Genomic DNA, 576,716 nt, shown 5'->3' on the forward strand with positions numbered 1-576,716 from the left:
ACTGACACCCGTGAGCGGGGCAAAGCCAGTGTGGCTGGTGAGTGCTAGCCACACAGAGCGGTATCTGTCTGCAGCGCCCCGCCCTCCCCGTAGCAGGACTGAACTGAACTAGCGAACCTAAATAAGAGATCACCTCCGCCCGCCTGTGTCAGGGCGGAAATTAGACATGAAGAGAAGCCAAAATAAACAAAGGGAACCGCTTCAGAAAGGACCGGTGCAACAGATTAAAATCCCTGAAGGTAACACCGACCACACCGGAAGGGGCCTATAGATATCTAGAAGTGTAAGCTGGAAAGAGGAGCTATCTGAAATTGAACTGAACGACCGCAACAACTCCAGAGAAATTCCTAGATCTATATGTATTTTTTTTTTAATTAAAAAAAAAATTTTTTTTTCCTTTTTTTAAAATTTTTTATTTTTTCTCTTTTATTTTCTTTTAAAATTCCCTATTACTCCCCCATTACTCCTCAACTTTCATTTTCATATATTTTTACGATTTTTTTAATTAGGAAAAAAATTTTTTTTTCTTTTTCTTCTTTTTCTTGTTTTTCTCTTCTATTTCCTTTTAAAGTCCTCTAATACTCCTCTATTATTCCTTAATTTTCATTTTCATTTCACTATAACCTTGCCAAAAAAAAAGAGAGAGAGAGAAACCCTATTTTTAAACCAAACTTCATATACATTTCTAAATTTTTTGTGTGTTTTTGTTTTTAAATATTGTATTTCAAAGAGTCTAACCTCTACACTAGATTTTTAATCTTTGTTTTTCAGTATGTGATATAAATTTTGGACATTTAAGAATCCAATATTCAGTTCCCATTTCTATTCAGGAGTGTGGTGATTACTCTCCCACTTTTGACTCTCTGTTTTCTACCGCAGAACACCTCTATTTCCTCCTTTCCCCTTCTCTTCCCAGTCCAATTCTGTGAATCTTTGTGGGTGTCTGGGCTACAGAGAACACTTTGGGAACAGATAACTGCGTAGATCTGTCTCTCTCCTCTTGAGTCCCCTTTTTCTCCTCCTGCTCACCTCTATCTCCTTCCTCCCTCTCCTATTCTTCATGTAACTCTGTGAATCTCTCTGGTTGTCTCTCACAGTGGAGAATCTTTTCACCATTAACCTAGAAGTTTTATTATCAGTGCTGTATAGTTGGAGAAGTCTTGAGACTATTGGAAGAATAAAACTGAAATCCAGAGGCAGGAGACTTAAGCCCAAAACCTGAGAAAACCAGAAAACTCCTGACTACACAGAACATTAAGGAATAAGAGACCATCCAAAAGCCTCCATACCTACACTAAAACCAACCACCACCCAAGAGCCAATAAGCTCTAGTACAAGACATACCACGCAAATTCTTTAGCAACGCAGGAACATAGACCTGAGTGTCAACATACAGGCTGTCCAAAGTCACACCTAACACAAAGACCCATCGCAAAACTCATTACTGGACACTCCATTGCACTCCAGAGAGAAGAAATCCAATTCCACGCACCAGAACGCTGACACAAGCTTCCCTAACCAGGAAACCTTGACAAACCAATCATCCAACCCCACCCACTGGGTGAAACCTCCACAATAAAAAGGAACCACAGACCACAAGAATACAGAAAGCCCACTCCAGACACAGAAATCTAAACAAGATGAAAAGGCAGAGAAATACCCAACAGCTAAAGGAACATGAAAAAAGCCCACCAAGTCAAACAAAAGAGGAGGAAATAGGGAATCTTCCTGAAAAAGAATTTAGAATAATGATAATAAAAATGATCCAAAATCTTGAAAACAAAATAGAGTTACAAATAAATAGCCTGGAGACAAAGATTGAGAAGATGCAAGAAAGGTTTAACAAGGACCTAGAAGAAATAAAAAAAAGTCAATTAAAAATTAATAATGAAATAAATGAGGTCAAAAACACTCTGGAGGGAACCATGAGTAGAATAACAGAGACAGAAGATAGGATAAGTGAGTTAGAAGATAAAATGGTGGAAATGAATGAAGCAGAGAGGAAAAAAGAATCAAATGAGGACAACCTCAGGGACCTCTGGGACAATGTGAAACGCCCCAACATTCGAATCATAGGAGTCCCAGAAGAAGAAGACAAAAAGAAAGGCCATGAGAAGATACTCGAGGAGATAATAGCTGAAAACTTCCCTAAAATGGGGAAGGAAATAGCCACCCAAGTCCAAGAAACCCAGAGAGTCCCAAACAGGATAAACCCAAGGCGAAACACCCCAAGACACATATTAATCAAATTAACAAAGATCAAACACAAAGAACAAATATTAAAAGCAGCAAGGGAGAAACAACAAATAACACACAAAGGGATTCCCATAAGGATAACAGCTGATCTATCAATAGAAACCCTTCAGGCCAGAAGGGAATGGCAGGACATACTTAAAGTAATGAAAGAGAATAACCTACAACCTAGATTACTCTACCCAGCAAGGATCTCATTCAGATATGAAGGAGAACTCAAAAGCTTTACAGACAAGCAAAAGCTGAGAGAATTCAGCACCACCAAACCAGCTCTTCAACAAATACTAAAGGATCTTCTCTAGACAGGAAACACAGAAAGGTGGTATAAACGTGAACCCCAAACAACAAAATAAATGGCAACAGGACCATACCTATCAATAATTACCTTAAATGTAAATGGGTTGAATGCCCCAACCAAAAGACAAAGGCTGGCTGAATGGATACAAAAGCAAGACCCCTATATATGCTGTCTACAAGAGACCCACCTCAAAACAAGGGACACATACAGACTAAAAGTGAAGGGCTGGAAAAAAATATTCCACGCAAATGGAGACCAAAAGAAAGCAGGAGTCGCAATACTCATATCAGATAAAACAGACTTTCAAATAAAGGCTGTGAAAAGAGACAAAGTTGGACACTACATAATGGTCAAAGGATCAATCCAAGAAGAAGATATAACAATTATGAATATATATGCACCCAACATAGGAGCACCGCAATATGTAAGGCAAACACTAACGAGTATGAAAGAGGAAATTAATAGTAACACAATAATAGTAGGAGACTTTAATGCCCCACTCACAACTATGGATAGATCAACTAAACAGAAAATGAACAAGGAAACACAAACTTTAACGGACACAATGGACCAGCTAGACCTAATTGACATCTATAGGACGTTTCACCCCAAAACAATCAACTTCACCTTTTTCTCAAGTGCACACGGAACCTTCTCCAGAATAGATCACATCCTGGGCCATAAATCTAGTCTTGGTAAATTCAAAAAAATTGAAATCATTCCAGTCACCTTTTCTGACCACAGTGCAGTAAGATTAGATCTCAATTTCAGAAAAAAAAATATTAAAAATTCAAACATATGGAGGCTAAACAACACGCTTCTGAATAACCAACAAATCACAGAAGAAATCAAAAAAGAAATCAAAATATGCATAGAAATGAATGAAAATGAAAACACAACAACCCAAAACCTATGGGACACTGTAAAAGCAGTGCTAAGGGGAAGACTCATAGCATTACAGGCCTACCTCAAGAAACAAGAAAAAAGTCAAATAAATAACCTAACTCTACACCTAAAGCAACTAGAGAAGGAAGAAATGAAGAACCTCAGGGTTGGTAGAAGGAAAGAAATCTTAAAAATTAGGGCAGAAATAAATGCAAAAGAAACTAAAGAGACCATAGCAAAAATCAACAAAGCTAAAAGCTGGTTTTTTGAAAAAAAAAAAAAAAAAAAACAAAATTGACAAACCATTAGCAAGACTCATTAAGAAACAAAGGGAGAAGAACCAAATTAGCAAAATTAGAAATGAAAATGGAGAGATCACAACAGACAACACTGAAATACAAAGGATCATAAGAGACTACTACCAGCAGCTCTATGCCAATAAAATGGACAACTTGGAAGAAATGGACAAGTTCTTAGAGAAGTATAACTTTCCAAAACTGAATCAGGAAGAAATATAAGATCTTAACAAACCCATCACAAGCAAGGAAATTGAAACTGTAATCAGAAATCTTCCAGCAAACAAAAGCCCAGGACCAGATGGCTTCACAGCTGAATTCTACCAAAAATTTAGAGAAGAGCTAACACCTATCTTACTCAAACTCTCCCAGAAAATTACAGAAGAAGGTAAACTTCCAAACTCATTCTATGAGGCCACCATCACCCTAATTCCAAAACCAGACAAAGATGCCACAAAAGAGAACTACAGGCCAATATCACTGATGAACATAGATGCAAAAATCCTTAACAAAATTCTAGCAAACAGAATCCAACAACATATTAAAAAAATCATACACCATGACTAAGTGGTCTTTATCCCAGGAATGCAAGGATTCTTTAATATCCACAAATCAATCAATGTAATACACCACATTAACAAATTGAAAGATAAAAACCATATGATTATCTCAATAGATGCAGAAAAAGCCTTTGACAAAATTCAACATCCATTTATGATTAAAACTCTCCAGAAAGCAGGAATAGAAGGAACATACCTCAACATAATAAAAGCTATATATGACAAACCCACAGCAAGCATCACCTTCAATGGTGAAAAATTGAAAGCATTTCCCCTGAAATCAGGAACAAGACAAGGGTGCCCACTCTCACCACTACTATTCAACATAGTTTTGGAAGTGTTGGCCACAGCAATCAGGGCAGAAAAAGAAGTAAAAGGAATCCAGATTGGAAAAGAAGAAGTGAAACTCTCTCTGTTTGCAGATGACATGATCCTCTACATAGAAAACCCTAAAGACTCTACCAGAAAATTACTAGAGCTAATCAACGAATACAGTAAAGTTGCAGGATATAAAATTAACACACAGAAATCTCTTTCATTCCTATATACTAACAATGAGAAAACAGAGAAATTAAGGAAACGATACCATTCACCATTGCAACAAAAAGAATACTTAGGAGTATATCTACCTAAAGAAACAAAAGACCTATACATAGAAAACTATAAAACACTGATGAAAGAAATCAAAGAGGACACAAACAGATGGAGAAATATACCGTGTTCATGGATTGGAAGAATCAATATTGTCAAAATGGCTATACTACCCAAAGCAATCTATGGATTCAATGCAATCCCTATCAAGCTACCAATGGTATTTTTCACAGAACTAGAACAAATAATTTCACAATTTGTATGGAAATACGAAAAACCTCGAATAGCCAAAGTAACCTTGAGAAAGAAGAATGGAACTGGAGGAATCAACCTGCCTGACTTCAGGCTATACTACAAAGCCACAGTCATCAAGACAGTATGGTACTGGCACAAAGACAGAAATATAGATCAGTGGAACAGAATAGAAAGCCCAGAGATAAATCCACGAACCTATGGTCACCTTATCTTCGACAAAGGAGGCAAGGATATACAATGGAAAAAAGACAACCTCTTTAACAAGTGGTGCTGGGAAAACTGGTCAACCACCTGTAAAAGAATGAAACTAGAACACTTTCTAACACCATACACAAAAATAAACTCAAAATGGATTAAAGATCTAAATGTAAGACCAGAAACTATCAAACTCCTAGAGGAGAACATAGGCAAAACTCTCCGACATAAATCACAGCAGGATCCTCTATGACCCACATCCCAGAATTTTAGAAACGAAAGCAAAAATAAACAAATGGGACCTAATGAAACTTAAAAGCTTTTGCACAACAAAGGAAACTATAATCAAGGTGAAAAGACAGCCCTCAGATTGGGAGAAAATAATAGCAAATGAAGCAACAGACAAAGGATTAATCTCAAAAATATACAAGCAACTCCTGCAGCTCAATTCCAGAAAAATAAATGACCCAATCAAAAAATGGGCCAAAGATCTAAACAGACATTTCTCCAAGGAAGACATACAGATGGAAAAAAAACACATGAAAAGATGCTCAACATCACTCATTATCAGAGAAATGCAAATCAAAACCACAATGAGGTACCATTATACGCCAGTCAGGATGGCTGCTATCCAAAAGTCTACAAGCAATAAATGCTGGAGAGGGTGTGGAGAAAAGGGAACCCTCTTACACTGTTGGTGGGAATGCAAACTAGTACAGCCGCTATGGAAAACAGTGTGGAGATTTCTTAAAAAACTGGAAATAGAACTGCCATATGACCCAGCAATACCACTTCTAGGCATACACACTGAGGAAACCAGATCCGAAAGAGACATGTGCACCCCAATGTTCATCACAGCACTGTTTATAATTGCCAGGACATGGAAGCAACCTAGATGCCCATCAGCAGACGAATGGATGAGGAAGCTGTGGTACATATACACCATGGAATATTACTCAGCCATTAAAAAGAATTCATTTGAATCAGTTCTAATGAGATGGGTGAAACTGGAGCCCATTATACAGAGCGAAGTAAGCCAGAAAGATAAAGACCATTACAGTATACTAACACATATATATGGAATTTAGAAAGATGGTAACGATAACCCTATATGCAAAAAAAGAAAAAGAGACTCAGATGTATAGAACAGACTTGTGGACTCTGTGGGAGAAGGCGAGGGTGGGATGTTTCAAGAGAACAGCATCGAAACATGTATATCTAGGGTGAAACAGATCACCAGCCTAGGTTGGATGCATGAGACAAGTGCTCGGGCCTGGTGCACTGGGAAGACCCAGAGGGATGGGGTGTAGAGGGAGGTGGGAGGGGGGACTGGGATGGGGAATACATGTAAATCCATGGCTAATTCATTTCAATGTATGACAAAAACCACTGCAATGTTGTAAAGTAATTAGCCTCCAACTAATAAAAATAAATGGAAAAAAAAAAAGAAACCCAAAATCTCCCAGATGGTTTACAGCAGAGCTAAGATTAGAAGTCAGCATCCACACTTCTGGCTGTTCCATGAAGTAAACAATGAGTAAAGTTATCTTAGGAAAAGCTCCTTAAATGAGTCCCAGCATTCAAGGAACACACACTCAGAGGGAAATGTATGAATGATGCTCCTACCAGATGTGGAAGCAACAGCAGATTCAGTTCTTTTTTAGACTATGTATGTCGAGACATAAAGAATTACAGTCCTTCACATGATTGTCTAAAACTGCTAGTTTACTCTCTTCTAACTCATCTTCATGGTTTTCCAAGAAGCAGATCCTGAGACAAAGAATTGTATGCAAGTTTATTTGAGAAAGTGTGGGGAACACTCATAGGGAAGCAGAGAAGTAATACAGAGATGGGAAGGTGGTGGGCATTAAAGGTTCCATTGTTAAGCCTTCTGCCATAGTGGGAACTGGAGCCTAATCTTACAGAAAATGGTACAAAACTCACACAGAATTATTGCTACCCAAGGGGCAAGCAAACCAGGGCATTAACAGCAGTTATCCAAGCATCACTGGTTGAGGAGTTCCCTGGTGCCCTGGCTGGCCATGGCAGCGGGCAGAGTGTCTTCTGCAGTTCTGGAAAAGTAATCCTCAGACACAGAGAGGCAGATAGATATCAGCAACTGGAAGTGAGCCAGGGCACACTGCAAGGTCGGAGGGCTGCAGGCAAGGCTCCAACAGCATCTGCCAGAGACTTCTGCCCAGGCCAGGAGTGAGAAAACATGACTATTGCACTATTCAGTATGGCTTGGGTAATCATCCAAATAGTGAGATTAGAGAAAATATTTTTCATTTTTAGATTCATTAAATCCCATGGAAAGCTGTGTCTTGACTTGTAAATTTCTTTAAGATACCTTTAATCCTGGATCAGATCTTAGAAAATGTGAGCCAGTGAGAAATAGAGCTGAAATGGTGACATTCAGGGAGAAAATCTCTACTTCTCTGCTTCCCTATGAGTGCTCCCCATACTTTCTCAAATATAAGTTCTTCTGGGGAAAAAAATTATTTTGTAGGTGAAATGGATGTATTGCCATTTAAAATTTTCAAACAGCAAACAATGGAAAGAGAAAAGGCTTTCAAAATAGACTCTCTAGTATAACTAGAAAGAATGTGATCAAATAAAAGGAGAACCCCTGGAAATATTGTTTCTGTGAAGTCCGCCATCTAGAGAAAGGTCAAGGTTGTAAGGTCAAAAAAAGTGTCCTTAATTTGTTTTTCACTGTTTTTCCTACAGCCAGCCTTTTGTTATGCTAAAGAAAACCATTAGATTTTGCAAGCCTGGTTGTTGAGCATTGGTCGATCAACTCAGAGACACACAGAAACCAAATGACCCCTGGTTCAGGGACTAGAATCTATAGTCGCACATGAGAAAACAGGACCCCAAAATAAAAACAATTGTTACCAATTTCAGAAAAAAACTGGCAATTTGCTGATGTAGAAATACTTCTGAGGCTGTAGTGAAATTCCTCCTTCATTTTATGAACTTACTTCACCACAAATAAGAAATATTTGTGGCCACCAGGTGCACGAGCTGTCAAAACTGAAGTATATGGCATTTAGAAGAGATTTGGAAAGTGACAGGAAAATTCACTGTCTGGTAGCAAGAGAGAAAAGGGCAGAGCTCACTGCTTTAGTACTTAACTGGCTATGACCTTGTCCATTGGTGCCGAAAATGACAACACAAATTGGGCTTTGGGAGGAAGCAGGATGTGTTGGGGAAAGCACTAGAATAGAAATAAGGAGAATGTGTTCCCAGTCCTGGGACTGCGGGACAAGTCAGTTCTCTCACTTTCCTTATCTCTAAGTTGATCAAATAAAAGGAGAACCCCTGGAAATATTGTTTCTGTGAAGTTTGTTTCAAAGATGTCTTTTCCAGGTGAAGCTATGTGATTCTCAGTTGGTCCTGAAAACTAGGACGAGCTGCTCCTGAAAAAGAGTGAAAGATTTGGTTGATGAGTTTATTAATGCATTCAAGCCATCAGTTACTGGAGGAAGGGTGTTTAAAGAGGCAGCATTAATACAGATATTTAAAGATGCAGCCAGACAACCTAGCTTTAGATCCTGGCTGACACGTAATTATGGTATAATTCTGGGCAAATTGCTCAAGTGTTCTGTGCTCAGCTTACCTGTCTATAAAACAGGATTAATAATCATGCCTACTCTAAAAGTTGTTGTGATGAATAAGTGAATTAATATATTGTGGCAGAAAATAATGAATACATTATGTGCTCACCAGAATGGATTTGCTCCTTTTGCTGGGAACCAAAGCTAGACTACATTTCCCAGTATCCTTTGCAGCATTTTAAGACTATGTTAATAGGTGTTCTGGTCCATAGTGTACAGAGAAAAAGGAATGTGTGCTGACCCTGGTTCATAAAGACCTCCCATATGATTCTCAAAAGAACTGGGAGTTGATGGGCCCACAAGATATTAACAGAAGAAACCTTTTCAAACATTCATCAAACTTCTTAGGAGAAATAAACTTCTATTGTGGTAAGCCACTGAGACTTAGGGTTTCCCGGTTACAGCAGCTAGTGAGTGTAACTCACTAATAAAACGTGTCAGACAGTTAGCAGCTTCTCAGAGTAGAGGCATGAATGTCCAGCAGTATTTAGATCTCCAGAGAAGGGAACTGCTGGGGGATAGAGCCAAACTTGGGGCCGCTCGCTCGTGCACAGAAAAGCCAATCTACCGCTACCAGGTTGTGGTGAAGGAAAGTGCAATGTTGATCACAGGGCACCAAGCAAGGAGTCTAAGCAGTTAGTGTTTAGAAGACCCAAACTCGCTGCAAGCTTTCAGGGAAAGGTTTTTAAAGACAGGGCGAGGGAGAGGGACTTGTGGGATGTGTGGTCAGCCTTTGGACATTCTTCTGATTGGTTGGGGGTGAGGTAATGATGAGTCAGCATCATCAACCTTCTGGTTCCGACCACTCTGAGGTCTACGTGCTTGTGGGCACATGTAGTTAACTTCTTCCATCTGGTAGGGATTTCAGTATCATTATACTGGAGTGGTTAGCCTTTCCCTTCTCCAGAGGATCTTCCCAACCCAGGGATCGAACCCAGGCCTCCCACATTGCACGCGTATTCTTTACCGACTGAGCCACAAGGAAAGCCCAAGAATACTGGAGTGGGCAGCCTGTCCCTTCTCCAGCGGATCTTCCTGACCCAGGAATCTAACCAGAGTCTCCTGCATTGAAGGCGGATTCTTTACCAACTGAGCTATCAGGGAAGCCACTTCAGTATCTGCAAAACAGCTCAAAGGGTATGGCTCAGAATACTGTAGCCGCTGAGGAGGAACTAAAGGTCCTTGATTTTGTTTAATGGCTAAACTGTTGTTATTTTGTTTTTCTTGAATGGTTCTTTTTCTTTCTGCATTCATCTGATTAAATGTATTCTTTGGCACCCAGGGAAGGCCTAGGAGGCTAAAGTTTTTCTCCAGTGAGAGGCAGGCAGAGGACATGGCTGGGGCTGGAGGCATGTCTGTTCTAGAAAGGCCCCACTGGGTCCTACTTGGTGGTGGTGGCCGCTTCAGTCGTGTCTGCCTCTGACCCATGGACTGTAGCCCACCAGGCCCCTGTGTCCATGGAACTCTCCAAGTACGAATACTGGAGTGGGCTGTTGTTTCCTCCTCTAGGGGATCTTACCGACCTGGGGATTGAACCCGGGTCTTCTGCATGGCAGGCAGGTGATTTACCACTGAGCCACCTGGGAAGCTCCCTACTTGGTTACGGAGCCACGTGAGCAAATGAATGGCCATGTTATGTTTGAAAATAGAGTAACCTGCCGTAGCCGGAGGGCAGGTTCCCTGGAGGATTCTGGACTGAAGTGTGGCGAGAAGAGGGGTTGTGGTTACATTAGCCCGAGTATCAGGCAAAGTAACCTGGAGGGTACCCAGTAAGCCGGGGTGAGCCACCAAAGAATGGGCGCTGTGCTAATGTTGCCACAAAAAAGACACTCAGAGCTGTAATCTGGATTGTTTTTGTTTGGATTCCCTTCCAGGTAGGCTCTGAGGGAGGACTTAAATGCAACTGGTTTATTTGGGAGGTGGTCCCAGGAAGCACTGAGGGAGTGGGAAGTGATAGCAGAAGGGAGGAAGGCCACTGAAGGGTGTGCAGTGAGTGGGTTACTGCTGTGGGTACCTGGGACTCAGTCCTCTGGGCACTTGGGAGATCCACGTGGACCATGACTCAAGATTGTCCAGCTTGAAGAGACAGGGAGGGAGGTGTGTATTTAGCAAAAAAAAAAAAAAGAAGAAATCTGTTCCCAGGATCTGAACTGCCCAGCAGTTCAGCCCTCCCACATGTTAGCCAAGCTGTCTCCCAGAGCCTGAGCATGCCCCTGGCTGAGAGAGACAAGATGCTGCCGGCTCACAGGGAAACTGCTAATGAGCTTGGGGTGGAACAGAAAGGATCCCGGGTGAGCACTGACATCTGACATAGCTCTCCACACCCTCTTCTTCACCCCTCTATTTCTAGGTACCTCTTTCCCATCATCTGTCAAATTTGATGCTGAAAGGAATGTGGTGATAGAGTGCAAAGAATAAAGGCTTTGAGATGCAGTAAACCTGGGTTCTAATCATGCTCCTACCTCTTATTAGTTGTGTGATCTTGGGCAAGTTGCTTCCCTTTCTAAACCCCCATTTCCTCTTCTGTTAAATGGAGTTTAAAGTATCTAATAATCAAAACTCACTAGTGTATAAATGAGGCATCTAGCAATACTAGCGGAGAAGGCAATGGCACCCCACTCCAGTACTCTTGCCTGGAGAATCCCAGGGACGGAGGAGCCTGGTAGGCTGCAGTCCATGGGGTTGCTGAGAGTCAGACAGGACTGAGCGACTTCACTTTCACTTTTCCTTTCATGCATTGGAGAGGAAATGGCAACCCACTCCAGTGTTCTTGCCTGGAGAATCCCAGGGATGGGGGAGCCTGGTGGGCTGCCGTCTATGGGGTCGCACAGAGTCGGACACGACTGAAGTGACTTAGCAGCAGCAGCAGCAGCAATACTAGCTCACTTCTCTGAGTTCTGACAGATACCATCAGTGACATGATGCCTCGATGTAGAGGAGATGGGATGGAGAGGTGGGGGACTGACAGAGTTGTGTTTGCCATGGTAACCAGGCATCCTATTATTCCTACGATATTCTGGCATTCCTTTTTCTAGACAGGCTGCTCCTGTACAACCCTGACTTATCTATTCATTCATGTGGTTGGTTTTGGCATTTTTTAGGGAAGGCCATCAGGCTGGGAGAGGATGAGGATGAAAGGATAGGAATAGGCTAGACTTTCTAAGAGTCTGTGTGTGGAGGTCACCTGCCAAGAGCTAAGGAGACCAATGCAGGGAAAGAGGCCATGGACTTGAAACCATTGAAATGGCTGAGACAGCCACCCTGTGATCTGACTTCATGCCCTATGACCCACGAGTATTCAGAAAGATCCCCAAACTCATGCTGTTTGTAGTGTAGTTGAGTTTCCTACAGGATCTGGCAGTGGGGCATGCCTGTCAGCTTAAGGTTGAACTAAGATGGCCCATAAGGGCTTAATTTATGAGACAGAGGAGATTAGGGAGAAATAAGGTCTGAGTTTACAAAAATTCTGAGGAGGATGGAAAAAGGACCATCTGTTCTCTTGTAGGGAGTGACTGCAGTTTTGGATTTGTTCATAAATGGTAGAGAAGTAGGAGACTAAACTGCCAAGATGTGTATGTTAGTAGTAATGCCCTGAGGAGAGGCCAAGACAGGATGGTACATGCAAGAAATTGATTAGGAAGAACTTCTGTGGGAAGAAATGGGGAGGGAGCAGGGAGAGGCTGGGAGAATCATCAGACCCTGATGCAGGGTGAACCCCAAGTGCAGGAGAGAAGGGTGGATGTGTGGATGGGAGTGTCTTAGACCACAATGCAGTTCCTAGGACGCTTTGGTGATGACACCAGGGAGCCCTCCAGCCAGTGTCACCTGCGGGTGGATTCCCATGTCTCCTAGAAATAAGCGTGCTTTGTAGTGTCTGCCTCAAAAAAGAAGCGATAAGAAAATGACTGTGCTTCTTGCTATCGTCACCAGATGGCATGAAAAACACCATCTAACTGAGAATAGTGACTTGAGGACTATACAGCATGCATAAGCACAAACAGACACACCCCCTCATCTTTCTCATACCCTTACACCTTCTCTGTGGTTATATCAAACTGTGGTCCTAAGTTTGAGTAATTTTCTTGATGAAAATGTTTAATGAATGGTCCAGTATCAATCTTCTGCTTTTGGTAATGTACTATAGTTGAGTGAGATGTTATCATGGGGCGAAGCTAAATGAAGATACGTCTACTATTTTTGCAGTGTCTTGTTAGTCTAATTACTTTGAAATTAAGAGTTAAAAAGTGTTTAATAAAGAATCCCAAACATGAATAAACCTACTGGTTTTAAGAATCCATGTGATAAAAAAGAAAGTCTGAATTATACAGGAGGGTCTTGAAATAATAGTGTTTGAAAGAAATGATGAAAAATGAATGTGATATAACAAGAGCAGCAGGCCTAGAGGAACATGCATTTTACCTTCAGAGACAAGACTGCACACCTAGCAAAAGAAGTAGCTTGACATACCATGGTTTTCACCTGCTTCAAGTGGGGTTGAAAACACTTTTCAGTGGATTAAAAATAAGGACTACTAATACCAAGTGCGGCAGGCCAGGAGTTCCTGAAATCTGGTCCTATTTGGAGCCAGAGAAGCTGCTGCTTTATGAAAAAAGGAAATTGAAAACAGCAACAAATGCAGATTTCTCTTTTAATCCAGACTTTGGAAGAAAGAAAATCAGGAGGACAATGAGCTGTCTACTTCTGGTGTCACAACGTTTGTCTTCAAACATCTTTTCTCCATTGTTTGTATTAGAAGATACATCCTACCATATCCACTTTGACGAAGCCAACTTCACTTCTCTTACCCAGGCAAAGGCGTAAGTTTCTGCTTGCATATTAGGAATTTAAGATATTTAAGACTGTGATACCGTTTTTACTGGGTCAGTTTGTTTTATTTTAGTTACATTTTTAAAAGCATGTTACTCTTGAGACTTAATTTTTAATGTTTTGCTTTTGCCATCTTAGGCCTATTGTTGATATTGTAGAAGATCCCATGATGTGTACACCTACTAGACTATTGTTTCGTGTGAATTAGCATTTCCCTGGTTACTAAAACCATTCTTTTCTTTTGTTTTCTAGCCATTTGTGTATCTTTTCTTACATCCTTTTTGTTGTGACACATACGTTGTAGCTTCTACCATTTTTCTGTTGGCTTCTCTGTCTTTTTCTAATGGCCAAGAACTTTTAAAAATATATTCTGGATAGTAATCTTTTAGTTGTTTTATATGATCCAAATATTCTGTTATGTAACATGGCATTTTTCCCCCCCCCCCCCCACTCTGTGTTTTTAATCAAGATGATATTGCAAAGAGTTAAAAAATAATAAATTGATATCCAAAAGCAGATTTCTCTTGAAACTAGAGAAGTGTTAAGTTCAGGGCCTTCACTTGCATGGTTCTACAGTCCTGGGAGAGGTGCTAGCAGAGTCCTCACACAATCACATATTTTCATAAAATTTACCAAAGCTGTAGTTAATGACAATCTGTTGAGACCACTACATCTTCTATTTTCATTCATGTTGGGGGATGCTGGAATTATCAGCAATTTACTAAGTGGACATTTTTATTTAGTGGGATATATTTACGTGATTTGCAGTCACTTTCACACACAGTGAAGTTATTGTTGGTTGTCAAGGTGTGGGAGTTGCTTTTAGGAATATCTTTGTTGGCCAACTCACTGAGTATCATGACATGAAGATGGGGGCTAGAGGTCGTACTGTAATATTGTTATCCAGTCACTCAGTCATGTCCAACTCTTTGCAACCCCTGTGGGCTGCAGCATGCCAGGCTTCCCTGTCCTTTACCATCTCCCAGAGTTTGCTCAAACTCATGTCCATTGAGTTGGTGATGCCATCCAACCATCTCGTCCTGTCACCCCCTTCTCCTCCTACCTTCAGTCTTCCCCAGCATCAGTCTTTTCCAATGTTGTTATGTATGATCCAAATATTCTCTGTTATGTAGCATGTTTCATGATGCTCTTCACATCAGGTGGCCACAGTATTGGAGCTTCAGCATCAGTCCTTCCAATGAATATTCAGGGTTGATTTCCTTTAGGATTGACTGGTATGATCTTCTTGCTGTCCAAGGGACTCTCAAGAGTCTTTTCCAGCACCACAGTTTGAAGACATCAATTCTTTGGTGCGCAGCCTTTTTTATTGTCCAACTCTCACATCCATACATGACTACTGGAAAAACCACAGCTTTGACTACACAGACTTTGTAGGCAAAGTAATGTCTCTGCTTTTCAATATTCTGTCTAGGTGTGTCATTGGTTTTCTGCCAAGGAGCAAGGATCTTTTAATTTCATGGCTACAATTACCATCCACAGTGATTTTGAAGCCCAATAAAATAAAGTCTGTCACTGTTTCCATTGTTTCCCCATCTATTTGCCATGAAGTTATGAGACTGGATATCATGATGTTAGTTTTTTGAATGCTGAGTTTTAAGCCAGCTTTTTTATTCTCCTCTTTTACCTTCATCAAGAGGCTCTTTAATTCCTCTTCGCTTTCTGCCATAAGGGTGGTGTCATCTGCTTATCTGAGGTTATTGATATTTCTCCCCACAATCTTGATTCCAGCTTGTGCTTCATCCAGCATTTTGCATGCTACACTCTGCATATAAGTTAAATAAGCAGGGTGACAATAGTCCTTGTCATACTGCTTTCCCAATTTTGAACCAGTTCATTATTCCATGTCCAGTTCTAACTGTTGCTTCTTGACCTGCATACAGGTTTCTCAGGAGGCAGGTAAGGTGGTCTGGTATTCCTATCTCCTTAAGAATTTTCCACAGTTTGTTGTGATCTACACTGTCAAAGGCTTTAGCATAGTCAATGAAGCAGAAATAGATGTTTCTCTGGAATGTTATAGCTTTTTCTATGATCCAACAGATGTTGGCAATTTGGTCTCTGGTTCCTCTGCCTTTTCTAAATCCAGGTTTTGCATCTGGAAATTCTCAGTTCACATGCTGTTGAAGATTTTCCCAGTAATGGAAACATGTAAGAGCGGAGAAACAAGGTTTGAAGTTTACAGAGTTAGAAACTAGTCTGTGGGAAATCCTTCTGGTGATCAGATCTATAAATTATAAACAGAGGGTCAGATTCTCAGTCATGCCTGGAGGTTCTTATTTACCATAATAAACCACTACATCAGTATATAACATACCACTATAAGAACTGTAGTAACAATTGAATTGATGTGATCAAAAGAATTGATGACAAATTGCTTTATGACTATCTTTGACTTTTTCAAGTATTTAAGATTAGTTACTGCACAAAAAAATTTTAAATGCCTTGGCACTTTACTGCTCATGTATGAAAAAAAGTGAATAGAGTTTTTCCCAAACTTACCAGAAGTTCTAGTAATTTAAATGACATTATTAATATCAAGTCATGAAGCTTAAATAAATTTTTCTAAACTGTCAATAATAAAGAGCAATTTCAATCACCAGTGCTGAAGAAAGACTATCTTTTGCTCCCTCTACAGGAAGTGTCATTATGTTAGTTTCATATTCAAATGAAGAAGTACCCCAAAATATCAGGAAGTTTATTAAAGAGCTATATCCAGCAATGTTTAATGAAAATATGATTTTTCTTTGTATATTTTATGATGTCTTCAGTATTTTCATTTTTTCTTAATTTTGTGATTTTTGTGTTTTTTGAAATTTTAAGCATGTATTCACTTTTGTAACTAATTTTTATTTGTAAATTTTACTTTTTTGTTTTAAGGGGATACTCCCACCATATTATATGAACTTCAAGTGCCACACAACTTAGATCTGCCCTGGCAATATTTTTAAAAACTTGTGCTAACAATAAGAAGTTCCTTTTGCTTTCTTCCCGATCCTCAGAGTCATTATACTTTGCTTTTTTTTCCAACTGTGATTCTGTTAGGAATTTTCATATTTCTAAATAATATACTTAAAGTACTTCTTCTTGCTTTATTCAATTTTATATATTTTCTTATGGTTTCTACCTTGACAAATAAAAATGTACTCCGCTTTAGGTTTACTATTTTTCTTTTACCTTATCAATGTACTTTATCACTATTTTTAGACAAATAGCCAGTATGTATGTCATAATTCCACAAAATATATTGCAGGGCCAAGACATGTACTGTAATTATAATTTCTTTACAGGACAGCTTTGTTTCTTGTTGAAATTCAAATTGCCTCTTCTCTGTATGATGTGTATTCTCTATTTTCCCCAAATGCTCTGTCTGATCATTTTTTTCCAATATCCTCTTTATCCTGGTGCCGTTTTCCTTTAGCTTTCTCTGCTCTGGCCCAATCTCTCCCTTTCCCTCTGTCTCATTAATATTTTATGCTGTGTTTTCCCTGTCCTTTCATTCTGTAGCTCACCTTCACCAAATGTTAGAACTCTTGCATTAATTCTGTGTGTCTCTTAGCTTCTTTCTGATACTTTCTTTTTTTCTTTTTTCTTTACTCTCTGGGAAATTTCCTGGATCTTACCTTCAAAGCCTTTCATTCAATGTTTTACTGTGATGATCGTATTTTTAATTTCTTAGCCTGCTGTACCGTTATTGATCGGCACTTCCCTTTCCTTCTTGGATCTATTACCCTCCATCCCTCTCTAATTTTTCTCTCTGGTTTCAGAGTTCATCCTCTAGTACCTGAGAAGTGTGCTTTGCTTGTATGATAATGTATGCTAATAATAAAATAATGGTGTTATTTTATGCTTGCACAGATTTGCTACTTTTGCTGGGTGTTTAACTGTAGCTTAAAACCATGTTCTCTCTGTGTTTTGGAAATGTTTCTCCATTTTCTTCTAGACTCAGGATACCAGAGAAGTTTGATGTTGTTCTGTTCTTTCTATAAACTTTGAGGATCTTTTTATACCTGGTGTTCTGAAATTTCATGATGGTTTGGAATTTCGTGAAGACGAGGCTATCTCAGCACTTCTTATGTTGGCTACTCAATGAATTCTTTCAGTCTTGATATACACTACATTTCTTGATCTCTCTCTCTTGGCATCCTGTTCTTGTATATCAAGTATAATATCTTCTAGTATCTCTTTGAGGATACAAAAAAAGATTTAAAAATAATTTCTCTAGAATATGATTTATCTTTTTTTTTTGACAGGTTGATTTTCCCTGTTGGCTTATTTAAATTTCTTTTATGTTGATGCATTTCCTGAAATGCCTGGCATTGTTTTATGGTTTACATCCAAGAGGAGCTCAAACAATGCTGACTGGAAGCTCTGGTAGCAGGGACCTGACTTATCAGCGAGTGGGCTTCACTTTAGGACAATAAAGCAGAGCGGAGAATGGTCACTTGGGGACCCTAAGGTGTTGGTATGTGGCGTTTTTCTTGGGGTTCTCAGTCTCTCTGAAGAAACTGCTAATCTTTTACCTGCAGGTTGGATTGCAGGTTGTGCTAGGAGAAAGGGAAGAAGTGGGGGTCCACCCAACCACACTGCATGCATTCTCTGAACCAGTCTCCATGTTTTCAGAGTCACACTCCACCTTGCCCTCGGCCACACTAGCCCCTCCGAATTATAAACCTCCCCAGTTTGTTGAGGCAAGTTGGATCCCTTTTCTTCCCTGGTCTCCTATGGATCTTGGATCCTCTGCTTCTCTAAAATCAGTTACCCGTCCTCCATTTGCTGTGCATCTTCCCCAAGTGGATAGAAATCTTTCATCCATTGATCTCCTGTTCTAGTCTCTGTGTCCATGTGAGTTTGTGAGATTTGACTGTGCTCCTCACATATTTTACTGGAACCTTGAGGAGGAGAGATTAAAAAAAGATTTTAAAAGATCAAAATGTTGCATCTTTAACTGAAAGGTTGCTGGTCTTCTAAATTTCTATGATGATTACCTAGCTTTAAAAACTTTTGATGCAGTTAAACTTATCAGTTTAATATAAATAAAAAAATTTTCTTCTAAAGACTCACCAATTATTCCAATAATGTTTACAGATAGTCTTTCCTTTCCACATTATTTTTAAGTATTGATTTTGTCATACACTGAAGTCTTAAAAGTACATGGATCTCCTCTTCAATTTTATTTTTCTGTACTAATACCACAGTAATTATTGTAACTTAACAATATGTTTTGATATTTGGTAAAGCATGTCTCCTACTTTCATCTTTTACAAAATTATCTTTACTATTTTTTTTTTAAAGTGAGGTATCGATTTACAGTATTGTGTTAGTTTTAGGTGTATAGCAAAGTGATTCAGTGATATATATTTTTTTTAGATTATCTCCATTATAGGTTATTGCAAAATATTAAATATCGTTCCCTATGTTATATAGTAAATCTGTATTATTTCTCTATTTTGTGTATAGTAATTTATAGTTATTAATCCCAAACCCCTAATTTATTGCTCCCCCATTCCCTTTCACATTTGGAGACCATAAATTTGTTTTCCATATCTGTGAGTCAGTTTCTGTTTTGTATATAGACTGATTTGTATTATTTTTTTAGATCCCACATATTTGTGATATCATATGATATTTGTCTTTCTCTGTCTGACTTACCTCACTTAGCATGATAATCTCTAGGACCACCTATGTTGCTATAAATGGCATTATTTCATTCTTAATGAAAGTGAAAGAGGAGAGTGAAAAAGTTGGCTTAAAGCACAACATTCAGAAAACTAAGATCATGGCATCCCAGTCCCATCACTTCATGGGAAATAGATGGGAAAACAGTGTCAGACTTTATTTTTTTGGGCTCCAAAATCACAGCAGATGGTGATTACAGCCATGAAATTAAAAGATGCTTACCCCTTGGAAGGAAAGTTATGACCAACCTAGACAGCATATTAAAAAGTAGAGACACAATAGCCAGGACATGGAAGCAACCTAGATACCCATCAGCAGATGAATGGATGAGGAAGCTGTGGTACATATACACCATGGAATATTACTCAGCCTTTAAAAAGAATTCATTTGAATCAGTTCTAATGAGATGGATGAAACTGGAGCCCATTATACAGAGCGAAGTAAGCCAGAAAGATAAAGACCATTACAGTATACTAACACATATATATGGAATTTAGAAAGATGGTAACGATAACCCTATATGCAAAACAGAAAAAGAGACTCAGATGTATAGAACAGACTTGTGGACTCTGGGAGAAGGTGAGGGTGGGATGTTTCAAGAGAACAGCATCGAAACATGTATATCTAGGGTGAAACAGATCACCAGCCCAGGTTGGATGCATGAGACAAGTGCTTGGGCCAGACAGTGCACTGGGAAGACCCAGAGGGATGGGGTGGAGAGGGAGGTGGGAGGGGGGACCAGGATGGGGAATACATGTAAATCCTTGGCTAATTCATTTCAAGGTATGACAAAAACCACTGCAATGTTGTAAAGTAATTAGCCTCCAACTAATAAAAATAAATGGAAAAAAAAGTAGAGACATTACTTTGCCAACAAAGGTCCGTCTGGTCAAGGCTATGGTTTTTCCTGTGGTCATGTATGGATGTGAGAGTTGGATGGTGAAGAAAGCTGAGCACCGTAAAATTGATGCTTTTGAACTGTGGTGTTGGAGACGACTTGAGAGTCCCTTAGACTGCAAGGAGATCCAACCAGTCCATCCTAAAGGAGATCAGTCCTGGGTGTTCATTGGAAGGACTGATGCTGAAGCTGAAACTCCAATACTTTGACCACCTCATGTGAAGAGCTGACTCATTGGAAAAGACCCTGATTCTGTGAGGGATTGGGGGCAGGAGGAGAAGGGGACGACAGAGGATGAGATGGCTAGATGGCATTGCCGACTCGGGCATGAGTTTGAGTAAACTCCGGGAGTTGGTGATGGACAGGGAGGCCTGGCGTGCTGCGATTTGTGCAAAGGCGTCTAAGTTTAGTTAGGTTCCATTTGTATATTTTTGTTTTGATTTTCATTACTCTAGGAGGTGGGTCAGAAAGGGTCTTTCTGTTATTTATGTCCAAGAGTATTCTGCCTGTGTTTTCCTCTAAGAGCTTTACTGTGTCAGTTATGTTTTGCTGCGTAATAAATTACTCCTACTTTTGTGTCTTTATTTATTTATTTATTTTTTTACTTTTGTGTCTTTAAATAGCAGACATTTATTCCCTCATGCCCTTTCTGAGGGTCAGGGAGCTGGGAGTGGCTCAGCTGGGAGGTTGCTGTGGCCCTAGCTCTCCCCTAAGGCTGCTGTGACCTGGAGGCTTAGCTCCAGGAAGACCTGCTCCTGGCTCACTGTTGTGGCTGCTGGCGGGTCTCTGTCCCACGCAGGCTGTTGGCCACATACTTCAGTTCTTCACCACGGTGCCTCTTCATAAGCTGCCTGAGCATCCTCACAAAGTGAGGAAGCTTCCCTCAGAGTAAGTGATCCGAGAGAGAGAGACCATGATGGAAGCCACGGTCTCTTTTTGGTTTGTTTGTTGTTCCTTTTGTTGTGTTTTGCTTACCCCAGCGAGTCATATTTTTCACATGTGCTACAGGTCTCTTGTGGATGGGCATAGAGTTCTGCTCATCACAGTTACCAAGGCTGATGGAAATGCCATCTTCTCATGCACTGCCATGATTGCAGAGCCAGGGGGAAGGAAATATGTTGAGCCACATGCTGGCTTTAAAAAGTAGTAATATTTTTCATGATTTGAAGTAATTAAAGACTCACAGGAAGTTGCCAAAATAGTACTGAATTTTTAATCTTCTGCTGAGAAAGCAGGCACCTCTTCCAAATAGAGAAGTGCTTCTGAGACTCTGTCCCCTGACCTCTATTTATAAGCCTCAATCAGCTTCACCATCATGGCACCCAGCCCCATCTCTTCATGGCATATAGATGGGAAAAAAGTGGAAACAGTGACAGATTTTCTTTTCTTGGGATCCAAAATCACTGTAGCCATGAAATTAAAAGACGCTTGCACCTTGGAAGAAAAGCTATGACAAACCTGGACAACATATTAAAAAGCAGAGATGTTACTTTGCCAACAAAGGTCTGTAGAGTCAAAGCTATGGTTTTTCAAGTAGTCACGTACAGATGTGAGAGTTGGACCATAAAAAAGGCTGAAAGAACTGATACTTTCAAAGAACTGATACTTTCAAAGATACTTCAAAGAACTGAAGAACTGATACTTTCAAACTGTGGTGCTGGAGAAGACTCTAGAGAGTCCCTTGGACTGCAAGCAGATCAAACCAGTCAATCCTAAAGGAAGAGCAGACTCATTGGAAAAAAACCCTGATGCAGGGGAAAATTGAGGGCAGGAGGAGAAGGAGGCAACAAAGGATGAGATGGTTGAATGGCATCACTGACTCAGTAGACCTGAGTTTGAGCAAACTCCGGGAGATAGTGAAGGAGATGCAAGCCTGGCCTGCTGCAGTTCATGGGGTAGCAAAGAGGCAGACATGACTTAGCAACTGAACAACAACAGCAGCTTCACGAAGTCATATAGTTCCAAGGGTTCTACCTTTTTTTTTGAAGCTAGAGGCTCTAATCTGAAAAGGACAGGTGGCTAGGGTCTTCTCTGGTGGCTCAGGCGGTAAAGAATCTGTCTGCAGGGCTAAAGATCTCCTGGAGAAGGGAATGCCAAACCACTCTAGTATTCTTCCCTGAAGAATCCCATGGACAGAGGAGCCAGGTCAGCCACAGTCCATGGGGCGGCAAAGAGTTGGACATGACTGAGCAACTAACACAGATGCACAGAGGTTCTAATCGGAAAAGGACAGGAGGTTGACTCACAAACATTAAAACAGGAACTCTACTTAAAAGTAATCATGTACCACATATGTAAATGCACTAAAAAGAACGAGGCAGACACACACCACTGGCTCAAGATCCCCTTTGAGAGTTGATATGTGTTGGGGTGACAGGACTGAAGAGGAACAGTAAGGTTTTACTCTCTTTATGTCTTTATATTTTGAGTATTTCAGGAGACTGTATTTGTGTATTATATATGTGATTAATTTTTTAAGGAAAAATACAGTAGTCAAAAAATTTTATTCTTCCTTTGTAATCTACCCCTGTTTTTTAAAATTGGTTATGCAGGTAGAGTCACATCCATTAAAACATCTCTCAGATCTATTTGCACCCCCTACCATGTAAAAACCTATCAGGCATGATCCAACTTCTGCCTGGCCGTCTCCAAACAGAAGTCCTGTGGGCTTGAGGAGCCCTTGGTCCCTCAGTTTTTCTTTCTGTTTTGGCTTCTGGTGTCAGACACTTGTCAAGACCACTGGTCCATGGCCCAAACTTTATGCCTTCACCGACTTCAGAGATCCTTGGTTACCCAGACCTCCTCAGCTGTGTGTTTCTGAGAAACCAGGGAACCATGTCTGGGGTCACCTTGCCCTCAGCTCAGATCTCTTTAATCACTGGGCAGAGGCAGTTGGGAGTTGGGGAAAACGCTAACACAGCACTCCTTGTGGGCACCACGGCTGTTCTGTCTCTCCCCAGGAGTCTTCAGCATTCTCTGCTTTGGTTCTAAATATAACCAAGGAGAAATGAGGGATGGGAGTGAGACCAATCCCAGGTATGATACCAGATTTCCTGAACTGCAGACTAAGGGGAAACATACACCCAAAACACATAGACACACACCCTTCACGCAGACACACACTGCACACACACTCACCACATACACAGAGACACATCACACACACAGACACACACACCACACACACAGACTCACACACGCAGTACACGCAGACACACACCACACACACAGACATATACAGACACACACACCATAAACACAGACACACACAGAGAGTAAATTATCAATTTGTTTTCCAAAATCCTAGCCAAAAGAAAGTGATCAGATAGGACAAGAGCAGATACAGTCAATCTTAGAGCAGCTTCCCCTAATCCTGGAACTCCTGGAAGAATTTTTGTAGGATCAGAAACATTGATGCCAGTCCAGGGCAACTGCGAAGTCTAGTTTCATGCTTCTCTGCTGACCTTTCCACAGTACTCTTCAGGAAAAACTTGCTCAAGTTCACTGTTTGCTGCTTCTATTTAAGGAAATGCTTTAAAATGTCGGGCTCAGGAAAATCCATTTGTTTTCTGTATGCAGTATTTATTAGTGCCTTTTCTCTCTTGTTGGCATCAGTCTTGTGGAGGTTGTATAAGATATGTATCTTTTCCAGGAATCAGCTTGATGTTTCTATATTGCCTTTGTTGTTCACTTTATCAGTTATTTTATTATTTCCTTCCTTCTACTTGACTTCTTGAATTCACTCTCTTCGCTTTCTTTTTTTGAAACTTGAATTCTTAGCTCATCTGTGTTCAATATGTCTTGAATTCTAATGCATTTTTAGGCTGTACATATTCACCAAATTTGTCTGTAGTTGCATCCCCTAAGTTGTGATTGACAGTGCTCTGGATATTTTTATTGGTATTTCATATTTTATATTCTCTTTTGTTTGAACTCATAAGTTCAAAATAAATTTTTTCTTTCTATTTTTGGTTTCTTTATCTTTCTATTGTTGATTTCTAATTTGTTTTTGCATTGAGATTAGAGAACATGATAGATGTGATTTTGACCCTGCAAATACCTCATTTAATTATTGCCTATTAGTATCAGTAAGGATTTCTTAACTTATCTTTGTAATTCTTAACATTTTTATATATATTTAAGATTATTTTGACAGATACACAAAAGCACATAATTATTATAAATTCTTGAGGGACTATTCTGTTTATTATACAGTCTCTCTTAATCCCTGCAGTACTTGGTATGCACTGAATTGTGCCCATCTATTGAAATCCTAACCCACAGTACCTAAAAATATAACCTTCTGGAGGTAGGGCCTTTAAAAAGTTAATTGAGGTAAAATGAGGTTATATGGGAGGGTCCTAATCTAACAGGACTGGTACCCTTATAAGACGAGGAGTTTGGGAGGCAGACATGTCCATGCACAGAGGAAGACCATGTGGAAACGCAGTGAGAAGGCGGTCATCTGCAAATCTAAGAGAGTGGTCTTAGGAGAACCCAAGCCTGTTGACAGCTTAATCATGGACTTTTAGTCTCCAGAACTGTGAGAAAATGACTTTCTGCTGTTTGTTAGCCAGTCTGTGGTATTTTGTTATGGAAGCCCTGGCAAATTAATACAGTGCTTTTTATCCTTTATTAATAATGCTATATTTGCTCCCATTGGAGAAGGAAATGGCAACCCGCTCCAGTATTCTTGCCTGGAGAATCCTGTGGACACAGGAGCCTGGTGGGCTGCTGTCCATGGGGTCGTACAGAGTCAGACACGACTGAAACGACTTAGCAGCAGCAGCTTCCATTTGGTTATTATTTATCAGGTATATCATAAAGATTAGTAAGAAAGAACAAATGTGTGGTTATCTATAGATGCCATGATTGTATAGATAGAACAGCTAACAACATTTTACAAAAATTCCTACAACTAGTGAGTTTAACAAGATTTCATGATAGAGTCAATATACAAAAATCATTTGCACTTCTATATACTAGCAAGAGACAATTGGGAAATGAAATTTGAAAAAAAAAAAAAATCCAAGGGGAGATGAAAAACCAGATGATTAAATATATAAATTGGGAGCCAGTGGATGAGGTTGATTAGAGAAAGAAATTAAATCAGTCAGGAAAGTGGTCCCAGGATTCAACTGTGGGCATTCCAGTGTTCAGAGGTCAAACTGGAGAAGCAGAGACAGCAAAGGAGACTGAGCAGGAGTTGCCAAGTAGACAGAAGAACCAGAGAAGATGGTATTTCAGAAAAGAGAGAGGAAATGTGGCCAGTTGAGCCCATTGCTGTTGAGAGGCTGTGAATGATAAAGACAAGAAATGACTGTCTTATCGACAACATGGATAACCTTGTTAATGTTGACTGAAGCCCAATTAATTTGGGTTCCTGAATGAGTGGGACTAGGACTAGCTACTACAGGCCACCCTGACTGAATGTTTTGTTGTCAAGGACAAACAGGGTCTGGAAGGGGGACTGTGGGCTCACGGAAGGTTTTCCTTCCTTCCTTCCTTCCATCCTTTCTCCCTTTTTCTCTCCCTCCCTCCCCGTAGCCATCCTTCCTCCCTCTCTGTTTTCCCCTCCTTACCTTCCTTCTTTCCCTCCCTCCCCTCTTCTTTCTTGCAGTTCTGTGGCTGTTTCAGTCTACTTAGATTCTAGAGAGGAACTGATTATTGGAGGTGAGGGGAGAATTATAGAAATGGAGTTTTGGGGGAGAAGAGAAGATGAACACCAGGACCCAAGCAGAGGGGCCGATCTTTGATAGAATCGGGGTCATGTCTCACACTTTAGGCTCAGATACACTAGGTTGGTCTATCTTGTGGGAGCGGTCATATGATTGTTTATATACTCGTCATTTAATGTGAGAAAAGGTCGTTAGCTGACAGTGATGGGGCATAGCATGAATGAGATTGCAGGAGAAAGAGAAGTTCTAAGTGTGAACTAGTATTTGGGAAGGGAGGGAAGTAAACATACCAGGAAGATATGATCAGATGGTTGAGAAATATTGAGAAGCTGTTTGAAATTTATCGTTGTGGAATTAAAGTGAAACTAGATAATATTCAGCTACTTTCATGCAGGCATGAAGTAGCAGAATGTTTGCACTTTTTTAGGGATAACATTTCAATGGGCAAGTAGGACACAGGAGAGAAAATCCAGGAAGTCAAAGGTAAGGAGGTGACTAAAATGTCATGGAATGCAGGCTGTATAAGGAGGAAGGTGAGCCCATAGGAAGATGGATGGTGACAGCCCTATCAGGGCCAATAGATTGAAGGTTTCAAGAGGTCAAAGTGATGCTGAGAAAGGAGTATTAGAGCTGGTGAGCTCTAGGTGTTGGAGGTAATTGTCAGAGGGTGAGATGCTTGGAATTATTATTTCAGACGTGATGCTGGTATTTGTGATGACAAGCTCAAGTGTATGATTGTGGGAAAGAGTGACCAAGGTGAGGTGAAAGGAAGTGTCATGGAGATGCACAGTTATTAAGCCACTGCCTTTTAGCTCCAGACTCACCTTATGTACTTTCCCTAGGGTGCTAGGGCTGGGACTTTACAAATCATTTTTGCTCTGCCAAATAGCTCCCTGTTACACTTTGCCAACAGTTAGAACTGGACATGGAACAACAGACTGGTTCCAAATAGGGAAAGCAGTACGTCAAGGCTGTATATTGTCACCCTGCTTACTTAACTTACATGCGAGTACATCATGAGAAATGCTGGGCTGGATGAAGCATAAGCTGTAATCAAGATTTCCGGGACAAATATCAATAACCTCAGATATGCAGATGACACCACCCTTAAGGCAGAAATTGAAGAAGAACTAAAGAGGCTCTTGATGAAAGTGAAAGAGGAGAGTGAAAAAGTTGGCTTACAGCTCAACATTCAGAAAACTAAAATCATGGCATCTGGTCCCATCACTTCATGGCAAATAGATGGAGAAACAGTGGAAACAGTGACAGACTTTATTTTTGGGGGCTCCAAAATCACTGCAGATGGTCACTGCAGTTATGAAATTAAATGACATTTACTCCATGGAAGAAAAGTTATGACTGACATAGACAGCTTATTAAAAATCAGAAATATTACTTTGCCAACAAAGGTCTTTCTAGTCGAGGCTATGGTTTTTGCAGTAGTCATGTATGCATGTGAGAGTTGGACTATAAAGAAAGCTGAGCGCAGAAGAATTAATGCCTTTGAAATGTGGTGTTGGAGAAGACTCTTGAGAGTCCCTTGGACTGCAAGGAGAGCCAACCAGTCCATCCTAAAATAAATCAGTCCTGACTGTTCATTGGAAGGACTGATGTTGAAGCTGAAACTCCAATACTTTGGCCACCTGATGCAAAGAGCTGACTCATTGGAAAAGACCCTGATACTGGGAAAGATTGAGGGCAGGAGGAGAAGGGGACGACAGAGGATGAGATGGTTGGATGGTATCACTGACTCAATGGACATGAGTTTGGGTAAACTCTGGCAGTTGGTGATGGACAGGGAGGCCTGGTGTGCTGCAGTTCATGGGGTGCAGAGTCAGACACAACTGAACTGAACTGAACGCTCTGCCAAGAGAGGAGTCTAGAGAGAGAGAGAGTAAGACTGGGCGGGGGTGGGGGTGGGGGAGTGGATAAGGGGCTTGCTTCTTCCTGTTTCCATCACTATTATGGCAACAGTGTTTCTTCACCCAGGCAGCAGTTCCTTCCCATAGTAGTAGCGGAGTTCAGTTTGACTGTTTCCTGCACTTGCGGAACCAGCTTTATTGAGCGCAGCTCCGAGACACCAGCCTCAGCCAAGCAACACTGCTCTTCAGAGGTGTGGCTTCAACTCTTGAGGCCTTCCTCTTTGGGCCTAATCTCTTAAAATCCTAGCTGATCCCTTGTCTCCATTCTGCCCTAGGGATGGTAGCTGCCTCTTGCAGTTGAGGTCTCTGTGATACCTTAGTATTCTCTTGTCTCCTTTCCAGTTTCCTTGTTAAAAATTCTACACTTAGCTAACAACTCTTCATATTGAATTCTCTCCGTCAAATAACTGGCATGGTTCCCATTTCCTGACCAGACTCTGACAGACACAGGATGTGAGGATGTGAAGGAGCAAAATACTTGGATGTTGATGTCAGCAAGAATGGTGGTAGGAATAAGGGTAGAGACCAATGCAGTGGTTCAGAAGTGAAATTAACCAGTGAACATGAGGGATAGAACACGGCAGGACGAGGGGAATCGGGTACTAAAGTCAGCTAGAATTTTTATACTTAAATGTTTAACTTGAGATCTTACTCTCCACGATTTAAGCTCAAAAGTGTATTTAAAATCCAGCAAATTCTTTTCACAGGTCACTTTATTTTTTAAAATTTAAAAAAGAATTATTGAAATATAGTTGATTTACAGTGTTGTGTTGATTTCAGGTGTTGTGTAAACAAGGTAATTCAATTATATATATTTATATACATGCACATATACAATATATATTCTTTTAAAGATTCTTTTCCATTATGGATACTACTAGATATTGAGTATAGTTTCCTGTCCTATATAGTAGGTCCTTGTTGTTTGTTTTACATATAATGGTATGTATATATGTCGATCCCAAACTCCTAATTTATTTCTCCCACCCTTCTCCCCTTTGGCAATCATACGTTTCTTTTCTGTGTTCATAAGTCTTAATTCTGTTTTGTAGGTAGGTTCATTTGTAACATTTTTTAGATTCCACATGTAAGTGATACGATATTTCTCTTTCTGACAGACTTCACTTAATGTGATAATCTCTACAGATGACATTATTTCAATCATTTTATGACCATAGGTGCACTTTAATGACATCTTCTCCTACCTGGTAAAAATTAGGTCAGCATTTCTCAAAGTATAGTCTGTGGGTTTTATGTACCAAAACTACTAGAATTCTGTTAAATATGCAGATTCCTGGTCTACACAAGTAGGGAGACCCAAAACTGAGAGGTGTCCCAAATAGTATGATTTTAATGTTAAAACCAGGATAATCCTGGGGAAATCAGGGGTGGTTGGTTAGCCTAATGACAGATCTACTGAATCTAAATCTTAAAGGGTCGGGCTGACGTCTGCCTTTTGAATAAGTGTCCCAGGTGGTTCTTAGGCACACTACCATGAAAACTACCACCCCAGAGGTCTGCGGACTTGACCCCCTAGGTAAACCTCTTACCTTCCGGGCTCCACACTGCCCCCTATTGGTGGCATTCTCTGATCAAGGAAGAGTGTCTCACTTTCTTGTCATGGCATGTTATGGAAATGCTGGCAATCACTCCGACTGCTGATAGTACGATTGAGCATATAGAAAGTGAATCACACTTCTCTTGATTTCATTTTTTGGTCCTTATAACAAGATATACCACCACTGATTTTTCATGGTAGTGTGGGCTGGCCACGTGCAGTAGAAGCCTGTCCCTCCTAGAGTGTCCCTGGGATATATCCAGTGTTAGCTCAGGCTGCCATTGTGAAATACTATAGCCTGGGTAGTTTTAAACAACAGAAATAACAGAGCAACATACAAAAATCAATTGCATTTCTATTGGTAGCAGTGAACATATGGAAGCTGAAATTAAAAACCACTTGTAAATACTATTTACAGTTGCTACAAGGAAAATAGGTACACACTTAAAAATATGTACAGGATCTGTATGCTGAAAATTACAAAATGCTGATGGAAGAAATCAAAAGAAGACAAGTAAATGGAGAGATGAAACTTGATCATGGACAGGAAGAGCCAACATATTGAAGATCCTGTAACTGAATGAGGCTGGTACTAAAGCCAAGCTCAGCTGCTCACTGCTCAAGGCCAATACTCAAGAGACAAATGTTGGTAGAAAAGGAAAAGTTACTGTATTCAGGAGGCCAGCAACCTGGGGAGATGGTGGACTAATGTCCCAAGACCATCTCCAAGTTGCCCATTGGGAGACAGATTTTAAAGGCAGTGTAAAGGAGGGGGCTGCAGGGTACATGGTCACCTCGTGCATAATTCTAGGTTGGCTGGCATCAAGGTGAGGTCCCAAGCATCACCAGTCTTCTGTTTTCAGCCAGTCTAGTGTCTCCGTGCATGTGGTCAGCAGTTTTCACTTGTGGAGGTCTGCTTCCTGATTCCTGTAAAACAGCTTAGGAATGTGTATCTGATCTTTATCCATTATCATTCAAGGACCTGGGAGTTTGGTGACTCTGCTGTGTGACTGGTTTACAGTCTAAATTGTTGCCATTTCCCCTGCTCAACAGTTAGTCTTCGTTTCTACTTCTTCTCATTTCCTAATCCTTAACTCTTAAACCAGCCTGCTTGATTACCATATCAGTTCTCCCCTAATGAATCTATAGGTTTAGTGCATTTCCTATCAAAATTCTAGCAACATTTTATGTTGATGTAGGTAAGCTTATTTTAAAATTTATATGGAAAGGCACAGACCTTAGATTAGTTAAAACAATCTTGACAAAGATAAATACAATGGGAGGAATCACTCTTGATACTAAGGCCTTTACTATATGCTTGAATATATAGTGTGACATTGGTAGAGAGATCTCAATGGAACAGAATAAAGAACCAGAAATAGACTGACACATGCATGCTCAACTGACTTGACAAAGATGCAAAAGCTATTCAATGGAAGAGAGATATCCTTTTCATCAAATTGTGCTTAAGCTAATGAGTAGTATGCTGCTGCTGCTGCTAAGTTGCTTCAGTCGTGTCCGACTCTGTGTCCGTCCCCACAGACGACAGTCCACCAGGCTACCCCATCCCTGGGATTCTAGGAGGATAAAGATGAGCCTTGAGCTAAATCCCACACCTTATACAAAAATGAATGCAAAATGGATTTGCAGACTGACATGTAAAATGTAGAATTATGAATGTTTTAGGAAAAAAGTGATAAATCTCATCAAAACAAATTTTTGCTCTGTGAAATCATATGTGAAGAGAATGGAAAGATAGAGACTGGCAGAAAATATTTGCAAACCACATATCTGATAAAAGACTAGTATCTAAAACATAAAATGAATCTCATAACTCAACAGTAAAAAAAAAAAGTCTAAAGAATGGGCAAAAGACACAAACTGACACTTTATCAAAGAGGATATAAAGATGACAAGTACATAAAACATGTTCAATATCATTAGCCGTCAGGGAAGTGCAAATTAAAACCACAGCAAGACATCACTATATACCTCTCAGAATGGCTAAAATAAAAAAAATAAAAGTGACAACACCAAATGCAGAAGATGCATTTGGAACAGGGTATTAGATCCTGGAGAGGAAATTGGATCGTTCACCCAGTGCTGGCAGGAAAGTGAAGTGGTATAGCTGGTCTGGAAAAGTCTGTCAGTTTCATACGAAACTAAACTTGTAAGTACCAACAAGACCCAGTGAGAGTACTCTTGGGCATTTATTCCAGAGAGATGAAAACTGCATTCACATAAATGTTCATAGCAGCCTTATCTGTAATACCTGCAAACTAAAATCAGCCCAGATGTCTTTCCACAGGTGAATGGTTAGAACCCATGGTATGTATATACCATAGGCTACTACTCAGAAATAAAAAGGAGCAGACTATTTCATAGCTACCACTGCTTGGATGAATCCCCAGAGAATTGTGCTGAATTTGAAAAGCTAATTGCAAAAGCTGACATACTGTTCTCCAAAAGGTTATGTAACATTTTTGAAATTATAAAATTTTAGAAATGGAGAATAGATTAGTGGCTATCAGGGAAAGGAAGTCAGGGTATGGGTTGGGGATAGATGGGCATGAGGAGAACCTGGTTATAAAAGGATCCTTGTGGTGTTAGAAGTGTTCAGTATTTTAACTGTGGTGGTGGTGGATGCACAAATCTGTACATGCGGTAAAACTGTATAGGTCTAAACACACACACACACACACACACACACACGTGCAGGTCAAGCTGGGGAAATCTGAATTGGATTGGTGAACTATATCGATGTCTGTATCTGGGATGGGACAGTGTACTATAGTTTCTCAAAATGTTACTGTTCGGAGAATCTGGGCAAAAGGTACATAGAATCTCTCTAAATTATTTCTTACAACTGCATGTTGTAGGGAGGGGAAATTTCCCTTCTGTTGGTTTTGGTTCTTTTGGCTGGTATAAAAATTAAATTGACAGAAGACAGACTAACAGGAGAACAAAAACCCAAATTTAATTTTTTATGTACATAGGTCTTATGGGTATGGCACATCAGAAGTGACTGAAGCAGGCCATTATATACCTTTTTAGATGAAGAATCCAGTTATGAAGATTTGACAAAAGGGTTTGGGCTTATAGTAGCAGATTAATGAAGAAGTAACAAGAGTTTGTTTACACAGCTTGCTCTGCCCTTTCCCTATCTCTGTGTAAGATGCCTTCCCTCCTTTGAGTGGGGAGGACTCCTTCCCGTGGGAGTTTTGTTTTCTGCTCTCAGGGGAACAAATGAGGGTCAGCGTGTTCTTGGACCGGCTCTTTCTCAAATAACTTTAATTCAAAATAATCGATATGCCTCAGTGACATATTTGGGATAGTCTGTTGTGAACCCCATCAGTGTGAACCTATAATCAGCTCAGTGTTTGTTTGAAGCTTTAAGTGGGAGAGGGAGAGGTTGTTAGAGATCTCCAGTGACCGGATGCCTGCTGAGATCTAGAATGCTCAGCAGCCATGTTGGGCAGCCGAGATGCTGGAGCAGGGGCTATTAGCACAAAGGACTTGGCTCAATTCCAGGGTTTTAGTTAAAAGATCTGATGAGGGTTAAAGACATTTAAACACTTTGAAGCACTTACAGTTTTACCCAGAAGTTGATAAACTTCAAAACTGCTGATTTTAGCCTGTGACTTTTGCCTAATGTATTTCAGTAGTTTAGTATGCCCCCCTTTTTTCTTTTTAATTAATTTTTTAAGTGAAGGATAATTGCTTTACAGTACTGCATTGGTTTCTAAGCCATAAGTTTACCCATGTTCCCTCCCACTTGAACATCCCCCCTACCTCCCTCACTATTCCACCCCTCTAGGTTGTTATCGACCCCGGTTTGAGCCCTGGGTCATATAGCAGATGCCTTTTCCCCCCTTTAATGGGAGTAGTAGAAAGCAAAAGACAAATTTATGATGCCAGGTAAATGGTCTGCTTGGATTGCCTTCCTCTTCAGTTTCTACCTTGTGGCTAAATTCCCTTTTTGGCTGTAATATAGACACTTTTTTTTTTACCTTTTCTTAGAACATGGTTTTTAGGCCCTGAGTACATTCCAGCCATTAATAGTCTATAGAACATGAGCAGTTTCTGAAAAACTAGATCTCCACAGCTTATTATTGTTGTTGTCTTGGTTTCTGTTTGTTTGATTGCTTTGCTTTTCTTCTACCAATGGGGTAAGTGTATTTTGAGAATCAAGTATAATAGCTTCTGGCCATCACATCTCTGAACTTTGCTAAGGAATTGCAAAAAATGATTTCTCTTTACATAAGAAATCCTCTCAGCCTTTCTTGAGCCCTATGGAGGACTGTAAACTCTGGCAGATAAAGTGCCTGACAATTTGGAGAGTTTACGAAGAAAGTGGAGAGGAGAGATGGAGAGGGGACAATTGTAGAAAAGAGACAAGGGGGCTGGTATGTTGCTTTTCTTTAAAAACAAACAAACAAAAAACTTCCCTCAAAATATAACATTTCAGCTTCTTTGGTCAGAGTCTGACTGAAACAGTGCATATTCTGTTCACTAGTGGAGTGTGGTAAGGCTATGCTTGCAAAATGACATTCTGTAACAGGCCATATTCAAAGTGTTTTCAGAGTAGGTGGCCTCTTGTCCATTTCATGGACAGTTGCGATTTACTTTGGAAATAACCGTCAGAAAGGTCCCCTTGCATTCTGTCTCCTGAACCCACCTGGGGATTTGTGGTTATTGTTTTCATTATTTAAGTCTTAAAATGAGACCTTGAATTTTATGCTGTCAGAGATTTTCCAGGGCTGGGCTCCAGTTAGCAAGGTCAGGAACTCATTTGGACTCAACAGTTGTAGAAGAATCCAGATGTGATAAGTAGGTCACTGCCAAAAGCCATGAAAGACACGGTAATCAGATTATCAGCTGAGAGTAACCACATGGGACAATTTAGCCACACTAAAGTCCTGACCACGTGTGGACTTTGGAAAAGAGAGACAAGGTGGGTGGGGTGGGGTGAGGGGAAGAAGACTCTTGAAAAGAGTGCAGGAATATTTGTGATGAAAGAAATTTTCACATATTGAGGTATGGGGAAGTCATTCTGGCTTATTAATGAGTTAACTTGAATTTTATGCTAATTAAAATAGCCTGTTTGTGGCCTATCAAACAGAGATTGTAACTGTTTAAATGATCAAAGAAAAGGACAACTTGACCTGAAGTAAAGAATGCCCATGTTAAAAATAAGGATTAAACGCCCTTCATCCTGGAATGCCAACGCTAGTACTCACTTGATAAAAACTTCCTTCTTAGGCGCCAAGACCATCCCATGCGTGCTGTATATGTGTACATGCTGGTCTGCTTTATTTGGAACCTTGAAGAGATGTGTTCCTGACTCACTTCAGGTTTGTTCATTGTTCTGACAAGATTTAAAATGGACTAAAAAATCCCTTAGAAAGCATCACTAAGAACAAAGCTAGTGGAGGTGATGGAATTCCAGTTGAGCTATTTCAAATAAAGGATGATGCTGTGAAAGTGCTGCACGCAATATGCCAGCAAATTTGGAAAACTCAGCAGTGGCCACAGGACTGGAAAAGGTCAGTTTTCATTTCCGGTCCCAAAGAAAGGCAATCCTGAAGAATGCTCAAATTACCACACAATTGCACTCATCTCACGTGCTGGTAAAGTAATGCTCAAAATTCTCCAAGCCAGGCTTCAGCAATACGTGAACCGTGAACTTCCAGATGTTCAAGCTGGTTTTAGAAAAGGCGGAGGAACCAGAGATCAAATTGCCAACATTCACTGGATCATCAAAAAAGCAAGAGAGTTCCAGAAAAATGTCTATTTCTGCTTTATTGACTATGCCAAAGCCTTTGACTGTGTGGATCACAATAAACTGTGGAAAATTCTGAAAGAGATGGGCATACCAGACCCCCTGACCTGCCTCTTGAGAAACCTGTATGCAGGTCAGGGAGCAACAGTTAGAAATGGACATGGAACAACAGACTGGTTCCAAACAGGAAAAGGAGTACATCAAGGCTGTGTATTGTCACCCTGCTTATTTAACTTATATGCAGAGTACATCATGAGAAACGCTGGGCTAGATGAAGCAGAAGCTGGAATCAAGATTGCCGGGAGAAATATCAATAATCTCAGATATGCAGATGACACCACCCTATGGCAGAAAGTGAAGAGGAACTAAAAAGCCTCTTGATGCAAGTGAAAGAGGAGAGTGAAAAAATTGGCTTAAAGCTCAACATTCAGAAAACTAAGATCATGGCATCTGGTCCCATCACTTCATGGCAGATAGATGGGGAAACAGTGGAAACAGTGTCAGACTTTAGTTTTTGGGACTCCAAAGTCACTGCAGATGGTGATTGCAGCCATGAAATTAAAAGACGCTTACTCCTTGGAAGGAAAGTTATGACCAACCTAGACAGCATATTAAAAAGCAGAGGCATTACTTTGCCAACAAAGGTCTGTCTGGTCAAGGCTATGGTTTTTCCAGTGGTCATGTATGGATGTGAGAGTTGGACTGTGAAGAAAGCTGAGCACCGAAGAATTGATGCTTTTGAACTGTGGTGTTGGAGAAGACTCTTGAGAGTCCCTTGGACTGCAAGGAGATCCAACCAGTCCATCCTAAAGGAGATCAGTCCTGGGTATTCATTGGAGGGACTGATGCTGAAGCTGAAACTCCAATACTTTGGCTACCTGATGTGAAGAGCTGACACATTGGAAAAGACCCTGATGCTGGGAGCGATTGGGGGCAGGAGGAGAAGGGGACAACAGAGGATGAGATGGCTGGATGGCATCACTGACTTGATGGACATGTGTTTGAGTAAACTCCGGGAGTTTGTGATGGACAGGGAGGCCTGGCGTGCTGTGATTCATGGGGTTGCAAAGTCAGACACGACTGAGAGACCGAACTGACTGACTGAAAAAAATCCCTGCTTCTCCAGAGCAATTTCTCAGAGTGATCTGGAAAGTGAGCTTCCAGGCTGTAGTGTTCAGTTTGACTCAAATAAAACTCCAATTCTCATTACCGATTGCTCATTGATTATTTTTGCTAAAACTTGCTAAAAGTGACCTTTCAATGAAAAAATAGTTTCAGAAACAAATGGGGAGAATAAACCAGAGTCACAGGCACAGTAAATCAGTAGATTGGGATGATAGTACATAAGGAACCTCATTCCTATTTTCTTAATTAAAATGTAAATTAATTTTATTGCCATTACTCACCCTCTCCAGAGCACCAGGCTACCAGAATAAAGGCAAAGAGAGGCATATAAAGCTCAGCAGTTCGAGACATCTGAGTTCTAGCTTGGCTCTGCTAGGTCACCTTGAGCAAGTTTTTTTCAGCCCTCAAAGCCTCAGTTTTCTCATTTGAAAACTGAGGATAGGATTATGTACATCAGATGTTTGTAGTGATGACTGAGTGAAATATTGCATAAATAGTTCCTAGAACATGGTATTCAATAAATAGCAGGATTATCACTGTCCACCACCCTAGCCTTTTCAAAATACAATCACATCTGATACTACATGTGTTCATTTTTGTAGAAATACTGTTGCATGGATTGGGCAGATATGCAGTATCCCCATTTTACAGATTAAAAAAAAAAGGAAGCTCAATGATTAGTTCTAAGGTCACCCAGCAGTTGACTTGGATTATAACCGTTGTGGTTCTTTAAGTAAGGATCAGAATCACCTGGATGGTGAGCATAACTCAGATTGCTGGGCCCCACCCCCAGAGTTTGCAATACAGTAGGTCTGAGGTGAGGCCCACTAATTTGGATTTCTTTGCCAGAGCTCAGGTGATGCTGACACTGTTGATTTTTTTTTTTTTTTACAAGTTTATTCAATTATAAAATAAACACCTATTATAGCAAACTTGGAGAATAAACAAAGATAGAAGAAAGGAAAAGCACGCCAAATCTTAGTTTTGTCATTATTGTTCAGTTGCTCAGTCATGTCTGATTCTTTGCGACCCCATGAACTGCAGCATGCCAGGCTTCTCTGTCCTTCACCATCTCCTGGAGCTTGCTCAAACTCATGTCCATTGAGTTGGTGATGCCATCCAACCATCTCATCCTCTGTCTTCCCTTCCCAGCATCAGGGTCTTTTCCAAAGAGTTAGTTCTTCACATCAGGTGGGGCATAGTGATGGAGCTTCAGATTCAGCATTAGTCCTTCCAGTGAATATTCAGGGTTGATTTCCTTTAGCATTGACTGGTTTGCTCTCCTTGCAGTCCAAATGTAGGTCACATAGCACCAAATGATAACTGTAACTAAAAGCCTTTTAATGTTTAAAGAGCTCAAATTCAGTTATCCAGAAAAATTTGGTCAACTGGAACTCATTATAGTTCTAGGACATAGAGAGCTTAGGTTTTATTGAATCACTACATAGTTATTCATCCAGTGCTTTTGTTTTAATGCATAACTGAAGAATAATGGGATGGGGAAGGGATGAGGAAATGGAGAACAACAACATTAAAAAAGGGGGATAAAATGGAGGATGAAGAGAGAGAGAGAAAGGGAACCTAAAATAAAGAAGAGGTGGGAGGGGGCTTCCTGGTGGCTCAGTGGTAAAGAATCCGCCTATGAATGCAGGAGACACGGTTTCCATCTCTCATCTGGGAAGGTCTCACATGCCGCGGAGCAACTAAGCCCATGTGCCACAACTATTCAGCCTATGCTCTAGAGCCTGGGAGCCACAAGTACTGACTAAGCCAATGTGCCACAACTACGAAGCCCACACTTGAGAGCCTGTGCTTCATACCAAGAGAAGCCACCACAGTGAGAAGCCTGCACACTACAACTAGGGAGTGGCTCTGGCTCTCAGCAACTAGAGAAAAGCCTGTGCAGCAATGAGGACCCAAGGGCAGCCAAAAATAAACAAAAAATGAAAGGTGGGAGGACAATCAAGAAAACTGCATGCCTGGAAGACCAAAAAACAGAGAAAGCAATAAATGAGCAGACACATTCAGAAAAAGAACAGATAGCTCTTCTTGAATTTCCCCTCTCTTGACTTCCTTTCTTCTAATTGACTTCAGGCTGATGTGTGTACCCTTAGAAGCATGCTGAATTCCAATGAAGTCTTCCTACACATATACTTTATACTAACACAATCCAGTTAAAAGGATTTTAATTGGTGTGACACTGTTGATCTTAAGACCTCACTTTGCAAAGGCCAAGCTAGACTAGAGCAATGGTTCTCAAATATACCTGTTCATTAGAATCACCTGGAAACTTAATGGACTCAACAGACCTGTAGCTGCCTCAAGTCCATAGATTTTCTATCACAAATGTGATTCAGTCTTAGCACTAGCATTTAAAAACGTGATTATTCCAAGTAAAGAAGGATAAATCACAAAGTAACAACTTGGGGATTTCTACAGTCTGGGAAGTTGTGGATTTCCCCCCCCCCCCCCAATATAGTATTTTTTCCTTCCTTACTAAAAATTGAAGTATAGCTGATTTATGATGTGTTAGTTTCAGGTACAGCAAAGTGATTCGGGTATATCTGTATCTAAATCTGTCTGCATATCTTTTCAGATTCTTTTCCATTATAGGGTGTTACAAGATACTGGATACAGTTCCCGGTGCTTTACAGTAGGTCCTTGTTTTTTATCTATTTTATATGTAGTAGTGTGTATCTGTTAAACTCCTTCTAATTTATCCCCCCCTTCCCCCCTTGGTAACTGTAAGTTTTTGTGTTTGTGAATCTGTTTGTCTTGTACATAAGTTCATTTGTATCATTTTTAAAATTCCACATATAAATGATAACATGATGTTTGTCTTTGTCTGACTTCACTTAGTATGATAATCTCTAGGTCCATCCATATTGCTGCAAATGGCATTATTTTGTTCTTTTTATGGCTGAGTACTGTTCCATTGTATATAAATACCACATTATCCATTCATCTGTCAAGGGACATTTAGGTTACTTAAATGTCTTGAGTATTGTAAATACTGCTTCAGTGAACACTGGGGTGCATGTATCTTTTTGAATTAGAATTTTCTCCAGATATATGTCCAGGAATGGGACTGCTGGATCATACAGTTATTCTATTTTTAGTTTTCAAAGGAAACTTCATACCACTGTTTGTAGTGGCTGCACCAATTTACATTCCCACCAACATTATAGGAAGGTCAAAAAATATAGCATTAAAACAAAACATCTGTAGAGCCAACTATTTAGAGAAGCTTGTAGCAAAACCTGCTATGACTTCTGGACAATTTATCTACCACCTTCCCTCATACCTATTTCAAGGCTTCCAAAACATCTACCAGTTTAATTTTCACTCTTCATACTTCAACTCTAGTCTTCTCTGACCTTAACCAAATTAAGTCTCCCTATTTTACACCACCATAGAACCACTTACCTTTCCCTTCTGGCAACTATTGTAACTCCACATTTACATTTATTTGCATCACTATTACTGAAATTATCACCATTATTATTAAGTAAAGGTTAATAATAACTAAAGTGAATTCATTATTATTAATCAAATTATAATTACATCATTACTACATTTATATCACGTCCGTGGCTGGCTCCCTGCCTGTAAACTCCAACAGAGCAGGGGCCTGTTTTTTGTCCCAGCTTGTGAACACAGCGCCTGACACACAGTAGTAATTGCTCACCAATATCTGTCAGTCTTCCTGACCTGTAAAACTGTCTAGTGGGGCTGCAAGGCCTACATGTACAATGGTATAGAACAGGCCGTCTGAAGTTCCACGGGAGGTTTGCAGTTCCCGACCCTCGGGGGCCTGGGTTACCAGTTTTGCACAGAGAGCCCTGAAGCAATGTTTTGAGAGGCGTCGGAACCCCGCCCATTTACAACTACGAAACAAAACAAGTTCTGGGGCAGCCCTAAAATGCGTTCCCTGCTCTGAGACTCTCGTTGCTTCAGAGGCTCTGCGCTCCGGGGCACTACCTGGAATAAACCTTGCAAGGATCTGGCGGGCGCCGCAGTCGGGCGTGCCAGCTGGAGGCTGCGCCGGGACTGCCCCCTCTCATTTCTCCCGCGCGAAACCCAGCCGGACCGCTCCACTCCCTCCCTCCGCTGCAGGGGGGAGCCCGGCACCCCCAGATTGGCAGCCACCTCGGGCGGTGCCCGGCTTCTGCCCTTCTTGTGCCGCCTGAGAAGCGAAATCCATCGGTCGCGAAGTTTGGGTTGTGTAAGCGGAAGCTCGCGGGCGGGCGCGGCAGGGCGAGTGAGCGGCGCGGGGCGCTCCCCCTGTCCCGGGCGCCGAGTGCGCCCCTCCCCCGGCCCGCCGGAGCTCCGGGCGGGGCGAGCGTGCAGCGCGGACGCGGGCGTTCTCCGTGCGCCGGGCCCCTGGAGAGCCAGGCTCCCGTGGCCGCGTGCTGGGAGGAGGCCGGAGTCCCGTGGGGAAGGATGGCGTTGGCGACTCGCTCGCAGGTGAGGGTCTGGCCGCCCGCTGCAGCCCGGACGCGCCCACGTCTGCCTTCTCTTTGCGCCTGGCTCTGCGCCCCGCCTTGGGCTGGAAACGTGGCCCTCCGCTGCCTGGTTGCGGAGCGGGCGTGCCCCGCAGGTGTGTGCGGTGGGTGACGGCTGTTCTCCGGCGCGGAGGGGCCGGGTGCGCCCCACGCGGGCGCTCACCGCCATCTCGGGTGGGACCTCCGGGCTCGCAGGCCGTGCTGCTGCGGCCAGGAGCCCCCGGAGTGGACGCACTGGAGGGCAGTGCCGGCGGCGAGGCCGCAGGGACTCAGCGACTGCCTTTGCAGTGCTCATGGGGCTGGGAGGGGGAAGCTTTTTCGGTGCGCGCACCCCACTCTCTGGGATTGGTACGGAGTTGAGTAAGTTTTAAGTGTAATTTTCTAAAACAAAACAAAAAAGTCGTTGAGGGTTAGGCAGATCAACTTGGATAGTTTGTAACTATCCAACAACTTGGATAGTTTGTAACTATCCAAGTTATAAGTTGGAGTTTATAAGGAATGGCTTTTGTATTTGTTCTAGAACTTTTGTAATTGTTTTCAAGGAACTTGTAACTGTTTGGGGGAACTGGCATCGTCATTAGTCCAGGTTCAAAAACAAAAAGCCCCAGGATCCAAATCATGTATACAACATCACCCTAGTTACCCGTTGTCGTTTTAACTAGGTCTTTCTTAAAATTTTCATTATCAAGGTCCCAAGTGTTACAGTGGGTGGTGGGAAAGTAGCCTTCGCTTCAGTTTTCTTTTTAACTTTGTAAAAAGCGCTTCTCTCTACCTCCTAGTAACGAATACACGGATTTTATTCAGAGGTAAGCAGCAAAAACTTTTTCAAATGTACAAAAAATAAACGTTTTAGAAAGGGAAGGAAGCAGCTCCTGAGATCCCGAAAGGTGCTTTGTGTGAGGCTTGGGGTTTTTCTTGCGTTAGTGAACACGTCTCTCGTTGCTTTCTCCTTACCTTTGGCTGGCGTTCACCTCCTTTCTCCACCTGGGGACTGGGCCTCCCCAGGAATTGGCAGACCTGAAGTGGAAGGTGGTACCTGAGCCCCAGACAACTGCCACCTGTCTGGGTCTGGCCGCACAATCGCGCCACCGATGGTCACTTTGGTCATTTGATGATTTCTGAAAGGCTTCCTGAAAGTGGACACTTCAGAAAAATCTACTGTTGTGAATGTTTTTGAGAAGTATTTTTAAACTTCTCCAATGAAGGGAGGTATTAAAAACAAGGAAAACTAAAGAAGAGGTGGGACAGGCTTCGTTACTGTTTTTCTGTTTACCACTGGCTCTCACCATACAATTAGTATCGTAGGCTTTTAGGAGGTTTGGGTCTCTCCAGGATTCCCTTCTGGAAGGAGCTTCCAGCCCCTTGTGAATTTCATCAGAAAATGTATCTTGATGGTGTATCCTTCCTGAGACCTGTTGTTCTGGTGGTACAACATAACAATTCCTGCTTAGGAAATTTTAAATGTCCCAGGATGTGTACTTGGAAATGAACACTTTATTGTCAAATAATGAGGCTAATTTTCCGTAGTGTTAATACTATTTAACCACGTGTACAGGTGGAGGTAAGCCACCAATTGTATCAGAGCTGTTATGCACCTATTAGGGCAAGTTACTTTTTGTAAGATGATCAGGTGTTGTTTTTTTTTTTTTCCCCTCCATCCCAGAAGTCCTCCTAATTGGCAGTGGAAACTAAGATGTGTTAGGATATTTTTTGGTGGAAACGTTCATCATAGTTTAAGGGTGAGCATATTATAGTGTCTTTAAATGAGTGGAGAATGATTCTACCAGGTGGCACGGTGACTGTGAATAAAAGCGCTTAGTGGACATTTCAGGCGCAGCAAGGTGTTAATTCATGTGGCTCTTCCCTGTACCCCCACCTCGTGCACAGAGGAGCAAGGTGAGCACCCCAACACACCCTGAAGGGAGGCTCATCCCAGTGTGCAGTGGGTTTTAATCCCACGCATGCAGCAGATAGTTTCCCTCCCTTGCAAGGTGCAGAGCTCAAGGGGCTTGAGTAAAGCAGCTTAGGCCCGGCGTTCTGAGTTGAAGGGAGGCAGGCAGGGCGGAGACGAGACATGTTTTTGAGCTCTGTGGACTCCTTCCTAGCCTCTACCTTTCTGCAGCTTCACCCGCGTGCCAGATTTGATGTCCTGTGACAGTGGGCACGCCTCCCATGGGCTCTAGTGCTTGTTGGGCTGACCGCTGTGCCTTTGTGCTTTTGTGGTGAGTGACAGGAATGATGCCCAATAAAGACTAGGGAATCATTACTGAGCGCTCAGCAGAGAAGCTGGCAGGAGCTGGAGGACGGGCTGGCCTCGGCTTTCTTGCAGAGAGCCTGGGAGTCGAAGAACTGACTCATTGGGAAAGATCCTGATGCTGGGAAAGATTGAAGGCAGGAGGAGAAGGGGACGACAGAGGAGGAGATGGTTGGACGGCATCACCGACGCGATGGACATGAGTTTGAGAAGGCTGTGGGAGTTGGTGATGGACAGGGAAGCCTGGCATGCTGCCATCCATGGGGTCGAAAAGAGTCGGACGTGACTGAGTGACTGAACTGACTGACCGGGAGGTCCTGAATGTCGGTGTGATCTTTTTACTCTCTTCTAGCACTGGGGTGCCTGTGGGATCCTTAGAGAAGGAAATAATTCTAAATGTTCTCATGTATTGCATGAGCATGCTGTCTGGATGAGGAAAGGAATTTATCTTTTTTAAGAAATTTATGGATTCATTTTAAGGAAGATAATTACAAAATCATAATGGTTTTTGCCATACATCAGTATGAATCGGCCATAGACATATGTGTCCCCTCCCACCTCCCTCCCCACAGGAATTTTTCTGATGGTGATCTCACAGCCACAAAGTGTACTCATCTGATCCTCTGACTTAAAACATGTGCCCAGAGTCCCAGAAGCTGGTCACAGAGAGCAGTCATTTATGATATCTTAGAAGGCCTGCACAATGATTTGTCATTTTAATAATCCTGTGTTTAAAAGGCTACTTGTTTAAAAAAAAAAAAAAAAGCCACTTGTTCTTCCTTTTGATGTACTGCTGACCTCCCCCCCATAAAAGAGCTGAATTCTCATTGGTCAGGGGAAACCTCAGCACAGCATTTTCTATCTGATCAGGTATAAGGGGACAGAGAATCATAAGATACTTACGTGATTTAAAACAGTTTAGGAACAGTGCAGTAATGTAAAGCCATTCAGATGGAGTAGTGTAGGCATGCTAATTTTAAATTGCCCTTAAGCGTTCTCTTATTACTCTTTGAACCACAGTACAGAATTTTTACCTCCAAGATAGAGTTTTGATTTGTAAAAGACAGCTTTATGCATCAAAAAGGAATCGATACAGGCTGCCTGGGGAAGAATGTGCTGTGCTTAGTCATTCAGTTGTGTCCGACTCTTTGCAACCCCATGGACTGTAGCCTGCCAGGCACCTCTGTCCATGGGGATTCTCCAGGCAGGAATGCTGGAGTGGGTTACTATGCCCTCCTCCAGGGCATCTTCGCTGCCCAGGGATTGAACCCAGGTCTCCCATGTTGCAGGCGGATTCTTTACCATCTGAGCCACCAGGGAAGCCCTGGGGAGGAATAGAGATAAAATATTTGTGGGATCATTATTTTTCTTTTTGAAAAGCAGTGGTCTGTAGGAGTTTTTAAATAGGACCATTCAGAGGCATAGTTGGCATATAGCTGAAGTTAACATGCCAGGATAATTTTCTTCTGTCATGGTAAATGCCCTGGGTATAGTGCAAAAAAGTAGATTGTGAAGTCCCACAGTGAAAGAGGCCAGGATTTTGGTTCAAGTAGGTGGTGGTTTCCTGCCATCATAATCATCAGCTGATGAGAGAAGCCCCCCTGACTGGCTTAGTTCTTTCAGTGGCTACTGGGTGCTAAGCATTGTGTCAGTTATTGTGGAAGAAACAAGGGACTCCTGAAACACTGCTCTTTCCCCAAGACCAGTCAGCGATCACTCTGGAGCTCCTTGGCCCTTCTGCCTTTGACAGAGTTCAGCTGGCTGTTACTCTGAGCTGGGGGATGGACCTAGGCGGCCTTCGGTTTTGGGGGTAGAAGGCCTTAAGAGTCATCTTTCTCCCCGCCCTCCAAGGAAAGCCCTGCTGTGCTAGGTAGAGGTAGTTAGCATTAACAGATTTCCTCCTTGCTGTGGTGATGTGAAGTAGGTTGCCTTATCTGCACTTTGAAGATAAGGCTGATAGACTGATTTGCTTGGAGTAGCCTAGTGTGAAAGGAGCTGAATCAGAACTCTGTCTGCAGAGCCGGGGCCTAACTCTTGCTGCTAGACATGATCAAGAACACACCAGGTTTAAACTGTGTAAATAGGAGGAGGTGTCAGTGGTCTGCAACTTTCTTATACCTTTGTCCCTCCCTTTAAAGAGAAGAGCTGGGGTGTTAACAGCAGCTCATCTAGTTCTTTTTAAGGAACTGGACAAGTTACGCTTCGAGCAGGATTTCTTGGGTGCTGGCTGTAAAAGTTAGTTTGGGAATGTGAAGAAGATCCACAAAGTTTTTACGTATTGACTTTTAGATGAATTTTGTGTTGTACAAATAACACCCTGTTCACAGAAGCTGAAAAGGAGACAAACTGAACTATTGCTTTACCTCGCTGCTCTCCGGGTATCATTTTCTAGTTATTTTTCATTCCCTGTTTGCCTGTGTCCAGTCACCATTTTTGCTTAACTTCCACAGTATGCTGTTGAATTTTATAGTATGATTGCTGTTTGAATTCTGCTTTCTTTGGCACTGTCCATACTATTTTTTGGAGTAGCTTGGAGGTCTTTACAGTTTTCATTTTCATTCAGATGAGTGTTTAATGTATTTTCTGTTGAAAAATTTTTATTTATTAACAAATACATTTAAGAAACTTTGCAATGACCATCTTGGAGTGGTGCATACTGTATGCCCTGTGTTGAAGACAACGTTGTTCTTAATTGCTGTTTCCTTATCATGTACTTACTATTTGATGGAACATGCCTGATTGTCAGTAGATGAGCACCTCTCACATACTGTCTTCCTAAGGCATTTCTCCTTTCGTTGTGTTAGCTGACAGAAGGCACTTTGTGCTCAAGTTAGAATCAGGGCTCATGATAACTGGCCTGGAATAATGACTATTTTCATCCTGAACCTAGAGCCCCCAAGCTAAGCCTTCTTTGTTCTTGCTTTATTTTGGCTGTAAATTGTCTTCTAGGTGGCATTCCTGAAAATGTGTTTTCCTTGATGTTGTGGATGTCTAGAGATCAAACAGTAGGTTCACTCATTATAAAGCTCCTTCTGAGAGTTCAGAAAACAAAGGTATTTCTTGATGTGCTGGTTATAATAGATGGGTGCAGTTTGTAAAATGTCACCATGCTATATGCTTAAGATCTAGACATTTTCTGGTTGCGTGTTGCTCATAAAGCAGCATAACATGGGCTGCCAGGTGTGTAGTGACAGCTTTCCCAGGTTGTCCTGCCAGTTGAACTGGTATCCTGAGGGCTGGGCATAGTCCATGGGACCCCCTCTCCTGTTCCCCCAAACCCTGCACAGCAACAGCACTGCTTGTGGGCTGCTGCTGCTAAGTCACTTCAGTCATGTCTGACTCCTTGTGACCCCACAGACGTCAGCCCACCAGGCTTCCCCGTCCCTGGGATTCTCCAGGCAAGAACACTGGAGTGGGTTGCCATTTCCTTCTCCAATGCATGAAAGTGAAAAGTGAAAGTGAAGTTGCTCAGTCGTGTCTGACTCCTAGCGACCCCACGGACCGCAGCCTACCAGGCTCCTCCGTCCATGGGATTTTCCAGGCAAGAGTACTGGAGTGGGGTGCCATTCCCTTCTGCTTGTGGGCAGCCCCCCCGTATTTAAAGCTCTGCTTCTGAGGACCCTGTGTACTTGGCAAATGCCTTTGAGTCTTTTTGGTACAAGACCTGGCCCTCCCTCGGCTGCCTGCTGGTAGACACCCCCTTTGCTTGGAGAGCCCAGAATTTACCCCAGGGTGATGGCTGATCACCCCAAATCAGGTGGCAAGCCAAAATGATAATTATGCCAGTGAGTGAAGGGCCTGGCATATCATGCATGCTCAGTCACGTCTGACTCTTTAGGGCCCCATGGACTGCAGCCTGCTAGCCTCTTCTGTCCATGGAATTTTCCAGGCAAGAATATTGTAGCAGGTTGCCATTTCCCACTCCAGAGGATCTTCCTGACCTAGGGATCAAACCTGTGTCTCCTTCATTGGCAGATGGATTCTTTAACACTGGTGCCTCCTAGGAAGCCCCTGTCATATCACAGCTGTTAAATATTTGTTGAGTTTTTAAAGAAAGATGGTTTAGGATTGTCATTGTATAGTGAGTGCAGGCATGAGTTATGACAGGCTGGAGCAGAGCTTCTGGAAATTTTTGTTGGACTAATTCATGGAAGAGGCCAGTTTGCGCCTGCCACAGCGGCCTGGAGGTGTGCGGTCTCATTCTGCCTGTGCAGGAGATGTTCCCATTAATCTTGTTTCGTCTTTAAAAGTCATGCCTATTCCATGATACATTTTTATTTGTTTGTATCAAGAATGCTACAAGTGCTCGGGCCTGGTGCACTGGGAAGACCCAGAGGGATCGGGTGGAGAGGGAGGTGGGAGGGGGGACTGGGATGGGGAATACATGTAAATCCATGGCTAATTCATTTCAATGTATAACAAAAACTACTGTAATGATGTAAAGTAATTAGCCTCCAACTAATAAAAAAATACATATATATATATATATAAAAATAAAATAAAATAATTTAGGCAAAAAAAAAAAAAAAGAATGTTATTTTAAATTACTCTTCTGAAAAAAAACTTCCTCTTCCCTTTCCCTCCTGTGGTCCTGAAAGCCCTCTGGCTGTCACTGAGCTCCCCAGCTTAAGCAGCACAAAACTGCCAAGTATAAAATTTAGAACTTGTACATTTAATAAGCCCTGAAATGTATATCTACCTGCCCACTCCCCCAACCTGCTCCATCCTTTTACTTAAAACTCCATGACTCTGAAGGCGGTTGGGCAGGGGTGTGTGGTTATCATTGATACTGAATTCTCGCAGAATATTTTTTTAATGCAAAATGCCTAGTGCCCTTTATTTTGTTCTCCAGTAACATTGGTTTAGAAAGTTAAAAATAAAAGTGCATTGAAAAATCATTTATTTTTTAATTTTTATTTTTTATTGAAGTATAGTTGATTTACAGTGTTGTGTTGGTTCTTCTTTGCTGTGGTGGTGGTGGTTTAGTCGCCTAGTCGTGTCCGACTCTTTGCGACCCCGTGGACTGTAGCCTCCCAGGCTCCTCTGTCCATGGGATTCTCCAGGCAGGAATACTGGAGTGGGTTGCCATTTCCTTCTCCAGGGGATCTTCCCAACCCAGGAATCGAACCCGGGTCTCCTCCTTGCAGGCAGATTCTTTGCCAACTGAGCTATGTGGGAAGCCCTTCTTTGCTGTAGCAAAGTGATTTAGTTATACATATGTATGTTCTTTTTCATATCCTTTTCCATTATGGTTTATTATAGGATGTTAAATGTAGTCCCCTGTGTTGTACAGTAGGACCTTGTTTATTTTATATAAATTCTATTATATATATATATATATACATATATATATATATGTAAATGCAATATTTGCAAATCCCAAACTCTTGATTTATCCTTCCCCCACCTCCTTTCCCCTTTGGTAACTATAAGTTTGTTGTCTATGTCTGTGAGTCTCTTTCTGTTTTGTAAATAAGTTTTTATATCATATTTTAGATTTCACATATAAATGATATCATATGGTATTTGTCTTTATTTTTCTAACTTACTTCACTTAACATGATAATCTCAAGGTCTATCCATGTTGCTGCAAATGGCATTGTTTTGTTATTACTCATGGCTAATCTCTGTGTGTGTGTGTATACACACAGCGCATCTTCTTTAAGCACTCATGCGTCAGTGGACATTTAGGTTGCTTCCGTGTCTTGGCTGTTGTAAACATTGTCTGTGAACATTGGGGTTCTATGTTCTGTGTTTTGGTTTTTTTTTTTAATTAGAATTTTCATCTTTTCCTGATACATGGCCAGGAGTGGGATTGCTGGATCATATGGCAACTCTTATTTTTAGTTTTTTGAGGAACTTCCATACTGTTTTCTAAATGTCTGTACCAATTTGCATTCCTACGCACAGTGTATGGGGGATTCCTTATTCTCTACACTTTCCAGCATTCATTATTTGTAGACTTTTAAAGGTGTCTATTCTAACTAGTGTGGGGTGACAGCCTTGTTGTATAGTTTTGATTTGCATTTCTCTAATAATTTGCCATGTTGAGCATGTTTTCATGTGCCTGTTGGCCATCTGTATGCCCTTCTTTGGAGAAATGTCTACTTAGGTCTGCTGGCCATTTTTTGATTTTTTTTTTTTTTAATTGAGCAATGTGGGTTGGTTGTATATTTTGGGAAGTAAACATTTGATGCTAACATCGTTTGCAAATATTTTCTCCCATTTTGTAAGTTGTCTTTTCATTTTGTTTATGGCTTATATGCTGCACAAAAGCTTTTAAGTTTGATTAGGTCCCGTTTGTTTATTTTTACTTTTATTTCTATTGTTTGGGAAACTGACCTGAGAAAGCATCGCTGTGATTTATGTCAGAGAATGTTTTGCCTGTTTTCTCTTCTGGGAGTTGTATGGTCCTACGCTTTATATTTAAGTCTGTAAGTTGAGTTATGTTGAGTTATGGTATGATGGTGTGTTCTAATTTCACTAGTTTACATGTGGCTGTCCAGCTTTCCCAATACCACTTGCTGAAGAGACTCTTTCCTCCATTGTATATTCTTGGTTTCTTTGCTGAAGATTAATTGGCCATAGATGTGTGGATTTATTTCTGGGCTCTCTGTTCTCTTCCATTGATCCATATTTCTGTTTTTGTGCCAATACTAAACTGTGAAAAATCATGTTTGTTCTTAATTCTTTGTTGTTTTTTTTTTCTACTAACAGTTGGTCCCAGTTGGGGGAGGGAGGGGCTTCCCATGTGGGACAGTGGTGAAGAATCCACCTGACAATGCAGGGGTTCATTCCTTGGGTTGGGAAGATCCCCTGGAGGAAGGCATGGCAACCCATTCCAGTATTCTTGCCTGGAGAATCCCATGGACAGAGGAACCTAACAGGCTACAGTTCATGGGGTCGCAAAGAGTCATACTGAGCATGCACACACACTGATTTATTTGGGGAGTTTTTTTATTAAAATAGTTGAAGCTAGTGGGGCCTCATCCAGCCTTTCTCGTACATGCACATGACCTCTTGCAGAAGGTTTTCCTTACCTGACTTAAAAAAAAAAAAAAAACTGCCTTGTTCTCTTTTCCCACACTGATAGCTTCAAAAATTCACTGAAAAGAGCATCTAGTTGTCCTTGTGATCTTTGTTGTACTAAGTGATCCTCTTCCCCAGCTGTAATTGGGAGCTGAGAAAGGACACACTCTTAGGGAGTGTGTACATTCACCGTGGCACAAAGCCAGGAGCCAAGTGGTGTCAGTGGCCTGCACGGGCCGGCATCCCAGGGATTGTTCAGCGTGTTTTCCCCTAGCAGGGCAGAAGTGTGTCAAGAGGATCCCTCTATAAAGGTTTCCAGGGCTGGGCTGTGGGGTGAAGAGCCCCCCAGGAGTGTGCACATCTGCTCAGTGCTTGTCTGCGCTGAGCACAAGGACAGGGGCTTACCAAAGGATGGTGGGCCCCTGCCCCATGTTCTCCAGACCCCCGCGTCCACCTGTGAATTTCCTGCACGTCCTCTGGGCTGACTTCATCCCAGATGAAGTGTGGACGTGGCTGACCTCGTGGCCCCTAGAATTCTTCGGTTCATCACGTCGTGACTGGGTCAGGTGCCCTCCTGGGCTGACCTCCCCTGTTTGCATTTACTGCCCACACTGACACTGACTCTGGACTGTCCACGTCACCCTCCCCCTGTGACTCGGTGCTCATGGGGTCCTCGAGCACACGTTCGTACAGTCACACTCTGTGATCACTTTTAATAGCGAACACTGACACAGCGTCTTCTACTTCACGGAATGCTTTCCGGCCATAGTTTGGTAGCCATCAGAGCTCTATACAAATATTCTTGTGCTTTTGGTAGACGGGAGGAATGCATTTTCCTGGCCCCTGAAAGAGGCAAGACTTAGATGTGCTCTGGCTAATGAAGTGTGAGCAGAAGTCGGGTGACATCCTCTAAAGCCAGCGCATCGTCTACCTTGTCATGCTGCCTCTGCCCGTGTTCCTGACGGTGGAAACTGTCAGCCTGGGTCCTGTGTGAGACGGTGTGCAGCTGGCCCACCTGGCCAGCCCAGGACCAGCTTGTTCTGTGCATAGGAAAGAAGGCTTTCTTGCTTTAGATCGTTCAGACGTGGAGTCGTCTGCTGCTGCTCTGTAATCTGTCCTGTGACAGACATGCAAAGGCATGTGTGTTTCAGTTCGGATTCTGTGGCTCTCATCTGAGTGAACTGGTGTCACGGTGGTGCTAGAAGTCACAAGGAGGGGAATGCGCCTGTTGTCAGGGCTTCGGGGATGTTAGTGCCCTGTGTCAGGCAGGGCAGAAGTGTCCCGTAGGGAGAAGCCACCAAAATGTCAATAGCAGCTTGTTGAAAACCACTGAGAGCAGACTAGTTTGACAATCAGTCTTTTAGAGTGCAGAGAAATCAACACTGGCTTCACATTTCCTGTCTGCTGACCCTTTGGAAAAGGAAATTACCCAGAACTTCCCAAGTGATTTGGCTCGCTTCCCTCCCAGGACATCTGCCAAAGCTTTGTTTGGTTCATAGGCTACTCTTCTGAACAGCTATTCTAAACCCTGGATACAGACACGTCTGTTAATTTCCTCCCACTTAGATTTTCTCTTTAAAAATAGCATTGATTTTTTTTTCTTCTGCCTTTTTATGATGGCAGAATATACATAACATAAATGTTACCATGTTAGCCATTTTCAAATGTGTAACTCAGTGGCATCTGGTTCAGTCACATTGTCGTGTGACAATTACCCAGATCCTCTTCATCACCGTGAACCGAAGCTGTGTCCTTTAAACAGTTCTCTCCGTTCCTCTCCTTCCCCCCAGTCCATAGGAATCACCCAGAAACGCTTTCTGTTTCTGTGAATTTCACTGGAAGCATACACGTATTTGTCCTGTCATGTCTGATGGATTTCATTTAGTGTATTTTCAAGATTCAAAGATCTACCTTCTTACAGTCTGAATAATAACCCATTGTATGCATATGCATACATTTTATATATTATCCATTCATTCGTGTATGAACATTTGGGCTGTTCCTACCTTTTGGCCATCTTTAATAATACTGCTATAAACATTGGTGTAAAATATCAGTTTGAATCCCTGCTTTTAATACTTATGAACATATACCTAAAGTGGAATTACTGGATTGTATGGTAATTATGTGTTTATTTTTTGGGTAACTATCATCTTGTTTTCCACAGTGGCTGCACACTTCTTCATAACCACTAACAGTACTCAGATGTTCCAATTTCTCCGCTTACTCAGAAACACTTATTTTCTATTTTTTTGATAATAGCCATCCTAATGGGTGTGACTTTTAATGTCTCACTGTGGTCTTGATTTGCATTTCCCTAATAATTCATGATGTTGAGCATCTTTTCAGTTGCTTATTGGCCATCTGCATATATTTGGAGAAATATCTGTTTAAGCCTTTTGCTAATACTTAAATTGGCGTTTGGTTGCACTGTAAGAGTTCTTTGTATTTTCTGGATATTAACCCTGTATCAGATACATGGTTTGCAAATATTTTCTCCCATTCTCTAATCGTATTTTTCATTCTCTTGGTAGTATCCTTTAGTGCAGAAAATTTTTTAAATTTTGATGAAGTCCAATGTATCTATATTCTTTTCCTATTATTGTCTGTGCATTTGGTGTCATATCCAAGTCATAAATTTTTCCATCTATGTTTTCTTCCAAAAAGGAAAGAATTTTTGTAGTTTTAGCTCTAACATTTAGATTCTTTGCATTTCTAGTTTTTTGTAGATCATGTAAGATAAGGATTCAGCTTCATTCTTTGCATGTGGAAATCCAGTTTTTCCAGCATCATTGGTCGACCACTATCCTTTCCCCACTGAACAGTCTTAGGATCCCTGTCAAAAGTCATTTGACTGTCTAGTCAAGAGTTTATTTTGGGGTGCTGTGTTCTATTGCGCTGATCTAAAAATCCATCTTTGTGCTAAGACTATACTGTTTGGATTAGTGTAGTTTTGTAGTAAGTATTGAAATCAGTTAAGTGTGAATACTCCAGTGAGGTTCTTCATTTTCAAGATTGTTTTGATTTTTCAGGGCCTCTTGAGATGCCACATGAATTTTAAGAAGGGCTTTTTTGTTTTTGAAAAAAGGGTTACCGTGATTCTGATGAAAATTCATTGGGTATACTGATAGCTTTGGGTAGTGTTGTCATCTCAACAACATTGAGTCTTCCAATCTATGAGCATGTGATGTCTTTCCATTTATTTACATCTTCATTAATTTCACCCAGTGGTCTTTTGTAGTTTTCAGTGTGTTAAGTCTTAGCCTCATGGCCCAAGTTAATTCTTAAGGGTTGGTTTTTTTCTTCTGATGCTCTGATAAATGGAATTTTTCCAGATTGTTCCTTGTTAGTGTATAGCAACGCTACTGATTTGATTTGAATTTGTTAAATAGTACTGACAGTTTCTATGGGATCTTTAGATGTTCTACATAGTTACATCACCTGCAAACAGTTTTAATGCTTTCTTTCCAATTTGGATGCCTTTTACCTATTTTCATTGGATAATTGCTCAAATACTATGTTGAATAGAAGTGGTGAAGGTAGGTGTTCTTGTTTTGTTCCTGATCATAGGAGAAAGTGTTAAGTCTTTTCAGTATGATATTAGCTGTGGGGTTTTCATAAGTGGCCTTTATTAGGTTGGTAATGATTCCTTCCATTCTTTGTGGAACTTTATAAAACCATGAAAAGATACTGAATTTTGTCAAATGCTTTTTCTGCATCAGTTGAGATGATTATGTGTTTGCATTACATTGATTGATTTTCATATGTTGAACATGTAGTATTCTAGAATATATCCCACTAGGTCATCTTGTATAATCTGAGCTGCTGAATTCGGTTTGCTAGTCTTTTTTTCGAGGAATTTTGCACCATAAGGGCTATTGCTTTGTACATTTCTTGTAGGTTCTTTGTCTGGCTTTGCTGTCAGAATAATAACAAGCCTCATAGAGTGAGGTAAGAAGTGTTCTCTCCTCTTCACTTTTTTTTTTCTTTTAGAATTTCAGAAGGATTAGTGTTAATTTTTCTTTAAATGTTAAGCAGGACTCTGGTCCTGGGATTTACTTTGTTGGGAGGTTTTTCATTACTGATTCAAATTCTTATAGTTAGAAATCTTATTAGGCTTTTTGTTTTTGAGGAATCAGTCTTGTAAGGTTGTGTGTTTTACGCATTTCATCTAGCTAATTTTTTTGACATATAATCATAATACTCTTTTTAAAAAAAAATATTTTCTTTTTTTTTTTTTAAGTGAAGTAGAAAAGAATAGCTTTATTGCTTTGCCAGGCAAAAGGGGTCACAGCAGGCTAATGCCCTGAAAATTGTATGTCCCAACCTGGAGGGAGTAATAAGAAGTCTTACATTAATGGTTCAAAGAAGGCATGATCAACTCATGGACATTCTTTTTTCTTTTTTCTTCATTTATTTTTATTAGTTGGAGGCTAATTACTTTACAATATTGTAGTGGTTTTTGTCATACATTGACATGAATCAGCCATGGATTTACATGTATTCCCCATCCCGATCCCCCCTCCCGCCTCCCTCTCCATCCCATCCCTCTGGGTCTTCCAGTGCACCAGGCCCGAGCACTTGTCTCATGCATCCAACCTGGGCTGGTGATCTGTTTCACCCTTGATAGTATACTTGTTTCAATGCTGTTTTCTCTGAACATCCCACCCTCGCCTTCTCCCACAGAGTCTTTTAAAAGTCTGTTCTGTACATCTGTGTCTCTTTTTCTGTTTTGCATATAGCAGACCAGAAAGAAAAATATTATTTATTTTCTTTTTGCTTGGCTGGGTCTTAGTAGCTGCATGGGCTTTTATCTAGTGTCGGTGAGCAGGGCCTGCTCTCTAGTCGCAGTGCACGGGCTTCCCATTGCAGTGGCTTCTCTTGCGGCGCTCGAGCTCTAGGGAGCATGGGCTTAGTATTTGCAGCACACACGCTCAATAGCCGTGGTGCCCGGGCCTGGGAGCACAGGCTCAGTAGCCGTGGTGCATGGGCATAGTTGCTCCACAGCATGTGGGACCTCTCTGGATCAAGGATTGGACCCGTGTCTCCTACACTGGCAGGTGGATTCTTCACCACTGAGCCACCAGAGAAGCCCTAATTATGTGTATAGTATTGTTTTTGTTACCTTTGTTACTTACGCAAAACTGGTAGTAATGTCTCTGCTTTATTTCAGCAATGTGGATTTTCTGTCTTTTTCCCTTAATCTGCCTAAAAGTTTGTCAGTTCTGTTATTGTCATAAACCAGTTTTTGGTTTTACTGCTTTTTCTCTGTTGGTTTTCTGTTCTTTATCTCTGCTGTAATTTTTATTTCCTTCCTTCTGCAACCTTTGGGTTTAGTTACCATACTTCTTCTAGTCCCTAATAATATAAAATTAGTTTGTTGGTTTGAGATCATTTTTAATATAAATGTTTACAGCTATATATTTTTTTCTTAGTATTGCTTTCTCTGCATCACACAGGTTTTGGTATATTTTGCTTTCACTTCTTTGAAAATATTTTCTAATTTCCCTTGTGTTTTCTTCCTTGACCACTGGTTGTTTTAAGAGTGTTGTTTAATTTCTACTTATTTGTGAATTTTCCAGTTTTTCTTCTGTTACTGATTCCTAGTTTTCTTTTATCATTATTACAAAGATAGTTTATGTGATTTTAATCTTTTAAATTTATACTCACTTGTTTTGTAGTGTCACATACAGTCTGTCTTGGGGCGTTTTCCATTTGCTCTTGAGGAAAATGCATATTTTGCTGTTATTGGGTGTTGTGTTGGGAGGAAAATGTATATTCTGCTATTGTTCTATATATGTCTGTTAGTTCTAGTTGGTTTATAATGTTCATTTCCTGTTTTTCCTTACGGATCTTCTCTCTGGTGTTTCGATCCATTATTGAAAGTAAGGTACTGAGGTCTCCAACTATTATTGTAGAACAACTTTTTTTTCAATTCTGTCAGTGTTTTCGTTGTAGGTATTGAAGCTCTGATGTTTCATACATATTTATAATTATTGTATCTTCTTGATGAGTTGATCCTTTATCAGTGGGTTATGTCTCTTATAATTAATATCTACTTTATCTGATATTAGTATCAGTCTCATTTTGGGTTATTGCTTCTGTTGAAGATCTTCTTCTGTTCTTTCACTTTCAACCCGTTTGTGTTTTTAGATCTGAAATAAGTCTCTTGTAGACTGCATATGGTTGGATCCTATCATTTAATTCACTCTGTTAATCTGTTTCTTGATTGTAAAGTTTAATCATTTGTATTTAAAGTGATTACTGGTGGGGAAGGACTTTAACATTTTGTTTTTGTTTTCTTTTGTCTTCTAGCTTTTTTGACCCTCATTTCTTGGAATTACTGCCTGTGTTTGTGTTTTGTTGATTTCATTGTAGTGGCATGTTTTGATTACTTCTCATTTCCTCTTGTGTGTATTCTATAGATATTTTCTCTGTGGTTACCATGGGGATTACATATAATACTCTAAAATTAAGACAGTCTAATTTGACTGATATCAGTTTAACATCAGTGGCATACAGAAGCTCTGTTCCTATATAGTTCTGTCCCCTCTCCTTGTTGATGTCACAAATGACATCTTCATGGATTGTGTACCCACAAACAAAGATTTGGTTTTTTAGTCCTATTGAAAATAAAAAGTTTCAAAACCAAATTTACAAAATACTGAGTTTTATATTTGTGTATTTACCTTTAACTGAAGACTTTATAATATTTTGTATGGCTTTAAGTTACTGTGTCCTTTCATTTCAGCTTGAAGGACTCTTTAGGATTTCTTATGGGCAGGTCTAGTAGTAATGAACTCCCTCAGCTTTTGTTTATTTGGTAATGTCTTAATTTCTCCCACATTTTTGAAGGACAGTTTTTCCAGATACAGAATTCTTGGTTGACAGTTTTTTTACTTTCAGCACAAATGTATTAATCTATTGCCTTCTGCCCTCCAAAACTTTTGAAGCAAAATCAGCTAGTAGTGTACAGAGGGTCCCTTGTTGTTATGAGTTACTTTTCTCTTGCTACTTTCAACATTCTCTTTTATCATTCCACAGTTTAATTAAAGTGTGCCTCAGTGTGGACCTCTTGGGTTTATCCTACTTGGGATTTCTATAATTCATGCGTTTCATTAAATTTGGGAATTTTTTGGCCATTATTTTGTCAAGTCTCTTGATTCTTTTGCCTTCTCAATCTGAATTTGAATTTCTCTAGGGAAATGTTCAATTTAGTTATTGTATTTTCTCCAGAATTTGTTTCTTTTCCTTTTTATAATTTCTCTTTACTGATGTTATCCTGTTGCTTATATATCATTTTCTAGTTCTTTTTCTACCCTAGGTCTGTTTTTCTTTTGCTCTTTGAGCATATTTAAGACAGTTATCTTTGTCTAGTGAGTTCCAGTCTGCTTCGTCAGGGATATCCATTTTTACCTATTATTTTGTTCCTTTGAATTTTGTTTCTTAGTATGTGTTTCTTCTTTGCCAAAAGTTGGGTGTTTGAGAAACTGGCACCTTTTTTCAGTTTTTGAAGACTGGTTTCCCAGGCATTACAGCCATTCACTGGTTGGCTGGGTATGCTCTGAGCTTGAAAACTTAGTTCAGCTTTTCTCACATCTTTTTTGAGAATGTGTCTTTTGGACCTGTGTGTGACTTTGTCAATTCTTCCATATACACAACTTCTTTTGACTATCTTAAATTCCCTAGAAGTTTTACCCAAGCTTCTCCTTGGGGCTTTACATGGTCTGTTGTATTTCTCTATGCATAAACTCTCATTCCCAGGCATCTGCAGGTCTGTAGGCCCCTACAGCTTCCATGAGCAATGGCTGGAGCTTTTCCTCACCCAGGAGTGAATTAGGTGAGACAGGGACCCTCAGGCAGCCCCCCTGACTGATCAGAAAGTTGCAGTCAGTGTCTGCTTTATTGGTTTAAGGGAATTGGAAACTAGTTTGAAGCATCGTCTGGACCAAAAATTGCCTTGTGAACAGAATGGAGCAAGGGTTAATAAAGTGCCACCTAAGTTTCTGCCATTCGGAAAGTGAATGTTTCTTTTTCCTTTTCTCTTTCCCTTAAGTTTTTATTTTATATTGGACTATAGTTGATTCACAATGTTGTGTTAGTTTAAGGTGTACATCAAAATGATTCAATTATACATAGACATGTGTCTGTTTTTCAAGTTCTTTTCCCATTTAGGTTATTCTACAATACTGAGTAGAGTGCCTTGTGCTATATAGTAGGTCTGTGTTGTCACTTTTAAATATAGTAGTGTGTATATCTCAGTCCCAATGCCCAGTCTATCCCCTCCCCCACCCTTGCCCCCTGATAACTATTAAGTTCATTCTCTAAGTCTGTTTCTGTTCTGTAAATAAGTTCATTTGTATCATATCTTTTTAGTTTCTACATATAAATGGTATATATGATTATTTGTCTTTGTCTGACTTAACTTCATTTACTATGATAATTTCTAGGTCCATTCATGTTGCTGCAGATGGCCTCACTTCATTTTTTATGGCTCAGTAATATTCCATTGTATATATGTACCATGTTTTCTTTATCCATTTATCTTTCAGTGGAAATTTCCGTTGTTTCCATGTTTTGCCTATTGTGAGTAGTGCTGCCGTGGACATAGGGATAGGGGTACATGTATCTTTTTGAATTACAGTTTTGTCTGGGTGTATGCCCAGGAGTGGGATTGCTAGGTCATATGGTAATTCTATTTTTAGTTTTTCTGAGGAATCTCTATACTGTTTTCCATTGTGACTGCATCAGCTTACATTCCCACCAACAGTGTAGGAGGTTTTCCTTTTCTACACACCCTCTCCAGCTTTTGTTATTTGTAGGCTTTTTAATGATGGCTGTTGTGACAGGTCTGAGATGATGTCTCATTGTAGTTTTGATTTACATTTCCCTAATAATTAGTCATGAACATCTTTTCATGTGCCTACTGACCGTCTGTATGTCTTCTTTGAGGAAATGTATATAAAGATCTTCTGCCCATTTTCATTTGGGTTGTTTGTTTTTTTGTTGAGTTCTAAGAGTTGTTTGTATATTTTGTTTAAGCCTTTGTCGGTTGCATCGTTTGCAAATACTTTTCCCATTCCATAGGTTGTCTTTTCCTTTTCTTTTTTTTATCATTTGCTTTGCTGGGCAAAAGCTTATAGGTTTGATTAGACCCCATTTATTTCTGTTTTTATTTCCATTATTCTAATGGATCCAAAAGAGACTGCTGCAATTTATGTCAAAGAATATTCTATGTTTTCCTCTAAGATATTTTTAATATCCAGTCTTACATTTAGGTCTTTAATCCATTTTGAGTTTATTTTTGTGTATGACGTTGAAGAATATTCTGGTTTTTTTTTTACATGTAGCTGTACAGATTTTCCAGCATCACTTATTGGAGAGACTATCTTTTCTCCATTGTATATTCTTGCCTACTCTGTTGAAGATTCGTTGACCATTGGTGTATGGTTTTTTTCTGGATTTTCTATCCTGTTATATTTTGTATTTATTTATATGTTTGTTTATATATTTATTTATATGTTTGTATTTCCTTTTCTGTACCAGCATCATATTGTTTTGATTACTGTAGCTTTGTAGTATAGCCTGAAGTCAGGGACCCTGATTGCCTTAGTTCTGTTTTTCTTAAGATTGTTTTGGCTATTTGGTGTCTTTTGTGTCTCCATAGAGATTTAATTTCTTTTTTTTTTGTTCTGGTTCTGTGAAAAATGCCATTGGTAAGTTGCTAGGTATTGCATTGAGTCTGTAGATTGCCTTGGGTTGTATAGTCATTTGGACAATGTTGATTTTTCCAATCCAAGGACATGGTATATCTTTCTATCTGTGTTATTTTCCATTTCTTTCATCAGCATCTTATAGCTTTCAAGGTATAGGTTTTTTGTTTCCTTAAGTAAGTTTATTCCTAGGTATTTTATTCTTTTTATGTGATGGTACATGGGGTTGTTTATTCAATTTCTCTTTCTGATCTTTTGTTGTTATTATATAGAAATGTAATAGATTCTATGTATTGATTTTGTATCCTGCAGTTTTACCTAATTCATTGTTGACCTCTAGTTTTTTCTGTAGCATTATTAGGATTTTCTTTGTGTAATATCATATCATCTGGAAACAGTGACAGTTTTACTTCTTCATTTATAATTTGGATTTCTTTTATTTCTTCTCTGATTGCCAAGCCTAGGACTTCCAAAACTATGTTGAATAAAAGTGGTGAGAGTGGACAGTCTTGTTTTGTTTCTGATCTTAGAGGAAATGCTTTCAGCTTTTCAACATTGAAAATGATGTTAGTTGTAGGTTTCTTATATATGGCCTTTACTATGTTGAGGTAGGTTCTTTCTGTGCCCCCTTTCTGGAAAGTTCTTATAAATGGGTGTTGTATTTTGTCAAAAGCTTGTTCTCCACCTGTTGAGATGATCATATGATTTTTATTCAGCCATTTGTTAATGCAGTATATTGCACTGATTGATTTGTGGACATTGAAAAACCCTTGCATTCCTGGGGTAAGCTCCACTTGCTCAGATGTGCAGATGACACCACCCTTATGGCAGAAAGTGAAGAACTAAAGAGCCTCTTGATGAAAGTGAAAGAGGAGAGTGAAAAAGTTGGCTTAAAGCTTAACATTCAGAAAACTAAGATCATGGCATCTGGTCCTGTCACTTCATGGCAGATAGATGGGGAAACAGTGGCTGATTTTATTTTTCGGGGCTCCAAAATCACTGCAGATGGTGACTGCAGCCATGAAATTAAAAGACGCTTACTCCTTGGAAGAAAAGTTATAACCAACCTAGACAGCATATTAAAAATCTGAGACATTACTTTGCCAACAAAGGTCTGTCTAGTCAAGGCTATGGTTTTTCCAGTAGTCATGTATGGATGTGAGAGTTGGATTATAGAGAAAGCTGAGCACCAAAGAATTGATGCTTTTGAACTGTGGTGTTGGAGAAGACTCTTGAGAGTCCCTTGGACTGCAAGGAGATCCAGCCAGTCCATCCTAAAGGAGATCAGTCCTGGGTGTTCATTGGAAGGACTGATGCTGAAACTGAAACTCCAATACTTTGGCCACCTGATGCAAAGAGCTGACTCATTTGAAAAGATCCTGATGCTGGGAAAGATTGAGGGCAGGAGGAGAAGGGGACGACAGAGGATGAGATGGTTGGATGGCATCACCGACACGATGGACATGGGTTTGGGTGGGCTCTGGGAGTTGGTGATGGACAGGGAGGCCTGGCGTGCTGCAGTTCATGGGGTTGCAAAGAGTTGGACAGGACTGAGCAACTGAACTGAACTGATCATGGTGCTTGATCCTTTTAATGTGTTGTTGAATTCAATTTGCTAGTAATTTGCTGAGGATATTTACATTTGTGATCATCAGTGATATTGGTGTAATTTACTCTTTTTGTGGTATCTTTGGTTTTGGTATCAGGGTGATAGAATGAGTTTGGGAGTGTTCCTTCCTCTTCAGTTTTTTGGAATAGTTTTAGAAGGATAGGTGTCAACTCTTACCTAAATGAGTGTGTGATAGAATTTGCCTGTGAAACCATCAGGTTCTACATTTGTTTTGTTGAGTTTTTTTAATCACAGTTTCAATGTCAGTACTTGTGATAGGTCTGTTCATATTTGCTATTTCTTCCTGGTTCAGTTTGGAGAGATGGAACCTTTCTAAGAATTTGTCCATTTCTTTTAGGTTGTACATTTCATTGGCATATAGTTGCTTGTGTTAGTTTCTTATGAATCTTTATATTTTTGTGGTGTCAGTTGTAACATCTCTTTTTTCATTCTAATTTTATTGATTTTAGCCCTCTCCCTTTTTTCTTGATGAGTCTGCTAAAGGTTTCTTGATACTATGTTTTCAGAGAACCAACTGAGTTTCATTGGTCTTTTCTATTGTTTTCTTCATCTCTATTTCACTTATTTCTGCTCTGATCTTTAAGACTTCTTTCTTTCTACTGACTTGGGACTTTGTTAGTTCTTTTTTCTCTGGTTGCTGTAGGGTGTAAGGTTATGTTGTTTATTTGAGATTTTTCTTGTTTCCTGAGGTAAGATTGCATTGCTATAAACTTCCTTCTTAGAACTGCTTTTGTTGCATCCATAGGGTTTGGATTATGTTTCTGTTGTCATTTGTCTCTAGGTGTTTTTTAAAAATTTCCTCTTTGGTTTCTTCAGTGATCCATTGATTCTTCTGCCTCCATGAATGTTTGTGCTTTTGGTTTTTTCTTCTCTTAATTTCTAATCTTGTAGCATTGTGGTTGGAAAAGATGCTTGATGTGATTTAAATTTTCTCAAGTTTGGCACGACTTGCTTTACGCCCCACCATGTGATCAGTCCTGGAGAATGTTCCAGGTACACTTGAAAACAATGTGTATTGTGCTGTTTGGGGATGGAATGCTCTATAAATATCAGTGAAGTCCATCTGGTCTTTTGTGTCATTTAAGGCCTGTGTTTCCTTATTTGCTTTTCTATATAGATGATCAGTACATTGATGAAAGTGAGGTGTTAAAATTTCGTGAGGTGTTAAAAATCCCTCACTATTGTTGTGTTACTGTTGAATTCTCCTTTTATGGCTGTTAGTGTTTGTTTTGTATATTGAAGTGCTCTTATCTTGGGTGCATGTATAAGTGTTATGTCTTCTTGGATTGATCCCTTTATCATATGTGATGTCCTTCCTTGTGTCTTGTAACAGTCTATATTTTAAAGTCTGTGTTGTCTGATAAGAGTATTGCTACTCCAGCTTTATTTTGATTTCCATATGCATGGAATATCTGTTTCCATCCCCTTTAAGTATGTATGTGTCTCTAGGTCTGAAGTGAGTCTTGTAGACAGTGAATGTACAGTTTTATGTGTTTGTACCCATTCAGCCAGTCTGTGTCTTTTGGTTGGAGCATTTAACCCATTTCATTGAAGGTAAATATCAATATGTGTGTTCCTGTTGCCCTTTTCCTAGTTTTGGTTTGTGTGTGAGCTATTATCCCCTTGGTAGGAGGTGTGACCAGTGTTGTGGTGACCAGGCCTGAACTGGCCTCCCCTTTGCTGTGGTTTCACTGCCCTGTCAGAGGTGAGTCTGCCCCCTAGAAGTTGGAGTGGCAATCCCCAGATCTGTTTCTTGTCTGTGTTTCTGATCCACAGCGTGAGGTAGGCAAGATTGGAGCACGCCCACTGGAAGGGAAGCTACTGAGTGTTCCTCCTCTGGAACCGTTTACCTGTTGTATGAGCTTTCGATTACACTGTTGTTGGCACTGCTTTCAGCCCCACCTTAACTATGGGTATGCTTGTAATTGGCCCTGGTGTCTTTCAGATGTTGTTTTCACTGGGCCACCAGCACAGATCCACTGAAGTCAAGTTCCTGGATTTGGAACAGTGATCATAGATCTGGACCCACTGTGGGCTCTGTGAGAGCAGCTCAGACTCTGGTCTGGCTCAACCCCCATGAGTACATGCCTGCAAAGTCTACAGCTGCTAAAGCTAGACCCATCTTGGCTATGGGAGCATTTATTGTTCTTCTAGATGTTCTGTAGGCACTGAGTTGATGAAGCCAGTTGCAGGTCACCCAGTTGTGGGATTATCAATTTGTGATTTGCATAGCTAGTTACATGAGGATTTTTTTTTTGTCATTTTAGATGTCTGAGGTTCTCTGCTAGTGTTCAGCCGGTGTTCTGTGAGAATTGTCCCATTTATAGATGTGTGCTGGGTGCCTTGTGTGGAGAGATGACTCCACTTCCTCCTACTCCCCTACCATCTTGACTCCTGATATATTTTTTTCCTCTGTATTTTTGCCTTTTCCAAAATGTTACTTAAGTGTATTCAGACAATTTACAGTCTTTTTCACTTGGCATAGTAATGAGATTTATTCATGATGTTGTTGTGTTTGTCACTAATTTATTTACTTTTTATTGCTGAGTTAAATCCTGTGGTGTGGTTGTTCCACAGTTTGTTTATCCATTCTCTAGTTGACTTGGATTGTTTGTTGGTTTGAAAATAAAACTGCTAACTGCAAGTTTTGTGTGAATATAACTTTCATTTTACTTGGAGCAGGGTTGCTGGATCATGTGCTGAGTGTATATTTAACTTTATAAGAAATTTCCAAATTGTTTTCCAGAGTGGCCATATGATTTTGCTTTTCCACCAACAGTTTATGAAAGTGCCAGTTGCTCCACATCCTTGTCAGCCCTTGGTATTGTCAGGTTTTCAAAGCTATGGTTTTTCCAGTGGTCATGTATGGATGTGAGAGTTGGACCATAAAGAAAGCTGAGTGCCCAAGAATTGATGCTTTTGAACTGTGGTATTGGAGAAGACTCTTGAGAGTCCCTTGGACTGCAAGGAGATCCAACCAATCCATCCTAAAGGAAATCAGTCCTGAATATTCATTGGAAGGACTGATGGTGAAGCTGAAGCTCCAATACTTTGGCCAGCTGGTGCAGAGATCTAACTCATTGGAAAAGACCCTGATGGTGGGAAGGATTGAAGGCAGGAGGAGAAGGGAACAACAGGTTGAGATGGTTGGGATGGCATCACTGACTGGATGGACTTGAGTTTGAGCAAGCTCCAGGAGTTGATGATGGAGAGGGAAGCCTGGCATGTTGCAGTCCGTGGGGTTGCAAACAGTCAGACATGACTGACTGAACTGAGTTTCTGATAGGTAAATAGTTATATCTCACTGTAGTTTTAATTTGCATTTTTGTAATGATTGTGGATGTCCAACTGTGGATGTCTTTTCTTGTGCTTATCTGCCATCCATTTTTATCTTTGGTGTAATGTCTGCTCACCTCTTGTGTGTGTTTTTAAATTGGGTTATTTGTTTATATTGTTAAGTTCTTGAGAGTTCTGTATATATTCTGAGTATAGGTCCTTTATCAGATGAATGATTTGCAGGTATTTTCTCCTGTTGGCTTTTCATTCCCTTAAGAGTGTTTTTTGAAGAGTAGACGTTCTTAATTTTAATTGTCTAGTTTATACATTTAGAAAATCTATGTTGTGCTCGATGCGTTATCTAAGAACCCAAGGTCTCAAAGGTTTTCTCCTTTGTGAAGCAATAGAAGTATTACTGTTTTAGATGTTATATTTAGGTCTGATCCACTTTGAGTCGTGTTAATAGTGCACGGCATGTACATTTCTTATGAACAAGCTGATTTAATCATAAGAGATTTAAGGAAATGGCATTGTTTATGGAGAAAATGATATGAAACAGCACCCTTTGTGGAGTGTTGAAGGGATGCTTTCCTCTGTGTAAAGGATCTCCTTACACAGATGCAAGATAGTAGACCCTGCAAATTCTGCTGTCCTTGCTATCAAAATTGCTTTCGTAACAGTTTTTCAGAACAAGGAGACTGTAGTAGCGCACACAGATTTCTTGTGTACTGCTCCTTAGGGCTTAAAGTGAATCTTGTTTCCAGGTGAAATACACACTGGTGTTCCTAGAAAAAGAGACAGTTCCTGAAGCTTCATAAAAATCAGCTCGCCAGTAAATTGGCTTTAAAGAGAATCTCAGTTTCTTTTCCTTCAAAAACTAATAGATGATAAATATGTTCCTACTGACTGGGTGGTGGTGTTTTGTTTTGTTTTTTTATCCAGAAGGAATAAATTTAAATATCCTTGAGATACAGAGAAGTCTTGATTTAGAAAATTTTACCTGATTTTAAGATTTCTTTAATTCTATGAATTTGTTGATGCTGCTTATCAGTTACTCATATTTATTAAGGACCTCGGAGTATGCACAGCTCTATTCTTGCTGCTGGAGTGGGGCAGGGTGAGAAAGACAGCTGCCAGCGAGATCCAGAGTGTGCCATGAGAACTACCATGAGAGTCACATGAGAATTAAGAAGGAGGTTAAGATTCATACAAGAGTAACTATTGTGAAATAGGAAAAGTCACATCCCTTAAGACAGGAACAGAAAATGAACTGGACCTTTTATACTCAAAACAGTTTTGCAGACCAGAGCATGGGAGCTTGTTGGAAATGCAGAACACCAGGCCTCTGGTTTGCTTTTTGTTGTGTGTGTGCGCGTGTTTTTATTTTACTGAGGTTTAATTGACCTATAACAGTGTTACTTTCAAGGGGTACAGTGCAATGATGCAGTATTTATAAGAGTTTATAATATTCCTCTGTGTGTGTTTATGACATCTTGTTTATCCATTCATCTGCTGATGGACACTTGGATTGTCTCTGCTTTGTAGCTTTTGGGAATATTACTACTATGAACAAGGAAAGGGTCATTTTTCTCCACAATATTTTTACACTAATTTTTGGCTGCACTGGGTCTTCGCTGTTGCACACAGGCTTTCTCCAGCTGTGATGAGCAGAGACTGCTCTCTAGTTGTGGTGCATGGGCTTCTCATTGCAGCGGCGTCTCTCGTTGGGGAGCATTGACTCTAGGGTGTACAGGCTTAGTTGCTCCTCGACATGTGGGATCTTCCCGGACCAGAGATGTAACCTGTGTTTCCTGCATTGGTAGGTGGACTCTTAACCCCTGGACCACCAAGGAAGTCCCAGGAAGGGCTATTTGTAATTTAAAGTTTTTCTTTTAATATTCTTAACACTTTGGCGTCCAGTACTTCCACTACTGGGCACTAGAGATGTTGTCAGTGACATTTGAAATTTTGACTTTTAAAATGTCCTTGGTGCTCCACAAAGCACCATGAGTTCTGCCATGTGCCTTCCCCGAATGAGTTTAGACCCAGCCTGTAAATCTTTGGTTCTTAGCATTAGAAGCTGACATTTTATAACTGAGAGATTTCTCACCAAGACTAAAGACTCCTCAGTTCTCTGGGGAGGTTGAAGGTTGAGCATACTGGAGCCCCCCGGCTTGGTGGCTTTGCTCTGCTGCGGTGAGTGGCCGTCCTTCCTGGACTTGAGTCAGCACCGTACCACGCAGCCTCTCCCTGAGCTGCTGCCGTCATTCCCGCCTGCGTGGTTCCAGAGCCTGTTCAGTTTGAGTTCTTCGTTCCCAGAGATGAGCCCCAAGGTAGTTTGCAGGGCAGGTAAGTGAAATCTGCAGTCATTTCTGAAGAGGTGCAGTGAATGTGACTGCTTTGTATGTAGGTGCTCAGAAATTCTGAGAGAAAGTCTTTAATTCCTCTTGGATAGAAAGGTGACAGCTTGCAAATTTGACCCCATGCACCTTTCCTAGGAAACACACATTCCCTGGGGAAATGCCTACAAGATCAGAGGCTTAACAAGGATTTATTGATAATCTGCTTTAGGCCAAGCCCGTGTCAGTCAGAGAACTCCAGTCAGAGAACTCCATCCTAGTGTCTTTGTTCCAGTCACAGAATTGAATCTAGGGGCCCCCAATTGACCTTTGATGATACATTGTTATCCCAACAAAGACAGAGTGAACATTTATATATACATTGTATATGAAATAAAGGAAAAAATGGGTGTTTTTAAAAATTTTGTTGCTTAATCACTCCGTCCTGTCTGACTCTCTGCCACCCCATGAACTGTAGCCTGCTAGGCTCCTCTGTCCATGGGATTTCCCAGGCAAGAGTACTGGCGTGGGTTGCCATGCCCTCCTCCAGGGGATCTTTCCAACCCAGGGATCAAACCCAGGTCTCCTGCATTGGCAGATGGATTCTCTATCATCTGAACTGTAAATACGCAGTAAACAGCACCTTTTGTTATTCTTTACAGTTGAGACTTCTGAGGCTCAGAAAAGTTACACAACCTCTTCTAGGTCACATAACTATGAATGTAAGTCTTTTTTTACTTTCAAAGAGAATTTTGATTCCTGTCTGATTAGCATTTATCCTAATACTATGCAAGGTCAACTACTGTAAGTATAATGCACTAGTTGGGAATATTTAATGTTTTAAGTTTTTGCTTTTATATCTTTGGTTTGTTTTGATGTGTCTTTTGATTGGCATTGTAATCAGGTGGAACATAAGCTTTGGGGAAAGGTCTGTGTACTCTGTCCAGGCTACATAATAGCTGTTGAATGGATCACTGCTGATGGAACGGGGAAGTGACAAATCCTGGGGCCTACAGTGTTGACCTGTGTAGCTGGTCTCACATTAGAAGCATGTCCCTGAGAATCCTCCTTCATCAGCTCCTTTGGGTCCCTCTCATGTGATCCTTGCCGCCTTGGTTGCATCTGTTAGTTATTGCACTGAAGACACTTGGATATTTTACAGACTTTTGTTAAATCCCGGGGCTTATGACTGACTGAAGTGCTTCTCTTAATGCCTTTTGAAGTTGGGCAGCAAGAAACAAAGAGCCCTGCACGCCCCAAGAGTGTGTAGTGCTCTTTACTTTTTAGAAAGTGCGTTCTTTGCTTCTGTCCCTGATGGGTAATCACAGCCTTGCTCTGGGCACCTCTGGAGCAGATGCAGGAGGAGGAGCAGGGCAGACACAGCTCACCGCAGTGGTGGCCGTGACGGGGCCCCAGGGCTAATGCAATTGACCATGGATGCACTTTGTTTATATCAGTAGCATCTCCACTCCTTACACGTGCCTCCAGTAAACCATTCCATTGGGTGCTCCTTCTTTGAATCTTCATGTCAAAGCAGGCTTCTGGGCCAGCAGGGTTTTTTGATTCATGGAGTAATGGTAAGTCAAAAAGTGCCACTTAAGGGACTAAACTCGATGACTGTTATGTAAAGTCTAACATACTTCCATAAGTATCATCTGTGTTTCTCTGGTAAAAGTATTTTCTTGGTTGTACTGGTTCTGATGACTAAACAACAATAAAAATGTCTTGGAAAAGACAAAGGAGCCAAACACTGTTAAATTCACCTTCTTAAATGAGGAAGAGTTTTAATTTTTCTCCCAAGAACCATCTCAGATTTAGGCTCTTTTTTTAGGAGCATCTCAGCATAAATGTTAACAGTATTTTTCCTATTCAGTTCAGCTCAGTCGCTCAGTTTTGTCCGACTCTTGGCAATCCCATGAACCACAGCACGCCAGGCCTCCCTGTCCATCACCAACTCCCAGAGTCCCAAACCCATGTCCATCAAGTTGATGATGCCGTCCAACCATCTCATCCTCTCTCGTCCCCTTCTCTTCCTGCCCTCAGTCTTTCCCAGCATCAGGGTCTTTTCCAATGAGTCAGCTCTTTGCATCAGGTGGCCAGAGTGTTGGAGTTTCAGCTTCAACATCAGTCCTTCCAATGAACACCCAGGACTGATCTCCTTTAGGATGGACTTGTTGGATCTCCTTGAAGTCCAAGGGTCTCTCAAGAGTCTTCTCCAACACCACAGTTTAAAAGCATCAGTTCTTCGGCACTCATTCTTCTGTCCCTGATGGGCACAGCTTTCTTCATAGTCCAATTCTCACATCCATACATGGCCAGTGGAAATACCATAGCTTTGATTAGACGGACCTTTGTTGGCAAAGTAATATCTCTGCTTTTTAATATGCTGTCTAGGTTGGTCATAACTTTCCTTCCAAGGAGTAAGTGTCTTTTAATTTCATGGCTGCAATCACCATCTGCAGTGATTTTGGAGCCCAGAATAATAAAGTCAGCCACTGTTTCCACTGTTTCCCCATCTATCTGCCATGAAGTGATAGGACCAGATGCCATGATCTTAGTTTTCTGAATGTTGAGCTTTAAACCAATGTTTTCACTCTCCTCTTTCACTTTCATCAAGAGGGTCTTTAGTTCTTTTTCACTTTTCCTATTATTAGTGGAACTCTAATTCTGTAAGTGTCTGCCTGTTTGTCTCTTGAAGTGATTTCATTAGATGGTTTGTAATTAATTGTCTGACATCATTAATCTTATATTCAGAGTCTGGATTTGTGTTCTCTGGAAGCCAAGTGTTAAAATTCCTTTGGTTGAACCGTTGACCATCTAATCATTGTTAACACAGGAAGCATTAAAATCATGATAAAAATGAGCAGTTAGGGACTGGTGATCTCTCAAATGAACCTGCCTGTTAACATTGATTCAATGTACAGGAAAAAAGGATCCAAAGGATTCAGGAAACTTTGGAATACACAGCTCTGTGTATGCTAGTGCAGCTGTTATTGACAGGGAGGTGTGGGAAAACCCTGAAACCCTTTCAGGCTTCCATGAGGACAAAGTTATTGTCATCATAATATTAAGACACTTCTTGCCTTTTTTTGCTGTGTCAATATTAGCATTGATGGTGCAAAAGCAAAGGCAGGGAAAACTGCTTGTCCTCGCATGGATGAAGGCGGTGACTTCCAACTCTACTAGTAAATGGCTATCTCTTTCTTCATCTCCATGCCACTAGTGTTCAAAGAAACTGTGTTTCACGTAAGCATGTCTTCCTGTAGCAGTAAAAGTTATTTTATTAAAACCTTGACCCCGAGGGCATCTCTCTTAGGTAATGCATAATGACATGTGAGGTACACATCAAGTATCTTTCATGCCCGAGTACATCCATGGTCTGGTTATCTCAGGGAAGAGATGTGGGACCTAGCAGGACTGCCCTGAGGATAGCAAGAGTTCCAAAGAAGTCTTGAGCTTGAATGATTGTTGTCAGTGGTGTTGGTAGCTGTGTTGGTGGGATGTCTGAAACTGTTTTGTGTGGTATGTGGATAGAGCAAGTGGGTAGGTCTATGAGAAGTACCGGGAATTGGGGTTTTCATTGTGGGGAGGGAGATACTACTGGGCTGAGGAAAATGAGCAAGAATCCTGTCATGCTGGGTATGAATTCAAGCTGTCACATTAAACTTAGAGGGAAGGTATTTGTGACACCTCTGCTCTGTCCTGCCTTCCCTGATGGCTCAGTTGGTAAATAATCTGCCTACAGCGCAGGAGACCCGGCTTCGATCTCTGGGTGGGGAAGATTCCCCTGGAGAAGGAAATGGCAGTCCACGCCGGTATGCCTGGGAAGTCCCATGGATAGAGGAGCCTGGTGGGCTTAGAGCCTATGGAGTCAAAAAGAGTCAGACACCACTAAGTGACTCCACCACCACCTTGGTCTGTCCAGTCAAAGCAAAGACACTCTGCTGGCAAAGAGGACACCTAGGTCTCAGAGCTCGATTTCTAAATGCCCGGGCGCCTTGGAGAAATGACTGATTTAAGGTCTGAGGCAAGTACAAGGCTAGCTTGGCATGCTTTTTGTGTCAGAAAGCAAGGAGGTGCTCAGAGACTATTAGGATTGTGTCAAAGTGACACAGAGTTTGACTTGAAGGAGCTTCTGATGGCTGAATTTGGGACAGTTTGGGCATGAGAAAGAATGATGAAACAGTACTGAGTAATAATAACACACTGACTTTAGAAAAGTCCACGAAACTTCCTGGGAGGGAGGGAGAGAGGGACAGACTGGAAGAGAGAGAATAATACATTGCAGGAGAATGCCACCTAATATATGAAAGGGGAATGGTATTAATATTTGAAAATCATTTTGTAACCCCTGAAGTGGGTAATTGATTCAGGTGAAAGTTAACTGATACTGAAACTGCTCTCAGGGAGAATGGATAGTCACAGAATGTCAAATGTCACCCTAGTTATTACTTATTAAGTACCAAGGGCTATAAAGACACTTTTGCTAAGAAGAAATCTGGCAGACCCCACTTTAACTTGATGCTCAAACAGCATCAGCACTAAAGACAGAACCAGGTGTCATGGGCTACCTGCAGAACACAGCTCTGCCCGCGGGGTAGTCTGGCCTGGAAGAAGCAGTCTTGAGTCTGACTGAGCCTCTGTATCCAACCACCAAATTGCAGGGAATCCAAAGGGACCAGAGTCTGTTAAATACCATCCTGGGGCTGCAAAAACCAGAAAACCAAACACCTCTAGACTCAGGCAAACTCTATAGTCAGATGAACCAGTTTCTTGAAAGATCAGTTGTGAGAAAAAAACACGAAGGAGACACGAGGAAGGACTTGAGCCGTATTGACCAGTGTATGGACAGACCCTATTTGGATCCTGATACAAATACATTTGGGAGTCGAAAAAAAATGAGTTAATAATGATTCTGAACACAGACTGTATATTTGCTGGTAACACAGGGTGAAATTACAGTATATTTACAGTTTTAAAATAATTTGGAAGGAGGGCAGTTGGGTCTGGATACAGATGGAACAAGACTAGCTGTAGATCAGTCATTGCTAGGGTGTTCACATGTGTGTTCATGACACTATTCAGTATACTTAGGAATATATTTGACATAATTAAAGATACTGCTAATTAATAGGGAATAGCTTGACGTTTTGCATCTCTTAATACAAGGCATTGAGAAACATATGTCCTCTGTATAGAATTGGTGCCAGTAATATTTAACTTGAATCTATCAGAAAACAATCAGATAAGCTCAGAATGTGTGATATTCTACAAGGAAATTTTCTTGGGTTGTCTAAAAAACGTCAGTGTTACGAAAAACAGCAAAAAATAGTGTCATAAGAGTACCATCAAATGCAGTGAGTGATCCTTGCTTGAGTGGATCCCTTTTGCCCTTAAAAAGTTATGAAAGACATAACTGAAAATAAGAAAAGGTATTATTGAATAAGTATTATTTTGGGTATGATTATGTTCATGTGATTCTATAAGAGAATGTCCTTATTCTTGGGAGATGTGTACTGAAATATTCTAGGGTGAATTGTATGGTGTCTGCAAATTACTTGAAACATATGTGGGTTAGGTTGCCTCATATTAAATCACTGTTTTCCTAGGTTGGAAACATTAAAATATCAGCAGATGCTTAAGGTTCAAGCTAATGTTTGTTGAGAGAGAGAGAAAAAAAAAGCAAGTGGGGGTTGCAGGTGAAGCATATACAAAAGTATATACAAAAGCATATACTATTCTTTGACCTTTCTGTGGGTTTGAACTTTTTCAACATAGTTGGGAACAAACAAGTAGTCAACATATAAAAAAGAACCCTCAGCAAATACATGTTTGTTAGATTAAGTGTGCTGGCAACATTCTCTCTGGGAATAATTGCCTGTAATAGTGTTTAATATAACTAGTTCTAAACTACTTAAATTGATTCAGGATGTAGAAAAATCTTTATTTCATTGTATGAACTTTCATATGACAAAGAAAAGAAAAAATAAAGAACTGTAGGTGGAAACTAAGAAGAGAGGAGCTTAGTGATAAGGAATATTACTTTTTTACAAAGATGACATTTAAAGACAGATCCACTGTAGGGGAGAATGTTCTTATTTTTTGTCTAGAGATCAGAAATGTCTTTTATCTGAATACATATGGCCTTGACATCGCTTGTAAGATAGGATATATCTCCAGAATTTGAAAGAGAACTCTTCTACCCCTTCCCTGGTGGCCATGAGGGATCAGTTGAGGCACATTTTGCTCAGTTATTGGGGTCTTAGGAGTAGCTGTGGCAGATTGACTTCATCCCATGATGAAGTCATGGGATGGTGATTCCTGCTCCTGTAGAAAATTTCCCTAAGTGATTATAACAGTCCCTGATTTTGTTCTCCTTTTTTCCAATTCAAAACAGATCCCTAAGGAAGTGGCTGATATCTTTAACGCCCCCAGTGATGATGAAGAGTTCGTTGGTTTCCGAGATGATGTTCCCATGGAAACCCTCTCATCCGAGGAGAGCTGTGATAGTTTTGACTCACTGGAGTCGGGGAAGCAGGTATGGGTGCCTCCTTCCAAGGCATGTATTTGTCTGGAAGCCTGGATCTTGGTTTGGATATTTTTTTTATATGAACATGGTCTGAAATTGGTGGTATCAGTTAATTGTTGAGCATCTTATTTTATCATTAGTGCCTTCATGTTTCAAGAATCTGGTGAGGGTACCTTGCTCAGTTTTGCTGTTTCAGTCCTTACTGTGTACAAGATTTTTTTTCCCCAGTGAACAGGACCTCACACGATCAGATCTGCTTTCTTTGCCCCCTTGGGGCTGCCGCCTGTGGTGAGACTGTATTGGGAGTGCTCCCACCCAGCTGGAGGGGGCAGGTGGGTCCCATAGGAGTGTGTGGTGACCGTCCGCCTCTGTGCCCCTGCGATGTGGCTCCATCTGCACCTCACTCACGGAATTGCTGGCAAAAGCGTGATTCTTCCCTTAATTCCTTTGATCTGTGGTTGACATAGGTTACAGTTCTCAGAGAGGTAGATTCCTTAAGGTTTATGTTGTGATTTAGTAAGAGTGTGGCCGGAGTATGCAGCCTTCTGCGGCATTGTCTTCTGAGTTCATAACGGCACTCAGAATTCCTCATTCTGCCTCGACCATGGCCTCTCCTCCTAGGCAGTGAGTTAAATCCACCCAGCTTCTACTGGGCAGTGGTGGAGGGAGGCAGTTAATTACGTAAGTGAAGCGCCTGTGTCCTGACAGTTTGTGGGGTCCTCACCTTACTCGATGCCCTGCAGCATGTGACGCCCCTCAGCCGCCTGCTTCCACTGCCCTTGGGCTGGCTCTCTTTCCTCCACGCTCCACGGTTTCGTCTTCAGACCTTCCACTTTGGCCTGGTCTCAGCCGTTGCCTCCCGTTGTTCATGGTGTCGCTTTTCTCTCCAGCACCAGGTGTACTTCTGATAGTGCTTGGATCCATCTTCATTGTCTAAGGGAAATAGGAAACTTACCGTTTCCCCCAGCCCTGGTTGTCTGTCTTTGGCGCTTTTTTTTATCTTTTATCTCTGTCTTCGGAGCTCCTGACCCCTCCCACTGCTCGCCCATCTCCTCGACTCCCTCGCAGGAGTTGAATCTTCTTCCGCGTCCCTCACCTCCATCCCTTCCCTCCTCTCCTCTCTTCAGCCATCGTGGTCCTCACAGCCCTTTAGCTGAGCTCCGGTCACCACCAGTCTCACAGGTGATGAAGCGGAAGCGTGGGGAGGTGAGCGATGGACAAGGCCCCACATCTGGGAAGTGACTGGGCCGGGATGTCTGCTGTCTCAGAGCCCCACTTCTCAGCCCCGAGGCCTCCCCGTCTCTCACCCGCAGGCTCAGCCGCAGTAGGCGCCCCTCCGCGCGCACCGTCCTACCCCCTGACTCCCCAGGCTCCTCATCCTGCCTCTGCGCTCGCAGTGCTTTTCTGGCCTCGACCCCAGTTCAGATCCAGGTCAGACGCGTCTCAGGGGATTTTCCTACTTTCTCTGCACCATGGTGCTGTGTCTCCCTTACAATGCTGATCCTCGCCATGGGGACCTGGGGACTTGTCCACCTCCCTTACCAAGTGGTAAGCTCCGTGATGGAAGAGGCTCACACTTGAACCGACTTTCCAGCTTCCCTAGATCAGATCCTTTTCCTCTGGTTTCCTGCATGCAGCACCCACGGGTGAAGGATCCTGGTCTCCATGCTCCATGTCTGACCGGCTCAGCTGCCATCACTTTCCAGTCTGTTTCTTCATGTTCCGTGAGCTTCAGGAGAGGAAAACATCACCATTCTGTTAGCTCCTCTTCTGATCTGTCATTTGCTTACATTCTGATCATGATACATATAGGTCACCCAGGCCCATAACATACTGCCTGGTACTGATTTTTAAAGATAACAGCCAGTTTTCGGAGAGCAGAGAGCTGTGTCAAGGTTGTAGCCAGCAACGCAGGAGGCTGTGAGGAGTAGATGTTTGCTTCGTACAGACCCTTGCTGAAGAAAGGTTTCACACCCTGTGAAAGCAGGAGCCTTGGTTTAGGGCTGCGGCCGAGCTGGTTTTCTCCATCAGAACTGGCCACCAAAGTCCTGACCTCGCCCTGGCTGACGGCCGCCTGTGAGACTAGCTCCAGCACAGAAGGAGCCAGAGGGCTGTGGGCGGGAGCTGCTGTCCCCAGGCGTGACCCGCTTGGGCCCGGCGGGGACGTGGGTAGGCGGTGAGTGTGCACAGGCCCCCGCAGCCCACAGGACTGCGCAGCAGCCCGGGGCTCCTGGGCCAGGTGTTTCCTGCCCTCGGGGGTGGTGGGTTTCCTTGGGAGCCCACCACAAGCACCGTCCTTCCTTCATGATAAGCCCGGGCCTGTGCAGCCCTGCCCCCACCGCACGGGCTCCCGGTCCCATCCGTTCTAACCCCCGAGAGAAGCCCCGTGAGCTTGCGCACAGTCCGTGCAGCGAGTCCCGACGCTGCTCTCCCGAAACACAATTTGAATTTCACTTTAAAGAAACTTCTCTTTTGTGGTGATTTTTTTTTTTTTTAAGCAGCTGCACCACAGCTATCAACAAAGGAACAAAATAGCTCAGCGCACTCACTCCAATTACCCATAATAATTCATAGGAGACATTTTTAAGCTTAAAAAAAAAATGCTGGATATAGGCATTTCTTTCTGTGTCCTCCTGGAAGTTTTTTCCCCTCATCTATTATATCTATTTTTCTCCAGAGATTATCTGAGCTCGAATAAGTATGTAATTAAAGTCAGGGAGAAGGCGGGGGGAGAGAGGCTCTCCCGCCGGGAGTGGTGTGATGAGGGGTCACTGCTATATTGGGTGTGGGAGGGAGCGACGCTAGTGGCAGCTGGGGACACAGGCTCCAGGCTTGGCTGCCAGCTTGGAGGAGGCTGGTGTATGGGTCCCCGTTCTGTCCCGAAATTCATTCTTTTCCCCTCCTTTCTTTCAAGTTTGCCACTTATTTCTGTGAGTTCAAAAGATAGAAAAAGTTCAGTGTCCTCTCTCAGCCAGCCGTGTGCCATCTTTCTTGGGGCTGACTTGCTGCCTGTGGGTGGTGGCGTCTCAGCTCCCACGAGAGACGGGGCTTTCCGGGGGTGGGAGGGTTGGGGCTCTTCTGTCGGTCCCCTGTGGTAGAGGGTAATGGAGCCACTCTGCCCCCTCAGCGGTGGGCGGGGAGGGGTGTGGAGGCCCGTCCCTGCAGGGAAGCCTGCTCTGGGGGAAGGGGCGTCTCCCCTGGGAGGGGCCCGAAGGGTGCTGTTAGACAGGAAAGCCAGCGTGTGGGGAAGCTAGGTTTTCTCCTGTCATCTTCTCTAGCATTTTTCCCCTTCTCTGTCAAAGTGGACGTTTCTGATGGCCTGTGCTGGAGGGAGAAACTGAATTCCATCCACCCTTACTGGTCAGCCAGCTGACAGAGGCTGTGGCCATTCTGATTTTCGGAAATTGTCCAATTTGTAGGTCTAAATTTCTGCAAATTCTAGAAAATACGTATATATGTGTGTGTGTGTCTGTGTGTTTATTGTGTTAAAAATATGTGTAAGATTTACCATTTAACCATTTTTAAGTGCAGGTGAGTCTCCAGTGTCCTGCCTGCAAGACACTTGAGCAGCACTGAGTACCTTCACAGGGTCTCGCGGCTTCCCCCATGATCTGTTTCCAGAATGTTTTCATCACCTCATCATCTCAGACAGAAACTCTGTACCCATGAATCGTTCACTCGCACTGCCCCTGGCCTCTGTTTTTCCTTTTTTCCATGACACGTATGTGTGTTTTTAATTTAGCAGGATGTGCTTTTCCATTCCAAATACTTCACAGAAGAGCTCAGAAGAATTTTTATAGAGGACACTGACTCAGAGATGGAAGATTTTGAAGGATTTACGCAGACTGATCTCAATGTTAATAGTAACCCAGAGGTAATGGGAATAATTACCCACGTGAGGGAGTGTGGGTTGTAGTATTTTTAGTCCTGTTTCTGAATTGTACTTCTACTTGTAAGAAGTCTCTTCACACATGAAAAGGTTTTACTTTTTCTTACATGTTCATCTTCTAAGCCAGTTAGCGAAATGTAAAAACTGGCTATTCCAGGGTGAATTCCTGGTCCAGTGATCCATTATGCTCTTAGGGAAAATCTAGTTCTCTTTCCGAGGTACTTTTGGAGTTTGGGGGTGCATGTCCCAGGCGTCCCTTATTGTCCTTATCGGAGAATTTAGTTCAGATGTTTTGCACCTCTTCTCTCTGAAAAGAGGAGGGTCTGTCTGAGTATAACAAGTTCCTGAAAGTCATTTCTTGTCGTGCGGTAAGCAATGTTCTTGGGTTTGGAGTTACTTTGGCAGAAATTTAGCTGTGGTACAAACATGAGTGTTCTCTCTGTGCATTCTTGATTTGGATCACTGTGGTTTTTACTGATACAGATGCCCTGGGCCTGCCTGATTCTGAAGGGAACCCCTCAGCACATTGCCATCAAGAGACTTGTTGACTGATCTCTTCCTCTTATTCCCTATATTCAGGCCAGTTTGTTGCCAACCAGATTTGAATGTCAGGGTAATTTTGAAGAACGGCCTTTGGATTTTAAGGCATAAGAGTGCTTTCTCCTACCTGAAAAGTAGCACACATTTAGCTCAGAAAGTCAACACACCACTTCCTTCGGTGGTATCAAGGTCAAGGATAGCGAGGTTAAGGCTTGTCATGTTAAGGAGTTCCCAGGGAACCACTCCCGCGTGGAACCTGTGCAGATGGTCAGATACGCTGTACTCAGTAGGTTGGTTTTGTCCTTCATCTTGGCCCGGGGGCCTTTACGGCCTGAAAGCCCTAATGGTAGGCTGCCTTGCTTGATGATGGTTTTTTCCCGTGAATAGCAGCACGGAGTGTGCCCGCCTGTAGGCCCCAGCCCCTGCCCGTGCTTTCTTTACAGAAGTTACGTGTGTTCTGGCCAGCAAGTCTGCAGTTCCTTGCCAGCAAGACACTGAGGTCCTTCCAGATCTTAATCATCTACTCTTAGTGACGTGTTTATCTTCTGGTCTTTAGCGAAGTAATGTCAGGGTGTTCAAAGAAGTTGTTTCCAGCATGGGAAAGCAAAAGTCAATTTTTTTCTCTCTCCCCTCTCCAGAACCTATACATTTAGGGGATGAATTGTGAGAGTTTGTGTTGACTCTGATATAACTCATAGCTCAGGGCAGGTCCACCTGCCTATTTTAAAATTCAGTGAGAAAACGGGCATTGTTGCCTCCCTGCCCAGCCTCCTTCCCACCCTGGCGTGGAGTGGTGAGACCACCTTTTTGATGACAGGGTATGACTCTGCGTTGGTGTCTGGGGGCCCGCTGGCCACATGCGACCCCTCCACAGCTGTGGCGTCGGCCCTCAGGCCTGAGTCTCAGCTGGTGTGCACTGTGCTCTTTCCCCGCCTCGGTTCTTTGTAGTAACGGGCTCCACGTCCTTGGCAGAGAGGTGGAGGTGGGTTAGGTGACGATTACGATAAATGGATAAAGCCAGTTGGGGAGACACTTCTCTGAAGTTGTCTAACAGTGTCTTCACCCAGCTCACCATTCTCAATTCCATAGCTGCTAAGTGGAAACTGCAGGATATGAAACAGATCGTAATCTTACGTCTGCTTGGTGTGTTGTGCATTGATACACACACCAAGGTTTGGATGTCATCTTTTTTTTCCCCTCCTGTGACCTTGTATTTTAACTTGAGTCCAGCTGGAATGTGGAGTGGGGTTGGGCACTGAGGAGGAAGCAAGTCATGAACTGAATCCCGGGCCTCCTCCTGGTGGTGTTCTCAAGTTCTCTTCACAACAGGAACCCCTGACAGGGCTTCCCCAAGCTACAGTGTCCAGCCTGTGGTCAAGGAAAGATGCTCAGGCCATGACCTGGGTCTTAATATCAAAACCCATCTCTGCAGTTGTTGAGTCTTTTGCGTCTGAGATGTCACCTTGCCTTCCATTCTTACTGTGTTTTCCCGAGTAAAACCAAGTTATGTTTTAATACGGGAGAGCTGCACCGAGCGGAGATGAAATTGGGACTGCAGATTCCTGAAGCTGACTGGGCAGATGCCTGCAGCTGCCTGCCCTGCAGGGCGGTCTGTCCGATTGCACCCCTTGGCTCTGTGGGTTACAGAAAGGGGGAGGGGCTGCCCTAGAAAGAGGACCCAGCGTGTCCTGGGGACGCGGTTCCCCCGCTGCCCCCGATGGTGGATTATCTGCCTGCTCCTTGGTCACTTCACGAAAATGAAGTCAGCTCTCCTCTGTTTCTTTTTTTCGTGAATCTTCTTGCAGCTACTTAGGGCAGAATGATATTTTGTTTTTCACTTAGCACTCTTACTCTGTCTGAACACACCGCTTCGGTCATGCACACCCTGTTCTTTGACTGTTCCCACATTGCTGGGCTCCCAGATTGCCCACTCAGCGGGTCAGCACTTTGCTTCCAGCCTGATGCTCTGAATGGCACACAGCCAGCGTGCGTGTCTGGGCCACAGTGTGAAGTAGCCTGCTATTTGATTTTGTCCATCAACAAACTACTTGCGCATTTAACTGAAGAGTTCAGAGGGAATGACCAATAGGAAGGGGAAGCACTCAAGTGTCCAGTGTTTTCCTAAAATAGAGTGGTTTTAAGTGTGTGTCTTTGTGAAGACTTGTCATAGACACTTTGTTCTTTCTCATTTTCATTAGCTTGTGGAGTCAGATTTGAGTGATGACAGTAAAGCATCTTTCGTGAGTGGGGAAGATGATGATGATGAAGAAAAGGCGACACCTCGAAGAAGCAGGCCTAGAAGAAGCAGTATTGGTCTTCGAGTAGCCTTTCAGTTCCCCACCAAGAAACTGGCAAAAAAAGCTGATAAGAACGGTTCTTCAGAGCCCCTGTTTTCTGGGTCACGTTTACAGGACAATAAAAAAGCGATTCTTGGAAGGAAGACCAGCTGCCGGCAGGAGAAGGAAAGGGAAGACTCTGCCTCTGAGTCTGAGGACGACTCCCGGGATGAGGGCCAGGAGAGCTCGGATGCTCTGCTGAAGAGGACCATGAACATCAAGGAGAACAAAGCCATGGTGAGTCTGCGTCCTGGCTGCCGCTGCCGGGCTCCCGGGGCATCACCCCCCACAGCTGCCACCGCTTCTGGGTTTTGTGGGTTCTCCCTCTTTTCCTGGACTTGCAGCAGTTTGCCTGATTAGCTCTGGTTTGGGAAGAGACTCCTAGGACCTTAGAGGGTGCCCTGGTCTCACACCAGTTACTGTTGATCAAATTATGTTGCAAATGTGCAGTGGTTTAGAGACAAAAAAGGCCTGTTCCCAGCAAAAGGTAGCAACATGTAAATAGGGGTGTCCTGAAGCCCACAGAACAGTTACTTGTGCAGGTCAGGCAGGCAGCTTTCAGCCTAGCTGTTGCACTTTGGAGATATCAGGGGAGAAATGAAAGGGGTCTAGGTATTAAAACACCCGAGGAGTTCTGAATCACTTTGTAAATTCACGGAACAAAGTGAAATCTTCATATGGTCAGTAACTAGTTTGCTTCATAACTTTATATATACAGAATTTTAAAAATAATTCTACAAAACACTTTTAGTATTTTGGTATACTTATTATTTTCTTTTAAAAAAGCATAATGATGCTGTATAAGCAGTTTTAGAATATGTCTAATAAGTTACTTAAAGAAATACAAAGTTTAATATAAATTTTACTTTTGGGTAAAGTTTATGTAGAGACATAGTAGTGTTTAGCTAAGGAAAAGTTTTAGGATTGTATCTCTGCATCTTTAAAGTGAGAGCTATGTTCTTCACGATTTTGTTAGTGACACCCATACATCTGTTTGATTGGCATTTAATGCCTGTTGTTTTGGTATTTTTAGGAGTATTTTTATAAATTACTTACATTGATGAGAAATTAACCAGCTTGAAGAATCAGTGTTTTAGAGGTCTCAGTAACTGTCAGAATGGTCTAGTTGGGCATTTTCTGTTTTGAACATGATGAAACTTCTTGGGTGGGCAAAGTGGTAGCTTCCAGGGTCACACTGGGAATTAGTGGCTCAGTCCTGATTCTAACCTAACGCTCCAGGCCTTGATCCTTCCAGGATAGTTTTCATCATGTCTGGTCCTTATATATAAGGAACAGACATAGATTTTATTCCTCTGATAATTTCAGCATCTCACCCTGGAGATAAAAATCTTTACACAAGGTTAAAAATATAACAACTCTTCAGATCTTATGTAAACTACTCCGGTTTTTTATGGCTACAAACTCCAAGACTTGTGATAACCTGTTAGATGAAGTAGACTTAGTAATATTTATGCAAGACTCTTTTATTTTTTCTGAATTTAGCTTGCTCAGTTATTGGCGGAATTGAACTCGATGCCTGATTTCTTCCCAGTCCGAACCCCAAACTCAGCTTCTGTAAGTGGCTCTCGATCTCCTTGTATGTACTGTCTCCAGCATTCACACACACACACACACACACTCCATGGCCAGATGGCCTTCATTCTGGAAAGCAGCCACTTGCATGCTTGTGTCTGTGCTCTCCTTGCAGAAGAAGAAGACCGCGAGGCGGGCCTTCTCAGAGGGACAGGTCACGCGGCGGACCAACCCGGCCCGGAGTGCGCGGCCCCCCGAGAAGTTCGCCCTGGAAAACTTCACCGTGTCAGCTGCCAAGTTCGCAGAAGAGTTTTACGGTTTCAGAAGAAGGAAGACCGTGAGTGGGGTATGTTACGACTATAATGAACCAATGCTTCTTTGTCTAAGCCAGTGGTCCTCATGCAGGAGTGTTCATCACGGTCTTCTGGGGCTTGGTGAGGGCGCCGAGGGGCTGACTCGGTAGGTCTGTGGGAGCTGAGACGGCCGAGCTCCCAGCTGCCCCGGGTGCTCCTGTGAGCACACTTGGGTAAGGACCCCGGGTTTGAGCTTGCACTTGCTCTGAGCTTTAAGCCATTTAGGCTGTCCTGTGCCTAAACTGACCAGCTCAGTGTTTAGGACCCCAGGTTCACCTCCAGTGGAGGTGATAACGGCTCCGGGTGGCTTCAAGGTTTTGCTTTTGGGAATGTACAGGATGACTCCCAGTTTTTCTGTTAGGAATGGGGAATTTTGAGAGCTTTCTGTCTGGAACAAGAAACTCTGGACCCTGTTTGTGGCTGTTCAGTGTGGGTCAGTCCTCAGATTTTATAGCTGCTGGCCATCCATTGGGCAGGGACCCTGAGTTTCTGATTGGTCATCCTGTGTCACCTTGCCATCCAGGAAGCTTGGCACTAAGGATAGGAGCTCAGCAAATGACTTAAATGCATGAATGATTTCAGGGAGGTAAAAGAGGGACCGAGTTACTGTCGCTGGTCCTAGAGCTCTGAGGAGTTTAAAGCTTATTGGTTTTTTTTTTAACCACTGAAAGCATCTAATGTCCAGTTCTGCTTTGGCTCTTTTTGCAGGGGAAATGCCAGGGGCACCGCCGACGCCGCCGTGTGTCTTCGTTTCGGCCAGTGGAGGACATCACTGAAGAGGACTTGGAGAACGTGGCCATCACTGTGCGGGATAAGATCTATGATAAAGTTCTGGTAAAGTAATCTAACAGCTGGTTCACATCACTGTGGCTCTTACGGGGGCTCCCAGACACTGGTATCTGAACTGCCTGCTTGGAAACTGTCTGGGCTTAGGCCTTTGTGCCATCTGTCTCCCCAGGGCTCGGAGGTGGGCTCTGAACTGGAGCAGCTTTATCTGGGCAAGCAGAGATGGCTTAGTGCAGTAATTCTCGTCAGGAGAGAGGTCTCTGGGGGGGGGGGGGTAGCAAGCAGGGGTATAATCTGGAAAATCACATTTGTAATTGTTATATTTTAAGTAGATAGTTTTTATGTTTTAAACATTGAAAAAATAATGCTTTTATAACCAATAGAAATATATTTACACTGAATTAATATATTTACCATATATTAATATAGTGAAATATATGTATAACATATTTATGTAACCAACAGAAACTAAAGTTTGACAGAATATCTTCTGTAGGTAGGAAATGTTTTAAATGTTTGTTAAATGGTAATGTAGAGAATGGCTTGTGGTATTTTGCATCATTTTTAGATAATGGGACAGTGTCTTAAACAGCATTAAAAGGTTTTCAATGTAATTGCCAACATTTTAAAACCAGGAGGTCTTACCCTGAATGGAACCAGATTGCTGGGAGCTGGGCTGGAGCTGTGTGATGCTCCGGGGGTCTGCCATCATCACCCAGTCACCCCCATCACTTCTGCCCACCTGATCATTTCGTTTCTCCCAGGCTCCCTACTCGGGCTGTCTTCCGGATTCTCTGGCCCCAGGGCTGAGTGCTCACAGCCTACCGGAGGGCGCCAGGGTTTGGACCAGAGACACAGCCACGCTCGATTCTGGAGGAGAGGCCGGGCACGCCCCTCTGCACCCCGTGCTCACCACTCGCTGCCTTCGCCCGCAGGGTAACACTTGCCATCAGTGTCGGCAGAAGACCATCGACACCAAGACGGTGTGTCGGAACCAGAGCTGCGGGGGCGTGCGGGGGCAGTTCTGCGGGCCGTGCCTGCGGAATCGCTACGGGGAGGATGTGAGGTCGGCGCTGCTGGACCCGGTAGGGACTGTGTGCGCCTTCGTCCTGAGTCACGGCGTGAAGGGAACGAGCTGACGCCGGGGCTCTGGGGCCCTTTGTCAGGGACGTGTAGCCCCCTTGCCACTCTCTTCTCCTCCTGCCTCTTGAGACTGGCAGAAATGCAAAAGAGACTTTCCTTCTAGAAAGAACAGGCTGACCAACATACAGGACAGTAAAGAGAGTTTCATCTTCCAGGTTCAGAGCCCAGCTTTCTTAGAGTCATGGTTTGTACAGGTGAACCTGTGCCCTTTGTCGGGCACTGTCACCTTGGATTTACCCAGGGCCAGGCCGGGGGCAGGTGTATTGCCCTGTAGGGTGCAGTGTGCCCTTGACTCTGGGCATCTGGCTGCAGGGTCTGTGCTCATAAGCACTGCACTGCTGGACCGGGGCAAGTAGACTGTCCCCAGTTTGCAGCTGAATGTGAACTGCTGCTCCGAATAGGTGAGCTGAGAAAGCCTGTACTCTGAAAAGCAGGGCTGACTTCCCAGGCATGTGATCGGAGTGGTCCACCTTTCTGCGCCTTTTTGAAACAGGCAAAAGGAAGGAGACAGTAGTGCATGTCACAGGGTGAAGGATTAGCTGACTGATCTCATGTGACTAAGGACTGGGGATGAGGCCGAGCGAGCCGGGCTTGATCAGGGCGTCGTCTTGTCCTGTCACTAACGGGGCATCGCGGCCGCTCTGCTCCCCCAGGACTGGATGTGCCCTCCCTGCCGGGGCATTTGCAACTGCAGTTACTGCCGGAAACGCGATGGCCGCTGTGCCACAGGCATCCTCATTCACCTGGCCAAGTTCTACGGTTACAACAACGTGAAGGAGTACCTGGAGAGGTAAGCCTCACAAATCAGAACGGAGGGTGTGATTCCTGGGAGCGGGAGAGGGGAAGACTGTCTAGGTGGGCCCTGGGATGCCTCATCTCAGCCTGACTCTTAGAAGCCACCTCGCTTGTCAGCTGTGCTGGGTCTGTGTGTGTCAGGAATAACAATGGAGTCTACAAGGCGGGGAGGGAAAACCGTGAAGGCCAAAGAGCTCTTCTAACCCTCTGGGACAGAGGAGAGGCTTGGGTGCTGTGTGCTGGGGCGAGGTGAGCCTCCCTGCAGTGACCGGAGTGAAGACTGACCTTGTGTCGGGAGAGCAGTTTGAGTGTGGTGCCCTGGGGGATGCTGCTGTCTCTCTGCCTCTGTGCCCCTAATGCTTCCTGTTTCTTCTCAGCTTACAAAAGCAGCTGGTGGAAGACAATTAGGAGACGAACCAGCCCGCTCACCATGGAGCACTCGAACAAGACATGCCATTTGTGCCTAAGATTTCTTATGGTTGTGTGTTTTTTTATACAGAAATTCTTTGTAGAGCTAAATGCTATATATTTTTTTTTTTAAAGATTGTTTTTATACGCTTCAAAAGATTTCTCAGGAAGATAGGAGAGGAATCTGTATATACACAGGCCTGTTTGTATGTTGAGTTATTAAAAGCATCTGCAGATGATTAAAAACCAGAGTTTAAAGGAGTGAAGTTCCAGGTAAGTCCTGGAGGAAACATAGCATCGCAGCTCTTTATTTCCCAGACAGTAAGTGGAGGCCAGGTCGTTACAGGGGTTCCACCCCCTTTAGTTTATCATGAGTGACCATAGTTCAAACCCCATAGCCTAAGCTGCTCTGGGTTGTTGGGACATTTATATTGAAGAATGCTCCTCTAAATTACAAAGTGCAATTAACCATGGACCTAGAATTTTATTTTTGTTAAAACTTGAACCAAGAGTAGACTGTCACATTATCGACACTGGAGGCCTTAGAGGGCGGCTGCCTGGGGCCCGTGGCTTCTATATTTTAAAAGAATATATAAAGGCAAATTTAATTTAGAGATTTTGTTTAATATCTATAGAAACTACACTCCCATGTAGGGACCAGGAGACTTCCAGCCATATTGCTTTTTGAGTTACAGCGGAATTTTGATGAAAACGTGAGCTGCACTGATTTTGTGTTGCAGGATGGGGGAGTTGAGGGGTACTGGGGAAATGGACACATTTTCAATAGGTTTCCCGTATTTTTCTACATTTGCTTCTTTTTGTCCCCCCTTCTCTACAAGGATGGTGTTTTAAAAAATTAATGCACATTTAATCTTCTTAAAAGTTACATAAGCCAGAATATGTTATGCCGCCCGGGGGAACAGGGCAAGGGCTGCCTTACGCCTCCAGCAGCAGAGCCACGCCTGCCAGGACCCACTTGGCCGTCTTGTCGTTGCTCTTTAGCCTGAAGGTCCAGACGTAGTGGGGGCCTCGCCTTCTGGTTTTGTACACGGGGCACTCGTAGGTGTGTCGGGTTTCCTGTCTGTCCACTGGTATGGCTTTTGCAAAGATGACTGGCATTGCGAACCTTAACTCCTTGAGGCGGGCATCCACAATGGTTCCTGACTGGCTGTCCCATCTGGCTCCTGCAGGAGAGACATGGGTTACAACCATGTTCCTGTTGGTACCGCTTCTCTACCTGTTGTAGGCAATAAATATTCTGGTTTTGTCACTTCGCTGCGTGTCAGTGGCTTCCTTGCCAAGATGGGAGGGAGGTTCATTACTTGCTGACTGGGAGCCACACAGACACTGTAAGCATAGACTCATGTTCCCGTGCTAACCCCTGAACTTTGCTGTGAACAAAAAACTAAATCATTTGAATTCAAAAGGTTTGTAAAACTTACATGAAAACAGGTTCTGTGAGACTCCAGACCCAATAAAGCAAGTTAGTTAGTCCTTTCTTTTAAAAAAAATGGTGAATCTGCATGCTCGTGGACAGTGTAAGAAATGTGCAGTTCACCACGTTCCCTTCCCACTGCACCTTCTCTTAGTTCAAGTTCAGGTCACCGGTTTAAATGTCTGTAAAGTGACAAGGAGCATCTTGGCAGAGACTTGGAAATACTTTCTCCAAGAGCCTTCCAGGAGAAGAGGAAACGTTTTATAAGATGAATGCATGGGTGAGTGGAAAATGTTCCATCTTTACCTTCAGATTTGGCTCCCACTGGACATACATCTTACCATTTTAATTATCTGAAAGCCAGAAGTGAGGTAAATAGGCATTAGTGTGAGTGAGAAATGGAGTAGGGTGGTGTGTTAGTTGCTCAGTTGTGTCCGACTGTGACCCCCTGGGCTGTAGCCCGCCAGGCTTAATAAGCAAAGGACAAATACCAACTTGAACCCAAGTGCGAAAGGTTCTAAGTGTGATAACCCTGCATGTGCTCCTAGCGGCATCTTACCTTCCATGAGGAGCCCGTGGAGGTAAGCGCCTTCCCTGGGGGGATGCCCGTAGTCCTCCTTTGTTTTTTTGGTAATGTCAACAGTCAGGCACATTTTGTCCAGTGGCCACTCATTCTTTCGAGCCGTGGCCTGCATGATCGCTTTTGGAGGAGGAGGGACAGGTGTGAGCAGGAGGAAGCCACATACCTAAGATTCTCTGGAGCCACCAGTGAGCCGAGCATCCACCCAAAGCGAGCTCTGGTCCCATGGGGTGTTCGGGACATTACCTGCCTGGCTGCACTAAGAGCAGGGGTGGGAACGAAGGCCAGACCATCTCCCTGGTCTTGGGGATGGTGCTTTAGCAGAACAGCCATGCCTGAGTGCCGCTGGCTGGTTGCTTTGGCTTTTGCGCCAACTCCCGTGGCCAAGCACAGCTGCGTGAGACTGTGGGCCCTGATGGAGGACGGGTACTGCGTGACCCACATCCACCTGCCTGGCTGCTCCTGTCCTGCCTGGGCAGTGGTCACCAGAGCAGGGAAACAGCTCCAGGGACACGAGGCTGGGGTTCCGCTCGGGGCACGGCTACGTCAGCATCGGGGGCTGCCCCACATACCAGCTCTTACCCGTTAAGAAGGACTGAGGGTTGAAGAAGCCAGAAAGCCACACCACAGCCGGAAGGGCGAGATCTTGTGTCCAGGAGTCCAGTTCCCGGCATCGCAGGAGGAGGTCGTTAAACCTGGGGAGTAGAAGGTAGGAAGAAACAAACGTGCTTTCAGTACTAAAGCTTTCCAGTAAGATTAGATTCTGGGGATGAGGGGGTGCTAAAGGGGTGGTAGAGAGGTCCAGAATCTGGTAACCTGTGAAACTGTTACCTGATGACCAGGTAACAGAATCGTCTGTCCCCTTAAAGTGTTAGAAACACTGGCAAGTGTTTCTAACTCTATTTACTCAACCACTGTTTCACTTAGATCCTCCAGGTGACCCCCCCCCAGTGACATGTGGTGACGCTCCATGGTAGCCGTATATGATCTGGGCTGGCGGGGTGCACAGGGCAGCATCCCTGTGTGTCTGAGGATGGGCAGGGGAAGGCTCTGCTGACAGTTGCACAACCAGAGTTCCCAGGAACGGCAGGGGCAGTAGAACATGTGATAGTGGCCTCCACACAAGCAGTAATTACCTGAAAGTAGGGAAGGAACAGTTATCAAGGGGACCAGCCACCTTCCATCCATCGTGAGCCTGTAGTTTGAGAAACTGCTGTTTACACAACATGGCCTCTCATTCCATCAGCACAACAATTACCCTAGGGAGGGAGCATCTAAAACCTCCCTGTGAGGAAACCAGCTCAGAGGCTAAGGAAAAGTGAGCCTCCATAAAATCAGGAGAAGCCTTGATAGGTAGGTTTTAAAGGGCTGCTGAAAACGGGGGAGATGGAGCACAGAGCAGAAAGCCCAGCCTAAATGCCTGCGGGACAGTTCTCCAGGGTGAGGTCTCTCCCAGCCAGCATGGCCATGTCCTGGGCCCTACGGCAGCAGGCTGAATGAGGACCTAATGCCCAATGAGGACCTCATGCCCACAGACCACCACCTGGAAGAAAGGGTAAATGCTCACACTTGAACTTGGCTCACAAAGACAATTCCTACCAGCTTGGCTCTGGGCTCTGCCCCATATTAAATTTTTCCAAATAGCTGGTTTAGGGAAAACATACTTGTAGATAGATGCCACAAAGAAGAAAGGCAAGGAACAGGAAAATCAAAGATAAAGAAAAAAAAAAAAGCTTGAGATGTGAAAGAGGATAAACACTGCAGCAACCAGTTTTTCTAATGAAGTGCATATGTAACAAGAATATGAGTTAAAACTGGTAAGGTAAGAAAAAGTGAGGCAATTAAGGTGGAAAAAAATCTCAAAAAGACATAGAAATGAAAGCAAAAAGTTAAACAGCATAAGGCAGAATAATAAGGAAAGCAAAATGAAATATAAATGAGTTAGAGAATCCCCTGGAAAGCCAGGAAAAAACATGAAGTCTTTTTACAAAGGGAAAAAAATTTATGTTAGCTTCAGGCAGCATTTGATCATAGAATAACGCCTATGAAGTCCTCTGACAACGAATGGGTTAAATTACTTTTATAATCAACCAAACTGTAACTTGAGTCTAAAGACAACTGATTATATGGCATGAAAAACCACCCACAAATCCAATCAACCAGAAGGAAGGGAACCCAAAAATCAGGAAGAAGAGGAATGTTAAAAATCAAGACTTTTAATATGTATGTTTAAACTTTAGAAAACTAGGTCAAGTGTTTTTCCCTCCCTTCAAAATATGCAACGTGAAACCAAAAATTGATTTTGGAGAGTGATTTTTTTTTAAATATTTTTTTAATACAGGGGAGAAACAGTAGACAAGAGAATAGGAGACAAAGATACAATGACGATTAGCCAGAAATGACAGCTGACCAGAACACAGACACACACAGACTGACAGAGGGCAGTCCAGGCAGGCGAAGATAAGGCACTATTTGAGGAAAGAAGGGCTAAGAAACAGAGACACATGACGTAGAGAAGAAACGTGGACGCCAAGGAGGGTGTGTGTGACGTGTACACTACTCTGTATGAGGTAGACGGCTGGTGAGAGCCTACTGTATGGCATGGAGGCAGATGCAATCTGTGGGACATGCATTAACCTTAAAAACGCATTCCAATACGTATCTGGTGCAGACAAGTACTGTTTGATTCTGCATATTACCAGGTACCTAGTAACAGTCAAATCCACAGAGTCAGAAAGTACACTGGTAGACGGCGGGGTGGGGATGGGGACATAGAGATTCAGTTTAGGAAGGCGATGAGTGATGGTGAGAGATGCACAGCAATGTGTATGTACTGTCACTGAAATGTACAGTTAAATATGGTTAATATAGTCTGTTTTGTATTACATGACTTGCCACAATAATTTCTTTTTTCAAAAAAGCAGGGCTAAGAATTTTAAAGGGTGGAAAGAATTGTGGACTCAGATTTATAACATCACACGGTATCAAGTAGGATGCCTTTTTAAGAGACCACACCTAAACACATCGGTAAAAATGACAGAACATTAATACATTAAAAGTTAAGAAAAAAAAACCTTAAAAAACTTCCCAAAGAGAGTAACTTAGATGTAGAGGAATGACAAGTATTTATGCACAGACTCACCAGCCATAGTCAGTGCCAGAAGACAACACAGTTACAGAACACTGACATTTGGAGGGAGAATCATCGTTATCTAGAATTCTGCTTGCAGGTAAACTGTTCATCAAGAGTGAGGGTGGCAGAGAGAACTCAGACGCGTACCCTCTCCTCCCCGCCACACACCCCTGAAGGCCTGCTGTGTGCCTCGTCCTTTGGCACACTGAAGAGGGGACCCCTACCGCTGCTCTGCCGTGGTTTCAGTGATGAGTGGCATCTCTGCCGTCTGCAGCTGAAGGTTCCAGAGACAGTCTGACTGAAGTCAAGCTTATTCAGCAGCTCAGAGGACCTCAGCCCCGTTTCCCCTTCCCGCCTCCTGCAGTGCTGACCGCATGGCCCCAGTGTGGCCACTGCGTCCTGAGCTTACGCCAACTGGAAAGGGGCTCACTTTTACTTTAGGATCAAAAATAAATGGGACCCCATGCGAAAGATGTAAAAGGTGAGGAAGGAAAACAAGCAGAACTACCTAAAGTTTTGCAAACACGATCTCTCAGGAATACCTCTTTGGGGACGAGAGTCCAGCAGGGCAGTTCTTACTGTGTCTGTAGTGACGGCAGGGTCTCCGGATATGCCCTTTGTGGGGATGGGAACAGATAGGTGGCTGGGCTTTCCAGTTAGTCATCTGACATTATTTTCGAATGTGTGTAGTAGCTGAATTATGACAACTCTTTACCGGTGATGTGGGTAAGATACAATGTTACAAACTTCTAACATTTTTCTGAATGGTCTATATTCCATACCACTGCAGTTTTACAACCGCATTTTCTCAAACATATGTCAAACTTAGCCACAGGCCATTTTTTGCAGATGACTTTACTCTGTCAAAGTATCCTAAACAGATCCCCAAGGGACAGTCTGTCAGTAGCAAAAGTAAGTCTTGAAAGGTATTTTTGCCTTAAAATTATAGAATCTCATGACACAAGCTTGAATGGTTTTTCCTGTATTTATCATGTTTACAAATTACCTATAAACCACTTCTATCAAAGAATTAAAACTTGGATTGTCTTGGGATAAACATGTCAGTTGTCTATAGAGATGTTAGTAGTAGCTCTTCCTAAGTCATAAGGATTAGGAGTGTTTATTTGAAAATTAAAGCACTGGAAAAAAGCAGCAAAGAAATCGACGCATGCTATTAAGTGGAAATAATCCCTGACCATAAACAAAAATAAAATTATGGTGGTTTAAAATAAAGTTTAACTATAATTCCAGACTGGAAGGAGGGTAAAATGGCGGAAGAAAAAAGTATTGGTGTTACAGTGCATTAGAAAAATCCAGTGTGTATGTTACAGTGTCAAGTCTTCCTGAAATAATAGAAATGGTACAGGGATACACATATGATAAACTCACAGAAGCTAGAAGGGTTTGGAAAAAAGAGGCTAAGAAAAATTCATAGAAATTAGGAACCAAAAGATAAGATTGGTGGAAATAAATCTAAAGTTATCACTGTCATGGAATTTAAGTGCAAAGGTAAATTCTTTTTGACTGGAAGCATAAAGTCTGCCTTTAGATATTCAAAGCATTAACAGAAACCCATGACTCTGCCGCAATGCTTTCCTGTCATTCGGCAGGTCCACGGGGCACCTTGCGCTGTGTTCCAATGGGCAGCCACTGGGAGTTCTAACAGGGCATTCTAATTCAAGGATTGGAGTAGCATTCTGGTTAATGCAAGAAAAACTCAGGAACGTGAGGACAACAAATGTCCACGTGAAAAAAGCCAGGCATAGAGACAGCCTCGTGAAACTTGGTGTGCTGACTCGCAAGGCCCCGCTGTGCTTGGCACCAGCCCTCAGGGAGCTGACTCGGCGGCATGTCTACCCACAGCGAAGGCAGTGTTATCTGCTGCTTACTGGGGTAGAAGTTCACTGTGAAATGCCATTAGTTACCACTGGCTTCAAAAATAAGGGTATAAGATGTGGTGAGGGTAAGCTTAAGGGTGCCTCCCCCAGCCATTTGAGGAAATTTTTGATCACTTTTCAGATGATAAACTGAAACAGAGAGGTCAGGTATTTTGTCCAAGATCAGACAGCCACTCAATGAGAAGCAGTATTCGATTCCTGCTAAGACCCTAACTTGATTTTTGCCTTTGAAGCAACTTACCGAGGAAACTCAAATGAAACTGGTGGTGGTGTGCAGTTACGGCTGAATGTACTCAGCAGAGCACAATCTTTAGGGTTCCTATGAGGCATAATTCAGAAAACCAAACCAGCGCCGAGCTAGGGTGTGGGTGCTTACCACTGGGCCAGGCCGTACGTGGATGGATAAGCCAGCTTGCTCCAGGTTTCTGGTACCACATCGTAACTCAGTGCGGACTGCTGGGCTTCCATGTCAGGAGATAGTGTCAGCTCCCCCTGGCAGGGAAGAAGAAGACTGCAGAGTAAAGATGTTTTCATGTGGAGAAGCCTGCTCTAGTCCCGCTTTTAAACTTACCTTCAATCCAAGCTCTAACTGTTGGAGTGACACACGGATTTCCCGAAGGAGAGTGTTCATCCGCTCACATTCTTGTAGGCAAACAAGGGCATAGGGGCTTCTGTTTGGGTGTTTTTGCATTATCTCTGTCATGTTGAACTCTTCTGGAAGTTTGTCCAAAATGTCATCCAAGACATTCTTAACCTTAAATTGTGAACAAACACAAAGATTTAGCTCCTTTTCTGTTTCATTTTCGATCATGGTGACAGTATATCCACTTATTTTTTTACGTCTAAGAATATATACTACAGCTCCCAAAGATGCTTGCTAATGAGTTTAAAAGAAGACTACCAACTCCCAGGAGCTGGGCAGAATGGCACAGCCAATGAAACCACATACAGGCCCCTGTGTCCTTGTCTTCTGAAGTAAAATACTGACTCAAGAGCTGATGGTTGGGAAACGTGAACAAATAATAGCTGTTGGACTGGGAAACTGCTAACAGTTTAGACTATAAATCCGCCACATGGCAGAATCACTGAATTCACAGCTCCCTGAAAGTTATGGATAAAGGCCTGACATATATTCCTAAGTTGTTTTTCTAGGAAGCAGACGCCCCCTGCCCCAGAAGACAAGTACTGACCACAGAAACACAGACCCCGGGCTGGTTGAAACCAGAAGGTTGATGATGCTTGAAACTCCACCTGACGCCAACCGATCAGAACTGTCCACAAGCTGCTTGTGCCCTGCTCTGTGAAACTGCAGGACTCCTCTCCCATCCAGGAGGGACACACAGACTTGAGGGCATCACCCTGCTGTGGCCCCCTTTGCCTGGCAAAGCAGTAAAAGCTGCTCTTTTCTACATCACCCAAACCTCTGTCTCTGCATTTCCATTCAGCACCACCACCAACCCGCTCAGCTCACTCTCAAACAATGCAGCCCCCTCCCCTCTTGAACTCCCACAGTATAGTCAGGGAGGTGTTACTATTTACAATTTACTTACTGTTAGCATTTAGGGAGCAAAAGAAGTCTCATAACTACATTTCGTTTGTTTATAAAGACATGATCAGAACATGGAGAACCTCAATATTTGGGTAGTCCGTTTTTGCAATCCACTAATTAAAACAAATTATTTGAAAAGTCAAACGAACCAAAGAGGCCACTTAAACTTGAGCTAATTCTGGTGACTCTGCTATGCTGCCCTTGCAGCTGACACATCTAAAAATTTGGGAGGCAGTTTGGATCGGTATTTTCAACAAGAAGGAAGCCCCTATCTTGTAGAGCTGTTGCCCTAAAGAAATGAAGGATTTATTCACTTGAGGACGAGCATATGTACATAGTACTCTGATGTGGATAATTATTCTAACAATGCAGTTTTGCAGAACTGCAAAACCAACGAACACCTGAAGATGACAAAAGACTGGAAGATACTCCCTGTCCTCAAGGCTCAGGCAGCTTTTCCCTCTCCTTGATTTCTTGGATTATGGCCTGGGGCTCTGACGAGATGCTTGCAAACTGCCTTAGTGCCCTGGCAGATAATTTATCAGATCCTGAAATCTTGAGCTCATTTACAGCAGCAGTAGAGAGTATGAAACAGTACAATTGAGAAGTTAGGTGAAAGAATAATGGCTTTGGGACTCGGCTAGAATCTGGTTTCCTTCAGTGGCTCTTTCAAGCTGTGTGACCACGGCGAGTCACCTAAGTTTCTCTCCGAAATAGAGATCCTGGTATCAGTACTGATGCTCAGTGCTTCCCAGGTGGCTCAGTGGTAAAGAATCCACCAGCCAATGTAGGAGACACAGGTTTGATCCCTCGGTCAAGAAGATCCCCTGGAGAAGGAAATGGCAACCTCTCCAGTATTCTTACCTGGGAAATCCCATGGACAGAGGGGCCTGGTGGGCTACAGTCCACGGGGTTGCAGAGAGTTGGACACGGCAGTAGATGATCAAATGGCATATCTGTAAAGCACTTTCCATAGCACCTATCAGATAAACAAAAACTGTACCTGGGAGAGGGCTGCTGGTTTGCTGGTAGGAAATGCTGAGGTAGCTTTACCTTATTTGTTCTGCATTTTTAAAAAAATTTAATGACCAGCTTCCTTATTGGAAAGATTGAAGCCCTCTCAGAACTAAATGATGACCTCACATGCTTTCTGCTATTAACGCTGTGTGTGCATGCTAAGTCACGAAAGTCGTGTCCAACTCTTTGTGACCCAATGGACTGTAGCCCGCCAGGCTCCTCTGATGATGGGAATTCTCCAGGCAAGAATACTGGAGTGGGTTGCCATGCTCTCCCCCAAAGGATCTCCCCAATCCAGGGATCAAACCGTATCTCTAACGTCTCTTGCATTGGTGGGCGGATTCTTAACCACTGAGCCACCTGGGAAGTCCCTGTTAACACTGTAGATCGTCCCAAATAGATGAATTTTTCCCATGCATCTCTTTTCAAAATATCTAAATTATAAAATGTCTCAATGAATGGGCTTATTTCAAGAAATAGCTGAAAAATTTCAAGAAATAATATGGCAAGTTCCTGGGACCTCTCTATAATTAGATCTGATGTTTACTGTGTTCCCACAAACTGAATCCTTAATTGGTAATTTTTGAAAGAAAAAAGGTTAATTTACTGGGGAAAAATTTTAAAAATTCAGGTTTTTAATTAATGAGAAACAAGATTTTAAAGGTAAAAAAGTTATTTGATGTCCATTTCTCATCCCCATCATTCTACAGCAATAAATTCCTTCAAAAGAATAATGCTAGCCTCCCAAGAAAAGGTGAAAAAAGACACTCATAAAATGACAGAGCCAAAATCATACTGTATGAAAGACAAGCCACACACATGGAGAAGAAATTTGCAATACATATTCTTAATGACACATATCTAGAATAGAGTTCATACGAATCAATAAGATAAACATTGACAACCAAATTAGAATTTGACAAGCAAATGGAACAAGTACTTCACACGAAGGTATATCCAAATGGCCATAAGCATATAGGAAAAATGCTCAATATTATTCCTTAACTGAGGGAGTGCAAAGTTAAAACCACAATGAAATATTATTCTTTAGAAGACCCCAAGGAGCAGGAACAACTGGAACTTATCATCCACACTGCTGGGGGGAAGTACAACTACTTTGGAAAAAGGTTTGGGCGTGTCCACCAAAGCTGAACATTACTCCCTTGAGCCAACAGTTCTACCTCTGGGTATAAAGGAATGAGTATTATGAGAAGATACCTTTGGGAGTTACCTTTGTCTCCTGACAAAAGATTGTTATATAGGAGTGTTCATGGCTGTGATAGTCATAATAGCAAAAAGATAGGAAAAAGCCCAACACCCATTTGCCATGGAAGGAATAAATAAAACATTATATATTTACATAGTAGAATACTGGGCTTCTTGTTGGCTCAGATGGTAAAGAATTCACCTGCAATGCAGGAGATGTGCATTTGATCCCTGGGTTGGGAAGATCTGGAGAAGGAAATGGAAACCCACTGCAGTATTCTTACTTGGGAAATCCCGTGCACAGAGGAGCCTGGTGGGCTACGGTCCATGGGATCGCAAAGAGTAAGACATGACTTAGTGAGTAAACCATCAGCACCACCATAGTAGAATACTAAACAAAAAGTAACCATCAGTCCATGTGATAATGTGGATGAATCTCACAAATGTAATGTGTAGTGAAAGGAGTGGACATTAGTCAACTAGTACATCCTGTCTGAGCACGTGTATTTGAAGTTAAAATGCTGGGAAAGCTAATCTGTGGTGACAGAGGTAAGGAGAGAGGGTAGCTTTGGCCTGCTCCAGGGGATCTTCCCAACTCAGGGATTGAACCCAGGTGGATTCTTTACTGTCTGAGCTACCAGGAAAGAACAAGAATACTGGAGTGGGTCGCCTATTCCTTCTCTAGGGTATCTTCCCAACCCAGGAATCAAAACAGGGTCTCCTGTACTGCAGGTGGATTCTTTACCAGCTGAGCTACCAGGGAAGCATCCTGGAGTGCTGGAGGTAGTGGTTATGTGTGTACACAAAGGTGAAATCACAGCTGTGCACATAGGATTAGTGAGCATCAGTGTACATATGACACACCTCAACAGAAAAGACAAAGCGGCCCTCTACCTTGTCTTCTGTGCACTGTCCCAGCTCCTCGCTGCTCACTGCATCCCTGGGCTGCATCTCCAGCAAGGTTCTGAACAGCATGTTGGATGTGACCGTCAGAAATTCAATTTCAGCGTTCGGGTGGAGGCCATACAGCACTGGGCTCTCTGGAGGAAGCATCTCTTCTATGTACTGGTGGTAGCCTGAGTAATCCAGGCTGGGTGGAGCTGCAAATCCTGGTGCCAGCATCAGCTCGTCATCAATCTTCAAGCCCAAAGGAAAAGCCAGTTATTCCAAATTGAAGTGGACATCAGTCTTCCCTTCCTAAACACCTAGGGAACAGCACAGTGCTAGCTAGAGGGCACACTCTCCACAGCATCTCATGACCCTCTTGTAATCAGTCACTTTGCTCCATGTATGGTACCCGGCTGACCTCTGGAGGAGTCCAAGGAACACACTGAACCTACCCCTTAGAAGGGGTAACGAGATACATGCGCACAAAGGGAACGGACTGCTGCTGAGTCTCTACTGAGTTCCGGCCACCCTGTTACATGTCTGCAGTCACTAATTCTCCCTATATATCCCCATTTTGCAGAGAGAAAACTGAGATTCAGAGTAACTTGCCCAGGCACATGTTTGATGTTAATCTTAATTCTGAACTCATTTTAGTATGACTTCATAGTACTTTCCACAATACTACTTCAAATTATTTTATATATTATACACATGGATTTTGTAAGCATGCATGATTATGTGTGCATATCTTAAAAAAGGTGTATGAGTGTGTGTAATGAACATGTTATAGTATGCACTATGATTCAAATGAATGTGACTTCCCCATGACTCTGCGCTTCTCAAGGCAGTCTGTGTAGCTCATCTCAGGATTTGTAGACCTGAGGCACATACTGGTACCCCCTCTATAGTTGCCTAATAAGAGGCTGGAGTCATCAGGCATTAATCACGCTCACCCCTTCATTCAGGCTGGGACAAGGGTATATGTTCTACCTGGAAGAATGTTCTGTGTTCTCAACCAAGGCGAGGTGAACAGCAATACCAGAACGTCTAATGTTAGAATGCAGTGCTTCAACATGTAAGCACAGCTGTGATGACCTAGATGGGGGTGGGGGGGGGATGGCAGGGAGGTCCAAGAGGGAGGGAGCATATGTGTACACACCGCTGCTTCACTTCCTTGTAGAGCAAAAGCCAGTGCAACATTGTAAAGCAGCTACACCCCGGTTTAAAAAAATTAAAAAAGGATTTATGGGTTTCGTCTCTAACCAGCTATAAATAGTGTCAATCAAGCACTTACACTTTTCTCGTTAACTCACTATATGCTCTGATACTTTCCCTGATTTGTTCTTAGTTCCCAGGGGACCATTATACTTTGGTTTTAATTTTCCCAACCTCTCTTGCTGTAAATTCTGTCTAGATGCACTTAATGCACAGGGGATACTAGCTTTTAAAGACTGTCACCTAATGTAGTTATTTTATGCCTAGATTTTTAAAAATTTTATTATTATTTTATTATTTTGTTTTCTGAAAATGGGGTTTATCTCTGCAATTGTGTATTTTTATGTTTTCTGGTCTCGCTATCGCCTGGAGACAAAGTGACTATTCATTAATTCATTCCATCATTTGAACAGATTACCTAGTGTACCCCAATAAGCTGTGGAGGCACAAGAGAGTCATACAATGCAGTTCTTAAGGAACTCACAGTCTAATGGAGACAAAACGTGTGATTTTCTACGCAGTCATGTCGTCAGTGAGTGTCAGCATTTCGTCCCTGCCTTCTCAAGCCTGCAGCCCCACAATGCCTAGGAGCCCACATCCTTAGGGATGGTGGTGCACAACTGCTTTCCTGAATTCCAAAAGCCTTTTTTAAATATTAAAGTCAGCATTTTTGTTTTTATTTTGTACCAAGAGAATTTTGAAATTATCCAGTATTTCATTTTGCCAGAAACAGACCTTGACCCAATAAATAGAAAAGGAGCATCGTGGACTATCTTCATTAACTATATCCATTCATTTGGTTTGTTTTATTCAGGTATTCAGATTTTCTACCATGTCATATTTATATATATCAAAATAATCAACATTTAAATTTCACTCAATTCACCATGACCAAAACAAAACCGTGAAGCAGATTTAAACTCACCATTACTTGATAGATATGTTAGCTAAAATAAAAACATGGGCACAAAATATGAATACGAAAACCAAATGTTAGACTAAATATATCCAAGCCAGAATTTATCCCTACAAACAAGGACTTGGTTTTCCCTATTAGTGTTCACTAGTTACAAGAAATTTTAAGAGCAACAGCTAAATTATCTTTCAGTACAGCCAAGAGTTAAACAGAGTTTCAAGGAGAGAAAGTAACCAAACCATGGAATCATTTGGAACTTTCAAAATGCCGGGGGTCTGGACATGTGTGTGACTGCATATTCATATAATGTGGGTAGGAATGCAGATGATCTGTGCTTTTGGGAAAGACTTGGGCAGTCTGTGTAATAGTGTGTGAAGAGGGCCTTCTGAATACCGGACAAGAAGCGAAGCCGAGGAGGACAGCAGAATCAGAGGGAAGGGTTAAGTTTACAGCCAGACAGATCTGGTTCAGTTCCCATCTCTGAGTGGTTAGGTGGCCTTAAAAAAATGACTGTTTATCTGAGTTTCAATCTTATCAGTAAGGTGGGGTTCACAACAGCAACCTAATGATCGTGGCTATGAGAATTCAATGACAAGTATACAAATAGCTGGGCTTCTCAGGTGGCGCTAATGGTAAAGAACCTGCCTGCCTGTGCAGGAGACAAAAGAGAGAAGCAGGCTCCATCCCTGGGTCAGGAAGATCCCCTGGAGGAGGGCATGGCAACCCACTCCAGTATTCTTGCCTGGAGAATCCCATGGACAGAGGAGCCTGGCGGGCTACAGTCCATGGTGTCACACAGAGATAAACATGACTGAAGCAACTTTGCACATATGCACACAAATAGCTAGGCACATAGCAGCCTTTTGCAAACGTTAGTTTTGTTTTTTCCTGCGCCCTAGAAAGAGACGAGTATCTCAAGTACACATTAATTTTCTAGAAGGAAAAACAAAACTTGAGAATGTCCTACTGTAGGTCCCTACTGTGATGTGAAACAAGTACAACATGATAAGCGAGGCTTAGTTCACACAGGGACTTAAGTTCTCCGTCAATAAAACTGTGAAGATGTGACCATACTCAATGAGCGCTAGGAATCCTGATTGTGCATCTAAGCCTTCTCCCATCCCATGTAAGGGCTTTTATGAAAAGCTGTTTCTCCCTGATGGGACTCTAACTCTCTCTGCACAATGGCCAAAGCTTATTGTTACACCTCAAAGAATCAGTTGTTCTAAATTAACATGTCTCCAAAGAAGACTCACAAATGGCCAATAAGCACAGGAAAAGATGCTCAACATCATTAGTCTTCAGGGAAATGCAAAACACAATCACAGTGTTATAAAACTGCTTCACACCCACAGTAAGGATGTGGAGAGAATGGAACTCTCATATATTGCCAGTGGGACTAAAAAATGATGCAGCCACTTTGGGAAACAGTTTGTTGGTTCCTCAAAATATTAAACATAAAGTTACCATATTATCCAATAATTTCATTTCTATGTATATACCCAAAAGAAGTAGAAATGTATGTCCATGAAAACACTTACACATGAATATTTATTCTACCATTATTCATGATAGCCCAAGGCCAAAACAACACAAATATTCATCAACTGATGAACAGATACATAAAATAGAGTGTGCTGATACACTGGAATATTATTTGGCCCCTAAAAGGAATAAAGTAGTGATACATGCTATAACACGGATGAACCTTGAAAACATTATGCTAAGTGAAATAAGTCAGACACAAAAGACCAGTATTGTCTGATTCCACTTACGTGAAATGTCCAGAATAGGCAAATCTCGAGACATAAAGATTGGTGATCAGCTGGGGCTGGGGAGTGGGGGATGTTGAGGACAGGATGGTGACTGACTACTAATGAGTCCAGAGTATCTTCTGGGGGTGACAAAGATGTTCTAAAATAGATTGCGGCAATGGCTGCATAACTGAACACACGAAAAACCTTTGGATTGTCAACTGAAACTGGTAAATTTCATGGGACGTGAATTATATCTCAACAAAGTATTTGAAGAGAAAGAATCAGTGGAGCTGTGCTCAGGGAGAATGAGCCTCCGCATTATGAAAAAATCATCAAGAATCCCAGTCGTCTCTGCAGAAATCAGCACAGGGCATGCTTGGGTAGAATCGTTAGGGACTGAGGAAGCCAGGATCCTGCCGTTCTGTTGAGTCTGTTTGATTGTCACTCTTTCACCTTCTCCTTCCTGGTAATTAATGAAAGGCTCACCTCCTCCACTGCCTCTCCGAGGAGCCCTGTTTACGCATAGAAGCTCCCAATTCACCATGAGTCTAAACGAGTGTATATGCTTGTGGACTTTTGAGTTTAAAAAGAATAACAACAAAATGCCCTGGCACCAAAGTCTGGGAGGCAAATTTCTGAAGGCTGAATCATGTTTTCTACCTTGAGGGTACATTAGTGATTTTCTAGACGATACTCTTATTTCACAAATGAATATACTGAGGCACAGGATGGGCTGGCACAAAGCTGGACAGTAAGTTAGCGGCAGAACCAGAACCAGGCTTCGGGTCTCCAGGACCGTCCAAGGTTATTCTCCCAGTAGCCACCCTGTGCGTGCATCCCCCGTGCACAGGGCAGATGGAGGTCCGTCTGTGACACGTGCCCCAGGACTGCTGACAGTCAGCACTCCAGCCAGGGGCTGCAGAGAATCCGGAGCCTGACTGCGAATTCAAGTCCTGATTTGGCTGCTTGTGCAACTGGTGGACCTCGCTGAGTCTGGGTTTCCTCTGTGATGACTGGGATAACAATATCTCTTTGCAGGACTGCAGTGAGGACAGAGAGTACACATGAACTGTGTGATACAGACCCTTTGGCACAGAGCAGGGGTTGATAAAATTTAACAAATGGCTTCCATTGTTATAGCTGCTGATTATATAAAGTATAGTCAAGTACAAAATATACATTATGAAAATGTATACTCTGTAATAGTAAAAATGTTTCCTATTTATTAGGCATTTTGTTCTAGCAGTCTTGAAGCCTGACAGTGAACCCATGAGTTGGGCCATTCTTGCTCCACAGATGATGAAACAGAGGCTCAGGTTCAGTGATGTAGCCACAACTGCACAGCAGACACAAAAGAACTGAATCTGAACCCGAGTTTTGTTTTTACTTCAAAGTCCAACTTCATGATTGTTAAAATCTGACAACTTTCAGATGACCTAATACCTTATTTTCCAAAAGTAATTTACTGTACTACTTGTTTAGCCTTGCCAAGTATGCACCTCACATAAGAGAATCGTATTAATTCTAATTCCCTAACTTTGGCCAGGAACCTTCTTTTTTTTTTCTAAGCCAGGAACCTTCTGAAGCACATGCCATCAGCCCTCTCTAAATGCCACCTCATTTACCCAACAAGAAACTCATCCATCTTCCCTAACAGGACAAAGTCAATGAAAACATCCTGAGCAGTGGAACCTGAAACCTCAGACCACCCATGGGTAACTTTTCGATCAGGTGTCCGTGCAACCAAAGGTACTAATCGACAAGTAAGTTAACCAACGTGAGAAGTGGCAAAAAGACATCCTGCGGATGATGCAGTGTCAACTTCAGTCTCTCATGACGTAAACAGCATGAGCGGGAAACATCTGCACGAGAACAGAATAAGTGGGATTTCACAGCTTCTGCCACCAAACCAGGCAGAGCTTCCCCTTCCTCTGGTGAGTAGAAGGGGCAGTGCCGTCTGGTGAGCAGGGAGGATGGCAAACAAGCATCTCGATCCTGAAAGCCTCACCAGATTGGCCGGGAAGGGCGCTACCTGCATTTCTAAAGGGCTAACACCCACCCCAGTGATGCCCCTCGGCTTGCACCCTCGACCTTTCTTTTCCGGTTACGTGAATGGGCGTCCAGCCGTGTGCAGGTTCACGGACCATCTCAGCTGGCAACAAGGAACTCATCCTCAGGCCAGGACCACAGAGCTCCTCGCTCTGCCCCTTGACCTCCGCTGTCATTCGGAGGTGGCAGGTAAAGGTGGCAGGCCCGGCCCTCTTTAGCTTTCCTATCTCCATGGTAACCTGCTCCCAGAGCACCTCTGAGGAACGACTTCCAGTTGTGCTGAATTGAAAGTGTCTTTCTGACCTGTGAAACCCAGTTCATCAGAACTAAGGAAAGACCAGGAGACTCACAATCAAAAGAAACAAGTCATGGTTACATGGCAGGGAAGTATATTTTTCCCTGCCCCATCCCCAAATCGTTCCACATTATTAAAAGCAGAAAAAAAAAAACCTGTCCTCAGTTTCCTAGATGAGACTACAATATACCATGTTTTCTAACACATGATCATATTTCTTCTTAGAATGGACTTTTGAGGAAGGTGTCATGCTTTTATGAGATGAAGTTCTCAAGAAATTATAAATAGTCTGCTCAAACTATCTTAAAAAATACATGGCACTGCTTTAAACCCAGCTGGTGTCTTGCCCAAGTGGGAGTAGAAACTGCATGGTGGAGGGTGTCTCAGCGTTTCTAAGAAATAATCAGGAAATGGCCATGAACCTGCTCCACTTTCACCTACTTCATTATGGAACACAAGAACTCAGTACTTTTTCCAGACAACCCAGCCCTAGGCACACACCATGTAGGTATCTGGTCTATACAGACAAAGGGCTGGTAAGATAAGAAATGGGAAAAAAGGGCGCCTGGTTTCTTTATATTGCAGAACCGGGGGCTCTGCCCCTTCCTCACAGAAGGAAGAACGGTCTTTTTAAATCACTGCAGTTTTATTGAGCACATATTTAGTTAGGACGCAGTGATCAAAATTTAGAATACTCCATGGCTTCTGCGACAGAGAATAAACTATAGATTTCAATCATATCAGAGCCCCTGAACTGAAATCAATACATCTGCCTAGAAATAGATACATACGGCTGGGGCCCTGCCAGTGATAGCTGAGTGGCCGGGGACAAATCACCATGCCCCTGCCGCCATCTCTGAAATGGGGTGACAATTTCAGCTCTGCATAACTTACAGGGTTATTTCAGAAATACAGTGAGGCTGTGCGTGTGACCATACTTCCTATGGGCAGAGAAACCACCTGTGTGTGTGAGTGTGTGTACGTGTATGTGTGAGTGTGTGTATGTGTGTGTGTGTGGGGGGGTTATGTTAAAACAGATTCTCATCTTATGGGTCTGAGATGTGGCCCAAGATCCTGCATTTCTAGCAAATTTCCAGACTCCCAGGAAGGTGGGCCAGAGTATATTCACAAAAGGCCAAGAATCTTCAGTAACATTCAAGGACTATTAACATAGTGACATCAGTTTTAAAAATTCTTAGAGGAAGAGAAATATCATATGATGTCCCTTATACGTGGAATCTAAAAAGACATGGTACAAATGAACTTATTGACAGGAGACTCACAGACCTAGAAAACGAACTTATGGTTGCCAGAGGGAAGGATGGGGAGAAGGGATAGTTAGGGACTTTGAGATGGACAGTACACACTGCTACATTTAAAATGGATAACCAACAAAGACCTACTGTATAGCACAGGGAACTCTGCCCATTGTTATGGAACAACCTGAATGGGAAAAAGAATTTGCAAAATAGATACTCGTACATGTATAACTGAATTACTTGGCTGTATACCTGAAATTAACACAGCATTGTTATCCAACTATTATCCACTATGAAATAAAAAGGCAAAAAAAAATTCTTACTAGAATTTTTTTCTCTAAGAAATGATTTTTTAAAAAATGTCTTACCAGAGAGGGATTGATGAATTCTTCTAAATACACACAGCACAGTTTGCGGTCCCAGTCATCTGTGATGTGGCCTCCATACATGATCTCACCAAAGAGGTAGCGCAGGTCTTCCCACGGGACCTGGGGGTGGGGGGTCAGGCAAATGTTCACTCCCGGGGCCAGGGCAAAGGCCTCAGTCAGCTGACAGCAAATCCTCCAGCTCCCACCAACAGAAGCATTTAAAAGAGGTCCGACAATTAGAATTGAACTGGTTGAGAATTATTTTCCGTGTGTGTTAATACATTCAGTAAAAATTCACCAACACCGAGCTTTTTTCTTAATTTTTTTTGTGTGGCCACACTGCGTGGCATGTGGGATCTTTGTTCCCCAACCAGGGATTGAACCTGCGCCCCTTGCAGTGGAAGTGCAAATTTTAACTACTGCTAGGGAAGTCCCAACACAGCTTTTAATGAAGACTTTAAAGCAAATTTGAGTTATTCCCAGGACATGTTTATACATTCAAAACCTCATCTACAAACCAAGAGAAGCCCATGTTGGTTGATACAGCTTTTGAGGGATGACCTCCTTTTACAATCTGATCTGTATCAGGTTTTTATGATCTGATTCAGGAAAAGAAAGAAAAACTCTTTTGAATTTGGGGTATAGTGAGAATTCCATCACCTTCCAGAAATCCAGGCAAACCAATTGAATTTGTCACAGACTGATCTGAGGGCTCGGTTTACGGCATGGCTGGCTCCAGGACCATCCTAGGGGCTACAGCTACTGACTGTACTATGCTATAGTGCAGAAACCACGGCATCTCCGCTTCACTGGGCTTCACAGGGTTTGAAGCCCCTTCTTTGCTACCCTTTAGCTTCCTCTGGGTTTGCAAAACATGCCAGCTTGTGATGAAGCCTTTCTAGACAGAAACCTTTATATCCTCGGGGGCAGTATATTGCTTCCCAGCAGTTCAAGTAAAAACTTAATTATAGCCTTCGAATTGTTGCATGATGTGACAGAACAAGTAAAATTGCCTCAACTATTCCAATGCACTTGCTACAGGTTTATTAGAATTTGAATAAATGAACCTCAAATATGTCTTTCTTTTAAGGCACCACAATGTGAATGAAAAAGAAAAGTGGCTACAAGGCACCATGCTGCCTCCACCACGCCATGGACTACTTCCAGAGAGCAGAAAGGGATGGGAAATAAGATTTCTTAACTTGATTTCTGTGATCACATTTAATTAATGCCTTCTATATATTATGATTTGATACATGGCCCCCTCAGGATTTTAAGCAGCTACAGATCTATTCTTCTTAATCACTGATTTTCTTCCCCCAAATCTTGATTTTGTTTTCTGCATATACATTTTTCTGGCATCCTTCCCTTGGCATGGTGACACACCCCGAAAAGAAACAAGGGAACTTCTTGTCACTCAATGGAGGTCTTCTTGAGCAGGTTGGAATGGGAGGAAGGTACTGCTACAGAGTAACAATTTTCCTTCCTGCTTCCCTGAGGCTTCTTAAAACCAAAGTCAGAAGTTACATAGCTCTGATCCCCAACCTTAAATGCAATCAAGTGATATTTTCAATTAAAGTCTTCCAACCTTGACATTCAAGATTTTCTCTATGGTGAGACTTATAAAATTTACATGGAATAACATCAAAGTTCTTATAAGAGTTAAACCATGGGGGGGCTTCCCTGGAGGCCCAGTGGTAAGGAATCTGCTGCCAATGCAGGAGACGCAGGTTCGATCCCTGATTCAAGAAGATCCCGTGCGTCGCAGAGCAACTAAGCCCGCGCACCACCACTGCTGAGCCTGTGCTCCAGGGCCTGGGAGCTGCGGCTGCTGAGCGTCCTTGAGCTTGTGCCCCGCGACGAGAGAAGCCACTGCAATGAGAAGCCTGCACTCGGCAACTGAAGCAAACCTCGCACAGCAACAAAGACCCAGAACTACCAAAAATACATTAATAGTTTAAAAAATGTAAATGTTGGCATTCCCTAAGACTTCATCTTTAAATCTCTCCATCACACTTGAGATCACTGTTGGTGATCTCATCTAACCACATAACTTGAAAGATCACCTATCAAATGCCTACTTCCAAGTTTATACGTACACCTTCTTGAAAAGGGCATCATGTACAAACAAACTATGTGAGCAAGTCAACTTAATTCCCAAACCCAAGTAACTTGCTTCATGATATGTGGTGAATGACTTGGGTCAAGACATCTGAGAGACAAGACAGAGTGTTTAAGACCTGAAGCTGTGTTGATCCTGGGACCCCCGCGGGAGAAGCAGCAGGACACAGCATGAGTCAACTGCTCAAATGGTGCTGCCAAGCCTCAGGGCGTGAGAGCAGAGAGAAACGTGGGTCGGCTCCTCTCCTACCCCACTTCACTCCTACCTCCACTGTGGACAGGATGTGGCTGAAATAGGGTAATATGCCTGGTCTTGGCCTCCTGGGACAGGAATGAAGGACTTAAATAAAAGTATTAAGTGGTCTATTTAATTTTCCACCCAAAACTATGACAATAATCATTTTTACCTGCAACATTTTAAACAAAATGTGCTAAGATCAACACAAAATGCTGTTTATTAAACTGGTCAAAATATGCTCAAAGTGAACTTCAAAAACTTTAAATATGATAGCAACTATCACATACCATACAGAAGCAATTTATTTTTTAATACAACAAGTGTTATTCAACATGTGTTCCATGACAGAACACACCCATGTTACATACAAAATGTACATATTTTCTGACAGTGGTCAAACCATCTTGAAAGATTAAGAAAATTTTGACAACAAAAATTATAATAGTTACCAAAAGAACAGCAACAACAAAATATTTATACACAGAAACATTGGTTGAATGGTTTTAAAGGCCTTTTATAGCAAGTATAACCTAAAGCCTAATGCCTGGTTGGTTCGGACAAACACACCTCACTTTTAACAGATTGAAACTTAATGGAAAAAGTTCCCCTTATGAGGACTAAGTCAGAAAATCCTTACAAATGGTTCATCCTTTTTGGAATCCAATCACTGAGTTTGTAAGAGTTTACACAAATGTTCTTGATGAAGCGTTCCCATCCCCATCTGTAGAACACATTTTAGCTACGAAATAAAATCATTCATCTACCTTTAACTTCAAATCAAGGGGAACATTACTGAGAAAGTCACAACAAGGTGGCATCCTTAATACATAATAATGACATATGCAGGAAATGCACCATTATTTATACATGTGACGTGCTGTAAATTGCTTCCATCATCAGAACTAATTGTGGTGATTATTAATGCAGTGTTATGGACTGTCAGAATTGCTGTACGTAATTACATTTGTGCAAATGCTTCATTACCTGCCTAATGAATCTGGCATATATGCACATGTAAACCACTGTTTTTGTTAACATAATGAAGGACAATTTTTTTTTTTTTGGGTACTAAGCTGCTGATGTAGAACTGGTTTGACCTATCTTCTAAAGTTCGAGCATCCATCGTTGTAAAACCTTTGATCTGGTTTATTTTCACACTGGGCAGAAGATGCATATATAGTGTCAGCTATTTCAATAACAGCTTCAAAAGAGAAATTATGGTCCATTTTGATAGTGCCCAAAGACTGACAGCTTCAGCACGCTCCCCAGAAAGGTTATCCGACCACAGACACTTACGTTAGGGTTTGCCTCTAAGTAGTTGTAGAGGACGTTGGCACAGATGGTGAGGTCCCCGGGACTGAATGGGTAGCGGCGGCTCCAGCCCTGGGGGCCAAACCTGAGCCTCCCGGCAACACAGGCATGGAAGTAGCACAGAGAGAAGAGGATGCTTTTAAACTCCTGCTCCTTGGAGCACACTTCGAGTGTATCCTGGGAGAAAAGAAAAAAGGAGTGATCATTTACCTGTATGGTTTCCAAGGGCAAGGGTCTGAGTTTTCAATTACCTTGTAGAGGACTCTGAGAGAGACCTAGGACAGAGGTGACACACAGCCTTAAGCTGGGAGAGCATAAGAGGAAACTATTTGGCACTTGCTAGTCTTTGATTTAAGAGGAAAGGTTTTCTTTTGCTTCAGTTATACCTCTGTTCCTCTAGAGAATGAGACCATTCATTCTGACCAGTGGTAATACTGTGTGACGTCATTTTCCCCTGCAAAAATTTCCTTGTACAATCTGGATGACAAAAGGCCATCATCTTAATTTCATCAGTGTAGCAGAATTTAAGGGAATGCCAGCTCTCCATTCCTCCCAGTTCCGTGGTGATACAGATGATCTGAGCACACGGACACTCATCACAAGGTAATGTGCCAGCCTCTCCTGAAGCTGGATGTGTCACGTGACAAGGCCTTTTCCAACAGAATTTGAGTGGAAGTGATGTGTGCGACTTTCATATCACTTCCTAAAAGGAAATTGCTTGCTCTGCTTGTCATTCTACCCCTTCCTGTGAGCTAGAAAAGACACTGATTGGGTGACTTGGAAGCCATGAGTTAGGTATATGGCAGAGGCACCAACCAGCTTGGGTGTGTAGTTGATTAAAAAGACCAGAGCTGCCAGTTATGTGTGACAGAAATTAAGTTGGACCATAAAGAAGGCTGTGCACCAAAAAATTGATGCTTTTGAACTGTGGTGTTGGAGAAGACTCTTGAGAGTCCCTTGGACTGCAAGGAGATCCAACCAGTCCATCCTGAAGGAGATCAGTCCTGAATATTCATTGGAAGGACTGATGCTGAAGCTCCAATACTTTAGCCACCTGATGCAGAGAGTCTACTCATCGGAAAAGACCCTGATACTGGGAAAGATTGAAGGCAGGAGGAGAAGGGGATGACAGAGGATGAGATGGTTGGATGGCATCACTGACTCAATAGACATGAGATTGAACAAACTGTGGGAGATGGTGAAGGACAGGGAAGCCTGGCACATTACAGTCCATGGGGTCGCAAAGAGTCAGACATGACTGAGCAACTGAACGACAACAAGAAATTATCTTCTTTGAATCACTGTAATTCTGTACTGCCCCTTGACTAATACAAATACAACTAATACAACCACCACCATGACAATTGGTTTTCTTCCAATGAACTGGAAATAAAATTCACTGTTGGAATGATAGAGTGGCATACAGAAGAGTATAAAACATACGCCCTCTATAGTAGATATGTAAGATGTTTTTTGAAAATGCAGAGGGAAACCTGGCATGTTACACTGATACGATTATGGCCCCCAAAGCCATACAATTAAAAGGTGAAAAATAGCTGTCTGTGGCTTAAAGGCAGTACTGAGCCATTCTCAGTTCTGTGAGGCAAATGAAGAAAAGTTGAGGACTATCCCTTCAGCTCGTGCTGGGCAGCAGAGGATGAGGAGGCCATTTCAGCACCTTCTATCCTTTAAAATGGTCAGGTTACACACAGTCTAGACATTTAAATGGATCAGACAATGTGGGCATTTGCAAAATCTATTTAGCCTGTTCTGGCTGGGAGCTCAGATCTGGCCTCCCAGGGCCTTTCAGTAGAAGTCTACACCCAGCCTAAATTTGTTCTCTTGGTCCAGGACTAGAAGAGTTTTTTAGTTCCTTTCTGTATTGCTTTCATCAGAATCCAGGGTTACCACCAAATACAGTTCCAGAATTGGCCAGGCCACAGACAGTACAGGCCCAACTAAATCACTAGGTCATTCTCAATCACTAGGTCATTTCTAGGAAATTTGTGGGACTTGAAAGTGTATGACCACTACAAATAATTTTTCCATTGTACATCAAGTAAAAGGCAAGCTTGTGAAAGAAGAGAAATCATATAATTGGAATTAATGTTGACAGTAAAGAATTTGCCTGACAGTGAAGAAGACATAGGAAACGTGGGTTTGATCCCTGAGTTGGGAAGATCCCCTGGAGAGAGAAATGGCAACTCACTCCAATATTCTTGTCTGGGAAATCCCATGGACAGAGCACCCTGGCAGGCTACAGTCCTTGGGGTTGCAAAGAGCTGGATATGACTGAGCAACTAACATATTCAGTGTTGAAGGATATAAAAATTCATTGCTTTTAAAAGTAAGAAATTTCTTGGAGATTAACTAGAAGTGACAAAATTTTACTTAAGGAATATCTAACTACTCACTTAACTCCTCCATGAATTACGTATAGTCCCCAGAAAACCCAAAGTACTACAATCAGTACATTATTTCTATCTATACTGCATATAACCTAGTTTTAGCCTCAAATGCTAAAGAAAATCACAAGTCAATGCCCATTTCACTATGCTCTGATAACATAAATGATGTTAGGAGAAAATATGAATTGGGTTTTTCAAGAAAAATGTATAAGTCTACCTAACATTCCACATTCCAGGACAAGTGATCAAGTGTTCATATCAGGAAATATACAAATGACATTGTAAAGAGAGAACAGGCACTCACACACAACTATGTGGCATGCACACAGACACCAATTTAATATGCACAATTATCGATTATTTGTTTCTACTGCAAATCTCACAGAAAAATAAATTTACATTTTTACTTCAAAAATCTGGTTATCTGGGGATGAAAGGAGCTCAAGCATTTATGACATCTTCTCCAAGAGGCAGGGCCATTGAGCTGGAAGAGGGGGAGGTAGGCGGCATCCTAAAGATACGGTTCTTTACATATATACATGTAAATACTCATCACTTAGTGATTATATTTACATATTCTAGAATGTTCAAGGTAGTAAAGGACCAATACTAAATGAACTTTGTTCACTATGGGTACCCATGTCAAGATTTGAGGATACATTCTGATTTGGGGAGAAGATTAAGAATACAGATTATATTTGATTTGAAAATCAAAGCATGTTAAACAAAACTACCCAAACAGAACAGTTAATGTGTCTGGATTCATTGGGTGCTTTTCTCATCTAAGGACACCCAGGCAACAGGAGCCACTAGGACTCATTCAGCTCACCCAAAGAGGAACCAAGGTAGACGGCGGTTAGCATCCTTTGTCACAAGCTTTAGCAGATGGGATAACAGCTGCAACACACGACATCCAGGATGGTACGCTTGGGAGAGGAGGTGTCCATGATGGACACTGCTAACTGCCAGCCCTAAAGTGCCTTCATGCTGACTTTCAGCTGTCCAAGCTAGATTTACTTTTCCAGCCTCTCTTGCAGCTAGGTAATGCAGTGTGAATAAGTTTGACCAATGAGTTGAAAGAAGTAGTGTGTACTAACTTGAAGAATACAGCTTTACAAGGAAACAAACATGCTCCCTTCATCATCTTCTCTGTTCCTTCCGTCATCCTACTTTCTGGAACACAGATACGGGAGCTGCTGCTCTCACTGCCACCTGGGACCAAGGCAAGCCTATCCTAGAAACATGGTAAGCACACTGGGCTGATGACAGCTCTGTGGCGACACAGAGGAGCTCTGAATGACCTGGCTCCCGAACTCTCACGTGATAGAAGTACCTTTTATAACCTTGTTTAGGCCACTGTTGCTTTGTACTTCCTTCATAAATAGCCAGCCATAATTCTAACTGATAAACAATGCCAGGAATCTATACACAGATAGCCAGGGAGCACAGACTACTACCCTTTAAATATATAATCTGAATAATAACTACATTTTTTTTCTAACATAATGACAATTCAGCATTTCATGAAAACCTCTTTTAAAATTTTTAGATTTTCTTTAGAATATTGATTTGGGTGGTTTTGGCTAGATTTGATGCAAAGTTTACTTAGTGAATCACATTGATTATCTTTGCTTTCACCACTTATGACTATATTTAGTCTTAATATTTCAGAGGAGCCCTTCCAGTAGATAAGAAATATTGTCCCTTAAAGTTCTTAAGAGTCTCTCCAATAAATGCAATCTTCAGTTAATATAAGTGGTTCTTCAAGGAGCAGTCAAAAGAACTGATACTTTCATAAGCTAGAACATGCTGTTCTCACTGGGGAAGGAATTCGGGCACAGGCTCTGGGGATCTGTGACTGTATGCAACAATGTACATTTCCCTGGGGAGAGTGTCTGTAGTTTTACCTGATTATCAGAGTGGTGCTTACCAAAAAAAAAAAAAAAAAGCTGAAGGACAACTGGGCTGCAGCCTATATGTTCATGAACTGCTTACTTTTACAAACAAAGACAGCTGTTCTGGGGAGTTGGATAAATCCTATTTGAATATGTCAAACTACTCATTTGTCTCTTTGGGAAAAAGCTCAGGAATGTCATAAATGGCAGGAATTGTGACAAGTCAAGGGATAATAAGACACAGGCCTGCCTTAGTTCACACAAAAGGATAATTCAAATATGTAACAGATTCAACAAAAATTTCTGAGTGCCTTTTGTTTATACAGCCCATCATGTAAATAGGCTACAAACTACTCAATTATTGAATTAGGCAATTAACTGTATTCTTCAAAACTATTTTCTTAGGTAGCCAATTATTTTAATGCCTTTATAATGTTCAGTTGGGTATTGGTCCAGAGGGTACTAGATAAAAAGTTAATGTAATAATGTTTCTAACAGGAGGCTGAATATGTATCACCAAATTATATGTGTTTTCTCTTCAGGGCTTATTCTACTTCTCCTAATAAGAATGTTTTTTACTGAGGATTTCCAAGAAATTAGAGGAAGGAATGGGAGCTCACAGAAATAGCAACAAGGAAACTGACAGACTTGATTATAGCAGAGACAGATGTGGTCATCTGAACAAAGAGACTAATGGTAATAGAACTATCATTAATTTATAAAGGTATGAATTTTATTTTAAAAGGAGCTGAAAATGTCAATCTGAAGGTAGTATGGATATAATCTAAAAAGAAGGGCTTTAAATTTACTGATATAAAAATCATACCTAAAAATATTAAGCAGTATACCAAAACTCTCGCCATGTCATCACCGTCATCATCCTTCTCAATAACATCAATAAGAGCGACGGCTTTTCCTCACGAAGCTGTGGTTAGAAATACTAGCCTGCCATGCTTGTCTTCAATAAGCAAGTTTCTCAAAAAGGCACATGATTGCTCATTCTCTTTATGTATAAGGCTGTGGTTTTAGGTCTCACAGTCTTGTGAGAAGACCCTGGCTTTGGGCTTCTGCTTTTTTTACCTGATCAAAGTTGCAGAGAGCAGCATGCAGATTGGCCAGCATCCCCGTGGGGGGCTCGGTGGTGGTCTTGAAGGAATCTTCCAGGAGTCCCTGAGGGAAGACGTGCTCGCTGGGTGTAGGTGCCGCCTCGGCGCTCATGAAAGCCCTGTAATCTTGGTGGCTTCCCTGGCTGAATCTCTCAAGCAGCTTCTCCAAGGTTCTCAGCCACTTGGGTACCAAATGGACATTCTGAAAAAGAGCATGGTTTATGATTGCTGTGGAATACTGAAGTATGTTACTTAAATTACAAGATTACAACATTTTCCTTTACGGAAATGTCTTGAAAACACAGAGAACCATGATTTAAAGTTTCCTTCATTATCACGTTAGGGGGAAGAAAAGACCACGACAGAATTGAGCCCTGAACACATTAAGTGCTCCAAATCACTACAGGTTGTCTTTGTAAATCAAAATCTCCTTCCAACACACACAGCTACTTCCAACACCCACCAATCACTTCTGAGATGGAGGTCTTGATACTTTTCTTTGTTACAGTTCAAACTCAATAACTGAGACTAATCTGGGTTAGTTTGATCAAGTATAAGAACTAAGGGCCAGAAATGCACCTGATCAGCTACTTCATTGTTACTGATGGAAATCTCCTCTACTCCAACTCCTCCTCATTGGTGCATGAACTCTAACACGGATATTCGACATGAAAGACCGGCTGATAAAGCAAGCAATCACTCTTTGTTAAGATGCGTTATGTACTCCTAACATTATTTAATTTAAACCCCAGGGCTGTCAGAAATCGGGTAGGAAACAAATGTCACCACCATCACTCTTTGATTTTTAGTTTTACAATTTACAAATAGGCTCCTCCCATTCTAAACACCCACCATTTGGGCTTGGTAGTTGGTGCTATGAGAGATGTATAAAGATACCTCACATGATCTCTGGCTTTGGAGAAGTCCTTGCTATAGTGACTGAAAACATCATCCCCAGGAATACATCATTATTTCCAACAAAGAAACACATTTAAGATTATAATGGCTAAAGAAATAGAATGAAGGCAAACAGGGAAGGGAATGTAGGCAGCTGTTTTGCAGGCAGCTCTGTTGCAGGAAGCGGCTCTCTGCAGGATACCCTCCTGTCTCATCAATTAGCAAAGCTATATCGTAGCTAACCTTGACCTGGGTGCCCCCATGTTCTCCTCATCTCTGGTCCTAGCGCACCTCTCAAATCTTTTGATCACACAATGCCTTACCTAACCTGTTGAGTCTTCCCTTAGATCAAAGGAGCAGAAATGGAGAGTAAGTACTTAACAGATGACTAGATCTTTTTCCCATCCTCCCCTTTAGTAATCAGGTGAGCAGACTGTGTGAACAACAGCATCTGAAGAACGACCACAAGGTGCTCACAAGCCTGCATGCCGTGGTGGTGCTTCAGTAGCTAAGTGGTGTCCAACTCTTGCTACCCCACGGACCGTAGCCTGTCAGGCTCCTCTGTCCACGGGATTCTTCAGGCAAGAATACTGGAGTGGGTTGCCATTTCCTTCTCCAGGGGATCTTCCTGACCCAGAAATTGAACCTGGGTCTCCTGCATTGCAGGCAGATTCTTTACCAACTGAGCTATGAGGGAAGCTTGCAAAGGGGGGATGGCAATAGTTCTGACCCTCCTACCTCAATGATGAACTGAGATTACTTTTTACCTTTTCCTTTAAAACCTTTCATCGCTGAGCAGAACCTTTGGTTCTGGGAGCTGAGTCTTGCCTTCTCCCCAGAAGGTTAAGGAACAGCACTTGCCTCTCTGGTATTGGCTTTTGGAGCAGCAAGTGGCCAAATCTGAATTTGGTAACAGGAACAGTAATGTAGATATCTTTCTTCAAAACAGTTTTGCTGTAAAAAGACCTACGCCAATCCAGTGGCTGACATTATTAGGCTTTTCTCCCTTGGGAGAATACTGAACATTGGAAGGTGTCAAGGCCTCAATTATGTCCCTCCAAGTCCATATGTTGAGTCCTAACCCTCAGCAAAAAAGCAAGAGTTCCAGAAAAACATCTATTTCTGCTTTATTGACTATTGTGTGGATCATAATAAACTGTGGAAAATTCTGAAAGAGATGGGAATACCAGACCACCTGACCTGACTGTTGAGAAACCTGTATGCAGGTCAGGAAGCAACAGTTAGAACTGGACATGGAACAACAGACTGGTTCCAAATAGGAAAAGGAGTACATCAAGGCTGTGTATTGTCACCCTGCTTATTTAACTTATATGCAGAGTACATCATGAGAAACGCTGGGCTGGATGAAGCACAAGCTAGAATCAAGATTGCCCGGAGAAATAACCTCAGATATGCAGACGACACCACCCTTATGGCAGAAAGTGAAGAACTAAAGAGTCTCTTGATGAAAGTGAAAGAGGAGAATGAAAAAGTTGGCTTAAAGCTCAACATTCAGAAAACAAAGATCATAGCATCCGGTCCCATCACTTCATGGGAAATAGATGGAGAAACAGTGGAAACAGTAGCAGACTTCATTTTCTGGGGCTCCAAAATCACTGCAGATGGTAACTGCAGCCATGAAATTGAAAGACGCTTACTCCTTGGAAGGAAAGTTATGACCAACCTAGATAGCATATTAAAAAGCAGAGATATTATTTTGCCAACAAAGGTCCGTCTGGTCAAGGCTATGGTTTTTCCAGTGGTCATGTATGTATGTGAGAGTTGGATGGTGAAGAAAGCTGAGCACAGAAGAATTGATACTTTTGAACTGTGGTGTTGGAGAAGACTCTTGAGAGTCCCTTGGACTGCAAGGAGATTCAACCAGTCCATCCTAAAGGAGATCAGTCCTGGGTGTTCATTGGAAGGACTGATGTTGAAGCTGAAACTCCAATACTTTGGCCACCTGACATGAAGAGTTGACTCGTTTGAAAAGACCCTGATTCTGGGAGGGACTGAGGGCAGGAGGAGAAGGGGACGACAGAGGATGGGATGGCTGGATGGCGTCACCGACTCGATGGACATGAATTTGGGTGGGCTCTGGGAGCTGGTGATGGACAGGGAGGCCTGGAGTGCTGCGGTTCATGGGGTCGCAAAGGGTCGGACACGACTGAGCGACTGAACTGAACTGAACTGAGCCCTCAGCTCCTCAAAATGCAGCTATATTTGGAACAGGTTCTTAAAAGAGGTAATTAAGGCTAAATGCAGTCATTAAAGAGGAGGGCATGGCAACCCACTGCAGTATTCTTGCCTGGGGAATCCCCACGGACAGAGGAGCCTGGCGGGCTACAGTCCATGGGTTTGCAAGCAGACAGACACAACTGAGCAACTAAGCGCAGCAAGCAGAGCAGACTGAAGTGGACCTTCGTCCAGTGTGACCGGTGTCCTTGTAAGAGGAAGAGATTAGGAGACAGACAGACAGACACACATAGAAGGAAGACCACGTCAAGAAACAGGGAGAATATAACCATCTATAAGCCAAGGGGAAAGACTTCAGATAAAACCAAATCTGCTGATGCCTTCATCTCAGACTTCTAGCCCCCAGAACAATAAGGAATTATACTTCTGTTGCTTAAATGATCCAATCCGTGATACTCTGGTATGGCAACTCGAGAAAACTTCTACAGTAGGTAAGGGCTCTCTAAGTTTCCTCCCTTACTTCCTACTAGATGGTAAGGAGAGTGTTTCTCACATCTACCCGTGCACTCATACAAGTAAGCAGGAGCAAAATCTGTAACAAAATCTGTTTTGCATGCTCAAATGTATTCTGATTCTCTACCTCAAGGACTATGACAATGCCTTGCTTGCAAAGTTTATGTGAAACAAATGTAAAAATATCCCTAGGTGGTGACTTTGGAGTCAGGGAACAGAAAAATCTCCAAGTGCACCATCGCTGTATACAGTCACACTCTGGAATCCAGCCTGGGAACCATTCTTGAGGATACCAGCTTTGAGACTGGCTAGATATCTGTGGCCATTTGTCCAAGAGCAGCAGTGTTTGTGTGACATTTTTAGTCAATACACATATCTTGAAAACGACCCACTTTGCCTATGAAAAGTGTTTTTTAATTCCATTATTTTAATTCACAAATCATCTGGTGTGCATGAGATAAAGACAGCGCCAGCCTGCTACCTTAGTTACAGTTTTCTGTGGAGTGTGGGTTTTCCGACAAAACCCTAGCTAGCTAAATATCCTGAGGGGCGCTATTTCTGGTCATAGTAATTGGCTACGGTGGAGTCTGGATAAGAACTGATTAACATGTGCATACATATCCTTTGCCCACGCCAACAAAATTGAATGTAAAATACAAATAATATAACAAGTTCTGAGTATGCTGGTCTTGTCATGCTGCAACGTCCTGCTCTTCTAACTGCCAATCAAAGGGGTACTACAAATCTTTGGAAACTGCCAGAGTGTGGCAAAAAAAAATAGCAAAAAGTTACATTCTAAGTTTCTGGCTTATCACGAAGAACAAAAGCCTAGAATAGATATCCAGAAGGAGACCCTTCACAAAGTAAGGTCTTTCAAGGCTTTTTTTTTTTTTAAATGGGAAAACTTACTACTTGCACTTTTTTGGGGGGAAGGGGACAACTGGTAGCTCAGCACAGACATAAAACTGACAGAAACATTTTACTCTGAGTACTGTCTTCTCTCAGGAGGCAGCTGCATCCCTCCCAGCTTCATGCCAGTCTGAGCCTCTGAATGTGAGAATCTGCAAAGAACTCTTTCTCCTGTGGGAAGATCCCAGGGTCCACACAACTGTCCAAGCAACAACTGCTAGTTTTAGAAAGATGAACCCGCCACTGTCAGACGTTTGACTCTGTGAGGCTCAGAAGGGGACACGTCATCCTAAGTTCCCACACTGAAGGCTCATGGTTTAAGCAGTAGGTTTTGCTCTCCCAAAAAGTGATATTCTGTTTGGATAATGGGCAGCGTCTTTGTGAATCCAATTTTATTTTAAGCGTAAATGCAAACTTCATCAGCTCTGGACACTGGAGACATTAGGGAAGGCCAGTGTCCTGACTGCATGAGGTGGCAGTGTGGGCGAGCTGAAAACTCGTCTGCTGCCAGACCCTGTCCTTTTCCCACTGGGTGGCCCTGAGGCTCTCCAGACTACTCGGAGGCTCAATTTTCTTATCTTTACAATGGGATGGGCATACCTACCCTTGCAGCTTTGCTGTGATGATTAGAGATACTGTATCCCAGGAATGAATTGCCTAGTACAATGTCTGGCATATAAAAGAGAAGCTTTGTGCTCCAAATCAAAAGGCTATTTCCAGACCTCCCAAGACAGCTGGCGTGCCCTGCTGTATAAGGAGTCTGCTTGGCCCCTAGGTGCTGCCTGAAGCTGGCCTGGCCTCCATGGGTTCCTAGGTTCTTGCTGGTGCAAACTAAAAAATGCTGCTTGCCATCTCTTTCTATAAGGATGACATCATCAGCCACAGCAATTGCTGGCATTCAACATACCCTGAGAGGTGTTCAGGGTGGAGGTCAGGAATAAGGCACTCTATACTCTGGGAAAATCTGGTAGAACAGACCTTCATAGTTAGATATTTTCAGGAGAAAATCTTTTGAATCTATTTCTTGTATCCTTTTATACCGAGAAAATCACTAAAATCATTAGCAGAGATATCTGCTCCTTGTGACTAGCAGCAACCTTCTACTGAGACATGGGCTTGGTTGCCAAGATCACATACACACTGGCCTCTCCCCAATACCTGTCTGGTGAAGTTCCTCAGAGCTGAGAGTCTGTCTCCCGGGCTATAGTCCTCAGTGAGGTCCGCAAATAAAACAACTCAGACCTCCTTTGTGTGTGTTTTTTTTTCAGTTCACACCAGAATCCTGAGTCATGGAAACCACTCCAGAGGACACTGAGTGACAGACTCACAGACCCATGTATAGAAGCCCTGGAAAGGATAAAGGGACTAATCCTCACTCTTTAATTTACAAACATAATGCTACACAATAAGCTAGGGGCAGAGTCAGAGTCATGGGAGATAATGAGATATGCAAGAGTGCTCTGCCAACTTTAAAGCCATATGCAAATGACAGATGTCATGACAACACTGTTGGCACTCTGTCTGTCTGTCTGTCTGTCCTCAAGCCCTACGGGGTGTTTCAGATATATGTACATAAAGAGAATAATGGGCTCCCTCTAGTATTTTAAATTTTAGGACTTCCCTGGTGGTCTAGTGTATAAGAATCTGCCTGCTGATGTAGGGGACATGGATTTGATTCCTGGTTCGGGAGGACTTCATATGCTGCGGGGCAACTAAGCCCGTGCACCTAGAGCCCATTCTCCGTAACCAGAGAAGCCACCGCAACTAGAGGGCAGGCCCCGCTCACCACAATCAGAGAAAGCCCCATGCAGCAGCGAAGACCCACTGCAGTCATGAATAAATAACTAAAAAAGAAAAATTTAAACCACAATGGCTGGGAAATCCCTCAAAAGATGGTATCTCTTCTTTTCGGCTGAGCGCCTTGTCATCTTGGAGGTGTCTCTGCTGCTGAGAGCGCCCCCAGGACTCTGCAGATCACAACGTGTTTGTGAAAGGCTCCTCCCCACGGGGCAGGGGGCTCTGCACCGCCCATCCGTGCTCAGTCCCCGCGTTAGCCCCGAAACGTGATACTCACTTGGAGAATGACCCAGTGTCCTTCTCTGGAAGCCTTCTCCAGGGCCATTTCTGCCACTGTCTCCTGCCCTTGTCCTAAGGACACGTTGTGGAATTTTCCCGAGTCGATTGTAAACCCCAGTCTCTTGCCTGCGGGAGGGCAGGACACAGCAAGAGCAAGAGTGAAGCGGGGAGAGGTGAGGAAGGTCTGGAGTTCTGTTATCTGACGTCCATCTGGTGACCGCTGTTACCTCCTGGGTCACTTTCCTAAAGAATCCAAACTAAACCTGTTGTTTCAACAAGCATCATTTTAAGCTTTCAGTGTCAATGGCAGCCTCCTTGCAAGCATTAGCAAAGCCTGTGGAAATTAGTTCTTCTGGTTTTATCATAATAAAGCTTTTGACATTTTGATAGGTGGCAAGCATTGTTATTAAGCTTTATAAACTCTTGCAGGAGTAGCAAAACATTGCCCTCATAAAAAGGAGCAACATGTGGTAGGGATCACATCATTTTTTTGACCGGATCAGCTTGTTCGGTAAAACGCAGGAGCCTCTCACCTTGCGAGGCCGTGCTGGAATCCGGCAGAGTCAGGTCACAGCTCTATTAACCCGGAGCTCTCCGAGCAGGCCGTGGGGAATAGTCATCGACAGCACAAAGCGGCTGTGCCTAGCACAATCGAATAGACTCGCTCTAATGACCATTATTTAGTCACAGGGGGCACAAGATTACAAGAGCATGGAGAAAATTGCCCTCTGGCTCTCATCTAGTCAAAAGGTAGAAAATTGTACAAAAGAAACTTGCATTATGCCAACCAGAGGAATGCTCCATTTAAACATTTCTTCTGACTACAGTGTTATTAACCTTACATTTTCCATAGATTCAATCTCCAACAGATGAGAAAGGGGAAAAAAAAAAAAAACTAAGATAACTGTGAGCTGAAAAGGAAGGCTGGGTTGGCGCTGGGTGAGAGGGCTGGATGGCCACCTCCTGGCCACTCACCCAGTATCTCCAGGTCTTTGAGGGCATCTACTCCTGGAGAGAGGATGAAGAATATGGGGGTGGCGGGGCTGCTCTCCTCAAATGCTTTAACCAAGTCCAATCTGGTCCTCTCTACATACTTGGCACCCAGTTTTTCCTCCACGAAATTCCTGTAAAAAAAATAATGCCAAAGACAGGATCGGTGTTTTTGACCTTGAAAAAGTGCCACAACTTGAATCAGCTTAAACTGCAGACACAGGAAGGAAGCTAACCTTGTTTAGAACATACGATGTCTTGTAATAACGGCAGTATGAATCTGACTAGATCTATGCAGTTGATTCGGTGAAATCTCTCACTGCTTTAGAACAGATGAAAATCAGAAGCCTACATTCTTTTTGGGAGGCTACAGAGACCCTCCTGAGTATCATCAGCTGCCTGCATGTGGCTTTGTGTCCCCCCAAACCCCCTGCCAGACTCCCCATTACTTATGAACAGTTCATTAGATTTGCCGCCATGCAATTTTCCAGCCTGTTGGGCTTCTCATGAATATACAAATGCTTTTTGGGGTGTTTCTAACACAGGGAAGCTCAATTAAGCAGGGATTATTTGCCAGCAGCATCAGATTTAGCAGAAAGTAAGTACTACTAAGCAGAATTAACTTGTAAAGTAGGGTACGACAGAGGCTTCTGCAAAGGGAAAATTGGCTGAAAAGACAAAGCAAAGGAAAAAACCTGCGGCAAGTGAATACGACCGAAGAAAAAGCAGCTCCATAGGGAAGGAACTTGAGAACTCTCTGGCTGGCGAATTCAAATTAGAACTAAGCAGCATATTACCACTGAGAAGCCAAAAGGGCAAAGAAAAAGGACACTTAAACCAAGATTCAGACAAGGTTCTGCTTTTAAATTGCTCTAGCTGCAGAGTTATAGAACTGTAAGTGAATCCGTGAAAGGAATTCATTTTTTGTTTGATGTGCAAAATCTTCAGAGCCAAAGTGCCACCACTAAGTGAAAGACAATGAGAATCACACTAGGATAATGCAAGTTCCTGGCCTCTGAACTCTGCCAGCGCTCTTCCTAGACTATTTCCATCAGTTTCCTGTTTCCCCTACTGATTTCAGAATTAAGGTTTTCAGGAAGAATACGCTCAGACCGCTGACAGACTAGCATGCTGTTCAGTGTTTAGCAAATCTTAGCAACAGTAGTGATTATAATATAAAAATGTTGGCAGAACCACTTTTCATTAACATGAACCATAATGTCTCCACCACTGAGTCTCCACCAGATACTTCTAGTCTTTAAGACAAAATTTCCTCTAGGTTAATTTCTGTAAGAGCTAACTGCCCCCACCTGAGAGCATATGTCATTCTGTCAGGGCGCACTGCTCTCAAAATAATCAGCTTCTGTATTAAACTTCTCTTCTTCCATTCTTGCGGTAACCTTTCCTTTTCTGGACACTCAGATTCTACCCACTTCCTCCACTGCTTCGCAGATCCTTCCACATCTCGGTCGAGGCCTCGAAACTCTTCCATGAGGGCGACTGCCTGTGACAAAACAGGAGCAGAGGTGACTAATACAGCAGCTGGTGTATAACAGCCTAGACTTTGAGACAAAGACCTGTGGATGTTGAGGTGAGTTCCCTGAGCTAGACAGCAGGTCCTTGTTGATTATCTGCTTCATACCTAAAAAAACCACAACACTGTTACTCATCTATAAAATAAACTAAAAATTAAAGAATAAGAAAGAAAGAAGGGCCTGAAACAAAACAAAAAAAGCAAGACGTGTGACTATGTTGGATCCTGTGCAGGTAAGTGGTGCTGGACAGTCTTCATTGCCTCTTCATTTATTCAGGACCCTTCCTGCCCTCCAAAGAGGGTGATCACGAAGGATGACTTGAACAAAGCTTCCGGTTTTCTGCCTGGTTGGGTCTGATCAACAGGAAGCACTGGCAAGAGCCTGGAGGGTTAGTGAAAGGAGGCGAAGGTACCTCTTCCCCAGCGCTTTCCCGGGAGGTTGTTTAGTGGTGGCTCCATTTCTTTGTGGAATGCCAGAGTTCCCATAGCTTGGCTCTCTCCCATAACTTCTTTCTCAGTAGTTTCACTAACCTTTTCCCTCCCCATCCCTGGCTGATCCCCTCATTTGTCCTCTCATACTATGAAAATATACTCTCTATTAAACTTTTTAAAAATCATACTTTGAATTTGCCATATGTTTTCTGCTGAGACCCTGAAACACAATTGAACTTGAACTTATAATTCTAGAGCAATAATCTAATTAAAAATTCTATTTAAAAAATAAAACCTAAACATACTAAAAAACTAAGGAAAAACATAGTTGTTTTCAATACAGAGAAATGTTCCTGTCTTAGGGGAAAAAAAAGAGTATGGTGAGGCTTAGCATGTGATGAGCATCTCTGAGGAATTCCAGAGTCAGAGAACAAACTTTTAATAATAGGATCTTCTGACAGAAACATGGAATAAGGATTTACAACTAGGGTTGTGCTGCTTAAACATTTTACAATGATAATACATGACTATACTGTATAAATTAACAAAACTATTTTGAAAAAGTACAGAAATACTATAAAAAAGAAAAATCAAATGAAGAAACTAGATTCAGGTCAACTGAAAAAAAGATCACTTATACTCCTCAACTTTAACCAAAGGTCCTGTACGTTGTAAAATTTATTAACAACTTTCCCATCCATAAATAGATCAAAAGTTCCTTTACTTCCAAATATAAAAGGGAAATCAGAATATAGTTGGTGTATGTGTAAATTGGTGTAGCCACTATGGAAAAGAGTGTGGGAAGTTCTTCAAAAAATTAAAACAGCATGTATCTACAATGAAAATGGTGTATATCACCTTTATTTTTAAAAACTACATTTTAGAGAACTGAGATTTGAAGTAAGATTTAGAAATTTTTTGAAAAATCAATATTCCCAACATACCTTAATAGCACTCCATGACTGATGAGTGAGGAAATCAACAGGACTCTGGTAAGTGTGTTCAACTGTGAACCGAAGCAGGAAATCCAATTCAAGATGATCTATCTCTTTCTTTCTCAGCAAAATCTTGAGAGGACACAAACAGGAAAGGGTCATTCGGTTCTCATAGAAAGCAAGGATGCAGTCACGACTTAATAGACATGGTTGACAAGGCAGAACTAAGACTTCTGAGAATTCCTATAGATACATGTCAGTTTCTGCTTCAAATAAGGGATCTTAGATTATGCTCATGAACTCAAAATCTTGATTGAAAATCTAATAGCAAATAATTACCAAACCTGGTTCATTTCAATTTTAACACCTGTGCCTACTAGCAGCATATTAAAATATGCTTTCATATTTAGCCTTCTGCTGTTAGATCAAACTTGTCTTGAAACTTTTTATACAAATTGAGAAAGCCTCAGATGAAAAAGGACCAAATCACCAAACAAAAGGTAAAACTAGTACAGTAAGTTAGTCCTGATATAGAAATTACATTCAATAAACTATGAGATACATAAGACTTTTCTTAGATGTGAGATTATATTGAGAAAAAACTGGAAATTGTTTTACAGACACAACTGAACAAACATATCATGAACTGAACTTTAGACATGTTGGTTACAGAACTGATAAAAAGTCCATAGACTATTTAGGAGGGACCCAAATAAAATATTCCTAATTTCCACATAAAAACTGTAACACCTTATAAAGTTAAACAGGTAAAATGTTTGAGACTTGTGCTGTTTAAAAGTTCTAGATATTTTCAAAATGCATTACAGGTGGTAACATGTATCAGAATATTATTTTATTGGATAATTTTTCTTAATCCAATTTTTAAATTTTTTTAATTTTTTTCTTATTTTTTCTTAATCCAATTTGATTTATTTCATCAACCAAAAAATTTTCCTCATACATATATAAAGCTTGCATTTATGTAAATAGTATTTCAGATAGATAATTCACCTACATATTCTAAAAAGTTTTAAATAGCTGCACACACATGTGTGTATGCATACGGTACCATCCCTGGTTCATTACTGTTCATGAACAATCCATGTAAGCATACAAGTGTCAGCAAAACCTACAGACAATATGATTAAAATACGGTCAGAGGAACCGAATAGTCACTGTACCAAAGAAGGCATACAAAAGGCTGACAGACACATGAAAAAGTGCTCAACATCACTCATCACTAATCATCAGGAAAATTCAAATCAAAACCACATGAGATGTCACCTCACACCTGTTAGGATGGCTATTAGCAAACAGACAAGAGATGACACATGCTGGTGAGCATATGAGACAGGAACCCTTAACACTGTTGGTGGGAACGTAAATTGGTAAAACTACATGGAAAAGAATATGGAGGTTCCCCAAAAAATTAAAACTAGAACTATCACAGAATCCAGCAATTTCACTTCTGGGTATACATCCAAAAGAAGTGAAATCACTATCTCAAAAAGATATCTGTACTCCTATGTTCATTACAGCAGTTTTTTTTACAATAGCCAACATACAGAAACAACTTAAGCATCCACCTATGGATCAATGGGTAAAGAAAACATGGTGTGTGTGTGTATGTATGTATGTATGATTTTTATATATGCACATACATATATACAATGGAATATTACACAGTCATAAAAAGAAGGAAATCCTGTCATTTGTGACAAGATAGATGAATCTTGAGGGCATTATGCTAAGGAAAAGAGTCACACAGAGTAAGAGAAACATTGTATAATCTCACTTTCATGTGGAATCCAAAAAAACAGAGAACAATTTGGTTGTTGTCAGAGGTAGGTGGTGGTGGGTGGAAAAATGGATGAAAGTGATGCTGGTGCTAAGTCGCTTCAGTCGTGTCCGACTCTGTGCAACCCCATAGACGGCAGCCCACCAGGCACCCCCGTCTTTGGGATTCTCCAGGCAAGAACACTGGAATGGGTTGCCATTTCCTTCTCCAGATGAAGGTGATGAAAAGATATAAACTTTCAGTTATAAACAAGTACTGGGGATGTAAAGTACAGCATGGTGATCATAGGTAACAATACTCTATTGTGTATTAAGAAGTTGCTAAGGAGTAAGGCTTCCCTAGTGGCTCAGTGGTAAAGAATTCGCTGCCAACACAGAAGACGCAGGATCCATCCCTGGGTCGGGAAGATCCCCTGGAGAAGAAAATGGCAGCCCACTCCAGTATTGTTGCCTGGGAAATCCCATGGACAGAGGAGCCTGGTGGGTTATAGTCCATGGGGTCACAAAAGAGTTAGACATGACTTAGGGACTAAACAACAAAAAAAGAGAGTAAATCTTAAAGTTCTCATCATGAGGGAAAAATGTAACTATATGAGCTGAAGGCTGTTGACTAAACTTATAGTGTAATCACTTCACAGTATATACATACATAAGATCATTATGTTGAACATGCTGGACTAATACAATGTATGTGTCTATTGCATCTCGATAAAACTGGAAAAACATTAAGGAAAAATTGCATTTTGTAATGCATTACTCCTGTTTATCACATATATTAAAAATGGTTCCACCCATATATTCTTTTTTATCCCAAAGAAATCCATTAACACTGAAACTATTGAAAGAGAAGTGATCAGTTCAGTTCAGTTCAGTCACTCAGTCATGTCCAACTCTTTGCGACCCCATGAACCGCCACACACCAGGCCTCCCTGTCCATCACCAACTCCTGGAGCCCACCCAAACCCATGTCCATTGAGTCGGTGATGCCATCCAACCATCTCATCCTTTGTCGTCCCCTTCTCCTCCTGCCCTCAATCTTTCCCAGCATCAGGGTCTTTTCAAATGAGTCAGCTCTTTGCATTAGGTGGCCAAAATATTGGAGTTTCAGCTTCAACATCAGTCCCTCCAATGAACACCCAGGACTGATTTCCTTTAGGATGGACTGGTTGGATCTCCTTGCAGTCCAAGGGACTCTCAAGAGTCTTCTCCAACACCACAGTTCAAAAGCATCATTCTTCTGCACTCAGCTTTCTTTATAGTTCAACTCTCACATCCATACATGACCATTGGAAAAACCATAGCCTGGACTAGATGGACCTTTGTTGGCAAAGTAATGTCTCTGCTTTTTAATATGCTGTCTAGGTTGGTTATAACTTTTCTTCCAAGGAGTAAGCATCTTTTAATTTCATGGTTGCAATCTCCATCTGCAGTGATTTTGGAGCCCCCCAAAATAAAGTGAGTTTCCACTGTTTTTCCATCTATTTGCCATGAGTGATGGGACCGGATGCCATGATCTTAGTTTTCTGAATGTTGAGAGAAGTGATAGTTTATCACTATTAACAGCAGGTAGTTAAAAATGCCTTCTTTGAGCAAAGTACTTGGGAAGACACAAAATAAAGAAGACATCTTTCATCAAGATTTGAATTGACCGAAAAAGTTATACAGCAAACAAACTAATAAAAGGAACACATGTTTATTTCATCTAGGAATGAGGTCCTCGATGGTTTTTTCTCACCATGGGTACTTTTATTTAAACAAAATCTTTTGCAGAGTCCATAGCAGAAAGAGGTCTTACTGAAGGATGGAGTGTGAAACATGGAGCTTTTTCCACCTATTTACTGTTTTTTAATGGGGCTCTGAAAACCTCCCAGGACCACTCGGATTTGGAACTTTAACCTTGAGATTCTCTCCAAGAAGCTCCCCAGGAGAATAAATACCTGGGAGGTCTGAACAGGACCTGGAAAGGTGAGGCCAACACCTCATGGACCTGTTTTACAGAGTAACAGCTGATGTGGTTGCCCCAAGTGCAAGCTCACCCAAGCCACTGCACTCTGACCTACTCACCAGGCTGACATATGCCCAAGTTCCCTCTGGGAAACAAACTATCCAAGGGCTTCCAAGCAGCAGTGAAGTACCTAATACACAGAGATGCGAGACTTGGGTTCTGGGGCTGCTTTTCAGGGACTGATTTCCTCACCTGGAAAGCCATCTGGGACAGGAAGGTGAGTTTGTCCTTCTCAAACAGCGCCTGGCTGGTGTAGAGGAAGACGGCGTGGGTGATGCTCTCGGTCAGGGCGGAGATGCGCCCTGGGATGTCCTCCACCTTGTCAGCCTTTTCGATGGCTCTGTGGAACAGCATGTTGAAAGCCTGGGGAATTCAAGGCACCGTTAAGGGGTGGCAACTGGTGGCAGATGTCCAGCTAGTTCCAAGCCCGGAGGCGACAGTTTATGGATGGGGAGAGAGAACAGGACAGGTTTTACAAGGATGCTTTGAGCTCTAGAATAGCTCTTAGCATGTGGTAAGGTCTCAGTGAAAGTTTGCTATTATTTTTAACATTATTTCATAAAATCTACCCACGTTTTCTCCCTAACCAATTGAATTGCACTGTCCTTTGTCCTTCTACCCATGCAATTGAATATATATATATATATATATGTATATATATATATATATTTTAATTTTGGTAAAATACACAAAGGGTAAAATCTACCATCTTACTAGTTTTAAGTAGTATGAAGTATATTCACACTGTGGTACAACCCATTTCCAAACTGTTTTCTTCTTGAACAACTGAAACACTGTTAGACAACAACTCACTTAAAAAACTCATTTAATTATATCAATAACTCCCTATTCCTTGACAACCACTATTCTACATTCTGTTTCTACAAGTTTGACTGCTCTAGGTACTTCCTACAGTGGAATTATATAGTATTTGTCTTATTGTGACAAGCTTTCTTCACTCAGTATAATGTCATCAAGGTTCATCTATGCTGTAGCATATGTCAGAATTTCCTTCCTTTTTAAGGCTAAATAATATTCCACTGTATGTACATATTTACTGTGGTTGTTCAGTCACTAAGTCCTGTCTGACTCTTTGCGACCCCACGGACTGCAGTATGCCAGGCTCCTCTGTTCTCCACTATCTCCTGGAGTTTGCTCAAATTTATGTCCATTGAGTCAGTGATGCTGTCTAATCACCTCACACTCTGCTGCCCTCTTCTTCTGCCTTCAATCTTTCCCAGCATCAGGGTCTTTTCCAATGAGTTGGCTCTTCACATCAGGTGGCCAAAGTATCGGAGCTTCAGCTTCAGCAATGAATGAATATTCAGGACTGATTTCCTTTACGATTGACTGGTTTGATCTCCTTGCAGTCCAAAGGATGCTTAAGAATCACAATTTAAAACCATCAATTCTTCAGCACTCAGCCTTCTTTATGGTCCAATTCTCACAGCTGTACATGATTCCTGGAAAAGCTATAGCTTTGACTTCTGTCAGCAAAGTGATATCTCTGCTTTTTAATATGATGTCTAGGTTTGTCATAGCTTTCTTTCTGAAAAGCAAGCATCTTTTAATTTCATGGCTGCAGTCTCTGTCTGCAGTGATTTTGGAGCCCAAGAAAATAAATCTGTCACTGTTACCACTTTTCTCGCTTCTATCTGCCATGAAGCGATGGGACCAGCAGCCATGATCTCAGTTTTTTAAATGTTGAGTTTCAAGCCGGCTTTCATCCAGTGATGGACATTTGGGTCTATTATGAACAATGCTATGAACATGGGTATACAATGTCTTTTTGAGACCACCTTGTAATCTTTTGGGTATATGTTCAGAAGTGGAATTGCTGAATCACATGGCAACTTTTAAAACAACTGTCATGTTGTTTTCCAAAGTAACTGCAGTGTTTTACAACCCTTCCAATAGTGCACAAGGGTTACAGTTTCTCCAGATCATTGCCAACACTTGTTATTTTCTGTTTGTTTTTTTTCTGAAATACTGTAGCTATCCTAATAGATATGAAATGGTATCTCATTGTGATTTTTCATTTGCATTTTCCTAAACATTAGTGATGTTGAACATCTTTTCAAATGCTTATTGGTCATTGGTCATGTCTTATTGGTCATGTCTCCTTTGGAGGAATGTCTCTTCAAGTCCTTTGCCCAATTTCTAACAGGTTACTTTTTGTTTTTGCTATTCTATCCATGTACTTTTGGGATCCCCTCTGATTATCTAATTCTTTTAAAAATCACTCAATATTTGTTTTAACTCATGTGTCTTGGCAGCAATGGGACTGTATAGATTTTTACATATACCTATAGATATTTAAATATATAGCTAAACATATCCAACTCTATACATCTATAATCCAAATCTATATATCTATAAATAGATATTAAAAAAATATCAAATTTTTTTGACTGGTGGACAAGGACTAATATACTTGAGAGAAAGTAAAACCCTACAATGACTGACAGTAAATATGGGTAAGAAGGTATTCACAAAGCACCTATTTGCTATTTACATTTTAAAATCATTTTTTGATTTATAAACAAAAAAACGCACCCATTAAATAAAAAGCTCAATGAGTAGTGATAAATGTATAGACTTCAGTAAACAGTCACTGCAATCAAAATGTAGAACCTTTCTATTCATGTCACCCTAAAAAGTTCTCAGGAGCCTCTTTGCAGTCTGTTCCCACCATTATCCACCCCCATCCCTGCCCACTGCCTAGCTATTTGTCTCATGGCAGATTCATTTTAGATGTGTACGTATAGTACTTTGTTTTCAACTTCATTCCCTTTGGGTAAAGACCTAGAGTAAACATTTAGATCATTTTGTAACTTTACGAGAAACTGCGAAACTGTTTTCCAAAATAGTGTTAGCACTTTGCATCCCCACTGGCAAAGTGAGAGAGGTATAGAACCACATCGGTGCCAACACTTACATTAATGACAGTCTTGTAAAACTTGAGCCTTTCTATTGGGTATGCAGTAATATCTCATTCTGCTTTTACTCTGCATTTCTCTGATGACTGCTGAGCATCTTAAAAATGTGCTTATGGGTAATATATATCTTAGTAGACAAGTCCAAGCCTTTCCTCCATTTTTTAAATTGAGTTATTGAGTTGTATATTCTCATATGAGTTCTTTGTGGAATTTGTGTATTGGAAATAACTTTTACTGGTCTATGGCTTGGTTTTTCATTTTCTTAAGTCTTTTGAAGTGGCTAACTTTTTTCTCTTATATTCTAAGAAATTTTTATTTCTCTTATACTCTAAGGATAAATCTTTGCCTAAACCAAAACCCAAAGACTTTCTACTGTTCTCTGGGAAATTTTACAGCTTAGGTTATTCATTTTGAACTCATTTTATATGGAGTGATGTAGTAGCTAAGGTTCATTTTATTCCATGTGGATATCCAGTTGTCCCAGCATCATTTGTTGCAAAAACGATTCTCTCCTCAGTGAATTGTCTTAACACTCACTTCCAAGAATCAGTTGAGCATACATTTATGGGTCTGCTTCTGGACTCTTTATTCTGTTTCATTGATCAGTGTATTTTTATTTAGGTCAATCAGTGTAGTAAGTCTTGAAATCATATACTGTAAGTCTTCCAAATTTGTTTTTCTTTTTCAAAATTAGTTCTTTTTAAATCCTTGGTATTTCTACATAAATTTTAGAATCTGTTAGCCAATTTCTACCAAAAAAAAAAAAAAAGCCCTTCTGGGATTTTCACTGAGACTGAATTAAATCTATAGATTAATTTGAATAGAACTAAAGTCTTAATAATACTAATTGTTCTGAGTCATAAAAATGGTCTTTTTCTCCATTTAGTTGAACCTTCTTTAATTTTCTCAATAATATTTTATAGCCTTCAGTATGCAGATGTAGTATCTGTTTTTTTTAAATTAACCCTAAGAGTTTCAGAATTTTGGTATCTACTGTAAATAGTATTTATTAATTTTATTTTCTAAATGTTTATTCCTCATATATAGAAATATAATGAATTTTGTATATTGACTTCATATCCTGTGATCTTGCTAAAAACTCACTTCTTAATCCTAGTAGCTTCTCGTGAAGGTCATCTGTGGAAAAAAGATAGCATTTCTTCTTTTTTTTTTTGTATTGTTGCACTGGCTATAACCTCCAGTGCAATATTGAATAGAAGAGTTAAGAGAAGACACTCTTGTTTTGTTCTTGATCTCAGAGGAAAGCATTCAATTTTTCAACATTAACATTAGCTGAAAATCTTCACAGATGCCCTTCAGCACACAGAGTATGATAAAGTGACCATTTTATCCCTGTTTGCTCAGAATTTTTTTTTAACCAGATGTTTTAATTTGTCAAGTTCTTTGCATCTACTGAAATTATAGGCTTTTTCTTTTTTTATTTTATTAATATGAAGAATTACATTGTGTGATTTTTAATGTTTAACCAACTTGCACTCCTGGCATGAATTCCAATTGAACATAACAGATTATGCTTTTTATATGTGGCTGGATGCAATTTGCCAATCTCTTTTTTAGTAGTTTTCAACACTGTTTCTCACAGGGGCTGCTCTGTAGCTTTCTTTCCTTGTAATACCATAGTCTATTTTCGGTGTCTGGGTAGGCCTGGGCCCGTATTAACTTTCCCCTTTCACACTGCAGGGAATCTAAGCCCCCTGTGCTTCTCAGAATTTCTTTACTTGTTCCATCTTACTAGACATCTGCTAGTTATTCTTGATCCTTTCTCTTTATTATTGCCAGTATCCAATCCATCTCCAAGAGCTGACTGTTGTAGCTTCAAATTGTAAGTCTATACATTTCTGTCTGAGTCTTTTGCCATCACGAGTCATCTGCCTACAGCCTTTCAATGGCCTCTCTTTGTCCACAGACTATAATCCAAAGTCCCCAGTATAGATCTCATGTGATCCAGATACTCCCAGCTCTCAGGACTCATGTTTCACCACCTTCTTCCTCACTCATTACCCCCCAGCCACTTAGATTCACTCACCTGGTATATGTGCTGCTGAAGCGAGCACAGATTCACTCACCTGGAATCTCAAAAACTCTTTCCTGTCTCCTATGTCTGTTATATTCTCCAAACACTATATAACCTCTGGGAGGTCTTTCCTGAGCCCTCAGGAAAGCAGCCTCTCCATCTCTACTGTTCTCTCTCGTTGTACTTGTCACTTTTATACACACACAAATCTATATATCTCCATTCTTATCTGTGTTTTCCAAACTGTACATTCAGCAACCAGCACAACATCTGGCATTATGACTGATCACAATAGCTATTTGTTTAAAAACTGAAAGATGGAATGAATGGATACTGCCCAGAGGCAGAATGGTACAAAGTAAAGACCACTGGGTTCAGAATCAGTCATGGGCTCAAATTCTGGCTCTTAAGATTATGAAATGTGAATTCTTCGCCAATTTAAAATCTGAACATATTAATTTTTTAAAATAGGGATAAAATAACATATTTTATTGAGATGTTTTAGGCGTTAAGAATGAACCAAAGAAAGGAAGTGCCTTGTATGAAACACTGGCTTAATCAATAGTTATTCCCACTTTTTTTCCCTCTGTACCAAAATAAAATGGGAAATCTTTTTTATAACATGTACACTTCCACAAAAAAAGGAAAGGAGCCTCCAGGAGAATTCCCTTTATGTGTCTGTCTCTGTGTGTGTGTGTGTGTGTGTGTGTGTGTGTATAAATAAAGAATCTTAAGGAACTTAATATATATATTAAGCTCCTTAAGATCCTATTGAAGAATGTAAACAGTGTGCTTTGATGTCACATAAGTTAATTATTTCAAAGCCCTATTGAAAATTAGAAATGAAAGTTACTGAGAAAGTGAAGATTTCTTTCACCTTGTTTTTATTTTGCTAGCTAGATCCTTGAGACTCCTTACTGGACGCACTACACTGCTTAAAAAAAAATTCTAAACTTTCAGAAACAAGTTGAACTTCTAAAGTCTAAATTTTTCTTAGCATATTCATCATTACCTTCAAAGAGAATTGATAGATGGGGTTGATTTTTCTGAGGTCATTAATCACAAAATATAGAAGAGACGCTCTTGCTGCCACTGGTCTGTAACATTCTCGGGCCTCGTTGATTTTTATTTCATTTTCTTTAGCTTCAATCACCTATGGTGGGAGCACACAACATAAGTAACTTACTCTTCATGGTCTCTATATGATGGGAGGGACATATCTGAAATGAGAAACCAGCAGTACTGAAGTAGGTAACACGTATGGCATCTCTACGCTTGGTCTTTTCCTAAAAGCATAACATTCATATTTTACAATAATCTTTTTGTAAACTGAGTTTTAAATGAAAATGGATGTATCTCCAGCTGTGTTATGGTTACAGATTAAACAAACCTGATTGTTTCTGGTTCTACAGAATTTATTCTGAGTAATGTCACCTTCCTGCCTCCCCTCTCTTTTTCAGGGGTTAATAACCCAGCTGTATCACCTCTCAGGGATAGCTCTTAAAAATCTGCTGGGTCAATTCAATGCCAATATCTTTATTAGTCAACAAGGTATCCAAATGCAGCCAAGGTCAATAAAATATCCAATAACCAAGCTTACTAAAAAGCCTTTATAGGGAGACTCTCATGACTGCCTAATTCTGACTTTGCACCAGATCATCCATATGCTCATATATTTCCATTTAGTTTATCTTTGTATGATATTAGCCTCTGGGTACATTCAGAGAGGTAATTAAACACACAGACCATCACCAGCCAACATATTCGTTTTTATTCAAGACACAGTTTCTTCTATCTAGGACTGCTGTTGGTCCTAGAGCTTTATAAGGTACAATATTTGTCCAACCTTTGTTTACAAACTTAATTCATCATACTTGTCTATAAAAGGACAGAAGAAAATGTAGAACAGAAACCAGTAGTATAAATTACTGCACAAAGCAGGGCCTCTGACAGGATAATATTTAAATCACTGTGTTTGGAACACCCAGACCTTTGTCTAAGAGGTAACTGTAAATAGTCCTGTCTAACCATTCATTCAGCTTTGTGATGGTGTACTTGCAGGAGGCACACATTGGTACGTGCTTCAAATGGTTACTCCGGGGTAAGTGGAAGGGAGGGATAACCTGGGAGATTGGGATTAATATATACACACTACTATCAATAAAACAGATACCTGATAAGGACCTACTGCATAGTACAGGGAACTGTACTCAATATTCTGTGATGGCTTATATGGGAAAAGAATCTAAAAAAAGAGTGGATATATGTATTTGTATTACATATTCACTTTGCTGTATGCCTGAAACTAATACAACTTTGTAAACCAATTATACCCCAATAGAAATATTAAAAAAATTTTTTTAATGTAGAGCAAAGAAGGAAGCTCCTACATGGAAAAATGTTAGGAAGATAGCAGAGATATTTTAAGAGACAATTAGAAGTTAACTTCAAAGCTAAGACCTAATTTACTTAATTGCCTTAATCTTTACCATTTTAGGAGCTACCTAGAATTCACTTACTTAAAAGGAAAGAGTAATTTTGGATTCCATTTCCTTGCTTAAACTAAGATAAATATATTAGATGTGTGGTAACACAGTGTTAGCTGGGTAATTAATAGATTACTTAGTAATGAGGATACTCCAGAAAGCAAATAAGGGTTCCTCTCATTTCGAAACGTCAGCGTTTTAAAGACTAGTGGCCATGTGTGAAAGTTCAACGTGCATGCACGAGGCAAATTAGGACACATGTTGGACGTTCAGCAGGAAGTCTACTAAGTGAACATTTTTTTCTAGCTTTTAGGAAACATCACTTTCCTGGGGAAATAATGCATTTGAGTGCAGTGGGAGACCATCCTTTGCTCAGTTTCCCAGCACTGAAGGCCTGTAAATGAAACTTAAGCTCTAAGTATTTCTGTAAAATATACAGCAGACCAGGAAGCCTGTGGTGAGACTGTAGGGTGTCAGTTTGCTGAAGCTGAAGACTAAACCTTTTAATATTTTAGACGACATAAGCCAGCAGGGCCCGATTTCCTTAAAATTTAGTCACTCAGGAAAAAATAACAGCCTGGCAGAGTCTACTGTGAATGACTGAATCTTTGTTGAGTTAGGAGAAGCACAAGTTCAGTCATCTCTATCTGCATCCAGAAATGCACAGAGTTCACTTTTTAAGGGCAGTTTATGAAAAGGCCTGAATTCCACAGTCAGTCATCTTAGAGAAATCCCCAGGCACGTCATTCAGACAGAACAAGCGCCCAGAAGTCCAACGCGCACGGAAGCGCTATTTACAACAGCCGAGACGTGGAAGCACCTAATTGTTCGACAGGAGGATGGATAAAGATGTACATACATGCGATGGACTATTACTCAGCCACTAAAAAAGAATGAAATAGTGACCTTCGCAGCAACATGCACGGACCCAGAGGTTGTCAGACCGAGTGAAGCCAGAGGGAGAGAAATCCTATGATATTGCTTACATGTGGGATCTTAAAACCGATGATACAAACGAACTTATTTACAAAACAGAAACAGACTCACAGACTCAGAGAATGAATTTAAGGTTGGTGGGGCTTTGGAAAGTAACTGGAGCCCATTATACAGAGCGAAGTAAGCCAGAAAGATAAAGACCATTACAGTATACTAACACATATATATGGAATTTAGAAAGATGGTAACGATAACCCTATATGCAAAACAGAAGAAGAGACTCAGATGTATAGAACAGACTTGTGGACTCTGGGAGAAGGCGAGGGTGGGATGTTTCAAGAGAACAGCATTGAAACATGTATATTATCTAGGGTGAAACAGATCACCAGCCCAGATTGGATGCATGAGACAAGTGCTCGGGCCTGGTGCACTGGGAAGACCCAGAGGGATCGGGTGGAGAGGGAGGTGGGAGGGGGGACCGGGATGGGGAATACATGTAAATCCATGGCTAATTCATTTCAATGTATGACAAAAACTACTGTAATGATGTAAAGTAATTAGCCTCCAACTAATAAAAATAAATGGAAAAAAAAAATAAGGTTGGTGGGGGAGGGGAGGTCAGGGAGAGATAGTTAGGGAGCTTGCGACACACAGGTAGGCACTGATATATTTAAAATGGAGAGTCAACAAGGACCTACTGTACAGCACAGGGAGCGCTGCTCAATATACCGTAAAAAAAAACTCATTGGGAAAAGAAGAGATACACGTCTATGTAGAAATGAATCACTTTGTTAACACCTGAAACAAACACTCTTAATCAACTATACTCCATGATAAAAAGTTAAAAAAAAACAACCCTCCCGGCAGCGCCTGCCTTCTCCTACCTTGCGCTCTATCTCGGCTGCAGTGGCCTTTGCCCTCTCTAGTCTCTCTACCAGTTTGGTGTCGTCTAGAAAGCTCCCTTCTGCCGCAGAGAGACGCAGGAGGAGGTCGTCCTCCAGGTACTTCAGCTCTATCTTAAAGTCATTTTGGTGCTTTGTCAGAACCAGCTAATGCAAACCAAACAAAAGGTGAGAGACAGTGAATAAATTCATATTATTTCATATAAAATAAAACACTTAACACTACAATTGTACTAATCATAATCTTCAAAAATTCTTTAAAAGCAATACACATAGTTAAATATGCCCAGAAATTTTCCCAATTAAAGTCAGGTATAAATTACTTTTTAATCTAGATGGAGATAATCAAGGGATAATTGCACATGAAATTTTGGCATCTCATAGAAATATAATGCATTTTTGTATGCCAAACATCTCTGCCTCCTCCACCACCTGCTAAGGTACAGAATTGTAAATATTTGTATTTCTTGCTTGTTTGTATTATTTGTTTTGCGATGCATTTAAACTTTAAATTTGAAGGCATGGTAAGAGCTGGTTGCACTCCAGGGTCCAGAGCGTGACCATATATCATAATCATGGAACATTATGAACCCAGAGGAAGAAACTTCTGGCTTCCGTTTTTACATCTAAAGAGAGAAGGCATTATTTCCATCCTCATAACAGGATAAAAGCTAACATCACAGCCCTTCTTGTATCTGTCAGAGAACTGAGGTCACAGGGCAATTGCCATGCTGAAAACCACAGAGATGGGTGAATACAGTCACAGCTTCTCAGGAACATGTAAGCAGTAATTGGCTAATTCCTGGGGACAGAACTTGAGAGTTAAAACCTTCTGAGGGCTCAGTGTTTGGGGATCTCTTAGGAGAGGAAGCCCAGGGCAGATGCCTCTCTACCCTCTGTTCTTTCCAACCTTCTAGGGCACGTATCTGTTCCTCCAGCCCTGCTTCCATGATTCCAACTCTGTGCTTGCCAGAGTCACCTGCATCAAACAAGACCCACAACGAGTCCATCTCCTGGGGCACAATCCCGACTACTTCCTTAATCAGAAGTATCTTGAGTTGCTACTTAACTGTTCACATACATTCTCATTTTTCTTAATTAGATTGCGAGATCCTGGAAGGCAGGCATCCCATCTTATACTCCTGTGTCTGGCACTATCATTTGTGCAAAGAAGGTACTGAATAAGTGCTGAGGGATAATTTCATAATTTTTACCTTAAGTTTCTCCAAGTCTGGCCTTTCAATATTGACAACCTCTGCCAACAGCTGGGCTTCCAGACCATCTTCTGTGACCGTGAAATTGAGGAGGGTTGTCTGAGCCTGCAGTTCTGGCTTATAGTGAGGATTTACCAGTTTTGTGTGAAGGATAAGACGAAAGTTGCAGTTAAATTCACATTCTTTATCGCCAATCTTGATATATCTAAAGGGGGCATAACACAGACATTCAGGAGACTCCCGTGAACCATGACTAATAATAAGGTGTCATTCCATTCCTGTATTCTTTTGGTGAGTCATGATTTTTTTGTTTAGTCTACATTTCCCTAAAGTATAAGAGGAGTAAGAATTATCCACTAAACCTCTATATGATTAAGTCTCCTTACACGTAAAATGGTGATAATGGTCGTACTCACTTCATAGCGTCACTGTAACAATTAAACACAATAAATCAGATAAAGAACCTATAACAACAAATGCAAACTTCTATTATTATGCTATCTATGATTAATCTTATATTAAAGATTAATATTCTTTAAGGATAAAATGAGTATGTATGGTCTTATACATGTGTTTGTAAGTATCCCTGATAAGCCCAGCCTTTAAGTGTTAGCTTTCCTGGTGGCTGAGATGGTAAAGAGCTTGCCTGCAATACAGGAGACCTGGGTTTGCTCCTTGGGTTGGGAAGATGGCCTGAACAAGGCAATGGAAACCTACTCCAGTATTCTTACCTGGAGAATTCCATGGACAGAGGAGTCTGGTGAACTACAGTCTGTGGGTTTACAAGAGCTGGACACAACTGAGGGACTAACACTTTCACTTTTATATATATGTGTGTGTGTGTGTGTGTGTATGTGTATATATGTATATATACACACACACTTAAAATTTATACATATGAAAAATATGCATATTCTTGTCCTTACACACGCTTAATTTAAGCCACTTTAAATGATGCATATATGTGTGTGTGTGTATGTGTATATATGTATATATACACACACACTTACAATTTATACATATGAAAAATATGCATATTCTTGTCCTTATACACGCTTAATTTAAGCCACTTTAAATGATGCAGAAGGGATTCTTTTTCCCAAGGCCCATCATGTGACTATGAGTAACGGTAGCAAAAATATTTTCCAATAAAGAAAGAGAGAAAATTTCCCCTGGCACTTTACTCAGTCTTGGTACTTTGGGCTCTGGCTCCGAAGTAAAATTTAAGAAGCCTGTTGCATGTGATGCACGGACAGCATTCTTCTAAGCTCTATCTCACACGGGGTGTGCTGACAGCAAGCACGCTTCTGGTTTGTGTCCCTGTTCCTCCGGCCACACGGCCCAGGAGTTGGTACTTCATCTGAGCTGTTCCAACCAGAGTAAACTTTCCTGGGATTCAGGACTGGGACAGACAGAAGGGAGAGTTGGAACTGGAACCTCTAAGCTCGTGCTGACGTCCCTCTGTCCTGCTGGTGAACCAAGCAGCAGGGAAAGACTGTCCTGGCTTCCCAGTACAGGACAGGATACTGGTTTCCCAGTATCTGAACACTGAAACCCATGTTCAGATCAAAGAGTAACACAAAGGAGCATGTTCTGGGTTTCATGGGCTTCTCAGTCCCTCCTTTCTTGAAGTCTGGCTGCATCTTCACCTCAGTTGCCATGGCACCCTGCAGCCTCGTAACAGTCTCTGTTTTGCTTCACCCCGATGGAGGTGGTTTCTGTAATTGCAAGCAAAGCTCTGAATGAATGCAGTCACCCCGTGAGGGCAGAGCCTGATTTCTGTCTACCTCAGATGCTGGCATCTAATTTCTAAGGAATCCTCCCCGCGCTCCCTTGCCCTGTGGTTCTGAGTGCGCTAGGCCAGTGGACACGCCGGCAGGAGAGAGCAGTGCAGCAGGAGAGAGGGGTCTGGCGGGCCTTCACTGTTTCCAGGCTGCGCTTGTTGGGGGGATGAGGGGTGGGTTGGGGGAGAGTGGAGTGAGGGCTATGTGCTGCAATCCACAGCTCATCTCGGGGCTATGTGTGCCTTGAGATCCACAGCTCCACTCTGAGCAGCTAGGAACACCTTCAGGCCTGGAGGCAGTAATGGCTTCCCACTGCTGCAAAACCTTCGTAGCCTCAGCACCTCCACTGAGCTCCCTTTACCCTTTGCTCTTCAAATTCTTCTTGTAAAACAGTCACTCTGTGAATCCTATCAAGCAACTCCAGCCTACTTTGTGGTATTTTTCCTGCCAGGACCCTGCTATGAGGCTGTAGCAAAAGGCGAGTTTTTCTTACTCATGCACCAGACAGACAGAACCCATGAATGCTGGAAACTCTCAAACTCTTCCATCAAAGTGGCCTGAACTTTGGAGAAGTGAAATTCCTCCAAGAAGCTGCAAGCATGGATGAAGCAAGGAGCATCTTCTCAGTCTTCTACTTTAACTACTTACTGAAATTATGAGTTCTTCCCTATTTATTGTATATTTTCATTAGAGAGGTATCATGATGATGATGATAAGAATGTTACCCAAAGTCCACACTGTTTTTAATTTAAATATAATGTTTTAAGTAATTATGAGGAGAAAAATGAATACTCATCTGACTTCTGGGTGAGGTGTTAAACGTCCTTAACTTTATCAACTTTGGAAAACTGGATGAATTCAAAGAAAGACACCGTAGAACATACACTGTCTTCTCTTTTGAATTCATCCAGTTTTCCAATACAAAGTGATACTACCACTATGGAGAACAGTATGGAGATTCCTTAAAAAACTAGGAATAAAACTACTCTATGATCTAGCAATCCCACTACTTGGCATAGACCCCGAGGAAACCAGGATTGAAAGAAACACATGCATCCCAATGTTGACTGCAGCACTATTTACAATAGTTAGAACATGGAACAACCTCGATGTCCATCAGCAGATGATGGATAAGGAAGCTGTGCTACATTCACAGGATGGAATATTACTCAGCTGTAAAAAGGAACACATCTGAGTCAGTTCTAATGAGGCGGATGAACCCAGAGCCTATTCTACAGAGTGAAGTCAGTCAGAAAGAGAAAGACAAATACTGTACATTAACACACACATGGAATCTAGAAAGACGGTACTGACGATCCTATGTGCGGAGCAACAGAGAAGACACAGACATGAAGAACAGGTTCTGGACACAGTGGGAGGATGAGAGGCTGGGATGATTGGAGAGAACAGCACTGAAACACATACATTACCATGTGGAAAAGACAGCCAGTGGGAGTTTGATGTATGACACAGGGACCCAAAGCCAGGGCTCTGTGAAAACCTGGAGGGATGGGGTGGGGAGGGAGATGGGAGGGGAGTTCAAGGGGGTGAGGACACATATGTACCTGTGGCTGATTCATGTTGATGTACATGGCAAAAACCATTACAATACTGTAAAGTAAATATCCTCCACTTAAAATAAATAAAATTTTAAAAAACCACACTTGGGGCTCTACTACAAAAGAAAAAGAGAGAAAGAGAAAGACACTGTATAAGTTCAGAATTTAGGCAATGCTGAATCCTCCTTACTAAAATGTCACAATATTTGCAAGAACTTTTAAAACTTGAGTAGAGATACTCAGATGCCCTAATGTGGTAATATTTTGGGCTGCTATTGATGGATATTTCATAACTGTCTTGCTCTAAGATGAAGTCATATGGTGAGGAGAAGGCCCCTAGTTCCCTGGCCACTCTTGACTATGGAAATTTTTATAACATAATTTAAGCGGGTAAGATTAGTTAATAATCAGTTTTCTTAAATCACTAAAGCATTAATCAATACGTCACCCAGTCACTAAAATTTTAATCACTACAGCTAAGAATCTTAAATGTTTGATCAGATTCATAACATACTGTCTCCATTCAATTCTCAACTTTTTTTTCCCATTGTAGTGATATTTCAACACAATATTTCAACAAAAACTTTCACAGGTTGCCATACATTTAAGGACAATTTATATAGGGACAAAGGATACAAGAATAGACAATGAGCAAAAGACGTTCTCTGAAACAAATGGTGTCGGGAAAGATGGATGGCTGCACGTAAACCGATCAAGTTAAAACACATACTCTTGCCATACACATAAGCCATAAACTCAAAATGGCTTAAAGACTTAAATATAAGGTATGACACCATGAAACTCCTAGAAGAGAACATAGGCAAAGCATTCTCTGACATAAATTGTGGCAATGTTTTCTTAGGTCAGTCTCTCAAGGCAACAGAAATAAAAAGAAAAATAAACAAATGGGACCTAATCAAACTCACACATTTTTGCACAGCAAAGGAAATCATAAAAACAACAATAAAAATGAAAAGACAACCAAAGGATGGGGGAAAATATTTACAAGTGATTCAACAGTCAAGGGCTTAACTCTCCAAAATGTACAAACAGCACATATAATTCAACAACAACAAACCAAACAACCCAACTGAAAAATGGGCAGAAGACCTAAATGGACATTTCTACAAAGAAGACACACAGATGGCCAAGCCAACAGGCACATGAAAAGATGTTCAACATCACTAATTATTAAGAAAATGCAAATTAAAACTACAATGAGGTTATCACCTCACACCAGTCAGAATGGTCATCAGCTAAAAGTCTACAAATAACAAATGCTGGAGAGGGTGTGCAGAAAAGCCCTCCTACACTGTTGGTGGGAATGCAAGTTGGTATAGCCACTATGGAAAATAGTATGGAGGTTCCTCAGAAAACCAAAAACTATAAAAAACAAAAACAAAAACTGTAGAACTGTCACATTATCCAGCAATCCCACTCCTGTAAACAACCCAAAACTCGACATGAATGATTTCACTATTCAACTTAATAAAAAATGGCTCCCAAAGTAGTTTGGCAGGTTTTTCAAGCTTAGAAACTTAACTAAAAACTGTGAAAGCATCTTAAAAATTTTATTGAACTATAGTTTATTTACAATGCTGTGTTAATTTGTGCTGTAAAGTGACTCAGTTATACATTTGTGTGTGTGTGTATGTGTATGTGTATTAGTCTTTTTCATAATCTTTTCCATTATAGTTTATGGATTTGGTTTGTTTCCTGACAAAACTGTTAATTCAAAAAGATACATACAACCCCTATGTTCACAGAGGTACTACTCACACTAGCCAAGACATGGGAACAGCCAAAAGGGCCACTGACAGATAAACGGATAAAGATGTGGGACATATATACAGTGGAATACTATGCAGCTATAAAAAAGAATAAAATAATGCCGCTTGCAGCAACACAGATGAACCTAGAGATTATCATACTAAGTAAAGTAAGTAAAATAGAGAAAGACAAATACCACATGATATCACTTATATGTGGACTCTAAACATGTGATAAATAAACCTATCTGTAAAACAGACACAGACTCACAGACCTAGAGAGCAGACTTGTGGTGGCCAAGAAGGACGGGGGAGTAGAAGAGGGAAGGATGAGGAGTTTGGGGGTAGCAGACGCAAACTATTATAATAGGATGGATAAGCAACAGGTCCTACTGTACAGCACAGGGAACCATATTCAATACCTCGTGATAAAGGAAAAGACTATGAAAAGTACTATATATAAAAATACACACACACACACAAATTACATATATATATATATACACACACACACATATTACATATATATACACACATATTACATATGCACATATATATAAAACTGAGTCACTTTGCTTTACAGCAGAAATTAAGCTTGAAAAATCTCTCAAACAGGCTAATTTGAGAGCCATTTTTTATTAAGTTGAATGGTGAAGTCATTCATGTTATTAAGTTTTGGCTTATTTTCCCTTAGTACTTCCCACTGTTTAATTTTTTTCCAGAAGGAAAAAAGACAGATTTAGGTGACAGCCCTCTTCTAAGCTATATATATGTATAATCCATACTTTCTTTTACAAATAATTTTAAAAAAGAGTATTAACATCACTGTTAAAACTGAAACTCTGAGAACAACAAGGGATGAATGAACTACAAGCCAGTTGTTGTAAGTAAACCAAGAAGTAACTGCAAGTGTATCTGACGTGCACAGTGGCCCTGAGTCCTTGCTATACAAGTCTTAAAAATGATACCATTTGTTTACACTTTTGCAAATTCCTTCCAGTTGATATCATGCTCATTAACATAATCATGACTTTATAATTTCTCCAGTTAATTTTTTTTACCATGAAATATGCTAAAACCAACATTCATTCACTCAACAAGCATCTACACGGTGCCAGGATGTCAGAGTCTACCAGACACTGGGCATATAACCATTACCCAACAAGCATGGTCTATTCTCCAACATTACTTTCTCATAATAAGCATAAGAATATAAAAGTTTATGTACTGATTCATTCTTTTACTTACCCAGTTCAATAAGTAAATATGTATCAAGTGCCTACAATGTCCATTCATGTGAAGATCAAAGATCTGCCTCATTAAAAAAGAGGCAAATGATCTGAATAGCTATCTCTCCAAAGAAGATCTACAAATATCCAATAAGCACCCGAAAAGATGTTCAACATTACTAGTCATCAGGGAGATGTGAATCAAAGCCACAGTGAGGTGGGAGTTCACACCCACTAGATGGTTATAAAAATAAAAATAAAAACAAGAACAAGAACTGGCAAGGATATAGAAACATTAGAACTCTCATACACTGTTGGTAAAATGGTGTCTCCAATCTGGAAAACAGTTTGGCAGTTTCTTTCAGTCTTAAACACAGAGTTACCACGTAACTCAGTAATTCTACTCCTAGGCACATGTCCCAAGGAATGGGAAGCATATGTCCACATAGATTTTTTACACAAATATTCACAGAAGCATTATTCATAATTGCCAAGAGATGGAAACAACCCACTGTCTATAAACTCATGGATGGATAAACAAATGTGGTATATTCAAACAATGGGATATTACTCAGCCATAAAAAGGAAAGAAGTACTGATACATGCTACAACATGGATAAACCTTAAAAACAAGTAAAAATAAGCCATCACATAACTCCACATACTGTATGATTCTATTTATGGGAAATGTTCAGAATAGACAAATCAATAGTGATAAAAATCAGATTAGAGATTGCCTAGGGATTTCAATTCTAAAACTGTAGTAATGACTGCTCAGTGCTGTGAATACACTAAAAACCATTTGAATTCTTCACTTTAAAGATTAAGCTATATGATATGTGAATTATACCTCAATAATGGTGCTACCAAAAGAGAACAAAAATGAACAACAATCTAACAAAAGGTCAATCGCCAACATCTGCTTTTGTCAATCTGAAAAGTAAGTGATCATGCTAACTATAGTTTATCAGAGGTTCATGCTTGACTTTTTAGTATAGTAAGGTATATTATAGGATGGTGTTAATTGATAAGGACAACTTTCTTAGTCAGTCTGCTTCTTTTTGACTGAAGACATATTCAACCATATTTACACTGACAGCATCATCAAAATTTCTCCCATTACTTGTTTTCCTGTTCAAAGGTTTCCAAAATTGGTCTCACAAATAGCTTGGAGAAAATCTTTCTTTGCTAGTGAGATTCTCTATTTTTCTGTTAATTCACTATTTTACTGTTGGCCTAGATTTCAAGACTTCCGTGACCGGCTTTTAAAGGAAATTTCAAGAGTGGCGGTTTTGTGTGGGGTTCTCACACATAAATGATCCCAAAGTTTATACTCATTTATATTTGCACAATAACAAAACCAATACTTTAAATAAACCTTGAGTACGTTGTCTTGTAATTTTCCAATTACCGCTCCATCTTGGTTTGAATTCACTCCTCCCCTTGCAGTATCTCTGAGAAATGCCAGATTTATCATGACCTTCCATGATTTCACACTGAATTTTTCCTCATTTGGTTATGAATTGTAACTGGGTTTGAGTTCATATCTCATAAATTTTATTTTTTTAACCACTAACCTATAACCCAAGGTGAAAAAAGAATTCAAACACTTTTCCACTTTAAAAATGTAAATTTAAATGAACATTGAATGAATTAAGTCCAGTATTTTCATTAATGTTGTCTAATGGGACAGCTCCTATGGCAGGGTTAGAACCTGTGGATGAAGTCAATTTAATTTTGAGGCTTGTGCGGGAAGTAAGGGTGGAAAGGATACATGACAATCAAAGCAAGCCTCCAGGAAGATGACAAACATATCTAACAGTCAAGGGTGTTCAGATCTCATGGAGAAATCCCTGTAGAGGAGATGGACAACTCTTTCTGTAAATTGCCAGAGAGTTAAGTTCCAAGCATGGTCGGCTGCATACATCTTTATCATATACAACCCTAAAACTATCCTCAGCTCTTGGGCCACGTCAAGATAGGCTGCTTGCCCATCAGCATTCTAGAGGGTTTACCAGTCAGTGGTATCAGCGTAATCTCCTCTCAAAACAGTAGCAGTTAATCCCATCTGAGCATCAGTAACACCCTGTTACAATTTCTCCAATCAGTCATTCCACCTAGCTGTGCTTGTGTCTCTGGTTTTCCAAGAGAAAGAGAGACTAGCCGATACAGAACATGAGGTTTGGACAATTCTGCTTCTGGGTGCAGGTGACAAAAGCTTTTAACTGGGCAAATATGTACTTAACCAAGTATCTCAGTTAAAGTCACATTTGGTAAGGTGGCCCAGACACAACTATGTATGGTTCTAAACCTCCCTTGCATACTTACGTATGCCCTGAGGCACCCACACACCCCAGTTTGAGAAGGGGAAATCCATCTGCTTGAGGTACAGGGCTGACTTTCTCTGTGAAGAAACAGAGTTAATCTGGGAATTTCCTATGCTGGTGGCAGAGAGAAGGATGTCTGCCTATAAAACTGGTTTTCTACTTGGCTCTGAAACATTATTTTATAGGTTTAGATTTCCCAGGGATAGTAAATTATCCTCAATTGGAGTATTTTATGATCTATGAAAGGCAAAACCTGCAGAATGACTCAGTGGGTTTTATCATTGCTGCTAGGTTAATTTTTGGTTAATCTCCAATCTGGGAAAATTAAACAGATTGCTAGTGCTCTCTCCTGATTCGAAGGATCCAAAAAAAAAAAAAAAAAAAAAAAATGGAGTTAACCAGAGGGGTGGGAAAAGCAAACAATCACTGTGTTGTTTCTGTAAAGACAGGAGTCCGGAGGTTGTAACTTCTGTAACACAGCAGGAAGCTCTAAGCACTTGAACTTCAGCTCGGAGGAAAACCAGCAGCAGGAGGGAAGGGTAACCGGAACCTTGCACCTCTTCTCTCTCACAGCTATTCTCTGAAAGCGGTAGTTCTTAACCCACCCCTGGCCTCATGATCCCGCGAACAGGACTCTTGTCTTTGACACTGAAACGGGCAGAGCAGGGCTCTCTGAATTCGTGCTGGAGTTGCTGCCAGAGGGGTTTCATTCAATCCTCCAAGGGTGTGAGCTCCTCCTGCCCCCTCTTTTCTCCGGCTGAGAAGCGCTGGTTTGGACATCATAGGCTGATTACACAGACTGAAATAAAATGAGTTTTCCCAGTACAAACACCACAATTTAATAGGCTAGGACAGAGGATGAGCTGTCCGCACTGTCTCACTTATCAGACTTGCGATTTTTAGAACTCAGAGTTGTGATTTTAGAAGGGCCCCTAGAGATCATTCAACTCTCTCCTTTTTATGGACCTAGTTTATGACTTGTCCAAGGTTACACACCTTAGTGGCAGAGCTGGGACTGGAACCTGGGTCTCCAGACTCCTGGAATAAAGTTCACTTAACTACATCCCATCGCAGGGTAATTTGCTCTGTTTGACAGTGATAACTTGTAACCCCAGCAGCTGTCAACCTGTCTAACCATCAATCACAAGAGGGTACTAAGAGAATATGACTGAATCAGTAACAATCAAAGGCCACTAACAAAAAAATAAAAATAAAGACACAACTCAGAGGACATACCCTGCTGATCATCAGTTAGGCATACAATCTTTGTTTATTAGGGAGAATAGCTCTGATTATTGAGGTGCCCAGCCTGAATCCAAGAGCTATAATTTCTGGGAGATATTTTTATAAAATGAATTAATTTACAAAATTTTAAAAATAAATCACTCAACTTACAGAAAAGTTTTCTATTTTCTGGCTTTCAGGAAAAGAAAATACTGAAGTATGTCAAAATGCTCAGTGAAGTAATTCTGGATGAAGTACTGTACAATAAAGACAATCCTCTACAAATTAACTAGAAATTTAGTTTTCTATGTGTAAGGCTGGCATAAAAATAAGACAGCTGCATGTAAAAATGAAATTAGATCATTCATTAACACCAGAAACAAAAATAAGCTCAAAGTGGATTAAAGACCTAAATGTGAGACTGCTCAGTTACTCAGTCATGTCAGACTCTTTGCAACTGTATGGAGCATAGCCCACCAGTCTCCTCTGTCTATGGAGTTTTCCAGGCAAGAATACTGGAGTGGGTTGCCACTTTCTATTCCATAATGTGAGACGGATACTATCAAAACTCCTAGAGGAAAACATAGGTAGAATACTCTCTGACACAAATCACAGTAGTATCTTTTTCAATCCATTGCCCCAAATAATGGAAATAAAAACAGAAATAAACAAATGGAATCTAATTAAACTTAAAAGCTTTTGCACAGCAAAGGAAACAATAGACAAAATGAAAAAACAGCCCACAGATTGGGAGAAAATATTTGCAAATGATGTGACCACTAAGGAATAGTTTCCAAAATTTACAAACAACTCATGAGGCTTAATATCATCAATACAAAAAAAAAAACCCTATAAAAAATTGGGCAGGAGACCTTAACATGGACATTTCTCCAAAGAGGACAGATGGCCAACAGGCACATGAAAAGATGTTCCACATGGCTGATAAAGAAATGCAAATCAAAACAATGACATATCACTTCACACCAGCCAGAATGGCTATTGTCAAAAAATCCACAAACAATAAATGCTGGAAAGGGTATGGAGAGAAGGGAATCCCCCGATACTGTTGATGGGAATGTATATTGGTATAGCCACTATGCAGAACAGTATGGCGGTTCCTTAAAACACTAAAAATAGAGCTACCATATGACCCTGCAATCCCACTCCTGGGCATACATTTGGAGAAAAACACGATCCAAAAGTATACATACACCCTAATGTTCACTACACCACTGTTTACAATAGCCAAGACATGAAAGCAACCTAAATGTTAATCAACAGAGGAATGGACAAAGATGACGTGGTACATATGTACAATGGAATATCATTCAGCTATTAAAAAGAATAAAATAATGCCACTTGCAGCAACATAGATGGACCTACAGAGTGTCATACTGAGTAAAGTAAGTCAGACAGATAAAGAGAAATATATGCTATCCCTTATATGCAGAATCTAAAAAGAAATAATACAAATGAATTTATTTACAAAACAGAAACAGACTCACAGACTTAGACAAAAAACTTATGGTTATCAGGGATGAAGGATGGGGTGAAGGGACAGTAAGGGAGTTTGGGATCAACATGTTCACACTACTATATTTAAAATGGATAACCAATGTCAGTCAGTCAGTTCAGTCACTCAGTGATGTCCAATTCTTTGTGACTCCATGGACTGCAGCACGCCAGGTCTCCATGTCCATCACCAACTCCAGCAGTTTACTCAAACTCATGTCCATTGAGTTGATGATGCCATCCAACCACCTCATCCTCTGTCATCCCCTTCTCCTCCTGCCCTCAATCTTTCCCAGCATCAGGTCTTCTCAAATGAGTCAGTTCTTCAAATCAGGTGGCCAGAGTATTGGAGTTTCAGCTTCAACATCAGTCCTTCCAATGAATAATTAGGGCTGATTTCCCTTAGGATGGACTGGTTGGATCTCCTTGTAGTCCAAGGGATTCTGAAGAGTCTTCTCCAACACTGCAGTTCAAAAGCATCAATTCTTTGGCACTCAGCTTTCTTCATAGTTCAACTCTCACATCCATACATGACTACTAGAAAAACCATAGCTTTGACTAGACAGACCTTTGTTGGCAAAGTGATGTCTCTGATTTTTAATATCCTGTCTAGGTTGGTCATAGTTTCTCTTCCAAGGAGCAAGCATCTTTTAAATTCATGGCTGAAGTCACTATTTGCAGTGATTTTAGAGCCCCTGAAAATAAAGTCTGTAACTGTTTACACTGTTTCTTCATCTATTTGACATAAAGTGATGAAACCAGATGCTATGATCTTAGTTTTTTTGAAAGATGAGTTTTAAGCCAACTTTTCCACTCTCCTCTTTCACTTTCATCAAGGGGCTCTTTAGTTCTTCTTCACTCTCTGCCCTAAGAGTGGTGTCATCTGTATATCTGAGGTTATTGATATTTCTCCCAGTAATCTTGATTCCAGCTTGTGCTTCATCCAGCCCAGCCTTTCTTCATGATGTACTCTGCATATAAGTTAAATAAGCAGGGTGACAGCATACAGCCTTGACATACTCCTTTCCCTGTTTGGAACCAGTCTGTTGTTCCACGTCCAGTTCTAACTGTTGCTTCCTGACCTGCACACAGGTTTCTCAAGAGTCAGGTCAGATGGTCTGGTGTTCCCGTCTCTTTAAGAATTGTCCAGATTTTGTTGTGGTCCACACAGTCAAAGGCTTTAGCACAGCAAATAAAGCAGAAATAGACGTTTTTCGGGAACTCTCTTGCTTTTTCTTTTTTTTTTTTTTTAGGATTTTTTTTTTTTTTTTTTTACTCTCTTCCTTTTTCAAAGATCCAGTGGATGATGGCAATTTGATCTCTGGTTCTTGCTGCCTTTTCTAAATCCAGCTTGAACATCTGGAAGTTCACGGTTCATGTACTGTTGAAGCCTGGCGTGGAGAATTTTGAGCATTACTTTACTAGCATGTGAGATGAGTGCAATTGTGCGGTAGATGGATCATTCATTGGCATTGCCTTTCTTTGGGACTGGAATGAAAACGGACCTTTTCCAGTCCTGTGGCCACTGCTGAGTTTTCCATATTTTCTGGCATATTGAGTGCAGCAGTTTCACAGCATCATCTTTCAGGATTTGAAATAGCTCAACTGGAATTCCATCACCTCCACTGGCTTTGTTCGTCATGATGCTTCCTAAGGCCCACTTGATTTCACATTCCAGGATGTCTGGCTCTAGGTTGGTGATCACACCATAGTGATTATCTGGGTCATGAAGATCTCTTTTGTATAGTTCTGTGTATTCTTGCCACCTCTTAATATGTTCTGCTTCTGTTAGGTCCATAGCATTTCTGTCCTTTATTGTGCCCATCTTTGCATGAAATGTTCCGTTGGTAGCTCTAATTTTCTTGAAGAGATCTCTAGACTTTGCCATTGTATTGTTTTCCTCTATTTCTTTGCACTGATCGCTGAAGAAGGGTTTCTTATCATATATCCTTGCTATTTTTTGGAACTCTACATTCAAATGGGTATACCTTTCCTTTTCTCCTTTGCTTTTTTAACTTCTCTTCTTTTCACAGCTATTTGTAAGGCCTCCTCAGATAACCATTTTTCCTTTTACATCTCTTTCCTTGGGGATGATCTTGATTCCTGCCTCCTGTACAATGTCACAAACCTCCATCCATAGTTCTTCAGGCACTCTATCAGATCTAATCCTTTGAATCTATTTATTACTTCCAGTGTGTAACCATAAGGGATTGATTTAGGTCATACCTGAATAGTCTAGTGGTTTTCCCTGCTTTCTTCATTTTAAGTCTGAATTTGGCAATAAGGAGTTCATGATCTGAGCCACAGTCAGCTCCAGGTCTTGTTTTTGCTGACTGTATAGAGCTTCTCCATCTTTGGCTACAAAGAATATAAACAATCTGATTTCGGTGTTGACCATCTGGTGATGTCCATGTGTAGAGTCTTCTCTTGTGTTGTTGGAGGAAGGTGTTTGCTATGACCAGTGTGTTCTCTTGGCAAAACTCTATTAGCCATTGCCCTGCTTCATTCTGTGCTCCAGGCCAAATATGCCTGTTACTCCAGGTGTTTCTTGACTTCCTACTTCTGCATTCCAGTCCCCTACAATGAAAAGGACGTCTTTTTTGAGAGTTAGTTCTAAAAGGTCTTGTAGGTCTTCACAGAACTTTTCGACTTCAGCTTCTTCAGCATTACTGTTCGGGGCATAGACTTGGATTACTGTGATATTGAATGGCTTGTGTTGAAAATGAAGAGTTCATTCTGTCGTTTTTGAGATTGCATCCAAGTACTGCATTTCAGACTCTTGTTGACTATGATGGCTACTCCATTTCTTCTAAGGGATTCTTGCCCACAGTAGTAGATATAATGGTCATCTGAGTTAAATTCACCCATTCCAGTCCATTTTAGCTCACTGATTCCTAAAATGTCAATGTTCACTCTTGTCAAACTCCTGTTTGACCACTTCCAAATTGCCTTGATTCATGGACCTAACATTCCAGGTTCCTACGGAGTATTGCTCTTTACAGCACTGAACTTTACTTCCATCCCCAGTCACATCTAGAACTGGCTGTTGTTTTTGCTTTGGCTCCATCCCTTCATTCTTTCTGGAGTTACTTCTTCACTGATCTCCAGTAGCATATTGGGCACCTACCGACCTGGGGAGTTCATCTTTCAGTGTCCTATCTTTTTGCCTTTTCATACTGTTCATGGAGTTCTCAAGGCAAGAATACTAAGTGGTTTGCCATTCTCTTCTCCAGTGGACCACATTTTGTCAGAACTCTCCTCCATGACCCATCCATCTTGGGTGGCCTTACACTGCATGGCTCATAGTTTCCTTGAGTTGGACAAGGCTGTGGTCCATGTGATCAGATTGGTTAGTTTCCTTTGATTGTGGTTTTCCTTCTATCTGCCCTCTGAAGGAGAAGGGTAAGAGACTTATAGAAGCTTCCTGATGGGAGAGACTGACTGAGGGTGAAAGTGGGTCTTGTTCTGATGGGCAGGGCCATGTTCAGTAAATCTTTAATTTTCTGTTGATGGGTGGAACTGTGTTCCCTCCCTGTTATTTACCTAGGACAAACTATGGTGGAGGTAATGAAGATAATGGGGACCTCCTTCAAAAGGTCCCATGCATGCACTGCTACACGCAGTGCCCCCAGCCCTGCAGCAGGCCACTGCTGGCGACTCCTGGACACTTTTGGGCAAGTCTGGGTCAGTCTTTTGTGAGGTCATTGCTCCTTTTTTCTGGGTCCTGGTGCACACAAGGTTCTGTTTTTGCCCGCTAAGAGTTTGTTTCCCTGTCCTGTGTAAGTTCTAGCAGCTCTATGGTGGGGTAATGGGATCTCCTCTAAGAGGGTTTTTGCCATACCCAGGTCTGCTGCACCCAGAGCCCCAGCTCCTGCAGCAGTCCACTGCTGACCCGTACCTTCTCAGGAGATGCTCAAACACAGTTCTGTCTCAGTCTCTGTGGGGCCTCTGGGTCCTGGTGTGCACAAGGTTTGTTTGAGCCCTCTGAGCTTTTCTGGTGGGTATGGGGTTTGACTGTAAACATGATTTTCCGCCTCCTACAATCTTGCTGGGGCTTCACCAACATGGACCTACTGTACAGCACATGGAACTCTGCTCAATGTTATGTGGCAGCCTGGATGGGAGGAGAGTTTGGGGGAGAATGGATACATGTACATGTTTGGCTAGGTCCTTTTGCAGTCTATCACAAATTATCACAACATTGTTAATCAGCTGTACTTCAATGTAATATGAAAAGTTTTTTGTTTTTTTTGTAATCCAGGACTCAGGAATATCAAAATTCTCTCAAAGATTACTCACAACCTAGCCAAAAGTTATTATGGGGATGAAAAGATTTAATTTCTTCAAGTCATGGAAGGTCATTACTGTTGTGGAGGATTACATTTAAAATACTTGAAAATAATTTCTTGGCTAATGTTCACAGGATTTCTGTGATAGACTTTGGGAAATATTTCTCCCAATTCCCACATTTACCTGAGAGCCAGAATCTGTATGAGTTGAAAGAGGCAGCGTCATCTCAAAATAGCCAAGATGAGAGTCTGAAGTCTGAGACGACAATGTGAATTTCTTATTTCTGAGAAATGTGTCTAGAAACTAAGGAAATGTCTTTTACTTCTGTTGGCACTGGTCTCAAGATTTAGTGTTGCTACTGTTGAAAATGCCATCAGTCTTGGATCATAAAAACTTACATGAATTTCTCTAGTGATCAGATATTCTGAGTACATGAAAAAACATCACCATTATTTTTTTTATTGCCGTGTTAAACCAAACATGAAAAAGTAGCAATATTCAATTTAGAACAAGGACTTGCTTCTGAGGCAGATCCAAGTCTTTGCTAGGAATGGCTGCAGTAAAATACTGGTTTTTTTGGTTGTTTTTTAATTGCAAAACCTTTTTCACATTGCTGGCGAGAAATTTCTAAAGACAATGTGTTATTATACTGAAGGTTGTTCCTCTAGGGTGGATGATTCGTAGAACTAATACACTCTATAAATATGAGAAAGTTCATTCTACAGGCCTCACTGAAGCTGATTTGTCAAAGTAAAGAGATAGCAGGTGGGTTTTGAGATAAGTAAATAAAAGTTCCACGAGCAGGGGAAAAAAAAAACACACTCAGGAGAAGCAGAAAACCTTCTCAATGGACATCTAAAAGCCTTACTGCATGTCCTGCTGTTTCAAATGAAAAGCTTCTAGATTAGACTTGTGAGCTCCAACAGCCCTGGCTGCGTGCACAGCCGAAGGTCAGGTGCAGCGAGAGCAGCGGAGAGGGGTTACTTAGCAACCTCGGCAGGAAGGCTGGAGCGAGGTGGTCAAACCTGGCTCCTGAAGAAAGGATCGGGCTGAAAGCTGCACAGCCGGCCAGACATTTAAGAAAAAGAAGGAAAGGAAGTCCTGAATAGAAATGAGTTAATTGTCTCATTGCTTCACGCAGTTAATATAAACAACATGTCCTTCTAAGATAAAAGCAAACTTCGACTAGAATTAAAAAAAAAAAAAAATTAAAGTCACAAGAATCCAGATAGCACTGAATAGAAAATATAGCTAAAAAAATCATAGTAGGTTATTTCCCCTTTGAGATACACACACACACGTGTTCCATATGCATATAAAGCATACGTTATATATACACATTTCAGCATGTCCTTATTTAAACATTATAATGTGGCATGAAAAATGAAGAATTTCTAGTTCCATTCATATTTGTTTTTTTTCTTTTTGTTTTTTTATTTTTTTTAACAAAACTGCTTTTTTGAAGAAAAGAATCTAAAGGTCCTTAATCTGTGGCCCTGTTTGGTATCTATGTACATATATACAGTCAAACAATGTCAGCAAGATGACTGAGAAGATGCACTATCTGTAGGTCCTGAATATGTATATGTGTGTGTGTGTGTGTTAGTCATGTCCAACTCTTTGTGACCCCGTGGACTGTAGCCCACCAGACTTCTCTGTCCATGGAATTCTCCTGAATATTATACTTAAAAAAAAAACCTTGATTAAACTCAGGGATAGAAAGGTTGCTGGAGGTCTTTTCAGCAATTAAATTTTATTATTTTAACTAGAAACTGGGAGAGACTAGAACGCTGAGTCCTACTGTATGCTGCTGCTAAGTCGCTTCAGTCGTGTCCGACTCTGTGCGACCCCATAGACGGCAGCCCACCAGGCTCTCCTGTCCCTGGGATTCTCCAGGCAAGAACACTGGAGTGGGTTGTCATTTCCTTCAATGCATGAAAGGGAAAAGTGAAAGTGAAGTCGCTCAGTCGTGTCCGACTCCCAGTGACCCCATGGATTGCAGCCCACCAGGCTCCTCTGTCCATGGGATTTTCCAGGCAAGAGTACTGGAGTGGGTTGCCATTGCCTTCTCCATCTACTGTATGAGGGCATGAATTACTGGAAAAGAGAAATATTCTTACCCACAGGGAACATAATTAGAGAACTTTGTAACTCCAGAGCTTACAAAAAAACCATATGTTTCTAGCTCAAAAGAGCACATTCTACTACAGTATGGGGTTTAATTTAACATGGTTCTATTTTAAATTTCACTCAAGACTTCATTCAAATGCATCTATACTCAACTAGAGAACAATAGTATGGCACCAACTCCAAGAGCAGCAATATAATAATAGTTAAACTGGAACTTGCTAACTAAAATATTTCTTATTGATTTTAGCACAACTTTCAGGAAAATTATTATAAAACAAATACTATTTGTAAAATACTGTCTTTCATTTTATTATGTCTATACAAATAGAAATTTCTATGATAGAGCTAATATTTCTATTAGTTTTAAGTTTCTTTCCAGGGAATGCTACTTGAAGACTATTACTAAAAGAACAATGAAATGAAATTAAATATAGAATAAAGTATAAACTTTAAAAAACATTTATATGCTCAGAAGCAAGCTGAAATACATCTTGCAGTAAGGTCTCTCCAGCTAAGATTAAAGTTCAAAAATCACTTCAATAATATTTGTGGAGATTCAAAAGATTAAAGAGATATAATTTTACGAAGATGCTTCACAGATCAGCAACTTCTCTAATATGTACACCAGTAAATTTGCTTTGGAAAAAGTACGTGTTGATAAATCTCCCCAGATATGTTTTCTGTCGATTGATACCATACAATATATTTTACTTAAAATTAGGATTGTCTGGAGTTTGGTGGATTTAATTATTTGTAATTACCAAGCTGTTGTCTGCCTGTGGCCATTTTATGATAGTGCTATCTGCTATGTGGGTCAGGTTCAACTGTATATCTTCTCAAACACAGATTTAATGTGCTATTGATGAAACCATTACTAGAGCCAAATTAAAGTCTGGGCTGATTGATTGGTCCACAGGGAGCTGTCACACAAGAAAGGAGTAATTAGTATTCATTACTTCATACTCCACAACATTCCAATTATTAATGAACTTCAACTTTTGGACTATGCCGTATCTATCACAAGTATCTTTTCAGACATCCATTATTAGGAAGAATAGACTAATATTGCTTTTTAAAAAAGGGCCCCAAAGCAAACAGAACTAAGATAAACAAAAACACTATAAGTCATCAAAAACTTCGAGGAATGTGGCTTTCTCTCAGGAATGTACAAGGTTATTCCGCCTGCACTTGAAGACGATGACGCAGTGAAGCCGCTTGGGGTGACGACACCAACTTGGCAATCCCTGGGGGGTGTTTGCTCTTCTCTCGCTTGCGTTCAGGGCTATTTCCTCTTTACAAGACAAAGGGAAACATATTTGTACCCAACAGGTAATTGGAAAGAGAAACAGAAATTGTTTGCAACACTGTATAGGAGGCAGTCACCAAAACTATCCCAAAGAGAAAGAAATGCAAGAAGGCAAGGTGGTTGGTTGTCTGAGAAGGCTTTACAAATAGCTGAGGAAAGAAGTGAAAAGCAGGGCAGAAAGGGAAGATAGACCTAACTGAATGCAGAGTTCCAGAGAATAGCAAGGAGAGATAAAAAGGCCTTTTTAAATGAACAATGCAAAGAAGTAGACGAAAACAATAGAATGGGAAAGACTAGAAATCTCTTTTCAAAAATTAGAGATGTCAAGGGAACACTTCATGCAAATATGGGCACAATAAAGGATAGAAACCGTATGGACCTAACAGAAGCAGAAGAGATTAAGAAGAGATGACAAGAATTCACAGAAGAACTATACAAAAAAGATCTTAATGACCCAGATAAGCACAATGGTGTGATTACTCACCTAGAGCCAGACATCCTGGAATGTGAAGTCAAATAGGCCTTAGGAAGCGTCACTACGAACAAAGCTAGTGGAGGTGATGGAATTCCAGTTGAGCTACTTCAAATCCTAAAAGATGCTGCTCTTAAAGCGTTGCACTTAATATGCCAGCAAATTTTAAAAACTCACCATTGGCCACAGGACTGGAAAAGGACAGTTTTCATTCCAATCCCAAAGAAGGGCAGTACCAAAGAACGTTCAAACTACCAGACAATTGCACTCATTTTGCATGCTAGTAAGGTTATGCTCAAAATCCTTCAAGCTAAGTTTTAGCAGCATGTGAACTGAGAATGCCCAGATGTACAACCTGGGTTTAGAATAGGCAGAGGAACCAGAGATCAAATTGCCTACATTCATTGGACCACAGTGAAAGCAAGGGAATTCAAGAAAAATAACTTCTTCTTCTTCACCGACTATTTTAAAGCTTTTGACTCTGTGGATCACAACAAACTGTGGAAAATTCTTAAAGAAATGGGAATACCATACCACCTTCCCTGCCTCCTGAGAAACCTGTATGCAGGCCAAGAAACAACAGTTAGAATCTTACATGGACCTACACAGACTGGTTCCAACCTGGGAAAGAAGTATGTCAAGGCTGCATAGTGTCACCCTACTTATATAACTTATATGCAGAGTCCAGCATTCAAAATGCTGGACTGGATGAATCACAAGCTGGAATCAAGACTGCCAGGAGAAATATCAACAACCTCAAATATGTGGATGATACCACATTAATGGCAGAAAGTGAAGAGGAACTAAAGAGCCTCTTGATGATGGTAAAAGAGGAGAGTGAGAAAGCTGGCTTATAACTCAACATTAAAAAAACTAAGATCACTAAGCTGTGGTACATATACACCATGGAATATTACTCAGTCATTAAAAAGAATTCATTTGAATCAGTTCTAATGAGATGGATGAAACTGGAGCCCATTATACAGAGTGAAGTAAGCCAGAAAGATAAAGACCAATACAGTATACTAATGCATATATATGGAATTTAGAAAGATGGTAATGATAACCCTATATGCAAAACAGAAAAAGAGACACAGATGTACAGAACAGAATTTTGGACTCTGTGGGAGAAGGTGAGGGTGGGATGTTTTGAGAGAACAGCATCGAAACATGTATATTATTTAGGGTGAAACAGATCACCAGCCCAGGCTGGATGCATGAGACAAGTGCTTGGGCCTGGTGCACTGGGAAGACCCAGAGCGATCGGGTGGAGAGGGAGGTGGGAGTGGGGATCAGGATGGGGAATACATGTAAATCCATGGCTGATTCATGTCAATGTATGACAAAACCCACTACAATATTGTAAAGTAATTAGCCGCCAACTAATAAAAATAAATGAAGAAAAAAAAAACTAAGATCATGGCATCCAGTCCTATCACTTTAGGCAAATAGAGCAAAAAGTAGAAGCAATGACAAACTTTATTTTCCTGGGCTCCAAAATCACTGCTGATAGTGATTGTAGCCATGAAATTAAAAGATGCTTGCTTCTTGGAAGGAAAGCTATGACAAACCTAGATAACAGAAACATCACTTTGGCCAACAAAGGTCTTAGAATTAAAGTTATGGTTTTTCCAATAGTCATGCACGGATGTGAGAGTTGGACCATAAAGAAGGCTGAACGCTGAAGAACTGATGCTTTTGAATTGTGCTACTAGAGAAGACTCCTGAGAGTCCCTTGGACTGCAAGGAAATCAAACCAGTCAATCCTAAAGGAAATCAACCCTGAATATTCATTGGAAGGACTGATGCTGAAACTCAAGCTTTGATACTTTGGCCACCTGATATGAAAAGCTGACTCACTGAAAAAGCCCCTGAAGCTGGGAAAGACTGAAGGCAGAAGGAGAAAAGCACGGCAGAGGATGACATGTTTAAACAGTTATCACCAACTCAATGGACGTGAGTTTGAGCAAATACTGGAAGACAGTGAAGGACAGGGGAGCCTGGCGTGCTGCAATCCATGGGGTTGCAAAGAGTCAAGACACTTTACAAATGAACGACATTTTTTCCATTCAAAAAAAGAGTTGTTGGTTGGAACAGTTCCTCAAAGGAAGAGACTAATAGTATTAAATATACAAATCTTTTGTGTTATTAAAAAAACAGCAGAATGAAAGTTCCTAAGTCAGTCCTCTGGAAGGCTTCACAACCCTTAAATATCATCAGTGAGTATGTAAATTTGTACAACTTTGGAAAACAATTTCACATTTTCTTTTAAAGCATATTATGTGCACTTTCTACAACCCAACTCTTCTACCCCAGAATATAAACTCTAAAGAACCCCTTGCTGGGTGCACCTTTACATGTGTATCTGAGTATTCAGTACACTAATATTAACAGCAGCATGTCTTGTAATAGCAAAAAGCTGGAAAATCACCTAAGTGTCCTTCAGTAAAAATATTCAATAGAGTGAGAAAGAGTCACACCATTGACTATTATAGCAACAAAAAATGAGATTAGAGTTAAATGAAAAAAATTAGAGATAAAAGCAAGAGTATATGCTTAGTTAAGGCACAGAAGTTTAATACTGAGTAAAAAAATTCAAGTCCCTCTAAAGTCTATATGTATGCTATGATGGATTTTTATAAACTCCCAAATCAAAGATAATATATTGTTTTGGAAGATACATATATATGATAGAACTATTTTAAATAAAGCAATAAAATGATGATGAAATTTGAAATACTATCTTTGGAGAGGAGGCAGGATGGGCAAGGATTCGTGAAGGTGGATTGAAGAATACTGGCCATCTTAATGTTTATAATTTGAACGGTAGATACCCATCTAAATTATTATTATGATTCATAACTTTTATATACTAAGTATTTTATATGCATCATTATTAAATAATAAAATTTAAATAACCAAAACCCTCTACTGCTCTTAGAAGGCAACCTAAAACATCAAAAGATATGACTGACTCCTCCCCTCCCCGCTCCTCTTTTTTGCTGATATGCTTCATGGTCCCACTCATGGTTCATCCACACTTTCCATGTCTGAAAAACAAGGTCTTACTTCTGGAGGTCTTGCTGAGCATCTGGTTCACACTCCCAGTCACCCACATACTATACCTATCAGTCATCAAAGATTCAAGGGAAATCATATATACTGAATATATGTATGTGCTATGCTTTTCTGACTCATTTGAAAAGATCCTGATGCTGGGAAAGATTGAAAGCAGGAGGAAAAGGGGATGACAGATGATACGGTTGGATAGCATCAGCGACTCGATGGATATGAGTTTGAGTAAGCTCCGGGAGTTGGTGATGGACAGGGAAGCCTGGCATGATGCAGTCTGTGGGGTCACAAAGAATCAGAGACGACTGAGTGACTGAACTGAACTGGGATTAACATATACACACTGTTTATGAAACAGATAAACAACAAGGCCCTACTATACAGCACGAGAACTCCCAATATTCTCTAATAGGCTATATAGGAAAAGAATCTGAAAAAGAATAGAAATATGTATAACTGACTCAATCTGAAGCTAACACAATGCTGTAAATCAACTATACTCCAAAATAATAATAAAGAAGCAATGAATTAGAAATCATGTTAAAAAATAAGAAAGAATACAATGAGTCAAAATTTTTAAATTGGGGCATTAAAGAAAGTGATAAGAAATCTTATGGAAAAAACTAGCAAAATTTAGTAGGCATTTCATGGAAAGCTAATAACCATATCCTTATTAACAGTAAAATATAAAACAAAGCAGCAGTGAGATAAAGATTCTATTATCTGACATTTCTATTGGCTTTGGCTCATGATATCTTGTTTCCTTGTGTGTTCTGTGACTTTTGCCTGTGAACTCACGCACCTCTGAAGTCAGTCTCTCACAATCCTCTGAAGTCTGGATTTACAGATATCATTACAAAGAGGATCTGTGCCTCTGCCAAATGCACTGCAATGTGACCAACCCAAGGCCACTTTAAAATAAGTTAACAGTTTGAGGTATTTTAGGGCACATAAGTGATAAAAATTTTTCCTAAATATTCCTAAGGAAGATGGGTGTGGTTAGGAATTCTCTGGGGCTATGTTTCTGTCTCTTCTGAGGGCCAAAGTAGAGAAAATTTCCTTTTTGTAGTCCTGGGTTTTGTTTAACTTTTAAACAAACTTACCCTTAAGCAGAAGGTACTGGCCCTTTGAGGCTCCAGCATTAGGCAGGAATCTCTAAGCAGACTCAACACCCTGAACAGGCCCTAGACTTGGTCCAAGCTCTGTACATTCATCAAAACACAAATCCAAGGTTATCAGGTTTTAGCAGGTATGCTCAGGGAAAAAAGGTCTCCTTGTCTTTCTATTTTGTGCCTTCTAGTTACACTTTCTGTCAACTGAGTGATACATTTCAAAAGGTATTTTTGATAATTTAACTATCATTTAGTTCTTTTTTAGTATTTACATATCTAGTCTGACATAGTGCCAGAAATAAAAGTCTATGTTTTTATTGCTTTGTTTTTATTTTTAGTTAACCATATTTTTAAAGGATTTTCATACATAGAGAACTTGAAATCTAATAAGGATACATAAGAGAATTTAAGCATGTTTTTGAGAATGACATATAAATGCAAAATAACAGTCACACAGTATAAAATGTATTATGTATGGGAAACATTAAATGTAGATAGCTAAAATTCCCATTTAGTTAACTGAATAACAGCTAAATTCTGGATGAAGTGAATTCGTGACTTATAGAAAGAAAAGGTAGAGGACAGGGAAGCCTGGTGTTCTGCAGTCCAAGGCGTCAGAAAGAGTTGGACATGACTTAGTGACTGAACAACAACAACAGAAAGAAAGGGTAAATAAAACTGCACATTATAGACAGGGGGATTATCTGTATAAAGCAATGAAAAGTGAAGTTGGTAAAAGGAAACTCTGTAGTATCAAACAGGTAAAGCATGTTGCACGTTTCACAGGAAAGCTTTATTCAATTCAAAGTAATAGGCAACAGAGAATTCTAAATAGGAGTGATGAAAAAAGCAGTATCAGAAAATATTTTAACCACTTTCTGGTTTGGAGAGAAGTAACTAGAGAGAGGATGTAAAGTGATCAGTCAGCATGAGGAAATGAAAGGCCTAAACTACACTGTGAGGTACAGATATGAAAGCAAAACATCGATGAGACAATAAGCAGAGTTTGGGGGGGAAATATCATGTAAGAGTAGGAAGAGTTACACCAGCAAAGAATTCATAGGAATTCTACTGGAAGATGGTAGTGCCTATCTGTTTGGAAAATCTAGCTAAGAAACTAGGTTTCCATATATTAAACTTCATATAATCCTCATATAATCTTGAGCATCCAAGAAGACTAAGACTAGAAGACTAAGCTCTTTCAAGACCCCACTTTTCTGAGTATTTTCCTTCTGACTGTATAGCATCTCCATAGAAAATCAATCTACTACAATGCTTGACCATCTCTCTAGGTAGGTGTTCCCCAATCGACACGCTCAGCCAACATCTCTTTATTAAGCTCCATATGCACAGATCCCATGCTTTTTAGACTTCTCTTTTGAGAATGAGTGTTAAAGTAGCATCTCAATCTTTGAATGTCTAATAAGTGGAATTGTTAGCTCTTTCTCTACACTTAATCCTAATTCCTATATCACATCTCCCATCACTTAAACTTTCAGAAGACTGGAATCCTTGAAACTTCCTTTATCCCTGCTAACAAATTCCCATTAATGACCATGACTAATGATATTAAATCCCTGAGAATCCTTCGGTTTGCCCTCTCCGTCCCCCCTCCACTTTGGCCCAGACTTGCCTGTGAGTGCCCAGGAGTCTCCAGTGGAGGCGTGGGCTGGTGGCAGTCTGGTGCAGGGCTGGGGGCACTGAGTGTAGCAGACCACGCACGGGATCCTTGGAAGGAGGTCACCGTTATCTTCAATACCTCCACCAGAGTTTGGGCCGAGAGGAACTACCCCACGTCCAAGCAGCGGCGGCTGCGCAGGCGCAGGAGGGCTGAGAGGAGCTACTCCATGTTCAAGGTGATGCGGGGCGGCCATGAGGAGATACTCCTCAACCAAGGTAAGGAGCAGCGGCTGCGCTTTGCTGGAGTGGCCGTGAAGAGAGACCCCACGTCCAAGGTAAGAGAAACCCAAGTAAGACAGTAGGTTGTTGCGAGAGGGCATCAGAGGGCAGACACACTAAAACCATAATCACAGAAAACTAGCCAGTCTGATCACAGGACCACAGCCTTGTCTAACACACTGAAACTATGAGCCATGCCATGTGGGGCCACCCAAGACGGTCAGGTCATGGTGGAGAGGTCTGACAGAATGTGGTCCACCGGAGAAGGGAATGGCAAACCACTTCAGTATTCTTGCCATGAGAACCCCATGAACAGTAAGAAAAGGCAAATTGATAGGATACTGAAAGAGGAACTCCCCAGGTTGGTAGGTGCCAAATATGCTACTAGAGATCAGTGAAGAAATAACTCCAGAAAGAATTACGGGATGGAGCCAAAGCAAAAAAAAAAAAAAAATACACAGTTGTGGATGCGACTGGTGATAGAAGCAAGGCCCGATGCTGTAAAGAACAATATTGCATAGGAACCTGGAATGTTAGGTCCATGAATCAAGGCAAATTGGAAGTGATCAAACAGGAGATGGCAAGAGTAAATGTCGACATTCTAGGAATCAGCGAACTAAAAAGGACCGGAATGGGTGAATTTAACTCAGATGACCATTATATCTACTACTGAGGGCAGGAATCCCTTAGAAGAAATGGAGTAGTCATCACAGTCAACAAGAGTCTGAAATGCAGTACCTGGATGCAATCTCAAGGATGACAGAATGATCTCTGTTCGCTTCCAAGGCAAACCATTCAATATCATGGTAATCCAAGCCTATGCCCCAACGAGTTAACACTGAAGAAACTGAAGTTGAACAGTTCTATGAAGAAGTACAAGACCTTTTAAAACTAACACCCAAAAAAGATGTCCTTTTCATTTTAGGGGACTGGAATACAAAAGTAGGAAATCAAGAAACACCTGGAGTAACAGGAAATTTGGCCTTGGAGTACGGAATGAAGCTGGGCAAAGGCTAAGACAGTTTTGCCAAGAGAACACACTGGTCATAGCCAAACACCCTCTTCCAACAACACAAGAAAAGACTCTACACATGGACATCACCAGAAGGTCAACACCAAAATCAGATTGATTATATTCTTTGCAGCCAAAGATGGAGAAGCTCTATACAGTCAGCAAAAACAAGACCTGGAGCTGACTGTGGCTCAGATCATGAACTCCTTATTGCCAGATTCAGACTTATATTGAAGAAAGTAGGAAAAACCACTAGACCACTCAGGTATGAAATAAATCAAATCCCTTATGACTATACAGTGGAAATGAGAAATAGATTTAAGGGACTAGATCTGATAGACAGAGTGCCTGATGAACTATGAACGGAGGTTCGTGACACTGTACAGGAGACAGGGATCAAGACCACCCCCATGGGAAAGAAATGTGAAAAAGCAAAATGGCTGTCTGAGGCCTTACAAATAGCTGTGAAAAGAAGAGAAGAGAAAGCAAAGGAAAAAAGGAAAGATATTCCCATTTGAATGCAGAGTTCAAAGAATAGCAAGGAGAGATAAGAAAGCCTTCCTCAGCAATCAATGCAAAGAAATAGAGGAAAACAACAGAATGGGAAAGACGAGATCTCTTCAAGAAAATTAGAGATACCAAGGGAACATTTCATGCTAAGATGGGCTCAATAAAGGACAGAAACGGTATGGACCTAACAGAAACAGAAGATGTTAAGAAGAGGTGGCAAGAATACACAGAAGAACTGTACAAAAAAGACCTTCACGACCCAGATAATCACGATGGCGTGATAACTCACCTAGAGCCAGACATCCTGGAATGTGAAGTCAGGTGGACATTAGAAAGCATCACTACAAAGCTAGTGGAGGTGATGGAATTCCAGTTGAATTATTTCATATCCTGAAAGATGATGCTGTGAAAGTGCTGCACTCAATATGCCAGAAAATATGGAAAACTCAGCAGTGGCCACAGGACTGGAAAAGGTCAGTTTTCACTCCAATCCCAAAGAAAGGCAATCTCAAATAATGCTCAAACTACTGCACAATTGCACTCATCTCACACGCTAGTAAATTAATGCTCAAAATTCTCGAAGCCAGACTTCAGCAATACGTGAACTGTGAACTTCCAGATATTCAAAGCTGGTTTTAGAAAAGGCAGAGGAACCAGAGATCAAATTGCCAACATCTGCTGGAAAACTGACAAAGCAAGAGAGTTCCAGAAAAACATCTATTTCTGCTTTATTGACTATGCCAAAGCCTTTGACTGTGTGGATCACAATAAACTGTGGAAAATTCTGAAAGAGATGGGAATACCAGACCACCTGACCTACCTCCTGAGAAACCTATATGCAGGTCAGGAAGCAACAGTTAGAACCAGACATGGACCAAGAGACTGGTTCCACATAGGAAAAGGAGTACAACAAGGCTATGTATTGTCACCCTGCTTATTTAACTTATATGCAGAGTACATCATGAGAAAATGCCAGGCTGGATGAAGAACAAGCTGGAATGAAGATTGCCGGGAGAAATATTAATAACCCCAGATATGCAGATGACACCACCCTTATGGCAGAAAGTGAAGAAGAACTAAAGAGCCTCTTGATGAAAGTGAAAGAGGAGAGGGAAAAAGTTGGCTTAAAGCTCAACATTCAGAAAACTAAGATCATGGCATCTGGTCCCATCACCTCATGGCAAATAGATGGGGAAGAGTGGAAACAGTGTCAGACTTTATTTTTTGGGCTCCAAAATCACTGCAGATTGTGACTGCAGCCATGAAATTAAAAGATGCTTACTCCTTGGAAGGAAAGTTATGACCAACCTAGACAGCATATTAAAAAGCAGAGGCATTACTTTGCCAACAAAGGTCCATCTAGTCAAGGCTATGGTTTTTCCAGTAGTCACATATGGATGTAAGAGTTGGGCTATAAAGAAAGCTGAGTGCCAAAGAATTGATGCTTTTGAACTGTGGTGTTGGAGAAGACTCTTGAGAGTCCCTTGGACTGCAAGGAGATCCAACCAGTCCATCCTAAAGGACATCAGTCCTGAGTGTTCATTGGAAGGAGTGATGTTGAAGCTGAAACTCCAATACTTTGGCCACCTGATGTGAAGAGCTGACTCATTTGAAAAGACCCTGATGCTGGGAAAGATTGAAGGCGGGAAGAGAAGGGGATGACAGAGGATGAGATGGTTGGATGGCATCACCGACTCAATGGACACGAGTTTGGGTAAACTCCGGGAGTTGGTGATGGACAGAGAAACCTGGCATGTTGCAGTCCATGGGGTCGCAAAGAGTCAGACATGACTGAGCGCCTGATCTGAACTGAACTTCCGCCTCTACTGTCACTGGCTTGGTTTAGGGTCATACTATGTCTCAACTGGACTACTGCAATTGTTTACTAATTGGAGAAGGAAATGGCAACCCACTCCAGTATTCTTGCTGGCAGAATCCCTTGGACAGAGGAGCCTGGTGGTCTAGTCCATGGGGTCGCAAAGAGTCGGACACAACTGAGTTACTTCATTTTACTTTCACTAATTGGATGAACCCTGGCTCTTGGTCCATGTGCCTTTAATCAATACTCCACACTGCCAATGTGCCCTTTCAAAAAACATAAATGTGACTGCACTATTCTTAGCATGCTAAGAGTCTTCACTAGCTTTCCCACTGACTTCTGCTCATGATTCTCAACTGAAAATACTGAAACTCCAGATGTGTTACTCCGTGAAGGCAAGGTCCCGTGGTCAAAAACCATGGTTGTTGTTAACTAGCATTATAGATTGGAATGCACCCCTTCAATGTGCTTGGGGAAAAATCATTGTAACCAGGGAAAAGACCAACCTATGGGTCATCGGTGGGTACCCAAGGATACCCACATTCTGGGGCCTGACAATCCAGTCCCACCTTTCTCAGTCCATACTCCTTTTTCCCCAAAATGGGGCTTTCCACATATTTGAATCTTAACTGCAGTTCCCCAAAGTTGCTGGGCTGATTTGTGTGTTTTACTACTTGGAATTAGTCCTCTCATTCCAGAATTCTCTTCTCCCATTTGTCTGACAAATGCCCACTGACCTTTTAAGATTCACACTAAATGTAAATGTAATACGAAGTCTTTCCAAGTCTCCACTACAGAGCAGACGATTCTCTATCATGTGGACTTCCATCATCATACCCACGGCATGCATTACTTGTGCCTGCACAGGTCTGACGTCCCCCTCAGGAAATGTAGCTTCCCTAAGGGCACGGTCTGTGCCTTGTGTTCTGAATCACTGGCCACCAGTAGACAGCCTGCCTCTAGCAGTTCTCAGAGAAGCCTCATTCAGTGACTGAGAGTTTGCAAGGACTCAGATTCTCTGAATAACCGAACTCTAAAAACATCTAAAGAGAACTGGAGGTACACAACTAAAATTACCTTCATAAAAGTAGTTGTTGCCACTCTTATGAAAGAGTTTAGGAGTTACAATTGTTACAGTAAAAACTGCATGCAAAAACTCCATTTATTATGTTCTTACAGATCATTTAAAATTTTCTTCAACTTTTAAAAACAGCTACAATGACGTGATCAATTCTATAAAGCCTAATCAGTTCAGATCAGTCACACAGTTATGTCCAACTCTTTGCAACCTCATGGACTGCAGCACACCAGGCCTCCCTGTCCATCATCAACTCCGGAAGTTTACTCAAGCTCATGTCCATTGAGTTGGTGATGCCATCCAACCATCTCATCCTCTGTCGTCCCCTTCTCCTCCAGCCTTCAATCTTTCCCAGCATCAGGGTCTTTTCAAATGAGTCAGCTCTTCCCATCAGGTGGCCTAATTATTGGAGCTTCAGCTTCAACATCAGTCCTTCCAATGAACACTCAGGACTGATGTCCTTGAGGATGGACTGGTTGCATCTCCTTGCAGTCCAAGGGACTCTCACCACAGTTCAAAAGCATCAATTCTTTGGCACTCAGCTTTCTTTATAGCCTAACTCTCACATCCATACATGACTACTGGAAAAACCATAGCCTTAACTAGATGGACCCTTTTTGGCAAAGTAATGCCTCTGCTTTTTAATATGTAGTCTAGGTAGGTCATAACTTTTCTTAGCACAGATTCAGGAAAGATTATTAATTTGGAATAAACTGCCCTGGTGTGATATTTTGTGATAAAGAATTTGATGCTCTATGTAAAACAAGTTGTTTCTGAAATAAAAAAAAAAATCCCCTGGGATTCTTATACTTAACTATATCCATACTGAGAAAAAATCAGGACTCAAATTTATCAGTCTCTGGATGTTTTAGATTATCAATATATACACATATATATAGGGACTTCCCTGGTGAGTCAGTGGCTAGACTCATGCTTCCAATGCAGGGGGCCTGAGTTCAATCCCTGGTCAGGGAACTAGGTCCCACATGATGCAGGTGAGAGTTCGCGTTCTACAACTAAAGATCCCGAGTGCTGAAACTAAAAGATCCCACATCTCACCTGCTACAACAAGGTCAGAGTTTCCTCATGCCGTAACTAGACTGGGTACAGCCAAATACATAAATAAACATTTAAAATATATATATATAAAGATAGAGAAAGAAAGGCAGAATTTCTTACACCTAAATTGTGTCACCAAAGGTTCAAGTTAAAGCTAAGAAAATATATAATTCACTGACAAAAATTCTGTGTCTTCATAATAGAGTCAGAACCTTAATAACAAGGATTTCACTTTAGTGACATCCAAGATTTTGTACTGTATTTTTAACACATCCGATACGGCCACAATTTTATTTATGTCAGAGCTGCAGTTTGTCAAATGTCTTATTAGACTCTTCTAAACGCATGTCTGGGTAAATTTTGGTTTATTAAACAATTATAAGTTGTCACTCACTGTAAATGGATTTAATTGGTGAATTGTATAATAAATACTAATCAGTTAGAGACTTTTTACAAAATAGAAGTTAGTCACCCTTAAGCAGACCTATTTTCATTTTAAATTGACAGGAATAATCCAGTGATGAAAAGAGAGACAAGACACCTTTGAGGCAGACAGTGGGTGCCAAAGAAGAAAAGTGTTGGGGAAATTCTGAAATTACACCTCTGTGAAAAAAAACAACAAAAAAGAGAAGGAAATTCAGTGGAATAAGCCATGGCAATGTTGGTTTCTTGAGGGAAGAGGAACAGAGAGCTTTGGACACAGCACAATCTCCAGTGAGCCCACCCAGGCTCAGTTAGAGGCAGAACTACTGAATCTGACCTTTTACACAATTATAGTGACATGTTGCCTGCTGGGTAATGGTTTCAGTGTCCCTGGAAGGATGTGATGGAGAGATGGCGTTCAGGGCAACAGCAGCACTTGGAACATCAAGCAGGTCTCAGCAGGAGTGCCCAGTCTACCACTGCTGCTGGTATGGGGATACTCTTAGGGATCCACTACTGCATTTTTTTTTGTCCTAATGGTTTATATATATGTGTGTGTATATATATGAGATATATACATATTAATATTTTAAACATATAGGAAAAAAGAGAACTAGCACAGTAAACACAAGATTTTGTAGATGCTATGACTTGGGGTGAGGCTGAGTTTAAAAAAAAAAAGTGGATTTAAAATAGGTTTTTAAAAACATTACGTAAACTCAAAATGGATTAAAGACCTGAATGTAAGGCCAGACAGTTTAAAACCCTTACAGGAAAGGAAATTCTCTGGCACAAATTGCAGCAGTATCTTTTTTGACCCATCCTCTGGAGTAATTCAAGTAAAAACAAAAATAAACAAATGGGATCTAATTTAACTTAAAAGTTTCTGCACAGCAAAGGAAACTATAAACAAGACAAAAAGATTACCCTTAGAATGGGAGAAAATATTTGCAGATGAAACAACTGACAAATGATTAATCTCCCAAATAAAAAGTTCATGTAGCTCAATATAAAAAACAAACAACCCAATCAACAAATGGACAGAATACTTAAATAGACATCTAAGGAAAACATATAGATGGCCAACATATACATGAAAAGATACTCAACATCACCAATCATTAGAGAAATGCAAATCAAACTACAATAAGGTATCTCCTCACACACGTCAGAATGGCCATCATCAAAAAAAATATACAAATAATAATGCTAGAGAGGATGTGGAGAAAAGGGAACCCTCTTGTACTGTTGGTAGGAATGTAAACTGATATAGCCACTATGGACAATAGTATGGAGATTCCTTAAAAAACTAAAAACAGAACTAGCATATCACTCAGCAGTCCCATTATTGGGCATATACCCTGAGAAAACCATAATTCCAAAGACACATACAATTCAATGTTCATTGCAGCACTATTCACAATGCCAGGACATGGAAGCAATCTAAATGTCCATCAACAGAGGAATGGGTAAAGAAGATGTGGTACATATATACAATGGAATATTACTCAGCCATAAAAAGGACTGAAATTGTGCCATTTTCAGAGCTGTGGATGGACCTAGAGACTGGTGTAAAGAATGAAGTAAGTCAGAAAGAGAAAAACAAATATTGTATATTATTAATGCATATATGTGGAATCTAGAAAAATGGTATAGATGGTTTTATTTGCAAAACAGAAATAGAGAAACAGATGTAGAGAAAAAACATGGATACCAACAGGGGTGGCATGAAATACATTGGGAGATTGGTATTGACATGTACACTATTGATACTATGTATAAAATAGATAATAACCTACTGTATACCTCAGGGGACTCTGCTCAGTGCTCTGTGTGACCTCAGTGGGAAGAAAATCCAAAAAAAGAGGGGATATATGTAAACATAAAAGCTAAGTCACTCTGCTGTACATTAGAAACTAACAATAAATTAATAAAAAGCAAAAATACTAAGAAAATATGGATACAAATGATACGCATTTGAGGCAAATATATTAAAGATGTTTTCCAAAGTACTGATGGTAGAAAAACACTGGTATGAAGTAATAAAGGAGCAAATACTCTCATATTTGTGTCAATGAATTATTGGGGTCTATAAATCAGGATTTGGGTAACATGAATCTCAATCTACCAAAAAAATAGTTTGAACATCTGGATCATGTCAAGTTTGCTTTGGTCTTGGAATGTAGGAGCCTTGGAATGGAAACCCAGAACAATCACCAGGAATATTTCAATAGGACTTCCTCGATGGTTCAGTGGTAAAGAATTTACCTGCCAATGCAGAAGCCACGGGTTCAATCCTTGGTCTAAGAGGATCAGACATGCCGCAGAGCAGCTAAGCCTGTGTGCCACAACTACTGAGTCCATGATCTGGAGCCCAGGACCTGCAACTACTGAGCCCACACCCTGGAGTCCACGCTCCACAAAAGAGAAGGGACCTCAATGAGAAGCCCACGGACCCCAACTAGAGAGCAGCCCTTGCTCACTGCAACTAGAGGAACGCCCACATAGCAACGAAGACTCAGCACAGCCATAAATAAATAAATAAATAAAATTATTAAAAAAATAATATTTCAATATATTGCATTTGACTAGGAGGACATGAAATAGAAGCTGATGATCAAACTCACGTGTAGTGCAAAACACATCAAAAATTACCTTTAAGATTATTTTTAATAATAAAATTATTATTCAATAATACTTACTTTCCTTTTTTAATCGTGTTCCTACCAAGCAATGGATCAAGGACTGGATCTATTGTTTCCTCAAGGTTTTCAATTAAGAGGACATCTCCAAAGGCCAAAGCAGTTTCAATGTCGTTCAAAAACCTTAAAATTGAGTCAGAATCAAGAGAAATGTAAATAAGCATAGGGAAAGTATTCAAAATTATTTATGCTCAATTATATTTAGTTTAATGCAAATATTGAGAAGACTGTTTTATAAAGTAGTATTTTATTCAACGAAAATACATGGAAATTAAAGATTAGATTGAGATAACTTTCAGTTACGTGTTCCAAAATGAAATTCAGTAGTGTGAACTAATAAGTCCATGTGTAAATTACTTTTGACAATAATCATGGTTAAAATAAATAGAACCCACCCAAACACAAATCACTCCAGTATTCTTGCCTGGAGAATCCCCATGGAACAGAGGAGACTGGAGGGCTACAGCCTGTGGGGTCACAGAGAGTTGGACATGAATGAAGTGACTTAGCATGCACCCAAACATTATAAATTTAAATTATTTCAACAGGTCCTCTTGAAAAAAATTCAAATTAAATGCTTTGTGGTTTTATCAAATTTTCATTTTTTTAAACATTTAGATTCAGTCATGTAGAGAACTATCATTGGATTTCATTGCCACTTTCCAAAAATAGTCTTTTGCCTTTAAAAATAATTTCCTCCGAATATTCAGATAAGCAAGGAGACCATTTATCTGCACAACTGCAGACATTCCTTATTTCATTTTACATGTCAAAAGATGATGGAGGGGTAAAATGAAGTATAAGTAAGTCTAAAATTATTTATTTGGCATTAACTGAAGACCAACTACATGCAAGACAGCTCTGTACTTATCAGAAAATACTGTCATGCCAACCGAGTGACAGAAAATCTCAGAGCAGATTCAGTTCTCAAAAGTGATATGCAAAACTTGACTGAAAAAAATTATCTTCAGGCACTCAACCTTGGGAATTGAGCTGTGTTAGAGCTCCACTGTAGGCAAAGTACATATTTAGTAATGTAACTGGAAACCTCATTAAGCCTATAGGGGCAGTTGACAATGCTTGGGTCACCACATGCCAAAGTCCTAAACAAGGATTGTAATGCATCGTATTTCCACTCCTGGCCATAGGAAAATTTTCCTCTCACATGCAGTGTGCGTTCTAACCTTCCAACTAACTTGGGTGGATGCACACCACCCAATGTAAACTCAGAGATCCTTTATGTGAGTAGGCAGGTAAACAAGTTGTACCAAATTATCACATTCTAAAGTGGCAGAGAGGTCTAAGAAACGCCAAGACTTGGTAAAACTGAAACCCATTTCCAGCAGCTCAACAGAAAATCAACCCTTCAGACTTCACATACCCTTTCTGGCCCAAGTGTGTGACTTTCAGGTCAGTCCCATACTTATTCTTGATCCACTTAATCCCTTGCTGCTGGGGGTCGATCATCAGGGGCCAGCGCTCACAGTGCGTCAGGATAGCGGCGTTCTCCGTGGACATCCTGTCACTGGGCAGTCCTTCGTTATTCCAGGTGGCAGTGGTGGCATCGTCCGTCAACATGGAAATCACGTCCAGGCCTTCAGTTATTGGGATGGAGACCTTGAGAACCAGAGTCAGGCAATAAACTGCCAGAGTAGCAGAACATGACGGACAAGAAAACAGACCAAAGCCAAGAGAACGCATATGGATTTCCCTACAACTCTCAAAAGCCAAATAAAACCCTCATCACAAAATACAACAACTCAAGCCAGTAAGTCTAGGGTTTATCTCTCAGAATTCTGTCAGCTGCAGCATTCAACATCTGGTTTGTTACTGCATCTATCTGGCTTCAAGTGAAAGGGACTTCACCCTCTATACACACCCACAGCAACCCAAACAAGATGAGTGTGAATTTAGACTCCAGGAAGTATGGCAGGACAACAGAAATGTATTCACCCAATGGAGTAATCACCCCACATCAGCAATACTAAAATGCACTCTTTTGCTCAGGCATTTCATCTTTTTCTATAGATCGACACTAGAGAGAGATGACTTCTCTGTCTGGGGTGGCTTCATGGAGTGTATTCAGTCCCCGGGCGCTCCATCAGCCTGTGGTTGCCCAGCAACCTTGACTCAGCCTCTCCTCTGAGAGGGAACTGTCTTCAGTGTGACAGTGAAAAGAGTAAAAGTGTTAGCTGCTCAGTCGTGTTTGATTCTTTTCGACCCCATGGACTGTAGCCCCCCTCTGTCCATGGAATTGTCCAGGCAAGATTACTGGAGTGGCTTTTCTTTCTTAACTTCTAATTAATACCAACAATTTGAAACAACTGGAGGCTTAAGATAACATTAATTTTTAAAGCTGTAAGGAGTAACAAAAGGTACACATACAGATCTTGTATCTGAGTTCAATAGTTTGCATTGCTTGAGCACCTACTGTGTACATAGCACAGTGCAGGGGATGAAAGCTAGTCTCCCCTTTTTAATGGCCACTTTAACCTACTCGGTTGGCCAAAAAGCTCATTTGAGTTTTTCTATGTTACAAAAAAAAACCTGAAGGAAATTTTTGGCCAACCCAATAGTAGGCAAAACAAAGCAGGTAACTCACACTAAAGAATATCACGCTGCTACTGCTGCTAAGTCACTTCAGTCGTGTCCGACTCTGTGCGACCCCATCCCTGGGATTCTCCAGGCAAGAACACTGGAGTGGGTTGCCATTTCCTTCTCCAATGCATAAAAGTGAAAAGTGAAAGTGAAGTTATATCATAAATACTGTAAAATACTTTGAGACTTAAAATTTTAGAAACAAAGTTTACGATATTTGCTTTACAGTGTTATGTTCAAATAGGCAGGTATTTGTATGACTACACAGAAAATTTTTTCATCAAAAAAGTCTAATGGTTACAATATGATTATCACTCTCACAGTAAGTTTTAACCTAAGTTTACACTGGGGAAAATAATCCTCAATTCATATATATCTTTTTAATCCACTCTTCTTTGCAGAATTCCTTGAAGGAATACACAGAAAAGAATATTAGTTCAGAAACCAAGAGTAAAGGGGGAGTCCAAAGTCAGCCTAGCAAGTCAGTATCTAATTGCTTCATTAAAGAGTGCAACATGCTGTCAGTCAAGATGGAGCTTAAAAAAAGAGTGGGGGAGGAAAGAGGCTCCCTTCTTAAGAAGCTTTTATTAGAGAGAAGCAGGCTGGAAGGAAGCACACGCCCTGAGCCAAGCTAGACGAATCCTAACACTGAATGCCAGTCCTCTGGGAACTGATCACAAGGAGTATTTCAAAGGATAAAAGGGAACTTCCTGATGAGGTAAGACTGCCAGTTAACAGAACAAGTGATATTTGTAAGGTTCTAAGTGTTTACAAAATTTACTCATATACATTTGCTCTGCTCCTTGCCTCGCTTAACTCTTCCAGGAGTTCTGCAAAGTAGGTCTCTCCCTCCCTCTTTTTTGCTTAGGGATACTGAGTTGTAATTCCATGTACTTGTCTGTCTATAAACTGCTAGGTCAGATTAATGAGTGGAGTACAAATGCCTCCTTGAACTTGGCCATGTCTTCATTTGTCTGCCCAGCAGATGATGGCTTTGGATGGAAACAATTTTGGGCAACAGTTTTACCTGTACCCTCAAGGTCACATATGCCCACTGTCCCTGTCCTTTCAGTTACCACCCCTTGCCATCCTCCAAACTCACGGCCCCACTGCAGCACTTCCTGACACGGTTCCCAGAGCTCTCGGCCTCCTAGTCTTATTTGGGTCAAATGCTCCTGCTTTCTCCCTCTAGCTGCTTGTCTCAACCCAAACCCAGCTCTCCCCTAGGACACAGCCTCTCAACCCCAGGCTGTGTATTAGAATCACATGAGAGCTTTCAAAGCTACCAATACCACCCCATCTCTAATGATTCAGCTTCAACTGGCATCAGTATGTTTCAAAAGTTCACTCCCACATGATTTTAAATATGAAGCTGGAGTCCAAGAACCACTGCCCTAGGGTCTCAATTTCCTTGAGGGCTTTCTCAAGTAGACTGTCCATTTTCTTAGTATTCCCATTGCCGAAAAAGCACGTGGGGCTAACAGTGGTCACTCTTCTCACTCCCCTGCACATCGTCCCAAGACCCCACAGCTCTTCTATCCTTAGGTAAAAAGTGACACATTTGAGGCTCATGGAGTCCAGCCATACACTCCTCTACGTGTCCCCGTCATCCTAAAGCCTTAGCTATTGGTCCTTCTCACTTTCCAAGTTTGGCTGCCGACCTGTGACAACCTCAGTGCTCATGGACATGTCGAATCCACTCTCCAGCCTTGACATCCTTCATGTGAAAGCTCTGCATTTCCTTTCCACTCTAGCATTCTGAAGGAAGAGGCAGGGGGAGAGGAAAATACCAGAACCAGCTGGGACAAGCAGACGACACCCCATCCCTTGCCTCCCTTGCACGTCCTCCACACTCAAAAATGCTGATATGTTTTGGCAGGGTACTATACTATCTCCTTTTTATAATTAATTAAAAATTTGGGGGGGCAAGTCACAGCATGTGGAATCTTGGTTCCCTGACTAGGGACTGAACCTATGCCCCCTGCAGTGGAAACTCGGTCTTAAACCACTGGGCCACCAGGGAAGTCTGCCTGCCTCCTTCTTTAGATGAGAGATGCTGTTCCAGACCTTATAATAATCTGAAATTATTTCATTATTGAGACCTAAATTTCTAATACCCAATTCTTTAACCATGATTATCTACACCTCTTCTCATACCTCTGAATATAATATTTGCTCTTACCAACAGTATTGACATGAGGTCCTTTATCCACCACATATTTTTCATTGTGGCAAAACAACTGTATTATAAAATTTGTCATCTTAATCGTTTTGAAGTGTACAGTTATAGTAATACTACTCCAGTAATAGTAAGTACATTCACACTGTTGTGCAATCACCATTACAATCCATCTCCAAAATTTTTTCACCTTCCCAAGCTGAAACCCATACTCATTAAACAATAACTCCCATTATTCACCCCCTCCAGCCCCTGGCAACTACCATGATACTTTCTTTTTCTGCGAGACTGACTATTCGAGGTACGTCATGTAAGTGGAATCACATAATATTTGTCCTTTTATGACTGATTTATTTCCCTTGGCATAACATCTGTGAGATTCATCCATGTTGCAATGTGTCAGAATTTCCTTCCTTTTTAAGACTGAATAATATGCCACTGTATGTATATGCCACATTTTCTTTATCCATCCATCTGTTGATGGACATCTGGATTTTTTCCACCTTTTGCTATTTCTGAAAAAGGCTGTTGTGAACAAATGTAGACTTACCTGAGTTCTTGCTTTTATTTTCTTTGGCTAGTAGATTCCCCAGCCAGGTTGGATTATATGGTAGGATTATATGGTAATTCTATTGAGAAACTGTACCATATATTTAACGACTAACTTTCAACTAAACTCACATCTCTGCCAAACCTAAAATAGAATCTTCCATTCCTTAATTGTTCTGACTGTCACATTAATTTCCCTGCCTTCTTTTCCTTCTGGCTTATCTGCCTACCAACCTGTATACCCTGGCTGAAGTAACACACTCTTGTCCTCTCCTTTTGGTCCCAGACTGAGTATTGCTGATGAAAGCTTTATTACTGTGACTACAAATTTATCTTTTCCAAATTCTACTTTGGCTTCTCAAAGTTGTGTGGCAAGACTTTAACATCTATTCTCTGATTGCCTTCAATGGATACTTTTTGATGTTTTTGCCATTCTCCTTGCAAACATTCTCCTCATTTCAATTTTCTTATCTTTGGCTGATTAGCACTGCAATTTCCTGCTTCCTGAAGAGAAGAGAGACCAGCAGCTACAACTTTCTATCAGCATCTCTGCTCTCCTATGTCCCCTTTTCTCCAATTTAGTTCGAGTCTGGCTTCTTCTACCTGAAAGTCATTCCCCTTTCCTCTATTCTTATCCCTTCTTCCCAGTTCCTGATGGATCAGACCTCTTCCCTGTTTTATCATCAGTAATCCCTTTTCCATTCCTTCTCTGGAAGACTAGAAACATGTTCTAGTTTTACTCATACAAAAAAAAGAAAGAAAGAAAGAAATGAAACCCTTCACTTAGCTTCATGTCTCAACCAGGCGCTTCTGTTTATCCCCTTTTCTTCAAAGCAAATTCCTACAAGAACAGCCTGTCTTTTCTGCCTACTTCCTGTATAACCAGTGCAATCTGCTTCTGGCTCGTTACACCCTTGGGGTCACAAAAGACTTGCACACTTCCAAGTATGATGACACTTTCAGTTTCTAGCTATTCTCTCACTTGTCTCTATGGCTTTGGCATCACTGATCATCCCCATCTTTATACTCTTACCTCCTATGATACCACTGTTGCCTTGGGCTTCTCCAGTCTCTGACTGCACCTTCTTCATCTTCCTCAACTTCCTACTTACATGTCAGCACTGACTCAGCTCACTTCACTCTAAACATCCTTCCTACGTGATCTTACCACGTGTGTAGTTTCAAGAACTATCTACACATCAGTGACTCCCAAATCCCACTCTCACCCCGTAATGCTCTTGTCCAGTTCTCTACTGGTTATTGACACTTGAATGTTTTAGAGCCACTTCAAAACCAACCTCTGCATTGTTTCCCCTAAAATGATTTTAATCTGAGGGAATGGCACCTGCATATATTTACTTTCTCCCCATCAACCCTTACATTGTTGCAGCAGCCTCCCTCCTCTGGAATCACTCTCCTGCTTGTCACATCCACTGTCATCACTTTGTTCAATTCACTGCCTTCTGGGCTATCACTCTTAATTGGTAACAAGAGTCTCTTTCCCCTCCAAGTCACTGCTTTTTCGGTGGTCAGTGTGAGCTTTTCAAATGGATAATACTGATCATGTCATAGACCCGCTTAAAATCCTTCAATGACTGCCCATGCCTAGGATTAATTTCACATTTCTTTTCTCAGCTTATTACATGGGGGTTATAATATGGCCCCTCACTGATTCTGTAATGTTTATCTATAATTTCTTATTTATAACTGTACAGTTCATCTACATTTTAAGTTATTTAACATTCTAGTACTTAAATCATTTGGAACTCTTTTTATTTCCCATGAAAACATAAAGGAGAGCCCTAACTATATTTCAGCCCAAACAGTTGGTGAGTTGTGCTATCACCATTTATTGAATAATCTATACTTCTCCTACTGATCTGAAATACACATTTAAGCATACATTTATTCTAAACTATGTACTGATAGGCTGGTAGTTTGTCAAAGACTAAATACAGAGTTACAACTCAGAAAATTCCACTCCTAGGTATATGTCAAAGAGAAATAAAATGTGTCCACACATAAAAACTTGTGCATGAATAATTCAACTGTTTATAGCCACATTATTCATAATAATAAAAAAGTAGAAACAAGTCAAATGACCATCAATGGATGAATGGATAAATGAAATGTGATATATCCACATTTATATTCAAATAATAAGGAATATTATTCAGTCATAGAAAGGGATAAAATACTGATACATGTTATGTCATGGATAAATCTTAAAAACATGCTAAGTGAAAGAAGTCGGTCATAAAATATCACATATGTTCATTCATATGAAATGTTCAGAACAGGCAAATTTATAGATACATGAAATAGATTAATGGTTATCTATGCCCAGTAAGGATTGGGGGATTGTGGGTGACAGACAATGGGTATGGGGTTTACATTGAGAATGGTGAAAATGCTCTAGAATTGACTGTGATGAGAGCTGCACAATTGTGTGAATACACTAAACACCACTGAATTGTATCCTTTAAATGGATGAATCATAAGGTGTATAAATTATCTCTCAATGAAAAAAAAATACTGAACATCTACAATGTTCCAGGCACCTTTCTAGGATTGAGTAGTGAACAAAATACACAGAATACTTGCCTCCAAGGATCTTACATTTTTTCTGCGGGAGAGGAAAGATGTTAACCATAACAAAGCAATGTATTAGCAAGTAATAAATGCTATAGTGGAAAAAATAGAGTAGAATGAGGTATGCTGAGGGATAAAGGTTGTAATCACATCTAGGAATTTGTAGTATTCTTGCCTTGAGACACCCATGCACAGTACGAAAAGGTGAAAAGATATGACACCGGAAGAGCAGCATGCCAGGTTGGTAGGTGTCCAATATGCTACTGGGAAAAAGTGGAGAAATAACTCCAAAAAGAATGAAGAGGCTGAGCCAAGGTGTAAATAATGCCCAGATGTGGATGTACCCGGTGGTGAAAGTAATGTGTCTGATCCTGTAAAGAATGATATTGCATAGGAATCTGGAATGTTAGGTTCATGAATCAAGGTAAATTAGTGGTCAAACAGGAGAAGGCAAGAGAGAACACTGACATTTTAGCAATCAGTGAACTAAAATGGATGGGAACGGGCAAATTTAATTCAGATGACAATTATATTTACTACTGTGGGCAGGGATCCCTTAGAAGGAATGGAGCAGCTCTCAAAAACAACAAGAGTCTGAAACAGTGTGTGCTTAGTCGTTCAGTCATGTCCTACTCTTTGCGACCCTGTGGGTTGTAGCTCATCAGGCTCTTCTGTCTATGGGATTCTCCAGGCAAGAATACTGGAGTGGGTTGTCATTTCCTCCTCCAGACGATCTTCCCAACCCAGGGATTGAACCCAGATCTCCTGCATTGCAGGTGGATCCTTTATCGAGTAAATATTTATATAGTAAATATTATTTAAAAGTCACAGCAAAGGCATATCAGCATTTGGGTGTAATATCAAAAAGGACAAATAATCTCAGTTTGTTTCCAAGATAAACCATTCAACAACATCACAGTAATCCACTTCTATTTCCCAACTACTAATGCCAAAGAAACTGAAGTCCGATGGTTCTATGAAGACTTCCAAGACCTTCTAGAACTAATATCCAAAAAAGATGTCCTTTTCATCACAGGGTATTGGAATGCAAAATAGAAAGTCAAGTGTTACCTGGAATAATAGGCAAATTTGGCATTGGAATACAAAGTGAAGCAGGGCAAAGGCTAATAGAGTTTTGCCAAGAGAACACACTGGTCATAGCAAACACCCTCTTCCAACAACATAAGAGATAACTCTATGCACGGACATCACCAGATGGTCAATACAAAAATCAGACTGATTATATTCTTTGCAGCCAAAGATGGAGAAGCTCAATACAGTCAGCAAAAACAAGACCAGGAGCCGACTGTGGCTCAGATTGTGAACTCCTTATTGCCAAATTGAGACTTAAATTGAAGAAAGTAGGGAAAACCAATAGACCATTCAGGTATTACCTAAATCAAATCCCTTACAATTCCCAGTGGAAGTGACAAATAGATTCAAGGGATTAGATCTGATAGACAAGAGTACCTGAAGAACTATGGACAGAGGTTCATAGCATTGTATAGGAGGCATGACCAAAACCATCCCCAAGAAAAAGAAATGCTAGAAGACAAAATGGTTGTCTGAGGAAGTCTTACATATAGCTGAGAAAAGAAGAGACACAAAAGGCAAAGGAGAAAGGGAAAGATATATCCAACTGAATGCAGAGTTTCAGAGAACAGCAAAGAGCAATAAGAAGGCCTTCTTAAGTGAACAATTCAAAGAAACAGAGGAAACCAATAGAATGGGAAAGACTAGAGATCTTTTCAAGAAAATTGGAGATACCAAGGGAACATTTCATGCAAGTATGGGCACGATAAAGGACAGAAACAGTACGGACCTAACAGAAGCAGAAGAGATTAAGAAGAGGTGGCAAGAATACACAGAAGAACAATACAAAAAAGGTCTTAAAGACCCAGATTACCATGAATGTGTGATCACTCACCTAGAGCCAGACACCCTGAAGCGTGAAGTCAAGTGGACTTTAGGAAGCATCAGTACGAACAAAGCTAGTGGAGGTGATGGAATTCCAGCTGAGCTAATTCAAATCCTAAGAGATGATGATGTGAAAGTGCTGCACTCAATATGCCAGCAAATTAGGAATACTTAGCAGTGGCCACAGGATTCAAAAAGGTCAGTGTTCATTCCAGTCCAAAATAAGGGCAATGCCATGTTCAAACTACTATACAATTGCACTCATTTCACAAGCTAGCAAGATGATGCTCAAAATCCTTCAAGCTAGGCTTCAATAGTACATGAACCAAGAACTTCCAGATGTACAAGCTGGATTTAGAAAAGGCAGAGGAAACAGAGATCAAATTGCCAACATCCTCTGGATAACAGAAAAAGGAAGGGAATTCCAGAAAAACATCTACTTCTGCTTCATTGACTATGCTAAAGCTTTTGGCTGTGTGGATCACAAGAAACTGTGGGAAATTCTTCAAGAGTTGGGAATACCAGAACACCTTATCTGCTTCCTGTCTGAACAAAGAGCCAGTTGATGGAAGTGAGTAGGGCAACTATGTCCCACGTGAAAACACTTCAAGACAGAGGAAATAGCTAGTGCAAAGGGCCTGAAGCTGGAGCACATGTGGTAAATTCATGGAAGATGGCCCGGTGTGACCAGAGAAGATGAGTTAGGAAAGGAATAACAAAGAGTGAGTTACAGGGAGATATAGTAGGTCCCCTACACATGAATGAGTTCTATTTTGAGAGCACATTCATTAGTCCAGTTGGTCCCTAAGCCCAACAAAGTTAGCCTATCTACCCAACTAACACAATTGGCTGGGTAGCACTGTACTATAATAGGTTTATAATACTTTTCACACAAATGATACATTAAAAAAAACACACACAGAAGAAAACATTTTCAATCTTACAGTACCTTGAAAAAGTATAGTAGTACAGTCTAACAACTGGCATACAGGGGCTGGCATCAAGTGAACAGGAAAGAAGAGTTATTGACTGGAGGATGGAGAAGAGGTGGGAGATGGTAGAGCTGAACGACTGTCAGCAATAGGAGATAGAGAGCAAGCTGCATGCCTGACGCTGATGGAACAAATGTACATTCACATCTTCGAAAGTTTGCAAGTTGAAGGTTCGTATGTAAGGGACTTACTGTAATGGAGCCAGATCACTAAGGGTTTTATAAGCATCTGCAGGGTTTCTAGCTTTTGCTCTAAGTGCAGTGGGAAGTCAACGGAGGGATTTTAGGGAAAAAAATTACCTAATCTGACTTGCAACATATCACACTGGCTGATATGTTGAGATAGGGTTTGGAGAGAGGCAACAAATATAGAAGCAAGGAAACCAGTTAGATAGTTTTCACAGTAATTAAAGAGGAAGCTGATGGCTTGGCTCAGGATGGAAGCAGTGAAGGTGGTGAAAAGTGGTCAGATTCTGAATATATTTTAAAGGTTCAGCCCACAGAATTTCCTAGATAGATTGGATGTGGGTGTCAGAAAAAGGCTGACATCAAAGTGACTCCAGAGTCTTTTAGCCTGAGCTGATACAAGGATAGACCTACCATTAAACAATTCGGGAACACTTGAGTAGAAGTTTTATGGGGAAGATCAGGAATTCAGTTTGGATGTTCTACATTTGAGACATCTTTCAGACACAGAAGGGAAGATGCCATTGTCTGGCTGCAGATATACATTTGGGAGTTAGTGGGGTCCAGGTGACATTTAAAGCCATGAACCTAGCGAAGAAGCAGCTCAAAGACTGAAGTGTAGGTCATTTCAACATGAAGAGATTGGGGCGGGGGTGTGTGTGCCTAGTCGCTCAGTTATGTCTGACTCTCTGTGACCCCATGGACTGCAGCCCACCAGGCTCCTCTGTCCACGGGGATTCTCCAGGCAAGAACACCCTCCTCCAGGGGCTCTTCCCAACCCAGAGATCGAACCCGGGTCTCCCGCACTGCGGGCGGATTCTTTACCGTCTGAGCCACTGGGGCAGGGTGGGGAAGAAAAAAATCAAGGAGTCTGAGAAAAACTGACAGTGGGGTCATGTGGAAAGTGAAGGGAGGGTGATTCAAGGGAATCAAGTATTGATGGAAGGATGGAGTGATCCACTGCATCAAATTCAGTCAAGTACGATGAGAATGAAAAACAAACCACTCAACTTAGCAATGTGAAGGCAAAATCTGATAATGGACATTTTGGTGGTGTGGTGGGGATGAACGTCTGTCTGGAGTGACTTAGAAATACGGAGGGAGGATGTCAAGACAGTGAATATCCATTCCTCTTCTGAAGTGATGATCGTAAATGAGAGCAGAGAAATTAAGGAGTAGCTTGAGGGGCAGGGAGAGTTGCGAGAAATGTGCAGATATATTTGTTCTTAATGGGAGAAATAACTACGTGTTTGAGTGCTAGTGGGAATGATGTAGTAATGAATGAGTCCAGACAGAAAAATTGATGATGACAGAAAGGGGAGAATTTGTCTTGAATTGTCCTCAAGGAAAGAAAAGGGGATGGAAACTAGTACATAACCCAAATGGTTGGCCTTGAATAGAAGTATCAGGAGGGAAGATGGTGTACTAGTAGAAATGTTAGGAGGTGATAGATGCAGTTGCATTTACACATCATCATATATTAAATATATCAAATATCTCTGCATCCTTAAATGACTCTGACCTCTATTCTAGTTTTCTATTTCCCTTGAAGACTCACGTTGTTGTAATTACTTTAGCTTTAGAATATATTTTAATATTGTGAAGTCCAAGTGCCCTCTTAATGTTTGATTCAAAAATTACATCGGTGGTATTGAAAATATATTCTTCCAGAACACTTTAGAATCATTGGGTCAAGTTAAAATATAACTCCTCTTGAAATTCTGACTTTGAGTTAAATTTGTTTATTATATTTTGGAGTTTTGACACATTTAGAATACACAGTCTTCATTTCTAGGAACACATTAAGGATTGTGGACTTATAAGAGTTCTCTCTAAGGCTACCTTAAATATGTACACAGGTTGTTAATAAATGATATGCTTAGCTTAGAGATTTTTTAAAAGGACACAAATAGTAGTCATTTGTTGATTGGCTAATTTATAAACTGTCAAAATCCCCAGGATACCCAAGTCAAAATGACAAGCCAGACACACTCAGGGGAGTAAGGAGCTCTAGCAAATACCCCATATACTGTGGAGCAGGATGAGGAGCTGCTTCTTGGAAAGGCAGGATGAGGCAACACTGATGAGGAAAAATTCATGAAAAAAACATTAGTATGAAGAAACAATTTCAGCTCCTCTTGAACCCTGGCACATGTTCATATAGATGTGATTATCTTTCCACTTTGCTGTGACTGAATCTAGAAGAAGTATAAAATAAGTAGCTCAAATGGCATCACCAACTTGATGGACATGAGTTTGAGCAAGCTGGGAGTTGTTGATGGACAGGGAATCATGGCATACTACAGTCCATGGGGTCACAAAGAGTCGGACATGACTGAACGACTGAACTGAGAAATTAGAAACCTCTATTCTATAGGAAAAACATTTTTTAGGTTTTATATAGCATTTTCTGCCAGGGGTCTTACAGACAGAAAAGTCTCTTTCAAAGGATGTCATTTACATAACTTGAAATCTCTTTCTTCCTTTAGCATACAGCTCTGCCCAGAGATGAGTGAGAATAAGCTGGTCATGTTTGAGGATCTATTTCTCAGCTAGCCTGGTGCCTGTGTACTCAAGAGACAAGCAGAGAGCATTGGGATGCCTGAAAATAGACATGGAGTCCTGAGAATTGTGGGCCCATAGAGAAACACAGGCCTGTAGTTAAAAATAAGTGTTTTTCTTAACATACAGCATCAGAAAATTATCATTTTTGCGTTAGCTATATGTTTAGAGAGTTTAGACAGTTTGGATAAGCCAATTAATCTTACTCTTCACAACAAAATTTTATCTCCATGGAATTCCATATTTGGAATTTTAAGTAAATGGGAAAATACAAGTAGATGGGAAACTTCCCAGAAACACACACACTAAATGATGTGATTTCCTCTTGTTTTTAGATGCTGATTTTTGTCCAACTGTTTTGTGACCCCATGGACTGTGGCCCACCAGGCTCCTCTGTCCATGGGATTTCCCAGGCAAGAACACTGAAGTGGGTTGCCATTTCCTCCTCCAGCGATCCTTCTGACCCAGAGATTAAACTCATGTCTCCTGAATTGGAAGGCAAATTCTTTACCACTCAGTCATCAGGGAAGCCCAAATGATGCGATATGAGCAATTAAACATCAAATTTAAAACTTAAATTTGAGAAGGCAACTTTTCAATTTAAAAAATGTAAAGTGACTGATAGTATCGATAGCATGAACTTAGGCTATTACATGATTCAAAGAGTTGGACACCACTGAGCGACTGAACTGAACTGAAGGGCTAGATATGTAAATGAAGAACCTGCTTTAATCAACCGAGATACCACAGTTCAGTACAGTTGTTCAGTCATGTCTGAAACTTTGCAACCCCATGGAGTGCAGCACGCCAGGCATCCCTGTCCATCATCAACTCCCAAAGCTTACACAATCTCATGTCCATTACGAGTCGCTGATGCCATCCAACCATCTCATCCTCTGTCGTCCCCTTCTCCTCCCGCCTTCAATCTTTCCCAGCATCAGGGTCTTTTCAAATGAGTCAGTTCTTAACATCAGGTGGCCAAAGTATTGGAGTTTCACCTTCAGCATCAGTCCTTCCAATGAATATTCAGGACTGATTTCTTTTAGGATGGACTGGCTGGATCTCCTTGCAGTCCAAGGGACCCTCAAGGGTCTTCTCCAACACCACAGTTCAAAAGCATCAATTCTTTGGCACTCAGCTTTCTTTATAGTCCAACTCTCATCCATACATGACTACTGGAAAAACCATAGCTTTGACTATATGGACCTTTGTTGGTAATGCCTCTGCTTTTTAATATGCTATCTAGGTTGGTCATAACTTTTATTCCAAGGAGCAGGTGTCTTTTAATTTCATGCCTGCAGTCACCATCTGCAGTGATTTTGGAGCCCAAAAAATAAAGTCTCACTGTTTCCATTGCTTCCCCATCTATTTCCCATGAAGTGATGGGACCAGATGCCATGATCATAGTTTTCTGAATGTTGAGTTTTAAGCCAACTTTGTCACTCTCCTCTTTCACTTTCATCAAGAGGCTCTTTAGCTCTTCTTCACTTTCTGCCATAAGGGTAGTATCATCTGCATATCTGAGGTTATTGATATTTCTCCCGGCAATCTTGATTCCAGTTTGTGCTTCATCCAGTCCAGTATTTCTCATCATGCATATAAGTTAAATGAGCAGGGTGACATATACAGCCATGACGTATTCCTCTCCCGATTTGGAACCAGTCTGTTGTTCCATGTCCAGTTCTAACTATTGCTTCTTGACCTGCATACAGATTTCTCAGGAGGCAAGTCTTGGAGGGCACAAACAAAACCTTGTGTGCACCAGGACCCAGGAGAGAGGAGCAGTGACCCCACAAGAGACTGACCCAGACTTGCCCCTGAGTATCCAGAAGTCTCTGGCAGAGGTGTGGGTACAGCAGTGCATGCATGGGACCTTTTGAAGGAAGTGGCCATTATCTTCATAACTTCCACCATAGTTTGGCCTCAGGTCAAATATTAGGAAGGGAAAACAACCCTGCCCATCAACAGAAAATGGGATTAAAGATTTACTGAGAATGGCACCTCCCCCCTCAACAGAGAAACACCCAAGTTCCCCCTCAGTCAATCTCTCCCATCAGGAAGCTTCCATAAGCCTTTTATTCTTCTCCATCAGAGGGCAGACAGAATGAAAACCACAATCACAGAAAACTAACCAATCTGATCACATGGACCACAGCCTTGTCCAACTCAAGGAAACTATGAGCCATGCCGTGTAGGGCTACCCAAGACAGACAGGTCATGGTGTAGAGTTCTGACAAAACGTGGTCAACTGGAGAAGGGAATGGCACACCACTTCAGGATTCTTGCCTTGAGAACCCCATGAACAGTATGAAAAGGCAAAAAGTCAGGACACTGAAAGATACACTCCTCAGGCCAGTAGGTGCCCAATATGCTACTGGAGAGCAGTGGAGAAATAACTCCAAAAAGAATGAAAAGATGGAGCCAAAGCAAAAACAACAACCAGTTGTGGATGTGACTGGTGATGGAAGTAAAGTCTGATGCTGTAAAAGCAATACTACAAAGGAACCTGGGATGTTAGGTCCATGAATCAAGGCAAATTGGAAGTGGTCAAACAGGAGATGGCTAGAGTGAACATCAAAATTTTAGGAATCAGAAAACTAAAATGGACTGGAATGGTGAATTTAACTCAGATGACCATTATATCTACTACTGTGGGCAAGAATCCCTTAGAAGAAATGGAGGAGCCATCATAGTCAACAAGAGAGTCTGAAATGCAGTACTTGGATGCAATCTCAAAAATGACAGAGTGATCTCTGTTTCCAAGGCAAACCATTCAATATCACAGTAATCCAAGTCTATGCCCTGACCAGTAATGCTGAAAAAACTGAAGTTGAGCAGTTCCATGAAGACCTACAAGACCTTTTAGAACTAACCCCTGCAAAAAGATGTCCTTTTCATTATAGGGGACTGGAATGTAAAAGTAGGAAGTCAAGAAACACCTGGAGTAACAGGCAAATTTGGCCTTTGAATACAGAATGAAGCAGGGCAAAGGCTAATAGAGTTTTGCCAAGAGAACACACTGGTCACAGCAAACACCCTCTTCCAACAACACAAGAGAAGACTCTACACATGGACATCACCAGACGGTCAATACAAAAATCAGATTGATTATATTCTTTGCAGCAAAGACGGAAAAGCTCTATACAGCCAGCAAAAACAAGACTGGGAGCTGACTGTGGCTCAGATCATGATCTCCTTATTGCCAAATTCAGACTTAAACTGAAGAAAGTAGGGAAAACCACTAGACCATTCAGGTATGACCTAAATCAAATCCCTTACGATTATACAGTGGAAGTCAAATAGATTCAAGGAATTTTAGATCAGATAGACAGAATGTCTGAAGAACTATTGACGGTGGTTTGTGACACTGTATAGGAGGCAGGGATAAGACCATCCCCAAGAAAATGAAAAGCAAAAAGGCAAAATGGTTGTCTGAGGAGGCCTTACAAATAGCTGTGAATAGAAGAGAAGCGAAAAGCAAAGAAGAAAAGGGAAGATACACCCATTTGAATGCAGAGTTCCAAGGAACAGCAAGGAGAGATAAGAAAGCCTTCCTCAGTGATCAGTGCAAAGAAACAGAGGAAACAATAGAATGGGAAAGACTAGAGATCTCTTCAAGAAAATTAGAGATACCAAAGGAACATTTCATGCAAAGGTGGGCACAATAAAGGACAGAAATGCTATGGACCTAACAGAAGAAGAAGATATTAAGAAGAGGTGGCAAGAATACACAGAAGAACAACACAAAAAAGATCTTTATGACTCAAATAATCATGATGGTGTGATCACTTACCTAGAGCCAGACATTCTGGAATATGAAGTCAAGTGGGCCTTAGGAAGCATCATGATGAACAAAGCTAGTGGAGTTGATGGAATTTCAGTTGAGCTATTTCAAATCCTAAGAGATGATGCTGTGAAAGTGCTACAATCAATATGCCAGCAAATGTGGAAAACTCAGCAGTGGCCACAGGACTGGAAAAGTTCAGTTTTCTTTCCAATCCCAAAGAAAGGCAGGGCCAAAGAATGCTCAAACTGCTGCACAATTGCACTCATCTCACACACTAGCAGAGTAATGTCAAAATTCTCCAAGCTAGGCTTCAGGAATACGTGAACTGTGAACTTCCAGATGTTCAAGCTGGATTTAGAAAAGCCAGAGGAACCAGAGATCAAATTGCCAACAATCGCTGGATTATTGATAAAGCAAGGGAGTTCCAGAAAAACATCTATTTCTGCTTTATTGACTATGCCAAAGCCTTTGACTGTGTGGATCACAACAAACTATGGAGATAACACAATGCAGCATAGAAAACAGTGGCCTGGAAAGCAGTGGTCTGGCTTCCTATCTTTTGTGACCTTACCAAGTCATTTATACTTCCCTGCCTCAGTTTCTCCTTTACACAAGGATAACCTTAAACTAGACGATCTGAAATCTCCCCAATTTATGCTTTCATTTTGCTTATGGGTGAATTTTCAGATTCAAAGTAAGCTCTTTTTATACTTAACACACAAAGTGTTACACTTTTCATCTGAAAGTAGTCATTAAAAAAATCTTTAATAACCTGTGATATTTGTAACAAAAAAGTTTCACCCTGTATGCGCACATGATATTCCAAATTTGATTTCAGTTAACGGTTTTGTTAAAAGCAGTTTTCCAACTATACCCCTATAGGTCATACACATAATTTTTCTATTTTCCACCTCCCTGTTGAAACTATCGTTAAAACAAGAAAACTGCAACACACAAGAAAGACGTCCTTCAATACTAGAATTTCCAGTCATTTGAGATTACAGAGGTACAAAAATGTCTGGAACACACACTGTTTTTGTTACCGAAATTTCAGTGTGACGCTTCCAAATGTGGCCCAGGTTAGGGACTGAGCTTACCTTCTCTTGAAGAAAGGGAACCCACATGCAGTCCACCAGTTCCTGGCGATACTGGTGTGTAAAGGATCCAACATAAGACACATATGCTGCCGTAAGGAGAACATCTCCACAGAGTGTCTTCTCTTGAGCTTCGAAGGATTTAATAGACTGGCCCCAGCGAATCTTCTCTGACTGAAATATATGATGATTCTGATGTAACTGCAAAGTGAGGAGCAACTCAAGAAGCATTTAGGGTAATTACTTTATACCTCGGTTTAAGTCTAGGGCACCCTGCACAGCCTTGATAAGGAACAGAACATGACTGGGTGGTGTAACTACGCTGGCCATTCATTCATGTGGACCCATTATTACGAAGGCACTCTCGTTCTCTCGTCAGTGAAGTTTATGGAAATACAACATTAGATCTTTAACATCTCCTTTTTGTTGGATGCCCTAACTCTTCAGTTAGGCTTGAGGTTCTTCTTAAAAGGCTGATGGCCACTCTCCTGTCCCTCTTTGAGTACAGGACCAAGAGCTGTGGCCAAGTCTGAGTGATGTTAGGATTTTTGTGGCAGCTTGGCTGTTCACCACCATTTTTGCTTTTCAGCAATGGTACTACACCTCCCCCAGCAAACATCATCTTAAACATGCCAGCCATGGGTGAATTATAGAAAAAGGAAAGTGACAAACACTAGCTGTGTTCATTATTTAAAATATAAAGCTTAAAAGAGCCATCTTACTAGAATTCTATTAATTAAAGAACAGTGCCGATAGTTACTAAATGTGGGTTATTTCTGCAATATAATTGCTCAATCAGTGGAAGAGCTTACAGCCCATGTAAAAAGGTGGAAACCAGAAGGATGTCACTAGCTTTGAAGACAGTATGCTCAAAGGATGCTGTTCAACTCCTTCTATCTACATGACTAGACATTTAAAATCTGATTTCCAGGTTAAGTATGTAGAGCCCTTAATATTGGATTTGAATAAAACTGTAATAAATATCTATGGTTGACTGAACTGCAGGACACTTCACTAATTCATTTGGTTTCAATGCATGCTAAAATTTAATACCACATTCTAAGAATATGTAAATTAATAGGAACTGGAGAAATAAAACCAGCAAAATGTTGGTAAAAACAATGAAGAACCCTGTGGGAGAATTCAGCTTTTTTCAAGAAAGAGGGGAGACCACAGAATGCAAATATAATTTATGTCAGAGCAAATTGCAATACTAGCTCCCTGCAAGCCATCACAATACCCTCAGCACTGAGGTAATGAAACTAGCAGGTGACAATGGTTATGAAATCTATTTTAAGATAGTCTGCTTTGCTCGATAAAGATCACTCCAAGTTAGCTCTATAATTAAACACTAGGCAACTTCAACTCCCTTGCCTTCTTTATAGAATTCATTAATTTCCTTCCTCAGCTATAGATAATATATCCATTAATTTTGAAGAAGAATCTCTCATTTGCCTTCCCTCTAACTTTGTTGTCTTTGGTTAGTAAATGATAAACAATAAAGGGCACCCACCTCATTCTCCAAAACAGCTTTGAAACTTGAAGATTTACTAAACGCAGACTTATCGGCGATTGAAATCGTCAATAATTTCACTATACCACCCACGCAACATAAATCATTACTGACACTGGCTAACAAGGGTTTAAGAATTGGAACATGTCCTGTAATAAATTTCTAGACAGTTAAAAATCACTATAATTTTATTCTAATGCATTATAGATTGCCTGTAATGTCATCCTGGCTGGGGTGACCCATTTCTAATTTTGAACAGCTGTTAGCTCTGGAGTTAGTTAATGATTAAATATAAATTGCCTGATTTATTAGTCTGAATGGTTGAGACCATAGCTTCCAGGTCAATGCTATATAGACAAAATCATCAGTCTTGGTGTTTTTCAGAAGTTAACTGTCTCCTGTTCTAGTCAGAAAGAATTTATCCTCAAAGGAAAAGGTCTGACATCTTCAATTAATCTTTTAAAAATATACGTATATACATACTTATATGTATTTTTTGTTAGTTAACATTATTCAGCCATTTTCCCTCTCCTTTTCTAAATCATAATCTAAATCATCATGAATAAATAAAGCCTTTGGAAGACATTGCTGTCTGCTAGAGATACAAGGTGGCAAGATACAAGATACAAGGCCTGTTTTTCCCTTGATAAAACTTTCAGACATTTTCTACCTCAAGTAAGTCTAATTAAATGGCACTTCCTCTTTTCCATAGGTCCTTATAAATGGTAAATCCTTCACACTGCCTAAATCTTATCACTTCAGATGGAAGCAGGTATAAACTCTACTAGGAGCTTGCATAATTTCTCAACAGATCTAAGAAAAATGAATCTTCAAAGGGCTCCAGAATTTCTTTTCAACACAGGAGTTCTTCCCAAACTCACCCATTCATTCATTCAACAAATATCTATTGGTGCCTCCAGGGACTACTCTATATGTTTGGGATCAAGCAGTGCAGGAAACAAATGAAGTTTCCTTCTTTTGAGAGCTCATAGCCTAGTTAGGGGGAAAAGACTGCAAAAAAAGTACATATATTCATGCATGTATACATGTGAGTGTGTCATATGATGATACAGACTATGAAAAAATAGTAAAGCAGAGGAAACAAAAACATCTATAGAGTGCTATGGCTGATTCTTGATGTTTGACAGAAAACCACAAAATTCTGTAAAGCAATTATCCTTCAATTAAAAAAATAAAGTGGCGAAAAAAAAGATCTATGGAGTGGTGTGTGCATGCGTGTATTCGTGTGTGTGTGTATGTGTATAAGGGGCAAGGCGCATGCTTTTTAACAAAGGGAGGTCAGAGAAAACCATGTAATAAGGAGAACTTCTGGCAGATACCTGAAGGAAGTATGGGACCCAGTAATATCAATGCCTGGAAAAGTGTCAGCCACATGGAGGAAAAAGGCAAAGGCCATGGGGTAGGAGAGTGACTGGCAGGGTGAGGAAGAGTGAGCTGCCTGGTGAGGGTGGAGCGGGGCAGAAGGTGGCAGAATGGAGGACAGAGATATCCAGGAGCCAGGTCATGGAGGGTCCTGCAGGCCTGGCAAAACCGCTGGACCGTATTTTGAGTGAGACAAGTAGTTATTGGAGAATTCTGAGAGAGCGGTAACATGAGTGGACTTAGTTTTTCTAACAACATCACTCAGTGGCTCTAAGGGGTGTGGACCTTGAGGGTAGTGGTGGAGGCTAGGGCGATGCTCCAGCGGGGAGAAGCTGGAGGCCTGGACCAGCGTGGAGAGGTGAAGCTGCTGAAGAGTGCTGGGATTCTGAATGGACTTTGAAGGGCGAGATAGGACGGTATGCTGCTAGACTGAATATGGGTGTGAGGAAGAAAGCAGTAAGTCAAGAGCTTTAGGCCATAACAACTAGAAGAAAAGACCAGCAGTTATTGAGACTGAACAGAGAGAGTGGATCTAGCAGAACGAAGAGTTTGCATATAATAAACTATGAGTTTCAGAGGGATAATGGGTTTAAATTTGTATTAGATTTAAATTAGATTGTTAAAAGTCTACTTATAAGAAATCAGGCCAGCCTCAGCCATCCTAACTTACATTTCTCCCTCCTTTCTTGGTGAGAGAACTCTGATTCTGAAAAGACTGTTACTGTGTCCAGTACCCTGGGATGAACTGGCTAAGTAAATTATGATCACCCCATTTCCCACGTTCCCTGCCTTCTTTGCATCTATCTGTGGTCACTCTAGTTCTGGCTAAACAAACAAGTGCTTTAGGTAAGTCTGCTTAAGGGGATGCCTTAAGCAGAAAACTTGTTTTTGTTATAAAAGGAGAAAAACCTAGCTGCTACAGATTCTTTTCTCCTGCCTGAACCTGAAGGAGTAGCATCCACCTGGCACATGGCTGTAAAATGTATGAGGGTGAACAGACATGTGCTCTGACAGCAGCAGAAGGCAGCAGACAAGTCAGGGGTCTGATCACTCATTCCCTGAAACGACACTGATAATGGCCTATCTTTGCAATTTTTTTTTTAATATGTGAAAAATAAACTCCCTTTTGTTTAAGCCACTGTGAAACAACTTTTCTATCACCTTCAGCTAAATGTATGTCTAGTAGTGCAATTCTATATTTTTAGGTAGCACTTAAAAACAAGAGTTTTGAGATTCACATATCATGAAATTCACCAAGTCTTCAGTTGAGTGAGTTTTAATATATTCACAGATTCGTGCCATCATCCCCAATAATTTTAGGTTTCTCTCATACAATAGAGAAACTCATACCCATCAGCAGGCACTCCCAGGTTCCTGTCCCCTTGTCCAGGATAAATGATTCTTATTCCCCTTTTTGTTGTTGAGTCCATGTTTAGCCAGTCATTGTTGAGAGCAAATAAGGATAAAATCTCCAAATGCTGATTCTCAATAGTTTGGTTGGAATTTTGGAAGAAAAGGTTAACTCACCTCAAGTTCCCTCACAAGTCTGTTGGCTAGTTCAATAGTTTTGTTGGTTTGGTTCACCTCTTCTTGACAGCGAACTTTCTCAGCTATTGCCTTTTCAAACGAATCTGTGAGTCTGCTCAGATTTCGATCCAAATCCTTAAAAAAAAAAAAGTCGAAATTAACATCTGAGCCATTTTTAGGTAAAATGCAAACATTACAATCATCTTAAAACACCTGTTACCTTAAGGTAAATGAAACAAACTCCCTTCCCTCCTTTGCCCCTTGAGCACACATATGTTTTGGGAGAAGATGAGAGGTTGGTGATAATAAATGCATCAGGGCAACCATGCAGTCTTCCTCTCTTCCTTCCACACTGGGCAGAGTGCAGACAGCTACCTGGGCAAGTGGACGTGCCCTGCTGACTCAAATACACTCTTGAGCGTCCAGCCCCCTCACTCACGCCTAAGCCTCAGCTCCCCTATATTAATGATGAATGTCATACTTTCTGTTCTCTCTGCTGACTTCTCTTTCCACTTCTCGTGGTCCATAATTCAGGCAATGAAGAGGAGTGTTAATTATTGAGCTCTTTTATATCTCAACACCCTGGCCTGGTTGGCCAACCAAATTTTCTCTTCTGGAAACTTGGGATTGCAAGGCTGAGGTATGTCACTTTCTTCAGCATTATAAGATCTGGGAAGATGTGCATATGTGGGAGGGCTTCATTTAGAGAGGGACCATCTTTCACCAGGGGCACAGGAAAACAGGAGAAACCAGTCCAGAGAAAGAGAAAGAAGGAAAAGGTAGCAAGGGGAGAAGTCACATGGCCCTAAACACATTCTTGACAGCTTCCCACTTCCTGGATCTTGTTCCTCCAGAGACCAAGTCACACAGTTATTTTTTCCCTCAGAGTGCCATGAGTATTCCTGGTCTCCATTTTGGCTTAAGGTTCCCTAAGTAGGTTTCTATTTGTACAGCTAAAGGAGCCTTGACTAAGGGAGAAAATAGTTGGGAGACTCCTTATTATAGCATCTTGCTACCTGCAAGTTCTAACAATCCTAAATGAGATTTTTAACACTGTGCTTATAAGTATGTGCAAAATTCCAAGAGACTTTAATAATCAAATTTGTAGAACATACCCTATTTATAGAGACTGTCAATATTTGTCTATAACCCAATTATATTATCATTTAAATTTATATCATATAATATATATAAAGAAGTAGTACTTCTTTAAAAAAAGTATATGTCATATTTAAGATTTACATATGAAACAATGTCAGATTTGTGAGAAATGGTGGAGATGTGCATCTTCAGTTAGAAATCAGGTCAAAATAAATAATATCTAGAGGTATATTTTATTAAAAATACTTATGGTTTTATAGGGCTTCCCAGGTGGCACAGTGGATTCCCTGATAGCTCAGTTGGTAAAGAATCCCTCTGCAATGCAGGAGACCCTGGTTCGATTCCTAGGTCGAGAAGATCCACTGGAGAAGGGATAGGCTACCCACGCCAGTATTCTTGGGCTTCTGTTGTGGCTCAGCTGGTAAAGAATCCAACTGCAATGCGGGAGACCTGGGTTGGGAAGATCCCCTAGAGAAGGGAAAAGCTACCCACTCAAGTATTCTGGCCTAGAGAATTCTATGGACTGTATAGTCCATGGGGTCGCAAAGAGTCTGACACAACTGAGCAACTTTCACTTTCAGGTGGCACTGTGGTAAAGAACCCTCCTGTCAATGCAGGAGACACAAGAGGCGCAGGTCCAATCTCTGGGTCAGGTAGATCCCCTGGAGCAGGAAATGGTAACCCACTCTAGTATTCTTGCCAGTAAAATCCTATGGACAGAGGAGGCTGGCAGGCTACATTCCATGGGGTTACAAGAGTTGGACATGACTGAGTGTGTGAACATAAATACAAACACACACACACAGTACATGGTTTTATAAAATACAGAAGCTGATCTTAGCTCTGGTATCAGACACCTGAGTTCATGTCTGGATTCTGCTATCAGCTAAGCAGCCTCAAGGTGGACTGTGTACTTAAGCTCTCTATGCCTCAGTTTCATTAGTTGGACACAAATGAAGCAACATAGCATGCATGCATGCATCATCTAAAAAGTGAAATAATGTCACCCATTTCATAGGGTTGACCTAGGTATATACAGACCTAACAGAAGCAGAAGAGACTAAGAAGAGATGGCAGAAATACACAGAAGAACTATACAAAAAAGGTCTTAATGACCCAGATAACCATGATGGTGTGGTCACTCACCTAGAGCCGGACATCCTGGCATGCAAAGCCAAGTGGGCCTTAGGAAGCATTACTACAAACAAAGCTAATGGAGTTCATGGAATTTCAGCTGGGCTATTTAAAACCCTAAAAGATGCTGCTGTTAATTTGGGAAATTCAGCAGAGGCCACAGGCCTGGAAAAGGTCAGTTTTCATTCCAAGCCCAAAGAAGGTCAATGCCAAAGAATGTTCAAACGACTGCACAATTGCACTCATTTCACATGTTGGCAAGGTATGCTGAAAATCCTTCAAACTAGGCTTCAACAGTTACGTGAACCAAGAACTTTCAGATGTACAAGTTGGATTTAGAAAAGGCAGAGAAACCAGAGATCAAATTGCCAACATCCATTGGATTACAGAAAAAGCAAGGGAATTCCAGAACAACATCTACTTCTGCTTCATTGACTATGCTAAAGCCTTAGACTGTGTAGATCACAACAAACTGTGGGAAATTCTTAAAGAGATGGGAATACCAGACTACCTAACCTGCCTCCTGAGAAACTTCTATGCAGGTCAAGAAGCAACTGAATGAGTAACAATGGACTAGTTCAAAATTGGGAAAGGAGTGCGTCAAGGCTGTATATTGTCATTCTCATTCTTTAATGTAAATGCAGAGTACATCATGCAAAATGCTGGGGTGGATGAAGCACAAGCTGGAATCAAGACTGCCAGGAGAAATATCAGTAACCTCAGATATGCAGATGACACCACACTTATAGCAGAAAGTGAATAGGAACTAAAGAGCCTCCTGATGAAAGTGAAAGAGAAGAGTGAAAAAGTTGGCTTAAAACTCTGCATTCAAGAAACTAAGATCATGGCATCCAGTGCCATCACTTCATGGCAAATAGAAGGGAAAACCATGGAAATAGTGATAGACATTATTTTCCTGGGCTCCAAAATCACCGTGGATGGTGACTGCATCCATGAAATTAAAAGATGCTTGCTCCTTGGAAGAAAAGCTATGACAAACCTAGACACCCTAATAAAAAGCAGAGATATTACGTTACTGACGAAGTCAAAACTATGGTTTGTAGTCAAAGCTATGGTTTCTCCAGTAGTCATGTATGGATGTGAGAGTTGGACCATAAAGAAGGCTGAGCACTGAAGAATTGGTGCTTTCAAACTGTGGTGCTGGAGAAGACTCTTGAGAGTCCCGTGGACTGCGAGGAGATCAAACCAATCAATCCTAAAGAAAATAAACCCTGAATATTCATTGGAAGGACTGATGCTGAAGCTCTAATACTTTGCCACCTGATGGAAAGAGCCAACTCATTAGAAAAGACCCTGAAGCTGAGAAAGATTGAGGGCAGGAGGAGCAGGGGGCAACAGAGGCAATGAGCTGGTTGGATGGCATCACTGACTCAACAGACGTGAGTTTAAACAAACTCCAGGATACAGTGAAGGATAGGGAAGCCTGGTGTGCTGCAGTCCATGGGGTCACAGAGTCAGACAGGACTGAGCGACTCATCAACAATAATTCACATACCTAAAGTATAAGCTGATATACCGTTTCCTTTTGTAAAGCTGGGTTGGGGACTGGGTATTGGGAGACCATGGGCTCCTGCACTTGTTTCTCTGCCTCTCATGCAGAGGTACTGACAGCTCTTGCTCTGGACTATCTTCTGCAAGGTATCTGCAGAGCAAACAGGCTTCAGAAATAGAGCCAGTGTTTCTCTCAGGGCACAGGACAGAAGTACTCCTGTGCCAGAGTACTGAAGATGTGTTTCTCTGTGGGACAAAAGTTGGGCAGATTTACTCGCAGCTTTCTTTATAGGGGGTGTTTCCTAAGCTTGGGATACCTCAGCTGTGACACAAACCCACTGTGAACTGCCTCAGCTGACCCACTGTGCATCACGGCCATGGGGACTGGGAGAGCTGAGGCCCACACGAGGCTCACGCTGCTCGCTGTGCTGTGGGTAAGGCAGCCCTCTGCTCTCTGACCCACTCAGCCCATATCCTATCATCTGCCCAGCATCTGTGAAACAGCGGTGGGTAACCTGTCAGCCTGTGAGTAGGGTAGAATCTTGGTTGCTTCACAGTTCTGGACAGGCCCTGGCCTCTCAGGTTCTAGAAATAAATGGGAGGTGGGGGAAGGACTTAGTCCGAAGACCCCAGCCCACCAGACACCCTAAAACCAGTGTTCTCCAGCTGAAGTGTGCACCAGAACCGCCTGGAGGGTTTGATCAAATCCAAAATTCCTGAATTCCCTGCCAGGGTTGCTCATTCAGTGGATCTGAGAGTCTGGATCTCTAATGAGTTCCCAGGTGACACTGATGCTTCTGTGGTCGAGAGTACACACTCTGAGAATCACTACCCTAAAGAGACAAATCTGCACATTTTCATGGTCATCCTTAGATCCTGTATGTTTCAAAGACAAGATGGCCTAAGCAGGTTTGGTTTGTTTTGTTTTTTTCCCCACTCAGCCTTCAATATGAGGCCATCTTTTAGTCTGAAACTAGAGATGAAGACTTTGAAAGAACAAACATACAAAGTCTAATACTAGTTAATGAATGAATTTCCTAAATGATGGTAGACACAGCCCTGCTTTTCTAGGTGAGAAGGCAACAGAAGGCATAGATAAGGAGGAGGGAAAGGCCATGAGAGAGAAGGAAACAGAGGCTGAAGGAGATGAAAGCAAAGCTAGCAAAAATTATCATGACACCTGGGCGCAAACCTTGACTTGACTCTGTACCAACAGACAGAAACTATGCAGAGTCTGACTTTGACTGTGGCCTGACCAGTCTTCACAGCAAATTGTTTTTTACTTCAAATTTCCAACAAAGGACATTCTCCCATACAACCACCATATAACCATAATTCACCTCCTCAGAGACCCACGGTAGGATTTCCTCCAAGATGGGAGCATGCTCCTTCAGGTCTCCCCTCAATTCTTTCTGCTCCTAGAGACCACCTCTAGCCAAATTAAGCTAAAGAGAATCTCCTGAAAATGGGAGAGCTCTTTCAGTGAAAGGAAAGGCACAGAATCACACACAGGCTCCTAGGAGCTCCAGAAAGACTTGGGGGCAGAACAAAATACTTGAAAGCTTCCTCTGGACACTGTACTACCATACGTGAACTTTATTTTCAGTCTCATTCTCTGGCTACTGATTTGATTCTAGAGATTGGGGGAGTCAAACTAGCAAAGCTTGGATCACATAACCAGGCTTCAGCTAGGACAGAAAAAGGTAGCCCTGATCGAAGTCCTACCTGAGTGTATCCAATGGGGAAAGGTAATTCTCCAAAGATAAACCAGTCTGTTGCCACCCAAAGAAGGTAGATTGGATGCTGGTAGCCAAAATACATCACAGATGGCCCCCCTGAGAGTTAGCTGTTATTCATGAAGTGACAGTTGAGAAACTGAAGCTCTGAGGATTTCCCTAGGTGGCCAGGGTTACCCAGCCTTGTCACTCTGACTGTACCATTCCATGTTACCATGTCAGGCACCTCCAACTCATCATCTCTAGTCTGTATGTGCCCCTCCCCCTACCATGTCATCAGCAGCCTTGAATCCATGGACTTGTCAAGTCTACCAAGTGCTCCTTCCTGTCTCCACCGTAGCTGTCCCTGCCTTAGCTGAGGCCCTCAGAGGACCCACAGTGGCACTTTTAACTTGTCTTCCTGCAGCTAGCCTCTTCTCTTCCTCCAGCTTCCATTCAGTTGATGAAAAGTGACCATGCCATTAACCTATTAAAATCTTTCAAAGGCTCAATACCAAGGTCAGATAAGATTTAAATTCTGCAGCATGAAAGGCAGAGAAGGCTTTTGCTCAACTTTTGCAACTTCATCTTTCATTCCTCCTTACTATTCCTAACCATCCCCCAGACACTCATGTTAGGGTTCTGGCCTACTAGGACTCATGAAGTCTACCAACTGCTTCTTCCCTCTTTTCTTCACTTTTTTTTAAATCACAAACACCTTTCCTGATCTTGTTATCCTTGGTGACTTACAAGTAATTTTTGCAGTTCATATCAAATACACCTTCATTATGAAACTTTCCCTAATTTCTTTAGGCTCTTTTTTGGCGCTCCTATTGCATTCTGGATATAGTCACACATATACTTGTAGCATCAAATGACAATGATCTGTTATGTACTTGTAGAGATAGTCAAGGTGATAATATTTGCAGTTAACATTTTCTAATCACATACTATATGCCAAGCACCATGCTAAATTCTCATTATGAATTACTCTCGTTTTATCTTCATGATCTACCTAAGAAGTAAATATGCTATTACAGTACCAATTTCTCAGATGAGAAAAAAGAGGCTCAGAGGTTAACTAACATGTGCTGGGTGAAACAGTAAATAGTGGAGTCTGGATGTAAACCCAGACACTTTGGTTCCAGAATCCTTGCTTTAAATCCTTGAACGCTATCCTCTTTCTACTGCCAGACCATGAAAGTTTCTTAAGTGCAGAAATCATGAAAGTCCCCTTTTCCAGCTCGGTGTCCAGCATCCAGCAGACAAGGAATGTCCACCGAAGAAGAATATAAATGAATATACTCATGAAAGGTCCAATTCCTTCCTGAGCGGTAGGTCTCAGAGACGGCCCTGTCTGAAGGTGGGATCCTAAGGGTAGGGGCGGGGTTCCACCACTTAGGAACTTCTTCTGTGTTGGAGCCTGTACTTACCGCTAGCTTTTTCCTGATAGCCTCCAATTTCTCAGTAGCTGCAGCCAGTTCTAAGTTTGCTTGGGCTAATGCTTGGCGTTTGGGCTCCACATCACAGTAGACCTGAAAATCCACATAAGGGTTATTTCACAAGGCAATGAAGATGCAAAGAGGGCAGGTAATCATTCAGTTTTCTATTTCCTGGAAGCTTTACAATTAAAATCTCTAATTCACCTAGAAATTTGGTGTTTACTTTTAGTCATGGTAACACCTAATGGCAGAACAAAAATCCACATAGCCTTCCAAATTTTCTCTGCTTGTCCATTACTCACTCATTTGTTATGGACATTAGCGTGATAAGCACTAGCATAAAATGCTACACAGGCCACATACCATTAAGCTATAAAATTAGTTTTTCATAAAATTTGGAGACAACCCTCATTATCACCAGAAATTGTCGAGTATAGCAACTACAGCTAAAGGTGGGATCATGTCTAGCCTTAAAGGCAGAAAACTGGTGTGGAGAAATTCTCTGAACCCAGAAAGAAACATGAGAGATACCCTCACACAGTATGACGTTAACCACACTAACACTTTCTTTTTTTTCTCTAAGTTCTTGGCCAACTTAAAGGTTATCTGAACGGGTGATTTGAGCATTTGAGTGGATCAAATATTCTGTTGGGAAGGGAGAAAGGAAATTAAATTTTCTTTTCTATTTCATAGCAAAACAACACAGAACACAGCAATGGTGCAGTGCTGGGCTTGTCTTTCCACCGAGGGTGTGAGGCCAGCGCAGCGGTCAGCTGCACCATTACGGAGCGAGGCCGCCCATCAGCCGTGATCTGCCTGCAGTCTGGCCTGATGCAGGTTTCCACTGAAGAGAGACGGACAGGGTCCTATTCCCATGGGTCCCTAGAGGGAAGGACATACCCTAGTTTTCTGAAAATCATTCTGGGAAAGACAGTGGCATTTCCTCAGCAATTCTACCTTTGAATATAACACACAAGACTTAAAGACAGAAATAATAATAATATTTGTTAGTTCTTCCTGGCAAAGGGCCATGCATGTTCCCTTTTCACATACAGTCCTTCGCAAAGTGTTTGGGACACAACTGACAGACAAGTACTTGATAAATAAATGATTAACTGAAATGATCATCTATCTCTATTTGGCCCCAAAGTACAAACTTTAGAATAGACCGCATACAGTCAAAAACACATTTGTCATTAAAATATGAAAGTCCTCCAAAGGTTATTTCTCATCTCATTAAGTCTACTTGTAGCTGGCGTAAATTTCTGCTTTGAGAGCAGGGGTGAAATTTAATTAAACATGAACTCAGATTTGCAGTTGTTTCAAGTCAATAACTGAAATAATTCAATATAAATAATTATTCTACCCAAATGTTTTTATCTAATCAAATCAAATTTAATTGCTGCTGTTTGATCTAAAGAAGTTACTCTACCCTAAAAAAGCATGGCTTCCAACATTTCAGCTATCCTCCTTTAGAGAATTACGATTAATCTGATGGTTTCATGTCTTATTCTTTGAACTTTATCTTATTCAGATAATTAAATATCAAATTATTTTACATTTTTTGCTAGCCTAGAAATTAATATTATATGACCCTTCCTGAATAACACCCATAAACCATCTGGTCAGGCCTGATACACCTCGTAGAATTTCATGATGTTGATGACCCAGGCGCAGAGGCCAGCTGCTGCAAAAGATTTGGTCCGAATCAGGTTTGGGTTGAACTCGGGGTCTTTCAAATACTGTTCCTTCACCACTTTTAGACAATTCTCTGGAATGTGCTCTTTGTCATAGTTAATTAACGCTTGCAAAAAATCATCCACCTGTAAAGCAAAAAAGACTTATTGCAATGAGCCATTTGTGCTGCAGAGAAAATTCCAAGATCAAAAGTTAAAATCAGCTTTTAGGATTCACATCACAAAGGCAAAATTGGCAAGCTGCATTTATCCCACTGTTTGACTTTTTCAGTCTTTATAGTCTAAAGTTAGAATTAGCAATGGACACTTTTAAAATCCCTTCTATCCCAGGGTAAAATATTCAGTCTTTGCACAGGAGGCATTCACATTCTGAAGAAAAGAAAGGCAGAAAAGAAAAAGAAAAACACATACCCCAAAGCCCCTTTGCTTCACCTTCTTGTACATTAGTAACATTTTCCAACAGAAGAAACCCATGTAATTTTCTCCCTCCTACACTTAACTGCTTTAGTAATTTTGAAAATAATTAGCAACCTTCCAACTGCTGCTGGTGCTGATCTAGGTGGGCTACAACCCCACGCTAATCTCCAACTTGGCAAACAAAAGTTCTAGGTCCAGAGAACGCACAGCAGATGACTCTCAGCAAATCTGAAGATGATTTCTTTTTAATAGTTAGGGATTTTATAGCTGCTTCTTTCTCCTCAAACTGTATGTACTCTAAGAAATTTATTTTACTGAAGTATAGTTGATTCAAATGTTGGGTTAATTTCTGATATAGAGCACAGAGATTCAATTATACATATATATAGAATATATATATACACACAGACATACACATTCTTTTCATATGGTCTATCAGAGGATATTGAATATAGTTCCCTGTGCTATACAACAGGACCCTATTGTTTATCCATTCTGCATAAAATAGTTTGCATCTGCTAATCCCAAATTCCCAGTCCATTCCTCCCCAGTCCCTGCTGTCAATAAAACCACAGAACTGAACACAGAAATCATCAGAATTTTCACGCTGCCAGCCTGATACCTTTCCCATGAAGACTCTAGCTGCTTTCCAACTCCGGTCTTTCGGCACTCTGCCCCGCGGAGCCAGAAGGCCCATCACAGCCGCAGTAACGTTGGTAACTGCATTTGGAGGGTTGGGAAAGGCTTTCAGCTCAGTGAGATTGACCTGAAGGAAAGCACACACACTCTCAAGACCAGGGCGCTCTGCTCTCTCAAGACCACTGCTGGGTCATTAAGCTGGTCTTCAGTGGCTAGTCTTTTCCACCCTCTCCTTTTCACACCGGTCTCGGTTTGGCAGTTTTGCAGCCCTCCCAGAGATCCCACTGTGGGACACCAGTAGGTCCAGGTCTTTCTGGCACTCTTCTCATACTTTGGAAACATCACTGCCTTTTTGGGTTCCAAGTAAATTTATCTTCCTGATGTACCAGCCCTGCAGAGTCTTGCACACTGAGGCCACAGAATTTCATAAATGTATAGGTTTTAGGGTATTTATGGGTTCATCCAACCTATGTAGTATATCTGTCTTTGAATCAGGCCTTCCAGAAACAAGGAATTCCCTGGTGGTGCAGTGGTAAAGAATCTGCCTGCCAATTCAAGAGACACGGGTTTGATCCCTGGGTTGGGAAGATACCCTGGAGAAGTAAATGGCAACCCACGCCAGTATTCTTGCCTGGAGAATCCCATGGACAGAGAAGCCTGGTGGGCTATAGTCCACCGGGTCACAAAGAGTCAGACACAACTTAGCGACTAAATAAAGGCAATGACCCAGAAACAGAGTCCCTTAGTTCAGAGTCTTTTAGTTTTGTTTTTCTGCTTTATATGCACAAGAAACATCTTCTATTACACTATAATGACTCAACCAGGAAGATGCCCATAGAGGCTGAATCTTCTTTCTACATTCTTCCTTAGTCTCTGAAGGTCAAAATCTTAATTTACTCAAGAGATGGTATTAATATAATATGTTACAAGTACCAGGAAAATACTTTGGAGTAAGATTAATATCCGTAAGAAGTATATGTAGGTTCACAATATTTTTTTGTGTGTTTTTTTTAAGGATTTTCTATGAAATTTCCTGAACAGTATTATATACTCTTACCTATAAAATCTCATCAAATGTTGAACCTGATTTTCCTCTATTACCATAAATTGCCTTTTCATTTGGGAAATGACTGCAAAGAACAGAAACGGTGTGAAAACAAGAGTAAAAGCAAAAACATAAAGTATGCTAAGGCTAACTGAGTGATGCTTTTAAGGCCCACTTGACTTCACATTCCAGGATGTCTGGCTCTAGGTGAGTGATCACACCATTGTGATTATCTGGGTCATGAAGATCTTTTTTGTACATTTCTTCTGTGTATTCTTGCCACCTCTTCTTAATATCTTCTGCTTCTGTTAGGTCCATACCATTTCTGTCCTTTATCGAGCCCATCTCTGCATGAAATGTTTCCTTGGTATCTCTAATTTTCTTGAAGAGATCTCTAGTCTTTCCCATTCTGTTGTTTTCCTCTACTTCTTTGCATTGATCGCTGAGGAAGGCTTTCTTAACTCTCCTGGCTATTCTTTGGAACTCTGCATTCAAATGGGAATATCTTTCCTTTTCTCCTTTGCTTTTTGCTTCTCTTCTTTCACAGCTATTTCTAAGGCCTCCTCAGACAGCCATTTTGCTTTTTTTCATTTCTTTTCCATGGGGATGGTCTTAATCCCTGTCTCCTGTACAATGTCATGAACCACTATTCATAGTTCATCAGGCACTCTGTCTATCAGATCTAGTCCCTTCAATCTATTTCTCACTTCCACTGTATAATCATAAGGGATTTGATTTAGGTCATACCTGAATGGTCTAGTGGTTTTCCCTACTTTCTTCAATTTAAGTCTGAATTTGGCAATAAGGAGTTCATGATCTGAGCCACAGTCAGCTCCCGGTCTTGTTTTTGCTGACTGTATAGAGCTTCTCCATCTTTGGTTGCAAAGAATATAATCAATTTGATTTTAGTGTTGCCCATCTCGTGGTATCCATGTGTAGACTCTTCTCTTGTGTTGTGGGAAGAGGGCATTTGCTATGACCATTGTGTTCTCTTGGCAAAACTCTATTAGCCTTTGTCCTGCTGCATTCTGTACTCCAAGGCGAAATTTGCCTGCTTCAGCATTCAGAAAACGAAGATCATGGCATCTGGTTCCATCACTTCATGGGAAATAGATGGGGAAACAGTGGCAAACAGTGTCAGACTTTATTTTTGGGGCTCCAAAATCACTGCAGATGGTGAGCACAGCCATGAAATTAAAAGACACTTACTCCTTGGAAGGAAAGTTATGATCAACCTGGATAGCATATTAAAAAGCAGAGACATTACTTTGCCAACAAAGGTCCATCTAGTCAAGGCTATGGTTTTTTCATTAGTCGTGTATGGATATGAGAGTTGGATGGTGAAGAAAGCTGAGCGCTGAAGAATTGATGCTTTTGAACTGTGGTGTTGGAGAAGACTCTTGAGAGTCCCTTGGACTGCAAGGAGATCCAACCAGTCCATCCTAAAGGAGATCAGTCCTGGGTGTTCATTGGAAGGACTGATGCTGAAGCTGAAACTCCAATACTTTGGCTACCTCACGAGACGAGTTGACTCATTGGAAAAGACCCTAACGCTGGGAAGGATTGGAGGCAGGAGGAGAAGGGGACGACAGAGGATGAGATGGCTGAATGGCATCACCGACTTGATAGACATGGGTTTGGGTGGACTCCAGGAGTTGGTGATGGACAGGGAGGCCTGGCATGCTGCGATTCATGGGGTTGCAAAGAGTCAGATGTGACTGAGGAACTGAACTGAACTGAATGCTAACTGAGAGCTAAGTAACCAAAATCCTTTCATCATTTATAAATATATTGAGCTTTATATTTAAGTGATATTAATTTATTTTGACTGAGTAAATAATGATACATTCAGAGAAAAATCTGCCAATATAAAGCACAAAGAACAAAATAAACATTCTAGAGCTCAGAAAGAGGAAAGTATAAAATTTCATTACTCAGAGATAATTACTTTTATCTTTTTTCCAACTTTTCCTATGTATAAGCATGTTCTTATTAAAAACTGTCATAACATATGCTATTTTATACTATGCCTTTTTCATTTAATAGATCATGAACATTTTTTCACATTGCTAGCTAGGTTTAACAATTATCATTTTAATGGTAGCAGGTTATTTGAATGCAGAATAATCAATCTTCCATCACAGTATACTTATGTTCTTTTAAAGTGTTCAACTTTATGGTAATGCTAAAAGGAACATCCATGAAGATAATAACTCTGTTCACAGTCAAAATTATTTTCTTCAAAAGAATACTGAGAGAAACGAATGGAATATTTTTTTGAAGAGCAGTGGAAGTCTGGATCCTTCCCTCTTTGAAAGTGAATCCAAGACCTTCAGGCCTAGTAATGCCCTGGGAATCTCCCCAGAGGCCTAGCAGAACTGAAAGGCAAGACCAGCTGCCAGTTTTTAAAATAACATTGCCCATAATTCCACCTCTCTTTACACAGTCCTTCTGATCACCACAGTTTATTTCCTCTTATGGGAATTTGAATGCTCAATGAGATTTTGCTAATAACGTGAAGCTAGGAAAAATGGTGTGGGTCAAAACTAGGTATCTTTGCTTCCAGGTTTTTCTACTTTACCTGAGGGTCTCTCATTAATACTACTTTTTTATAAGATATTCATAAAAGGAAATATCCAGAGGATATAAAGAATCCCCCACTTACTTCTTAAAGCAACAGAGGAAATAAAGAATCTTCCACTTGGTTTTTAAAGCAACACATAATATGAACCACTGGATTTGGGCACTCTTTTGAAGTGCTAACAATAGAGTTGCCTTTTATGAGAGCATAAACTGCATGGCATTGGAAGTATTCAAAAGGAGACTACGTGTTGAGGCCAAGGAGGACAGACTTTGGGATGGGAAAGGCAGCTCAACTATAATGATGACCTCAGTGATGTCCTTAAATAGTTGTTTCAACTGTAACATTTTATGGGACCTTCTTTTTTTTTGATTGCATGGATTTCACTATCAATTCAGTTATTCAAACTCTAATAACCTTCAAATATTCTGAGGAAACCCTGAGCCCAGGAATCATTCTTACCCTGTTGAGTGTATTGAGGGCAGCTGTCGCGGCCACCAGCGCGGGCTCAGCTTTCAGTAAGTCTGCCTCACACTCCCTCTGTTTCTGGGACACTTCAGTCTGAATGGCCGTCACCTAATCAAAGAGGAAAAGCACACAAACCTATTATCGTCTCAGATCTCTCTCTTGGAAAATGCAAGCTGCCTCAGAGACACTGTTGAATAATTTGCCTATATTTTGAACAGATGAGGATTTTGTCATAAAGACTAATTTCTCTTCAGGCATATGGTATACACAAAGCTTTGCATATGCACAAAACATACAACACAATCTCAACACAAATGGACTCAAATATCAAAATGCTCCAAGCAGGGCTTTGATTGTTTTAAGGTGCCATTAATAATAAATGCAATTTTAAGCAATTCCTTTGTTTTTCAGTTTTCTTTTTCAGCAAGTCCTGGACAAGTGAAAATCTAAGCTGACTCAGTAAACTAGATCACAAAATACCTTTGCCAAAATTCTCTTAATTTTTGCTTATCTTTACCTTACCTACATTATCTAATTACTTATACTTACATTATCTAAAAGCCATGTTAACTATTCTTCAAGAATAAATGTAAAGGGGCTTCCCTGGTGGTCCAGTGGTTAAGAATCTGCCTGCCAGTGCAGGGCATACGGGTTCGATCCCTGATCCAGGAAGATCCCACATGCTGCAAGGCAACTAAGCCCATGAGCCACAACTACTGAAGTCCACAAGCCTAGAGCCTGTGCTCTGCAACAAGACAAGCCACTGCAACGAGAAGCCCATGCGCTGCAACTAGAGAATAGCCCCTGCTAGCCAAACTAGGGGAAGCCAGAGCACAGCAAGACAGACCCAACACAGCAAAAAAGCAAAAGTAAATAAATGAAATTGAAAAAAAAGAATGAATGTGAAGCTGTTTTGCTCAACTGACTAAAAGATATTATTCTACGCTATGCATGTTTTTTTTTCTCCCCTACTCTGTGCATGTTTATCAGTACAAAGAATTTTTATGAAGACTATATACTAGGTTGGTGCAAAAGTAATTGTGGTTTTTACATTGTTGAAATTTGCCATTTGGTATAAAAAACATTCTTATGTTATATATCATTTTAATGTGAATTTTTCACTTTGCTTTTTGGCTAATGACTTATTACTTGCTGTTTATATTTATTTTAGACTAGGGAAATGATGTTACACAAAAAGCAAGTTTGAGCGATTTTCTTATTTGAGTTCAAAATGAGTCGTAAAGCAGTGGAGACAACTGGCAACATCAACAATGCATTTGGCCAGGAACTGCTAACAAATATACAGTGCATTGGTTGTTCAAGAAATTTTGCAAAGGATATGAGAGTCTGGAAGATGAAGAGTGCAGTGGCTGGCCATTGGAAGTTGACAATTACCAACTGAAAGGATCACTGAAGCTTAACCTCTTACAACTATACAAGAAGTTGCTGAAGAACTCAATGTCAACCATTTTAAGGTCACTCAGCATTTGAAGTAAATTGGAAAGGTGAAAAAGATCGATAAGTGAGTGCCTCATGAGCTGACTGAAAAAAAAAAATCATCAGTTTTTTGAAGTGTCATCTTCTCTTATTCTACACAACAACAATGAAGCATCTGTCTATTGGATTGTGACACGCAATGAAGAGTGGATTTTATGACAACCAGTGATGACCAGTTCAATGGTTGGACTGAGAAGAAGTTCCAAAGCGTTTCCCAAAGCCAAACTGGCACCAAAAAAAGGCCATGATCACTGTTAGATTGTCTACTGCCCGTCTGATCCACTACAGCTTTCTGAATGCCGGTGAAACCATTACACTGAGAAGTATGCTCAGCAAACTGATGAGATGCACCCAAAGCTGCAATGCCTGCACCTGGCGCTGGTCAACAGGGAGGGCCCAGTTCTTCTCCACATCAACGCCCGACCACATCACACAGCCAACGTTCCAAAGTTGAATGAATTGGGCTATCAAGTTTTGCTTCATCTGCCATAGTCACCTGACCTCTCGCTAACCGACTACCACTTCTTCAAGTTATCTCAACAACTTTTTGTAGGGAAAACTCTTCCACAACCAGCAAGAGGCCAAAAATGCTTTCCAAGAGTTTGTTGAATCCTGAAGCATGGATTTTTATGCTATAGGAATAAACAAACTTATTTTTCACTGGCAAAAATGTGACTGTAATGGTTCTTATTTTGACTAATAAAGCTGTATTTGAGCCTAGCTACAATGATTTAAAATTCACAGTCTGAAACCAAAATTACATTTGCACCAACCTAATAATATGGATATAGGGAAGCCAAGTTGGTAAACCTGAACAAGGTCAAAATGAGGACTTTAGGAGTTTTGATCCTTCTCCCTTTAGAACTCAGAACTTGAATGTCTAGGAAGAGTAAAATTCTTGTCCTCAGCAGAAATGTGGAGTTTTAAAGCTGTGGCTGCCAGGCACCAGGATCCAGTCACCATGGGGGATGGTTGCTGTGGTAATGGGGACTGTGAATCATCACGTGTGAACAAAAGTGCATTTCTTCAGATGTGTTTGGAACGAACAGGTTCATCTACACCATAAAATTAAACACTGCTCACAACAAATTACTTTGTCTACCACAGCTTTATTAGCAATAATTACCCTTCTCCTGATTATTTTGCTGTGTACTGCACCTCTTATGAACATAACTGGTTCAGGCTAGATATGTGACCTCCGGCCAATACGTATGGTTACTGTTAACATTTGTAGAGAAACTCTGCATGCTTACTGAGAACTGCTCCCAAACCACAATCCTTCCAGGAATGACCATGAAAACTCCAAGCATACTACATTTTCAATGTGTTAGAGAATACTGCTATAGAAAAAACAGAGGCTGTATTTGAGTGAGTTATTACATCAGGTTTATTTACTTTCCTTAAGGATATAATGAATCTATACATGCTCCTTGTGACCATTTATAATAGTATCTTTTTAAACTGGATGTGGGATCATAGATTTTTAATACTTAGATGAAACCCTAGGGAGTATTTCTCCTAAATGCTATTTCAACAAGACTAGCGTCATACATACTACTCTCTCTTCCTTTACTATTAATGGAGTATTATCCCTTTGGGTAATTTGATAAACAGGCAATTTAGAACATTTAACAACTAAACCCCACAAATGCAAATGAAAAAAATACTCCAGGTCGGTCAACTTACTTCTCATTCCCAATCCCTCTCACCCTAAGTGCAGCCTTACTGGAGGTGTGAAACTGCTGTGTATCATGGTGACTTGGTAAGTCTGACTGTGCACTTTCTCTCTGCCTCCCTCCCACAAGGCTCCTGGGGACCGGTTAATGAGGCCAAACCTGGGGAAGGTGGAAGAGCTGCAGGGAAGCTTAGAGTGTGTGCTTTCTCTTTACCAACGTCTATTAAAACATATTTGAAGACAGCCCCATTCATGGGAACACCAGACTCCTCCTGCCCTCTACTTGTCAAAAGCTCCTTGCAGATGGCTCATGAAACAGTGGTGATCACAACGAGAGGATAAAGTCACAATAATTGCTTGTTATGGGCTGAACTGTGTCCATTCAAAATTCTCAGGTTGAAGCCTTAAACCCAGGACCTCTGAATGTCACTGCGTTACAGAGCGGGACTTTAAAAATGGTTAAATTAAACTAAGCCTGTGAGGGCGAGGCTTAATCCAATCTGACTAGTGTCTTTGTAAGAGGAGGAAATCTAGTCACACACGAGTGAGCAAGGGTATGGGAACTGAGGAAAAACACGTGAGGACAAGTGAGAAGGCGGCCATCTGCAAACCCAGTGGAGAGAGGTCTCGGGAGAAACCAAACCCGCCAACAACTTGACCTTGGACTTCCAGACTCCAGAACTCTGAGAAAATAAATCTCTACTGTTTAAGCCAGTTCTAAGCAATAGGTAGAAAAGGACATGTAAAAACAGACTGGTTCAAAATTGGGAAAGGAGTACGTCAAGGCTGTATATTGTCACCCTGCTTATTTAACTTAAATGCAGAGTACATTATGCAAAATGCTGGGCTAGATGAAGCACAAGCTGGAATCAAGATTGCTGGGAAAATATCAATAACCTCAGATATGCTGATGACACTATCCTTTTGGCAGAAAGTGAAGAGGAACTAAAGAGCCTCCTGAGAAGGTGAAAGAGGAGAGTGAAAAAGTTGGCTTAAAACTCAACACTCAGAAAACTAAGATCATGGGATCCAGTGCCATCACTTCATGGCAAATAGATGGGGAAACAATGGAAACAGTGAGAGACTTTATTTTCTTGGGCTCCAAAATCACTGTGTACAGTGACTGCAGCCATGGAATTAAAAGACACTTGTTCCTTGAAAGAAAAACTATGACAAACCTAGACAGTGTATTAAAAAGCAGAGACATTACTTTGCCAACAAAGGTCCATCTAGTCAAAGCTATGGTTTTTCCAGTGGTCATATATAGATGTGAGAGTTGGACCATAAAGAAGGTTGAGTGTTGAAGAATTGATGCTTTTGAACATTGGTGTTGGAGAAGATTCCTGAGAGCCCCTTGGACTGCAAGGAGATCAAACCAGCCAATCCTAAAGGAAATCAACCCTGAATATTCATTGGAAGGGCTGATGCTGAAGTTGAAGCTTCAACACTGTGGCCACCTGATGCAAAGAGCAGAATCATTGGAAAAGACCCTGAAGCTGGGAAAGACTGAAGGCAGGAGAAGGGGATGAGAGAGGACAAGATGGTTGGATGGCATCACCGACTCAACAGACATGAGTTTGAGCAAGCTCTGGGAGATGGTGATGGTGAAAGGGAAGACTGGCGTGCTGCATATCATGGGTCACAGAGAGTCTGACATGACTGAGCAACTGAACAACACTGCATAAGCCTCCTAGTCTGTGATATTTTGTTATGGCAGCTCCAGTTAACAAATATATGACTCTCACTTACCTTCAGACTATAAGAAATTCCTGATGGTCCTCCAAAATTCAATCCCATCCATCTTTAGAAAACAGACATTAAAAACCTGAAGACCACTCAAAATGAGGGAGAATGTTTACCTTTTCAAGAGATTATATCAGCTCTGCAATATGGAAAGTATTTTCACTCATTTACACTCAACAAAGAGGGCAATTTGAAAGGGATCAGAGGATTCTTAGAACCTGGAGCTGATACATCAAAGATGGAAGATCTAATTGTCAGAAGCTTAATGGTGCTTCTGTTACTTGAAGTCACTGTTAGCAACACCTGTGATTTGAATAATCCTTGATGATCTCACACATTTGAAGCAACAATTTCAACTGGCTTCTCTATATGGATTGTCAAGATGTACAGGAAGACAGTCTCCCAACTCCAATATTTGTTAAGCCATATTAAATGTTGCAATGCACTTTTGTTACTTTTAAAGTATTTCTTATGTATTAAACCTTGAGACTTCAATTTCATAGAATCAGAGTCCATATATACCTCTTTATAAGAACCACATAGAATTAGTATGTTGTTGTGCATATGACCAATGTGAGCTCATGGCATATATCTGATTAATACCTTGACTCTACATAATTTCATTACAAATAGAACTTTCTTCCATAACCAATTTAAAAGAGTTTTTTCCACTATTGCATCTATTTGATTTTCATCATAGCCCTATCATTAACATAAAATATCTTGTCTATCAACATTGTCACTCATCTCCTATCTTTCCCATTACAATGTAAGCAACATGTAGGCACCTTGCCTATTATATATCTTTAAGAGCCTAGAAAAGTGCCAGGCCAAAAAAAAAAAAAAAATGGTGCTCAGACAATATTTGTTATTTATAATTAAATTGAGCCTCATGAATAATATGAAAATATTTTATTCTTATCTTTTGGTATGGATTAGATATTAAAATAATAGCATGCATCTTTTCCATGTCTGAAGAATTTCATGAAACAACCTGTCAGATGAATTCTAATTTGCTAAAACATTTCCCCCTCTTTGTGAGGACAATTTTGCCTTAAAAATTCACGTACAGAAATGTAAAAAGACGTCCACAGTACTTGGTATAATTTAAGATCTGTAAAAATGGATTTTGGCTTCCCAGGTGGTACTAGTGGCAAAGAACATGCCCACCAATGCAGGAGACATAAGCGAGGCGGGTTTGATACCTGGGTCTGCAAAACCTCCTGGAGGGGGGCATGAGTTATGAAATAGTAACTATCGGAACATCACATATTTGCTAATGTCTGAAAAATATCCCCTGGGTGAAATTAGCTTATGATCATCACACCATGTGTGATACCCAGTTACTTTAAATATAAAAATATACCTTTAAAGATATCCTCCACTTATCTGAAACTCAATGGAAATATTTATTACCAGAATTAGGAATTATATGCTTATTGGCTGTGCCAAACATGCCTTATCTTTAACTTCAAAAATAAGTTTAAAAAAAAAATTTAATGTTTTGATTTTCTATACACTTTTCAAGTCTTTAGTGTGCAAGTTAAAGGCAGACATGCTGAATGCACATTAGAACAAAAGGAAAACAATTCATCTGTCTATGAATGAATGGTAACATCACTGGAAAAACTCAAATATTTTCTGCTATCATTAACGCAGAATAATAGCATAATGGCGACAGAATCACTGGCTCTATGAGTATTCATAATTCATATTTTGTATTAACTAAGCCTTGATTATAGGGCTTCCCTGGTAGCTCAGCTGGTAAAGAATCCTCCTGCAAAGCAGGAGATCCTGATTTGATTCCTGGGTCAGGAAGATTTACTGGAGAAGGGATAGGTTACCCACTCCAGTTTTCTTGGGGTTCCCTGGTGGCTCAGCTGGTAAAGAATCCGCCTACAACATGGGAGACCTGGGTTCGATGCCTGGGTTGAGTAGATACCCTGGAGAAGGGAAAGGCTACCCACTCCAGTATTCCGGCCTGGAGAATTCTATAGTCTATATAGTCCCTGGGGTTGCAAAGAATCAGAAAGGTCCATACATAGTCCATGGGGTCACAAAGAGTCAGAAAGTCTTGATTATAATCTTTTGTTTAAAATAGAACTTGTATACATATACATTCATTCAGCTTTTAAAAGATATTTACTAATCATTCTGTTTGCTTTTTACTAATTGCTAATTATTCTGTTTGCTATTTACTAAACATTTAGTAATCATTCTGTTTCTCTTGGGATGTGAGATATAAAAAAATGAAATACCTTCTACTTGCTGCTGAAGTTTCAGTAAGAAAAGATGACAAAGTAAGATATATTTATTTCAGAATTACTGGAAACCTAAGTACAAAGAAAGCCAATCTATATAATCTTAAAAGTAATTGTTTCCAACAATAAAACATAATTCAGAATGCCATGGCCTCCATGGACTCAAAAAGGACAAATTTAGCTTGGGATATAATAATAACCTTAAGTTGTATTATTAAAATGCAAAATTCGAAAACCATCTTGCAGAGTGACGGAATGGGCTTTGTTAACAATTGAGTTGTTCAATTTGCCTAAAAACTGAAAACCTTTGGAAACCTCTGCGGTGACTTCATGACCTTTACTGTATTACAAATAGGCCTGATGCTCAAAATCCACATCCATTATATGCTTGAATGAGCTCAGTATTTATTGTTCTTTTGTGTCATTAAAAGAGCTAAAAGGGTGGGAAAATGCATAATGTAAAGAAAGGTCAAGTGGTGATCATGGTGTGAAACGCTGTTACACGCGTAACCATCATAATTCTTCAGATTTTACGCTCCCTGGAGGGGAAGTTGTTCAAAACTGTTCACCTACAAAGGTTTATTTTGTGCTAAATATAGCTCCGCACTCCAAAGGGAGGAATTAGCCTGACCTTTCGCTCCTCGGCATCGGCGATGGCCTTTTCCCTGCTCAGCTTCTCTGTCTGAAGCCCGATCTTCGCGATCAGAGCTTCGGCATCCTGATTTCTCAGCTGTAGCTCGGCTTCTTGAGAGGCAAGTCTGGCTTTCAGCTCTCCCACCTAAAGGAAAAGTCATGACTCTGTGTCAACAGCAGCAAATACCAGATATAGCTTATTATTTTAAGTGAATTCAGGGATGCCTAACAATTTCTAACTTGCATCTGTTTCTTTCCTGATTCGACTTTAATTCCATGTGCAAAAATGCAGCCCCATTTTTTTTTTTTTTTTTTTTTTAGAAAACACAGGAATCAACAGAGTAAGTTTTCCATGGTTTTGTGGAAAATGTCATTAATTTATGTCAGCACCAACTAGACATTTATCTTCTCAACTCAGTCTGTACAGTCAAGGAAGCATCCCCAGCCATCCCCACCTGAGCACATGTCACATAAGCACCCTGCTTTTCTGGTCCTGTGGGGTATAAATATTACTGTTTTTTTTTTTTAATCATAAAAAAGAATAATCACACCCATTTATTTTGATTCCATTGCTAAAAACACTTCAGGGGTTTCATCATGTGAGCAACACTCCACTGCTATATGCAAGGACCCCTACACCCTCTGCTTCAACACAGGTTATTTACACTCTGCCTTAGAGGTATGGCTGATACTGTGACCGCTACCTGTGCTATTAGAGTTTAAGCTAAGACTGATTTTTTAGCCTCTCTGTGAACTCAGGCTCATGCCACACAGTGACGTTTGCTTCTCTCTCCTTTTTAGCCAAGTGAAACTAGTCACATGGCACTAGTCACTAATCAAAAGCATCATCCAAGAGATTAAGGAAAATCATTTCAAGCACTGACTTCGGTCTGTAAGGAAGCGGTTAGGTCTGAAATGTCCAAAGCCACTCAAACCCCGGAGGCAAGGTCTTACTGATGAAGAGAAGTGACGAGGGCTCTCCATATGACCTGTGCTAAATCTGCAGAGGGCACACAAGGCTATCAAGGGGCTCAGGGCTTTATCGCAATGCATGAAGAGCGCTAAGGGCTGGACGTACTTCAGCCGGCACGGCTGTCTGGCTCTGTGGGCTGCTGCCACATGAAGACCTCTTGCCCTGCACACAACCTGATCTTACACTATCAGGCTTTTCAGCTATTCACAGAGAACACTGTGCTCCCTCTCCATAATCAATTGATTTTTCAAACTCTTAAGGTGTATAGAATTCACCTGCAATGTGGGAGACTTCGGTTCCATCTCTGAGTTGGGAAGATCCCCTGGAGAAGGGAAGGGCAACCCACTCCGGTATTCTTGCCTGGAGAATTCCATGGACAAAGGATCTTGGCAAGCTACAGTCCATGGGGTTGCAAAGAGTCAGATACGACTAAGCAACTAACACTAAGGTGCTATTAAATATTCAAACCACTCTTCTGATATTAAGAGCATGACATACACAAACACCTGATGGAAAGGAATCTTTAATAGTCCTTCCATTAAGACCTTGTGTATCTTCTTCTCAGACTTTCTGCCTGTTGTTTCTAGCTGAGGGGAAATAAGGGGGCTCCACACAGTCATGAACGTGGCAGTCACCATTAATCACTGGTCCCTTTCTTTCTTCCTCTCCTCAACCCCCAAATTATAAACACACAACTGAGATGACTATTAGGAAACCACAGATTCTTTCCTTTTCTTTTTCTCTATGAATGAGATGCTGCCATCACTGAGAAGAACCAGGAGGCTACTCCCCATGGTTTTATCTCTGTTACTAGGGAAATAAACTCTCGGAGTGCAGCACCAGCCCCACGCGGTACTGAAGTTCAGCTTAGCCAATACTGTTAGATTGCCTGGGGCAAACTCAACAGGCTCCTCAACATTCAGTGGGACATTAAATGCTCTGGGACCCAGATCTCCTTCACCTTTAGCTTCACAGGACTCCTAGCAAAGTCTTTACTAGGGAAAACGGTCTTGATTCAAGTGAGGTGGAATTAGACAGGAGAGAGGGAAGACAAATGAAAGAGAAAGGCAGCATAAAAGTAAGATAAAATGTATATAAAAAGGGAGACCAAAGAAAGACATTGTTTAAAGGGACAGAAAGATGCACAAATAAAAAGACGTTCTTTGGGAGTTTTCTGGCAACTATTATTTGCATTGGGTGTCCCAGGTGGCTCGAGGGTAAAGAACCTGACTACTAAGGCAGGAGGTCCATGTTCAATCCCTGGGTCGGGAAGACCCAGGGATTCTTACCTGGAGAATCCCTTGGACAAAGGAGCCTGGCAAGCTACTGTCCATGGGGTCACAAAAGTCGGACACGACTGAGTGCACACACATACATACACACTCTTTGCATCGCTCAGTCTTGGACACTGTCCTGGGAACCTCCTCACTCCGGTTTCTCTTTCCCAATCATGGTCCGTTTACTCACTGTTCAGACATGATCACAGTGTGCCACTGCAGAACCACTCCTTGGTGCACGAGACGAAGGGGCACAGAAGCCATGGGTGCCTGGCCTCTAGGATGTCTGAGGGGCAAAAGGCGCCAACATACGCTCCCCCAGCCAGGCCCTACCTTATTGCCAGCCTAGGCACGCACTGTCCACCAGCAGCCTTGGGGAGAAAACTAGCTCAGTCTCTCGAAAAGCACATGGGCATACAAGCTAATGAAAATACGCTGTAAAGGTCACTGGAGTTTCTTGCCTTGAGGTGAGCACCAGTAAGAAGTGTATTTTTCCCCTTCTAGCTCTAGGGCCTGGCTGGCCCATCACCAAAGTATTTGTCTTCGCACATTCTAATTTTTAACCAGTTACAGAGAGGCTCCAGGAGTCTGTGACGGACAGGGAGGCCAGGCGTGCTGCAGTCCATGGAGTTGCAAAGAGTTGGACATGACTGAGTGACTGAACTGAACAGAGGCAGCTTGGAGTCATGGGCTTTACATAGATCTGGGCTCAAACTCCAAATTCATGGGCTCTGTGGCCTTCAATTCTTTGAGCCTCATGTGTAAATTCACAGTAGCAACACCTACTTCATACATTGGGTTTTTCACCATGGAATCAGATGATAACTAACACCCTGTGCTAGTCTCTTCGGATTGACTAAGGGAGATTAGAGGTGCTGCCCTTCAAGGCAGTGGAGGCCGTGTGGCTGGGGATGAAGACTGGAGACTCTCATCTAAGAAAAATGGTGGCTAAAAGGAGCAGATCAAACAGTTAGGTCAGAGGAAACTGCTGTACTTAGGGATCCCAGTCACAGCAACCCTTATCATAGCACCAGCCAAGAAATGATGCCTTCACTCGGGGTAGAGAATCTGAGACCAACCTGACAACAAGCCCAGAGCACTGAGAGATGACAGGAAACCAGCTGTGCTCATTCCGCTCACCATCTCCACGCCGCCCAGCATGGAGCCAGGCCCGCCAACCAGCCGTGACAGCGCAAGCGGCCGACACCGTTCCAGGTTTAGGAGAGCGGGAACTGTGTGTTCTCTGTATCATTATCTATAGATTTTAGGACCAGGCATCTTACACAAATGGGTTAAAAAGCTGCTTCAAAAGTAAACTATTTTTCAATGTTAAGAGCACAGGTATCACCGAGTAACAACATACCCTCGTCATACCTGAGAGGCTGTGGTTCTCAGCTTCTGGACACCATTCACCAAGTGCTCTTTCTTCTGGGACACCGCTTCTTGTTTCTTTTTCAACAGGTTCTTAAACAGTGATATTTGTTCCAGAAAACTCTTTGGGGTTGTATAGTTGTGTCTTTTCTCATTCTGGTAATACCTCGTACTCATTTCATGTACACTAGTGTGAACGTGGGCCATGAAAAGGCTAATAGAGTCTTTATCCAGGGGCTGAAAACATACATATTGCAATTCATGTGAAATTCTCTCAAGTGAAAACAAAAATGCCAACTTTAAAAAAAGAAGAAAAATCAGCAACATTATACAGTATTTATTTTCTAAAAGCCAGCACCACTTACAGTAGATCTAGGAAAACTTAAAGTCTTTCAGAGACATCCACAGGTTTAGAGAGATGACAAGGAAGTATTCAGTTTAGTCACCTCTTCTTGCCAAGCAGGGCAAAGGATTCACCTGTGGTCCACATACCAAACCCAAAAGCCAAGATGCAACACAAGCGCTGCTTTTTACAACTTGATTTTTATCAAGTGTGTGAAAGAGAAAATGGAGAAACTGAGACACGGGAAGTATTTTTGGTGTCACTTTCAAGCTAAGCTTTAGCCAAAGAAAACCAACAACTCTGCAGTCACTGGGAAAAAACAAAACAAAACACACAGCTTAAGCTGAAAAATACACAGTTTTACAAGAATTTATGTTGAAATAAAACCTGGAGGGTAAGGTATAAAAGTCACTGTTTGTGGGAGAACAATACACCCATTCTCATTTGGAAAAAAACAAACGAAAAAGGAGCAACTCTCCTTTGAAGAGTCGCTGGAGAACTCCCCACTAGACATTCTTTCCGTTTTGTCCTCTACGACTTCTGAAGTAGTTAACTTTTTAATTTGTGGAGTCACATCTCCCTCATTTTAATGATTATTTATTGCATTCTGTACAAGATGAACCAGGTTCAATTAATCAAGGGAAGCCTAAAAATCAATTAATATGAATTAAATGAGCTACACCAACTCTTAGGAAAGTCACACATAATTTACCAAAGTGTTGTCAATAACACTCAGACATCTTTGGGGAAATTGCGCGCAAGTGGCTGGTGGTGCAGTTAAACGTTTCAAAGCTGTGCCATTAATATCACAGCCAGGGGTGCGAGGAGAGACAGGCCGATTCTTGCTGGGGAAGAACGCCTCCAGAGCAAAGTCCAAACACTCCACTTTCCAACCTCATGGAAAATGCCTGAGTGGGTTTAAAATATGTACAGATTGTTCTGCATATGAAAAATCCACTGTGCTAGTTACTAAAATGTTTTTAAAGCAAAAGTTAAATATAGAATGATACAAAATTTGAATAGTCTTTGTTTCCACTCGATGTAAGACATACGTGTATCACCAAATAGTGAATTCAGAATATAAATTTCTAAGGAAGTAATGCCATATAACTTACATCCCTGCGGGGATTTCATTTTTTAAAGAATCTGACTGCAATATAAATATGGGCAGAAATTCACTCCTGTCCTGTCTTGTTTTAACAAAACTCAAAGCCAGCATGTATCTTTCTAAAATAGATAAATATGTCCCCAGCCAAGTGCAACCTCCTTGCAGCAAAGGAAAAAAAAAAAAAAAATCTGGCCTCTACCCAACCATGATCCTTATGAGGAGGCTCCTCGGCTGCTCATGAACAGCTCTCTTTAACAACAGTTTCATTTGTAAATCCGAGATGGAAGAAGTGGTTTCCGGTAGAGCTGGAAGAGGCCCGAGACAACTTGTCTCAATGGGGCAAAATAACTATTGTTATCGGGCTTAACAAAATGGCACAGCATGGGAGACTTGCAGAGCCAGGGAGCAGCTGGTTGTAATTCACACTGTTTTTCAGAAAACTCTAATCGTTCCAGAACAGACCTCTTTGATGACTGGTCTTCCCTGCATTCTCAATTTGTCACTTTCTCTTATGATAAGGTCAGTAGTGACAGCACTTCCTGACATTAACAGCTGTGGCTTTTAAAAGGGTCATTGTAGAACTACTAATTGCAGTAATTTCATTAGCATAAATTATTTATTCTGCCATTCATTTATCTCTAATTTTCTTTTGGGGGGCAGGGGGAGCTGGGAGGAGAGGGCTTCTGGTGCAGCTACAGCAATGGTGATGCTATGCTGTATTTTTCACTTTTAGAGGATGGAGTGAAGAACATCATTCCTGCTACACATGGCCTCTTAATGAAAACTGCTTGATCTCATTTGCAGTCATCTCGCAGCCAATCATGGTGAAGGCAAAAATAAAAAGAAGCAAAGTGCCAGTATCCAATGATTATAAATGCAAGGTTTCCCCACTAAGATGCCTTGGAAAACAATGCTGGATCCAATGCAGAGTCAAATGCAAAGAAGAAACTGTTTTTTTCCTCACATTAATAAAAAGTGTTTAATTTCTACCCTCTTGGTTGGCTCTCTGTAAACACAGAATCACAGATCTCTGCTACTTGGTGTCCTGGTTCTCAGGCAGTCAGAATCACTGCCATACCAAGTACCCCAGCCACCTGACTCTTAGAGCAAATGTCCAGCGCATCACTGCTGTTGAAAATGACTGCAAAATTGGAATGAAAACCAATGCCTGGAAGCCAGAATGAAATCAAACCCTGTAAGTGCTGCATAAGATTTTACACATTCCCAAGACCAGCAAAGACTATTTACATTCAGTCCTAAAATTCAGTTTCAGAAGTGTTGAATTCAAGGAAGGGAGCTAGGAGGGGCCAACAAGGGCAGATGAACGGAAAAAACTTTTCCTTTCAAGTTTAACTTGGGATAATTTTGTAACATATAATGTCATATATCTATCATCCATCTTGATACTTTCCTCAGAAAATATTTCTATATTAATTTTTCACAGCTTTACTGAAGTATAATTAATATATAAAAACTGGACATATTTATTTTTAATAATTGTGAAATTATTGATTTTCAGTAATTTCAAAGCTCTTATTTGTACTTTTTAGTTCTTTTGGGAGCTGGTCAATCTATTAGAAACTGTGGTTCTAAGGTTGGTTTATTAAATAACACAAACTGAATAATGCACAAAGTGGCACAAAAATATTTGAGCTCCTCTGCTGATGATCTCGTTGTGCTAATGGACTCTCAGGAAAACGCTGTGGGGGCAGTGAGGGACGCTGGGTGAGTTTCACTTCTGTCAAATTGGGCAAGTTATTCCTCCTGCCACAAAATCAAAAGCTAGACATTCCTCACTCCTTTTGACTCTGCTTCTTCTCTTCCTTTCAAGTCCTCCTTTGGAAGAGGCAAACATTTGCGCAATAGTCCATTCTACTGTTAGCGTGTTTGTGTTTTCATTTTTGTCTTTAAGTTTAGAGACCAAGCCTGGGTTAAAGGCAAGTTGAAGCCCAGCACAAGCTAGTAATCTTCCAGATGAGTTTTTGATCCTTGAAGGAGGTAGCCTTCCAAGGTTCACTGACAGAATATTAAAACAAAGAAGCAACTGAGGTCTGAGGGTGTGAGGAGGTAAGATGGAAGCCATGCCAGCTAAACATCTCTCAGAGAAAGAAGACAAGGGAGGAGATGGTTCTGGCGAGACCAGTGAAGAGGAAAGTCACAAAACTATAGCTAGGAGGAACTGACGCTCCTGTGTGATTCAGCTAAACTTTCAACTTAATAGCAAGTCCAAGTTCCTGCGCAGCTGTGAAAATTGGACCCTCCTTTCCAGGAAGAGGGGATTCCTAAGTTCTCATACGTAAGTTTGCAAAAACCCTGGAAAGCAGCATCTATTGCTTTTTGCAATTCTAATGTAAACTTAATTAACATGCACAGAGGAAGAAATGTATGGTGTGCAGTATATTAGTGCACATGTGCAAAGGAGAAAGGGAGCTGAAGAATGGGGAGTATATTCACCACCACTGGGCCTTTTCTCATCTGTTTGAAGACAGGCTTAAGCTGGTTGGTATGAGATTTAGGGAGATTGAGTAAGAATTTGGTTACATTTGCTTTTGTCTTGATCTTTTAAAATCATACCACTATTCTTCAGAAAAAGGATATTTTTCACAAATTCACAGAATTTCGCTTGCACAGGGTTGTCTTTCTACTTTTGAAATTCATACTTAATAATCCTCACTTTATTTTAAAGGAAGAACTGTGCTAAAAATTGTGAACAGAAATGCTGCTAATGTACCTATCACTAGCAAAATAGTATTTACTAGGCTTTATGCTTGGTCTAACATTTTAAAAGGAAGCTAGAAACCAGTCACAAAGTCAGTCTTTGAAATATAGCAGTATAGTAACTTTGTTGGCATTCTGAGTGCAGCACTTTAACAGCATCATCTTTTAGGATTTGAAATAGTCCAGCTGGAATTCCATAGCTCCACTAGCTTTGTTTGTACTGATTCTTCCTAAGGCCCATTTGACTTCACACTCCAGGATGTCTGGCTCTAGGTGAGTGATCACACCATCGTGATTATCTGGGTCATTAAGATCTTTTTTGTCTAGCTCTGTGTATTCTTGCCACCTCTTCTTAATATCTTATCCTTCTGTTAGGTCCATACAGTTTGTGTCCTTTATTGTGCCTATCTTTGCATGAAATGTTCCCTTGGTATCTCTAATTTTCTTAAAGAGATCTCTAGTCTTTCCCATTCTACTGTTTTCCTCTTTCTCTGCAATGTTCACTCAGGAATGCTTTCTTATCTCTCCTTGCTATTCTTTGGAACTCTGCATTCACATGGGTATATCTTTCCTTTTCTCCTTTGCCTTTCAGGTCTTTCTCTCAGCTATCTGTAAGCCTACTCAGACAGCCTTTTGCCCTTTTCCATTTCTTTCTCTTGGGGATGGTCTTGATCACTGCCTCCTGTACAATGTTATGAAACTATGTCCACAGTTCTTCAGGCACTCTATCAGAGCTAATCCTTTGAATCTGTTTGTTACTTACACTGTACAATTATAAGGGATTTGATTTAGTTCATACCTGAATGGCCTAGTGGTTGCCCCTACTTTCTTCAATTTAAGTCTGAATTTGGCAATAAGGAGTTCATGATCTGAGCCACAGTCAGCTCCTGGTCTTGTTTTTGCTGATTGTATAGAACTTCTCCATCTTCACATACAAAGAATATAATCAATCTGATCTCGCTATTGACCATCTGGTGATGTTCAAGTGTAGAGGTGTCGCTTGTGTTGTTGGAAGAGGGTGTTTGCTATGACCAGTGTGTTCTCTTGGCAAAACTCTGTTAGCCTTTTCCCTGCTTCATTTTGCACGCCAAGGCTAAACTTGCCTGTTACTTCAGGCATCTCTTTACTTCCTACTTTTGCATTCCAGGCCCCTATGATGAAAAGGACATCTTTCTTTGGTGTTAGCTCTAGAAGATCTTGTAGATCTTCATAGATTTGTTCAACTTCAGCTGCTTTGGCATTCGTTGTTGGGCATAGACTTGAATTACTGTGATATTGAATGGTTTGCCTTGGAAACAAACCAAGATCATTCTTTCATTTTTGAGATTGCACCCAAGTACTGCATTTCGGACTCCTTTGTTGACAATGAGGATTATTCCATTTCTTCTAAGGGATTCTTGCCCACAGTAGTAGATAAAATGGTCATCTGAATTAAATTCACCCATACCAGTCCATTTTAGTTCACTGATTCCTAAAATGTCGATGTTCACTGTTGCCATCTCCTGTTTGACCACTTTCAATGTACCTTGATTCGTGGACCTAACACTTGATGTGCCTAGGCAATAGTGTTCTTTACAGCATCGGACTTTACTTCCACCACCAGACACATCCACACAATAACAATGGGCATTGTTTCCACTTTGGCTTAGCCTTTTCATTCCTTCTGGAGTTATTTCTCCACTGATACCCAGTAGCATATTGGGCACCTTCCAACCTGGAGAGTTCATCTTTCAGTGTCCTGTCTTTCTGCCTTTTCATACTGTTCATGGGGTCCTCAAGGCAAGAATATGGAAGAGGTTTGCCATTCCCTTCTCCAGTGGACCATGGTTTGTCAAAACTCTCCACCGTGACCCATCTGTCCTGGGTGTCCCTGCGCGGCCTGGCTCATAGTTTCATTGTGTTAGACACGGCTGTGATCCATGTGATCAGATTGGTTACTGTCCTGTGGTTATGTTTTTCATTCTGTCTCCCCTCTGATGGATGAGTATAAGAAATTTGTGGAAGCTTTCTGATGGGAGAGACTGGCTGTGGGGAGAACTGGGTCTTGCTCTGGTGGGCAAGGCCATGTTCAGTAAATCTTTAATCATACTTTCTGCTGATGGGTGGGGCTGTGTTCCCTCCCTGTAGTTTGGCCTAAGGTCAAACTATGGTAGGGTAATGGGGACCTCCTCCAAAAGCCTCAGGCCAGCACGCCGTGCCTCCCAGGACTGCTGCAGCCAGAGCGCCTGTCCCTGAAGGTCAGTGCTGAGCTGGCCTGCATGGGAGACACTCAAAGACAGGTCCGGCTCAGTCTCTTGTGGATATCACTGCTCCTTTCCTTGGGTCTTGGTGTGCACAAGGTTTTATTTCTGCACTTCAAGCATCTCTGGCAGGTATGAGGTTTGATTTTAAAGTGATTATGCCCCTCACCCCTCCTGTCATCTTGTTGGGGCTTCTCCTTTGCCCTTGGACATGGGGTATCTTTTTTGGTGGGATCCAACATTCTCCTGTTGATGGTTGTTCAGCAGCTAGTTGCGATTTTGGTGTTTTCACAGAAGATGAGTGCACATCTTTCTACTCAGCCATCTTGACTCACTCAATATTCCGATAAATTTGGAAAACTCAGCAGTGGCCACAGAATTGGAAAAGGTCAGTTTTCATTCCAATCCCAAAGAAGGGCAATGCCAAAGAATGCTCAAGCTGCCGTACAACTATGTTCATTTCACATGCTAGCAAGTTCATGCTCAAAATCCTCCAAGCTAGGCTTCAATAGTACATGAACCAAGAACTTCCAGATGTGCAAGCTGGATTTATAAAATGTAGAGGAACTAGAGATCAAATTGCCAACATCTGTTGGATCAAGAAAATGCAAGAGAATTCCAGAGAAACATCTACTTCTGCTTCACTGACCATGCTAACAGCTTTGACTGTGTGGATCACAACAAACTGTGGAAAATTCTTCAAGAGATTGGAATACCAGACCACCTAACCTGCCTCCTGAGAAATCTGTTGTAGGTCAGAAAGGAACAGTTAGAACTGGACATGGAATAGTAGTCTGATTCCAAATTGGGAAAGGAGTACATCAAAGCTGTATATTGTTACCCTGCTTATTTAACTTATATGCAGAGTACATCATGAGAAATGCTGGGCTGGAAGAAGCACAAGCTGGAATCAAGATTGCCTAGAGAAATATCAATAACCTGAGATATGCAGATAACACCACTCTTATGGCAGAAAGCGAAGAGAAATAAAAAGCCGCTTGGTGAAAGTGAAAGAGGAGAGTGAAAAAGCCGGCTTAAAACTCTGCATTCAAAAAACTAAGATCATGGCATCCAGTCCCATCACTTCATGGCAGACAGATGGGGTAACAATGGAAACAGTGAGAAACTTTATTTTCTTGGGCTCCAAAATCACTGTAGATGGTGACTGCAGCCATGAAATTAAAAGACAGTTTCTCCTTGGAAGAAAAGCTGTGACAAACCTAGACATCATATTAAAAAGCAGAGACATTACTCTACCAACACAGGTCTACCTAGTCAAAGCTATGGTTTTTCCAGTAGTCATGTATGGATATGAGAATAGGACTATTAAGAAAGCTGATCATTGAAGAACTGATGCTTTTGAACTGTGGTGTTGCAGAAGACTCTTGAGAGTCCCACAGACTGCAAGGAGATCAAACTAGTCCATCCTAAAGGAAATCAACTCTGAATATTCATTGGAAGGACCGATGTTGAAGCTCCGATACTTTTGGCCACCTGATGCAAAGAGCTGACTTGTTGGAAAAGACCCTGATGCTGGGAAAGATTGAAGGCAGGAGAAGAAGGGGGAGACAGAGGTTGGATGGCATCACCGACTCAATGGACATGAGTTTGAGCAAGCTCCGGGAGATGGTGAAGGACAGTTAAGCCTGGCGTGCTGCAGTCCATAGCAGAGTCGGACACGACTGAGCCACTGGACAACAACAACATAGTGTTTTCCTCCTTGGGTGGACGTTTTCCCATGACCAGTTTGGAAGATGGCAGGAAAATATGCCATTCTGATGTTGCCAAATCTTCAACAAGTTCTACATGGAAGAGATGACAGAATGTGAAATAGTCATTTTCTTGACAAAGCTGATGATACCGAGCTAGGGTAACTATTTTGCAGTATCTCAGCAAAGGGACAGAGCATTTTTCCTTGCCAGTTGGAGGACATGCCTGAAAAGGATGATCTCTATCTTGCTGAGATCCTCTTTTCTACTCCTTTCAAAGCAAACTTCACTCCTCAGAGAGTTCATCATCTCACTTCCATTCAATAATCTCTCTTTTCATCAAGTCTTGCTTTCAAGTATGTCAATGATTCACTTTGACTTGAAAAACCAAAAGCATCACTTACCTTTCAACACCTGTTTCTCTTGCCTTTTCCCCTGAATTTTCCTAACTGGGACCCATATACTTCTCAATAAGCCCTGCTCCCAATTATCATTTTCAAACTGATTCCCAGGCACAGCCAGAGGGTCTCCCCTCCCTCCATATTCCGTGTCTTCCCGTCCCCATTTCCAAGGGTCCTGTGAGGCGTGTTTATTGACACAAAGTCATCAGGTAAATAGCTGGTGATACTCAAGTGTCAAGCTATTTTGGTCTTTCTGTCAGCTGTCATTTCAGTTCAATGCCAGGTAACAGGAAAGTAGCACAAACATTTACTTAGAAGCAATCAGCCCACACCCCTGGGTTCTGAGTGTACGGACTGAAAATTACATGTCAATGCACACAAAACCACTTGCCTTTAATGACTCCTTTCTCTGTGGCTAAAGGAGGGGAGGGTCACCTTGTATAAGCACCTTACACTCAGCAAATGAGGTCAATAATTAAGAAGTACCTAAATTATGCTGATAACTCTCAGTCTTAATGATCAAAATTAAAACGAAGAAATTGATCAAATTAGTATTCATTTAAAAAATGTAAAAGCTGCTTTTGACCTCTACTGAAAAGGCCTCACACATTTTTAGAACATGGACACGTTGCACTCTGAATTATAATTATTGCTCCTGAGCAACAAATTAGGAAGGTGGGAAAGTTAAATAGGCACGCAGCACTGGAATGAAACCGTCTGGCTAATTTGTTTCCAGGCATAATTCGGCACCACAGAAATGGGAAAGTGCTTTTTAAATTCCTATTTGGCACTCAGCATCCTATAGGAGGCATCGCGACACCACCAAACAGAGCTGAGCACCCGCCAGGAGCCCTCTGGACTTAAAGTGACGCAAGTCCCGCCTCCTGCAGCAGACGGCATTGGCCGCTGGCGTGTTCACGCTCCTCAGAAAGAGCCGTCTCCCTCACGGGCGGGAGGAAACCCGCATCAGAGCAGCAGAGGCAAGGGGCTTAACGCTCTGTCCAGACCCTCGTTAAACCCTGTTTCCTCCTACTGGGGAGTGAACATTAAGAAGCCAAGCACACTGCTGCTTTATTCTTCCTTACCAAGCCAGCCTGATCAAACAACCTGGATAAAAGAGATTTTTGCTCACTAAAGGATACATGCTGGCTCTCTCCCTCTAGTGATTTAGTGTTCTGAACCCTCTTGTAATCATCAGAAGACAAAATAATGACCTACGTAATTCCAGGAATGCGGTGGACCTAGCATTAGCTGAAGATGTTTGTGTTAGTAGCTGTGACCATTATTTGTGATCATATTTAACGATGGTCTTCTGGATTTTAAAGTATAAAAGAGTTTTGGTAGATTTAATGCAAGTGTTAGTCTCCATTAAGCAGGGTTCCTTTGACTCTTCAGGAAGACACCTCATGGGAAGAACCGCATTTCAGACAGAAATCAATCAATCCTGTGATGGCACACTACTGCTCTTGTTCATGAGAACAAATTTACATATATTTCCCTCAGTGTAGGAGGGGCTTTGCGGTGCTCCCTGACCAGTGGAAAACACTGACTATCACTTAAAAACAGCAGAACCACACAGTAATATTACTCTCTCTTTACCCCCCCAAATCCTGTTGTTGTTTTAAAGGTCTGGGTAAGCTCATTCAATGGTAGGGGTGACTATCGAGACAGGCAAGAGAAAGAAAATTTCTGGCTATGGAAAAAAACAGTGAAATAGAAGAGCTCAGGTTTTTCATTTATTTATAGAAATGTTTTAAGTGTGTGTGTGTGAAGACAAGAAATTGAGAGGTGTTTAGATATCTTAAACTCTGTCATATATGTCTTTAATATGTTGCATGACAGTTCTTTCCTGGCATTCTGGCACTAAATAGTTAATAAGGACTTCCCTGGTGGCTCAGACGGTAAAGTGTCTGCCTACAGTGCGGGAGACCCAGGTTCGATCCCTGGGTCGGGAAGACCCTCTGGAGAAGGAAGTGGCAGCCCACTCCAGCACTCTTGCCTGGAAAACCCCATGGACAGAGAGCATGGTGGGCTACAGTCCATGGGGTCTCAAGGAGTCGGAAACGACTGAGTTAATAAACTTTAGAAAAAAATAAGCCATATAAGATAAAGCTTTATATATTATGTATATAAATATGCAGTAAAGCTAGCTGTATTACAAACAATTCATTAAATAAGTAAAAAGGCCCAGATTTCTAATCACCTGGCCACCAGAAGATGTACCATGAGCAAAATGTGAAAGGATGGCTTTGGAAAAGCAGCAGTTACACCTTTGGGAGTAAGGGAGGCTACAGCAGGCTGCCCTGTTCACTGTTTCAGGTGGTAACAGACTTCACTCCTTGCATGTCCCCAGTCTTGTCTGTGGCTCTCAGAATCCCTTTTCCTGTCTGACTTATTCTAGGCACCCTTTCTCCTCAAGCCTCCATGGAACTGGAAGACAAAACTCCCTAGGAAATGCTCACAATCACCATCCTTCCAAACTACCTAATCAGAAAGATGCTTGCTTCACACACAACTTAATTTCTAGGAGGTCTAATGATTCCCTCATATCCACATTTCTTTTTCTCTTTGAATCTGAATGAAGTTTTGTTTGTTTCATGCACCCATTTGAAAATGCAACAGGAGGTGGAAATTTCATCATGAGCAAATGATATACATGATCTATAAAACATAAACCCATAAAACAATCAAGCAGATACATTATATGACTTAATGATTTCTAAATCCACAGGGGCTGATTTTTCACCTAGCAATACCATAAATGAGAAAAATCACAAAATTGCTTACTTTGTTATGATCAAGCATTGCATAGCTATGGGTGGCTACTTTTTTCTTTAGGTTTTTAGTTGTGGATTTAAAGGATTTATATCCAGTAAGCCCTGTTATGATTCAAGTTAAGTGATGATCCTGGCCTTTTGGTGAGTCCGTGGATGAGTAAGAACTTGATCACATCTCAACTGAACACTAAAAGATCAGTCACTATATTCCATCAAGGATGATATCATCATGTTAAACAAACAAGGACAACTTTCTGCTCTCAGGTGTATTTCTGAAAGTATTTACTGAGGATTTGGGTCAGAGTGTGCGAGTACACAAGTGTTCTGAGAGAGAGAGAGAGACTGCAGGCTGACACAGCATACCTCAGTTCCCTTGGTTTCCTCCATGAACCTCCTGCTGACTGTGACCAGAGCCTCCTGGGGCCAGGCATGGAACCAGTCAACAGCCGTGCAGTTAACCAGGGCTGGGAACTTCCGAGCTCTGCTTCTCAGCGCGTGACCAACCGGAGAGAAACACAAAACGATCTGTGGAGACACGGGGGCAGGGCAGAACCAGGAGGGTGGCGAGTGAGCAAAGAATCACACTGAGACCCTGGACAACGAAAGAAAGGAGCGCAGCCAACCGTGACATTAAAGCAGCCTGGAGCACCACAGAGTGGAAAGCAACGTTAACCTCCCTGCTAATCAAAGTACACAGGACCCCGTCGGACGGACACACAGAAATACTGCTGTGTGCTTTCCTTAAAGCCAGGCCTTCTCCTTCTGAACGTTTTTGATGACCATCATGTATAGTGAGAAATTCCTTCTTTTTCTATTACACAAGTCAATTATGACAGTAAAAAATAAAAAATTAAAAATCAAATCTCTGTGATAATACCAAGATTTTCATCTTCTGGCTCCTATTATGTAATTCACCAGACTCCATAAAACTGTGTATAAGATACTTTTAAGAAAACAATATTTTGTCATATTGAATACTTTGTTCCCATTTAAAATAAAATACATTCACTTGAGTTTATGCTTAACATTTTTAAAAGAGTAAAAAGGTCGGTTTACACATGATCCCAAAGAGAAATCTGTAAGTTTGTGAAGTTCTATTTAAGTATTCAATGACTTAAGAGCTCATTTAAATCAGGAACTTTCCATCCTCTCTTTAGTGACTCGGGGCTGCTACTACCAAGAGTACCTGAGTTCGGCTGAGACGCGTGTCACTGAAGCTCAGTGAGGCAAGCAGGTTGTCAGGAGCTGGGTGGGTCTGAAAATCCTTCCTGGGATCATCAGATGTGGTGCTCTGTGTATATACTAGCACAAAAGAGGTGCTTATGAAGCAGCCCTTTCATGCTCTGCCTCCTCTCCCAGGTCACTGGACTTGAGGGCACTGGGGGGACTGGTGCCAATTGGGATAACGTCTGAGGACAAGTCTTGGTCTTCTTTTTTCTAGACATGGCTTGCACTTGATGACATAATACACAAAGCTCTGCGGTTCTCTTAATGAAATCTCTCACCCTTTGAGATCAGGCATCTGACAAAACCATTTTTCATGAGATATGATTTTTCCCACATTGCAGTTCAGAATTCATGTCATAAAAACCATAATAATATGTGAAACCTTATATTCTCATTTAACAGGTGCTTTTACTCTGTTAACTGTATATACTATGGCTCTTCAACAGCTCGAGATGAATCCCAAGATCGTAAGTGCTTTTCAACAATGCATAAGCTGGCTGATCATTTATTTTTTTATATTCAAGAGTCTAATTACAAATCTAATAACTGCTCTAAAATTGCATGTCCTCAGTAAGGAGCTTCAGTTACAATGCAGAATTTTCACTTAAAACACAGTTTTTGGATTTCTCCTCTCAATTTTGTCTCCCCAAACATGAATATTTTTCTTTTTTGTCCTCCAAGTTGGTTTTTCACACCCAACTTACCTCTCATTCATGACAATTTTAGAAACTTCATTTATATGTAATTTTAACAAAGGCAGAGGAGGGGGAAGCTCATTTGAGTTGCTAAATATTTCCATCACTTCTACACTTGCTATATTTCTACATTTATTACTGGCATAACTATCAGGTCTTAAAAGTGTGTTAGAAAACAAAGCATCTGAATTATGTCTGGTTAGCCTCAGGAAAAAATACTTTGACTAAATATCACTAGATATGCCTTATTTACTGGAAGATAATATAGAATGCTGATTTAAAAAAAAAACAACTATTTCCTTCTCTTCAATTTTACAGTTGAATACATCTTTTCCCCCTGTGTTATTTATTGTGGCTTAAATAAGGATGCTCACAGTACCATCTAAATTTCACATGGGGGGCAAGTGACAGGAGGCTGGTGGTTTTCAAAGTTAGGAGTTGGTGAGAAATGCAAACCCTTGGATCTAACCCAGACTTGGGGATCAGAGGACTCAGGCCTCTGGGTGGGGCTCAGTAAACTGTGTTTGCAACAAGCTATCCAGGTGACTGTGACACCCAGAGCTATAACCTAATCATCTGAAATTTTCTGTGGAAATACCTAAATGAAGCATCTACATTTCTAACGCTTTTGCAGTTGATGAAACACTCACAGAATCTAAATTTCTATCTATATACAGAGTGAAACAGAAAATATAGAGAATTTTAAATAAATCAGATAATCCTTAATAACCTAAATCCTATCTCATAAAATAGACCCTGGGAACAAAGTCAGAGAAATATGCTTGTTCACAAGTACTTTCTAAGAAGGGAAAGGATTCCGTCCTACCAGCCTGGAGGAGTGCAAGGACTGCTCAGATTCTCAGATCAGGAATCTCCACCTTTGCTAGAAATCTAGCACAGACTCTCTCCCCATCCAGCCTTCCGTGGCAGTGGTCTACGTCAGGTTTTTCCGAGAGCCCAAGGGAATGTCTGGAAACGGCTGGTTGCTTTGTTCTTTTTAAAGATAGTCTCCACAACTTAGATACTCTGGAGTAAACCTGAGTTGTTGCCTCAAGGAACACTGTTGTAAGGAGGCGGGGAATCATCCTATAATGATCTGATTATAGTTCCCTCATTTCATGAGAGATTAACATAGTAAAGCACTGATAAGAAATAAGACAAATAAATGATTAGAAAAAAGGGTGTAATATCTATAATTTACCCTTTCAGTTCTGTTGATATATAATTGACAAATAAAACTGTAAGATGTTTGATATGTAGAATGTGACAATTTATAAACAGACATTGTGAAAGGATTCCCCCCATTGAGTCAGTTACACATCCTTCACCCCATATGTTTACTTTTTTTAGTGAGAATATGTAAGCTCTACTTAGCAAATTTCAATTATACAATACAGTATTATCAACCATGTGTGCGTGTTAGTTGCTCAATCGTGTCTGACTCTTTGTGACCCCATGGACTGTAGCCCACCAGGCTCCTCTGTCCATGGAATTTTCCAGGCAAGAATACTGGAGTGGGTTGCCATTTCCTTCTCCAATTGTCAACTATGGTCACCATGTTAATCTCTAGGTCCTCAGACCTTCTTTATCTTGTAATTGAAAGTTTATAGCCTTCTACCAGTCTCTCTCCCTATTTCTCTCACCCCTTACCAACCGATTTTTCTACTGTTTCTGTAAGTTCTACTTTCTTTTATCGCACATATTATTGTTACCATGTAGTGTTTGTCTTTCTCTGTCTGGTTTATTTCACTTAAATAATGCCCCCAAGGTTCAACCATGTTGTCACAAATAACAGAATTTTCTTCTTTTTTAAGGCAGAATAATTCCCATTGTGTTTGTGTATCCATATGTGACTGTGTAGATAGATGTGTGTTTATATCTTGCATTTTCTTGATTTGTTCATCCCTTTACAGATGCTTCAGTTGTTTCCATACATTGGCTACCGTGGATAAATGTTGCTATGAGTATGAGAGTGTTTTTGGTCAAATGCTTTTTCTCCATCTACTGAGATGATCATATGATGTTTAGCCTTCATTTTGTTAATGTGGTGTATCATAATGACTGACTTGTTGATGTTCAACCATCCTTGCATTCTTCAATAAATCTCACTTGATCATAGTGTAGGATATACTTCTAATGTATTGTTGAATTCAGCTTGCTAACATTTTGTTGAAGATTTTTGCATCTATGTATCAAGGACATTGTCCTATAATTTTCTTTTCTTGTGGTATCCTTATCTGGCTATGGTATCAGGGTAACACTGGCCTTATAAAATGAGGGTTTCCACTCCTTCTATTTTTGGAAGAGGCTGAGAAGGATTGATATTAATTTTTCTTGAAATATTTGATAGACATCACCAGTGAAGCCATCTGGTCCTATAAAATATACCTATGAAATACTTCAGTCTACTATAACATGTATACGAATACTCATTTTATACCTTAGGAGCCATTATCTGGTTATCCTCTGAAGTACATCAGTAGAGACTACACAGGCTAGGGATGCTTAACAAGCATTTCATATACTCTAATGGAAGCCTGCATTATTAAGTTGGCTACCTGAGCTCTTAGCTAACTTCTCTTATCACCATAAGTGGTTGGTTGGTCAGCATCATGAATACTGAATATGACTGTTCAATGATGAAATGATATTGTTCATGGTATCTTAGAAATATAGAAATAGCTGTACTTGCACCTCCACTGTTCAAGAAACAAAACAGGAAGATACATCTTGAAGTATCCCAGTAATTTTCCCCTTGACACCTTAGACTTTGGATTTGACCAGTACTGTGGTAAATAGCTTATAGAAAGGAGAAACTTTTTGTACTTTTATGCAATACCAATGCGAATCTTTGCTTAATTCTACCATGAAATATTTCTATACTTGCCTCAAAGGAAAGTTGCCAGAGGACTAGTCAGGTTCCTAAAAAGACAGAGTCGGGATTACAAGCTTATAGGCCAGATTTTAAGACTTCAAAACTTAGTTATGTGCTACAAACCCTATATACACCAGAGTTCAGTCTGAGGCTTCTTTCTTCACAGCACACCTTAAATTGGGAGATTTGGGGGGATCAGTCCCCATCCCTGAACTGGTGTCATCTACTTCCAAGTACTGATGGTCCCTGAAATATATCCCCAGATAGTTCCTCACAATTGCAGATGACCAAATTGTCTTAAGTTAGTTTCCAGCAATGGACTGGAAATAAAAGTCAGCTAAGAAAGTTAAAAATGCCTCAGACAGCTGTGCTCTTTTCTAAAAGCAAATTCTCACATGTAAAAAGCAAACCCTGAAATCACTATCTATATATTTCCTACAGCTCTAACATTTGGATGTCAGGAACTTGCTTTTGGTATCCATACCATAGAATTTTCTATTCCCTTTTTCCCCCTCTACACAGGTGTTGTGACTCATTTGCAATAACCCCCTTTTCACTGTGCTCTGTAATACATTTCAATTTCTTTTAGATTAGATTCCATGCAAGTACATATTCATTTGTATATCACTAAAGGCCTCAGTCCATTTCCTCTTGTGACAGAAATTTGAATTGCTACCATCGCTGTATTTTTTTCCAGTTGATATGTTTATTCTCATATAGAGGTAATCCTCCCACATACTCACTTCAGAAGCTTCTAGCCATAACTTGTGCTTGCATTTATCCTCAAAGTCTTAGTATTTTTCAAGAATGATGAGATCTCAATATTACTGAGAGAATCCTCATAGGAATGGAAGTTTAGCCTAGAAATGATTCCTCAGTTTGACCGTTTTAATATCACTATCATCTTTATATATTTTTCTGTATTATACCCTCACCTAATAACTTTCTAACTTCAATTATTTTATGAGGTTCAACAGCATCTATAGCATGCATACATTCTACGGGTATTTACATTTATTTTCTTTCTAGGTAACACACAATGAAATTGTTCCCATGACCTTTCACTTGTGAATATTGGTCAGTACAGATATTTACAAAGGGTAAAACATTTTTTCACTGGAGAGTTTTAACTATTTTATTTTTTTCTTAACTGAAAACCTCTTCAATTCATAAAGAAGTTATATGTGGAAGTCCAATAGAGCAAAGAGCAAATGCATTCTTGAGGAGTAAAGACAGTAGGAATTATATTCCCCACTGTATTTCTTTCCCACTTATTCCTGTATATATGAGGAGAAGAATCCCTTGTCTGTAGGACTGGCACTGCACACACTATCTTCAGGCTGGTCTGCAGCCCCATAACCTCGTATAATGGTGGTTATTAAAAACAGAACATCATGGAGAGGGTGTGGAGAAAAGGGAACCCTCTTACACTGTTGGTGGGAATGCAAACTAGTACAGCCACTATGGAGCAGTGTGGAGATCCCTTAAAAAGCTGGAAATAGACCTGCCATATGACCCAGTAATCCCACTGCTGGGCATACACACTGAGGAAGCCAGATCTGAAAGAGACACGTGTACCCCAGTGTTCATTGCAGCACTGTTTATAATAGCCAGGACATGGAAGCAACCTAGATGCCCATCAGCAGACGAATGGATAAGGAAGCTGTGGTACATATACACAATGGAATGTTACTCAGCCGTTAAAAAGAATGCATTTGAATCAGTTCTGATGAGGTGGATGAAACTAGAGTCTACTATACAGAGTGTAGTAAGTCAGAAAGAAAAACACTCAATACAGTATACTAACACATATATATGGAATTTAGAAAGATGGGAACGATAACCCTATATGCAAGACAGCAAAAGAGACACAGATGTATAGAACAGTCTTTTGGACTCTGTGGGAGAGGGAGAGGGTGGGATGATTTGAGAGAATGGCACAGAAACATGTATATTATCATATGTGAAACAGATCGTCAGTCCAGGTTCGATGCATGGGACAGGGGGCTCGGGGCTGGTGCAGTGGGATGACCCAGAGGGATGGGATGGGGAGGGAGGTGCGAGGGGGGTTCAGTACTGGGAACACATGTACACCCATGGCTGATTCATGCCAATGTATGGCAAAACCACTACAATACTGTAAAGTAATTAGCCTCCAATGAAAATAAATAAATTTATATATAAAAAAACCAGAACATCAGATGCAGATGCCTGAACATCTATCTACTCAAAGGGTCCATATTTGAAGGACCCATTAAGCTTTCTTCCTTGTGATCTGTGCTTCTCTGTTAGCAGAGTGGCCACACTTTTGCTGACATTCTGTACACAGGAAGTTCTAAGAACAAGTGCCATTGATGCTGGCAAATCCCACTTTTAGGCATTTAACATATGGTACAGGTAGCATTTCAAATTGATTATAATGAAAGATTATAAGTGGTGTTGGGACAATTTGGGGGAAAAAAAGAAAGGCCACCTTATACTGCAAGAAGCAACCAGGACTAAACGTTAAAGAAACTATAGATTAATTTAAAGAAAATTCAGAAACCACAGAGTATGAAAATGTTTCCTAAAAAGCAAGTCCATTAAGAAAAAAGTTACATATATTTAACATTAAGTTATATAAAGAGCTCCCATAAATCAATAAAAAATTCTAACAAACCAAGAGGGAATTGGCAAAGGGTATAACTGGATAAAGGGTTCAAATAGTTAATGAAAATAAAGTGCATTTGAGTTAAACAGTTCACCCCATACGCCAAATTCTTAAAATCATTTGCTATTTTTTTCCCTGTGGGAGATTTTGAAACAAAATGGCAAAGAGGGAGTTAGAGAAAATAGAGATGTGGAAAAAAAAATTAATTCTGAATAATGCTTTGTATGTATGTCTATACACATAGAAAGTTGAAAGAAAATAAACCAATATGTTTTCAGTCATTATCTCTAGATAATATAACTAAGCATAGTTTTTACTTTCTTCATATGGTTCTGTATTTTTAAAATTCTTTATAGCGAACATATGCTTCTTATAAAAAATGAATCTCTTCTCTCTATATACATACATGTATACACACGTATACATAACATATATTTGTCTTTGTTTACTAAGTCATGTCTGACTCTTTGTGATCCCATGGATGACAGCCCACCAGGTTCCTCTGTCCACGGAATTTCCTAGGCAAGAATACTGGAGTGGGTTCAGTTCCTTTGCCAGGCTCCAGGGGATATTCCTGACCCAGGGATCAAACCCACGTCTCCTGCATTGCAATAGGTTCTTTACCACTGAGCCACAAGGGTAGTATCTATAACAATATAACATGTATACACACACACACACACACACACACACGTATACCAGGGAAGTAAATATATAATTTAAAAATACAAAACCATATGGAGAAAGTAAAAACTACACACACACCCATAGATAGTGAATAACTGAACAGATATCCAAAATCTTGTGAAAGAATCAGGGGCAGCTACATACACCAAGTGTTCTTTTCCCCATGCCATCAGATAGCCAGGAAGGAAGACAAGAAAGAAGAGTTTTCCCGTCTAACTAAAGTTAGCAGAAGAGAACGAGAGTATTCCACTCCAGGTGTAAGATGAGAATGACGCGGGAAAAGATGCACATACACGAATGTGAAGGAGAGGGGGCATCTGACATTGATTCACTGGTTGGCTTCAGCCCATCCAAGAACACACATCTGGTCATCATTAATGTGCATTGCCCTGCGGGAGTCAGAGGTCATGTTTCACAGGCCAACGGGTTCTCACTGCCCCTGCATTCTGAATAGGAAGCGACTTTCGGTGGTGAACATGGGTAACGGGGCGGCAACGTCCCGTCATTCAGCCTGACCTGACAGGTGTGCTCAGCAACCCTTGTTGCACATCCAGCTTCCCGTGTTGCCCAGCAAGGAACATACGCAAAGGAAATATCACCAGATCAGAAATTCTGAGTCTTTAGCACATGCTGCTGAATATCACGATATACTTAATATGACACTGACAAACAGAAATCCATTATTCTTAAAAAAAAAAATTCCAAGGATTTGAGGGTAATACATAGGGATGAAGAGAAGGAAGCTGTGGTTTTCTAGATGAAAGGTGACCTATTTCTTCGCTACATTGTTTCTCCCTCAGGTCAAGGCACTGACCATTAACCTTTCTCATTAGGTAGCAAGCTAAGTGACAAGGCCCAGAAGGAAGCGAAGTATTCAAGGCAGAGATCTTATTCCTCCTTAGCATTTAAAAACTAAAAAACCCTGCTGCTCATTTTCATAGGGAAGAGATAAATTATCCAACTAGTAATCCTGTGACAACAAGGAAAAATGATCCATATCTAACTCCAAAATAAATTCTAGCTAGTACCAAGGTGCATACTGAAAAAGGTGATGATGAAAAGGCTTAGACAACAACAGCTCAGTTCAGTTCAGTTCAGTCGCTCAGTCATGTCCCACTCTCTGCAACCCCATGAATCACAGCATGCCAGGCCTCCCTGTCCATCACCAACTCCCGGAGTCCACCCAAACCCATTTCCATCATTTGGTGATGCCATCCAGCCATCTCATCCTCCCTCGTCCCCTTCTCCTCCTGCTCTTAATCTTCCCCAGCATCAGAGTCTTTTCAAATGAGTCAGCTCTTTGCATCAGGTGGCCAAAGTATTGGAGTTTCAGCTTCAGCATCAGTCCTTCCAAAGAACACCCAGGGCTGCTCTCCTGTAGGATGGACTGGTTGGATCTCCTTGCAGTCCAAGGGACTCTCAAGAGTCTTCTCCAATGCCACAGTTCAAAAGCATCAATTCTTCAGCACTCAGCTTTCCTCACAGTCCTTATTTAGGAAGACTGAATTTTCCACACTAGCATTTTCAATTGGCTGTCTGCCATGAGTGTGGCGAGGTTTCTTGTTCTAACACTTCATCCTTCCCACTGCTGTTCCTTGGTTACATTACATCCCTGAGCCTACACTAGGAGCATGGAGTTGTCTCTGTGGAGGAGCTCTGGATTGAACCTCAGATCATCTGAGCGACAGGCCTCAACTACTTGCCCTGAAGTACTAACATAGAATCACTTCCTCAACTCAAACTCTTCCTCTGCCCCTTTAATGATTTACAAAACACTTGTTTAGTCACTAAGTCGTGTCTGACTCCTGTGACGCCGTGGACTGTAACCTGGCAGGCTCCTCTGTCCATGGGATTCTCCAGGCAAGGATATTGGAGTGGGTTGCCATTTCCTTCTCCAGGAGATCTTCTGGACTCAGGAACTGAACCCAGGTCTCCTGCATTCCAAGTGGATTCTTTACCAACTGAGCTATGAGGGAAGATCCACCCTTAACTCACCCCAATTAACTTTCCCAGCCTGATCCACCTGTTTCTTCCAATAACTCTACGTCCCAGTCATTTAGAGCAGTAGTCCCCAACCCTTTTGCCATCCGGGACTGGTTTTGTGGAAGACAATTTTTCAATGGACCAGGGAGTGGAGGATGGTTTCAGGATGATTCAAGTGCATTACATTCACTGTGTACTTTTTTCCCATTATTATTACATCAGTTCACTTCAGATCATCAGGCATTAGATCCTGGAGGTGGGGACCCCTGATTTAGTCCTATTTGTGGTTTCTCCAAACATACACCATGCAGTCTACTCTTAACTCTTCTAAACGCTATTTCCTCTCCCTGGAAGCTCTTCCCCAACCCACGGCATCCCCAGGAATTCCAAGCCATCTCTGACACACAGCACACCACTTTCTGCAGGAGGCCTAATGACCTTGGAAAGGATGCTGAACTCCTCTGGAAACAGCATGGCTACACATATTTGTGATATCTCGTTTCCTGTAACAGCGTAAGCTCTTCAGGACAGAAACCATGTCTAGCTCACTCAGGTGCTCAATCTGCTCAGAACAAGGCCTTGTAGGGAACCAGCATCATAGGAATATTGAAGAAGGTGCCCTCCAGACACTCGAGGAAATAGGCAAATGGCCTTTTACACTGAATGACTGGATGTCCTTACAAAATGTATCAAACTTGTCATATGAATTCCCAAACAGAACCATATCAGAGTTGAAACAGCACGTTTAACTAAATGCAAGGAAAGCAAGTGTTTCTTACTTTGAGTTGTAGTCGCACTCGGGCCAAAAAGAATTTCCAACAGTTTTCTCTGGAGTCCACCATGCCCAGACCACGAACTTCATTACGAATTCCAGAAATTATCTTGTCTACATCTTCATCACTGAACAGATCAGGAATTTCCCCTGCCCCCAAAGGAATGAGTAGAATCATTAAAAGACTGCTATAATTCATATTTTAGATATGACTTAAAATGCTTTCTAATACAAAGTTCAGCTTTAATGACAGAGTTTGAAACCAGAAATGCAATTTTTTTTTTGTATTTATAAGACGACACAGTGACGACAAGCTGTGACAAACCCACCCACTAAACTTGCACAGGCAGGAATAACATTTACTTCACTAAGGCCTCTGCGAGACCTCTCACATCGTAAGCAGACTAAGAAAGCGATACACTTCAAATTAGTTAGGTTTATATGTTTCTCCCCAAAGAATGCCCTGACAAACATCTCAAAGACAAATTATCTCTATTTAAAGTTCACTGAAACCACAGATCGTTTGTCTTTGGGGAAGATCTTTCATGGAATGTGTTGGTTTAATCACCTGATGCCAGCAAGTCATTAATCAGCACGAGAAAGCTCTCATCTAGAACCTGGGCATCTGTCAGCAGGAACGCGGTGGGCATGTTCTTGGCTCCGGTTCTGATGTACAGATTGGCAAGATCTACCTATAAGGAACAGAGGCCATCACTCACACTGTGTGAACATGCTGGTGTGCTGTTGACGAGGGGTGGGGAGAACTGAGACGCTACAGCGGGAGGGCTGGGAGCCGTCCTTTCCCCGTTTATACGTTCTTTCCTCTCGGTGACTCTCTTCTTGGGGGGGCAAACACTATGACATCAGCTCCATTTCTGGCACATAATGATGAGTGTCATATTCATGGCTTCACGGAGCCCAAGGTGCAAAGAGGCTCCCGACAAACTCCCTTCCATTCATGCAAAAGTGAATTCAGTAATGATTTCGTCAAGCAACGCAGTGAAAAGAAGGTTTTGGCTCATTTTAACAACTGCCTACTTCATTGTTCGGTGACTTAAGAGTTTACTAGTTTTATTTAGTAATACTGAAAGCAAGTGGTTTGTTGTTTGCTTTAAAATAGCATCTGCCACAAACTCTAAGTGCTGTTTTGTAAGTACTGTTGTGATTTAAAAGCAAAATTTTAAAAAATGTGTCAGGGTTTCTCAACTGTATCCCCATCATATTTTCACAATCTGATACAAAGTGGAGAAAATCTCTATGCACTTGTTTAAAAAAAAAAAAAAGGATCCCCACCCACCCTGCTCCATCGTATTGGTGTATGAATACTGCTGATTATCAAGTATGGTCAGTACAAAAGAAAAACATATTTGTGTAGGCAAGTATTTAATAAAATGCTTTCTGAGCAAGTCTGACAGGCTTATACACATATAAAATGTTGGTAGCAGTTTACTATTATTAATTCGACAATGAAGGAGAAAGTTAAACTGTTAGTCCCTCAGTCGTGTCTGACTCTTTGCGACCCTATGGACTGTAGCCCGTCAGGCTCCTCTGTCCATGGGGATTCTCCAGGCAAGAATACTGGAGTGGGTTGCCATTTCCTCCTCCAGGGGATCTTCCAGACCCAGGGATCAAACCCAGGTCTCTTGCACTGCAGGCAGTTTCTTTACCATCTGAGCCACCAGGGAAATCCATGAAGGATCAACAGCCAACTAAATCCTCTGAAGAGCTTACCCGCCTCCAGGCTTGACTGGAGCACCTTTATCCTGGGGCAGAAGGAGCATGGGGCCGCCCATCACCAGACTTACCCGAAGTTCCTGGACCCCGAAGCCTTGGGTCAGAGTGATCTGGAAGACCTCAAGGCTGCAAACGTGAGCTGCCAGACGGGCCAGGCTCTGCTTGCCACTGCCGCCCACTCCGACCAAGAGCGCATAACCCTGAGGGGACTGCAGGATGCGGCTGATGCGACACCTGGGGAGAGAGAGTACCCCCAATAGATGATATCCAATGGGCCCCAGGGCTATGCTGCTTTAATTTTTCAGATATTTAAATACTAAACTCCGATTTTTATTTCAGACTTTCAGTACTTGTTCTTCTGTTTCCCAAACAAAAAGATGCTGCCTGCATCTGCCCCTTAATCACTTGTCTAACAAACTACCCTGGCCAATGACATCTGTACTCCCACTGCTGTGTTACTCTCCCCCAAAAGAAGGCAGAAAATGAAGACAAGGCCTTGCATCAAAGCATCGCATTTTCCTGATTAGCAAGAAAGATCCTAACGTCACATCAGTGTCCATGTATAAGGATTTCACAGGGAAAATGTCTTTGTACCAGAAACTTTGCTACAGAATTACTTTGGGAAGAACTGATTTTTTTTCAGACCAACAAACACCTCACATGCGATTTACTTCATGCATTTTAAACACTTGCCTTTTTTACATGATTCTTATCTCCCCTGCATGAAAGCTTTCCCCTTGCCTTGAAGCATCTAAAACATTCTCAGAAAGTGTTAGAATCCAAGAGTTAAATCTCCAGTAAAGTCAATTAATCCCTTTTTCTGTATTATCAAAGAGGTTCTGAACGCTTATCCTATTGATATTATTGTTACATCTACAGCTAGGAGTAAGTTGGCTTTAACATGATCAACATAAGCATGTGCTCAGTTGCTTCAGTCGTGTCCAACTCTTTGCAACCCCAGGGACTGTAGCCCACCAGGCTTCTCTGTCCATGGGATTCTCTAGGCAAGAATACTGGAGTGGGTGGCCATGCCCTCCTCAAGGGGATCTCCTAAACTCAGGGATGGGACCTGCATCCCCTGCATTGCAGGTGGGTGCCTTACTGCTGAGCCACCAGGGAAGCCCCCAATATAAGCATATGGAAGCCCAAATGCAAAAAATTAAAAAAAAAAAAAGGCTACTGTATTTGCTCTCGGTTGCTTTCCTGAGATGAAATTTAAGCTGTGAACAATCCAAACAACCTTTAACATATTTTTTTTTAAGAGTACTTTTTGAAAGAATTAAGTCGCTTATACTAGGACCAGCACACACAATCATTTCCTGAAAACCTTCAATAACTGAAAAGACAGGTTATTTTTCCAAGCTCAGCCACCTCATTAAATTTTACTTCAAATGACCACATGATAAAACCACCTTGGCAAAGCTGTGAGATTACTCTAGTAATCTCTTGAGTGAAACCCCAAGTTACAAGGCAGGGTTTTCATTTCATTTTAATGTGTGCTTTGAGGTCTGCTTCGACAGGGTCTGTAAGTGGCAAAGTCTCTTTCTACAATGTTCAAGGACAGACTGGAATCATCTCTGATGTGGAGAAAATCAGTTTCTAGCTCACAATCCCTAATCAAAGTACCAGCTTTTCCTTAGAGGTCACTGAGAACTCTGTGTTGAAGGATTACAGGGGACAACTCCTCAGTGCCAACAAGACATTTTTTCCACATGAACCATGACAGACGGCCAGTGTACATTAACCCAACCAGAAATAGCATTACTAACAACTCACTTATCACCACGCTCAGAGATTCTAACGGAAGCTTCCTTTGTCTGCTAATCAGAGGACTGTCACTGCAAAGGGATCCATAAAACAATCAGTATGTAGGAAGCTTATAATAAATGATGATAGGGAAGCCTCCCAAGTTTTTCTTAGGCTCTTGGGCTCACCATTTTAAGGAGTGACTCTTCTAAAAATCAAATTCTCCACCTTCCTTGGGTCTGTTCAAATTGCATTCCTCACATACTTCCTTCTTTTTTGACTTATTTCATTATTTTAATCTTTGCCCAAGTATCACTTGTTAGAAAAGCCAGCATTATTAACTGAATAGCATTCCCCCAAATGCATATATTGAAGCCCTAACCACCAGTACCTGAGAATATAGACTTCTTAGGAAATAGAGTGGTTGAAGAAATTGGTTACAATAAGGTCACAGAGGAGTAGGGTGTATCCAATATGACTGGTATCCTTATGAAAAGGAGAAATTTGGATACAGACACACACAAAGGGAGAAAGTCACGTGATGACTGAACTCAGGCTGTCACAACACAAGGAACTTCCAGAAGCAAGGAAAGAATTCTGGGGCAGACTCTCCCCAGCACCTTCTTGAGGGCGCACGGCCCTTTTGACACCTCGATTTCAGGCTTCTTGCCTTCAGAACTGTGAGACAATAAATCTCTGTTTTTCTACACTGCCCAGTTCGCAGTGTTTCGTCAGAGCAGCTCCCGCACACCAGGAGAGCCAGTGAGAAATGACAGTTACCGGGAAGCAGGACAGGAAGGGAAGGTGCTGTCGGCTTCCCACGCAGCAGCAGCAATGCCCAGCTGTTTGTACTACTCAACCAACCCTGTCATTCCCATGCTAAACTCTGACCCGGAACTTCTCACTGCACTTAGAACGAAATAAACCCCCCTTTCCTCTGGTTACAAGAAAACACCCTGTACACGTGAGGTCTGTGTCCACCTCCCCATCTTGCCACATACCCTTCTCCCCGCTCCTCCATGCTGCAGCCACAATGACCCTTTCTGCTTTTGAACATTCAGCCTAGGGGCCACATGAAATCTGCCTGCAGCTCAAGCATCCTTCCCCCAGATCCTTCCAGGCTGAGCTCCTGCATATCACTTCAGTCTCACCTTAAATGTCACCTCCTCATAGAGATATCCAGTCCCTCTTTGGGAATTCACATGTTTATTGCTCAGCATCAATAGATTTTATTCCTCAGCAGGATGTATCACTTTCTGCATGTTCCTCACTTGCTTATTTGTTCATATCCTTATAAACATCTCATGGGATCACTAAAACATAAGCTCGATTAGAGAAATAACTGGATTATCTTGTTTACTGCTGTCTTCCCAGTACTTGGGCAATATTTGACAGCAGGGCGTCACGGACAGTCGCACAATCTGTGCACAGCAAAGGCACCCAAGCTAGGAGGTGACAGCCTGTTCAGTCACACTGCATCAGGAAAGGGGCCTTCTAGTTTTCTGCCCAGAAAACATGCCCTTCCCTTTTTCCTTCCTTAACTTGCACATAAGTACTGATAGGCTGGCAATGTTTCTGTCTGATACTCAGTAGGCACTCAATGAACATTCTTAACCAAGGAAAATCAGCTTGAGTCCATTCTGTCTCTGCCACTTACAAATTTTTAAGATTTTGAACAAGTCACTTACCTTTCTCTTTCTTCATATTCTTCCCTAAGGCCATGGCAACCCACTCCAGTATTCTTGCCTGGAGAATCCCATGGACAGAGGAGCCTGGCGAGCTACAGTCCGTGGGGTCACAAAGAGTCAGACACGCCTGAGCGGCACACACACACACACTGAATAGGCTGGCAATGTTCCTGTTTGGAGCTCAGTTGGCACTCAATAAATATTCTTAACCAAGGAAAATCAGCGTGAGTCCGTCCTGTCTCTGCCACTTATGAACTTTAAAACTTTGAACAAGTCACTTACCTTCCTCTTTCTTCATACTCTTCCCTAACAGAGGTACAAGTGAAAGAACATGAAATGATGGTTTCTCATGGCACTTCAAAAAAATAGCATACCTATATAAGACATTGTGACATAATCCATATAGACAATAGTCTTTTAACGGATCCATGACACCTAAACCTATTATCATTTATTTATTCATTTATATAAAAATTATCTACTATTAAACAAAGAATTGTGTTTGACATTCTTGTAATTTGTTGAATGCAAGCTTAGTGACCTTCTCTGAATTAGGCCCATACATTTACAGTTACAGAAGCTAAGGGGATTGAAAGGACTTTTTGCAAAAGATAACTTTCTTACCTAACTCAGGTTATCAATTTTCTAGTGTAGAATTCAATTTCCTTCCTACACATGTACATTCTTGAGGTCTTCTACAAGTTGCCTTTTGCTTATGCCATGATAAGTGGCTGCACTTACAGGTATGTATGTGACATATTTATGTCATAGAAGAGGGCTGTGTCTTGTCTTTTTTATCTTGTGTCCTCAATCAAGTTTTTCATTTTTTGAGGTAACATTGGGTTTCAGTATTATATAAATTTCACGGAGAAACTTAGCTTTATACTGTATGGCAAACAAGAACTGATAGTTAAAAAAAATCCCAAAAGACAAACAAAAAAACAAAAACAAAAACAACTGATAGTTCAGAGTGTTCAGTAAGATCTACTGAATAACAACAACTGTGGACACCCAGCCATTTTTACTTTGTGCAAAAGCATCACAGCCCATCAACTCACACATGTTGCATGGCGTCTTCAAATAAAACAAGGTGCATGGCGGCATTGAGTTCATTGTAGTCATCCAGTGCTTCCGTAAGAAATGTCTTCAGCACCTCCCAGTCCTTCACTGGCATGTAGCACGGGTCTTGGCCGCCATTAGCAAAATGGCAATAGATGAGGGGTTGTTGAAGCAGCACATGACTATCTACACCCTGTAGGAGGAGGAAGTGAAAAATACGGTCATGTCAACCTCCAGAAACAACTCCTCTGGAGGCAGAGTGACTGGTACAGGAAAAAGCTTGTAAATCAGCCCATGGGTGGATGTCATCTTCCACTGTACAGATCTGGAATCACAGTTGTTTCAGCAAGGTAATCACATACACAATTCATTCACATCCTTATCCCATTTCTGCCCAAAAGCCAACAGTGCCACAGCGCATGTGACCTTTGGAATTCATTTGCTTACTTCAAAGTATTTACTAGCAGTTTCCAGCAGTTTTTTATGAAACAAATCACAGTCCTTTGTGTCTATCAGTTTGTCTCCATAAACACGAGAAGATTCGTGAAGCCACAAGCATATTAAATCATTTGGACACTTTAAACACTCAGGAGAGGTGAATAAAATCCCCTAAAAGGCAAGAGGGGAAAAAATTAAAAATTCAGAAGGTGATGACATTCCAAGATAATACTTTCTTTTAACATATTCTTTAACTGCATTCTGAATTTAGCAATTTACTGAGTTACAAGAAAGGTTATAAATAGTATTACGTATCAGTAGTTGTAGTCTCTGATAAGCAACATTTAAACAATCAACTGTACAATAAAAAGGATTAAAGAATAGGTTGCCATTTCCTTCTCCAAGGGATCTTCCCAAAGCAGGGATCAAACCCGGGTCTCCTGCATTGCAGGCAGACACTTTACAGACTGAGCTGTCAGGGAAGTCTATTAAAGAATTAACTACCATTATGCCTATTTCCAGGAATGAGATAAGGCTGTATTTCAAGAGTGAGCCGAGGAACTAAATATCTGATCTGAGAACGTGTACCTACTGTCTTCAGGGAAATCAGTTTCTAAAACCAGCTAACATGAAAGTCATAGGACAGTAATATATTTTATTCTAAAATCCTGTGGTGTCCTTTAATCTCATTCATTCATTTTACAGATGAAATATATAAGATCCAGAGTCCACTGTCTGAAGGCACACTTTGTGGGTAGTCAAAACATTTGGATTTTCAGTTTCTCACAACACTATTCTTCAATATTTTGGATTCATATAGACCCAGTTCTCATGGGGAGAGTCACCATGTTCTGGGCTCTAGGGACTAAACCAAGGGAGCCACAGAGAATCAGCTGTAAAAGGCTCAACAATTGTTGGGTGGTATTGGGTGTAGCCAACAGACTGGATATAAATGGTGAGCAGAGAGGTCTCTTAATTCTTGGCCTCCCTTCCCTCCTATGGTCAAAAATCTGCTTTTAAAGACCATTTAATTGAGCACAGTCTTTCAGGCAGGTGCAAGAGAGATCGAGATGAAAAGGAATGGTCCACATTCAGAAAAAGCTTTTGCCTAACGTGGTTACAGTTTTGAGGCAGCTGTGGAGTGATTTAGAAAGCAGGGTTATAAAAGTATAAGAAATAAAAATCACCAAATACAGAGAAGTCTCATGAAGTTTTCATATTCCACCAGTTTACTACTTCTGTCACAAATGAGCTTTGAGCCATAAATAATTCTTCAGTTACTTTTACTCTACTGATCAGGCCATGTAAGTTGGATATTTCAAAATTTCAAGGTTTTGAATTCTCTCTTTGGAACTTTATTTTCAAATCATATACATTCACACTGTCCTTTTACTAGATAAGTGAGTTAAGTGTTAATGCCAAACCAAAATAAGAATTTAAGAAATTATAATTTCTCTTGATGTATGTTTAAAAATATCACATAAATATTAAAAAATGAAAATTATCCATTTTACTTGCAAAAAATGAGACACTCAAATATTTATATGGAATCAATGAAATAGGGAGCCAAGATTTCCACCTTAGCTTCTATTGCTAAGTCTCCACCAACCTAAGAGGAATTGCTATTTTCATTGACAAAATGGGATTAATAAACCAGCCATAATTCATAAAGCTTATTGCAGAAAATGAAAGAATGCATGCTCAAGAATGCAGCATAGTTTTAGACTAAGTTCTATGAATGAAGCCCATTGATATTATTATAATCAGTGCCCCACTCAAGACACATAACACAGTCATTGAGGTACCTGGAAGACGTTTGACAAGTCTCTCAAATTAAAGAGGTAGTGGAATTTAATGGCCGTGGGTAAAAAAGTATGTGCTATCATCTGATGGAATGCAATTGTTGCCTGTATCAAAGTGGGGCCAGTCCTGAGAACTGAGGGACCAAACGCTTGCTGCTGGAAATGGAAACGCAGGATTTGGCTGTAGATGGTGTTCAGTGCATCCAGCGATGGAAAGTTGACTGCAAACACTGTGAAATGTCTCTGAAAACAAAAACAAATAGGAGAGTTGCATAAAATAGAAAATGTAATGGCACCAGTAGATTGGGGCTTCTCTGGGGGCTCAGATGGTAAAGAACCCGTCTGCCAATGCAGGAGACCCAGGTTCAATCCCTGGGCTGGGAAGATCCCCTAGAGAAGGGCATGGCAACCCACTCTAGTATTCTTGCCTGGGAAATCCAATGGACAGAGGACGCTTGCAGGTCATCGTCCATGGGGTCACACAGAGTCAGACATGACTGAGCAACTAACACTTTCACTTTTACTTTCCAGGAGATTACCAAAACAGGGAGGGGAACTTTATTTTTCATCTCTTCCTGTATCCATACCCACTGCAATGTAACTTGGTAGTACCTTCCACTCTGACTGAGTGCCCCTATGACTTGAAAAGGCAACAGGAGGAGACAGAAGTAACAGGGCGTCAGTCACTGTCAAAGGTTTGTGTGTTTCCACTAGCTCTTTTAAGGCTCTATCTTTGCAATGAATTCTACATGCCTAACCAAGGATGAGCGACACATGACACAGAGCCATGCTGTCCCAATTACAATCACTCCAGCCAAAGCCACCCTGAGTAGCTGCCAATTAACTGCCCAACGTGTGAACAAGCTCAGGTTAGGTCAGCAGAGTCACCCAGCTGAGTCTCCACTGACTACACAAAAGCAAGTGAACAACACTGACTGTAGTATGTACAGTGGTTGTGGTGGCGATTATTATTTAAAAACTTACATGCACTCAGAAAACCTGCACATAAGTATTTACTGTAGCTTTATTCCTAATTGCCAAAATCTGGACACAACCATTGCTGTTGTTCATTCACCCAGTCGTGTCTGACTCTTTGGGACCCCATGACCTGGAGCACACTAAGCTTCCCTGTCCTTTACCATACCCCAGGGCTTGCTCAAACTCGTGTCCGTTGAGTTGGTGATGCCATCCAGCCATCTCATCCTCTGTCGTCCCTTCTCCTCCTGCCCCCAATCCCTCCTAGCATCAGGGTCTTTTCCAATGAGTCAGCTCTTCGCATCAGGTGGCCAAAGTATTGGAGTTTCAGCTTCAACATCACTCCTTCCAATGAATATTCAGGACTGATTTCCTTTAAGATTGACTGGTTTGATCTCCTTGCAGTCCAGGGGACTCTCAAGAGTCTTCTCCAACACCATACTTTTGATTAAAAGTATCAATTCTTTGGTGTTCAGCCTTTTATATGGTCCAACTCTCACATCCAGACATGACTACTGGGAAAACTACAGGTTTGACTAAACAGACCTTTGTCGAAAAAGTAAAGTAAAAGTAAAGTCTCTGTTTTTTAATATTCTGCCTAAGTTTGTCATAGCTTTTCTTCCAAGAGGCAAGCATCTTTTAATTTCATGGCTGCAGTCACCACCCACAGTAATTTTGGAGCTCTTTATTTTGAAGAAAATAAAGTCTGTCACTGTTTCCCCATGTATTTGTCATGAAGTGATGGGACCAGATGCTATGATCTTAGTTTTTTGAATGTTGAGTTTTAAGCCAGCTTTTTCACTCCCCTCTTTCACTTTCATCAAGAGGTTCTTTAGTTCCTCTTCACTTTCTGCCATAAGGGTGGTGTCATCTGCGTATCTGAGGTTATTGATATTTCTCCCGGCAATCTTGATTCCAGCTTGTGCTTCATCCAGCCCCGTATTTCACATGATATCCTCTGCATATAAGTTAAATAAGCAGGGTGACAATATATAGCCTTGATGTACTCCTTTCCCAATTTGGAATCAGTCTGTAGTTCCATGTTCAGTTTTAACTGTTGCTTCTTGAGCTGCATATAGGTTTGTCAGGAGGCAGGTAAGATGGTCTGCTTTTCCCATCTCTTGAAGAATTTTCCACAATTTATTGTGATCCACATAGTCAAAGGTTTTAGCATAGTCAATGAAGCAGATGTTTTTCTGGATTTCTCTTGCTTTTTATGTGATCCAATAGTTGTTGGCAATTTGATCTCTGGTTCCTCTACCTTTTCTAAATGCAGGTTGTACATCTGGAAGCTCTCGGTTCACATACTGTTGAAACCTAGCTTGGAGGATTTTGAGCACTACTTTGCTAGCATGCGAAATGAGTGCAATTGTGCAGTAGTTTGAACATTCTTTGGCACTGCCCTTCTTGGAGACTGGAATGAAAACTGACCTTTTCTACTCCTGTGGCCACTGCTGAGCTTTCCAAATTTGCTGGCATATTGAGTGCAGCACTTTAGAATTTGAAATAGATCAGCTGGAATTCCATCATCTCCACTAGCTTTGCTCGTAGCTATGCTTCCTAAGGCCCACTTGACTTAGCACTCCAGGATGTCTGGCTATAGTGAGTGACCACACCATCATGGTTTCCAGGTTATTATGATCTTTTTTGTACAGTTCTTCTATGTGTTCTTGCCACCTCTTCTTAATACTTTCTGCTTAAAGCATCCTTAAATAAGTAAATGGATAAACAAACCAGGAACATCCAGAAAATGAGTATTATTCAGTGATAAAAATAAATGAGCTATCAAGACATGAAAAGCCATGGAGGAACCTTAAATGCGTATTTAAGCTAATGGAAAGAAGCCAGTCTGAAGAGGCTACATACTATATGATTGTAACTACAGGACACAATGGAAAAGGCAACACTATAGAGACAGGAAAAGGCTGAATGGTGGCCAGGGATTTGGGGGTAGGGAGGGCTGACCAGGTGGAGCACAGTGGATTTTTAGGATAGTGAACCATTCTGTGTGATACTTTAATAACAGATGTCTGTAATTATACATTTGCCAAAAGCCACAGGATATGTAACACAAAAAATGAACCCTGACATGAACTTTACACTTCACTTAATAATAATTTATAGATATTGGCTCATCAGTTGTAGTAGAGGCAGCACACTACTGCAAGGTGTTTGAAGATGAGTTACAGGGTGCGAGGGAATACATGGGAACTCAGCTCATTGTTCTGTAAACCAAAAACTGCCTTAAAAATTCTTTTAATTAAAATAAGCTTCCATGCTTCACCAAATGTCCAGCAGAACCATAATCCTAATCTTTACCCCCAAAGCACTAAGAATCAAGGCCGACGATGTGTGAGTATGACATTCAGGGCTGTCGGGCGGGAAGCAGCACTTGACACGCTACCTGTAGTCTAGGGCTGATGGTGACACTGCCCACCGTGGGGTTCATGCAGGCAACGTATTGACAGCTGTGGATTTCCTTAAGCATCACTTTCTGTCTGTCATACCTGCAAGACAGAAAACAGAATCTTAAATCCCAAAGTTCAAAATAACAACAAATCCCACCAGTTCATAAAGGACTTCATCATAAATTGTTTTCTTTGATCTTTACGATCACTCTGTGATGTTGAACTTGTTAGCCTACCTGAGAGATTAAAAACTAAAGCTTGGAAAACTGAAGACTACAAGGCTCCTATGATGCCAAAATCAACACACGGAGCTAAATCAATAGGTATGGCTGCTGCTTATTAATTCTCTTGAGTATGGTTAAAAATACCCACAGCGAGACCAGGGGCTTTCCCCCACTTAACATCAGGGACTGCAACTGTGATGCCCAGACATTACCAGATGTTTACATCTTACAGAAAACGTCAAGCTAAGTAACTTGAGTGTGGGTTAATGTACTAAGGAGTTAAGCTTTAACTGGAAAATTTACGTTTCTAAGATACTTTTCAATCCAATTCTTCCAACGATGCAAAGAAAATATATTTCATTTAAGATGAGCAAAAGGGGAAGCAAACTGAAACCCAAAAAGTATCACAGAAGATGCTCCTAAGAAGAGGAAGAAACTGGGGTGATTCTATTTAAAAATTTTTATCCATAGTAATAATAATTAGATTTCAGTAGAAAATGAAACACAGAGAATCACTTACCAGTGTCCATAATCAATATGCTGCCGAATCAGAGTGTGGGGCTGGACAGTGCCATATGCGTCCACTGCAGGCATATTCATGTCGTCAATAAAATAAACCAACTTTTTATTCCCTTCTGGACCATAGTTACGACCAGCTTTCTTCTCCAGAGGTTTCTCAAGAATTCCTGAAACCAATACATAACTCTGTCCACCAATCAAATAAAAATGTAAACTTCTGTTTAGTCCTTTTTTCTCATTTTTCCTCATCCTCTGCCCATTTCATCCACTCTGTGGCTTTGAGTATCACCTCTCTGCAGGTTAGTCCCAGAAACATGTCTCTGTTCACCTTCTTCTATGTAAGACGCTGCTGGAGCTCATCCTGACTCCTTTCTCAGAGTCCACAGCTACAGCAGGAGGGCATGTTGGCCATCACATCTGAGACAACACCTTCGCTGCTGTCTTTCACACCTTCTTCCCCTGTACTTACCGTTATTCATGAACCACTGCTGGTCCACTCAGAACCTGTCAAAAAGTCCTTCTTTATCTTCCTTGCACTAGAGTCTAGGGACAGTCAAGAATTTCTCACATCTCTCTTCTGGGGCCACAGGGTACATAAGAGGATACTATATGCAGGTATTCTCCTGTGTATACATCAAGTTACATTTCTTCACTTGCCTATCTGACTTTGTGTTGATGTGTTTGAGAAGAAATCACAAATATAGAAAATCTTGACAGTATGGACCTGAGACACAGTATCTAGTCACTTGCCTATTCTCTAAATGAACTATCAATAGCTTGAGGACAAGAACTCTGTCATGTCATTTCTGTATGCCTCATAACATCTACAGTAAGTAAGTAACTTGTTAAATAAAAACAGGAATGAAATAAACAAATATATGACAAATTAGTTAACAAACCCTTCTTCTGAGCAGCATATCTGCATTTCCAAATGGTTGCTGAACATCAGTTCCTGTTAGCCATTGACAACTGTATGTATGACCAACATCAAATATGCCTGTTCCCAAACTCAATTTTACATGCCTCTTCCCCACTCACAACCCATCACTTCTTTTTAGCCTTTTGTGCTCCTACCAACAGGATTTACACTCGCCCAATTAGCTAGATGCAGAACCTGAATTTAATCTTTCCTTCCTGGTCCCTGATTTGTTCAAGCACAGCCTGTAAATGGTACCTCATGTCTCCTCCTTTTGTCTTTCCCTCTAAAGCTCTAGTCCAGGGTAGCATTTCATTCAGCTAACATATTGCTCAAGGAGACTGGTCTCTCCACCATAGACTTCTCCTCTTAAAGTAGAGCCTGTTGTTTTTGTGATTCAGTCGCTAAGTCATGTCCAAATCTTTTGCAAACCCATGAACTGTAGGGTCAGACTCCTCTGTCCATGGAATTTTCCAGGCAAGAATATTGGAGTGGGTTGCCATTTCCTTCTCCAGGGGATCTTCCCAACCCAGGGATAAAACCTGGGTCTCCTGCATTGCAGGCAGATTGTTTACCACTGAGCCAGCAGAAAAGCCCAAAGTAGAGCCTGCATCTTGTCAGCTCCTTGCTCCCCATCAATGGCGCACCACTGCCCACCATGTGAAATATGTTCTTTTCTACTTGCACGTTAGCTACTATCTCAGTGACCACCATCCCTGGTTGCCTGGGATGATCCCAGTTATAGCACTTGAAGTCCCTTATCTCAGAAAGCTTCCCAGTCTTCAGCAAACTAGACAACTGGGCATTCCACCTATAACTCCAGCCTGCCACTCCATCCTTTGCCCTATCCTCTACCTGATTACTATGCTTCGATCAACTTAGAGATTCAATTAAATGAATGTGTCCCACAAATTTCTCTTTCATATCTTTGCTTAAGCTTATTCTTCTAGCCTAAGTTCCCTTTTTGCCTGTACACCATCCCATCTCAAAGGTCTGAAATCCTTTCTTTAGAGTACACTAGCTCTTTCTATTCCTCATGCTAATAGGCAATGTCTAAATCTATTCATGCTTCTAACCCTTCCAAGAATCAGCAAGCTGAACTTCGTTCAACTATTGAATTGCAGCCCTAATCTTCCATTTACAAGTGATAAAGTGATCCCTTCTTCTGTGTCCACAATGAAAAGCGTGTATTATACACAGTGTCTGGGGATAAAGTATATAAATGAAACATGTTTGCTGAAGAAATGAATGAAAACCTTCCAGGTCAGTTTTTTAACTGTTCCACTCACAAAGATTAGGAAGACAAACTTGATTAAGAAAGAGATTACAGCACAATCATTCCTGGGTGAGTTAATGATTTAAGTGATAAGAAAACAGGTTGTTAATCTCTACTGATAGGGCCAAGGAAACAGCAACAATGCACACAACAAAGAAACCATGTTCAGGGCAACAGGTTTCATAAAGCAGTGGACAGCAGGAACTTCTGCTGCCCTCACATGACACAACCCCACTGCTCTGCTGAACAATGACGGACACTGCTCCCAGCTCTTTATATTTGTTCTTCTCTACTTCTCACGTCTGCTCTTGTTTGCCCTTCCAAACTCAAAATGCCCCAAATCTATGTGGTTCTTTCGATTACACTGATGCATGTACTAAACAGTGAAAAACTATCCTTACAGTTCTAAGATTTAACTAACGACTGGTGGCCCGTCATTTCATCAATACGGTCTGAATGCACTGCTCACTAAAGCAATCCCTTGCTTGCAGAGGTAACAGTACACTCTTTCTTGAGCATATTCTTTTGTTGCTAGGGCTCCATGAAATTGACCAAAGCTAACCAAATGGTTTAGAGGCAAAGCAATGGAACTGTGGATGTAAATTCTTTCTGTTCTATAGAGTAATAACCCAAGTAAAGCCAGGAGTGATATAAAAAGCCAAAATAACAATATTTAAACAAAGTATATTCAGTCAGAATGGTGAAAAACAAAAATTCACTCTAAGCAAAATGTCTAAGAAAAAGGGATCATCTCTTTGGACTGCAAGTCCTGGCCCTGATAGCATCTGACCTTGTTTCTGGAGTATAAAAGAGGAACACTTACGCTGCAGTGCTGCAGATGTTGTGTAGTAGTTGAAAGGCACACGGGATACTATATAAGCCTCAGACAGACCTGCCAGCACGTCACCTACAAAGACTGTTTTTCCTACTCCAGCGTTTCCTACCAGCATCAACGGCTGTCCTTTCTCGAGCAGCAACTCCACGAAATAGCGAAGACGAGTTGTCTCTGATGTGTGAACCAGAGCTCTCTGGTGGGGAAAAACAGACAAAAGTTTGTACCTACACCAACATATAGTCATTTTAGAACTGAGACCAAATGCATTCTTAGCTCTAGTTGACAGCTAGTAGGAGAGATCCCACTTAATTTTTCATTTTGAATGGTCAGTTCAAACATCATAGCTTGAGAAAAGAAACTGGGTAGCATTGTCAAAATGCCATAGCAGAAGGAGCTGATTTATTTTTTCTCATTAGGAGCTAGCACCCAAGGCTTCCTATCATCTCTGCCTAACCTTGGGTTAGGCATATAAAGGAATACAGTGAATGCTTAAGAAACTGCCCACCACTCTTTAGGACATGATGGAACATGTGAAAAGGCCAAGATATGTACAAACAAAAATGGGTAGCAATTCCTTCACCCAGTAAGATTAATGATTCATGTGCAAAATGATTAGGCACAATTCACTCTAAAGGAGTTCAGTGCAAGAAGAGACCAGCTTGCCAGAAACAAACATTAAGTGAAATATTCACAAGTCCAAAGCACGAGTGATACTTATTGTAAATTGTTCTGTTTAAAACTTTTATAGCAATGCTTCTGTTGTGAAAATTAATTATTTAGATACTACATTGTTTGATGAAAAAAACTGAGATGGCTTACAGAAATACAATAAAAAGAATACAAATAAATAAAAAGCTGACTGCGGGAACAGAAATTAATACAGTGTAAGGTCAGGGAAGGGGAAGAGATGCAGATACACTGGAAAGAGAAGTGGTGGTTAAAGAGAGCTGAAAATGTCTTACGTTTGGCGGGGGGCAAATTAAACAGGGGATTAAAAAAAGCTGTTTGCAGGATTTATATAGCTCATAAGAAAAACACACAAACTCTGTAATGGATAAAGTTCTTCCCTGCATGGTTCACATACACTGACCACAGATCACTATTTTACAGATCATTCAAGATCAATTCATGATAATGAGGATTCATTTTAGAACTTCACCTGAATTCAGCGCTCCTCTCAGGACCCGTTGAAAGACACAGACTCTGTTGTGCTACACTGAACAGTCCCAGATGACTTTAAAATCACCGCTGAATTCTGGAACATGTTTTTTTCCTTTCTTGTTGCTGGTTGTCACATTTGCCATTTAATTGGCTATTAATATTGGCTCTTTTATCCACACATTAATATCAATAATTAATACCTACTGAGAGCTGAGTATGTGAGAGGTACTATGCTGAGACCTTTACATGTATTATATCGTATGATACTCATAACAAACCTAGGAGGAGAGTTTTGTTATGATTTACATTTCAGAGATGATGGAGCTAAAGTTTAGAGAACATTAATAAATTGGCCAGAGGCATACGTGGTGGTACTTGGATTTAAACCCAAAGCTGTCTCGAGCCTGAGTCCTGTCTTAGCTACTGCACAGAATGCTCTTCAGAGCACAGACCATACACACGTTAGCTGATGTCTAAGTACTCCATCTCTCCATATATAAAAAGGCTAGTAATAGTCCTTTCTAACAGGGAATTAGAAGACTGTCATAAGGATTAAATTAATCTATGGAAACAAAGCATTTAGAAAAGGGCCTGACATATTATAATGTCATGTTAGTATTTGCTATTATTATTGACTCAATGTGGTTTTCCTCTAACATGTTAAGAGGCTTTTAATCAAAACCACATTTGGTGCAATTGTGTATAAAGTAAGACTAGGAGGTCCTGACAGGTTCTCCGTTGAATAAAATATATCCCTGATAAGATGCACCAACCTTGTGATATCACTTTTTGTGTGTTTCTTTTGGTTAACTACAAGTCCTTGGCTCTCAGCCAGCTAGATAATATTGTTAGGTGGCTGAAGTCTAGACAGGCTGAGCTAAAACAGAGATGTTAAAATCTATAAAGTGGATGGAGCAGACCTTCAAAATTAAGGTAACCTCATCACCTGGGCCTGAGACTAGGGTAGGGGTGGCACATGGCCCCTGGAAAAATGGATGCAGAAGGAAGTCTGCTCTGCGGCTTCTGGAAAAAGTTTCTGCCCACTTAGTAAAAAGTACAGAAGCCTTCTTTCTCCATGTCTTGCTTCCTTTTAACTCTGGGGACTTCTAGAGTCATCTTGGATTGAGGAGATACCAGTCTTTAAACAAGGCCAGTGCTAAAGCAGGAAGATCCGAATCTGTGGTGTTATCACCAAGTCAGAGAACTCATCAGTCTCAGGGCCTTCCTACCTCTGAGTTTCTTGTTTGTGAAATGATGAGTCCCTCATGGTTATAGGATGAACTGTATCCTCTCAAAATTCAACTATGGAAGCTCTAACCCCAGTATCTCAGAATTGTGACTGTATCTGGAGAGAGGTCTTTAAGAGATGATTAAGTGAGGCTGAGCGTGGGACCTAATCCAATCTGACCAGTGTTCTTGTCCAAGGAGGAAATTTGAACACACCTCAAGACGGTGTGCAGGGAATGTGTGTCCACACAGAAAGGATCATAGTGGGACACAGCAAGGGGGGACCATCTACAAGCCAAGGACAGAGGCCTCAGGGAAAAGCAAATCTTAGCCTGTCAGGCTGTGAGAAAAGTTAATTTCTGACATTTAAGCCACTCACTCCATGGCAGTTTGTTGGGGTGTTTTAAGCACGCTGATACAAGCAGAGTGGGCCCCAAAGTCAAAGTGACTGGTAGAAAGGAAAATGTGAATACACAGAATACACATGGAAAAATGCCATCACGTGACGATCTGACCAATGCCAGCTCAGAGCAAGGACCGAGACAGCCAGTGAACCTCCAGAATCCAGGAGAGAGTCCTCAGAAGGAACCGACCCTGTGAACACCTCCATCTTCAGCTTCTAGCCCCCAAAACTGTGAGACGACACATTTCTGTAGTTGAAGCCACCACATCTGTGGTGCTTTGTTCCCTCAATTCCAGGAAACTCATACATCGCCTTTTCTTTTATTTCACAATAACTGCCTCCTGATTAGCGTGGCAATCACCTATATGCATTTTGTAGGGCACGACTTGAAATAATAAGTTCCAAGGCCAATCAATATGAGGTGATTTTGAGAAAGAAATATAATGAAAAGCAAAACAGATTGAAGAAGAATTAGAAAATGGTTAAAAGATAACTTGATATATAAAAAATGTAGGACAATTTATAAAAAGAAACAGTTAAAAAACAATAGAGATTCACTTCGATTTGTGAGTTGCCCTGTGACATTGAGATATACATCTTTGAGTAGGAAGATGAGACATTCCTTTTATGGCTTCAGGGGTAAAGGAAACAAGTTCTATGTGAAAAGTACTGATTAAGAAATGCAGAGTAAGGTCAGAAATAAGACTCGCTGAACCTCACTGAACTAATAAAAACATGCCTCCAATTTTTATAAAATCACACAATTTCTAGGAAAATCTAAAGAAAGCTGTTACCACAGAATTAAGTTGCAAAGAAAAAAAGAAACTGTAGAAATATAACCATCTTCCCAGTCGTTCCTATAACAGATTCTTCTTTCCAAGGAAATATATTATATGCTGACCTTACCAACAGGAATTCATTGATCAGGCAGGAAAAGTAAGACTGCATAAAAACAAATGAGGCTCAAGCCAGCATCACATGGTTGAAGATCACTATGTTCCCCACACCTACCTGCAAAGGTATTTCTGGATCCATACTAAATTGGGGGATTTTTTCAGCCCAAGGCAAAAATTTCTTACTTCTGTGGTCCAGATAATAATCAAAAATTGTTCCCTGGGATGGAAACTTCACTGCTTTCATCTCTTTATGCCACCACTGACTGAATTCAGCTTGACAACCAGAAAGCTAAGGAGAACAAGAGAAATTCTTACTGCAGACTTACAGGTAATTTTGAACACATACAAAGTCACTGCAAGTGCAGCTGATCACACAGTGTTTTCAGCGAACAGTTCATAATTACCAACAGGACTGAATAACTGACAAAAGAAAAATAAATAACTAGAAGGAAGTTAAAATGAGTGACAATACCATTGAGGCTGAAAGCTGTAACAGCCATACGTCCATCAGGTACAAATTTTCGGCAGTAATTATTAACTTAAAAAGCAAGGTAAGTTTAGGTGAACCTTAGATGACTCTGAGGTTATTCAGTTTAATAACAAGCTATCACACAAGTCGCCCTGCTATAAGATAGTGGTTAGCAAACACTAGTGTTTATTTCTACCAAAGTTTTGCTCAGTTGATAGTAAAATGGGGAAAGTAGGAACAAACGAATACTTCAAAAAATCAGTAACATTATTGACTTAGACACTGCTCTTTATTTGAGCTTATAGCCTTCCTAGAACTGTTGGTGTTAAAAATATCCTTTCCTTTATAAAGCTGTGGTGATAATAAATGGGCATTTAAAAATAAATGCCCTTATTTAGAAAAACAGACAGTTGGTAACCCTATTTCATTTCTTCAGATCATTAATGAAATTTTGTTGGTGTCTGAAATTTGAAATCTGAGCAGCTCTACCATGAGAGAAGGGAAAGAACAGACTTGGTTTTCTAGCACAGCACAACTGAGTAGTTGAGCTGAAACCCCACAGATTCCTGTCCTGTAAGAGAATCTTCCAGAAACGATAACGGAGGAGGAAACATGTTCTCCTTGCTGGAAGGTGCTTGTTTTTATATGACGGCAGGTACAAGCCCTTTGCTGTTAGATTAGCGGTTAGAAAATGGAGATGGGGAAATTCCAACTGTGTACTAGCAACTAACAACCCCTCCTACGGGATGGCCTGACAAAGCTTCGGAGCACTCTAAAAACACTGTGTGTGTTCACCACATTCACCAACCTTCAGTTCAGTTCAGTCGCTCAGTCGTGTCGACTCTTTGCGACCCCGTGAATCGCAGCATGCCAGGCCTTCCCGTCCATCACCAACTCCCGTCACCAACCTTACATGTATCTAAAACTTTAACTCCCATTTTGCTCCAGGGAAATTCTTAAAAGTTACTTTTACTTTGGTGTCCTTATGTCCATGGACTACGGCCCACTTTCTGTGTGAGGCTGACCAGACACATGAGTAGAGATGGATAGGATGGCTGGAGGGTAGGAGGGTGTGGTTAGGGCTGAGAGGTGTGGTCAGCCTTAGCAGGGAGAGCTGATCCCACCAACCTTCCCAACAAGGGGAGCTCATATTCCTACAGACCAGTACCCCCATTATTTATATCCTTTTCAGTTATCTTCAGATTGGCATCGCAGGATATTTTCTTTTTAATCACCCTATAGGAGTTGGTCAGAAACCAAGTTCATTCAAAAAATATTCCTTATCTGGTACCATTTTTTGTTTGCAGGATGCACATGAGATTTCTACTTTACAATAAAATTTGCTTCACTTAAACCATGTCAGCAGAGTCATTTTGATGACAAGTCTTTGATCATTCATTCACTCACTAAAATGCATTTGTTTTCATAGTGGGGAGGAAAACAAACAGGGTTTCTGCCCTCACAGAGCTTATGGGGGAAATGAAGGGGAAGTATGGTGGAAGCAGAGGTGACGTCTATGAACACAGAAATAAATAAATTGGTATCTTGAAAGCCAACTTTGCTGGAAGGGAGAGAAATGAGGGCATCTATTTTAACTGGATGTGCAGGGAACCCTCTCTGAGAACAGGCACTAATTAGGGAGCAGAACATTCCAGGAAGAAGTCCTCAAGTGCACAGATCTTATCATATGAAAGAACCTGCATTCCAGAAACTGGCCAGTGCAGCTGGAGGGGAGGGAGCGGCTGAGGAAAAAGGAGGGAGAGATAGTCTGGGCCAAAGCCAAAGGCCTTGTAAATGAAATTTTAAAATTTTATCTTAAAAGCAATAAGAATTTATTAAAGTGTTGTAAATTCTGGAGTGTATCATATAATCCAATTTACATTAAAGAAACCACTCTGGCTGCTGAGCGCATAATGGATGATGGGACAAGTACAGAAGCAGAAAGACCAGTGAGGAGATTTACTTCAGAAGTCAAGTGGGGAATGATAGTAGCTGCTTATAGGAGGCTCAGGGAGGGATGACTGGGACCAATTTTGGAAGGTGTTTGCAACAGCCAGGGTTAGGAACACAGGTCTGAGTCAGTCAGCTGCAGTCTGGACTTGCCTCAGACATTAGTTAGCCATGGGTCTCCAAGGAGGCTAACTTTTCTAAGTTTCAGTTCCTTTTTTGGAAAAGAAGAAGAATAGCTATAACTATATAGACAGGATATATAAATATATTTTTTAAGATTCAACAAGCTAGCCTATTAGAAGCCCTAAACTCTTTCCCTGACATATTAGGCATATTAGACATATTCAGAGTAGGCACCCAAATCTGATGACTAAATGGCTATTCCTGAGACTATTTCTTGGGTCTGCTTCATTCATGTTTCCAACTTCATAATCTCTCATTTGAATGCTGTGTAGTTAAAGCACTTTTGAAAATTTAAAGATGATGTCAAATACTAATTGGGGAGAGTATCTGGGACAGGAAGGGGACCACGTGATGCTCAGCTCCTGGTTTGACTAGCTGTCTTGGAAGGCTGCCAAGTCTGGAAATTGCAAAGATGAAAAGAGGGTCAAGTTGGGAGGAAGGTGAGCCGTCATGATGAGGAGCAGAAAAATCTCAGCTGTCAACATCTTTCTCATGCAATTTTACTTGGTTGTACAGCCCTGGAAAAGGAAACACTCTGTGGATAACACTGGAAAAAAGACAAAAGTCATGAGGTTTTGGGGTAGACATGAATACTCTGCATGTGGCCTCCATGGAGAGGAATCCATATGTGTAAATTTTGCCTTTGAGATAAACCATGTGAAGCCACACAACACTCTTAATTTGGGCGAGAGAGGCTATTCTTTAGAAAAAGCACTTGGAGATTACTGAAGAAATGTGGGTTCTGAGAAGGGTCAAAATGAGACTTAGGAGGCCAAGTGAATGCCAAATTCATTTACAGATATAAAGCACAGTAACTTAGTGACAAGTAGCAGAACTGGCCCAGAGGTCATAGCAACCATGGATTTTAGAACCTACTGTGACTAAACCAACAAATTTGGGTTACTCTTGGCTATAATACCTTCTGGTTTTAATTCCCAAACATGGTCCACTGGAGAAGGGAATGGCAAACCACTTCAGTATTCTTACCTTGAGAACCCCATGAACAGCAAGGAAAGGTAAAAAGATAGGACACTGAAAGATGAATTCTCCAAGCTGGTAGGTGTCCAACATGCTACGGGAGAAGAGTGGAGAAAAAGCTTCAGAAGAAATGAAGAGGCAGAAGCAAAAGGGAAACAATACCCAGTTGTGGATGTGACTGGAGGTAAAAGTAAAATATTGTAAAGAGCAATATTGCATAGGAACCTGGAATGTTAGGTCCATGAATCAAGGCAAATTGGAAGTAGCCAAACAGGAGATGGCAGGAGTGAGCGTTGACATTCTAGAAATCAGTGAACCAAAATGGACAGAAATGGGTGAATTTAACTCAGATGACCATTATATCTACTACTGTGGACAAGAATCCCTTAGAAGACATGGAGTAGCCATCATAGTCAACAAAACACTCCGAAATTGTTTCCAAGGCAAACCATTCAACATCACAGTAATATAAGTCTATGCCCCAACCAGTAATGCTGAAGAAGATGACGTTGAACAGTTCTCTGAAGATCTACAAGACATTCTGAAACTAACAGTAAAAAAAAAAAAAAAAAAAAAGTCCTTTTCATCATAGAGGGCTGGAATGAAAAAGTATGAAGTCAAGAGATATTTGGAGTAACAGGCAAGTTTAGCCTTGGAGTACAAGATGAAGCAGGGCGAAGGCTAACAGAGTTCTGCCAAGAGAACGCACTGGTCACAGCAAACACCCTCTTCAACAACACAAGGGACACCTCCACACATGGACACTACCATGTGTAATGTCAATTACACAATACTTAATATTGTCAATATCACATCAATACTGAAATCAGATTGGTTATATTCTTTGTAGCCGAAGATGGAGAAGCTCTACACAGTCAGCAAAAACATGACTGGGAGCTGTGTGGAGCTCAGATCATGAACTCCTTATTGCAAAATCCAGACCACTAGGCAATTTAGGTATGACCTAAATCAAATTCCTTATGATTATACAGTGGAAGTGATAAATATTTTCAAGGGATTAGATCTTACAAAGAGTGCCTAAAGAAGTATGCATGGAGGTTCATAACACTGTATAGGAGGTGATGATCAAAACCATCCCCAAGAAAAAGAAATGCAAAAAGGCAACATCGTTGTCTGAGGAGACCTTACAAATAGCTTAGAAAAGAAGAGAAGCAAAAGGCAACAGAAAAAAGGAAAGATATAACCATGTGAATGCAGAGTTCCAAAGAATAACAAGGAGAGATAAGAAAGCCTTCCTCAGTGATCAGAGAAAAGAAATACAGGAAAACAACAGAATGGAAAAGACCAGAGATATCTTTAAGAAAATTAGAGATACCAAGGCAAAATTTCATGTGAAGATGGGCACAATAAAGGACAGACACAGTATGGACTTAACAGAAGCAGAAAACATCAGGAAGAGGTGGCAAGAATACACAGAACTATACAAAAAAGGTCTTAAAGACCTGGAGAACCACAATGGTGTGGTTACTCACCTAGAGCCAGATATCCTGGAGCATGAAGTCAAGTGGGCCTTAGGAAGCTTCACTATGAACAAAGTTATTGGAGGTGATAGAATTCCAGCTGAGCTATTTTAATTTCTAAAAGATGCTGCTGCTACAGTGCTGCACTCAATATGTCAGCACATTTGGAAAAGCCAGCAGTGGCCACAGGATTGGAAAAGGTCAGTTTGCATTCCAATCCCAAAGAAGAACGACGATAAAGAATGTTCAAACTATCATACAATTGCACTCATTTCACATGCTAGCAAAGTAATGCTCAAAATCCTACAATGGCTAGGCTTCAACAGTACGTGCACCAAGAACTTCCAGATGTACAAGCTGGATTTTAAAAAGGTAGAGGAACCAGAAATTAAATTGCCAACATCAGTTGGATCATTAGAAAAAGCAAGGGAATTTCAGCAAAACATCTACTTCTGCTTCATTGACTATGCTAAAGCCTTTGACTGTGTGGATCACAACAACTGTGGAAAATTCTTATGGGAATACCAGACCACCATACCTACCTCCTTAGAAACCTGTACGCAGCTCAAGAAGCAACAGTTAGAACTGGTCATGGAACAATGGACTGGTTCAAAATTGGGAAAAGAGTACATCAAGGCTGTATATCTTCACCCTGATTATTTAACTTACATGCAGAAGACATCATGCAAAATGCTGGGCTAGATGAAGCACAAGCTGGAATCAAGGTTTCTGGGAGAAATATCAATAATCTCAGATATGCAGATAACATCATCCTTATGATGTCTGCTTATGACATCCTTATGATGTCATCCATCTGCTTCTTTGCAGAAAGCAAAGAAGAACTAAAGAGTCTACTGATGAAGGTGAAACAGGAGAGTGAAAAAGCTGGCTAAAACTCAACATTTAAAAAGCTAAGATCATGGCATCTGGTCCATCACTCCATGGCAAATAGATGGGGAAAAAATGGAAATAGTGACAAACTTTATTTTCTTTTCCTCCACAATCACTGTGAATGGTGACTGCAGCCATAAAGTTAAAAGACGTTTGCTCCTTGTAAGAAAAGCTATGAACAGCCAAGACAGCATATTAAAAAGTAGAGCCATTACTTTGCCTACAAAGGTCCATTTAGTCAAAGCTATGGTTTTTCCAGTGGTCATATATGGATGTGAGAGTTGGACCATAAAGAAGACCAAGAGCCAAAAAATTGATTCCTCTGAACTCTGGTGCTGGAGAAGACTCTTGAGAGTTCCTTGGACTACAAGGAGATCCAACCAGTCAATCCGAAAGGAAATCAACTCTGAATATTCATTTGAGGGACTGATGCTGAAGCTGAAACTCCAATACTTTGGCCACCTGGTGGGATGTACTAACTCACTGGAAAAGACCCTGATGTGGGAAAAGATTGAAGGCAGGAGGAGCAGGCAGTAACAGATGATGAGATGGTTGGATGGCATCACTGATTCAATGGACATGAGTTTAAGCAGATTCTGGGAGGTAGTAAAGGAGAGGGAGGCCTGGCATGCTGCAGTCCATGGGGTAGCAAAGAGTCAAATGACTGAGTGACTGAACAACAACAATACTTACATCTGGAAATATTTTAGGGAAGCCTGGAAGACTTACGCCATCTATTTTTAACTCAAAGATTCAGGGGTACCCAAAGAAGCACTTATGGCCCTGAGAGATCCTGAGGCACCATGGATGGCCCTTGGAGACAGACATACGTAAGTGGGAATCCAGATATTGCCATCTGCTGTCAGTCAAGTTACTTTGCCTGACTTTTACTTTACCTGCATAGTGATGATACCTTGAATTACTGCAAAGATGACATGAGAAAATCTATTCACAGATGTGCAAAAGAAGGGATTGCTGCTGCTGCTAAGTCGCTTCAGTCGTGTCTGACTCTGTGCGACCCCATAGACGGCAGCCCACCAGGCTCGCCTGTCCCTGGGATTCTCCAGGCAAGAACACTGGAGTGGGTTGCCATTTCCTTCTCCAGTGCATGAAAGGGAAAAGTAAAAGTGAAGTCGCTCACTCATGTCTGACTCTTTGTGACCCCATGGACTGCAGCCCACCAGGCTCCTCTGCCCATGGGATTTTCCAGGCAAGAGTACAGGAGTGGGTTGCCATTGCCTTCTCCGAAAGAAGGGATTAGATGTGTAAATTTCTAAAGGTGAAAAACTCCCACTTTGTACTTTGACAAGTCTAAGCAATTTGTGTGTGTGTGTGTAAGTGAGTGTGTGCATGTGTCTATGCAAGTTCTTAAGTGTTTACCGAAAAGAAATCGGAAGTCACAGACCATGCTAGGAATGTTGTATAGGCATGATAGCCTCGCTTTAGGCCAAAGGAAAGGAAGCAGCCGGGGTTGATTATAGCTCATGAGGACTACCCTAGGGAATGTGTGAGGCTAGGCAGAAGTAAAAGGAGTAGAGATCTGCAAACCAATGAGCAGGCTATTATGTGCAATGGATTGAACTGTTGCCTCACCAAAATCATACGCTGCAGCCTTAATCCCCAAAGTGGCAGTATCTGGAGATGGGCCCTTTGGGGGGCATTTATACTGAGATGAGGGCCGAGGGCGGGTCCTCACGTTGGGATTAGTGCCTTTACAAGAAAAGACTAAAGAAAGCATTTTATCTTTCTGCCATGTGAAGACACAGAAAAAGGCATCCGTCTGCAAGGCATGAAGATGCTCCTCACCGGAACTTGACCATGCTGGCACCTTGACCTTGGATTTGTAGCCTCCAGACCTGACAGAAAGTAAATTTCTGCTGTTTAAGAAGCCAGAGCATGATATTTTGTTACAGCAGCCCGAGCCAAAACAATGTGATAGCTCACAGCAAGCTAAAGCCGATACACTCCTGAAATAAGGCTGTAGGGATACAGACAAGGGGACAGATATGACAGCTACTTTCTATCTGAAAGGAGCCGATGCCCATAGGATGTAGATCTAAGAATGATGTCTCCCAGGTTAACCAGAGCAACTGGGAGAAATGTATCACTGAGGAAGGGGTGAAAGAGGAAGAGCAGAGGCATGTGAGGGGCAGATGAAGCACCTCGTCTCAGGCACACTGAGACACTGCTGGTGTCGACATGGAAACTTGAGCTCGAAAGAGAGATCTGGTGGAAGACTATGGACCTGGCCTTGTCAGCCAAGGATAGCACCACCAGCCTGAATGAGCTTGCCTGACAACGTACAGGCTTAGGAGTGAACAGGGCTAGTAGGGTAGCTTTATGATAATAACTATATACCCAAGAACCCCCAAACTCACAGGGATCACATATAATCATATTTTTCTCCAAATAAAACTGGTTCTGTAAACTATTTCTACACATACCTGATCTTGTAGCAGAGTGCCTCCGAATGCCCAGATACAAGCAAAGACAAAATAGACCTCATAAACTTCCTTTGGGCTGTCAGAAGGTACATTTTCAGGAGTCAATAAACATTCCAGAAGAGTACAAACAGTCTAAAGAAAAACAAAAAGCCATTCTTTCAGGGCAACAGTTTTGTTTTTTTTTATAGAACAGTGAAGAAAGTTCACAGAACTTAGGAATAAATCCTCTGTACCCTTAAGAGATTTTATGATTTTTCCCAGCTCTGTAATGTGCTATCCTGAGACACACAAATGACTGCCTTGGGTTTCTGAGTTGGTAGTGGACAACCTTGGCCACTTTCAACCAAACTTGTCTTCTAGGTAACAACAAACTATCAAAAAAAACCCCTATTACAATAAGTTCTTCAATTAGTAATCACTATTATAAAGAGAAGTACACATTAAAAAAAAAAACAAGGGGGATACAGCTGTGCTCTTTTTTAAAATAAATATTGAGTCCTTCTATACGCAGGACTCTGTAACCCACTTTTTCACTTAAAGACAAACTAAAGGCATCTTTCTCTCCAGCACGTGGTGCCCCACAACATCACTGGGGACGCAGGCACTGGGCGGAAAGGATGTGTAAGTACCGCCCTCGAGCAGACATTTAGATAACCCGCTGCCCCTTCACGCTCTGGCAGCTGCTTCCCCCACCTGTTGTCCTAAATTTAGAAAGTCAGACTGGCTGCCCTTAGCTTGTGGCATTTTTGGGACGTGAGACTAAATCTAACTCTGGAAGAAACGCTATTCAGGAACTTGCTCTTCAGATCCTCCATGTGAAAGGGCTCCACTGGTCTGAAATTCGCTCCATGTCCAGGGCAATTAGGTCAGCAACAAAGGGAACATGCCTGCCGCTAAGGCCTTTCTTGTGTAAAATAACCATAATGAACATGTTTTTTGGCTAGCACAAAAATGGTTGCCAGGACTTAGCACTGTCACAGACCCTCAAAACTCATGAGGCCCTTCCCCCAGTTTTCGGAGGCAGTGGTAGATGTGTATCAATATCACGCACACAGCAGTGAAAGCTGTAACAAAGTAAGTGTGTGTGTCTCCCTCCCAATCCTGAGAGGCAGGGAAAATGGTAATATGGGAAATTGGTCCTGGCATAATTTGGAAGTGTTTTTGAAAATTTAATTAGTTGAGCACCTGTCACATTTTCATTAGAAAAAAAAAAAACTTTATTGGAGGATAGTTGCTTTACAACCTGTCATTTTCTCAATCTCTCTCTCGATCTCCATTATTTTATGTTGTGCCATGTTTGCTACTTTAAAATAATCTTCTAATCAAATAAAATTCACCAATTTGTTGTCAAGAAAAACAAGATAAAACTCTGAGGCTTTGTTGTTCCTGAGTAGAAGCCATGCTGGTCTAAGCAACTGGCTTTCATTTCATTTTCATCATTTTCATCAAAATGAAAAGGACTGAAGGGTGTCAAAATACCATCCACTGATTTGAACATGCTAATAACAGGTAGGATTTTTCTATTTTCTCCCAAACACCGTACTTAGAAAACAGTTTAAGCTCTGCATCAGCAATTAATATAATCACACTTTTGGTGTATATTCTGAAAGAGTTAAAACACCTTAACAAATGGAAAGCAAGAAAGTTTCATATACTGGAAAACATAGTATATTAATTTCTTCAAGTGGCCTTTTAAAAGTATGAAACAATACCATTTACAACTACATGGGTGGACCTAGAGATTATTATACTAAGTGAAATTAGACAAAGAAAGGCAAATATATGATATCACTTACATGTGGAATCTAAAATACTACACACATGAACTTGTCTATGAAGTAGAGACAGATTCATGGACAGAGAGGGCAGACCTGTGGTTGCCAAGGCGAGAGGGCAGTGAGAAGGATAGATTGGAGTCTAGGATTAGCAGATGCAAACTAGTATATGGATAAACAATAAGGTCCTAATGTATAGCACAGGGTGTGTGTGTGTGTTAATTGCTCAGTCATGTCCAACTCTTTGTGACCCCATGGCTTGTAGCCTGTCAGACTCCTGTGTCCATGGAATTCTCCAGGCAAGAATACTGGAATGGGTTGCCATTTCCTTCTCCAGAGGATCTTCCTGACCTAGGGGTTGAACCTGGGTCTCCTGCATAGCACACAGATTCTTTACCACCTGAGCACCACAGAAACCCCACCAGGCTCCTCTGTCCATGGGGATTCTCCAGGCAAGAACACTGCAGTGGGTCGCCATGCCCTCCTCAACTCAATTACAGTAAAAAAAAAAAAAACAATATCTTTAAGCAATTCTCTTGTACACTTATTTTTGTCTCTAATTTTTTTCCTTATAAGCAATCACAGCAAAGAGGTGACTTTATGCAATAGCAGCCAGAAAGGAGTTAAGGATAAAGTGCCATTTCTGAATACTACAACAAGAGGAAGTGAGAGCAAAAATCATATTAATTCCCACTGACCTATTTTCACACTACTATTAAATGAAAAAGTTCACACCACAGAGAAACACAAATACACAAGTCAACTTGAGAAAGAACACGATACTTGCTTTTTGCAAGTATTACACCAGAGGAAGTCTAATTAGGCTAACCACATAATTAATTCATTATGAATAAATTCAGACCTGCTTTCAGAAATAAATTATACCTCAGATAATTACTGGTGAAGACTATCGTTTACTTAATTGGTGTGCAAATTATCCAAAAACCTGAACTTTCTCTTCTTATGCTTGTGACTTTCTAATTTAGCTTCAAACAAATTCTATACCATAGTAACTTCACAGTAACAAAGTACTTCAAAACCAATTTTGCTCCTAAAGAGAAACAAATAAAGGTTTCTAATTGTAAAGCTTTCATGAAGTTTTATACTTTTAAAGGCTGGAGGATAGTTTTTCTCACACTGAGATTAAGACCACAACCTTCATTTCTGTGTGCCATGCATTATTTTCATTTGCTGTCATGACAATGTATCATACATACTCTTCACTCTTACCAGCTGTCTGACAATATGGATCAGGAAAAAAACCTATCCCTGAAATACTATGAACCCTTCATCTAGACTGACCTGACTTGAGGACTATTCTTGGGAGTGGGGAGTCAAGAAAGGGAGGAAGGAATGGGAGGTCTGTCAGGCCAGGTGGGGTCGGGGTTGGTTGTCCAGGTGATGTTCAGTAGCTTTCTCTTACTCACTGGTCAACATCTTTAATTGCATGAATTTACAGTTTTCAAAAAATACACTGAGCACCTTCTTTGGGCCAGTTGCTTAGGAAACAGAAAAATAAATGAAGCTTGTTACAACCCTGCTCTTATTCCATGCAAATATATTTGGGAAAAACACAATGATTCAATAATATATTTGGTGCCTACTATGTGCTTGGCATTATGGAAATCTCTGAAGATATAAAAATGATAAAAGGTGGCTCCAGTCCTCTAGTTCACAGTTTAGTGAGAGAAACAGACCGCAAACCCAAATGGTCAAGGCACGTGACAGACATGTGATAGAGGGTTGCCAAAAGCACTGGGGAACATGGGGGCTGGGGGTGTGTGGAGCAACCTAATCCTTCTAGAAACCACTCCATGATTTTCAACAAGCAAGAACTTCTATTTTGATCAAACCAAATCAGGACTAGTGTGTGAAACAGAGTGACCCAAGACAAACCTGCACCAGGCTGCTCTCTGGAATTGAAGTAATAGTTTTAAAGCTTGTTCTCAGCTTATCCAAGCATGCAGGAACATATTTATCAAAAAGAATTGTTAAATTGGCCTTTTCTGACTGATGCCGCCTTCTGTCTATCCAACTGGCCACATACCTGAAAAAGAACACAGAAAGGCTCTTAATTGAGCACCAGGCTCGAAAAGCAGAAATTCACGTACTCAAAAGCTTCCCCCTTCAACACAGCTTGGTCCAATACTTCAGGGACACGTTGAGTGGGTTCATTCTATTTCTCAAATGGCAAATATTTTAAAATGACCCTTTATACACTTGTTTTAATGGCCATTTTACCCAAATGAAAAGAATGTAAAAGAAACTACTAACAGCACTTAGAAACCCAACATAATAGAGGATAAGTAGGCCATTACCGAGCATTTATAAGAAAGTAGAGTTTGTCATTTCCTAGAGCACTGAAACTATTTTCAGAGGGTAGGCTTTATTTATGAAAACAGCTTGGGGTTTTTCTTGATTAAAATTGGCGTCGATTTTTTAGTAATGAAAAATCAGTTACAAATAAAAAGGCGAAAATTTCATAGGGACTATTTCCAAGTCCCTCCTTGTTCACTGGATTGAACGTAACTCTAACCTGATAGTTGATAATGTGGTTCCTATGTGTGTGTGCTCAGTTGCGTCCAACCGTCTGTGGCCCCATGGACTGTAGCCCGCCAGGCTCCTCTGCCCACAGAATTTTCCAGGCAAGAATAATGGAGTGGGGTGCCATTTCCTACTCCAGGGGATCTTCCTGACCCAGAGATCAAACCCTCATCTCCTGCTTGGCAGACAGATTCTTTGCCACGAGCATCACCTGGGAAGCCAGTAAGTGGCTCTAAAATGGTATCTCACCCTTGGGTACAGGTGTATAAATCTGAAGCTTATAAAATGTTACCACTTACATTCATATTTCTAACACATTAATAAAATAATGTTTGTCAATAAAATGAACCATGACTTAGTTGTACCCACAGCAGTCTCTGGAAAGAAACTGTATGATATGACATGAAAAATAATTGCTCAAAGAGTTCTCATCAAATAAGAAACAGTGATCACAAATCCATGCAGCTGCCACCAGAGACAGTGCAACCAGATCAATGACAGCTATACCTTGCTTTAAGCAAATCAGATTGCATATTTTTAATATCAAAAGAAATTAAAGCAAGATGATTATCTCAGCAAAGGCTCCCTCTGATAACCGTGAGGCTTCATGATGGAGTTGTATTAAATATTTAACTATCTACACACTACTGCTAGATTTATGAACTATCAACTACTATAACTTTTTCAGGTCAAAAAGGAATGACTTTCAGCTGAAGTTCAGTTGCATGATGGTGACTGAAAGGTCACTTCTGGTGCTCCCCGAGTTGCATCCAGTGGGTGCCACAGAACAGTGGAATAATGGAGTGCGGTTGCTAGGTACTCAGAATGAAGGCCACAACTACCCCTTAGCTATTGTTTTTATTCTACACAAGCTGGCAGAACTTAAGTCTCAGTATCCAGAGCTTTTTTCGGTAGGGTAGGTGGCGAGGGGGGGGGTGGGGTGGGGTGGGAGATTATTTAGGGAGATGGAGCTCTAAGTCAGACTGCCCGGATCTTTATCCATCCTTTAACTGTTTCCTTGGGCAGGTCAGTTAATGTCTCTGTGCCTCTAATTTCTTAACTGGCAATGGAGATGATGATGACATGCTTTTCCTAAGGTTGCTCTGAGGAGAAAATGAGTTCTCATGTATTAAGTGCTTAGATTAATAACTGACATATAACAAATTTCCAATCAATGCTACTCATTAGCACAGAGTTGGTGGAATTGGGAGAACTGGGTTCAGATCCTGGCTTTGCCTCTCTGCGCATCTCCTAAAGGCAGTAGTGTCCTGCAGGGCAGGCAGTGCTCTGTTGGGCTTAAGAAATTCTGCCCCAACTCCCCACCTCTGTCTTTGGTCTCTGCCGGGACAGAAGGCTGTGCAGGGCTAACCAGGAGTTGCAGCCTCAACAAAGCCACAGAAGGGGGAAGTGGGCTTTGCACTTAGGTAACAGCTACTTCACTGACCCTCCCTGGCAGCAGCCAAAGTCTCAAAGGGACAGCCCACCAGGCCCAAGAGCAACTGATGCTGTTGTACAAAGTATGTCCACAAAGAAGAAAGTGAATTCAGTCAAACCAGGAGATGTGGTAAGAGTTGAAACTGACTGGAGGCAAACAAACAAAAAAGGAAACAAAATGACCTCTGCCAGCAGTCAACCACACCATATTGCCCTGGAAGTTAAGGAAAAAAGCGCCTATATTGTTAAATATGGACAGTTGAAAACACTATGTATAAATTACTGCTAAATTTCGTAAACATTAAAATGCAGCAAATTATCTTCAGCAATGGAAGAACTGAAGCTACAGGTCTGTGTTATTGGCAATTCCTTCCATCCTATTTCATGCAAAATTTTCTCATGATTTTTAAAAGACGCTCTAGATTTGAACATAGACAAATGAAACACACTGCTACCATACAACATACAAGTAAAAACATCATATATTTATTCCTTACCTACATATGAGTTCACCCTCATCACTGCCCCTGCCTCAGGAAATAGCTGCCTTAATGCAACAGATGCTTTAATGCATCACCTTAACGCTAATGTCTAGGTCACCAACAGCGAATCTTTGGCTCAGTGGTGCTTGCAGATCTGTTCCCAATAGGCAGCTGTGTGGCACCTCCTCCCCCTCCAGAAGTCTTAGAGGTGCATCAATTCTATAGGAACATCACAGGAAGTCTACAGCCCTGCAGCTGAGAAACTATCAAGGTAGCCAAAGTTTTCAGGCTCTAAAGACATTATTTATTTACTACTCTAAGTCTGGCACTGGGATCCCATCATACAGCACAACAGGAATTCAGGGCTGTCTACAGTTTGCCTCTCATGGCAAGATTTTGGTTTTCTATCATTCACAGTGGCCTAGAAAATAGCAGAAGTTGAAAAGGACCTACAGATCAACAGTATACATTGATGACTACTGAATCTGTATGTTTACACATAAAACAGAATCCAAAGATGAAAGGATGGGGTTGTAGGGACAGAAGACAATAAGCTCATCCGATGTAGGTGAGTGAATGAGTGAGACAAAGGTAGAATGATATTTTCAACTAAATTATTAGAGAAATGCAAATCTGAAGTACAGTGAGGTACCACCTCACACCAGTCAGAATGGCCATCATTAAAAAGTCTACAAATAGCAAATGTTGGCAAGGATATGGAGAAAAGGGAACCCTTCTACATCACTGGTGGGAATGCAAATGGGTTCAACCGCTATGGAAAATACTAAGGAGGTTCCTCAAAAGAACTAAAATTAGAATTGCCATACGATCCATCAATCCCACTCCTGGGCATATATCAGGAAAAAACTAAATTTTGGAAAAACACACACACACACACACCCCCCTATGTTCACAACAGCACGATTCACAATAGGCAAGAAATGGAAACAACCTAAAAGGTCATCCACAGATGAATGGATAAAGAAGATATAGTGTGTGAAAACACACACACACACACAATGAACAGTACTTAACTGTTAAAAAAGAAGAAAGAAAGAATGCCATTTGCGGCAACCTGAATGGACCTTAGAGATTATTATATTACGTGAAGTAAATCAGAAAGATAAAGACAAATACCATATGATATCACTTACATGTGGAATCTAAAATAGGACATCAGTGAACTTATCTATGAAACAGAAATAGACTCACAGACACAGAGAACGGGCTGGTTGCCAAGGGGGAAAGAGGGTGGGAGGGATGCTTGGGGTTGGCAGTTGCAAACTATTATATATACGTGTGTGTGTGTGTGTAATGAAGCTAACACAACCCTATAAATCAACTCTACTTCAATAAAATCAAATTTTTAAAAGAAACATTTTCAACTAAAGTAATAGAGGGAAAAGTATGATCTGAAGTTGTGGCTCCCAAAAGTTATCTTCCAGGAATCAGACAAAATTTCAGAAATATTCCTGCCTTTTCCTATCATTATGTACAAGCTATGCAATACATAGTTTGGTAGATCTCATTTTCAGTTATGCTCACTTTAAATAATTATAAATGAATTTAACCATTCTGTTTCTCTGTGCACTTTATTCCTTTCTACTAGAAAAAATTCTCATTGATGATCATTTTCAGAAATTTACTTCTAATTTCTCTCAAGATGTCAATAGATGTAGGATTCTTTCGGTAAACTTACTTAGAACTCAGAATTAAAATAGTATTTGATTTCTCTAGTCACTTACTGAAATGATTTTAAGGATGTTGTTTGACTTCTTATCTGTAAAATGTGGACATAAAATTATGCATTTAAATAGCTCAGTGAATTTTCACAAAAAAGTTCTTAGCAGGTTAAGTAATGAGCACTCTATTTATTCCTTAGTTGGACCATAGTATTTCATAATCTCCTCTATCCAAAATATCTTAGCAGTTTCCATATATGAATTAAGAAAATGTATTTCCTAACTCTGGACACTAAAAGTTCTAGAAGCAATGACATACCAGTGGCAATGAGCACTCTAGCATCATATCTTGGATTCTAAATACTACTCCTTAGACAAAAAACAGTCACTCCCAGCTCCTTAGAGAAATGGCTGAATGGAGTGTAGGGGAAGGAAAGTCTGAGATGAGCCAGAAGCATCTGGCTCAGCTAGAAAGCAAATACAAAAGAACATGAAAGGCGCTCCTGCTGGCAAAATTTAGGACAAATTGAACATGCAAAAGAATACTGTTGGCAATGATTCATAATCCACTGAACTAAGAGAAAAAAATAACCCATGAATAGAAAATGACACTCCTCAAAAAGAAAAAGGAACGGGGAAGAGAAGAGAGAGAGAGAGGGGAAGTAAGGAAAAAGAGTAGAAGGGAAGAATAGAAATAGTTTTTTTCTTTATTTTTACTAAAAAAATGTCACTTAATATTAATACATAGAGACAGAGAGGTGGGTCCACTTTGCAAATATCATTCTTTGAAATATTTGGCTTCTTCTCTTCAAAACTCTAAATGTCATGAAGGAAAAGAATGCCATGAAATTAAAAGATGTTTACTCCTTGGAAGGAAAGTTATGACAAACCTAGATAGCATATTAAAAAGCAGAGACATTACTTTGCCAACAAAAGTTCATCTAGTCAAGGCTATGGTCTTTCCAATAGTCATGTACAGATGTGAGAGTTGGACTATAAAGAAAGCTGAGCACTGAAAAATTGATGCTTTTGAACTGTGGTGTTGGAGAAGACTCTTGAGAGTCCCTTGGACTGCAAGGAGATCCAACCAGTCCATCCTGAAGGAGATCAGTCCTGGGTGTTCATTGGAAGGACTGATGCTGAAGCTGAAGCTCCAGTACTCTGGCCACCTGATGCGAAGAACTGACTCATTTGAAAAGACCCTGATGCTGGGAAAGACTGAAGGTGGGAGGAGAAGGGGACGACAGAGGATGAGGTGGTTGGATGGCATCACTGACTCAATGGACATGGTTTGGGTGGACTCCGGGAGTTGGTGATGGACAGGGAGGCCTGGCGTGCTGCAGTTCATGGGGTCGCAGGGTCAGACACGACTGAGCGACTGAACTGAATTGATATATATTCCATTGGGTAGTTGTTCCATTCAGCCTTAAAAAGAAACGAAATTCTGGCACCTGCTGTAGCATGAACAAACTTTGAAGATAATTTTATTTTAAAAAGTCTTATTCTGCAGATTTAGAAATTTGAGAGTTTTTAATAACTGTAAAAGAAATCCAGTCACACCTAATGATTAACAGAATGTAGTGTTGTATAATCTAAACAGAAATCGTGCTGATGTGCCATAATAAATTGTCTATTAGTAAAAAAAAAATACACTTTAGGGCATAGCATCATATCACAAATTAAAGTAGGGATACTTTGCAAGAATTTATTCAAACTAGAGAATTCGGAGTAACTGTCTTCTGAATGCAGCACTTAAAAATGTAACAACTCTGTGCATTCTTTTTTCTTAAAAAAAGACATTTTACTAAGTGAAATAAGCCCATCACAAAAAGACAATTATTATATGATTCAATTTATAAGAAGTACCTAGGGTATTCAAATTCATAGAGATAGATAGTAGAAAGGAGCTGGGGATGCTGGGAGGGGTACTGTTCAGTGACTGGGGTTTCAGTTTGGGAGCATGAAAAAGGTTCTGGAGACTGGTGGTGATGATGGGTACAATGTGAATGTACTCAATGCCATTGAAATCTATTCTTAAAAATGGTTAAAATGGTAAATTTGACATGATGTACATTTTATCACAATTAAAAAAAAAAAAGCCATACTCACGGATTCCAGCCTAAATCTTGTGGGTTCACATATAGAATACCAGCTCTGGAAACAGTAGCTGGGGTTGCAGTCCTCAAGTGATGGATCTCAAAGAGCAGCTTCATAGAGGGAGTCAGAGCTACGCGCTCACTGCTGGCCAACGTCAGCACCTGGACACGGCAGCACAGCACAAACGTGGCCATTTCATCAGGGAGCAAAGGCAAGGCTGCTGACTTTTCATAACAGCAGGAAGTCCTCCCCCCGCCCCCAGGAGAAGTGCCAAAGGCTACATATGAGCTCACTGCCCGAGTTAGAAATGACCACTGCCCGAGTTAGAAATGCAGTCTGAATAAAGATACCAGTTGGTCCCCAGGGGAGCTCACTGACCCCCCCCCGAGGAACAAACTCATCAACATGCCCTTACTCCTGCCAACTTTTAAACAACTATGGTAATTATCTAAATTTAAGACTTTTGTTTTAACAGTGGATTACATAAAAAGGCATGAATACCATAAGAAATAAACTTTATTGAGAATCTGAAATATCACAATTTTAAATTGTCCTATTGAAACTCATGCAAGTATAAAGATCTCAGACATGCATTTTATGATAAACAGTATTTCAGTTCACCTTGTTATCATCCATGACAGTGTTTAGTGATTCAATCCACATGGGATCAATATCACCATCCAGGACTATCCATTTTGGTCCATCATGCCTAAGATTTGCTTGTTCTCGCAGAATGGATGAAAACAGACCTGTAAGTTGAGAGTAAACAATCCTAATATACAATGGGGTTGACTGCTGTTCACTTCTAAAATAAATTTGTGTTAACCGTATTGGAAGTTCTCTTAAGTAAGTTTGCACCTCATCAGGTGGCAAAACAGCAATGCTTTTTGAGCCATACCTGGGCTCTCAAGATCACTGGGCAAGTTTCACTTCCATGAGAAGGTTGCTTAACATCTCACACCAAGAAACCCCAAAGATCAAATAAAGTGCCTTCCTTGAAGAACATTTGTGGAGACTTACAGCAGGCAATGTACATGAAACTCAGTAGTTATACAACTGAAAACAGTATTCTTTTTTTTTTCCATGCACATATATTCTGTACCTATTTTGGGCCAAATATTAGCTTATTCCACCTTTATCAGTTTTTCCGTAACATTATTCAAGAGAGATCATTATAAACTATTCAGAAGTGTGATATATTTCTTTGAGAAATTCATTCACTGGCATTGTAAGACATTATTATCTCACAAGATGTAAAGATAAAACATTTTAAAATTCACAGTCTTTCTTGCTATGTATGTTACATAGCATATTTAATAGCTGCTGAGTGTTCAAAACTCAAGTATATAATATTACAGTGAAAAAAACTGTATTGAGGCATGTATGTGGAAGGTTTTGTTTTCTGTGAAGTATCTTGTGCAAAGATGAGTGACAGTCAAAACAGAACCTGCCATTATAATTCACTAAAATGTCAGCAATGTTTCTAATGGACAATGATCTGAAAGGCTTCCACATATTTTCAGTGTAAACATTATTCCCTTCCTGCCACAGTCTTGAAAAAAAAGTTAGAAAGCTTATGAGAGTACATTTTGATAGTCCCACGATTAAGGAAGCAGTGTGTACATGATATTAGGAAGGATAATGATGAAGTCGGCTTCTTTGATAGGGTCATCAGGAAGGTCTTCTTTGATGCGATATTTGACCCGACATTCCAGTAATATAAGGGAGCAAGCTATGCCAGCATCTCCACTGCTGCAGACAGTGGGAACACCAAGTGCAAAGGCCCATGATGGGAAGATGCTTGGCAATTTGGGGCAAGAGCAAGGAGGCCTGAGCATGTAATGTGAAAGTAAAAGGCAGAGAACAAGAAATGAGGTCAGAGATGGGGAAGGGGGACTCCATCACATAGAACCCTGTAGGCTTTGGATAAAGGCTGGATCCTAATGCTGATGAAACACACTGGAAACTTCAAGCAGAGAAGTAACATTTTGAAGAGCCTCTGTCTACTGCATGGAAAATGAGCTTCTTGGAGACCCATGAGGTGTGGCCCACTGTTGGTGGTCTGGACTCATGTGGAAGCTGCAGAGAAGGTGAGAAGTACTGGAATACAACACACACGTTAAAGGTAAAGCCTACAGAATCTGCTGTGAGGTTGAATGCATGGTGGGAAAGAACTCAAGGATGATGACAATGTTAGTGCATTTATGGAAATGAGAATGTAAGAAGTGATCTGAACAAAACAAAGGAATCTGCTTGTCTGCAAAAATGGTTTCAGGACAAGAAACATGTCCCAAGGACTCTGGAACTTAGTCAGTGTCTTGCATCAGGTACTGAGTAAATATTTCTTGAAGCATTTGTGTTGACTTCTCTTTCAGTTTACGGAGAGCGCTGACATAAATAATGGGGGATAAAATACACAGCTTTGTGCATGAACCTGCTGAATGCTAATCAACCACTTATTCAAATCTAGGTTTAATTTATAGGTTATAAATGCTGTTGTGAGCTGCTCTATTTCCAATAACGCCGACCCATAAACATTAAATCTTCAGCCATGACTAAAATTGGCTTGAACTAAGAAATGATTTTCTGGATTAAAAAAAAAAAAAAGAATTTTTTAGCATTTCAAAAGGGGAAATACTACGTGCCGTCTTTCCATTCTCGGGTAGCATGATGTATGAAACCGAAGAGTTCATCTGTTGTCACAGCTTTGGGGTTTAAGTCATTCCAAACGGGTTTCTGTTTCATGTTAACATATGTTCGGTTTAATGTTCTCAAAATCTAGGGGAGAAGAGGAAAAAAGCTAAGAAAACTAATACTAATGTAAGCCAAATGAAAAGCAAAAGATTTCTGAAGGATTTTGCTTATGTATTATATGTTCCTATATATATGAGTGTACTGAGAATAGGAAAACATTTACATGTGTATATTTTCATTCCCATCTTGAAAACTTTAATTCTACAGTCCCCGAGGATCAGTTCACCTGATTCTTTCAACAATGTAGACAAGAGAAAGTCACCATCAACTGAGATTTTTAACCATGTGTTAAAGCAAAGTAAAGGCTTGTACATGTTATTCCTGTGCATGATGTTAACATCCACTCTGCCCATATTATTTAGATGGTTCTTCAAATTTAGCCTGCATCCAAAGTGCATAAAAGGTATTTAAACAGACTAACAGACCCAGTCTCAGAGTTTCTAATTTAGTAGGTCTCAGGTAGGACTGATTTGAGTTCTAACAAGGTCCTCGGTGATGTCTATGATGCTTGTCTAGCTCTACTGTGAGAACTGGTGACCTAGAGAAGTAAGTTCTCAACAGGAGACTGTCTTGACCTGAGGGAAGAGGATGTGCTGCTGGGCATCTTGTGGGCAGAGGCCAGGGATGGCTGCTCAATATTCTGCAATGATAGGCCGGCCCCCAAGACAAAGACTTAGCAGATCCAAATGTCAGTGGTGCTGAAGCTAAGAAACTCTGATCTAGGTAATTGAGGAAAAGAAGCTTTGAGGCTAGGAATTCACAGAACAGATGCTTAATGTTGTTTTGCTGTTTAGTCGCTCAGCTGTGTCTGACTCTTCTCGACCCCATGGTCTGCAGTGTGCCAGGCTTTCCTGTCCTTCACTATCTCCTAGAGTTTGCTCAAACTCATGTCCATTGAGTCATGGACATCATTTGATGACAAGTGATGCCATCCAACTCCCTCATCCTCTGTCGTCCCCTTCTCCTCCTGCCTTCAATCATTCCCAGCATTAGGGTCTTTTCCAGTGAGTCGGCTCTCTGTATCAGGTGGTCAAAGTAGTGAAGCTTCAGCTTCAGCATTTTAGTCTTTCCAATGAATATTCAGGGTTTATTTCCTTTAGGATGGACTGGCTGGATCTCCTTGCAGTCCAAGGGACTCTCATGAGTCTTCTCCAACACCACAGTTCAAAAGCATCAATTCTTCAGTGCTCAGCCTTCTTTATGGTTCAACTCTCATATCCATACATGGTTACTGGAAAAACCATAGCTTTGACTATATGAACCTTTGTTGGAAAACTGATGTCTCTGCTTTTTAAATATATCTAGGTTTGTCATAGTTTTCCTTCCAAGGAGCAAGCGTCTTTTAATTTCATGGGTGCAGTCACTGTCCACAGTGATTTTTGAGACCAAGAAAAAATCTTCACTTAATACATATCTGCTTAATGAACTGATGCCTTAACCCAAGTATCTGCCCAACTATCCTTTTTGCTTTCTCTGAAAAGCCATGGCTTTTATTTTAGATATTATCATCCTTATCGCCTCACAGGGGTTTAAAGGACTGACAAACAATTGCCAAATACTTCAGAACACTACATTGCTAAATAATATGGCCCCAAGCTTTGGTGCTCTAGTTCTATCAGCTTAAGTAAAGGTTGAATAGAACAGAAACAGAATCAGCAAAGACTAGATGAAAGAAATTGAATGTCTTAGGAATATTAAGCTTCTATTTTTAGAAACCATTAATCTACCGAAAATGATAGAACTTAATTTTATCCTTCCTTTCACCATAGCCCATATCTGAAACTTAACTCTAACAAAATAATTACAGGTCTATCAGTTAGTTATCTACTTTAATATTTCAATTATTACATTTTTCACTAGAAAAAAGCCCTATACCGGGCCTCCTTTTACAAGTGTACCACTTTGAGTTCTGATCTAAACATTGGCAAGTTCTATAGACATCCATGCCCTGAAGTCGCATGTGCGCACTACACTTATTTTTAGTCACCAGTTACTAAATATGTTTCTACCCAAGCACCCTCAATTAAAACACATGCAGTTCTGCCTATACTGTCTGCCAAGCAAGAAAAGTATGTTTCCAAGATGTCAGTAAGACCAAACAAAATCAAGCAGTGAACTAAAAATGGAGATAATAACAGCCATGGACTCTCATCACCGTACAGAGTAAATCATACATCATGCACCTAGCACAGCATGTAACAGGTACCTCAAAAACGTGGCCTTTGCTTCCGCCATTTCTTTTCAAGTTTTGCTTTGGCCCCACAGAAAGTGATATTGAAGAAAACTATTTGGGTTTTTCTCAGTGATACGGGAAGGAGAAACTAGGATAACTTGGAAAATACCAGAAAATAGTTTTGACAAATGTGGGTAGGGCAGAACCAATCTTGTAATCTGGGTATCTTATTCTAGAGTCTCTCAATATGTTTACTTTGGATAAAAGAATTCAGGTATATTACTGAAAGATGCATAAGACAGGAGGGCATTCATCTAAAAGTGTGAATAGGATGCTATCTCATGTGGAAAGCCCAGTCTTCCTTCATTTACTTTCCCTGAGTGCAGTGTTCTAGTAATTCCTCTCTCCTTGTTCTCATTATAAAGAAAAAGAGTGTCAACTGATCAGAGAGCAATATTAGAGTTTCAGATTCTAACCTCAAATTATGAGCAAATTCACTGAAGGGAACTCTCAAGTAGAACTGAATGTAGGCCCCACTCTTATGCCAGTTTTGTTCACTTCATGGCTGAAAGCTCACGGTGTTTACCATACCTTACTCTTCCCTGTGCCTGCATTTCCAACGACGAAGACAGAGTGCCGCATGGCCAACAGCTCCTCAAGCTGAACAACCTACAGACCAAACAACCAGACACTAGTTTCCTTTAAAAAAAATCTACCCATTTTTGCCCAGTTCTTTCCTTACAACTCAAGCCAGACCCCACCAGCAGCATTATATTCTGGGAAAATTCGGAGATAACAAGTGCTAAGTATAGTTTCTCCCGGATCTCCCAATGTAGAATATGGGGATGAGAATGAAGAACCACCATTAATTAGTTAATGAGTCACGGGCACGGGCAGAAGTGAAGTACAGAAGTACTTGGTACATGGCAGGAGTGAGTCTGAAAATCAGTAACACTCATGAACTGTGACCAGAAACAGTATATGGCCAATATCATCTATAACTAATGACACAGCCTCCGAATTATCTAAAACAGATACCCTTTATGTATTTTAACACTCCCAAATGAGCAAGCATATGCACAAGCCTTTGGGAAGTCAGATGACCTCATACATATGGACACGTCTCCCCACTTACAAACATGCGCTAATGAGTTTAGTACTTCCGCCCTTCCTTAAGATGGAGACAAAAGATAGCAAAACTAATTTTTGCTGCACATCAGCAAGGAGTTTTATGAACTAATGAAAAGTCTGTTCACATTGAAAACCATGACTTAATCATATCTGTATATGTTCACCTTCTCACAAATGGGATGATATTTGTATTTACTTTAGTAAAGACTTCCATATTAGAATGCTGTAAAGTATGTGTCAAGATTATCTTAAGGTCAGTGGAATATGTAAGGTGATGTTTTGGCTGCATCATGTCACTGCAGTCATGGGCATTGAATATCCCAAGGGCTGCCATGACAAGGGAATTCTCCTTTTACTTTGAGGATGAAGCTTTCCTCAGGCTGCAGGCGGAGCTCCATAGTGGACTGCCTGACCATCCGTTCAAAGTCGGGTGCTCTCCTCCGGGGCACGTCTAGGGATGGAAACAGGTCACCAATGAGGCCCAAAAACACAGAGGTGTCATCAGTCACTATTTTAGGCATATTGAAGTCCCTTAATGCTCTCATGAGTACCTAGAAAGGAAGAAGTAGAAAACAATGTTATTTTTAATTTTCATATCTAAGTCATGAGATAGATCTTGTTCTCTATTAGAATGGCATTCTATCTACAGGGAGAGTAACTGCTTACAAAGTCACATATCAGAACAGGAAAGAACTCTGTTGATAACATGGTTAACCTCAGACTAAAGCCAGCCAAGGGGCCCTGTCCCTTCCTTGACAATATTTGGATCTTAAGACAAGGTCTGAGGTGCTTCTGTCTGTAATCCTAAAACTCCAGGATATAAATTCACCAGGCCCATCAGATCATTTTATTCAAAATACTCTGAAAATCTCAGAATGATCAACTCCATCCATTTTTAGCTTGGGTTTTTATTCTGTATTGGTTGAAAACCAAAGACAGCTTTAGATATTAAAATCAGTAATTTGAACATCAGGATGACTTTCACACAAAGAGGTAAGTGTCCCAACAAAAATAAAAATATAGCAAGAAATAGCAAGAAAACAAACATATGACAATCTTGACCCAATCATGAACTGTGACTGAGAGGAAGAGAAAGATTGGAAAAAAAGCAGCAGAAATTCACATGATAAATATCCCTTAACATGAAAAGAAACTCAAAGGAATAGACATTTTTTGCAAAATTGCAAGCCATACTGCATCTACACAAAGGCTGTATATCAATTACTCTCATTACTTGTTTAATAGAGAAAAATGCACAATGTGGATGTTACTGTTTTTCCCCATGAAGGAGACTGGAACATCCCCTTGTTTCTCTAAATAACCAGTTAAGTATTTCATTGGTGTCAGGCAAGCATCCTTCCTGTTACTTTCTTCCTGTTCATCCCATGAAATGAACATACTTTCTTCCATTAGATTATGTCTTCGTTGACATTTTTAGGATTAATATCCCAACTCAATCAGATTTTCTAAATGCTCCTCAGAGAAAATCAAACAGTGATTACTGAATTATTTACAACTGTCCAAATACTTTTTGTGGCTGATATTTTAAAAGCACTTATAAAATCACAGTTTCTTTCATATATTCATATCCTTTTACTCAAAAATACTTGTAGTCTTGTATAACGTAAGAAATGCCAGTCCTCAAAATATCCTGTATTAAAAATAGATGTGATCCTTTTTAAAAGTTGTGGTATGTATAACCCACCATCCACACATACACTTTTCTTTGTACGAAGCCATTTAGTTATTCATGCAACAAAATCATATTAGCACTGCAGTACCTGATCTTCAGGTCTATTTTTATCTCCTCGTTTCAGGGAGCCAGCTACAACCAAGACAGATTTAATAGCACGAAGTCCCCAATCATAATGATCCTAAAATCAAAACACAGAAACATTCTTTCAAAAACTTTATGAGGGACTCAGACTCTCATTCCAGAAGGAAGAGCTCAAGGCTAAAAGAAAAGAATTCACTTAAACACGTGTCTTGACGATGTAAAGTAATATTTTTCTCCTCTCCTTGAAATTTTAAAAATCATGTCCCTTCACTGTCCTGCTTCTTTTGACTGATTTTCTGCCTCTGTCAGCAAATCTCTTCTTTCCATGGTGTTTAGTTGCAGTATTTGCCCAAGGCTCCACCTGCCTGCCTCCCTCTGTTCTTTCAATAAACTAGCCAACTCAGAGGTACAATTACTCCCATGTTTTACCTCCAACCACAAGCACACTCCTCTTGTCCACCTGGAGCCCTGCTATTCTATGTCCTCCTGGCCCTGGATCTCCAATCTCCCTCATTACTCTCTACAAAAATAAATTTTATTGGAGTACAGCTGATTTACAATGTTGTGTTAGTTTTAAGCATACAGCAGAATGATTCAATTATACATATACATGTATCTGCTCCTTTTTAGACTGTTTTCCCATATAGATCATTACAGAGTATTTATTCAGTGGCTCAGTGGTAAAGAATCCACCTGCAGTGCAGAAGATGTAGGTTTGATCCCTGTGTGGGGAAGATCCTCTGGAGAAGGAAATGGCCACTCACTCCAGTGGAAAATCCCATAGACAGAGGAGCCTGGCGAGCTACTCTCCATGGGGTCACAAAGAGTTGGACATGACTTAGCATTTAAACAACAACAGCATACAGCAGGTCCTTATTAATTACCTATTTTATACATAGTAGCATAGATAATATGTCAATCCCAGTCTTCCAACTTATCCATCTGGCCACCTTACCCCTGGTAACTGCTAAGTTTGTTTTCTACATCTGGAACTTCATTTCTGTTTTGTAGATAAGTTTATTTGAACCCTTTTTTTAGATTCCACATATAAGTGATATCATATGATGTTACCTGCAGGTAAAGAGTGGAGGAAGGATGAACTGGGACACTGAGATTGACATATACACTACTGTATATAAAACAGATAACTAATAAGGACCTACTGCACAGCACAGAGAACTCTACACAATACTCTTTAATGGCCGATATGGGAAAAGAATTGCAAAAAGAGTGGATATGAGGATAGCAGATTCACTTTGCTGCACACCTGAAACTAATACAACATTGTCCATCAACTTTACCCCAATAAAATATTTTAAAAATATGTTCAATGATTAAACCGATACCTCTTTGAGACTTCTACATTATCTCTGCACAAGATTTCTTCACAGGCTCCAAGCTCCTGGGGCACAGACCCCGTGTTGATTGTTTGCCTTCTAGGTCCTAGCATGGTGCCCTGCACAGAGCAGGGCCTCAGGAAGGACATTCTGCATCAGCTGAGCGGCTGTTTATAAACGGCCTTCCACCTACAACCACACAGAAACAACCCTTCTCTCTAATGTCTCCTGGCTATGCCCGAGGGAAAGTCATTTAAGCTCTCCAAGTCTTACTATCATCATCTATAAAAAGGCAGATGGAAGTATTCATCCACTTGACAAGGTTGTTGGAGTAAAACCAGTTACTGCCTTGACAGCAGTGGTGCAACACATGTTAAGTATAAACATGCCCCTCCGTCCACTAGTAGATAATAAAACCAAGGTAGTGGGCCTTAACCATCATTTCTCTTGGTATTAAAATAGAAAATAATGCAATGAAAAATACCACAGTGCACTGCAAACAATAAGCGCTTGATGAAGACTTTTGTTTCGGTTGTATTTGGATGCATGTGTGTATGCACGTATGTGTATACTGAGTCTCAATAGAAAAAAAGTGTGTTTTACTGTGGGTCACAGCAAAAATCATTTCAAAGCCACTGATATAGAAAGAACTAGGGCTTGAGGAGGGAAAGAAGGGGAAGAACCAACATTTAGAGGCCACAGAGATTGGGGTGGGGGTAAGTCACTGCAGTAAAACTATTAAAAAAGAGAATGTGTGAAAGATACATGTACTTCAAAGATACTAGTACTTCACAGCAGTACTATTTACAATAACAAATATAGGAAGCAGACTGAATATCCACTGACAGAAGAATGGATAAAGAAGATGTGTACATACATTTATATAATGGAATACTTCAGCCATAAAAAAATAATGAAATAATGTCATTTGCAGCAACATGTATGGTCTGAGAGATTATCATACTAAGTGAATTAACTCAAAGAAAAACAAATCTCACAGGATGTCAGTTACATGCTGAATCTAAAATGTGACACAAATGAACTTATTTATAAAGTAGAAACAGACTCACAGACATAGAAAACAGACTTACAGTTATCCAAAGGGAAAGGCGTGGAGGGAGAAGCATAAATTAGGAGTTGAGATTAGCAGACACAAATTACTATATATCAAATAGATAAACAACAAGGTCCTACTATAGCACAGACAACTATCATCAACATCCTTTAATAACCTATAATGGAAAAAATATGAAGATTATATACACGTGTGTGTGCTTGTGTGTATAACTGAATCACTTCTGTACAACAGTAACTCAACACTATAAATCAACTATATTTCAATTTTTCTTTTAAAGGTGACTTGATGACACTTCTAAACATTTAAACAGTGTAAACAACTGCTAAAATAATCTTCATCATTTTCATTATGTTATTCCTTTGGTCAAAAATGTCTACTGATTTTTCTAAAATCCATTCTCACAGCTTAGAAAACTATCAGGATTACGTCCGTAACTCAGCTTTTCCGTCCCGGATGAATTTCTTCCACCTCATTCCCTCCCTGAGGCTTCTCTGAGTTGGAAAACTCTTTCCTTGCCTGTTCTGCCTTTACTCCCAGCATCTTCCTCCTATAACTGGCTGCTGGTGTCCTAGATAGGATTAGAAAGGACTGGATTCAATCATGTTCCCACCACTTATTAGTCATGAGCTTCAGATAGGTAATTGCTCAGTTTCCTCATTTGTAAAATAGAATGAATAAGACTAAGTTCATAGTGTTTTTGTTAAGATAATAAAGATAATACATGGTTCCTGTTCCGTAAATACTGGTTCCTTTTTCCTTGAAACTATGATTAGTTTTCTTCATCCTCCATTTCTAATTTTTATGTCGTGTATACTAAATCTCCTAAAAATCTTTTTAACACAGAAATCTGAGTGTTTCATTTGTTCTGTGTTTACCCCCTTCATCATCAGCAGCAATAAATTTATTACTTGAATACAGTAAATGCTCACTAAATGTTTAAGTATGGTACTGGGAATACAGTATGGTTGTGACTACATGTATCCTGGATCCAGTAACACTGATTTCTTCTGATGTTTTTCCATTATAAAATTAAAATGGTTTCATTGAAAAAAAAAATGTCATCACAAACAATAAGGAAAAATTCTAAAATACAATCTTATTACCCAGAAACAAATGTTAAAAGTCACAATGTATTTTCCAGTCACTTTATACATAAAACACACAATATAACATATAAAATATACTCAAGTTATAGATCACATCTACAGTTTGGTATACTATTTCATTTCATATAACACTGTCATCAGCATTTTCCACACGCATTTGCCTCTCAGACTTTAAATTTCATCCCAACAATGGGTAATTTGAAATGAGTGTATCTGGCAGTATAAGTAAGTGTATGGTTGTAACTGTGATATTTTAATACTTACACCCGGGAAAAACCGCAAAATAATATCACTAGGAATTAACAAAAGGTCACCAAAAGACTGAAGTCAAAGGTGACCACAAAACTAAATTTAAAAATGGTGATGTTGTCACTCATTATCAGAGAAATGCAAATCAAAACCACAATGAGGTACCATTACACGCCAGTCAGGATGGCTGCTATCCAAAAGTCTACAAGTAATAAATGCTGGAGAGGGTGTGGAGAAAAGGGAACCCTCTTACACTGTTGGTGGGAATGCAAACTAGTACAGCCGCTTTGGAAAACAGTGTGGAGATTTCTTAAAAAACTGGAAATAGAACTGCCATATGACCCAGCAATACCACTTCTAGGCATATACACCAAGGAAACCAGATCTGAAAGAGAAACGTGCACCCCAATGTTCATTGCAGCACTGTTTATAATTGCCAGGACATGGAAGCAACCTAGATGCCCATCAGCAGATGAATGGATGAGGAAGCTGTGGTACATATACACCATGGAATATTACTCAGCCGTTAAAAAGAATTCATTTGAATCAGTTCTAATGAGATGGGTGAAACTGGAACCCATTATACAGAGCGAAGTAAGCCAGAAAGATAAAGACCATTACAGTATACTAACACATATATATGGAATTTAGAAAGATGGTAACGATAACCCTATATGCAAAAAAAGAAAAAGAGACTCAGATGTATAGAACAGACTTGTGGACTCTATGGGAGAACCTGGGGGTGGGATGTTTCAAGAGAACAGCATCGAAACATGTATATCTAGGGTGAAACAGATCACCAGCCCAGGTTGGATGCATGAGACAAGTGCTCAGGCCTGGTGCACTGGGAGGACCCAGAGGGATGGGGTGGAGAGGGAGGTGGGAGGGGGGACCGGGATGGGGAATACATGTAAATCCATGGCTAATTCAATGTATGACAAAAACCACTGCAATGCTGTAAAGTAATTAGCCTCCAACTAATAAAAATAAATGGGAAAAAAAAAAATGGTGATGTTGATATAGATGCCATTTTTTTGGACCCATCAGCAGATTCAATTAAACAGCAAGAAGCTACTGACTGGAGAATAAAGTATACATTAATTTGGCCCATTTCAGAGGCTAGGGAATTGCAGAGCAAAAATAAACACAAAAAAGCCAACTCTACCTTCAAAGAAAGAACTACCAACAAAATGAGAAACTCTTTAAATTAACATTTCTTGAGGGTTCTTCAGAAAATCAGCTTTCCCTGAGTCTTATGAACACTCCCACTCTCTTTCCCTGGAAAATAACATTCCCACCAAAAAAAGAGAGGCATCATAAAACTCATATCTAATTATAGCACTGATAACATTAAAAAACAATCACATAGCCCATTGATAAAACTGTATTAAATACATACAAAACCTTCAAATTTGTCTTGTGTGTTTAATTTTTTTAAAATGAAGAACTTGTAAAGCATAGATTTTCAAAATTTAAGGGAAAATATAAAATTATTCCTGGACGTCTAACTGTAATAGGAGTGATAAATTACCCAGCATCCATACTTTCAGAAGCTGTTTTAATGGGGTTTAACAACCAGGAAAAAGTAACAAAGGACCCTCACCTGCTTGGACAGGAGCTCCTGGCAGAGTGTGTACAACGTGATAAATTTGCGGGCTAATGAGCGCGCGTCCACAAAACCCTCAGCAACTAACAGGATTTCACAGATTAGCTCGATGTCTGGGGCCACCATGGCACAGGGTCTACAAAGTAAATATGAAATTTTGTTTTAAAATGTGATAAGGAAATAAGTACAAATTGCTGAAACCAAGTGATTAATGCATACCCACATTCTAGTCATTCCCAAGCAGGTCACAATTACCTGTCAATCTCAGGTAACAAGACCCTTCACTTCAACTAAAAAATGCCCAGGAGCTACTGGATACAGAGACAAAGGTGGAAAATCTGAAAATGTCAGAAGCACACCTGTAGGAGTTGAAGGGAAATCTGTGGGCACGTTCAGGAAACTTCCATTTTAAGTTGTCACTGCAGAAAGGTAAGTGATGTTTTGTGCTAGAGGTCAGCCTTTATCTGTAGCCAGTGCTGTGCTCGTGAACAGTTAACAACTGACTCTCCAAAAAATAGCACTTGCTGACTTGCAAAGAATCAGTATGTCCACCATGGCTGACTTCATCTACGAAGACAGTATCACTGAACGTGGAGCTAACATGCAATGAGGTTGCACGCCACCATACACGCACAACAGACAAGTGACCTAAGAGCGTAAGTGTTACTAAAATAGAGGAAACTAATTAGGAAATCATGAATTTGGATGTTTATCACCTTTGTTTTTCATAGATGTTATTTAGTCAAAAGTTTATATAATTTAGCTTTTTATTAGTATCTCTACTGAACAAACCTCACAAAATTCATGACAAGTTAATCATCAGCTCTTTCAAGCTCATACCAGTCATTTCCAACACTGACTAGATTTTTAAGATGAAAATTTACTGAAAAATAACTTTAAAATTCCCTTTTTGGGGGATGGGGGACTTTCAAAAAGTCCTCACAAGACAACTGCCATTAAAAGCAACATTTGAAAAAATTCTACTCAACTGAAGTTCAGTGCCAAGAAGTAGACAGAGTAAACAGGTAAATAAGCCTGAATCTTAAGACTTTTTAAAGCATGTATTCTATAGCATGTACCCCAGTAATATTTACCCATCTGTTTTTATAAATATTATTATGGTCTACTGTGTGCATGTCTAATTTTTCATCCTAAAAATTCCCGAGTCTCTCTGGACCTATGTTATTGACTACTTCTACCTAAAGTAGCCCCACAATTTCTCCCACAGTATCTAAGTAAATACAGGACAGAAAAGGCTAGCAAATTTGCTTAACTGGTACTTCCACAAATATTGCCAACTAATACTCAAAGAGTATTTTGCGTACCATAAGGGATGCTACAGCTTTTCTGTACTTTCTCACTTAATTCTCTCAACTGTTCTTGTCTGTACTTTACTGAGGTGCAAACTAGGGTTTTGAGCAGTACAAGCACACGACTGGGTAAGCAGTGGAGCCATGATACTTAAGGCTCAGGCATGCTGCCTCCACTCATGAATACTACAGGCATCACCCGATCGTCCTTCACACTTTGCTGAGATCAATACTTGTCCCATACACAAATGATGCTGCACTTATTTAAGCCAAATTTATGAAGACTTCACAAAATAATTTCCAAATTTTAAGACCCAAATGAAAACCAGTACAAGATGAACTGGAATACAAATGTAAAAAAACTGGAGAGATCTACAGTTTTCAAATGGAAATATTCTGCAATTATTATATTGATTTCCAGGACAGTTATTTTCTAGAATTTTTTTTTCAAGGAAAAAAAGACATAAAATTGCTATTGCAATAAATTGCATTATAGAATTGCTGGAAAGAAAGCTATTATATGAGAAAACAAAGACATTCACTAAAGGGTATTAGAATAACTGAATAATAGGGAAAAGAATTCTGTTTAAATACTCATTTCATGTTACCTACCAAAATAAGACCTTAATAGATGAAGCACATTTAAAAAGTCATACTCTAAAAATTAAAAGAAAATACAAATGAAATATGTTTAAACATTTAGATGGATGGACAAGCAAATTTTAAGCTTGATAGAGTTAAAAGAAATCACACTAAAAACTACAGAGGTTCTTTCATTCCATGTGAAGTAGTATATCATTTTGAAGGTAGACTGTGAACAAAGACACATCAAACATGGAAGAACTTTTAAAAAATAAAACTGATAAGCCTCCAGCTCATCAAGGAAACAAATGGAAATAAGATACAAATTACCCTTATTAGACATGGATTTCAGGACATCACCAGAGATAATAAGAGAATATTAGGAACAAATTAATGCCAATAAATTCAACAGTTTAGATAACATGGAGAAATCCCTTAAATGATGCAAATCACAACTAATTCAAGAAAAAAAAAATCTATATCTTTTAAAGAAACTGAATTGATCACTAGAACGAGTCCAACAAAGAAAAATCTAAGCCCAAGTATATGTAAGGCTTCACTGATTAATTCTGTCAAATAGGGGATAAATAATACCAGCCCTACAAAACTCTGAAGAAAACAGAGAAGGGAACATATGTCAAGTCATTCATGGGGTCAGAATTACCTGGGTCCAAAACCAGATGAAGATATGACAAGAAAGACGCTACAGGCCAACATCCCTCGTGGCACTGATTTAAAAATACTCAACAAAATAGTGATAAATTGAATCCAATAACACAGATAAAATAATAACTCCTGACCAGGTGGAGTTTATCTCAGGGATGCAACACTGAAGAATTGTGTATCATCTGAACAATCAATGAATATAGTCTGACACATCAACAAAAAAGAAGGGAGTCATATGAAAACTATTTTAAAAAAAAAAACTTCTAAAAGAAACATAGTGGGAAAAGTTTGCAACCTGTCGTGAGTCAAATGGTCTTAATTAGGATATTTCTAAAAACCATGAAACAAATTGAAAACTATATTTCATTGAATTTAAAACTTCTATTTTTGATGGACACCATTATGAAAATGAAAAAGCAAGTCATAAATTGAGGGGAAAATACTTGCAATGTGTGTATTCAACAAAGAAACTGTATGCAGAATACAGCACTTCACCAAAGACGGTATGGGAATGGCCAGTAAGTTACATGGAAAGATGCTCAACATTATTAGCCATCATGGAAATGCAAGTTAAACCCACAATGATATACCACCTCCTATTTATTATGTTGGTTAAAAGTAAAAAGACTGATAATATCAAGTTTTAACAAGAATGTAGAACAATTGTTCTATATTGATGGTGAGGGTATAAAATGGTACAGCCATCTTAGAAAACAGATTTGCAGCTTTTAATAAACTCAAACATACATTTGCCATTTGACTTACTAATTCCATTCATAGATATCTACCCCAAAGAAACATGTATTCACACAAAGACTGTACATGAATGTTCACAGCAGCTGTATTCATCATCATCCCAAACTGGAGACATACATCAACCAGAGACTAGATAAACAAACTGAAGTATGCCTCTCCAATAGAATACTCATTAGGAACAAAAAAGAACAAACTACTGATGCACTGGATAACTCTGATAAATCTCCAAATCATAATCTTCAAGGAAAGAAGGCAACACAAATGAATACATACAGCATGGTTTCATTTACATCAACTCTAGGAAAGACAAATTTAATCTTGAGTCACCGAAAGGACCTCAGTGATATGGGGGATTAACCTCAAAGAGGCACAGGAGAACGTCCAGGGGTGTCGGAAACATTCCACATCTTGACTGCAGTGGTAGTGTTTCCACCAACTGGATACTTAGGTGGGTGCATTTTATTGCAGGAAACAAAGTTGATTTAAAACGTGAGTTAAACAGAATGGGTTCAGATGAAACAGCACAAGTTCTCTGACAGATTGCCATAAGTGTATAAACTGGCAGAGTATGTTTGGAAAGCAGGTTGTCAGTAAAGACTTCAGCCATTCACAAAGTAATTCTACATGTAGAAATCTATTCTGGGTAATAAGCTTCATGTGAAGGGATGCTTACAGCCTGCTATTTTGTGATCATAAAGAACTGAAAAGAAAAACACAAGCCCTCCATGTCAGACAATAGGGAGTGATTAAGAAGATTATGGATAAGCCAAGGGAGAGACCATTTTGGAACTACAAAGAAATGGTATTTCTAAAGAATTTTCAGTAATATGACAAACTACTTATGTCAACACATTAAATGAGAATTAAATGACAATTATGCCTAATCTAATAACTTAAACTCATAAAACAGGAATTATGAGACTAGAAAAAATACAACAATCATATTTCTAGGTGATAAAATTGTAATTTTTTCTTTATTCAGTTTCATATTTTCCAAATAGTCTGTACTTTGTGAAAATTATGTTTATAATAAAATTGTTTTATTACAAATATAATAAGAGCTAGTATTAAATGTTCAATGTACCATGTAACTTTTATGTAACAATTTTGAGGTCTGATTTCATATTTCACAAGAGTTAATTTATCATGGTGAAAGTTCTCTCTATAAAGGGATCCCAAAGAAACAATAAGGGGTTTTCCATAGAAATTCTCGAGTAAAAACAAATCATTTAACAGTGCAAACCAGCAACGTTAGGTGGCATGAGCGCTCCAGATGCTAAACCACCAAGCATAACACTTGCCTGAAAAGAGCTTTGAGATTTTCTGGTAATTCAGTTCGACCAGCATATCCTGGGTTCATAGTGATAAATATTCCGACTGATGGCTTCAGTATGATAGCTTCGCCAAGAAATACAAATCTACCAGAAGAAGAATGCTGATGGAATTAAATGTGTTCATTGAATATCAATGCACATTGACAAATGCAAACCACTGCAAAATGCAAATTATTATTAGGAAGCTGTTTATGCTGTGTAATTTTCTTTAAAATTCATAAGCATACATATTTTGAATATCTTGAAGCATGTTTATTAAAAATACACTCCCTTCCCCCAAAGGAATTACAAGTATGGCAAGTATTCCTTTGTTATTTTAGCATGGCCACAGTGTGCAAGAATATAAAAATGAGGACTTGACTATTTTAACAGTTAATGAAAGGTGATGTCATCTTTGACTTCAACATGGTCTGCAATTTCTTGAATGTGATGTGGTACGGATGGAGAAAGTCCAGCTCAGAGAAGGAAGGGACTTTTTGTTCAGTCGTTACCTTGTCTGTGTGCTCACCCTCCATCTCTCCTTCCCTCCCACTTATTCAACAAGTATCTACTGACCACCATTGAGAGGTGGGATTCCCAGGTGGCGCTAGTGGTAAAGAACCCGCCTGCCAATGCAGGAGACATAAGAGATTGTGGGTTCGATCCCTGGGTTGGGAAGATCCCCTGGAGGAGAGGACACGGCAACTCACTCAAGTATTCTCGCCCGGAGAATCCCATGGACAGTGAGGTGTGGAAGGCCTCAGTCCATGGGGTCACACAGAGTCAGATACTTCTGAATACTGTGGTGCTTGTGACAGCTAGCTCTGGGGCCAGACTGGGAGCATTCAGAGACCAGATATATCACTTTAGGCATATTCCATTCCTGCATCCAATACAAAAGGCGGGGAATATAAAAATAATATTATTGGATTATATGATGATTAAAAGAGATTATGTATATAAATGGCTAAGAGTACAGTGTCTGCATTTATGTGCGTGCCTGCTTATCCGCTCAGTCATGTCCAACTCTTGGCGACTTAATGGACTGTAGCCTGCCAGGCTCCTCTGTCCATGGGATTTCCCAGGCAACGATGCTGGAGTAGGTTGCCATTTCCTCCTCCAGGGGATCCTCCCGACGCAGGGATCAAACCCATGTCCCCTGCATTGGCAGGCGGATTCCTGACCACTGAGCCACTAAGGGAGACTGTACAGTGCCTGGAGCATGGTAAATACTCAACAGATGTTAGTTACGACTACGGCTGTGTTCAGAAAGCTTTAACAGGCCCATTAGGCTGTTGAAGGCCAGGGAGATGGAGCATAAAGGCCTGTAGGAACCAAATGGAAGGACAAGCTGAAGGGAAAAACTTTCCCATGGGGGTAAACGAAATAGCCCCTTCATGGAGCACTGTCCTGTGGCAAAGGGGCTTGTGTAGCTATGAGCCATGCCATGTAGAGCCACCCAAGATGGTCAGGTCATAGAGGAGAGTTCCACCGGAGGAGGGAATGGCAAACCACTCCAGTATACGTGCTGTGAGAACATCATGAACAGAAACAGCAACAACCTCAGATATGTGGATGATAGCACTCTGATGGCAGAAAGTGAAGAGGAACTAAAGAGCCTCTTCATGAGGTTGAAGCAGGAGAGTGAAAGAGCTGGCTTAAAACTAAATATTAAAAAAAAACTAAGATAATGGCATCTGGCCCCATTACTTCATGGCAAATATAAGGGGAAAAGGTGAAGGAGTGACAGATTTCCTCTTCCTGGGCTCTAAAATCACTGAGGATGGTGACTGCAGCCATGAAATCAGAACGACTGCCTCTTGGCAGAAAAGCTATGTTAAACCTAGACAGCATGTTGAAAAGCAGAGACATCACCGAAAAAGACCGACAAAGTCTGTTTAGTCAAGGCTATGGTCTTCCCGGTGGTCACGTACGGCTGTGAAAGCTGGATCACAAAGAAGGCAGAACACCAAAACTTGATGCCCTTGAACTGTAGTGCTTGAGAAGACTTCTCAAAGTCTCTTGGACAGCAAGGAGATCCAACCAGTCAGTCTTAAGGGAAATCAACCCTAAATACTTATTGGAAGGACTGATGCTGAAGCTCCAGTATTTTGGTCACCTGATGCGAACAGCTGACTCATTGGAAAAGTTCCTGATGCTGGGAAAGATTGAGGGCAGGAGGGGAAGAGGGTAACAGAGGATGAGATGGCTGGATGGCATCACCAGTGCAGTGGGCATGAACTTGGGCAAACTTCGGGAGATGGTGAGGGACAGGGAGGTCTGGTGTGCTGCAGTCCATGGGGTCGGAACCAGTCAGACACGACTGGGTGACTGAAAAACAGCAGCAGCAAGTGAAACACATATAAGGCTTTCTCTTGTTGAGAAACGGCAGGGCTGAAGTGGTGAAGGACCTGAGCCTCCATCATCAAATACAAGAGGGATAAGAGAATGCCCATTTTAGGACTGTTTCTTAGATGCTAGACAATGACAAGGAGGTGGACTGTATATAGTCAAGGTACAAATGGAGAAATCTTCATTCCCAGAGGGTCGGGCTGGGGAAGGCAGACAGGCCTGGCAGGCAGCTATGGAAGCAGGACAGGGGGGTGGCTGAGTGCCCTGCCATCACTCACAGCAGGCACAGCCACGGGTCAAGGGCAGGGACCTCGGGGTGCGGGGGTGCAGGGAGACAGCAAGATGCTGGAAGCCTCTGTGGCTAGGCATGGTCTCACCTCTCAAATCCTCAGACGAAAAGAGAATGCCATGGAACTCAGGGAAGCATGAAGGAACCTAGCAGTCTACATGGGCCAGCATGAGGATGACCAGCTCACATATGTGCACACAGAGATGGAGAAGACTCTGGCTGGGAATTTTCACAAGTCCTTACATCGGTCAGTTATCTCACTCTCCGTAAAAAAGGATGGCCTCAAAGGCATCTGGGTTATATTGAATAAGGAGATTTTGACTAAACGCTAAATCAAATGTCTGGAAATCACAGGGGAATAACCTTACTTCTATAGCATACCATTAGATCAGGGGCAGGCAAGGCAGCAGACACCTGGTCACAGGAACCTGTTTTCCCAGAGCCATGTGGCAGAAGGACCGAGAATTTTCCTACAAGGTAGAAATATTCAGATGTATCTAAAATAACTGGAAACTTCTGTAGTTGCTTCACAGCTTCAAGGGACTGGATGATCCTTCCCTAATGGGAGACTGACATTTTTACGGATAAAAGCTGGCTGAGCAAAATACCCTAAAAATGGGCATCAAAGGGTAGGCCAGATACATGAGATGGCAATTTATACAAAAAATGGTACGAAGAAAACCACAATTGGGTACTGCAATACTGATTTCCCAAACAAATCCATCAAACCCTAAGTACCACTTATGTTCTGTCTCTGAGTGTGGCATCAAGTTATGAAGTGATTAGGTTCTAGATCTATTTGACCCAAATAACTGGAAGAATGTGAGGGTGTATTCTACTAGGACAAGATAACTAATAATGCAGGTGTTAGTGCAAGGACAAAGATTTTTACTTTGGATCTATTAAATATGACAGGCAAATAAGACTTCAAATTGAGTCCTAAGATGCCCCAAGACAATCGCTGACATTGTCTATGTAAGTCTAGATATCAGAGAAAGGAGATCTGGGCAGCCAATAGGCAGCACCATCGACATGGCATTGAAAGCCATGAGACTAAATAAAATGATCAAGGGATGAATAGAGATAGAAAAAAGAAGAGACCCAAAGATTGTGACATCCTAAAGGAATGTCAGTCCTAAAGGAAAATCAACCCTGAATAATCATTGGAAGGACTGATGCTGAAGCTCCAATACTTTGGCCACCTGATGCAAAGAAAGACTGAAGGTAGGCAGAGAAGGGGGCGACAGAGGATGAGATGGCTGGATGGCACCACCAACTCGATGGACATGAGTTTGAGCAAACTCTGGGAGATAGTGAAGGACGGGGAAGCCTGGCGTGCTGCAGATCACGGGGTCACAAATAGCTGGACATGACTTAGCAACTGAACAGTAACACTGACATGGTGCTATGTGTCAGGCACTTGCCCAAGTGCTCTGCCTTTAATTCTCACGATAATCTATGAGTTGGATACTAGGCTTCCCCTCATTTTATAGTCAAGAAGAAATCAGCAAATGAGCAGCCCTGAGGATGAGGGAAAACTGGGAGGATGTGGGATCTTGGAACCTATGTGGAGAAAGTGTATCACGTAGAAGGGAGAGATGGTGTCAAATGCTGCCAGAAGGTCAAGTAAGATCAGGACTGAGAATTGATAATGGGATTCAGTGTTTCAGAAAGTGTTTATTCTTTAAGTAATTAAAGTAATGTGATACACCTTTCTTGTATTCAATGCTCAAACACCACTGCAAAGACATGGGAGGTTATTCAAAATAATTCTTCACAATTAACCAGCCACTCTCATTCTATCCATCTCATGGGACAGGGAGAGGCAGGCAGAGACTGTGGAGGTGAGGTTTCCTCCATTGCTGCATGGAGCTCTTTCTACTTGGACCAACAGGAAGAAGCCACATGCCGCTCACCTCTGCTTCCTGTTTCTGAGGGCATCGTGTATCGTTTTCACTTGCACTGACACCACTGACAGAACTTCCACGGAGATTCGATTGAACTCGTCAAAGCAGCCCCAGGCTCCTGTCTGCACCAACCCCTTATAGATATTTCCTATGGACTAAACGATGGAGTGAGGCATTAAGAATTTATTAACAGAAAAGAGTTTTAAGGTATTAGTTTGAATCATTCCAGATGAGGAATAATACTACGAGGCTGTACCATTTTATAACTTACTTTGTAGTCCATTTGCTCTGAACAGTTGAATACATAAACCATCATGCCAAGGGCACGACCAAGATCTTTCGTGGTTTCTGTTTTCCCTGTACCAGCCGGGCCAGCTGGAGCCCCGCTCATGGTGAGATGAAGGGATTGAGTTAAAGTAATGTAACACCTTTAAGCAAAAGAAAACACAAGTATTACAATTTTATATGAGATTCCTAGAAAAAGTGAAGGACAATGAAATATTTTTTTTAAGTTTAAGAAGCTATGGTCCAGAATGTAGCTGTAATACAAAATGTTGACATACCTCTGATTTTGTTCATGGTAAGAGTCAATAATATTTTATCAAATTTAATTTCAGGTTGGCTGTTTAAAAATAATAGAGAAAAAGACATTGCTTTGTCTCATTTCGGAAGAGCTGTGTATTTGAATACAAATGACACTTAATTTGTAATGCTCTTGAATTTCTGATATTTCTAGGCAAACATACTATTAATATGGCAGACAACATTTCAAAATATTGTTTATAAAAGAAAAATAGGAATCTTGGATGATGAAGAATTAAACACTTCATTTTAATAAATACATTGAGATGAGATGTACAAATATATATAAATAAAGTATGCAGATAATATGTACCTATTTCACTGCACAAAGCAAATATGACAAAGACAATTTATCACATTAAAACATATTCAGGAATTCATTTCGAATGTGTTGTTACGTGTGTTTAGACTATGATAATACTTATTTTTGCAGGAAAGATTCAGAGTCCTTAGCCTAAGGAAAAATATGCTAAGACAGAATTTAAAACTTGTAAAAGAAGGAAAACTAATACCTGGCCAGGACCTAACATGGGGTTTCTGCAGATTCATGAATTATCTTTGTTTTAGTATAGATAGTGGATCTAGTGGGGGTACCCAGGACCAGTGTCTACTCTGCCATTCATCAAATATTAACCTTAAATTGCATTTATGACATCAACCTGCCTCAATTTTTTCCTCCACAAAATGAGGTTTATTATAGGGTTATATTAAGAAAGCCAACTCAATGAGGTGGCCAACTGGTGAAAGCAATGGATGGCTAAGAAAGCCAAAGATGAATGCTTTAAAAAATTCAAAGTACTATGCAAACTGAAGTAATTACTTATGGAAATTGCAAGAGTTCCTATATTTTACAGCCATAACATTTCAGAGCAGCTTACAATGAATATGGAGTTGAAAGATCCCTGGCCTAGGAATTAGAGCACTTTTTCTAGTGCAGACTATGCCCTAGCACGCTTTTCCTGTGGTTCCAAGTTCCACTGGACCTACCACCACCTATATGCTACAGACTACATTTTCTCCCTGCCTTCCAGCCAGGAGCAGCCAAGTGACCAAGCTCCAACCAGTGTGATATGCACCGAAATGAGCATGCACACCCTAGGATGCCTCCTTTGAGATGTTTTCCCCCTTTTCCACGAAATGAAACAAGCGTTCAAGCCACGTGTAGCATGTTGGCCGCCAGGAAGCCAATACTGTTGAACCACCCTCCTCAGGAATGTCACCCAACTGAGACCCCAGCTTCCATGCTATTGAAGCCCTTGTATTCTGGGTCTTTCTGTAACAACAGCTTAGCCTGCACCCCAGGAAACAGTCCACCTGTGTCCCAGCCCAAGTCTCTCAGTTACAAACTGGGTGACCTGGGTCTCTAAACCCACCCACACAGGGGAGAAGGAGATGATATTTTTCCGGCCTACCGCACCAAGGGAAGGTCAACACCAAACAGGACATAATGGGAGTATTTGCAAGGTATCATTGTGTTAATGTAAACTATTAATAAATAATCCCGAGAATGAAATGGGAGAGAAATGTACATGTGAACATCTTATACAGCCCTATTCACTCTATAAAAGGAATATTAATCTTCCTTTTTACTTCCAAATAAAGCTCATAATGATTTTCAAATTGGAAAGTTAATATGCTATTGGTCCTCACTATTGACAGACTTTAAGACACCTCTTCCCTTTTGTCCTGTATCCTGTATTCTTCTCTATTTACAATGGCACGGATACAGCTCATTCTAGGCATTTGCAGTTTTGATGATACAAGTGATTTTGTCAGGCTACAAATTTTAATTTCTCAAATCTGAAAGCAGTACATAAATTAACTAGATAGTGAACACTGACTTTAGTTAGAGGCAAGTTAAAGAGAACTGAACTAGAGAAACAATTACAGAAGCCTTATGATTTATCAATGACACAGTCACAAGTAGATTAATATGTTTAAGAACAATCCCAAAGCTAATAAGGGAATTCCACCAATCTCCCAGGGTCACCATTACCACCCCAGCTCGACAGACAGACTTGAAGCTGTTTGCACTTTCATTTCCAGGTAGCTTATATGGCATGGTGATAACTGGGTAATTGGGAATATTAGTATGATCTTGAGGTCTGATTTCTCTTCCATTAATGCCAAAGACTAAATATGCTTTCTCCCATCAAATAATTCAGCAGAGGTTGGAATACTAACAAAGAATTTCAGGTCAGTGTGACATATCCTTATCTCTACAACATTCTGACTGTGTGTCTCTATCACCTTGGAGTCAGGTGGCAATGAACTTTTAAGAACCCCGTGCTCCTTTGGCGCACTTGAGCCACACTGGGCTCTGTCTCTATCCCTTGAAGTAGCCAGGCTCCTTTCCATCTTAGAAACTGTGTACTTGTCTTTACCTGTAACTGTCTGGCCCAGGATGTTTGCCTTGCTCGTTCCCTGTTAACATTTGAGTCTTGGCTCCCCTGTCCTCTCACAATCTATAGCACTTCAAGACACTTTCTAACATATCAGCCTGTATTATTTTTGTCATAGCATATGAACAGCCGACTCATCTGAAAAGACCCTGATGCTGGGAAGGATTGAGGGCAAAAGGAGAAAAGAACAGCAGAGGATGGGGTGGTTGGATGGCATCACTGATTCAATGGACATGAACTTGGGTGAACTCTGGGAGATGGTGAGGGACAGGGAGGCCTGGCGTGCTGCAGTCCACAGGGTCACAAGGAGACACGACTTAGCGAGTGAACAAGAAGACTCCAAAAGTATTACGCCCTAACACAGCCCTGTTAATCTGTTTACCATTCCTCTCTGTTCTCAGGCACTCACAAGCCACACTCCCCTAGAGAGTGTGCTTTGTAAGAGCAGGAATCCTGCCTGCTTGATCCTGGGACCGTCCTCAGCACAGTGCTTCAGAAGTACTGTATCTGCTGAACCATTCCTGTTCTCCCTCTTTTCTTCCTTCACTATATAAATTCAGAAATGAATTTATCACAGGCAGTTCTTCTTTTAACACTTTCAGCAAAAGGATGCAGTGGGAGAAATGGTTAGAAACCCTGATAATAGGGTGTCAGCCATAAATAACCAGAATGAATAGACTCTGAGATCAAAGACGCTGCCTTGAGCCATATTAATGGCCCATGATTTCATGTTTCTACCACATAGCACCTGTCATTATGCTTTTCTAATTTGGTTCTCTTCCTTGTCTCTAACACCAACATACACTGTGTCACTCGATTAATGCATTTCCATACTGCTTTCATAGAGTTTCCCTATTTGTTCCACATTTTCCTGCAATCCTTTATTTTCAGCCATCTGAAAATGATTATTGTGAGATGCCTTTACCCATGCTAGGGGACTTCTTTTGACTCGGCTTTTCCCATCCGACTCCAGCTTGCCATTGTTACCTGTCAGTTAGAGGCGTGATCACAAGTCGAGGGCTGTTTCCTAAATATTCATAGAAGTACTGGAACTGGGCATCACAGATATTTACGAGACAATGTTTCCGGGCGTCCTCCCACCGGTGACGGAGCTGAGAGTGCCAAGCGAAAGCCTGGGGTGTGGCGACCTGGAAACATCATGCGATCACTGCACACGAACACTGAGAGTTTTCAGGCCACAAATGTAATCTAGTGATTAACTGCTGAGTCACAGTTTACTCCTAAACATCTCACAAAAGGGAAATCTCTTGCATGCTACTGCAAATTGTAATTGCACGTAAATGGTTGAATACTTAATCAGAAATATGTGTGTAATAAAAGTCTTCATTTTAAGAAGGCTATTACTGTAAAACAACATCAGTTTCTTGATGCAATGCTTCTTCCCCTCTACTGAATCACCCTAGGGGATTGGATCACTTTTGTGACTTTATATTCATATCAGTGAAATCAGACGGAAAAAGCACATAATCCATTATTTCAGTATGTCAGAGGTATAAACAAACTACACTTTCAACCAAGTCCATTCTAAGACTGTTTTGCTTTTATTAGAGATTTCCACTCCATTTTTCATTAGGCCAAACAACAGTATTTTTTCATTGCCATTATTTCTTATTTTACTCAATTCTATTCATTCTTTCCTAGTTTGAAAAATAATTCCAATCTCTTTCAAGATACAATGTGACCCAAGGATTTCCTAGGAATCACCTGAAGTTACCAAAATTATCATCTGCTCATTGTCTGATATCTTCCTGAGTCTCAGCATTGCATACCAAATAAGCAGGAATTAGACAAAGTCTTTATCTCTTTAAGTACAAAATAAAGAACACATTTTAAACTAAAACTTCTCCTGCTGCAAGCAAGCCATCACTGATAAAAAAAAATGATAAAATATGCAAGGTCATATTCAAAGAGTAGTTATCAATGGCTCATCATCAAAATGAGAACACATGGTAAGAGTATTTTGCAAGGATAAGTTTTAGATTAGGATTTAAACAACATTATTCAGTAAGTGTCCTGAACCTGGATCAAGAAGTGTTTCTTCTTATGTTTGCACACGAGGAAGCATTTGCTTGCACTTTATGGAAAGAATTAAAATTCATTTTGATTTTAATAAATTGAGAAGGAACTAGAAAAACAACAGAAAATATGTCACAATATAAGCATACCCTCAAACCATGAAGGTAATTACCACCCTAAAAAAAAAAAAAGAGAGAGATTTGGAAAAAGTAGTTTTATGGGCATGGTATGTCAGTTTTGTTCACTAGATGATTGTATTTCTGACATTTTAAGGAGGAGTCTATTTTGAAAAAAGGATGAGTTATTCTCCTTCCACATTAAACCCTGGGGGCATCAAAGAGATACATGAACTTTTTAAAGAGATAAGGAAAGAAGGTAAACAATGCATTGAAAGGAATAGAAAGTAACTTCTTTAAAAAAAAAAAAAGTAATTTAGCTTGGAATGGAAAAGACAAGGGGTGGCCAACATTTCTTTTTCTTCAAAAAGAAAATAATCAAAGGCACACAGAGATGATTGAGGTGCCCACAATCTTACTGCTATTGGCGGGATAAGCCACCAAGGTGGTTACCACAGGCCAATGTCCATGTGTAAAGAAGCCACAAAACAGGGAAATGAACACATGACTTCTTGTGGTTCCCACATCCTGGCTTAATTTTTGGATGATATGAATTAGAGGAGGCTTACGTGGCCAAATCCACGGGGATATCACTTGGGGTAACTCTTTTAAGGATAATAATATTTGCTAACCCATATGAAATGTATCCAAAGTAAGTACAACCAATTTCTTTGGACTAATCAAAAATACCAACTTAAAAAAATTGCTTTCTCAGAAATATTTTTGACAAAAACACCACTTTTAGTAAAGAGCAAAAAATACATGAAGTCTCTACAACTTGCCTTCTGAGAAATAAGCTTTGCCACCACATCTCTGGCATGGACATCTATGGTACAAACTGTCATGATCTTCTGCCTGTCTCCAGGTAGAAGCTCTCCCAGCAGAAGTGCAATCAGTGTACTCAACTGAGAAATCTAGAAGGAATTTTTTTAAAGGAGGTAAGAATTACAAATACGGAATTTTATAGCCCAACAATCTTTATAATTGTAAAAAGCCCTTTGGTTTACAAAACTATTTCAAACACATTGTCCCAGATGGCCCTCAAACAACTAGAGGGGTAGGAGTAGAGCGGAAGGAAGGGATTTAATTAATTAACTAATACAGAATAAATAATATTACTGCCCCCTGCCCCCTACCTCCTGAGCTACGACTCCAAGAAGACAGGTCAACCTGCAGGTAATGACAAAGCCAGACAAAGAAGCAAAGTCTCCTGGTTGCAGTGACCTATCCACATAACCATGATCTAGTCTATAACTTCGGTGGAATAGAAATGACTATAAAATTTTAAAAGGTCACATCGAGCTAGCTTCTGTCAAAGTATAGTAAGAATTAAATACAAAGTGCTTTGTTTGATTGGTTGGTTTTCTGTTTTGCGTGTTTTTGCATGGAATATAGGATGATTACTGAGAAAAGCTTTCTAATGTATGGCTGAAGACTGCTGCACTTAAATCTTTTTCATATCCCTGGTGCTTCCCTGGTAGCTCAGCTGGTAAAGAATCTGCCTGCAATGTAGGAGACTCTGGTTTGATTTCTGGGTTGGGAAGATCCGCTGGAGAAGGAATAGGCTGCCCACTCCAGAATTCTTGGCTTCCCTGGTGGCTCAGCTAGTAAAGGATCTGCCTGCGATGTGGGAGACCTGGTTTGGATTCCTGGGTTGGGAAGATCCCTTGGAGAAGGGAACAGCTACCACTCCAGTATTCTGGCCTGGAGAATTCCATGGACTGCAGAGTCCACAGGGTCCCAAACAGCTGGACATGACTGAGCGACTTTCACTTTTCACTTTCATATCCCTGGTGGCGGTGGTTTAGTCACTCAGTCATGTCTGATTCTTTGTGACCCATGGACTGCAGGCCATCAGGCTCCTGTGTCCATGGGATTTCCCAGGCAAGAATACTTCAGTGGGTGCCATTTTCTTCCCCAGGGGATCTTCCCCATCCAGGGATTGAACCCAGGTCTCCGGCATTGCAGGCAGACTTTTTACCATCTGAGTCATCATGGAAGCCACATTCATATCCCTATTTTTGCCTAAATAAGAGTTGTCTGGTCCAGGAATTTCTGAGATCAATATATTTCAAACTACTGGTCTCTCTTCCTAGAATGGAAAGAATTGGAATGGAATTACATGGAATATAAAGAAATAAGGATGCTGCATTATAGTAGTAAGAACATGAATTGCTTTATGAAAGTTATTTCAGTGTATACAGATGTGTGTAAATTAGATCTGATATAAACTATTTCTTAATGTTAATCATGGGTAGAAAGGTTTGATGGATACTGTCTTAGGTGGTCATTTTGTTAGCATGCTTATTTGCATAAAACATTCTGGTTTTACTCAAGGCTTATTAACAGCAGCAGCAACAAAAATCTGCCTTATTCCAGGGTAGCTTATTACAACACAATACCGTCCCCTTTCCTTTACAGCTCTGCAAAGGACAGTCAATGACAAACCATTAGATCCTAAAGGAACTGGTTGCAAGTGAATATATTGCATCACTAGAGGCTCTCAAACCTTTACTATCAAAAACAGATTCCCTTTAGTACCACATTCTAGAAAGCACCAAATAGTGCAGACTGCCCTGAGACTGCTGTGAGCTAAAGGGCAGAAGGTTCTATAGGTACAGCACGCATGGAGAAGGCAGGCAGGAAAACAATAACCACAGCATGCACAATTCACAGTAAATCAGAGTGCACGATGCACCAGGCACCAAGGAGGGCTATTGTCTATATTATCTCATTTAATCTTCACAACACTCTTAGTATTCTCGTTTTGCAGGTAAAAGACAACTGACTCATGGGCATATTAACCACAACTGCCAAATGGGGCAGAGGGGGAAATTCAAATCCAGACAGTCTGACTTCTGAGTTTGAGTTCTTATTGACCACATCGCAAAGACCCCTTGTACCAGCCTCCACAAGACCAATCCACCCACCACTTTCAAGTTGGAAAAGCAGTGGTTATGCAAAAAGCATTACAGAGAGACTTAAAATCAAACACAATGAATAGTTGGTTCAAAGGAATAAAAACATGTCCTTGAGACATCCAGTCTTATAGCATTAATCTACTTTTCATATTCTACATCCAAAAAATGTAGTTACATGGTAACAAAAACAGAGGTGATTATTAGTTCATGCCTGCCACATTCAGTGTTCATCATACCCCGCTTCTAGGTTCCACAGGGGCAAGGTCTGTGCCTGTCTAGTTGAGAGCTTTGTCCCCAGGGCCACTGGGGAATAGGTGGTGAAAAGTAGGTGCTCAATGCATGTTTGCTGAGTAAACAAGTGAAGGAAGAGTAGGAGTCTACACACATGTATCTTTCTCAGCAAAATTTATCAGGATTGTTAGAAAAGTGGTACTTCAGCACTGGATATTTTCCCATCTTGGCCAAGATACCCGGTCTGGAGAGTCCCAAATCTTACACCAGTACCAGAATTTGGTTAAAAAGAGTTGATTATAACAACAGAAATAACATATATAACACACATATGTACATATATATATATAACATATATATATAAAACATATAATAATATAACAACAGTTTATGTCTCTTAAGAAAATTTATAATTTCAAGTCCTTTCACAAGCACTGTCTTGTCTGAGCCTTTCTGTGATCTCTCCATTATTGATCTCTCCTTTTTTCTTTTACAAAAGTTCAGGCAAGTGACAAGTGATTAAAAATACAGCTTGTCAATGTTATGCGAGACTTCCCTGGTGGCATCATCGACTCAATGGACATAGAGTTTGAGCAAACTCCAGGAGATGGTGAAAAGACAGGGAAACGTGGTATGCTGCAGTCCATGGGGTTGCAAAGAGTTGGACATGACTGAGAGGCTTAACAACAAAAAATACATAAGGCAACACAGGAGGAACATTTTCCTTGTAGCAGCAGAAACACTGCAATTTTACCAGCATCAAGGGAACTGAAGACTTTTCAATTTAGGCACACCCAAAATGGTGGCAAAGAAGCTGGAAGAGCCCTTCTGTAGAAATGTTAAAATCTGGAGCTTGTAAGTCCTCAGCTCAGCAAGTTGAACATTAAAAGGTAACAACGATAGCACTTTGGAAGCCAACTACCAGAACCCTCAAAACTCCTTCCAGCTGGACAAACACAGAAGTGATACTGTGTCTCTTAACAATAGCTATAAGGATCTCTAATCCTGAAACCCACCAATGTTTTAACTTTAGCAATATCAGAAAAAATGGATTTCATTTACTGAGAACAAAGAAAATTGCCAGAGAAACCAGGTCCCACACTTTCTGACACTATCAAGTCTGTGGAACCCCAGTTCATCACCTTCCTTTGCACTATTCATTTCTTACTTCTCCTTCAATCATATCACAAAAACCAGCACAATACTGATCAGTGAATGTCGGAGACAGTGAGCATAATTACCCTGTTCCTGACATTAATGACAATGATGCTAATGTTTCACCACTGAGCATGATTTTCTCTAAGTTTCTGATAGATAATCTTCATCAAGTTTTCAGTTTCCTTTCAGATGCTTTATAGTAAAAGAAAAAGGTATAAAAATCAATAAACTCCCACCTTAAGATACTTGAAAAAGAGAAGCAAATTACACTCAAAGTAAGTAGATGAAAGGAAGTCATCAAGATAAAACAGAAATCAGTGAAATACAAACAAGCAATAGAGAAAATCAACCGAGATTAGTTTTTTTGAAAACTTAAATAAGACTGATGAACATACAGAAAGTCTGATTACAAACAAAGGAGAGAAAACACAAATTACCAGCCAGGAATGAAAGAGGGGCGCAAAGCCAGACCCTCCAGATATGCTAAGGATGATGTTGGTAAAGGACGACCTACTCACACCAGTCAAGTCTGAAAACTTAGCTCTGGGTGGATGGACCTTCTTCAGCAAAGGGCCAGACAGAAAAGGCAGCCTTTGAGGGCTGCGTGGGCTCTATTGCCTTCACCACCACTTGTAAGACCAGTGCCAGGTGAGAGCAGCCAAACATCTACACACCAGGCCAGACGTGGTCGGACGGCTGTAACCTGCCAGGTCTGGACTGAGATTAAAAACGGGTTAATACCTTGAAAAACACAAATTCCCAAAGCCAACACAAGAAAAACAAACAAAAAAGCTACATAAACAGCATGTATATAAAAGAAATCAAGATATAAGTGAAAGATGTTTTACAAACCAAATGCCAGGCCCAGAGAGCATCACCAGAGATTTCTATCATACACTGTCACAAAATGATACATGAGAATACAATACTTTTCAATTCCTTTTAAGGAACATAACCTTGATCCCCAAACTGGCAGATATTATAATAGAAAATTACAGATAAATGCCCCTTATGAACATAAATGCAGAATTCCTGGACAAAATATTAGCAAATAGAATTCAGCAAAAAATACATACACATCGATAAGTGGTAATACATCGTAAACAACTGGAGCTGGCTTTGCATTCAAAAGCTCACCATAGTAACAGAATAAAAGAGATAAACCACAAGAGAGCATCTTAGAAGATTTGAAAAACTTCACTATCTCTTCAAGATAAAAGTCTTGGCATGTAATGGAAGGTATTTTACTCTATTTGAGAAAGACTGTCTACAAAAATCTAGAACTACTATTATACTTAAAACACTGTTCTTCACTAAGACTGGGGAGAGTCCTCATTACTTCTATGCAACACTATACTCGAAGTCCTAGCTTAATTCAGTAACTCAAGAAAAGGAAATAAAGGGCAAAAAAGAATGGAAGACCAGAAGTAAAACTTCCATTATTTATAGGTGGTATATTCATACACACAGAAAGCCTATGAAACTATATTAAAAAGAAAATCATGCTAAAACTAGTAAACAAATTTGGAAAAGTCTCAAGACACAAGGTAAATGTTAAAATGTCAATATATTTCTATATACCAGCTACAAATATTAGAAAATAAAATTTAAAAATTAATTAGCATGTTTTGAGTCAGACACAACTGAAGTGACTCAGCACAGCATTGTTCAGAAAACATTGTTCAGAAATATTAAAGATCTACATCAAGAGACATAACATGTTCCTGGATTTTAAAAATCATCATTGCTGAGATATTCATCCTTCCAATATTTTTATATTCAATGTTATCCCAGTTAAAATTTAATTAGACTAAAAGACTAATGAAGCTTTTTAAAACAAACATTATGATAGTAAAATTTATTTGGAAATGAAAAAAAATGGGAAATTCCCCGGTGATCCAGTGTCCCGATGCTTCATCGGTTAGGACCCTGCACTTTGACTGTCAAGGGTGTGGGTTTAGTCCCAGGCCAAGGGGTTACAAAGAGTCGGACAGGACTGAGTAACTTAGCACACACAAAGGAAACTAAAATCCCACAGCCACACAGAGGCACCAAGAGAGAGAAAGAAATGAAGAGAACTTAGAAGAGCCTAAAGAATTTTGACCAAAAAAACACAATCGGAGAGTACACAAACACAATTTCCAGGTGATATAGTGCAAAGCCACAGTAATTAACACTAGATGTGGCATAGAGAGACTGACAGATCCACGGAACAGAAGAATCTGGAAATAAGCCCCCAGATACATAATCGTTTGGCTTTTTACCAAGGCACAAAGTTAATTCGAAGGAAAAAGAAGAGATGCATGGATCACAGATCTAAATGAAAAACCAGAACTATAAAGCACCTAGAAGGAAAACAGGAAAATATCTTTATGACATTAAGAAAGGCAAGAACTTTTTGTATGTGACATAAAGCTAATTGATTATAAGGTACAAACTTGATACACTAAACTACATCAGAATTAAAACATTCTACTCACAAAATGTACCATTAATAGAATGAGTAGTTAGTCCATTCATGTCCTGACCAAGGACTTCTGCTCAAAACAAATCCTGTAACCATTCCATACAGTAACGTCTGCTATACAAGCATGTTTGTCAAGATAGTCTAGAATGAAGGCAGTTAATCCCTCTGCTCACAAGATGGATAAAATGTGAGATCCACAAAGACTGTCTCCCTACAGTGCTAAATGGAAAACCCTGACTAAAAAGGAGATGTGCTAATTCGTGAAACTGGCCAACAGAACGTTCTCTTGTACTTCATCATTGCCAACTTTCTCTCCCAAGTTTATTAGAACTTTATAAAATGAGTAAAAAAATCTTTGCATGTTTTTCTACATTCCAGAACAGTTGATATAACGGTATTAATCTGTTTTTAAAATGTCTGACAGAACCACTGGAACAGTACTCTATTTAAAAGATACACACACACACACACACATATTTTTTTAAATTTTAACTTGATTACCATTTCTATTATTTCTGTGGTTACTGGTCTACTCAAGCTTTCTACCTCATTTTGAATCAATCTAAGAAACAGTGTTCATAGAAAATCATCCATTTAATTTTCAAGTTATATATTAGTATAAAATCACAGTAGTGCTGTCCTCTCTTCTAAGAATCTTTCTTATAGGGGAATGCTTCTTTCCTCTACCTCTTTGTTATGTTTGCTTTCTCCTCTGAACTGAAAATCTTTGTCAGTGTTTGAGCTGTTCAAAGAAGCAACTCTTAAGTTAAAGGGTCAGACTGGACTCAAGGTCTACATGGGTAACATTTTTCTGTTACCTCCATCTGTCATTGTGGGGATCCTGAGTTACTTCAGGATCTGTTCTGCTTCTTTCTCTAGAACCACAATTGGTGAACTACAGGTAATGAGCCAAATATGGCCCACCACCTATTTTTATAAATAATGTTTGACTGGAACTGAGTCTTGTCCATTCATTTAAAAATTGTCTATGTCCTCATTCCCACTATAGCAGCAGAGAGAAGTGGGTGTGAAAGAGATTAAAAAGCCATAAAGACTAAAATATTTACTATTCCATCCTGCACAGAAAAAGTTGCCCAACCCCAAATCTACAGTCAAGACACAGTCATGGCAGAAGTACTCAATAAATGTCTCACTTCGTTTATGAAGTATTTCTCAGGGCTTTATCCTCGGGACAAACACTTTCACTGATAATCTCTCAGGATGTATAAGAGGCAGGACTGGTTCCAACTGTCTACCTGTTAGACATTCAGTACTGATCCCTGACCACAAGCCCCAGGCTTTTTCCCTTTATTGAATTTCAGTTTGTAATTTCTCTGGAATTTCATTGGAATAAAATAGGCTTATCATGGCAATAGCTTTTAAAAAATTCTTTTTTTTTTTTTTGGAGGATAATTGCTTTACAATACTGTGTTGGCCTTTGCCATATATCAACATGAATCAGCCACAGGTATACATATGTCCCTCTTAGTTATCTATCAGTTTGATTCCATCTGTTATCAACTTCTAGGCATTCCTCAAATTATCTGGTCTAGTATTTCCAGTTGCAGTATGATTTTATTTTGTATACTTTGTCTTTCAATTTAAGTTTTCATGTGTTAAAGTAACCAGGCTGGGCCCAAGATGGAGTTGCTCATGCTAAAGTCCCATGCCAGCGACCCCAAACTTAACTGTTTCTACACTGGACTCTCCCAGAAAAGGAAGGCTTAGATCAACCAATCAGCACCTGCCTGCTCAGCACACATTACCTGACGGGGCTCTTAGGCCTCCTTTTGCTCCTTACTCTCAAAGTCACCCTGCTTTAACCAATCAGTAAATGCTCAGCATAATTTCCTCCCTTGCTCCTGCTCACTTTGGTTTATAAAAATCTTTCATTTTCTATAGCTCTTTCTATAGCTTCTTTCCATCTGCAGATTGAATGCTGCCTGATTGATGAATCACTGAATAAAAGCCTACTAGGTTAGTAAATTGTCTGTGGAGAAATTTTCTTTTAACAGATGAGAGGGGCAGTGGAAAATATGTGCTCTACTCATCATCTGGTAGGTTCCTGCTATGTTAGGAAGCATGTGCCTATTAGGTCACACTTCTCTATAAAGACAAAAAAAAAAAAATTAACTTATGTCCAGTACACGGTGGGTAGCTACAGCCTTTTTTGAGTCAAAGGGTTGGAACAAAATAGGAACACTATCAACACAACATTCACTTGTTTTTAAAAGAATTTCTCAGTGATTAAAAATGAGACTAAAAACTGACCTTAAGTAGAAAAATGAGAGTCTCTTTCTATACACATAATATTTCGGAATATTTATGGTCAGGAAGGGTGAATGGTTAATAAGAAAAGCTTTATACTCCTTACTATGAGTCTTATTTAAAGTACCTTAGGCGATGTACCAGTACACTAGTAATTAATATTTTCAAGTTCAAAATGCTTCTCTTTGTTGATTTTCATATAGTGCAATAATAAAGGAAGAGTGGAAATACTTTCTTATCAGATCCCAAGTCTAACAAAACAGAATACTTTTGTCAAGGAACTCTTAAATCTGAGAAATTTTATCTGTTTTACCTTCAAAGTCTGGCACATGGCAGGGCTATATATTCAAAATTCAGTATTTTTGCCTTTAATCCCAACATCAGCTAATATACAATTACAATACCTTGAGGGGGATGAGTTTAAAATAATTACCTTAGTTAATTTCACTACAACTTGGAATTGAAAACTAAGGAAAGAAATTACTTGTTCAGGTAGATCATCAGTTACACTCAACTCTGATTTCAGTTTTGAAATTAAACTATTTTAAAGGACAGAATTCATCTTCCAAGCTGCTCACAATATTAGCAAGAGACATTTTAATTAAAAACAAATTCTAGCAAATCGTTACATCCATTTTTAAAAAGCAGAAACTAAAGGAGTTTCAATTCAGATGCACACACTTCTCATGAACCAAACTACAGCTTTAACAGTATTCAAATGTTAGCTTCACTCGTGTGCAAGTTAGTGGCAATGCTGAAATGCTATATTGAAGGCATCTGTTGGCTAGTCTGTCAAACATTTCAATTCATGCTAGAAGTGTTTCATAATTAATCATGTAAGTGCTTTCTTCATAAACCATTCTGTTTTTCTACTTCTCATCTAACGTAAAAGTTTAAAATTACTTTACAGGAGAAAAAAACACTAAATTTTGTTAATTAGCTGACTAACATAAAGCTATGAGACTATGAAAAATTTTAGCTCTAAGAAGAATCAACCCAATGCTAACGACAGGAGAGGGAATGGACAATTCTCACACAATGATATTGGGAAGGTAAACTTGGCATGACGTTTCAAAGGCTTAAAAAGTTTTGCTCTTTGAGCTAGAAATTTGACATCTGGAAATTTATCCTGAATAAATGAAGAAAAATATGAGCAACAGGTATGTAAACACAAGTCTGGTTGTTACACAATTATTAATGAGCACCAAAAATAAAAACAATCTAGACAGCCAGTATTAAATAGCAGTAATAACCACAATAGGCAATCTTGCAACATAGTGGGTTACACTGAGTGAATAATTCCTTTATTAACACAGAGGGCATTTAAATAAAACAAAACACATCCACATTCAAAGTACACAGCCAAATATAAGACAGGGGGAAGACAGAAGGGAAAGGAAGAAGGGGAAAAGGGTGGGGAAGAGTAGGCGACAGTCCCCAAAGCAAAGGATGTACACCTACGCCAGAGCAGCAGAATGAGGTTCAAGGCTAATGTCACGCAGCCTGCAGGAGGATTTGAGTGAAGACTCAAACCCTAGACACAAGTTTCAATCGCCCACGTGGCCACAGAACATTTCTATGTCTCTGCCCCTTATACTGCCTGAGCAAGGGACGGAGTTGGAATCGAGATGCTGATGTCAACAGAGATACTCAGGGTACTACACAATCCAGTAAAAGGTTCTAGAAAAACTTGACCTACTAGCTCAGAGAAGCAAGAAGAAACCTTGAAACATATTGATAGGCTTTCAATAGGAAAAAGTTCTCCAAAAGAAATCAAAATCTCACACCTCTGCCACGTCAAGCTATGGCATCCAAGTTGACCCTGCCTCTGTGACTGGGAAATCCCAGACTGAGTAATTAAACACAAAATTAATCCAGAACTCTCGAAACCTGGAAGAAACAAGGAGAAAAACATGTAGGGATGTCTGCTCAGTGTAGGACACACAGAATTCCTTCAGAAAAAAACAAAAAAACCTAGATAACCTTTACAAATAAATGAACAAAAGATTTATTGTATAGCACAGGGAACAATAGTCACTATATTGTAAAAACTTATCATGGAAAACAAGTTCAAAAATAATATATGTGTACATGTATAACTGAATCACACACACAAAAAAGGATTCTAATTTTTGAAATTCAGAAATGTTTTGTCTTTTTGCCAGTTTTTCTAAATGTCCTATGGACATCTAAAAACAATGTATGAGATACAAAATTTTTAATATATTTGTGTAGGATATAAGATTAATGTAAATAGAAATCTATTATATTTAAATTAAGGACACAATTCCAGACACTCCTATTCTTACTTTTTTGCACTTAGTAAAATATTCTTAGAGAAATGTTACTATGTCTCACTATGATTATATATTTTTTTATTTTCCCTTATATTTCTTCTGTTTTTTGCTTTATGGATATTTGTTTCTTAAAGAGATAGAAATACCAGACCACCTGACCTGCCTCCTGAGTAATCTGTATGCAGGTCAAGAAGCAACAGTTAGAACTGGACATGGAACAACAGACTGATTCCAAATCAGGAAAGGAGTACATCAAGGCTGTATATTGTCACCCTGCTTATTTAACTTATATGCAGAGTACATCATGAGAAACGCTGGGCTGGATGAAGCACAAACTGGCATCAAGATTACTGGGAGAAATATCAATAACCTCAGATATGCAGATGACACCACCCTTATGACAGAAAGTGAAGAAGAACTAAAGAGCCTCTTGATGAAAGTGAAAGAGGAGAGTGAAAAAGTTGGCTTAAAGCTCAATATTCAGAAAACTAAGATCATGGCATCTGGTCCCATCACTTCATGGAAAATTGAGCAACTGGAAACAGTGTCAGACTTTATTTTCTTGGGCTCCAAAATCACTGCAGATGGTGACTGCAGCCATGAAATAGAGAGACGTTTACTCCTTGAAAGAAAAGTTATGACCAACCTAGACAGCATATTAAAAAGCAGAGACATTACTTTGCCAACAAAGGTCCGTCTAGTCAAGGCTATGGTTTTTCCAGTTGTCATGTACGGATGTGAGAGTTGGACTATAAAGAAAGCTGAGTGCTGAAGAATTGATGCTTTTGAACTGTGGCATTGGAGAAGACTCCTGAGAGTCCCTTGGATTGCAAGAAGATCCAACCAGTCCATCCTAAAGGAAATCAGTCCTGAATATTCATAGGAAGGACTGATGCTGAAGCTGAAACTCCAATACTTTGGCCACCTTATGTGAAGAGCTGTCTCATTTGAAATGACCCTGATACTGGGAAGCATTGAAGGAAGGAGGAGAAGGGGACGACATAGGATCAGATGGCTGGATGGCATCACCCACTCAGTGGACATGAGTTTGAGCAAGCTCTAGGAGTTGGTGATGGACAGGAAAGCCTGGCATGCTGCAGTCCATGGGGTTGCAAAGAGTCGGACATGACTGAGTGACTGAATTGAACCGAACTGATGCTTATTTCCTTGTTGTTAGGTGTTGAATGGTTTATGATGTTTATTTTCTTTGTGAATTGTACATTTTCTCATTAAAAATATTCATCATTACTTCATTTAAAGATAAATAAATTTAATAGAAAATGAATGTACACAAAATAAATTCAAATTTTAAAAACCGGCCTCAAGACAATCAGTAGAATAATCTAAATAAGACTAGTAATGAGATATAAAAACTAAAAACCATATGAAGAGGTAACTCATCAAAAACTGATTTTTACAGAAGTAAAAAAGAACTTGGAGAAATTGAGATACAGTAACTGAAATCAAACTGATGAATCGGGTTCAGTTCAGTCGCTCAGTCATGTCTGACTCTGCAACCTCATGGACTGCAGCACGCCAGGCTTCCCTGTCCATCTCCAACTCAAACTTGCGTCAATAGAATCGGTGATGCCATCCAACCATCTCATCCTCTCTCATCCTCTTCTCCTCCTGCCTTCAATCTTGCCCTGCATCAGGGTCTTTTCCAAGGAGTCAGTTTTTCCCATCAGGTGGCCAAAGTATTGGAGCTTCAGCTTCAGCATCAGTCCTTCCAATGAACATTCAGGACTGATTTCCTTAAGGATGGACTGGTTTGATCTCCTTGCAGTCCAAGGGACTTAGGGGTAAAGATGACTGACATCTGCAACTTCCTTTGAAATGAATCATAAATATAAGGTATGTTGATGGAATAATAAAGGGCTGGATTAAGCATAGATAATGTGGTATGAAAGTAAGAAACCAAAACAAAATGTTGATTGTAGAACCTAGGTGGCAGGCCTGTACATCACTGTACTATTTCAACTCTTTCACACATTTGAAAAGTTTTATGATAATCACTGGGGAAGAACTCCTTAAATTATGCATCACATTAGACAACATTGCCATTGCTATCATTATTTTCATTGTATCAGCAAAAGCTAACACATAGCACTTAAATTTTGTCAAATACTTTTAAATAGTTTTTTACTGATATTAACTAATTTAATCCTCTAACAATACTGTGATGTCATTATTATCTGTTTTACAGATCATGAAATTGAGGCACACAGAGTGGTTAAATAACCTGCTCAAAGTCATACAACTAATAAAAAGGCAAAGCTGAGGTTTGAATCTATGTAATCTGGCCTTGGACTCCTTTTTCTTCATTATAAACAAGAGGAAACAGTGAACTGGGAAGACAGATTCCAAAAGTCATTGAAATTGCACACAAAAAATGTGGAAAGTTTGAAAAAATAAAGGTTAAAAGGCAAAGAGGATCACATGAGAAGTTTCAACATACAGCTGATAAAATTACTGAGAAAGAAAAGAGAGACCACAGAAAGAACGCATCAAAGAAAAAATGGAAAAGAATTTTCCCAAACTGAAGACAGACATGGAACTAAAGATTCACAAAGCTCACTCAGCCCTCAGCAAACCAAGTTTAAAAAGCACACACACACACACACACACACACACACAAAATACACAAGAGTAAAATAAAACATCAGAAACACAAAAAGAAAAATAAAGTTGTGTAATCTGCCAAAGACAGATTATTTATGCAGGAAAAACAATCTGACTGACCTAAAACTTTACAACCATAAAGGCCCCCAAATAATGGAATATTTTAAAAATTCTAAATGACAATAATCCTCAATTTTGAATTCTCTACTTAAACGATCAAGAAAGAAGTAAAAAAAGACAAGAGATCAGAAAACTCCCTATTATCACTCGGCAAAGAGTTACAAGATATACTTCAAAAGAAAAACTGGACTTAGAAATAAGAAGCAGCATTTAAAAAAATGAGCAAAGTCTTTGTTAAATATATTGATAAATCTATGTAAGATTTAAAATGATAACAACACAATGAACCAGGGGATTTAATACCAAGATAAGATTAGACAACAAGTAAATGGGGAAGTGGCGATGGAGAAACGCCCTCTAAGGTCTTTAGGAGGAAGAGGTAAGAACTATTAAAGGCAGAATGTAAGCATCATGAACACAGAAACTACACAGCCAGACCCACACAGCCTAGAACAGTGCCTGAAGAGCGGTCAGACTGTTGGAGCCAACCTGAGTCTGGCAGAAGGGAGGGCATCAATTCTGGTATAGCCACATAAAGGAATATTATTTGACCATTTCTAGTGTGAGTTTGATATTATGTATGTCAAGGGAAAATGTAACAAAATGCATGGAAGTAAAAAAAAAAAAGACATTTCTCTTATTTATACACATACAATCAACATAAGTAACTAGGGTTACAGGCGCCCCCTGTGGCTCAGATTGTAAAGAATCTGCCTGTAATGTGGGACACCCAGGTTCCATCCCTGGGTTGGGAAGATCACCTGGAGAAGGAAATGGCAACAGCTACATACCAACATGGGAACAGCTACATACCAACACACACATACACACACACACATTTATACAGAAAGAAAGAAACAGTAGATACAAGGAAAAATTTCTGATGTCTCTATGCCAAAAAGTTGTCAATGCTTTTCTGTGGGAAGTGCATCTATGAGTGTCTTTTAGAGTCAGTTTTAATGAGGTGGATGAAACTGGACCCTGTTGTACAGAGTGAAGTAAGACAGAAAGAGAAACACAAATGCTTTATATTAACACATACATGGGATGTAGAAAGTCAGTAATGACAATCCTACATGCAGGAGAGCAAAAGAGACACATACGTAAAGAACAGACTTTTACATTGTGTGGGAGAAGGCGATGATTTGAGAGGATAGCACTGAAACATACACATCACCATATGTGAAACGGACGATCAGTACAGGTTCAATGCATGAAGCCGAGCACCCAAAGCTAACGCCCCGGGACAACCCAGAGGGACGGGGTGGGGAGGGTCGTGGCGGGGGTTCAGGGTGGGGGACACCCGGGCACCCATGGGTGATGTGTGTTGATGTACGGCAAGAATCATCACAATATTATAAAGTAATCAACCTCAAATTAAAATAATTTAATTAAAAAAAAATATTTGCCTTTTTTCCTTTCTGTATCTGAATTTTCATCTTTAACAATACATACATAATAATGAAAATGTGAAACTGAAAATGATAAAGTTGATATAAAAAAGAAATATTCATAAAGTATCATTTACTGTTTTAAGCATTATTCTAATTATCACAAAAAATAATGGGAGCAAGGAGAATGGAAAGGAGGACATCAATTCTGGTATAGCCACATAAAAGGATACTATTTGATAATGTCTACTGTGAATTTAATGAAGAGAGGAGAAAATATCAGCATAGAGTAAGTAGAAATATGCTTCTTGAAAGACTGAAATTTGAGGAGTGATCAACAGTAGCTGAAATTTAAGATAGGATATTAAGTATTTTATAGTATCCTTATATATATTTTAAAATATATAATAAAAATACTGCAGTTATAACAATAGCATAGATAACAATAAATCAACTAACCAGAAAGTTAATTTTATAAGCATAATAGGATTCATTACAATTTACTCATCTCAGTTATTTTTACCCATGGAAAAAAACAGCTTTCTCATCCATGTGACATTGACGACAATGGCAGAGATACTGTCCTAGGGAATAAACAGCCATGTCTATCAATCTAAACCTGTAACTTCAAGCCTACTAAATAGAAATTCATGCCCCATTTTCCTAAGGAGGTAAAATCAAGAATACACTGTTCTTCAAAAGTAAAGGATGCAAAAACTTCTTTAGAAATGTAAATAAGTTAGGTGGTCTCTACACAAGATGAACGGAGAAGGAAATGGCAACCCAGTATTCTTGCCTGGATAATCTCATGGACAGAGGAGCCTGGCAGGCTACAGTCCATGAACTGTAGAGTTGGACATGACTGAGCATACACAGACACCCAAGATTATAAGAGCCAAATTAAAAGGAATAATTTTTCCAGCAGTCATGTATGGCTGTGAGAACTGGACCATAAAGAGAGCTGAGCACTGAAGAATTGATGCTTTTGAACCGTGGTATTGGAGTAGACTCTTGAGAGTCCCTTGGACTGAAAGGAGATCCAACCAGTCCATCCTACAGGAAATCAGTCGTGAATATTCATTGGAAGGACTGATGCTGAAGCTGAAACTCCATACTTTGGCCACCTGATGCAAAGAAGTGACTCACTGGAAAAGACCCTGATGATGGGCAAGATTGAAGGCAGGAGGAGAAGGGGACGACAGAGGAGGAGATGGTTGGGTGGCATCACTGACTCAATCGACTTGAGTTTGAGCAAGCTCCAGAAGTTAGTGATGAACAGGGAGGCCTGACGTGCTTCAGTCCATGGAGTCACAAAGAGCCAGACATGACTGACCAACCGAACTGAACTGAATCAACCCAAGTATTCATTATCCAAATCTATATGATTTTTAAGGCACTCCAGTTAAAATACTGCTAAGAAGAGAAGCAATGCAGAGGAATGGAAAGCATTCTCAAGCTGGTGGACTGCACCTGTGTTACTTACAAATTTTATAACATTGGGAAAGTCATTTAACAAATCTGGATTCTGACTTTATCCACTGAATACAAGAAGGGTAGACAAACTAATATTTAAACAGTGCTCGCTTTGGCAGCACATATACTAAAATATTTAAACAGATAGTTAGGGAGATTGGGATAGACAGGAACACAGTGCTATAGTTAAAATAGATAAGCAATAAAGACCTACTATACAGCACAGGGAACTCTGCTCAGCTATGTAACAACTTAAACAGGAAAAGAATTTGAAAAATAATAGATACATGTATAAGTGTAACTGAATCACACCTAAAACTAACACAACACTAATCAACTATACTCCAATATAAAACAGAAAGTTAAAAAATAAACAAGTATCTTTCAAAGTGTAATATTCCCTTTTTCTTAACTAATAATATTTATTCTAATATATAATGCTTATGCACAATCACACCAGCATGGTTTTTTCCAAAATATACAACAAAGCTTTTCAAACTCAACTGCATACAAATCTTCTGGGAATTTTGTTAAAAAACATACTTTGGTACCAGTAGGCGTTGGGTAGGCCTTGAGATTTTGTATTTTTGTCACGCTCTCTGGTGATACCAATGCTGCTGACACATGGAAAATACTGAGCATCTTGGCCCTAGAAGATAAGCCTCATATTCTCTTAATCTTAAGCCAAGAGAAAGGTTCTATCTCTGAATTGTTTCACAGCCAAGAGCACATCTTAAGAGGGAAATTTAAAGAGAAGTAATAGAATGACTGGGGTAAATAAAATGGAGTTCAAAATAGACTCTCTTCAAAAGTTGCTCACCTGTGATTTATAATGAACAGAAAAAGAAAATACATGAAAACATTTGTCTTGTTTGAACAATCCTCTGTCTTACTGAGTCAAGAAAATCATGCACCAAGTATGTGATCAGTCTAGATGGAGAGTCTTACCTAGGAGAAAGAAATCGGTACCATATCTAGGTGTGGGTGATAGACTAGATTCTTCCAAGATAACAGACAAGAATGGATTTTTTTTTATTGATGTATAGTTGATTTACAATGCTGCATTAATTTCTGCTGTACAGCCACCTGACTCAGTTTTATATATATATTTGTGTGTATACATATATATATCCATATATATATAATACTTTTTTATATTCTTTCCATTATGGCTTATTTCAGGATATTGAATATAGTTCCCTGTGCTATTAGGACCTTGTTGTTTAAAGATGGATTTTTTTAAACCAATGTAAAAAATAAGAACGCCACCAAGCTAAAAAATGGATAAACAAGTGACTGCTAAAAATTTCCCCAGCATCATGCCCTTAACACATAAAACACTTCATAAACAAGAATGAATGAATGAAGCAAGGTTACCTCTTCCAGTCTCTTAAAATCGCAAAATCACGAATTTTACAAAATACCTGTTTTTTATGGAAATCCTTTAGGGCCGTTTCATAGCCTTCCTCTAGCCTACTGAAGGCTATTCCTACATCTGTAGTCCACCATATTTGCGAGCTGGTTAGTGCAACTTGAGCCGGGAAATCAAAAATCCACAGTTCCCTGGGTTTGTCTTCATAGACTGCGATGGCCTCTGTGATGGAATGACGCACTGTCTCCTGCATGGTCCGTTCCAGCTTCAGGAGCCAGGTTTCCACCTTTTAAAGCAAACAAATGTAGTAACACAGGCTTACCTATGGAAGAGGGATAATGCTATCCTCTCTCAGGCTTGAAGGCTACAAAGAGAGGAAGGCCTCAGGTGGATTTATTGGGTTGGCCAAAGGTTTGGTCAGGCTTTCTGTAAGATCTCATGGAAAAACTCAAATGAACTTTTTGGCCAACCCAATGTTTTAAACTCCTGTACTAGAAGGTAACTCAAAGGGGCTGGTGAACTACTGACAGAGGAAGTCTTCCCTACAGAAAACTGTCTTCTGACAGGATACCGCTCATCTTTCACCTACCAGCTGCCTCATAAATTTCCACAACCTAACCAGACAAGGTGTTCTCCATTCTTCATTTTTCAGATTTGAAGATCAGAGGGCTCTAGATCAAGTTCCTGTCTGGCAACACACAGTGTTTTGACAAACCAAACATCACAGCCAGTATGTTACAGTAAAATTCTAGAGATTTGAAAATCACAGGATATGGATTTTTTTAAGTGTACCTGATATAACAATGCAGTGCTAAGTTTCAGGTGTCCAGCAAAGTGATCCAATTATACATATATATGTATTACTTTTCAGATTTTTTGCCATTATAGGTTATTATAAGATATTGAATACAGTTCCCTATGCTATAATAGGTCCTTGCTGTTTATCTACTTTAAATATAGTAGTGTGTATCTGTTAATCCCAACCTCCTAATTTATCCCGTTGTCCCCTTTCTCCTTCAGTAACCATAAATTTGCTTTCTGAGTCTAGAAAATGGATTTTTTAATTTATTTTTGATGATTTTTAAATATACCGAAGATTCTACCCTAAAATCTCTATAGTACCTAGTCTTACAGTGTTTTCAGCAAGTGTCTTAATTATATTCCCTACTGGCTCTCCTCTTCACACTTGTCAGAAATTAGACAGTAGGAGATGAGAAAGAGGACAACTGCTGACTTGTGAAAATCAATCTTGAAAAAAATTCAAAGTGTATTTTGTTCCCACAGATATATTTCAGCCAGTTTTCTATTCTATTCAAATATGCTTTGTTATATTTATCTGTATATATGTCTCCCAAGGATGATGTTATATAACAAAAGGATACCTATACCATTTGAAAATAATTGATCATGGTGATAAAAATGACCATACTAAATAAATCCCAAGGACTGTATGAGATCCTGAAATTATATAATTGATTTCTTTCCCTGCCTCTGTGAAGATGGCAGCAGTATTCATTCCTACAACCTCTTTCTCTGGAGAACTGGGAAGGAGTGATATGTGGTCAATGAGTTGACAGCCTTCCCTACTGGAAGAAGGAAGCATGGCCTTTGCTATGGCCCAATATCCTAGGAGCCTTCTCCCCTGGCCTCCTAGCCGGGCTTTGTTCCCATGCCTGAGTGCAGGAGATCTAAGCACTATTATCATCACTCAGCACAACTCAATGTCACCAAGCAACAGGCTCCTTCAGTAAGTAAGTCATATATCATTTTAGCATCTCCCAGATGCTCTGGGATCCATGTCCTCAATATGGCCACCTGTTCTTCAGAACTCTCCAGTCCATCTGGGAAGACCAAACATACATACACGGTATGTGTTATGTACCATACATACATACACACACATCAGCCCATGTTTAGAGACTATGCCACCAAGAGCAACTCAGCTCAATGAGTTGAGAACTAAGCCCTGATGAGGTACTTGCTTGATACCTTCTCACATCTTAGTCTTTCATCAGCTTCTGTCCAACTCTTTGTAACAAGAATCATCACTTTCTGTTATCACTAATTATGTGAACATCTATTTCTTCAAAGAGCCCAAGAGTTCCCAAAGGACAGGTGCTATGTCTTACTCATTTCTGGATTTCCAAAGGCCAAACCCAGTGGCTGGGACATAGTAGGTATTCAATAAACACTTGTCAAATAAAAGGCAAACAGCCAAAATTGGGAGGAACCAATCATAAAAGTGTGGGGTGGGTGGAAGACCTAAAGGAAAAGCATATTTTAATAAAAGAAAGGCAATTAGAGGGCACATGTGGTACATGCCCAAAAGTCTCTAGCATAAGTTGCTTATACAGGATAAATTAGAGCACTGTGAAAACTTTCAATATCAAAGGTTTCTGCTAGTGATAACCGCATCCATCAATTGGACTGTCCTCCTTCCAGGCGCTATGCCAGTCAGCTAGCAGTCTGCTAGGGAGGAGGCAGACAGCAACACACTTTTGTCAAGATAGTTTATGGTGATTTTTTCTAATCACTGTAATAATATCCTAAAGAGCCCAAGAGATCAAATATATACTTTAATCAAAGTATTCCACCATCTGCTTTCCCTGCATTTGGCAGGATTTTCTGGTACAATATTAAAAAGCAACAGAGAAAACCCCTGAAGAAAAAGAGGCTGCCATCAGATTTCTGTAAAGGGCCCTTGAAAGAACCCCCTGCCTCAACCTAAATTGTTCTTTAATAGAGGCTACTCTCGCCGTTACTTGTGGATTAAATTTTAAGTTATACAAGCATCATCATAAAAAGATGCAATTCCTCTAAATCATCTGAAAACACCAATAGCTCCTTCATAAATCATAACGAGCTGTTCTTACAGATAACTGTTAAGAATATATTTGAGGTGTTTGTGAGAGAAGAGAACATGTTAACTGTCTGTGCATGCGGTAACTGGTATATGTGACATCAGCTTTGCGGACTCAACCAAAGTTATTTACAAGCAGCCATTGACAACATCCACCTCAGAATCCTGAACTGCAGCCACTTTCTAATGTGCTTCACTGCAAGGCACTGCTTCACCTTGATCCTTCCCCGAATGGTGAGCAGGGCTGAAAGTAATTCTCTCTGCAGGAGACTCAGTCACTGGGTGGCATTTGCTACTAATTCTGGGGTCTGCTCATTCAGTCCGTGGCAGTCCTTCCTGCCCAGCTCAACTGCTAGTATCTCCGAGCCCGTGTAGGCTGCTGAAGCCTGATGCACAGGGTAGGAAGCTTGGCAGACGACTCCTCGGACACACCAGACCGACGTAAACAGGAATCTCGAAGCACAAGACTAAGCAGAGCCTGACAACTGACATGAACGGACAATTTCTGGTTCCATTCAACTTTTAAAAACGACACCCCCATCCTCCCCTAGCATAGCGAATCTCATAATCAGCTCTTACATGGCCTATGCATTCACACTCAGCTGGGAATGGGACGTACTCCTTGTCTTTGCTGTACATTCCAACCGCCCTGTGTGCAGAGGCATCCTGATCACCTTCAAACTGCAGATCCGCAATGCTGTCGAAGAGTTTGGAAAGGTGGCGTGTAACCTAAGACAAGATACAAGAAGAGATAAGAGCACTTCTTACTGGAGGGAGCATTCTGGGAATCGAGAGGTGGCTAAATGAATTCACAAAACTGTCTTTATATGATCACAGAGTTGCCTTAAAATGTTTTTTTTTTCTTCCAAGTAAAAATCATTTCTTCAATTTCAGAGTCTGAAATGACCTTAGTGGAGAAGTAGCCAGGCACTCTGATCACATCATCAGGTGTTGGGAGGTGAATGCTTACCCGCGTAGGTCATCTGTTTTCTCCTTAAAGTTGGAGACTTACCAACTTCTCTATCTGTACCATATTCCTGAAGCAATCATTCTGCTGGAAATTTTGTGGTCAGGTTGTTAAAATTCAGATATGGTATTTTACTTACACCATAAAAACCTTATAAAAAAAAGGTATTAAAATATTTGAAACAAAAATGTAAATTAGACCTTCTCCTTGGGTCAGGTCATTTGCTACCATGCATCTGCTTTGATACGGACATGAGTCCCACGGCATATTTGTTACAGAAGAAGGGTGAACGGGATTCTCTCATTTTCATTGACAAAGAAATTGAAAGTCAAGTATTAGGTGACTTCATCAAGTTGACATTGCTAAATGTAAGTGGCAGTTAGATCTTAAACCTGCAAGTCCAGGCCACATTAACAAAGTTCAAATTCTTCTGACCTCCTAACTTTTTAGATCCTAAGTTGTGGGATTCCCAAAAGAATCCCCAACAATATAACATACTGAATCCTGCACAGGTTCCAGACTACTTGACAAACCAAGTTAAAAAACAAAGATCTGCATTTGTTCTGCTAGAGGTCAGTTCAGAGAGGAAAGCCCAACTGGTCTCCATACAGTACATGAGAACCAGTAAGCCTTCTCCATCTGGTCATATCAGAACAGGCTGGGACCGGCCTCTCCACCTAAGAGGGCTGGAGAGAGGAAAGGAGAGGAAGACGTGTGTTCTGCAGGCTCTCAAGTCAGGCAAGCCACTCTGCCTCCTCTGGGGTAGACTGAATATAGGGCAGAGTAAACCACAGGAAGCATTAGGAGTGGGAACAAGAATTTCCTCCTTACACGTGGAACAACTAAAAGCTGCAAGGCAGAACACAGTTTGGTGAATCCTCAAAAAGCTAACATAGCGACTTCCCTGGTGGTCCAGTGTTTAAGCATCTGTCTGCCAAAGCAGAGGACACGGATCCAATTTCTAGTCTAGGAAGATCCCACAGGCTGCAGAGCCTGAGCCATGAGCCACGGTGCCTGAGCCCACGCTCCACGGCAAGAGATGCCGCCGCCGCAAGGAAGAGAGAGCCCACAGTCAGCAGCGAAGTTCCAGCACAAAAATAAACACATAAAGTCAGAAGAAGAATAAATAAAAGGTTAACACAGACTTGCCGTAAGACCCAGAAATTTCACTACTAGGTATATACCCCAAACTACAGGAAACAAGTACTCAAAATAACCGTACAAAAATACTCATAGTGGTATTATTCACAAAAGGTGGAACTAACCCAGATGTCCACTGACGGATGACAGACACCCTGTGGCATATCCATACAACGGGATACTGCTCAGGCATCAAAAGGAATGAAGCACTGGTGCATGCTACAGTATGGATGAACCTTGTCGAAAACGTCATGCTGTTAGGAGGTGGCCGGGCGGAGCAGGCAAGGGAATGTAGTGACTTCTTGATGGGCGTGGGGCTTTATATCAGGGTGATAAAATAATTTGGAACTAGACAGAGATAACAGATGCGCAACACTGTGAATGTACAAAATGCCAATGAATCATATACTTTAAAATGCATAATTTTGTGTTGTCTGAATTTCATCTCAATAAAAATAATAAAAAATAATAAAAACCAGAAGATGGTTTCAAGCCACAGAAAATTTCTTGGCACATGGCATTACAGTCATCTCTGTAATGAGATTTTCTTGAAATACAGTTTAACCAGACTTTATAACTATCCCAACATCAGCTTCTAGGAACAAGAGCAACCTGCCTAAATTTCCCACATGGCAAGACCACTATCAATACTAGGAAGGAACTCAAGGGCGATTTAATCTCTGAAGCTTTTAGCCTTCACATTTTTGCTGTATTCGCTCTTTTAGAAGAAAATCACAACAAGGAATCTTCCCAGTTGAAAATAGATGATTTTCTGCGGCTCTCACTTTCAGTGTAGACAGAGTGGTAGCCGATGATCATTGCTTGGATTATCACAGATATGGCATCCCTGCACATAACCCAGAGGACATTTACACACAGTCTCTCCAATCATCTCACAGTTCGCTGTCACAGCTGAAGTGGCCAGCAAGTGCACAGATGTTTAATGGCTCCTACTGCATAATGGGCCTAAATAATATTCAGGTACAAAGCTGCAGGATAAATGAGACCTCAACCATCAGACACCCTCACACATCACTGCTTTGGCCAGGAAAGCGTTTCATAAGAACTTCTAATCCTGCAGTCATTCAGTGGGTGACCAGGACATGCAAACCCCACAGCTTGCTGTTCTCCTGTGACTTATACCTGGCATGCTGGAAGTTAGATAGTTTCCTATTCTGCCCTCCACTTTGAGCTTCTGAGAGAACGCAACCATTTTCTTAACTAACATGCATGCTGTTGCCCTCAAATTAGTTCCATTTCTTTGTACGTGTTAACACAAAATTTAAATTCCTCTTTGCTAGTTGGGTCTTTGGAAAGATCTTTAATTTTACAAAAAATAAAAAAAATAAAAATCTGATGCCTCCCTCTTTTTACCTAAGAAGAAACAGAATGGATATGAACATTTCAAATCATGAAATTCAATAATTTGATTATATCTTGAACAGGTTTCTAAAAGGTTAGTGACAAAAACTAAAAGGTCAGTGTTCCACAGATTTACAGTAAATCAGGTGCATCCACCCATTGGGGTGTAGGTATTCAGGCAGGTCCTGCTTTGGACAGTAGTGCAGGATTATAAGAACAACTGTGCAATCTCTACAATCAATGGATAAACATGCAATTGTGCTCTGGACTTTAAAAATTTTTGTTAAAATATCAAAATCCCTCTCACTATAAGTATAGGGAAATAAAAAACTGTAAATAAATATTTAGTACACTAACTGGAAACCCTAAAAAATTAAAAATTGTTTTAGTTCTTTTTAGGAAACTTATCAGGAGTACTTCACACAGCACTTGCCTTCTCCTTCTCATCTGATAACTTGAGATCCCAAACGAGCATCTTTCCTGTGCTTTGTGTAATCTTCATGTTCCTTTGGAAGTCTGGATCAGCTGCCAACATTTCATCCTTTGAAGCCCCGTGTCCTGGTATTTCTAGGAGTTTCTTTAATGTGGATTTTCTTTTTTTTTTTGGTGTCACTACCTTTGGGAAATCTTCCTCCTTTTTATCTCAACCACGGTTTACATTTGTTTTGATTAAGTTCATTTTCACTATAGACCTCTGGCTGCATATCTAGAATCTCTCAAAAGGTGATATCATTTCTACATTCAGCTTTTTCGTCCATGACTACATTTATGATTCAAATTTCACTTTAGCCTTATCAATTTTCACTTCTTTGCTACACTTCCAGCTTCATCACTAATTCTCTTTTGATGGTATATTTTTATAAAATATCAGGTGTGTTCTTCTCTGGGGACAAATTTGTAGCACACTATGTTCTCTGCTGACTTCGTGAGAACTGAACAGCAAATGCGTGATGGCCAACCACAGACAGACTTTGAAAAGTGTGACGTTACTGATCATGTGTCAAGATGTACATCTGTCATTCACGTGGCGATTTCTGTGGACTGAGGAACCGGCAATTGAGTTTGTGCTTCTCAAGACTGGTCCCAGTTAACACACCATAGTATGTGAAATGTGAACCATATTATTGGGGGGAATGGAGTTATATAATCAATCCTTGATAAATGAAATTAGTATTTTTCAGATTTCTGCACAAGGAGACCTGCCTTTTTAAGAGCTTTCATTTATGTCTGTAAATAAAGTAAAAAAAAAACCTACTTATCTCAGTAATTTTATAATTTAAAATGAAAACTAATACAATGATCAGATCAACAGTCTGCTCTATGCTCTCCTAGAGAACAAAGGGAAGAAAATGAAATTATGTAGCTTCTACATATGTGTCTATGCATAGTTTCCATGTATTGCTATGTACTAACTTCTCTGTATGCCTATCATACATTCTCAAAGCTTTCCCCAGTGCTTTTTGCTTATATTTCATTGCATATTTGCCCATCTATGAAAGATGCTGCTGCTGATTAACAGAGATAAAATAGACACAAAGTCCTAATGTCATTCCTAGCATGGTGAACACCTCAGAGTTCACACATACATAGTAATTAACTCATTTATTCATAATGATAGTAATACTCATGATAGTATTTGTGAGAAGTACATAACATCCAAAATGTAGGCTGTCCTATCTATTGTCAATATTATCCTCGGGAACAAGAGAAAAATGAGTTTATTACTGTTACATGTACAAAAATTTAAGCCTGCTAAAATGTTGAATAGTTTGTTGTTGTGTTTTATATTTTTAATAATAGTATAGGTGATAGTACATGGACACATATTGTCTGAAGCCTAAATATGCAAAAAACTTCTAGGAATATGTTTAATCAGCTATACCACTTTCATATAATGATAACTTCTACAGATATTAAACATCATATTATAGAAGAATATTTCAATTTTTATTAAATATAGTGTTCTGACCTACACAAACACATAAAAAAAAGTCACCATCAAGGAGTATGCTAATAATATTCAGATCTTCTATATTTTTCAAACTTCAAGTAGTGAACATGCAATTATATAATTCAGAAAGACTATATTTGTTGTTGTTCAGTCGCTAAGTCACGTCCAACTCTTTGCGACTCCATGAACTGCAGCATGCCAGACTTCCCTATCCTTCACTATCTCCCAGAGTTTGCTCAACCTCATGTCCATTGAGTCAGTGATGCCATCCAACCATCTCATTCTCTTTTGCACCCGTCTCCTTTTGCCCTCAATCTTTCCCAGCAAAGATATTAGCTTTTTTTAATAAATTTTGTAAATCATTATAGCTAATATTAGGTATCAGATATTACCTGGTTTGCTTTTACCAAAACTAAAATCATAGTATACATAATATTTTGCCATTTGATTTTGTACTTATTAATATAACTTGGATATATTAATCTTGGATATAACTATATTATCAATGCTGATTCTGTATTTCCTCCTAGATACTTTTAGCATGTGTATATAAATGTATGTAAGTGTGCTGACAACACAAACTGAGTTTTCAAATAACCTTTTAAAATATAACTGTATAGAGAGAAAAGTGAAAAAAAATCATGGGTGTACAGCTTAATAAATTTTAGCAAAGTGAAAAAAACTCTTGTAAACACTGAGACAATTAAGAAACTGAATATATCTGTACCCAAAAAATTCCTCATGGCCCATGTTAGTCACTAGTCCCTCCTCTCAAAAATGGACATTACATAATAAAGGCCATATACAACAAACTCACAGCTAACATCATTCTCAACAGTGAAAAGCTCAAAGCATCCCCTCTAAGATCATGAATAAGGTGTCCACTGTCATCACTTTTATTCCACATAGTTTTGCAAGTCCCCTAGCCATGGCGATCAGAGAATGAATGAATGAATAAATAAATAAAAGGAATCCAAATTGGAAAAGAAGTAAAACTGTCAGATGACATAACACTATACATAGAAAATCCTAAAGATGCTATCAGAAAACTACCAGAGCATATCACTGAATTCAGTAAAGGTGCAGGATACAAAACGAAGGGAATTCCATGGTGGTTCAGGAGAGGGGACTCCCTGCTCTAACTACCAAGGGAGTGGGTTCAAACCCTGGTAGGGGAACTAAAATCCTCCAAGCCAAATGGTGCAGCCAAAAAAAGAATTAATACACAGAAATCTCTTATATTCCTATATATTAATAACAAAATATCAGAAAGAGAAATTAAGGTAACAACCCCCTTTTTACCACCACATCAAAAAGAATAAAATGCCTATAAATAAACCTACCTAAAGAGGCAAAAGATTGCTACTATGAAAACTGTAAGACACTGAAGAAAGAAATCAAAGATGACACAAACAGAGGGAAAGATATACCATGTTCTTGGACTGGAAGAATCAATGTTGTCAAAATGACTGTACTACCCATGGCAATCTACAGATTCAATGCAATCCCTATCAATTTACCAATGGTACTTTTCACAGAACTAGAACAACTTTTTGTTTTTAATTTGTATGGAATCACGAAAGACTCAGAATAGCCAAAGCAATCCTGAGAAAGACAAATGGAGCTGGGGGGAATAGGCCGCTGACTTCAGACTATACTGCAAAGCTACAGTAATCAGAACAGCACAGTGTTGGCACAAAAAGAGAAATGTAGAGCAATGGAACTGAATAGGAAGTCCAGAGATAAATCCATGCACCTATGGTCAACTAATCCATGACAAACAAGGCAAGAATATACAATGGAGAAAAGACAGCCTCTTCAGTAAGTGGTGCTGGGAAAACTGTACAGTTGCATGTAAAAGAATGAAATTAGAACATTCTCTAACATCCAAACACAAAAGTAAACTTAAAATGCATCAAAGACATAAAAGTAAGGCTAGTACTATAAAACTCTTAGAGGAAAACATAAGCAGAACACTCACTGACATAAATCGCAGCAATATCTTTTTGGATCCATCCCCTAGAGTAATAAAAATAAAAACAAAAAGAAACAAATGAGATCTAATTAAAGACTTTTGCACAGTAAAGGAAACCATCAACGAAACAAAAAGAGAACCCACAGAATGGGAGAAAATGTTGGCAAACAAAGTAACCCACAAGGGATTAATCTCCAAAATATACAAAGAGCTCATACAGCTCTATGTTCAAAAAAATCAAAAAGGATCAGAAGCTCTAAATAGACATTTTTCCAATGAAGATACATGTCCAAAAAGCACATGAAAAGATGCTCAGTATCACTAATTATCAGAGAAATGCAAATCAAAACTATAATGAGCTATCACTTTATAACAGTCAAAATGGCCATCGTCAAAAATTCTACAAACAATAAATGCTGGAGAGGGTATAGAGAAAAGGGAACCCTCCGACACTGTTGGTAGGAATGTAAGTTGATATGACCACTACGAAGAGCAGTATGGAGGTATTAAAAAAAAAAAAAAAAAAAAAAAGACTAAACAGAGAACTACAATACAACTCTGCAACCCCACTCCTGGGCACATACCCTGAGAAAATCATAATTCAAAAAGATACATGGACCTCCAGTGTTCATTGCAACACTATTTACAATAGTCAAGACATGGAAGCAACCTAAACAGACAAAGGGATAAAGAAGATACGGTACATATATACAATAGAATATTAAGCACCCATAAAAAGAAATGAAATTGGGTCATTTGTAGCAATGTGGGTGGACCTAAAGTCTGTCATACAGAGTGAAGTCAGAAAGAAAAAAATCAAATATCATATATCAAGGCATGTATGTAGAATCCAGAAAAACGGTACAGATGAACCTATTTGCGGGATAGGAATAGAGACACAGACATAGAGAATGGACATGTGGATGCAGGTGGGAAAGGGGAGGGTGGGATGAATTGGTAGATTAAAACTGACATACATACCCTACCATATTTGCATAGTGGGAACCTGTTTTATAGCACAGAGGGCCCAGCTCAGGGCTCTGTGATAACCTAGATGGGTGGGACAGGGGAGGGGTGGGAGAAAGGGAGGGAGGGGATATAGGTACATGTATAGCTGACCCACTTCACTGTACATCAGAAACTAATACAACATTGTAAAGCAATTATACTTCATTTTTACACAAAAGCTAAAGTTTTAGAGCCAGAAACCCTGTCCATTGAATTGAAGTTGGAGCTGAACAACCTGATAGCAAACGAAAGCCAGGATCAGGAGTTGTAGATTCCACAGCAAAGCCTAAGACTCTTTAGCAGTGGGATCCCAAATTTATACGACAATTTTTTATCTTGTTACAGCGAGTGGTGTTTTAATCCTGCATTATAATAACCCTGATTTTGTTGTATAACTTATAAACTTGCTGTGGAAGGAATTCCAATAAAAGAGCTCCAACAGAATTCTAAGCAGTGGCAACATATTGGCAAAATGAAAAAAAAAATACATATGTTGTTATATAACCTGTAGTTAACCATATGTTAACCATTTTGCAAGGACGATCAAGGATAATCCCTACTGGATATATAATTTATGATTTTATTTAAAAACTGATAGTCTATTTTCTTGTCATACACATAAATGCCTAGGCCATTTGAGTACAAGGCCACCTTTATACAAAGGCATCCATTTGAAATGTGACACAGTCCTAGTTATACTGGCAATCCACTCCAGTATCCATGCCTGGGAAATCCCATGGACAGAGGAGCCTGGTGGGCTACAGTCCATGGGATCACAAAGAGTTGGACATGACTGAAGTGACTAAGCATGTGTGCATGCATACCAAGTGGAGCTATTCTCACTGGCAATTTCTATAATAAACTACACTTAGACAAACAGCTTCCATTCCTTGGTGTTCAGCTGAAGGTGAGTAGAGGTAATGGCAAGGTAGTCAAAACCATGACCACCTTTTATGTCCGTTTTCTTTTCCTGCCTCTTCCTTTATTCCATCCTCAGCCCCAACCTGAACTCAAGGACAACCGCCTCCCTCCAATGCAGGTACCTATGAGCCCTCCAACCTTCTACTCCCTACAGAAAAGTTGGAATCTTTTTTATTTCAGCTAAAAGTTATTCACTCTTATATGTGGCCAACTAACTACTTTGCATCTTCAGCCTTTTTACTCTTGATTGTCTAAGACATACTAGTTAATTTTGTTACTTTTGGCTGTGCCACATGGCTTGCAGCATCTTAGTTCCCTAACCACAGATCAAACCCATGCTCCCTGCAGTGGAAGCATGGAGCCCTAACCACTGTACTGTCAGCAAAGTCCCTCCCTTTACTGTCTCAGGAGGACTAATCCTTGTTAAGAAGGCTGTGCCTCACCATTAGTGATTGTTTAGCTGCATCACCCTGATTCCTGAGATTCAGATCCTGAGGCATCTTCACTCCATCGCAGAGATAACCAAGTGGAAGCACTATCCAAAAATATACCGTGCTTGTGGGGATGTGGGGTTTTAGACATCTGCCCCTTGAAGATCCAGAAGTTCTTTTTATTACCCAATACTAAGCCCATTTCTCACAAGCACCTGTCCAAGTGCCAATATTGACAGACTATTAAGGGTATCAGTTGAGTGCCATCTGCCTCATTCTGCAATTTACGGACCTCTCAAAAGACAAGTTGGCAGATTTCTTCTTACATAGATTTGGTCTGATGCCATGAAGGATATTTCTGATGCAAACATTCAACATTTCTGAGTATGTATATTTCCTGATCTTGTCAGTTTAGAAAATTGAGGCCTCAACTGCCATAGCAGTGGCTTTCTGGTAGTCACATTAAAACAGGGAAAAAAAAAAAAAAAAAAACAGGTGAAATTAATTCTAACATGCTTTATTTGACCTAATACACCCAAAGTATTGTCACTTCAATATATAATTAATAGAAGAAGTACTAATGAGATATTTTACATTCTTTAAGTCTTTGAAACCTAGGTGCATATTTTGCATTTATAGCTTATCTCAGTTTGGATTCTTCATCAGACATACTTGATCTGTCTTTATGTTTCATAAGATGTGCAGTTGAGAAAGTAGACTCACACTCAAGTTGTTTCAAATTTATGTCTTCCAATAACTGAATCAAAGATCAACTCTAACACATTGTAGTTAAAAATTCAGTTTCTCATTTGTCACATTTCAAGGGCCCATTAGCCCCATGTGGTCCATGGCTACCTCCGTCATGCAACACAAATGCAGCTGATCACATAGAAAGTGTGTCTTTCTTTAGTATAGCTCCAACATGGGGAAGTTTTCACTCATCATCCCATAGAAGATGAAGGAAGAGAAAACACACCCGCTCTTCTAGGACAGAAAGATCTTTCAGGTCATAAGGAACCAGTGGCTAAAAGCTGGTTGTCTGCTATTTTTAGACACTGTATTACAACCTGGGAGGGCACCTCAGGGCACCTGATATTACCCAGGCTGCATTCAACGACTACACTTGCTTTACTTGAAAAATACAAACGGATGTTTTTCTAAGGAGAAGAACCACGGAATGTTAATACTGAATCATGTGCAACTGCCTAATTACTACTCCATGTCCATTAATTCTGCAAGGACGCCTCTAAGTTTGTGTTCCCACAAGCAACTGCTAGAAATTTCTGACCTCTTAAGTTACATGGCACAGCCCTATCCTCAGTCCTTGAGATAATCTATGAGACTGGGAGATCAGGATGAATTCTAGGAGGAAAATCTTTAAAACTTGACCTTAACCAAACTTACTGAGAGCTAAAAAGCCACTGAAGGCATTTTAGATGAGCCGACGTCATCACTCTGACATTCCAACTGAAGTACCTTAAACTGGGCATGTCTGCTTATAGAATGCAGGATGTAGTAATATCAGCCCTCCGCTATCTGATGTGTTCAGGTTGATCAAATTCCACATCAACTGCAGAAACCCTCACTTGGACCAGCACTCTTAAACTGAGTGTAGTGGGTGGAGGAGGGGAACCTGAAGAATTCAAGTCATTCACAAGATGTCAACATGAGTCATCTGCCCACAAAGGGCCACTGCATTGTTATCCCATAAGCTGCAGTTGCCATGTTATCTCTGTCACATGACAGGGAGCACATTCAGGATGTTAGCACAAAAGGCAGAGACGGAAAAGCTGTGTCTGGTGGCCTGAAACTGATTGTGATAATGAAAGAGAGTGCAGGAAGGCTTGGCCCTTTGGCATAACAGCTGTAAGCATTAACTCTTCCACGGTAAGTGACCAAAAGTTGAGATCACACCTTGACTTCGCAGAAACACTGCAGGGAAAGAAGCTGACTGTGGCTCAAGATGACTCAACTCATCCTTAGCACTTTTTCAATCCTCTGCCCCAACAAGTCACTCCCTGGTGGTACCTGCACCTCAGAGGCAGCTAAACCTTTTCCCTAATAAGGACCCTTTCCTAAAAGTGTGACAACATTTGATGTGAAATTGAATTGCTTAAGGTTTAATTCGTGGAACAAAAAGATCTCAATGAAGTCAAATTTTGAGCAAATTTGAAATAGTGTACCTCAAATTTCAAAATGTTTCAAAAACGGAATTATTTCAAAGCTGGCAGGTCAGGAGAACTGTAAACTGCGTTTACCCTGGAGCTACATAGTCAGACAGACCCATTCAGCTAGTAAGCAGAAATATCCTACCTCCTTTTGTTGATATGGTGTAGATGGCACCACGGCTGGTACTCATTAGCATGGCTGTGAGCCGTTCTGGAGACTCCCTCTGCTGTGACTTAATACTCAGCTACATTAAAATTTAAGATCTTTTTAATGCCCAGCATTACTAGTCCTACATTAAAGACTGTTACTAGCACTGAGAAATGCACCTGAGGTTCAGGGGTTTAGAACTTACAATTAAAATGCTGTGAATGAAGCAGACAAGAAGACTTGTCTAATCACAGTGATATGAAAGGTAACACTCTAAAACACTGAAGTGATACTGTGAAAATAGAAAGAATTATTTTAAAGGTACATCTTTTAAGTTTATTTTTTTAAAAAAAAGCAAAACCTCATCCTATAATTTAGGAAGGATGTGGAAAAACAGCAGTTGGCATCAGGGATGCATATACCTGTGAGCCAACAAGCATGTCTAACACACGAAGCACTTTTTGATGGTCTGAAAGGACACAGGCTGGGTGACAAGTGTATATTGAGTCATCTGTTCCTCTAGCACCTGCCGAAGACTTCAATTAAGGATGGAGAGGCCCTGGGCACACACATGCTCTGAAGACAGCAGACAGGGATTAGGACAAGTTGGTCCCTTCGGGGCTTGGCAAGACACATCTCAACAGCTTACCATCATCTGCCTCCACACACCCCTTCTGGGAAAGCAGAGCAGGGAGGTGGGGAGAGAGAGACGACCGTCCTCACACCTCTGAGTTATCAGCCCAGAGGGGGATGCTCTGACTTTTCCTCACTCCTCGTGGGGCTTCAAGGCGGAGGACTGTTTCCCCAACCTCTGCCCTTTAATTTGTCCAGTGAGTGGGGTTGGAGAACCACTCACAGAATCCTCAGGTGCCTGCAGCAAGTGAATCTGTGACATGTCCCTACTTCGTACATCTGTTTAGGTGGAAAGGAGGAACAAAATGTAACAAATGACTGACTGCACTGCCAAGGGCAAGAACTAGAAGCGCTGAGAAGGACTTGGCTCTGCGTATATACCCCTGGGAAGTTCCCCCTGTCCTGAGGACTTGCTCCTGTTCCACAAGAGACCCAGATGTAGGTACTGGCTGTCAAGGGGCAAGGTCAACAGCCACTGCAGAACAGAGAAGCAGGAATATGCATTAAGAAAGGGCGATGACTGACACATGACACCCTCCCCCCCCACTGCCCAAAATAAATTGGTAGGGAGGAGAAATAAAAGATCTCATCTCCAGGTTCTTTATGTAAAAAACTGGTCCTGACACAGAGGTGAGCTTGGAATTTTAAACTAGATCTTGCTGAGTTGCTTTGGGTTTCTTTAATTATTAATAAGAAAAAGGGACAGGAGCATTACAATGCCTATCCAAGGTGTTATAAAGGGATCTGCTACTCAGTGTAAAGAGATTCAGCAGGGCACATTTGAGATTAATAATTGTAGAAAAATCGAAATGTCTCATGTCTATATTCTGGGTAAGTAATACTGTTCAATAAAACATCACATATGTGTTTATTATGTTTAAAGAATATAAAAGAAAAAGCATATTCTTACTTACAGATTTATGCACCTAATTTACAGAGTTAAAATTCAGAATTCTAAGTATTTCAAATTTTCAAGTGTTTAGGGACAAATACCTGGAATAGGATATGACACCCTCTATCTCATATCATCACCCTAGGAGATCAGAGGCACAGGATAGAAAGCCCCAAAATAAATCCATCTATGGTCACCTAACCTATGACAAAGGAGGCAAGAATATACAAGGGAAAAAGGATAGTCTCTTCAGTAAGTGGTGCTGGGAAACCTGGATAGCTACATCTAAGAGAATGAAATTACAACACTACCTAACACTATACACAAAAACAAACTCAAAATGGATTAAAGATCTAAGTGTAAGATAAGACACTATAAAACTCTTAGAGGAAAACATAGTAAGAACATTCTTTGACATAAATCACAGAATTTTTTTTTTTGACTCATCTCCTAGAGAAATGAAAGTGAAAACAAAAAACGAAACTATTTAAACCTAGTTAAACTTAAAAGCTTCTGCACAACAAAGGAAACCATAAACAAGCCAAAAAGACAACTCTCAGAATAGGAGAAGATATTTGAAGACAAAGCAAACAAAGGATTTATTTCCAAAATATACAAATAGCTCATGCAGCTCAATAACAAAACAACAAACAACCCAATCAAAAAATGGGCAGAAGATCTAAATAAACATTTCTACAAGGACATACAGATGGCCAACAGGCACATGGAAAGATGCTCAACATCATTAATCATTTAGAAAACTGCAAGTCAAAACTACAACATGGTATCACCTCACACTGGTCAGAATGGCCCATCATCAAAAAGTTTACGAACAATAAATGCTAGAGAGGGTGTAGAAAAAAGGCAACCCTGTTTCCTGTTGGTGGGAATGTAAATAGGTACAACAACTATGAAAAACACAATGGAGGTACATTAAAAACTAAAAAAGAACTACGATACAATCCTGCAATCCCACTCCTGGGCATGTACCCTGAGAAAATCATAATTCAAAAAGATACATGGACCCCCAGTGTTCAATGAAACACTGCTTACAGTAGCCAAGACATGGAAGCAACCTAAATGTCCATCAACAGATGAACGGATAAAGAAGATGTGATACATATACACAATGGAATACTGCTCAGTCATAAAAAGAAAAGAGAATTGAGTCATTTGTAGATAGGTGGATAGGCCTAGAGACTGTCAGAGTGAAGAAAGAGAAAGGCATATATTGTATATTAATGTATGTAAGTGGAATCTTTAAAAATGGTACAAATGAACCCACTGCAGGGCAGGAATAGAGATGCGGATGAAGAGAACAGCTACGTGGACACAAGTTGGGAAGGGGAGGGAGCGACACTGGGAGATTAATGTTGACACATATACACTACCACATGTAGAAGAGCTAGTGGGAACCGGCTGCATAGCACAGGGAGCCCAGCTCAACGCTCTGTGATGGCCTAGATGGGGGGGTGGGGTGGGGGGTGGGGCGGGAGGAAGGTCCAAGGGGGGGGATATATGTATACATACAGCTGATTCACTCTGTTGGACAGCAGAAACTAACACACTGTAAAGCAATTATATTCCAACTAAAAAAAGAGAAATGAATGAGAGAGAAATAATCAACATAAATCCTGTGTCCACAGGACATCAGAATTCAGGAAACTATAGTGTGAGGTGACACATACTCCAAAGAAAATGGCATAAATATTTTTAGAGAAAGAACACAGAGACAAACCTATAAAAGTAAAGCACAGTCTGTGATATGTGGTCAAGCCCAGGAGTCAGCTGTAACAACTCTAAGATCTTGAGCAACAGAACAGATATAATGAAAAGCAATATCCTGTAAATGTTTAGGGGAAGGAGAGCTTAGGGATTTGCACAAAGTTTGTCTCTGATCTGTGCTCTCAGATTACAAAAGATAACTGCCTCTTTTATTTGCTTTACATACTGTCATGGGTGCTACCTTATTTTTGAATGGATAGGAGAAAATTAGAGGGTGGAGGATGAGCCTGAAATTATACCAATACACCTCTGAACAGCACTGAAGCCTAGCCCAGCTTAGTAATTATAAGGGTTACCCTGGAGTCAAGGTTTTGAAAGAAGGTACCTACAATGATCTTGTTCCCAGTGACCCAGTCTTTCCCAAGAAAACTGTGAACCAGGCAACAGAACCCCAGTACTTGTCCCACAATTCTGCGGATTTGGAACTGGTGCTTCTTCCGTTAACTCCTTGCAAGGCTTTAAGCCTTTTACATTTGTTCTCCTTCCTAGACATTTGTACAGTGTCCTTTCACTGAGGACAAGATAGTTATCCTTCCTAGTTCCTTTAGCACTGCCTCTAACATCTCTCTGTTGCTACATTAAGAATTTTTATTGCATGTTTTCTGGCTCTTGGAACATGTGACATGGTGGGTAGCATTTAGACAATGATAGAGAAATTGACATTCCTTAGCTAACAAAGGACAATATGAAACTTTCAAAATCAGTATTACCTGTGTAGGTTGAGTTCCCTTTGAAAGAATGTCAAGTAAGTCTGTGGAAGAGATGAAATAGAAGCGTGGGAAAGCCAGACGCTTGGTTTCCAGGTACTGAGCAAGAGCTTTTTCACAGAGAGAAAGCCTGTATGAATGAAACATCATTGTAAGCATATTTTGTCCATTCAGTTATTAAAATGTCAACAAAACCCAAAGTGTCTCAATCTGTCCATTCATCTCAATAAGCTCACTGTTTAACATGGTACCTGTCTCCTCCTCTTATAACATCATCATCTCGTTTGTGACTAATGTGCAAGTTGTGCCAAGTAGGAGGAGATACACACACACACACACACATTAGTTGAGACTAAACACAGGTCAAATTTAAGTTGACGTTACTTGTTGTCACTTATTTTTTTTTTATAGTTCCACTATAATATACAACTATTTTTTAACTAGACAAATTAAGATTTTTAGTTGGAGTTTCAACATCAAACTCTTAAAAATTAATAGAATGAACATATAGTAAAGGAGAAGGATATAGTAGAACTGAAAAGCACCATGAACCAATTCAACCTAATTAAGATTTATACAATTTCACCCAACAGGAGGATACAAATTCTTTTCAAGTTTCTATAGACTATAATCTAGGAGACACTGAAACATATCCAGGGACAAAAAAGAAAGTGCAAAAGTTTCATGGTCTAAAGGTACTGAAATCATACAGACTGTTCTCTTGTCAATGTGGAATTAGGTTAGAAATCAATATCAAAAGATATTTGAATTCATTTGAATCAGTTCTAATGAGATGGATGAAACTGGAGCCCATTATACAGAGCGAAGTAAGCCAGAAAGATAAAGACCATTACAGTATACTAACACATATATATGGAATTTAGAAAGATGGCAACGATAACCCTATATGCAAAACAGAAAAAGAGACTCAGATGTATAGAACAGACTTGTGGACTCTGGGAGAAGGCAAGGGTGGGAATGCTTCAAGAGAACAGCATTGAAACATGTATACTATCTAAGGTGAAACAGATCACCAGCCCAGGTTGGGTGCATGAGACAAGTGCTTGGGCCTGGTGCACTGGGAAGACCCAGAGGGATCGGGTGGAGAGGGAGGTGGGAGAGGGGACCGGGATGGGGAATACATGTAAATCCATGGCTAATTCATTTCAATGTATGACAAAAACTACTGCAATGATGTAAAGTAATTAGCCTCCAACTAATAAAAATAAATGGAAAAAAAAATCAAATAGGAAATTACAGACATAAAACCATCTCTAAACTGATGGTGAGCTAGGTTAAAATTTTATATATATATATATATATATATATATATATATATATATATAATGAGAGCAGATTCTCTTGCCATAAAAATTGATGCACTACTATGATCTTCATACTGAGGTATGCATGAGGGCACCCAAAGCCTTTCCAAGGAATACACAAACATAAAAAAAAAACAACAACAAAAAAAACAAAAACAAAAAAACAACCCACATGTTTTCAAGTGCAATATATTGTCACTTATCTTAATGACACTTCTCAACAGCAGGAGAGACGACTGGGCTTGGCATCACTCACCCTGAGCACAAAGTGCTTTAGTTAACATGTAATTGTAAGGTTTTCTTTTTCCCGTGGAATGTCTACAAAAACTATGTGCCTTTAATTCTATCTGGTTTCCAGGGAAGTAGTAACACCCTGAACCATTTCCAGTTTACTGTTCTTAGCAGAACAGAGAAGACCCAGAGGCAGAGTCACCAAGCCGTCAAACATCACTGACTAAGAAATAATTAACTTCTGTGGAAATCCACACTTCTAAAATTACGGTCAACTTTATCTTGAAAAAACTTACAGATTATGAAATAATTGCATGCAATATATTTTTATCTAGAGGCTCCTCTACCATGCAATAAAAAGTGATCACTATTCTGCACAAAGCTCTTTATCAGTAGCTGACCTGCCCATTTTAAATCAAAAGTCAGAATTTTCTTGTGATCACTAGCTGTTGTATGATTTTATATGAATAAAATGCCCTTTAGGACAAGGATTTCAAAAGTACTAACATACTGTCAAAGGATAATTTCTAGTATAATTTAACTATATACAAAGTAAAGGACTTACATGAGTACAGTCCCAGTTCCTAGAATACAGTAGATACTTAATAAATATTTACAGGACACTTGGATAAAAGAATTGATCATTCATGTTGCTTTATTTTTTCATGCTGATTCTCTACTTAATATATTCTATTTTACTATTGTGATATCCCTCTAGGAAAAGAAATATATTTGGATGTATTTGCATTAAATCACAATATATATATACCACCTAATATGTAAAAGGCAACTAGACAACAATAAGCAAAATTTTAAATTAGTAGAGGTTATATCTACAGTAACATGATATTAAATACTATTAGATATTCAAAAGTAATGTCAAAAGTATAACAAATTGATCACTTTGTAGTTGTATTCTTACCTGTACTGTAAATCTTTAAGTTTTTCATAGAGATGCAGCTCACACGTTGCCTCCAAAACATTTTTTATTTTAGCTGTTCTGAACATTAATTCCTGTGTGAAAGTACAACACGCAACCATTGATAATAGAAATTACTTTTCTAGATTTTTTTCATCCCTTTGGGGAATCAAAAAGTGAAGAACAAACTATGAGAAAGCAAGGTTAATGAGACTAACACCATATCTGTTCTGCTATTAAACTTTTAGATGAACATCAAAAACAAAGTGTAATCACATAGTTTTTATCAATATAAATTTTATAAGCATTACCACCACTCTGGGTCCATGAAGAATTTCTCTCTTCTAAACCACACAAATAAAAACATAAAGAGAAAGAGAACCAGAATCTTAAAGAATATATTCATATTTAAAAATGAGATGAATACTAAACTATCTATCTATTCTTTCTTGCTTAAAAGTTAAACAAAATAGAATCCCTCGGGTATTCTGTTTTAGCTAGCAAGGAGAAAATAACTCATCCCCATTTCTATATAAAAATGTAAAGCCACTATTCTGTTTAAAGTCTCTCAAATCATTTATTATTATATTACCTCACCATCTACTCTGGGGCTTCCCTGATAGCTCAGACAGTAAAGAAGCTGCCTGCAATGCAGGAGACCCGGGTTTGATCCCTGGGTCAGGAAGATCCCTTGGAGAAGAAAATGGCAGCCCACTCCAGTATCCTTGCCTGGAGAATCCCACGGACAGTGGAGCCTGGCGGGCTACAGTCCATGGGGTCACAAAGAGTTGGACATGACTGACTAATCCTTTCACGTATTCTCTGTGGCTCTTATGAAACAAACCAATAACTGATAGTGTACCTTTCTTATTGGCTTCCCCTCCCTGGTCTCTCGCTTCATGAAGGGAACCTGTCTCCTAGGCCTTCCTGTAGGGCAGGCACTTCATGTTCTGTGGGAAGCATCAGGTCTGCTGCCTAGTTTTGTACAGCACAAAGTTAAGACAACATCCATTCATGCTTACATCTTTAACTAGTTGGAAAAAATCCAAGGAATCTAATACTTTGTAACATACAAAAAATAATATGGAATTCAATTTTTGGTGTCTATAAAAGTTTTACTGGTGCCAGCCACACCCATCTGTCTATGTTGTGTCTGTTTTCTTTCACATGATAAAGGTGGCCCTGAGTAGTTGTGACTGAGATCATATGCAATGACAAAGCCTAAAATATTGATTCTGACCCATCACATAGAAAAGTTTCCTAACTTTTGTCTCCTGAAATTCAAATACTGATTACATATATATATTTCATAAATTCAACACCCCAAATTATGCTTCTTTATATAAGGGTTTTACATTATTTAGAAAAAGATACTTCTTTACAAGGCTTTTATATTATTTGGAAAAAGTTGTTAGGATAGAAAATAGCCTGTCTTCCACAAACCTTAAATTCAGCATCTACTCTGTCGAATCTCTGAGCATCTTTGACAAGTTGGATTCGAATATCTTCTGAACAAACAAAGATGCTTTCTAGGTGAGACCAAGTGCACTGGACTTCAATCCAAGTAAAGATGACCGAGTCTGCTGTGTTTAATTTGTTTTGCCAGCTTATGACTTGCTCAATGAAATATTCCACATACTTGCTTTGGAGCAGAGTCTGTAACTGAACCTAAATGAAGGCAAAGAATGTGAAATAACATCTAAATTAGTAATCTGAGCACCACGAGGGAGGGGCTACATCACTTCTTTTCACTGCTGGATTCCTAAGACCTAGCAAAGAAAATGTGGAACAAGCATTCAGCAAGTATTTGCTAAATTAGTGAAGTAATGGCATATTCACACTAACATGGTTTAGTTTTGTTTTTTTAAAGGAAAAAAGATAAACATAAGCAACTACATGTAATATGTCTTCTACAAGACTAACACGTATCTCTTTGTAGACAGGAAAATATATTGGGCACCAGGGTGCAGTTTGAGGAATTAAATTTCATTCTTTCATCCTCCTTCACTGTCCCCATGGTCTCTGCCTACTAATCATTCCAAAGTTATGGTTCCTTTTTTTTTTTAATACTGAAAATATAAAACAAACTTCCCTCTAGCTTGCTAAGCCTTCGGGCTCTGTTTTCCTCCTCTTTGAATTGACTAGCAAACTTTGCAGCTGTCGTAACACTAAGCCTTGCTTTCACACCATGCAGATCCTCGGGCGCGTCCCCTGTTCTCTGACACTGAAATCTCAGAAGTCACTGAGCAGAACCACCTCCTCTCATTCTCCTTCACCTCTGAAGTACTCAATACATTTCATTCTTTCCACACCCCCACCCACGGCTTTGTTGAGATATTACTCAGATGCTCTGTAAGTTTAAAGCGTACAATGCGATGATTTGATACATGTGTGTAGATACTATGAAATGGTTACCACAATACTGTTAATATCTCTATCCATGGCTCAGTGGTAAAAGAATCTGCCTGCCAAGGCAAGAGTTGCAGGAGACCCTGGTTTGAGCCCTGGGTTGGGAAGATTCCCTGGAAAAGGAAATGGCAACCCACTTCAGTATTCTTGCCTGAGAAATCCCATGGACAGAGGAGCCTGGCAGGTTACAGTCCATAGGGTCACAGAGTCGGACACGACTAAGCACGCTCGCATCCCCCCACATAATTACCTTTTGTGCGTGAGCATGCATGTGTTAACATTAACACATTAATGTTAAGATCTACTCTCTTAATAACTTTCAATATAATATAGTCAACCATAGCGTATAATAGATGTCCAGAACTTATTAGGGGTCTATACCTTTCAACCAACATCTCCCTCTTTCCCAAAGCTCCGGCACCTGGTAATCACCATTCTACTGTTTGCTTTTATGAGTTTGGCTTTTTTAGATTCCACATATAAGACAGAACATACAGTATTTGCTGTCTCTGAGTTATCTCACTTCACATAATGCCCTCAACATCAATTCATGTGGTCACAAACAGCAGGATTTCTCTTTAGTCACAAACAGCAGGATTTCTCTTTAACAGCTGAACAGTCCATTTTATATATATACACACACACACACGAAACATTATTATATACATTTTATATGTGTGTGTGTGTGTGTGGGTGTGTGTATACACACACCCACACACACACATTTCTTTTATCCATTCATCCATCAATTGACATTTAGGTGGTTTCCACAATACTGACTCTATTTTTGGTGGAAAAAATTATCCCATGACTGTAATGACACTACAGCATCCTTTTCCCACTATGTCTCTGATCATCCTCACTCTCTGCCTCCTTTATGTCTCCTCTCACTCACTAAATGCAGCCCTTCCCTACTGTTCTTGGCTAGTGCATCCTCTTTTCCTCTCATTATCTAGCTCATCAATTCTCACAATACCAGCAATGACCTCCCAACCTATAGTTCTGGACTGAACCTCTGCACTGGGCTCTGGGTCTGACTTTCCATCTTAACATCAATGTCCCTCACTTTAAATACATCAGAAATAACAGAGCATCATCTCTTAGACCAGGTTCTTTCCTAAGTGCCTTATGTCTAATAATAGTAACAAAACTATTATTATTTCACCTTTCTTATCTCTCACATCCAAAGAGACACCAACTCATACCCTTAAAACTTAGGACCACATAGGCTGCATTCTGGTCTGTCTCTCCAACCTTATTTTTCATTATTCGTATCAAGAAAATCTTTATTCTAAGGAAACCAAGTTCTTTAAATTACCTCTGAATGTCAGGTACTTTTTGGCATTTCAAGATGCCAGTAAAAGGGGACACTGTCCTCTTTGCATACATCACTCCTCTCTGATCATCATTCTTGAATACTAGCCCATCCTGCAAGACTCTTTGGAACCCTTCTCTGTCTCCTGACTCAAGGACAAGTTCCTGGAGAACAAGTGTTCATACCTTTTGAACCCAAATGGTACTATGCCTAGAGTCTGGTACAAGCAGATGTCTAATGAGTGAAGAAAGAGATATGGAGTATTGGAACTTTGGAAAAAGCCTATAATCATAATTTAAAAGAAAGGTCTATAAGAAAAACATCCATCTTACTTGGTTGTGCTCTAGAGTTTCAAACAATAGTTCATCAAACTTCAGTAATGGAATGCCTGTCCGATAGTGAACTTCGTAAGAGAACTCCATGGTTGCCCAGGTCTGGCTGATTTCAGTAATAACCTAGACATCAACAGCATTTAGTTATGTGCACGAAAGTTTGATTTAGAACCAATACCTAGAGTATCATATGACATTTTAAAAACTGTTTTTACAATTAAAAAAAAGAGGGATATCATTGGCCTCAATTTTATTTCCTTCAAATAATTCATGGTGTTGAGGTTTCAAGAATGAATTTCATCACACAAAAGAACAAGCATCACACCAATGTCACATTTTTATTGGATCTGAATTTTATATCCTTTATTCAAGTGGAATGCCAGAGCAGGAAGGGGCTTAAAAAGTTATCTTCATGTTCTGATAGGTATTATGTACAAATTAGCCAGCACAGGATAGGCAGTGCTCTAAGTGCCAGAATGTGAAGCCCAGTTCCCTTGTTGAAACTGGCTAAGCTAATCACTTCCCGATATCTCAGTTTCCACATCTGTAGAATAGGCATAATCCTCAGAGAATTAAATGAATTAGTGTAAAGCATGGACAGCTTTACTTGCTACCAAGTAAATGACACATAAGCGATTTCCACTATAATTGTCATCATCAACTGGGTCAACTCTTGTTTTACACATTTACTGTGGCTGAGAAGGAATCTGTTTCCTGCTGGGAGACATGTTTCCACACAACCAGGGCCTGAGGCCTTTCCCCAGTCCGCTCATGTGCCAGTCACAGAATTAGCCCAGGGTAAAAAGAAACAGCCCGAGGACACAACCTTCTCAGTCCCCAGCTCTTTCACGGCTTTGTCCACGATGCTTCGGACAGTCTCTTCCACTTGGTGTAACCGCAAAGCTAACAGGTCTGCCAAAGTTGTGGCTTCATTTATGGAAAATTTGACCTGATTAGGAAGAAAAAAAAAAAGGCAGGACTGATTTCATATATATTAATGATTCCTTTTACCTAATGGCCAGAGGACTGAATCAGAGCTAAATCTACTCAAGTCAGCAGCTGAGTACATGTCAAGTTCTGAAATGTGTGAACAACCAAAGACATTGCCTTTTGACTCACAGTTACGGAGGCATCACCCACCGGAAGCGGGGGCTGAGGTTTAGGCCAAGTTCACACTATACTATTTCTTTTGTTTCATAACCTTCCCTTGTCAGCTCATTTCTTATCTCCTTTGCCCACAAAACCCAAATTTAAAGAGAATCACATTATTCATTTATTATAATTTGGTTGAAATCCCAGGAATCTGGTAGTAGCTCATTTGTCTTCTCTTAAGTATTCTATTCACTGAACATAATTCCCAGTTGCTTTCATGATTTAACCTAGTTTTATCATTGACTTAATCTTAGTTCCTTGGCAAAAAATAATTATTCTTACTCATACTGTCATTATTCATATGTACCATATGAAAAAAGTCATTCCCATTTCTTCATCATCTTGTGAGTTCCCCACCCCAGTATTTGCTAAGAAGCTCTCAGCTCTTCCTAAGTGCCCAAAGTCACCCATGTCCTTCACAAATGAAGAGCTGACCCCACTACATGGTTTCCATTCCTGCTCCTCCTATGAACATCCAATCCCTCCCTCCTGGAAGCTGAAGTCTTCTCTGGCTCTGCCCAGTCTGTAACACTGCTGATCACCATCTGCCTCTTTGCACAAGATGACTAAACAGCCCTGTGTGTCCAGGACTGGGTGCTTCCTTGGCTAAAACCTAAGAAGTCCTGAGCAAACCAGATGAGTTAGTTACTTCTGCATCATGTTTGACCTCCCTCTAGAGCTCACGGGAGTCAGGTCTGTCTTACAGGAGGAACGAGCAGGGATGTGTAACAGGGTCCCCTGATTAGCTGCATGGTTTGTGCAGTCAATATGGATAACTGGAAGTGAATAGGTGACAACTGGGAGATGGATCTAGTCGCTGCTCTGATGCCCCAGAGCAGCCTAGAGGAAGATGCCTTTTTATAAATTGTCTGCCAGAGAAGACATCTTTTTCTAGCTTGCAGAAAGGCACAGTACAGGTAAGAGCCTGTGGTGAGGAGAAAGTTCACTAGAGGAAATGTGAGGAGGGTGTGGGGAGAAGGGACATACAGTCTACATGCCATGTTGGGAGACTCAATAAAGATTTTCTGAAAGAACACGGTAATCAACTATGAAGTCTAAATATGCAATGTCTAAAAGATTCTCTGGAAAGTACTATAATAACAACAGCTTCAGGAACCATTCACTGAGGATTTGCTACATGCTAAGTCTATATGAATCTCATCTCCTGTGTGTTCACCAAGTCCGCACAGGAGTGCTATAGCATTACTTGTATCTGCATGGAAGGGGCAACTGAGGTACAGAGAGCAAGTAACTTGCCCAGGATCCCAGAGATGTGTTAGGGTTGGACCAACAAAGCCTAGGCTGTCCCCACTTCATGAGGCTGAGCCTCTCCTCAACTTCCCCACTCTGCAAACTTCAAATCATGAGAGCCTTTTTTCACAACGTGTGCCTAGCAGAAAACAAGCACATCAGGCTGCCTGTAATATATTCTAAATTCATGAAGGTCACCTTCCCCGGAAAATAAAATGTAAGGTTGGTATATTTGCTCTTAAAAAGACTTAGAAGGGGAAGAAAACATAATCTCAAGTGGCATGAACACATGAGAAATAATTCTATATTTTGCAATAAAATCAAGACCATCAAAAGACCATCAAAACAAAACACGACACTATTAATAAATGAATTGTGGGGGGGGATCACTATTTCCAAATTCTCTGTCCTCCTAAATTCACTTCTGCGCTCTTTCATCCTCTCCACTAAATATAAGAATTTTTGCAGCCATGTCATGCTCTATAAAATGCCTTCACATTATCTTACTTGACTCTTACAAGATACACATGATATGTAAGAATAGATAGCATCTGTCTCATTTTATTAATAAAGAGTAAAACCCAATACAAAAAGGTTAAGTGTATTGTGTGAGGTCATACAGCCAGTAAGAGATAAAAGTGGTGGTGGGGGGAGGGGGGTGTCTTAGCTACTTCTGTCTGCTTTTAACGAAACACCATAGACTAGGGGGATTAAGCAACAAACATTTATTTCTCACAGTTCTAGAGGCTACAAGTCCAGGATCAGGGTGCCAGCTTCACTGGGTTCTTGGTGAAGGCCTCCTTCTTAGTTAACAGACATCTGTCTTGTTTTCACATGGTAGAGAGTAGAAAGTTCTGAGGCCTTTTTCCCCTTACAAAAGTACTGACCTCATTCGAGTTCTACCCTCATGACCTAGTCATCTCCCAAGTATTCCATCTCCAAATACGTCCCACCGGGGATTCAGGTTTCAACACACAAACTGGGCAGGTGCAGGGGAATGACACGTTTAGTCTATAGCAGCAGAGGCTAAAACGAGGAACTCTGCATGTCCAGACCTTTGTCACGTCTCAAGGGGACTGACCTCCTGCAACTGATCAGAGACCTTTTCCCAAATCCCACGTCATCCCAGATGAATGATATGAACCAAGGAATAACATCACAAAAACATTCAGTTAATGAGACCCAGGACACTGACCCCAGTGGCCGTCATCAGCTGGTGCCAATGCCTGTCCCTGAGGGCAGGACTCTGCAGCTCGGCAACGGCTCTCAGGGAGGCCATCGTGTCCTTCACTGCGCCTTCCAGGCCCGAGTAGGCATCCCACACGCGGACCTCCTTATCCAGAGACCAGATTTCCTGAAGGAAAGTGAGAAAACAACCCAGCTCCTACATATAGGAAAATATAGCTTATAATCTGCCTCCTATGAAAAATTACGTGTACTTTTTCCTGGATTAGGGAGAGAGTAAATGTGTTTAAGCTCAGAGATTAAGGACTAAAGCCAGAGAAAAAAAAAAATATCCACTCTCTCATGTACTAGTCCACTATGTACAAGACACCTAGATACACTGGTTTCTTATTCACAGGCTCTAATTGGATGTCCCATGAGGAAATCCACAGGTCATTAAATGCAGTGAAATATAGAGTCTACAGGGCATGTGAATGAACAGAGTTTCCTCTTGAAACAGAAACATGCAGAAAACTGAGATTGTTACTGGATTGCTAAGACCTTCCTCCAAAGACCTGACTTGTTTAAACAACTTTAAGATATGTCAAATAGGGCCCTTGACTTGACTGTCTTCTTGGCTCATGGAACAATATCAGCAATTTTGAATGAGAAAACCCAAAACAAAGTAACAATTTCAGCACAAAAGGACAGTGCTACTTGTTTTAGAGGAAAAAAAGCAAAAGAGTTTCAGCTGAGAGTGGGGTTTAAACGGTAACTCTGCCGTGAGACCGTCCAATGGTAAAGGACACAGGCAGGAAACAGCACAGAAGAGGAGTACAGTGACCCGTGACATCCAGAAGAATGACGGGGTAGTTTAGTTAGGGCTCTTGGACCAGGAGAAAATGGGAGAAAAAGATGGGAAGAGCTGGATGGACTGAGTTTGGGCAAGGACACTCTGGGGCAAGAAGAGAGCAAAAGGCCCAGCCTCTCACTGCTATGCATTTGGCTTTATCCAAAGAGGCTTTACTTTCTTTAGAGGGCATAGGGCAGTGGGGATTAGATACCAAAACACAATATTCAAAGAAGCTGAATTCTGTTGTATTGAGCCCCGCTGTGATATCAGAGTAGGCAGTAAGAGTAAAGATCATAATATTTTATATATTTCCACAGGTTACCCCAGCGAGCTGCCCCAAAGCCCACAATCAAAAGGTACCTTTGAAGATACAATATACTTCCAGTTGCTAAGGAAAGAATTCAACAGTTTCATACGCCTAACCCCTCAGCCCTGCTCTTCACCTCTTTTTCACTCTAGACAGCCACAGAGAGTGCCTGAGTATAGCTGCTGCTCATCAATTCATTAGCCCTAATATGCTTTTATCCACTCATTCACAGAAAGGCAGGCTTGATTACAAGTGCAACTGGCTGACAGTGGGAAAAAAATTCCTGTCTCAAATCATCCTGTTTGAAGTAAATAAGGACATGCGGCCCAACACAGCAGATTCTAGCTTAGGGAAGATGGAAGGAGGTGGTGCAGAGGAAGATAAATCGCCATCACAGACAGTTATGGAACTTGCCTTGGCAAACCTTCTGAGTTCCACTTCCATCTGCTCCACATTAATCTGTCTCCACTGGGTTTTAGTCCAATTATCAATGCTTCTCTGAAAACGCACAAGCAGATAAAAGTGTCAACAACATTTGGTGAAAGCCAGTCTCCACAGCAAAATATATAAACTGATGATACACAGCAACTCCATCATCCAGGGGAAAGTCAATTACTTAAGTATTAACTGCACCTGTCAAAGCTTCCCTAAAACCAAAACAAAAAAGTTATCAGAACATGTCAAACTTAAGGCTAAAACATTGTGATACATTAATTTCTAGAAGCAATGGCAAATTCCATCCACATACCATCATTATCACTTAATCCTGAATAGTTTGAATGAATTGATAAATAATGCTACCATTAAATATCATATTTTTATAATTCTACATATAAGATTAGCTTTTAGAAGAAAACCTTCACCCATTATAGCCAAAACTCTCGTGAGTTTCTTGTAAATGTCTTTCTATATGGCTTTCAACTAACTTCAAAGGAAATCATGTATTACACATATTGCAATAATGCCTAGTTCCCTAGAACTTATTTTTATATTTAAGTTTGTAACTCAACTGCTGCTGCTAAGTGGCTTCAGTTGTGTCCGACTCTGTGCAACCCCATAGATGGCAGCCGACCAGGCTCCCCCATCCCTGGGATTCTCCAGGCAAGAACACTGGAGAGGGTTGCCATTTCCTTCTCCAGTGCATGAAAGTGAAAAGTGAAAGTGAAGTCGCTCAGTCGTGTCTGACTCTTAGTGACTCCATGGACTGCAGCCCACCAGGCTCCTCCGTCCATGGGATTTTCCAGGCAAGAGTACTGGAGTGGGGTGCCATTGCCTTCTCCGGTAACTTAACTAGCAATATACAAATTATTTTTAGCCAGGCCTGTTTATATATGCATAGCATGGGTGTATATGTGAGTTTGTATGCAGAGATGACCATACGTGTGCAATATGTATTAATTTTTATTTATATACTATAAAACTCTCTAGAAGGGTTTGAGACTCATACGAAGTTTCATTGAGAACTGAAAACAAAATCCACTAATAATTCAGAGAAGGATCTTCAACTAACACGTTATAGGAACTCCAATTCTGGGGCAAAAGTTTAACAATCACATATTTTAAGATATTATAAAATTATGCAGACACTAAAAATTGCATATTTATACAAAAGAAATACTAAAAGAAAAAAAAAGACATGCATGCTTTCAACAAGCAGTGTCTTACTCTAACATAAATAATGACATCCCAGAGCCCCTTGAGCAATTTTATCTCTTTGCGACACTGCTTCATTTGTTTGTACTCTGGAAGAGCCACTTCAAAAAGATGAGTAGATTCCTGCATTTGCAGCATCTCTTCTTCTAATGCCTCAAGCTCTTGATTTGCCTGAGGAGAAAGCAGAAACACAAACACGCTTCATATCCAACAAGCTGCCAGAGAAGAGAAGCCACAGTGTTCTGGTTCCATTAACATTTACAACTTCGATTTTTAAAAGAAAGAGAAATCTGAAGTATAATTATTGGTAAAATGTAGAAGGCTTTAGATAAGCAAACTCACAGCTACTCAAAATGTTAGAGTAGACTCTCAGTAAACACAATAATAGTATCAATACCCTCCCCATATACAATTTCAGCAGAATATGCTCTGGTATCAAATTGCTATGAATACAAATTTTCCTCTTGATTTTCCTCATACAGCTGGGGACTTTTCTGGGGAGCAAAAGAGGAGGTGCAAGAAGATCCCACTGAAGTATAAATCACTTAAAAATAAAAAAAACCTTCAAATTTAAAAAATTTCCTAGAGATTATCAACACACAAAATATTCCCAGGTGGCGTTAGAGGTAAGGAACCTGCCTGCCAATGCAGGAGACATAAGACACAGGTTCCATCCTTGGCTTGGGAAGATCCCCTGGAGGAGGGCATGGCAACCCACTCCAGTATTCCTGCCTGGAGAAGCCCATGGACGGAGGAGCCTGGCGGGCTGCAGTCCATCGGGTCACAGAGTTGGACATGACTGATGAAGACAGAGCACACACATGAAAAAATTCACCATATGATCATATTTGGCTGCCCTTGCCGTCTCATCAGTGTACAACAGTTTACGTTTTACACCAAATATGAGCTGACTCTCTTCTTTCTTGATAAGCCAATTTTTTTTTTAATAAGCCAATTCTTAATTTTAGTTTCTATTAACATACAGGTGTCTTAATATGGTCAAGTGCAAAGACTACAAAAGAGCTTGCATGCAGGAAAAGCTGGAAACCCAAGGTCCTCTCCCATCCTTCTGGAGGCGGCTTCTCTAGTTCTCAGTTCTCCGCACAAGTTGCTGCTTATTGATTTTTCAAGTTTGGACATTACAGACTTACTGGGTTTGCAAACAAAGGACGTAACTTTGCTTTTCCACTTTCTATTTGCTCTCAACCTTCTCTCAATATCCAACAATTCTATTACTTTAGGTCTTTTGAGTTTCTTAACTTTAAATACCCAGTTAATCATTTAACAACTTTCAAGTCTCCTAATTTCTTGCAACACAAATTAGAATATTAGCACTCTAACATTCTTTCATGATGTAAATTGTTTCATTTTTACATGTTATACCTTTATAAACATTAACTGCAATTCTCTTAGTATTACAAATGTTAAAAAAATTCTATACACATAAAAAGGAGTGTGGCTATGAGCATACACACCATCCAGCTTAGGAAATACTTTTTACTAATAACTTTTAATGACCTTCTTAATTTTATCCTTCTCTTTCCCACTATAAACAAAATCACTAAATTTTTATTTAATATCACTGATTTTATATTTTCATTACAGGTGTTTGCACTGCAAATGCTAAACTCTTAGAATTTATGGCTTGAAATTTATCTGAACACTATATATTAAGAATTTTAATATATTTTATTTTTGAGGTACTTCTACATATTCATGAAAAGTATATATTAAGTTCACTTCTACCACTTTATGGCACTACCCAGTGTGAATACTCTACAATTAATTTATTCTACTGCTGGTAGTTATTTCTGTATTTCACCATGAATGAATGTTAAATGACACCTAAAGATCTTTTGGCATTTCTTAAGATGGCTATATGACTTTTCTCTTAATCTTTTAATATGATGAATTAATTTTCTAATGTTAACCATTTTCCTGGAATGAACCCAACCAATTTATATGGATTTGATTAGGTTTTGTTTAGTTCCTTTGTATCTACGTGTACAGAAAAAAGAACAGCTTATAATTTTTCATTTCTCGTACTGTCCTTTCACAAAAATAAGACATGCTTCATAAATCAATTTTTGAGTGTTCATTCTTCTTGTGGGCTCTGGAAGCATATGAATGAGGTTTATTTCCAGAAAGCTCCTTGAATTAACCTATAAACCCATCAGGGCCTGCTATTCTGTTTTAAACTAATGGTTTATATTTTTATTTTCCTACTGGGTAATTTTTCATAATTATAAGACTATTCAGGTATGTTATTTCTTGAGATAGTTTTAGTAAGTTAGGTTTTTCCAAAAATGTATCCATTTTGCTTAAATTTTTATTAATTATATTTGATGATCTTTTGGATTTCTGCTCTTTATGTACTGCTGGTTCCCTATTTATTCCTAGGATTTCTGGTTTTTTTTTTTTCCCTTTATTACTTCCATCTGGGATTTGTCAATATAATTAGTCTTTTCTGAGGATCAATTTTGGCTTTGTTTGTCCTCTCTTTTCCTGAAGTCATTTCAGCGATTTGTTGATGGTTGATGCATTCTGCTTTTGTTTACCTTAAATATACTCTTGTTACTGAAATTTAATTTTACACAGGAGAACTGGGAAAAAATCATCTATCTCCCAGCTTCCATTTTTGCTGGTGACAAATATGCTCTTACTTCAGGTATCACTTCTAACAGATAATCTGTCTTTTCTATCTGGAAGCTTTAAAGGTTTTCTCTTTGCCATGGGTACTCTGTAGTTCATTGTGATGTGTCGAGATGTTGCCTTCGTAGTTAACCTTTATCAGTGAATATCCTCAGTTGATTCATGCTTTGACCAGTTCTAAAAAAAAAAACTCAGCTACTGTATCTCCACTGCTTGTCTAATAGTCTGCTTATTCTCTCTTCCAGGAAGTCTGAGTAGAAGAGTTAGCATCATTCTAACTTCTTACTCTGTATCTCTTCATCTCTTCTGTGTTTTTTTATCTCCTTTCACTTATATGCTATCTTCTAAGTGATTCCTTCCAATGTCATTTGCATTTCACTAATCCTCTTTTCAATTTAACTAGTTCTTTCACCACTACTGAGTTGTGTCTTTTAAACTAATTTTATTTTTCATTTCCATAAGCCCCTGGTCCTTTTTCAAACTCAGCTGATCATTTTTGATAGTCTCAAAACTAAGAACTTGCTTATTTTTTTTTTCAATATTACCTTTTATTCCCTTAATAAATGGTGTGTGTGTGTGTGTGTGTGTGTGTCTGCACCACACGTGGGATCTTCGTTCCCTGACCAGGGATCAAAACAAGGCCCCGTGCAGTGGAAGAACAGTCTTAACCACTGGACCACCAGAGTAATCCCAATAAATGTTTTCTAATATCTGACATTTTATATGTGTCTATATCTGTGGTTTGCTCTTTCTGTTGGCCCTGATGCATGATCATGTGTTTATTTTACTGTAAACACAAATTTAACTAAATGTAATCTGTTGGGCCCCTGAAGAGATTAGAATAAGATCACTTTATTCTCCTCTATCTAGAGATCATCTGGATTTGCTTCTATTGTGTGCTAAGAACTATTGAAACCATTTCAGTTTCCTGACCTGGAAATTCCTTAACCATAAGGGTAGTACAAAATTGAACCACAACTCTTGGGAGAACAGTCTCATGTTTACCAATTTCCAGAGGATCCTTTTCTCCATTTTTTCACCCTGATCTGAGCAAAGACTGTCATCTCAAAGGCTCCCTGCAGGCTGCAGATTTTCCCAGCCCACCCTCTCATTAAGGGTGAAAGTGAAAGTCGCTCATTTGTGTCCGACTGTTTGTAACCCCGTTGACTATATAGTTCTCCAGGCCAGAATATACTGGAGTGGGTAGCCTTTTTCCTTCTCTAGGGGATCTTCCTAACCCAGAAATGGAACCCAGGTCTCCCACATTGCAGGTGGATTCTTTACCAGCTGAGCCACTGGGGAAGCCCTCTTAAAAGGATCTCCTCCTTCACCCTGAGAGGGCTAATCACAAAGTTCTAGACTTCTGGTACTTTGACTTGCTCCTATAACAGCACAGGCTTTTATGTTTCCCTCTGCTTTCCATCCTGGTTTCAGCTACTCTATTTTCCTGCCCTTTAAAGATTTCTCTTGTTTTCTTGAGAACTCAGCAATACATTTAGAATTATGTATTTATGGACATGTTTCAAAATCTGTTTTACAAAGGAGGGATTTTTGAAATGGCTAGTCAACCACATTCCCCAGAGTCAACAGCCATTTTATTTATTTTTAATTATTTTCCCATCAGTTATACTAATTATTCCTAGAAATATAAATCTAATTATTTTAATCCAATTGTTCACTGTATCTTTGGCTATGGAGAAAGAATAGAACATAATATAAATTTCCCAGTAATTGGTTATAAAAGGAGAGATATACCACACCACTCCCCTTGTTCCTGGTGGGTCAATGGTTTCCATCTTTTGGAGTGAAGTGCCTTGGGTACTGGGACCTACCATGTCAGTCCAGAACAAGCATATACATGACTTGGGTTGAAGCTAGTTACATAAACATAAGACACACTTGCTGAACAAACACACAAGAAAATCACTTCAAGATAAAGCAACTGAGTCCTTCTATATTCAAAACTTTGTATAAATCCTCAACATATTCTGTAGGTGCAAAGTTAAATATCTGACTTTTAAATATGTAACTATATGGTGTTATAGTATAGCAAGAAAACGGTAAGGCTCAATAAATGATAACTGCAGGAAATGTTTACACACAGCGTATTAGTCAAGGAAAAACGTCTCCCCATCCAATCTGTTCAGACCACCTGCAATGTATATATAATCTTAAAAAAAAAAAAACAGTATTATCATATTCTAACCTACTCCCTTTTCAGTGAATATATTAACCACTTTCCCTCAGCCAAGTGAAAGAAAAGACCTCATGCTATAGAATGGTGTTCAATGAATGGTTGAAAGCAGTTAAAAATTCAAATCAAAATTTGGAAAGAGAAATAAAAAACTGCGTCAGCTTCAAGCTTTACAACAGTCTAAGGAGTATTTTTTGGCCATCTGATGCAAAGAACTGACTCATTGGAAAAGACCCTAATGCTGGGAAAGATAGAAGGCAGAAGGGGACAATAGAGGACTAAAGAGATGACATCACTGACTCAATGGACATAAATGTAAGCAAACTTCGGGAGATGGTGAAGGACAGGGAAGCCTGGCGTGCTGCAGTCCATGGGGTCACAGAAAATCAGACATGGCTGAGCGACTGAACAACAAAAGGAGTAAAGACTATCTCCAGCATGAAGTCAAGTCAGGATGGCAGCCTACAGGGACCCAGAAAAACTCCCGGTCCCTGAATCTAAGCTTCAAAGTCATAGGGCGGAGAGAGAGGTGGGAGGAGGGACCGGGATGGGGAATACATGTAAATCCATGGCTAATTCATTTCAATGTATGACAAAAACCACTGCAATGATGTAAAGTAATTAGCCTCCAACTAATAAAAATAAATGGAAAAAAAAAAAAAAACCAAAGTCATCAGCCAGGCTGCTAGGTTAAGAATTCTTAGAGAAACAAAGATATAAGTTTTCTAATAAAATTTTAAAATGTTTTTCAAGTCTCATGAATTATGCACCATTTTGGATTATCTGCCTGTTATATACATTCTTATAATCAATCATGATAAAGTAGCTCATTATGAACTAGGTTTGAATGACTCAATAATATTTGTACACAGAATTAAGTTATGGGTATTCACTTGAAAGGCCCTAAAACACTAGCCACCTCCAGAAAACCACATAACATATATTTGGGGAGTGAGCACAGGGACATATATAGTGTGCAGTTGGGAATGAGACTGAGGACATGTAATCAAGCCTAAAGAAGAAAGTACAGAATGAGACAATAGACATAAATCAGAGTGGGTGAAAAGAGTAAGTTATGGACTTTCCTCACTATGATTAAGAATTACAAACCAAGTATCACATAGGAAACAGTACAATGGTCAATGTTTCTCATTTTTTAAAAAAATAAACAGCTAAAATTTTAACACTGATTCTGTCACTGTGTTATCTCCAACAAGTGACTTAATTATACATGATTATATCTTCATCTGAAAAAAAAAGAATAGAAGCTATATCATAGGGATATTGCAAGAACTGAAATAAATAACGTATGTAACATGCTGAACAAAGTTCTTGACATATAAAGTGTTTAAAAAATAATAGTAGTTGTTAGTTTCATTAGTATGAGTACTTTGATGATAACAGCATTCTGGGGAGACATGATTTAAATCACAATATACTTTACTTGGTGAAAATGGTTTATAACTGGGTTTTATAGAGCTAATTCTCAACCCATAACTAATTGCAAAACTAAGGAAAAGTATAGCAGTATCTCAGAGTCCAAATTTCTTTTTTAAAATAGCTATTATAACACACAAGATCACTGCAATCACATTACCTTATCGAGTACTGTATATGGATTTTCTGCATTAAAACGAAGGGGCGCATAGAATCTGAATCTCTCTCTGAACTCTGCCTGCTTCTCCTGATGAAGGCAGAAAAAAACAAAGTGAATCTCAAACAGCTTCAACCAGACTTATAAAACCTTTCTTAAACAAACAACAACAACGAAACAACTTTGTTAGCTAGCTTACATCAAACAAAACACATGCTTTCCTTATAAGAGTGACTTCTGCATTTTGGAGAGGTGAGACTTCATGTCTGACAGTTGCTGCAATCTTTTTGGTAGTTTCCCATCTTTCAGGTAATTCCTGCAAAAACAAAGGTGCAAATGGGAAATCACTGCAGCACCTAAAACCAACCAACTCCAAGGGATTAAATTATCCTAATCTTTCTCCGCTAACCCATGGCATCCTTCCATTCCTGTGTAAGAGAAGGAGTTTATACCCCAAAGATTAAAGTGACTAAAAGGCTCAGAACCAGGCTGAATCCCAGGCTGATACATTGGCACATCTGGAGTCACATCTTCCAAGCACAAACCAGGCTGTTTTCTGAGACTGACCTCAGCATAAATCAAAATGTTTTCAAAATAAACACAAATTACCAAATTATTTTGCTACTGAGGGGACAAAATTAAGTGCTCTGGAAATGACTCGGCTGATCTAACACCTAGAAATGGAGCCATGTTTAGCCAGGGGAAAAAAAGATGTTTTGGATCTGGTGGGGCAGAGATGAAAATATCAATCAGTCTTGTCCTTCGTTTTCCTCTGACTCCCAAAGCTGTGTTTGTACTTGCTCTGGATGGAGAGTTTCAATGTTTGGGTTAATTCTAAATGACTAGGATTTTCAAAGTAAGAGGCGGCAAAGGGAAGGGAGGGTTAATTCCTACTTGATGGAGGACAAAGCAGTTGTGAATTGTTCAGGTAGCAACTTAACTCTGCTGTCCTGACTACAGTGCAAACCGCAACAGCAACTTACTTCCTTTGAAGAGCCCTTCTGTGTAACTGCTGTTGAAAAGCATTGCTTGTGTCCAGACTAAGAAAGCATTGTTTGTCTGGGTCATCTCCCAGGACACTGAAATTGTTTTGTCACACAAAACCACCCACGGTGATGGGACTCTACTTGCGTATCTGAAGTACAAAAATCAAAGGTTTTAAAGACTATTTTGTAACCTTTGATAAATATTTGATAAATGATTTAGTAACTGTCAATTATGAAAAGTGCACTGTGCTAAGTATAAATTGTATCTGAGTGGTGGTGGAGGGCTACAAAGAAAAAAAAAGCTTTAGACTGATACTCTTATATCATTTATCAGTGTGAAGGAAAGACGCACAAAATAACTTTTTTCATGACAAAATGTGTTAACTTCGATCAGGAGGTGTTATGAAATTAAAATGCAACAAGGTGTCATGACAGAAACACCCAACCAGGCCAGGAGCTAAGAGACTTGGGCTCTAAAGCTGCCTGTTTTTCACCTTGTTTTTCCATCCTTCTCAACAAAATTCTGCATCCTCATCTGTACATAGTCTCACTTTGCAATTCCAACTGACCCCACAGAACCTGCAAGTTTCATGGAGTCCCTTCAGGTCCATGGGAGAGGAGACATGAAGAGGTCTCACCGGTGAGCTCAGGTTCCCTAACCTTCTTCAACTACACCAGACCTGCTGCTATCTGCTTTATATTTGGGGATGCCAAAGAGGCTTCCACTTGATACAAAGGAAACTGTCATTGAAAACCAATAGATTAGATGACCTCCAAAGTCTAGCTGATACTGGTTCACTCGAGGAGGAGACACTGCATCAGAGGCTCACAGCAATGAGTGGATTTCAACAGGGAGAGATGAGGGTGAGATCCCTCAATATCTTGTAAGATTTCCAATGCAGAATGGAATAAGAGTGTGGGCTCTGGAAACAGGACAGGATTCTGAGGCTAGGGGCAGTCAATGAAGGTTTCTTAACAGGGAAGGGGCTTAATAAAATCTATAGATTACAGGTGTAATCTAGCTTCAGAACATACTGTAGATAGAATGTGAGGACACAGCCATGCCCAGGGGTTTTAAGCATTAAACTGAGCACAGGCAAGTTTGGGGAAATGTTATGACTGCAAACGGTTATGAAGGTGAAAAAGTAACTCTCACAAATGGCTTAAATTAAAACAGATCTGGTACACTGTTATCCTCCACAAGCAACTTGAACTGCCTATAAATCTTGTATTTTCCCCTGATCAGCATGAATTACCAGCACCGATACACACACATGTCAGCTAAAGGTGGGGTTCACTTTTGAAATCTTGAAAAGCTTTGCATTTCCAATATTGCCAAAACTGTAAGTAGTGAGTCAAACTTATTTTTATAGAAGTAAAGCAGAATACATTTGCTTTTATTCATCTTGGAAATGTAAGAGTCCATTAGAAAGCATGTAAGCTAAAAAAAACGCATAAAAGAATTTTAAAGCTTTCACCGGACCACAGCACTAAAATTAAATATATGAACCCTCATTTCATAAAAAAACAGAACTAAGTGACTTGATCAAACATGTCTCCATCACCACTTATACTTTTCCTCATTAACTTACTGTTGATCAATGTATATAAGGTGTCATATGTGTCAGGAAAATTTGTCAAAGACTTAAAAATGACAACAGAAATGACTGGGACCTAGCAAAAAAGTGTGAGCCAAACTTTTATAATACAAATTCTGGAGGCCATGACCCAAATCCCCCTATCAGTTGCTTCTATTACGGCTGGTTCCTCTATATGACATCTTTTCAGGTTCAAGATCTGACTCAAAGAATATGCCAATTTTCCTAAAAACAAACACTTACAGTGTGTTCTATCATAATTATTCAGTCTCTCACTCTGGTTATATATTATCTATCCACATTGTCTTTCACTACAAGTCGAACTAGATTTTCTTTTAGAGACAGATTTTACTTAAACAAAATTTAATAATTCATATACAGTAATTCTTTGTAGCCAATAAAGCACTTGTAAATACACTGTTTCAATGAGTCTTCACAAAACAAAACGCAGACTATAAAATGGAGCAGAAGTGAAAAACATTTTGGCGGTTCCTCAAAAAGTTAAACTTAGAAACCACATGACCCAGTAATTCTACTCTTACATTTTTTTCAAAAAAGAACTGAAAACAGGTACTCAAGTACTTTTGCACTAATGTCCACAGCAACGTTATTCACAACAGCCAAAAGATGAAAAGAGCCCTAATATTCCTTAATGGGTGAAAGGCTAGACAAACTGGAACATACATACACACACATACACACCCCCCTGAACATCATTCAGCCATAAACAGGAATGAAGTAGTGATATATATTCATGAATCTCAAAAACATCCTGCCAAGTGAGAAAAGCCAGACACAAAAGGTCACATATTGTATAAAACCACTTATATGAAGTTTCTACAGTAAGTAAATCCATAAAGACAGGAAAAGATTGTCAGTAGCCGCAGATGATGGCAGGTAGTAGGGGAGTAGTGGGGAATGACAACTAATGGACATGGAGTTTCTTTGAAGGTGATGAAAATGTTCTGAAACTATAATAGATAGAGGCAGTGGTTACACAACCTTGTGAATGTGCTCATGCCACACATTTTGAAGCAGCTACTTTTATGTTATATGAACTGTGAATTTCACCTCAATTTTTTTTTAAAAAACATGGGGAATCAGAGACAGTATAGACAAATGTTACAAGTGAGGGATCTTGAGGGATATTTTACTGAAGAGGAAGCATGCTCTGAGACAAACATATGAGATGGATTTGCAAAAAAGAAATCCTAGTTTGAGTTCCATGCTCTAATCACTGAACTAGACAGAATTCAATAAAAAGTTTTTTTTTTTTTTTTTTTTTTTTTACTTAATGTAGAAAATGATCACATTGCAAAGTCAAACGTAAACCCGACATGGAGGCTGATAGATGATGTAAATATATAAACGATCTATAGAGCTTCAACATGAACATGGGAACAGCATCTCAATGGTGAGATTTTTATTCATGAATTCAGTTATAACTACAAAGACTTTGTACATCATTTGGCACACAGCAGCCACCAAGTCAATCCAAAACATAGAAAGAGGAGGGTGACACAGAAACCCTGTTTAGGAAACAGTGATTTCTGCATCCAAATTGGGCTTTATTTATTCTTTATTAACATGTCCATGATTTGTTTCCAAAGACTAGGACAGTTCTCAACTGACAGGCAATTTTAGATGAAAAAGAGAGCTGGAGTTCATTTCACATGGGAAAGTGAAGATATAAGAGGAACCCCAAAAATGTACTTGAGAGAGTCTCTATTATCTGAATACCTCTAACACGAAGATGGTGAAGCATAGCCATGCAAAGCAAGGATGTGGGCATGAAATACCCCTAGATTTGTATGTCTTGGCTTCACTACTTGAGGGGCCCTGAGAAAATTATTAAGTCCCTTTCAGCTTCAGATTCCTAAGCTGTAAAATGAAAACATTAGTATCTACAGTATACGTTGCCACAAGGAGTCATAACAGAGTAATGCGTGAAGAATGAAAGTGGGTACAGGAGGTGCTTAGTTTATGGTAATCATGACTATTTTACCACTACACTCACCTTTAGCTGAGTATAGACTTGCTCAGGCATCTTCTGGCCATACATTTCCAAGAGTGTGATGGTTTCTTTTAACGGTTCAAAGAGTTCATCAGTAGCTCTCTGTCGGCTCCTTACAGCCAGAAGATGCCCCATAATGTCAACTAAACCATCATGATCACCTTCACTTAATTCTCTCTGAAGTCCAGCATCTGTCTCCTTTATAAATTCTTGTAGTTCATTCAAGCTATAAAGACATGTATGTACATACACATATACAAACACAAATTAAACTCATTAAAACTTAGAAGTATAAGGCTTTTGACTGATTCTTATTTTCAGTATTTACCTAAGTAAATGCTTGTTAAGTGTATTATAAAACTGGCAACTTTAATGTTCTTAAAATTAATACATCAGCTTTAAGAAGCAGTCAGGTATGAAAAGTTATAATGCCAAATACCAAAACACAAAGGGCTACCTGTCGATGACAAATCTCAAAAGATGCTCCTGAAACATCCAGCTCCATTTCCTGATAATGTTCAGCAAGCTCACTTTAAAAGGCTTCATGTCCACCTTGAACCAACTATCAAACACCCTGAAGTCGTCAAACTTGCTCATCTGAACATACAGAGCCTCATAAATGTCAATCTATAATTAGAAGGAAAAAAAAATCACTGTGTAACAACTCAGTCAAAACCCAGAAACTAGATCGACTGCTTAGGGTTTTTCTTGCCTGTTCTTTGAACTGCTCAAGTGTTGGTGACTGTTCAGGGACCTCTTCATTCACACGAGGTTCCATCTCCTCGGCCGACACAGCAGGGCCATACAGAAGGAATTGCTTCATGAACTCGGCTCGGTCTTCTACCCAGAGGTAAGCATACATGTCCAGGGTGTTTCTGAAGTCCAAGACTTTGCTGATAACGTCTGCTACTCTCCTCATGATCTCCTGCCTACCTTCTGCCAGGCCCAGCATGTTGTCAACATCACTCTAAACAACAGGAGAGCCAAGCATTTACAAAAGCCAACCATGCTTCCTCAATCATGTGCAACCTAACATTCTCCAAGGCCATTCTTCAAAAGGAGAATGGCTGGTAAGATAAAAAATTGTGTTGCCTTTCCCAACTTCTTTCTTTATGCTCATTATCCCAATTAATTTTCAATCATTAATATAAAAGCTAATTTTATAATAATAATTGTCATTAATATACATGTATTTGTATGGGCATTAGTATTCAAATGTCTGGTAGTTGAGTAAGCACATTTGTTTTGAATTCAGGGAAGTTGCGACCCTCTATATCCTTTTTTGCCTTTTCATCTGAAATATTATTTCTTAATATTTTCTCTTTTGCATTTATATATCAGGAATGAGATGCTTTCTTTCCTGTGGCTTTATCCCGTTTTAAAAGGCTGTTCTAAAATTCCTGATTTTCCTGGCTGCCTCAGGATCAGCTCACAGCATCTCGCTTTTAGGTTACAAATAAAATTAACCATACTTGGTATAAGTACAGCACAAAAGTGTAAACATCACAATACAGAACACTAGAACTCAAAACTGAAGTATATTCAGAATAAAAGCTTTGGAATTTGCTTTGCATTTGTTTGTAACTCTAAACATACATGCAAAATTGGATAAAATCTAAGTAAATATGTCGAACTTTTAAAAATATATAAACTTTTTAAAGAATTTGTTTCCTTTTAAGTTTCCTGATTTCTCTGTATTCTATTTTCTGCGTTCAGTATTCAGTATCACTATTAATAAATGCATTTATAAGCTCTTAATCTATTAGTATGTATATATAATTAGCAGTAAATGTAATACCTATTTACAAAGAGCATACCTGGTAGTTTTCTATTTCCAGATGTGCTGCTACTCGCTTCATCTGGGCAGACGTTCTGAAACTACTGCACAGCATTTCTTCCACCAGATCATAAAAGCCATCTCCAGCCTCTCTTTCTAAAGAAGGCTTAAACAGAATCTCTGGGGGCATTAAGATCATTTGTGCTTGAAAAAATGGTGCAGGTTTCAATTGTTTCTCTGTGTTCTTCAGGAAGAAGTCTAAGTCATGCATTATCGCTTGAAAAAAGCCTTCCACCACGATGTCATCAATGAATTCTACATAAATCTCCCAGGCATCCAGAGAAGGATCGGCTCTGAATAGCTTCCTATTTTCCTACCAACAGACAAGTATTAACAGATCAGTATAGACAACAGTGAGTATAAAAATGAAAGCCATTCATTTAAATAGTACATTAAAGGGGCTGCATTTGGGGGTACAACATAGAAACATCCAAATGCTTGGTTGTAGAATCTTAAGCCAGATGGCAATGACCTAAGCAGGATTTTGTAACATTTATTTTATTTATAAAATATATTCAAAAGTCATTCTTTAAAGGAGAAATCATTATGAAGACTGCTACCTACAAATACATACAAGAACTACACAATTTCCCAAAGCATCCTAGATGAACGGGGCCTGGGACTTGACCTTCCAGGGCCTCTCCTGTAAATGAAGTTCCCTCACCCAAGCAGTCGTCCAGAGAACACTGTGCTGGGATAACCAGAGATCACTAAGTCAGCATAGAGTGACGTGCTCTAGGCCATTCTTGGAGAACTTGCACTGTACTTCTGTTAAAGTCCATTAACCTGGTTTAACTGATTGTTTCCAAACACGAAATTATTCTGGGTCACCCACCTATGAGCAGCTGGAGGAGTAATACTAGCTCAGCTTGGGAAACACTGACCTGGGGAAGTCCAACCTGCCTTTGTGCTTTAACCTCTGCCTCTCCCCATGGGTGGGTCAACGGGCACAACAGCTCAGACACGGACACAGTAAGGATGGCTAGAGGTTGGGCCCAGTGTGGCAGGCCGAGAGAGAGAGATCTGAAAAGGCCAGGTGAGCAGCAAGGCTGGCTCCAGGGGCACCTTCTGAGTGGCAAAGGTTGAAGTCTACACAGGCCAGAGAGTAGATGCCGAAGACAGAAGCTACTGTGACACAGAGAAAGTGTGTTAGTCGCTCGATCGTGTCCGATTCTTTGTGCCCCTGTGGACTATAGCCTGTCCATGGAATTTTCCAGGCAGGAGTACTGGAGTGGGTTGCCATTTCCTTCTCCAGGGGATCTTCCTGACCCATGGATCAAACCCAGGTCTCCTGCATTGCAGGCAGATTTCTTTACCATCTGAGCTACCAAGACGGACACAGAGAAAAGATGACAGCAAAACAGCTGATTATAAGGTAGATTATGCTTTCTTTGATTATTCACCACTGTGGAGACATGACCCAGGATCCAAAGGCGTGTGCTGCAGGCATGAATCGGAACGACAGACGTGACTCTCAATCCTGATAAAGCAGGGCAAAAATTAGCGAGTTTTTGAGAGGTTTTTTTTTTGTTTTTTTTTTGCCTTCTAACAAATTTAAGAACTGCAGTTTTCAGGGATGCTGTCTTTTCCACCATCCAGGTGGAAGCATTCACATCCATGTGCTGTATACGACCCACACCTCTGGAGCTGGGCAGTACACACCCCAGACAGCTGCGCACAGCACTCCTGTCCCCCCTGTGGAAACCAGAAAGGAGACATCCAGAGGTCAAAGGGGTGAAAAAATCCTCAAAGACTACCTTGTTCAGGCTCTGCATCTTGAACGTATAAAACAAAGACCTAAAATGCATCCAGCATCCCATTAACAGGATCGAGAACTAGAAGCCAGTCCTCTTGACTCCTCAAAGCAGGGTTCTTTGCAACACGTCACAGCAATACATCTGTGATTTCCTCACTGTTCATACTTTCTCATGTCAAGAGACTCAGTGTATATCACTACAGTGCCACTTACAAGAAACTGCTGTAGTTTCAACAATTTACAGCATAAGGAGGAAAAGAAATAGAAAGGAGAGCTTTGGGTGACGAAATGATCATTCGGGTCCCTCCCAGACCCAATCTTCCATGGTTCTGCCCTTCCCATCTTCTTAGATGCTGACTACAGACATGCACTCAGAATCGACAGCCACAAAGGGCATGGCAGGAAAAGGCAGAGCTTAGCCACCTTCTGCTGGCTTTCTACATCTTTCCCCAAACCACACTCCTCACTGCAAGTCTGAGGACCAAGCTCAAAATGATGTGCTATTAGCACATTTAAAACACAATCATTTAAAATATAGAGCAATATATTTAAAATATATTTTAAGTAAAATTTAAAATATATAGCAATCATTTAAAACACAGATTACAGAAACAAGTAATTGTTTCATTTCTATTTTAAAGTCGCATTCCCTCAAGTTGGAAGCTCTCCACAGTTCTTGGTGACTTCAAAGCTTCTTAGTTTTTTACTTAAAGGCAAAAAGCAGAGTCTACTGGCTAGTAGAAAAACTCCAACCTTATTCTGTGAGAATAGCAGTGCAAAACCTTGCTTGCAACTATTTCTAGTCATATACTTGCAACAATTTCAATGCATCTTGATCAGGATTCATAAATCTTACTGGTCTAAACCCCCACATTACTGTTTAGGGAGTCCACTTTTTTATTATCAAGAAACTAAAATAGAAGAAGCTGATCATAACCCATTATCTGTCCTTCATGAGACAGACTCTAAGGCATAGACACCCATAAGTGTGTCCTAAAAGTCACAGCATAATTCACAGTATCTTGGCAAACTAGGAATAGTCAGTGGCATGGGTAAGTTAAGATACTGCTGAAAAAACTTTCTTCTTTACATATCATAACATCCCTTCGATTCCTTCAAGCCTTGTTTGTTTAGTTGCTAAGTCATGTCTGACTCTTTTGAGACCCCATTGACTATAGCCCGCCAGACTACTCTGTCCATGAGATTTCCCAGGCAAGAATACTGGGGTGGGTTGCCATTTCTTTCTCCTGGGGATCTTCCCGACTCAGGGATCAAACCTGAGTCTCCTACATAGGCAGGCAGACTCTGTACCGTTGAGCCCCCGGGGAAGCCCCAGCTACCCAGGCCTGAGGGAGAGCTTTCGTAGGGAGCACAGCCCAGTCCACACCTTGATTTCACACTTTTAGCCCCCAGTCTGTGTGAGAATACAATTCTGTTGTTCTAAGACATCCATTTGTGGTACTTTGTTATACATTTATTACTTTGTTACTAGCAGCCCAAGGGTGCTAATACAGGCAGTCAGCAAAGAAAACAAAGCTACCTTAACACATGTTACCAGTAGGGAAAACTAATACTTTCTTAGATATTTCAGACAAACTTGGAAGTGAACAGAGTCTTTGAAACCCATATGCATTTTTTCCTCCCCACCCCCCTATTTTGTGACAGTATGGCATATCAAATGGACCACGTGTAATTTTTTAGTGAATGCAGTTGCTACTCTTCAGATACTGTCTTCACAGAATTCCAGTGCCAGTCTGTGCAAAAATCTCCGCTTGGGTGGGCATCTCTACCTAACACGCTCAAAGACAAATCCTGTCTTCTCTACAGCATCTTGCTCTCCCACAGCTCTCCTCATGTCATAAAGGGAACTCTATTTTCCCAGTGGCCCAGAACAAAAACCTCAATTTCACCTTCAACTTCTCTGTCCCCTGACTTGTCACAGAACACCTTCTCGGCTCTGCCTTCAAAATACATCCAGCACATGACTACTCTTTACCAATGCCACCCTGATCTAAGCCATCATCACCTGGATTATAGACTCATCCCCTCATGGTCTCTTTCTCTACCATCTCCTGCCTCCCATCTCACTCAACATGGAAAGCCTATGAGCAGAGTCTCCGGCTGCTATTTCCCCTTAGAGCAAGACCCAAAGTTCTCAAAATGGCCTGATCCTGTGTGATTTGCCCTTAAAAGTGGGCACTCAGTTGTGTTTGATTCTTCGCAACCCCAAGGGCTGTAGTCTGCAAGTTTCTCTATCCATGGAATTTCCCAGCAAGAATACTGGAGTGGGCTGTCACTCCCTTCTCCAGGGGATCTTCCTGACCCAGGGATGGATATGGTGTCTCCTGCACTGAAAGCAGATCCTTTCCTGAGCCACCAGGGACTTGCCCTTGGTCCCTTTCAAACTAAATTATGTGCAATTATTCCCCTTGGGAATTACGCTTCAGGCAGGCTGGCTCTCTAACTGATCCTTAGATATGCGACCCGTTATTGTTCAGTCCTTAAGTCGTGTGTGACTCTCTGCGATCCCATGGACTGCAGCATGGCAGGCTTCCCCTGTATCCTCCATTATCTCCCAGAGTTTTCAAACTCACGTCCACTGAGTCAGAGACGGTATCCAACCATCCTATCCTCTGCCACCCCCTTCTCTTTTTGCCTTCAATCCTTTCCAGCATCAAGGGCTTTTCCAATGAGTCGGCTCTTTGCATCAAGTAGCCAAAGTTCTGGAACTTCAGCGTCAATATCGGTCCTTCCAATAAATATTTGGGCTTAATTTCCTTTAGGATTGACTGGTTTGACCTCCTTGCTGTCCAAGGGACTCTCAAGAGTTGTCCCCAGCACCACAATTCAAAAACATCAATTCTTCAGCGCTCAGCTTTTTCTATGGTCCAACTCTCACATCGGTATATAACTACTGGAAAAACCAGAGCTTTGACTATGAGACCTTTGTTGGCAAAGTGATGTCTTTGCTTTTTAATACACTGACTGGGTTTATCATCGCTTTGTCATGCGACCGATACTCCTTCTGTAGCTTTTGTACTTTGATACTAGAACATCCTTCTTTTGTTTTCCACATAGCTCATTCCTTTTCAGTTCTCAGCAGAAATGCTACCTTAGTAAAGAGGTCCTTCTAACCACCTCAAATACAATGTCCACCCTGCCTGCCATTGATTCTCTCTCTTAACCATCTCTTGTTTTATTTTTCACCACTGCTCCTATGATCAACTGAGGTACTATTATATATTTGTTATTTTCTCTATCTATATTCCCTGACAAGGATGTAAGGTTTAAGAGACAAGACTTTTTTTTTCTTTTGCTTTGCTTTCTCTGTCTTCTGTTCCTTGCTCTTGTTTTATTTTGTTTCTTCTCTCACCTTGATAACTCTGGAGTGGTGCCTATCGCTGCTTTAAAACTCAAGTGTTTGTCATAAGGAGAGTAACCGCTGTCATCCTCAGGGATGGCTGAGAGGGTCACGTGAGAGGATGTAAGCAAGATGGGTGTCACACAGAGCATTTACCCAACAGTGGTAGCTACTGACGGCATTCAAAACAGGTGACAACTATGACCAAGATAACAACCCCATTTCTAGCCTGTTTACCAAAAGATCCCATATTCCCATATCTTCCCTCAGAAATGAGCACAGTAACGTCTAAGAAGGAGAAGGCAATGGCACCCCACTCCAGTCCTCTTGCCTGGAAAATCCCATGGACGGAGGAGCCTGGTGGGCTGCAGTCCATGGGGCCGCTAAGAGTCAGACACGACTGAGCGACTTCACTTTCACTTTTCACGCATTGGAGAAGGAAATGGCAACCCACTCCAGTGTTCTTGCCTGGAGAATCCCAGGGACGGGGGAGCCTGGTGGGCTGCCGTCTATGGGGTCACACAGAGTCAGACACGACTGAAGTGACTTAGCAGCAGCAGCAAGGTCTAAGAAATTACAGGCAAGTAATACAAATTCCTCCATTTTCAATGCTTATACGTTAAAGCTCTTTCGGGTCCAATAAAAGAGCCCTTCTGAACTATTTCAAACCCTAAGGATGATGCTGTTAGAGTGCTGTACTCAATACGCCAGCAAATTTGGAACACTCAACAGTGGCCCCAGGACTGGAAAAGGTCAGTTTTCATTCCAATACCAAAGAAGGGCAGTGCCAAATAATATTCAAACAATTGTGGTCATTTTCACACGCTAGCAAGGTTATGTTCAAAATCCTTCAAGCTAGGCTTCAGTAGTATGTGAATGTGTAAGATGGACAAGCTGGGTTTTGAAGAGGTAGACAAACCAGAGATCAAATTGCCAACATTTGTTAAGATCGTGGAGAAAGCAAGGGAGTTTCAGAAAAACAACTACTTCTGCTTCACTGACTGTGCTACAGGCTTTGGCTGTGTGGGTCACAACAAATTGTGGAAAATTCTTCAAGAGATGGGAATACCAGACCACCTTACCTATCTCCTGAAAAATCTGTAAGCAGGTCAAGCTGCAACAGTTAGAACCAGACATAGAACAACAGACTGGTTCAAAATGGACAAGGAGAACTACAAGGCTGTATATTGTCATCCTGTTTATTTAACTATATGCAGAGTACATCATGTGAAATGCCAGGCTGTATGAATCACAAGCTGGAATCAAGATTGCCAGGAGAAATATTAACAACCTCAGACATGCAGTGGTACCACTCTAATGGCAGAAAGTGAAAAGGAACTAAAGAACGTCCTGATGAAGGTGAAAGAAGAGAGTGAAAAAGCTGGATTAAAACTCAACATTCAAAAAACTAATATCATGGCATCTGCCCCACTTCACAGCAAAGGGAAGGGGAAAAAATGGAAGAAGTGAGAGATTTTATTTTCTTGGGCTCCAAACTCACTTCGGACAGTGACTATAGCCTGAAACTCACAGACACTTGCTCCTTGGAAGGAAAGCTAAGACACACCCAGACAGTGTATTAAAATGCAGAGACATCACTTTGGCAACAAAGTCCATACAGTAAAAGCTATAGTTTTTCCAATAGTCATGTATGGATGTGAGAGTTGGACATAAAGAAGGCTAAGCACCAAAGAAGTGATGCTTTCAAGCTGTGGTGCTGGACAAGACTCTTGAGAGTCACTTGGACTGCTAAGAGATCAAATCAGTGTATCCTAAAGGAAATCAACCCTGAATATTCAATGGAAGGACTGATGCTGAAGCGCCAATACTTTGGCCACCTGATGCAAACAGCTGACTCATTGGAAAAGAACCTGAAGCTGGGAAAGATTGAGGACAGGAGGAGAAGGGGGCTACAGTGCATGAGATGGTTCAACAGCATCCCTGACTCAATGCACATGATTTTGAGCAAACTCTGGGAGACAGTAAAGGACAGAGGGAAGACTGGTGTGCTGCAGTCCACTGGGGTTGCAAAGAGTCGGAGATGACTAAGTGACTGAACAAAAGAAACAAACTTAAGGAAAGCAGCTGCTATAAACTTTGGAGCCTTAAAAGCAAGTATGGTTGGGGGCCTTGGTAACTTCCAGTTGGTCCAGGGGTTAAGAATTCGCTTTCCAATGTAGGGGACACAGGCTCCATCCGTGGTCAGAGAACTAAGATCCCAGGTACCGTACAGCAACTACTGAGCTTGAACACTAACTACTGAGTCAGCATGCTCTGGTGCCTACACAATGCAACTCAAGAGACGCCCACAAGAACTGGTGGGCGGAACATCCTACATGCTGCCACTAAGAACTGGTGCAGCCAAATAAATAAATAGAAATTAAAAAAAAAAAAAAAAGGCAAGTACCTCGACCAAGTTGTGTATCTTGCAGCCATCTTCTCGGATTCGCTTGTACTTTTTCGTAAATAATTCACTCTTGTCCTCCCAAGTCAAGGCGGCCTCCCGCCTGTGTTCTCTCCTGGGAAGGAGCGGGCACTCCGCCCAAGCCCGCATGGTCTGCTGGATCACCCTGACGTTATTCTGCGCGTGCTCCACTCTGCGCTCCAGCTCTGAGGTGGCCATCCTCACCCTCTCGATATCCCCCCAGCAGTCATCCTGCCATGTCAGCGATGTTGCAGCTGCCTGCAGTTCCTCATCCACAGTCCTCAGCTCGTCCTCAATCAGGGGGTATTCAACTTCCAGAAGAGTCTGTTTCAGCTTATTATATCCGTGTACAAGAAGTTCAAGATTTCCAATGTACTGAGCAAAAGAAAACCCCGAAACAAAAAGCACCACATATGTTACAGCTGCTTGCTCTTGGAACCATGAAAGTATCATAGGTCTACATGTTAATAATTAAAATTCCAACTATTTCGTTTCAAAATCTGCCCCAATATCTGAAAACACAGACCTTTAAGAGAGTGTTTCTTTTTTTGAAGATGGTGAAGGCTGAATCTGGTATGTCTGATTTCTTCAACATCAAAAGGTATTTCACTTCTCTTAATACGGCCACTAGCTATTAAAAGAAAAGCAAGAATTATTACATATTTTAAGGATATCTGTCTAGTCAAAGCTACGGTTTTTCCAGTAGTCATGTATCGATGTGAGACTTGAAATATAAAGAAAACTGAGTGCAGAAGAACAGATGCTTTTGAACTGTGGTGTTAGAAGAGACTCTTGAGAGTCCCTTGGACTGCAAGGAGATCCAACCAGTCCATCCTAAAGGAGATCAGTCCTGAATATTCACTGGAAGGACTGATGCTGAAGCTGAAGCTCCAATACTTTGGCCACCTGATGTGAAGAACTGACTCACTGGAAAAGACCCCGATGCTGGGAAAGATTGAAGGCAGGAAGAGAAGGGGACGACAGAGGATGAGATGGTTGGATGGAATCACTGACTCAATGGGCATGAGTTTGAGCAAGCTCGGGGAGTTGGTGATGGACAGGGAGGCCTGGCGCGCTGTAGTCCACGGGGTCGCAAAGAGTCAGACATGACTGAGTGACTGAACTGAACTGACTGAAGGATACCATTCTATTTAAACACAAGTTAACATCAAAATGCTTATAATTTCATCAGTGATTATCATATTTTCAAACTGTCAGGGTAGAGAGGTTTTTGTTTCTTATACTTTTTCAAAGCAATAATTTTCTTACGCTTTTTCAAAGCAATACATTCCATATGACATAGAAGTATATAAGTAATAAAGGTAGATAAGTTACTTACAAAACAGAAAGAGACCCAGACTCAGAAAATGTACTTACGGTTGCCAGGGGGAAGGAATAGTTAGGGAGTTTGGGAAGTTCACATACCCACTGCTGTATTTACAATAGGTAAACCTACTGGACAGCACACAGAACTCTGCTCAGGGTTATGTACCAGCCTGGATGAGAGGGGGTTTTGGAGGATGATGGACACATGTGTATGTATAGCCAAGTCCCTTCGCTGTTCATCTGAAACTATCACAACATTGTTTACTAGCTATACCCCAATACAAAATTAGTTTAAAAAAGTAATAATACAGGGAGAAATCCTTGGTTGTGGCTCACTGTCAGAGAAAGAATTCAAGCCATATCCACCTGAAGGTCTGAAATGGAAGGCCATAAATGGACCTCGACCTTTTCCCAGCATCGTCAGTTCTATTGTAATGCTTATTTTGAAAACATGACATCGTGATATACCAGAGAGGAATCTGAGCATGCCACAAGTTTTGTCTTTGCTTATCTGAAGATTTATCCACAAGAAATACTAGGTAAATGCTAAAAACTGCACACGACTAAACTGCAAGTTTTATTAGGAAGACAAAATTTTCACATGCACACCTCATAAACATCCACTTCCATTTACATGTGTGTGATGACACACATCCATCCACTGCTAGTGGTAGAAGTTTTTGTCTGGTTTCAAATGACCCTCCTTCCACCACTTCACAGTAACACACAAGTCGTAATGTACTTCCTGAACAAACTTCATGTCTTTGTCAAGAGAAAGTGTCAATTCATTGCAGAATCTATCTATTACTTAACCATTTAAAATGCATAAAAGTATGCTACCCCTTCTCCTGGTTTTGTTTCTGTTTTTTCTTATTAGAGTATAGTTGCTGTACATGTTATGTAAGTTACAGGTGTGCAGTATGTTCACAATTTTTAAAGGTTACGCTTTATTTATACTTATTGTAAACCATTTGCGATATTCCCCATGTTTTACAATATATATCCTTGTAGATTATGTTATACCTAATAGTTTGAATCTTTTAACCCCCTGCCCCTGGGTTGTCCCACCCATTCCCTCTCCCCAGTAGTAACCACTAATTTGTTTTCAGTATCTATGAGTCTGTTTCCTTTTGTTATATTCACTCATTTGTTATATTTTTTAGATTCCCAATGTAAGTGATATCACATACAGTATTTGTTGTTCTGTCTGACATTTATTTTTTATTATCACTGACAAAGCTTTTGAGTACTGTGCCCTAACCCTCACATTCCCCATCAGTCCTGTATTTTTTATTGTGCAATCTCTCATTGTGAAGTGATTTTAAGGAATGCATATGTCATGTTATAGCAGAACTGACTGTAGCCTTAACTCAAGGTTCTGAGGAAAAGACCATGCAACACGCTTTAGAAGGTAACCCAGCTGACTTCCTCAGGTTGTCACTCCATGGGTTAACTAGCACAGTATATTTTGTGCATTTATAATCCCTTGTGGTAGAATTGTAGGGATTATCTCCAAAACATCTCAGAAATTCATTTTTTATAAATTGGTTTTATGCAATCAGAAGGTAGAGAAAATCCTCAGTTCTCCAGGTTATACATTTATATACATGTCTTGAGGTTAATAACAAAAATTAGGTGATGCTACTCTCTGTAATATTTCAGAAAATGAATCAGAACTTGGGTACAGACTGTGACTATTAAAGTCAGTGAGACCAATTTTCTCACCTCCTAGGCATAAAGTTGGACTACCGTGAGACAGGGCCAGAAAACATAAGCCAGAAAAAAACTGATCAAAGACTACTGATTCTGTTCAATTAAACTGACATCTATTAAATGTTATCAAGTGCCAAATACTATGTTAGACACACAAAACACAAAGATGAAATACAATGGACCTGACTCTTAAGTAACTCATTATCCAGTCAAGTGGAAGTGATAAATAAATAATTACAAGACAAAATAAGAAAATAATTAACATAAAATTTGGTAAACAAATCTTTAAAGCAGACATATAGAAGCTGTTTTAAGTTACAGTCCTCACAGCTCTGACATTTTCCCAAAATAAAATTATAAATGACTGGAGGTATTAGGCATATACTTAAAATAAAAAGGGCATTTGTAAAACATTTTAAAAACATTAAACCCTACCTTTGGGTCAAAGTTGACACTGAGAAGACCACTTATTGCACTGAATTTAACCAAGGGTTGATTCAAATTGAATTCACAGATTTCATTCACATTACTTTTCCATTCATTATAGATATGATCTTCAAATTGGTTCAGCAAAGTTGTCATCTCAACATACTTCTGATAAACCAAGGTATCATCAGGACTTTTCAAGAATCTGTAGGAAGATGTTTTTCTATATATTAGATAGGTTTCAGCTTAATTACTTTACAATAATACACACTAGAAAATGTAAGAAAATACACTATAAACCAGGAAGAAAACCAATAAAGGTCAAACAATGCTTCTTCCTGGTCTTTGTTTAAAAAAGATAGTTTTAAAATAAATGGAATGCCAAACATTTAACTGAATCAAATAGCAACAGGTTATCAATACCTACAAAGAAAAAGAGAAAGATACAAATGTCCGCAAAATAAAAGGAATGCTAGTTATTGGAGAAAGGAAAAACAATAACAAAAATTATCAGCATATTTTGGATGAAATGTCAAAGTGAAAAGGAAAAAAAGACCTAAAACATAGAAATATAGGAAGTTCTAAGTCCTATTAAACATATTCCAAACCACGGGAATAAATCCCTCTCAACGAGCCCAGCCAATGACCAGCCAATGTTAAATAAGGCAATAAGCACTAAAATGAACAGCTCACCACTCTATATAAAAATTGCCTGTGTCATAGGGATAGTGTTACCTAGAAAGCCTAACTACTTACAGATAATGGAGAGATGCAAAGTTTGACCAAAACATCTGAAGTCGGTCAAGAACCTCTTTAGCCCATTTGATATTTCCTGAAGTAAATGGCATATTCTTGTTAAGAACTACATTTCCTTGTTCAATCTGCAAATTGATATTGTGGTGAAGAGAAGAAAGGGAACATTTAATGAGAGTACACTCCAACCTTGTGAACAACTGCTCATTTTGGTACTTTTACAGAACAAATATGTAAAACACACGTGCTAAGTAACTTGGTTGGTGGAAGGGTTATGGTCCTAAGGCAGGTTATTCATATCCATAGAAACCAGTTAAATAAAAGCATAACAACTTTAGTGCCATATCTCACTTTTAGGTTCAGTCAGTGTGGTTCTACTTGATACCCTGACCCACAATATGATGCTGTGCGTGTGCCAGACTTTATCCCCCCACTCACCTGTCTCATGTGTTCATTATACAATTGCTTACACATATCCAACTCTGCACTGAACATGTGCACAAGTGTGCTATAATGTGGGCTGAAAATTTCCATGACAACTGGTTTCTCAAGAAAATTCCCAAATACGGTCAAAAGCTATAAAAAAAATCAAAGTGAAAGCAAGATTAACCACCATAGATTGTTAATACAAATACTCAGCTCACTATTTCCCCCATTAAACCTCCTCCATGACTAGATACAGAGCAAACATTTAGATCTATGCAAGTATCCTGCAAGGTCTCCAAATTAAAAACATATCTTGAAAAAAAAAAAAACATATCTTGGCATCTCACTAAAATTTCTACACATCCAATAAAGCAAATTTTAAATGTAAAGCAGTTTCCCTTCCTCACCAGAAAGTGAAGAGTCAGAAACGAACCTGTTAGCAATCCCTGATCACAGCTGACACTACTACTTCCTGTTGGGCATCAGGAAATGTAGAAGATGCTTTGCAGATTTAAGAACAGAAGCAAGACTGTATACTTGTTATTTGCTCTTCTCTCCTACACACTAGACTGCAAAGAGATCAAACCAGTCAATCCTAAAGGAAATCAGTCCTGAATATTCATTGGAAAGACTGATGCTGAGGCTCCAATACTTTGGCCACTTGGCGCGAAGAACTGACTCACTGGAAAAGACTGATGCTGGGAAAGACTGAAGGCAGTAGGAGAAGGGGACGACAGAGGATTAGATGGCTGGTAGGCATCCCCGATTCAATGGACATGAGTTTGTGCAAACTCTGGGAGATAATATAGGACAGGGGAGGCTGGTGTGCGGCAGTCTAATGGGTTGCAGAGTCAGACATGACTTAGCGACTGAACAACCTACACATACACCCTTTGAAATAAGAAAATCCATATTGAGGACCTCCAGGTCACAGAGTAATAATAATTTTAGCTACCCTGTGACAGACGAGAAAGGAAAAGAACATGAAAAAGAATGTGCATACATATATGTATAACAATATTGTCACCTTGCTTATTTAACTTCTATGCACAGTACATCATGAGAAACGCTGGACTGGAAGAAGCACAAGCTGGAATCAAGACTGCCGGGATAAATATCAATAACCTCAGATATGCAGATGACACCACCCTTATGGCAGAAAGTGAAGAGGAACTAAAAAGCTTCTTGATGAAAGTGAAAGAGGAGAGTGAAAAAATTGGCTTAAAGCTTAACATTCAGAAAACTAATATCATGGCATCTGGTCCCATCACCTCATGAGAAATAGATGGGGAGACAGTGGAAACAGTGTCAGACTTTATTTTTTTGAGCTCCAAAATCACTGCAGATTGTGACTGCAGCCATGAAATTAAAAGATGCTTACTCCTTGGAAGGAAAGTTATGACCAACCTAGATAGCATATTAAAAAGCAGAGACATTACTTTGCCAACAAAGGTCCGTCTGGTCAAGGCTATGGTTTTTCCAGTGGTCATGTATGGATGTGAGAGTTGGACTCTGAAGAAAGCTGAGCACCGAAGAATTGATGCTTTTGAACTGTGGTGTTGGAGAAGACTCTTGAGAGTCCCTTGGACTGCAAGGAGATCCAACCAGTCCATCCTAAAGGAGATCAGTCCTGGGTGTTCATTGGAAGGACTGATGCTGAAGTTGAAACACCAATACTTTGGACATCTCATGCGAAGAGTTGACTCATTGGAAAAGACCCTGATGCTTGGAGGGATTGGGGGCAGGAGGAGAAGGGGACGACAGAGGATGAGATGGCTGGATGGTGTCACCTACTTGATGGGCATGAGTTTGAGTAAACTCCGGGAGTTGGTGATGGACAGGGAGGCCTGGCAGGCTGCGATTCATGGGGTCGCAAAGACTGAGTGACTGAACTTAACTGATAACTGAAACACTCTGCTATACAGCAGAAATTGACACAACACTGTAAATCAACTATACCTTCAGTAAAATTAAATTTTAAATTAATAGTCATACCAGAAGCATCAGTCACAGTGACTGTCCTATCTATGTCCATGTGTGTTTTGCCACAGGACCCAGTCACCCCCAAAACAGCAGCTGGCGCAGCAGTGGTGACCTGTTCCAATGACACCCACTCCACAGGCTGACAGTTCTTTCGGTGTCAGAGTCATAGCTGAAACCTATGCTTTTGAGAAAATCAGATTCTTTCCCAGAAAAGGAATTAGGGCATGGCAGGTTGAACCAATGCCAGTAAAATTATGAGTGAAGACAAATTACAATTGAACCTTGAACAAAATGACCTTCAACTGCGTGGATCTACTTTTACACAAAATTTTATCAATAAAGACAGTGGAAAAGTTTTTTGGAGATTTGAGATAATTTGAAAAGACTCTCAGGGCTTCCCTGGTGGCTCAGAGGTTAAAGTGTCTGCCTGCAGTACGGCAGACCCAGGTTCGATCCCTAGGTTGGAAAGATCCCCTGGAGAAGGAAATGGCAACCTACTCCAGTATTCTTGCCTGGAGAATCCCAGGGATGGAGGTGCCTGGTAGGCTAGTCCACGGGGTCATAAAGAGTCAGACACAACTGAGCGACTTCACTTTCACTCAGATGAACCATGTTGCCAAAAAATAACAAAAATTTAAGATGTGTCAGGAATGCATCAAATATATGTAGATACTAGTCTATCCTTACAGAGATATAAGAATCTATTTCATATAAAATAATGTGCAGTCTTCTGTTTCATAACTTTGCTTTCAAAAAATTACATTACCAAACAGTATACCTCTCTCATAACTGAAGAAATTGCCTGTCAGCCTATCACCACAGTTTTAAGTAACAATGTTACCAATATCATATTATGAATATGACTGTAATACTCTATGCCCTAAAATTTTTATAATGATTCAGTTATTAGTACATAGGCTAGGCTATTGTGGGACAGTCCTGTTGATTGTTCTAGGCTACCAGAAAATAATCATGCTGAAAAAAAGAAGCAATCATTCAATCACTGATAAACAGCAATCATGAATTCATTTTCGCTGCTTCAATTCATGATTACTGCTTCTTTTTATCAATGTATGAACCATTATACCTGTAAAGAAATATGAATTTCTTTTTCACATTATCTTTTCGGTTTTTTTATGTCCAGTGTTGGTAATACATGTGCTCTGTATCATGTAAGACAATATTGATACAGGTACACACTACCGATGTAGGTATTGGCAGATGATTCAATGACAGACTCACAGGATCTTTAGAATACAGTCCTGTAAGTGTGTTTTTTCTTCCTTATGACTTTTCTTAATAACACTTTCTTTTTTCTAGCTTACTTTCTTGTAAGAATATATTATGCAATACATAAAACACACAAACTGTGTCTCCAATGACCACTCATTATTGGCAAGGCTTCCAGTCAAAACGAGGCTGTTGTTAGTTAAGTCTGAGGGGAACCAAAAGGTAAACACTGACTTTGGACTATGAAGGGGGTCAGCACTGTTCAAGGATCAACTGCCCTAGCAAGCAGGGGAAGCCAATGACTAAGGGGAGAGAAAAAGCAGACATGTGAACCAGAACACCACCACACAACCAGCAAGCTGCTGAGTGTAAGCCCACAATTCCTGTTGATTGGTCATGGAGCCCTCAGATCTTAAACTAATCTTGACCAACCATGAGTTTTCACAAGGCTTAGCTGTCTGGGGAGGCTAACTTTGGTTTCCTATTGTCCTCCTGTCTTATTTTCTCATTGGTGGGGATTCTTCTGTGCATCAGTGTGAGGCAGCTTTCTTCGCAAGAAAAATAATGCAGTAAAAATACATATTTTTATAAAAGCAGTGTTTAAAGAAAGCTGACTAGGTGCCCAGGCACTGTATTTTAAGGGAGTTAAAAAGGCTGTTCTTACACGCTCCATGGAAGGAAACTGAGGCGTGGGCAGGGGACATCTTGGCCGAGCTGTGAGAGCTGACAGAGCTGTCATCTGACACCAGCGCCGAGCCGCCTGGCGCAGGGCAGCCTCTGCCACCTTGCGAGGCCTCCCATCAGCCCAGGCGCCACTGAAAACTGTTCTTCTCTTACTCACTCACTCTGTGTGGGCTTCAGAAAATGTTAGCTACTAGGCCTGTCCCATAGATACTTCCTTCGAAATAAAAGGAAGTATCTCCTCAAAATAACTAAATGTCATCAAGGTGGCAAAAAACTATATACCAAGATCTGTGCCTTGTTAGTGATGTGACATGGCAAAAGACAGAGCTTTGCTATTCCTCTTAGGGGTACACTAGTGACTGTAGCCCCAAAATTGTTGTTGTTAAAAAGCAGCATCACTGTAAACATTTTGTAAAGATGTCCTAAAAACTACTCACTAAAAAAAAAAAAAAAAGATCACCACAAAGAAAAAAAATTATACCAACAGATCTAACCATATCTTCAAGGCAATTGAGATAAACGCATGCTGGCCTTTTTACTGGTAATATCAATTATAAGTACGGTAAAACTGTTGGTGGGAAAGAAAGTGGGGCAGCCGCTATGAAGAACAGTGTGGAGATTCCTTAAAAAACTAAAAATACAGCTATCATATGATTCAGTAATCCCACTCCTAGGCATGTATCCAGAGAAAACCATGGCTCAAAAGAATACATGCAGCCCAGTATTCACTATAGCGGTATTCACAACAGCCAAGACATGGAAGCAACCTAAACGTCCACTGACAGATGATGAAGAAAGAGGATGCGGTATGCATATAATGGAATATTACTCAGCCATAAACATAATGAAATAATGCCATTTGCAGCAACATGTGATCATCATACTAAGTCAGTCAGAGAAAAATATCACATGATATAATTTACATGTGGAATCTAAAAAATTATACCAATGAACTTACTTCCAAAACAAAAACAGACTCACATACATAGAAAATAAAACAGGGTTACCAAACGGGAAAGGGTGTGGGGAGGGATAAATTAGGAGTTTGAGATTAACATATTGACATTACTATTATATAAAAAATAGATAATCAATGACATGTTGTTTAGCACAGGAAACTATACTCAGTATCTTGTAATAATCTACAAAAGAATTTGAAAAAGAATATATGTATATATATATATGTGTAAAACTAAATCACTTTGCTGACCACCTGTAACTAACACATTGTAAATCAACTATGTTTCAATAAAAAGTACTGCAGAAACTACTAAATATTTAAAATCCACTTGGTTAGCTGCTGCCTAGAAAAATGCAAAGTATTAACTTTTCTTCTTACAACCACTGTTCTGTTACATTTGGACTTTATGTTAACATTCTGAAGCAAAAACAGCCTTAAAGATTTCATAAAGAATTGGACTCTACCTACAGTAAGGAAACACATCTATTTCACAGCATTCTCTTTCAAACCCTTATTATGTCAACCACAACTGAAACAATACTAGAAGCTTCCTAGCCACATCTCATTTTGCCCAGCTGACATGCTTAGTGGAACTTAACTCCAAGTGTAAAATAGGAAAGAGAGAGAAAATATTCTTTGGGGAGGTAGTAAAGCCAGAAATTAGTAAAGTCTTAACTTCTAAAGCAGTACACATTAATTTTTCAACATCACAGATAAATAAAAATTATCTTCCAGGATGAGAATAAAGGTCATTTGAACTTCTGGTTTCCTTGTCACATTGGAACTAGGAGCTTTTTTAAGAAGACAACAGATTCTGTCCTTGAATCTTTCAAAACTGATTCTCAATACGTGCTTCTTTCTGAAATATTCCATTAGAAGTCTGTAGGGTTTACCTTGATTTTCTTCTACTTCTCGGTTTCATTATGCAATATTTATGTTTTTCCTAAATTTGTCTCTTTTTCAGATTTTTTTAATCTGTTGCGTATGAACCACATACACTTCACAATTTGCTGCTGCTGCTGCTGCGTCACTTCAGTCGTGTCCGACTCTGTGCGACCCCATAGACGGCAGCCCACCAGGCTCCCCCGTCCCTGGGATTCTCCAGGCAAGAACACTGGAGTGGGTTGCCATTTCCTTCTCCATCACAATTTTCTAGTGTTCTGTTATTTCATCTAAAGACTTTTCTCAACACTTACCTTACATACTTCAGTCTCCATGTAGAGACACTGTAAATTTTAGAAAGCCTTCCATCAGCATTTTGTTTTAATTTTTATTGAGCACTAACTGCAGGGGCTGAGTCACAGTTTTATACCGTTGGTTTCCAGGGCCCTCCCTGCTCATGGCTTTGCTGGGTCCTGGTCTTCAGAGAAGTCTGCAGGTATTCCCCAGGACGCGACAGTAACTGGGCAGAGGTCATCAACCTAGGCCTGTAGTAGAAATACTTTTCTCCCTAAATACACAACCCTGTTATTTTTTTTCTTCTGCCACGACTCTTGCTGCAGTTTATCTTCATGTGCGTGTCATGCAGGACTGTGACAACCAATCAGCCCTCCTAATGTCACAGTTATTAAGTGCCTGCTTTATATAAGGGATTGTAAAAGGTGATCTAAATATAACAAAAACTCTAAGATGATGCCCCACCCCTGGAGAGCTTATAAGGGCAGCAGCTTATTATGCTATATTTTTCAGTAGACAAGGTACAAATATGCTGAGAATCAACGAAACAATACATGACAATCAAGAGATAAAACTGTTTAGAAAAATAATTGGCATGTTAAGTAGAATCTATATGAATGGTTGTGAGAAAGAGAAAAGGTAGGAGCCGCTGTAATTGAGATTTTCCTCCACATTCTTTAATGCCATGATTTCCAAAAGTCTGAAAGGAAGTCCAGTAACAGAATATGATAGACTAGTGCATAGCCACTAAAAATGGCATTGTTGAAATCTGTTATTAAAGTAAAAATATTTATGATTCGCTGCTTCTTGAAAAGACTACAGGAAGATTGCAGAGTTCAGAATATGTCATTTTTCACAAAGAGAAATATGTATGCATATCTAGTCAAAGAAAAGGACTGGCAGCATTAAAAACCACAGTAACTTCTGAGAGACGGCATGACAGGTGGTGTTATTTTATAACAACAGGCTATATATTTCCGCCAGCAGCATCTCAGTTTCACGCAAGGGCTCATGAGAGAGAACTCTAGGCCTTGTGACTTCCCTGTGTTAAAATAGTTGACGGTGTTAGAAGACACAAGAGCTTAACCACTATCTGACCAATTTAGTTGAATTTTAAGATCAAAATCAAGCAATTATCTCTGACAAAGTCTGGGTCTGTTATTTTGTTTTGCACTGCAATCTTCAATGAATTGTGTCCACGATTCTCTAGCTGTGTTTCTACCAACACAGAGCCTCATTCCACTTTGGGGACATCATCTTAGTTTACACTCAAGATTCTCTTCTTTGACAAGCAAGTTCGACTATTCATACACTATACTGTATTTCATCAGTTCTATGATAAACATTCTTTCATGTTTTAACACCTTTGAAACTAGATTATGTTATATAATCAACAGCGTCCTAATCTTTCGGCAGTGTTCCCTTTGTTGATAAACAATGGCATGTCTGGTAATTGGTGTCTTATGCTTAATGAAAAACAGTGCATAAACTGTTATTTATTTCAGTCAGATCAATAAAGTGGGCAGGCAAACCCAACCTATATAAACAATGGTAAAGAAAAGAAATTCTTGAATTAACTGGTATTTTTCACTTTTCATTGTGGCTTAATTTTGAACCAGTATTTCACAGGTCTTCCCAAATTTGCTCTAAAGGTAATGAAAGGACAATGAATTCAAGCAAAGATCAATAGTCAAATGTCCTAAAACTGACCTTGTCCAAGGTAAATGTCATTATTCATTAGTGTGTTATTCAAAGTTTATAATCCAGTGAGCTGAATATGAAAAGAATGTGACTAGTTAATAGTTTATCTGAATCAGAAAAGAATGTATTCCCTCTTTTCATCTAATAGTCTTACATTATTCATTAGTAAAACTTTTTTTTTTTAATAACTTCTTCAGAACTAACCTTAAACGCAGCTTCCAGACCATTGCAGTTGAAGAAAGCTTCACAAAGAATTGTCCCAAGCCTTCTGTCAAAATCCAGAATTTTGGACTTAAACTCAGCATAATCACTTTCAAACTCCTATAAAATTCAAAATAAAATATTAGTTTTCAGGAAAGAATCCAACAGTGAAAATATCAATCACAAAAGTGTGACACCTCTCTCTTTTTCTCTCTGATTGGATTTATTTTTCATAGCAGGACTCTAGGAAAGAAACAGCTGTATCTGACCAAGTGTTCAGTGACAGCCTTACAGAGCAGTGACCATCTAGCACTGTCAGCTCACGTTTCCACAATGCCTTCCACGGGCTCAGACCCCAACATCAGAGCTTTGGCCTATTGATCCACCCTGCTCCGCCTTCCATGGGCTCAGACCCCAACATCAGAGCTTTGGCCTATTGATCCACCCTGCTCCGCCTTCCACGGGCTCAGACCCCAACATCAGAGCTTTGGCCTATTGATCCACCCTGCTCCATGCTATTTTGATTACAAATTTAAAAAGCAAAGCTTTACAGAAAAGAAAAAGGAAAAAAAAAAATAATCTTGCCTCATTATAAATTTAGTACATCTAGAGTTTAAAAATAAAGTTTTTGTTTTTTTATGGAGCAGAAAACCTGCCAGGAAACACTATTTCCTCAAGTGAGAACTAAAACCCACAGGTCTGTCTGAAGAAAGATCACTGGAGACACAGACGTAATGCAACACTCTTCCCATTCCTCCAGTTTCCTACTAACATGCGGCTAACAACCCCCAGTTTCCTCTTAATACATAAACACCCACTCTCATAATTACAAAGAATGAAACAAAGACAAAATAACCATCATCTGCATAGCATTCCAACTCAGTCTTTAGTGAAGCCCCAGAAATTCAGAAACATTTTGGACTTCCTAATTAAGCCACCCCAGGAGGGTACACCACACACTTAATGGATGCCCTTTGTTACCTCCATAAACTGAGCCTTTTCTATTAATATTACTAACAGGAATAATAACAATAATGACAGCTAACATTTATTCAGTTCTATTTTAAATGTTTTACATTATTAGCTCAATTCTAGTAATACATAATGTAGGTAATATTTTCCCCATTTTATGGGCAACTAAATAAACTGAGAAGTTTACGTCCACAGTCATATCACTAGTTAACAGCAGGGCCACAATTTAAAACCAGGTAACCTGGCTCCAGAGCCCACACTCCAACCATGATTTTGGATCTTTTGCACCTTATGCTACACACACTAGAAGATAGCCTAACAGCACAGTTCTAGAGCACTCTGTATCATAAACAGCAATGTCATATTTAGCATCAAGAGGAAGTCTACACTTTTGAATTAAGGCCAAACAGTCTTTTCATTCAAGGATCACTGACTTTTAAAAGTAAACACAAATGCCCAACAAGTTGTAACAAGCCTACCTTGCCTCTCTTAGTGTGGCAACAAGAAACATAAAACTTAAGATCCTCAAACATTATTTGAACAATTAGCAAATAATCAGTATCTCAGTTCAGTTCAGTTGCTCAGTCATGTCTGACTCTTTGCAACCCCATGGACTGCAGTAGGCCAGGATTCCCTGTCCATCACCAACTCCCAGAGCTTGCTCAAACTCACGTCCATCAAGTTGGTGATACCATCCATCAGGGAAGGAACAAATACTTCTTTCCCATAATGGATCTCTCTCCCAACCTCTCCTGTCAGCTCAGCCTGAATTCAGAATTGCTGAATGGACTTCTCCCCTAGGAAATCCCCCAGATAACTAAAATTTATTATATACAAAGGCTTCCCTGGTGGCTCAGACGGCAAAGAATCTGTCTGCAATGAAGGAAACCAGGATTCGATCCCTGGATCGGACAGATCTCCTGGAGTAGGAAATGGCAACCCACTTCAGTATTCTTACCTAGAAAATCCTAGAGGAGCCTGGTGGGCTACAGTCCATGGGGTTGCCAAAAGGGAACTCATCCTCTCTACAAAGCCATTCCTCATTCTAAAACCCTAACAAAAACTCTGGCCATCTCTTTGACTTCTTCCTCTCTTGCTCAAGTGTTATCTGTCTTTTCTTCTATGTATTTTCCATCAGCCAGGCATCACCCTCATCTGGATCACCATTACCACTTAGCTAGACTTCTGTTTGCCACATCTGAACAACTCTCTTTACCTTTAATCTCATCTCTCCCATCATTCTCTAAACCGCAATCTAAATAAGCTTTCTAAAATAGAAATCATATGTCACTCTCGTACTAATAATTCTCCATGTCTCAGTACGGGATACTTAACTTTTTAGGGTGAAGTCTCACAGTCTCAGCCTCATCTACAAGGTCCTTTGTGATGTGAACCCTACTTACTGCTCCTGACTATTCCAGTGTCTCTCCCCCTTCACACTCTCAGATCTAGCCAGGCCTGCCTTGTCACACTGATGCTCTGTGTACAAGACAATTTTCTTTAATCACTTTCTTTTCACCTATTCCTCACCTACTCCTCACCTGCTCCATTTCTATTTATATTTTCAGTTCCATTTATCTTTCAGGCATTGTCTCAGCTTCTCTTTCACCTCCCCTGGAAAGGGGCCCTTCACAAATGCTTCCATGGCACACAGCACTTTTCATTCCCTAGCACTGAGTGCACTGTATAACTGACTACCTGGATTCTCCCGCTGGGTTTGAATTTATGAGGCTAGTAACCAGGTTTCTTCTCACAGTGACAGCACCAATATTTAACATTCCCAGCGCACAGCTGTTCCTCAATACTTATTAGAGAATAAACACTATACTGGTGCTACTCAAAACCATTGTTTCTATATTCTAGAAACTCCAAAACTGCCCTTATTAGTAACATGAGAAATTTTGACATTTTAGCTAGAGAGATGTCATGGACTGGAATGGGTGAATTTAACTCAGATGACCATTATATCTACTACTGTGGGCAGGAATCCCTTAGAAGACATGGAGTAGCCATCATGGTCAACAAAAGAGTCCGAAATGCAGTACTTGGATGCAATCTCAAAAACGACAGAATGATCTCTGTTCGTTTCCAGGGCAAACCATTCAATATCACGGTAATCCAAGCCTATGCCCCAACCAGTAATGCTGAAGAAGCTGAAGTTGAACAGTTCTATGAAGACCTACAGAACCTTTTAGAAATAACACCCAAAAAAGATGTCCTTTTCATTATAGGGAACTGGAATGCAAAAGTAGGAAGTCAAGAAAAACCTGGAGTAACAGGCAAATTTGGCCTTGGAGTACAGAATGAAGCAGGGCAAAGGCTAATAGAGTTTTGCCAAGAGAACGCACTGGTCATAGCAAACACCCTCTTCCAACAACACAAGAGAAGACTCTACACATGGACATCACCAGATGGCCAACACCGAAATCAGATTGATTATATTCTTTGCAGCCAAAGATGGAGAAGCTCTATACAGTAAGCAAAAACATGACCGGGAGCTGACTGTGGCTCAGATCATGAACCAAATTGCCAAATTCAGACTTAAATTGAAGAAAGTAGGGAAAACCACTAGACCATTCAGGTATGACCTAAATCAAATCCCTTATGACTATACAGTGGAAGTGAGAAATAGATTTAAGGGACTAGATCTGATAGACAGAGTGCCTGATGAACTATGGATGGAGGTTCGTGACATTGTACAGGAGACAGGGAAAAGAAATGCAAAAAGACAAAATGGTTGTCTGAGGAGGCCTTACAAATAGCTGTGAAAAGAAGAGAAGCCAAAAGCAAATGAGAAAAGGAAAGATATTCCCATTGGAATGCAGAGTTCCAAAGAATAGCAAAGAGAGATAAGAAAGCCTTCCTCAATATTGTAAAGTAATTAGTCTCCAACTAATAAAAATAAATGAAAAAAAAAAAAAGAAAAAAAAGAAAGCTTTCCTCAGCTATCAATGCAAAGAAATAGAGGAAAACAACAGAATGGGAAAGACTAGAGATCTCTTCAAGAAAATTAGAGATACCGAGGGAACATTTCATGCAAAGATGGTTTCAATAAAGGACAGAAATGGTATGGACCTAACAGAAGCAGAAGATATTATGAAGAGGTGGCAAGAATACACAGAAGAACTGTACAAAAGAGATCTTCATGACTCAGATGATCATAATGGTATGATCACTCACCTAGAGCCAGACATCCTGGAATGTGAAGTCAGGTGGGCCTTAAAAAGGATCACTACGAACAAAGCTAGTGGAGGTGATGGAATTCCAGTTGAGCTATTTCAAATCCTAAAAGATGATGCTGTGAAGGTGCTGCACTCAATATGCCAGCAAATTAGGAAAACCCAGCAGTGGCCACAGGACTGGAAAAGGTCCATTTTCATTCCAATCCCAAAGAAAGGCAATGCCAAAGAATGCTCAAACTACTGTACAATTACACTCACCTCACACACTAGTAAAGTAATGCTCAAAATTCTCCAAGCCAGGCTTCAGGAATACATGAACCGTGAACTTCCAGATGTTCAAGCTGGTTTTAGAAAAGGCAGAGGAATCAGAGATCAAATTGCCAACATCTGCTGGATCATCAAAAAAGCAAGAGAGTTCCAGAAAAACATCTATTTCTGCTTTATTGACTATGCCAAAGCCTTTGACTGTGTGGATGACAATAAACTGTGGAAAATTCTGAAGGAGATGGGAATACCAGACTACCTAACCTGCCTCTTGAGATACCTATATGCAGGTCAGGAAGCAACAGTTAGAACTGGCCATGGAACAACAGACTGGTTCCAAATAGGAAAAGGAGTACGTCAAGGCTGTATATTGTCACCCTGCTTATTTAACTTATATGCAGAGTACATCATGAGAACTGCTGGGCTGGAAGAAGCACAAGCTGGAATCAAGATTTCCGGGAGAAATATCAATAACCTCAAATATGCAGATGACACCACCCTTATGGCAGAAAGTGAAGAAGAACTAAAAGGCCTCTTGATGAAACTAAAAGAGGAGAGTGAAAAAATTGGCTTAAAGCTCAACATTCAGAAAACTAAGATTATAGCATCTGGTCCCATAACCTATGGGAAATAGAAGGGGAAACAGTGGATGCAGTGTCAGGCTTTATTTTTTGGGGCTCCAAAATCACTGCAGATGGTGACTGCAGCCATGAAATTAAAAGATGCTTACTCCTTGGAAGGAAAGTTATGACCAACCTAGATAGCATATTACAAAGCAGAGACATTACTTTGCCAACAAAGGTCCGTCTGGTCAAGGCTATGGTTTTTCCAGTGGTCATATATGGATGCGAGATTTGGACTGTGAAGAAAGCTGAACTCCGAAAAATTGATGCTTTTGAACTGTGGTGTTGGAGAAGATTCTTGAGAGTCCCTTGGACTGCAAGGAGATCAGTCTTGGGTGTTCATTGGAAGGACTGACGCTGAAGCTGAAACTTCAATACTTTGGCCACCTCATGCAAAGAGTTGACTCATTGGAAAAGACCCTGATGCTGGGAGGGATTGGGGGCAGGAGGAGAAGGGGACGACAGAGGATGAGATGGCTGGATGGCATCACTGACTGGATGGACATGAGTTTGAGTAAACTCCGGGAGTTGGTGATGGACAGGGAGGCCTGGCGTGCTGCGATTCATGGGGTTGCAAAGAGTCGGACACGACTGAGTGAACTGAACTGAATTTAGCTTTTAATAGGCAATCAAGTTGCTGTGTGAAGAATAGATGTGATGGAGCCAAGATAGTGCCTGAAGGAGAAGTTTAGGAGCAGAGGCAATAACCTTGGGTCAGAGATGAAATCTGTATTTTTAGGGTGATATATTCTCAGGGTTTATATGACAGAACCTGATGTTTATCATGAGAAAAGAGTAAGATCATGGATGACTTCTATATTTTGTACTAAGCACTACACTATATGGAGTAATTTTGAGTTGAACAATACAGGAAGAATAGGCTTGGGGAGAGGTAAAGCACGCTGGTGATGTCTATTAAATATACAAGTGGAGGTGTTAAGTAGGCAGCCAAATATACGCTTTGTGTTTGGGATATAAGAAGGTCCTTTCCATTATGTCTAATGTCCTTGAGGCTTTTGGTAGATGTTCTTTATCAATTTGAGGAAGGTCCCACTACTCCTATTTCTGAGAATTTTTTATCCCATCATGAATGGATGTTGAATATGGTCAAAAACCTAATGCATCAAAGTTTTTAATTTGCTAAACTATCACAAAGTAGGCAAGAATATACCATGGAGAAAAGACAGTCTTTTCAACACGTGGTGCTGGGAAAACTGGACAGTTACATGTAAAGGAACGCAATCAGAACACTCCCTAACACCACACACAAGAATAAACTCAAAATGGATTAAAGACCTAAATGTAAAGCCAGAAACTATAAAATTCTTGGTGGAAAATACAGGCAGAACATTCACATAAATCTATATCTCTTATCTTTTTGGATCTACCTCAGAGAGTCATGAAAATAAAAACAAAAATAAATAAATGGAACCTAATTAAACTTAAAAACTTGTGCACAGCAGAGGAAGCCATAAACAAAATGAAAAGACAGCCCGAAGAACAGGGCAGAAGATCTAACAGACATTTCTTCAAAGAAGGCAGACAGATGGTAAAAAAAACATGAAAAGTTGCTCAATATCACTAATTAGAGAAATGGAAATCAAAACTGCAATGAGGTATGACCTCACACCTGTCAAAATGCCCATCATCAAAAAATCTACAATAAATGTTGGAAAGGGTGTGAAGAAAAGGACACCCTCTTATACTGTAGGTATGAATATAAATTCATACAACCATTATGGAGAACTGTATGGAGAATCCTTAAAAAACTAAAACCCACAGTCTACTCCCACTCCTTGGCGTATACCTGGAGAAAATCATAATTTGAAAAGATACATGCCCACCTATACATGCAGTACTATAACAGCGAAGACATGGGAGCAACCTAAATGTCCACTGACAGAGGAATGGATAAAAAAAGATGTGGTACATATATATATACAGTGGAATATTACTCAGCCACAAACAGTGAACTAATGCCATTTACAGCAACATGAATGGACCTGGATATCATCATACTAAGTGAAGGCAGACAGAGAAAGCCAAAAATCATATTCTATCACTTATAAGTGGAATCTAATTGTTGAAATGATACAAATGGGGACTTCCCTGGCAGTCCAGTGGTTAGGACCCCATATTTCCACTGCAGGGGACACAAATTTGATCCCTGGTCGAGATCTGGCATATTGTGTATGTGCTTAGTCGCTCGGTCGTGTCCGACTCATTGCGACCCCATGGACTGTTGCCCGCCAGGCTCCTCTGTCCTTGGGGATTCTCTAAGCAAGAATACTGGAGTGGCTTGCCATGCCCTCCTCCAAGGGATCTTCCCAACCCAGGGATCAAACCCAAGTCTCCCGCATTGCAGGTGGATTCTTTACCAGCTGATCTACCAGGAAAGCCCATGCATCACAGCCGGAAAAAAAAAAAAAAAAAAAAGAAAGATAAAAATGAACTTATTTACAAATCAAAAACAGACTCAGAGATCTCAAAACCAAACTTGTGGTTACCAAAGGGGAAACATGAGGGGAAGTGATAAATTAGGAGATTGGGACTGACATATACACATGACTATATATAAAACAGATAATAGGGACCTACTGTATAGCAGAGGGAACTCTACTCAATTTCTGTAATAACCTATATGGGAAAAGAATCTGAAATTATATATATATACACATTATGTACACTTTATCACTGACCATCATCTGAGCCTTAATGAGTCATAGCAATAATGTCAAAGATCACAGATCACCATAACAAATATAGTAATAACAAAGAAGTTTGAGATATTGTGAGAATTTCTAAAATGTGACCAACACAAACTGAGCAGGTGCTACTGAAAAAATGATACTGGTCAGTGCAGGGTTGCAATGAACGTTCAACCTGTAAAGAAACGAGAACAAAAACAAAAACCCCGCAGGATCTAGCAAGCACAAGTGACAAAATGAGGTGTGCCTGTAATTCTTCAATATTTGGGAGAATTCTCCAGTGAAACACCCCAGGCATCAATATTTTCTTTGGGGGAAGTTATTAAACACAAATTCAATTTTTCTCACTCTCACAAGAAAAAAAAAATTTTAAGTATATGTAATGACAGATGTTAAGTAAACTTACTGTGATAATCATTTCACAACATACACATGTACCAAATTATGCTGTACACCTAAAACTAATATAATGTAACACATCAATTATATCTCAATTTTCAATATTTCATATTGGGTGAGTTGTGGTAATTCGAATTTCTTGAGAAATTGTTTCATTTAATCAAAGTTATCAAATCTATGTATAGAGGTTATCCTTTTGTTTGTTTTTTGGTATTACCCATTATTCTTTTGACATCTGCAGGACATGTAATGGTAGCTCTTTTTTACTTCTGACATCGGTAATTTTTCTTTTTTCTTTGTAGTCTTACTAGAGTTTTTTTTAATGGTTAAATGGTTGTTTAAAAAAAAATTGTTCATCTTTAAAATTTATAATAAATACAAGTAAAGCTATTTGAAGAATAGAGTTTTGTCTTTTCAAAGAACTAACTCTTAGTTTCACTGACTTTATTATTTGTTTTCAATGTCATTGATTTCTGCTCTTCCCTTCTGATTTTTCTGTTCTTTCTTATTTGTATCTATTTGCTCTCATTTTTTTCTAGGTTCTTAGGGTAGGAACATTACTGATTTGATATTTTCCTTTTTTTTAATGTATGCATTTAGTGCTATAAATTTCCCTCATAACTGCTTTAGCTGTTCCTACAAATTTTGAAATACTGCATTTTCATTTCATTCATTTTCATTCAGTTCTCTATGTTTTATTTCCCTTGAGACTACTACTTTGATTCACGGCATACTTAGAAATGTGATCTTTAGCTTTTAAATCTTTAGAGCTTTTCCTGTCAGGTCTCTATTATTGATTTCTAGTTTGATTCCACTGTCATCTAAGAACATACTCTGTATGATTTCATTCCTCCCACAAGCAGTGAGTCAAATAAGAAATCACATGGGAAATTAAGAATACCTTGACACAAACGAGGGAAAAAAAAGCCCCAAAGTCAAATTTAAGTAATATACCAGAAACAGTATTAAGGGAAAAATTATCATTATAAACATATACATTAAAAAAGGAGGATCTTAACTGAATAACCTAACCTTACACGTCACATGAATTGAAAAAGAACAAACTAATACCAAAGCTAGCAGAGGAAAGGGGAAAAAAATCAAGATTAAAGTGGAGATAAATGAAAACAGAAAAACAGAGAAAAATCAACAAAACCAAAAAGTTTATTCTTTAAAAAAAAAAATGAAATTGACATTTAGACAGACTGACTAAAGAAAAAAGAGGGAAACTAAAATTACGAAAATAAAATCTGAGTAATTACTACCAATTTTACAGAAGTAAAAAGAATCATAAAAATGATTTATGAACAATTGTATAACAAATTATGTAACAGATGAAATGGACAAATATAGAAATATACAGCCTACTATGACTAAAAAATGAAGTAACAGAAAAACTAAATAGGCCTATAACTAGTACAGAGACTAGTCATCAAAAAGCTTCCAAAAATAACAAAAAAAGCCTAGGACCAGATAGCTTTCTGGTAAACACCACCAAACACTTAAAAAAGTATTAACACCAATCCTACTCAAAAATCATCTTCCGAAAAAGTGAAGAGGGAACACTTTCTAACTCATCTTATAAAGCACTGTCCTGATTCCAAAGCCAAATAAAGACATGACAAGAATATTACAGACAGGTATCCCTTATAGATAATGATATAAACACTCTCAACAAAAGCTAGCAAATAGAACCCAGCAGTATATCAAAAGGATCACACACCATGACCAAGTGGATTTATTTGCAGAATGCAAAGATGACAAATGAAATCAATAATAGACCATGTTAATGGAATGAAGCAAAAAGACCCCATGATCATTTCAATTGATGCAGGAAAAAAAAAGACAAAATTCAACACTGTTTAATGATAAAAACACTCAAACTGAAATACCACAGGTCATCAACATGATAAAGGCCATCTATGAAGATCCCACAGTTAATACCACACTTGATGGTGAAAGGCAAAGTGGTCCCAATAGGATCACAAGCGTGACAAGGATGTTTACTTCCACCACTTCTATTTGACAAAGCGTGGGAAGCACTAGCTAGAGCAATTAGGTGAGAAAAATAAGTAAAAAGTAATCAAACTGGAAAGGGATAAGTAAAATTGTTTCTGTTAATAGATGACATGATTTGACACACAGAAAACTCTGAAGATTCTGCACCAAAGATAAAAAATGCAGCAAAGATGCAGGGTGCAAAATCAACATGCAAAAGTCAGTTTACTTCTATACATTAGTTATGAATAACAAAGCTGTTCATATAATTTTGTTCATATACCTTACAAGATAAACAAAAAATAACTCAACATTTACCAAATGCCTAAATGTAAGAGCTGAAAGTATAAAACTCTAAGGAGAAAATCTTTAGGACACTGGATTTGGTAATCACTTCTTAGATATGACACCGAAAGCACAGACAACAAAAGAAAAAATGTGACTTCATAAAAATTAAGAACTTTTGTGCATGAAAGGACAGTATCACGGGTATCAGTGTCCAGTAACCCATGGAATGGAAGAAAGCATTTTCAAATCATACATGGGATAAGGGATTAGTGTCCAGTATTCTTTGAATTTTTTTTTTTGGCTCTAAAACTCCAATTTTTTTATATCTTCTATTTCTTTGGTGAAAATTTCTTTCTTTCGCTGAGGTTATTTTTTATTTGTTTCATTATGTTGATAATTGCTTACTGAAGCATTTTTAGCACGGCTCTATAAAACCTTGTCAGATAATTCTAACATGTCTTAGCTTGATGCTGGCATCTATTAGTTTTCTCTTTTTGCTCAGTTGAGATCTTCCTGGTTCTTAGTATAATAAGAAATCTGTCATTGTGGGGAGCTCCCATTATGGCTGAGTGTACCAGCAGGCAAGACATGAAAATCCTGTAGATGACTAAGAAGAAATTTATGTAACTAAAATTTTTAAATACTACATACTATAATAGCAAAACAATAAAGAGTTAAGGAGACTAGGACAGATCTGAGAACTAATTGTAGAAACTGGAACACAAGCTAGTATAGATTAATAACCACTTTCAAAGTGAATTTTAGATCCTAGAGTAATGATGGTTAGGTATCTGGATCAACCTTCCCACTACAAACTAGCAGGGAGAAGGAACATAGCCACAGCCTCTTGGGTCACTCCACCTCAGGGTACAGGTCCTCAGCCTGAGTTCCCCCAACTGTCCCAGATGAACTTACTGACTTCTTTTCTATGAGGATGCAAGGAGGGAGACAAATACTAAAGAGCAAATATGGCACAGCAAAAACACAGAAAATATGTTTTTGCTAAACATAGCAAAAACTCTCTCTAGGCTGAGAGTTCTGAGTTGGAACTTCTGTTTCACTCCCTGAGAACTGTGTAATCTCAGGTAATTTACTTGCCCTTATCTGCCTGTGTGGGAATACCAGACCACATGACCTGCCTCTTGAGAAACCTGTATGCAGGTCAGGAAGCAACAGTTAGAACTGGACATGGACCAACAGACTGGTTCCAAATAGGAAAAGGAGTACGTCAAGACTGTATATTGTCACTCTGCTTACTTAACTTATATGCAGAGTACATCATGAGAAACGCTGGGCTGGAAGAAGCACAAGCCGGCATCAAGATTGCTGGGAGAAATATCAATAACCTCAGATATGCAGATGACACCACCCTTATGGCAGAGAGTGAAGAGGAACTAAAAAGCCTCTTGATGAAAGTGAAAGATGAGAGTGAAAAAGTTGGCTTAAAGCTTAACATTCAGAAAACTAAGATCATGGCATCTGGTCCCATCACCTCATTGGAAATAGATGGGAAGACAGTGGAAACAGTGTTAGACTTATTTTTTTGGGCTCCAAAATCACTGGGGATGGTGACTGCAGCCATGAAATTAAAAGACGCTTACTCCTTGGAAGGAAAGTTATGACCAACCTACACAGCATATTAAAAAGCAGAGACATTACTTTGCCAACAAAGGTCCGTCTGGTCAAGGCTATGGTTTTTCCAGTGGTCATGTATGGATGTGAGAGTTGGACTGTGAAGAAAGCTGAACTCCGAAAAATGGATGCTTTTGAACTGTGGTGTTGGAGAAGACTCTTGAGAGTCCCTTGGACTACAAGGAGATCCAACCAGTCCATCCTAAAGGAGATCAGTCTTGGGTGTTCATTGGAAGGACTGACGCTGAAGCTGAAAGTCCAGTACTTTGGCCACCTCATGCGAAGAGTTGACTCATTGGAAAAGACCCTGATGCTGGGAGGGATTGAGGGTAGGAGGAGAAGGGGGCGACAGAGGATGAGATGGCTGGATGGCATCACCGACTCGATGGACATGAGTTTGAGTAAACTCCGGGAGTTGGTGACGGACAGGGAGGCCTGGAGTGCTGCAATTCATGGGGTCGCAAAGAGTCGGATATGACTGAGCAACTGAACTGAACTGATCTGCCTGTGTGGTTACTCTCAGGGTTACAGTGAGAATTAAGCAGGAATGTATATAAAGGTTTGGCACAATGTCTGGCATCCAACATTTGTTGGATTTAAATTTTTTTTTTTTGATGTAAATATTACCAAACTCTGAATAACTGACTCTAGTGGAGCCAAGGGCTTACTTTCAAGAATATCCACCATCCTTGTGTAGCTATCTGGGGAATTTTATTTAATCAAGCCACACTTCAGAATGTTGGTTGAACCTAACCGTTGAACCTAAAGTCACCTGCCTATCAGTTAAACACAAAGAGTTAAGAAAGCAATCCTCTTGTCAAGTTCAATTTGATACAGTATCACTGTGTATACTCCCTAACATCAAACTTGCTAAGAGACTACAACTTAGTGATTTCCACCACTAAAAAGAAATGATAATTATGCAACATGATGAGGTGTTAATTATGACTACAATGGTTTTTAAAATCTATAAATGTTTCAAATTAGCATGTTATATACCTTAAACACCTACAATGTTCCATGTTTCAATTAATTAATTAATTAAGAAAGCAAGTCTCTCCCCATAATTGGCTAGATCTCAAACAGTCCCATAGGAAGCAATCAAAGTAAATATCTAAAGTGACCTTTATATTCAGTGTTAATAATTCAGAAACCCAAGGACACGTTAATGGACACACCTGAGCCCCCCCTCTTCTGTAAACCGGCCACAGTGGCAGAACTTCTGATAAATAAAGGCTCAGAGCCTGACTGATAGGCTTGAGATTAATGGAGAGAGAGAAATAAGTAACAGCATTCTGAAAACAAACTACCAGTCACTGTTTCTTTAATTTCCTGGAACACATGTCTGCCATCTCTACACCAAAGGCAGGAAGGCGGCCGGACACACAAGACCGCCGCGTGCGCACTGCTCGGTGGGGGCCAGGGGACACGGAGCGGTGTGCGCAGTGCGACAGCAAGGGCATGGGGCTGGGCGTGTGTCACAGGAAACACCGCCATGAATATGAGAGTTTGGAGGACTTTGTTGGCCGAAGTATTGTCTCCTAAAAATTACCAACTGATTTCATCACGGAATTTCACTGATTTCCCTGGTGGCTCAGGCAGTAAAGCACCTGCCTACAATGCAGGGGACCCGGGTTCGATCCCTGGGTCGGGAAGATCTCCTGGAGAAGGAAATGGCACCCCACTCCAGTACTCTTGCCTGGAAAATCCCAAGGACAGAGGAGCCTGGTAGGCTGCAGTCCATGGGGTCGGGCCAAAAGTCGGACATGACTGAGGGACTTCACTTCATCATCAAAATCGGAACACAATGAACTCAGCTCTTCAACAAATGAACAGCTTAGTCAAGCCAAAATAAATAATCATTGCAATATTCTGAGGCAACACTCATAACCAAGACACATTAAAGAAAAAGAAAGGGCATCTTTGACCTAAGCACACCAATTAACTGAACTTTTAGTTAATTCACATTTTGATTTCATGGAATAACCAAAGTCAAGATAATCAGACTGGAGGTTGAAAGGGAACTTCAAGGGAAGGCTATAGATGTCTCCAACCTTTGAAGATCAGAGGTAAGCCTTGCCCTTTTCAATTACAAAATAAACAGGGCTTCAACATACTAAATACAAATACCAGGCAGATATATATATCTGAAATAAATATATATAAAATATGTATCTGTATATATATTAACGGCATGCTGAAAACCTAGCAGGGTTTGTAACTGTGAGTAAATCAAGACCCTCCTGCAACTGGAAGGCACCTGAGGCTCTGCACACTGTGGGTCTCACACTCCACCGCTCAGCTGCTCACAGAGCTAAACCAAGTCCCGCCAAGAGTCCCATTCTGTCCACATTCCCCGAGTGCCTGCCACGTGCCAGGCATTTTAGCAGGCTCTGGGGAAGAGCTCAGGCTATTCATCGCCACAGATCTGGGTTTCTCTTACTTTTCCACAAATTAGCAGCACACACAACAGCTGTATCATTCTTACTATTAACTCCACTTCCGAAAAGCTATCAACAGTTCAGAGGGATTCACTTTGCAGACCATGTCCTTACAAAGCTAACACACTGTACTTGTACATTTCAAAGAGTCAATTATTTGACCAAATATAAACATAATAGTGAATAAATTCACATTCCACAAAAAACAATGAGGGTGAGAGCTAATCATTACTTTTTGTTTTTGGTACCTGGGCTTCACTGTCATGGCAAAACACTAAAATGAAGCTATTTGTATCCCAGAGCTGCAGGGACGTTCACAGGGAACTCCTGGCCCCTAACCTGCTGGCCGTAACAGAAAACAGAAGCAGCTTAAACCTGAAAAGCTTCCCTCTTTTCCCTGACATTAGTAATATGAAATTAACAATTATCTCTTAAGAATAACAAAAAAGAGACTACATAATAATAATATATGCAACAAATGAGATGAAACTAAATATTCAAGTAGATGAAAAATATACTTAATGGTTCAAGAAAAGGCTAAAATAAAACATGCAAGTTACACAGACACCAGATAATCAGATCAAGATGAGTTAATATGCTAAGTTTTCAATACACATCAACAAGAAACAAATCCAGATGGAGGTCCACTGTTGCATTATTAGAAATAGTTTAAAATATTCCCAACTGAAAATGCAAAGGCCTAAGTCTAGTCCCTGATCTATCATGAAATAGATGAGAGAATCCAGGCAAGCCATCTCTTTCATCCCAGAGAGGGTGGACTGGAGAGAACCTATTATCACTGTGACCTACTGTCCTTCCCAGCTTTAAAGTAAGATTCTATGAAATGAAAACACAAAGATACAACATTACCATGTTATTATAATCAGATGGGTCATACGTGCTCTGTTTAAAAATCTTCCAGTGTTTCATAAATTCTTCACTCATCTCACAGATCTGTCCATTTAAAATTGCTCCCTTGGTACCACCAAATTCAAGTCTTTCCAGCTTTTCAAATTCCAATATGGTGACAAATATATCCTTTGAAAAAACACAGTAAAGATCTTTCCACCCTCTTGAGTAGGAAAAGAACATTTTAAAGATTCAAAGAAAGAAATTTTCCAGCATTCAAAATTGGTGAGTCAACAGACATTTACATGACAGAAAATAAATGCTGTTATGATTTAAATCAACAAAGTAACTGCCTACTTTTAAAATTACACTCCCATTTTCACATGGACTGAAAATTATTGAGCAGTATAGGTGACATCTAACTTAACCACAGCAAGACATTTAACTCTCTCATTTCACATCCTTCAGATCCTAAGTCAGATGCCCAGGCAAGATCCACCAAAGCTATGGTGAACGGGCTGTTAAGAAAGCATGGTGCAAGTTGCCCAGTGTTATGCATTTGGCACTCAGACTTTAAAGAGTCATTCAGAAGAACTTCTCTGGTGGTTCAGGGGTTAAGACTGTGCACCCAGTGCAGGGGGCATGGGTTCAATCCCTGCTCAGGGAACTAAGATCCTGCAGACTGCATGGTGCAGCCAAAAATTAAAAGGCATTTGGGCTGCCTAAATGATGAGAACTTTCAAAACATAAAACTCTGATTTTGAATGAAATTTGCCAAATCTAACAATAAAAAAGCCCAAACTTGCTAGAAAGAGTTTCATAAAGAAAATAAGGCAGTTTGAAACGTGGGGGAAAAACAAATCGTAGCCAGTTGGCTGCATAGAAACTGGTGTTTAAATGTGTTTACATGTATGCATTCATTCAATGGCTTCCCAGGTGGCGCTAGTGGTAAAGAAGCTGCCTGCCAATGCAGAAGACTAAGACACCCTGGTTCGATCCCTGGGTCCGGAAGATCCTCTGGAGAATGGCATGGCAATCTACTCCAATATTCTTGCCTGGAGAATCTGTGGACAGAGAAGCCTATGGGACCCTACAGTTCATAGGGTCGCAAAGAGTAGGACACAACTGAAGTGACTTGGCACATGGCAATTCATTCAATGTTTGATTTTTTGGTATTTAAAACATTTATACAAAGCACATGTTTTCACATTCTTTTCACCTATTTTCATGGATAGCTTTAATATTTTAACTGTATAGCATATATATTTATATACTAAAAGTTACCATAATATTTAGATGATCAAATGGGTTTTCAGGTATGGAATACCAATGAAAACATCAAACATGTAAAAGAGAAAAAGGGATTATTTTATAGCTTCCCAATTTACAACTGTCTTCTAGGAACTTAGTATGTTGTAGCACAAGGGTCAGTTCAATTCAGATCAGTTACTCAGTCGTGTCCGACTCTTTGCAATCCCATGGACTGCAGCACGCCAGCCTTCCCTGTCCATCACCAATTCCCAGAGTTTGCTCAAACTCATGCCTATCGAGTCGGTGATGCCATCCAACCATCTCATTCTCTGCCATCCCCTTGTCCTCCTCCCTTGAAACTTTCCCAGCATCAGGGACTTTTCCAATGAGTCAATTCTTCGCATCAGGTGGCCAAAGTATTGGAGTTTCATCTTTAGCATCAGTCCTTCCAATAGGACTGATTTCCTTTAGGATTGACTGGTTTGATCACAAGGATCACAAAGGTCACTGATACGTAAAGATTAATGAAGTTTTGAAAAAAGAAACCAAAGCTCTGAATGTAAACAAAACTCTGAAACTAAAACTTTTACTGTATCTTGACAGCACTGGCCTTGTAAGCTCCTCATGAAAATCACCAAGGAAGCAAACTTCTCACCCCCTACTCAAATAGAATAAATAATCTGTTCCCTGAATCATATTAAAAGGTATAGGGCTTTTGAATTAACCTACAATATAAATCAATTAGAAGCCAATAAGTAAATACCTCTATTTTCATGAAACGATCAAGAAATTTGTCAAATCTACAAAACACCAGATAAGACCGGAAATCCCATGGTTTCAGTTTCTTATTTCCCATAAAATAGCTTGCCAATCCTCTTCTATAGTTGAAGAAACAATTTTTGAAAGTCTTTAAGATGTTTATGGCCACTTGAACCTTTTCCAGACAGTCTTCAATTTCCCCTTTCAAGAGATCTTCAGGTGAAAGGTAAGCTATTGCCTAGAAATCAAAGAAAGAATGATATGAAATATGTTTAATAGTTTTCCTGAAAATATCTGTTTCAATGAAATGTTTTATTTTTCAGTGAGTCATTTTCAAATAACAATGTCTAGAATTGGGCCAGCAAGGCTGTGAAACAGAAGACACAAATTCTAGAAATTCAGGTAACTAGGTTTTAATACATGTATACATTAAAGAAATCTACAGAAGATGCTGTAATTACTGGAATCAAACATTCAACCATGACTGCGTTTTTGCTAAGCTTCAAAGATAAAACAACTGTGTAATCACAATTTGCATGGCTATTTGAGGCAGCAAATATTCTGCACAATTTCTTTTTAATATAAAGAAATGTAGAAGCCAGGAGGGGAAACCTATGAGATCATGTATTTTAGAAATATGGTCATGTTACCTGGCAGCACAGGGTGAGTTGCAAAGGTGAGGAAGAGCTGACACAGGTGATTATACCACTGGCAATTCTTTTAGATTAACAAACTTCTCTTCTGGGGGCTCATTACAGGACATAAAATCTAGCTGAGATACAGCAACTTGAACTGATTTTGAGTAGTTGAAATGCAAAGATGAGAACGATTAAAGAGAAACCAGCAGATTCATGGAGCAGCTCTCATAGTACCATCATTCAGTTCTTCCCTTTCTCCTGTTTGTTATCAATCTTCACAATTTTGAAGTTTAGGGACTTCAAAAACCTGTAAATTCTAATCCCGATGCATCTTCACCTCATATAAATTAAAGGTAAAATTGCATGCCTTTAATTCAACAGTTGTTTAGAAAGCTCAGTGGAGAATGTAATAAAAGCCACTGGGCTCAATGCAGTCAATTGAAGGAATGATTTCTAAATGCAGATGTATTATCCTCCTTCTCCCATAAATGGCTACAGTTTTACATGCAGTGGCAACAGTTCTACCAGAAATACAGACTCAGAGACATAAACGTATAAAGTAGTAAGAAAATCATTCACTTGGTGTCTAAAAAGCCTACTGAGTTCCTTCAACTCTGGCGATAGATTCCCAATCTATACTCATATTTCTCACTCAGGCCTGTATGGGAAATTAACTTCTCCCTAAAGGTTGTGGTGTTGGGGAAGACTCTTGAGAGTCCCTTGGACTTCAAGGAGATCCAACCAGTCCACCCTAAAGGATATCAGCCCTGGGTGTTCATTGGAAGGACTGATGCTGAAGCTGAAACTCCAATACTTTGGCCACCTGATGTGAAGAGCTGACTCATTGGAAAAGACCCTGACGCTGGGAGGGACTGGGGGCAGGAGGAGAAGGGGACGACAGAGGATGAGATGGCTGGATGGCATCACCGACTCGATGGACACGAGTTTGAGTCAACTCCGGGAGTTGGTGATGGACAGGGAGGCCTGGCGTGCTGCGATTCATGGGGTCACAAAGAGTCAGACGCGACTGAGCTGAGCAACTGAACTGAACTGAAAGGTTGCTAATATTTCACACAGAACAGGGATAAGAACTCCCAGGAATCCTCAGTAATTTGAGTTTTGTAAGAGTCTGCACATTGGTATGGGTTAGGGATTCCATAGGCCTTTATCTACATGTATTCTTTACAGTAAATATGTCCTTTTAGGAAGCTAAAGAATCTACATTGGTGACTCCACTGCAGTCTGATTCAGCAACCCTCCATGACCTAATTACCAACATCTGAAGTAGCCTCCCTTTGGGCAAGCCATCCTTACATTCATTCCTGTGCTTCCTGCCTGACCCTTACATAGATGAAACAATCACGGCAATGAGCTTTCTGTTCACAGAGCCCACTGTTCAATTAGACCTCCTACATCAAGGACACAGTACCCAACATCCTAGATCAGAAAACCAGTCTATACCCTTTCACTGGGCAGCAGGTTTGGGCTGCTGCTGAGTCGCTAAGTCATGTCCGACTCTTTTGTGACCCCATGGACGGTAGCCTGCCAGGGTCCTCTGACCATGGGATTTCCCAGGCAAGAATACTGGAGTGAGCTGCTATGTCCACCTCCAGGGGATCTTCCTGACCCAGGCATGGAACCTGCGTCTCCTGCATTGGCAGGAGAACTCTTTACCACTAAGCCACCTGGTAAGTGACAGGCAGGTTATGTGAAGGGAAAAGAATCAGCAGAGGCAAGAGCCCTGGCTATGGTTCAGTTGGAGACCACTAACTGCTTCTGTTTTCTCAGAGGGTCTCAGTGGCCTTATCTACAAAAAAAGGAGAGATGAATGAAGTGAACCTCAAGATTCTCTTCAGCTCCTAGCCTCCGAATTCTCTTCTGCTTCCTACAGTAGCTCCCTGGAGCACACCCAACCGTACCAGCTCTATTTCCTCATACTCAAGAGTATCAGCACAAACCAACAAAAAACCACCGGGTTTAGGATGAACTGGTCCCATGTCCAAAGCCTTATAAAATAAAAAATGATTAACCAGTTTATTTTATCAGTAAGAATCAATTAATGAATTTATCAATGACAGCATTTTTTAAATTTAATTTTTATTTTACACTAGAGTATTGTTGATTTACAATGTTGTATTAGTTTGATGCCTGTCTCCCAGCTTTTTCGTCTGATTTATGTGATTTTATGGACTTAATTCTACCATCCTTTTCCAAGCTCAACCTTGCAGACTTAAACTGTTTGTCATCTAGGATCTTGTGAATAAGAATATCCCCAAGAGGGACACTAAGCAAGCTGAAGAACAGAGTGGAGGGCCTAGAGTGGTAATGACTCACAACGAACAGGGAGCAGACTTAGGTAACCATGGAAGAAAAGCAAGGCACTAAAATAAGACACCATTACTGTGCCATTATCCAAGGTGGTCAGATGATGCCTTTTATATGTCTGGCCTAAATGACTAGGTTAACAGTCACTGTAAGAAAACAAGTAAAGAGAAACACATTTGCTTTTAAAGCAACAAAGGATTTCCGACCGTGCCTGGAATGCCTAGGAAGATCAGGCAGACTAGGAAAATGAGTGAAGAAGATCAGTAACAACAGTGGATGGTGGAACCCAAGGTCACCTGGACAGCACCTGGCCCATCTAAAGGGGGCACCTGAAGCTCTAGCAGCTGACTGTGTCAATGGGGATGGAAGAACCAATGGAGACCTGACTTCTCAGTGCAGGCTAGAATGCTGGAATCTAAACAAGACCTAATTAATTTAAGCATTAGCAACATATTTTTAAATAAAAATTTCAAAATACTATGCAGAACAAACACACTGCATTGATCCACTGGCCAAACACAGTCAACAGAATGCCAGCTTATGACTTCTGATAATAAGCTAAGGGTTCAAGGGTTCAAATGTTTCATAAACACACTGAAGTCTATAGATTCACAGAAACAAAGCACATAAAAACTACGTAAGGAAATTATAAAAGACATAAAATGTGTAACCACCCAAATTGTGCAAAGCACAAAATTAAAGGAACAACATGGTATCATTCTATACCCACAAATCACAGCAAATTTTTAAAAAATGGTAATGCTAAAAGCTGGTGAATTACAGTGAACCTTGTTACACATAATAGCAATGCAATTAACATAAGCTTCTAAAAACAATTTGTATATGTCAAATACTGTTCAAGAGTCATGAAAAGATTAGAACCCTTAAGCAACATCATGAATTTGTATTAAGCTGATTATCTAAGTTAAGGAAAAGGATTTTTGTATAAAGTTGTTGTCTACATATTGTTTATAATACAAGTGGCTGGAAGTAATCTACATATCCAATAAAAATAAACTTTTCAAGAAGAGAGTAAAAAAAAAAGAATTATATGATAAAATGTATTAATACGTGTAAGTTTTAGAGTAAGGAAAATTCGAATTATAGGACTACTTCCATTATAAATTTCATACAGTATTTTACAGATATCACTAGTATACCACATATTACATGGTAATTAGAAATAAAAACTTAAACTACAGAGCATAACATAACAGGTAAGAGCTCTTTTTTATAAGCTGGATGACCTTGGGCATGCTATTTATTCTTTCTGGACTTTGAGTGTTTTTTTTTTTTTTTTAATATAAGCTGGATCTACTAATAAATAGTACCTATATCATAGTGCCACTAGAAGATTAAATTCATAGAATTTTGTAAAGGGCTTAGAAGAATTCTGGCAAATAAAACAAACTATACAGTGCTTGCTGGGGCTTTCCTGGTGGTACAGTAGTAAAGAATCCACCTGCCAATGCAGGAGACACAGGTTTGACCCCTGGGTTGGGAGGATTCCCTGGTGGAGAAAATGGCAACCCATTCCAGTATTCTCGCCTGGGAAATCTCACGGACAGAGGAGCCTGGTGGGCTACAGTCCATGGGGTTGCGGAAAGTCACACACAGCTAACTGACCATGCACATATACACTGTGCATTAAAAAGGCATTAAAAATCAACTGGACAACAAACTGGAGGTGGTGATGGGTGTTGTAGAGTTTAGCTCTTCAGAGAACCCAGGTATGAAAGTTTACTCATTGCCCATTTTTTATTCCTTACATGTTGGGGCAGATCTACTACAAAGTCTACTTGGACAATCGAGGAAATTGGGTAAACTAAATCTTTGGACATAAGCCAAGAATAGTAACTAAGGAACAAGGGAAGCAAGGTTATTTCCTCAGGAGTTTGGCAAACTTTGACCATGGACACTGACCAGGGGCCAGGGATAATAAGTTAACAGGCTTACAGGTAACCTGGGCTCTTTGCAAGCCACCTATAAAAATGAATGACAATATTTGAGGTTTCTACACTAACAGGGCTTTGCAGTAAAAGTTTGGATCATTCTCAAAATGAGATGTGGATCCTCAAAAGGGGTTTGGGAGAAGCTGTGGTCACAGCTGTTAAAACCACAGTAGGGATCAAAGCCTTTCACATGAGACGTGTTCATTAGGGCCCAGTGCGCTCACTTAGCAAAAGAGCAAACCTGAGTTTGCACAACAGAGAAACAGAAATAGAATGAAGCCAGAGGAGACACTAAAATACAGCAAGGAACTGACCGGTTACCTCCAATCAAGAGCTGCAACTAGTTTGTAAGTCAACAGTTTGGAACTTTTACTGATTTCTATTAAATGCTGCACTGACCATTTCATTGAGGTTCTCTCCTTTGATCTTTACAACAGCCCATGAACCAGGCACTCACAAGGGCAGAAACTGAGGCTCAGAGAAGTGATTTAACTCCACTGTCTGCTCAGTCATGTCTGACTCTTCTGTGACCCCATGGACTATAGCCTGCCAGGCTCCTTTGTCCCTGGAATTCTCCAGGCAAGAACACTGGAATGGGTAACATTCCCTTCTCCTCTAAAGTGGTTCAGTTAGATCTGAATCTTGGTTGGTCTGAGTCCAAAGACCTTTGTGTATACCATTCTATCGCGTCAGAAGCAGAGAGGAGAACCCCCTCTGAGAGAATAAACCCCCACACCCCCACATCCCTACCTCAATCTTACACTCCCAAAATTCTAAACTGCAGGTCAGAAGACCTGTACTTTAATTTGTCCCCCTAAATCTCAAGGAAGTTGAGCAAATGAGATCTTTTAAGTTTCAGTTAATTCATCTGAGAAAGTGTCAGAGATTGGAATAGAACCCAATTCCCCAACCAGTTTCTCCTACAACATCCTCCTCCTGAATGCTTAGGACGGCAAAGTGCTGGGCCTGGGCAGCAGCAGCTCTGAGCTGCTTGCCTGGACTATGAGCAGATTTTCAGGGTTCCCAATCTCCTCCAGTTTGTCCCACTGTGCAATGAAACTTTTTAATTTTCAATATGAGTCATGAGAAGAAAAGCACTGGACTAGACTGGGGATTTAATAGGTCAATCACAGACGTCCACCCTTCCCTGAGCTAGTGGTCCAGATCTGTCTAGAGTATCTTATTTTCCTGGCCACAGGGTTGCTCCAGGAGAGAAAATAAAATGCTTTCAGTTCCGCTCAGTCGTGTCCGACTCTTTGCGACCTCATGGACTGCAACATGCCAGGATTCCCTGTCCATCATAAAACCCATTGGTCCAGAACTAAAAACAAAGTCAGTCTCTTTCCAGAGAAGTTCTTCCAGTAACAGAATATCCCTTTAGTGCTACCAAAAGCCACCTTATTTACATGTGATGAGAGGCTAAGAATCAAGTCAATCAAACACAAATGAACAAAGTGGAGCTTTGAAATTACCATCTGATTCTCCTGGAGAATGCTAATCCTCAAGTCTTTGCACACTTAGACTTTCCAGTTAATGTGAACTTAGGCCCTTCTTTCAGTTTCGGTTTGCCAGTTACAGGTAGAAGTGATGGGACTCTCATAAAAGGAGATCTTAGCAACACAAAGGCTAAGCCACAAGCACAGATTCTGATTCTCTGGCATCCATTTTACAAAAACGCCTTAGGGGTTCAGACCCACACCCTGATATAGACCCTGCTATGGACTGAACTATGCCATACCCTCTGAAACAGTGCCTGTGTTGAAGCCCTAACCACCAATGTGACCACCCAGAGATGGAGTCTTCAGGAGGTAATTGAGGTTAAATGAGGACAGGAGGGTGGACCCTGATCTGATAGGACTGTGGTTCTGTAAGAAGAGGAGGAGAAAGATCTTTCTCTCCACCACGAGGACAGAGAGAGAAGGCAGCTATCGGCAAGCCAGAAAGAACACTGGTCAGAATACACCAATGCAGGAACCTGGACTGTTCTCCCAGCCTCCAAAACTGTGAGAAAGCCATTTCTGAAAATAAAGCCACCCAACCTGTGGAATTCTGTTACAGCAACTCAAGCAGACTTACACACACACACACAGACACAGACACACACACACCCCTTAGACAATCACTAGATGATACGCCCTTACACACACACACACCCTTAGACAATCACTAGATGATACACCCTTACACACACACACACACCCTTAGACAATCATTAGATGATACACCCTTACACACACACACACACACACCCTTAGACAATCACTAGATGATACGCCCTTCCAGTATCTTTTAGCTCTGAAATTATGAAATGCTCTGATATTATCAATGCAAGAGGAATTAAAACTTTCCACTGGATGAGGAAGCAGTCTAATTTTTTAAAATATTTTGTAATGTAAGCAAAGAGTAGAGAAACAATTATAAGTAAGAGATTTTTAAAGATCACCCGTGAATCAAAATTTTTTTTAATTCGACTACTATTTTTTGAGGATCATTCTTGCTTCCACCAGGTTCTCTTTACTTTGCTAAAGTCTTCCCTCAGCCTGTGTTTCCATGGAAACCAAAAGGAAAGATACAAAGAAAGTACTATACATGTGTGCCTTGTATTAGAAGCTACCTTAAATCTCTGAAGAATGGTAGGGTATTAAACAAACAGAATCCAGTAATAACCTGTCCTGTGATAAGTATTTAAGTTATTTCTAGTGCTCCTTTGCCATTTAGGATAGAAAATCACCTGGCCTTTGTTACCATAAAGTCCTCTCTGAAAAGAGAGGAATAAAGTGATCTCTAACTGGATTTATTCATTCCTCATTGATGTAATAAAACTTGAGAAGTGAAAGCGATAGCTGCTCAGTTGTACTGGACTCTTTGCAACCCCACGGACTGTAGCCCACCAGGCTCCTCCGTCCATGGGATTCTCCAGGCAAGAGCACTGGAGTGGGTTGCCATTCCCTTCTCCAGGGGATCTTCCCGACCCAGGGATCAAATCTGGTCTCCTGCATTGCAGGCAGATTCTTTACTGCTGAGCCACCAGAAAAACCCCAATAAAACCTACCACATGGCAATAATTCTCATTGACTCTATTTTTTCATGCTACATACCTGGTCAATGAAGAGATTACAAAACTCTTGCAATAAGACTATAATCCGAGCAGGGGTATTATAAAACTTGGAATGACTCCAGATCAGACAGATGGTATGAAATAACGGGGCAATTAATACACCGGTCTGTGGGAATTCCGTCTCCTGGAGACACTGAACGTGTCTCCTCAGGGGTCTCAGGTAAAGTTCCACATCTTGGGCTTCGAGCAGAGCTGAAAGGAAACCACCATTAATGTGAGGCAGTCTCTTCTATTTAAATTCACTTCACAAGTTCAAGAGAATGATGCAAAACAACATGGTGATACTTAAATGTTGCCTCTTTATTGATTATTTATCCTACGCTGACACATGACAGGTGAGGAAAAGCTTCACATATTGTCTGGCTGTAAGAACCCTTCCAAAGAGCCTGGGCATATTCAATATTCACCCTCACAGCTCAAGCAAATTGTGACTGAAGACTCACAAGCTTCATCAGCAGGATGTTAATTCCTCCTAGGTACTTGCTACCAGCACAACTTAATCATTTATTGTTTCATTCTTCTATCCTATGAGAGGAACTTATACAATGACTGAAAAATTTTCTATTATTATTCAAAATATAACTTGCAATTTTTAGGCATGAGTGATGAACATATTTTGGACATAGACGAAGGCAATAGTTACAGGATACTGTGAATACACTAAATGCCACTGAACTGTACTCTTTAAAATTCTGTTATGTGAATTTTACCTCAAATTTAAAAATTGTTCAGCATATCATATTGATGTTTGGTAGAAACCAACACAACACTGTAAAGCAAATATCCTTCAGTTAAAAATAAGTTTTAAAAAATTGTTAAGCATGTTGGAATAGGTATATTTTTTAAAGCTATATGAAAAAATTTAAATAGGTAACTATTACTAATTACTGCTTAATCTAATTCAAATTTTCTCTTAAAACTGGCCCTTTTGATGGCCCTAAATAATTTCCATTTTACTCCCGAGGCTACAGATGCTTTTGCTTAACTGAAAGGCATCTCCTATGAAAGTAGGATATGAAGGAAACTAAATTCTTGTTTTCTTGTGTATCCCGAAATACTCCTGTTAGAGATTAAAAACAAAATAACCTGCTACACTCCTTTTATTTTTTAGCTGTTGGAATCAGATATCTACCCACCCACAGTACTCTACTTGACAAGTAACTCATATCTGTCCACCTAATAAAGACCTGGGACGAAAGAACCATTTTTATCCCAGATGCACTCATGTTCTAAAATGAGTGTGTTTTCAATATTAATTTCAAAATCAAGTAACTGCATGTAATAGGTAAAGTGACCTTAAAATGTGATAAGCATATCTAGTGACTTTATAGAGCCTCCAGTAAATCGTTGGGGAGGGCCTTCTAACTCTAACAATGGCTTTGGGCCACTTGCTCTACTCAAAGTGTTTTTTCCCTGAATCTCTAGACTGTATGCTCATAATGTTCTAAGGATCCCTGGGATTTATTCCTGCAGACCTTGTAGCCAAAGAAAATGTTAAATCTTACTAACAGAAAAAGACACAAGCGGCTTCTGTTTATGGAGGGTACACGTACTGTGTGCCTAGTACTCTGTACTTGTTGTTAAGTCATGTCAGACTCTTTAGCGACGCCATGGACTGTAGCCTACCTAGGCTCCTCTGTTAATGGGATTTCCCAGGCAGGAATATTGGATTGCCATATCCTTTCCTGGGAGATCTTCCCAACCTAGGAATCAAACCCACATCCCCTGCATTTCCTGCACTGGCAGGTGGGCACTGTACCACTGAGCCACCAGGGAAGCCGGGTCCTCTCTACACTGTATATCAAATCTTCAGTCCAGTGGTTCCCGGCCAGGGGAGGTCTTCCCCACTGGGGGTCATTTGGCAACGTCTTAAGTTTTTTTTTTCTTTCTGTCATAATGGGCATGGGGGTAGTAGGTAGACTCCAGCAATGCTGCTAAATATCTGCAATGCATAGGGCGGTTCGCACAACAAAGAACTACCCCACCCAAAGTGTCAGTGGTGATAAGGTTGCGAAACAGTGTTTCAATCCTTGCAACAATTTGCAAACAAAGTTTTAATATGCCAATTTGGCCAATGGAAACCAGAGACTCCAGCAAAAAGATGTACTGAGTGGGTCTGGGGCAGAACCTCAGATCTAATTCCCCTCTGTTTGAAAACAGGCAGTTTTATGGAGACAACAGTTTATGGAGAAAAGCCTAAAGAGTTAGCATAACTTTCTCAAAGTAAATTTTAAGTATTTTCTGACCTCCCATGTATTACACATTAAAAATTAAAAAATAATTCTCTAATGTCAGAAACAAAAACAGGAGTTCTCTGGTGGTCTGGAGGTTAGGACTCTGCTTTCACTGCTGAGGGTCTGGGTTCAGTCTCTAGTCTGGGAACCAAGATCCCACAAGCTGTGCACATAGCCAAAAAAACAAAACAAAAACCAGCTATTGGGCCATGCTATCTTACAATTTTATCATTTAAAACTTTAGAATCAGGGATCATATCCATATTTGCTTATACATGCGTAAAGAAACATGAACAGAAATCAAAAAACTATGGAGGGGATTACTCCTGGTTGAGACTTAAACTGGGTACTGAAAAGATAAGCAGAATTTGCACTTTTATATTTTAAATTATAAATACCATCTTAATAATTTCTGGCTTTAAACAATGTGCATGTATTATCTGTTGGAAATTCAACAAACCAACCCTCCTCTCTGTGTGTTAAATCTTCAATGGTGATTTTGCATTCTTAGGAGTTAAATAAATGGTGGAACTTAAGCAAATTCGGAGAATAACTGGACTAATTGCAGCCCAACTGTTGATTAGATAATCTCCATGCTGGGCATTCAGTGACTTCCTGATAAATACCAAAAGCCTTTTTCCTTCACATAGGCACTCTCACTGAAAGTTCACTCTAGATCCTCTTTAGTAAGTACTTAAATGATTTACTAATAGTTGAAGAATAAATTGTAGACAATTAAGGTGGATTTACTATTAGAAGAGTCAAGTGCAATCATTTCATGAGCATACTAAGGGTAGAAGGAGGCTGAGCAAACAGGCAGGAGTCAGATTAGGAGGGACCACTGATCCAGGCCAAGGAACACAAGTCTTACCATTTTTCACAGCCATGAAAGTGTCCTTCAATGCTGGAAAATAGCTGCTCTGCTTATTTTTCAGGAGCTTAACCATTTTGAGGACAACAGGAGTCTGAAGCTAAATTGAAATATATATATAACCTAGATTAATGACTAAATAAATGCATTCTGCAAAAAATATTTAAATTGTATTCCATTAATGCACAATACACACAGTATTTAATACTCAAAGATGTACCTGGTTTCAAGCTGAAAATAATTTTTAAAATTAACATTTTTTCCTTAAGCTTGTATTTTATTTTACATTTATAGGTCTTTGACTTTTTAAAAACCTAACTTACATTTTATTATATATGTAAGATAATAAATTTCCATATAAAATCTGTTTCAGAAAAATCTCTAAGAGATAGGTGAACATGTGAATGAATGTCTTAGTTTTTAGAACATTAAACTGAATAACTTCTAAGGCAAACAGTAGCAGAGGAACCAGTTAGTTCTTTAAAGTTGCATCTCTCCACTAAGCATAGCCTACTCCTTTCCCAAATCAATTATGTCAACTAGATTAGTTAAATCATAAAAATCTTCAACATTTCCCTTGGGAACTACACTTCCTATGCCACAAAGTGTTTCCAATTACTCACATGCTGTCAAAATATTTTCAAAAAGGCAGATTCACCTTTAATACCCATTAATTTTAAGAATGCATACTATAGAGAATTTTGCAGTAAGAACTGAGTAAGTCATTCAAAGACAGTGTGTTAAACCCTTAAAGTTATTGGAAATCATTTCTTTGGGGCACCAAATTCAACAAGTGACTTTGCTAATTCAACTGACAAGCAATTTCTAGGGCTCTCTACTTACTTGATCATAAATGCATGCTAGGTTCTCTCTTCTCATCGTCCAGAAATCCAGTTCAGTTTGAGGATTTGAGTGAAGACCATTTAGCAAAGGTTGCACTGAATCTTTCCCTATGATCTCTTGGATTTGATGTGACCATTTAATAACCACTGATTCAATTGCATGGAGTACTCTCCTTTCATTTGGCTCCAGTCTGCAAACACTGAAATGATTAATAATACAAAAATCAGTCATTTCATCTGACTAAGGACAGGACTTAGTATTGTAATAACTATTTTTTTTATTTTTAAAATGTGCTGTCATTACAGTAATATTCCTATATTGCTAACATGGGGGTGTTACGGGGGTGTGATATTAAGTAGGTATATCAGCTCTCCATTTTGATATCTTGGGTAAACTGTATCATTACATACCTGGTCTCTGAATATTTCTGATCTAGGTCAATGTTTCCTGCAATAGTGGGAATTGGTAGAAGAGTTCTTCTCAACATTTTGCCCCTAAAAATATGCATTTTACTTTTCATGACTTCTGTATGATGTTCCATGTCTTGTGAAATAAAGCATGACCAGGATTTATGGTTGTTCTTATTAGAAATAATTGGCACTAAAATCTAGAGAAAGAAAAACATTTTAAGAAACAGAAAAATTAATTTACAGACAAGGTGTTCCTTCAAAGATTTTGTTACACAAGATTGGGAACTAAACCACTCAATTTCAATTTCATAAATGTCCTCCTGTGACATCAAATCTACAAACAGATGACAAAGTCAGTGACCCATTTAGACTTAATCAATTAGACAAATTCAAAGTGGAAGTACTACACTGCTTGTTCATTCATTTACATATTTATCAAACATTTATGGAGGGTCCCAGTAACTCAGACCCTGTATGAAATAAGCAAAGTCATGTCAAGTAAGTAAACTGATTTCTTAATGCAAACTGAACACATTGGCAGGTATACTAATAGAAAAAAATCTTCTTGAATTACATGGAGGCAAAAGCAAATTAATCTTGTCCAGCTCTGAGGGACATCCCAGTGGATTAAATTTTGATAGAAAGACACTTATTAAATCAAATGAACCTTTTTTTGGAATTCCTTCCACCATTAAGTTGAATGGATTAAGGGAATATCAATGAAACTATATGTGTGGGAAACCTCCAAAATTATTTTTTGTGTTCCCAAAGCCCAGCATATGTTAAGTAATTATAGTCTGTTGAGTTAGTGAAGTTAGTCTCTTCTTGCTCCCTCACTCTTTTCCAATATGTACTAATTCCAATATGTACTAATTGTAAACATTTCTTTCTGACACAATCTGTCTAGACTTTCAGCATTAACCATAAAATTTCCATCAGCTAAAATGCTTAGAAAACAGCCTACCTTTTTAAAGTTGATTTTGGGAACACAATCTTCTAGTTAACTACAAACTGAAAATTCAGTTCATTTTCCAATGGGGATAAAACAAATATTTCCAAATTGTATTATATTTTCCTGCTTTGTACCCACTGCTTCTTGAGCTAGGAGATTAGTAAGAAATAGTGTCTTTCAGTGGCAAGAATCTAAATGTCCATCTACAGATGAACAGATAAAGAAGATGTGGTATGTGTATATACAATGGAATACTACTCAGCCATAAAAAAGAACGGAATAAAGCCATCTGCAACATGAATGGACCTAGAGATTATCATACTATTATCATACTAAGTGAATTAAGTCAGAAAGAGAAAGACAAATGCCATGCAGTATTACTTATATGTGGACTCTAAAATATAATGCAAATAAACTTATTAAACTTATGAAACAGAAATAGACTCCCAGGCAGAGAACAGACTTGTGGCTGCCAAGGCGGAGGAGGGCTGGGGAGAAATGTATGGGGAGTTCGAGATCAGCAGATGTCAACTACTATATAAAGGATGCATAAACAATAAAGTTCTACTGTATAGCACAGGGAACTATACTCAATATCCTGAGATAAACCATAATGGGAAAGAATATATATATCTGAATCTTGCCCTCTCTATATATCTTAATTTGTTCTATAGAAGAAATTAATAAGGCACTATAAATCAACTATACTTCAATAAAAACAACAAAAAAACTAATGTGTCGAGCTCTGAGGGTCAGAACTTCCATGAGAGGCACACGGTCCTGTCATGCGGAAAACACAGGAAAAACACCCATCTCTGACGGAGAGGGGTATTAGGGAAGACTCGCCAGCAAAGTTGATACTTGGTTTAAATCTTAAAGATGAATGAGTAGGGCAGGTAGAAACCTGAACACTGATGCAAAATCACTGAAGGCTAAAGGAGTACATTGCTTCTGAGAAAGTTCCAGTCGCCTCCTTGAAACTGGAGCCAGCACCTCCCAAGGAGAGGGGCTGTGAGGAAAGCAGGGGCGGTGCATGAAGAGCTTTGGAAACGAGACTGAAGACTTAGACTTGCTGGGCTGCCCGTGCACTGACCCACTGCTTTCTAGATTCAATTCCCAGTATCAACAGCTTTCTCTAAAAGTCAGGAATAGGGATAATTCTGGTTCTTCAACACTTCCAGTTTACTGGATACTGTTTCAAACTTTTGCTCTATTTACTGTTCTGTGACAAGACCAACTTCTTTTAAAATTAAATATTTGTGTCATAAGCTATAGATAAAACTGTTACGCAATTCTGAGCCACATGCTTTGTAGAGCAGTTAAGCAGAGGGCTAGAGTATCTCCATGAACATCATTTCAAACAAGTTGACCTGGGATGTGCTCTGTAGTGAAAATAAACCTCATTAGCAACAAGCATATACAAAGGAATTCAATTAATCTGGGGTTTTGTTTTTAGCTAGAAGTTTATTGTGTAGGTTTTATGCTTTATAAGAAAAATCCCCAAACTTTCTCTGAACTAAAATAATTTGGACATGTTTACTAGTGGATATACAATTACAGGTAAAAAAGTCTTTGCTAGCATTCTCTTTACTCATTTTCTTTATCCTTCTTTGAAACTGGCATCTTCCTTTTAACAACAGTTCTTAAATCAGTAGAGACTATTACCTGGTCAACAATTTCAAAATACAGGAGCCTAGGCTTTTGCTAGACTTATTAAATTGAAATGTATAGGAATGTGGTCCAGACACCAATTCCAAGAACCAAATCATACTTTCATTCTGGCTTGAGAAACTTTTACAGTTATTGTTTCTTTCAAGATATGGGTCAACATAATACTTAAAAACTGCATGACATTTTTAATACTTCTGCTAAATTACATGATACAGTTAAAATAATACCACATAGGGACACGTGACAATATTGAACAGTAGATCAGGAGTAAAATTTTGCACATGTTAGATCTGAGATGTCTATTACAGAGCAAGTGTCATGTCCAGTAGGGTGGTGGAAGTCCAAGCTTGAAGTTCAGGAGAGAGATCAGGGCTGGGAAGAGAAGTTTGGGAGAGCCTAGCATATCAACATAAATTACTGTTTATTGGTGTATACCTGTGTCAAACTTCAAAGACTATACAACATTGGATATAAATTAGAATATATTATATTAGGTCATTAAAGGAGAAAAAAATAAATATGAAGTCATAAATGACTTTTAATCATCTTCTGTTCAAACACCTGGTCCATCCCTTTAATTTACTCCAGTATAAGAACCACAACACTGGAAAATTCCCTCAACACTTTTCAACCCAATCACTGCTTCAGTAACATAGTCCCTCTTTGGTCCTTGATTTAGTCATCGATTCACCAATCCTTGCATTAAATGTTTTTCTTCTTAATGTACCAGATAGTACCCAGAAAGATAGTAGTTAATTAGTTTGGAATGCAAGTCACAAAGGGCCCATTTGATTTCAAACTTTTAAATGAAATCTGTCCTAATTTTATTATGCACCTTCAGAGAACGTGCATAACCACTGTCATCTTTCAATAAATACACGGATGTGGGTTTGACAATTGGTTTTGATGGCAACCACCTGGATGAAAAAGTTGCAGGGGTGTTAATTTTCTAATCAGCCTTTCCAGCTTTATTTCTCACCACCCTCCAGCTCTTCTTCCCCAATCTAACTGTAGTAATGTACTTTGTTTTTAAAAATGCATCTGCATTTCCTCACCTCTGGGCCTTTGCACTGCTTCTCACTTCATCCCTTCTCCACACCTAGCTACTGCTCCCTGACCGTCAACAAACAATTTACCAAATAATTTACAATGATTTACCTTCAACAAATAATTTACCATACAACTGTGGATGCTTTTGAGAGTAAAAACAAACACTAAGAATCAGCAGATGTCATCCGATCTGTAACAGAGGAGACTGGAACCAACTCAGGCAAATCAAGACCTGTAACCTATTCAAGCTGAGACTTCCTACCTTCCCTGACAACTCTGTAAGATGTCACAGCATCCTGCTGAAACCACAATGCCCACCACGCCGTATCTCTGTTTGTTCAGCTGTCTGCCTCCCTAGTTAGACTGCATACTTTCTGAGGGCAGAAATGTCATCACTAACTGCCAGGTGTGTTCTGTCAATGGTACCAAGTAGGTAATAAAAAAGCACTGACTAAAGGAAAAAATGACAACTGTGGGTTTGTTAGCATACAAATTCCAAGTGAAAAGCCCAAAGGGACACTTGGGAATTTGTACGGTAATCGGCCCGCAGTTGTCATAAATGTCAAAAAAATTCACATGGAGATAACGGAGGTCATACACCAAATACTTTTCCTCTAAAAAATATCTTGCAGCTCCACTGTTCTGTCTCTTAGAAGAGGGTATTTTTAGCCCTTATTTGCCTTTCATTCATCTCACAAGTACCTACCTAACTCTTACTATGTGTCAGGCAGAATCTTGCGGGTTTGGGACTCATGCCCGGTGGCTCAACTGGTAAAGAACCTGCCTGCCAATACAGGAGACGCAAGAGCCGTGGGTTCACTTCCTGGGTTGGGAAGAGCCCCTAGAGAAAGAAAGGGCAGCCCACTCCAGTATTCTTGCCTGAAGAATGGGAGCCTGGCAGGCTACAGTCCACGGGCTCGCAGAGAGCCGGATGTGACTGCACACGCAAGCATGCAGTGCGGAAAGAGTAAGAGCTGTGACGAGGGTAAGGCAAGGCAGGCACTCACTATGGAACGGAATATAAGAGGCCACAAAACACCCCACAAGCGACAACTTGATGTGTTAGTCACTAAGTTGTGTCCGAATCTCTGCGACCTCATGGACTGTAGCGCGCCAGGTTCCTCTTTTCATGGGGTTTTCTGGGCAAAAATACTGGAGAGGGTTGCCATTTCCTTCTCCAGGGGATCTTCCCAACCCAGGGATCGAACCTGAGTCTCCTGCATTCCAGGTGGATTCTTCATCCCTGAGTTACCAGGAAAGCTCAACAACTCAATAAGATGAATCATATTTTAAAATATTTTTTAAATAAAAGTTAATCCCAAACTGATAAAATAGACATTTTTTAATAAAGATGAGTGTTACTGATATTTTGCCTTAGGCTCCAATATGACTTGGCATAGCACTGTTAGTGATCCTATTTTTAAAGTGATTTACTTGCATTAATTTTTATTTTTTTAAAATACTGCCTTAGCGAATTCCCTGGTAGTCAGTGGTTAAGACTCCATGCTTTCATTGCTAGCACCTGAGTTCAATCCCTGGTCAGGGAACTAAGATCTTGTAAGTCTTGTGGTGCAGCCAAAATAAAAAAAGAAAACTGCCTTAAACTATTACTCATCTTGATTAATGAGTTGTTTTTGTTTCTCCTCACCTCCCTGGAAGTTCTCCTCTTGAGCTGGGGGCCTCACTTGCCTGACCCTAGGTCTGGGCCCTTCAAAGACCCCTGTTCCCCTGGAGGGCGGCTTCACAGACAAGAGAGATTTGAGCAAAATAACATGAATGGGTAGGCTGAGTGGATTCTGGGGAAGATGAAGAAACAGCCAGAGCAAAGGCCCTAGGGCAACAGTGTGCCTGAAATAATGAAGGAACCATCACTAGGAAGCCAGGAGTCAGCAACTGAAATGAGTTGAGAGGTCACAGGGAGGTCAGCCACAGAGAATTTGGATTCTTGCCAGGCCTTAGGGCCCCTTCATTCCGAATTTAAGTATTGTCCACAAAGACACCCAAGGGACATCATAAGTGTGAAGTCCTTTTTTCGTCCCAGTGCTCATATCCTCAAGCAAAATTAAATAAATTAGAATCTTCCAAAACCACCTAAACCCATGAGGTTCTGAACGTTTTATATCTTCTATAGATAAACTCATGGACAGGGTACGGTTTCACTTCAACTTTTCAGAGGGCTGTGCAGAGAAAGGTCAGAGAAACCTAAAAGAGTTTTCTATCTTTTGTCACAGATGGGAGAGAAAGCATTCCAATAAGGAGTGCAGTTTTGCACTTGTAAGTCCAGTTGATGGCAGCCTGGATTCCCGTGACCAAAGGTCATTTACACTCCACGTGAAACCCTTTCATCAGATTCAGTTCAATAAAAATCTCCTGAACACCTGTGACATAACAAAAACTGTCTCAAGTGCTTAAGATAGAAAACTCTCTTCCTAGGGTCTTCTGGAAATCAGCTAACACTATAGAAACTCAACAGAGGGAAACCATGGTAGAACTGAAGTTGGGGGAGAGAAGCCCTACCTAATCCAGAGACGGCCTGAAAATACTTTGCAAGAAGAAAGCAGAAGAGCCTCAGGAAGTAGAAGAGGCGTGAAAGACAGAGGCTGACAAATCTGCAGTAATAAATATGTATGTTGGCAATTACTCCTACATTAAATATCAGTCTTGGCAAGACTGCTTTGACTACTGAGACCTAGTTTAGTGATACTAACAGTTTCCCCAAATTTGGTGTGCATTAGAATCACCTGGACTTCCCCGGTAGCTCAGATGGTAAAGAATCCGCTGGCAATGCAGGAAACCCAGGCTGGATTCCTCAGTCGGGAAGATCCCCTGGAGAAGGGAATGACAACCCACTCCAGTATTCTTGCCTGGAGAATTCCATGGACAAAGGAGCCTTTTACAGTCCATGGGGGGTCGAAAAGAGTCGAACACCACTGAGTGACGAACACAACCCCCTGCCACCGCGCACACAGAATCACCTGAGAATCTTTAACCACTACTGCAACCTGGCTCCCACCCGGAGACATTCTTATTTAATTGGTATTATGTGTGACCTGGGCAGTTACATTAGCTCCCCAGGTGATGCTAATCTTCAGCAAACTTTGAAAACCACTGCTCTGGTTCTTCCAAATTCAGTCATTTTGTATGTTATTCCTCAAAGCTGGTTTGTGAACAAACAGCATCAGCTCCACTACAGACCTACTGCATCAGTTTGCCTTTACCAAAATCCCTAAGTGGTTCTTAGGAACATTTGAGTGCCAGTAACATGGGTTTGGAGAGCACTTCTCTGATTGAAGGGGAGAGAAAAGGAATTTTAAGGCACTCATTCCTAATACTTTGCATCTGTTATCTTTTTCCATTATCTCACATGAGTGCACTTAGAAACAAACAGGAATCTTAAAAACTGATAACACACCTTTTCAAAGTGTATATCTATCTTTAAACTCTGAACAAGAAGTTTAATACTTTAGCCAAGTGCAGAAGCCTATTCCAGTTGCTTTTTAATTTCTTTCCATTATTTAGAAAGAAAGAGGTAAAGGCTGATCCTACAAATTACCACCTGTTGAATGTCAGCATCAGTATCAGCTCATTTCAGGAACAGTCTAAATGCTATCATTTTCCATCCACCTGGCTAATGAGATGACCAGCTGCTACATTCTTTTTAATAGCCAGTTATCCTGAATTAATTTCAAGTGTCATGAAGATAAATTAAATATTAAAATTTAAGGATAGACCAGTACCTCGTCTAGGAAAGCAGTTACATGTCCAAGAGATGAGGCAGGTAATTCGCCAAATAAAACTGTCTGAGAGAAGTCATTTACTCCAATGTTTTCAGTAGTCTTCTTGGCAATATAAACAAGTTTACGTTTTACATCTCTTGGAATCTGAAACAAGAGCAACATAATTATTTTAAGTCCACAATGTAGCTTCCATGTTAACAAGATGTACTATATCTAACTTGTAACTGGATTGCAGGCATGAGAAACAAAATCTGGCATCTTGCCTACCTTTATAAATAAGATTGTTCCACTGTGCCTCTGCAACGTGGGTACAGTTTTCTTTGTTCTTTTATAAAGCTAATTTCACAGTGTTATTGGTGTGGAATATCACCTTTCAGAAGATCCTTATATACCATAAAGTCTCATAATTAAAAACAAATACAGGGAGAAATTAGAAATGTTTCCATCTCAGCAAAGGTTATTCTTTTGTATAACCTTTTCCTGTTAGAAATAAGCCCAACCGAGAAAAGACCAAGAGGTTACATTTGATTACTATCCTCAAAGCAAAAAAACAGATGTGTTTAATCAAGATATTCTAGCATTTTCATGACTACCAAGTCATTTCTTCAGATATCATGACTACTTAACCTAATACTAGAGTGTTCTCTTTGTCTACTCTGACAAACTTTTAAAAGTAAAACTATGAGAGCAGCAAAACAAAATTCGGGATTCGTAAAATTCCAAGGTAAAACTCCAGTTTTTTTCTCTGGGATCCCCGCCATTATAATCGATCACATCTAGCCATGATGGTACCACTTTACAACGTAACAGCAAAGTATCTCGAGACAATAAATCTTGCTCCAAACTCTTCAAAGTCTAGAACTGTTCATAGAAGTACAGATGCTGTATTCGTAGAAGTACAAATACTGAACTCGTTAACGTTCAAGTGTACTAGAAGTCAAATTGAAAAAGGAAAAAGAAACACTGTCCTGAGCGAAGACTGCTGGCAATCCTTTTTTTTTTTTTTTTTTAAAGACTAAGTATCAATATTATCCCCTGGGATGAAGTGCGGTTGACAGGCAGCCTGAGCCGTGACAAGCTATTTGGGCTCTGCCAAACACCACATGTGGCTCCAGAGTGATCCAAGAACGATTTACAGTAAAGTTATCTGGCACAGAGAATTCACCTTGCGCCTAACACCAGGCAGCTAAAGAACGCGCGGCTTCTGCAGGCTCAAAGGCTGACCCTCTAGAAAACTAACCAACAGCCGCTCAAACAGCAGGGCGGACGCACCAGGGCTCCGGGGGCAGGCACTTGATAGAAGTTATTTATTTATTTTAAGAGCCCTAATACACGTCCCGAAGGAACCCAAGGAGGCGCGACTGGCCAGTCCCGCCCGGGTGCCCGTCAGGCCGGGTGTGGCCGGGTCCCCTCACCCCTTACCTGTTGAGCCGCCTCGAGCCGCCCCTCAGTGGCGACGCTGAATAAGAGGCAGGCTGGGCTGGGGCTCTCGAGAAACTCCCCCAGAACCTGCCGGTTGTCCTCACTCTCCAAATGCCGGCTCCATTTCTCTTCCGGGAGGCCCAGTAACTGCTCCAGGCGGCAGCCGACGAAGCGCACCCGCGCGTCCTGGGCAAAACTCCGCGCTCTCCTGCCCGCCGCCACCTCCTCGTCTTCGTCTTCCTCCTCCAACTCCACCAGGCCGGCGGCCTCCGAGCCGACGCCCGGGGAGAGGCGCAGAGTCGGGGCTTCTCGGGCTGCCACCTGGGCTGCCATCGGGGACGTCCGAGTAGGCGCGGGACCGGCCGGCGCCCCGTGCGCGTCCCTCCGCAGCCCCGGGTAGGCCGGGCCACCTCCACACGCGCGCCCCGGGAGGCGCCCACCGCCCCCAGCGATCACTGCGAGCGCGGCCGCTTGTCCCGCACCTGCTCCCGCTCGGCCTCCCGCGTCTGCTCTCGGAGCTACAGCGTAGCCGGACGGAGCTCCGGAGGGTCTTTAGCAGCGCGTCCCGTTTCCAGGGGAACGGCGGCCCCGCCCCGGCCGGCTGAGGGCGGAGTGAGCGCCGGGCGGAGCGGCTTTCCGGAGGGCAGGGGCGCGCCCTCCACCGGCGTGAGCCGCTCGGTGGCCTCTCCGCTGCCTTCTGGCACCCTGGCACCCAGGGCATCTCCGCGGGGGCTCCCGGGGAGGGAGTCCAGTATTGACTAATTGCTGTGTTTTAAGCAATGCCGCCATGTGCTGAACTCCATGCTAAGTCCAGCCTCTTGATTATTCTAATACCTGGAAAGGCAGGGCTTCAATTCTTCGGCTTATCTAATAAGCAAAGAAATAAGTCACAAAGTGACTAAGCAGCAAAAAATGGTGGATTCATGTCTCGCGCCCAGGGCTTTTAATTCACCTTGCCCACAGTGGTTAGGTGATTCCAAAAAAGAACGAACACTGCAATTCAGCTTTCTTAGTTGTGGGAATCCCAAGATCTAAGCATTCAAAATCCTGATTCCGAACGTCACCTGCCAACTTACAGGGATGTTAATACACACAGTGAAAGAATGAAGGACGCTCTTTGGAAATGTCAAAGTGCTCTGAAATATATAGAGAATTATTATTCAATCCAAGAGTAAAAGGTCACAGGAGAAAAGTTCCAGATTAGTAGCAGTCTCCCTGATGTTGAAATGGGATTTCAGTACAGTCTGTTAATGACATTTGTTAAGACTGAAGGAGCTAGAATTTTGAGAGGCAGTCCTCGAATTAAACCTTTTTTAGTCCTTTCCATTTGTTAATTGTTCATTTAAAAATAAAAACTTCAAACTTCGTGGTTCCCAAGGAAACATGAGTGAGTGTTGCCCTTAATAATCCATTGTAATAACTGATTATTGATAAATAGGTTGTTTACAGCAAGACTTGGTACCGCAACAGTTTTTTGTTTTTTTCTTCAGGATATCTGCTATGTCTGATAACCTCTGTAGGCTTTTCTAGTTGTATCATCAGAATCTTGAATGAACACAGGCTCTTGGGAAGTCTTTATAATGACTTCACACTTCAAGGCTGCTTTGTACTGGCCAGAGCAATCCTTAGGGTACCCAGTAGCTACTAAGCAAGGCTAGAAATTACTGAAAATACTGTATGATGCTTCTTAGTCTTTCCTCTCATCCCTATGTTCTACCTTTGCATCCTCTACCACAGGGAAACAGGAATTCTGTAAATAAAAGAGTTGAATTAAATTCAAGTGGAAAACCACTTTGAAATTCAGTAGAAAATTTGAAATCATAATGCTATTTAACTACAGTTTTCAAAAAGGTACATATGTAACTTAGAGAATGAAAACGCATCAAAGATGTATTGACTCATTAATGAGGAAGTCAAAAAAATGATGAAGTTCGTTCCAGGAGAATCAAAGAAAAAAATATTCACAGGCAGCAGAGACTGTTGAAATAAAGTTGTTAGATTAGATACAGTACTCCTTACAGTCCTACAGAGCAGTATAATCATGACTTTTATCTTAGGCTTTTAACAAAATACTTTGTATATTTAAAAAATAATTTACATATTTCAAAAATAATTTACATCTGTAATGAAAAGTATCTGTGGTTAACTGCAATTAACAGAAAGCCCAAGTAATAGTGGCGAACCATAAAAATATTTATAACGTCCCCCAAGAAGTCTAGTTGTAGAAAAGCCATGGGTTGGTTAACAGAATGACTCTGGGATGAAACTGTTGTTTGTCTCCCTCTTCTGTGGTCTCCAGTTATTCTCCTGTCACGAATGCTAAGTGGTAGTGATGCTTTCTAGCATTCCTTGTAGGTGACGATGCAAGAAAACAAAGCATCTTCATTTTTAAGTAAAGAAAACTTCCTGAAGCCGTTCAGAAGCTGTTCCCTTTCATCTGATTTGCCAGTATTTCATCATGTCTGTATCTAAATTTTGTGTTTGTGGTGGGCAATGAGATTGAGATCCACTTCTAGCCTCCTCTTAAGGATATGTCCACTAGGAGGAGCATGAGCAAAATCTGGATTCTGCTAGTGAAGAAAAAGAGAAAAAAAAAAATCTGTCCATTAGTCAACCAAGACAGGAATGAATGTGCTTTTTTTCTCAGATGCCCCTATATACATATAAATCATGGGAAGGATCACTTTACACTAACACAATTCCCCAAGAATTATGAAGACTTTACTTTTATTTGCTCCCTAACTTCATTCTTGGAGAAGCCCATGACTTAGGTCAACTTGAGATTTTGGAAGGGGATAAAGGAAAACAGGGTAAAAATTGAGAAAACTATGTGACTTGAGGAATTTTAGTGTCTGGATTTTCAGAGATATCAAGACAGAAACAAGTGAGCAAAGGACAAATATAATGGGGAGCCACTGTTGAGGCCGCCGGATATGTGCCATGCTCAAGGGGTGGGGGCAGAGAAGAGACATGCAAATCACAGACAGGAATGTCAACTCATAAGGTCAAGGCCATTCAAAACAGATAAAAAACAAAACAAAACACTAGTCAAATTACAGTTTCTTACCACTGTTCCTTTCGATTGAAAAGAGGAGTGGGGTACGGAGGGAGTGGGAGGGATGTTCAGGTGGGAGGGGACATGGGTTAACCTGTGGCTGATTCATGTTGATGTTTGGTAGAAACCAACACAATACTGCAAAGCAATTATCCTCAATTAAAAATAAATAACAAACAAAAAGCCTAAAGCATATTTGCAAAGTCCAAGCATGAATTTAGGAGCTCAACAGGGAAATGTAGTAGAAAACCAGAGGATCTGCAGGAAAGAATAATTCTGTAACATTTAGAAAGAAAACTCTGAGGTGTACAAGAAATGACTGACAGAAACAAGTAAGTGAACAAAGAGAACCACAGAGCACTCTTGAGAGGAAATCCTCGCCAGTCTTAAGTGTAATCTCTGCCTGTACCTGCATAAGCTACTCTACCTTGCCTTATGGTTATTTGTGCAGTTTTCTTAGTTTTCCTGATTAGCAACTAAGCCCTTTGAAGGTAGGCGCTATCAGGGACTATGACATTTATCTATTTTACCCCCTGTAGCGTCTAGCATAGACCCTCCAGCAATTCTACTGTTCAAATATTTGTCGAATTGAAATAAACACTTCAAAATAAAATGCCAGCAAGGGAAAGACTTCTGTAACCCAAAAAATTTCAGTCAGGTGAAAAGTGAGAGACTCTGGAGGGAGAAGGGGGAAATGAATTTGTAAAAAAAGAGATAGTTAATTCATTTAATTAAAGGAACAAGAAAGAAGTTTTACTCTGGGAGCCCTGGTTCTAGAGAAGGAAGAGGATATAGAGATTAAATAAATTCAACAAAAGAATATGAGAGTTAAGTGGAAAGAGTAAAAAGCACAATTATTTCTGAAAAATTCCTATATCATATCAAGCACATTATTATTTCTATTCCTGTTTGTTCAACCTTTCTTTAAATCAGAAATGAAGAGACAGCTCAGAGAAAGTGCTCAGAGTTGGGCACAGGTGGGGATTATGTGAGAGCTGGTGATCTCTCCCTTTTGGAGGGAGCACACACAGTCTTACATTTGTCTAGTGCTCCACAGTTTACAAAGCCCTTTTATGGGCGATATTTAGAGACAGATTTGAGGAGGACAACAGTGTGTTTATATCAGGTAAATCCCCCTCTTACTTTTCTATTTACACTGTGGATGTATCCATTGTAACGCTGCTAAAGCTTTCTTCCTAAACCAGTAAGCACTGTTTGCATTCTTGCTTTTCTCCCCAAATATGTATCTGTATTCCTAATATGCTAGAAGTGAGTTGTTCCAGGACATAGAATATCACATATAACTGGTAATAGTCCCTAAATCTCCAAGGATTAACATACCCTAATTTTATGTCCCAATTCTATCAGCACCAAGAAGCCACTACCGCTTTCCCAGCAATTCCAGCCCCTTACAAAGAGGGTGCTCTGTGGCACACAGTGAGGTTGCTTGGGCTGGGAAAGGTTAGAATTAATAAAACGTTCTGTCAATGCACACCAACAGTTCTTTACTTGTGGCCACCCAAACCCTTAGCTTCTCATGTAAACAGAGGGTACAAACCATCTCCTCGGAACCTCAGTAGTTTGATTCTAAAAGGGTCAACAAAACTACAATTGGCAAAATCAAGGTGTTAGGGAAAAGAGGGGATTGATGGAAGCAGAAAGGAAATAAAACAAATCTTAAAGTGTAGTTCATAGATTATGTGATGCACCTTTTTCCACATTTTAACATCTATGCAGTTGGAGTCCGTCTTACATTTGTGGTCTGCCAAAAGGTTTATCAGTTGTTGTTACTATTCCCATACCTCTGCAGCAAGACTTGCACAATGGAATACTGTCAGCACAGAAGAAATTCCTGGAGATAACAGGAAACCATTCTTTGAAGAAATGCTACACCATTAAGACTTCAAGCCGCAGTAGAAACCCTCCTGCCCAGCATTCATATTCAGTTAGGACACCAGTATAGCCACACTGGTTATTAAAATACCAATTCCATACTGGAAGGCAAATAGCCACTCTGATTCCCCATCCCCCTACTCCCCAGCATCTAGCAACTGAAAGAGTAATGCCAGGGAGTTGGGGGGAGGGGGGTGGGGTGCAGAATGGAGAAACAAGGAGGGGCTCTGGGACGTTCCTCCAATACTATGTCTAGCATCCCTTCTGATTGATGGGTGCTGTGCTGTGTCTGTTATTAAAATGTCTGACTGTCACCTCTGTATAATACTAAGAAACAGTAATTATTCTTACATTGTTTAAGTGGAATGAACTGAACTTGGAATAGGGTAACTCTTAGTTTGATATCTAAATATATCTAAATTTTGATTGGGTATTGTGGGTTCTTGAGAACAAAGCAATGTCCTGTGGATTCACAACCCTGCTGTATTTTAGACCAAGTTATAGCTCACCCAGAGCCAGACATCCTGGAATGTGAAGTCAAGTGGACCTTAGGAGGCATCTCTATGAACAAAGCTGGTGGAGGTGATGGAATTCCAGTTGAGCTACTTCAAATCCTAAAAGATGATGCTGTGAAACTGCTGCACTCAATGTCAGCAAATTTGGAAAACCCAGCAGTGGCCACAGGTCAGGAAAAGTTCAATTTCATTCCACTCCAAAAGTAAGGCAATGCCAAAGAATGTTCAAACTACCACACAATTGCACTCATCTCACATGCTAGCAAAGAAATGCTCAAAATTCTCCAAGCCAGGCTTCAACAGTACATGACCGTGAACTTCCAGATGTTCAAACTGGATTGAGAAAAGGCAGAGGAACCAGAGATCAAATTGCCAACATCTGTTGGATCATCGAAAAAGCAAGAGGATTCTGGAAAAATATCTACTTCTGCTTTATTGACTGCTCTTGAGAAATCTGTATGCAAGTCAAGAAGCAACAGGTAGAACAGGACATGGAAAAACAGACTGGTTCCAAATGGGAAAAGGAATACGTCAAGGCTATATATTGTCACCTGCTTATTTAACTTATATGCAGAGTACATCATGAGAAATGTTAGGTTGGATGAAGCACAAGCTGGAATCAAGATTGCTGGGAGAAATATCAATAACCTGAGATATGCAGATGATACCACCCTTATGGCAGAAAGCAAAGAACTAAAGAGCCTTTTGATGAAAGTGAAAGAGGAGAATGAAAAAGTTGGTTTAAAACTCAACATTGAGAAAATGAAGATCATGGCATCCGGCCCCATCACTTCGTGGCAAATAGATGGGGAAACAATGGAAACAGTGAGAGACTTTATTTTTCTGGGCTCCAAAATCACTGCAGATGGTGACTGCAGCCATGAAATTAAAATATGCTTGCTCCTTGGAAGAAAAGCTGTGATCAACCTAGACAGCATTTTAAAAAGCAGAGACATTACTTTGCCAACAAAGGTCCAACTAGTCAAAGCTATGGTTTTTCGAGTAGTCATGTATGGATGTGAGAGATGGACTATAGAGAAAGCTGAGCACGGAAGAACTGATGCTTTTGAACTGTGGTGTTGGAGAAGACTCTTGAGAGTCCCTTGGACTGCAAGGAGATCAAACCAGTCAATTCTCAAGGAAATCAATCCTGAATATTCATTGGAAGGACTGATGCTGAAGCTGAAACTCCAGTACTTTGGCCACCTGATGCAAAGAACTGACTCATTGGGAAAGCCCCTGATGCTGGGAAAGATTGAAGGTGGGAGGAGAAGGGGACGACAGAGGATGAGATGGTTGAATGGCATCACCAACTCGAAGGACGTGAGTTTTAGCAAGCTCTGGGAGTTGGAGATGGACAGGGAAGACTGGCGTGCTAAAGTCCATGGTGTCACAAAAAGTCAGACATGATTGAGCGACTGAACTGACAGCTCACCTACAAAACAAAAAGAAAAAAAACAACAGAGAGTTATTTGATATTTTTAGAGAGACCAAATTACTTTGAGGGTATTCTGAACAATGCCAGAGTTAAAAGACATTTTGTATTTAGTAAGAAGGATAAATATTTAAATCATAAGTCTAATCAGTATTTCTATTAGAACAAAATGTATAAATTGAAGGCAGATATTTTATTTAAATGTATTCACTAGTGATTGCCACATTTATTCTCATTGCATCAGTTCTTCAGAGAATTTGTTAAGATCGTGGATTTTAATAACATTTATTAAAGAGGTTATCTTTTTTCCATTGTATATCCTTGCATGGAATATTACTCAGCCATTAAAAAGAATTCATTTGAATCACTTCTAATGAGATGGATGAAACTGGAGCCCATTATACAGAGCGAAGTAAGCCAGAAAGATAAAGACCATTACAGTATACTAACACATATATATGGACTTTAGAAAGATGGTAACGATAACCCTATATGCAAAACAGAAAAAGAGACTCAGATGTATGGAACAGACTTGTGGACTCTGGGAGAAGGCAAGGGTGGGATGTTTCAGGAGAACAGCATTGAAACATGTGTATTATCTAGGGTGAAACGGATAACCAGCTCAGGTTGGGTACATGAGACAAATGCTCGGGCCTGGTGCACTGGGAAGACCCAGAGGGATCGGGTGGAGAGGGAGGTGGGAGGGGGGACTGGGATGGGGAATACATGTAAATCCATGGCTAATTCATATCAATGTATAACAAAAACTACTGTAATGATGTAAAGTAATTAGCCTCCAACTAATAAAAATTTAAAAAAAAAAAAAATAAATAAAAGAAAATATTTTAAAAACATTTTGTAAACAAGGTATATTTTTCCTAAAAATATAGAACAGTATATCTTAGATCTGCAAAATGATCAGTTTAATAAAATCTCTAGGCAGGTTCACCCTTTCTCTTTTCCTATTTTATGTCAAAGTCTACATTTACAATTGGACCCAAGAATAAAAGAATTCCCAGTTACTTATCTAATTGGTGGTCACATTTACAGACTGCTCTTTTTCCTCTTTATATTATTACTTTAAATATACATATTTTATTGAAATATAGTTGACTTACAATGCTTCAGGTGCACATCAAAGTGATTCAGCTATACAGATACACATACATTATTTTGGAAAATATTATCCATCATTGGTTATCACAAGATATTGACTCTAGTTCCCTGTGTTATACAGTAAACCTTTGTTTCTTGCTGCATATCTATTTCTTAATAAGAAATCCAGGGTTCTATTCCTACTAAGTCAAACAAGTGGGATCAAAATGTCATAATTTTTTTAGTTAATCAAAAATTCATGTTTTCTAAAATATTTATATATTATACATATATATATATATATGTATACAAAAGCTTTTCTACTACATTTGATAAAGACTTGAGAAAGAACATCAAAAAAAAGAAGAGACAGAGAAATTAGAGAACATAAACTAAATGAGAGCACTGAATATGAAATAGGAAAAGTGAAACAAACTAGAAAAAAGTAAAAGACAATCATATAGTCCAGGTGTTTTTAAACATGACTACTCATTAGAAACATATCTGGAACTCTGGAGGAAAAAAGCAATATCTGAGGATCTGCAGTTTTCAAAAAATAAGATAATTGTGACATTCATCTGGATTTTAAAAAGCAATTACAGGTTTTTCTATTAGATCCTGGTTTGGGTGATATTTTGATATTTGGTGATATTTTAATAGTTTGGGCTTCCCTAGTGCTTCAGTTGGTAAAGAAATCACCTGAAATTCAGGAAACCCAGGTTTTATCCCTGGGTTGGGAAGATCCCCTGGAGAAGGGAATGGCAACCCACTCCATTCTTGCCTGGAGAATTCCATGAACAGAGGAGTCTGGTGGACTACGATAGTCCATGGGGTCACAGCGTGTCAGACACAACTGAGTGACTAACACTTTTGGTAGTATAGAGGTTCTATTATTTTTCTGTTGACCAATCATGAGACAATGGTATTAAGTAACAGTTACCTAATCACAATAATAAAAGATCTTTATCAGTTTTCACAATCAGACAAAAAACAAAAGATAATTACAATTGCAAGTCATAATGGGAACATGATTAACAATATAAAATAATTACATGTAATTTTGGGGGGGTCAAGCAGAGGGATATGACAAGAGGAAGTGCATACATGCACATGTTTTCATCCACCCAGGCAGTCTATGTCTTTTGGTTGGTGCATTTTATCCATTTACATTTAAGGTAACTATGGATACGTATGATCCTACTACCTTTTTCTTAATTGTTTTCTGTTTATTTTCTGTCGGTCTTCTCCTTCTCTTGTGTTTCCTGCCTAAAGAAGTTCCTTTAGCATTTGTTGTAAAGCTGGTTTGATGGTGCTGAATTCTCTTCACTTTTGCTTGCCTGGAAAGCTTTTGATTTCTCCATCAAATCTGAAGAAGAGTCCTGCTGGGTAGACTATTCTTGGTTGTAGTTTCTTCCCTTTCATCACTTTAAATATATTATGCCATTCCCTTCTGGTTTGTAGAGTTTCTGTTCAGAAATCAGCTGATAGCCTGATGGGAGTTTCCTAGTATGTTATTTGTTACTTTTCTCTTGTTGCTTTAAATATTTTATCTGTCTTTAATTTTTGTCACTTTGATTACTGTGTGTCTTGGTGTGTTCCTCCTCGTGTTTATCCTGCCTGGGACTCTCTGTGCTTCCTGGACTTGGTTGACTATTTCCTTTCCCTTGTTTGGGAAGGTTTCAGCTATTACCTCTTCAAATATTTTCTCAGGTCCTTTCTCTCTTCTTCTGGGACTCCTATAATGCAAATGTTGGTATGCTTAATGTTGCTCCAGAGGTCTGTCTCTTAGGCTGTCTTCATTTCATTCTTTTTTCTATATTCTGTTTTGTGGCAGTTATTTCCACCATTCTGTCCTCCAGGTCATTTATCTGTTCTGCCTCAGTTATTCTGCTATTGATTCCTTCTAGTGTATTATTCATCTCTATTTGTTTGTTCTTTAGTTCTTCTAGGTCTTCAGTAAACATTTCTTGCATCTTCTCAATCTTTGCCTCCATTCTTTTCCCAAGATTCCAGGACATCTTCACTATCATTAATCTGAATTCTTTTTCTGGAAGGTTGCCTATCTTCACTTCATTTAGTTGTTTTTCTTGGATTTTATCTTGTCCCATCATCTGGGACATAACTTTCTGCTTTTTCATCACTAATTAACTTTCTGTAATATCGTTTTTGTTTTAACCACTGTGAGACTGTGCTTCTTGCTTCTTTTGTCTGCCCCCCCGATAGATGAGTCTAAGAGGCTTGTGTAAGCTTCTTGATGGGAGGGACTGGTGATGGGAAAAACTGGGTCTTGCTCTGGTGGGCAGAGTCTTGCTCAGTAAAGCTTTAATCCAATTATCTGCTGATGGGCGAGGTTGTACTCCCTGCCTGGTAGTTGTTTGGCCTAAGGTGACCCAACCCTGGGGTCTGCAAGCTTTTTGGTAGGATTAATGGTGAATTCCAAGAGGGTTTACACCAAGGGGAACCTTCCAGTGCTCCCCGCCCACCAACCCATGCCTCCACAGCAGGCCCTCCAACACTAGCAGGTAGTTTTGGTTCAGTTTCCTGTGGGGGTCACTGCTCCTCTCCTCTGGGTCTTGGTCTGTGCAAAATTCTGTATGTGCCCTCCACGACTGGAGTCTCAGTTTTCTTCAGTCCTTTGGAAAGCCTATAATCAAATCCCTCTGGCCCTCAAAGCCAGATTCCTTGGAATTCCCAGTCCTTTTGTTGGATCCCCAGACTGGGAAGCCTGATGTGGGGTTCAGAACCTTCACAAGAGTGTGAGAACTTCTTTGGTATTATTGTTCTCCAGTCTGTAGGTCACCCACCTGGCCAGTATGGGATTTGACTTCACCGTGATGGCACCCCCTCCTACCGTCTCACTGTGGCTTCTTCTTTGTCTTTGGAAATGGGGTACCTTTTTTTTTTTTTTTTTTTTGTGAGTTCCAGCATCCTCCTGTCAAAGATTGTTCAACAGCTAGTTGCAATTTTGGTGCTCTCACAGGGAGAGATGAGTGGACATCCTTCTACTCTGCCATTGTGAACCAGAAGCCCCTCTTTTATTAGCTTCTCTGATAAAATTTTTTAAGCATACATGACCTACAACACTATGTCAGTTCTGTGTGCACAACACACTGATTTGATATTTCTATATTGTAAAAAATGATCAGTGCTTACACAGATTTTTAATACAAATTGATGTCCCCAGTACAATTGGTAATTGTAATTGGTAGTTACAATTAGTACCAACATTGGTATTACCAATACCAATACAAATTGGTATTTTGAAAAACAAAACAGGAAAATAAATGAAAACCTAAAACTCTTTCCATAGGACCCACAACCCTGTACTAATCATGATTTACTCCATAAAGATGAGAATTAAAGGTTATATATCATCATCAGAATAGGGCTTAATTTTCTAACAATATTATCTTTCTGTCCATATAATTATAGAAAGTGAGAGGAAGCAACTCTAATACAAAACCACAGTAACTTATAAACTTGATTCTTATAAACTGTAATTAGAAATATTATATATTAATATGATGCTTCACCAAACATGCATACACATACCACATATACCTATAAAAATATAATAAAGAATAAGCTAATATAAAAGCTGTAAGGACATAAAATAGTTAAAATTGTAACTATTTACAATATTGTTGAATTGCACTAGAATATTATTCAGTTAGCTTCCTCTTTGCCTTTATACTGTTTTCTTCAACAGTGGTTTTCCAAACTTGTTACGGTACCCAGACATTTCAAAGCCATGTTGCCCTTTACACAGCACCATGAATCACTGATGTATTTAATTCCAACATAAAATTATACAAGCTAGGAATGATTTTGCCAGCAGAAAATATAACTTTATTATGGCTTCCACATCTAAAAAATAATACTACTATCAATAAAATATTTATTAAACCACATTTCATAGCAAGATAATAAATAACACAATTTGAGCCAAGCCAACCATCTAGAAAGACATGATTCAGACGAATGAGTGTATGAGACAACTGCTCAAGTTTAACTTCCTCCCCTTAACCTGTAATTTTCTTTTGTCTGATCTTAGCTCCCAGGGTCTAACTTCTTGGCTCTCTGACTCCAACTCGAGACTTGTTTATCTTAACCTGGCCCAACATGATCTGAGCCTTCGCTCTTTCCCATACATGTGAGTTTACTGCACTCCCATCTCTGCAAGTGCTGGCCAGCCCATCTTAGGAGCGGGGGAAGGGGATCTTGAGGTTCTCAAGAAATCCAGCCAAGGAAGAGATGCAGGGAGGCAAGGTTACTACAGAAAAGAGGAACAGCACCCTTGTGCCTGAACCTGGTTAAGACAATGGGTGCTAAATGCACTAATCGATTGGAAAAAGCAGTTCTATAGATTAGCTTGGGAATGAAAGGGGCAAGTCAGAGTTAAGAACAGGATCTGTAGCCCAGTTAATGTAGTAAAAAAATGCATGAGGTGCTGGAAGTAGAGGGCAGAAGTTAGTGAAGGGGCCTCTGAGCCTTGCAAGGAATGATGTCAGTTTGGACAATTTATCTGTTTATGTCTTATTCCACAAAGAATCTGAAAAGCTAGAGTAGCTTAGAGCTTATAAATGTAGAGCACCTTATTCTTTTCTGAACCAAGTCTGACAGGAAGTTGTCTAGGATAAGAAAAGTTTTGGACACAAAATGCACTATTTTTTGTTCATGGCCCCAACTTAATAGGGAGCTACTAAGTATATAGTACTTTTTGCCCTGTAAGTTCAGGTTCATTTTATTTTAGTGTATCTCTTTTTTGTTACAGTTCTAATTATAGGATAATTGCTTTTTAATATTGTGTTGGTTTCTGTTGTTTATCAACATGCATCGGCCATAGGTAAACAAATGACCCCTCCCTCTAACCAAGTGTATCTCTAAACACAGGAGATGATTTCAGACATAGAAAATTATCCACACACGTGTCCCCCCAAAAGTTATTGAACAACACATGAGCAGCCATTTCTGTTTTTTAGTAGTCGGTTTCCTTCTTACTTGTTTGGTTGTCTGCACTTAGGTAAGTAGTCAAAATTAACATTTTAAAATTAGAAAATAACTAAGATTCGAAACTTTAACTTTGCTTAGCATTTGGAAAAGATGACCATCATAAAATTCTCAGCAGAAACTAGCTTCATAGGTAGTCTGATAAAAAAAATGTACACTTAAATTCTCACTGAAATTTCTTAATGGGATATTGAGCATTAACTTTTCAACCTATTGGTCCCTCACTTCTCCATCCTCTCTGCCTCCTTTTGGGTTAACCTAAAATTAATAGTAACTTCTATCTATTGAACACTATTGTGTCAGGGGGTTGGGAGTTACCTTAGTTAATCCTCTTAACAGACCTGTGAGATACTTTTTCCATTTTGTACAAGAGGAAAAGAGGATGAAGAACTGGTAGATAATTTGCCTAGGGTTGTGTAGCAGGTGGCAGAACCAGGAATCAAGTTCACACTCCTCAGCCTCCCAGTGGATGATCTCTGTGTTACATGGCTTTGCTTTCACCAGGGTGCGTGACCCTCTGCATTGCAAGCAAGCCTTTACTCCCACGGCAAGGATGCACCCCTAACTCTTACCTCTCTGCTGCAGTCCTCGTTTTTGGTCCCTCCAGGCTAGTGTGTTTCAGCCCTGGTCCAGTCAGGCTTAGGGTTCATCCCTTTCGCTGATCCCTCTTCCCTCAGTTTCTCCTGATACTGAACGGCAAAGCTTGCTTCCTCACTTCATTTTGCTCAGACGTCACTTCAGGAGGCTTCCTGAACCCCCTTATTATAGTCCCAGCCCCAGCACTCCTTACCTCTAGCTTACTTGTCCCCCTTGCCCTTAGCACTTTCAAATGTGCATGAACTCTGTGAAGGCAGGGGACAGGGCTCCTTGTCTTATTCTTGGTCTGACACCTGGATTACCTGGTACAGAACAGACCCTCAGTGCTCACCCAATGAGTGGAGACTCAAAACACAAGCCTGTCATTCATGGCTATCGTTAAGTCCTGAAGCAAATTAACATCCAGAAGTAGGAGGGCTAGATAAACATGTAGTTTTATGGAAACTATTGGTAATAGTTTTTTGACCAATAGTTTATTAATATGATAGTTTTATGAAACTATCAGTTCAGTCACTCAGTCATGTCCAACTCTTTGCGACCCCATGGACTGTAGCATGCCAGGCTTCCCTGTCCATCACCAACTTCCGCAGCATGCTCAAACTCATGTCCATTGAGTTGGTGATGCCATCTAACCATCTTATTCTCATTGTCCCATTCTCCTCCTGCCTTCAATCTTTCCCAGCATCAGGGTCTTTCCCTGTAAGTCAGTTTTTCGCATTAGGTGGCCAAAGTACTGGAGCTTCAGTTTCAGCATCAGTCCTTCCAATGAACACCCAGGACTGATCTCCTGTAGGGTGGACTGGTTGGATCTCCTTGCAGTCCAAGGGACTCTCAAGAGTCTTCTCCAACACCACAGTTCAAAAGCATCCATTTTTCGGTAGTCAGCTTTCTTCACAGTCCAACTCTCACATCCATACATGACCACTGGAAAAACCATAGCCTTGACTAGACAGACCTTTGTTGGCAAAGTAATGTCTCTGCTTTTTAATATGCTAAGTTGGTCATAGCTTTTCTTCCAAGGAGTAAGCGTCTTTTAATTTCATGGCTGCAGTCACCATCTGCAGAAACTTGGGAGCCCCCCCCAAATAAAGTCTCTCACTGTTTTCCCATCTATTTGCCATGAAGTGATGGGACCAGATGCCATGATCTTAGTTTTTTTTTAATGTTGAGTTTTAAGCCAGCGTTTTCACTCTCCTCTTTCACTCAAAAGAGGTTAATTCTTCTTCACTTTCTGCCAGAAGGGTGGTGTCCTCTGCATATCTGAGGTTATTATTTCTCCCATCAACCTTACTTCCAGTTTGTGCTTCATCCAACCTGGCATTTCAGCATATATGTTAAATAAGCAGAGTGACAACATACAGCTTTGATGTACTCTTTTCCCAATTTGGAACCAGTCTGTTGGTACAAATCTTTTATACAGAATTTTAGGAAATGTGTGTATATTTATGCCTATCTGTATTTCTTGCAGTCTTTCAGCAACTTTAAAGACAAAGTAGTTTTATGTGGAAGTTTGAACTTCCCAACCCAACCCAAATGTTATATTAATATATATCTAAAATTATATTTTCTCTATATATGCACCTAATTTTATTAAAATGCACACAGGAAATAAAAATCCCATGGATTATGTTTTCCCTGAACAAAAAAATTTCAAACAATGCCACAATTATGCAAAGGGATTATTGTTCATTGGAAATACATCTACTGTTTCATTGCAGTACAATATTTTTAATGAAATGTTTCAAACACTGCAAGCTCATGTGAAAATTTTGCTTAACTGTCACCGAATTTTCCTGGTTGAATTCACAAGAGAATGTACAATGTACTTAAGGCTTGAGCATTTGTAATTAGCTGTGGGAAGCATAGTGATGCATGATTTATCATGAAAATACCTTTCCTAGTTAAAAAAAATAGATTTTATGTCAGTACAGTCCAATACAATATATGTAACTTGCTAACTCATTTGCTAAATCAAATGCTTATTGTAAAAGCTGTTATATACATGTACACACTTACATAAATTGCTTTTCTGGGCTAAAGTACTATGAACAGCATATTGATTCCTTTCTCTTTAAACAGGAAAACTTGATTACTAAAATTCTGAAATCCAGAAACCCTATTAATTGGAACATTTTCCTCCAGGAGAAATTATCCTAGCATTTGCCAAATTATTACCTTAGACAAAAACAAAAGATTTGTATGATCTTTCTTCCTTCCTTCCTCTTTCTATTTGCACTTGAGATCAGCTTCAGGCATCCAAAAATAAATTCATTGTGACCTTCAAGGAAGAAGAATATAGCCTAAGACATACATTAATTAGCAACTTTTAGGAGCACTGAATACCGTGTCTAAAAAACTCTGCTACATAATTACAAGTTGGCTGTGTGTGAACTAGACATTAGCGCTTGGACAGTAAATACAGTAACATAAGTTAGATGTACTGAAGAATAAAGTATTTCATACATTTTGCACATATCTGAAGTCTCTGCACTCTTTAAGCATATGAACTTATTAAAAAAAAGCAAGCTATACAATCCTTTCTTGATATTTTGAAGTTATCATGAATAGCATTATAAATTATACCATATTATACAGTGTTACACTTAGAACTCCTTTAACTTTCCTAATTTATTATTCAACAGTTTTATGTAGGATAAGGTAAAAAGCATTACTTTTTTAGTATTTTCTTTGATTCAGTCTAGGTTCCTGGTTGAGATTGAAGTTCCTAAAAGTCCAAGAATCAAACTGCCACTACCACATAAGAAGTTTACTACTTGCATTATCCCTTTTATGCAGTATCATCCTGATGCTTCCAAATGTGAATTTTTCAAATAATTGAAATATACTTCTAGTTTGATACAAGTATTTTGAAAAATTTAGTAAGACCTCTTTACTGGTCATTTGGCAGAGTAAAATAAATCTGTTTTTTGATTCAGGAACTGTTAATAAACATATATTATTACACTAGCCATATATTTAACTTACAGTTTTACTATAGAAGGCATCTACCCAAACACAATGTAGGCCCTGATTAATACAGATGTAAAAAGAATTCTTGGCATCCTGTGGACCAAAGTATTAATACTTACCTGCTGCCTAATATCCTCTGCTCCTCACATGATGATATGTAATATAGCCTGGGTTTGGAAATCTGATAACTAAAGTTGTTATAGCAGTACTTTATTATGTCAGTTAAGGTTCTGTATGAGATTTGCAGAGGTCTCCCAAGAGGAAAAGCAAATAGCTTTTGCTTTTAGACTGTGGCATCTACATGGCATGCATTGCTTCTTACTGCTTCTGTAAGCTTAAATAATATTTTAATTATGTTTTCATTTTCAGCTCTTCCTACAATTTCCTAACATTTACTGCTTAAAAATATCTAAGTAAAAAATGTACCTAAATCAAATTTTAATTTCCATAAATGTCTAGAGCAATGGCTACAAATTAACATGAAATTTGAATTGGTGTTCTTTGGTGATATGTTCAGAGAAATAGTGACCATATCTTAATACTAGGAATTATGAAGAGTTGCCAATACATTTTCTAGTGAGAACATTACTTTCCAGTGTTCATCGTTATAAGAAGGTTGATAGTTCAAACAATTTATTGCTGCTTTATAGTATACATAATTAAATGAAGAAACATGTTAAACTCAAGGGAATTTTTAATAGGTTACTTGCAATTGTTATTGCAGGCAACAACTCGTACATGATTTTATTTCCAAATCCACAAAAAACAAATTTTATACAAATCAGCACTGTAAAAATGTCAATTACAGCCCCAGAGGCTTTGCTGGCAGAATAATTGTCTAAATTCTAGGATATGGGAAACAAGTTCTTTTCTGGATTCATCTTTTTTTTTTCCATTTTTTTTTTTTTTTACAAAAAAAAAAAATTTACAAGTGAAATGTTACTACAAAACTTTTTATAAGGAATTTTTGCAAAACATTTACATTTTACCATCAACTATTTCTGTTTTAAAATCATTATGTAGATTTAATACCCTATGCTGCACATCAATTTATGTGGGATGACAACTTAGTGACATGCATAAAAAAACACCACAAGGCATTAAAATGAAGACTTAAATACAAATATTGTTGCAATAAAACAGTTATAAAATTGAAAAATAGGACCTAAACATCATGCTTATCTAAGTTTGACAAATTAACTTTTTCTCCTAGATTACACACTTTTATTACTGCTCTCATGAGAGTGTGATAAATAATGACTTAACATCAAGTTCTAATGTAATCAGCAACACATACACAAACCTAACCAAAGAAAGTATACTGTAAGAAAAAACTATTCTAACACTGGAGTTCTACCATGATAAATACATAGCTTTGCACTGATAATTACAATAAAGAAAAGTTTTATAACAGTGGCAAAGGGAATGAACAGTGAAATGTCATTAAACAAGACTCTACTGCACATCTGTGCCCTATTACTTATAACAGCTATATCCCACTGAGTCAAATAAAGGACATTGAAATTTACGATTCTTATAAGACAGAAGAGTGGATTCAGAATGGTTTGCAGAACAGACTGTCAAAATATTTGTAATTTCAGTGGTGAAATGTGCACCTGCTAACACAAATTAATATACTTTATATGCTATAAAGCTATCCAGATTCAGTTTGTTAAATTTATAATAGGCCTCATTGTTGATTAAAAAATAACTTCCATTTCTGAGGCGCATACATAGGTATGCATTAAAAATGGTTCATAGAATAATGGTGCAGAGAGCTCACACTCAGTATCAACAACAACAAAAAGTGTCACTCTGAGGAAACATGATTCAAACATTAGGAAATTTTCTTTGCATAAAAAAATTTATAGCACTGATTGTGTAGCATAATGATAGATAAAATATATATTTGATGTTTCAGCTCCTATATAATAAAATTAAAATTAACACTACCAAATGCTCCTCTGTACCAAACAAAACAAACTGATTCTGATGTTTTAAAGCCAGATACATCAGTTGTTAAGAGTACATTAAATAAAATATACAAAACAATTTACAAAATCCAACTAAAATTTAAAGACTTTGTTACAAGTCTACAAAAGCTTTAAGAAACTTGAAATTTATAACCACAGTGTAAAAATTTTTTTCCTTTAATCTCAAAGCTTTTTTATACAAACTGAAAGCACAAAAGACCTTCAGTTTTATATAACGCTACAAAGGGCTGGCCTAAAGTGTACATAGTGTAAACAGTGATCATTACAGTATTTCTCCTTCATCAAAAATACAAGAAACATCACAATTTCGGAAGAGAATTCGCATTAGTACTTTTCCTGAAATAATAGAGAATGTACAAGAAAATAACATACACCTATACTCAAACAGTCCCCAAACTAATGGTGTTAATTAACCAAGTAGTTAAAAACTTCAATTTTCAAATGGTGAATTTCAACTGCATTATAATTCACTGTAAATATATTTTTAAATATGAAATATCTTACTAATATTTAAGCTACTGGCATACTCCAAATTTTTTTATATGAAACTTTTGGCCATCTTTCCTATTAAGATCCTTGTACAAACAATGAAATACATTTATTTCTTTAATCACTTATAACTGACTGATATTTTTAAAAAATACTTCTTATTTCATAGCATCACATCTGTTATACATTTGTTAGGATGTCTTCTTAAGGAAAATTCAGTTACTGGCATAACATAAAGACATTACTGTGTTATAAATTCTTAATCAGCCTCTAAAACAGTGCTAGAAATAAAATGGGATTGGCTAATTTTTAGCAAAGAGGAAAACAGAAATTATAATGTAGTTAAAAGATAATTTTCTGCTGGCCTTAAAAAAAGTGTGATAATTCTTTCTTTGGCTACCAAGTCAAAGCATAAAGAATTTTGCACATTGTCAACTCATATTTACAGAATATGAAACTACAGGACAATTAAAACTCTATGCAAATATTTCCAATATAAACATTTAAAACGAACTTTGTGGTTCAACCTAGTGTTAGGAATATAATCAATCCTAACTTCAAAACCATACCTGTTAAGTTGCCTCATTTTATTTTTCTGAAGCTATTATGAGTTTTGTTTTAACCATTTTCCCCCTAGTATTTTCCTATGGTTTCAATCTAAAATTTAACTTAAGGTTTAGCTCTAAGTTCCTCTTGTGTCTCCAAATGGAGAGAGTAATTCGATTTCACTGATTGTCTGCATACGCACTACTACAATGTAGTGGTAATAAAGATCTGAGATGCCTCTCAGATTATGTTTTTGGAACTTATCTAATTTAATTGTTGAAGAATTTCTAATATTTAGAAAAGACGGCCAAAACTATTTTCAATTCATTTTCCAAAAATCAAGCTAAGGAAATAAAGCATTATCTCTATCATCAGTTAACTATCTGTTTTCTGTAATATTGGGGGAAAAAATCCACATAAGTATTACTGACTGAATTTATAACAAAGTACTTTCAAAGAAAACAAGTCCAATTAAGGTCCAGTCTGCAAACTACTGAGGTCTGTCTTTTTAAACATGTTAACACATGATGTTAAGAGAGGGGAAGATTCAGTTTAAAGATTATGTGATCTATCTCCAAATAACTACAACGTACATAATATGGAGGAAATACTTTTCTATCTGTTTCCAGTATATCAGTTTGCTTTTGTACTTTAAAAAATTCAACACTTCATGTGCTGACCCCAAATCTTGAATACTTAAAGAAGCCAAGAATGAAAACATGATTTTCTACTCTGTAATCCACTTGACCAGCCCATTTCCAGATTTTCAAAGGTGTGTAAACTTAAGTGCAGCACTAGAGGTCTCTATTATAAATAACTTCAGAATTCTTCCATGTTGGTTGAAACATTGGGAGTTGCTGGGTTTGAATCTTGAGAAATGGCTGCAACTGTGACAATTCTTGGGGAGCCAAGCACCTCTGTAACAGATGAGTCCAGTTCTCCGGAGGTAACAATGGCAAGAGCTGTCCCACCACCTTTTTTATTCTGGTGCGTTTTGACATGTTTGGAGAGATGATCACTCCGCATAAATCTTTTAGAACATTCCGGACATTCAAATCTCTTTTCACCTAAACAGAAAAATAGTAAATAAAACAGCAATTCACTTTATCTAAATGAAATTATCATTTAAAATACTTCTCTTCTGGTCACACTACACTTTTAACTTTTCGACAGTTGCAAAATACTTTGTTTCTATTTCAAAATGCCACCAAACACAGTGCAATATAGGAGAAAGGCCACATGACTGGGAATAAAAGACTATGTTAAAGTCCTGATCCTGCTAAGAGCTGAAAATAAAACTGTTTCCTCAGTTTCCCTATCTACAAAAGAAGAAGGTTTCTAACAGATGATCTCAAAAGTCTCTTCCAGTTATAACTGCATAATATCAAGGCTCATATCCACTCTTCCTTAAAAACTATTGTCAAAGTTTTGGACATAATGCCCAGAGGCAGGAAATACCTGGAAACTACTTCAAATAAAATCAGTTAATAATTTTACAGTGTACTGAGTTTCTTCACAAGGTAAAAAATGAGAGTGGGGCAAACACTACATTTCAAATTTAATATAGTTTTTAGATCTTGCAGAATTAGACTGTTAGGTTCTGGTACACAGAGTGATCCTTAAATATTCTCTCTTTAAGTTATAAGATAGTTCTACTGGAAGTAACTACTGTATTTTAGAAAAAAATGATTTCATTTTTATGTATAATAGGCAGGGGCACATAAAAATTTAGTTAATTGATATATCATGACATTTATAATGGATAAACTCTTAGCTTTATTGGTCTCCTTAAAATTATTATTTAGAGGAAAGAAGCACTATCTTCCCAGTCTGATAATAGAACTTAAGAAAATTAGAAAATTCAATTCAGCTGACTTCTTTTACTTGGCCCTGCTTTTGACTGACCAAAAGAAAAATCTACAGGTTCAAGTGTCAGATATTATCCCCTCTTCTTTATGTGTTTGTTTTTATTTAAAAAAGAACTGCATCTGATTCACTGAAATTTCCTTTCTCTTCTCATAGAAAAATTAAGTGAATGGATAAAATCCTTAAGGAATAAATAAAACCAGTTAAATTTTAAGGCAAAATGACTTGCATTTTATGAATGCTAACACTCAGGCAAGGAGAAAAAAACAATTAAATGAGGGTTTATGTTTAGGATCAATCTTGAACTCCTTTATCTTTCAGGCTTCCCATTTTATTTCAAAATAAAAATTCAAAGTGTACAAATTTAAAAGCTGGAAGAAATTTAAAGGATCTTATTTTACATTTTCATTTTATAGGTAAGTTGAGCCTCAGAAATTATTTTGCTTGGGAATCATCCAATTAATTAATAAAAGGGCAGAATTCAAGACACCTGCTTTCTAATTCAGGTACTTTTGTATTAAATCACCTGTGGCAGAGACCTCTGTTCTTTCATAGCAATGATAACCAAGAATAATCAGAAAGATATCAGGTAGTGATGGCTTGAAGGCATGAGCTTTATTCAGTAAATACTGAATCAATGGGTGACCAACTTGCACACACTGGCTGTTTAATAGACATTTGTTAGCTGTGGTATTTATTCATGAACTGTTATTTCTCAAAAAGTATTAGACTAGTGCAAAAGTAATTGCGGTTTTGCGTTGTTGAATTTTGCCATTTGATACTAGAATACATTCTTAAATAAACGTAGTGACATTATACATCATTTTAATGTGCATTTCTTGCTTTTTCTTTTTGCTAATGTCTTATTACTTACTGTTTATATTTTAGACTAGACAAATGATGTTTGACAAAAAGCAAATTTGAGCGATTTTCTCATTCTAGTTTAAAAGGGTAGTAAAGCATCAGAGACAACTCATAACAACTCATAACAGTCTGGCTCAGGAACTGCTAGTGAACACACAGTGCACTGGTGGTTCAAGAAGTTTTATAAAGCAGAAGAGAGCGCCTTGGAGACGAGGGGTGCAGTGGCTGGCCATTGGAAGTTGACAACAGCCAGTTAGGAGCAATCATCAAGCTCTTATAACTGCATTGAGAACCTGCTGAAGGACTCAACGTCGACGTTTGAAACAAATTGGAAAGGAAAAAGGAAAAAGCTCGATTAAGTGGGTGCTTCATGAGCTGACTGGAAATGAAAAAAAAATGGTCACTCTGAAGCACCTGCAATGCAGGAGATCCTGGTTTGATTCCTGGGTTGGGAAGATCCCCTGGAGAAGGGTAGGCTACCCACTGTAGTATTCTTGGGCTTCCCTGGTGCTCAGGTGGTAAAGAACCTGCTCGCAATGGGGGAGACCTGGGTTTGATCCCTGGGTTGGGAAGATCCCCTGGAGAAGGTAACAGCTACCCACTCCAGTATTCTGGCCTGGAGAATTCCATGGGACTGTATAAATAAGTCCACCGGGTTGCAAAGGGTTGGATATGACTGAGCAACTTTCACTTCACTTTTCTTATTTTACACAACAAGGGACCATTTCTTGATCGGATTGTGACATGCAATGAAAAATGGATTTTAGACAACTGGTGACGACCAGCTTAGTGCTTGGACTGAGATGCTCCAAAAGTACCTCCCAAAGCCAAATCTGCACCAAAAAAAGGCCATGGTCACTGCTTGGTGGTCTGCTGTTAGTCTGACCACTACAGCTTTCTGAACCCCGGCAAAACCATTACATCTGAGAAGTATGCTCAGCAAATCTATCAGATGTACTGAACACTGCAATGCCTGCAGCCAGAACTGGTCAACAGAATGGGCCAAATTCTTCTCCAAGACAATGCCTGACTGCATGTTGCACAAACAATGCTTCAGAACTTGGGCAAATTGGGCTACAAAATTCTGCCTCATCTGCCATTTTCACTTGAGCACTCACCAACTGATGCTTCTTCAAGCATCTCAACAACTTTCTGCAGGGATGACACTTCCACAACCAGCAGGAGACACAATACTTTCCAAGAGTTCGCCAAATCCTTTCCAAGAGTTCGCCAAATCCCGAAGCATGGATTTTTATGATACAGGAATAAACAAACTTACTTCTCATTATATGTTGACTGTAATGGTTCTAATTTTGTATTTAAAAAATGTGTCTGAGCCTAGTTATAGTGATTTAAAATTCATAGTCTGAAACTACAAATATGCTTGTACCAACCTAATATTCGTGTTGCTCCAATACAATATTTGGAACAACTGCAGCATGACAGGTATTGGTGAGACAAAAATGAACAAGTCAGAGTCTCCAACTTTAAGAAGCATCCATTATCTTGAGGGAGTCATTTGTTAAGCACATGAAACTATTGGTGAGAAAAGAGAAAGGAATTCAAGTTCCCAGCTACTCAGTACCAAACTCTAAGATAAATGAGAAATGATGGGGGCATGGTTTTTGTGTGGACTTTCTAGTCTACTCCCAAGTGGAGTGGATATCCAATTAATTTCAAGCAATAAAAGTTAGCTAGAATCTCAAAATAAGTAAATTATGTTGTACAATTCAAGTATCATTAGGGGAATGACATTTCAGTTCATTAACCTTTTTCCACAGAGAAATGTGTCTTCTGTGGTGTAAGAAGACAATTTCCTACCTCTTTGGCAAACATTATCATTATACTTTATAAAATATAAATGTAAGGAGGGACAGAGTTCTTACACTAAATATATATCCTACAGTATCCTTTTTTGTATTTATATTTAGATTTCATTAATTATTTTAGTAGGGTTAACATTTATACTTAATGCAACTAGTTATCAAAACTGTTGATATTAGTTATTAATACTTACAGTGAGCAAAATGCCCCAACTCCCTAAAAAGATGCCTGTACCCCAACCCCTGGAATTGTGTGTACATTTCTTTCCTTTTTTAATTGTAGGATAATTGCTTTACAGACTTTTGTTGTTTTCTGTCAAACCTCAACATGAATCAGCCATAGGTATACACATGTCCTCTCCCTCTTGAATCCCCTACAAAGATGCCTGTGTCCCAATCCCTGGAATTGTATATACATTTTATCACATGGCAAAAGGGATGTGACTAAGTTTAAAAAGGTTAATATAGAGAGACTGTTCTTAATTATCTGGGTGGGCCCAATCTAATCACATGAGTTCTTAAAAGCAGACAGCGTTCTTCAGCTGGAGTCAGAAAAATGCAGCAGGAGAAATTAGAAGTGTGAGAAGAACCTGACCTGTTGCTGCTGGCTGGGAGGGGGGATGGGGGTGGTTTCCACATGGAAAGTTATGAGAAGGAATGTGGGTCACCTCCAGGAGCAAACATTAGCCCCCACTGACAGACAGCAAGGAAACAAGGACCAATATCCTACAACAGTGAACACTGAATTTGATTGTCAGTGTGAATATGTCTGGAAGCAGATGCTTCCCCAAAGACTTCAGTTGGGAACATGACCCAGTTATCACCCTGATATCCTGATTTTTTTTTTTTTTTTGCTTTTATTTATATATGTATTTTCATTTATTTATATCCAGTTCAGTTCAGTTCAGTCGCTCAGTCATGTCTGACTCTTTGAGACCCTGTGAATCGCAGCACGCCAGGACTCCCTGTCCATCAACAACTCCCGGAGTTGACTCAAACTCATGTCCATCGAGTTGGAGATGCCATCCAGCCATCTCATCCTGTTGTCTCCTGCCCCCAATCCCTCCTAGCATCAGGGTCTTTTCCAATGAGTCAACTCTTCGCATCAGGAGGCCAAAGTATTGGAGTTTCAGCTTTAGCATCAGTCCTTCCAATGAACACCCAGGACTGATTTCCTTTAGGATGGACTGGTTGGATCTCCTTGCAGTCCAAAGGACTCTCAAGAGACTTCTCCAACACCACAGTTCAAAAGCATCAATTCTTCAGCACTCAGCTTTCTTCACAGTCCAACTCTCACATCCATATATGACCAATGGAAAAACCATAGCCTTGACTAGACAGACCTTTGTTGGCAAAGTAATGTCTCTGCTTTTTAATATGCTGTCTACATTGGTCATAACTTTTCTTCCAAGGAGTAAGCATCTTTTAATTTCATGGCTGCAATCATCATCTGCAGTGATTGTGGAGCCCCAAAAAAATAAAGTCTGACACTGCTTCGACTGTTTCCCCATCTATTTGCCATGAAGTGATGGGACCAGATGCCATGATCTTAAGTTTTCTGAATGTTGAGCTTTAAAAGCCAACTTCTTCACTCTTCTCTTTCACTTTCATCAAGAGGCTTTTATATTAGTTGGAGGCTAATTACTTTACAACAGTGTAGTAGTTTTTGCCATACACTAACATGAATCAGCCATGGATTTACATGTGTTCCCCATCCTGAACCCCCCTCCCATCTCCCTCCCCATCCCATCTCTCTGGGTCATACCAGTGCACCAGGCCTGAGCACTTGTCTCATGCATCAAACCTGGTCTGGCGATCTGTTTCACAATTGATAATATACATGTTTCAATGCTATTCTCTCAGATCATCCCACCCTTGCCTTCTCCCACAGAGTCCAAAAGTCTGTTCTATACATCTGTGTCTCTTTTTCTGTCTTGCATATAGGGTTATCATTACCATCTTTCTAAATTCCATATATATGCGCTAGTATACTGTATTGGTGTTTTTCTTTCTGGCTTGCTTCACTCTGTATAATGGGCTCCAGTTTCATCCACCTCATTAGAACTGATTCAAATATATCCTTTTTAATGGCTGAGTAATATTCCATTGTGTTTATGTACCACAGCTTTCTTATCCCTTCGTCTGATGATGGGCATCTAGGTTGCTTCCATGTCCTGGCTATTATAAACGGTGCTGTGATGAACATTGGGGTGCACGCGTCTCTTTCAGATCTGGTTTCCTCAGTGTGTATGCCCCGGAGTGGGATTGCTGGGGCATATGGCAGTTCTATTTCCAGTTTTTTAAGGAATCTCCACACTGTTCTCCATAGTGGCTGTACTAGTTTGCATTCCCACCAACAGTGTAAGAGGGTTCCCTTTTCTCCACACCCTCTCCAGCATTTATTGCTTGTAGACTTTTGGATAGCAGCCATTCTGACTGGCGTGAAATGGTACCTCGTTGTGGTTTTGATTTGCATTTCTCTAATAATTCAACACCCTGATTTCAACTTTGTGAGATGTTAAGCAGAGGACTCAAGCTAAGCCTATTAAGACTTCGAACTTAAACAGCTATATAAAAAAGTGTGTTTTAAGCTGCTAAATTTGTGATAGCTTGTCTTGGGAGCAGTAGAAAACTAATAAAGATATAATCTTGAAAAAGGTAAAGCTTAATTCAAAAAGTAAATTACAGTTGATCTATAATATGGATCAAGATCTGTAAAATATCTTCAAGTATCAAAAGTATGTCAAGAAGAAATTTCAAATTTTTTTTTCTCTAAGAAAATCTAAAGGATGTAACCAAAATGACTTTGGTTTAATAAACTGAATATTAAAAAACTGCGTATTTTATCTAGATTATTAATAAAATGCCATGCTGTATGACACGATTATTCAAATACAGTATTTACATGTACTACTATATATATTTATACATATAAAAAGGATGTAAGTAGAAGATGCAAACTTAGAAATTACGCAGATTATTTCCTAACATGATATAATAGCATTTCTCTCAGAAAAAAATTAGCTGAGATTTTCAAATGGAATCATAGATTTGAAGGGATGAATGGAATAAAACATCTTTTAAATTTTATTTATTTGAGGTAATCCATCAAGAGACAATTATCTAGCTGTCAGAGTCCTACCTATAATTTCATTTTCATGTTACCCTCAAACCTAAGCTAATACAATGTAAAAAACACATTTTATGAATATTTTTCAAAGTCTGTAATTTGATAACATATCTGCATATTTACCAATTAAAAAATTTCAAGAGTGAGCTAAGAGATTTTGTTAGTTTTCAAGGGCTAGTATAAAAAACAAAACAAAACAAAAAATCATAAACTGTGTGGCTTAAAGACAACAGATATTCACTCTCTCACAGTTATGGAACTAGATGCCAAAAATCAAGGTGTCAGTAGCACCATTCTCCCACCAAAGGCTCTAGAGAAGAACCCTTCTTTGCCTCTTCCTAGCTGTGGGTGACTTCTGGCAATCCTTGGCATTGGTTGGCTTGTTGTAGGTGCAGCTCTCCAATGTTTCCCTCTGCCTTCACATGGTCTTGCCCCTGTATATCATCTCTTCATTATACAGATGTCTGTCACTGGATTTAACGCCCACTAGGTCCTAAATGCTAGGCACCCGGCATAGTTATAACTTCCTCTTAATGCATCTCATCTGCAAAGAACTATCTCCCAATAAGGTCACATTCACAAATTCTACAGAGTAGGAACTGTCTCTCTTTCTGGGAGACACAATTCAACCTACTACAAGGACATTTTTAAATGTATGGCCATTTGTTATAGCAAAGCAAAAAACATACCCATTGCTCAATGGATAACTTCATCAAACATCCACCTGTAGCATCTATACAATTTCTTTCCAGACTTTTATATATAACTCACTTTACAGAAATTGTATTTTGATTTGTTCTTAAAACCTAATTATTCAAACTGAGAAACCTGTAGTCCCTGGATCCCTCCAATGCCTACTGGGATGGTCCTATCAGTCCCTCCTGGACACCCCTTCTTTTCCTAAGTACACTTAATTCTCCCCTATCATTAACTGGGGATAAAACTAAATTAAAAGAGGGAGAAATGATAATTTGAGAGAAGTTATGTGGCTTAAGTTTTCTTACAGTAGAAGACAGATAAGGCAAAGTTAAGTGGGAATAACGAGATAGGAAGACTAGAGGGTGCTAAAGTATGAGAGTGAAAATATTTAGAAACCTATGAGTCACATGGCTGTTATTATTATTGATGCTGAGTGTAATGACTTTATTTTTAAAATAAAACTGTTAAATAATGTGTTTAAAAAAAAAGACTTGAGAAGGTTTAGATAATTACTAAGGTAATGTGAAAGCTGAAAAAAAGATTAAGATTGATAGGCTGTTCTGAGACTGGCTGAGATTTGAGATCATAAAATTCGTAGACATCAATCTACATCATGAGAATTTTTTCATTTCCTCCTTCAGCAATTTTCTGCTCAAACAGAGAAGCCCTTTTGGTCATTTCCTTATTAATACTTTTTTAAAAGGCAATCTTATCTACTCTAATGGTTTTAACTATCATCTAAAAATGGATGGCTACATCAGGATACAGTCCTAAAATAGGAATTTGATCTCCCAGATGTGCCATAGAAAGCATCATTCAACATGTCACAAAAAGAACTCATTAACTTTCCAATCCTTATAATTCTCGGAAATAAAAGGGGAATTCCTCCCCAAAATATGCAAGAGGCAATATTAGTAAAAACGGTGACCAAAACTTAACTTCTCTGTGAAAAGACTCAGAAAACTGGGGGAAAAATAAACAATCAAATCAACTCACTTAGACTCTGGAAATTAATCAAGGGTTCCTGTAACTCAGGAGTGTTTTATAAGGAAAATGGCTAAATCTTGATGAGAATAGCAAGTTTTATGGTGATTTAACTTGCTAGTTCCATTTACTATTTCCCAGCAGCTTGGTAGCCACCAGAGGGAGCAGAACAGAGTGAGAGCCCTTTCAAAACTTCTTTCCCAAAGAATCATCATTGCTTCTTTGGAGGACTTAAAATACTGCTGCAGTGAACATTCCTTGGAAGTGCTCCAATGCAAAAAGTCTTCCTCCAGGAATAGAGAAGAGCATGTGTTTGTCTAAAACAATTACAGACAAGTATTTTAACTTCATGGATACCTGAAACAATGACTAATACTTGGGCCAAATAATAAATAGATAAACAAAAAATTTTAAAAAGTTCAGAGGTATGAGATAGCCATAGGGGCTCTAAAAAGTTCTGACATACTCCTTGGAAGGTAGAAGCCACAAACATGTTTAGGGCTGTGAACATACTCAGGAGAAAGGTTGAGAAGAACCAAGCTCTCACTTATAGGGGCTATCTATCCTTCGAGGCTCCACAAAAGAAGGAAGAGAATGAGCACTGTCTGGCTGAGAGCTAAGGGTGCCCCAACATGCACACAAAGCCTCTCAGAAAAGAGAGAGAGATTAACAGGTCTGAAAATTCCCCAAATTTGATGAAAAACATTAATATACACATGGAAGAACCACAATTAACTTTGAGTAGGTTAAACAAAAAGAAATTCACACTGAGACACATAATAATCAAACTGTTAAAAAAAAATAAAAAGAATCTAGAAAGCAGCAAGAGAGAAGTGACTTATCACCTACAAAGGATCATCATTAAGAAAATCAGCTGATTTGTTTTTCATAGAGATCATGGAGGTCTGAAAGCAACAGGATGATATATTCAATGAGGTGAAATAAAAAAACCTATCAACCAAGAATTTTATATACAGCAAAAATATCTTTCAAAACTAAGATGTTTCCAGATTGATAAAAGACTGAAGGAACCTGTCACACCTATAAGAAATGTTAAAAGGGGTGGGTCCTTCAGATTGAAATGAAAAGATACTAAATGATAACTAGAATACACATGAAAAAATAAAGAATGCCAGGTGAATAAACTATACAAATACAAAAGACAGTATAAATGCATTGTTTACTCATTTCCCCCTATCTAGTTTCAAACAAGACTGCATAATACTTATAAATCTGTGTTGAGGGGTACACCATATACAAAGATGTAATTAGTGAAAGTAACAGCATAAGTGGAAGCAGAACTATGTAGGAGAAAGTTTTTGCATGCTACTGAAATAAAGTTGGTATTAATCCAAATTAGACTGTTAAAAGATGTGAACTATAATACCCAAAGCAGGAACCACTAAGAAAATTACATACAAAATATATACATATATACACACACACACACACATACCTATACCTACATATATTAAAAGAAATTACAAAGTAATTAAAATAACATGAGCAGTATTTGTTTAACACAAAATGTCAACAATGGAGAAATGCAGGAACAAAAAAGAAGACATGAAGACAAATAGAAAACAAATACTAAAATGGCAGAAGTCTTCATCAGTAATTGCATTAAATATGAATTAAACTCTCCAAAAGGCAGAAACTGACAGGATAGATTTTAAAAAAATGACACACCTATATGCTATCTAAGAGAAACTATCTTTAAATTCAAAGACATGAGGAGGCTAGAAGGATGGAAAACAGATATACTGTGCAGAGAGTTGGAATAGCTATATTAACACTAGACCAGTAAGATAAAAATTACTACTAGAGATAAGGAAGGGTACTTTATAATAATAAAAGTATCACTCCACCAAGAAGCTGTAACACTTAGTGACATGTAAGTACATACCAAAAGAGCTCCAAACCACAAGAAGCAAAATCAACAGAAGTGAAGGGAGGCAGACATTCCACACTATATCCATCCTTTCCCCGAGTTCTCCGTTTCAACTGCAGTAGTCATCATTGATACCTTTCATCTCTTTTCTCACATTTAATCAGTCACTGACTACTGTTAATTTTATTACACAGACATCTCTTAAACTGGTCCCAAATACACCTTACAAATTCTGTTTTATTAGGATCTTACCAACATTTCCTACTGTCTTTGCTAATTGGTCTCAAAGTTATTCCCTAGAAATCTGTACTCCATACAAATACCAAATGGTTGAAAATGAAAAGGTGACCATCTGATTATTAGCTGAAACTTCCAATGGTTCCTCATTTCCTACAGTTGCAGAAAAAAACAAAAACAAATCAAATATATGTAACATCCTATTGATCTCTGCCTACCTTTTTTAATCTATTGTCACAAACATCATGGTTCCCAAACACTGAACTGCTTGTACATCCTGACATCATACCTTCTTTCTTGTATAAGTTAGTTTCTAGTTCAAGATAAAAATTCTGACTCTGCTCCACCGATCAATCATGTAATTTCCTGGCAACTTCTCTCTCCAACTCTCAGTTTCTTCATTTTTAACTGGGAATAGCAGAAATACCTATATCATGTTACTGTTCAAAGGATGAAATGAGAAAGTGGATTTCACAAAGCCTTCAGAAACCCAGCACACTGAAGGAGATCAGATATGTTAACTACTACTGTGACTGCCTGTCTGAATTTATTGCTTCAGTGGCTCATTCTAACTCATCACTATATAACTCAACTTGGCTCAAGGACCTAAGTTTCAAGTCTTCATAAAGAAGTCAATCAACCTCTTAAGACTTACGTTTAGTCCTTATTTATAAAATGGTGGAAATGCACAGAATTGTTTTCAGGAGTCCCTCTGGCTCTAGACACATTGCATGAGGCATATGTGTGAGGCTGAGCAACAAATTCTTTGGGACTGTTAAAATAAAAATTAACCAGAAAATCTCCCTCAATTTTTAGACTGCAATTTCTCAAAGAGAATACTGTCTCATGCTTTTGAAAATGTTTCAATTTGCATACAGTAAAATTCATTCTTTTTTCTACATAGTTCTATGAGTTTGGATAAACACATTAAGTCATGCAGCTATCACCAAAATTCCAATACAGAAGAACTGCTTTCACTTAAGAAAATTTCTTCTTGATATTTTTTTCACAAACTCTCCTCTATCACACATTAGGAAAGACTGATCTGTTCTCCATTTGTACAGTTTTGATTTTTCATCCATGTGGTTTTGTGTATTAGTGATTCATTCCTCTACTCTGTGGAGTACTCCAACATATGGATATACCACAACATTTCATTCATTTACCAGCTGAAGGATATTAGGGTTGTATACAGTTTTGGGTGATTATAAATAAATCTGTCATGTATATTCAAAGCTAGGGTGAATACTTGGGAGTGGATATGGTTAGTGTATGTGTAACTTTTATAAGAAAATTCCAAAATGTTTTTCAAAAGTGCCGTGTCATTTTGCATTCCCACCAGCAATAAAGTTCTAGCTCTGCAATTGTGTCCATACTTCTAATTGTCAGGATTTTGATGTTCTTATTTTTTATTTTAGCCATTCTAGGTGACAGGTATCTTATGGCAGTATTAATTTGCATTCCCCCAAATAAAAGATGATGCTGAACATCTTTTCATGTGTTTATCTGTCACATGTATATTTTCTTTACTGAAGTGTCCAGATCCTTTGCCAATTCTTAACAAGTCTTCATCTAATAATTCTAACATGTGGATCATCTTGACACTGAGTAATTTTGGATTGTATCCTGGACATTTTTTATATTATGTTATGGTGATTCTGGGTTCTATTACAAATCCTCTAGAGAACAGTTCTATTTTAGCAAAACAACCCTTTAGGTTCATACTAAAAGTGACAGCTTGCCTTCTCTCATCAGTAATTTCAATATTAATTTATTTTTAAAGATTTTATTATGCTCTTTGAGTATGCCTAGCACATGTCAGAAATTAGGTGGTGGTTTATAATATATTTCAGTCTTTGAGGCCTCTGCTATGGTTCTTGGCGACTGTTCTGTGCATGTACAGTTCAGAGTTGAGTCCAGAACTTACTTTATTACATACAGAAAATAGGGGAATCACCTCTTACAGATCTCTACAAACTTATTCTCGAACTCTCCAACCCCCAGGTGTCCTTTTTTCTGGATTCTCTGGCCAGAAAGCCGTATTCTGGGGGCTGGCGGGGGGGGGGGGGGGGGGGGGGGGATGTTCCTTCATTGTCCTGCACATACATCATGGTTGGCATTACCTTCAGAGTGAAATGACAAAGAATGGGTTAAAAAAAAAAAAGTAATTCTCCTCATATTCACTGAAAAACAAAGGGCCCAATATTTCCTGATTCCTCTAACCAAAGATAAAGGTATTTTCTCAATATTTTAGCTGCTTATGCAGAAACTACTACAGTGCAACCCACAAACAGGCTGGCCTTGGAGTCAAGCGCCCCTTTTCTCTGCTCTCTTGCCAGATATACATGGTTTCTCCTACAGTGTTTGCTGTTTATACCTGCTATTCAGGGCCCACAGGGCCAAAGTTGGTAGAACAAAAGGAAAAAAAGTCCTGTGAAACTCACTTCTATTATGCATTGTTATGTAAGTTTAACTGGATCACATTTCTGCAAATAAGAATAGAGATTATCAAGGAAGAGGATATATTCTAAAAAAGAGCCAATTTGTCTTTTGTAGAACTCTGTAGAAGTATGGAACTAAAATAACGAGAGGGAGACATGGAGTATAAAACAGTAAACTGAAGCCTATACATGGAATATTAGCCCTACTGTTAATAAACTGGGGCAAAATATTTGAGAATTTCTACCTGAAGAAATATGGTCCCACACTGTAATACTACACATTGATAATTAGGTCCCTTTCAAGATAACCACAGTGCCCCTACCCAATTTCCTAAAAAGAAGACCACCAGTTAACAATGATTTCACAATCATTCACTTAAATGTATTTGTCGGTCACCTTCATCATCGTCATGATCATCATCACCACCATCTATTTAAATAAAAGCCCGGGATCACTGGACAATGCACGTAAGCCTACCGCAGGCAAAGCGAAATACAGACAAAGAAAATATGACCTTGGAGGAAACAAGAGACTTCCAGTAAGCTCCTGTATTTATACAATAAGAACAAGATGTATATTATCAAGGGTGAAACAGATCACAAGCCCAGGTTGGATGCATGAGACAAGTGCTTGGGGCTGGTGCACTGGGAAGACCCAGAGGGATGGGGTGGGGAGGGAGGCGGGAGGGGGGATCGGGATGGGGAATACATGTAAATCCATGGCTGATTCATGTCAATGTACGGCAAAAACCACTACAATACTGTAAAGTAATTAGCTTCCAACTAATAAAAATAAATGGAAAAAAAAAAAAACCCAAAAATCACTCTTGGAAATTGAAAAACAATTCAACAAAAATACCTGAAGCTAAAGTTAAGGAATTTCATTGAAAATATAAGAAAAGGTAAAAAGACAAGTAAAAGAAAAGGTGTAAAAAAAAAATCAATATAGGGAGTCCAACATACATCTAGTAAGAGTTCAAAATGAGCAAAAAATAAAAAAGGGTGAATGAGTGGATGTGTAGGGTGGTGGGGGAGGACCCAGAATTGAAAATTTCATCCAGGACTATACCATAAATGAAAACCTATGCTACAAGTATAATTATGAAATTAACAGAATACTAAAGATTAAAAGAAAGCTCAGGATGAGGGCATATCAAAAGGATGGAGAAGGCAACCTGAAACAACTTTCAATGGCCAGAAATAGAACAAAGTTAGAAAGATAAGGAATACAGGAATATCTGGTTTTATTATGCTTTCCTTTACTGTGCTTTGCAAATACTTTTTTTAAAATTGAATGTTAGTAGTAATCTGTATCCAGCAAGTCTATCAGCATCATTTTCCCAACAGCATCTGCTCACTTCATATCTCTGTGTAACATTTTGGTAACTGAAATATTTCACATTTTTCCATTACTTTATATTTGTTAGGCTGATATGTGATCACTGATCTTTGATGTCACAACTCACTGGAGGCTCAGATGACAGTTGACTTTTTCTTTTTTACAGAAATAAAGCATTTTAAAATTAAGATAGGTACATTGTTTTTTAGAATGCTGCTGTTGTTAGTCGCTAAGCTGTGTCTGACTCCTTTAGCAACTACAGGACTATAGCCCACCACGTGTCTCTGTTCATAATTTCCCAGGCAAGAATACTGAAGTGGGTTTCCATTTCCTTCTCCAAGATGCAACACTTCTGTATGCTTAAATAGACTATAGTATTATGTAAACATAACTTCCACATGCACTGCGGGACCAAAAAATTAGTGTGACTGGCTTTACTGAGATATTCACACTTCACTGAGGTCGTCTGGAACCAAACTGGGACTATCTCTAAGATGTGCTTGTAATGACGAAATTGGATGATAACTCAAAAAACAAATATCCATGAACAAATGTCATCAGTTCAGTTCAGTTGCTCATTTGTGTCCGCCTCTTTGCAACCCCATGGACTGCAGCATGCCAGGCCTCCCTGTCCATCACCAACTCCCATAGTTTACTCAAACTCATGTCCATTGAGTTGGTGATGCCATCCAACCATCATATCCTCTGTCGTCCCCTCCTCTTCCCACCTTCAATCTTTCCCAGCATGAGGGTCTTTTCTAATGAGTCAGCTCTCTGCATCAGGTGGCCAAAGTATTGGAACTTCATCTTCAACATCAGTCATTCCAATGAACACACAGGACTGATTTCCTTTAGGATGGACTGGTTGGATCTCCTTGCAGCCCAAGGGACTCTCAAGAGTCTTCTCCAACACCACAGTTCAAAAGCATCGATTCTTCAGCGCTCAGCTTTCTTTATAGTCCAACTTTCACATCCACACATTACTACTGGAAAAACCATAGCCTTGACCAGACATACCTTTACTGACAAAGTAATGTCTCTGCTTTTTAATATGCTGTCTAGCTTGGACATAATTTTCCTTCCAGGGAGTAAGCGTCATTTAATTTCATGGCTGGAATCACCATCTGCAGTGATTCTGCATCCCCCCCAAAAAAAGTCAGCCACTGGTTCCACTGTTTCCCCATCAATTTGCCATGAAGTGATGAGACCGGATGCCATGATCTTAGTTTTCTGAATGTTGAGCTTTAAGCCAACTTTTTCACTCTCCTCTTTCACTTTCATCAAGAGGCTCTTTAGTTCTTCTTCACTTTCTGCCTTAAGGGTGATGTCATCTGCATATCTGAGGTTATTGATATTTCTCCTGGCAATCCTGATTCCAGCATTACTTCAGCCCAGCATTCCTCATGATATACTCTGCATATAAGTTAAATAAGCAGGGTGACAATATACAGCCTTGACGTACTCCTTATCCTATCTGGAACCAGTCTGTTGTTCCATGTCCAGTTCTAACTGTTGCTTCCTGACCTGCATACAGGTTTCTCAAGAGGCAGGTCAGGTGGTCCAGTATTTCCATCTCTTTCAGAAACTTCCACAGTTTGTGGTGACCCACACAGTCAAAGGCTTTGGCATAGTCAATAAAGCAGAAATAGATGCTTTTCTGGAACTCTCTTGCTTTCTTGATGATCCAGCAGATGTTGGCAATTTGATCTCTGGTTCCTCTGCCTTTTCTAAAACCAGCTTGAACATCTGGAAGTTCACAGTTCACGTACTGTTGAAGCCTGGCTTGGAGAATTTTGAGCATTACTTTACTAGTATGTGAGATGAGTGCAATTGTGTGGTAGTTAAGAGCATTCTTCGGCATTGCCTTTCTTTGGGACTGGAATGAAAACTGACCTTTTCCAGTCCTGTGGCCATTGCTGAGTTTTCCAAATTTGCTGGCATATTGAGTACAGCACTTTCACAGCATCAACTTTTAGGATTTGAAATAGCTCAACTGGAATTCTATCAGCTCCACTAGCTTTGTTCATAGTGATGGTTCCTGAGGCCCATTTGACTTCACATTCCAGGATGTCTGGGTCTAGGTGAGTGATCACACCATTGTGATCATCTGGGTCATGAAGATCTTTTATGTACAGTTCTTCTGTGTATTCTTGCCACCTCTTCTTAATATCTTCTGTTTCTGTTAGGTCCATACCATTTCTGTCCTTTATTGAGCCCATCTTTGCATGAAATATTCCCTTGGTATCTCTAATTTCCTTGAAGAGGTCTCTAGTTTTTCCCATTCTGTTGTTTTCCTCTATTTCTTTGCACTGATCACTGAGGAAGGCTTTCTTATCTCTCCTTGCTATTCTTTGGAACTCTGCATTCAAATGGATATATCTTTCCTTTTCTCCTTTGCTTTTGGCTTCTCTTCTTTTCACAGCTATTGGTAAGGCCTCCTCAGGCAGCCATTTTTCTTTTTTCATTTCTTTTTCTTGGGGATGGTCTTGCTCCCTGTCTCCTGTACAATGTCACAAACTTCCACCCATACCATAGTGGTGAAAATAAATGACAGAATAAACAAATCATTGGGGAAGAAAATATAAATCTTCATTACACAAGAGGCACAACTAAAAATTATATGATCAGTGAGGGGAAGAGAAAATAGTCTTTAGTACACCACAGTAACATCACACAGAACATTACATTGTATCTTCAGGCAAGATACAATGAGGAATGCTAAAAGTGAAAATAGTATTTTCTTTAAAGAAAAAAACAGGACATTTGTGTAGACTCAAAGAATAGCCTCCAACATATTTACTAACTACTATGGTTAAGTCCACAAATTCTTTGATGCGTTTCCCTCTAGGCTATGGAGCTTAATAAATTTTCCCCTTGAATAGTGAATGGACCTAGTCACTTGTTTTAATAAACAAAACATGGAAAGGAAAAAAGAAAAACCTTACAGTGGATATACCTAGCAAGTACTATCTTAACTAACTCATTAACATTAACATCACCAATAATAAGACATATTGACATCATGTACTCCCTGATAGATAAAATTAGACACGGACAATTCATAACCTCAGTCTAATCATGAGAAAATATCAGGCAAGCCCAAATTGAGGGATATTCTACAAGATACCTCTTCTTACTTAAAAGTGTTAAGGTAAGAAAAAGATCAGGGGAAAAAAAATGAAATTTCACAGACTTCAGGAGTAAAGATCTATGACAAATAAATGCAATGTGGTACTCTGGACTGAATCCTGGAAGAGAAAAAGTATATTTGTGGGGAAGCCTGTAGTTTAATTGGTAGACTTGTACCAATGTTAATTTCTTAACATTGTATTATGGTAAGCATTAGCAATAAAGGAAGCTAGATGAAGGGTATTTGTGACCTCTCTCTACTACTTTTGCAACTTCTCTGTAAGTATAGAATTACTTCAAAATAAAAAGTTAAAATAAGCTCTTAAAAGCTAGTGGGGAAAAAATTAGGTCACCTACCAAAAAATAAGAGTAATAGTAACTTATTATTATTAAAACAGATGTAAGAAGACAATAGAGCAGTGCCATTAATGCTTCAAGAAAATGTAGCTTTCAACCTCAAATTCTGTGTTAGCCAAACTATCAGTTAAGTTGAAAAGCAAAAGTAAAGGCATTTTCAAACAAATTTACTTCCCTATGCCTTTTTGTAGGAAGCATTTCAGAATGTTTTGCAGAAACAAAGGGGATAAACTGAGAAAACTGAGGATGTAAGATCTTGAGAACACTGGATGCAAACCAACAGAGCAGGGAAGAAAGGGTCAGGATTAGAGCTGCGCAGCAGTCCTAGAGAGAATCCAATCAGCGCTTGATCAGAAAGCTGGAGACCTCCAGGAACAAGGATAGACTGGACGGAGTTGACACTTCTCTTGAAAACTTAAAATAACAAGAGGAGGTGATAAAGTTAACCAATGCAAGGGGGAAGAAGGCAATGTGAATCTTCGGGAAAAAAACATACACAGGAAACAACATGTAACCCACATAATCATAGTCCATTACATAACCATAATTATTTATTAATTTTCAATGTTAAGCACTAAGGTATATAAAATAGGCAGTGGTTATTAAAGAAAATTTAAGTATTTTAACATTAAGAGAAAGACGAGAGAGTAAAAGTTTAGGTGAGAGAAGTTAAAAGGTGGAAGAGATGGAAACTGAAGGCCAGACACGGCAACACACTATCACAGAGAGGTGTGTCATGATACAACATTTGGCCTACACCCAATTAAAGAAAAGACTCAAAGCCATTGATGGTATAAGGTGAGGTAAATTATTTTGGGAGGCGTGTTGATTTCTGACAGTTTGTAACTTGGCGTCCCTTTCTAAAAACAGAAGTATATTGATGTACAATATTATATAAGTTATATGGGAGCATAATATAGTGATTCACTATTGTTAAGGTTATACTTCATTTATAGTTATTACAAAATATTGGTGATACTTCCTGTGTTGTACAGTATATCCCTGTAGTTTATTTTATACCTAATAGTTTGTACCTCTTAATCTCCTACCCCTAAATTGTATCTACCCCCTTCCCTTTCCCTATTCTTAACCACTAGTTTGTTCTCTACACCTGTGAGTCTGTTTCTTTTTTAAGAAAAGAATATATACACTAGTTCATTGTATATTTTACATTCCACCTGTAAGTAGTATCATACAGAACTGATCTTTATTTCATACCATGTACTGATGGACAATGAGGCTGCTTCCATTTCTAGGTAACTGCAAATCATGCTGATGTGAACACTGGGGTGCATGCATCTTTTCAAATTAGTGTTGTTTCTTTTTCCTAGAACATATACCCAGGAGTGGAATTGCTGAATCACATGGCAATTCTATTCCTCGTTTTTTGAAACCTCCATACTATTTTCCAGAGTGACTGTACCAATTTACATCGCCACCAAGAGTCTACAAAAGGGTTCCCTTCTCTCCACATCCTTAGCAACATGTTTTGACTTGTGTTCTTTTTAATGATAGCCATTCTCACAGTGAGGTGGTTTTGATTTGCATTTCCCTGATTATCGACAACGTTGAGCAGTTTTCTATGTGCCTACTGGGCACCTGTGAGGTAAATTCTTAACTCTCACTGCACGAAGTCAGTAGTGTTTAATATTGATATATCAATAAATAACAGTACAAGCATATTTTATAGATACATTGAGCCATCACAGGATTAATATAAAAAGAATGCAGAAACAGTTAAAACACATGATTTACTCCAGGGAGCAGAATGGGGTGGTGGGGGGAGACTTGGATTAACAATTGAAGCTCTTCTACCTGATTTCATTTTTTTCAGAGTTTTTTTGTATTAATATAGCCAATTAACAATGCTGTGATAGTTTCAGGTGAACAGCAAAGGGACTCAGCCACACATACACACGTATCCATTCTCCCCCAGTGATCTGATTTTTTAAAATAACATATGCATGAATCATTTGGAAAATTTTTAAATTTGTTTTACAGAAAGCAAAAAAAAAATCTTCCTTATTTCTCAACAGTGAAAAAAGATAACTCACTTATTCATTTACAGTAAGGTGATGACAGTTTCTACTTAGTGCACTGGTTGGGTATTAAATAAAAAACTGTTCTTGCCATGAAAGACCAAGGCTTTTAGCTTAACATATTAAATGCCTAATCAATACTAATTTATTTCAAAAGATATTGTTTCATATTCTTTTCAACAACTTTAATAAACAGAGTGAAAATTACTGATATTATGTCCTTAAAAATAAGTATCTGATGCTAAGTCAAACATTTTTCAAAATAACATGTTTAAATAAAAAATTTCATGAATGATGTATTCAAGATATTTGAAATACTGAAAATAAGCTTTAAGTGCATTAATTTCTGAATTATTCAAATTATTATAAGATGATATGATGGGGAACATTTAAAAAAAGAAATTATGCCTCCAAAGAAGTAGGGAAAAAAAAAAAAGAAATTATGCCTCCTAATCATTAAATCTTTTGAAGTAAATGTTTAAATAAATTCTTCAATAAATTTATCTTGTGTAATCTGTATGAGTATGGATGTACAATAGAAAGGAAGTTGAGAAAATCACTGTTTCTCAAAAATGATGAAATCACAATGTGAGAGGTTCCAAATTTTCTCAGCTTCCCTAATCTGTGCCATTGCTAAGCCAGGGTGGAAATACTGCATCCAGTAATTCTGGCAGAGTATTTTTCTATACAGATGTCAATATTGCTATGGGTTTAATTTTTAATCACATTACATTTGCCAGTATGAAAGGTGAGGTGGCATCAGAAATCCCAGCGCAATATACTACAGAAAGCTTTTAAAACTTTAATTAAAAGTCTTATTTTTAATATAATGCTAACTCAGTGATGGAGCCATTACACAAAGACTCATCTGTATTACTAACCTGTGTGCAGATCAAACCAAGTCGTTTTTATTTATCACTTCAAAGAGATCTAGCAATCATTATTTCTTCTCTGAGATTATACTGCAATATATAAAATAGAGCCGACTTCTAGCTTAAAATTCTTTTGTTAGAATCAAATGAGATCATGTTTTTGAAACACCTCATATTCAGTAGCTGATCAATAAATGTGAATTCCAGTTCCCCTTTCATCCTTTATGTACCTTGATTCAAGTTAACTGTTAACATCTAATTGAAAAAAACCTACCGAAATCATTGTTTTCAATAATTAAATAGAGTCCCCAAAATATAAACTATACATGTTCTAAATACAGCACATCATATTATATGCCGGAAAAAAGGAAAAATTGTCCAACATATCACGACTTAATACAAGCTTCTATTAAAACAGTATAGTATTGCTATAGGAAGAGACAACTAGATAAAACCAAGCATCCAGAAATGGAGCCATTCTTAAAGGGGACATCAATATATGAGAGCAATTCCATTACAAATTAATGAAGAAAGAACTGAACTATTCAAAAAATGGCTTTCCACATGGAATAAAAATAGAATAATATTTCCTTTTTAGGAAATCATCAAAAACACTCTAGGCTAATAAAAGATCAAACTTATGAAAAGAAAACCTTAAAGCCAGTAAGAAGAAAATGTTTTTAAAAACTTTATGATTTTAGGATAAAAGAAAACTTCATAAAAAAAGTAAAAGGGATATATTTACATATTTTATATTTGACTAAATAAAAATGTAAAACTTCCATATGACAAAAGGTGGCACCAAGATAATAACTAGCAGTATGTGAAAACCTTTTGCAAAATACAAATCAGTAAGAAAAAGGAAAACAATAAAAAAGAGCAGAAAACAAAAGATAAATGACCAATAAACATATGAAAAGATGCTTCATCTCACTATAATCAGGAAGAATGCTAATTTAAAAAATCAGAAACCATTTTAGACTATAAAAAACTTTCCAAGCCTGAAGCTACTGGGTACTGGTGAACATACAGCACAGTGAAAACTCTTGATCAATCCCTAGAGAGTAACAGAGATGGTAATAGCCACTTTGGAGACTCTAGTGTTTATCTAGCAAAATCAAACATACACATTCCCTAAGATCCAATAATTCTACTTCTTGTACATGTTCACTGTATGTTCAAACCAGTAAAGTCTGTGACAGCAAAAAAAACTCGAACTCGTCTAAAGAGTATGGGGACTGGATTACAGAGTGTATTTAAGTTGTGATAGAATAGTACACAGCAGTTAAAAGAAACAGACATGTACTCAAACATATACATGTATTTGTTTGATATGAACTTGGATAGATTACAAAACATAAGTGAAATTATGATACTGTAATATATCATTTACATAAAAGTTTTACAGAACACACAAAACAATTTTTCATATATATATCCATGAATAAAATATGTAAGAGTATTAAAACTATACTAAAAACTTACACTTTAAATTCATGGTAGCTGTTGTCTTTGGGAGGTAGGAGGACAAAGATGATGTTAACTTTATATGATTTGTTTTGTTAAAAAATAACATGTTAATAGCTGTCAATTTTGAAAAAGAGTTTAGGTAGGTATTTGTCGTATGGTTCTTGATACTTCACTCAATTATTTGGATTATAAAAAAAATAATTAAGATCACAAATAAGATGGTAACTCAACTCTCTTTTAAACTGACACAAAGTAATATACACCAGTTCAACACACTAAGAAAAAAAGATAAACAAATGGAATAAATTCCAAGTCATTTAATTATGCGGATAAACCTTACAAAAAATAGAAGAAAATATATCTCAGAAATAAGGTAAAAAGTTTTGACCTTAAACATCTTTCATTTAATCACTAAAATGATCTCTCTTTAATTTTTTGTATTTTCAATTTCATAGCTCACTATCACTAAAAGTTTCATCTAAGCATTGAGAAAAGAAGTAACAAGACCTAAAATAAACCAACTAACCTGTATGAGTTCTTCGATGTCTCTGAAGCTCATCACTCCTTGTAAATCTTTTGCCACAAAACATCCAGTTGCATATAAAAGGTCTTTCTCCAGTATGCCAGCGAAGATGTGCTCGTAGGTGAGATGTTTTGCCATAAACTTTTCCACATCCTTCAATATGACAGATATGCTGTTTCTTTTTTCCTGGTTCATTACTGCCTCTATCAAAAACAAAAAACAAACATTACACTTCCAAATGTCATGCTTATAATTAAAGAAAAATAAAAGGGAATTAAGGTAAATTAAATGATGCTTTCTAAATGGGTTTTGAAAATCATGATGTCACAACTATTGTTAAAAATCAGAAAAATTTCAATTAAAGAAAACAGGGCTGTGGAATAAACTCAAAAGTGCAATGAAAACATGTTAATTTTAGAGAATGCTATGTTCTGACATGGAATTCCTGTTTATTTTCTAGTAGCTTCCTCCCCTGGGAAAAAAATCTTTAAACTTTTCAAGACATGTGAACATTCTTCTCTAAAACAGAAAAATATGGTGATCCTCATTTAAAAGTGTAAGGTTCAGAGTTTCACTTCCAACAAAAACAGCGTGAAGGGCTCCGTGGACGTATTCCCCAGTGAAACTAGTGAAAATGATAACAAACAAAGCAAATACTATTTACAATCTCTGGAAATGGCCCTATGAGTATACAACAAATAAAGAAATATTGATTCATGAAAACCAAATAAAATTTGGTAAGAAGAGTGAGAGTCTGTTGTATTTGAACCAGTACTCATGCTGTCTATTCCTCCTCCTTCCACCTGCCTTGATAAAGAAATGCTACAGACTGGTGCAATCAACAACACTGTTCCCTCTGCTCCCACCTTCCAGTTGGTGGGTTATCCCCTCAACACAAGCAGGTCATCAGTATTTCTCTTTCTACCTGCTGTTGAGGCTAAGTTTCAGGTGAGTGTGGCTGACAGATGAGGAACAACCTTCTTCCATCCAATTTCAATTCCTGAGACACAGGCTGGACCTTGGATAAAGCGCTATGAAAACACTGAAGTCCAGATTACCCTAGACCCAGCTCATATGTAGTTCATCAATCAGAGGTTTCAAGCCTGGCAGGATATAAAATCTGAGGCTACTATTGATCTCCCTGTTTGCAAGTGCTCATCTCCTGGGGCATGGAATGCATGGGGAGAAATGTGCCACTGTCCCACTATCCCAGTTCAACAGCCATGACACAGATACTGGCCAGAAGGAGAGCATACCATAAAACATCAGGCTCCAAATCTCTTCCTAAGAAACTGATTTCATTTGCAACGAAGTGTGGAAAGGTAAAGATGCTCTTAAAAACAGAATAGACAGGGAGGAAACCAATAGATTTGTTGGTGAAGTAAGCAAAACTGCAGACTGTTATGCTGCCAGAAAAAACTGAGGAAAAGAGGTAGCTGGTAGGAGCCCTACAGGATCAAAATAAATTTCAGATACAGACCCAATGCTTGCCCTTTTAAACTCTGACTGGATCAGTCTGTGTAGCAATATATGCTTCAGGGCATTATTAAAAACAACAATCAGTGGAGTTTAACAGCTGGGTGTGGTCAAGGAAAGAGACACCCCAAAAGATCCATACCCAAACCGCTGTCATTCCAGGGTAACTAAGGAACAAGATTCATATTTGGGGGGGGGGGGGGTATTTTTCACAAGAATAATTCAGCTAGTCACTAAACAATCAATCAAACAACAATAACAAGCCAGGGGCAGGAGGAGGACAGAGGGCAATACAAAAATTGCTAAAATACATTACTTCACCTCTAAGTTTCCAACAAAAATTATGAGATGTCCAAAAGTCACAAAGAAGGAAAATATGACCTATACATGAGCAAAAAAGCAGGCAAGAAAACTGTCTGTGAGAGAGACCAAATTTAATAAAACTTCAAAGCAGCCATTATGAATATGTTCAAAGAAGTAAAGGATATTACGATTAAAGCAGAAAAGCAAGGTATAATGACAATTTCACATCAAACAGAGAATATCAGTAAGGAGCTAGAAATTATTCTTTAAAGAACCAATGAGAAATTCTTGAGATAAAAGGTAAAACTGAAATGAAAAATTCACAAGAGGGACTGAAGAAAAGGAAGAAATAGTGAAACTGAAGGCAGTTCACAGGGATTATGTAATCAATCTGAAAAGCAGACAAGAGACAGAACAAAGAATAAACAATGTCAGAGAAATGAGGGACACCAACATATGAATGAGAATACCAGAAGGAGAGAAGAGGGAAAAGGGGAATAGGTGATGAAGCAGAAAAAATATTCAAAGAAATAACAGCTGAAAACTTACAAAAAACATTAATCTATACTTTCAGGAAGTGCAACAAACTGCAGGTTGGATAAATGTAGAGATCTACAAATAGACATTGTACAACAAAAGCATTGAAACCTGAAGACAAGGACAAAATCTTGAACAGCAAGAAAGATTAAATGCTGGCTTCTCGGCAGAAACAATGGAAGTCAGAAGGTAGTGAGAAAACATAGTCAAAGTACAAAAAACAAACACACACATAAAACCAGAAAGCCTCAAACAAGAATTCTATATCCAGCAAAGTTATCTTTCAAAAATGAAGGTGAAATAAAGATATTCCCAGATAAACCAAAAACTAAGAGAATTTGTTGCCAGCAGACTTGCTCTGCAAGAAATATTAAAAGAAGTTCCTTAAGCTGAAAGCAAGTGAAACCAGCAAATAATTCAAATATATATAAAGAAACAAAAGTGCTCTAGCAAAGGTAATTATGTAATTATAAAGGATAGTGTAAGTGTGTATATTTTCTCACTTGATTTAAAAAGCAATTTTATAAAACAGTATGTAACAAATGTATTGTCAGACCTATAGAGAAACACTACATATGCAACATATTTGCCAAAAACAGCACAAAGGAGGTGGGTGGGAGCAAAGCCATACTGAACTACAAGGAAATGACCTCAAATTCAAGGGAACAAATAAAGAGAAGCAGAAATCATAAAGTTAACATAGTAAAAGCAATATATACATGCTCATTTTTCTCCATTTCTTTAAAAAATAAACTTATATAAAGCAATAATTATAACAATGTATTGTGGGGTATGTAACACTTGCAATATCTATGTATAATAAAAATACCACGAAGAGAAAGACAGATCTACATAGAGGGAAAATTTCTATAACTCACTGGAATTAAGTTACTATAAATCTTAAACTGACTAGGATAAATTAAGCTATACATGGTAAGGCCCACAGCAACCATTAAAGAAATATGTAAGTACAATGAAAAAAATCATTAATGAATTAAAATGCTGTATTACAAATTAAAATGATATATTATTAATTTAATTCAAAAGAAAGCAGTAAAGGAGGGATACAGGAACAAAAAAAGGACATGAGACAGAAAACAAAATGTAAAATGGCAGGCATAAACTTATTATATCAATAATAATATAAAATATGAACAGATTATATATATATTCATCAAAAGGTAGGTTCTGTCATATTACATTTAAAACAATACAAGAACCTTTATGCAATGTCTATAGCTGACACACTTTACATTTAAAGATACAAAAATATAAAGAAATTGAAAGTAAAAAGGTGGAAAAGGTCTCATGAAAACAACAACCACAAGAAAGCTGTAGTGACTATACTAATACCAGACAAAACTAGCTTTAAAACAAAAGACGCTATTAGAAATAGAGAAATTTGTTAAGGATAAATGAGTCAATCCACCAGGAAGGTATAGTAATTATAAACATACATTCACTTAAACAACAGAAACGAGAGGGCCAAAAGAGAAGTAAAAATTGACAGAAAATGAGAGGAGAAAGAGGTAATTCAATGCTAATAATTGCAAGTTTCAATTTATCTTCAATATTTCCACAAAACAACTAGAAGAAAATCAGTAAGGGTGCAAGACCTAAATAACACTTTAAATGAATTAGACCTAACAGACATCCATAGAACACTTCATCCAACAAAAGCACTCTTCTCAAGTGCACGTGGAATTCTCTTCAGGATAGATCATATGTTACAATGTGAAACAAATTTCAATAAATTTAAAAAGACAGAAATAACAAAATTTTCTGACCACAATGAACTGAAACAAAAAATCACTTATAGGAGGAAACTGGGAAATTCATAAATCTTGGAAATTAAACAATATACTCCTAAACAATCAGTGGGTCAAGGAAGAAATCAAAAGACACTGAGATGAAGGAAAACAAAAAAACAACATACCAAAACTTAGGCCATACACATAAATTGATGCTCAGAGGGAAACTTATAGCTGTAAATACCTATACTTAAAAAGATCTTACCTCAAGCATGTCAGAATGGCTATCATCCAAAAGACAATAACAAATAACAAATGTGGAGAAAAGGGAGCCTTTATGCACTGTTGTTGGGAATGTCAATTTGTATAGCTGCGACGGAAAACAGTATGGATACTCCTCAAAAACTTAAAAAGAGAATGACCCTAACACCCTGGAATGCCACTCCTAGGTATTTAACCAAAGAGAATGAAATACTAATTAGAAAAGATACAAACACCCTATGTTAACTGTATCATTATTCACAATAGCCAAGATACAGAAGCCACCAAAACGCCCATCAATAGATAAGTGGATACAATATACATGTATATGAATGTGTACACACACACACACACACACACACACACACACACAATATAATATTACTCAGTCATCAAAAGGAATGGAATCTTGCCATTTGTGACAATGCAGAGAGACCTAGGTGCTACCATGCTAAATGAAACAAGTCAGAAAAAGACAAATACTGAATGCTTTTACTTATATGTGGAATCAAAAAAATTAAACAAATTAACAAACATAACAAAATAGAAACATATTTAGAGAGAACAAACAGGTGGCTGCCAGAGTGGGAGAGGGGAAAATAAGGCGAGGGAGACTGAGAGGCACAAACTTCCAGTTAAAAAAGTAAATGAGTCAATGGGATGAAATATTCAGTGTGAGGAATACAGTCAATAGCTAGGCAATAAATTTTGTACAGTGATATATCATAGAACTATTGTGATTATTGTGAAACGTACAGAAATTGTTCGGTCGCTAAGTCTTGTCTGGCTCTCTGCAACCCTATGGACTGTGCACACCATGCTTCCCTGTCCTTCACTATTTCCCAGAATTTACTCAAACTCATGTCCACTGAATCAGTGATGTCATCCAACCATCTCCTCCTCTGTTGCCCTCTTCTCCTCCTACCCTCAATTTTTCCCAGCACCAGGGTCTTTTCCAGTGAGTCAGCTCTTCACATCAGGTGGCGAAAATATTGGTGCTCCAGCATCAATCCTTTCAATCAATATTCAGGGTTGATTAACTTTAGGATTGAATGGTCTGATCTCCTTGCAGTCCAAGGCACTCTCAAGAGTTCTCCAACACCACAGTTAGAAAGCATCAATTCTTCAGCACTCAGCCTTCTTTATGGTCCAACTCTCATATCCAAACATGACTATAAGAAAAACCACAGCTTTGACTCTACAGACCTTGATTCACTAAATTGTATAACAGGAACTAACATACAGTGTTGTAGGTCAATTATACCTCAAAAGCAAACAAACTCACAGAGAAAAAGAGATCAAATTTGTGGTTACCAGATGGGGAAATGAATCAAGGCAGTCAGAAGGTACAAACTTCTAGTTCTAAGATAACCAAGTACCAGGGACGTAATATACAACATGATAAATAAACACTGCTACATGTTATATATGAAAATTGTTAGGATAGTAAATCCTAAGAATCCTCATTGCAAGGAAATTTTTTTTCCTATTTAATTTTACAGCTATACATGATGTTCACTCAACTTATTAAGATAACCTTTCCATGACATATTAAGTCATATTATTATGCTGTACACTTCACATTTATATAGTGCTGTATGTCAATTATATCTCAGCAAAACTGGAAGGAAAAAAGATCATAAGTAACCTAACTTTTCATCTTAAGACAATGAAAACAGAGCAAACTAAAATAAAGCAAGCAGAAGAAAGAAAACAAACAATAAGCAAAAAAAAAAAAAATGAATGGAACCAAAAGTTAATTCTTTGAAAAGGTTAACTAAACTTACAGCTGTTACGGAGACTAACAAAAAAAAAAAAAAGAGAGAGAGAGGGAGAGAAGACTCAAATTACTAGAATCAGAAATGAAAAAGGGAACATCACTACCAACCTCACAGAAATAAAAACGATTATATGGCAATACCAAAAACAATTGTATGCCAATTACTTAAAAAACTATCAGATGAACAAATTCTTAGAAATATACAAAGTACCAAAGCTGACTCAAGAACAGGATACAACTCAGAACAAGTAAACAGGATGAATTAGCAGTCAAAAAAGTATTCACAAGAAAAGCCCAGGATCAGTGAGCGTCACAGGTTCATAAAAACTTTTAAAATTAATACCAGTTCTTCACACTCTTTAAAAAAAATCAAGCTGGAGAGAAGACTTCCCAATGAATATCCTTCCAATGAATATTTGGGGTTGACTTCATGTCAATCCCCAAGGAAGTAAACTCTGAATATTCTAATGGGAGGACTGATGCTGAAGCTCCAAAACTTTGGCCATCTGATGCAAAAAGCTGACTTTTGAAAAGACCCTGATGCTGGGAAAGACTGAAGGCAAAAGGAGAAGGGGACAGCAGAGGATGATCTCTGTTGAGATACTATCACCAGCTCAATGGACACGAATTTGAGTAAACTCCAGGAGATAGTGAAGGACAGAGGAGTGTGGCATGCTGCAGTTCATAGGGTCGCAAAGAGTCAGACATGACTTAGTGACTGAACACCACCCACAAACTCTTTCAAAAAATGAAAACTGGACAAGAAAACTTTCCAACTCATTCTAAGAAGCCAGTAATACCCTTGCCAAAACATTATAAGAAAATCACAAACTGATACCACTCATGAACATGGATATAAAAATCCCCAACAAAACAGTGAAAAACCAAATCCAGGAACAGAATTACATAGCATGACCAAGTTGTATTTATCCTGTGAATGCAAAAGTACTTTAACATTTGACAATCAGTTAATGTAATATATTATACTGATATAATAAAAAACCAAAACTACATGATCATCTCAACAGATGAAGAAAAAGCATCTGACACAACCAAAAATGCTTTTATATTGGGTGAGCTAGAAGACTCGTACACCCAAATGTTAAAAGGTACCACACAGCCAAAGTCATCAACACAATGTGGTATTGGTATAGAGTCAGACATACAGATTACTGAAATAGAACTGAGTCTAGAAATAAATCTATATGTCTATGATCAACTGATTTTTGACGAGGGTGCCAAAACTATTCAATGAATGGGGAAGGAATAGTTTTTTAACAAATGGTGTTGGATGAACCCTTAACTCACACCCTTTAAATTAACCCCCAAATGGACAAAAGACCTAAATGTAACAACAAAAACTATAAAACTCTTACAGGAAAACATCAGACTTCAGACATCAGATATGACAATGGATTCTTAGATACGACACCAAAAGCAGAAGCATCTAAAAACAAGAATGGACTTCATAATTAAACACTTTTCTGCTTCAAAGGATACTATTAAGAAAGTGAAAAGACAACTCACAGACTGAAAAAAAAATTATTTCAAATCATATCTCTGATAAGGAACCTGTATCAAGAATATATAAAGAACTACTGATACTATAATTCAATAATAAAAACACAAATAATTAATTAAAATGAGCATGAGATCTTAATAGATAATTCTCTAACGAAGACACACAAATGGCCAATAGTACACACACAAAAGCATATTCTACATTATTTGTCATCAGGGAAATGCAAATCAAAAACAAACCTTGTGTAAGTATTTGCGTGCATGCATGCTTAGTTGCTGAGTTGTTTTGTGGCCCCATGGACTGTAGCCAGCCAGGCTTCTCTGTCCATGGGATTTTCCAGGCCAGAGTCCTGGAGTGGGATGCCATTTCCTAACTCCAGGGAATCTTCCTGACCCAGGGATCAAACCTGTCTCCTGTGCTGCGGGCAGATTCTTTACAGCTGCTGAGCCACCGAGGAAGCCCATACATAACATACATATGTAAGAATATTTACAGCAGCGTAATAGCCAACAGATGGAAAAATTCCAAATGTCCATCAACTGATGAATGGATAAGTAAAATCCTTTATTATCTATAAAATGGAATATTATTTTGTTCAGTAAAAATAATGAAATACTGACATATGCAATAGTACAGATAAACTTTGAAAACATACAAAGTGGATGAAATCAGCCACAAAAACTACATATTATGTGATTCCCTTCATATGAATGTCTAGAATAGGCAAAACTGTAAACAGAAATTAGTTCAGTGGTTGCCTCGAGCTGGGAGGGATGAGAGAGTGATGGCTAAAAAATACAGGATTTGTTTTCAGGGGAATAAAACTGTTCTAAAATTGTGATGATGGATGTACAACTCTGTGAATATATTAAAAACCAGTGAAATGTACAGTTTAAATGAGTGAGTTGTATGGCATGTAAGTTTTATATCAATATAGTTGTTTTAAAATTTTACAAAATAAATGAAAAAAGAAAACCATTAAAAAGTATAAGATACATGCTAAAGAAACACTGAGATCCCATTCCTAGAATAGCTCAATTCAATTCCTTTCATAACAATATTATATCTCAACTCCTGGGTTATAAAGCTAGTGATGTTCCAATAGTCAAAGTACTCAGCCAATGGGTTGGTTTTAACTAACATCCTATGTGCCTTCATTACATGTAACTATTCATTACATGTTAGTTATTATTATACTGGTCTCCACGGAGTTGGGTAGTGGCAACAGAGCATTTACCTTCCTTCTCCTTCCCTACAATTAGGACAGGAACAGGCAACTCTTCGAAGCCTCTTGCCAGGCTGCACTTCTTGATCAGAAGCCTGCTGGCCTTGCTGCAAATGCACTTGAGTGAGTTGGTCAGGACTAACAGCACCTATCGTTGCATTAGCAATTCCTCCAACTGCGACAGTTACAGGAGCTATGGTAGCTTGTTGGACTTTCACTCCATCTTGTCCTTGCTGCTGACCTAAAAATGAGAGGGGGAAGAAAGAGTATTACAATGTTTTATATTCCTAAAAAAAGGATTAAAAAGATTTCCACACTTAAAAACTACGATATTTATTCTAACAGATAATCTGTGTAAAGTACAAAATCAAAAGTGTTAATGATTTATACTATGTCGATCCCCCTAAAATATAATATTCTAACCTTGGCAGCCTCTATATCTGGTTGATGGGACCATACATAAATCATTAAATCCTCTTGGGGCTTAATTTCTCCACCTATAAAATGAAGATTAATAATCCTTGCCACTTACCTACCTCACAGAACTGTTGTGAGGATCTGTCAGGCACTATTTGAGATCCTTGGATGAAAGATGTTACAGAAATAGAAAGCATTATTATTACCATTTCCACACTCAGCAACACACCTCATTCACTCCATGAAATCACAGGAGTAAAAAGTAACTGAACAAAGGATTAAGTTTTATGGACATTTCTCATTCCTGAATACTTTAAATTAAGCAAACAACTCTTTATTGATGAGTCTTTTTATTTTATTAAGTAGTTATTAACTAAATGCAAAACCATTCATGATTATTAGATTCTGTCACTAAAACCACAAAACAGACATTTTTCTCTGGTGCTCAAACAAATCGAGCTCATTCCCTTCTTAGGGCCTTTGTGCACACTCTCCAGTCTAGGCTAAAATGCCTCTGCACCCAGATCTTTGCACAGTTAACTCCTTAGTAACGGTCTGATCATAGTTCAAATCTCTCCTCTTTAGAAAATGCCATTCCTGACCACAACATCTAAAATAGTTTCCTGTCAGTCTGTTTGTTTCATCATCAAGTTTTCTCTTATTTAAATTATCATGTCCTTTTATTATTTTTCTGTCTTCACCTCACTCCTGGATGTTACAGGTCACAGAACAGAAATCCTGTCTGTTATGTTCACTGCTGCATCCTCAGCTATAGAACAGAGCCCAACACACAGTAGTCACTCAACTGTTGTTGTTCAGTCCCCCAATTGTGTCTGACTCTTTGCAACCCCATGGATGGCAGCACACCAGGCCTCTCTGTCCCTTACCATCTCCCAAAGTTTGCCCAAGTTCATGTCCATTCCATCAGTGATGCCATCCAGCCATCTCATTCTCTGCCATCCTCTTCTCCTGCCCTCAATCTTTCCCAGCATCAGGGACTTTTCCAGTGAGTCAGCTATTTGCATCAGATGACCAAAATACTGGTCAATTTAACATAAGCCACTCAATAACATAAGCTTGATGAAGAAGAGTTTAAAAGAAGAAAACATTTTAATGACATTCTGATCATATCACTTCCATGCTCAATAAAACTTTCATTTATTCCCCATTGACCAAAGTCTGCCATTCAAAGGACTCTACCATAGGGACTTGGCTCCTGACTCACTAATTTCCTCCTAATGGCCAAACCCAAAGTGCATTGCCTCAATGCACGTAAGTAAAACTGCACTGCTGCACGTTATACCGCTGACCACGCCATCCTAAAAACTTGGCTGTTGGAGCTAAGTGCCTACATCCTCAGAAGCTCGTCCTCTTTGTTAGCTCTCCCTATCAGCATTTAAGCCTAAACTGACATCACATTCTTAACAGATTTACCTACACTGGTTGCCTTTACTCCTCATTCCCCATTCTCTTCTTCAACTGCTGAAATTAGGTGTCTGACCCATTGCTCTGCTAAAACAATGACAGAACGAACAATTTCTCTGATGGTAAACCCCAAATACTCTTTGCTTTGCTCTTCTCTCGCGGCTGGAGCACCTGCAGCCGCCAACCCCACCCTCCTCCTGGAACGCTCTCCCGCGCTCCTCGGCTGCTGCCCACCACGGTGTGCCGCCTCCTCCTCCACCATGCCCTCGGAATTCCCACTTCTCATTCTAACTTGCTCCTCTGGTTATTCACCCACTTTCATTAACTTTTACTACTGTCTGTAAGCTGATGTCTTCCAAAACTGTACATTTATGCTCAAATACCTCTCCTGAGTGTCATAATCTTCTTGTTATCTGCCAGGGAACATTTCCACCCAGATTTTTCAGAGGCAATCTTTCTAAGAATGAGACAGTTATCCCACAAAAATGGTGGTCCAATCTACGATTTTCTCTTGCTTGATTATTACAATAGCTTCCTAATCGCTCTCCTTACCACCACTGTCCTCTATAAGTGCATTCTTAACACAGTTTTCAGAAGAACCATTCATTGTAATAGGAATACTCTGTAATAGTCAAAAAGAATGAAAGAAATCTTTATGTACTAACCCAAATAAACATCTAAAAATACATGGCTGAATTAAAGGAAGTTACTTGATCTTTCCATTCAGTTCAGTTCAGTTGCTCAGTTGTGTCCAACTCTTTATTTCCTACACTGATTTTCACACTCACAAATAAATTGGAAAAAGTCCAAAAGGATATATGACAAATTGATTAGGAGTGCTTACTTCTAAAAGGGCATCTGAGATTGGAGTGTAGTTAGCAGGAGTGCTGGTCTTACTTAAACTAGGTGCACACTTTTTTAAACAAAGAAAATGTTTCCATGTATTACTAACATATTAAAGACTAATTTTAAAAGGAAAAATCCTGCTAGTAATTAACAGACCCAATCTGGAACTTCATTATTGCTTTTATCTGCATTTATTTGATTCCTATTAGAACTGATCATGTTTTTCAAATACATATTGACCATTTGGATATCCTTTCTGAGCTGTGTGTTCCTATCCTTTGCCATTTATCTACTATGGCTTAGTTTTTTTTCTTTTGTGTAGCTCCTTAATAAAGGAGCCTTTGTTTTGCTTAAAATATTTTCTATGATGTATAAATTTGAACCACACACATTAACAACAAAGGAAATAAGGCTTGGTCAAGCCTTGTGAAGTCAACTATAAATGACACCTTAAAAAACACTGATGCCTTCATAACATTTAAACACAATGGGAACACAAAGGGGAAAATAGAAATGATAAAAGATGAGGTACAACCTCACTGCCCTTTTCTTTGGACTGTACTGATTTGATTCTTTTAGTATTTCATACCACCCCTCTGAGGGAAGGAGGACAGAAAATATGTTTGTTTTATAAATGAGAATATAATCTAACTGGTCCTTATTTCCTCTTATGGGAAAAATAATTTGTTAACTTTTTTGTTGTCTTTTTTTTTTTTTGCAGTGAGTGATAGGTAACGTTACTGTGTAGGTAAAATAGACCTGTACTTTTGAAAAATAAAAGAAATCCCAATTATCTTATCTGTAAAAAGAAAATTAACCCAACTACCAATACACTGAAAATGATCTATTTAAGAATAGTCAATAATAATTTCATAATAAAGAAGCAGGTTCAAAATACTATTTTAAGTACATGTGTCTCATAACTGTATTTTTGCACACAGTCTAGGATATAAGATTATCTACTAGAGTTGATCAGGAAAAATAAAAATTGTTGACTTCTGTACTATAAAACTTGCTGTGGAGGGTTATATGGACTTCTTACTGTTCTGAATAACTTTAAAATGTTTCTTAAATCAGCCTATTTTGGCTTATTTCCTCTACAAATTAAACTTATAGTCCATCTAAACAAAAGCCTCTAAAGAAAGAAGGTATGTCTCCTTACATTGATGCAAATAATTTTCAGCAACTACACTCTGAAACAGGGTTTATTATATAAAACAGAGAAGAAAGCTGTGCATTCCCAAACATAAAAAGATAACCAGGTATGTCTATGGTTGAGGAGGTGGGGTAGAGATGGAGAAAAGAAATGGAAAGTGACTGCTAATGTGTCAGGGGTTTCTTGATAAGGTTATGAAAATGTCTAAAATTATATCATGTTGATGGATGCAGTTCTTTGAATACACTAAAAGCCACTGAATGTAAACTTTAGATGGCTGTACTATACGATCTATGAATCAAACATCAATAAAGCTGTTAAAAAAATTAAAAATCCTACTATTGTTGGCTCTAAGTCTCTTTAAACTAGTTGATTCTCACTTGGAGGTATTTTTACCCTACAAGGGATATTTGGTAACGTCTGAAGACATTTTTAGACATCTCTCCCATCAGGAAGCTTCCACATGCCTCTTTTCCTTATCCATCACAGGGCAAATGAAAACCACAACCACAGAAAACTAACTAAACTGATCACAGACTTGCCTAACTCAATGAAACTATATAAGCCATGCCATGTAGGGCTACCCAAGACAGACGGGTCATGGTGGAGAGTTCTGACAAAACGTGGTTCACTGGAGAAGGGAATGGCAAACCACTTCAGTACTCTTGCCTTGTGAACCCCATGAAAAGGCAAAAAGATACGACACTGAAAGATGAACTCCCCTGGTCAGAAGGTGTCCAATATGCTACTGGAGAAGAGTGGAGACATAACTCCAGAAAGAATGAAGAGACGGAGCCAAATAAAGTGAAAACAAACCCAGTTGTGGCTGTAATTGGTGATGGAAGTAAAGTCCAGTGCAATAAAGAAAAATATTACATAGGAACCTGGAGTATTACATCCACGAATCAAGGTAAATTGGAAGTGCTCAAATAGGAGATGGCAAGAGTGAACATCAACATTTTAGGAATCAGTAAACTAAAATGGACTGGAATGGGAGAATTTAATTCAGATGACCATTATATCTACTACTGTGGGCAAGAATCCCTTAGAAGAAATGGAGTAGTCCTCACAGTCAACAAGAGTTCAAAATGCAGCAATTGGGTGCTATCTCAAAAACAACAGAATAATCTCTGTTCATTTCCAACAGTATCACACTAATCCAAGTCTATGCCCCAACCACTAATGCCAAAGAAGCTGAAGTTTAAGGGTTCTATGATGACCTACAAAACCTTATAGAACTAACACCAAAAAAAGATGTCCTTTTCATCATAGGGGACTGGAATGCAAAAGTAGGAAGTCAAGAAATACCTGGAGTAATAGGCATGTTTGGCCTTAGAATACAAAGTGAAGCAGGGCAAAGGCTAACAGAGTTTTGCCAAGAGAAAGCACTGATCTTAGCAAACAGTCTCTTCCAACAACACAAGAGCAGACTTTACACATGGACATCACCAGATGGTCAATACCAAAATCAGACTGATTACATTCTTTGTAGCCAAAGATGGAAAAGCTCTATGTAAGTCAGCAAAAACAAGACTGGGAGCTGACAGTGGCTCAGATCATCATCTCCTTATTGCAAAATTCAGATTTAAATTGAAGAAAGCAGGGAAAACCATTAAACAATTAAGGTATGACCTAAGTCGAATCCCTTACAATTATGCAGTGGAAGTGACAAATGGATTCAACGGATTAGATCTGAGAGTGCCTGAAGAACTATGAGCGGAAGTTTGTGAACAGTACAGGAGGCAATGATCAAGATCACCCTCAAGAAAAAGAAATGCAAACAGGCAAAATGGTTGTCTGAGGAGGCTTTACAAATAGCTGAGAAAAGAAGAGAAGCTAAAGGCAAAGGAGAAAAGTAAAGACACACCCATCTGAATGCAGAGTTCCAAAGAACAGCAAGGAGAAAGCCATCCTCAGTGATCAATGCAAAGAAATAGAGGAAAACAACAGAATGGGAAAGACTGGAGATCTCTTCAATAAAGTTAGAGATACCAAGGGAACATTTCATGCCGCTATACAGTTCATGGTATTCTCCAGGTCAGAATATTGGAGTGGGCAGATTCCCTTCTCCAGGGGATCTTCCCAACCCAGTGCTGCACTAAATATGTCAGCAAATTTGGAAAACTCAGCACCGGCCACAGGACTGGAAAAAGTCAGTTTTCATTCCAGTCCCAAAGAAAGGCAATGCCACAACACTGCACTCATCTCACACGCTAGTAAAGTAATGCTCAAAATTCTCCAAGCGAGGCTTCAACAGTACATGAACTGTGAACTTCCAGACTTTCAAGTTGGATTTAGAAAAGGCAGAGGAACCAGAGATCAAATTGCCAACATCCACTGGATCATAGAAAAAGCACGAGTGTTCCAGAAAAACAACTACTTCTGCTTTATTGACTACTCCAAAACCTCTGTGTGGTTCACAACAAACTGGAAAATTCTTCAAGAGATGGAAATACCAGACCAACATACCTGCATCCTGAGAAATCTGTACGCAGGTCAAGAAGCAACAGTTAGAATCGGACATGGAACAACAGACTGGTTCCAAACTGAGAAAGGAGTATGTCAAGGCTGTATACTGTCACCCTGCTTATTTAACTTATATGCAGAGTACATCATGCAAAATGCTGGGCTGGATGAACCACAAGCTGGAATCAAGATTTCTGGGAGAAATATCAATAACCTCATATATGCAGATGACACCACCCTTATGGCAGAAAGTGAAGAATAACTAAAGAGCCTCTTGATAAACACGAAAGAGGAGAGTGAAAAGCTGGCTTAAAACTCAACATTAAAAAAACAAAGATTGTGGTATCCAGTCCCATCACTTCATGGCAAATAGATGGGGAAACAATGGAAACAGTGAGAAATCTTATTTTCTTGGGCTCCAAGATCACTGCAGATGGTGACTGCAGCCATGAAATTAAAAGATACTTGCTCTTTGGAAGAAAAGCTGTGATCAACCTAGACAGCATATTAAAAAGCAGAGACATGACTGCCAACAAAGGTCCCTCCAGTCAAAGCTATGGCTTTTCCAGTAGTCATGTATGGATGTGAGAGGTGGATCATAAAGAAAGCTGAGTGCTGAAAAATTGATGCTTTTGAACTGTGTTGGAGAAGACTCTTGAGAGTCCCTTGGACTGCAAGATCCAACCAGTCAATCCTCAAGGAAATCAATCCTGAATATTCACTGGAAAGACTGATGCTGAAGCTGAAGCTCCAATACTTTGGCCACCTGATGCGAAGAACTGACTCAGTGGAAGAGACCCTCATACTGGGAAAGACTGAAGGCAGGAGGAGAAGGGGGTGACAGAAGATGAGATGGCTGTATGGCATCCCTGACTCGATGGACATCAAGCTCCGGGAGTTGGTGATGGACAGGAAGGCCTGGCGTGCTGCAGTCCATGGGGTCACAAAGAGTCGGACACAACTGAGTGACTGAACTGAATTGGAAGGCATTTTTGGCTTCCCAGGTGACTGAAGGGTAAAGAATGCGCTTGTCTTTCTTCAGACTTTGACAGAGGTATGACTCGGATAGATTCCACAGGACAGCGGCAGTAAAAATAATAATATCCTGAGTTTGAAATTTTGCTTATTAATTACAAAATACTTCTTTACCTTACTGAAGAGCTTTTAACTATGTGGATTTTTAACACAAATAACTATAACTTGAGAACATTAAGATAACTAAGCCCTCTCTGCACTTCTAAAATGACGATGAACTCTATTAGCCAATGACTTCCAGGACTCATTTACCTACAGTGGGTCATGTACAAGTTGCAAAGCTATACTGAGTTTCTCAGCAGGTACAATGGACAGTTCAGCAGTACCTACAGATTAAAGAAGAGCTTTGGAGTCAGACAGATCTGTCTTTGAGTTCTAAATCTCTGTAGTTTCTTCTTTTGAGTAGCAGGAATTAACTGAGATAATGCCCAATATCTGGAGTATGACTAAACACTCAACTACATCTACAATTGCATAAATTATTAAGTACAAACACTTAATAATAGCCATTCAGATTTCTATAGGTCTTAGATCTTTGGATAAGAAACCAGTGTACAAGTGAGATAGATTCATTCACCAAACATTTCCTGAGTACCTGCTACCTGCTTAACACTTCAAGTCTGACTTGAAACTCAAACCTGTAGGGAAGTCAAGTCCAACCAAATAATTACGATATTCAGTTTCAGTTCAGTCATTCAGTTGTGTCCGACTCTTTGCGACCCCATGGACTGCAGCATGCCAGGCCTCCCTGTCCATCACCAACACCCGTAGCTTACTCAAACTCATGTCCATTGAGTCATTGATGCCATTCAACCATCTCATCCTCTGTCGTCCCCTTCTCCTACCGCCTTCAATCTTTCCCAGCATCAGGGTGTTTTCAAATTATGATATATCCTACAACAAAAACTTACATAAGATGCTTAAGAAGTACAGAGGAAAATGATTTACTGGCAAGGAGAAACAATGAAGGTTTCACAGAGGAGATGAAACCATGGATAGGTAGAAAGAATAAAGAAAAACAGGAAGGCAAGAAGAAGGAAATATTTAAAGGCATAAATGAGATACTGTATTGCTAGATATTAAACTACAAGAAAATGAGGGGCTAAGGAGTGTTGGAAAGATAAATCAGGAAGGATCTCATTCAATTTCTTAAATGAGTGACTCTCTGGAGTGGGGATGTGAGGGGTGAGTCCTTGTTAAAGAATCATGCCTCCCTTCCCCAACCAGAGACAGCTGCCATATAATCACTCTGGCCTTCCCTGGGGCTCAATGGCAAAGAATATCCCTGCCAATACAGGACACGCGGGTTTGATCCCTGGGTTGGGAAGATTCCCTGGAAAAGGAAATGGCAACCCACTCCAGTCTTCTTGCCTGGGAAATCCCATGGACAGAAGAGTCTGGTGGGCTACAATCCATGGGGTCGCAAAAGAGCTGGACACAACTTAGTGACTAAAAAACAACAATAATAATCACCCACTTTAACTGAATATCTTAAATGGCCATTATAGAAATCAACGACTTTATACTTATACTTTCTCACCACATGCCCTCTCCAAAGCCTCTGAGAAGTTATATAAATCATTCAAGGTGATGCAGCTGCTATCAAGGTATGAACCTTGTTCAGCTTAAGCCTGGGCCAGGGACTCCTTTCTGGCTGGTTGGGGTATCTCCCTAGGAACTAGGGACATTAACTGGGCTTTGGAGGAAATAAGAGTTAAAAATAGTTGTAAACAGAAACTTAATGGATTCAAGGTCACATTTTAAATAAAACACTACCAAACAATCAATAGAACAGAGTGTGGAAGTTCTATTAATAATTTTTAAATAAGATTTGTAAAAGATCCATCATTATATCCTCCATATTACATTATGGACATGATTTTATCAGTGTTCTACTGCAACTTTTACATAGATTAGACAGGAAAGCTGCTTAGACCAGATCTATGCATCAATTTTTGGAATGCTTTTTCTGGATCTGGCAACCTCAAGGCAGGTGCCTGAGTTAAGGCATGTATTAGTGTCAGTGAGTGAGTGAGGGAAGTCGCTTGGTCGTGTCCGACTCTTTGCAACCCCGTGGACCTGCAAGGCTCCTCCGTCCGTGGATTTCTCCAGGCAAGAATACCAGAGTGGGTTGCCATTTCCTTCTCCAGGGGATCTTCCCGACCCAGGGATCGAACCTGGTCTCCCACACTGCAGGCAGACGCTGTAACCTCTGAGACACCACGGAAGCCCGGAGGAAGCTCCTCCAAGGAGTGGCTGCTGGGCAGGCGCAGTAGGGCCAAGAGGAGCTACTCCACATTCAAGGTCAGGATGGGTGGCCATGAGGAGATACCCCTCGTCCAAGGTAAGGAGCAGTGGCTGCGCTTTGCTGGAGCGACCGTGAAGAGATACCCCACGTCCAAGGTAAGAGAAACCCAAGTAAGACAATAGGTGATGTGAGAGGGCATCAGAGGGCAGACACACTAAAACCATAATCACAGAAAACTAGCCAACTTGATCACAGGACCACAGTCTTGTTTAACTCAATGAAACTAAGCCATGCCGTGTGGGGCCACCCAAGACGGTCAGGTCATGGTGGAGAGGTCTGACAGAATGTGGTCTACTGGAGAAGAGAATGGCAAACCACTTCAGTATTCTTGCCTTGAGAACCCCATGAACAGTAGGAAAAGGCAAAATGATAGGATACTGAAACAGGAACTCCCCAGGTCGGTAGGTGCCCAATATGCTACTGGAGATCAGTGGAGAAATAACTCCAGAAAGAATGAAGGGATGGAGCCAAAGCAAAAACAATACCCAGTTGTGGATGGGACTGGTGACAGAAGCAAGGTTCGATGCTCTAAAGAGCAATATTGCATAGGAACCTGGAATGTCAGGTCCATGAATCAAGGCAAATTGGAAGTGGTCAAATAGGAGATGGCAAGAGTAAATGCTGACATTCTAGGAATGAGCAAACTAAAATGGACTGGAGTGGGTGAACTGAACTCAGAAGACCATTATATCTACTACTGTGGGCAGGAATCACATAGAAGAAATGGAGTAGCCATCATAGTCAACAAAAGAGTACAAAATGCAGTACTTGGATGCAATCTCAAAAACGACAGAATGATCTCTGTTCGTTTCCAAGGCAAACCATTCAATATCATGGTAATCCAAGCCTATGCCTCAACCAGTAACGCTGAAGAAGCTGAAGTTGAATGGTTCTATGAAGACTTACAAGACCTTCTAGAACTAACACCCAAAAAAGATGTCCTTTTCATTATAGGGGACTGGAATGCAAAAGTAGAAAGTCAAGAAACACCTGGAGTAACAGGCAAATTTGGCCTTGGAGTACAGAATGAAGCAGGGCAAAGGCTAATAGAGTTTTGCCAAGAGAACACAATGGTCATAGCAAACACCCTCTTCCAACAACACAAGAGAAGACTCTATGCATGGACATCACCAGATGGCCAACACCGAAATCAGACTGATTATACTCTTTGCAGCCAAGAACCTCTATACAGTCAGAAAAACAAGACCGGGAGCTGACTGTGGCTCAGACCATGAACTCCTTATTGCCAAATCCAGGCTTAAACTGAAGAGAGTAGGGATAACCACTAGACCATTCAGGTATGACCTAAATCAAATCCCTTATGACTATAGAGTGGAAGTGAGAAATAGATTTAAGGGACTAGATCTGACAGACAGAGAGCCTGATAAACTATGGACGCAGGTTCCTAACATTGTACAAGAGACAGGGATCAAGACCATCCCCATGGAAAAGAAATGCAAAAAGGCAAAATGGTTGTCTGAGGCGGCCTTACAAATAGCTGTGAAAAGAAGAGAAGCCAAAAGCAAAGGAGAAAAGGAAAGATATTCCCACTGGAATGCAGAGTTCCAAAGAATAGCAAGGAGAGATAAGCAAGCCTTCCTCAGCAATCAACGCAAAGAAATAGAGGAAAACAACAGAATGGGAAAGACTAGAGACCTCTTCAAGGAAATTAGAGATACCAAGGGAACATTTCATGCAAAAATGGGCTCAATAAAGGACAGATATGGTATGGACCTAACAGAAACAGAAGATATTAAGAAGAGGTGGCAAGAATACACAGAAGAACTGTACAAAAAAGATCTTCATGACCCAGATAACCACAATGGTGTGATCACTCACCTAGAGCCAGACATCCTGGAATGTGAAGTCAAGTGGGCCTTAGAAAGCATCACTAGGAACAAAGCTAGTGGAGCTGATAGAATTCCAGTTGAGCTATTTCAAATCCTGAAAGATGATGCTGTGAAAGTGCTGCACTCAATATGCCAGCAAATTTGGAAAACTCAGCAGTGGCCACAGGACTGGAAAAGGTCCATTTTCATTCCAATCCCTAAGAAGGCAATGCCAAAGAATGCTTAAACTACCGCACAATTGCACTCATCTCACATGCTAGCAAAGTAATGGTCAAAATTCTCCAAGCCAGGCTTCAGCAATATGTGAACCGAGAACTTCCAGATGTTCAGTCTGGTTTTAGAAAAGGCAGAGGAACCAGAGATCAAATTGTCAATATTCGCTGGATCATTGACAAAGCAAGAGAGTTCCAGATAAACATCTATTTCTGCTTTACTGATTACGCGAAAGCTTTCGACTGTGTGGATCCCAATAAACTGTGGAAAATTCTGAAGGAGATGGGAATACCAGACCACCTGACCTGCCTCTTGAGAAACCTGTATGCAGGTCAGGAAGCAACAGCTAGAACTGGCCATGGAACAACAGACTGGGTCCAAATAAGAAAAGGAGTACGTCAAATATATTGTCACCCTGCTTATTTAATTATATGCAGAGTACATCATGAGAAACGCTGGGCTGGAAGAAGCACAAGCTGGAATCAAGATTGCCAGAAGAAATATCAATAACCTCAGATATGAAGATGACACCACCCTTATGGCAGAAAGTGAAGAGGAACTAAAAAGCCTCTTGATGAAAGTGAAACAGGGGAGTGAAAAAGTTGGCTTAAAGCTCAACATTCAGAAAACTAAGATCATGGCATCTGGTCCCATCACCTCATGGGTAATAGATGGGGAGACAGTGGAAACAAGTGTCAGACTTTACATTTTTGGGCTCCAAAATCACTGCAGATGGTTATTACAGCCATGAAATTAAAAGACGCTTACTCCTTGGAAGGAAAGTTATGCTAAACTAGATAGCATATTAAAAAGCAGAGACATTACTTTGCCAACAAAGGTCCGTCTGGTAAAGGCTATGGTTTTTCCAGTGGTTATGTGTGGATATGACAGTTGGACTGTGATGAAAGCTGAGCGCCAAAAAAATTAATGCTTTTGAACTGTGGTGTTGGAAAAGACTCTTGAGAGTCCCTTGCACTGCAAGGAGATCCAACCAATCCATCCTAAAGGAGATCCGTCCTGAATGTTCGTTGGAAGGACTGATGTTGAAGCTGAAACTCCAGTACCTAAGCCACCTGATGCGAAGAGTTGACTCATTTGAAAAGACCCCGATGCTGGGAAAGATTGAGGGCAGGAGGAGAAGGGGATGACAGAGGATGAGATGGTTGGATGGCATCACCGATTCGATGGAAATGGGTTTGGGTAGACTCCGGGAGTTGGTGATGGACAGGGAGGCCTGGTGCACTGTGGTTTATGGGGTTGCGAAGAGTCAGACACGACTGAGCGACTGAACTGAACTGAACCGAACTCTGATACCAGGAAAGGAAGATTAAGTGTATTCTAGTAACTGAAAAAATTTCTCTCTTAAGGTATACTAAAAAAAAAAAAAAAAAAAAAAAAAACCAACCAACCAACCAACAAACAAAAAGACAATATTTGAGTTTTTAAGTCAGTCTCCTGTGAGTCCTAAGTTTACACATCAATTTCTCTAGAATCAGATCCTGAAAACCCTCCTGAAATTGTAAAGCTATAAGCTAAATCATATATCTATTTTTTTGTCAAAGAACACTTTAGGAAGCCCTACTGTAAAAGAGGAAAACTACTAAACCATCTTAAATTAATTATATATACATACTTCAGTAATTCATTAATAGTAAGTACATTTCTCTTTAACTGTTAGTTATTTCTATGTATCCCTGTCCCTTATCTAGACTAACAGGGCCACTCTTCTCAACTCCTTGTGTGTATAAGGAAAGTTTATGCTGTAGAAACCCTTCCCAGTTAGCAAGCAACTGACCCCAGAAGGAACTGAGTATTTTCTTTAAACAGAATCTGTTTCTTTAAGAAAAATTCTCATTTTCCCTCATTTCACTCATTCTTTATTGAACCATACTAATTTATTAAGGAGGTGGTAGGAAAAGTCAAAGGAAAACCAGACTACTTCTATATGGAATGTTAACAGTTTTTAAAGATGTAAAACTTTTTTCATTTCTTCAGAGGTAACAGAGTCACTACAGGTATGCCTGAACTGATAGGATCTCTATCACAAACTTGACCCCACATTAGGCTCTCACCTCCTGAAAATAAAACGTATTAGTCTTAATAACTTGAAAAACCTGCAATTGGAAACCTCTGAGGACAGGAAAGAGAGTGCACAATCAAATCTGAGTTTTGGGAAAACTCTGGAATGTCAAGTATGTGACAGAGAAGCTAGAGGCAGAGAAGCCAGTTAAGAAGAACCTATTTTACCTTCTAGATGATGAGGTCCTGAAAATGAATAGAACACAGAAAGAACTCAATATAAGAAAAATAACTGTAGTAAAAAAAAACCCAGTGATGGCTGTTATCACTTAGTGAAAACTCTCCTGTGCTCTAAAGTGAAGTCGCTCGGTCATGCCCAACTCGTTGCAACCCCATGAACTGTAGCCCACCAGACTCCTCCATCCATGGGATTTTCCAGGCAAGAGTACTGGAGTGGGTTGCCATTTTCATCTCCAGGGGATCTTCCCCACCCAGGGATCGAACCCAGGTCTCCCACATTGCAGGCAGACTCTACCATCTGAGCCACCAGGGAAGTCTGAGCACTGTGCAAATCACTTTATATTTATTATCCCATTAAAATAACATAATTATTACCATTTTACAGATGTGGACATCATATCCAGAAAAACACTCAATTGGCATCTAGGTGGTAAAACCAAAATGTGAATCAAAGTCTGTCTAATTCCAAAGTTCAGACATAAAGCTACAAACCTTAGTGATTTCAGCCAGACTACATCACTACAAACTCTGGCTAAGATCAAGTCAGTCCTTAAAAATCCTGGTCTGGGTCACAAGGAAGAAAATGAGCCCATCAACTTAGATAAAGGAATCAAGGAGGGAAGCAGGTCAGGAAAGGAAAATCAGTTCTATGCTCAAGGTATCTCCTCCAAGCGGAAACCCAGCTCCAACTCTGTCATTAATTAGAACTGCTTTATCTCCAAGTCAAATTCCATATGCCTCTTCTCTCATCAATTAACCTGCCATTTTTCACTTCCCAAATTTTTGAACTTCGTCCTCATCCTCACCTTGTTCTCTAGTTATCTGACTGGAAAAACACTCAATTCAGCAACCTCTTCTGCCTTCATTTGGCATCCTTTGCCAATTTTCTCTTGCCTCTTTGAACTTGTCATGTCCGTTGGTAATTCCCGTCAGAAATACCTCTGAAAACAATCTGGTTTTTTCTACTGCCTCAGAAACCGTATCTCTTCTCTCTCTCCAGGTTTTTCCTCTCCACTAGTTCTACATTCCTAGTGAACCAATCTCCTTGAAATTAGATTAGCCTCCTCCCATCCAAGTCCATATTATGCAACCAAAAATGTGTATTTGACCATGATATTTTTCTTAAGGTCCCCTGAAAGCTCCTCAAAGCTTTTAAACTCTGTATCATGACAAGGGAAGAATCTCCATGTCCTGGAATTTGTCACCACGACTACTGCACATAAACTCTTGGTATGAACACATGAAAAACCATCTGTGAGTTCCTGATCACATCATGCTATTACATGACTCTGAGCATTTGCCTGGAATATCCTTTCTTTGCCAACGTGGCTAATTTCTTGTCATTCTATATCACTTCCTTGAAAAACCTTTCTTGCAAACTCTCTCATTGGATTATACATTATCTGCAGGGGATGCTCCACAATAAGAAAAGATACTGCAAGGAGGAGCCCAAGCACTGCAACGAAGAGTAGCCCCTGCTCCCCGCAACTAAAAGCGTGAAAAGCAATGACGACCTAGCACAGCCAAAATAAAAAAGCTAAAAAAAAGCTTCAAACACAAAATCCAATGAACTTTTATCAACACTCACTCTCCAAACCATCTTTTCAATATTCAACATTCTGAGATTCCTCTTAGTTGCTGACTTACAATCTTGTCCTCTTCCTATCTCCCAGACTGAACTCACTTATCGACTCAACTTTCTTCTTTGTCCCCAGAAGACTGAGTGTAACCCTAAGGCTAGTTCTCACTCTACTGCACTTCAAAATCAAAACTGTTTCCCTCATCAATCTCACATACTGCCATAACTTCAACTACTATCTCTATGTAGAAGACAGTCTCCAAATCCAGAATGACAACTATGATCCCTCTTCTCAGATCCAATCTCCAAATATAAACTGGACATCTCCAACAGAATGTTGTACTTTTAACTCAACCTTAACAAATAACCAAACTCAGGTTCATCACTGTGTTTTTCTCAATGTCACTTCTCTTAATGGTGCAATCATTTTCATGGTCACCTGGGCTCAAACTCTAAAGAATTACCTTAAATTCAGTATTTCTTCTCTATATTCATGCATCACATCCTGTCAACTGTTCTCTTGAAGTCTCTTGAATCACATTTTACATCCAAGGTCAGATTTCCCATCACTGATATCAGAACTAACCATATGGTCCCAAAATTGGACTTCCAGTTTTTCCTATGTCTGCTAGATAATAAAACTAAAATACCTTTTCATAAATGAAACTGCCTCTATCCCTCCAAAAATTAACACACTCACACACTGTTTCAGTGACTTGTCCCCAGTTTGGTCTGACATTCTCAGTCTATACCCAAACTTCTACCAATCTTACCAACTGCACCTTCTACCATTTTCCTCAAAGTCTCCACTAACTAACAGGTTCTACCGAATTTTTCTTAAACAGGTAAATCACATTTCCGCTCCTTCTCTTCTGCACCAGCTGTTTCTTTGGCCATTAATGCATTCCTTCTTAGTTCACACTCTTGGGAGGACTTTCCCTTCCTTCAAGTATCAGTTCAAGCTTCCTAAGCTTCAGTTCAGTCGCTCAGTCATGTCCAACTCTTTGTAACCCCGTGGACTGCAGCACACCAGGCCTCCCTGTCATCATCAACTTCCGGAGTTTACCCAAACTCATATCCATTAAGTTGGTGATGCCATCCAACCATCTCATCCTCTGTCATCCCCTTCTCCTCCTGCCTTCAATCCCTCCCAGCATCAGGGTCTTTCCCAATGCATCAGCTCTTCACATCAGGTGGCCAAAGTATTGGAGTTTCATCTTCAACATCAGTTCTTCCAATGAACACCCAGGACTGATCTCCTTTAGGATGGGCTGGCTGGATCTCCTTGCAGTCCAACGGACTCTCAAGAGTCTTCTCCAACACCACAGTTCAAAAGCTTCAATTCTTCGGCGCTCAGCTTTCTTTATAGTCCAACTCTCACATCCATACATGACCACTGGAAAAACCAATAGCCTTGACTAGACGGACCTTTGTTGGCAAAGTAATGTCTCTGCTTTTTAATATGCTGTCTAGGTTGGTCACAGCTTTTCTTCCAAGGAGCAAGCGACTATTAATTTCATGGCTGCAGTCATCATCTTCAGTGATTTTGGAGCTCCCCAAAATAAAGTCTGCCACTGTTTCCCCATCTATTTGCATGAAGTGATGGGACCAGATGCGATGATCTTTGTTTTCTGAATGTTGAGCTTTAAGCCAACTTTTTCACTCTCCTCTTTCACTTTCATCAAGAGGCTTTTTAGTTCCTCTTCACTTTCTGCCATAAGGGTGGTGTCATCCGCATATCTGAGGTTATTGATATTTCTGCTGGCAATCTTGATTCCAGCTTGTGCTTCCTCCAGCCCAGCATTTCTCATGATATACTCTACATATAAGTTAAATAAGCAGGGTGACAATATACAGCCTTGAGCTATTTCTTTTCCTCTTTGGAACTAGTCTGTTGTTCCATGTCCCGTTCTAACTGTTGCTTCCTGACCTGCATACAGGTTTCTCAAGAGGCAGGTCAGGTGGTCTGATATTCTCATCTCTTTGAGAACCCTCCACAGTGTGTGGTGATCCACACAAAGGCTTTGGCATAGTCAATAAAGCAGAAATAGATGTTTTCCTGGAACTCTCTTGCTTTTTCGATGATCCAGCAGATGTTGGCAATTTGATCTCTGGTTCCTTTGCCTTTTTGAAAACCAGTTTGTACATCTGGAAGTTCACGGTTCACGTATTGTTGAAGCCTGGCTTGGAGAATTTTGAGCAAGCGTCTGAAATGAGTGCAACTGTGCGGTAGTTTGAGCATTCTTTGGCATTGCCTTTCTTTAGGACTGGAATGAAAACTGATCTTTTCCAGTCCTTTGGCCACTGCTGGGTTTTCCAAATTTGCTGGCATATTGAGTGCAGCACTTTCACAGCATCAACTTTTAGGATTTGAAACAGCTCAACTGGAATTCCATCACCTCCACTAGCTTTGTTCGTAGTGATGCTTCCTAAGGCCCATTCGACTTTCATCCCAGGATGTCTGGCTCTAGGTGAATGATCACACCATTGTGATCATCTGGGTCGTGAAGATCTTTTTTGTACAGTTCTATGTTTTCTTGCCACCTCTTCATAATATCTTCTGCTTCTGTTAGGTCCATACCATTTCTGTCCTTGATTGTGCCCATCTTTGCATGAAATGTTCCCTCAGAAAGTCTTTATTTCCATCTTGTCTCTCAGTGACATCCTCCAACTTTTAATTTCAATGTAACCACCTCTTATCATTCAGTTTAATTTTACTATGTGCCACTATGTATTATTTCTATGCACCATCTCTAATTTTAATAAATATTCTGTCTCCTCATAGAACAGAAGCTTTTCTTGAAGGCAGGGACTATGTCTTATACCATCTTTGATGTTCTAGGAATTTAGCCCTGTGCCTACACTTAGTAGGAACTTAAGGATTAATCACACAAAAGATATGTAGTTGAGAGATAATAATAATAAAAAGATAAATAAGCAACCAGGAATACTATAAGCAACCAGGAATACTAACAACTCAGTGATAGGAAACATGAGAAAAAAGTCATCTGACATGAGAGTGGAGACCATATACAAAGGCAATCACAGAATCAGGCATTAACGTACTGGCGTCTGAAAACAGCAAAATTTTGTAACAATGATTATCAAATGATGGAATTTTTCTGTTTTACAGGCAGTTTACCCAAACAAGTAATAAACAGGTATTAATAAAATATAGGGTTTGGATTTTAATTATCTTCCCCCACTAATGATGCTTATTTTAATGAAATATGGTATGTCAAAGCAAGCTAGCTTGTCTAGGTTGATGTGGATTCCCAAAACATTAGAATGGCAAGTCTTTAAAAAAAAATGTTTTTCCCCCTCTGTATTTGGCTGTGCTGGGTCTTAGTTGTGGCAAGTGAGATCCAATTCTCGGACCATGAATTGAACCTGGGGCCCCTGTAAGGGGAGCATGGAGTCTTAGCCAGTGGACCACTAGGAAAGTCCCTTGAATGACAGCCTTAAATGTACTGAAGTTTACAGTTGACCTGTCCAGGCTGGGAAATACAGAAGTGGCACTCAGTGCTAGCACGGTACAGTATGCTCTGACAGTTCTTAGGCTCATGGCTTAAAATAGTTGTGCAGTTCAGGGCCAAGAGAGGCTAGGCCAACACTGTTAGGCTGTCATGAATCAGCCTAATCCCATATAGACAGCTATTCTAAGATTCATCTCTAATAGGAAACTGAGCAACCACTTTCTACTTTCAAGTGTACATAAACCCGCCACAGATTTTCTCTAAAACCATAGAGAGGATCATTCTAACCATGTAAGAACCATCCTACATTCTCTGAAATGTAATCCAGCCCCATCTTCAGTTGAGGACAATTATGTACTAGTCACCACTTCTCACTTCCAATTAAGATGAGATGAATATGAGCACACCTTTGGAGGAACAGGGGGAGAATTTTTAAAACTATATTGACTTTCTTGAACTGAAATAACATTTGGCATATCTGTGGGGGAATTAGAACATAGGCAAAAAAAAGGTTCTGTTCACTTATAAAAATTCAGAGTATGATTAACTTAAAAACTCATTCATAGAAATAAACCTTAAAAGACAGAACTGTTTGCTCATTTGATGGAACAGACTAACTTAAATAATTTAAAGATGTGTGGAGACAGGAAATGAATGAGCTCCACTGTAAAATTATAATCAAAGCCTAATTCTTAACAAATGATCTCTACATTTCCTCTTCAAAATAGTTCTAAGAATTAAGTTTATATTGTCCTTTTAATTTCTTCGCCATGATAAAGCTCCAAAAGACCATGCATGAATTTATAAGATACCTGTATTAATATTTCATTTAAATACTCACAGCTAAGGTATATCAAGATTATTTCTACACTTAACCATGATATAGAGGAATAACTATGAAATAAATTATATAAAGAAATAACTAATTTAAAAAAACCCAGTGGATCACATTCATATTCGTATCCCCTCTGTCACATTAGGGAATTTAATTATTATTTTCCATTTCTACTTTACTGTCCCTTGGAAAAATTCAATGCGCTTTATCAGCTTGGGCAGACAATGATCTATTCATTACTAAGGAATACTCCTGATTTTGAAAAGGAAAGGAACATGCAAATGTTCTTATTTCTAGACCTAGTAAATCCTCTAAACACAAAGAGAGATTGAAAACAAAACAAAACTACATTTAGTTATAATCTTCCAAAGGCCACTAGTAGTTTTGTATCACTTAAAATTTTTAGTTTTAATTAATAAGCAATGAATTATGAATGATTTTAATATCCTAAACAACAAAGTGTAAAATTTGGCCAGATTTATCTTATCTGGACTATGACTGTCCAACGTTTATCAAACATTTCAGTACAAAAAGGAACTATAATGCTAAAACACAAGAAAAAGCTGCTTAGGGTAACTTTTATTAGCAATTACAATAAATAAACTCAATATAGAATGTCATTAAATAAAATCAAAAGATTTTACAGCAATACAGAACATTGAGATTTTAATATTACCATGACATAATAAAGTATTTTATTCAGCTAACAAAAAAGGCAAAGCATTCTAAAAGGGGAAATCCAAAGTTTCTGTATGCTTATTTTTATCACAGTTAAAATGAATATCAGTCCTTGAAACAGTTGACAAATTTTGAAAAATGACCACATATATAAAAAACAGAATCAAGTATTTTAAATACAATTTTTTTAAAAAACAGAGCTGCATCTACTGAGTCAAATATTTATTAAGCACCACCTATAAGCAGGGGCTTCCCTGGTGGCTCAAGGGTAAAGAATTTGTCTGCAAAGCAGAAGATCTGGGTTTGATCCTTGGGTCAGGAAGATCTCCTAGAGAAGGAAATGGCCATCTGCTTCAATATTTTTGCCTGGAAAATCACATGGACAGAGGAGCCTGACAGGCTACAGTACTTGGGGGTTGCAAAGAGTCAGTCAGACACTACTGAGCGACTAACAATAAATCTCAGGCTGTGACTATATACAATGCACTGTCTATGCACAGTGGAGGAAGCAAAGATAATCAGGTTACCATTAGAAGTAGTATAGGGATCCATTACTTAGCTTCAACTTACGTCCACATTTTCAATTACAAAAGCTGAGTGCTACGGCAATAACAGCATTTCAGGACCACTAGCAGATCAGGTGCAAGAGCTGGCAAGAAAAACAGAAGATGGGAAATCTGGTAGGAAGTGGGGAAAAAAAATTTAAGTCTATGAGTTCCCCAAATGTATCAGGTTATTATTCAATATCATTCCTCCATGATTTAAGGTTGCAGTATATAGAAGTTGCGAAGTGCTTTATTCTATGATCAAAAAATTTATTTTTTTTTACTTTAGAAAATAAGACGATCCCTGGGGAGTAGCTGACATGCAATTCTAGAACAATATGACAGGTGCGTGCGTGCTAAGTCACTTCAGTCGTGTCCAACTCTTTGCAACCCCAAGAACTATAGCCCACCAGGCTTCTCTCTCCATGGGGTTCTCCCAACAAGAATACTGGAATGGGTTGCTATTTCCTTCTCCAATTTGACAGGTAGTTAATATATAAAAAATTCTGAAGGGCAGAGGTTTAAATCCTCCCTCAATAAGTTGTTCCCTATTTAATTATTTACATTATTACAAATGCATTTCTCTAGTTTAAGCTAAATTTTTCCTTTCAATATAATTATATCATATTTTGTTTGGTTTACTGAGGAAATGGAGAAATGGAGAACTATCACTACTGTCCATGTGGAGGACCAGCTTAAAGCCACCTCTCCTTTCTAACCCTAAAGACACTACCAGAGAACTACTAGAGCTCATCAATGAATTTGGTAACGTTGCAGGATACAAAACTCATACCCAGAAATCACTTGCATTTCTGCACACTAACCATGAAAGATCAGAAAGAGAAATTAAGGAAACCACCCCACTTAACACTGCATCAAAAAGAATAAAATCATAGGAATAAACTTACCTAATGAGGAAAAAGACCTGTACACTGAAATCTGTAAGACACTGATGAAAGAAATCGAAGATAACACAAACAGATAATGACATACCATGTTCTTGGATTGGAAGAATCAGTATTGTCAAAATGTCAAAACTGTACTACCCGAGGCAATCTACAGATTCAATGCAATCCCTATCAAATCAAATGGCATTTCTCACAGAACTAGAACAAAAAATTTTAAAATTTGTATGGAAACACAAAAGACTCCAAATAGCTAAAATAGTCCTGAGAAAGAACAGAGCTGGAGGACTTCAAACCATATTACAAAACTACAGTCATCAAAACAGTGTGATATTCTCACCAAACACACAGAGATCAATGGAACAGGATAGAGTGCCCAGAAATAAACCCATTCACTAACGCTCAGTTAATCTACAACAGAGGAGGCGAGAATGTAAAAGGGAGAAAAGACAGACTGTTCTGCAAGTGGTGCTGGGAAAACTGGACAGCTACAAGTAAAAGAATGAAACTAGAACATTCTGTTAACACCATACACAAAAATAAACCAAAAATGGATTAAAGACTGGATATTATAAAACTCTTAGAGGGAAACAGAGGCAGAACATTTTTTGATATAAATTGCAGCAATATCTTTTGGGATTCATTTCCTAAAGAAAATAGAAACAAAAAATAAGCAAACAGACCGAACTAAACTTCAAAGCTTTTGAACAGCAAAGTAAACCATAAACAAAATGAAAAGACAACCCACAGAATGGGAGAAAATATTTGCAAATGAAGTGACCAACAAGTGACTAATCTCCAAAATATACAAAGGGCTCATGTACCTCAATATCAAAACAAACAGCCCACTCAATAAATGGGCAGAAGACCTAAACAGACATTTTCCCAAAAAAGACATACAGATGACCAAAAGGCACATGAAAAGATGCTCAACATGCTAATTGTTAGAAAAATGCAAACCAAAACTACAAAAGGTTATCACCTCGCACCAGTCAGAATGCCCATCATTAAAGAGTCCACAAATAGTAAATGCTGTAGAGGGTGCAGAGAAAAGGGAAGCGTCCTACACTGTTGGTGGGAATCTAAAATTGGTACAATCATTATGGAAAACAGTATGAAGGTGATTCCTTAAAAAGCTAAACATTAAACTACCATATGACCCAGTAATTCCACTCTTGGGCATACATTTGCAGAAGACCACAATTTGAAAAGATACATGCACCTCAATATTCACTGCAGCACTACACATATTACAACAGCCAAAACATGGAAGAAACCTACATGTCCATCAACAGAGGAATGGATAAGGAAGATGTGGTTACATATACATCACACAAACACACACACAATGGAATATTAGTCCAAAAAATTAATGAAATTTTGCCATTTGCAGCAACATGGCTGGACCTGGAAATTATCATACTAGGCAAAGTTAAAAAAAAATTATATAATTTACATGTAGAATTTTTAAAAATGATACAAATGAACTTATTTACAAAACAGAAAGAGACTCATAGACTTTGAAAACAACCTGATTACCAAAGAGGAAAGGTAGGGGAAGGAATAAATTAGGAGTTTGGTATTAATATATATAGGCTTCCCTCATGGCTCAGAAGGTAAAGAAAATGCCTACAATACAGGAGACCCAGGTTCAATCCCTGGATAAGGAAGATCCCCTGGAGAAGGAAATGGCAGCCCACTCCAGTATTCTTGCCTGGAGAATCCCTTTCACATTAACATATACACACCACCATACATAAAATAGGTAACAAGAACCTACTATATAGCATAGGGAACTCTATTCAATATTCTGTAATAAACTACATGGGAAAAGAATCTGAAAAACAATGGATATATGTGTGTATATAACCTAACAACTTTGCTGTACACCTAAAACTAACACAACATTGTGGATGAAGCATACTCTTAATATAAAATAAAAATTAAATTAAAAAAAAAAAACACCTCTCCTTTCTATCTCAAATGTGAAAGAGCCAAACTTGACTCAATATTTACATCAAGACCCAGCAATACAGAACACTGCAGAAAGCTATTTCACCCCACATCTTGTATATTTACCTCTTACCTCATTAGCCAAAGTGGGGGGGTGGGGGGGACTTAATTAGAAAACCCACCAAAACTCCTAACTCATTTTCTGTCCACTATAAATTCACTGATCTCACAACTTCTAGTCATATTATCTCGGTTCATGAAATAATTATTTGGCCCAGTCAAATTTGTCATAGAAGTACAAATACTTTAGAAAAATGTTTACAACAAAGTATCTAGCACAACAGTTGCTTTAAGTTTCTAAGTTTGACAATCTAACAAAAGTAAGAAAAAAGAAGAGGAACTCAGACACAAAATGAGTGAATTCTGGATACAAATATCTGGATTCTAGAATTAAAAATAGTTTATGAAGTAAAATTGAATAACTATATTAAATTTTAGTTCTGCTAAATGAAAAAATCGTAACAATTGGAAGTATTACTTAGCAACCAAACCACTGTCTCTTGGGACAGGAGAAAAAAAAACTAACTTTAAGATCTTATTCCTTTGAGAAAGGGAAGAAGCAAGAAAAACTTGCCAACAATTTTCTTCCTAATAAAAATGATTATGACACCTGCATGTCTATTTAAGCCTCAGGGAGTTAGACATGGGTTATCCTGACTTTGCTAAAAACTGAAGATGTGATTTGGGTAAATTTACATATCCCTTTGGGTCTTAGTTTTTTCTCTTATAAACAAAAAGATGATATGTAAAGGTCACTTACATATCAGAATTTCTGTAATCTTCCAATATGGTTAAAACAATTTTTCATACACATGAACGTATGTATATATTCAGCTGCACACATACATATCTTGATACCAGTCCGAATCTCTGTTTTATAGTTAGTTCTAAAGAAAACTTTAAAACTTTGTATTAAATACTATTTCTTGGTAATTAGATTCTCAGCGTTAAGAATTAAAAAAAGTAAATCAGCCTACCATTTAAAAACTATTTTCAAATATAATTTATTAATAGAAAATTCAAGGCACAGTAAGCTGAGAAGACTGTGGGTGAAAAGAGTTACTCGGTTACCAGGAGAAAGGGGCGCACACGCGCCAGGAGGCCACACGGGAAGCCCAGAGTGGTGAGGAGGCAGAGGACAGGGGAGTGGGGACGAGGGCCTTTACTGTGGCTTCCACCAACAGGAAAGGTGTGCGTCAGGAGAAACAGAGGCAGGGGAGCAGGCTTGGGACCGGCCAGTTTGGAACGGCCACTGAAGTGGCTCCGGGGCATGAGGGCTGCCCTTTGTTGTCTGGTGCCTGGCCCTGTGACCAGAGTAGGTAGACCACAGCCTGCAGCATGAGGGCCGCAAAGACTGTGGTTGGCTGGGAGCAGGCTCTGCAGTGCTTTGTACTGAAACGCACACTCAGGTGGAGGTGCTTACTAGCTCCAGGAACTTCTTAACCCTGGAAGGGGCAGTTCCCTCAGGATCGGTGAGGCCCCATATGTCAAAGCATCAGAAAACAAAATAAAACCCACAGTTTACACACCCACTTAACCCAACAGAGCAGTCTCACTTCTTTTTAGTTGAATACTTACTACATTACCAGAACTGTGGTTTATGTCGCAGAAACAAAAATGAACATGTAATAGAAAATGAGACTGCAAAATGCTAAACACACACATATTGATTTAGAAGAAAAGCATTAAGGGTAAGTTTATAATAATTTACATCCAAATTTTTGGTACTTACCAAGTATTTTGTGACAAACACAAATGTTTTGGTATTTACCAAACATTTTTACATGCTACTGCATTTAATTCTCAGAAAAACCCAGTTTAGTAAGCATTTTGTTATCAGGTGATTACAACTACAGCTCAAGAACGCTAAAGGCCATCCTTTAGCACTGTCATGTCACAAACAGTACCTGGCAGATCAGGGGACTGAGGGCAGGTCTTGACTCCTGTCTATTTCACCAGCACCACATCTCCTTCATTTTAGGTTAAACCTACAGTTTTCTTATGCTGAAAGAAATAGTTAACTATGCCTCAACAATGACGATTGACAGTTCGATGGCTTTTACTATAACAACTGGGCTAACATACTGAAAAGCATGTAGGGTTCTTAACAACATAAAATAAATAAATCTTTTATTAGTGTTGCTTTTAAGTTATATTTGAAGGCACAATTTTGTTTTTTTAAACTTCAGTATAATAGCTGAGTGCCAGACTTTCCCTAACCTTTTTAAGACTTGATTACCAAAACAACTCTCTCGTTTCTCAGTAATCACGGGGAATATAAACTTTTATAAGTGTTTCTACAAATTCAAGTTAACTTTTTACCGAACGAAATCCAAGCAAATATTTTATTAAAATTGCTTTTGAAATGCATTTGTTTTAAAAATCCTGTCTTGTTATTATTTAATTAAAAAAAAATCCCTCATAGAAGTCATTCTACATCTGCATCTTGAATTCAGCACAACTCACCATTTAAGGAAGCACTTTCTTCCCAAGGTAGCAGCTGGAGTCTCCATTAAACTCCCCTTTACTTCCCTGGTGGCTCAGATGGTAAAGCAGACGGTAAAGCATCTGCCTACAATGCGGGAGGGCCCAGGTTCGATCCCTGAGTCGGGAAGATCCCCTGGAGAAGGAAATGGCAACCCACTCCAGTACTCTTGCCTGGAGAATCCCATGGACAGGGGAGCCTGGTAGGCTGAAGCGTACGGGGTCACAAAGAGTCAAGCATGACTGAGTGACTTCACTCACTTGCCAACAGTTGTGAGGCTGAAAATGGAGTTCTTCCTACTTTAATACCCCCAAGCAGAAAATTCTAAACTTCAAGCAGATGAAAATACAAGTGCTCTTATGAGATCTCTTTGGACTACAAATCAGATATCATATTCTTCAGCTTCTAGCATAAGAAGTAAGACATTTTCTCCTTTGAAACTGAGACAAAAAAGATCCACCTAATTCTTCTACTTCTAAATTTGTAGAGTTTACACTATTTTCCACGGAGCAGGCTGACTAGAAATCTAAGGCATGAGGTGCTAAGGTAATAAAACGGTCAGGTCTGTTGGGATGGTTACCGTAAAGTTAGAAAGCAGGAAGGGAGCAAAAACGACAGTAAAATCTCTGGCCTGAATATCAGGAACTAGCTTTTGGAAAGGTCAGGAGGTAACACCACCTAAGAGGGTTCTCAGCAGTATTTATTCTCACAAGGCTATCGATGCTGCTTGTCAGCTACCGAGAAGCTCAGGTCCAGGCAAGCACACTTCCTGTCTTAAAGGGCAGCTGGTCTCTGACCAGGCATCTTCAATGTCTGTATCCACTGGCAAGGGCATTCTGAGTAAGTCATAGGAGGTCCCAGATGGCAATATGAATGCCCCAGGGTTTAGGGGCCTGTCCCTCATCTCTGCTGCTGCTGATGGCTAGGCATGTGTCTGGTTTAAAAAGACAGCAGAGAATCATTTTCTAAAAAAAAATCTGCAAATCCTTAGTAATGACTCAAACTTAGATAAATGACCTTCTTTAAAGGGCAATAGCATAGATTCAATATTAGATTTGATTTCAAAGATTTGCCGAAACAAGAACAAACTCTGACATTTTTTGAAATACTGACATATTCAGAGTTTTACTCCAAAAAGTAATTAATTTGATTTAAAAAACTAGAAATATTGCTAAATGACATTTTTCCTGAATTTTCCTCTTGGTTCACTGAAATAAAATTTAAGTGCAAATTTTTCCCCATACATTTGTCTTTAAAATGATAGAATTTTAATACTAAAAAATAACTCAAATATTTCATTTTACAAAATACATACATATACATGTATTTCATTGTAACAAAAGGGAAAAACAAAGGCTTCTTAAATATATCATAGTTACCTCTACTCATCAAAAACTGCTTATGGGATGAAACATGCTTGCCTTCCAGTTTGAAAATTATACACAGCTATCATTGCCAGCTCCGATAGCTGCCAAAGAATCCTTTTAAAAAGCACTGAGAGCTGTCTAAATACTTTCGTTTCAACGATCAAGTTTTCTTTGTGACTTGAGTTGAGGGTGGAGTGTGAGGAGGCCTGCTAATTTTTTAGGATTACCCCCAAATGGGTTGGTATCCTTAATTATAGGGTAGAGTTAGGGGAACAAGGAAGGTGATGAACAGGCCACAGGACTAGAATATAATTCCCTTATGTAAATGTGTATGTATAAATTGTACATACACAAACTCACAGACAGACAAAATGAACTCAATCACATCTTTTGAAAATACACTCCATTCTCCTCCACTATATTTACTATGGTGTATCAAACTCTTATAAAATGTAAATTAGCATTTAATTCTCTTTGGTACTTTGTTCTTTAAAACTGAGGTGGGGGGGCACTTTTAAAACTTTTTCATGGTAACAACTTCCTTGTCCCTAAGGACTTAACCATGATTAACGCTCAAATAATTTTGAGTCTAGGTGGAATCTGGATTCTTTCCCCAAAATCTCTGTGTTAATTCTGTAACACTGGGCAAGTTCTTTACCATTTCTAAGCCTTAATTTTTCTCATCCCTAAAAAAGGCTATAATGTAAGATTGATACAAAACAAACGTCACGTAGCACAAAGTATAGGTTCCATGAGTAGAGAAGAACAAGTCTGTTTCCCTGGCACCGAGAACAATGTGCAGTACACAGAGGCAGATATTCAAAATATCTTGTTTATTATCCATTAAACAACCATAATAAATTTATAGCATCACTCTCGTCAAATGAGTTAATGCTACATAAAAGCGACATGCAGAATTATCTGAAGAATACACATTCTATACATATAACTCCTATGATCTCTGGGCTTTTAAAAGTTATTTTTTAATGATATTTACTTCAGAAAGTAGGAAAACTTGTATCTAGACTGACACATCACATCCTGATCAAGCAGCAAGTCATGAAATACAGGCCTTATGGTATACCTTTAGGTATGTTTGATAACTGTATCAATTTTGTATTAATATAATTAAATATCAGTGTTTATAAATTTATATAATAACAGACATTAATTATCAATATATGCTGATGTTGCATTGGTCAAAAAGTTCATTCGCGTTTTCCCATAACACTGTATAAAAAAGACCAAATGAAATTTTGGCCTAACCCGTATTTAATAATATTGCTTAATACAAAACTAACATATTAAATACTAATAGTAATAGTTTACAAATATTAATGAAAATGAAATAAGACTCCTCTATAGCTTATATTCTTAAAAATCTGTTTTTCAAAATTCATTCAAAATCAGTTTACAGTACGTATATTATTTACTAAAGGAAATGTTCTTATTAGTTTCAAATTCCCTATCAACACAGAATACCATAAAGCAATACATTTTTAAAAATTCTAATTCTCCCTGTGGCACATATGTCCTGTGCCCCAAAGGTCAATAAACAGTAGAGGGCCCGCCTAGAGATAGAGGTGTCAGTGACTTACTGAACATACTGCAGCAATTACAGTAACATAACTTAAAATCGTACTGCTCAGCTGTAAAGACAGTCCTGTTCACCTAGAACAGTCTTACGAAGTATTTCACTTACTAGCTGCCTAACATACTGGCTTATGCCGTTGGCCAAGACACTAACCTCTGACAGCCTTGGTTTCCTGTTCTAAAAACTGAGGTCACCATTGTTGTCTGCTTCAGAGGACTGCCAAAATCAAATGAGTTAACATACATATAATGCTTACGCACAATGTCTGACACTCTGAGACAATGAATTGTTTCCACAACTGATTACAGGAAACACACTGTACAGTACATGGGGACTTCATGGTGAGAGACAAGTGTAATGGTTACAGTCCCAGGGTTCTAGAGACAAAATGTGTATGGAGATTAGATGACCTTGAGCAAATTATTTACCACTCTAGGCCTCAGTTCTTACACCTGACAATGCTTAACTTTATAGGGTGTTCTAAAGAATAAATGAGTTAATATGTCAAGTGCTGCATACAGTATCTGGGATACTCTAAACATGCAGTAAATGTGAGTTTAAATATAAAACAAACACTGAGGGTTAAAGAACACTTTTACTTCTTGTTTCATTCATAAAAGGAAACAATTATTTCTTTTCCTATTAGAACATTATGAAAGTGAAAGTTCGGCCCCATATATCATTCAGTCTCATAAGCAAGGTATCAAGCCTCATAATACGGACACTGGCTACATATTTGCTGGCTGAATTTATGGATGCGGTCTGCCAGCAGGGAGTCCACGAAATGGATGAAAGTCTATCAAGAGGTTATTAAAACCATTTACTGCCCTATCATTAAAATCAATTTAACTACTGACATACTACCAATGAGCACAAAAGGTGAAATTCTAGAAATAAAAACACAATGCACTTTAACTTTATAAAACTATAAAACAAGTAATCAATAGGATTATTTACAAAATAAATTATTCCTTCAATAAGCATACTGTCATAGTTCATAGTATTTATGACAAATATCTGTCAAATGTTAGAGTTTCAAATTTAAATGAAGACCTAACTATATGAGAAAATGGGTAAGATTTACAAACCACTTTAAGTGTAACTGTTTATCCTACATGAGTTCTGTTAGTACATGTCATCATATGCATCTAATCTCTTCTCCTTTCTTCTTCTCCCTCAGGTCCCTGGGCAAGACACCCTCAACTATAACAAGGATTTCCCACCCTCCCGCCCAATCCCACACCAGGCACAGGAGGCACCCACTTACCACAGCACAGATCACTATCTGGTTCCTATACTTCTGTGCAAAAGCAGCTCCGCTTCTGTGAACAAAAAGCTGTGGTGACTTGACTCATTATTTACACAACTGGACTAAACTCTCTTGGGCCACATTATGAGGCACCTACATGATAACTTCTGAGGGACAGAAGCAACCTTGAGACTTTAAATATCTTTGACTTCGCCTTAAAACTTTTCTTACTGCTAAGATTCTCATCTGCAACTGTCTCTCAAAACAATTAGATGAATGAAACAATTAGATATGCAAGTTCCTCTTTTATTTCGTTTTACTAAGCACTTTTTCTTTTATGATCATAAACTCATTCCTTTTCAAGTATGCATCCTGACTCATCCCAAGGATCTATCCATCTCATTCTTCTATGAAATCAAAGCTTTCCTCTACCTGTATGCCTTCCCCGAGTTTAGTTATCAGGATTGTAAGTACTGGGCAACATTTCTTGATGTGTGAAACAGAAAAAAAATCATACACATAAGACACAGCTCCTGTCTACAGGAGGTTTACAATGCAACTTTAATGTATAATAATATTCCTTTATCTAAGCCTAAATTCTGCATTGTTTATAGAAGACTCTCTAACTGCATTTCCAACATGAAAAATCCAACACAGCTTGAAATGAAGGTCCTCATCCCAACCTTGCAAACTTTTCAGTCATCCTTTTAAGGTCCTGCTCAGGTGTTAACCCTCTCCATGAAAACACTCCAAGAACTACAAGCAAGTCTTTCCCTCCCCTGGGCTTCCGGAACACCTCATTGACAGCCTTTACAAACCACGCTGTACTTTAATAAACTTTATATTCATCATATTCCATTAAGTCTGAGACGCAAATGATAAGAAAGAAAAATGATTATGCTAATTAAACTATGACATGCCTTTGATTATGAGGTGGATTTCAATTTCCAAGATGTTAAATTGTTTTTTAAAAAAAAAATTATGTCTTAGAACCAAAGTGATTCGGAAGGTTCCACAATAGGGAATATACTGTTAGGGAAGCAAATTTCTCACTTCACCTCTGGTGTCTCAATGCCTATTACCATACTTAATACAAAGCAGAGAAAAGAAACCAGCAAACGTGGTATTTTTACGGAATCCTTTCACACTTATTTCACATCACCATTCTGTGTATTAGAGAGGTTCAACAAACTGTCTTTTGTATTAAGCAACTTCACTGCCATAGCCTTTATCAACACCACAGTGAATTCACTATTAAATTACCCCAATAACATCCTTTCTTCTAGGCTCCTAATTTCTAACTTCTCCACACTTTTATCTATAGAGAAATGCTATAACAGCATCATTTGCAAAACTGTCCATTCAATCCCCTCTATCCACTAGATTTATGTTTTTCAAAATTATTATTACTTTGGCAGAATCTCTTCTTCAAACAAAATGTTAAGCACACAATCCAAAAAAACACAGAGCTTCTCTGGCTGAAGCAGGGGTGGCAGGCTGTGCACTGGGCATGCCCTGCGCTGTTCTGGGAGACCACTATCCTCTGCGGGGCACAGAGATTAGAGAACACGACTCTCTCTGTTAGCTGTAAGCTTCCCTGTGAGGACTTCACCCTTTTCATTCCAAGTTCAGCTGGCTTAACATATCCTCTCTCTTCACCTTTCTACCCTCGAAGTTTCAAATACTTACTTCCTAAATCAATCTTCACCACAGAAAGCATTCCCTGTTTATTGCAAACCTCTGATCTCACTTGTCTCTGAACTCTCCCAGTTGTTCTCCTTACCTCAAAACCCAGCAGTTAAGTGTAAACTCTCATACGCAATTATAGCAATCATATAATTGTTTCATGTATGTAAGCCTTATCTCCCTAACATAAGTATCCTTTCCAGACAAGTACTTTCAGAGGTTGCAGAGACAGCATGCGGCACACACTTAGTTCTTACTACACTGAAACACACTGCTTCTTTTCCACCTGCACATACACCCCTCCCCATATCCTTAGTTGCACTTCACTGTGGCTTTCAGATACCCCTTTTATACAGATCTTTTAATTCTGATCTTTTTAAAATATTTATTTTTAATTGATTTAAGACTGCTTTACAACACTGGTTTGATTTCTGTCATAAATCAATAAGAATTAGCCACAGGTGTACACATGTCCCCTCCCTCTTGAATCTCCCTCCTACCTCCCGTCCATTCCCACGCCTCGAGTTTGTTACAGAGCTCCAGTTTGAGTTCCCTGAGTCATACAGCAAACTCCCGTTGGTTATCTACTTCTAATCTTTAATTCAAGCTAATATCCACATTGAAAACTACTTATTTTCCAACTTTACTATCTCACATTCTTCTAATGGGTGAGAGCTGCTATGTATAGGTTTTTTACTAAGTTACCAACTTCCATACACAGTTTTCTTTACAATATCCCAACGCTTCTTATAACTTTGATCTGATCTGACCTTTGCAGCTCTATGAGGTAAAAAGGGAAGGAATTAATTACACTATTTTACAAATGAAAAAAGGATTAAAGCTCCAATTATAACATGTTTGCCCTGGATGGAGCAGCTAACAGAGAGCAGTGCCCACCAATAAAAGAGTTCTACTTCCCAATTCTGTTGCATTATATGTTTTAAAATATCATTTTCCATTGCTGCCTGAACACCCCCACAAGCAGGCTGTGACCACCACACCCAGGCAGTCGGGTGTACCAATGTGATAAGGGTGGCTACTGCCATGAAGCTCCCCCCTACCTTCCCCTGTGACTGAGCAACATTTAAACACACCAACGAAATCCCCTCACACCCTGATCCCCCAATAAAGGCACCTGCCCATGGGTTCTTTTCTCTCCGCTCCCCACGTCCTAGGTTGAGCCAGTTTCCCTGACATCACCTCCCATTGACTCTCAGTGCACAGTGACCGCTTCTCTAGGACCTGTGTGTATAATAAACTTTTTTTCCTGGGCCTCTCTTGTGCCTCTTCTGGCTGCAAATGACTGATGATCACCTAAAAGAACAAAATACCTGTGAGCTAGGAAGCCTCCCAGTACATGTATCTGCAGGAACAATAAACCTACTACCTGAACTACACCTCTGGGCAAGCCCAGACAGTCTCCACCTATAACTTTATCGGGGCTTCCATGGTGGCACAGACAGTGAAGAATCTGCCTGCAGCATGGAAGACTTGGGTTCTATTCTGTGGTTGGGAAGATCCCCTGGAGTAGGGAATGGCTACCCCTCCAGTATTCTCAGACTTCCCTCGTGGCTCAGCTGGTAAAGAAGCTGCCTGCAACGAGGGAGACCTGGTTCTATCCCTTGGTCGGGAAGATTCCCTTGGAGAAGGGAATGGCTACCCACTCCAGTATTCTTGCCTGGAAAATCCCATGGATAGAGGCTCCAGTTCATGGGGATGTGAAGAGTCGGACACAACTCAGTGACTAACACACACCTAACTATTATCACACCTAAGGCAAAGAGAACCTTCATCTATCTCAATTGTTGCTTTTTCTATTCAAAAGGGCCTGGGGCCTCAAATGGTTTTTAAAGCACCCTTTGAGCTAAATATTCTGAGCCAAAAAGACAGACCTATTGGGTTTGCTTACTGCACAGAGCACATTAACAGACTGGAAGTTCTAAGTGCTTCCCAGAGTTTGAACCACATCAGGATCCTGGATTTTCCAACTGCTCTCCAAGTCCACTCAAGAAAAAGTAATCACATTGTTCATACTAAAGTGACATTATCAGATATATGACTATGGTTAAAGTACTGAGACAAAATAGCCTAACTATAAATTCAATGTTGAGCACTTCAGTGTATGTTTAAAACACTAATGCTTTGGTAGTCATCTAATAGAAGTACAAATAACAGAAAAATGGCATCTAAGGGCACAATCACTAAGTAACAAATAATGAAGAACAGAAAACTATTAATTTATGAACTAAAGTATTACATTAATTTCTTAATAGAAATCATCTTAGTCACTCTGCCTTTGTAATAAGAAAAATGATAAACATGACTCTCAACCCCTACCTCCCCCAACCAAATCCCTACTTAATCAATCCTGTAAGCTTAACAAGACTTATACAGAGCTCTCACCATATGCTGGACGAAAGTACCCAGAATAGACCATGTAACTCAAATATTCACAGAATCCTAAATTTTAGAACTAGAAAACTCACAGATTATCTAATCAAACCTTCTACACAATATAGGAAATTCTTCTATATTTTGGTGTCTCTGATAGATGGGCATCCAGCCTCTAACACTAGGAAAATCACCACTTCATGAAACAAACTATTCCATTTCTACACAGGATTGTGTGTATGTGTGAAAGTCACTCATGTGTGTATGTGTGAAAGTCTGATTCTTTGTAACTCCATGGACTATGCAGTCCATGAAATTCTCCAGGCAGGAATACTGGAATGGGTAGTCTTTCCCTTCTCCAGGGGATCTTCCCAACCCAGGGATGGAACCCAGGTCTCCCACATTGCAGGCAGGCATGTGTATATACATATACTGATTCTATTGGTTTCCCAGGGACAAAACATAACAGAACTTCATCAATTAAAAAAGCTCTTCACATATCTAAAGAAGCTGTCACACTTTCTCTTTAATAATACCCACCCCCTGGTTATTGTTAGTATGAAATGCTTTCCACACTTTTCAACCTGGGAACCCTTCTTGATATGCTTGCCATTTGTCACGGTCCCATTTAAAATGTGCCACATCCAATACTGTACACAATATTGCACATGGTCTGATAAGTACAAAATACAGGAGCTTTACTCTACTCTTAGTTGGCGTTAAGCCAATAAATCATCTTCACATGTCCTGCTGCCACACCATGCTTTCCATCCTGTAGGTATAAAATCGTGCCCCCCCAACCCAACAACTTTAAATAGAGGATCCTAACTGTTACATTTACGTTGCTAGTTCTGGTCCAGCATCCTGGTCTAGTAAGATCACCATCCCAAAGGAAATCAGTCCTGAATATTCATTGGATGGACTGATGCTGAAACTGAAACTCCAATACTTTGGCCACCTGATGTGAAGAACTGACTCATGTGAAAAGACCCTGATTCTGGGAAAGACTGAAGGCAGGAGGAGAAGGGGACAAAAGAGGATGAGATGAGTGGATAGCATCACTGACTCAATGGACATGAGTTTGAGTAAACTCCAGGAGTTGGTGATGGACAGGGAAACCTGGCATGCTGCAGTCCATGGGGTTGCAAAGAGTCGGACACAATTGATTGAGTGAACTGAACTGAAAATCACTTGGCATCTCAATTCTATGCCCTCTCATAATTATTAGCAATATCCCCTAGCTTTGTTTCATCTTTGAATTCAGTCAATAGGTAAACCTTAGGTATGAAATCTGAAACAAAAAAAAATGTTCAACAGGACTGTATCAAGTATAGAACCCTATGCCACAATACCAGAGACCTTTACTGAGGAACACAGCCAACATTTTTCACATAATAATTAGGTATGAGTCTTTAAAGAAATCATGACTATCAATGCTGAAATCAAGATACATTGTGTTGATTTTATTTCCTTTGCATACTCATCCAGAAATTCTAAAGAATGAATTTGTGAACCTAGTTCTTTGGTGAACCCATACTGGCTCCCAGTGATTTCTGAATTCCTTTGAATATTCAGAGGGCAACTATTCCATAATTCATTAAAAGACTCTGTTATGGGCGGTTATCAAGCTCATCTATCGTGTGGGGTGTTTTCAAAAAGTGAGGTGTTTATTCATGCTCAATTTTTCCACGTTGTGTGACTTTTAAGTTATTGATATGGCCTGAAATGAAGTCTGAAAGTTCCTTCTGACCTTAGGATAGCATTCATCTGGATCATACTTTCAAACAGAAACTAAACGCCCCCTATCTCCTCACTTACCTTGAATAAATACCTCAGAGTGACTTACAGCTCTAGTCATTTCCACTGGAACTGCATTTTCCTCACTGGTTAACAGAAGCTGGGTGGATGGAGAAGCTCTGCCTCTTCTCCATGTTACACCATTTTGGTCAAGCAACGACTGTGTGCTCCACAGCAGGTTCCCATCAGTTATCTATTTTATATATACTATTCATATATAGTAGTGTGGATATGTCAATCCCAAGCTCCCCATTTATCCTTCCCCCACTTTACCCCCTGGTAACCATAAGTTTCTTTTCTACATCATTTGTACCAACTTTTAGATTCCATATGTAAGTAAACCTCAATGAGGTTATCGGTAAAATAAGCCCAATAATCTCAAGGATACTGTGGGATATACTGAGGTAATAGAAATACCTAGCACCTATCACATACTAGGAAAACAATGTTTGTTTCCCTTCTCAAATCTCATTAAAAAAAAAAAAAAAATTTCTAACTAGAGTTAGATCTTGCTTACCTACAAATAGAATTTACTAATCTCTTTAGTTCTGAAACCGCTCTTTCAAGAAGGGACAAAATACTACTACTGAGGTTTCACCGTTAAAAACAACAAAGAGACAGAGAATTGTGTGTTTCACCAATGCTATATTCAATATATTAACACTGAATATCAGGAATAATAAACACAGTCTATGTGGGAGAAGACAAGGCAAGCTGGATACTCTCTGCTTACGATCCCTAAACCTCAGCTACATTTACTCATTACCAAGCAAAGATTCAGTTAACAAAGGCAGAAATACAGGAGAAAGACAGCTCAAGCAGAAGCCAAGATTCTAGTTCTCACTTTGCCACAAAACACAAGAAAGTCGCTTAAGCTTTCTAAACTTCAGTTTCTTTTGTGCTAAAGTACCACTAAGGCATGAGGGAGGAGGAAGGATGCTCAATTATCTGTAAGTTACCTGAGTTAACTGCAACTTTAATAAGTCTTTTTCTCTCACCACACATACTTACATTAGCAATAGGTTCCCTTTGCCACAACTTGCTCATTCACTAGGTAACAAAATGACAAGCATAAGGAGTATCCAATCTTACTCATACCTAGATCAGAGGAGTACACGAGAGCCCACACAGACATCTGGATATGGTCTGATATCAGGCCAGGTTGCCCCTTTTACTGTCAATCCTTACTACGTCATCCCTAAAAGTATGCAATGTAGCACTGCAGAATCTCTGACCCATGTTTCTGCTTCCACTTATAACAGTAAAAACACAAAATTCCTTTATAAACAGACTTTAACAGCAATAACGAAGACCAACTGGTGAGCAATAATCTCAAAGACCATTTCAAGCAAAAGTTTATCATTTGCAAATCTGTGTTATTTGTACTTTTCCCCATCTTCTTGCTTAATCAAGCTTCCTTTCTCTTCAACTTGCTTTTACGCCAGCTCCAATATTTAAGTATTACTTGTTATATATTCCCTGATTTAGATTTGAAAAGCAGATGATTAACACTCTATTTTCCCTCACTCTATTATCTTGAAATCCCTCCCAAAGATGCCCTTTAAAAAAATTAATGTGGCTCTATACGAGTACTTTTTTTATCTTCCGTGAAAAACTTGAAAATAGGCAACAATATTGTTATATCATTATCAACAGATCTTAAAGGTCATGCTATACATCTTCTAATGGGTAAAACCAACTTGGCAGTTCAGAATCCAAACCACTTGTACAGGGCATAAGATGTTAAGTTTCTTAATGAACGCCAACCTATAACAAACAATATTAGAAGATTTTACAAAAAGAAAATTATAGGAATAAATATGACTTCTCTGAAAAAGGAAATAACTAAACACAGGAGACATATGCATACAAATAGATACATGTATGTTTATATATGCACACATACATATGTGTGTATATGTGTATACCATATGTATATACCATACGTATATACATTATTTTAAGATGCCTACTATGGAAATCCAAACTAATACAACATATGGCAGAGGAAAACCATATTTGTATTACATGTCTAGTCAATTTTCTACTTTTACTAGCTCTGGAAAAAAGTTTGGTGTAAGAAGTTGATTCTACTGGATTAAATTAGGTTTTTAAATTAAATATAAATGTCAACTATTTCGTTTGGCCTCTATTTTCACCAATAATGACTCAATTTTCACCAAAATTGACTCTTCCATTCCTGATTCTGTTAATCCCAAGGTTTTATATTTTAAATCTCCAAAGTAGTAAAGGAAGATAGAGTTCTTGAAGTGCCAGCCACATTTCATGTCTGAACTACCTTTATGCAAGAATTTCAACAGAAATGTTAATTTTCACTAAAACTGACAAAGAAATATACATCTATCAAGCAAAAGCATGATCTATTACCATATATGATCAGGGCCAAAAATAAATCAAATTGCTGGCCAGTGCAATTACTAATGAAATCAATGGTCCCTACACGTTCTAAATTCTTTAAAGAGAAATAACTCCTAAAGTTCATTTAATCTAGGACACTTTGGCTACCAGAACACACTGCAAAAGCAGGTAGTTATTTTTTGAGGAAAACATCATCCATTATCCTCACTTACTTAAAACAAAGGATATTCTTAAGCCAGCAGTGTAACTAGTTCTTACTGTTGTTTTAGTTGCTAAGCTGTGTTCCACTCTGCGATCCCATGGACTGCAGCCCACCAGACTCCTATGTTCATGGGATTCCCCAAGCAAGAAGACTAGAGTGGGTTGCCATTTCCTTCTCCAGGTGATATTCCCAACCCAAGGACGGAACCCACGTCTCCTGCATTGGCAGGCGGATTCTTTACCACTGAGTCTGAGAAGCCCATGATTAGTTATTATATTTGCTCTTAACCTTTTTAAGAGGATTTCTCTTCTTCAAACTCCAAACTCTAACAAGGAAACAAACAATACGATTCACTAGTAGGAGCACATGTATTTAGTTCCTACTACAATCCTAACTAGCTAGATGCTCAACCTGGAACTCAGGATTCAAGCTGAGACCAAACCACAGAAACACAAACTGAATAATTATCAAGGAAAGAAGCTTCCTGTAGGATATCATTAACATTGCCATTTCATAAAATCAAGTATGAAGCTCCTCAGCTTCGAATACTAGTTTCATTTTATTTATCTCGTATAATTTTTTTTTTAATTTTTCTGTCCATATCCTCCAGAACCTTTACTATACTTTCTAAAGAACATGAGGATGGATGGTGAAGAACTCTTAGCCCCTTGTTCTTGAGCTAGCCAATACACTCTGTCAAAGCTAAATCATTTTTTCAAGTTCTGGTAATAGCTGTTATGAATATTAAGAACAAAAATTTCCCATAAATTAAACAATACCACTGGGGGTGGGGGAGAGAGCATGAAATAATCAAAAAGTACTAAAAAGCAAATGAGAACACAAAGTAAGAAATCTGAACTTCCAGGACTCATTTATAGAAGGGAAATATCAGGTCCTTGCTGCTCATTCTCCCCCTTCCAGAGACGGGAAAGTAGCTGGTGTACCACTCTTAATGTCTTAAATGCTCAAAGTCAAAACGAATGAAAACAGCCAGTTCCTTAGCTTCATTAAGACCACTCCAGGGCTTCCCTGGTGGTTCAGCAGTAAAGAATCCACCTCTGATGCAGGAGACACGGGTTCAACCCCTGGCCCGGGAGAATCCCACATGCTGCAGAGCAACTAAGCCCATGCACAGCTACTGAACCCGCAGCCCAGAGCCCAGGAGCTGCACCACTGAAGTCTGCGAGCCCAGAGCCAGGCTCCACAGTGAGAGAAGCTACCGCAGGGAGAAGCACTGAAACTAGAGCGCCGCCCCCACCCCCAACCAGAGAAAGCCTGCGTGCAGCAATAAAGACCCAGCAGAGTCAAAAAGAAATAAATACAATTATAAAAAAATTAAAAAGGAAACCACTCCAGGGTGCTGCACCCAATTCTAAATTGCTATCTTCTCTATCACCATGTATACCTTAATTCAGCAAACTTCTGTCAAACACCTATTATGCTAGGAAGTAAAGGAAAATCTGCAAACGAGACCCAGATTAACTGCACAGACTTGTTGAAATCAGTATACATTTCTGGTCTTTATAGCATGGCTATCTTCTTAGAACAACAAAGCATATCTATTAAAAATTAACAAAATTTAAGATATTTGATTTTAGGAGAAAAAATCCAACTACATAAAGCTCAAATTTTCTCATACACGTGTCCCTCAAATCATATAAACTCTTTAAATAAAAAAATTATTCCAGAGAATGCAAGATTAAACACACCTACTGACAGTGCTCAACACATAGCTAGTCAATATTTATGGAATATAAATTATGAATTGTACTTGCCACAGAAATCTATTTTCTGAGCCACTGTGAACTAGGCTCGATATCCATCTCCTCCATATTTTGCCTTATCAGTAGTTCATGGCTGACAACTTGATCCCTGGTTCTCAAACTTAAATGAGATTTTCAACCACCTGGAAAGTTTGTTTGAAATCCTTGACCAAATCCTTGACCATAACCCCTAAAAATTACAATTTCAGAAAACAGATCCTGCATTTACAATAATGTATCATTCAAGTGGGCTCCCCTGGTGGCTCAGACGGTAAAGAATCCACCTGCCGTGCAGGAAACCTGGGTTCGATCCCTGGGTTGGGAATGATCCCCTGGAAGAGGGCATGGCAACCCACTTCAGTATTCTTGCCTGGAGAATCCCCATGGATAGAGGAACCTGGTGGGCTACAGACCAAGGGGTCGCAGAGAGTTGACACGACTGAGTGACTAAGCACGGGACAGCAAGTGAATGTGAGGCGGTCAGAAGGTCCTACTCTGTTATGCTGGTTTACCGTCACAAGAGGCGAAGGGAAAACTCTGGGTCATAATTGGTATCAATGAGAAAACAGAAAAACTGAACATTTCTAGCCAAAACTAAAGATTATACAATTCTCTTAATTAATCATAATTCACTAACTAATGCTTAAAAGACAAGATGAAATATAACTGAAACAACCTTTGCTTTGACAATACAAATTGTCATTCAACCCACCCAAAACAGACATTTTTCTAAAATAACGTATTGTCAATGTTCAGAAAAAGAGTAGAAACAAAGGAAGCTGAGGACTGTGATCCATAGAAACAGGCATGAAATTGTGCTGTAATAGTTTTAGGGGAAAACGTACCACACTCAAAACACTCTCTGATTAGTTACTATGCTGTCAATAAAAAAGCCACTAGTCGTGTGTTACTATTTAAATTAAAATTAAATAAAATCAAGTAAAATTCAAAATTCAGTTCTTCTACTTCATTAGTCATAATGTAAATACTCAATAGCCACATTTGGCTAGTGGCTAACATACTGGATAGAAGAGATATAGAACATTTCCCTCATCACAGAAAATTCTTTTGGATAGCTCTGGCTTAGAGTCAATGGGTATCTAAATAAAACATGTAATCTCCATTCTCCTGAATCAGACAGGTCTATCTGACAACTTCTAAATTTTAAATATATAATTCTACTTTAGGTAGTGACTGTAAAACAAGAACCCTAGCATAATTTATCCACAATTTGTTTCAAGAAAAGTTATTCAAAAGTGGTAAGTTTATTCATTTCTGATTCTCAAAACAGAAATAATTTAACTAAAGAGGTCTTAAGTATCAGACACCAAAACCACAACTAGGTTTTCATAATCAAATGAAAAGTGTTTAATTACTAGAAAACAAAAGGCATTAGGTGAAAAGACTGATCCCAAAAGATTAAAACACTTAATAAGACTGGTTTTCCAACTACTTCAAAAGTTTCCATTCACATATGTAACAAATAACTACTTCACAACTAGTTCTAAAACGACCTTACAACAAATTCAAATTAGTGACATTTTACTGTCTACAGTTTTAATTGCTTTCTACCAATTTCACATTAAAAACTCCTATAAATAATTCAACCACTGTAATTTTATTTAAATATAATTTTATAGGGGACTATTCACTGGAAGTCCTGAGCAAATCTTGGTTTTAGCAGAAAAGTAGACATAAAAGTTAATGAAACAATTTGCAACTCAAAATCATCTCTCTCAACTGCATGAACATCTAGTTTTGTATAATAAAATGCACAAGCACAGGCAGCAAGATGCAGAAGCGCGAGGAGGAACAGAATTCAAACTGCAGCAGATCTGTAACTGTATTATTTCAGCTTTAAATAGACTTTCCCTTAAATAAGACATAAACATCACTTTGACTAAGGTTCTATCAGAAAAGCTCAAGTATACACTAGTTTGATCTCTAAATTACAAAAAAAAAAAGATTCTTATCTGGAAAGTCTGCTCTGCAGAAAAAATTTTTAGAAAATACATAAAATCTAATGCAAAATCTGTACACATACATGGGTCATACTGATGAATACGGCGTTATGGCAGTGAGTCTGACATTCCTGTGTACTTTAGCTTCTTGATGATCATCTGTTTACTTACAGGTTTACATCGAATCTGAGAGTCAGCAAAGGAAAGCACTACCTCGTTACTAAAAACAGTTTAGAAGGATCTTTAAAGGGAAAGACTGTAGAGTAACTTACCTGCCACACTGGTGATTGTAACTGGAACTCCTTGCACTTGAACGCCGGCAGCACCCAGGTTGGCAACACTCACTGTCTGAAGGTTAGGCACTGATGCAAGCTGGGCAGTATTCAAAGTTATTGGGGCACCAGCAACAGCCACAGGAGCAATCTGAGCAAGGGTTGTGCCACCACTTGAAGACACTGGGGTGATGGTTAATTGCTGGGATAACCCAGCATTCTGAACTTGCAAATTTGAAAGACTTTGAATATTCTGAACCTGTACAGTTTGCCAGCTGATTTGCCCTGAAGGTGTTAAAGTTGGAGCCCTGATAAGCACCTGAGTCGGATTTACTGCTTGAAGTTGAACATTCTGCAAAGGCTGCTGCTGGATGGTCTGAATCGTCTGCCCTGACTGGAGTTGAAAAGACTGGGGTGGAATAGCTTGAATTATCTGTTGCTGAGGCTGTTGGATCTGGATCTGTTGCAAGATAGGCTGGCCTACAATTTGCACCTGCTGAAGAGAATTTGATTGATCCTGTGTATTCTGTATTCCATTAGACTGAAGCTGACTGGAGCTCTGGGCTTCAGACTCTGTAGCAGAAGGTGTCTGCGAATCTTCAATGGTGCGTTCAGAACTACTGGCTGATGTGCTTGCATACTGGCCCGTATCTGCTGAGCTCACTAACGTGTCACTGCTGGTCAGAGATGTTGATGCAGTGGTTGTACAGGTAGTGGAGGAGGAGGGAGATTCTGGCATGCTGGCAGAAGCAGTGGTGGTGGTAGGTGTGGACGCTAACTGACTTCCATTGGAAGTCCCACTATCAGTAGTAGTAGCAGGCTGGCCAACCTGCGCAGTTCCTCCTCCAGCAGCCACATTGTTTATCACCGGCAAAGCTAAAGTCACTCCTCCAATGTTAATTGGTAGGGTTGTTACAACTTGAGCCTGAGTACCAGGAAGGGTCTGTAGCTGCAGTGGTATTGAAACACCAGGTCTAATTTGGACTGGAACTGTCTGATTTGCCAGGTTTTGAGCAAGAATATTCCCAGAAGCTGTCCTGTTAGCAGCTGTGAGTATAGCTTGATTATTACCTGCAGAAATGAGCTGAATTTGACCCTGCAAATCCTGTAGAGATGAACTACTCGTTGGATTGATTTGAATTTGCTGGCCTTCCACCGTTTGAAGTTGTGGAATCACTTGGTATTGTACACTACCACTTGGATTTTGTACTTGTATGACTTGAAACTGACCAGGGGAAGAAGAATTACCTGATTTAGTTTTTGTGGGAGATGCACTCCCATTATTACTGCTGGAAGAACTAGATGAACTAGAAGCTGGTTGAGAAATGTTATTTTCTTTTGAAGCAGGAGGAGTGGAGGCAACAAGTTGCCAAGCATTCCCAGCAAGTTGTGTTGTTACCAGTTCTAGCTGTTGTGGTTGATTCTGAAGTTGCACCAATCCTTGGCTTGGATCTATTATTATTTGTTGTTGTCCAGTTGCTTGATTTTCACCAGGAGTCCCTATTTTGCTGCAAGTAGCTGCCAGTAAAGCCAGAGGAGAGGGCTGAGAGTCCTACCCAAAATCGGATAGTAAAAGGGAGAGGGAAAAAAAAGTGGGAGGATTTAGTGAAGGCCAGTAGTTGGGAGGGGTTTATTTATTTATTTTGACAGCTCTACATTTCAGAACTTACTCGAGAAAAGGAAAAAACCTAAATATTAGCAAAAGCAATAAGATACAGGAATAAGGAAGCAGGTCCTACAATATAAACTATAAATAATAAGAAATTTCTAACAAACTTTCTTGAAGTGTTATTTTACTAAACTCAAAAGCCCTTGGGAAAACACACACCTTTCTCTTGTAGTCTGAGTTCCTGGTGGAATTTTAACCACGATATTCCAAACATGTGAAACCCATATGAATTTACAATTTAACTTCCTCACTCTCAGAAAGATGCTTTGAGTGGATAAACATTTTTGTTCTGTTCTTCACTTCTGGGCATTTAAAGGGCATAACTCCCTCTTTCCCCTTACGTTTCGTGATGCCTTTTTTCTTTTTTTTTTTTTTAAATGTTTGCCTTTACCTGGGAGCCTGAGGTTTTGGGTTTTTTATTGTTATTCTCTGGCTCAGAGGTTTTCCCTCCTTCTGTAGCCATTGCCGCTGCCTGTGCCGCCTCCTCCTCCTCCTCCTTCTTCTGATCTGCAACAAACCCCCCCCACCCCGTACACGACAACAGGTTATTAGGATTATTATTATTCGTCTTCCCCTTCCCCTCTCCTCCCCCTCCCCCCGAACATTAATCTCCATAAACCCGCGATCCACGCACACCGGCAGGGGGTGGGGGAGAAGGAGGGAAGGGAGGAGGGGGATATCACAAAACGTGGTTTGAAACCCGACCCATCGGCTCCAGAGCAACACCCAGAAGGTTGTTCTCTCTCAGACATTAAGACAAAACACAACCCTCCTTCCCTCCCCCTGATTCCCTCCCTCCCTCTCCTCCTCCCCTTAAAGCATCTCAGCGGCCCCGGGGGAGGGGGAAGAACCGAGCAGGGTCTGGGGAGGGAGGGAGGGAGGGAGGTGGTGAAGGAGACCGAGGGGGGTGGAGAATACGTACCGCTCATCCCGCATTAACAGGACAAACCCTCAGACGGAGACACTGGGATAGAGGTGGGTGGGGGTGGGGGCGAGGCGGGAGGAGAGGCCGGTCCCGCCCGCCCGCGGTGGCTCGGAGGAGGCTGTAGCTGGCACAGGCTCTGCCTCTTTTTCCGCGAATGGCCGCCGCTGGGCTGTGGCGTAGCAGCTCCTCTCTCCGCCCGAGCCCTGCTGACTCGCCCTTGATTGACAGCGGCGGCGCGCGGCGCGGGCGGCGGTGCGGGCCGGGGGCGGGGCCAGGGCGGCGCAAGCAGGGCCTACTCCCCACCCCCCTCGGCCTCTCTCTGCCAGAGCCTCCGACTCTCCACCCCTTCCCCCAGCGGATTGGCCGCCGACCTGCCGGGGGCCGGGGCGCTGGGGCCGCCTTCTCTCCACCCCCTTTCTGGGGGTTATTCTTTCAGCAGCTTTTCTTTTCCTCGCGTGGCTCCTCCGGTGCTTGTTCTCTCGGCGTTCTAGCTCAGGCGCACTGCCGGTAGGCCTTTCATACAGCCAAACTTGTTGTCTCAGGATATCCCGCCCCCTACTCATTTCCCGGCGCCCTCCCCTCAAAAGCCGGCTCCAGCATCCCTCAGAATTGCCACTAAAGAAAAAAAGTAGGGTTCTCATTCAAGAAAAGCGGGAGGAGCGGACAATGGGGCGCGCGAGCCACCGAAGACTCGGCGCAACCGGTGAACTGCCCGCTGCCCCCGCGCAGGGAGCATGGCTTTCCTGAGGCGCATCCGGACCCGGGCGCCCTTTTTCCCTGGCTCGGTCCCCATTGGTTGAGCGCCTGGGTGACGCGCGCTGAGTGGTGGGAGAAATGGGGCGGGGCACTACCGCAAAGGCTGTCGGCCCTTGTAGTTTCCGGTGGCCGCGACGGCCTCTCCAAGACACCGCCTTCCTTCCCGCCCCCGACTGAGGCCCGGCCGCGGAGCGGAAAGCTGCCCGAGGGGGCGGTGGCAGCAGGGCGTGGCCGGGGCCGAGTGGGAGTTGAACTGAGCGAGGGGGAGGGGGAAGGGGTGTTGTTTGCCTGGGCCTATCCGCCGCGCAGGGCTGCCCAAACCACCTCTGCCGCCGCCTCCTCGGCTCCAAGCCGCTCCCCGCGGGGCGAGCTCACACCCGGAGCGCTCGGCGATTGAGCGGGCGGCGGCGTGGGGAGGCGGGGTTTGCTGTCCTCCGGGTTTGAATGAACCCGGCTTCTTGGAGCTGCGCCTTCGCCTTTCCTTTCTTTGCTCACCTCCCTAACTCAGGCCCCGCGATTCAGATCCGAGGCCTGCTTTCCCTCGGAGAAGGATCTTCCATTTTGTTGTCTCTGGCTGGTTGCTGGAGCTGAGCAATGACCCGTCCTTTAAGGTTGCGTTGCTTCTTGCCGAATAGTCCGCGTGGTTGTCGGACTTCTCACTCTGTGAGTCTCAAAAGATTCTCGAGTGGAAGAAAAGCGCAGCTCATTGGGTCAGCCCTGGTCACGGTTCTGCATAAGCTTCTGGGCAAGTGAAATTCGTATCTGGCTGCATAGAGTATCTTGTAAAATTAACTTGAATAGCCTCCTGACCCAGCTTTCCTCCAAAGTCCTGAAGTCAGGATGATGCCATGCATTGTAATAATGCCTGATTAAATGTACCAAAGGTGGAAGTGAATCGCTAATATAAACACTGGCCTTAGAAACCTAGACTCACAACCACCCACTCCCTCTTAACCTGGGCTTCACACACAGCCTAGAGCATTTTTGTCTCCTGCCTGAGGCCTGACGTGTCACAAGAGTGAGGAGGTCCCAGGTGCTTCACTTGACTGGCATTTCCTTTGCTTGTTAAAGTTATTGCAACATTGGCTGATGACAAAGTGAGCAGTGCAACAAGACAAAGAATTCGAGGAAAGAATTAAATAGTATTGTCTACCCCTTCCTAAAAAATGAGCCTAAGATCCTTAAATCACCTGCCTTTCCCCCACCCTATACAGTTTAGAAAGCTCAAAAGTGCTTCTCCCATTTACAGATACACTGTCTATCCTTCAGTCTTTTTTTCCCCCAATTCACTGTGATGAATGAAGGAAGACATTTTGTAGTCTTATGAATTAGGGCATTCCTTGTAGTTTTTCTTACCTTGCAAAACCTGCCTCAGAGGAGCAATGTCACTGGCTTTAAATATGAGTTAAAGAAAAGAATTGTTTATCCATTCAGTATAGATCTAAAAAGTGTCCTGAATATTCTGTACCTTATAGATAAGTGGTAATAATGGTAATTCATGAAACATCGTGTAGGGGAAGAAAAATCATTTTCCCCTACCCTTGTTTGTTTATCTGAGACACAACCCCCGCCCCAAATAAAACAAAGATTAACAAGAGAAAAACAATGTTATTAACGTGTATGCCTCAAGTACACATGTGAGATACCCAACAGCAAAATGAATACTTACTCCAAGTGTCTAAGAATTCAAACTTAAATGTCATCTTAGCAGGGAAAGGGAAGAGGGAATGTAGACCTCTTAGGGGAGAGTAAGTAATTTTTAGGAAAGATGAATGGGCTCATATCGAAATAGTCATGACAAAGTTGTCTGGGTTTGGTTCTAGTCCCTGTGTTAAGAGTCAGTCTTGGGGATTTTCCTGGTGGTCCAGTGGTGAAGACTCCACACCCCCATATCAGGGGGCCCCATTGGATTCCTTGTTGGGGAACCAAGGTCTCACATATGAAAACTAAGCACACGTGCCTTAACTACTGAGGCCTCATGCTCTAGAGACTGTGCAACTGTGCACCACAACCAAGACCCAGCCCAGTCAGAATTTTTTAAAAAGTCTGTCTTCCCTGGTTGATGAAACCAGGGGCAGGTGACCTACATTAATCACTTCCCAGGCACCATCATTTTATCTACATAAGAGAAAGTTTAGCTAGATAACATAGTTCCCAAAGTACAGTCATTCGTACCCGACCTTTCTAAGTTAAGCTATACACAATCTATATTGTGATTAACTTAATGTTTTTCCTTTAAACCAATTTATTTCTAACATAATTAATTTCTAACATGATTATTTCTTGTAAGGCTGCCAGGGCTAACGCCATGACAGGCAGCCTAGATTAGGAGTAGGCCTGGTTTTCCGGGGTAACATGATTATCAGGCCACCTGGAGCCAGCCAATCAACATGCGCCTAGTGAGAAAGAGGGAACCTATCTGGGGAAAGCTGAAAAAGCCCGCGAATGCCCAAGTTTGAAAAAAAGCCCGCGAAGGTTTGGGCCAATAAGATTGCTTTGCAAACGTGTAACCAGTCCGCTTAAGCCAGCTACCAACTGCTTATGCACACCCTATAAATTTGGATAACAGCGTGGGCTCAGGGCTCTCTGACCCTGCACCACTGCGTTGGTTGCGGCAGGAGCCCTGACTCGAGTCAGCAATAAACTTCCCTTTTTTTGCGTGTTGCATTGTCTTGGAAGCCTTCTCTCTTCCCGCTCGGGGATTCAGACATCGGGCATAACAATCTAACATAATTAATTTAAAAAATTGATATTACCAAGGTAGGGCTTCCCAGGTGGCATTACTGCTAATGCAGGAGACATAAGAGCTGTGGGTTCGATCCTTCAGTCGGGAAGATCCCCTGGAGGAGGGCGTGGCAACCACTGCAGATTTCTTGCTTGGAGAATCCCACGGAGAGAGGAGCCTCGCAGGCCACAGTCCATGCGGTCGCAAAGAATAGGACACAACTGAAGCAACCAAGAGTGCATGCAGGCACCCACTGTCTGTTACTAAGAGTGCAGTCTTCTACAAGTGACTTCATCCCCTCATTCCATCATCTATAAAACAGCGAAGGTGATAATATCACCATCTCAGTCTCCGGCATATGGTAAACTCTCATCTGTAACCTGTGATTTTTATTATTATTATTAATATTATTCCTAAGATACACTAGTTACAACAAGCCAAACTAGAGAGATATAAGTGACTAAAAACTGTTTTAACTGATCTTTATTCCAAAGATTAAAGTTATTAATAATAACCAATGGGCAAATCCTTTCTCACTTTTATCTGACTCACACAAATTTATATATGTGTGTATAATTTGTTAAGGTAAAATTTTACACACACTTGGACACACACATATGCGAACATACAGATGTATATATGCAAACTTGCTTTTTTTTCAACCATAACATATAATAACCATGTCTCCAGGTCAAGAAGTATAAATCAAAGTCATTATTTTCATAGAATTTACTACTCCATGGTATGAATATATTTTATCCAATAAAACTACCCCTATTATAGTCACTCAAGTTTGTATTGTTTTACCCTACCATAAATAATTTGCAATAAACTTATTTGTACTGTTACTTGCAAATATATTTATGTTAGCATTTTTATTTTAGTAGAAGGATTTCCAGCAGTGGGATTGCTGACACTAAGTGTGTGCATATTTAAAAATTTTAATACATACAGTAAGATTGCTATACCAAAAAGTAATTTTATTTTACATATTTGCCTGGTAGTATGAGTACTCATTTCCCTATAATTTCACCAGTAGTGATTGTTCCTGACCTTGTAAATTATTGCAGATCTGATGGGTGAGGAGTGTATTATCTGACTGCTAGCTTGAGCCTCTTTGCATTTGCTTAGTGGCAAGTGATTTCTACTGCAGCAAATTGCTTACTACTACCCCTGCCTCTAAGTTCCTATAGTATTGTCTTTCACTTATCAATGAAGGAGCTCAATGTATATGATAATGTTAATTCTTTGTCATTTATATTGCCCAAATATTTTTTCAACCTATTCTCTTTGATATCTTTCCATGTATTCTGTATAATATACTCTGAACTCTATTTCATCAAGGATAATATCAACCTAAATGACTGCTTTTCATAGTTCATTAAAATATGGTTACATATAGAAATAAGGTACCTTTTGCACTATATAGGTAGAACTGTTTTCTTCAACTGACTAGGACAGAATTATTGTCTCCTTACCCACCCCTACTCCTTCACAACCCGCCCCTCCCCTGTCCCTTACACACATAATCCTAAATGCCTGGAAGGTTGCTTGGACCATTGGAAGTATTCAATACATATTTATTGAGTCAATAAATATATATTGAAAGTTTTAGTACATAATCTATACAAATAAAATTACCCTGTCACAGCAAAATTTCTGGAATAATTTTTTTAATCAAATTTGGAAGATATTTCAAATAGTTTGAAATAAAACACAAACTATCCAATTCACCAGAAGTGGGGGTAGAGGCATGTATACCTAAGGGGGCACCCCATATATTATAAGCAGTTATTCTCTCTCCCTAGCACATGCAGGAACTGATTTGTAATGATGGTTATGAAAAGTGAAAGTGTTTGTTGCTCAGTCTTGTCCAACTCTTTGCAACCACTTGGGCTAAATAGCCCACGAGGCTCCTCTGCCCATGGGATTCTGCAGGCAGGCAGATTCTTTACCATCTGAGCCACCAGGGAAGCAATGATTGTTATAGATTCTCTCAAATAACCTGAGGGCAGCTAATAATAATACTCAGGTCTATTTCCTTATTTGCTTTAATTCATAACAATTTTCACAAGGACCTGAATCATATATAATAAAATGTGAAATTTAAATTTAAAAATGAAATGGTGAATACAAACATGACCACCAACAATGTCAACAGATTATGTTTCATCTGAAGTTTAATTTTGATTCCAAAGTTCCTAGAGCCTAAGAGTAAATAAAGAAACATGATTGGTTCTATAGTTCTCATTTTCACAAAGTTAAAAAAAAGACACTTTCTCCGGGAAAGCAAAGCTCTTGCTAGCTCCAAAAACTAACAGCTATTTTTTCTGGGTTTTTTTTTTTTTTTTTGAAAGCTATTTTGTAAATGCCACTTGCATATTAGGTCTATAATTCACCATTTTAGGCATTTTCAGTGTTTGGAAAAGTAATTATATTATGTTTAACAATATGGTTTGAAATATTTAATGAATTTAAATTAATTTATGAGATTTTTAGAAAATGTTAATATGTTTATTTTGAGATTAATAGAGCATTAGTAAAAGATCAAGTAAAATTAATTTTCTTATTTTATTCAAATAATTTGATAATTAAAAACTGACCATGGAGATCTGAAAAGTGGATTTGAAGGCTTGAGAAAAAAAATTGTGAGTTTAATTAACTGTTAACTGAAATTCCAAAAATCTGTACATTCATTGTTCCAAAGTGTCAATAGGGTCCCTTGGACATTTAAAACAATCATGCTTATAACCTTAAGATAACTAAATGAATCAACTCAAAACCAGATATCTAAGAATTTCTGTCAATGCCAAAGATTTTAGTTTTTAGATTTTAGTTTCCTTCTTTCTAATATTGAAGCAATTATTTGCTAAAGCTACTCTCTTTTGTGGTAACACCAAATCCTGAGTCTATTAGCCAAACAGGGCTCAGGGGAACAAATGGCCAGTTTATCTAAGAGTGAATTCAAAGTTTAAAGATACAGTATAAACCAAGTTGTTGGATTGGGAGAATAAATATTGTTAAAATGGCCATACTGTCCAAGGCAATCTACAGATTCAATGTAATCCCTATCAAAATATCAAGGGCTTTTTTATAGAACTGAAACAAAAAACTTTAAAATTTGTATGGAAACAAAGACATCAATAGCCAAAACAATCTTGAGAAAGAGGAACAGAGCTGGAGGAATTACATTCCCTGATGGCAGACTATTCTATACTATAATACAAATTTACCGTCATCAAAACACTATGGAAGTGGCACAAAAACAGACACATAGGTCAATGGAACACAATAGGGAGCCCAGAAATAAACACATGCGCTATGGTCAATTAATCTACAACAATGGAGACAAAAATATACAATGGAGAAAAGACATTTTCTTCAGTAAGTGGTGTTGGGAAAAATGGACAGCTACATGTAATATAATGAAACTAGAACATTCTCTGGTATGAAACTATAGCATCCCTGGTAGCTTGGCTGGTAAAGAATCCACATGCAATGCAGGAGACCTGGATTAGATCCCTGGGTTGGGAAGATCCCCTGGAGCGGGCATGATAATCCACTTCAGTATTCTTGCCTGGAGCATCCCCATGAACAGAGGAGCCTGGCGGGCTATAGTCCATGGAGTCACAAAGAGTTGGACATGACTGAACTGAAGTGACTAAGTGTATGAGCATGCATGCACAACACCCCCACCCCCACAACACTACCCACAAGACTGAATGAGGAGTCTGCCCAACACAAGGAAAGGACACAATGGAGATGTGAGGGTCTCTCTGGTAGATGCAAGGCACTGGGGAAGATGAGTATGGGGAGAGGCCGGGCAGAGAGAGTAACAAGGCTGAAACCTGCAGGGAAAACACTGTCTGGCTTCTTTCCAAAGGGAATATGCTCCTTTAGCACAGCAGAGGCATGAGCTTTGGGGTGCTTCTCTATCTCTGCGTTGCTGAAGAACACAATGAGCTTTTAGACAGGACAAAGGGAATACTAGGGAAAACAAAGACAAAGCAAAAGGATTCTGAGGAAATTCATGTAGAAAAGAATATAAATAGCAAATGCAATGAAAAAAGGAAAAACATTATAATTATCTTGTTCAATGAGCTCTTCCCATGAAGATATTTTTCCAAATGTGTAAGTGTCTTGAGAAAACATAGATTAAGAGTGTGATCATGGAGGGAGTAATGCCTGCCAAGGGTTGTAGACACAGTGGTGTGTTGTATATAAGGATAACTGCAGATGAGCTGTCTTCCTATGGCACTTGTCTGCAATGTGTAGGAAGCCTTCTTGCTAAGTCTTGACAAATCCACCACCTAACAGATCATTTGCTGTGCATGACATCACCACATGAAAAGTAAAGAGCATCTCTCAGGGCACTGAAGTCTGGGAAAATATGAGCACAACATGATTGGGCAAGCTGCAACAGTGAGTTAAATATAATAGCAGCAATCATTTCCCACAGTGATAAATAAATGCAAAGTCCTCAACAAATAAATAGAGCAAGTGAGTTGCTTTGCTCTCTGTTAGTCAAGTCAAACACAGAATACTATTTAAGAAGGACATCAGCAACTAGAAGAGAAGGTGATCCAGGATGGAAGAGCTGAGGAATGGTCCTAAGCATTGAGGATGATTTGGGAAAAGGTCCTGTTCAGTTCAGTTCAGTCCAGTTCAGTCGCTCAGTCATGTCTGACTCTTTCCGACCCCATGAATTGCAGCATGCCAGGCCTCCCTGTCCATCACCATCTCCCGGAGTTTACTCAAACTCATGTCCATCGAGTCGGTGATGCCATCCAGCCATCTCATCCTGTCATCCCCTTCTCCTCCTGCCCCCAATCCCTCCCAGCATCAGGGTCTTTTCCAATGAGTCAACTCTTCACATGAGGTGGCCAAAGTATTGGAGTTTCAGCTTCATTGAGCATGATTTGGGAAAAGGTCCTGTAACAGCCTTCAAATACTTTCAGACCTGTTAGAGGAAGAGGGATTAGGTTTACTTTATGCGGTTTCAGAGGGCTGAACTATAATCAATAAGCGCATGATTTTGGCACAGTCTGAAAATAACTTCTGAAGAATGAGAACTGTCTGACATGAAACAAACGCCCTGTGTGGTGGTGAGCACTTAAGTGGAGATTTCCAAGCACAGGTTGAACTACTCCTCATGGGGAATGTTGGGGAAAAGGGTTTGCATACCTGACAGCAACAGAAGCAGATCTAGATTTTGCAAAGCCCAAAGTTTTCAAATTTGGGGAGCTCCTTTAAAGAACAAAGAATACAAAATTATGAATAAAAATCAGAGCGCCTTTGGAAGGCACATTTATAAATAAGCAATCCTCTAAAACTTAGGCTTCATTAGCTGTGTCATAAACACATGGCAAGGGAATCAGTTGATATCAAATAAATGTGAGATTTGAATTTGTTTTTAAATAATGGATAATTTTTCTAATTTTAAAAATAGTCATTCTGTTATGTATGGCACAGCATGGAGGGAGTAGAGAGAAAGAAGTGAAATTAGATTCACCTGGGTTCCTAGGTAGGCTCTGTTTTCATAGCTGGGTAACCGTGGGCAAATTACTCAACTTCTTTGAGTCCTAATTCCTTCATCTGTAAAATGGAGGTGATGATCTCTATATTGTTTGGGAAAATCTAAATGAAAATGTATATAAAGCACTGGTATACAGAAGTGGTATACTTAATGACAGCTAATCTGAAGGACTAATAAAATTTGAGTAATCAAAAGGAAAAGGTTTTTAAAATGTCTGTCATTTTAATATCTGTCATTATCTGAAGATAATAAATGACGTTGTTCCACAATCCCTAATTTAAGGCATAAGGCAACAAGGTTCATGAAATGTTTGCAATATTCACATTAGGTTTATTTCAAACAATTCTTGCTTATGAACAGTAGGAAAAGTCTCTCATAGAACTAACTAACCAAGATAAACACCTTTGTCCTCCTAGCCCCCATTTCACTTACACAAAGTTTGTAGTCAGAATCAAGGACTAGGACATTTCTTGTCACCCCACTTCCAAGAAGCAGTTTAAGTGTATAGAGATGGACTACATGGTCGAGAGGGGAGTAACTTAGCAGAATTCCTGTGCATCACACAACTCCTGGTCACCAATCATCTAGAAGATTCTTGCTTCTCTAAGTGAGGTCCTAGCCAGCAGCAATGGGATAGCCAGATAGCTTGTTAGAAGTGCAGAATCTCAGACCTACCCTTGTATTTTAACAAGATTACTGGGTCATTTGATGCACAGCAAAGCTTGAGAAATGCTGATCAGATTACAATGTAACTCACTTTCCCACATGGTGCCCTGCAGTTGAGGTTCCTTCCTTTGGGCTCATGGGATGCATTTTCTTTTATGAGAAAGGTAAAGAATGAGGGATCTGTCTGCTATTCCTTGAGAGAGGGCCCAGTCCACCTAATTCTCATTGATCTTTCATTCTCTGGCTTCTTTTGCTATCATGTAACTCATGAAAGTGAAAGTGAAGTCACTCAGTCATGTCCGACTCTTTGTGACCCCATGGACTGTAGCCTACCAGGTTTCTCCATCCATGGGATTTTCCAGGCAAGAATACTGGAGTGGGTTGCCATTTCCTTCTCCAACTCACGAGGACACTTCAAATTTGAGATGGCAAGTTAAACCTGGCAAAAGGTCCAGCCATCTTCCTCCAACTGCCAGATCTCTTTTGAAGAGGTGGAAGACAAAAAATGGGACCAGGGGTTGTATTGCACTCCAGAGAGAGGCTGAGTTCTCTCTAAACCACTTCTCTCCCTTCTCCTTCCCTTCTCCTGTCTGCCCTTGTCTTCCCATCCCTCTTCTCTATTTGATGTACAAAATACACCAAGGGGCGAATTCTACGGGAATGTCTCCTCTATCACTAGGAAGAACCAGCACTGGGACTCACTCTTTGCCTTTTTTTCTATCTGATTGGTGTGTTTGGAATCTACCTTTCTTAGCCTTGACTGTGGCCTTACCAAAAAGGGTAAAGAGGAGGAGAAATCTATTGAAGTGGAAAAATGAAAGTTTGAAAAAAATGAAAGTTTTAGTTGCTCAGTCATGTCCAACTCTTTTCGACTCTTTGGGACCCCACGGACTGCAGCCCACCAACCTCTGCTGTCCATGGAATTCTCCAGGCAAGATTACTAAAGTAGGTTGCAATTCCCTTCTCCGGGAGATCTACCTTCCTGACCCAGGGATCAAACCCACATCTTCTGCATTGGCAGGCATATTCTTTACCATGTGAACCACTAGGGAAGCCCTTACAGAAAAGGGTAAAGAAGAGAAACCTATTAGTTCTATATTACTTTTAAATCTCTAGCCTAGGCAAAATGAGTCCTCCATCCATCCCAGAGGTGCACTGGCTTTTGGGAAGGTTTATCTTGTACCTAATGACATGGCTTTGCTGGCAATGACTCTATGCATATATTAATATAAAGTAATTATTTAGCACTTCTCAAAGACTAGAGATCTCATCAGGAAAACTGGAGATATCAAAGGAACACTTTGCCCAAAGAAGGGCAAAATAAAGATTATAAATGGTAGAGACCTAGTGGACACTGAAGAGATCAAGAAGAAATGGAAAGAATACATGGAAGAACTGTATAAAAAAGATCTAAATGAACTGGATTGCTACTATGGTGTCATCAGCCACCCAGAGCCAGACATTCTGGAGAGTGAAGTCAAGTGGGCCTTAGGAAGCACTGCTGTTAAAAAAGCTCATGGATGTAATGGAATTCCAGTAGAACTGTTTAAAACCCTACAGGATGATGCCATCAAGGTGTTGCATTCATTGTATCAGCAAATCTGGAAGACCCAGCAGTGGCCACAGGACTGGAAAAGGTCAATCCTCATCCCGATTCCCAAGAAGGGTAGTACTAAAGAATGTGCTGACCAGCAGACAGTTGCTCTCATCTCTCATACTAGTAAGGTCATGCTTAAAATCTTGCATGCTAGGCTTCTTCATTATGCAAACCAAGAACCTCCAGATGTCCAAGCTGGGTTTAGAAAAGGAAGAGGAACCAGAGATCAAATTGCCAACATTTGCTGGATCACAGAGAAAGCTAGGGAATTCCAGAAAGACATCTACCTCTGTTTCATCAACTAGACCAAAGCCTTTGACTGTGTGGATCATAACAAACTGTGAAAAGCTCTTAAAGAGATGGGGATACCAGACTATCTTACCTGTCTCCTGAGAAACCTGTATGCAGGTCAAGAAGCAACAGTCAGAACCCAGTATGGAACAACTGACTGGCTCAAGATTGAGAAAGGAGTATGACAGGGCTGTCTGCTGTCACCCTGTTTGTGTAACCTATATGCTGAGCACATCGTGAGAAATGCCAGACGGGATGAGTTACAAGCTGGAACCAAGACAGGCGGGAGAAACACCAATGACCTCAGATATGTGAATGATACTTCCCTAACGGCAGAAAGTGAAGAGGAACGAAAGAGCCTCTTGGTGAGGGTGAAGGAGGAGAGTCAAAGAGCCAGCTTAAGACTAAATATTTAAAAAACTAAGATCACAGCATCTGGCCCCACTGCTTCATGGCAAATAGAGGAGCAGGAAAGGTGGAAGTAGTGACAGATTTCCTCTTGGGGTCTAAAATCACTGTGGATGGTGACTGCAGCCATGAAATCAGAAGACATTTGCTTCTTGGCAGGAGAGCGATGACAAACCTAGACAGTGTGTTAAAAAGCAGACATTACTCTGCTGACAAAGGTCCATATGGTCAAGGCAATGGTCTTGCCAGTGGTCATGTATGGTTGTGACAGCTGGACTGTAAAGAAGGCGGAGCACCAAAGAACAGATGTATTCGAACTGTGGTGCTGGAGAAGACTCCTGAGAGTCCCCTTGGACAGCAAGGAGATCAAACCAGTCAATCCTAAGTGAAATCAACCCTGAATACTCATTGGAAGGATGGATGCTGAAGCTGAAACTCCAGTATTTTGGTCATTTGATGCGAACAGGTGACTCATTGGAAAAGTCCCAGATGCTGGGAAAGACTGAGGGCAGAAGGAAAAGAGGGCGTCAGAGGATGAGATGGCTGGATGGCATCACCAATGCAATGGACATGAACTTGGGCAAACTTCGGGAGATGGTGAGGGACAGAGGTCTGGCATGCTGCCGTCCACGGGGTCATGAAGAGTCAGACATGACTGGGAGACAACAACAACAATGCTTGGCATAAGCATTTTACATGTATCAACTCATTTAATCCCCAAGTAACCTTACAAAGTAGGTACTATAGCCATTCTTGTTTTACAGATGTGGAATCAGCAGCACTCAGAGACGGGAAGTAATCTGCCCAGAAATAAGTGGTAAAGCTGGGGTTCGTATCCAGGCCACTCCCACCAGAGACCTTGCTCTTAACCTGCCTCTGACACAGTTCTTCAAGAACCCTATAGGGAGGGGTGTGTGTCTGGCTTGGGTGTCTCCACTCCCCCAGCCAGTTACCCTTCTAATCACATTACCACTCCCTACAGAGCTCCTTTGTCAAAGCCCAGCAACAGACTTGAAACCACAAAATCATGTCTGACTGCGGTTGCTTCTTTAGTAGACCAACCAGATTTACAAATGAGAAAAGGAAGCATATCCTGAGCTCAAGAAGACTTTCCACAGCACTAGGAATTAAAAACAAAAAAAAGAAGAAGAAGATCACATAAGATAACTAGATAATCCAATCAAAGCGAGCCAGAGAGTTACTTTTTCCTGAAGTGAATTTTCTAAGGGTAAGATTTTCAAAACCAAGCCAATAAATTTGTTTCCTGTTCTCAACCACAGTTCCTTGCTTTGGGTAAAACAAGCATGCTGTTTACAAAGTACTTTCACAGATGTTTACTCCCTGATCTTTACAGCACCCCCAAAGAATCGAGTGTCTTGCCTAAAATAACACATAAGCTAGGTGGTGGAGTTAGCCTGCAGCCTGGCCTCCTGACATAGATAGCAGAGCACCAGAGCCTCAGCTTGCTCTCTGTTCCTCAATGATTGGAGTAGAGTGAAAAGCGTGTGAGAACCTCATACTCTAAGTCTCCAAACTTCTGCTCCCTCAGAAGAGCAGGGAGCAAACACTGAGGGCTTCATCATACACCCAAAGCTGACCTAAGAATGTCACATGGTATAATTTACTTAGTCCCCACAACAAATCAGTGAGAAGCAGGGTACTACAATCCCCATTTTGCAGATGACGAAACTGAGTGTGGAAGATTTTTACAGATCTTACTCAGACTCACCCTTCGAGGAAGTGTTAGAGTTTGTATCCAAACCCAGACATCTGATTCCAGAAGCTGTTCCTTCATCCACCAACCTCTCTGGCCTCTGCTAAAAAAGTAAAATTGAAGTGTTCAACAGAGAACCCAACGTATCAGTGCTTAGAAGAATCTGTGAATAGAAAAGGGAAAGTGTACAACATTATAGCACTTTCATTGTATTAAATAATCATTAGAAGGTAAACAGAACTATCATCTGGGTGTCGGCATAGAATATTAATGATTAACAAATTAAACTATATCAATTTATACGAATACCTTCTCTGGGTAAGGGTCTGTGTCAGGTAGTATGGGAGCTCCAAAGGCAACCAAGCCTGCCCCTGCCTTCATGAAGCCTACGGGGAAGCGAGAGAGACAGCAAGGCACCATCACACATGTTACATATCACCCAGAAGGTGTAAATAAGAGTGCAAAGCAGTCACTGAACAGGGCAGTGGATTCTACAGTCAATTACTGCAACAGGAGTCCAAAGCAAGGAAAAAACCCTCCAGGCTGGGGCTGTAAAGGAAAACCTTGTGGAGGATATAGCTGGATCTTAAAGAATGCCAAAAATGGAAAGAGTTCTAGGGGAGGGAAGGGTATTCCAGACAGAGGCATCAGTGTGAGCACAGGTGTGGAGGCAAGAAAATGCTGCAAGAGCACCTTTGGAACAAGGACAGTAAACATGAAGTCTGACAGGACCTGCCATGGTTTCGGGGCCAGCCCCTCACCCCTCAGGGCTGTTGCTGTGGAGAACTGGAGGTAAAGTGCCGCGGTACTGACCAGTATCCAAGGATCCATGTGTGCGGCACATTCATCCACCCACAGGATGGGCAACTGCTTCCAGCAAGTTTTGTGTTCCTCGCACACCCGTGACAGCTATTATCTCTCACAGGGATTCCTTCAGAAGTGTAATCAATCCAAAAGTACAATCCAAGGGATGTCAGCTCTAAGTTTTTGGAAACTTTAAAGCCAGCAAATGTTACCACACCTCCCATCCCTCCAAAGACAATGGTCTTTGGAGACTTCCTGAAAAGTAACTTCTTTCAATCACCCACCCTTGCTGTCCTTGTGACTCCATACTGTTTTGGGCTTCTTACCAATGACCTATGCCTAGTGTTCCAGCAATACCTCTGAGTGCCCACTGGAATGACATTGCCTGCCAACAACTCAAAATGTGCACACTCTTCCCTCTCTCTCCCTTTCCCTGCAGTTGCTCATAAACTCCACATGGTTACGGTCAAGGTCTTTCTCAAAACCCACTGCTATGCTATTGCTACTGCATTCATGCAAAAACAAAAAACCAAAACTTTTTTTTTTTTAACCTATGCCTCCTATAGAATATAGCAGTGAGCAATGGCCAAAAATTCTACCTTCAGGTAGCTTCTGTTCTTGGGAGGGGATTTCTCAGGGGAAAAAAAGTAAACCTGTGTATAGGTAGATGGTGATGAATGACATTTAAGAAATGAAGCTGAGGTGGAGAACAGGGACTGCCTACAGGAAAAGGCACCGAGGAAGAGGAGGAAAGTTAAGCAGAGATTGAAAGAAGATGAGGGAGGCCGCTGGGGGAAGAGCTTTCCCAGCATAGCAAATGGCAAACGCAAAGGCCCAGAGGTAGGGACAAGTTAGGTCATGCTGGGGACAGTCAAGAAGCTGGTGTGGCTGGGAACGAATAGTTCAGTGGTAAGAGAGGGACTCAAAGGGGAAAGGCAGGCAGGCCAGGTAGTGAAGACCAAGGTATAAATACTGGAATTAATCAGAGGGAGGTGGGAAGACATGGGAGGGTTTTTAACAGAATAACAAAAATAAGAAATACATGAAAAAAAAATTAACCCAGCAGTTATGTGAAGAATAGACAACAGAATCAGGGAGATAGGTTCCAGGGCAATCTTCCATTCTTCTGAATGGTCTTCTCCGTAAGACTTGCCATCAACTAGGGGAATTCAGTGCACACGTGGATGCTCCATTCACTCACTGGCTTCTCAGTTCACTGACTCCCTTGATTCAAAGGTAAAAATAACTTCATTTCCCTAATTAGTAACTTAGTCCCATGGCTAGGTCTCAATCTTATCATCACCTGGGCTTGATTTGCTTCTGAAATCACAAAATAGCACATTCTATGCTCAAATCTCAGTTTCCTATCTTTACAATTTTGTTATTTATACCTAGTTGAGCTGGTCTCAAATTCATGGAAAATACCAGTCTGTTTGCTGTTCAGTCCTTCTACAGTCATTATGGCTATTTCTTTTTTTTTTTTTTCCATTTATTTTTATTAGTTGGAGGCTAATTACTTTACATCATTACAGTAGTTTTTGTTATAGATTGAAATGAATTAGCCATGGATTTACATGTATTCCCCATCCCAGTCCCCCCTCCCACCTCCCTCTCCACCCGATCCCTCTGGGTCTTCCCAGTGCACCAGGCCCGAGCACTTGTCTCATGTACCCAACCTGGGCTGGTTATCTGTTTCATCCTAGATAATATACATGTTTCAATGCTGTTCTCTTGAAACATCCCACCCTCGCCTTCTCCCAGAGTCCACAAGTCTGATCTATATATCTGAGTCTCTTTTTCTGTTTTGCATATAGGGTTATCGTTACCATCTTTCTAAAGTCCATATATATGTGTTAGTATACTGTAATGGTCTTTATCTTTCTGGCTTACTTCGCTCTGTATAATGGGCTCTAGTTTCATCCATCTCATTAGAACTGATTCAAATGAATTCTTTTTAATGACTGAGTAATATTCCATGGTATATATGTACCACAGCTTCCTCATCCATTCGTCTGCTGATGGGCATCTAGGTTGCTTCCATGACCTGGCTATTATAAACAGTGCTGCGATGAACACTGGGGTGCACGTGTCTCTTTCAGATCTGGTTTCCTTGGTGTGTATGCCCAGAAGTGGGATTGCTGGGTCATATGGCAGTTCTATTTCCAGCTTTTTAAGAAATCTCCACACTGTTTTCCATAGTGGCTGTACTAATTTGCATTCCCACCAACAGTGTAAGAGGGTTCCCTTTTCTCCACACCCTCTCCAGCATTTATTGCTTGCAGACTTTTGGATAGCAGCCATCCTGACTGGTGTATAATGGTACCTCATTGTGGTTTTGATTTGCATTTCTCTGATAATGAGTGATGTTGAGTATCTTTTCATGTGTTTGTTAGCCATCTATATGTCTTCCTCGGAGAAATGTCTATTGAGTTCTTTGGCCCATTTTTTGATTGGGTCATTTATTTTTCTGGAGTTGAGCTGGAGGAGTTGCTTGTATATTTTTGAGATTAATCCTTTGTCTGTTGCTTCATTTGCTATTATTTTCTCCCAATCTGAGGGCTGGCTTTTCACCTTGCTTATAGTTTCCTTTGTTGTGCAAAAGCTTTTAAGTTTCATTAGGTCCCATTTGTTTATTTTTGCTTTTATTTCTAAAATTCTGGGATGTGGGTCATAGAGGATCCTGCTGTGATTTATGTCGGAGAGTGTTTTGCCTATGTTCTCCTCTAGGAGTTTGATAGTTTCTGGTCTTACATTTAGATCTTTAATCCATTTTGAGTTTATTATTGTGTATGGTGTTAGAAAGTGTTCTAGTTTCATTCTTTTACAGGTGGTTGACCAGTTTTCCCGGCACCACTTGTTAAAGAGGTTGTCTTTTTTCCATTGTATATCCTTGCCTCCTTTGTCGAAGATAAGGTGACCATAGGTTCGTGGATTTATCTCTGGACTTTCTGTTCTGTTCCATTGATCTATATTTCTGTCTTTGTGCCAGTATCATACTGTCTTGATGACTGTGGCTTTGTAGTAGAGTCTGAAGTCAGGCAGATTGATTCCTCCAGTTCCATTCTTCTTTCTCAGGATTACTTTGGCTATTCGAGGTTTTCTGTATTTCCATACAAATTGTGAAATTATTTGTTCTAGTTCTGTGAAAAATACCGTTGGTAGTTTGATAGGGATTGCATTGAATCTATAGATTGCTTTGGGTAGTATAGCCATTTTGACAATATTGATTCTTCCAATCCATGAACACGGTATATTTCTCCATCTGTTTGTGTCCTCTTTGATTTCTTTCATCAGTGTTTTATAGTTTTCTATGTATAGGTCTTTTGTTTCTTTAGGTAGATATACTCCTAAGTATTTTATTCTTTTTGTTGCAATGGTGAATGGTATTGTTTCCTTAATTTCTCTTTCTGTTTTCTCATTGTTAGTGTATAGGAATGCAAGAGATTTCTGTGTGTTAATTTTATATCCTGCAACTTTACTGTATTCATTGATTAGCTCTAGTAATTTTCTGGTAGAGTATGGCTATTTCTAACATTGTTTATACTCTGCAAACCATCTATCCTCCTATTTGCCCTGTCATTGACTTTGAAAATGAAACCCATGAAATTCCTGCCAACCTCTCCTTCACACCCATCTTTGCTTCTTCCTTCTAATCCCACAGAATGAGGCTAAACCTTCACCTTGTTCACCTTCTCAGTCTTTCCCACATTAGACATCTAATTCTATAGCTCATCTTTCCAACCAATCCTGGCTCTGGCTTCTTCCCTTCACTGTTTAAATTTGCTCACATCTCTCTTATTTTGGAAACACACACATGTAACAACCCTATACACTTCCCCCAGTATACACCCCCTTTCAGCATCTTGCCTTATCTTTCTCTCCCTCTTGACAGCCAAGTTTATAGGGAAAGTGTTCTATCTCTTTTCGTGTCCACTTCTTCACCCATCATTTAATGTGGCTCCACCTTACTCAAATCTCTTTCTGCATTCACCAGATTCCCTTTCCAATCCTTATCTCTCTGTGGCCAACCTCATAGAGGCACAGGTAGGCCAAACTCATACCTGGGATACTCTTTTCTCCACTACACTTCTACTCAAGCTATTTGTTTCAGAAACTGTTCTGGCCTCAGGAAAGCCATTTCTAACACATTCCCACCTCCTATCCCTAAATTACTGAATAAGTTGCCCTAGGTACCAGCAGAGAATCTTGTGCTTCATCTTCATTTATATTTACCATATATTTGGAAGTTTCTTGTTCACTCATGAGCCCCCTTTGCTAGATCATAATCACTTGAGGTCAAGGTCTATGTTTATATCACAATTTCTCAGTATATACTCTTTTTAATTAAATTTACAGAGGAAGCTGAATTATGAGTAACGGCATGTAGAATCTGTGTTTTCATCTTTGCACTCTAAAGATAACTGAAAGTTGTCAACCAAAGGAGTGACTTGGTCAGGAGGGTAATTTGTAAGAGTCTCTTCCACTTCCCAGTTCTTTTTGCATTTATAAATCTTCTCATTTCATCAGGCTCCAGGAAACCACTCTTCTATTGTATGCAAAATTAAGCTATCAAAGGATCTTTTTTTTTTTTTTTCATTTTCCAAGACAGGGAGTAGAGGATAATAAGCCGGATGGAGAAGGAGTGATGTTGGACAGCTGAGTTTGGGACATGTGTGGGGCAATTATGTAGAGATGTCCAGTGGGCAGCTGAAAAATGGGTTGGTGCTCAGGCAAGGACTGAGCTGTGAACATGTATTTTGGTTTCAGCAGAATATACATACACGGCAGCTGAAACATGAGAGGTCGTGCACTCACCAAGAGACAGCATGTAGCACAAGAGGAGTGGAGGGCTGGCATGTGGAGCACCTGAGGACACAGACATTTGACGGGCGGACAATGGAAGAAGGATGGTGAAAGAAAGAAGACCGTGCAGGAATGGTCAGAGAACAAAGAACCCCAGGAAGAACCTATGGTGACCAAGGTCTACACCCTGACCTTCAGTCCCTGTGTGCCAGTCCTCCAGCCTGTTCACTCCAGACTTTGAGCTGAAGATTTCTGCTTCTGGAGGCTTGATGCTTCTGTATATGCTCACAATCCAGTTTTAATCAGTTTCTCACCACTTGACAGAAATGGTCTGTTATCTTTGGCCAGTTCCTCCCATATTTACTCCAACAGCCGTCCTAAACCATCACCTTCCCAAGGACTCTAATCATTCTCTGCTCTCTCTTTTTTTTTCCAGCAACAGCTTTATGGAGATATAGCCATTAAATTCACCCATTTAAACTGTATAATTCAACATTAAAAACTTGTATTCACAAAGTTGTACAACTGTCACCAGAATCCATTTTTGAACATTTTCTCCCTCCCAGAAGAAATACTGTACCCTTGAACCATCACCACACAAACCCTATCCACTAGCACTCCAGTCCTAAAAAACCAATGATCTATTTTCTACCTCATAACGTGCCTGTTCGAAACATTACACATAAATGGAACCAAATAATACATGGGTTTTGTGACAGGCTTCTTTCACGTAGTGTAGTATTTTCAAAATTCATCCACTTCATAGTCGGAATCAGAACTTGATTCCTTTTTATGAAGATATATATCTGAAAAATGATCCACTGTGTGAACATACTACAGTTTTAATCCATTTATCAGCTGATAGACATTTGGGTGTTTCTATCTTTTGGCTATTGTCAATAATGCTGCCACAAACACTGGTGTATAAGTTTTTGTTTGGACTTATGTTTTATTTCTCTTGGGCATATACCTAAGTAGAATTTCGAGGTTATTTGTTAACTCTATGTTTAATCATTTGAGGAACTGCCAGACTATTTGTCAAAGTGACTGCCCCATCTTAAATTCTCACCAACAGTATAGGATATGAGGTTCCAGTTCTCTACATCCTTGCCAACTCCTGTTTTCTGTCTTTTTTATTTTAGACATCTAAGTATATATGAGTGGGCTTCCCAGGTGGCACTAGTTCTAAAAAAGCCACCTGCTAATGGGGGCGACAAGGGTTCAATTTCTGCATCAGGAAGATCCCCTGGAGGAGGGCATGGCAACCCTCTCCAGTATTCTTGCCTGGAGAATCCCATGGACAGAGGAGCCTGGCAGATGAAGTGGTTCAGTTGTAAACAATCTGCCTGCCAATGCAGGAGATGCGAGTTTGATCGCTGGGTCGGAAAGTTCCCTCGAGAATGAAATGGAACCCACTCCAGTATTCTTGCCTGGAAAATCCCATGGACAGAGGAGCCTGGTGGGCTACAGTCCATGGGGTCACAAGAGTCAGATATGACTTAGTGACTAAATAACACAAAAGTATACATGAAGAGGTACCTCATTGTGATTTTGATTTCTAAGATGATTAGTGATATTGAACATCTTTCACATATTTGTTGGCCATCTGTACATCTTCTTTAGAAGATGCATGTCCCTTTTATCAGATATATGATTTTAAAATATTTTCTCCCATTCATTTCATTATTTTTTCACTTTCTAGATGATGATGTTTGAAGCACAAAACTTTTCAATTTGTCTAAAGTCCAATTTATCTATTTCTTTGGTTATTTGTGCTTTTCATTTCATATTCAAAAAATCATTATCTAATCCAAGGTCATGAAGATTACTCTTGTCTTCTCTTATGAGTTATTTTGCTATCATATTTTGGTACTTAGGAACACCTACTTTAAAGTACTGAAGCACTGGATTCAAGCCATGAGTTCCCATTTACCAGTTGTCTGACCTTAGGTAAACTGTATTTAACTTTTCCAAGCCTTGTTTCCTGTTCTCTAAAGTGGAATGAGTTAGTAAAAGCAATCTATGCCGTAAGAAAATTTTTAGGCTCCAATCAATTAGTGTTTATCCAAGTTCCTAACATAATTCTGGCACCTATAAGTGCTCTATCAATGCTAACTGTTAGAGGCCACTGATAGGAGCTTCTCAGTATTTACTCTCCTGCATCTTAAAACATTTCTGTGTTTCTACCTTCACTTCTATATTAGAACAAGGGTATAATTGACTTTCAAGTTATTTATTTCTAATACTATATAATCACAATTGTACTGTTTAATGTACATTCCCTTATATAAAACTGTGATTCATACTTTCTAAGATCTAACTTTTGGGTGCATCCCTATATTTGTGTTATGCAGGATGTCATATTATATTGATCATTTTAGCATTACCATACAAGCTGTGTTTTTCACAAAATGTAATTATGGCAATTTTATATTGCATTATATAAATCACAATGTATTACAACTATTAATTTGGATAATAACAACAGACTATTTATACAGAATAGATGAGAAAGGAAAAATCCACCAAGACACTTTGCTTCCATATAATTATACTATCTATTTATTCACAGAATAAATGACCAGTTAACAGTGCAATCTACACTAAAGCCATAGTAATTCATGAACTTGGTTGGGAGTTATCCAAAGTTCTTTTGGGAATTACTCTGAAAATCAATTCCATTTTCTTCTGACAGATCAATAATATGAACCATCATACAGGATATTTCAAGAGTGTGGCAAGTGAACTTCATTTCTAGTCATCTCTGGATTAGCAGTTCTCAAACTTCAGTTGTGTGAGAATTACTTGGAGAGTTTGTTAAAACACAGATGCTGGGACTCTCCCAAGTTTCTGCTTCAGTCATCATGGGGTGGGATCTAAGAAGCTCCAGTTCTATTAAGTGCCTAAAGGTTGCTGATGCTGCTGGTTGAGTCCATGCTTTGAGAAACATTGTTTTAGTACATAATGAATATGCATCGAGGATATAGAGTCTACATTTCTAAATTGGTTAGAGTCCAGGGAATTTCAGGATCTTCCAAATGCCATCAACCCTACTGGAGCTCCCTACATCTACATGAAGCTCCAGACATCTCAAAAATCCTTTGGACTTCTACATAAAGATGTAAACATTTGAAAAACTGTGAGGTTGAGGCTAGTGATGATTTGGGGTGGGGATAACACTTTAATTTCTAGGAAAGCTTCAGGCCCTCGGAGGACCTGCTGACTCTTGAGTCCAGACCACAAGGTTTCCCTGCAGTCTAACTAGTTATGTGCTTGGTCAAGTTGGTTTTGTTTGACTTATTCTCCTCTAATAGAACAGACCAGGTAATAATTTTGGTGTCCCACCCCTGCCCAATTAAGCCTTCATGTTACAGGTCTACTATGTACACTCCTAAATTCACAGTCATTTCAGTGAGTTTGATGATGATTATAATTTGCTGTTCCCTATTGTACTAACATTCTGAGCAAGTTGTCCTTCTTTTGCCCTCGTTCAATAGTTGGTTTCATTTTAGTCTGCCAGCAGAGGGAGGGGTGTGTGTGAGACTTGGGCAGTTCCCTTGGTTATGCTTTGGGGTTGCTGTTAAAACCACCTCAAGCAAAAATCTGTGGGGAAAGTTTATCTTGCATATGGATGCACAGTGCGGAAAAGTATAAAAAGTATTGTCTCTGGAACATGGAGAACATGCAAAGAGATACATACAAAGATAAGTAGAACCAAGAGAAGAGAACCTGATAACATGTTTAAGGATTAAGTCATGTCCAATAACAGAAATATCCTAGTCTTTCTCAATTATTTGAGCTGACAAATTTCTATTTTAAGTTAGATGGTTTAATTTGGGTTCCTATCATTACTAAAAAGTCCCAATTACATTATTCCTGAAGTTAACAACTCTATAGGGAAAAAAATTCCTGTATTTCTCCTCTACTTTCAATTCAATGCTATAATCATGGAATAGTTTACTTTTGACTCTTCTATTCACCAAATGTGTGTGCATTTTTCTCCCATACTAAGCAATTCTCTGGTTCTCCAGACACCATCTCACAATTAAACTGACACTGTCTACCTGGAATTACCATAAAATCCCACAGATTATGGCTTTAGTCCCACAATACTGTTTCTAATTCCACTTTAGATGTCAAACAGAAATCCAGGTTGTCATCTGGGCATCTGACCTTCTGACTGGCTATAACTCCGGGGTTTCCATGACCTACTCTTCAGGTTCAATTATTTCCTAGAATGGCCCACAGAACTCAGAGAAACAGTTTACTTACCATTGCTTATTTTAACAAAAGATACTTCAAAGGCTACAGATAAACATCCTGCTGCAAGAGATGCACGGGGCGAAGTATAGGGGAAGGGTTTAAAAGGTGCTTTCCCAGGCCAAGTTTCAATCAGGCTCCCCTAAACTCTCTCTCCATCAAGGCCCATCCCTGTATTTCCTTGCAGAATCCAGTTTCAGTAAGAATCCTACTAAATCAGTTTAGCAAGAATTCCCACCTTTAATATCCCATCAAGCTTCTCATTTCTGCCACCTCTCCCAGGTGGTATCTGATCAGCCTGGCTGCCCTCAGCAAGAATCCTGTTAAGTCATTTCAGCCAGACTTCCCCAGACTTGTCTCCTTGTAGTAATCTTCCATCTACCAATGTCCCACCCAAACTTACTGCTTGGTTATAAATCTATACTTGTTCTGGTTGTATTTGGAATTGATTCTAGCTCTACTCTGTGATCTCTCTTTCCCTACGGCAGTATTTTTTTAATGTATTATTATTTATTTATTTAAAATTAATTTTTATTGGAGTATAGTTGACTTACAATATTGTGTTAGTTTCTACTGAACAGCAAAGTGAATCAGCTATACATATATCCACTCGTTTTTAGATTCTTTTCCCATATAGGAAAAGAGTATTGAGTAGAGTTCCCTGTGCCATACTGTAGGTTCTTGGTAGCAGTAGTGTTAGTCACTCAATGGTGTCTGACTCTTTGAGACCCTATGGACTGTAGCCTGCCAGGCTCCTCTGTCCATGGAATTCTCTAGGCAAGAATACTGGGGTGGGTTGTCATTTCCTTCTCCAGCACATCTTCGCAAACCAGAGATCGAATCTGGGTCTCCTGCACTGCAGGCAGATTCTCTACCATCTGAGCTACCAGGCTAAGCCCGGTATATTCTTATTAGTTATCTATTTTATATATAGTAATGTGATAAACTGGGAGACTGGGATTGACAAAGACATACACACGCAATAGTTTTTTTTTAATAAAATCTATTTTATTGCTTTAACTTACTGTCTGGCTCTGATTCTCTTCTTAGCAAGACATGAAACTCCTATGGTCTATCCAAGCAAACCACCTGTACAGTACCTTCCATATGTTCAGCATTCCATAATTCTTTTTTTAATAATTGAAATAGAGCCTATACTATATAAGTATAGGGGTATAATACAGTGATTCAAGAATTTTTAAAGCTTATATTCCATGTAGTTATTAGTAAATCTTCGCTATTTTCCCTGTGCTGTAGAGTGTATCTTTGTAGCTTACTTATTTCATATATAATAATTTTGTACTTTTAATCCCCTATCCCCCTTCCCTGGACTGGTAACCACCAATTTGATTCCTGTATCTGTGAGACTGTTTCTTTTGTTATATTCACTACTTTATTTTATTTTTAATAAGATTCCACATGCAGGTGGATAGCATACACAATTTGTCTTCCCATGTCTGACTTATTTCACTTAGTATAATACCCTCCAGATCCATTCATGTTGTCACACATTTTTTCTTTTATTATGGCTGGGTAAATGGGCTTCCTGGTGGCTCAGGTGGTGGCTCTGCCTGCGATGCAGGACACCTGGTTTTGATCCCTGGGTTGGGAAGATCCCCTGGAGGAGGGCATGGCAACCCACTCCAGCATTCTTGCCTGGAGAATCCCCGTGGACAGAGGAGCCTGGCAGGCTACAGTCCGTGGGGTCACAAAGAGCTGGACAAGACTGAGCGTGGGACAGCACAGCAAGGGAGCTAAATTGAAAGGGAACTCTCCTTTCAATTATCGTTTTAAATTATTTTGGCGAGGGAATCAGAAGGGCATAAAAATTTTCATGGTGAATACTTCGTTAAAAACAAAAGATCAAATGGAATATTTATACTCTTGAATAGGAACTTCTCTATAAGTACTGTGTGATTCCTGAGGAGAAACACTCCCTACAGCAGGTCAGGAAATGCCTTGATCAGCCCCAAATAGCTTATATGCTAGACTGAGAGTTACTTAAGACATAGGTAAAACTGGATCTTCTAGAAGAAAATTTAATATTTTTTACTTACATGTTGCCACAGTGAGGGTACAGAAGAGTAGCTAAAGTGGTGTTTGATTGCTATTTATATTGTTGTGATTGTAAAGAATCAGTAAGACCTTATTGAAATTATCAAGTAAACTATAGATGGGGATGATAATTTCTATGTGAATTCATCACTGGTATTCCCTCAACTTAATTTCTTCCTTTATTAAATTTTTCAATATGGTTTACTGTGTGAGTTCTTTTTCTCTCACAAATACATATTTAAATGAATAATTTAAATAAAGGAATCAATTCATTATATTCAGTATTACCTTGGAAGGGCTTACTGTATTCACTTCCTAAACTAAAAGAACCGCTATAATGTTTTGTAAATATAACACTGATTATATTTAATTATTTTAAGTAGATCTGCAAAATATTTTAGAACTTAATACCATCTGCTATTCTATGATATGGCTACTTCCTGGGTAATTTTTTTCTTGCATTTACTAAGACTGGGCTGCTAACAATAATTTTGGTTTATTGTTATTAATTTAAAAATCATAATATATGTTTAGTGGCTACTGTTTGCCTTTTGATAACATTGGTAATTTTCCCATTTGCCTTAATCCTAAACCCTTAATTTTTGGTCACAAAACAAGAATAATTAATTGAATTATCAATCGGAAAAGAAAAATGCAATGATTTTATTCCTTTAAGTTTCTATTTAATAAATACAATGCTAGTTTGGTATTTTTATGACTATTTCTAGCTGTCAATAATAACTGAATATTTTGTTTCTCCAATGATTTGCTTAGTTCAAATTGAATTTATCCAAGCTACTTTGTGTTTAACAAGTGGGTGAGTTAAAGGTCAAAGAAAGAAAACAATCCATTCACTCATAGGTACAATAAAACCATAAAATCATTAAGATAAATAAAGCAGGTGCAATGTAAGTAACAACTGAGGCGGCCAACAAGACAATTAGGTGCTAGGAAACATGGTATAATAAAAACTATATAAATTCAGTGCTAAATTTGACTCTGCACTTTGGGAAGAGCCAATGGAGAATAACATTGTGATGTGCTATGGGGTCATACCTCTGTATTAAGATGAACAAACTTCTCTACCTTGTACTTGAGGAGGTATACATTCCATCAGATCTTGACTGGCATAATAAAAGCCATTCAAAAGTTTTTCTTAAGGAGAGGACAATTTTATTCCACTAAAATTTTAATCCCACTAATGAATTGCATAAAATGTTGACTTGTGGCTCTGTGAAATTTTGGGGGGGAACTAGTTTTATCCAGGTTGACAGATTACCAGTGAATTGTTTTGTATAGGCAAAAAGTTTAGAGAAACTAGTGTACTGGTCCTTAGACATTTTTATTCATGTACATCCTAAAATAATTTGGAAAAACTATATGCCCTTAAACATTTAAAAACTAATATCTAAGAAATTCTATGACAAATTTAAAAAATTTTTAAAGGATATAACTTTTAGCATACTTATCTACAGTATTTTAAAATTAAAGCTTTAACATCATATTTAAAAGCACAGATTTGATAGCATCATTATCCATTTAAAATACATGAACAGATTTTCTTTAGTAGCCAGAAATTTTACATTGTTTCTTATTTTCTATGAACTCCTATTTCCATTCTACTTTCACTATAAAATACTCTTACGGGATGATTTATCATTGATGTAACTATTGGTATTCAATTGCTCCCAACAATCCATTTGCATATATATCTAGAAATTGTTTTAATTATAATTGGTAAATATGACTCTTTCCACCTGTACGTCCCTCCTTCACACTTCCTGCTTTATCACGTATTTTTCAAATGGTTGTGAGCATTTTGGGGGAACTTGCTAAAAGCAAGTTGAATTGGGGACACATTTGGTGTGTATCATTGCTTATATATTTATAAGGTTGACAATTACTTCTGTATGTATCTATGTAAGTTAGAAATGTATGAGACCCTGGGTAGTGTCTGAATATTTGCATCTCCTCCAAAAATTTACATATTTAAATCCTAATGTCCACTGTTATGGTATTAAGAAGTGGGACATTTGGGTGGTGATTATGTCATGAGGGTGGAGCCTCTATGTGTGGATTAAAATTCCTTAAAAAAAAAGAAACCCTACAAAGTTCTCTAGCCCCTTCTAGTATGTAAGGATACAACCAGAAAGTGCTGGCTATGAACCAGTAAGGGGGCTCTCACCAGGAGCCCCCCATGCTGACATTTTGATCATGAACTTCCCACCTGATTGTGGACTTCCCACTTCTCTACAACTGTGAGAAATAATTTCTGCTTTTTATAAACTACCCAGTCTGTGGTATTTTAATAAAGATCAGCCAAACTAAGATCAGCACTTGATCAAGATATTATAATATTTTTAGATTTAGAAATATTTGTGTTATCCCTTGGCATAATGAAATTTATAATGTAATTTGTAATGCAACGTTTAATTTTTCATGCTAAATATTTACATTCATATATAAATTTACATATCTTTTCGTAAAGTGCCCCTGCCCTCTCCACAAATTAAGATAAGCCTCAAGCCTCATAAAAACTGCCTATACTTTATTTGACCTAATTATGTACACTGTACTTGAAATTTGCATACCTTTTCGTAAAGTGCCCCTGCCCTCTCCACAAATTAAGATAAGCCTCAAGCCTCATAAAAACTGCCTATACTTTATTTGACCTAATTATGTACACTGTACTTGAAATTTTGTGTTTTCTGAAAAAAAGGGCAAAAATAATCTATAGTTTTTGTACTAACAAAAGTACAATTATAATTTTCTATTGAAACCAGGATCCATTCTTAAAAAGTAATCAGGCTATCCAGTAAGTGGTTCCTGCCCCGCCCTACAGCATATCCCAATCACAAAGTGCACGAAATTAGCAAGTTCTAATATATGAAGTTCCCTCAATGAAAACACCATTAAGTCAAAGAATAAAGCATTGTAGAACCTTAATTAGGGATGCTTAACAGACACTAATTGTTTTGCTCTCATGAGTTATGTTTTAACTTTTTAAACTAAAAAGTTAAAAGATATGTGAAAGTCACAGGTACAGCACAATAACTACTTTACTTCACCTAGATTAACCAATTGTTAATATTTTACCATGATGGCTTTCTCAAACTAATTATAATAATAGTATTGTTGAAAAAATTGAAAACAAGTTGCAGAGTTATATCACTTGAACCTCTAGACAACTCTTCAAGAAAATTAGAGATACTAAGGAACATTTCATGCGAAGAGGCGCATAATAAAGGACAGAAATGCTAAGGACAGAAGCAGAAGAGTATGAGTGGAGATGGCAAGAATACGCAGAAGGACTGTACAAAAAAGGGCTTACTGACCCAGATAACCATGATGGTGTGATCACTCATCTAAAACCAGACATCCTGGAATGCGAAGTCAAGTGGGCCTTAGGAAGCATCACTACGGACACAGCTAGCAGAGGTGATGGGAGTCTAACTGAGCTATTTCAAATGCTAAAAGATGATGCTGTTAAAGTGCTGCACTCAATATGCCAGCAAACATGGAAAACTCAGCACTGGCCACAGGACTGGAAAAGGTCAGTTTTCATTCCAATCCCAAAGAAGGGCAATGTCAAAGAATGTTCAAACTACCACATAATTGTGCTCATCTCACATGATAGCAAGGTAATGCTTAAAATTCTGCAAGCTAGGCTTCAACAGTATGTGAATCGAGAACTACCAAATGTTCAAGCAGGGTTTAACAAAGGCAGAGAAACCAGAGATCAAATTGCCAACATCTGTTGGATCATAGAAAAAGAAAGAGAATTCCAGAAAAACATCTACTTCTGCTTCACTGACTATGCTAAAGCCTTTGACTGTGTGGATCACAACAAACTGTGGAAAACTCTTAAAGAGATGGGAATATCAGACCACCTTACCTGCCTCCTGAGAAACCTGTACACAGGTCAAGAAGCAATAGTTAGAACCAGACACGGAACAACAGACTGGTGCCAAATTGGGAAAGGAGTACATCAAGGCTGTATACTGTCACCCTGCTTATTTAACTTACATGCAGAGTACATCATGTGAAATGCAGAGCTGGATGAATCACAAGCTGGAATCAAGACTGCTGGTAGAAATATTAAAAAACCTCAGATATGCAGATGATACCACCCTAATGGCAGAAAGTGAAGAGGAAATAAAGAGACTCTTGAGGAAGGTGAAAACAGAGAGTAAAAAGCTGGCTTAAAACTCAACATTCAATAAACTAAGATCATGGCATCTCGTCCCATCACTTCATGGCAAATAGATGGGGGAAAAAATGGAAACTATTACAGACCTTATATTCTTGGATTCCAAAATCACTGTGGACAGTAGCTGCAGCCATGAAATTAAAAGATGCTTGCTCTTTTGAAGAAAAGTTATGACAAACCTAGACAGTGAATTAAAAAACAGAGATATCACTTTGTCAACAAAGGTTTGTCTAGTCAAAGCTATCGTTTTTCCTATAGTTATGTACGAATGTGAGAGCTGTACCATAAAGAAGGCTGACTGCCAAGGAATTGATGCTTTTGAACTGTAGTGTTGGAGAAGACTCTTGAGAGAGTCTCTTGGACACTAAAACCAGTCAATCCTAAAGGAAATCAATCCTGAATATTCGCTGGAAGGACTAATGCTGAAGCTGAAGCTCCAACACTTTGGCTACCTGATGCAAGGAGCCAACTCTTAGAAAAGACCTTGATGCTGGGAAAGATTAAGGGCAGGAGGAGAAGGGGGTGACAGAGGATAAGATGATTGTATGGCATCACTGACTCAATGGATGGAAGTTTGAGCAAACTCTGGGAGATAGTGAAGGACAGGGAAGCCTGGCATGCTGCAGTCCATTGAGTCACATAGAGTTGGACATGGCTGAGCGACTGAACAACTACCACTTGAACAAAACCATTAAAATCATAGAAATGAGCTTTATTATATTACAGCAAAAGTAATTTTGGTTTCGCATTATTGAAATTTGTCATTTTAATGTTGGAAAATTGAAAGTGTTAACTGCTTAGTTGCATCCAATTCTTTGTGGCCTCATGGACTGTAGCCTACCAGGTTCCTCTGTCCGTGGAATTCTCCAGGTAAGAATATTGGAGTGCATTGGCATTCCTTTATCCAGGGGACCTTCCCAAGCTAGGAGTTGAACCCAGGTCTTCCATACTGCAGGTAGATTCTTTATCATCTGAGCTACCAGGGAAGCCCATAACCCTTGATATTGGAATACATTCTTATGTATATGGTGTGATTATGTTATGGTTGTTCAGTCACTAAGTTGTGTCCAACTCTTGTGACCCTATGGACTGGAGCCTGCTAGGCTCCTCTGTCCATGGGATTCTCCAGGCAAAAATACTGGAGTGGGTTGCTGTTTCCTTCTCCATGGTTATATTATACATCATTTTAATGTGAGTTTCTTGCTTTATGCTTTTTTGCTAATGACTTATTACTGGATGTTTATTTTATATTTATTTTAGGTTATGGAAATGATATTAGACCAAAAGCAAACTTGAGCAATTTTCTTATTCAAGTTTAAAATGGGTAGTAAATGGGTTGTAAAGCAGGGGAGGCAACTTGCAACATTAAGGAACTGCGAATGAACATACAGTGCAGTGGTGGTTCCAAAAGTTCTGCAAAGGAAATGAGAGCCCTGAAGATAAGGAGCTCAGTGCATGGCCATCGAAGTTGACAACTACAAATTTAAAGCCACCTTTGAAGGTGATTCTCTTACAAATACATGAGAAGTTTCTGAAGAACTCAACATCGACCCTTCCATGAAGGTGAAAAAGTTCAATACGTGTGCGCCTCATTGACTGACTGTAAATTTTAAAAAAAAAAGTCATTTTAAGTGGTGTCTTCTTTTATTCTAGGCAACAAAAAAGAAACATCTCACAATTAGATTGTGATGTGTGATGAAAAGTGGAGTTTATACAACAACAGGTAATAACCAGCTCAGTGGCTGGACTAGGAAGAAGACCCAAAGTTCTTCCCTAAGCCAAACTTGCACTCAAAAAAGGTCATGGTCACTGGTCTGCTGTTCATCTGATCAACCACAGCTTTCTGAATCCCGGTGAGACCATTACACCTGAGAAGTATGTTCAGCAAATAGATGAGATATACTGAAAACTACAATGCCTGCAGCCAACAGCGGTCAACAGAAAGGGCGTGATTCTCTTCTTCATGACAATGCCCAACCATAGGTCACACAATCAATGCTTCAAAAGTTGAACAAATTTGGCTATAAAGTTTTGCCTCATATGCCATATTCACCTGACCCCTTGCCAACCAACTACCACTTCTTCAAGCATCTCACAACTTGTTGCAGGGAAAATGTTTTCACAACTAGCAGGATTCAGCAAATAATATCTAAGAGTTTGTTGAATCCCGAAGCATAGATTTTTACACTATAGGGATAAAAACTTATTTCACGTTAGCAAAAATGTGTTGATTGTAATGGTTCCTATTTTGATTAATGAAGATGTGTTTGAGCTTAGTTATAATGATTTAAAATTCATAAAAACCACAATTATGTTTGCACCAATCTAATACTTGTTTTGTCAAGTGATGAGGAAAGGTTATTATCTTATTTCTCATGTCCTCTCGAAAGCCAGTATACTTAAACGTGAAAAATGAGAACCTTGAATTGCTATCCATCTCTTTGCTCAGCATGCTGAAAATAGGGTCAGCATACTTTGATCCCATTCACAATTTTAACAACTTCCCTAAATTATGAATTAATATCCAGAAACATATTTTTATCTTCTTGCTCTTCTTTACCGAGAAAGCAGCCTGAGGAGGATTGGCACTTGGGGTGAACTTCCTTTTATTTATATACTGACATCCTTTCTTGTTCCACATATCATGGGTACATATGACACTTTCCAATTCATATCATGGTTTTCAAATAGATAATTAAAATAAAACAAAACAAAGCTCTCTTTTCCATTAGCATTGTGAGCTAGGGGATCTGGCAGCCTACAGAATGGGAGAAAATATTTGCAAATGATACAACAAACAAGAGCTTAATTTCCAGAATAAAAACAGCTCATACAACTCAACAAGGAAAAAATGAACAACCCAATTGAAAAATGGGCAGAAGACTTAAATAGACATTTCTTCAAAGAAGACATACAGATAGCCAATAGACACATGAAAAGATGCTCAACGTTACTAATTATTAGAGAAATGCAAATTAAAATAATGAGCTATCACCTCTCACCCGTCAGAATGGCCATCATTAAAAGTCTACAAATAACAAATGCTGGAGAGAATGTGGAGAAAAGGGAACCCTCCTATACCACTGGTAGGGATGTAAGATGGTGCAGCCATTATGGAAAACAGTATGGAGGTTCCTCTGAAAAATAAAATTAGAATTATACTATGATCCAGCAATCCCACTCCTGGGCATACATCCAGACAAAAACTCTAATTCAAAAAGATACATGGGATTTTCCTGGTGGCACAGTGGATACGAATCCACCTGCCAACACAGGGGACAAGGGTTGGATCCCTGGTCTGGGAAGATTCTACACGCTGTGAAGCAACTAAGCAGGTGTGCCACAACTACTGAGCCAACACTCTAGAGCCCACGAACTGCAACTATTGAGCCCACGTGTCACAACTACTGAAGTCTGCGAGCTCTAGAACCCATGAGTCGCAACTCATAAGCCTGTGTGCTGCACCTACTGCAACCTGTGTGCCTAGAGCTCCTTCCTGCTCCACAACGAGAAGCCGCTGCCACGAGAAGCCCGCAAGCCAAAGGAAGAACAGCTCCAGCTTGCCCCGACTAGAGAAAGCCTGCCCAACGCAACAGAGACTCAGCTCAGAGAAAAAGAAAGGAAGAAGATATATGGAGTCCTATGTTCATAGCAGCGTTATTCACAATAGCCAAGACACAGAAGCTATCTAAATGTCCAGAGACAGGTGAATGGATAAAGATGTGTTCAACATAAATACTACTCAGTCATAATAAAGAACAAAGACATGGGTGCAACTAGAGATTATCATACTAAGTGATGCAAGTAAGAAAGAGAAAGACAAATACCATATGATATCACTTAAATGTGGAATCTAAAATATGACACAGATAAACCTATCTACGAAAGAGAAACAGACTCACAGATAGAGAGAACAGGCTTATGCTTGTCAAAGAGGAGAGGGGTTGGGGGAGGAATGAAGGGGGAGGTTGGGGTTAGTAGAAGTAAGCTATTATGTATAGAACAGGTAAACAACAAAGTCCTACTATATGGCACAGGAAACTATATTCAGTACCCTATGATAAATAATGGAAAATAACATAAAAATGTATATATGTATAACTGAATCACTTTTCTATACAGCAGAAATTAGCACAACATTGTAAATTAAGTATGCTTCAATAAAAAGAAGATATTTCTTTAAAGATTGAGATTATTCTCACAGAAATTCCATGCCCTGTTTAATAATTGCTGCTTTTGCATATTTTATAAAAACTGCATTAGTAAGTATATCTCTGAAAATGTTTTCATGTTATTTCTTAATATCTATTATTTTGCATTTTGGAGGCTTCTCTGCTGGCTCAGATGGTAAAGAACCTGCCTGCAATGCAGGAGATCCCGGTTTGATCCCTGCATTGGGAAGATCCCTTGGAGGAGGGCATGGCAACCCACTCTAGCACTCTTGCCTGGAGAATGCCATGGACAGAAGAGCCTGGTGGGCTACAGTCCATGGGACCACAGAGTCAGACATGAATGAAGTGACTTAGCACAGCACACGTTTTGCATTTTATTTAGTGCCATGGTGCTTTATCCCCAAGTCTCAAAAATGATCCAGTAGGGCCTCACTGAAGCATAAAAATAAGATGGCAATAACAGCAATCCCAACAACACAGAAGAAAGTAATAAAGAAAGGTAAATAACATAGCCTTTCAGTGAAATCTAAATGTGAGTCTTTCTGGGCAGAGGAAAATGAATATAGAGTGGACTGGTTTCACATAAGGAACTGAAAAAGAAAAGTGCACATGGGAAATGCCATTATGGATAACTGAAGGCTGCACTTTATTGTATAGGCAGTCCATTTACCTCATCCTCTCTAATGATGCTTTGTCAAAAAATAACATGAATTTCTCCATACTTTTGCTGCATTTTCTAAAAAAGTAGTTTTCCGCAAAAGCTAAAAAGTAAGTCAGTCTAGTTTCTCCAGGACTGAATAATATTTTCCAACATAAAATGAAATTTATATTATTTAAACCAAAACTAACAAGATCTTCAACATTGAAGACTTCACAGCAAAACCAGGCACAAGTCATACTGTTGCTAACAGGCTGGTAAAACTAGTCATAAAAATTAATGATATATATTTTGCCCAGCAACAAAACAAATTTTAGCAAAAATCTTTTGTCAAATGACACTAATGGATATTGTCCAACATAAACAGCATAATTTTTTAAGGAGGTTTGGTTGATTTATAATATTACATTAGTTTCAGCTTTACGACATAGTGATTTAAAATTTCATAGACTTTACTACATTCAGCATTATTATAAAATATTGGCTATATTCCCTGTGTTATATAACATACCTTTGTAGCTTATCATTTTATACACATAGTTTGTACCTCCTAATCCCCTACCATAATCTTACCCTTTCCTGTTCCTCCTTCCCTCTCCCTACCAGTAACCTCTAGTTTGTGCTGTGAGTCTGTTACTATTTTGTTATATTCATTTGTTTATTTTTTTAATAGATCCCACATATAAGTGATAACATGTAGTATTTGCCTTTCTCTATCTGAATTACTTCAGTAAGCATAATAACCTTCAGGTCCATCTGTATTGTTGAAAATGTCAAATTTTAACTATTTATTATTGCTGAGTAGTATTCCATTTGTGTGTGCATGGGTGTGTGTGTGTGTATACACCACTTCTTCTTTGTAAATTCATCTGTTGAAGCACACTTAGGTCGCTTCCATATCTTGGCAAATACAAATAATGCTGCTATGAACATTAGGGTATGTGTATCTTTTCAAATTTGTGTTTTCATTTTCTTCATCTGAAGAAATAACCAGGAATGGAATTGCTGGATCAAATTTCTGTATTTTAGCTTTTTAAGGAAACTCAATACTGTTTTCCATACTAATTTCCATTCCCAGAACAGGGTTAAAAGGTTCCCCTTTCTCCACATCCTCACCAATGTTTATTATTTGTATCCTCTTTGACAACAGATGTGAGGAGATATCTCATTGTGGTTTTGATTTCCATTTCTCTGATTACTAACCATGTTGAGCATCTTTTCATGTGCCTTTTGACCATCTGTATGTATTATTTGAAAAACTGTCTATTCAGGACTTTTGCTCCCCCCCCCCCCCCCCCGTTAGATAGTTTATTTTTGATGCTGAGTTGTATCAGCTCTTTATATATGTGTTAAACCCTTATTGGTCATATCATTTGCCAATATTTACTGTTATTTCACGGCAACCCACTCCAGGGTTCTTGCCTGGAGAATCCCAGGGCCGGGGGAGCCTGGTGGGCTGCCGTCTATGGGGTCGCACAGAGTCGGACACGACTGAAGTGACTCAGCAGCAGCTGTTATTTCACAGATTGTCATTCCATGTTGTCAGTCATTTCCTTTGCTGTGCAAAAGCTTCTAGGTTTGATTGGGCCCCATTTGTTTATTTTTGCTTCTATTACCTTGGGAGACTAACTTAAGAAACTATTGGTACAGTTTACATCACAGAATGTTCTGCCTATGATCTCGTTTAGGAGTGTTATGTTTGGGAGTCATGTTTCATGTTCAAATTTTAAGTTTTTGAGTTGGTTTTCGTGTATGTTGGGAAGGTGTGTTCTGACTTCATGCAGCTATTCAACTTTCCCACTTGCTGAAGAGATTGTCTTTTTCCCATGGTACATTCTTGTCTCTGTTGTCAAAGATTAACTGACTGTAGATGTGTGGGTTTATCTCTTGGCTCTTTATTCTGTTTCATCGATCCATATGTCTGCGTTTATGCCAATACCATGCCATTTTGATTACTGTAGATTTGCAGTATTGTCTGAGGTCTGGGAGGGTTATGACTCCTGATTTGATTTGTTCTTTTTCTTCAGGATTGATTTGGCAATTCTGGGCTTTTATGTTTCCATATAAATTTTATGATTATTTGTTCTAGTTCTGTGAAAAATGTCCTGGATAATTTGATAGGGTTCACATTAAATCTGTAGATTGCTTTGAGCAGTATGGCCATTTTGCCAGTATTATTTCTTCTAACCCAAGGGCACAGGATATCTTTTCATTTCTTTGAATTACCTTCAGTTTTCTTTATTAATGTTTTATAGTTCCCAGTGTATAAGTCTTTCACCCCTTGGTCAGGTTTATCCCTGAATATTCTATTTTGGGGTGTTCAATTTTAAAAGGCATTGTTTTTGACATCCCCATCCTGATTTTTCATTGTCAGTGTAAAGAAATACAACTGATTTCTATATGTTAATCTTGTATCCTCCTCTCTTGCTGAATTTGTTTACCAGTTCTAATAGTTTTTGTGTGGAGGAGACTTTAGGGTTTCCTATATTGATAATATCATAAACAAATATTTTATATAATTAACCTCATACTCCAATTTTGTGAGATGCATGTGACTAGAGTTTTCTTCTGTTTTTCCTTACATATGGACAGACAAGTTGTAAACCATGTGAGTCAAGTAGAGGTATCATGATTACACTTTAAAACCTCTGTTCTAGATAAAAATATGACCTACAGTTTCCAATTCCATTCAGGGGTCATAATTTTCAAATGCCTATTTCAATCTCCCCCTTGATGAGGAGTGTATCTTTCTGTACATCTCCTTTTGGGTGCTGATATGGGAACGAATCTCATAACTGCACCAAAATTTTCAGTGTCCTAAACATGCTCAGCCAATTTGTTTCTGACAACTATTCAGAAAATTGAGAGTTACTTAGAAATTCTTCCCTTTCCTTCATACTTCACTTACAATCATCTGCCAGATTTGTCAGTTTATCCTCTAAGTATATTGAACCTGACCTTTTCTCTCCATCTTACTGATAACTGCTTTTCTTTAGGATTGCGTAATTTCCTGCTTTACTTCAGTCCTTTCCATATTGGGCTAGCCTTCTTATTCTTCTCCAATTTATGTTCAATTTTGAATACAGGGCAATCTTTTTTAAGACACAAAGATTACTATGTCTTATCTCTACTTAAAGTCCTTCAAAAGCTTCATACTGTTTTCAGGATCAAACTCCATAACACCACATGGAAGTTTCATCATGATTTGGCCTTGGTCCACTTCTCTGTCACTTTCTCAACATGAACATAATGAACTTCTGACATCTGTGATTCTTGATATTCTATGCCATCATTGCTTTTGCACACACTATTCCCTCCAACATCCTCCTGCCTTTCTCCCAAATCTGCTTTTACTTGGCTGACTCCTTTATACAAGATACAGGTAAAAACTGACATCTCATTCAAACAGCCTGCCCTAAGATGCTCCGACTTCCACCATATTTCAGTTAGATACTCCCCCCATAACTAATTGTATAACTTAATTGTAACATTTTAAATAAATTTTTTTAGGGAAATATGTTCAATTTTATAAGAAATAAGGAAAACGGCCAAGAAACCTCTAAGATACACTTTTATACAAATCAGACTGATGAGACTTAAAAACCTAGCCACGTGGAACACTGCAAGTGATGGTAATAGCAATTCTCATCCACTGCTGGTGAGAGGTATGAATCACTTTAGAAAACAATATACATTATCAGCAATTCCCCTCCTAGCAATTACCCCAGTAATTCCCCTTCTAAACCTTAAACTCTTACACAGATACAAATATTCATAGTAGGAATTGTTTCCAGGGACCAAAAATTAAAAACATCTCAAATATTCTTTAATAACAGAATGGAGATAACAGTGTGGAGATTCCTTAAAAAGCTGGAAATAGAACTGCCATATGACCCAGCAATACCACTTCTAGGCATACACACTGAGGAAACCAGATCCGAAAGAGACACGTGCACCCCAATGTTCATCGCAGCACTGTTTATAATAGCCAGGTCATGGAAGCAACCTAGATGCCCATCAGCAGACGAATGGATGAGGAAGCTGTGGTACATATACACCATGGAATATTACTCAGCCATCAAAAAGAATTCATTTGAATCAGTTCTAATGAGATGGGTGAAACTGGAACCCATTATACAGAGCGAAGTAAGCCAGAAAGATAAAGACCATTACAGTATACTAACACATATATATGGAATTTAGAAAGATGGTAACAATAACCTTATATGCAAAAAAAGAAAAAGGAGACTCAGATGTATAGAACAGACTTGTGGACTCTGTGGGAGAAGGCGAGGGCGGGATCTTTCAAGAGAACAGCATCAAAACATGTATATCTAGGGTGAAACAGATCACCAGCCCCGGTTGGATGCATGAGACAAGTGCTCAGGCCTGGTGCACTGGGAAGACCCAGAGGGATGGGGTGGAGAGGGAGGTGGGAGGGGGGACCGGGATGGGGAATACATGTAAATCCATGGCTAATTCATTTCAATGTATGACAAAAACCACTGCAATGTTGTAAAGTAATTAGCCTCCAACAAATAAAAATAAATGGAAGAAAAAAAATTATATTTTAACAATAAAAAAAAAAATAACAGAATGGATAAATTGAGAATATTCATACAATGAAATGCTTACTAAATGGCAGTGAAAAGAACTGAACTACAGTAACATGAATTGTCATGAATGAATCTAAAAAGAAAATGTTCAATCAAAAAAGCAAGCTGCAGAAGAATACATGAAAATTTAAAATATATAGTTTATTGAAAAAAATTGCAAAAATCTATAAAGAAAAGGTTAACAGAAAACTCAGAAAAATGGTTACAGTGAGACTGGTATCTAAAACTACTGGATTTCAAAAAGACAAGAAGCTAATAAGTTGATGAGACTTCCATGTGAGTATCAAGTCTAAACCTGAGATTTCAAGATTAATTTAATACTATAATATAAAAGTGAAAGTTGCTCAGTTGTGACCAGCTCTTTGTGACCTCATGGACTATAGAGTCCATAGAATTCTCCAGGTCAGAATACTGGAGTGGGTAGCCTTTCCCTTCTCCTGCGGATCTTCCCAACCCAGGGATTGAAAGGTCTCCCGCATTGCCGCTGGAATTTTTACCAGCTGAGGCACCAGGGAAGCCCAAGAATACTGGAATAGGTAGCCTATCCCTTCTCCAGCAGATCTTCCTGACCCAGGATTCAAACCAGGGTCTCCTACATTGCAGGCAGATTTTCTACCAGCTGAGCTATCAGGGAAACCCAACTATTTGTCATGTTATTGACTTGAATCTGTTTATCATAATCGTAAGGTATTTTGCTAACTTTAACTGCATAAGATGCTTAGGTGAAAGTGAAGCCGCTCAGCTGTGTCTGACTCTTTGCGACCCCACGGCCTGTAGCCTGCCAAGCTCCTCAGTCCATGGGATTTTCCAGGCAAGAATACTGGAGTGGGTTGCCATTTCCTTCTCCAGGGAATCGTCCCAACCCAGGGATCGATTCCGGGTCTCCTGCATTGCAGGCAGACTCCTTACCATCTGAGCTACCAGGGAAGTCACATAGCCTAAGACATACACTAGTTAGCAACTTTTAGGAGAATGCAATGTAGGAGATCTTGGTTCAATTCCAGGGTCAGGAAGATCCCCTGGAGAAGGGTACAGCTACCCATTCCAGTATTCTGGCCTAGAGAATTCCTAGGACTATATAGTCCATGGGGCTGCAAAGAGTCAGACATGACTGAGTGATTTTCACTCGCAAGATAAAATATTATGACTAGTAACTTCTAGTTAATTATAGGTGATTTAAGCTTCCAAAAGAACGCAATATAAAGATGCTAGGGTGAAATCTAATGTCTCAGAGTAATTTGGAAACAACAGGTCTACCCCTTTGTGTGAAATTAGTTCCCAAACATAACATAGATGCTTTTAAGGTAAAGTGTCTCTTTAAGATCGTTCCTTTTTGGTATAGAAGACTATAGATATGACAGATACAGAAGACTATAGATAGGACAGATATGAATATGACTGAAAATACCGCTGATTAATTCAGTTATGTATTGTTTACACTTCTTCATCTTTATCTGCACTGACAGGGACCAAATGTATGTAAGTGTTTAATTAAGCTATGAAGTTTTTTTTCCAAAAGACTAATCATTCAATCTATCCATCAATTTTTAACAACATGGTATTTAAATTAATAACTTTTACAAATAAGTATCTATACCATTCTTTCAAATTTCTAGTATAGGTTATACAGCATCCCTAAAAAACATTTAGTAGGACATAATCAGGGCTAATTTTTCCTCAGAAAGGAATCTGACTGATGATACTGCAGGATAAAGAACAGTAGCACACAAAAGCCTTGCAATGAACTTATTTTTTAATGGGAATGAAATTCTGTCTCTGTAAAAATAACAAAAAACAGCAACCCTAAAATGGATCAGCCCTAAAGGGATCATCCTCCTACACAAGTCTCAGATGCATTCAATTTACTAACACTTATTGTAACAAGGGCGTTAACTGGGCTAGCAATTTATGATGTATGGAAAATACTTCTATTAGATACTAAACAATACTGATCTATTTCCCATAAGCAACTGCACAATAATAAGATGGCAGCTGTCCAGTCACTATTAGCCTTCATGAGACAAATCAATCTCAAAAATAAAATGTCCCATGTCTTGTTACAAGTTTCCTCTCCATTGAGCTGCTCTTCATCTGACAAGGCTTCCTTCCATAAGCAAAAGAATCCACTCCAGTTAAAAATGCTTGTAAAGTCTTCAACTAATGAATTCAGGATATCAATTAGTTTTCTGAGTAGCTTTTTTAAGTCCACTCTTCACATAGTTTTTATAATATGTAAGCAGTCCTTAACTTGTCTCATCTTTCACTTTTCGATTGTTATTTGTTATGCTTTAAGATTATGAAAAATTTCGGACAGAAATCTGTTTGCTTTATATTTGTGTGCCTTTATAAAAAACAGTAATGACTTTAAGAAAAAGCAATTAAATAAGGAGATTAACTAGATTTGTAATATTTCCCCCTAAACCCAGGATTTCCATTGTCAAGGACTTTACTAAAGACAAAGATTTCAATTTGTTACAATTTAAGTTATTAAACAGAAATTGGAGGCACCATCTCTTCTTTGTTGCTTAAATTACCTATCCTGAGATGTTATCAGGCTTCAAATCTAAATTTTAAACATTCTAATTCACAGTTTTTAGCTCCAAAGATAATTGCCAAAATGCCAAAAATAAATTGGCATTTTTTGTGGTTGGAGATTCCCTAAAGGAGAGGCAGTTTGGTTTTCACGTTTTAGAAAGGATCCTCAGATGAATTATTTTATAGGAAATATCTTGATATGATAGAATCAAAGTGTTTTAAAAATTGACTTTATGTTATTGATCCCTACATAGGTGAAATATATACAAGTTAAAAAAGAAGAAAGCTTGTACAGTAACAAACAGATTATCCATTAGCAAGTTTCAATTCTACAAGAAAGATGAGAGGCGGATGATGATAACATACAGCAGTATAATCAGGAAGCAAAATTGTTCAAGTAGAAGAAACACAGAGAAACTTAAGTGTCTAATACACTCAGTTTTATGGAGTCTTGTAAATAAGCATTTGCATTAACATTAGTATAAGAATAGTCACCTATTCCTATCTTGATGAAAAAAAAGTGATAACTGATTGAGTTCAGGGCTATATGTGCACCAATTTTAGGAAACTACCAAGTTATTAGCTTTGGCTTCCTTTTGAAGTGCTAGCTTGTATCAGGAAGACAAAGGTGAAGGGCATCTCTAAACAATAACTTTGGAAAGAAAGCTACATGTTTAAGGGACATTTTTTACTTCTTAATTTAATATACATAAATCAGGATACATTCCCAAAACATTAAATAATTTTACCACTAAAGGGTGCTGAACTTTGTTTAAAAATAAAAATATTTTGACTACTATTTGAATGGTGCATCTTTAAACTAGATATCTTTATATTTAAAATGATTTTCTTGTTTTATCTAATCCACACTCTCTGTCCTCTACTGTGTTTAGACTATTTACTTGTAAAGTATTGATGTGGTTAAGTTAAAACCTACCATGTTGCTAATTGTTCTCTATTTGTTCCATGCCATTTTCTAAAAATGGCAAAACAGCACTCATTTCACATGCTAGCAAAGTAATGCTCAAAATCCTCCAAGCTAGGCTTCAGCAGAATGTGAACCAGGGACTTCCAGGTGTACAAGCAGGTTTAGAAAAGGCAGAGGAAAAAGAGATCAAATTGCCAACATATGCTGGATCATAGAAAAAACAAGAGAATTCCAGAAAAACATCTACTGCTTCATTGACTATGCTAAATCATTTGACTGTGTGGATCACAACTGTGGAAAATTCTTAAAGAGACAGGAATACCAGACCACCTTGCCTGCCGCCTGAGAAATCTGTATGCAGATCAAGAAGCAAGTTAGAATGGAACATGGAACAACAGACTGGTTCGAAATTGGGAAAGGAGTGCATCAAGATTGTATACTGTAACCCTGTTTATTTAACTTATATGCAGAATACATCATGTGAAATGCTGGACTGAATGAACAACAAGCTTGAATCAGACTGCTGGGAGAAATATCAAAAACCTCAGATATAAAGATGATACCACCCTTATGGCAGAAAGTGAAGAGGAACTAAAGAGCCTCTTGATGAAGGTGAAAGAGGAGAGTGGAAAAGCTAGCATAAAACTCAACATTCAAAAAACTAAGATCATGGCATCTGGTCCCATCATTTCATGGCATATAGATGGGGAAACAATGGAAACAGTGAAAGACTTAATTTTCTTGGGCTCCAAAATCACTTGGAAGGTGACTGCATCCATGAAATCAGAATACCTGTGATTCTTGGAAGAAAAGATATGACAAACTAGACAGCACATTAAAAGCAGAGCCATCACTTTGCCAACAAAGGTCCATCTGGTCAAGGCTATGGCTTTTCCAGTAGTCATGTATGGATGTGAGAGCTGGACCATAAAGAAGGCTGAGTGCCGAAGAATCGAGGCTTTCAAACTGTGGTGTTGAGAAGACTCTTGAGAGTCCTTTGGACAGCAAGATCAAACCAGTCAATCCTAAAGGAAATCAATCCTGAATATTCTTTGGAAGGACTGATGCAGAAGCTGAAGCTTCAATACTTTGGTCACCTGATGCTAACAGCTGACTCACTGGAAAAGACCTTGATGCTGGGAAAGATTGAGGGCAGGAGGAAAAGGGGATGACGGGATGAGATGGCTGGATGGCATCCCTGCCTCAATGGATATGAGTTTGAGCAAACTCTAGGGGATAGTGAAGGACAGGGAAGCCTGGCGTGCTGCAGTCTATGGGGTTGCAGAGTCAGACACAACTGAGCGACTGTACAATAGCATTTAAAAAAAAACATTTTATTCCTTTTTTTGGCTTGTGTTTAGATTAGTAATTTTTATATTTCATTTTTACCTCCACTCTTTACTTATAGTTTATATATCCTTAAATTATTTTCTCAGAATTTTTTCTTAGAGTTTATAATATACATCTGCAGTTAATGATTATCTACTTTCAAATAATATTATACTGCTTTGTGTGAGATATAAAAACTGCAACAGGAAGCTCCCCATCTTCCTCCCATCTTTTGTGATATTATTGACAATTTACTTTTATATATGCTATAAACTCCAAATACATTGCTGTTTCTACTTTTGCTTTATGATGATCTTTCAGAGTGATCAAAAATAAATACATAACTATTCTATTTACCTTTATTTTAATTTTTTAGACAAATAATACTAAATAATTTCTTTCTTTTCATTAATCCACATTTCTGTCTGATCTCATATTCTTTTTATTGAAGAATCTTCTTGAATATTTTCTATAATGCAGGTTTGCTGGTACTACATGCTGTAAAAATTAATTATCCTTCATTCTTGAAATATATATATTTTTCTTAGTGTACAAACTAAATTAATAGTTTTTTCCTAATACTTTCTATGTGAGTAGCTATTCTGAATATCTTTATTAGTAAATAAATGTTCTATAATATTAGTATATAATTTCTGAAACACATTATTGGAAATTTGTTCTGTGATGTTACTCAATAAACATTCTATGATTAAATAAATGTGTATATTTTGGGGTAAATAAAATTAATCAAGTTTTTTTTAAATAAACAGACTACTCAGAGTCTTTAACATACTAATATACATTATAAAACTCATAGACTGTCATTTTCAGTGTTTCCTAAATTTATTTAATTACCAAACAATCCTGGAAATGCTGTACATTTTTAGATAGAAAAAAAGAAAAAAATGATGACTAACTACCATGAGCCAGGATGTGTCTGTTAGATTATGGAAATTCTTGTGAATAAATGGGTATGGTCATTGCCCTCACAGAGCAATCATATATTTTAAAATAGATTATATTTCTTAAAAGAAAGCTAGAGAATCACTATTCAAAGACTGCCAGATTCATTGCCATATTTATTGTCATTGTTCAGTTGCTAAGTTGTGTCCAACTCTTTGCGACCCCCGGACAGTAGCACGCCAGGCTTCCCTGTCCCTCACTACTTCCCAGACTTTGCTCAAATTCATGTCCATTGAGTCAGTGATGCTATTTAACCATCTCTTCCTCTGCTGCTCTCTTCTTTTGCCTTCAATCTTTCCCACTATCAGGGTCTTTTGCAGTGAATTGGTGCTTCACATCAGGTAGCCAAAGTATTGGAGCTTTAGCTTCAGTAACAATCCTTCCAGTGAATACTCAGGGTTGATTTCCATCAGGATTGACTAGTTTGATCTCCTTGCTGTCCAAGGGACTTGTAAGAGTTCTCCAACACCACAGTTTGAAGGCATCAATTCTTCACCACTCAGCTTTCTTTATGGTCTAACTCTCACGTCCATATACATGACTACTGGAAAAACCACAGCTTTAACTATATGGACCTTTGTTGGCAAAGTGATGTCTCTGCTTTGTAATGTGCTGTTTAGGTTGGCATTGCTTCTCTTCCAAGGGACACAGGTGTTCTAATATCATGGCTGCAGTCACCTTCCACAGTGATTTTGGAGCCGAAGAAAGTAAACTCTGTCACTGTTTCCATTTTTTCCCCCCATCTATTTGCCATGAAATGATGGGACCAGATGCCATGATCTTAGTTTTTAATGCTGAGTTTTATGTCAGTTTTTTCATTCTCCTCTTTCATCTTCATTAAGAGGCTCTCTAGTTCCTCTTTCCTTTCCACCATTAGAGCAGTACCATCTGCACATCTGAGGTTGTTGATATTTCTCCTGGAAATCTTGATTCCAGCTTGTGATCCATCCAGCCTGGCATTTCACATGATGTACTTTTGCATGTAAGTTAAATAAGCAGGGTGACAATATACAGCCTTGATGTACTCCCTTCCCAATTTTGAACCAGTCCTTTGTTCCAGGTCCAGTTCTAACTGTTGCTTCTTGACCTGCATACAGGTTTCTCAGGAGAAGGTAAGGTGGTCTGGTATTCCCATCTCTTTAAGAATTTTCTGCAGTTTGTTGTGATTCATAGTCAAAGGCTTTCACACAGTGTTTGAAGCAGATGTTTTTCTGGAATTCCCTTGCTTTCTTTGTGTCACTGCCATAATATTTGAAAGAACGCATTTTCATGTAAGTATAAAATACAATAAAACTAAATAGAAGCTGCAGCTGCAGCTAAGTTGTTTCAGTCGTGTCCGACTCTGTGCGACCCCACAGACAGCAGCCCACCAGGCTCCTCGGTCCCTGGGACTCTCCAGGCAAGAACACTGGAGTGGGTTGCTAGTTCCTTCTCCACTAAATAGAAGACCAGGTTGTATAAAATGTGAGTACCAGTAGGTTAGTATTATAACATATATATAGAATTAACATGAATTGACAGGATAAACATGAAGCCTTAGTTGTAAATGAACAAAGACTATAAACAAGTAAAACACATAAGTAAAAATGCAGATAATGAACAAATGTTACAAAAAAACTATTATCCCTAGTAATCACAGTGACATTTTAGTACCACTTAACATCTATGAATCTGTCCAAATTAAAGAACATCTAAACAAAACAAATAAATCCTGACACTGTTGTAATCCTATTAATATCCAAAACTAAGTCAATCTGCTCACTGAGTAATAATATCACTATTGGGAATTTTTTCTAAGGAAAAAAGTCCAGCAGAACAATAAAACTATGTTCATGATCAAATACATGTTCACTGTGATTTTGTTTGATACTAAAAACTGGAAACAGACCCAATTATAATAGCCATAGGTAAATTTGCAAATGTTGTGCTAATTTGGAGGATGACCATAATTTCTACTATGCATCTATCTCAGACTTCCTGAAAACAATAATAAAAATGAAGTTAATTAGGTGTGCTGCAGCGGGTTTACAAAATCCTACATTCATTATGAGTAACACTTAATGCCTATGTGGGAAAGATTATTATTGTATGATTATAGGTGGGTGATGGCTGCCCTTAGGGGTTGATGGTCAGATGAACTAGCTTCCCCTCAACTGGAATCTAAATATAATTTTAATGTATTAACAAGCTTGATATCTAAATATAATCTTAATAAATTAACAAGGATATAATGTTTTCTTGTGCTGGAGTATAGATCTAAGGCAAGTTATAAACATTTTGTGACTATATAATCTACAAGTAAGATATTGCAACTGTATTGTTAATAGAATGCCTATCAAATAGTGGCCAAAGAGATAGATAATGAACAATATATAAAAAGGATGCTATAACCATGAAGTGGGTACAGAACTCAACTAAGTTTAATTGAAGGCAATTAACAGGATTCCATATGGGTGGTGCAGAAATTCATCTATTTAAATCAGTCCACAAAAAAGTTTTTAAAAATGTGTAAAGGTGAAATTTTAAATATTTTCAGGGAATATGTTTTAGGGGTTGTAAAATTATATGGCAGCTAAAAGCATTCTTTTGAATACCCCTGTTGATATGGCAAGCAACTCAGGATTGGGAAAAGAAGCACAGATCTGATCTCACATTCCAGTCCCCAAATTCAAATCAATTATCCAGATCTGCAGTTCTGAATCTTTACCCCAAGGAACGTGGCTCTGCTGGAGACAGTAATCTCTACTCCTGGAGAAATGATTTTGCAAACCTAGAACGTTGTACACATAATTATAGCAGTAATGAAGAAGATCTATAGATAGTGTTAATCCTGCAGCAGTCAGTTTATGCAGAATATATTTTAAGTCACAATGATGATTTATGTTCCTTAAATGCAGCCCAAGAAAAGCATGTTAGAAAATTTCTGACATGTTAGAGAATCTTATTATTTGCCTTGTTCTTTTAATTAGAAATGCCTGATTGATATTTGTGACAAATTTGACATGAATTAGAGAATGGAATTAATTAAGCTTATTAACAGTTGTTTGAATGCTTACTAAAGTTGTAAATTCAATTTGTTATATTTTTAAAAGCTGCCAAGAACTTATAAAAATTGCTTTAGTTTGTAAACTGGCCTTACTGTGAATGTGATGTGTTTAAGAAAAAAAAATTAATTTGCTCATGTAAGTTAAAATGTTTAAGGGGAATTTAGTGAAGTAAGTTTTCTGAATGGGTTTTAATAATGACATGAGATCACCTACTAAATTAAACTTAGCTAAAATTAATCAAGAAGTAAAAGTGTTTGTACTTATTTTTAACAAAATTATGTAATTCATAAATCAACTAGCAAAAATT

General features: G+C 39.7%; 3 protein-coding genes across 6 annotated transcripts; 1 reads left to right on the forward strand and 2 right to left on the reverse strand.

The window, feature by feature from the left end:
• Positions 1-13,670: 13,670 nt before the first annotated feature.
• Positions 13,671-86,765, forward strand: CDCA7L (cell division cycle associated 7 like). Of its 3 annotated transcripts, none has more exons than XM_020893053.2 (10): positions 13,671-13,770; positions 73,581-73,721; positions 77,455-77,586; positions 80,340-80,714; positions 81,981-82,052; positions 82,186-82,356; positions 83,072-83,197; positions 84,085-84,234; positions 84,946-85,082; positions 85,465-86,765. In XM_020893053.2, the coding sequence occupies exons 2-10, from the start codon at positions 73,659-73,661 to the stop codon at positions 85,493-85,495; spliced, it is 1,257 nt and encodes a 418-aa protein (XP_020748712.1). In that variant the 5' UTR covers positions 13,671-13,770; positions 73,581-73,658; the 3' UTR covers positions 85,496-86,765. The 3 variants fall into 3 exon arrangements, with proteins under 3 accessions (XP_020748712.1, XP_070326325.1, XP_070326333.1); XM_070470224.1 differs by lacking the exon at positions 13,671-13,770 and adding an exon at positions 40,781-40,904; XM_070470232.1 differs by lacking the exon at positions 13,671-13,770 and adding an exon at positions 40,781-40,904 and having other exon boundaries at positions 77,458-77,586.
• On the reverse strand, positions 86,099-430,859 carry DNAH11 (dynein axonemal heavy chain 11). Its single transcript, XM_070470248.1, has 82 exons — positions 430,473-430,859; positions 429,051-429,194; positions 421,641-421,837; positions 421,231-421,429; positions 420,388-420,487; positions 417,263-417,474; positions 409,254-409,487; positions 407,261-407,428; positions 391,887-392,003; positions 383,960-384,097; positions 383,525-383,649; positions 382,778-382,973; positions 379,830-379,934; positions 379,286-379,678; positions 371,742-372,074; positions 370,637-370,891; positions 370,382-370,551; positions 369,928-370,150; positions 365,526-365,642; positions 365,330-365,416; positions 358,899-359,057; positions 357,648-357,731; positions 356,105-356,263; positions 353,333-353,455; positions 352,507-352,629; positions 349,894-350,118; positions 348,454-348,545; positions 345,979-346,105; positions 330,467-330,616; positions 327,080-327,313; positions 309,490-309,621; positions 307,542-307,702; positions 303,842-303,998; positions 303,580-303,725; positions 299,011-299,127; positions 294,393-294,531; positions 289,024-289,116; positions 287,599-287,793; positions 286,703-286,780; positions 283,826-283,962; positions 281,806-281,956; positions 281,197-281,345; positions 274,842-274,992; positions 271,171-271,302; positions 262,890-263,063; positions 259,076-259,280; positions 256,062-256,227; positions 255,314-255,416; positions 251,938-252,177; positions 250,142-250,303; positions 249,694-249,887; positions 245,273-245,435; positions 244,036-244,159; positions 243,475-243,617; positions 232,942-233,103; positions 221,286-221,519; positions 217,660-217,806; positions 209,847-209,960; positions 205,742-205,885; positions 204,646-204,828; positions 202,997-203,098; positions 196,102-196,236; positions 191,682-191,852; positions 174,605-174,840; positions 173,224-173,346; positions 138,936-139,140; positions 137,704-137,868; positions 134,410-134,550; positions 128,616-128,786; positions 124,631-124,753; positions 123,031-123,224; positions 121,706-121,854; positions 120,729-120,856; positions 114,114-114,341; positions 108,716-108,907; positions 105,061-105,180; positions 97,208-97,450; positions 93,113-93,295; positions 92,918-93,033; positions 88,093-88,205; positions 87,490-87,630; positions 86,099-86,679 (listed from the first exon to the last, which is right to left on the reverse strand). Exons 1-82 carry the CDS (start codon positions 430,803-430,805, stop codon positions 86,432-86,434), a joined length of 13,545 nt encoding a protein of 4,514 aa, XP_070326349.1. The 5' UTR covers positions 430,806-430,859; the 3' UTR covers positions 86,099-86,431.
• A 16,859-nt stretch (positions 430,860-447,718) lies between these two features.
• On the reverse strand, positions 447,719-528,422 carry SP4 (Sp4 transcription factor). 2 transcript variants are annotated; one of them, XM_070470256.1, is made up of 6 exons: positions 528,334-528,422; positions 527,803-527,918; positions 525,743-527,294; positions 482,603-482,831; positions 473,739-473,938; positions 447,719-451,138 (listed from the first exon to the last, which is right to left on the reverse strand). In XM_070470256.1, the coding sequence occupies exons 1-6, from the start codon at positions 528,338-528,340 to the stop codon at positions 450,891-450,893; spliced, it is 2,352 nt and encodes a 783-aa protein (XP_070326357.1). In that variant the 5' UTR covers positions 528,341-528,422; the 3' UTR covers positions 447,719-450,890. The 2 variants fall into 2 exon arrangements, with proteins under 2 accessions (XP_070326357.1, XP_070326363.1); XM_070470262.1 differs by having other exon boundaries at positions 527,803-527,913; positions 528,334-528,421.
• Positions 528,423-576,716: the final 48,294 nt, after the last annotated feature.

Source organism: Odocoileus virginianus, chromosome 1, assembly GCF_023699985.2.
Source record: "Odocoileus virginianus isolate 20LAN1187 ecotype Illinois chromosome 1, Ovbor_1.2, whole genome shotgun sequence".
NCBI lineage: Eukaryota > Metazoa > Chordata > Mammalia > Artiodactyla > Cervidae > Odocoileus > Odocoileus virginianus.

What these genes read in the sequence shown, in the direction of transcription:
- DNAH11 (XM_070470248.1), bottom strand. Translation starts at nt 430,805, where the DNA reads ATGGCAGCCCAGGTGGCAGCCCGAGAAGCCCCGACTCTGCGCCTCTCC. An exon ending in TTTCATGGCTGTGAAAAATG is followed by an intron (nt 417,475 to 420,387) that starts GTAAGACTTGTG and finishes GTTTCCTTTCAG; the next exon opens with CTCTGCTCGAAGCCCAAGAT. An exon ending in CAGACTTGGAGAAACTTAAG is followed by an intron (nt 137,869 to 138,935) that starts GTAAAAATTATG and finishes GGTTTGCATTAG; the next exon opens with CTGGTTCTGACAAAGCACCA.
- CDCA7L (XM_070470224.1), top strand. Translation starts at nt 40,881, where the DNA reads ATGGCGTTGGCGACTCGCTCGCAG. An exon ending in GAACCCCAAACTCAGCTTCT is followed by an intron (nt 82,053 to 82,185) that starts GTAAGTGGCTCT and finishes CTCTCCTTGCAG; the next exon opens with AAGAAGAAGACCGCGAGGCG. An exon ending in GTGAAGGAGTACCTGGAGAG is followed by an intron (nt 85,083 to 85,464) that starts GTAAGCCTCACA and finishes GTTTCTTCTCAG; the next exon opens with CTTACAAAAGCAGCTGGTGG.
- SP4 (XM_070470256.1), bottom strand. An exon ending in TGTAGGGAAGGAGAAGGAAG is followed by an intron (nt 473,939 to 482,602) that starts GTAAATGCTCTG and finishes TGTTTTTGATAG; the next exon opens with AGGCAGTAATGAACCAGGAA. An exon ending in ACATCGAAGAACTCATACAG is followed by an intron (nt 451,139 to 473,738) that starts GTTAGTTGGTTT and finishes TTTTCTGTTTAG; the next exon opens with GTGAAAAGAGATTTGAATGT.